Source organism: Macrotis lagotis, chromosome 6 (assembly GCF_037893015.1).
Source record: "Macrotis lagotis isolate mMagLag1 chromosome 6, bilby.v1.9.chrom.fasta, whole genome shotgun sequence".
In the NCBI taxonomy this organism is placed as follows: Eukaryota; Metazoa; Chordata; class Mammalia; order Peramelemorphia; family Peramelidae; genus Macrotis; species Macrotis lagotis.
The window spans coordinates 17,045,759-17,622,474 of NC_133663.1; the positions used below are offsets into that span (position 1 = coordinate 17,045,759).

Genomic DNA, 576,716 nt, shown 5'->3' on the forward strand with positions numbered 1-576,716 from the left:
CTTGGAGCAGGCCTCCAGGTGCAGCCAAAGGAGGCATCACATGGAGGGAACATACTGAAGTCGGAGGTGCTTCTAGCTGCCCCCAACCCACATTTCCTGTCCCTTGGACCCTGGTGCCTGGCTCCTGCCCATCGCAAAAGAGAAAGAAGCAGAATGAGAATGTCAGCCCGTCGGGTCATGAATCGGCCCTTCCATCATCCCTCCAATGAGTCAATGAAATCACAGAGCCCATCAGCAGAGCCCTGGAAGGATGGGGCAGAACCGGAGTCCTGGGTCCACAGAGTCTCAACCAATCAAGCCTGGAGAGGAATGAGAATTCCTACCCCTTGGAGATTCCTAGGGGAGGGCGGCAGAGTTGGGGCAGCTCAGGGGCAGAGATGGGGAACCTGGAAGGTTCCGGTCCATCTTCTCCTCAATAAATGTGTACTCTCCTTCTATTAGAGGGTGAGCCTCTTGGTGCCCTCCTCACCCCCCCCCCCACATACATGCCTACACACATCCTGTGGGCACTGCCACCAAAAGAGGAAAGTGACTGGAGCAGCCCATGCCCCCCGCTAGTTCTCACATTGTGACTGTTCTTCCCCTCCGGCCCCTCTTCTGCCCATTTGCTCTTTGAGTGCCAAGGCCCCATTGCCACACGCTGCCCACTGCCCTCCCCTGACTGCTCCCAGGCTTTTCCCAGGTCCCTTGCTAGAAGCCATAAGCAGGGGCAGCTGGGTGGTGCAGTAGATAGAGCACCAGCCCTGGAGTCAGGAGTGCCTGGGTTCAAATCCAGCCTCAGATACTTCATAATGACCTAGCTGTGTGGCTTTGGGCAAGTCACTTAACCCCATTGCCTTGCAAAAACCTAAAAAAAATAAAACCACAAACTAGAAGCCATAAGCACCAGCACGCCCTCCCACTCAGCCATTCTACACTCCTGCCCTTTTGCTCAGTGCCCGATGTGATCTCCGACATGAGATGTCCCAGGCTGGGCCACGGCATCTGCTTCTTCCCTTCTCAGCCCCTTGGCCCCCCAAACTCTGCTGCCCCTGACCCTCCCCGAGACGTTATTTTGCCTACTCTGCGGCTGCTTTGCATCTACCTGTAGTACAGGTTGCTTTCCCTGGGACAATGTAAACTTCAGAGGGCCGGGCTGTGGCTTGCTGGCTTTCTATCCCTGGCCCTTGGCAGAGCCTGGTGGCTCAGAAAGGGTGAAATAGGGGGCCCGACGGGGGCCAAGTGCAGCAGTCCATGGTCCCTTCACTGACTCCTGTTGCCCCACAGTAGACATTGCGGGCTTGGGGGGAGGAAGAATTTTGTTTAGAGTGGTCCTAGAGAGAGACCCAGGGGTTTGGGTATTATAAGAGGGGAGCTGAGCACCTCCCTACCTCCCCCAAGGCAGCCCAGTGTTCCTTCTTGCCGTGAGCCAGTCTGCCCCCTTGAATTCCCTGACCCCAGGCAGCTTTTCCTCTTACCACTCCCATCTCCAATCAGTGGGAATTTCCTTGATTCTCCCTCCGTAGTGTCCCTTGGTTCCCCCCTTCTCCCGGCACACCTAGCCCCCACCCTGGCTCGGTCCTCTTACCTGGAGGGCAGCTGCCGCTTGAGCTCCCCCCACCCTCTTCCTCCTCACTGGACTCCAGAAACGAAGGCCCAGGTAGCACTGTCACTTGCATCTAAGGGTGAAAACAAACCAACGTGGCCAGGGGCACGTGCCTGTCCTGGCTCCAACCCACCTGCTGCCCGTCTTATGTCACTTAGGGCAGGGACCCCCCTCTTCTCTCCCCGAGCAGCAAACAGCTATCAAAAAGCCCATGCATTTATTTCCTTCAGCAGAGTTGGAGCCCACCTAGTCCCTAGGGTTGGACAGGACCCTCCATGTTATCGACTCCTCATTTTACAGGGGAGGAAACCGAGGCCTGGCAAAGTGAAGTAGCTTGCCCGAGTCACACAAGTGGGACAAATTGTTTTTGGAAATGAAGAGTGAATCCCAAGCAATACAAAGCCAAGTTCAGCAGAAACTGTCCCCCCAATAGACTTCTGCGCCCCCCTTACTGAGAGAATCCTCAACAGCTTGGAGTGGACTTAATTTCTGAAGCCAGCCTGGGGCCTCCCTCGCCTCCTTGCCCAGTTCTTAGATTGGAAGCCCTGGAGGGCCGAGGTGGTCCTGCAGCACCCCACGTCCGATGGTTGCCTGGTGACCAGTCCTGGAGTCAGGAAGAGCCGAGTTCAAATCTAGCCTGGCTCACTCACCAGCTATCTTTACCTGCTTCCCTCGGAGTCCTGCTCTGCGAGGACTACAATAAAGCACCTCCCCTACCCTGCAACTTCCCTGTACATTGGCCCTTATTTAATCCAAGAGTTCTGCATTGGAGTTTTTTGGTCCGAACCCCGACTTTGCTGGGTAACCTTGGAGCAGTCACTGTGCTTTCTTGGGCCTAAGCTGCCCATCTAGAAAAGGAAGGGGCCCTTCCCCATTGTCTCCAAGTGCGGCACCAGCTCTGAATCCTGACTGTATGATTGTGGTGTCAGGGTTAGGAAAAACCAAGAGAGGCAGCGGCAGCGGCAGCGGCGGCACCTTGTCAGCAGCGGCCAATGACAGGGCTCAGGGCAGGGAACACATCTGGGCCCGCAAGTGGCACCTTCTGCCCGTGTGTGAGTGGATCGGGGCAGTTCATCCTTTGTCACACCTCAGTGGAGGTTCCAGGGCCTCTCAAAGCGCAAGATTTTCCTTATTTAGCCAAACTCCTGAAAGGGGCCTCTCCACTCAACAGGCCCACAGCCTTTGTGTCTGGGGATGGGCAGAAGGTTCAGAGACTAGGCCTGGCCCTGGGGGGGCCGTGTGGCCCCTCAGAGCCCGCTCAGTGGAATCCACCTGAGCGCCCTTCCTGCGCAGCCTAGGCCTCTATAAAGTGAGGGGGGCTGGCCTCCAAGTCGGGGCTTCCCACGGGGGGGGGGGCTGGGGCTGTAAATAAACATCAGGTCTCGATGCTTAGATTCCCACCTAAATGACTTCCTTCATCATCCTCTCCCCTGGGCTTCACCAGACTGACCACCAGAGGGCGCGGGGCACACAAAGGGTCCCCCACCTGGCTCCAACCCCCACCATGAGAAGATGGCCTGAGGCTGTGCCCACCCGCAGGGTGGCACTTCCAAAGGCCCCTGAGCAGCTGAGGCCAACTGACCCCCCCAAACTGGGAGCTTTCTGTTGATTCCACACTTCAGAATGTTTCTGCATTTTGATTCGACCCCCCTCCCCTCCGGCCTCAAAGGTTAGGGGCCTTCGCATGCTTAACCGAGCCCAGTCCTTGCCCCAGAGACTCAGCCACATAAAGACTGATACAAATGAGAGCTACCCATTTATATGTGTACACTCACCTACACACAAACCTGCACGTGCATGTGCCATGTGTGCATCCATGCACACATGTGTAAACGTGTGTGTGTATGTGTGTGTGTTCATAGCCAAACTCCCACTAGGTGGGTCCAGACACAATACACACCAAGGCCAAAGCTGGCATCCAGGCTCAAGGTGACAGTTGGCGGTCAACAGCCAGTTGCCCGGCCTCCCGGCCTCCCAGTTCCAGGTCGGGCTCTTCAGGCCGGGGATCTTCTGGCTTCCGCCCTGCACACGCGCCCCAAGCCTTGGCCCTCTCCTCTCTTCTTGGGGCTCTTCACTAGTTTTGGCATGTCATGGGTCCCTTTGGAAATCTGGAGCAGCCCACGCTTCTCTCCAGAGAACCATGTTTCTAATGCACAAAATAAAATACAAAGGATTCCAAAGGAAACCACTCAAAGTGAAAATTACCAAAACACATTTTTAAAACCCCCAGGGCCCAGGGACACCACCCTTGCCCTGGCTCTTTCGCTCTCCCACCCTTGATATCACTGGTTCCAATGAAAGTTCTCGGGCCTTACAGGGACAATCCCCCACTCCTGCCAGTTAGCTCCCCAGAACCTAAAATTCATGGTCCCAGACTCCAAACTTCCAGATTGTTTGAGCACCTTTGCCTCCCTCCTCCTGCTTGCCCTTTCTGTCTGTAGGCGCTTCCCTCCTCTCCCCAATCCCGCACCCATGTCCCAACTCCACTCCCCAGTTCAGAGCCACCTTGTTTCCTCATCTCTGCCCTCTAATCCACCTGTACAACTGCCAGAGCCCTCCTCCTAAAATACAACTTCCTGAACCCAACACGTAAGCTCCTCCGTGACCTGGTTCCAATGCGTCTTCTGTATTTTCTCTCATACCTCACCATCAGACCCAACTCTCTGCACTCACCCCGCCTTCCTCCTAGACTCCTCAGAGAAAACTCGGATTGTTCCAGGTGTCCAATGTTCATCTTGTCATTACACAGTACTTTCTGGGGGAACCTGCTCTCCAGCCACTCAGTCGGCCACCAGCTAGGAGTTGGGGGGGGGGGTTTCCCCTTGGGGACACTGAAATCCCCATCATAGAGATTCAAAGAGAAGAGGCAGGTGTGTCAGCTGAGCTGAAGAGCATCTGTGGAACGCGCTAACTGAAATGACTCGTCCGAAGTCACACACCCAAAGAGGAATCTGGTCTCCATGTTCAACATCAGGTATTCTTAGCCACATAATAAAAAAGCTAAATAATTCACTTAGCTAGGCTAAATTAGATGGGTTTAACTCAAGGCTTGCTGGGAGCACAGATCAACCATTCTGCTTCTGCTGAGTTGGAGATGCAGCAGATGATGAGGACGTGGGGCTGGGGTTCAGGAGGAGAGACCAACAGTGATGGCCAAGCCCATGGGAACTGGGGAGACAGAGGAAGTGTGGAGAAAGAGGTTGAGGACAGAGCCTCACTTTTAGTGCCAAGGACCCAATACATCAGTCATAAGAATGATCAAGAGAGAAAGCCAAAAGTCACAGAAAATAAGGGGGGCAGAGGATCCAGGAGGCAATGATTGGCAATGTCAAAAGCTGCAGTATCAAGAGTCCTGAGTATTTCAGCTTGCAGAGAATCAGTCATCCTGACTTCCAGTCTCGAGCTTTAGGAAGTAGAGGGGTGTCTGCCGTAAAAATGGTCAAGTCTCCAGAATGGCAAAGTGGGTTTTTTAAAGATGTGGGAGGTAGAGGCAACCTTCTAAGTGACTGAATTCAAGATTGGAGAACACTGCCAACTCTGGCCTTGAGAGAGATGCCTTTTGGGCCGCCCCTCAAACCCCCAGGATTGGACCAGATGAAACCCTCTGAACCAGAACCCTTGCCTCTGCAGCCATCTCAATGAAAACATAGCTGCTTTGTTATCCTACCATCCCTTCCTCTCCTGAGTGCCCTCAACTTAGAATGAGCTTGAGGACCACTGAAAGGTCAGATCTGGATTAAAATTCCACTTCCACACTCTCTAAAGCTTCCTTCCCAAAGGAGTGTGTCCTAACTCAAGATGGAATGACAAGATGCCTTCACAGAGGGATTTCAAGACTGGTCTCTGAAGAAATTGAAGTAGCTGAAGGAAGGGACTTCATCAGGTCCAGGATCCAAGTTTCCAACCTTCTGATTCTCACCTGACAAGGGTCCCTATTCTTTGTATAGATGCAGAGGATGAGATAGGACATCTATTGGCCTTCCTATGTACATGTCACAATTGGAACCTATCTCCTAATCTAACACCAATTCCAACATGTCGCTGGATAAATGGGTAGTTCAACTGGAAAATATCTAAAAAATTCGAACACTCCAGCCATTTACTTAGGTTTCTCGAGCTTTAAGCTTCTCTAAGAGTAGACCCCCGACAAGTGAGAAAACTGGTCCCCTGTTGTCATAAAAAGCCTCGAAAGACAGCATGTTCACTTCGGGTACAGTTTGTATGTCACTTATTTTGACTGTTTGGTCATGACATTTTCAAGTTGCAGCAGAAACAAAGGATGCTCATTAGAAATCAGTCCAACTACTTAACTACTCAATGTTCAAATTTCAGTTTAATAATTTATTTAAATAAGATATTTGAAGAGGCAGTTTTAAAAAAACCCAAGATTTATATTTTATTTCCTTGTAAAAATCTTTACACATGCAGACAAACCAGTGTAAGAAAGTATCCACCATCATTTAAACAAATAACCATACTTAAATAGTATAATGTCTGCAATTTATCCGTATAAAAATAAGATACATTTTTACAGAAGACCACTCTCCAGTTCTTATATTGATAAACAATACACAACTATAATAATAGGTACAATTGAACTTGACCATGGTTTTCAATTAGATACTGCTAGGGCATTTTAATGTGCAAAAAAAATTAACATAGTTCTTTCAAAAGAAAATGTCCTCAATGTTTCTAAAAACCTAGAGGGCTTTTAATAAATCAATTCCTAATCAGTTTGTTTCTAATATTTCAATTAAGAGTCCATACACCATAATGTAGATAGGCATAACTACTAAGGAATGATGCAGGCTCAAAGACAGGAATCAGCGCCTGTGCCTGCCATGTCCTGAACGATTACCGCCGTGGTGCTTGCCTTTGTGCGCCCGTTCAAAGGACCGAGACCTCTCACGCCTCTCCCGGTGGTGTCCCCGTTCATGCCTGTGCTTCTTGGCAGCATCAGAATGATCCCGAGATTTGCTCTGAGATCGAGAGCGGGACTTTTTCCTTTTATGACCGTGGCGATTCGAACTTTTTAAATCTTCCCTGGTGTGCTTGGCTTTAAGGTGTGGAGAGCCATGATTGTGGTGCCTCCGGGGACTTTCACTGTGACTGCGGGATCGACTTCGCGATCTTGAGCTGTACGTTCCAGATCGACTTCGTCTGTTGTTGTAACTTAAAAGAGGAATTTCATCTGTTAGGTTTGGCTTTTCATACAGAACCACAACTACAATCCTACTCAAAACAGCATTTCCCCATTCTCCTACTCCTGTTTCAGACTCAATTCCAAGCAGGAAAGTACTGCCAAGTCTATCCATGACCACCTTAAACGCTCGCTATAGTCCCAGGGCTATGCCAACTAAGTCAAGAACGTAAGACAAGCATTTTATCATAAGAATCTAGTTAAGAAGTTTGTGGGGTTTGAGTTAATACCATAAGCTTTTCTAAAAGAACAAATAATTTTCTAATTATTCACCCTTAGTTATGAAATAGGAGGTTGCATAGATGACCTGTTGCTTCCTGTTCTCAACCCATGAAAGAGTGGGACAAAGGACTTTAAAAAGAGGTTATACATTCCAAGGAGAGAGAAACCTCAGTATTAAATTCTTTAGCCCAGGTTTCTTTCTTGTCCTGTTAAATAAACTACAGTAACTTAAGAAAACTTCATTTCCTCAAGGTTCAAAAGAACTAGTTACTTACTGTCTTCTTGGTGTATGAGATCGAGATCGTGACCTCGTCCGTGACCTCGACCGACTCGCACTTCTACTGTTTCTACTTCTCTTGCTGTCCTTCCTAACACTAAAATTAAAAAAAAAGAGAGAGAAAAAGAAAAGAAAGTCAGATTATCTTCTTCCCAAGTCTGTGCATTCAAACAGAACCATCTCATGACTATAACACTCACCCATTATAAGGGCTCTTGGATGCCTGTGGTCTGTCTTCAGGTTCTTTTTTGATGGTCTTCATGCTGGCTGAAACTGGTGTTTTCTCTTCTGGTTTTACTTCTCTTGGTGATGCTAAGAAAAAGATTTCCACATATTAATATGTTTATGTATATCTAAAATCTATTTAAATGAAAGCCAAAGATTGTTCCTAAAAGTCAACACAGTCACATAGCTCTAAAGGATTTTTCATGATAATAATTTTTTTCAAGGTAGCTATTGGTATCAATAGATAAGGGAATTAAAAGTTTATAATCACCAAATATTCCACTCTCCTAGTTAGGTAAACTAATACTAACAATTAGATAAATCTTACATGGTTTAGAAGCTGGAGAGAAGCCACCCAGTGTTGAAAGGGCTGGAGTTCCATCAGGATTCAGTCCTTTTGCTTTTAATTTAGCTTCCTGTAAGGCTACTTTCCTCTTTTCAACTTCTTTTTCCAGCAATTCATAATTTGGCTATTGAAAGGAATGGAAAAAGAACATTTCTAGTGTTACATTCCAATAAATCTGATGTCACACAACAATTCGCAGGGAGGCAACTAAGAACAGTTTACCTTTTTTCTGGTATAAAGTCTAAGTGTTTCTATGCAGATATCCTGAATATCTTCTTCTGTGGTACCAAAGAGTAGAAACCAATGAGGACGCGTTGGCAATGGAATCTAAATGGGTAACAGATGAGTTTAGATAGAATTTTGGCATTTCATCATTTTTTTGGTGCTTTGGTCTACTTGGTGTCAGAGGTTATTTCACAGATGACATGCTCACCTGAAGCGCTCTAGCTGCAAGGTAGATACAAGCACATGCTATTGTCTCTGGTTGAAACCGAACAAAAACATTGGTTCGCAGGCTGTCATTCATGTAATTCCTGGAAAACATTATAACTCTAAGTTTTATGGGTGAACAAATGTTTCTTCTGGATTTTAAACTTAATTGGAGACTCAATCTACTTTATCCTTTTTCCTTCTCTTTAGTTATATTTATCTTACAGGTTTCTAATGTGTAACATTCTTATCTTAAAATTTCAGAGATAAGAATTTTAACATTTTTGAATCTGTCCCTCTGCTTAAAAAAAAGTAATAAGAAAAAAAAAACAACAAAAGCCTCCCCCCCTCTCTCTGCACAACAAGGAAAAAATATATACCTTATTTGCTATTTTTGATTGAAGAAAACTTTTTAAATAACCGTTTCTTTCCTTAAAAGCAATGCTTTACAACTTTGTTTCTGACAATTCTTCATACTGTGTCTCAGAATTTATTATATAGACCCTTTCAACAAGCTGCAGTTCAGAAATTTTAAGAATTCTGTTTTGTGTGTGTACAAAATAATCTCACAAGATTTTTTCAGGAAGAAAAGAAAAAACAAAAATGATAGGGTAAAATATTTTAATACTCTCCAAAGAGGCTGCTGATTGATATTTGGTCAAATAGTAAGGAAATTAAAGCTTGCTGCTTGGGGAAATAGCTTTCCCTTTAAACCTCGTAAAGGTTAATTGATTAGATATAAGGCAAACACACATCTTTAATGTTTATGCAGCAATCATAAACAGACTAAAACTGTATCCCTATTATTCAAAGATTAAATGTTGGACATTTGTATCCTTCCATTCAAAATGGTTATAAATATACACTATAAGTAGAATTATTTCAAATGATCACAACTTTAAGTGGAATCAGCATCTCTAAGATTTAGCAAAGAAAACCGCTCCATGAAATCTGACTTCACGGAACATATATGAAACCACCATAACTTATATAGACTTCATAAGACCAGAACAAGATAGTATTCTTCAATAAGAGCCCAAGGGCTTCAGGGGACACAATGAAGAATGAAGTCATTTGCGCTTGCATATGCAAAGGATTGGTTACTGCCAATAACTTCCTGCACAAGACTTTTAAGTTTTAGAATAAAGAACAGTAGTAGAGTTGACAACTATAGCAATTCATTAAAATAGCACTCATTTTACCTTTAAATAAGCCAGCACTCCACGCAGAAAATCAGCATCTCAAAAGTGTGGTTAAAATGTCTCCAAGCAATATTAAGGCTTCCCTTAAAGCAAGGGAAGGTCTGACAATTCTCTAAATTTCATACTGCCTGAAATGCAAATTCAAAATCCAATAGCCCAACTGCTAACAAGTTGTAGGATAAAATGGCGCCCACTGTAGTTTCCTTTGGCAGTATTAGCATGCTGTACATACTAATGATCCAATTGAGTCAAAACTACTAATAAAATCAATTTAATTCATAATGGCTGAACAACAAGTCTATCAAAAATGAGCTGTTCATTTTGATAGTAACAGGTATACATTAAATACATATGCATGTTGAATAGTTACTTCTAGAAACAAATATACAAATCCTTTTGACACCCCGACAGAACTAGAAGATGCTGCCAGATGGATATGGACCACTTCAGTGAATCTCGGATGAGAGCTTGCACTGGATTGGCTGGAGAGAAGGGCAGCCAATCAGGCCATCCTGAGGTCATGGGCTGAGGTGCAGAGGGCAGAGTTCTATGACTTACCATCATGGACTACCCTTTAATTAAAGAGTAGAAAAAAGAACAAAGTTAAATTGAGTTCTCCATAAAAAGTACTTAGTCAAACCAAGAAAACAGTAAGCAGAAATAAGCATTTATTTACCTTTTTTTTGTGCCCAAAATAGCTCATTTTCAAAGTAGCTTACATTTCATTGTTTTGAAAATAGAAAACAAAACTTACGTTATTTCTGCTACTGTTTTCCTGGCTAGGAAAGAGTGTGCAAAGGATGACTTACCAGGCTGTCTGAACCAGGGTTTGATTCCGTTCACATTCTAAGACTTGTAAATACATAACAATGATCTAGGGAAAAGGAAGAGACACAGAATAATTACACATGGAGTTTCCTGATCTACCAGTTAATTCAGTAAAATGAGACAGTCTATACAACTTGGTAAACTAAAAAATTAATGCCAAGTTCAACATATTAGGAACCAATTAATTATCCTTATTTGCATAGATAGTAAAAAGGAATGACTGCAAAACATCTGTAATTGTCAGCAGACAATAAATGCATCAATTTACTCTACAAATATGCAACTGAGCAATGTTGGTCAGCTGGGCATCACATCACCATCACTTCTACACAAACTCAAGAGACAACAACCACTCAGTCTGAGCAATAGATTTCAACGCTTAAACACACACATTGATAAAAATCAATTTATTCTCAAATTGATAGACAAACTCATTATACGCTTTCTTGTAACTCACCTTGTGAGGGTGCTTGACATGAACACAAAATCCCAATTCCTTCAATACCCTCCTCTCTGCCTTGATTACTTGATTTTTGGTGTTTATGTAGTTCTGATCAAGGATCAGGGGGCTTGGTGTCCTAGTTTGTAAGAAATAAAATCACAACTGTTTTGCACATCCAAACAAGTTTATTTGTGGCATCTCCATTTTCCCTTCCAACCAACTATTGGCAACAGAAACCAGCTTTTTAAACTCCTGAAAACAAGTTAAAGCATTGATCTTGTGCTGTCCAAGTTAGGCTAATCAAACATATAGATCGAGTTTACATTCATTCCAATGATATCTTTGTTTACATCGCTTACTCCTTTATGGTCTAACAATATCTATTAGTGTGAAAATAATCTTAATACCCATTTACAAATACATTCTGGTTGTACATTTCTAAACAAAATCTTCACAATTCTCAATGTCAAAACTAATGAATTCATCCTTCTAAGATAAACACCTCACAGATTATAAAAGCTTAATACCTGACATAAATAGTGTCTCTTTTTCAAAAGCTTTCCTACAAAGTAGGGAAGAGTTTTAAGGCAAAGGATTTACCTGAAAAGATTAAACAAATTGCAAAGCACAAATATGTGGTAATTTTAATAAAGGCTGATCAATTCCAAGCCACCTAATATGGCTGATCTTAATGCAGAATGAACAGCAGATCAAGAATACTTGTCAGCAGGTCAACAATTAGTCCAACTACTCAAGTGACTCGATAATCTATTTAATTAACCCAGCCCTTGCAATGCATCATCTCTCATAGGCTAACTTGAATCTGAAAAGTCAAGAGTAAATGACTACATTCAAACATGTTAAGAAATTCATCAGAAACTAGGCAAGAAGCTTTTCAAGCAAACTGATTTTTACTAAGTAGAAGACAAAATTACTAAGGTATAAAATAAAAAGGGGAAGAATACCAAGTTCTTGATGTTAGATAAACAAAGATGCAGGAATGCCAGTGATTGACTGTTTGGCAAAAACCAGCCTGCTATTCTTCCCTATTTACATACTTATTAAAAAGATAGCATTATCATGAGCAATGGAAATCAAACTTGTTTTTCATCATTATATTTTCAGTTTGAGATTCCTCTACTACAGGAATATTGATGCTTTAACAGCTTCTGTTGTTCAACCTCAACGGAAAAACTTTGCATGTTTACCTGAATTCGTCTTTAAATACATACTGTGTAAATGAAATACCATAATTTATCAGCTTTACTAAAGACACTGATAGGAAAAAGAGCACAAGAAGCAATTATTTCCTCATATTAGGCAAGTGATTATTCCAATTAAAATGTAAGCATTTCTTATTATGGCAGAAGCATGTTGAAGTTTTTGATTCTTTACTTAAAAGCTATCTTTCATAAATACTGGCACTGAAAAGGTATGGTCTTAGAACACCTATTTCTGGCAGATTGTTAACAGACTTTGTCTTGTGCAGATCTCATTTCTCAGGCTGATAGGGTAACAAACCCTTGCAGGACAGGAATCCTGTTGCCAAGCCAATACAGCAGAGTCTTCTCTTATACTGGAGAAGATTCATTCACCAAGAGGACAGAGGAGGATCATCTTGGCAATTCCTGGAAGGAAGCTACTAAGTTAAACATTTAAAAAGGTCCAAATACTTAATACCTTTCAGGCAGAATCAGATTTACAGTTGAAAGAGACCTTTGTTCAAGGTTCCTCTAATCCAGCACCTCCTAGGTTTTTAAAATGAGGTCCTAGAACAGCAAGCAGGTGAGCAAGATTCAAACCCAGGTTCCCTTGACTTTTTTTTTTAGGTTTTTGCAAGGCAAAAGGTTAAGTGGCTTGCCCAAGGCCACACAGCTAGGTAATTATTAAGTGTCTGAGACGGGATTTGAACCCAGGTACTCTGTACTCCTGACTCCAGGGCCAGTGCTTTATCCACTTCGCCACCTAGCCACCCCCCCCCTTGACTTTTACTATCGGCAGTGCTCTTTCCACTACACTCCCCCCTCAAGTTTCACAGTGTGAGTTCATTTGACAGATTAGGGAACTTGGGTCCAGTCAAGTGAAGGAATCTGCCCAACATCATAAAGGTTAGTCACATTTTGAAGTAATAAAGAGAAAATTTCAAAAGTAGAAAATTTATCTAAACTGACAAGCTGACATATTATATATAAAACATACACACATGCACACTTATTTCAATAATGTTCAAAGTTTGTCCAAGTTTTCTTCAGCCTATATGCTGAAAATTAAATTTGGTGATGACTGTGAATCAGGAAACTGGGTCACAGATGTAAAGGACATCCATTGTACTAAATTCCTTAAGTCAGATTAAGAAAATAAAGATATCTCTTTAAAAATAAAAAAGCAGCACAAAACTTCCAGGTAAAGCTCAAAATAAAGTCAAACAGTAAATAAACCATTTCCACCGCTGAGATTTTTTTGGGGGGTGGGGGTCTTTAATGTCAATAAGAAATTCAGACTTATGGTCTTATACAATACTAATTAAATGACTTTCCCTTCTTAGGGAGAATATTGGAGAACATAAGATCTACTGTGAGATAACAGTTCTGGACAGATTAGTCAGTCTACTCATACCTGCAACCTAATGGGAAAAACATTGACCATTTTAAAACTGGGTTCTCTCATACAGAATGAATAGTGCCCAATTCTGATAAGAAAATGGGCACATTGATAATTGGATGCATTTTAAAAATGCTTTCCTCAGAACAGAAGGCACTCTGTTGTTTCTATTTTAACTAACCAGCAAGTTCTCTACTAATTAGACTTAATTTGAAAGCTGTCAATAACTTGAGGATGAGGAGCTCTCTGCCCAGTAGACAGTCAGTCATTCCTTATTTCCAGAAGCAGTTCTATGGGCAGTGCTCTGATGGAGTAACTTCCTTAAGTCTTCCTGTGTGTCTCAATACTGAACCCCAATAGGGTTTGGCTGAAGTTAGGCTCACCCTTCACCTCACAAATAAATCTGGATGCTAATTTTTTAAAAACCATTTTATATGTATGATTTATCTTTATAATGCTTTGTCATCATCAGGATTCCAAACAAAAAGTTAATCAAATTTCCATGTATTTCTTTTTTTTAGAAAAGCTCCAATTCACTTGTTTTGAGAAAGTCAGAGTATCACTTGAAGTATTCAGGAGTCCCTTTGTGTACAAGGTTTAATGCTCCTTTAACTACACCAAATGCTTTAGCAAACAGAAATGTGTCCCCATCAAAAAGGGGCACTGACACAAAGTTATATACGAAATCATTTAATAGACACACATCATATATCTCTTAAGAAAAACAGCACTTTTTTTTACTGAGGTTAACTAAATGGACTACTTGTGACCAACCATTAGCATATTATGACATCAATTAGTAACTTTCTAGAAACTTATCAAACTTTCTCAATGAACCAATAAAATCTAAAAGATGGGTAAAGTGGGTTCTCCTAGTTAAAAACTGCATTGTCTACCAAATAAACTTAAAATCAATTCACACAGAAATGAAAGATTGATAAATTTCATATATGTATTGACAATCAATCACACTGAAATCCACAGACAGATTCTTTTCATTTCTCCAAGTTACCAGTACTTTCTGAGACACAAAGAACCAGAAAGCAACCTATCAGCATATATTAAAAAGCCTATTTTCAGGAGTTTCCAATAGTCCTTCTAAAAAGCAATTTTTCAAAGTGAAGCTCCTGAAGGAGTACCTTATATTCACATCAGTGATTTCATTTTTTGAATTACTGTTTTACTTACATTTTAAGTTACCAGACACTAGTTCTTCCTGTATCCTTTACCTATCTCATTTCCTTTTACTTCTAACCACAGACCATGCAAATAGAGAAACTACACTGTATTTTCCAACAGTGTAATTCTTCCTAATTCATCCAAATCAATTTATTCATCAAGAAATTAACTATGTATGCAAGGTATTATGGGAAGATTTATGAAGACAATTATACCACATTTGTTTCAATCAAAATAGCTGTAAGACCATTTCTCACTTGTGGTTAAGTCTTGAGATTGGTACACCAAATTAGAATCAATGGGTAAAAATGCAAAGAAACCACTCAACACCTTCACTTTCTCAGTGTGCCCAATGGTAGAAAAGACTTCTCAGAAGTAATTAACTTCCAACGAAGAGAAGAGACAAGAGACTGGAGAGGCCACAAGTCTCGGATGTTATTTATTATAGATGGGATTCACCAGTGAGAGCCTATACCAGATGAGCTCCAAGGTCTCTTCCAACTCTGAAAAATCTATTAGTAATCTTTATGGTGAACCCAGAATATCAGCTGGACTGGAATTGTTATCTCATGACCCTCAACCTTAGAAGTTTAACCCTTCACCCATACTATTGCCTTTAAGAATACAAAAGCTTGGATTCATATTCTCCAATATGCCATGGACATAAAAGCAAATTACTGCTCTTCAGCTATAAAAACAACCTTCTGCTTGAAGGTCATCATATACTACGAGCTTAAAATAGGCTTTTGAGGTCTAAAGTACCATAGAACCATATTTTTGGTCTAAGAAGACAACTGTATTTCTTGAGGATGGCAGTTAGTTGGGATTATATTATTTATAAAAAAATTTACAAAGCCAGATTTCTTCACAAACAGTGGAATAATAAATACATCAAGTACTATGCCCACTTTTATATGAAGAAACTAGTTCACAGTGACTGTCCCACAGATGGTCAGAATAGATTTGAATTCAAGTTTTCTGGTATCAAACTCAAGGGCTTATATTATATTATGTCAAAACTAGAAACACATTAGAAACCAAAGTAGTGCTTAAGTAGACTCATTAGGCCTGCATTTATTAACTACCATTATATTCATGGTACATGACACATAGCCCAGGGACACAAAACCAGAAATCTAATAGTTCTGCCCTCAAGGAACTTGGCCCCCTGGTGGTAGTGATGAGGTGTGTGGGGGGGCAAATAACAAAAAGAAACCCCACTAACAGCATGAAGTGGGGATATGGAAGCAGGAAATACTTCATGGATGTGTCACCCAAGTTGAGTCTTAAAATTAAATTACGCATTTGACATGATTTTACTGAAATATTCCTTTCTAATGGCCTAAGATCCTATTTGACTTCCCTTCCCCCCATCTTATACACATATACATACAGATATATATATATATATATACACATTTTACCAACCTACAATACTAACAACTTGGACAGCAAAGACAAAAGCTTTTAACAAGAAACAGGAGTTTTTCCAAATGGTTCACCAGTGGCCAACCTGTTAGTCCCCGATTCCAGTGACCTATTCTCAGAGCACTGGCTTCTCCTTGGGGATTTTCGATACTTCACTCACTGTTGCCATGACGACAGCTTCATCTCTATGTACCACTCCACATCACCCAGGCTTTGGTAAATGTAGCTGGTCGCTGTATAGTCGGTTGCAAGGGAAAAAAGAGTTGAAGTTAATAACACATACAAGTTTTACATGCTTGTAAACTTGTAAAAATGCATAGAAACTTTTACACATCCTGCTTGCTTAAAAAAAAGATGTCTGCGTGATTAATACTTCTTTCAAATGTCATGCGTGTTCATTTGTCAGATCGCATGGGGAGAACTCAATTTCACCATAAATGAATCAACAGTGTTTCACTGACACAGGAAAGCTCTGCTGGTTGTTTTTAGCCGCACCCATAACAAGCACCAATGACACTGAGTTTTGGAAATTTGTTCAGGCACATCTAATTTCTGACCTTAAACATTTTTAAGTATCAAAACTAACAAAAGGTTTTTTTGAGGAAAAAGAATTCATTAGTCTTCATTGTGATTACACAACACTGGCTTAATATGAATATGTCAAAGATTAAGATAAACTACTTCCACTTCTAGTCAGATTAATTCAGGTAAGATATGACTTGTTTTAATTTTGCCAAAGTTTAAAAGGCATAGAACTAAAAAGGAAAAACCACATTAAGCAGTTGTACAATCGGTTATATTTTAACTGCAGAATAACACAGCATAAAATTGTTACAAAAGTTAGAAATTTATGTGGTTTTTTTTTAGGTTTTTCACAAGGCAAATGGGGTTAAGTGGCTTGCCCAAGGCCACACGGCTAGATCATTATTAAGTGTCTGAGACTGGATTTGAACCCAGGTCCTCCTGACTCCAAGGCCAGTGCTTTATCCACTGCGCCACCTAGCCGCCCCAATTTCCTTCTCTAGGAACTTTCTTTCACTGATTATGGTAAAATAGGATGGAAAAAGAAGGGGAAAGAATAGAGAGAAGCACCTGATGATAGCAATATTCGAGAGAATTTAGCATTACACTGTTTGTTTAGGGTACTGTCCCACGTTTCTGTGTTGAGCTCAGATAAGTCCCACCACGGCCAACTTCTGGGTTTGGAGACCAAGGGGGACTGATTCAGGAACTAGCCAAATCAAGTGCCCACAAGCTCAGTAGGGCTATCCTTTTGGAGCTTCCTCTCACAAAGCAGTAACAAGTTCGGCTCCCCATTACCAGCATTCCCTAAGAGTGCATCTTACGGTCCAAACTATGCCAAGGGCATCCTGCGTCTACAAATGAAGACAGCCCTGAAGAGGAGACTTTTCCTTCAATAAGCACACAGAGCGACAACTTCGGTTTACCGGTGCAAGCTCAATACACCTTTGGGTTCCTTCACTGCATTTAAAATGTTCACACGCCTCACTAGAGAATTCCAGCCGAGCTGTGAAGCGCTGAGACTGTGCCTACGCAGAACCAAGTACCTGTTTAATCCCTTTGCCTTTCACCTCCAAGTCTTATCATCCTGCAGTCCTTTCAGATCCGGCATTAAAGCGTAGCTGAGCGCTGGGAAGGAGTCTACCCCAGTCCAAGGTCAACTGATAAAGCCTGGACTAGCGGCGCCCGCAGACGGGGCTGCGCGCCTCGGCTCTGCCGGCCACACTTGTTGCCAAGCGGCCGCTACTTTGTTACTTTGTTACTGCTCCCGCCCCCGCAGGGTCACAGCGCGCTCAGCGGCCACGTGGGGCCCCGCTACCTACGCCCAGCCTGGCTCCCCGGGGCCAGGCCCTGCTTTCCTGGGGGAAACGGCTCCAGCCAACGGGCGCGGGCACCGGCACAAAGGTCACGTCCCGAAACGGCCCATCTTACCTTTTTCCTCGCAACTGCCGCAAGTGGTGGAACACGTTAATCACGTCCCGAATCCTCCGAGGCGCCTCTTCGATCTTGGAAGCCAGATTGATGCAGGCCATGGCCACAATCTGAAAAGAAGCCGGGCCCGGGCGGGGGGTGAGCGGCGGGGGCCGGGCCAGGGCCCCGCGGCCCGCCTCCCCCCGGGCCCGGCCCTCGCGGCTCACCTCGAAGCTGTGCTTCACGAAGGACTTGGAGTAGAAGAAGCGGTGGAACAGCACCTGGCCCGTGGCCATCGCCACCTGCGGCGGGAGAGACGAGCCGTGAGCCGCGCGCCGGGCCGCCGCCGCCATCTTGGGCGGGCGGCGCCCCTCCCCCGCCCGCCCCGGGCCCCGGGCCCACCTGCGGCAGGCGCAGCAGGATGCCGGCCGCCTGGATCAGCTCGCAGCCCAGGATGCGCAGGTCCGTCTCGCTGGGCAGGTCCAGCCCGTCCTGCATGGAGGGCGTGGGCGACAGCCGCTCCTCGGGGATCAGCGAGTGGTCGATGGTCAGCGACACCTCCGAGTACAGCCGGTCCCCGATGAGGATGCCGCCCGCGGGGCCCGGGGCCGGGGCCGGGGCGGCCGGGGCCGGGGCGGCGGGGGCCGGGGCCGGGGCGGCGGGGCAGGCGGCGGCGGCGGCGGGGGCCGGGGCCGCGGCGGGGATCGGGTGAGGCCCGGACGCCATGGTCGCAGCCGGCTCCGCGCACGCCCGACGCAGCCGCGACCCGCGGCCAGAAGAAGCGAGAGCTGGCGCGGAGGCTCCTCCCGCGGCCGCGGCCGTGCCCGCGCAGACGCCTCCGCCTGACGTCACGGCGCCCGGGCAAAGTAGTCCCCGCCGGGGCGGGGCGGGGGGGGGCGGCCGGAGCGGGGCCCCGCCGGACCCCGGGCAGGGGCCGAGGGGAGAGGCGCGGCGCCACGGAGCTGCCCAGGCCCGACAGGCGCCGCGGAGAGAGCAGCGGCCCTGGAGGCAGCAGGCCCTGAGTTCAAGGCCGGCCCAGCCGGGTGGCCTTGGGCAAGCCACTTAACCCCACTGCCTCGCAAAAACTAAAAGGGAAAAAGTTCCAGTCTTCCTGCTACGCTTGTGGATGAAAGTGGGGGACCCGCTGGAGAAGCCCAGCTGAAGCCGCACAAAGCACAGTGGAGTTTGAACAGAGTCCGAGGACCAGTCCCTTGGGTTTAGGGAAAAAACCTGCTACCTTATTGTCCGATCCTGTCAGCTCTTAGACTTTGTTTCTTCTTTCGGGACCTGATTTCTCTCTCCTCACCCTCAATTTGGAGCCACGGCTACCATGGAAACAATGTAAAGACTGGCCAGTTGCTCTCTGCGGGGGTGGGGGTGGGGAGGGAAGGAAGAGTAGGGGGGAATTGTAAAACTCAAAATCTTGAAAAGAAAAACTAAGTGGGCGACCTAGGCTCAAAGACTCCACATGAAACAGACCAAAAGCCGGTTGGCTGGCTGTCCCTACAAGTTTGCCGAGTCAGTGCTTTTGGTGCCTGTTGCCAGCCAACTCGGAGAAAGAAGTTCTAGTCTAGGCCCAGGGATCCGCGCTTGATTTGCCCCGCAGGACTTTATTTTGTTTTCATTTTAAAGGTTTTATTTATTTTGAGTTTTACAGTTTCCCCCCAATCTTACTTCCCTGCTCCCCCCCCCACAGAAGGCAGTTTGCCAGTCTTTACATTGTTTCCATGGTACACAGCGATCCAAATTGAATGTGAGGAGAGAGAAATCAGATCCTTAACGAAGAAACAAAGTATAAGAGACAGCAAGACCAGACAATAAGACATCAGGCTTTTGTTTTCTCTAGATTAAAGGCCTTGCTCTTTCTCTGGATACAGATGCTTATTTTCCCTTGCAGACAGCCCCAAATTGTCGCCCCCATGTTGCTGTTAGGATTTACAATGTTTTTCTGGTTCTTGCTCAGCATCAGTTCTGCATGACCTAATTTAAATAAAACAAGAAATGCTTATTCAATTTGTCAATAGAATAGCTAGGAGCAAAAGGTAATATGCTGGATGACCAAATTAGGATACAAAAAAATAGCTCAGCGTACTAGAACAAATGTTGGTTTGACTCTTAAGATAAAACAATGTCCTTAAATGTGAAGTTTTTTCCTTCGGTTCAAAACAGCCCTTTCTTAAACACCAGATTGAAAAGGTGAGGATAGCAAAAGATCTTGGGGTTCTAATAGACTAAGTTCAAATCCTAGTAAAGCTAATAAAGCATCCAAGAAAAGCTTGAAGTGAGGCCTTGGGAAGTGATCTTTCCCCTCATTAGGCCGCTGAGGAAGTATGGGGGGGGGATCAGGATTCCTGGTGAAGGCCAGGAGAGAATGTCATTGGGGGACTGGCTAAAGAAACGGAATATTTGGCTTGGAAAAGACAAGACTTGGGGTGTCAGGGTTGTTTTCAAGATTGTCACTTAGAAGATAGACCCTCAGCTTTCTTGTTCTTGGCCCTCAAAGACAGAATCTGGAGGGTGGGTGGGGCTTGCAAGGTCTATTTAGTTTAGAAGTGAAATTTGGACTGCCTCTGGAGGTAATAGTGGTACCAGCTGCTATTTATTTAGCTCAACCAGCACTTTGTGTTGGATCTCACCTGATCCTAGCCACCACCCTATGGGGCAGGTGCTTTTACTGATGAGGAGACTGAGGCTGAAAGAAGTCAGTTATCTTCTGGTCAGATCCCAAGGAACTCAGCACTGCCTAAGGAACACAGGGGGTGAATCCCACTCCTGTGGAACTTTTAAGCAGAACTGGACCATTTGCTGGGGATGGCATGCCCCATTCAGGTACAGTTTGGTCTTGGCTCTCAAGTCTGTCTCACCTCTGCTCTTTTGGGATTTCACTTGTATCCCTTATTTGGCCAGTAAGCAAACATTACTTCACGTCAAGACTTAGGCATATATACATGTGGCCTTCTCAAGAAGGTAGAGGCTCCAATTCCCAATTATCTCATACTCCCTCTGTGCTAAAAATTTCAGCATCAACTTGTGGCATAAACTGCTCTTCTCTAGTTCAGCAGCTGGCCTGGCACATGCAACTCCATATGTCTCTCAGAGTAAATAGGCTCAAGTCAGAGACTGTTTCAGAAAGGATCCTCCTGCCATCACTGTTTTTTTCTATGTTTTTTTTAAAGTGGTATAGGGGGCAGCAGCTAGGTGATAGAGTGGATAGAGCACCGGCCCTGGAGTCAGGAGTAACTGAGTTCAAATCCAGCCTCAGACACTAATTACTTAGCTGTGTGACCTTGGGCAAGTCACAACCCTATTTCCTTAAATTTTTAAAATTTTTTAAAAAGTGGTGGAGTGTGCCTAGAACAGCAAAGATGACATTGAGCCAGTGGGGACTAGAGAAGTGGTGGGTGGGACTCAGTAGGCCAAGGGCAGTGAAATCTGTATCTGTGTGTGGTGTCTGGGTGTAGTTCTGGAGGCAGCCGAGAATAGGAGTGGTATGTATATTGACTGAGTGAGCTTTGTTTATTTTAGAAAGCTGACAGCCTGAATCATAGTGGGGGAAAACTAATTATAGCGTTTTTAGAGATGAGGCAGACCTCAGAGTTTACTGAGTCCAACCCCCCTCAGGTTACCGGTCAGCAAATAGACCAAAAGATGAAATATCAGTTGATTTGATTGGGCAATATGAGTGGTTCAAGCAAACCATTTGTCGGGCTCCTACATCCTAGGTTTACTTTTGTATCAGGGCCTGGCCAGCTAAGTCTGGGCCCATTCATGAGCTCACAAAGCGTGTTTGTGAGGGAGCTCCTGAGAGGGCTGAGGAAACCAAGGGGCCTTCAGTCACTTGATTGAACCTTTTGGATGGCCAAACTAGATTGAACTTTCATGGTTTTGTTTGTTTGCGCCGTTGGGTGGGAGAGGAACCATCCCCTCGAGTTGGCACGGCTTTGGAAGCTGGGTTCCCTGGGTTGGCAGACCCCCCTTCGGTGGACATCTTGGGCAGAGAGCAGATTCACAGGATGGGTTCGGGCAGCTCGGTGAAGCCTTGGTGATCATTCAGCTTCAAATAGTGCCGAAAATCTTCAGTTTGGCTGTCGGGGGGGCCCCTCAGCCCTGATGCAGGGAGCTCCAGGGGCTTTAGTTCAAGGCCTGGTTAAAGCTCCCCTCCCTTCGGTAAGACGCTGTCACTTGGGAGTTTGCTAGAACAGCACGCGACCCCGAGTCGCCGGGCGGGCCTCCCCCGGCAGACCCGGGCCCGGCCGGTCCGCGGCGTCGGGGCGCGGAGAAGCCGCCGGGGGGCCCTGGGGGCCGGGGCCGGCCGCCGCCTTCGTCCTTCCTCCGGCTGGGGCGGCCTCCCCGGTTAGAGCAGCTCCGCACGCAGGGGAAGCCCTCACGGCGCTCGGCGCGTGCCAGGCACAAGGGGCACGGCCGGCCGCCAGCCTCCGGGCCGGGCGCGCCACCCAGGGCCTCGGGGCCGGGCTCGGGCGCGGACTCCGGGGCCCGGGAGGCGGGCGCGGTCACGTGGGCCCCGGCCCCGCCCCGCTACGGGAGCCGGAGAGGCCGCGCCGGCGCGCGGGCGGCCTCGGGGCGGAGGGAGGCGGGGCGGGGCCGGGCCGCTCGGCTCCCTCCGAGGAGGGGCCCGGCGAGGCCGGGAGACGCCGCGCGACCGCCGCCATGAGCGCAGCGCCGGGCCCCGCCCCGCGGCGTGCGCCGACGTCAGCGGCGACGCCGTCTCCCTCCGCCGGGCGGCCCCGCGGCCGGCACTAGATTCCGCGCCCCGCCCCGGAAGTCCCCCGCCCCCGCTTCCCGCTCGCCGCGCCCGCGGCCTCGCGCTTTCTTGCAGCCGCGCGTGACGCAGCGAGCAGAACCGGCCTCTCGGGCCCGGGCGGGGCGGGACCCGGGTCACAGAGGGCGGGCCGCGTGTGGAATGCTCGGCCGTGGGAACCGAGAGTGGGGTCCGAGGGCCCCGGGCCCGCCTTCCGGTGCCCCTGGGGAAGGGGGAGGGGCCGCGCTTCCCGCCGGGCTAAAGAAAGGCCCGGCCAGCCCCTCCCCCACCGGGGCCGCGGCCCGAGCCTCGGACAGACGTCCGGGATGACGTCACCCTCCTGCCCCCCCCCCCGGGCACCAGAGGGAGCCTGGGCCTCTAACAGGTGGGGAAACCGAGGAAGGCGCTGCCCCCTCCTCCCCTCCCCCAGCGCTGTCCCCGTGGCCTTGTCCTTGGCCCGGCCGCGCCCCCCGAAGGCCACAGTGTGTCGCCGTGGAGCCTGGAGCCGGAACTACTTCCGGGCCCTGCCAGTCCGGGCCCTGCCAGGCCCGGCCCGAGGCGCGGGGGCCGGAGCCGCGCGGTACACATTGTATCCCCGCCGGGCCCGGCGCCACAATGTATCTCCCACATCCGCAAAGCAGGACGGGAAGGCCCGGCTTACATTCTGCTCCGGAGACCCACTGCCGCTGTGACCCTAGTGGGCCAGGGCCGTTTTCTGGACCCTCCGACGCCTCGGGCTGCTTTGGTGGACCGTGTCCTCTGTGCAGATGAAAGCACAGGCCCGTCTTAGACCCCCCAAGCCCCGGCTGAGAATGTCCACACTACTGTGAGGCAAGTGCTACAGATTTTGCAAAAAAGTGCTTCTTATCACGGTTGATCTTCTCTGAGACACTTTCTTTTAAAAATGCCAACCTAGCAACACCAGCAAAAATTCAGAAGACGAGAGGAAAAAACAGTTCCAATTTCTAAACTTTGTAACCACCGATAGAGACAAACATTCTAAGGAAACATTGACTTTTTTCAACTTGGTAACTATAACTAAACCAAAGGAAAAAAACAAGCAAATATTAAGGCAATTCCCACTGACACAAAATAAGCACATTGGCCATATTTTTCACCCATGTAAAAAATAATGGAGAAAAATAGATGATCTGTGAGAGGAAAGAGTTGGGCAGTGTTATGTGGAAGGGAGAGCTAGATTATGAGTCGGAAAAATTCAGTTGGACTGCTACCTCTGGACTTCTGGGGCACAGTCTTTTCATCTGTAAGATGGAGGGTTTGTGGTTGACAGGCTCTAAGCTTCCTTCCAGTTCTAACTGATTCTGTGGACAGATTCTCCTTACAGTTCTTTCTTCTTAGTTCTCATAACCTTTGAATCTATGGAGAAAATAAAAATAGCAAACTTTTCACAAGTCCTTTTAGCTTGGCAGAAGAAAGGAAGCAGCACCTATTATTGGCAAGGAAAGGGAAGGGAGGAGAAGAATCATGATAAGATGATGAATTTTGGGTAAAAAAAAGGCCTTATAGGCCAAATAGTTCATTTTACAGATGAGCAAGTTAAGATGTTGGTTCAGTGAGTTTCCAGGGTCATGCTCTTAGTATCTAAAGTGGAATTCAAACCCAAATCTTCTAAATTTGAAATCTAGTGCTCTACTCTATTACACTTCCTTGAGGGATAGTTAGAAAAGCAAGGAGCTAATCATTCAAATGTTGCCTATTTACAATTAAGACAAAAGCCACAGAGAGTAATAGTTATAACAGGAAGAAGCATTGACAAAAATGCCTGGTTATTCACAGGAGATCATGTCCAATAAGAAAAACCTCCATAGGACTCAGATGTCTGTTCAGAGCATAAGTAATAGACCAAATGAAGTGGATCTGTTGATGGTAAGGAAAAGAATGTACAACCTCATCCATATCCAAAGAGATAGGGAGATGGGGAAAACTGAAGATTTGGAACTGATTACTTCTACCATTTATTTCTTGTGACCATGGGCAAAGTGATTTGACTTCTTGTAGCCTCAGTGTCTTTCTTCTATAAAATGGTACCGCATTTGGTGATCTACAGATTCTCCTGAATTCTAGGGGTTGGGGGATTGTGGGATGCATTGTAATTGAAGTTGTTGTTTAATCATATCCAACTCTCCATGACCCTATTTGGGATGTTCTTGGCAAAGATATTGGAGTGGCTTGCCATTTCCTTTTCCTGCTCATTTTAGAGATGAGGAAATTTAGGGAAACTGACTTCAGTGACTTGCCCAAGGTCACAGAGCTGGTGTACGATGGCAGATATAAACTCAGGAAGATGAGTCTTCCTGACTCTAGGCCTAGTGCTTTATCTATTGAACCACCTAGTTACTCATTGCTACCTTTAAAAAAAAGAATTTTCATAAGTTGTCTCCTTATCCACTGATGGAAGGGCATCCTTTCTGTAGGAGAAATGGACCAAAAGAGTGGTTGTTTAGTGTTGATGCTCAGTAAGTGCCTTTCTATGTCATGGGAGGGTCAGAGGAATTATGAACTCATTATGAATCAACGGAACAGCTAATTAGCTTGGTTTTGAGAAGTCAAAGGGTCCAGAATGACTAGGACTGACTGCTGTCTGGTCAGACCACATTGGGAACATTTTGCTCAATTCTGGTTGCCACACTCCAGGAAGAAGGTTTAAAGGAGAGCATCTAAAAGAAGGAACTCAAAATCAGGAACATTTGAAAAGTGAAGACGTGAAGATTTATTACAGGATTGTTTAAAGAAACTGGAGAGATCTCACCCAGAAAAGAGTAGTATCCAAAGACTCCAAACTGACCTTTACAGGCTTGGCCAAGAAAGGTTTCTCAATCTCAATCAATCTCTCTCTCTCTCTCTCTCTCTCTCTCTCTCTCTCTGTCTTTTTATGTTTTTATTTTTGTGAAGCAATGGGGTTAAGTGACTTGCCCAAGGTCACATAGCTAAGTAAGCATTAAGTATCTGAGGCAGTATTTGAATTTAGGTCTTCCTAACTCCAGGGCCAGTGCTCTATCCACTGCACCACCTAGCTGCCTCTTCAACCTCTCTCTTAACCTTGTTCTGAACTTTCTGGAATTCAAAAACCATACCTCTTCTACCATATGATCCTAAAATTTTCTTTATTACAGGAGGCCTTCTTACTCTGAAATATCCAACCACTGTTGCAAACTACTCATCCCTCTTCCAGACACCCCCCCCCCCCAAATTCTCCCATTGTTGAGTCCTCCTGGAGCATACCTTTTTGTGGTGAGGCCCAGACTAATCTCCCTTCATTTTCTAGGCCTGTTCCTGACTTCTCAGAACCCACAACTGTGCCTTAACATTCTGAGCCCACTTTTCAACGCCTTTTTTGTATATTGTCTTCTCCCATTAGAATAGTATCTCCTTTTGGACAGAGACAGTCTTTTCTTTGGTTCCTGAAACATAGTAAATCCATCCTCCTTCCTCCCTCCCTCACCCCCGCCCTTCCTTCCTTCCATCTCAAACTCCTTAGGCAGTGAGATGAAATCTGTGGACCTCTTCAAAGAATTATACTTTTAAATGTACAAAATAAAAAAATAGGTTTTCAAAGGAAACTGTTAAAATATAAATATTAAAATATTTTTTAAAGAACAAGTTCATGGACTTTAGGTAATCCCCTGTGTTAGAGGATTGAGCTAAGTCAAATATGATAAAAATTCAATAGGGAAAATTATTAGTCTTATACTTAGAGAATTTGTGAATGACCATTTATCTGAAAATGATCTGAGAAATTTTTTTGCGTGAGTTTGCAGTGTGATGAGTTTGCAGTGTGATGAGTTTGCAGTGTGATGAGTTTGCAGTGTGATGAGTTTGCTGTCTGAGTTCCCATTAAGAGAGGACTGTTTCACCCAGATGGCATGAAGAATTCTAGGGACCACTGTTAAAGAGATACATTGATGAACTGCAGAGTGTCCGGGGGAAGGGAACAAGAACGTGGAAGGGTCCTTGAGTCTGTGGCATGATGAATGCTTGAAGGAACAGGGGGTGGAGGACATGTTCAAAGATTTGAGGAGATGCCATTTGGATGGAAGGAGGATTAAAATTATTTTACTTGGCCCCAAAAAGATATAAACAAGACAGGTCATTTTAGATGGGATGGCAGGAGAAAACATGTATACAGTGAGAACTGCCCTGTCAGATGTATGATAATGGGAATTCCTGTTGCTAACAGGTGGGACAAAATAGCCACTGAACCTCCCTCCAGTTTTCCCCTTCTATGATTCCATGACTTAGAGGGTGAAAGCTAGATAGACAATTAGGGAATGACAAATTTGTTTGCCTTGATCCCAGAGGGAAAAACTTGTTCTAGCAATGGAAAGGAATTTCTAGGAGAAAGATTTAAATGAAAATAAGAAAAACAATTCCAGCCAATTAGACTTGTCTGCTAGTGGGAAATTATTGGAATATTTCAGTAGACCACTTGGTGGTAAGATTAGGTTTAGAAAAGCAGAGCTGTTGAGCAGGGGGGTGGAGCTGCATCCAAAAGTCCTATTCAAGGACATTTCTCAGATGTTTGAAGGTACTTATAGATTCCATTGGAAAGCAGGGAAAACCCACAGAGAGCCATTTATCCTTAAATTGCCCTTATTATTCTTATAAAATTGGCTGGAATGTGGTTAAGCAAGAGAAGCAAGTAAGACCTCTTCAGTGAAGCAAGGTGGTTTTGAAAAGACTGTTTTCCTAGGGGCCTTCCTTCTCTGTGTTACGTAGTTCACTAGGTGGCACAGTGGATTGAGCACTGACTTCGGGGTCAGGAGATGGGATTTCGAATGTGACCTCAGACATTTGACTCTCACTAGCTGTGTGACCTTGGGCGAATCACTTAACCCTGATGCCTTGCATCAAGGGTCATCTTCAGTTGTCCTGATTCCTATCTGGAAGAGAAAGTCAGTCTGGTGACTTAGTACACCCCCCCCACTCAAATCCACTTCAAAGGCTTATCATAACATCACTCCCCATGATATCTTGGTCTTCTTCAAAAAAGGACAAAACATTACTATGTGGTTCCCCAGGAAATGAGTTATGCAATGAACTGGAGAATTTAAGATACTTAAATTTTTAGTCATAGAAATATACCAAAAAAACTGGACAATACTAACTTCATTTCACAAGGTCAAGGAAAACTGATTTTTAACAATTCTTTCTGAGTCTTTATTCTTTTGGGTTTGCCTGTGTTAAAGGTCATAGGACTTGGCAGTCAGTGTCCTGATGACTGTCCATAGAGTTTTTCCAGGAAGCTAGTTGAATAGAAGAAGGAATCAAAGGAGGTTCTGGCCTAAATTTTGGTGGGGCAGTATAAAGATAAACTAATGTGATGCTGGCAGGGATTTTTAACATATTAGGAATTGAGGTCAAGAGTACTGATTTGAATTAGGTCTCATGTCTAGTACATGTCCCAAATGTCTGAAACAGGGCTTCTGCCTCCAAGCCAGTGCTCTTTCCTTTATATGTATTCATTTGCTTGAATAAATTTCACCAGTTGAAAGGAATTTGGATCTGCTAGGAAGAAAGGCTAGAAGATGACTTTGCTCTCTCTCTAATTTTCAACACAGTAAGGATAATTGTCAATAGTGGTTATATGAGTTGTTTTGGGATTGGCTAGGAAGGTACCTTTCTCTAATAACCTGGCATATCTAAAAAAATGCTTAGACAGCAAAATTATTGCCTGATCAAAATGGGTGTAAATCCTGGATTAAAAGAGGTAGCTAGGGTGGCTAGGTGGCACAAATAGAGCACCAGCTCTGGAGTCAGGAGTACTAGAGTTCAAATCCAGCCTCAAACACTTAATAATTAGCTAGCTGTGTGGCCTTGGGCAAGCCATTTAACTCCATTGTGGTGAAAAAAAAAACAAAAAAAAGGTAGCTTAGATGCAGGGGCAGAAGAATGTCTCTCCTGGGGGTAATCTGGTCTGGTACCACCACCAATTGCAAGGGAACTTAAAATTCTGTAAATCTAGGAGCTTTTTAGGGGTGAATTCATTAATTAAATGTTTGATCAAATATAGCAGGTGAATGATTCTATAAATATGCAAATAGACTTGGGCATCAAAAAGGTTCCCTCTCCTGGTATAGTGTATAGACCACTGGGTCTGAATTTAGGTAGACTGATTTCAGATCTGCCTTTAGCTACTGACTAGCTGTGTGATATTGGACAAATCACTTAATCTCAGTGTACTTCAGTTTCTTCAACTTTAAAATCAAAATAATGGCAATAGCATTACCCCACAAGGTAATGATATAATCTTAAATGATATAATCTTTGTAAAGTAAGTGTTTTTCTTTTTTCTTTTCTTTCTTTCTTTTTTTTTTTTTTTGCTATGCCCCTGCGGTTAAGTGACTTGCCTAGATTCACACAGCTAGTAAGTACCAATCTCTGATGTCACATTTGAACTCAGGTGCTCTTGACATTAGAAATGATACTCTATCCACTGAGTCACCTAGGTGCCCCACCCTGTAGTGTTTTTCAAACTTTAAAGTGTTTTATAAATGTTAATTTATTATTATAAGTGAACAGGCAAGAAAGCCCTGGGGCAAGATTTTTAAAAATTCATATTTATTTTATCATTTTCTTCAAAAACTTGGGACAATAAATTCTTTGTCTTGTGCAGTTCTCATTTATGATTTCTTGCAATGAAAAATAGACTTTGAAAAGGCCCATTGGGATTCAAATGAAGATATTTGACTATACCTTTAAACACAAGTTATTCTGACTTTCACTGAATGGCTACTAAGAGGTCCCTGTTCAGGCCTATCTCTGGAGCCCATTGTTTGGGTTCTGATGACTCAGAGTGAGTATAAATAGCAATTGTTTTCTGGTTCTAACCAGTCTGAGGGTCTTCCCCAGCCAGATTAAGTCTTTTGTGTTAACAAACTAGGTCATCTTTCATTTCAATTCTTGCCTAACCCTCAATCACCAAATGGGCTTTGTCTCAGACAAACTGAGACCCTTATTTGTAAAATGAGGAAAGTAAAACCCAGAATAGGTGGCTAGGTAGTATAGTGGATAGAGTGCCAGACCTGGAGTCAGGAAGATTCATCTTCCTAAATTCAAGTCTGGCCTCAGACATTTACTAGCTGTATGATCCTGGGCAAATCAGTTTCCTGAGTTTACCTCAGTTCCCTCATCTATAAAAATGAGCTGGAAAAGGTAAACTACTCCTGAATTTTTGCCAAGAAAACCTCAAATGGGATCACACAGAATCAGACACATTTGAAAAAAATGACTCAACAAGAGTAATATTCATCATCCTTACCTCTCAGTTTTGTTGTGAGGCTCAAAATGAAGATGAGCAAATTGCTTGGGGGAAGATACAAGAATTGATGGGGGTTCATTTATCAATGAAGAAATCATAAGGCTCTCTGACTCAAGAGCTTAAGAAAAATCAAATATTAATCCACAAATTACTGCAAAAAGTTAAACTACTTCACAGAGTTCTTTAAGAAAGTAGCAAGGTAAAGAAAGTGAGTTTTGATAAAGATAGTGAAGAAGGTAAGCAAAGAAGGTAACAGTTACAAGTTGGGCTGGTGAGAATATCAAAGACAGTTAAGAAGGGGGAAAAGGGGAAGGTGAAAAGAAGAAAGTTTAGAATAGTCTCATGGCAAAGATCCAGCATCTCAGCAGAGAAGGGGCAAGCTTTTATGGGGAACCTAAGCCATCTCCTGTGCCCAGAGAAGTCGGGGGAGGGGTCAAGGAGTGACCCACCTGAATGTGACTGAACTCAGGCATATACTTGGGGATATGTGCTAGATTGGTGAAAGAGTAGAGGGAAGGGACTGAGGTTCTTTTCAGTAAATTTACATTTCAGATGAGGCTTAAAAATGGGGAAGTCAGAGGCCCACAAAAAATGCCAGACAAGCACAGATAATAGTTCCTTAATATTACAGGAAATGCTGGTTGAATATTTCCCTAATATTTCTATTTAAACAAAATTCCTTGATAGCTACACTACAGATATATATTTTTTGTGTTTATCACACTCATTTAGGATGTCCAGTAGAAAGTCCTGAATGGAGAGCTATTACACTCAAATGACCTGGACCTTAGTAATAATCCCCAGAGGAAAAAACAAACAAATGGAATCAAGCTTTGTGTGTGTATGCAGCTGGATGGCCAGCTCACTGACTTGGTCCAACTGGGAGATCCTCTCTAGATTCTTGGGCACTCCCCCTGGTATGCATATGAATAATCAGAAGTGACACAGAGTTTGTAGGCCTGACTCATTTCAGGAGTGTCTCTGACACAACCTGGATACCTGCCCCAAGGAGAAAGCTTTCCTAGGCTACTCTTAGTACAGGTGACAACACTCTTTCAGACACTCCTTAGGAATGACTCACCAGACACCTCTTCTTCCTCCAACCAGTTCTAGTTGACCTTTCCCTGAAGTCACCTGTGGATTCACATTCATAAACCTTGGAGCACAAGATGATGCTTCCTCATTCCAGCCTTCCCCTGAAAGTATAAGCCTCATATTTATTGAAATGTTCATTGATCTCCTAACTCTTCTGTGAGTTAGAATTTTCTTCTTGAAGGCCTTCCATTCTTTCATGGAACTTGGTCCCTTCCTAACTTTTTTTTTTTTTTTGCAAGGCAGTGGGGTTAAGTGGCTTGCCCAAGGCCCCACAGCTAGGTAATTATTACGTGTCAGAGGCCTGACTGAACTCAGGTACTCCTGACTCCAGGGCTGGTGCTCTATCCACGTGCCACCTAATCTCCACCCACCTAACTTCTTAAACATTATTTTTCCAACTCTACATATATACTTGGTGAAGTGACATGTGAACAATGAATTATATCTTTTAAAAATATACTATGTGTGTGTATATACCCATACATACATACACACATGTATATTTGATTTATTCAGCTTGGCCTTTTAGAATAGAATCAAGGAATTGGTTGGTGAAGTCACCTTTCACATAGATACCAAGAGGGTCTCTTGGTAATCAGAACAAATCAGCAATTGTAAAACCTTGTCTTTAAGAAGAACAAAATTGGGCCAGCTAGGTGACACAATGGATAGAGCACTAGCCTTGGAGTCAGGAGGTCCTGAGTTCAAATCTGATCTTAGACACAAAATAATTAACTAGCAGTGTGACCTTGAGCAAGTCACCTAACCCCACTGCTTATAAAAAAAGAAGAGATACAAAATTGAATGTAAAAAATGTCAATTTAAACAAAGGTGAGACTATTTGACTCTTAAAATCTCATCTGGGTAGTACCTCCTGCTTGGAAGGGGCAGAATTTCTATGCTTCTGTGAGGTCTTTTAGCATAACTAATAAGGTCTGGGGGGGGGGGCACTTTTCATGAATTAATGAAATTATTGATAATGACCCTTCCACTCTAAATGGCCATGTCTCAAAACACATCCTGGACAAGTACCCTAAAATTCCACATACTAAAGACCTGGCCTTCTGTATAACTATGTTCCCTCAGAAAGCCTCTGAGTTCTGTTTCACTGAGCTTCCTTTCATGAATGATTGCAGGCCTAGTTGAACAATAAACACATATGTTTACCTTTACTTAACTTTGTCTTTTAATAAAGTCAAACTCTAGGAGGTTATAGACACTGCCCTCCTTGATGCTCTTTGAACAAGGCATTACATTTACCTGGTCTATACTTGCCTGGGAAGGCAAGGTACTTATACTAAAAGTTCATTGACCTTTCTCATAGCTTGGATATGGAGATGGGGAGGGAAGGGATACACAGTCACTATGGAGGGTACAAGTTAATAACTATAAAACTAATTGCTTGTCCAATATTTTAAAAGGACTTGAAGAATATCTGTATGAAAGTAGAACTTCACATGTGTGTCTCTCCACTAGGATCCCAACTCTATCCACATGGGCTTCAGGGCTTATCCAGAACCAGAGGAAGATAATCAGAAATTCAAGTAAGTGAGACAAATCCTGTCCAAATGAGAACTAGACTAATTCATTAAGCATAATTTCTCAAAAGCTTAGGTCTCACAAATGCATTTTTTTGTGTTAACATGAGGTCTTATGAGGCCCTCTGGATAATTAACAGGCCTTTTCCAGAGGCCACTTTCATTTCACTTGGTTCTTATGGACCCTCAAAAATTTGTGAACGTAGGGGGGCGGCTAGGTGGTGAAGTGGATAGAGCATCGGCCTTGGAGTCAGGAGTGCCTGGGTTCAAATCCAACCTCAGACATTTAATTGCCTAGCCATGTGGCCTTGGGCAAGCCACTTAACCCCATTGCCTTGAAAAATCTAAAAAAAAAATTGTGAATGTAGACTGGCCTGACCTTTTGTTAGTTTGCTAATCCATATGATAAATGGAAGATTCTCAGTATATAAAGAACAAAATTCTGAATGAATGTTAAACTGTATGCTGAAACTATGTAGAAGTCTTAAGTTTAAAACTTTAGAGGGGCGGCTAGGTGGCATAGTGGATAAAGCACCAGCCTTGGAGTCAGGAGTACCTGGGTTCAAATCTGGTCTCAAACACTTAATAATTACCTAGCACTTTAAAGTTTAGAGACTAAGGGATTTAAAAATTAAGCCAAGTAATTTGGGAACAAGCAGGCTCATTGACACTTTATTTCTAAAGTTCTAAATATAGAAGTTTGATCTCAGACCAAAGCTACAAAGAACCAGAATGCTATATTTATCTGGAAAGTGAGGAATGTGCCCAGCCCATTGGGTGGGTCCCTTAGCCTAGCTTCCAAAGATAAGAGAGTCTTCTGGACTTAGCAGAAGTCCTTAAGATCAGGTGTTCTATGTGGGATAGGATAAACTTGTACATAATGAAACCAGTTTATCTGACCAATGAGATTATAAGAGTCATTTTTACCCCTAACTGTAACTACTTCTGAATTGTGATTTTACTTCGGGAATATTATTAAGATGTTGTTCAGTTCTTAAAATTGTATGTTAATTCATTGATTATTAGACAAAGGGCTTATATTGACAGTACTCCTTACTGGGTTAATTCTCAAATAAATTTGTGATCTCACTGAATTGAGAGTTGCCTCCAATGACACAAGTTATGCCAATATATATTTTAAAGCCCATCCTAACTTTCAGGAGCTTCCTTAGGTGCTGAGAATATGGAGAGGAAAGATAGTCCTTGTTCTTAAGGAATTTACATTTTAAATGGATGAGACAATGCTTCAAAGAGAGCTGAAAAATGGCGGGAGGTCTTTGGTAAAGTCCAAGGCATTTAACTGGAAATGAATGAAGGACAGTTGGCCTGGATCCTTCATCAAAATGGAAGTTTCAGAAGGAACTAAGGTGTGTTGGAGGAGAGGCTGCAGGACAGAGGCTACTTCCAATGTGTGAACTTAAGGGATGAACAAAGATTTCTAATGTATGGTAAAGAAAGTCCAGAGAGTCAGGAGTGTATTTTGGGGACAAAAGAAGATGAATTCAGGTCACACATCATCCATACCCATTCATTCTGTGTGACTTTTGTTTGTGTCCTCTCAAAAATTTGGTATAAATGGACGGAACATGTTTGAGTGAAGCAGGAGGACTAGGGGCACAGAGAGAAATATTTTCATCCCTTTTTTTTATTGGAAAATACCTCTTGTGGGTTTTTTCCCCTGTGCTGTGGGAATGTTCTTTATTCTGTGTTGGACCTTTGTGAATCTCATTTCCCAAATCACTTCAGGTAATACTAATGATTGCTGCCTTTCTCAGGTTTTAGCCACTCCACTAGGACTGCTCCGAGGTGATGCTCAATGGAAAACCATACCCATACCAGGTGTGAAACTACTCCTTAAGCACTGTCCTTGCTCCTCCTAGCACAGAAAATGTACTTAAAGGAGTCATCACTTCTTATTTGAGTTCCTTGCTATGTGGCTTCCCAGGCTGCTCCTTCCCCTTTTCTTTTTTCCCCCTCTAAAATGGATCTACATGCTTGGGGGCCATGTTGCTGGACCCATGGGGTCTTAGCTCTACATGACTGGGATCCATGTAGATCCCTTGTTTTCCTTACTTAACTGATTTTCCTGCTCTCTCCAGATGTCTATACCTTTGTTTAACTTGATTCTTTCCTTAGAAATGGGTGGCTAGGTGGTGCAGTAGATGGAGCAGTGGCCCTGGAGTCAGGAGTATCTGAGTTCAAATCTGACCTCCAACACTTAATAATTACCTAGCTGTGTGGCCTTGGGTAAGCCATTTAACCCCATTTGCCTTGCAAACCGCCCACCCCAAAAAGAAATTCACCCTCTTTAACTTGACTATCCTCTTTGCTATGGGGAGACCCCAGCCATCTCTTAACCACCTTAAAGTACCTAAACTTGATTTCCCTTATTAGAGATCAGCGGTTTCCTGACTTCCCTTTAATTCCTTCTTGCCCTCAGCTTTTGTCCTTTATGTCTCTCTTTGCCTTTAGCTCACATCAATACTGAAGCTTCCAATCTTACTGCTTCTCCAAAGAACCTAATGCAACCTGTGAATTAAAATCTAAGTCTTTTTTGCCTCCCTGAGTCAGAGAAATGGTGATTTCATCACTCAATAAACCATTGCTGTTCTGCTTTCAGGTAACAAGAGGCCTTCCTTGCTTTTATCTGACACCACCTGGGTACAGAAGTAGTCTTCTGTTTCTTTGCCTCTCATTACTCATCTTTTTCATTTGATTACTTTATTTCAGTCACATTTTAATTCTTTTCTTCATTGGAGTATCTTATGGTTATATATGTGGCAACTTGCTCATCCCAACCATGTGCCTTTCCATTCCCTTTGTTTGATATTCATGTTTAGCTCTTTAGAAGTGGTAATATGTAGCATCATAATTAAAATGTTGAGCCTGTGCTGTTTTGGAAAGCTTCTGGTTGATGAATGTATTCTGTAATTTCCTGAAATCAGTCTAGCTCAATCTTCTTTGCCTTCTCAAAATAAGAAAATGATCCCTGAGATCTGGGTGACTTCTTGTACTGATGAAGAAAAAAGTATTAAGAGAAATGTTTGTACTCCCTGGCATATCCTGCGGGCCTCTCATTTCCTTCCCATTGTTATCCAGCACCTCAACCCCTTCTGAGATGCAAATCCACTGAGATGTTGGGAACAACCTCAAACTGTCCCCCACCTCCCTTACCCTTCCTGCACAAATCACTTGTACCACACTTCAAGGTGTATGCCCGACCTCAGTCATATTAAGGTGTTGGCCACTCCCCGAACCCTCCCCCGGCCCCTCCCAGCACAGATGGTGGGCTAGGCTTTCTTCAAAGCTCTAGCCCATCTCTTACAGGTTGTTTATCTCCACCTACTTGCAACCTTGCAGCTGTTCCTATCTTCTTCCCCCCTCCCCCCACAATGGCCTGACTGTCCTGTTGTTTCCCCAGTTCAACTGTGAAGCCACACTTGCAACTGCCATCCCTCTTTCTTTTCTTTACTATCTTCTTAAAAATGTTCACTTTCTTTACCTTGCTGCTTCTTTAAAGAACTCTGAATTTACTCATAATTCTTTGCAGCAATCAATTAATTAAAATTTATAGTTTTTCTTACACTCCTGCATCAGAGATCTCTGATTTCTTCACTAATAAACAAATTCTACAGTGGTCTTTGCAAGTCCCCTCCTTCAGGCACCAGTCTAGGCACCAGCTTTCATTTACCTATCTTCAGTACTTCTAAGTGAGGGTATCAGGTAGGGAAGGAGACAGAGAACACTCAGAATCATACAGTTTTTAGATTCCCAACAAACTTGAATTTGCTAACATTCTTCCCCCCACACACACACCAAGGCAATGGGGTTAAATGACTTGTCCAAGGTCACACAGCTAGGTAATTATCAATTGTCTGAATCCAAATTTGAACTCATTCTATTCACTATGCCACCTACCTAGCTGCCCCCTGACATTCTTATAATAACATTTATAGATGCTATGAAATTTGGTCCTTACATAGCAGACTGTCTATTGGTAGGATCACTCTCAGAATCTCTCTAACATGGTTCTATGTATCAGAGCTTATACTCCCCTGCCATTGCACTGGAGAACCTACTACCATGTCTGTAACATTTACATTCCTTTGGGCAGAGCACTCTGGTAAAGTTGTGATTAGAAGGGAAAGGAAAGGAAAGAGACATAGACACAGACACCGAAGAGGAAGGAAGGAAGGAAGACCAGCTATGATGTCCAACTAGCCAGCAATGGGGAAGCTTCTATTAACTCTCAGAATTGTCTATTCTTCATTCTGGAAGAGGACCATGACATCAGGATGATGATGCCATGACATGCAAGTAAAATTGGGGGTTTTACCTACTAGATTTCTTTCTTAAGATCATGCCTTAGACCCAAATTATTGGTTCTCAATGATTTTGCCAAACTCACTTGGTCATTATTTGGACCCTGATTGGCTCAAAGTGAATGTAAATAGCAATATTTCTGTTTTGACTAGAAATCCTGAGGGTCTACCTCTCCCAGGCTAATTTTTTTTTGACTAGGTAAAAGAGGTCATTCTTTGCTTCATTTCTTTCTTATCTATTCTAAATCACTGATAGGCATTGCCTCAGTCAAACTGAGACCCATTAAAGATCTTAGTCATCTTGATCCATATCTGGCCACTGGATTCAAATAACTTTTGAGGCTTGTGACTTTGGATTTAAGTGAGGGATGGCTGTGCAATTAGCTTGCTCCTCTTTGAGATTAAGGACAAACAATAGCACAGTGAGGAGGACCAGATAGAAGTATGAGCATCTGAAAGACAGAAGATATCAAAGTAACTGGGAAAAATCATTATTAACAACAAAAATAGATGATTGGGTTGAGCAAGTAACCAACCCATAAACCAATATTTTCATTGCAATAAAAATTTATGAGAATTATTTGTGTGTATATCAAATATATCCTTGATGAAGATGAAAGTGCATTTGAATTTGTATACACACATAAAGGTATATATTATAAAATATATGTATGTGTATATTTACATATATGTGTATATTTACATATATATGTAGAAGATCACATCTTCACCATCACACAAATAGGAAAGTCTAAAGAATACAAGATCCCACTGTGGTTGATTACTCCCTGTTGAGGGATTACCAAGGGGACTGTTTGTTAGTCTAAAATAAACAATAGAGCTTTTGGCTTTCTTCATGGTTTACATATCCAGGATGAAACAAATCTTCTGAGATTTGTCAAAACTTGCAACTCCTGTGATTCATGTGGGAACTTCCAGAAAAACCTAGAAAGTGTTGCCTAGGATTGCAAAGTCAGAGGTAAAAATAGGAAAGGCTTTAGGGAAGCAGTTGCTATTTCCCCTCACTATTACTAATTAAACTTGGGGGATTTGGAAGAGAGAGGCAGATTTGGAAAGAAAATAATTGAGTAAGATTGTTTCTAATTGCTGACCTTGGAGTTCTGGATTATGGTTTAAAATGTAGGGATGATATGCTGCTTAGTGGTGCAGTGGGCAGGGATTTTTTTTTTGAAATTCAATTTTAATTTATTTTCAACTCTTAATGCTCCCTTCTACCTCTTCCTCCCCTCACTGAGAAATTAAGAAAAACGAACTTTGTTATAAAACATGTGCAGTCACACAAAACAAATGTCCACATTAGCTGTGATGTGTATATTAGATACATGCATGTCCATGAATCACACATGTATGCATCATATACAGTTACAGATTATATTTATACATGTAAATATTAACACACATATTTTTAATCCATTTAGATATATATTCTATATATCTCTCTATATATGTATGTATGCAACTGGATGGTACAGTGGATAGAGCACCAAGTCTGGAGTCAGGAGAATTTGAATTCAAATCTGGCCTCAGACACTATGTGACTGGGCAATTCACTTAACCCTCTGGCTCATTTTCTCATTTGTAAAATGGATTGTAGAAGGAAATGGCAAATCATTACAGTATCCTTGCCAAGAAAACTCCCAAATGGGGTCATGGAGTGTCAGGTATGACTGGAAAGACTAAACACATACACACATTTACCCTTTCAGTCTTTTTTTTTTTTTTAGGTTTTTGCAAGGCAAATGGGGTTAAGTGGCTTGCCCAAGGCCACACAGCTAGGTAATTATTAAGTGTCTGAGACTGGATTTGAACCCAGGTACTCCTGACTCTAGGGCTGGTGCTTTATCCACTGTGCCACCTAGCCACCCCTCCTTTCAGTCTTTTGAGTCCATATGGAGGTGGGTAATAGCATCTTTCATCAAAGTCCCCAGGGACTGTGCTTACTTATTATTTTAATCAGAGTTCTTAAGTCTTTTAAAATTATCTGTCATTACATATTGTTATAATTCCATAGAGTCTTCTATTTTTGCATCAGTTTATTCAAGTCTTTTCAAGATTCTCTGAAATTATTTCCTTCAAAATTTTGAATACCACAATAGTATTTAACCATTTCTCCAATTGATGGGCAACCCCTTAATTTCTAATTCTTTTCTATAAGGCAGAAATTCTTAACTCAGGGTCTATGAAACCCTTGGGGTCCATGGATAGATTTCAGGAGTAGGGGGGACATGAACTTGCCTTCATTTCCATCTTTACTTTCAGTAATCTGTAATTGAAATTAGGCATTTCCTTCAAATACTGAAAAACAATTTCCTTAGAATAAGTTGATAGTCTTTATTGGACTAATAAAAAGGGAAATGACACCAAAAGGTTACTGGGAGATGTTAGTAATGCAGATTTGCTCCATCAGAAATTGCTCCTCCCAGAAACCTGAAGATTTATTGTGAGTGAGTCTGGTGATCTGAATTCATCAAGACCCACTAGCTCTGCTATCTAATCTCCTTAACTTCCTATTAGTCATTTTTAGTCTGTTCTTTCCTATCCAAAGGTCACTTTCCTTGGTCAGAGCACAGAAGAATTGAACTGTTTTTCCTTCTCTGTGTTTTCAATGAACATTGTTGCCTTCAGCCTGAAACAACAATTCGACGCCATCTTCCTTCTTTCTCCAACAAAGCTAAATGAAATCTTCCCTTTTTGTTTTCCTAGCTTCTCTGTCAGTCTCAACCCTTTCTGAACATTCCCACTCCTTAAAGACCATCCTCACAGTAGTGTGCCTTTCTTTTGGATTTAGTCTTTTGTAGATGTCCATCTTTTTAGAAATATATCTTTTAAAAAAGTGAAATTGATTGATGAGTTATCTGTGTATCCAATGGTCTATTCACACTTCTATTCCCCCATACTGTAATTGTTTCTTTTTGTATCTTCAGAATTTCATTTTAAGGAGTTTCTCATTGCTCCTGGGATCCTACCTATATTTCTTATCAATCTTTCAAAATTCTTTCCCCCAGTGCTAGTATGAATATTAGATCATGATCAATTTTTTTTCTAACTCCAGCACAAATTTTAGAGTTCAGAGTAGGAGCGGTGAATGTCCTGTTCCCATGGAAGACCCATGAAATCAGTTGGTCTGATATTTCCAAGGCAACCACAGGCAGGTCTCAAAATTCAATAAATTGAGGAACATTTTTTGGGGGGTGAATTAATTAAATGTTTAACCAAATACAGCAGGATAATTTTTAAGTCGATAATTTTCTATGGTCCAAAAATAGTGTTATAAATATCCAAATGGCCCTTGGCAGAAAGAAGGTTCCCCACCCCTAACCTACAGATATAGTGAAATCCCCTGCTCAAGATTTCCATCCTTTCTATCCTAGCCATCAACTCTGTTTCCTCTGCCTCCTCCCTCTCCCTTCCCTTGTCACTTATGATCAATCTATGTAGTTTGAGTTTTGGCACTTCTAGACCCTTTTATTATCATTTCTTTTGAGATTTGTACTTTTTTCTACCACATGAATTTTGTTATTATAAATTTTTAGGGTTTTTTTTTTTTAGGTTTTTGCAAGGCAGATGGGGTTAAGTGGCTTGCCCAAGGCCATGCAGCTAGGTAATTATTAAGTGTCTAAGGCCAGATTTGAACCCAGGTACTCCTGACTCCAAGGCCGGTGCTTTATCCACTATGCCACCTAGCCGCCCCTAATTTTTAGTTCTTTAAAGTAATTCTTTAGTAGTTTCATCCAGTGACATTGAATAAATAAGTTTATTGTTATTATTTGTAACAGAGACAAACCAGAATCCTTTCCATTCAATTCAGGGGTGAAACAAGGATGACCATTTCTTTTTGCTGTAGTTCTAAAAATGCCAGCTTTAATAAAAAGACACAAAGAAGTTGAGAGAATATCCATAGATAAAGAAGAAATAGAATGATCACTTTTTTGCAGATATGTAATAAATAAAGGGTACACAAAGAACTCTAACAAACCCCATAAGGAATTGAAACAATAATTTCAACAAATATATATGTTATTATTTAAAATAAATATATATATTTATATAAATATAAAGTATATAAAATAAATATAAAACAGTCATCAGCATTTCTGTATTATATTAATAAAACCCAGTAAGAAGAGATGTCATTAAAAACATTATAAAGTATATAAAATATACAGGAGTTTATCTTTCAAGATATTGCACATGAACCCTACAAATACAACCATCAATAATTGTTTACAGAAATAAAGACAGGACTAAATAGCTGGAAAACTATTAATTGCTTTGGTATGGTATAAATGAGCCAATATAATGAAAATAATTATGATGTATTAATGACAATAATAGTAATTTACATTTATAAAGTCTTTAACATTTTTTTTTTTTAGGATTTTTGCAAGGCAAATGGGGTTAAGTGGCTTGCCCAAGGCCACACAGCTAGGTAATTATTAAGTGTCTGAGACTGGATTTGAACCCAGGTACTCCTGACTCCAGGGCCCGTGCTTTATCCACTACGCCACCTAGCCACCCCAGTCTTTAACATTTTCAAAGAGTTTTACATGCTTTTTTTTTCATTCAAATGTCAGAATGGAGAATCAGACACTACCAGAATTATTTTATAACATTTTACAGATAAGGAAACTGAGGCTCATTGAGAACTTATATTCCCAAGTTTATTTACCCCTTAGAAAGCAGGATTTGAATTTCTTCATTCTGTCTAGCAATATCCATTATGCTACACTACTTCTCTGATGTTAACTTAGGCAGATTTGGACTTACTATAGGGAAACTTTTTAATAACTAGAACTATTCAAAAATGAACCAGACTGCCTTATGAGGTAATAGATTTCTCATCATCAGATACCTTCTGGCTTAATAGCTAAATTGTTATGGTAGAAGGGAAATTCTTGTACAATTTTGCTTTGGACTGGATGTGCTTTGTTTGCATTTCTAACTCTGAGACTCTGGAGTTTCTTGAAGCAGGATGAATCAGCTTGGAAGCTTACTAGAGATGGCCTCCAACTTAATAATGCCCAATCCTGTGTCTTTCCTTTGTCCTGACTTTTTTTTTCTGATTCTTAATAGCTGGGGATAGTTTTGTTGGCTGTGGAAATGTTCTGCAGAATAAGGGCCAAGGATTTGTTTGAAGAACAATTTTAAAATGAAGTGGGATCATTTGATAGGACAATCAGAAACTGGGTGGCACAGGGCACAAAAGGCTGAACTTGGAGACAGGAAGACTTGAGTTCAAATTTGACTAATGCATTTACTAGCTAGTGACCCTAGGCAAGTCACTTAATCAGTGTACCTCAGTTTCCTTATCTGTAAAATAAGGATAATAAAAGCACTTAACTACTACTTTTGAGGATCAAAGGAAATAATACTTGTATCTATGTATTATATAGGATCACATATAACATTATACTATATTATCACATATAACATAATGTTATCTATTGTATATAGGGTCCATATTATACAACATTAATTATCTATGCTCATGTCTATGTTTCATATAATTATTATTTATATACAATGTTCAGAATGTTGATACATATTAGCTATTATAATCTAATTAGTAATAATAGTGCTTTGATTTTAGTTTGTCAGTTGATGATTGTTATCTTAAAATAACTTTTTCAATTCAATGAATGAAAAATACATTTTGTTTTATTGATGATTGGAATAATCTAATGAAAAATTAGTTTAGAAGTTTTTTTTTACTTTTGCTTGGCATTGTCTGCCACCTAGTGGCCTCTGTGGATCTAGCCCCAATAGACCATAGGAGTGGACCACAAGAATGTCAATGATGGACTCGCAGAATAAAAACTCAAAGGAATTAACTCACATTTCCCCCCCTTCCTCTAGGAATACAGCATGCACATTGTCACAGACAGATGATACCTATTCTGCTTTTAATTATTTATTGGGTGGATAGAAAGTGTGTCTTGTCTCCTTCCATTGTCCCCCACCCCCCCCCCCCCCATCTTCAGGTTTTTCTTAAGGAAATTAAAGTTCCTTTTGTCTTATAATGCACTTGGTAATGATGGATATTTCTAATATTTTTCAGAGACAAAAAGACATCTGTATTCATAGAGAGGACTAGACTCTCCTCCCTCTTATCTGTCAATACTTCACCCCTTTAACAATTCTGATAGACATCTGTGATGGCAGGACTAAGGAGTACTACTTAGAACAGGAAGATGAGGTTTCAAGACCCTCCTTTAACCCCTGGTGACTCTTAGGCTCTCAGCAATCCAAGACTTTTATTTTAGTTGGTTTTTTTTTTTTGGCAAGGCAGTAATGGCTTTAAGTGGCTTGCCCAGGGCCACACAGCTAAGTAATTACTAAGTGTCTGAGACCAGATTTGAACCCAGGTACTCCTGACTCCAGGGCTGATGCTCTATCCACTGTGCCACCTAGCCACCTCAATCCAAGACTCTTAAATAATGGCTAACACCAATGATGCTTCTGTATTATCCCATATAACAGGTCTCCCAGACTCTGAGGGGCTCAGATAAAATCTAATTTTTGTGAGATTTACTAGATGAGAAATTTCTTGGTGGTAGAGATGTATTCTATTGTGATATTTTCCCTTTGTCTATCATGAATGCTGAAGAAAAGATTGTCAAATGAACATGTAATGATCACAGAATTTGACATCTATAGGTCTGACTTCCAATTCCAAGTCTATCATGTACTAACTGTATGACTTTAGATAAATCACACAGCTTCTGGACTCAGTTTTCTTAACTCAACCAACCTACCTAAATGGTTGTGTTGCTCCAAATCACTACTATATGTAAAGTACTGAAGTCAGGTGGCACAGTAAGAAGAGTGTTGGGCTCAGGGTCAGGAAGACCTGAGTTCAAATGGGAGCTCTGATGCATACTAACTGTGTGACCCTGGGAAAAGTCACTAGACCTGTATCCCTAAAGTTCTTCATCTGTAAAATGATGCTAATAATAGCACCTGCCTGCCAGGGTTATTGGGGGGATAAAATGAAATGATATTTGTAAAGTATTTTGTAAACTTTAAAGTGCCATATCAATACTAGCTACTATTAAAATTTATTTTAAAATTATTTGAAGAATGAAATATTAACCATCAATTAAAATCATAAAAATAAATTATATTGTTATCATTATGAAAATAATTATTCCTGTTTCATTAAATACAATATTATACCATTGATCAATATTGTCAGTAATGAACATGACAAGAATAATGATAATTATAATACTAGGCAAAAGGATTTTATTATAATAAAACTGCTTGTCATCAAGCAATGGAAAAAGCCATTATTTGTATTTAGTTTTTTTGTCAATCAAAGATGCTCTCTAGTCTCTGCCATTTCAGGCAAATTCGTGTTTAAACCATTGATTCATTTTTTAAGTTCTCTAGGTTTGATGTATGTATTTAATCCCAAATTCATGACAAGTTAAAGTCTCTTAACTAGGAGACATGATGTAAAAGTGCTTGATCCCCTTGTAGATTGGCTGTTTTATCATTATCTCATGATATCATTATCTCACACCTTTAAAAATGATGGTTGTCTATTGCTTTTATACTTTTCAAATTCAAATAAGTTGCATTAAAATATTAGGGATGCATTTTATTTCGTCCGCTTCTATTGAACTCTCTCTTGTAATAAAGAGAAGTTGTTAAAAAAGAATAGAATGACTGTGGGGAACTGTTTTTGCAATATCCTAACCTGTGAAGTGATAATAATAATAACAATATATTATTATTATTATTATTATTGAGAGTTGTTAGGGGCACAGTGGATAGGGCACTGGCCCTGGAGTCAGGAGGACCTGAGTTCAAATGCGGCCTCAGACACTTAATAATTGCCCAGCTGTGTGACCTTGGGCAACCCCATTGCCCTAGGTTAAAAAAAAAGAGTTGTCCTTTGATATTGAAGATGACCATGTTGACCAAATTAATGGTCATGTGACTTCTACAATTATATTTATTGTAGTGAGGGATAGGCTATGCAAGACATCCTCCTAACTTGTCTTTTCCATACCCATGCCACCCCCATGGACTGATCTGATAGGAAACAGGACTATTGGTGATGGTCTGGATGTCTCAGCAGTCTCTTGGCTCAAATAATAATCATCAAAATGGTGGCAATAACAACACTCATAGCTAATATTTACATAGCACTTAAAAGTTTGCAAAGTCCTTTCTTTGAATGTCTTACCTCATTTGATCCTTACAACAGCCATGGGAAGCAAATGTTATTACTTCTATTTTCCAAAGGAGGAAACTGAGACTGTAAGAAGTGAGGTTGACTTGTCCAGAATCACAGAGTTGCTAATGACCTGAGGCTGAATTTGAACTCATGTCTTCCTGATTCTAAGTCCAGGGAAATTGTGCTTCATCTGTCCACTAGACTCAAGAGTGAGCAACACAATTAATCTGAGTGCTAGCATTGCCATCATTTTGATTATTATAATTATTTGACTATTGGGTTCATCTTACTTTGCATTGATTCCCAGGTTTCTTTGTATTTCTCACATTTCTCACCACTTAAAGGTAATTATATTATTATTATTTAATTTTTGCAAGGCAATGGGGTTAAGTGGCTTGCCCAAGGCCACACAGCTAGGTCATTATTAAGTGTCTGTGGCTGGATTTGAACCCAGGTACTCCTGACTCCAGGGCCCGTACTCTATCCACTACGCCACCTAGCCACCCCAGTAATCACATTCCATTGCATTCTTGTACTCTGATTTGTTCAACTACTTCCCAATAGATGACCACCCATTTGGTTTTCAGGTTTCATTATCCCCCCAAAAGGCTTTTATGAATATTTTAGGAAATATTAGAAATCTTATTTTTCTTTGACACTATTGGGGCACATTCCCAGTAGCAGCATCACTAGATGAAAGGATAACAATAGTTTCCTAACTTTTCTCACCAAATCAATATGTTTTTTGAAGAGGCCTGCTAAGGATATTGTACATGCAAAGTTACTTAAAAACAGAAACTGGATGATACTTGAAAATCTTTTGTAGTCCCTGGATTCTAATCAGAAAATATTTATAATATATATATACACATACATACATACATATATATATATATACATATATATAGACACAGAACAATATACACATTATATGTATGTAAAGATATATACACACAAATAAACATATATATTCACCACCTTCCACCAGTAGCATATGCTAAGGGACTTTCTTAAGTCTATCATGCTTTGGCATAGCCCATCCAGAAGGAGGCAACATTTTACTATTAAAAATTGTGCCTTGCAAAATAACTTTAACCAACACAGATTATTAATTTATTTTTTAAAATTATGTGTATTACTTAACAAAAGAACTCAAACCTGATTCATACAAACCCCTCAAAAACTCCCCAATAGACCAGTTTTACAGCAAAAATTCCTGGACGTTGAAGAAAAAAATAATCAAAGTATACGCAGGTTGACAATTATATATTGAGAGATACCGTATACAATACCCAAATAGCAAATGCTATTTTTAGAGCAAGGAATGTGATTAAAATATGAAATGAACATAGAATTTGGAGTTAAGGTAAGGAGAAAATAAATATTTTAGTTATCAATGAAGTCATTATACTACACACTTACATGAATATAATCCTTTGAAACTTATAAAATGTTTTATTTCATAATAACCCTGTGAAGCATCTGCTTTTGCCCCAGTCTTACAAATGAGGGAACCAGGCTTAAAATAATTCTAGCTAGCAAGCTAGATCTAAGGCAGGATTTGAACCCATAGCTTCTTGACTTCCAGCATTCAGTCCAATAGTTCATGCTATCTGTATCACTGATCACAGCTATGGTTTACACCCAAAGCTTCATATTTTCATTTACCTTGAAATATAATTTTGCTCAATCATATAGCTCATTTGTTTAAATAGCTTTGTTTATATTATCCAAATCATCATGTTTATATTTATTTATGTTATCTAATCATATAGCTTTGTTTATATTATCCAAATTCTATACAATTAGGATGACCATTTATGGGGAGAAAAAAATCTCAAAGAATGTGGGGGTTTTTGTGAGAAATTATTTCAGCTTCTCTTGACAAATAAGAAGCATCTCTCTTAAAAGTGGTTTCTAATTTAATACATAGAATTCTTGGTCATCACAGGTGTCTGTGACCCATTTGGTGGGAGGGTCTGGAAATAGTATTCTAGGTGTCTTCATAGATTGCTTGGTATGAATCTAATGGACTAATTTTATTTGTCTCTATGTTTGGGATTTTGTGTTTGTAACCACACAGGAAGGGTCCTAAATGTCCTTGTAGGCTTTAGCCATAGTTTCAGATTTCCAAGTCTGTTTATTGTTGTTTAATGGGACTCTCTTTCTCAACAAGTCTTTTAACTTTCTACTTGCTTATGTAGTTTTATAGAATGATTTTCAAATTTCTGGGTGAATTGATAGCAATTTCTCACTAGAAAAAACTAGATTTTCTGCTTTCTCCTTATATTTCATCTGTCTATAATGTTCATTCTTCATATTTCTAAACCCTTTTGTGTTTGGGAAGATCATCAGTATTTCAATATTCAGAATATCAGTCATAAAGCTACATGCCCCTTTTCAGAGTTTAAATTGAAGCTATCATGAAAGATTGATTCTGTGGACAGAGTCAAATAATAAGTTAACATTCCTGGTTTATATATGTGTGTGCTTGTATGCCTGTGTTTTAACAAAAACAGAAAAAAAGATCAAATTGTCTTTAGGCCTATGCCTACATATTCAGAACAAAGTGAAGAGATAACTAGATAATACAAGATGAAAATTGTTTTCTTCCAGTAAATCCATAAAAGTGATGCAGAGGTAGAGTTTCTGGGTTGAATTAATCTGATAACCATCTTGATTTCCTTTGAGTATATTGGCATAGCCTCAAGGAAAGCTTTTTGTCAGTACTAACTATGATAACTGAAACATAGAGGTGGTTAGATTAAAAGGGAGGGTAATAGCATCCTACATACCCTCCCAATATCATACTTCATTTAGATAACAATACATATTGAGCCATTAGCTTGATAAAGATTCATTTTCTCTAAACTCCTAGCTTCTTTATTTAAATTCCTTTGTTTCTTGCTTTATTTCCTCTCATTAATTTTCTTGTCCAAAAATGAAAGGAGATTGATCTGGGAGATGGGCTTTAATTCTCAGATTCCAGGCATTTATTTCCTGTCCATCCATGGTCTCATTAATCACTACTCCACTGGTGGTGGAGAGGACCAGATACGTGCTCTGTGAAATTAAATGAAAATTGGTGGGGTCTGAAGGAGAATGTAAAAAAGACAGGCAGGTGCACAGACCTGAAGATTCTGATAATGCATCAGTTGTATTTGAATCAGGAAAATCAAACTTAATAGTCACCATGGATTCCACATCTTCTATGTCCTAAGATTCATGAAAGATACCTTATCCTGGAAAATAGTACACATTGCCATTTAGCTTACCTCCATTTCTCTTGACTTTTTGTAATTGACAACTTAATTGAATAGCTAAATGGTGTTTTTTTTTTTCATTACATTGGGGAATACAGAAGTGACTAGTGATTTGATCTAATCAACATGATTGAGCAACAGTGGTATATCTAACTATATAGACAATTGACATGATGTGTGTATACATATATAAATATGGATATACATGTGTATCCAAAAGCTACTCACTACACAGTAGATGAGTGGTCAAAAGAGATGAACAAACAATTCTCAAAAGAAACATCAGAAACCAATAACAACCATCTGAAAGAATGTTTCAAATCACTAATAATTACAGAAATGCAAATCAAAACAACTTTTAGGGAGGCATAGCTAGGTGGCGCAGTGGATAGAGCACCAGCCCTGGAGTCAGGAGGACCTAAGTTCAAATCTGACCTCAGACACTTCATAATGACCTAGCTGTGTGGCCTTGGGCAAGCCATTTAGCCCCACTGCCTTGCAAAAACCTAAAAAACCAAAAACAACCCCCCCCAAAAAAACAACTTTAAGGTTTCACTGCAAACCCATCAAATTGATAAAGATAACAAAAGTTGGGAATAGTCAATGTTGTAGTGGTTGTGGGGAGGTGGATACACTAGTGCAAATTTAGGTGTAACAGGGAATCAGTGGAACCATTTTGGAAAGTAGTTAGGAATTATGTAAATAAAGAGCATAAAATCTCTATATCCTGTGACCCAGAGACTCTACTCTTAGACTCTAAGGTGATCATTGATAAGAGAGTCTCCATATGTGACAAAATATTTATTGTATCACTTTTTTGTGATAGCAAGGAATTGGAAACACAGTGGATACTCTTGGATTGGGGAATAGTTAAACAAATTATTGCATGAAGATAATGGAATATTATTGTGCTGTAAGAAATGATGAATGTGAGAGGTACCGGGGAAGATTTATACAACCAGATACAGAGTGAAGTAAGCAGAGCCAAGAAAACTCTAGACACAATGACCATAACAATGCAAATAGTAAGAATCACAAATCCATCACATTGAATGTTTCAAAATTATAAGAATGACCATGGTTCCAAAGAAGAGAAATGAGAAAACATCCCACTGCTTTGCCAAAGAGGAAGGTTATGAGTATAGCATGTTAATTATTTTCAGACTTTTTGTATGCTGATTGTCATATTTTTTTATTTAAAAATATTTGTTATGTGGGATAAATTGCTGGGAAGGTGAAGGGAAGGGATCAAAGGAGAAATTCTAGTGAAATAAAAATGAAAGATTATCAATAAAAATTTATTTAATGAAGCAAAAAAGTAAATTGGTTGTAAATGTCACAATTCATGAAAATTTGTGATGTCAAAAATAAATTATATAATAATAGCATTTCTATAATGCTTTAAAATTATATCTATATATGTGTATATAAATGTATGCATACATATATACATGCATTCATGCAAGCAAACTATCTCATTTGGTCCTCATGAAAAAGGAGGTAGGGGTATTATTGTCTTCATTTTATAGATGAGGAAGCTGGGGCTGGAAAAGGTGAAGCTGACTCTCATAGTATATGTCTTGAGGCCTGATTTGATTTCAGGTCTTTCTGATTCTAATTTCAGCATTCTATTCACTTTGTCACTGGACTACTCAGAGGACAATAACGTCAGTAGATGGGTCATGGTTTTGGTAGCTTTCCCTCATCTTTCCTATTTTACAGATGAATTTTGGGACAGATCCCAATGTGGCATGCTAAAAAAAAAAGATTAGGAGAGGGAGGAATCTGAGATGTTGGGAAAATATCTAAGGACATGTAGATGGGAGAAATAAAAACTAATAGATGAAAAAATATTATAGAGATGGATGATGCTAGACTTCTAGCAGTCTAATTGCTGGTCTAATTGTTACTCTTTCTACATGGACATAGCAACTCCATCTTCTTCCTTGTTTCAAATGTACAAATTCAACTAGCTGCTTTTCCAGTTTGTTTAGTGTTCCAGGGTTCCTTTAAGTTTCAAAGTTTTTCACAAGGAATCAAGAAGATCAAAATGGGGAAAACATTTAATAAGGAAAGATCCAAGGTCTTACAGAACATAAAATTCCCAGAGAGAAGAATGAGGGGAAATAGAAACACCAATAGGATAAGAATTTAGGGCAAAGGATATCACTGGGCTTCAATTGCTAGAGGACTCAATCATTGGAGTCTTAGCTTTGGTGGTCTTAAAGTTATCATAGCAGTAGGAGGAGATTGAGAAATCTGTGATGATTCTTTAGGGGCACTCACATTGAACTTGGCATACTCAGCTTTTCTAAGCTTATCATCATTAATCCTTCTAGGAAAAATGTGGGTCCTAGCCACCTTCACAAAAGGGCAGCTCATCCTTCCATACTGGTAATTGTTTTTTTCCCTCCTTCTGGCTTCAGAAACTGAGAACTTAACCAGGAACCAGTAAGAATCCAATCCTTATCTCTGATTTTGGGGAATGAATTTCTAACAGGTTGATAAAGATTGCTGAAGGAAGATGATTTCCAAAGAGTGTGACTTAGAAAACACTGAAACAGGGACACTTTGGTTTTAGGAAATAGGTAGGTAAGGGGGAATATATATGGGTGGCTTTACCATTTTGTAACATTTTGTTAGCATAGACTTTGAGAGCTTCCTCAGTTAATAGTATGAAGGATCCTATTCTTCTTCCATCATCCTCTCACAATTATTGGTATTGATGGGTAGATAGTTAAAGTGAGCGTTTATCAAGAGCATATTAAGCCCTAGGCACTGTCCTAAGTGCTGCAGATACAAACGGAGGCAAGATAATTTTTGACATCAACCAATTTACATTCTAATGGGGGAGGGGGTGATAGTGCTTGAGGGGTGAAATGCTGCAGAGTGGAATTGGAAGAAAAGCAAGGCAAAAATGAGCTTAAATATGGCTAGGGTTCTTCCTTAAATGTAGTCTTAGAGAGAGATTCAACAGTGGCCCTAGAAGTTTCCTGGGGTGGCAAGTATGAGAAAGATTCGAATTTGGATTTGAATTCTGATTCTGCTGCTAACTAACCTTGGGCAAATAACTACTTCTCTGGCTATAATTCCCTTGGCTAAATGAGTTTTCGGGGCTATTTTGTTCTCATTTTATGATGCTATGAATATATGGTATTAAACTCAAATAGAGATACATACTCTGGGACATTGCATTAACCTAGAAAACCACAAGAAACCATTGACTATATTGTATTTTTATTTATTTTGTGAAAACTTTCCCAGTTTTTATATATATATATATATATATATATATATATATATATATATACCAGTTTTATATATATATATATATATATATATATAATGTTTTTGCAAGGGAAATGGGGTTAAGTGGCTTGCCCAAGGCCACACAGCTAGGTAATTAAGTGTCTGAGACTGGATTTGAGCCCAGGTACTCCTGACTCCAGGGCTGGTGCTTTATCCACTACGCCACCTAGCCACCCCAATCCCAGCTATATTTTAATCTAATTTTTCCATACTGCAATATTTGGCATGCCCGTTCTGATTCAAAGGCTGTGAGTATGATATCTCTGCAAGCATGAATAATTTGTGAGAAAACTGGAGAAATCCACCAATGATTGAAAAGTTCAAAGAAATGGCAGCTGTAAAGGTGAGGATATTTGCCCTTTTCTTGTCCTGTGGCCTTGTTTTCACACTTATCAGTGCTATTCCCATCCACTACTACTTGGTTAGGTTTGGGCTAGATGTCTCTTGAGATGCCTTCTATTAAATCTGATAGTTCTTTCAATACACTAGGAAATAGTTAACCTGTTATCTGATGTCTTGGATTTATTGAAAACAGGAATTACTATTTTCTCCCTTACTTTGAGTTTGAACCCTCATAGCCCCCAAACCAATTTTATTCTATCCTTCCCAGCAGAGCAGAGTCATAACCAGCAATTTTGAGACCCACACCAACTAAAAATCAACATGCCGCTAAATCAATAAGGTGGAGGAGAAAGATTCCACCTTGCAGTTTTACTGGGGAGTCAGTTGGTACTCTCTGCTTCTTTAACGTTGGGGGTAGCTCCAGAGGTTTTAAGAGAAATACTTATATGTTTCTTTTCTTTTATATTCTATATCTTTGATGTAAAATTCTCCCTCATATCTCTGTCTCTGTCTTCTCTTTCTATGACTCTCTCTCTTTCTATCTGTCTCTCTCTGTCATCAACTTTCCATTTCTTGAGTATGAGAAAGAGTCAGAGTGAAATCTGAACCAAGAAATCTGAATCCTAGTAAGCTTAGAAGAGAATTGTCCATGAATTCAAGATAGAATTAGTCCTGGCATTTGGGAATTGGAGTATGGAATGGAGAAGCCCCGGGATACTGAACTGAGTGACCAACTAAGTTCAGAGGGAAACCACGTGAGGATACCAGAAGAGGAAAAAAATTGGAATTTTCTAGTAGTGGGTACTGGAGAAGAAAATGGCAAACCACTTCAGAATCTTTGCCAAGAAAACCCAGTTGGGATCAGGAAGAATTGAATGTGACTAAAAAACCCCAACTGATCAACAACAACACAGGAATGTAAACAGTTTAACAATTAAAAACAGTATTCCCATAAGTTGCTTTGCCCCTGTGATCCACCACGCATGCCTCATTATAGCAGTCTATTCTACATTTTGCCCACTCTGTCCAGTGATAGTATATCTGTGGGAGAGTGCATCTCAAATCCATGTGGAAAAGGTTTTGCAGCTATTATTTTTACTATGTCATGTTGGTAAATACCCTTAAGTTATTTGTGATATATATATATATATATATATATATATATATATATATATATATATATATAATATATATTTAAAATTTTATTTATTTAAGGTAATGGGATTAAGTGACTTGTCCGAGGTCACCCAGCTAGGCAATTATTAAGTGTCTGAGGCCAGATTTGAACTGAGGTTCTCCGACTTCAGGACCAGTGCGCTACCCATTATGCCACCTATCTGATATTTTTTTAAACATCCTACATACTTTTGTCTCTTTTGCTTTTTTGTAAGGCAACCAAAGTTGAGTGATTTGCCCAAGGCCATACAGCTAGATTTGAAACCAGGTCCTCCTGACTCCATGGCTGGTGTTTTGTCCCCTGAGCCATATATCTGCCCCCCAACTTTATTTTATTTTATTTGTTTGTTTTTGCAAAGCAATGGGGTTCAGTGAGTTGCCCAAGGTCACACAGCTAGGTAATTATTAAGAGTCTGAGGCCATATTTGAACTCAGGTAAAGTGTCTGAGGCCAGATTTGAACTCAGGTACTCCTGACTCCAGGGCTGGTGCTCTATTCACTGTGCCACCTGGCTGCACCCTTAAATTATGTGGAGCTACCAGCTGATCATCAAAAACTAAACTAAGTGGTAGGGGTCTGGAAGCCATGCATTTTTAGGAGTGTAGACTTATAGTGTATTTTTAAACCTGAAGTAGTTTCCACTGTGGGGACTTAACCCATGAGTGTGACTTGGAAAGTATTCCCCAGAGGAGAGTCTACTGAAATTTGGGTTAAAATATCTTAACATAACTACTTAGAATGTTTCATAACTTTATTAGTATTCTAGGTTCCTAGTTTTACTCTGGACCCTGTGGTTTATGATTCTCAGAAACAGAGTGAAATAAAACTTACTGGAAAGCTTGTTGGATGATCAGTAATTTTTATGCTGAGTTCTGGGATTTCAGTCTGTACAAACTGTACTGTCTGTATCTTTTTTCCAAAGGACAGATTCTATAAAAATATTACTTGTGAGGTTATTTTTAACTTATTATACCATAAGATAAGTTTAATTTAAAAAAATCTTGACTGTTCTTTTGATGCAGTGTTGTTTAATGAATAAAGCAAAAGGTTGAAAATTAGTCCATCTTAATTTCACTTGTGAATTTCATTTAACTTATCTGAACCTATATTATATTTGTGTATTTATTTCTTTATTCATATTTTGAAATATTGGGAGTTCCTCAGATAAGGGGAATAATGTAGTGGCATGTTAGGCAGTTAAGATTGATCCAATTGTTGTTTCATGCTGCACTAAGGTATGTACCTCTAACACACTGACCACTGTCTCTTGGTTGGATCAGCTATTGTTATAGAGAATATGTCAAATTGCCTCAACTGTTTACTTCTTTTTTTAATACTTTATTTTTTATTTAATATTCTCATTTTGTACAAATAATGTTTTTTATACATTAATAAAATATTCTTGTTTAAAAGTAAATGAAATATCCCCTCCCCCCATAAATATAGACTCACTTGAGCGATAAAGTAAAGGGGAGAGAAAAAACTAAAATAAAAAAAAATAATGGTAATAATTGTAGATATGGTGAGGTGGTGCAATGGACAGAGCACCAGCCCTGCAGCCAGGAGCACCGGAGCCCACATCTGGCCCCAACAATCACCTATCTGTGTGACATGCAAGGCACTCGAACCCCACTGCCCTGCAAAAACCAAACAAAAAAAAAAAAAAAAAGGAAAAAAAAAGACCCCAAACAAAATAAAACAGCAATAATAGTAGGGGTGGCTGGGTGGTGGACAGAGCACTGGCCCTTGAGCCAGGAGCGCCCGGGTCCAAATCCGGCCTCAGACACCCAACGACCACTCTGCTATGCGGCCACAGGCAGGCCACCCAGCCCCATTTGCCCTGCACCCCTCCAAAAACAACAACAATAAAAAATGTGCTTGAGTCTCTGTTCCAACACCAACAAATTTGTCGTGGGTGGATCACACTCTTTATGATAAGTCCATCACAAAAGTAACTTCCATATTTTTCCACTGTTGCCATTGCTGATCACAACTCCCTCCTTTCGTATTTCTCCACTACCATGTACTCTATTTTCTCTCTCCTTTCACTCTGACTCTGATGTAGAGTCACTGAGTGGCGCAGAAGACAGATTCCTGGTCCTGGGGCCAAGAAGCCCTGAGCCCCCACACCACCCCTTAGGCCCAGCACCCACCTGGCCCTATGGTCCTGGACAGGCCATCCAATCTCAGCCCCTTGCAAGAAGTAAAAAAGAAAATGTGTTATATCTGACCACTCTCCCCCCATGGTCCATCCTCTCCTTCTTTATTCACATCCCCAGCCCTTCCCCCTGCTGCCCCCCTTCTTACTCCAGATGCCTATACCCCATTGAGTATATATGCTGTTTCCTCTCCTAGCCACCTCTGATGAGAGCAGATTCCCTCATTCCCCCTTGCCTTCCCCCCTTCCATATCATTGCAATAGCTCATTGTAATAAAGAAAAAACTTATTATATGAGATATCTTGGCCTATTCCCCCTCTCCTTTTTCTTTCTCCCATTACATTTCCCTTTTTTTCTATTGACTCCATTTTTATACCATATTTAATCTTCAAATTCAGTTTTCTCCTGTGCTTCAACTATAAAAGCTCCCTCTACCTGCTCTATTAACTGAGAAGGTTCATATGAGTATTATCAGTGCCATTTTTCTATGCAGGAATACATGCAGTTCATCATCATTAAGTCCCTCATATTTTCCCCCTCTCCTTCAATCTCCATGCTTCACCTGAATCCTGTATCTGAAGATCAAACCTTCTGTTCAGCTCTGGCCATTCCAAAAAGAACATTTGAAATTCCCCTGGTTCACTGAAAGTCCATCCTTTTCCCTGGAAGAGGACATTCATTTTTGCTGGGTAGTTGATTCTTGGTTGCATTTTAAGCTCTTTTGCCTTCCCGTATATTATATTCCAAGCCTTAAGAGCTTCCAATGTAGTTGCTGCTAAGTCCTGTGTGATCCTGACTGCAGCTCCACAATATTTGAACTGTGTCCTTCTGGCTGCTTGTAATATTTTCTCTTTGACTTGCGAGTTCTAGAACTTGGCTATAATATTCCTAGGGGTTGGTTTTTTGGGGATCTCTTTCTTGGGGGGATCGGTGGATTCTGTCCATTTCTATTTTGCCCTCTGCTTCTAGAATATCAGGGCAATTTTCCTGTAGTAATTCTTTGAAAATGATGCCAAGGCTCTTTTCCTGCTCATGACTTTCAGGTATTCCAATAATTTTTAAGTTATCTTTCCTAAGTCTGTTTTCCATATCAGTTGTTTTTTCAATGAGATATTTCACATTTTCTTCTAATTTTTCATTTTTTTGGTTTTGGAGTAATGAGTCCTAATTTCTTGTAAATTCATCAATCTCCCTGAGTTCCATTCTTTGTCTGAAGGATTTGTTCTCCTCAGAGAGTTTTCTTATCTCTTTTTCCATCTGGCCAATTTTGCTTTTTAAACCATTCTTCTCCATAACTTTTTGAACTGTTTTATCCATTTGACCTAAGCTGGTTTTTAGCATGCTATTTTCTTCAGAATTTTTTTGGATTTCCTTGACTAAGCTGCTGACTTCATTTTCATGTTTTTCCTGCATCTCTCTCCTTTCTTTTCCCAGTTTTTCTTCCAACTCCCTTATTTGATTTTCAAAGTCTTTTTTAAGCTCTGTCATAGCCTGAGCCCAATTTCTGTTTTTCTTGGAGTCTTTAGATGCAGGAGCTTGTATTTCCTCATCTTCAGACTGAGTATTTTGATCCTTCTTGGGCTCACATGCAAAATATTTTTCAATCGTGTTCCTCTTGTTTCTCTGCTTGCTCATTTTCCCAGCCTGAGCATGGTTTTGGGGTGCTTCCTGAGCTTTTGGGACACTCCCACAAGGATCTCAGTGTGTGAGACTCTGTCCTCCCTCCTGGTCTGTGAATGACCATATGCTTCCCCCTCTGCCATGGGGCTGAGGTAGGGGGGCCCTGTTTTTCTATGGGGGGCCTAGACTTCGATCAGGATCTGAATGTGGTCAGAGCCCCAGAGTCCTGTTCCGGGGGCAGAGGACAGAGCTCGGCAGTCTCTCTCTTCACTCCCCTCCCTTGGTTCAATGGGCTCATGACCTGGGGGCTTCTGCTTACCTGCTCCGCCTGCTTCTGTTCCTGGATCTGGGCAGCAGAAAGACACTGTGGCTGAGGTTCCCCACTGTTCACCTACTTTGTGCCCGGTGCTCCCTGGAGTGCAGCTCCAGAAACTCCCCTGCTGCTGTGAGCCAAGGCTCCTAGCGCCCTGGGGCTGCCTCTGGGAGGCTGATGTTCTTTCGCTCTGGTGCGCTGCCCCTCTGACCCTGGGGAGCAGAGCCTTTCTGCTCTTTTCCAGGTTACCTTGAGTAGGAGAACTGCCTCATTGGGTCCCTCTGTGGGTTCTGTCTCTTAAAAGTTTAGTTAGAGTCATTAGCTTATGAGTTTTATGAGAGAGCTTCTAAGAGAAGTTGCTCTCTTGTTGCCATCTTGGTTCTGCCCCCAGCTTTCACTCTTATCTACTTCCATCAGATTTTATTTTCTGAGCCTGGTCCTATAGGCCTTCACATGACATGCTAATCATTTTGATGGAAATTTATTTTTTCCCTGTCACACTGACCCCCTCAACTTGGGGAACAAAGTGCCAATGCTTTTATTCTCAGATAGGACCACAAGAGAGAAGGCACCTCATCCCCTGCCTCAGGGAATGATGCCAACTCTGGATTTCTAAGAGGTGTTGAGTCAATCTACCAAGGTTAGAGAGAGCATCACTGCTGCACTTTGTCCCTCTAACAGATACAACAGCCAGAAATGACTTTACCACATTGTTTATAACATGCCAGAAATTCCTAGCAGCCTACATCCTAGGAAGCAAGAGCTATGGGCATTTCATTGAAATAGCATCCTGGGTATTCCTTGTGAATGGTCGACACAAAGAGAAGTATGGATTAACTAACATTGCCAAGATGTAGTGCTGCCTGCATTCTTGTTTCCTATTCCCAGAAATTGCTGCATTTTGTGTTTTGGAATTGTACAATTTATATTAGGAAGGGCCTGAGAATTCATCTAGATCAAATATCTCATTTTACAGAGGAGAAAACTGAGGTCTAGGGAGGTAAAGTTGCTTCCTCCACGTCACAGGAACAGGTGGGCAATCCAATTCAGATCCATTTGTGTAGGACTCCTCACTGGTGGAAACTAATCTTTCTCCCCATCACTAGGCTTCCAGTTGGTCCGGAGCAATCAGCCCTCTATGGCCAGTTTAGTCAATTCATTCAATAAACATTTATTAATTGCCTACTTTATGCCAGGCTAGAGATGCAAAAAGAGGCAAAAGACAGAACTTGCCCATATTGAGTTTACAGCCTAATAACACATGCAAACATACATACCTACAGATACATATATGTTTGTATACACATAATGCAGACACATAAAGAAGCTATAGACTGGATGTGTTGTAAATACTTAAGAAAGGAAAGGCACTGGAATGGAGAAGGGTTGTAGAACCTTCTATAGAAAGTGGTATTTTGGTTAGGACTAAAGGAAGCCCGAGAAGTCAGAAGTTAGAGGGGGAGAGAGAGAGCATCCCAGGAAGAGGGTCAGACAGAAAGAACCAAGAGATGGGAGATCTTGTTTGTGGAACAAGCAGGAGGCTAGTGTCACAGAATGGAACAGAAGGTGTTTCTAGCTACCTCTATGTTCTGATGAGATCTATAGACTACTCTCGAAATGATGCTATTAATTATCTAAAAGATAGGATTACAAAGGGAATCAATTATATTGAAATAATTATCTACCTATTTAAAGTTAAATCTCTGTCTTTGTTTATGTCTATGTCTATATATATAAACAAAACCAAGTTCATGGACCCCAGGTTAGGAACTTTAGTTCATGTTACTAACTTAGGTCATGATTTAATTCATATGTAAGAGACTAAGGGTTACACATGACTAAATGACCAACAGTCCCAATTGTATTGTACATAGCTGAATAACACTCTTAGATTAAAATGGGGCTCAAAAGGTCAAATCGTGATCCATAATTCCCACACTCTCTGGAACATATGAATATTATGTTCAGACTTCAAAGCCTCCCGGCTACCATCTTTAAATGTGCATTATCTCAATCATGGTTTATAACGAACAGAGCAAAGCAATGATGCTGGGATGCAGAGTACTAGCTCCATGTTTCAACAAAATACATAGATAAAAATGGACAGTCTAGCTACCCCTTGCCAGTGTTAATGAGATAAAATTATCAGTGAAAATCACTTGGCTCTGGAGAAGCAGAGAAAGGGAAGACAAAGGGCACTGGGAGTTTGAGAGGAAGCTTTCAGGAACGGGGGCGCGGGGAGCAATCATGATTTAATCTATCAATTTAGTTTGTGGTCACATGGGTCTTCTCACCATTTCCTTCCTTTGGAAGCAGAAAGTTGGGCTCTGACAGAATTCTGATTAAAGGCAGCTTGTTGTGAATAGGATGTTGGTTTTGGAGTCAGGAGACCCATTGTGGAATCCTGCTTCTGACACAGCCTAGCTGTTGGACCTTGGGCAAAGCACTTGACCTCTTTGATCCTCAGTTTTCATATCAAAAAATGAGAAGGGTCAACCAAATGAATGCTAAGGTTCTTCTCTCACTGTTAAATATGTAAGCAAGCAATTGGTGTTGGCAAATTAACCATTTCCTGAGCACTGTATCTGACTGAATATGGATGCTCCTTTGCAAGTTGAAAGGCTCTTATTTCTTCCAATACATTACCCATCCTGCTCCCTAGACTCCACTACATTACCATAACTATAACTCATCGGAGAACTGCCTTCTCAAAATGAATTTACTTATATCTCCAGCAGGCATTTCTTGACCAAAATACATCTTGTTCAACAATCCATCTAAGAAGATCTGTTTTGGAGCTATTATCACTCCCATATTGTCTACAATGATTAGATATGAAATATTCTGAAGAGGTGACAGCTATATACTGGAGGTAGAAGGGACACATAGATATCTATGATGATCGATTATCTCTTTGGGGCTATAAGGGATTCCTGAGGCCATTCTTCTGATGCTGGTAATTGGGGTAATTGATACGATTGGCAAACCAGCCTTGAAGTGTGTGTGGCAGAGTGTGGAGAAGGGAGTAAGGTGTGAAAAGATCTAGCATGGGAAAAGAGGAGTATGGCATGACTATGTGGGAGAAAGAGAGTGAAAATGTGGCTACATCTTTTTTGGAGATGCAATTTCTGGGCAGTTTAAGCAAATTTTTTTCGGATGTAGATTCTTGGAGAGTTTAGTTTATTCCTTAGGGTAAATGACAAATTAGAAAATATGGGAATATTAAAATTAAGTAAACATGCTGTGTCAGGCCCCACTTGCCTACATGAATGAGTATGCACTGACTCCTCCTGCCAATGTCACTAGGACATGGAATAGTGATGATCAAACTTGATAGATAGTATGTTTGTCATCATTTTGAGCTGTTGATGGCTTTCACATGGGAAGGGAGACTGACTGGGGGGGGGCAGTGAGGGAAAAATGTGAACAGACTTAGAGCCCAAGATTTAGAGGAGTGTGAGTTCATATCTCTGAGGTTACCTTCTTCTTTGCTCCAGTTTCTTCCAAATTTAAAAAAAAGTCTGAAAATCAACTTCCCCAAACAATCTTGTGATCCACAGATAATGCATAAGTCAAATCAAAACTCAATGAATAATGCATGAGAATATTAAAGTTTTGTCCATGCATGAAAAACAAAGTGGAAATTTTAGCAATTATTTGGACTATTTATTCGAAGAAATTATTTTTACTTAAAATATCCAAATAATTTGTCAAAGCATTTTTTCTCTTCCCCTTCCCTCACCTCCTGAATCATTTTATCATCCATAGAAGGGAGCCTGGATGAAATGTTATTAAATACTAGGGACTGTGCTAAGTGCTTAGGTGGTAAAGAGAAAAGCAAGGCAATCATTGCTGTCAAGGAGCTCACTTTCTTGAGGGAGAGAGAGAGCCAGTATCTAGAGGAGGTTTCAGCTACAAGTCAAAAGGAAAAGAGTCCTTGGAAGCAGATGAAAAGCTGATGGGAAGGCATCTTCCTTAATGTCTTTTCCATTAATGAAACCATATCCATTTGTGATGTTGAGCCACTGGATGGGACCAGATCACTGATGGTGTGAATTTGATTTTTTGGTCTTTCATGTCTGTGGTTGTTGAGGAATTGGGGGCTCTACACAGGTTGCTCCCTGAACGATGATTGGACCAGTGTGTATATATGTGGGTAATATGTGTATGTGTGTGTGTGTGTGGGGGGATCCATGTCATAGCTATACTACTTAGTGTTAGATGTGTTTCCTCACTGTGATAATGGGCAGTTCTCTATAGCTAGAGAAACAGAAGATAATTCTTAAGACCAAGTTTTCTTCATGAAGGAAAATAAAACTGTTAGATACTGATTTGTCCAAGTTTACATAGATAATAGGTAACAGCAGAGGATTGCTAGGTAGTGCCATAGGGCGTAGAGGGCTGAGTCTGGAGTCAGATTACTCTCTCTGAGATCCAATTTGGCTTCAGATGCTTCCTAGCTGAATGACCTTGGGCAAGTAACTTCACCCTGCTTTCCTCAGTTTCCTCATCTGACAAATGAGCTGGAGAAGGGAGTGGAAAACCATCTCAGGACCTCTGCCAAGAAAATTCCAAATGGGGTCATGAAAAGTTGGACACAACTGAAAAAAAATCACTGAATGGCAAACCCATGTTATCTGACTCTAAATTCCAGCACAAAGATCTTTAAATTAGAAAAGAAATGATTGTAGTAAAATTTTAATAAACAAGTCACCAAAAATATATATTTTAATATTTAATATTTATTCTCATTTTATACAAATAATGTTTTTATACATTGATAAAATATTCTTGTTTAAGAGTAAAAATACCCCCTCCCCCCAAAAAATATAGACTTGCTTGAGCAATAAAAGGGAGAGAAAAAATTAAAATTAAAAAAATAATAGTAATAATTGTAGGTATGGCCAGGTGGCGCAATGGACAGAGCACTAGCCCTGGAGCCAGGAGCACCTGAGCCCATATCTGGCCCCATACACCCAAAAATCACTCAGCTGTGTGACATGCAAGCCACCCCAACCCCACTGCCCTGTAAAAACCAAAAAAAGAAAAAAAAAGACCCAAAATAAAATAAAATAAAATGGTAATAATAGTAGGGGTGGCTGGGTGGCGGACAGAGTATTGGCCCTTGAGCCAGGAGCACCTGGGTCCAAATCCGACCTCAGACACCCAACGATCACCGTGCTACTGTGGCCCCAGGCAGGCCACCCAGCCTCATTTGCCCTGTACCCCTCCCCCAAATAATAATAATAAAAAATGTGCTTCAGTCTTTGTTCCAACACCAACAAATTTGTCGTGGGTGGATCACATTCTTTATGATAAATCCATGGCAAAAGTTACTTCCATATTTTTCCACTGTTGCCATTGCTGATCGCAACTCCCTCCTTTCGTATTTCTCCACTACCATGTACTATATTTTCTCTCTCCTTTCACTCTGACTCTGCTGTAGGGTTGCTGAGTGATGCAGCGGACAGATCCCTGGTCCTGGGGCTAAGAGACCCCAAGCCCCTATACCACCCCTTAGGCCCAGCATCCACCTGGCCCTATGGTCCTGGACAGTCCTTCCAATCCCAGCCCCTTGCAAGAAGTAAAAAAGAAAATGTGTTATATCTGACCACTCTGCCCCCATGGTCCATCCTCTCCTCCTTTATTCACATCCCCACCCCTTCCCCCTGCTCCCCCCTCCTTCTTACTCCAGATGTCTATACCCCATTGAGTATATATGCTGTTTCCTCTCCTAGCCACCTCTGATGAGAGCGAAGATTCCCTCATTCCCCCTTGCCTTCCCCCCTTCCATATTATTGCAATAGTTCATTGTAATAAAGAAAAATCTTATTATATGAAATATCTTGGCCTATTCCCCCTCTCCTTTTTCTTTCTTCCATTGCATTTCCCTTTTTTCCTATTGACTCCATTTTTACACCATATTTAATCTTCAAATTCAGTTTTCTCCTGTGCTTCAACTATAAAAGCTCCCTCTACCTGCTCTATTAACTGAGAAGGTTCATATGAGTATTATTAGTGTCATTTTTCTATGCAGGAATACATGCAGTTCATCCTCATTAGGTCCCTCATATTTTCCCCTTCTCCTCCAATCTCCATGCTTCACCTGAGTCCTGTATCTGAAGATCAAACCTTCTGTTGAGCTCTGGCCATTCCAAAAGGAACATTTGAAATTCCCCTGGTTCATTGAAAGTCCATCTTTTTCCCTGGAAGAGTACATTCAGCCTTGTTGGGTAGTTCATTCTTGGCTGCATTCTAAGCTCTTTTGCCTTTCAGTATATTATATTCCAAGCCCTACGAGCTTCCAATGTAGTTGCTGCTAAGTCCTGTGTGATCCTGACTGCAGCTCCACGATATTTGAACTGTGTCCTTCTGGCTGCTTGTAATATTTTCTCTTTGACTTGGGAGTTCTAGAACTTGGCTATAATATTCCTAGGGGTTGGTTTTTTGGGGATCTCTTTCTTGGGGGGATCGGTGGATTCTGTCCATTTCTATTTTGCCCTCTGCTTCTAGAATATCAGGGCAATTTTCCTGTAGTAATTCTTTGAAAATGATGTCAAGGCTCTTTTCCTGATCATGACTTTCAGGTATTCCAATAATTTTTAAATTATCTTTCCTAAACCTGTTTTCCATATCAGTTGTTTTTTCAATGAGATATTTCACATTTTCTTCTAATTTTTAATTTTTTGGTTTTGGAGTAATGAGTCCTAATTTCTTGTAAATTCATCAATCTCCCTGAGTTCTATTCTTTGTCTGAAGGATTTGTTCTCCGCAGAGAGTTTTCTTATTTCTTTTTCCATCTGGCCAATTTTGCTTTTTAAACCATTCTTCCCCTCAACTTTTTGAACTGTTTTATCCATTTGACCTAAGCTGGTTTTTAGCATGCTATTTTCTTCAGCATTTTTTTGGATTTCCTTAACTAGGCTGCTGACTTCATTTTCATGTCTTTCCTGCATCTCTCTCATTTCTTTTCCCAGTTTTTCTTCTAACTCCCTCATTTGATTTTCAAAGTCTTTTTTGAGCTCTTTCATAACCTGAGCCCAATTTCTGTTTTTCTTGGAGTCTTTAGATGCTCATCTTCAGACTGAGTATATTGATCCTTCTTGGGATCATAGATAATGTATTTATCAATCGTGTTCCTATTATTTCTCCGCTTGCTCATTTTCCCAGCCTGAGCCTGGTTTTGGGGTGCTTCCTGAGCTTTTGGGACACTCCCACAAGGATCTCAGTGTGTGAGGTTCTGTCCTCCCTCCCAGTCTGTGAATGACCATAAGCGCCCCCCTCTGCCATGGGGCTGAGGTGGGGGAACCCTGGTTCTATGGGGGTGCCTAGTCTGCAATCAAGCTCTAAATGTGGTCAGAGCCCCAGAGTCCTGTTCCGGGGGCAGAAGACAGAGCTCTGCAGTCTCTCTCTTCACTCCCCTCCCTCAGCTTAATGGGCTCCTGCCCTGGAGGCTCCTGCTTACTTGCTCCACCTGCTTCTTCTGTTCCTGGATCTGGGCTTCGGTGGCCATGCTGCTCACTGTGTGCCCTGAGGTCTGGGCTTCATGTGCTGAGGTCCCCCGCTGTTCCCCTACTTTGTGCCCGGTACTCCCTGGGGTGCAGCTCAGGAGACTCCCCCGCTGCTGTGAGCTGAGGCTCCCAACACCCTGGGGCTGCCTCCAGGAGGCTGAAGTTCTTTGGCTTTGGCAGGCCACCCCTCCGGCAGGCCGCCCCTCCGACCCCGGGGAGCAGAGCCTTTCTGCTCTTTTCCAGGTTACCTTGAGTAGGAGAACTGCCTCACTGGGTCCCTTTGTGGGTTCTGTCTCTCAAAAATTTAGAGTCATTAGTTTAGAAGTTTTATGAGAGAGTGCCTAAGACAGGATCTGTTCTTGTCACTGTCTTGGCTCTGCCCCCCAAAATATATTTTTCAAGAAAGATTTTATGGGGTTAGAATATGGGCATTTGTGATTCTTTTGGAAGATGGAGGGAGTTCAGGTAATTGAGAAGGGAAAAAGGAAGACATGTTGGCCTCAGAAGGATGTACAATTCTGATCTATTTATTAGTATCAATTATTATCAAATTTTTACTAAAGCTTGTGTTGAGCACATACTCAGAGTTTTCCCTTGTGTTTGGACCCTTTCCCATGTGTTAGGTGCTCTGCTGGTGCAGCCTTCCAGGTCCCAGAGGAACCTCCAGGTTACAATAAAAGATTTGAGGGGGATATTTGTGGAGGAGCATAAGAATAAAGAAATACAGACATGGACATTCACATAAGGACTTCTCAGTGGTAAGGTAAAGAGAATGGTGATCCTGGAGTCAGGAAACCTGAGTTCAAATTTTGCCTCCGAGATTAACTAGTAATGTGATCCTGAGCAATTCACTTATCTGTTCTCAGCCTCAGTTCCCTCCTTTGTCAAATGAAGATAAAGATAGTACTTTGCATAGTTATTGTGAGGATTAAATGAGATGACCCAGCAAAACCCTTTGCAAACCTTCAAGTTTTCTATTAAGGGTGTGGCTCATAGTTTGTTATCTTAGTTAGCTAAATATCCTCAAATGGATCCAATTCAAAGAGCAGTGAGGTTGATTTCAAATCTCCCAATAAAAGAATGAAAGAATTCATACTACTTTATGTTTTCCACATGTCATAGACCTCTGAGGCGCTCTGCATTGTTTCCATCTGGGAAGACATAAAGAATAGGATGAAGTTGAAAGTTTCACTTTTTTTTTATTTCAAGGATTTATGAGATACAGGCCAACCTGAGTTAACTTTCTTTTTTCTTTTTGGCAGCGGGGTGAAAGCATCCTTACTGCAGTTAATGCCTCTGCCTTGTACTGCTACATTTGGGATGAGAGGGAGGATTAAAACCAAGTTGACAGCTATTGTGAAGACAAATTAGAAAACTACCAGAGTTGGAAGGGGAGACAGTGCTGATTGTTCTGCCTTGTGACTTCCCAGGCTTGGTGCTCTGGTTGGGTAATAATCATCTGCAGCATAAACCATTGAGCAGCTTTTTAATCGTCATTTCTAATGCTGCTCAAAGCTGTGTGACACTCTGGCCCTTCACTTATCTCTAAAATGAAGCTGTTGAGTTCTTTATTGCTCCTTCTGATTCAAAATCTGTACTCATGTATTTATATTGTATATTGCCATTTCTTTTAAGATAATAATCACTAAATGATCTTTGCAAATGGCAAAAATGATTTTCATTTGCTTTATTGCCATTTTCTTAGAGAGTAACATAAGAATTAATGGTATTCATGGTATCTGCCTTCAAGTAACTTGCATCCTAAAGTCAATTAAAATAGAGCAATTGGGCAGGGAAGTTCACCTGATCACCTGGGGGAGGGGAACTCTAGGGACATTTAAGTTAGCAAAGAGTTACTCATGGAAACTGCCTCTTGAAGTTATCATCAATGGAAAAACTAGTATTGGACCCTGGAAACCCAAACCATTTTGTTTGAAAATATAATCTACTTCAAAGACATTCAAGACCTGGAAGAATTTCTTTAAAAAATAAACCAAAAACCAATCTCATTGTATTTTAGCAGGGTAGAAGATAAAGTTGTAAAAGGCAGTATGTAGTCTCAGGAGTATGCAACTCTAGCAGCTTATGGACATTTTCCATGTTGGCTCATATGTTACCTTTTTCATTTTTTTATTTTTGTGCCTTTGGGGTCACAGGACCTAGGTTCAAATACAACTTTCAGATATTTACTATCTGAATCCTGGGCAAGTCATAATCTCCTGGGCCTCAGTTTCCTTATCTGTAAAATGAAGGAATTAGACAAAGTATCATCTCTGGTCCTGTTTAACTCTAGAGTTATGATCATTTGTAAAGAAATGCAACCAGACTAATTATTTACATGGTAGAATTTCTTAAATTTGAAGACTTTCTTATTTTTCAGCATAGAAAAAGAAAATGTTATGTTATTGAACACAAGTTTTCTATGGAAATCATCTCAAGATGAACTGACTGACCCCGCAGTTAATCGATTTATCCAGGTTTAACATTGTCACTGATACCAATGAAGAAGAATGGCAAACTCTTAATCTAAAGCAGGATTCTTGAGTTTTAAGTCATATATAAATTCACGGATCAGTGGGGGGGGATGTTTTGCATTAGGGAAAAATATCTTGGAAAGAATAATTTCAAATAGGCTAAATATTTCTACCACTCTATATGTCACTATGGATTAAAATAAAAGTCATAGAAAGTTTAATGATGTTTGTTTATTCATTTTCCTAGCTGTAACATACTCTTTGTGATCCCTCTTGAGGTTTTCTTTGCAAAGATAGTGGAATGGTTTAACTTCCTTCTGCAGATCTTTCTACAGAAGAGAAAACTGAGGCAAACATGGTGAAGTGACTCACCCTAGTCACATAACTAGTAAGTGTCTGAGGATAGATTTGAACTCAGATCTTCTTGACTCTGGACCTCTGGCTCTATTCATTGAATAACTTTGCCCCACTTAATGATGTGGTTCCTTCAAATGAAAATTTCCCCTTGTTTTATAATGAGGGTTTTTTTTTAAAGGGTAATAAACCTATTTTGAAGAAAGTTCCTAGAAATCAAAATAGTAAACACCACCAAAGGAAAGGATTAAAAGGAAATAAATGGAAGCAAATTATGTACACAAAATAAAAAAAAAGTAACAGTTTTGGTAAGCATTCAGAATGTTTGCTTTCAGAAGTGCTCTTATTTTTTTTTTTTAGGTTTTTTGCAAGGCAAATGGGGTTAAGTGGCTTGCCCAAGGCCACACAGCTAGGTAATTATTAAGTGTCTGAGTCCAGATTTGAACCCAGGTACTCCTGACTGCAGGGCCAGTGCTTTATCCACTATGCCACCTAGCGGCACCCCCCTGCTTTTTTTTAGAAAAAAAAGGAATGAATTTTCTTCCATTTCATCAATTTCTACAATTAATTTTCAGAAAAGAAGGGAAAGTCACCAAGTGTACTTGCAGTATACATCCCATGAATACAGATTTTTAACTAACAAAGATATAGATGGTCCTAAGGTAAATGTCAGTGATTCTGAGCAGCCTGTCTATTTTACATGGTAAAGTTGTTGGGAATCTTATGGTCTTGTTGGGAATAACTCACTTTTCCTGGATCTCTGAGCAGTAAAAATCAAATGCAATAAAACTTTGAATTGCTGAAACTGTCAGGGAATGAACTGTTCCAGATAGTTGAATCAAAAGTGATCCTGTAACTGAAACCCAATGCAAACCTTGAGAGTACCATATAAATGTCAGCCATTATCATTATCATTATTATTAGCTGAGGCTTTGTTGATTTTTGCACTATTAAAAAGGAACTATTTGGATTTCAATGGGAGCAATAGGTGGGACCACTGTGGAGGCACCAGAGGAGAAAGGAGACAAAGATGAGGAGGTGGAGGTGGTTTGGAACCAATGGAGGAAATACTTGAAGTATTTCTGTCCAGGAGGTCATGGTTCTATTGCAATTTTGAAATACTCCAGTAATCATTTGGATGTTTTTTTTTCTAAAATATATGGCAAAAGTTTTTTTTTAATTTTCTTTAAAATATACTAGACATATTTCACCTCCTTATAACTTTGGGTTATCATTATGAGCATTGATGATCATATTCATCCTGTTCTAGAGTTTATGGGGTGTTTAGGGAAGACAAACACCTCTGTTGTGAGGGCTTGCATTTCAGGGCTGTTCATCCACCTTTGTCTCTACCTATCACTCGGCTCTCACCTGTGACTCCAAGAAGCTGTAGCCGCATAGTGACCTCATCCTGGGAAAACCATCTCAGCAGATGGGAAAAACCAGGGTGAGGGCAATCGATGGGCCTCAACTCTGTTGGTGATTAGCATAGTGTCTACCCCAAGTATGGGCATCTAAGGTTCTGTCCTAGTCTGAGATGCTGCAATTCTAAATGGGTTTCATAAAAATCAAATACAGCTACAAGTGGCATTGTCCCCCTCTGCCACACTGTCTGAGGGACTGGCTCCTGGGAATCTTCAAAAGTTGGAAGTGCCATCCTGAGACAAAGTATGATTACATCATAATCTCTCTGGTGTTTGCTTGGCAACATGTAGAAATTCTCCATAGGAAAGATAGCGACACAATATTTATGTTAGTTGTTTGTTACTTTGGTTTTCTTTTTCTTTTTTTATTTATTTAAGGCAATAGGTTTAAGTGACTTGCCCAAGGACACACAAAGTGTCTAAGGCTGGATTTGAACTCAGGTCATCCTGACTCCAGGGCTGGTGCTCTATCCACTGCGCCACCTAGCTGACCCTTACTTTGATTTTCTAATCCTTGGCTTATGATTTAATGTTCTTCATCACCTACATAATTTTTAATTGGTTTTGGGAAGACATGTCATACAAAGTACAATGGTCATATATTAGTATTCCACTTTTCTCAGGGTCAGACTTCTAGAAAAAAAATCAGCCATCATGACTGTAGTCATGGGTTCAGAAGTTAGCATGAAAAGGAAAGTCCACTTGGGGACAAATCATCAAGTCCTGAGATGAGCCATTTGTACATGTGGAGCTGATGGAAACATGATGACAGCAGAGCTAAGAAACAGAATTATTGGGATCACATTACTTTCTTCATCTTTTTTGTTAGGACACTAGTCTGGAGACATTGGGTATAAGGGTCAACAGCTTTATCTGCCATCTTTAGGGAAGAGAGGAGAATTGGAAGAGAAGCAAGCAGAGAGATGTGGGATTAACAGATATAGGATGAGAATCATAATAATATAATTTTATTGAAAACAAGAGAAGAGACATTTTGAAAGAAGGAGGTTACAAGTGATTTCCAATCAAGACTGGAACATTTTCCACGAGATTCTCCTAACTGGGGTAGAGAAGGCTGAAGGATGCAATATAGCTGTGAATGAATAAAGTTGATGTGAGGGTTTTGGAGAGGAGAGAACTTTTTTTCATTCCTTCTTTGAAAGAGACACTGCTGATTCCCACTTTTCTTTAAGGTTAATTCCAAGGAGGAGAAAAATAAAGTCTATCTTGCTTACATGGAAGGGAACTTGGTTCCTCAACATTTTTTTGATTTCTAGCTTACCTCCCTAAAGTCATTGAAGAATTTCCCTTGGGTGAGATTAGGGCCTCTTTTAGTTAGTTAAGCTCTCATTGTTAAAGAGTTCATTCACTCTAGTATATTTTTTTGTTTTATTCTAATCTGAAAGATTCCAATTTTTTTGAGGGTAAATGGATCTCATTATTTGCTATTTGTTATGGTCTTTTGTGTAATTAGTATTTTGTAGGAAGGGGACAAATCAGAGGCCGAAAGCTTGGGCTATCCTTCCCTTTCAAGAAATACTGATCAAGGAAGCTAGAAAGTTTTTTTCCCAAACCAATCATGCCATTAGATCAGTGATGTCTAGTTTAGAGAGTATCCCTCTCTCAGAGGAGAACAGAGTGGTCAACCTTGTGGCCCCTTCTACTGCTTCCAAGGCAGGAACTTCAGTCTCCCTTGTAGAAGGCCAGGGCAAGAATCCAGAGATATTTATCAATATATCAGTACCTGCCCTTGAGATACCTTTCTTTACATGTCAAGTGGACATAATTATTTACATGAGCAGCACAAATTATACACAGTCAATAGTATCAAATGCTATAGCAAGATGGAGAAAGACTAAGACATGTCTATGCCAGTTAAAAGGTCTTTAGTTTGCCATTTTTTTAAGTTTTTGCAAGGCAAATGGGGTTAAGTGGCTTGCCCAAGGCCACACAGCTGGGTAATTATTAAGTGTCTAAGGCTGGATTTGAACTCAGGGACTCCTGACTCCAGGGCCGGTGCTTTATCCACTGTGCCACCTAGCCACCCCCTAGCTTGCCATTTCAATGGATTGTTAAGGATAGCTACCATATGGGTTTTATTAGCTTATCATTTTAGTAGGTTGGTAGGAAGAGGTACCAGATGGGTTGGTGAGGCATTGGCGCAGACCTCTCATTTGAAAAATATGGCAGTGAAAGGCTGGTGAGAAGTATGGTATTAATTGGAGAGGGTACTGTAATTAGGCAATATTGCCTTTGTTACTGTTATTGTTCAAGAAAGGGGAGACCTGTGTATCATAGGCATAGTGCTAGAAGGGACTTTAGGCATTAGCTGACCTGGGTTTCTCATTTTGCTGATAATGAAATGAAGTCTTGGGGGGGATAAGAAACATCATATGTCTTCTGTACTGGGTCAAAAAGCTAGTGTTTGTAGGCAACAAAAAGAAAAAGGAGATTTATAGGAAAAAATGTAGATAAGAGAAAGGGAAAAGGAGAAAGGGGGAAAATTGAGAGAGAAAAGAGTCCAGAGGAGGTAAATATGGGAGGAAGCTGGTAAAAAGAGATTAATAGTACAGTGGATAGAATCCAGAAACCTCAGTTCAAAGCTGCTCTCAGATACTAGCTGTGTGATCTTGGGCAAGTCACTTAACCATTATCTGCCTTAGTTTCCTCATCTGTAAAATAGGATGAACAACAGTGCTTACCTGAAAGCATCAATGAGATAATATCTGTAGAGTACTTAGCTAGGTGCTTAGTGTATAGTAAGTGCAACCTCCCTTTTCTTTTTCTTTTTTTCAGATTTTTGCAAGGCAAATGGGGTTAAGTGGCTTGCCCAAGGCCACACAGCTAGGTCATTATTAAGTGTCTGAGGTTGGATTTGAACTCAGGTCAGGGCCAGTGCTTTATCCACTGCACCACCTAGCTGTCCCAAACTCCCTTTTCTGAGGTTGCTAGGAATATGGTGATTAGAAATGAAGATCCTAGACTTGGCACAATTCATTAAGGTTTCTTTTACCAATGTGATCATGAGATAAAGCTAAGTTTTCTTTTATTTTTCCAGATCAGAGTTAAAGGATTCATTAGGAAACAGACACCCTGTGAAAATCTGGCTGGATCAAAGCTTTCCAATAGAAGTGAAAGCAATTTCCAACTGTGGTTCTTTCTGCCAATTCTTCCCATTACATTTATTGAGAATTTTGATAGATTCACACTTAATCCTGCAAATCAAGTGGTCACTTCCTTTTCAAGCTTCCTTCTGACACATAGGCTTAAACCCTCTTCCTAAAAATGAACCTCTAATCAGGTTTACATTATACGGAATTGAGATTTTTTTCCTGTAATTTTTATCAGTAATATCATCTTTGATTGGTAATATCATCAAATTTGATAGATTAAAATAATAAGTCTGAGTTTTTTTTTCATAACAGGTCATCATTAGTGAATATTAAATGTCAGGCATAGTTCATAGTTCCTGTTTACAGTTCAAACAAGTACAGTGAAGAAAAAAGAATACGAAGAATGTTTAGGTTATCTTCACAAAAGGAAGAGAATTATCAATAACACTGTGAAAAGCAGGGAGAAAAATGTGAAAGATGTTCCAAGTAGTCATCCTAAAGTTTTAATAATGTCCAGACTTGAGCAAAATACTTGATTTTGTCCAAAAACATGAAGAACACCAACATCCTTTGGAAATTCATAAAGAAATATGCAAAGGAACAGGAACATTGTCTTATATGTTCCATAAACTGAATATTTTTTAAAAAAATCAAAGATACACATTCTTTTTTAATTTATTTTTATTAAAGATATTATTTGATTTTTACAATTTCCCCCCAATCTTGCTCCCCCCCCCCCCACAGAAAGCACTCTGTCAGTCTTTATTTTGTTTCCATGTTGTACCTTGATCCAAATTGGGTGTGATGAGAGAGAAATCATATCCTTAAAGAGAAGAGAAGTCTAAGAGGTAACAAGATCAGACAATAAGCTATCTGGTTTTTTCTAAATTAAAGGGAATAGTCCTTGAACTTTGTTCAAACTCCACAGCTCCTTATCTGGATACAGATGGTACTCTGCAGACAGCCCAAAATTGTTCCTGATTGTTGCCCTGATGGAATGAGCAAGTCCTTCAAGGTTGAACATCACTCCCATGTTGCTGTTAGGGTGTACAGTGTTTTTCGGTTCTGCTCATCTCACTCAGCATCAGTCCATGCAAATCCCTCCAGGTTTCCCTGAATTCCCATCCCTTCTGGTTTCTAATAGAACAATAGTGTTCCATGACATACATATACCACAGTTTGCTAAGCCATTCCCCAATTGAAGGACATTTACTGGATTTCCAATTCTTTGCCACCACAAACAGGGCTGCTATCAATATTTTTGTACAAGTAATGTTTTTACCCTTTTTCCTCATCTCTTCAAGGTATAGATCCAGTAGTGGTATTGCTGGGTCAAAGGGTATGCACATTTTTGTTTCCCTTTGTGCATAGTTCCAAATAGCTCTCCAGAAGGGTTGGATGAGTTCACAGTTCCACCAACAGTGTAACAGTGTCCCAGATTTCCCACATCCCTTCCAACAATGATCATTATCCTTCCTGGTCATACTGGCCAATCTGAGAGGTGTGAGGTGGTACCTCAGAGAAGCTTTAATTTGCATTTCTCTAATAATTAATGATTTAGAGCATTTTTTTCATATGGCTATGGATTACTTTGATCTCATCTGTAAATTGCCTTTGACCATTTGTCAATTGGGGAATGGCTTTTTGTTTTAAAAATATGACTCAGTTCTCTGTATATTTTAGAAATGAGTCCTTTGTCAGAATCATTAGTTGTAAAGATTGTTTCCCAATTTACTACATTTCTTTTGATCATGGTTACATTGGTTTTATCTGTGCAAAAGCTTTTTAATTTAATGTAATCGAAATCATCTAATTGGTTTTTGGTGATGTTCTCCAACTCTTCCTTAGTCATAAACTGTTCCCCTTTCCATAGATCTGACAGGGAAACTAGTCTTTGATCTTCTAATTTGCTTATAGTATTGTTTTTTATGTCTATGTCCTGATACACATTCTAATGAAAGAAAATTAGATTAGTCTCTATTTTTGTATTTCTTCAGTCTGATTTTAAACTGGTTATCTTATTTTTTTTTCTGGAAAGGTTTTAGATTAGTAGGGACTTCTGGTCTCCACTTGTAATAGAAAGTGAGGTTGGACAAGTTCTTGATATTGTATAAGGTTTTTGTCAAAGCATCAGGAAAACTTCAGTTGACTTGCGGGAGTCAGATCTCTTTGACGCCAAGATTATAGACTCTGGAGAGAGCAACAATATGGTACAGACTTGGCCTTTGGCACATTCTTGCTGTCTTTTTTAATTATTATTTTTAAATTTTATTTATTTAAGGCAATGGGGTTATGTGACTTGTTCAAGGTCACACAGCTAGGCAATTATTAAGTGTCTGAGGTCACATTTGAACTCAGATCTTCCTGACTCCAGGGTTGGTGCTCTATCTACTGCATCACCTAGATGCCCCCCCCATTCTTGGTGTTTAATTTCTGCTAGGCTCTTGTTCTTCCCTTCCTCACCTCCTTTGAATAATACTTATGAGATAAGAATTCTTCAGAACCTACCTCTTTCCCTTTAAACTCCAGAACTTACCTGCCTTTCTCCCATCACTCTGCACATGATCACACCTTTAGCTTTGCTGATGGTTTCAATTTATTAAAACAAAACAAAACAAAATATTGACACTAATGCACAAGGCAAATTGAGGATGGTGTTGGCATAATTTTCTTTATGTTCCTTTTTACTTGAGGGTCTCTATCTGAGCAGAAATTTGCATCTATTTGATAGGAGAAGAGACTGCAAGAACTTTTCCATGGGTAATCCATCTCTTGCTGTCCTCTTCTGTGAGTTTGTGAATATGGAGAACTCCTCAAATAGAAACTACTTCTATTAAAAGCAGAGAGAAAGTTTTCCTCAAAATAATCTTAGAGAGTTACCTTGGGCAAAGAGAGGTTAAGGGATTATCTTAAAATTTCATGGTCAATATGTTTGAGAAGAAGGATTTGAATCCACATTACTATTCAGAACAAGCCACACTGAAGAGGGCAAAGGGAAGGAACATTTGAGGTGACTGGGCAAAGCTAGGATCTAAGTTGAGCTTTTAAGGAAGATAAAGTTTCTAAGAGATAAAGATGAGGAAAAAAGTATGATTCAGATGTGTAAAATGACTTTTGTCAGTGTCTAGAGATGAGCTATAAAGTTCATAACATGGCTAGTAACCCAGTTTGTATGGGATGCAGAATTTGTAAATGGAAATATCATGGAATCTGATTGTCATGGTAGGCAGGTGCCAGATGGTGGAATGTAAAGCAAGCACTTGCTTCTATGATAGGCATTTCCACTATCTCTATTAGGGCTCTTTTCCAAATTGAATTTCCTTCCTTCCTTCCTTCCTTCCTTCCTTCCTTCCTTCCTTCCTTCCTTCCTTCCTTCCTTCCTTCCTTCCTTCCTTCCTTCCCTCCCTCCCTCCCTCCCTCCCTCCCTCCCTCCCTCCCTTCCTTCCTCCCTTCCTTCCTTCCTTCCCTCCTTCCCTCCCTCCCTCCCTCCCTCCCTCCCTCCCTCCCTCCCTTCCTTCCTTCCTTCCTTCCTTCCTTCCTTCCTTCCTTCCTTCCTTCCTTCCTTCCTTCCTCCCTCCCTCCCTCCCTCCCTCCCTCTCTCTCTCTCTCCCTTCTTCCGTCTTCCTTCCTCCCTTTCTCCCTCCTTCCTTCCTCCCTTCCTTCCTTCCCTTCTTCCTGTTGAATTATATATTTCTGTTTTCCTGCCCAGATGCTTCATTTTGGATGTGGTGTCTGCCATCCCCTCAAACACAATATAGTTAATAACACACTTTTCATACCACCTACAAATGGTCCCCTTCTTATAAGTTTTCTTTTTCTTTCATTAACACCATCATTATGCCAGATTCTCAAACTCAAAACTTCTATTTTCCTCCAACCTCGTGTCCTATGCCAAATCAAACAAAAACAACAAGCTTATTGAGTTCCCACTATGTGATATTATTTGTGAACCTCCAAGTCTCTGGCACTGATCCTTTTATTGTCAACCTTATTGACATTTTTTCATCAGTTCATGCCTAACTTATTATAGTATCTCCAGACTGGTCCATCTACCTCTGGACATGACCCAGGTAAGCTTTGGTGAGGAGAAGCATGGAAATGAAAAGTTTCCAGCATGGGGTACTCTGCAAGAAGGACAGATCCCACTGGGACATCAGAACAGGGAGCCTGTGTGTCCTTGGCAGTAGCACCAAAGGGGATAAGGTTTAAATGAGAAAGAACAGGGAGATCTTCAAGACAAACCTTATTTATTTGGCAAAATTGAAAGGTCAGAGTCTCAGTTGGAATAATTTCAAAAGACTGGTTTGTTATTTCTTGTTGACTATGGATGGGGTCCATTTTTTGCAATGGGCCAGGGCTGTGTTTTCATCTCACACTACCCCCCCCCACCTTTTTCCTGCCCTGATCTCTTCAGAAGAGTGCTTAAATTTGAGTCTTTATTCCTCTCCAGGATGCTCATTTTCTTCACATCAGGAAAATGTCTTGACTTCCACTCTTGTGATTTTGTAGTGAGTAGTTTGATCTTATTCATTCTCAGGGCAGACTTAAGGGGTTCATCGGTGAATCATTTTTCATTGGATTTCTTGCATTTATTTCTTCATTCTTCTTCATTAGTAAAAGACCTAAAATGTCTGGGTTTTTGACCAGCCATTATGAGACTGTCTATTGTACATAACAGTAGGAAACCCTAGTAGGGCATTTTTCACTATGGATGAACACTGTTTCATTGCTACTGTAGCACTGGGATAATTCTGAAGTCCACAAAGGGTTTGATCCTTTCACAGTTGCTAAAGTTTTGTCCAGGAAACCAATTAGAAATTTTGCTCTAATATTGCATTGAGTTGAAAAGAAATTTGTTGATAGTTAAGGAGTTGTTAGATTCTTTTTTTCAATTAGCATCCAATGTTTATATATTTTTTTAGATCTGAGTAAACGTTTTGGGGGAGAGATATTAATAAATTAAAGAATAAGGAAACAATCTGAGAATTGTCTGTCCATACTGTGGTATCAAACTCAAATGGAAAGAGGCTAACTATTTAAAATAATCCTTTCAGGCCAGATATTGACTTAGAAAGTCACATATTAATATTATCTATGTTTTATTGTATTGTATTTTGTTTTGTTATTGCATTTTAATCAGTTTCAGGCCATATTTGGAACACTGGGGACCATATATATATATACATATACATACATACATATATACATATATATACATATATTAGGTTTTTTTGCAAGGCAATGGGGTTAAGTGGCTTGTCCAAGGCCAACAGCTAGGTAATTATTACGTGTCTGAGGCCAGATTTGAACTCAGGTCCTCCTGACTGTATCCATTGTGCCACCTAGCCGCCCCAGGACCATACATGTTTGACGTGTCTGCTGTAGTAGATAGAAGGATGGCAACTGTCTGACAGTCTAGATTCAAGTCCAGCTTCTAACCCCTTGTAATTTTACAAGTTTAGGAGTCACTTATCTGTTGGCAGTTCAGGAAATTCTCTAAAGGCTATATATATTGTAGAATAGTCATTATTTTCATTAGTAGAGTTTCTTTTACAAATTATGGTACAGATCTTGGCCTAAAGTGTGTGGTGTGTGTGTGTGTGTGTGTGTGTGTGTGTGTGTGTGTTCATTCTGCTCCTTCTCCCAGGTAGAATGTAAGCTCTTTGAGGGCAGGGGCTGTTTCATTTTTGTCTTTGTATCTCCAGTCATAAACTGAATAATATGTAGCATTTATGTAGCTCTTTAAGTTTCTCAAAATGCTTTACAAATATCCCATTATTCTCCCCTCACAATAATCCTGGCAGATCAATACCATTATTCTCCTCATTTTACAATTGAGGAAACTGAGGCATACAGAGACTAAGGAACTTGCCCAAGGTTACATAGCCATTGTCTGAGGCTGAATTTGAACTCAGGTCTTCTTGCTCCTAGGCCTAGAGCTCTAACCATGTACAGCCTAGCTGCTTCAGTAGCACAGTAGGTTCTCCCCTCCCTCTTCCCACTTGCCCCTGTGATTTCATTTTGGTAAGGAACTCTTGGAAATTGTTTTATGTTCCAATGAAGTTTGAGTATGAATCTCTAAACAGGTTCTAACAGCAGTTATGTTAAATACCAAATTCTGTTTTTAAGGAATTCTTTTAATGAATTCTGTATGTTTCGCATTTCTTTTGTGTGTAGGAGTAAACTATTTATCCCATGTCTCATTCATACGATCCACATTGTAGGTTATATAAGTAAAATTTTCGCTGGGGCATAACATGAGGGGGAGAGGTTTTAGAGCTATAAATGTGAGAAAAAATGTCTAACCCCTCTTTTTAGGAAGGACTCATTTAGAAATGAAGCTGCTCCAAAGTGATTTCCTGAGCACAGAACAGGAAGTGGTATCAATAGACACAGTAAATAACAATGAAGGGCCCTTAACTGGATTGTAGAGTGTGTGAAAGTGAATTATGTCTAAGGCAGCAGAGAGGTGGACTGAGGCCATATTGCAGAGGTTTTATATGTCTAACATTTGTATTCAATCCTAGAAACAAAAGGGAGTCACTGGTGTTTATTGAGCTGGGATAAGAGCCAATATACCTCTGTTTAGGACTATCACTTTGGCAACTGGATAAAAGGATTCTTAGATTGAGAGAAGGGGAAAGACTTTAGGCAGGTAAACTGAGCAAACCATTGCAATTGTCTGGGGAGAGGTGACTGAATCCTGAATTAGAGAGGTGATCGTATGAATGGAAAGGAAGGGACAGATGCCAGAGATGCCGTGGAGGTAGAAATGGGAAACTAGACAACTGAATGTTGTGGAGAGTGAGGATGAGGAGTTGAGATGGTTCTGAGGTTGCAGCCCTAGGTCAGAAGTGGTGGCACCATTGACAGAAATGGGGGGGGGGTTATGAAGAATTAAACATTCAATGGCTAGAGTCTTTTTTCTTATCACAAAGCAGGGTGTCCTAGAGATACTAACAGAAGTGTTGTTAGATGAAATTCAATGAATATGAATGGGTTGAGGTTGGAGACACCCAGGCAAATAGAAAGATAGTAAATATTGGCAATGTTTGAAGAGAGTTGAATGACATCTGAATGATTAGCTCAAATTTAGGATCTCATTTCAGTTCTTAGTACAGTATATTCTTTTTTTAAATAAATATTTTGTTTTCCGATTATATACAATAGTAGTTTCTACCTATCATTTTTTTTAGGTTTTTGCAAGGCAAATGGGGTTAAGTGGCTTGCCCAAGGCCACACAGCTAGGTAATTATTAAGTGTCTGAGATCGGATTTGAACCCAGATCCTCCTGACTCCAAGGCCGGTGCTTTATTCACTACTATACATTGATCAAAATTGAATGTGTTGAGAGAAAAATCATATCCTTGAGGAAAAAATAAAATATTAGAGATAGCAAAATTATGTAGTACATAAGACACATTTTTCTGTTTTAAATTGAAGGTAGTTGTCTTTGGTCTTTGTTTAAACGCAACAGTTCCTTCTCTGCCACAGATTCTCCAGATTTATCTCTGACTGTGGCACTGATGGAATGAACAGGTCAATCAAGGCTGATCATTACCCCATGTTGCTGTTAGGGTATACAATATTCTTCTGGTTCTGCTCATCTTGCTCAGCATCAGTTCATGCAAGTCTTTCCAGGCTTCTCTGAAATCCCATCCCACTTGGTTTCTAATAGAACAATAGTGGTACAATAAATTCTTTTTTTTTAAATAAATTCTTAAAGTGATGGGGAGAGAATATTGCTGTGCTGGTTTTAATCACGAAAATACAGAATTATGGAATAAATTCATAGTTTTCTTCTCCTTCACAAGATGTATCAAATCTGTAGTAAGTTATAGGAGTCTGTCTCTCTCTCTCTGTCTCTTTCTCTGTCTTCCATAAACATGTCACCATCAATATCACCACCATCATCATCCTCTCACTGCTAGGGGAGAATAAAGTTATCTTGAACTATCCTCAAAGGAGAGGAGGAACATATAGCATGGTGACTAGGTAGCTGATCCTGAAGTCAGGATAGACCTGGGTTCAAGTTTTATTTCAGACAATCCAGTTGTATTGTGGGCAAATCCTTTGGTTTCTTAATGTTCCAAGCAATCTCTAAGATTATAAGATACAAACACGTTCACAAGATACATTGATGAAAGAAAGGGGCTTTCACATTATTCATTCACTACAATGAATTTTGGTTTGGACAAACAAAGAGACCAGGTCTCAGTTTCTTGCCTCCATGAAGCTAAAGTGCTTAAATTTCATTGTATCCTCAGTTAGGTCTCTTGATACCTGCAATCTCCTTAATGACAGGACCCTCTGTCCCAGGACTATTTTCATCCTGTCTTTACATTTCCTTTTCACCTCTTGAACTGTTCAACCAAAGCCTCCTTCTCTTACTGTTACCATGACTGAAGCCTGAGAGGCTCTTCATTTCCACACATCTCCCCTGAGTCTGCCCCTTCCAGAAGTTTGAAACTCAAAACAAGCTGTGTCTCCATCTCATTAGTGGTAGAAGAAAACAAAGTCAAGACTGTTTTCAGAATGGTCTGCTCACTGGATCTGATGCACTGACTATTCCCCCACCCCAAATATTCTTTAAACCAGAATGAAAGTAGAGACAAAACCTCCCTAGCTCTTTGCTTTCTTGGAACAAAGGTTTCAAACTTGAGAAGAACAGGGAAATAAAGATGTGAAAGGAATAGGATAAAATGGAAAGGATTTACAGTTGGAGATTCAAAATTTGTCTGTACCATTTATTTGTGTAGTTCTGTGCCTTAGTTTCTTCCTCTGTAAAAGCTTGTTTTGTGACTGTAGAACCCTTTTGACTGGAGAAGCTTATGGATCCCTTCTTAGAATACTATTGTTTTATTTATATATATATATGTATATACATATATATATATTAGGTTTTTGCAAGGCAATGTGGTTAAGTGGCTTGCCTAAGGCCACACAGCTAGGTAATTATTACTGTCTAGGGCTGGATTTGAACTCAGGTCCTCCTGACTCCAGGACTGGTGCTCTATCCACTGCGCCACCTAGAAGCCCCTAGAATAATATTCTTAAAGGAATAAAATAATGTTCATGCTTACAAAGGAAAACGACTGTGTTGAAATATAATCACCATAATTTTTTTTTTTTTGGTTTTTGCAAGGCAATGGGGTTAAGTGGCTTGCCCAAGGCCACACAGCTAGGTAATTAGTGTCTGAGGCTGAATTTGAACTCAGGTCCTCCCGACTCCAGGGCTGGTGCTCTATCCACTGTGCCACCCAGCTGCCCCACCATAATACTTTTTAAAAAAATTAATCACAGTCCCCATGTCAAGTACATCAACTTTAGTTGAACCTTAAATCCATATGACTGTGATCCTCTGGGGGAGGAAGTTTTTCAACCTTTGCTTTTTAAATCTCCTTGGGGAAAGGGCACTCCACTGAGGGAGGACTAATCTTGTTCACACAATTGGCTTCACCAAGCTTCTACATAAAAACTGATCCTTGCTATCCAAAGATGGGTGGTGAGGCGGCCCTGTGCTGAGTGCTGGGCCTGGAGTCAGGAAGACCCAAGTTCAACCTGAGTCCATCTTAGACATTTACTGGCCTTGCACAAGTCACTTAACCTCTTCCTGCCTCGTTTTCCTTGATTGTTAGATGGGGAAAATACTACTGCTCAGGGTGGTTGTCGTAAGGATTAAATGAGAATATTTTTAAGTACTCAACAAAGTGCCTAGTAGCTAGTGAGTATGCTATAATGGTAGTGATAATAACTACAACAATTATTGTTATTTATTATGATTTATAATCATAATGATAATAATATACTGTCTTTGAGGTCTTTCTAATTATATCTGACCAGAAACCAAGTAGAGAGCCCATGTGACCACAGTCTTTCTCTTAGAGAAAAAAATGGATCTGATCAACTTCCTACTGCCTACCATCCTGTTAGTCTGACCTCTCCAGCCACTCTTTAATGAGCCAAATCCAAAGGGCTGGGCCAGAAAGATGGACGTTGGATCAAAGATTTCGAGCTGGTGGAATCCTTAAAGATCTTGTTCCCCAACTTGATAGGTGGAGAAACTAAGAGCCAGAGAAAGGAAGAGTTTTGCCCAAGGTTAAAGAGCTAGCTGGTCAACGGCAAAGATGAGATTTGAACTCAGCTTCTCAGTCTCTAGATCCAACAATCTTTCCACCATGCCTGGCTGCTTCATTAAAAGTCCGAACAACCCTCCTCAATGTGGCAAGCCAGGTCAAGGCAACCAGTGTGTCCCTGAGCAGGAATGCCCGAATGGAGTTTTAATCCATGAGCGCAATGAAGGCTTTTATACTTTAAAGATGGTGACATCCTGAATTCTGAATCTAAATCTTCATTGAGGGAGAAATGAAATCATTTACCCTGAATCTAGGACCTGGGAGTTCAAATCTTGATTTGACCAGCTAGTGAGCTATTTCTCCTAATTCTAGTGAGACTACCAGGACACTTGGGATCTTTTGGCTTTGGTTTTAGAATGCTTTCAATAACCTGCCCCCCCCCCCCCACCGGCCCCAACAATTCTACAGTTTTGCTCTAGAGGGGGATATTTTATGAGGATCAGCAATGTACCTACCAGAGGGAAATGTTAAGCTTAGTAATGAATAAATAGATAGATAGGAAGGAAGGAAGGAAGGAAGGAAGGAAGGAAGGAAAGAAGAAAAGAAGGAAAGAAGGAAGGAAGAAAAGTACTGAGTTTTTATTATGTTAGGCTCTGGGAAATAGAAACATTAAGTGAAAAAAAAAAACCCTAGCTGTTGGGGGGGGGGTTAGGAAAAACTTCATCTAGGAAATGCTAAAATCTGAATTTTGAGGGCACAATGAGGCAGAAAGGCATGGAAACAGAGGATGGAATGTTTTTCATGAAAAACAGCAAGATAGAAAGTTTAGCTGGTTTGTAGCTTCCTGGAAAGGAGAAGTTTTGGCCTATGTCTCTGATTTAGAGCTGCTCCCTCAATTTTGTGACCCATTAGTATGCATTCCTGTAAAGGAAAGAGGTAGATGGGAGAGGAGTGAGCTCCTCTACCACCCTCATCTCCAAGGAGAATCAATTTGGTGTTCTTTAGTTGTTTCAGTCCTGTCCAACTTTCTGTGACCCCCATTTGGGGTTTTCTTGGCCAAGATACTGGAATGGTTTGCATTTCCTTCTCCAGTTCATTTTACAGACGAAGAACCTGAGACAAATAAGGTATTTTTATATATATTTTATACTGCATCTATAGTATTGTATACTATTGCCTAAGGGATGTACATTTGATATTTGTATGCCCACATGTATTCTACTTATAAATATATTAGACAGGCCATCTGTAATAGACAGAAAGAAGTGAGCCTGTAAACATCCTAGATTTGAAAAGATCAGCTTCCTTTCTTTGTTCTTAATTTAATTTCTTTGAATAACTGGCTTCACTTTGCATGACATCTTTATTTCCTGCCAATTCCTTGATTACAGTGGAGCTTCACTGCAATGGCATTTATCATATAACACAATTCCACATGAGCCGAGTCCACCTTGAGGAGCACCCATGGGACCTTGGTTCCTGAAGTATTCAAGGGCCTCCCTAAAAGACAGTCCCAGGTCTGGAACCTCCCGTTATTAGAGGAGGCTTACTATATATTAATGAACATATTGAGGGAAGTCCTAACAAACTCTTCTGTGTGCTCCCAGGCTAGGGCACTAAGGTACAAGCTTAGATAGATCCCATTGTGCTGGGAAGACTGTGACGGTCACCCTTGTGATGACTATGTGGTGTGTGGTCTGGGGATCTGTTGATGTTGGAGGAAGGAGAGCTCTCACGGTGAGAATTGGGGAGCCTCTGACCCCAATGGACATTGACCATGTGCCTGTTATGTGTAAGACATGGTGCTAGCTGGCCATACCAAGACAAAAATAAAACAGTGCCTGCCTTCAAGAGGTTTCTTCCTTTTTTGCTCAAGGCCACACAGCTAGGTAATTATTAAGCGTCTGAGGCCGGATTTGAACTCAGGTACTCCTGACTCCAGGTCGGTACTCTATCCACTGTGCCACCTAACTGCTCCTGGGGCTTCTTCCTTTTGAAGGGTTAGATTATGTGAAAATAAAGAAGGCAGGGCCGGTAGGTGGCGTAGTGGATAAAGCACTGGCCTTGGAGTCAGGAGTACCTGGGTTCAAATCCGGCCTCGGACGCTTAATAATTACCTAGCTGTGTGGCCTTAGGCAAGCCACTTAACCCCATTTGCCTTGCAAAAACCTAAAAATACAAACAAACAAACAAAAAACAAAAATAAAGAAGGCGAATGAATGTGAACAAACCCAAGTGTTTAAACATATAGATATATGTATAAATATATAAACATATAAATAATATTACATGCACACACACATAGATGTGTATATATGTTGAAAAAATTAAAAACAATTCAAGTTCAAGTCTTCCTTAGTTCAGATCTGGTACTCTATCCATTATGTCACTGATTGCCTATAAAAAGGCAGGAGAAATGGGTATGAAAGGAGATGAAACTTGGATAAAAAGGATTTGTATGTGAGCATGCAATCTATCTATATAAATATAGACACTCATGTATTAATATACGTACACTTCCTCACATACACATGTAAATTATATATATATATATATATATATATATATATATATATATATATATATATATATGTCTATCCTAATTTAAATGATACTTCTATTAGTAGTAAGGAGATACACACATAAACAAAGCTCTGTGTTAGCCTGAATGATTAAATTTCATTTCAGTAGAATACACTACGGGTGGTTTTGTCTAAAAAAAAAAAGATAACCCTTTGAATCTATTCCCTGTTTTAATCTTGGTATTTATGAACTAGTTGGGAAAGCAGAAACCTTATTTTCTTTCTTCTGAGAAAAGATATTTAAACCAACCCCTCTCTTTTATTTGCATACCATAGACTGAGGAAAGAGAGAACTGAATACTCCCCAAAGCATTCTAGTGCATAGAGGGAAATTTTGGTCTTTTCAGATCATGTAGACCCCTCATAGAATTTCTCCTGTCACCATAGAACCCTGGCCTGTCCTATATTTCTAAGTGGTAGAATACCCACAAGGGGGGGTATATGTATTTATAGACATACCCCATAAATTATCCACATACATTGCAGCACACATATGAATGTAATTCATGTACTGTCCATAGGCTTACATGTGCACACAGACTTTTTGTGCAGACATGAGGCAGATGACAAAAAAAGGACTGATTGCCACACATTTATGACCACCTGGGATGGGCACCACTTCTTTGGGTAATCCTTGGATGCCCCACTGCCTCCTAAGACCTCTTTTGGGGGTTGTTTCATTTTAACATTCTCTCTATGGTCCTGAACAAACTACTCCCACAAGATTACCCATCTTTGTCCTTTGTAGCTGCAACATGTGTAGACATGGATATATATATGTAGACATCTATATTTTGATTTCATCAAGTCTATGTATGAACTTCATGTTTTAAAAAAATCTTACATATTTTTGCACAATACTCTATTTTTTCCAATTTTCTAATACTTTATTTTCAAAGTGAACAAAAAATATATGATGCATAATGTATCTATATCTAGACTGTAGATGCATATATCTATATTAAATATACATATAAATATTACTTTTTTTAAATGTGAGGAATGTTTATAAAGCAAGCTAAAACAACAACAAAAAACCCCATTATGTCTACTCAATCTCAACCCCTCCCCAAGCAAAACAAGCAACTCTAATTAATCCTCCTTACTCAAGCTCTGTCCATCCCCTCCCTCACAATACTCTTCTGGAGGACCTTTCTAAAGGGCTTTCTTATTTGATTAGCTTTTTAAAAAGGGAAGCTAGGTGACATGTGAGTAGTTTGCCAGATAGTATCAGGCAATCATGAGTTCAAATCCCACCTTAGGCACTTACTAGCTGTGTGACCCTGGTAAGTCAGTTGATCTCTGTTTGCCTTAGTTTCCCCATCTGTGAAAATAATAGCACCTACCCTCCAGATTGTTGTAAGGATCAAATGAGATAATATGTAGAGTATTTTACAAACCTTAAAGTTCTTTCTCTCTCCCCACTCCACACACACACACACACACACACACACACACACACACACAAACACAATTTCTTTTGCCAAGTTATGAATTCATTTAAACATTGTTTTCGATGGAACTCAAATAATTTTGTTGTTAAAGGACAGTGAAAATGTGTTTTTGTTCTAAGTATTATAAAGTTCAAGAAGCAGTTTCCTAACAGAAGGAAACTACATTAATTAGTACAATGTGTCCTGAGTATCATTTTATGGAAAAATGCTCAAGAAAGTTGTAAAATTTCATAGAAATTGTGTTCTCAAATTTTGTTTTTTTGTTGATATGATGTGGAAATTGGAAGCAAAGTCTCATTTAGCTTAAACCCATGAGGCATATATGCATGGGTAACATTCCCAGGGCTATCCACAGTGGGATTGACCTTATGAGTAGAGAGAGAGTGGACAGCTGCCTATGTGGTAGAATCAGAGGAACTTTGCTCCTCTCAAATCTACTGCTATTTACTCTTTTGTGGTACCAGAATTTTCAAACTACTTAATACTTGGGCCCTAATATGTTGAAGATGTCTATTAAAAGTCCATATACTATAAAGAAGGGGCCCCACATTGAACTATACAATAGAGAAAATATATTTAATCGCAGAAGATCCTTGAATGAATAGGACAAGAGAAATAAGCTTTAACAGAGGGGGCAGAGGCAGGAGGATCAGGAAAGGTGTCTGGTCAAAAAGACATATTCAGGGGACATGCCAGAGTGGGGAGAAAGATGGATAAAATGGAGCCCCTTGGGACTTGCGGATATCCAGAGGGAGTAGGGAATACAAGAAGGAAGAGGAGAATGGAAAAAAAAAACACAAAAGACACTTTGTTGAGGTCCAAAGCCATTCTATAACATGACCTAGTCAGTGCTACAAATCCTTGGGACCCTTTTCTTGGAATATGGTTTTCCATTGGTGATGATGGGTAGATAATGTGTAGATCTGACTTGACTTTGACCTTTTAGGAATGACCAAATTTAATTTGCCATTATCTTTTGAATGGTAAAACCAGCCTAGGTCTCTAGCACTGGGGAAAATGTCTGAGCAACTGATATGATGATTTTTCAGTTTGTTTATTTATTATAAACAGCATCAGAGAAAGTACAATAAGTCTAAGAAGGGCTTTAGTATTTCTCTACTAGGAAAGGGAAGTAAGCAATGGAAGGATTTAAGACAAGGTTAAGCAAAGAAAGGATGCTGGCATTTCTCAGTTTGTCCACATGATTCTGTCCAGAGAAGGAATAATTGTGGAGAAGTGTGAAGTGTACAGAATTAGTTCTTTAGGGGTACAGTGAACCGTCTGGACTGTGAAGGTCTAGAGGAGGGACCTGACTCTCTATAGAAGGGGTCATTATCCTTCTTTTTGTCATGTTAGAATATTTAATAAAACAAAAGAAAACTTAGTTCCAAAATCCCAGTTTGAGAATCCTTTCTTTAGAGACTCTCAATTTTTTCCTCTAAAAAGGAGCCCTCATACTTAGTGAGATACCGTACATTTGAAACATCTGAAGAGGCCTCTGAGTAAAGGGACATTCACCAAAGGAAAGTTAAGTTGACTATTTATGGGTTCTAGTATGATTTCTTGGCTTTTACTGCCAGGAACAATGAAATCTGTCCTATCTTTGATATTGTGTTACCCTGCATGCTTGAATAGGGATCTGGGGCTTTTTTTCCCCTTTAGTGATGGTTCCAATTCTGTCATTCCTAGGGGAGAGCCAGGGGAAGGGAAAAAAGAGTTAAAAGTATCTCAGTGAGAGGTTTCCAAGGCTGACCTTGGACCCCGAGAGATCAGGAATTGGTAATAAGTTACTGATTATATTGTGGGGCCTTGCACACAGAAAATCAGCCTAATTAATTCAGGAATCTAGTATTCCCCATGTGTCTTTCCTTCTGTCTCCATCTGGGAACTTGCTATTGTGTTCCCAACTAGGGAAAGCCTGCATTGGACAAAAGTATACCCAATGCTATTCTCATGATAACAATATTCAAGTGGAGCAGTATACATACAGATAAGGAATTACAAAGTAATTTGGGGGTATAGTGGAGATCACTGCCTTCATTTAATTTCTACCATCAAAAACTTGTATTCTATTAGGGAAAGACACACGAGGTGCCCAAAGATAAAGGAATGCAGGATAACTTTGGGGAGCAGTAGGGAAAATGATGGGGAAGATCAGGAAGGCTGTTATAGGTCTGGCATTTGAATTTAGGTTTGAAGGGAGTTGGGGCTCAGGTCCTCACTTCCATTAAGTAAGTTGCCCCAGGCTTTCTATGAAAAAGAAATTTCAGAATGAAAATAAAAATGAGAACCACTTGAGTTTCTGTTCTAACTTAATTCAAACCAATATTTTGTTTTAAGGTTCAGAAATGTTTACAAAAGCAGTCTCTGCCCAGATCAGGATCAAGAATGGCAACCCTCCTCTTGGGACATAGACCGATCTCAAGTTGAGCCTGGCCAGCCACAGCAGTAGGAATTCAAGTAATAAATACCAAAGGGGAGCTGATTATTTGGAGATCCATAGTTTGATTCTGCTGTCTGGGGAGCCAGCTGATACTTGGAAATGCTTTCTATCAGTGTGAAACCAGAACTCTCACTCAGACTTTGCCCATGAACTCCTCACTAGATCTGCTTTAAAGACAAGGAGCTTAGTGTTGGCCCAAAATGTGGAGGCAGTCTGGTAATGAAATCACAGATCCTTAGTAATAAGTCACAGAAAGAATTGTTTCTCTCATGGTCTCAATTGGCAAGACCATTGTCTCCATATGACTCTCTCTCTCTCTCTCTCTCTCTCTCTCTGTAAATCAGTAAACTGCTAGGATTTCATTGCTATTTTTCTACCTTGTCAAGACCTGAGCATTCTATTGGCACTGGAATCATAAATAATGCCTGCAATGTCACTGAATACCATCTTAATATGGGTTAGCAATCCTGGTTTCAACATTTAGGACTGTGCTATTAGAGATTAGAACTACTTTAGTTAATTTCATAGATTCTTCAACAAAGAAACACAAAGTCTATGTGCTTTTCAGGGAAGGATTTTTTAAAAAACAGAAATTGAAAATTATCTTTAAAAATTCATGTGTATTGGCTCAGATTTATAGTTTCATGGGGAAAAGAAGATGGTGTTGATGGGGCATAAAGGATTCCTCAAAATGGGATATTTTTATCAAGATAACATTCTAGAGGTCAGGGACCATTGATGTTACTGTGGGTATACTTTCTTATACTCTGGGATATAGCATGGGACAGTCAATCAACAAATATTGATTGATTAGGCACTTTCTTAGGTTTCAGCACAGGGGATAAAAGGCAAAACCAGTTACTACTCTTGAGGAATTCACTATCTATTAGAGGAGATGGCATGATAAAACTGATACATATGAGGTAAATGGAAATACAGCTAAGGAACTAGACTGGGAAAGGCGATATGTAGCAGATGGTGTATTATCTACCACCTACCAGGACATAGAGGTGAGGGGCAAATTGTAGGCTTGGGGGATGGCAACTGGAAATGAACAGAGTCAAAAGATGGCGTGTCCTATGCAAGGAACCACGAGAAGGCCAAGTCACTGGATCATTGCAAATGTGGACAAGTATAAAGTGACAGAAGTCGGGAAAGATTGGAGGGGCCTTAAAAATCTAAACGGGATTTTGTATTTGTTTCTAATCAAAACTGGGAGCCACTGAATTGTTGAATGGGGGTGATATGGTCAGTCCTTGTTGAATTCAATTGCTGCTTTGATTCAATTCTATAAACTCTTGCTTGAAATATATAAACTTAAAGCAACTGGAAAAAAATCTCAGAATGATGAACATTCAATTATATACTTGGTTGTGTGTGATGACTGTTTAATCCTCTATTAGCTACATTGACATGAAGGGAGAAGGAACATGAATAAGCTCAGAAATACCATTCTAAGTGACAGCTTTTCCTCTGGTGTCCATTAATCCATTTCTAGAGATCATTTTCTCAAACAGTTGATAATTAGAAGGTGGGTTTTATTAGTTCTTTCCTGTGTCAGGGGAGCTATAAACCAGAGCTAATTAAATAACGTCTGTCTGAGAGTGATCTCTCCCTTTTGCAAATTTTCCTTGAGCAATGTGGTTAGAGTTTTTCTTTATTCCTATCATGGTCTATTTTTGTATCAAGAGCTCTATTTAATAACCACTTTTAAAAATGCCTCCTGTATGCCAGTACTATATTGCAGATACAGAGACAAAATTCAGATAATAAAATCCTAATAGGGGGGTGTCCACGGCGTATGTCCATGAAGATAGATGAGCAAATATAAACTATAGAGACTAACTAAAAAGTAAATACAAAATAATTTCAGGGAGGGACAGTAAAGAACACCCTTAGTAAATGAAGAGGGATCAGGGAAGATCTCTTACAGAAGGTGGAGCTTAAACTGAGTGCTAAAGGGCAGCTAGGACTCCAACTGTGTTATATATGTCTCCTTGTTCATGTTGCATCCCCCCACCTTCTCCTGCCTTCCATCCCTGCATAGATGTAAATTTATTGAGATTTAATTGAGTGGTTTCTTCTTACCCTCAGTTCATAAAACAGTGTCTTTCATGTAAATGTTTGCTAAGTTGAATCGATGAAAATTAACTCAAGTCCACTTTAGGTGTATTTTCTTAAGAATTCAACATTGTCCAAAAGGTCCTTGAATCATTGGTGCTTGCCATTTCCTGCTCCCACACCAAGAGTTTATTTCAAAAGCCCCTTTTCCTTGTCGTCATTAAGCAACCTTGTTCAAAGATTCCAGTTTGTTCATTTTGGTGACCAACTTCTTGCCAACAATAGCCCCTCCGGTATTTAGCAATGAACTCCAGGGATGGTTGAATGTATCCCTTTCAGTTGTCTGGCAGAAGATGCAATGAGCTATCCCATGCAAGGTTGGCTATAGGTAGGTGGTGGCTTCTCGACTCTCTTTTTCTTTGGCCTGAGCCACTGCCACATTAATACACTGAAGCCACTCTTCCGCATTCTTTTCATCTTTGGCCTTGAAGACATAGGTCTTGTTGTCAGTAAAAATTTCAAAGGCCCGGGGAAGACTCCGGTCCCTACGTTTCTTGGCCACAATTTTGACGCTCTGGACTTTGCTCAGTTCGATGGGGCAGTCTTCCGAATCATCTTTCTGAAATACACAGGGAGCAAAATGTGAGGCAAGTCCTAAAGTAAACAGAGATTCCAGGGTGTGGGCGAATTTTGGAGAAGGGTCAGGTAGGCATTTTCCTCTTTTTCTCATGCTTGTTACAAAAAAGGGGAAAGACTGTTGGTTTCACATCACTGCTTTTCTGCCACAAGGTTCCCTGGAGGTCAGTTTGGCCAACTCTCTCTTTACAGAGGTCCAGGGAAATTACTAGACCAAGGTCACACAGGTATTATGGCAGAACAGGGATTTGTATCCAGGTCTTTCATATCGCTTGCCCCATACCCACACTGATTCTCAGCATTGTGTCAGTCAGGGCAAGATATAAGTGGGGAAGTCAATATGGAAATAGAAATATCCATATTGATACCTTGAAGTGTTCATTTCCTATTAATAAAATAAACAATTGTTTCATAATTATTTTATAATGCCATTGAGAGAAATACTTTTACATCAGCCCCCTGATTCTTGGGTCTTAGCTTTTTATAACAGAGCAGGAATGGAGCAGGAGAACATTTATAAAGCTAGTGGATAGGGGACTTTGAGGAACAGAGGGAAGGGAAAGTATGTCTTCTAGCTTTCACATGACATTAGTAAAGAAAAGGATTGGACTTGTGATGCTGGTTGAGGAAATACCCTTTATCTACGTAGATGGGGTTCTTTTCTACAACTTAGTCTTAGAGAATTATCTAGGGGCACAGACATTAAAGTGACTTGCCCAAGATCACAAAGCTAGCATGTCTGTCAGAGGCAGGATCCAAACCCAGGTCATCCCAACATCAAGGCTAGTTCTCGATCTACAACACTATGCTGCCTCTAATATTTTATGTTGATTGTCAAATATCATCAGTACAATAAAATCCCCTTATTTCAGATTCTTTATTTGAGAATGTATCATAAATTACAAGAGGCTAGGCTGACATTTTCTTTTGCACCATCTGTAAAAAAAAAAAGATGTTACTGAAAATATTAATATAAATTGGAAGACTTTTTTTTAGTTTTTTGGCAAGGCAAATGGGGTTAAGTGGCTTGCCCAAGGCCACACAGCTAGGTCATTATTAAGTGTCTGAGACCGGATTGGAACCCAGGTACTCCTGACTCCAGGGCTGGTGCCTTATCCACTACGCCACCTAGCTGCCCCATAAGTGGGAGACTTTTAAAGAAGAAACTGTTTTTAAGGCAAAGGATGTTAGTGTCATGTATTTCAATCTAAACAATGCTTATATCAATAAATTTATTGAAATCTATTCATTAAAGCAGTCCCTTTAAGTATTTCTACTAGATAATTTTATTAATGTACCAGTTTCACTATATACTTAAAAGTAACAAAATTCCATTTCTTTGAAAGCACTCTTTGATTTGTTTTATGTTTTGCTAATGTGGAATGAAAGTTCAAGAGAAAAAGAGAAAGGGAGGAAAAGACAACATCTGAGCTACTCTAAATTCTTGCATTAGTTTTTCAAGAAAGGGTTAATCAGAATCACTGAATCACAGAATCACATGGTTGAACAACTATTCAGTTTGGCATTTTTGGTTCCCAGTTTCAGTTTTCTGTCAAACATGAACATTCTTCCCATCGCAGGCTAGAGGCTTTCATAATGCTAATAAAACTAGAGAGGGTCTGCTGATTGTTGGTAGATTAGCAGGCCACTTGAGAGTAGAAGTATTTTGCTGTGGTCCTTATGTAACCCAATATCATTTTCTAAAGTATCAACCATATATTCTATTAGATTATTGCAATATTAAATCATTATTTTATGATAGGATTTAAAATTAATTAGCCAATTATAAAATATTTTCCATAAAATAGCAAGTAAAGATTAAAAAAAAGTATCTTCCCAGTCTTTGTTAGAGATTAGGAAAATTGCATTTATGAATTGGATTTGTTTTCCATTAAGAGCTATAAGGAATCACAGCCTCATGAATAACATGTATAGCATTCTGCACCTATGGACCCCTGCTGCTCCAAGGAAAGGAGGGAGGAGAATTGCCCTGTTTCTTCCAAAACAATGATTAGTCTTTATAGATGCATAGCATTTGACTTGTTTTTTATGTTCATAGGGCTATTTTATTTAAACTTTTTTTTTTTTACTAATGCCTTTTGTTTTTCTGTTTCTTCAGCTAGGTCTGTAATGCTTCTCTTCCATTTCCTTCCTCCAAGACCTTCCATTTCTCAAAGAATCAATAAAATAAAGAGAAAACAAGTACTTTAGTCAAACTAGCCAGCACATTCAGAACGCCTCATAGCAGAGAGAATGTCCCCCAGCTTAGCAAAGATGGGAGGGAGGTGTATTTTTTTATTTTTTTCTGGGGCCATGTTTGGTCTTTATAATGATGCAGTGCTGAATAATAATAATTAATGCAATTATTATTATTCTGTTCATTTACATGCCACAGTCATTGGTATGTTTCAATCTTGGTTTTGCTTACTTTACCCTTCCTCAGTTCATGGAAGTTTTTCTTTGTGTAGAGGGAACTAGTAAGTCACAATACACACAATGTCAGATTTTGTTTTGGGAAGATCTGATTCAAATTTGACCTCCTATACATGCTAGCTGTGAGAACCTGGACAAATCACTTAACTTATATCGACCTCATTTTCCTCATCTATAAAATGGGGATAACAGCTATTGTGAGGATCAAATGAGACAGTATTTTAAAAGTTGTTTAGCATAGTGTCTAGCATACGGTAGGTCCTTAATAAATGCTTGCTTCTTTCCTTCCATGCTGTTCTGGAGCCTTCATATTGATCACATGACCATTTTAGAACCCTCTTTAAAATGTTTCAATGAAGAGAAATATTCCATTTTAAAAAAGGTGTTAGGGGCTGCTAGGTGGATAGAGCACTGACCCTGGAGTCAGGAGTCCCTGAGTTCAAATCCGGCCTCAGACACTTGATAATTACCTAGCTGTGTGGCCTTGGGCAAATAACCCCATTGCCTTGCAAAAACTAAACAAACAAACAAACAAGCAAACAAAAAAGGTGTTGCATAAAGTTACTAGGAGAGCTCTCCAGATAGCATCAGAGCTCCTCTCCAAAGGGACAAAAATAATCTCCTGAAAAGCAGATTGCAAGTTGAAGAATTCAGAGCAAGCTTTGTGGATAAAGTGTACATTTTAAAAGGGTAATGTTGCTACGTATAGCATATTAATCCAATTCAAGTGCAGAATTTGGAATCATTCAGACATGGACTACTTTAGCTGCTAATATTTTTTTTTCTCATTTTATAATTGGGGAAACTGAGGCAAACAGGTGGGTCACAAAGTAGTGAATTTTTCTTAGTCATAGAAGTTCTCAAAGGTCATCCATCCACTTAGAGGAAGAGAAATTGTGATCTTTGAGGTAGCAGGGTCCCGTTGCCCCCCAACCATGACTCTTTCAAGTTGTACAACGTATAAAGGTAGACCCTAGGAGCATTTGACTGATAAGAGGAGCTTAAGCTATATCTGCGACCTTAATCAGGACAGGAGAAGGAAGTCAGTCCACTCTCCCACCAATATCCCAGAGAGGCACCTCAGATTAAAAGGACATTACTAAACTCTTCGACAGGGAAGAGACACTAAAGTGCTTGGCTGGTCAATGGTTTTCCAGGGGTCAGTACAAGTATGCAGACACAATGTAAGACTTAGAAACTCACCGACTTTCCTTTCCTAAACAGGAGTTGATTACCGGCCAGAGTAAAATAACGGGTTTTCCACCTTTTAATGAACTTCCATCTAACTTGTTTCTCTTTCAGTTTTCCTTCCATGAGAGGTTGGCCATCTTGATTTACAACTGGGGAAGGTGGAAACAAAAAAGATTATCAGGACATTCATTTCCCTTTATTTTGGCAGGAAAGCAAATGTCTTAGCACCCTACAGTGAACCTGAAACTCAATAAAACAGATTTGGGAGAGTCACCCCATAAATTATGAAACCAATTAAGTTTCTCCCCCAAACTCTACAATTCAGAAATGATTAGAAGAAAGCATTGAAAACCCTTTATTGGTATTGCTGTTTTATGGCCCTGAAACAGCATTGGTCTCAAATGACATCATAGGAGTTATGAGTTTGGGGTTCATGGCTAATTTTCTGGGCATCAATTAACTCTGATTTCAGTTTTCCCTTCTTTCAGCTAGAATAGCACTGACTTAGAAAAGAGCTCTCAAAACCATTCTAAGCACCTGAAATCCAAGTTCCTGACACTGTGCCATGAGTAACTGGCCATGATTTGTGACCTAGGCCCAGTTTAGGAATGAAACTCTAAAAGGCCAGGAACTCAGAACAGCTTCAACAACCTTCAGTAGGGTATCACAAAATACATTCTCCTTCCTCCTCAAAGTTATACAATGAAGCTACTGAAGCAAACCAATTTGCCATATGTAATTACATTGCAATTCTGTGGTCCTAAAATGAGATTATTTTGCAGTAAGGAAATCGGTTACTTAAATGCAGAAAAAAATGAAATCCTTTGCTTCATGTAGAAATGTTTTATCTATATAGTATTTATTCATTTAATGGGCTTGGGTTAAACCAGACCCTAGGCTAGGTTGATTGGTATTCCAAAACAGAAATGAAGACAGTCCTTGCCCTTAAGATATTTTCATTTTACTGAAGAAAACAATAGCAGTAAAACACACTAAGTAAATACATAGTGTATACAAAGAATTGCTCCTCATCAGGGATGTTTGTATTATTACCAACTTTTACCTTGTGGTGCCAGATTTACCCATGATCTCATGGCAAAAGTATCAAAGGAAGGATCTGAATGTAGTTTTGTGTTCAGACCTCTATCGCTTATATCATATGATCTTCCTACTATAAGACCGGCCTATATTCAAAATGAAAGTGTTGGCAAGATTTTCAAAGTCATGAATTCAATTATAGTTTAGGTTAAACTGCACTTTTTCACTCAAACACAGCAGGGATGTTATGTGTTATCTTTCTCCTCCCTCACCAGTATTATAATAGGTCCCACTCTAATAGGCCGATACTATCTCATGCACAACTTCCATCATTTTCCACTCAGTAAATATAGTGTTTTTGATTTCTGGACCAATTGTTATTTGGAATTTTTAGGTCAAATGAGAACCTAACGGCAGAAAAAATGGCTTAAAGATAGGTTTAATTTAAATACTTGGAAACCCTAATCTCTCCTCTCCCCACCACATTTCCTCCCCCTCCCCAACCTTTTAAAAAGCTGGGAAAGGGGACAGATTTCCACAAACCAATCTTCTTTCCAAAGTGATATCCATTAACACTACTTGGTTTCCTGTTGCTGGGGTTATAGACTCAAAGATAGATCTAATTTCCCTGTCATTCTTTCTACCGATAGTTCTCTGGGCACCAAAGTCCTTGTAGAAACCAAATTCCTCTCTTTTTCAGCCAGTTAAAGAAACAAGGAGTGATTGTACCGGTCACCACTTGTGCAAGTTTCAGATTTTACTTCTTTGGGGAATTTCTTAAGAGAGGAAGGAATGTCATCTGACTCAGGCAGATAACTAGCATGTGATGTTTAGGAGGTTCATGGCTCTAATCTGGGACTGTCTGTTTGTGAAATCTTGAGCTAATCACGTCATTCCTCCATGGTGTGTGTGGGGGGGTAGTGAGGGGGGAAGAGATTGATAACTGCAGAATATAGATCTTTCCATGTATTTGAACCTCCTAACAAGTAAAGTAGACACTTCAGGTCCAGGTGATAGCTGCCTCATCTTATAGATGAGTTAACTGAAGGTTGAGTGATTTGCCCCTGGTGATACAACTAGTGAGGCAGATTCTGAATCTGGTTGTTCTTGTCAGAGGACATGGGTTCAAATTCTACTTTGGTCTGTTACTATCTGTGTGACCAAGTACAAGTTCCTTAGTTATCTATGGGTTCCTCAACTGTACATTGGCAGTGTTTTTGATTGCCTCTAAGGTCCCTTGTGATTTTAAAGCTATGATTCTATGGCAGTGAATATAGCAATTTTTTTTTTGGAAATAAAACAAAAATTTAGTAAAAGAAGTTATAACACATAAGGAAAGGATAGATGGGGGGGAGAGAGAGAGAGAGAGAGAAGAGCCAAGCATCGTTGGCGGAACCAGCAAGTCAGAGAAGACTGTGTCCCTGAAAGGGAGTCCAACTCAGGTTTTTATGTCTTGCCTTTCATCCAGAGGGCAAGAGGTGAACCCCCCCACCCCTTACTGGATTGGTAAATAAGGCAGTTTATAACTAAATATAACTCTAAATATGCTAGCATCATGCTAGGTGCTAACCTATATTTCTAATTCTAGCTGTGTAATGAGACAATAAACCATTAAGTACTTAAAACATTAAGATAAACACTGTCTGAGAGTATGAATGGAAGCAAAAAGAAAGATAGCCCCTGCCTTCAGCAAGCTTACATTCTAACCTGGGAAAAGAATACATAAAAAGGAGATGATAAACTGGTGGGTGTGGGGAAAGAATGAAGGTACATGATGAAGTCTGGAGAATTAGGAGTGGAGTAACAAGAATAAATAAGACTTGGCATAGATGGATTAGGGTACTTCCTCAAAATAGAGGGTCCAGGGAAAATTCCTCAATTGGAGATGAGGATCTAGGGGATAGAGGGATCCTCTTGGTAAGAAGGATGCTGAAATGGCCATCTTGTAGGTATTTCAAGCTCAACACTTCCAAAACAGAGTCCACTATCTCTTTTTTTTTTTGAATGAGGCAATTGAGGTTAAATAACATGCTCAAGATCAAACAGTTAAATAAGTATTAGGTGTCTGAGACTGGATTTGAACTCAGGTCCTACTAACTCCAGGGTCAGTGCTCTATCCACTATGTTGGCTAGCTACCCTGAAGCTCATTATTGTTTATCTAAACTCTTTTTCTGAACTTTCCTATTTCTGTTGAAAACAGGCATTTATTAATTTCTTGCTGTGTGTCAGTAACCCATGTTTGTAAACCATGACTCTTTACCTTATCTCACTCATATCCAATCAGTTGCAAATCTTATGTAATTCTACCTCTATAACATCTTTATTATTTAATTTTTTTCTAATTACATGCAAAGATAGTTTTCAACATTCATCCATTTGCAAATTTATGAGTTCTACATTTTTTTCTACCACCTTCCCTTCCCTCCCCATCACAGAGAGTAATCTTGTAAAAGATGTACATGTATAATCATGTTTAAAATATTTCTACATTAGTCATGTTGTGAAAAAGGAATCAGAAAGGGGAAAAGTGAGAAAGAAAGGAAAAAAACACAAAAGAAGCAGAATCTGATACAAGCTCAATATAAGGACAAATTTCCTAAAAATGGGAGCTATCCAAAAATAAAGGTAATTTTCTTTATCCTTGGAGGATCCTTGGTGGAAGCTCGTTGGAGAACTGTTTTTGGGTGACTCCCTACCTTAAATCTCATTCTTCTACTCATCTTCTTAAAGCTCTTCTTTGAAGATATTTCCAAAGCTCAGGTCTGACCCTGTCCTTACCCCATCTCATCTCCACTCATTAAACATACAGATATAGGCATATATATGTTTATGTCTATCTCTTTTTTTTTTTTTGTTTATACAAAGTTGTTTACAGGTCATTTGCCCCTTTAAATGTATTTTGTGTATATCTGTAATATTAAATGCATATTTGTGTATGCATGTGTTGTTTCCTTCAGCAAAATGTAAACTACTTGAGGGGTAGGGCTGTTCTTATTTTTGCCTTGGTGTCCCCATCAATTCATCCACGGTAACTTGCCTCAGGTCTCCTGCATGAATATTGGTATGGAATTTCTACATCAAACACTCACTTCATTTATAACTTTCCATCCAAAGCCCTTTCAGATTCAAAATCTATAATCGTATGACTCATGATATATGTTAACTTTGATGTTTGGCGAACATCAAAGCAATTTAATGTGCTGAGAGGCTTTTTATTTTATTTTATTTTATTTTTTTAGTTTTTGCAAGGCAATGGGGTTAAGTGGCTTGCCCAAGGCCACATGGCCAGGTTATTATTAAGTGTCTAAGGACGAATTTGAACTCAGGTACTCCTGACTCCAGGCCCAGTGCTCTATCCACTGCGCTACTTAGCCGCCCCCAAGAGTTTCAATTCTAACTTGCAAACACATATGCGTGAATGTAGACCAGACACACATTTCATTTGAAGAAATGAAGTCACTCTGATTTCTAAATATAGTTTTAATTTCTGATTTGAATCTTCTTTCTCTTAATACAATGGTATACTTATCTACTCCATCAGCTTAGGCTTATCCGTAAAGGATATATCAAATGAAAAGATCCTTCAACTGAGATCTTTTGAACTCACGATTGATTTTGGTCCTCTCTTTTACAAGAATAATTCCTGAGGGTTATATGGACATTTAGGAATAACAGTTCTCTCACCAATGCAGACTCAAGTGTTTTTATTCAGAGTATGTGTCTCAAAGTCTTAAAGAAAGGCCTAGTAGGCTGCTCAGGGAAATGAGAGAGACATGATGTGGACAAAGACAAAAAGTGTCCATAAACTGAGAGAACCCATGAGAAGAGACCCAATACATGATAATGGGGACTTAACAAAGAACTGGAATATGGAGGCCACCGAGAATTTGCAGCGAAACCAAGAATTTTCACCATAGACCAAAACTTGTCAGGCACGAAATGAGAAACGGATGGACAGAGATAATGTGAGAAAAAAGTTTCCAAAAGAACAAAGCCTGGAGAGGAAATGCTAGCTATCTTTAGAGCAGCCAGAGTCTAACCCTGGGACTGAACAAGAGTATCGATCTCTGCCTATTTGAGAAAGCCAAGATCTTTATGCAGGATTCATTTCAAAATAATTTGTGAAGGGTAAAAGTGGGACATGACTTGAAATGTTTTTTCAGTCTCTTTCCCGTGTTTCCTTTGCAATTAAGTTGTCCAGATGTATGTTGTACATGGCTGCTCTTAAAATATGTCAGTGACTATCGCTTGCTCTTTTAGGAAAATAATTAGCGGGATCTAATTTTCTATAGGGATTACCATATTCATTTTAAAGAACAATATACAGGGTTGTACTCTACCTCCATTATTTAATTTCTTCAGTGAAGTCACCGCTTTACATTTGGAAGGTTCTTGCCTGAAAATTCTGTGCATATATCTCAAACACATCTGATAACTAGGCAGAGTTATATGATATGATCTATTTATCATACTACATAACTAATTGGCCAACCAATTGGCCAATTCTCTCAAAATACCCCAGTTTTTCTGGAAGAAAATACATTATAAATTTAAATTTAAATACTCCAAAGTGCTAACCAGAATACTTAGTGAATAAGTTGGAACTCAATGCAACAAGCATTTATTAGTGCCTACTATGTGTAAGGTGCTCTGATATGCGCCAGGGTTGCAAAGATTTCATAGAGTTCTCATCATATGGAGCTTTCAGAACCTTAAAAATTCCAATGAGTGTCTAGCCATGCTTTTGCCATCTTGCATTTGTGAACTTGATTTAAAAAAAAGGAAAAGAATGCTACATGGTTATCCCTACAAAATCTGATCTTTTAGATCTAGCACAAATCTCTAGCTCACTGGAATCATTTTAGATCTTGATCCTTTTATTCCTTCTAACTTTGTGTCACTTGAAAATGTGATAAACATGCCATTCATGCTTTCAGCCAAGTCACTGATAAAAATATTAAAAGGTGTGAGGCAGAACATAGATTCCCAAGACAGTACCATATTTATTTTTCAGATTGAGATAGGGCCATTGATGATTTGTCTATAGGCCTTACCATTTAATCAGTCCTGAACCCACATAGCTAATCTATTTTTGTTGATTTTTAACACTTCTCCATCTTGTCCACAAGGATAACATGAATATTAAGAAGATGTCAGCTGCTTTGCTTAGCAAATAATCTGACTCCCTATATCTATCACTATATCACATTCCCCTAATCTACTGATTTTTGACTTTGAATAGAAATTGCAATTTCCTAACTCTTGGGTCATAAAGTGAGAATCAGTGGGTAGTGACCGTTTTCAAAGTCACAAAGACTCCGGCCATGTTACTCTGGGCAAGTCCCTCAAGCTCTGAGTTTTTTAAACAACTCTCCTAGATGAACAGAGAAAATGTTGACCTCCAATGTGAAAGGGGCTTCCCTCACTGGGAGTTTCCACATGTCGAATCACTATCCAATATCTTGGATCATAAAGTAGGCTTAAAATTTTCTAAGTGATTTTACCTTTTGATTCTTACACCTGTGTGGGGGTAATTGGACATTGATTTATTCACTTTGGCTCAATATTGTAAAGACAAATGCTTCTTCCCTCACAATACTGATGTATGATTTAGTGTGCTCGTCATACAGAATATGTTCAATATTTAAAACACATTTTTTATGAGTTCCTTTGTGGATAACCTCAGAATTGCTGTGCTGCAAGTCATGGGTCTGTTAGGCAATTTTTTTTTAAACTTTAAACCATGTGGCCCTATAGAAATATGCTAGGATTGGAAATTGATCCCTAAAGGAAAATGAAAGTTAACCGTAAGTCACTATCTTAGCTTAATTTTCATTAGATTCATAAATTATTGGATTCCAAGTTCATCATGCTCATGCTTTCCCCCCCATATACAGGGAAATATTAGAATGCTCTTCACAAATCTTGTTTCTTTTCACAGAGTTTCGAAGTCACCCAGATTATAATGAATGTGACCATAAAACAAAGTTTTCCCCCTTGAAAATCTGGACCCTGAAAAAAGCCAAATCATACTTTCATTGATGTTTGTCTTTCTATTTTAAAATAAATTCTGTTTCTACCTCTCTTCCCAGAGCTACCCCTGATTATCCTTTAATTATAAGCCTGTGGGTTCTGAGATCAGAATCTGGGAAACAATCATCCATGTTGATTATTTTTTGCATTTTGCCACAAATACAGAGAATTCCAAGAATCTCAGTGAAATTTTGAACTATTTAAGTCCTCTTACTTTTTGAACAAACCAACTTGTTGCTCAACTTTCTATCAAAGGAAAATGGAATAATAAACATTTAACTCTTAGGAGCAGACTAAAAATCTATATAGCCCAGTGAATGGGGGTACCTACTCTTTGACCTGCTTCTGTATAATCAATGTTGGTAGCTAGGTGGCAGAGTGGAAGAATGGAATCAGAAGAATTTAAATTCATGAGTTCAAATCTGACCTCAGATACTTAGCAGTTCTATAGATTCTTTTTTGTTTTTAAGATTTTTTTTTTGCAAGGCAATGGGGTTAAGTGGCTTGCCCAAGGCCACACAGCTAGGTAATTATTAAGTGTCTGAGGCCGGATTTGAACCCAGGTGCTCCTGACTCCAGGACCAGTGCTCTATCCACTGCACCACCTAGCTGCCCCAGTTATATAGATTCTTAACCCTTTTTGCCTTAGGTTCCTCATCTGTAAAATGAGCTGGATAAGCAAAGGCAAATCACTCCAGTATCCTTGCCAAGAAAACTCCCAAATGGGGTCATGGAGAGTCAAACATGACGGAGATGAGCAACAATAACAATGACAGATGATCAGTGGCACATTGATAAATATTGCAGTTTGACTGATTTTTATTAAAAGAAAGCCAGACACCATAGGGTAGAAGGAAGAAAGATAGTTTAAAGTGCTGCATTTTTGAACCATGTTATCTCTCGATGGCCATGTTATCTCTCGATATTTATAAATATATCTTGTTTTTTTAGACTTTGGTGGATCTATGCCAATGGGGAAACGTCCTCCAGTAAAGGAGATAGTAATCCACTCAAGCCTGCCCGTCTTATATGAATCCTGCCCATGTCTTGTGAGACATCTTAAAGAGTCCAGCCATTGTGCTGGGGAAATCAGCCTCTAGATAGTTTCTGCTTATAACAACAGAGCCCATGAACTAGCCATTGTTTTTCTCTTCTTTCTTTGAATTATTTTTCAAAAATTAAGTCTAGTGATTGGCATACACATACAAAAACAGCATTTAATTTTGATGAAATTGTACAAGTAGAAAAGTTTTTTAGAACCAGTTAGTCAGTAACATTTATTAAGTACCTACTATAAACTAGACATCGGGTTAATGACTGGGGGTACAAACCAAAGCAAATAAAACAGTCTTTGCCATCCAGTCCCTTTTCATATTCATCCAGGTAAAGTCTTATCTTTCCTAATCTTAATAATTTCTAGAAATGGAAAGGCTACAACCTCCCATTTGATTCCCTTGCAGAGTCAAACTGCCTCTTTAAAAAAATAAGAATTGTCTTATTGCTATATTATCATGATAGGTGGTGCTTGGAGGCAGGAAGATCTGAATTCAAATCCCACATCAGACACTCATTCTAACCCTCTCTCAGCCTTAGTTCTTTCACCTATAAAAATGGGAATTATAAAAGCTCCTACCTCTGAGAGTTATGAAGATCAAGTGAGATAATGTGTATATATATATATATATATATACATATATATATATATGTATATTGCTTTACAAACCTAATGCTAGGGTTTTGATAATTGTAAATTTGAAACTAGAGAAACTTTCACCTCTAAAGAGAAGTAGAGACATGAAGTTGACTGAAACACAACAACAATGATTTTAGTGTTTGTCAGGAGTCATGGGTGCAAGATACAAAGAGGTCATTTTAGGTTTGATCTCAGGAGAAAGAAAAAGGAAAAACTCAATAATTAGTCCTAGGCCAAAGTGGAATGAACTATTCTAGGGGGTCATTGGTCCCCCCTGCAAACAAAGTCTTCCTGACTTCTTGCTTTGTGTTTTGAATTGGACATTCTTTATTAGCCATGGATTAGATGAAGTCGTCAGGTCCTGTATAACTTTATAATACTACCTGTAAAAACTTCCCCAAAGGAACTTATATTCTACTAGGGGAAGGCAATACTAAATAATTTTCCAGTGTGATTGTGTATGAGTGAGAACACTGACTGGGCAAGGAAAGCAGGGAAGACTTCATATAGAAGATGGCACACAAGATGAACTTTTCAAGGAGCTCAGGATTCTAGGAGACTGGAACTCACAATCTGAAAAGCCTCTTCCCAAACTTTTACATTATGATTTCCAAGGGACCAAGAGAATAAATTCCACCCTGGTGAATGTCACATATGACCATGATGGCAATAGACATTGGGTTAATTTTGCCTTTTGCCTTCCACAAGTCTTAGGTGAGTATAAGAGCATGGGTAACTTTAGGTTAAAAGAATGAAAGCCCATGACTCTTGAAGTTTTGGAAAATGACTCACTGGAAATTCAGGCACATTCCAAAATGATACAGCTGACTAAGCCTCCAGGATTGATTTGCTGCAATCTTCCAAGAGGTAGGAATCATGAATAGAAGAGTTTGACCTTGTTCTTCAGAAAGGGCCTCAGTTGTGCTGAGTCCAATTGTGTAATCTCGATGTCCTCATTTTTAAGGGCTAACAGTGTTAGTAATAAACACTACCAGCCCAGCCTAATCTCAAGAGGGCTCTTTGCTTATTTTATGGTTACTCCAATCCTCTATCCTCTATCTTTAAAAGTGATTAAAGGAAATGGAATCAAGATTTGGAAGGATTGAAAATAATTTCTACTGTAATCATTTCCCACATGTTAAATGAGAGAAGAATCTACTGTTATCTGGACAGCACAAACCACTGGGGAGAGGGAGTACATTTTGAGAAATTTTGACTTGTTTCTTTGTGACTCTCCAATATATTTTAACTGGAGGAAGCAATTTCCTCTGGAATTTCCAATGTTACCTATTAAGGTAAGGCTCCAACATAATCAGTATCTTCCATTTCAGTTTCCTCACATCATGATCTAATCTACTCTTCCCAGTGTTCTACTTCCTCTTGTCTTTATCTCAATCCAATGGAGCAAGAATGAAAAGTTATAGGTCACATGTTGAAGCCTTGGCGTACTTCTCTTGGGGGATGGGGGGGCTACAGATGAGACCTGGAGTTCAAAGATTCACAGAAGTCTAATAGTGAATGGGACTTCAAGAAGTCAATTGACTCAGTCCCCTGCCTCCAAAAAATGGATCTGAACCATACAAGGAGAAAGACCATTTTCTTATCCATCTCCAGTTGCTAAAATACACTCAATGGAGGTATCATAAGAACAAAGATCAAGAAAGGAATTTCAGAGTCCAGCTAGGTCATTCATCCCCTTCATATCAAAGAGGAGGAACCTGAGGTTCAGGAAGATTAAATGATTGTCCAAGATCACACGTGTAAGAAATGATAGAGGTAGGATTTGAACTTGAATTTTCTGATTTTTCTATGGGTCATGCTATCATGAATCCAGGAAATATTTAATATTGGCTCTCAGATTCTGTCACTTGCCACTTTCCAGTTTCTTTATACTATGTTTTATGACCCTCTGTAAAAAGGCTATTCCATTGCTCTATCATGATTTTAGTTCCCTTCCACCAAGAAGTATTTCTACTGGTCCTCTATGCATTTTGTAAGGTAGAAGATAGCCCAGGCTTCATCCCTCTTTGGTCTGTTTCTGGTTCTCTGCTCTTCTTTCTCCATTATAATCCAGTAGCTGCCTCACCCCCCAGAAGATCATTCTCACTGCAGCTCCTTCCTCTGATTAATCAGCTCTTTCTAGGGCCTTTATTTGAAGGAAAGTGACCAGAGAAGTCACCCTCAATCTTTCATTTCTCAGGTTTTGACTTTCAGGACATCTTTCTCTACTATGGCCAAAGGTGGGCCACCTCTTTGCCCCAGCCATGGCCCACAATGGATGCTCTCAGGTTTTTTTTAAAGTCAACAAATTTGTCTGTTGAAAGGGGCAGGGAAAAGGAGATGACTCCCTTAGTTTGAAGAGAGAAGAGGTTTAGAATGAATATTGCTGACATATTTATGGGGTCGATCAGGGAGGAATGAAAGAATAACTGTGCAGCGGGGAGGACCATATTTGTAACAGCCAACCAGCACCATTTTGGGATTATTCCAGTAACATTCAGCAGCAAATGAACAGTTTTGGAGAAGGTAGATGATGGGGATTGTTTAGGATTTGAAAAAAGGACACTGGCAACAATAGGACAAGGGGCAAGAGATTCATTGTCACTGGCAATTAATTCATCATCAAGTGACAAGAAACCTGAATATGAGCCTCCCTAAACTTAGTTAAGACTGGTCCACAGTCTAAGGTATGCTTTTGCTGGGAACATACTTAGTCGTGATAGCTAACAGATACAATGGTTTCAAGTTTACGAAATGCTTTCTTTGTCTTATTATTTGATTATCACCATCACCTTGTGAGATGGGTGCCATTATTATCCCTATTTGTAAAATTGGGAAACAGGCCAACAGTAATTATGTAATTTGCCCAGGGACAGGGTGAATGTCTGGAGACAGATTTGAACCAAAGTTTTCCTAACCCCATGTCCAGAGCTCTGTTCCCTATAAGATTCAAAATCAGAGATTATTTAAATTCTTGAAGACTTTACAGGATGGTAGAATTTGTGCCCACCTGGAATAATCTTTGAGGACCTAAATACCTCTAGACACAACAATGAGATATCTCAGTAGGACTCCTTGGACATCACCATCCTTTTGCTACCACAAAACCCTGGAACATTGCAAAGACTTCTACATGAGACCCATAAGCTCTGAAAAGCATTCATGTATCTTATGGACAGGGCAGGTTTGAGACTATTCCACATTCCCACAACACCATGTGGGACTTTTGTAATTAAAGCTATCATATAGATCTGGAACACTTTGCTTCCTGATGGATTGATCAGGGACCCAGTTATGGCCTCTTTGGACAAGAAGGATACAAAGTCAACTCGAGGACTTTGGTAGACAGTTTCTGAGACCCTAGGGATCTTCTTTGTCTATGGCTAACCTTCTTGCTGGAAACAACTCTGTCATGAACTGTTGGGTCTCTTTTTAGATCACTTTAAATCACTGATTTTTCCAGAGGAGATATTTGAATTTATATGTATATGTATGTATATATATATATATATATATACATATATATGTTCATATGTTTATATTTTTGTATATATATATTTTAATTGTTTATCTGAATCTTCAGACTTAGATTAATTCATTCCCTAGGCATGTAATCCCAACTGGGGCAATCTGTAACATGGGGATAATAATATAGTTTCATGAGGACAGCTGTTTTGCACAGTGGAAGAGCACTTGACTTGTAGTGAGAAAGACCCAAGTTCAAATTTGACCTCAGGTACTTACTAGCTGTGTGATCCTGGGCAAGTCATTAATCCTATTTGCCTTGGTCTCCTCATCTGTAAAATGAACTGGAGAAGGAAATGGCAAACCACTCTAGTACCTTTGCCAAGAAAACCCTATTTGGGGTCATGGAGAGTCAGACATGTCTGCTACAACTGAACAATAAATGACAACAGCGGCAGTAGCAACAATAATATTTAGGCTGATGCTTAGTAAATACTCAGTAAAGGTTAAATGACTCACTAATGAACTGATGAAACTATCCTAAAGAAAACAAAACTATATTTAGGATTGCTTATAGTTTCCATTTTTACATCTTCCTGAGATCATGTAAGTCCCAAAGCACATAGATGATCCTGACTAATACCTAGATGGTTCCCTGTGTCCCTCCATTTATTTTAAATCTGGAGTTGAAAATGTTATCATCCAAATCAGTGGATTTGGAGTAGAAAATACGTTAAGGTAATATATCTCTTGAGTGTCATGGTGATGGGCCCGTTTTCTTTCTTCTTTTTTTAAAATACATTAGTTATTTTTGAATTTTAACAATTTTTCCCCTCAATCCCCCTCCCCAACCCCCCACAGAAGGCAGTCTGTTAGTCTTTACATTGTTTCCATGCTATACATTGATCAAAATTGAATGTGTTGAGAAATCATATCCTTAAGAAAAAAATAAAACATAAGATAGCAAGATTACATAATAAGATAACGTTGTTTTTTTTAAATTAAAGGTAAAATAGTCTTTGGTCTTTGTTCAAACTCCACAGTTCTTTCTCTGGTTACAGGCGGCATTCTCCATCACAGATACGATGGGCCCCTTTTCAATAGATGTGGCTGATATAATTTATATGATTATGTAAAGTTCCAAATAATTAATGCAAACTTTTTGGAAGGTTGAGGGTTGATGGTGGGAAATCTCAGTTAAGACTGGGATACTTTCCATTGTCCAAATAGATTGTTCACATGGGAGCAGGAAATGAGAAGAGAAACTCAAACTCAATGATATTTTGGGTGCCAGGCATTTGTGTCACTATGTTCTCTTTCCACATCCCTGGCCTCCTTTGACACTTTTAGCCTATGTATGTTCTCAGGCTATATTTAGCTCAATGGGAAGGAATGTAAATAGGAAAGCCTGGACACTTTCAATGGGGTCTGGAAGTGCTAAGAATGGCTATAATGGGAACTCTTTGTAGGCTTAGCTCACTTTCCAGGCCTGTTCTGAGGGCATCCTCAGACAGCTACAGTTAAATATTCATGAAGCCAAAGCCTCCACATACTGTAATGGGGAAGCTCACTCTTGAGGGCCTCTCTGAGCTCCCAAAGATAAACACCTCTCTTTCCTTCCGCTCTCCAATCCCATGCCTTTTTCAGTTGGGGAAATAATGACTAATTAAAAAGTTTTATAATGGAGGCAAACTCTCTTCTTCAACTTCTTGTTATTTTGAATTACTTTTAAAACACTCTTCTTTCCCTTCCTCCCCTGCCCTCTACTTAATCTTGGGTCAATTTGGATTTCTTAATCAGTCAGAAATCTGTCTAAAAGGACTTGGGGCTTTAATTGCTCCTTCATAAAAGCAGCTCCCTTCTCTATAGGGCAATGCATTTTAATGGGCCCATTTCCTTTAACCATTCACTTGGGCTCCATCTGATGAAATAAACAAACCTTCCAACTCAGCCTCAACATCTTGGCAAGAAACAATAGGACCCACTGTCATAATGGATCATCTTGAAGATGCAAAAAAATAGAACGAATAAGTCGGGGATGCTGTTGATGGCACCACCTGCATTCATTCATGCTATTTATTTTTTGCATCTGGGGGGTGGTCTATGATCATCTCTCAACACATGCTTTATCCATGGTCACTACAAAGAAACAATGTCTGATAACATTAAGCTCAAGAATTCCAATGGTTTTTCTGTTTTGGAAATTTTTGGGGCCCAGATATTGTTGAAGGATTTTGGACAAAATAAAATCATCAAAGACACTCACCCCCTGACACCAGGAACAGAGGATGCATAAAGTGAGGGTGGGAGAAAGAGGCCAGTAGGATTTTTTGGCCAGGGTTGGGCCATCAGCATAGAACTTATAATTTAATTTATGGGAGCAGATGGGACCACCAAGAGAATATATATATATATATATATATATATATATATATATATATACATATATATACACACACATATATTTTATGTAGAGAAGAGAAGGCAGAACCTTGTGGGAAACTCATGATTAGTGAATATGACTTGGATGGAAATTTGGCAAAGGAGATTGAAGAGTGGCAGACTAGTGGAAAAAGACCCAGGACAGAGCAGGCTCATGAAAACCTACAAAGAAGAGAATATCAGGGATCAAAGGGATGATGGGCAATGTCCAAGAAGGATGAGGGTTTTGCATTTGGCAAATAAGAGATCAATGGTAACAGGTTTGGTTGAATGCTAAGGTTGGGAGGCTGACTTTAGAGAGTAAAGAAGAGAGAAAGAAGAAAGGAAGTGGAGATTTTTTTTATTTCTTTTTTTAAGGTTGTTTTTTTTTTGCAAGGCAAATGGGGTTGAGTGGCTTGCCCAAGGCCACACAGCTAGGTAATTATTAAGTGTCTGAGGTAAGATTTGAACTCAAGTCCTTCTGACTCCAGGGCAGGTGCTCTATCTACTGTGCCACCTAGCTGCCCCAGGAAATGGAAATTTTTGATAGTGTCCTGAGCGATTCTTTAACACTACAAAGGGGAGCTGGTGACCTACTGGTTAGAAGCCTGGGTTTGGAGTCAGGATGATTCACCTTCCTGAGTCCAAATTTAACCTTAGACATTTACTAGCTGTGTGACTCTGAACAAGTCACTTTAACCCTGTTTACTGCAGTTTCTCACGTGTAAAACTGAGCTGGAGAAGGAAGTTCAAGAACTTCCCAAAAGGGGTCACAAAGAGTTAGACATGGCCAAAAAAGACAAAAGGGACCAGGAACATCAATTGATACTTGAAACTCAATGAGTCTTCTATACTTTATGATTTTCTATAGGTATCAACCATTCCTTAACATTCTAAAGGCTTTCCGAATAAAGAAATAAATCATTTTGTTCTACATATGAGGGCCAGATGTAAAATTGCTCAGCTTGGACCTTGAAGAATTTCTTAAAATTCTAGTCCTTTTTAAGAAGCTATGTGGGGGGTAGCTAGATGGTTCAGCGGCTAGAGCCCAGGCCCTGGAGTCAGGAGGACCTGAGTTCAAATCCAGCCTCAGACACTTAATTACCTAGCTACATGACCTTGGTCAAGTCACTTAAACCCACTGCCTTGGAAAAAACCAAAAAAAAAAAGATATGTGGCAGACCAGGTATTACTGAGATCCACATTGGTGGAAAGGCCTTCTCCATCAAGGGTTCTTTGTTAAGTATGAGATCACAAATCTGCTCCAAATACACACACACACACACACACACACACACACACACACACACACACTAACTCAACCGGATAGGATCATTTGCAATGAAATCATTAAAAATGATTAGTATTATCTTCTTGTTAGGAATTGTCAGACACTTTATCCATTAAATTCAAGGACACAGAAATATGCCCAGCTCTTATTATTCCCCTTTTTCAGAGGAAGAAAGTGAAACAGGTGGAATTTAAGCTATTTGTTACACAACTAGTTAGTATCCAAAGCTGTATTTGAACTCAGATCTTTGTGATCTAGGTATGTATTTTGTTAAAAATTTTCACAATTTCCTTCTTTTTCTTTTTGTTTTTTTGGCAAGGCAATAGAGTTAAGGGATTTGCCCAAGCTCACACAGCTAGGAAATTAGTGAGTATCTAAGGCTGGATTTGAACTCAGGTTCCCCTGACTCCAAGGCCAGTACTGTATCCACTGCACCATATAACTACTTCCACAATTTCCTTCTAATCTGGCCAGGACAACCCTGTGGAGTTTTGCAGCTAAGAGTCTGTGAATTTGACTCCTCTATCCATGGTATCACCTATTTGCCTCTGTGCTGATTAGGGACTTGGTAACAAAATGCAAATGAAGTAGTTCCTTCTTTTGGGGGGCTTCAATTCTAGAACTGGGAAATAAATAGTAATACACACATGGATATATTTGTATGTAATGATGATGTAAACAATGTAATACATAGCTATCAATACAATGGATATATTGCCACAAACACAGAGAAGCTATGATAAAGTATATATATGATATATATCACACACACACATATATGATAACAAGGAATTTTAAGAGAGGGGCTTTTTCCCCCCCTTTAAACTGATCCATTCCTTCTTCTTTCCATGATTTTGTACAGATTTCTCCCCTCCATCCTCCAGGTTATTACTGCTGTCATTTGGGAGGAAGAGCTTCATTAATAGCAACAAGATCTAGTATTTCCTTAGTTTTAAGGTTTGCTATATATGTTATCTCATTTGATCCTCATGACAACTCCACAAAGTCAATACCATTATTGTTTTCATTGTACAGAATGTAAAATCATTCACATAAAACCTAAATGAGTTGGAGTTGGCCGCATGCCTGTCTTTGCATCTTAGCATTACTCATGGAGCTTGCACGATGGCAGGCAACTGAGCCCATCTGCAGATTCCTTTCAAAGTTGAGCCCCACCACAAACTGGTTTCAAGAAACCACCAGGATCCTTACCTGTTGCCTTTTCTGGATTATTGCACATGAAGCACTGCCACGTGCCAGTTTCTTCACTAAAGCCAAATAAATCAAAGAATCTCACTTCCTCCAGATGTTGCTGCACCTGGTCCAGGTCCTAATTCAGTAATGAGAAACAAACAATGAAAACTACTCCATTTGCTCCATGCCATTAGATCACTTGGAACATGGAAAAGGAATTCATTCATTCATTCATTCATTCATTCATTCATATAGCCACTCAGTCAATAGTTGCTGAGTGCCTACTATATGAAAGACTCTGATGGACACTCTGGTCAATTCAAGTCATTCAAATAGAAACCAGGAACCTGCCTTGATGTCTGGCTCTGATACCACATCCTGGGCTCTCAGAGTTCTCAGAGGCTATGCCAATGGAACATGACCTTGGTGAAGTCTGCAACCACAGCTTTCTCAGTATTTCCAAATGCTTTATAAGTTACACCTGCCAGGTAGGTTAGCACTGTTTCCCCATTTTATTCTGGAAGGAATACAAAGGTTTGTAGTACTGATCTTATATTGTCTTTGCTCAAAGTTGGGGCATAGCCAGGATCTGAATCCTGAAACACTAATTTCCTATTTAGCTTTCTTTCTACAAGTCTGTAAACCTAATGTCTTTCTCTACATAGACCACAACTCCAGAGTTGCCCAAGTGAGTTCAGAATGAAACATTTAACGCTTCAGGGGCATCAGAGAGTTCAGTGTCAAACTCAAATTGAAATGAACCCCTAGGGTCACATATTGACCTAGAAAATCTCAATTTAACATTATCTATATTGTATTTTTATTTGTTTTGTTAAAAATTTTCACAATTTCCTTCTTTTTCTTTCTTTTCTTTTCTTTTTTTTTGGCAAGGCAATAGAGTTAAGGGATTTGCCCAAGCTCACACAGCTAAGCAATTAGTATCTAAGGCTGGATTTGAACTCAGGTTCTCCTGACTCCAAGGCCAGTACTGTATCCACTGCACCATATAACTACTTCTACAATTTCCTTCTAATCTGTCCAGGACAACCCTGTGGAGTTTTGCAGCTAAGAGTCCGTGAGTTTGACTCCTCTAAGTTCAATCCCAATGTTTTTACTAGCTAAGTAAACTGAAATACAGGGAAGGTTACTCAGGTGCTAAAGTAGTCCAGCAGGGATTTAAAGCTAGGTTCTCTAACTTTCACTCTAACCCACCTTCCTCTGCATCTCTTTGCCTCATTCTGTAAGCCAAGAGTAATTTTGAAAATAATGCCACACTTTGAAAGGAATTTCTTTCTAGAGATTTCTAAATGTTGAAAACTTGCCAGATCTGGAGTCAGAAAAAATCATCTTCCTGAATTCAAATCTGATCTTAGACCCTTACAAGCTGAGTAACCCTGGGCAAGTCATATAGCTCTGGTTGCCTCAGTTTCCTCATCTGTAAAATAAGCTGGAGAAGAAAACAGAAAACTATTTTAGTATCTTTATCGCAAAGGGATCATGAATGCCAATTTGCTTTTAGGAAATGAAATTTCAGGGCTGAATGTCAGGGTTCAAGGTTCTAGGACCCAGCCTATGTAAGAATCCAGTAATACCAGTGAGGGCACATCAGGGAAGTTGTTAAGATGTCTTCTTAATATCTAAATCTGGAATCTCAGTAATTTAGAAAATATTAATCTAAAAATAAATAGATGGGAACTGAAGAATACTTGGAGATTTTGTGGCTTTCAAAGAATGAAATTCATATGAACATTATGGTGGCAAAATTAGAGGTTCATCAATATCTATTTCAAGGTTATTGAATCTGTGAATCCTGTATTTGACCATTTGCATAAATAATACTTGTCTTTTTTCCACATGATTAAAGTATCATTTTTTTAATCATATCATAGAAATTGTAGTCTCCTGGCAAAACAAAATACTATTAAATTTTACATCCTAGGATTCATTCTCCCCTCCCCCTGATCTCAGACCAGAGCCTTCTAAGGTTATTGCTTTTGTCTACTATTCACTTCCTGTCTTATTGGACCCTAAAGCAAGACAATACCAAAGAGCACTGAGGGATAGTGCCCAGGAAAGGGGAGAAGAAATAAGATTTTTAAAAATTGGTAATCAGACAGAATTAAGGATTGGAGTGGCATGAAAGGGGTCCTAAAATAAGCTGTCAAAGACACATTTAATTGGGGTGGAGAAACATGTTTCTCTACAAGCAGAGACTCAAGGACACTGGCCTATGTGAGAACAAAGTCTGGGGACGTCTAGGATTTGGCCAGGGCAGAGCTCATGGCTTGTGAGAAGTCACTTAGCATCCTTCTAATGTCCCTACTCTTTTTGATAGCAAAGTACTAAGATTAAGTCATTTTTATCTGAGGAAGACAAGTGCTGTCATCTACATCTGGGCTCCATAGGGCAAAGCCTTGGTCCCCATCTTTTAATCTGCATATCGGTCCTTGACTAGAGCCCTGAAAATTAAGTGATTTACGTGACTAATCTCTGGCAGAGGCAAACCTTGACTTCAGCTCTCTTGGCATTATTGTTGGCTTGCTACCTTTGGAGCTATGATGACCCTCTTCCTTTCTTTCTACAGCCCTACCCCATCCCTCTATCCATGCTGACCAATTCTAGCAGTTCTCCTACTCTCTCTCCAAAATGTTAGCGTGTGGCATTTCTTCAACATTCATGTGAGTCAACATTAGTTTTGAATGTTATCTCAAAGATAACTGGAGACATCTCAAGTGTCACAAACTCCCACTCCCGGTGGGAGCCCCGCCCCTAAGTAGAAATCATTTCCAGGTATTTTAACTGAAATGTGTATTGTTTAATGAGCAGGAGATTAAAATGGTGGCTTGTTAGGCAATCCTCAGGGGAAAGCTAGCTCTCCTTTGATAGTTACATTTGCCTGATTTCCTTCTAAACTTGAAACAAAATATTTTAGTCCCTTAAGAGGCAGCAGGTATAGTCAATGGAGAAAGAAATGCTCTCAAAATTAGGTGTTCCTAGGTTCAATTCCCCACTCCAAAATTACAAGCCATACTGAGGAAAGGAAGAAAGGTTAAAAACCATGATATAATCTCCAAGTGTTCACATTCTAATGGAGACTACTCCTATAAACAGCTATGTATATACCAGGTATATATGGTTAATGGGAGATTATATGGGAAGGAAGATACTAGCAGGGGGGCATGGTAGGATAGACCTTTGGTAGAAGGTGGGATTTGAGATGAATTTGGAAGGTATGACCTTGGAGAAGTCACCTAACTTTTCAGTACCCCTAGGTTACTCTCTAAAAGTACATTTTGCACAGCAGGTACCGATCCTCCTTGGTGAAGGGAGTTTGCTGCCCGTGAATCCTTTAAAACAATGACAAAATATTTTTGTTGTTGTTGAGTCACTTCAGTCGTCATCTGATCCAAAAGCTAGGTCAAGCTATTTCTGTTGCCAATGAAAGAAAGAAGCCATGTCATATGCAAAAAAGAAGTTTTTTTTTAAATATGAGGACAGGGATTAAACCAAAAGGAAGAATAATGATCTGGGGAGAGAAAACAAAAAGTTCATCTCTGAACAGTTTTTCTCCTTTTATAAAGAATATTGATGGGAAAAGGAATTGGGAAATATAGAATAACCCTCTAGCTATGACTCTTAACAAAACAATCCTCCTTAGAAAGGGGAGAAGATATTTACAGGCATTATTTGGCTGACAAATGACAGAATGAGTCAACACAGTGGAGCCTGAAATGGGAGAGAAAGTCTCTGGCTCTTATAACATCATCAATGTCTGCTAAAAGAGAACTGTGAAGCAATTTTCCAGAAATCAGTGAGAGTGGCTAACATCTGGAAGGACTTTAGGTTCTGGCAAATTTAAATTCTGTTCCAAAGTGATTTGTGAGTACGCTATAGCATCGGCTAATGTGCTGCGTGTGTGTCTACATTGAGAACAATCAATGCAGGCACATATTTCCAGGCCGGGCTGAGTAACACAAACAAGAGAGGGTTTTCCCTTTATTTATTTAATCCCCAATTTATTCACATAGGAACTTCATGTTTCCATAGTCATTATCATGTGACTGCATTTCTCTTCTATGGGATATGAAAGCAAAATACTACGGATGGATGCAAAAGAAAAGTACATTTCAAAAATATCTATAGCCTGGTTTCCAAAATGTTTCGGTCTTGGAACTTCTGAAATATGTTACCATGGAGATGAAAGAAAAGCAAAATAATGGAGAAATTAACTCATTGAGTTCTCAGAATACCTCCTCCCAAAGAATAATAATAGTAACACCACCAATAGTAATAATTCATTTTTGAGGTGTTCAAAGTTATTTATATCCATTATCTTCCTGGGTCCACGGAACACTTTTTCACTGGCCACCATTGATGACTTCATTATTTTCGCATAATCCTCATTCAAATTGAGATAGAACATTTTACTTCTCAATGGACTGTTGCATCTTCATGAAGGAAGTCTCTTTTTTGAGTCTCCCCGCAGTGCTTTGTGGGGTTTTAAACACTGCATTATTCCCGTATTGGAATTTTGAGATCACATTTATGGGTGCTGATCATAGGAATGTAATCTAAATGTGATCCCTTCCAGGGTCTGCAGAGGCCATGAACTTCCACTCCCTGTTTTATCAAGTAGAAAACTCAGGCCCAGCAGAAGTGATGTGCCCAAGGCCTTCCAAAGAATAATAGAGATAGAATTCAAACCCAGGTGCTTTGCCTCCTGGCACAGTCAATACTTTTTTTTTTTTACTGTAACTTTATATTCATAATAGCTCTTCTAATTTCCATTTTATTTTCTATTTGATTAAAGAACATAACTTCTTTCAAAAAAATTCCTTTTGGGTTTATTCTTTTACTATCTGTTGTGCTTTACTTATTTCTTTTTTGGTTAGGCAGTGGGGTTAAATGACTTGCCCAAGATCACACAGCTAGGCAATTATTAAGTGTCTGAATCTGGATTTGAACTCAGGTCCTCCTGACTCCAGGCCTTGTGCTTTATCCATTATAGCACTTAGCTGCTCCATTTTTTAGTAAATTTTTTAAAATAAAGCTTAATAAATCAAGTTTCTCTGAATCCTTAGAAATAGCCTATCAAGAACTATTTTTTCATAATTTGTAGCTAAAGAGAAGCAGTGTGGTCCTCTGGTTGGACTGGTGAGCTAATAATCAGGAGAGACCTGGCTTTGAATCTTGGCACGGGCCCTAACTGTTCAAGCCATTTAACTTCCATGAACATTTCTTTCTTCATCTGTAAAGTGGAATGATAATTGCATCTTCCTACCTCAGTGCTTCTGTAAGGATCAAATAAGAAAATGTACCTGAAGCAATTTATTTTAAAGCATTATTGTTGTTCAGTTGTTTCCAGTCATTCAGTGATTCTTGATGACCCTAATTGGAGGTCTTCTTGGAAAGATTCTGAAGTGGTTTGCCATTTCCCTTTCCAGTTCGTTGTACAGATGAGGAAACGGAGGCAAACAGGGTGAAGTGACTTGCCCAGAGTCACACAGCTAGTAAATGCCTGAAGCTAGATTTGAATTCAGGTTTCCTGACTACACTACCTAGCTGAACTATATAAATATTATTATCATCATGATTTAGAATTTGTGAGTGTATGTGTGTAAAATGTCAATATCTTAAGAAGAAACTTCCTGGACCTATACTTATGGCCTGTTAGAAATCAGTCCAGAGTCTGATTGCATTCAGGGAAAGTATTTCACAGTTTTAAGTGGACAAAGTCATGAGCAAATGATATGATTTCAGCTCTCCAGTTGAATTTGAAGCATTTGTACTGCTATTTCCTACAATAGCCAAAGCATCAAAGAAAAATATACATACATATATATATATATATGTATATATATACACAATATACAAACACCAAAAGAAGAAACACAGAGACAAACATATACAGACAGTGAGGAGGAGGGAAGGAAAAAGGGAAGGAGAAAGGGGGGGGGAGAGGATTCTATTTTCACAGTCAATATTGATCTTCAAACAATTGGAAAATGAGAAATGTTGATAAAAAAGAAAAATGGATGGAAAGTTGGATTTGTTATAGATACTTTGAAAGTCTATTTAAAGTTTGTTCTGGGAAGGAAATTGGGAAAGGATTAAGAAGACAATGAGCTTGAGAAAAGTGACTTATACCCAATGCCTTCTCTTCTCTCCTATCCACTTTACTCTCAATTGCTTACTTTACTAGCATCCACTCTTAGTGGTCTATTAAAATTGGATTCCCAAAGGTTATCAATAATCTTGCATCATAATCAAATATCACCTAGTTGGGCAACATCTCCTCTTACCTTTCTTGACACTGTTGGTTATTTTTTCCTTCTGAATATTCTTACTCCCCTTCACCATTTCCCACTTCAGAAATTTATTTTTCAGGTTTTACTCTTTCCTTTTGTGTCTTTTCACCTTAATCTTCTCTGTTGACTTTTTCTTTTGATGCTTTCTAAAGTTTTGTCCTCAGGCCTTTTATATTCTCTCTCCACCTCTCTCTATTGATTATCTTATTCCTGACCATGGACTTCAACTATAACCTATCTGAAGGTGATTGAATATTTCTATTTCCAACCTTGATTTTACACTGGAGTTCTAGACTTGGCATTTCCCTGAACACCTCAAATTCAATCTAAAATTGAACTTCATTTCCCACCTCCAAATGTGTTCCACTAGGGAGTTCCCTTTGATTCTCCCTGCTCCCTCTTTTCTCCTAGATAATAGCAAATTAGGTGAATTCTACTTAAGTGTCTCTCTTTTATCTGTTTCTTGCTCTCAGGTTCCTACTTTAGCACAGACCCTTAATACAAGTAGACAAAAAGGAAAATAATAAATGTTGGAAAACTGGAATACTAAAGCATTATTGGTGGAGTTGTGAACTGATTCGACCATTCTGGAGAGCAATTGTGAACTATACCCAAAGACCTATAAAACTGTGCATACCCTTTGATTCAGCAATGCCACTTCTATATCTGTATGCAAAAGAGATCATAAAAAGGGGGAAAACCCACATGTATAAAATATTTATAGCAGCTATCTTTGTGGTGACAAAGAATTGGAAATTGAGGGGATGCTCATCAACTGGGGAATAGCTGAACAAGTTGTGGTATACGAATCTACTGGAATATTATATGATATAAGAAATGATCAATAGGATTCTTTCAGAAAGACCTGGAAAGACTTGGATCAAATGATACTGAGTTAAGTAAGCAGAACCAGCAGGACATTATGATAGATTTAGCTCTTCTCAGTAATGCAGTGATCCAAGACAAATCCAAGGACTCATGGTGGAAAATGCAGTCATATCCATAGAAAGAACGATGGAGACTGAATGCAGATTGATGCACATTATTTTCACTGTTTTTTCTTTCTCATGGTTTTCCTTTTTCCCAATTCTTTTCTAACATAAGTATAGTGGAAATAAATTTAACACAATTGTAATGGATAACCTATATCGTATTGCTTATTGTCTTTGGAGGTGGGAGGAAAGCAGGGAGGGAGAAAAAAATTGGATTTCAAAATTTTACAAAAATGAATGCTGAAAACTATAAAAATAGTATTTGTAAATACTACATTGCCAAAACAAGTAATTGGAAAAAACTACTATTAAGTTAAAAAAAAAGAAGCTAAGAGACTTCTAAGGATTCTTGCTTATACTCTCTCCTTCTTTCCCCTGGACCATTTTTCACTCTGATGTCAGACAGTCTTCATATATTAATCAACTTGTGCAGCGACTCTGCTCAGAATTCTTCAACGGCTCCCAAGGGCTTACTCACTGATAGAGTTTAAACTCAGCATTCAAGTTGTTGGCACTTCCCTGTCTACCTGTTCAGATTTGTCTCATATGACAAGTTTATATGATCTGCTCTAACTAGACCCTACCACTTGTTTCAGCCTTTACTATATGTGCTGGGCAGTTTCCTGCCTGTGTGTTCACTAAGCCTCCTGTTCTCTCCTTCTCTCTCTCCCTACAAATTATTTAAGACCCAGCTTGAATGCCACGTCATCTAGGAAGGTTGCTTTGATTCCTTCTAGATGGTCATAACCTTTCTCCACCTCATATAGCACTTTGCTCATAGGCTTATTCACTTTTTCCACAAAGATTCATCACATACTTCATCAGTGCCAGGCTTTAGACTAACCCTTGGTTTAAGAGTCAAAGATAAAAAAGTAACATACATTCTCTAGGTGAGGGGGCAGGGAAACAATATTCACATATATAAGTAAAATAAGATAAAACCCAGTTTGGGGTGATAGGAACAGCTGAGGACAGTAGCATGGTCTTCTGCTATAGCTGTTAGTGAATGCTCAGTGCTACCATATGACCGTAATAGCTAGAGGACAGGACTCCCTTAAACCAAACTCCCTTATGGAGTTTTTGTCTTAGTGCTTTGTACACAGTAGACTATTAAATTTGTTTTTCTGAATTGAATCAAGCAAGGGGTGGGAGACAATCCCTGAAAAACAGTCTATTGCTTAACTTATTGTATAATTGTAAATTGGGAGTTGGAAAGGACCTTAGAGGCTATTTAGGCCAATCCTCTTATTTTATAGATGAGGAAACTGAGTCCCAGGGAGCTTTAGAGATTTGCTTAAGGTCACACAAAAAGTTAACAATAGAATTTGAGCCTCTGACCACACAGTCAACTAGTCCTCCTTCCATTGTGCACCACTTTCCATTGTGCTTCACTGCCTCATGAATACACATTTCCTATATGTGAGAAATAATTTGACCTTTTGTTCCTTGTCCCACATGAAACGAAGAAACTATAGATATATATGACTACATAAGGAGACAATATGGTAGATTTTCATGTGCTTGGGCAGATGGTTTTCTTCCTTTCTTTATTATCTCAAAGTTTTGGAGAAAGGAACCTTATTAATTTAAACACTTCCTTCTCCTTGACTGGGGGCTGATTTTAGCCACGTGTCTCATTGTGATTCCCTGTACTGGGTGAATTGAGGGGTACCTGGTATGGACCTGGAGTCTCCAAACTGAGCCTTCTGTCTTGTTTCTCTTGGGAAATAAGTACTGAGTTATTCCTTCAAGTATGACTTGGTGAATATACTAAAATGTTTGATTTAGTTCAAAAAGTTCATTTTTCTTATTCACTTAACAATAAAAAGAAAAAAATAACAACGTAGAAAGTTGGCAGTAAAAACTGAGAGAGTTTAACTATTGCATTCTCCTAAAGAGATAACTTACAAACATATGGGATCAGTAAAAAGCAAAGGGGAAGAGGGAGAGAGAAGGGATGTAAGGTTAAAAACCAAATATTGGGAGTGTAAGATAGAGAACAAGAACTCCAAGTCATATTTGATTTCTTTGCAAGTCAATTTTCTCCAACTCTAAATCCACTATTTTGGGTCATCGGTTGCATCTGTGCCATGTGGAGGAAGTACAGATGACTCTGAAGGGTCAGAATTAGGAAAATTTAGGACTTCATTCTAGAGGTGACACTAGAAGGGAATGGCAGTAATCCTATCTAGTAGTAAGTGATTTCTCTCAACAAGGTACTGTTCTAATTTTAATCTCCGCCTCAGTACCCGAAGACAACATATTCTGGTCAGCTCTTTCCAATTCATACAATAACATTTCCTATGTTAGAGAAGATGCTGAAGTGGTGACCAGTTTAGTATAGGCCATTTCCAAGCTCCTATATCTGTTAGAACATAAGCTGTTTGACCTTTTCATAACTGGCAGACAAGAATTCTTTGGCTACTATTAAGAAGCTTGACAGATCACACCGATGGCTCACAGCAGCCCCTACTGTATCTTTAAACCTCAATCAAGGGGCGGCTAGGTGGTGCAATGGATAGAGCACTGGCCCTGAAGCCAGGAGGACCTGAGTTCAAATCTGACCTCAGACACTTAATAATGACCTAGCTGTGTGGTCTTGGGCAAGCCACTTAACCCCATTGCCTTGCAAAAACTAAAAAAAAAAAACTCAATCAGATTGGGAAAATGAATCATTTCTATACGAAAAATGTTGTATCTAGTGACATTTCCCTTTTAATTATTTTAAAAAATTTTGTCACTATAACAATTGTCTAAGAATTAGAAGCCATCCTCTGCTTTTCCTACATCATAATGTTACATTTTAAACTTTATTGCTCCAATACTTCAAAGATCAATCATTGTGTTAGTTTGGAGCTCTTTAGGCTAATGTAGGGAGCGTGTAATGCTAACACAGAATCCTTTCATGCCTTCATGAAGATTGAAACTTAAGTAGGTTTTTTTTTTGCAAGACTTGCCCAAGGTCACATAGCTAGGCAGTGATTAAGTGTCTGAGGCCAGACTCCAGGGTGGTACTCTATTCACTGTGCCACCTAGCTGCCTCTGAAACTTATCTAGATTTTGATCAACCTGGTATAAGCATCTTTAAATTTAGTTGGACTGGTTTTCTTATGATACACAAATATTCAATCTATCTATGGCTCATGTTCAAAGTCTATCTAGATTGAATATTCTAGGAAAATCTATCCTGGATTGTCCAACAGCATTTGGGGTCCTTGGTGTCAGTCATGGGGCTAGGTAAGGATGAAGCAAAGACAAGAATGAGATAGTCCCCGTCCTCAAGGGACTTGAATTATATACTTATATATAAATGTATATTATATATATATAATATATATATACTTGCATTATATGAGGTAATATGCAATGGAGGTAGAGCACCAGCTACTATGGAAACAAGGAAAGGCCTTTTCTAGGAGGGGGTCTTGAGGTAAACCTTGAGGGGAACTAGCAATGGAGAGTGAGATCATTTGAGCCATAGGGGCAGCCTGGAGATAAAAGAATGCTGTGCATATGGAAAAGGAAGGGGCCATTTTGGCTGGGATGTAGATTGTTTGGGATGGAATAATATGAAACGAAACCTAGAAATACATGGTGAAGCCTGATTGTGAAGGCCTTTGAAGGATCTGTATGTTATTTCAAAGGACAGAGAGAGCCACTGAAGGTTTTTTTAATTTTTTTTAATTTTTGTTTTTTGCAAGGCAATAGGGCTAAGTGACTTGCCCGAGGCCACACAGTTAGATAATTATTAAGAGTCTGAGGCCAGATTTGAACTCAGATACTCCTGACTCCAGGGCCGGTACTCTATCCACTGCACCACCTAGCTACCCCCACTCAAGGTTTTTGATCAGGTGAATGACATGAACTTTAGGAACATTAATTTGGAAGCTGTGTAGGGGACTAGATTGGAGAGGAGAAAGGGAAGAGCATGGATCTCAACTCTGGGATTTGTGATCTTTATTTAAAAAATGTTGCCTGGGATTCATGATAATTGATTTTCTTCATAATTGCTTATGAAGTAGGTTTAAAGCCTTTATCAGATGGTTAAAATCTGGACTCAGATAATGGTATTTTATAGAAACAGGAAGTTAGAAAGAGGGGTTGGTTTTGGGGAAAAGATAAATTTTAGATATATCACATTTTGAGACACAATGTTTGAAATGTTCAATAGGAAGCTAATGAGGAATAATTGGCATTTAATAGAGAGTTTATAGCCAGATATACATACATATATATGGGGGGAAATGATAAAGTCTTGTTTTAGATATGTTATATTTGAAATACCATGTTTGAAATGTCCAGTAGGAAGCCATTGAGGAATAATTGGCATTTAAGTGAGAGGTTACAGATGGATATATATCTATATATTTATATCTTCATATATATATATACATATTAGAGAGAGAGAAAGAGAGAGTCAGTTGAATAGAGAATTGATAATTGAACTGAGAGCTGATGAAGTTTTCAAGAAAGATAAGAGAGAAAAGAGAAAGTAGCCTAAGACAGAGTTCTAGGGGTATATCCAACTCTCTAACACCTTCTCAGTCTCTTTGGAACACCTATTATGATTCACCAAAGAGACTGAGAAGCTGTCAGAGAGTTGGGACAAACTGGGAGAGAACAGTGTGACCAGAATGTCAGAAGGAGGGCCATTAATTTGCCTGAAGTCATATTCTGCTGATTTTACAAGAACCCAATTTCCCTCTTTGTCATGATCAGAGTGGGGTATCAATAGATATTAGCTTTGTGGTCCTGAGCAAATCACCTGATCTTTTTGTGCCTCACTTTATTCATCTACAAAATGAGAGCATTGGGCTCCCCAGCAAGGCAATGGGGTTAAATATCTTGCCCAAGGTCACACGGTTAGGTAATTACTAAATGTCTGAGGTTGGATTTGAACTCAGGTCCTCCTGACTCCAGGGCTTGTGCTCTATCCACTGCACTACCTAGCCACCCCCAAGATAGATACCATTAATGAATCTGTCAGATTCCAGTTTTAATTCAAGAACTATCTTCAACCCTAGAGTTCATTTTTAGTAACCAAAATGGCAAACTAGAGGCTGGCATAAAGGCAGCGTATTAAAGCAAACAAAAATTAATCTTTTGATGTTGGAATTTTAGCTAACGATGAGGAGATTTTTTTTTGAGGTGATGGGTCAATGGTTAATTTAAAAAAATTTAATGGCATACTTAAATCTCACCAGATTTTTATTGTCCGTACATGTGAGATTGGTCTTGAATGGTTAGAGCTATCAAAGTAATTTAGAAATAGAGTTATGGTTAGGATAAAATACTGGGACTAGAATCAGGAAGATACTTACTACCTGTGTGACCCTAGGCAAGTCACTTGGACTCTATCTTCCTCTGTTTCCTACACTACAAAATTGGGATCATAATAATACCCACCTTCCAAGAGGGTTGTTAGAATCAAATGAAATAATTTATATAAAACACTAGTAGGCTCTTGATAAATACTATTTTCCCTCAGATTGTTGAGTTAGATCAACTCTTGCCCTAAGGTTCCAAATGAAACTCTCAGTCATGTCTTTCCTAATAGGAGAGAAAGTACTGACTGTGGCTAGCTAAAGTCTCTTCTGTACATAGACATTTATTTTGATAATCTTTAAATATGTCCAAGTTAAAAATAAAGGCATTCTGATGGCAATCTTGACAGCCACTTCCTGATGTGGGGAGATGATTACAGAATTGGTGAAGTAAAAGGAAGAAAGATGATGTCCTTCCCCTCACCATTGGTTTCCCTGCCAAGCATAAAGCAAGATAATTTTTCTGTGATTGAATCCAATCTTTTCTTCTCCCTAAGGTAGCTTCCTATCATATTATATTTCTCCAAAAGTGATTGAGTGACTCACTTGAGAAACTGCTCCAAGATGATGGGGACCAGAGTTAGCTTAGCAAAAGTATGACATGTGTTCTATCTTAGGGAATTTGCTAATTTGTTGCCAAATTTGTAAGTTTTTGAAAAGATGCAACTCGATTGCAATGACATGAGAACATGGGAAGAAGGCATGATAATCTATGCATGTTGGACAAGTCCTTCCCGAGAGGAAGAAATTGGACAGGATGCATGTGTACCTTTGCACAAGGATGTTCATAATGGAGTGGGTGTAGTGTTGGATGCATGCGGCGGTGGGGGCTAATGCGGTTTTGAAATGGAAGCATGGAATGAGAAGGGCAAAGGGCAGCAGGGAGTGAGAAAAAGCAGAGAGAAAAAAGAGGAACACTGGGAGAATGGGCAATGTAGTGAGATATGCATGTTTGGGATGTGGAGACAAAAAGAAATGAAACAGGATAATGAAGAGCACAGATGGGAGGGCGTCATGACCTGGGCAAAATGAAGGAAGTAATGAGATGCATAAAGGGAAGGATGCAATGATATAAAGAGGCTGACTTAAGAAGATGTGAGAACAGAAGGAAGGGATGGGGCAAAAACAGCAGCAAAAGATGGGAATAATGAGATGGAGAACGGAAGGCTGGAATGAGATGCCTAAATTAAAGGGTGTAAAATGAGATGCACAGATTTAAAGAATAACGAGATACACAAAAGGGAAGGGAGTGACTATAATGAGAGGCATAAACACTCAGTGTTTTTCCTTTTTCCTCCAGTTCTAAGCTTCAGAAGGCTGTGGGGGCAATTCTAGGAGATTTAGAGCAGAGACACACCAATGATTAAAAGGCTAAGGGAGGACAATTTACAAAGAAAAACCTAAAGGAGCTAAGATTATTTAGCTTGGAAAGGAGAAAACTTAGAAGGTTCTTAGAGGCAACCTTGGTGACCAGGAAGCATGGCCTGCTAGGGGATGGTGACCAGATGTTCTCTATCACCTTTTAGAAAATAATGGGAATAAATGAGCTTAAAGTGCAACACGAGGAACCTGGGGCAGCTACAAGAAGAAAACAATGAACAAATGTAGTTACTGGACAGTGGACTGGGTTCTTATATGAATTTATGACATTTCTTCTAGGATTTTACTGTTTTTAAAGTTGCTCCATGTAAGTCTTTAAGAAAAATGGACAATTGTGATTTAAGAGGAGAGATTTGGAGAGATTTATGGACTGAAAAAGCCAATCAGTTGAAGGTTTTCTATAAATGATCATTACTTTAATATGAAGAATACATACCCTATCTTTAACAGAAGACATATGGAATAGAATTTATCTGGTAGTTTCCTCAAGGAAAAGTCACAAGTCAAGTCCACAAGTATTTACTGAAGACCTACTAAGTGCTAGTCAAAAGACAGTTCTAGCAGTCTATAATGTCATTGATTGACTCTTGTCTTCCTTTGCCTGGATTTATAGATAGATAAGACCATAGTCCAAAGGGGCATAAACCCCTAGAATTACAGAGGCAGAAGACAGCTTTCAAAAATTATGTGCCGGAAGCCCAGTTTGACTTTTTAAGCAAACATATCAGAACATATAGCCATATAAACATTGATTGTTCAAACTAGTCACTTTGGACATAGTTTCACTATGAAATTTAAATACTTCTTCCAATGAGATTGCTATGCATCAAAACATCGTTGGAACTTTTGGAGAATTATTTTTAGAAACTGAGACACACTGTTTTAAATAGTCTCTGTGATGGTAAATATCCATCCTTTCATAGTGGATTTGATTTTTGGGAAACGACTCAAATAATTTTAAGCAATTTTGGTGAATGAGATGGCTGATCAAATTGAATAATAATGTCATTTGGGAGTCTTTTGTGATTTGTACTGTAGCAAGGGGGCTGCCTTTTTGCATAGCTCAGAAATTTGTTAAATCCAACTCGTTTACAAGACATGACATCACCTTCCTGGTGTCTTTGATCTTCTTTGAGAAAGAAGGATAAATAACAATCTGTGCATAGTAATAACTGCCCTACTGGGGACCCAACTGATAAATTCTAAGTTGTGCAATGAGTGTTCTGAGTAGAGGATAGAATCCCTTGTTGGGATAAAGATCCAGCCTCCTAAAGTAATTACTTGAAATTGGATGACAAAGAAGTTTTGATATTTTGCTAAAAGCCTGTTGTCCAATCCCTCTTCTTCTCTCCAGCTCACCTCCTCCATGGAGCTGTCCAGCTGTGAGTGGTCACTTAGGCCTTGGAGGGTTTTTGATGGCTCAGTGGATAGAGCTTAGAGAACACCAACAGGCAAGTGGATGGCTCTCCTCCCCTCTCCCAGCAGTTCAGGTGGCACTGCTCTTTCCTGGATCTTCTCCCACCTCTCTGAAGCTTTTCAGTCTCTTTGCTGAATCATAATCAAAGCTCCTTTCTGTTTCTTTTCTCTCCTTGTCCTTTGCCCTATAGTCAGGAAGTCCTGAGTTCAAAACTGAATTCATTTACACTATACTAACCATGTGATCCTGGGCAAGTCATTTTACCTCTGACTTCTGATATCTGATCGCACCCTGTGCTTTGATGAGTATTCACTAAAGTATTGTCCCATTTTTCCTTCTTCTTAGGAAGCACATCTGCGGCAGAGTATGTTAAGCTTCTGGAGTCAGGAATACAAATCCTGCCTCAGACTACTTACTAGCTGTGGGGCCCTCTGCAAGTCACTTAATTTCTGTTTGCCTCAATATGCTCCATTATAAATTGTGCACAGGGGCAGCTAGGAGGTCCAGTAGATAGAGTACCAGCCCTGGAATTAGGAGGACCTGAGTTCAAATCCAATCTCAGACACTGAACACTTAGCTATGTGACCTTGGGCAAGTCATTTAACCCCATTGCCTAGGAAAAACTAACTAAATAAATAAATTGTGCACAATTACACCACCTATTTACCAGCCTTACTATGCAAATTAAATAATATAATAACTGTAAAGTGTTTAATGCCCACCACGTATTATAATAGGCATTCAATAAATACTTGTTTCTGTCTCTCCCAGTCTGCTTTCTTAGCTGTAAAATGGAGATATAATAATATTTACTTCACAGGAGGATTAAAATGAGCCAACATTTATGAAGTGTTAGGAAAAATCTTAAAGTGCCACATAAATAAACTTAATTTAATATAATTATTCATTGATAAAACACTTTATAACATGAAAAGCGCTTCCATCTATCTTATCTCATCTCCTGTGAGACTGCAAGAAAAGTATGCCTATTATTCAGATAAAGATAATGACTTATTTAAAGTCACATAGCTAGCATCAGAGCCAAGTCTATGACTTTCAATGAGACACAATAGATAGACATCTGGTAGCAGTAGAGTAAAAGATATCTGGGTTCAATTCCTGCCCCAGTCTATTACTATCTCTGTGACCCTAAGCAGATCATTTAAACTCTCTGACTCTTTTTTTTATAGGTTTTTTTTTTGCAAGGCAAACGGGGTTAAGTGGCTTGCCCAAGGCCACACAGCTAGGTAATTATTAAATGTCTGAGACTGGATTTGAACCCAGGTACCCCTGACTCCAAGGCTGGTGCTTTATCCACTGTGCCACCTAGCCGCCCCTAAACTCTCTGACTCTTATTTGTCTCGCCTGTAAAAAGGGACTAAAATTAACATCTACCTCATAGGATTGTAGTGAGGATCCAGACATATAATAATTTGCAAACTTAAAAGGTTCCATAAATATGTATTATTATTTTAATTAAAATGAGAGGGTTGAAATGTTTTTGTTCAATACACATCTCAATGATTTACAAAAGAATTCCAAGCCATTGTTGGTTTAAGGGGCAAAAGACTCCATAAGATTTCAGAGAGATTCCTTCATCCCTTAGGGAATAGAATAATTTCAACTATTTCTGAAACTACAGAATAAATGTGTTTTTCTGTATCATGCTGATGTGTAACATCTGGATGGTCATGGTGGAATATATATAGAACAGTAGTAAAATAGACCTGATGATGATTCTTGTCCTTAATTCTTAAAGAAGACCATGCCATTGGGGAAGTGATGCCATGACAAGTCTGTGAATTAGATTTGAGTGGGGGGACTATGCTAAGTCCCCAGCCTCACTTTCTCCTCTAGAGTGGTCAGATAAGAATCAGGATGACTGGAGATGGCCCTGGATTGAGGCAATCAGGGTTAAATGACTTGCCCAAGGTCACATAGCTAGTAAGTATCAAGCTTCATTGTAGAATGTCCTGATTTGAGAGATATTTATTTATAAAACAATTTATTTTGCTCTACCAAACTTGAAGAAAAATTAAGAAAATATTTTTCTGCTTATCTGACTCAGTTTACCTTAAACTTTTTGAGAGCAGGTATTACTTTCCTTTTTGTATTTTCCTGATGGCTAACATGGTGCCTTACACATATGTAATACTGATAGGATTGAGTCAGTTATAGCATGAACAAAATGTTATATTTATAAAGTATTAAAATATAGTAATAATAAGCAGCATATACATGCAATTTTTTTCCTTTCCCAATTGTGAATACAAGAACCACAACTGCGAACCAAGGGGTGCCTAGAGCATGAGAAGCAAATCTTGTATTTAGGGCTAATTGAATCTCATGTCTAGTCAAGGTAGATAAAATCATCTGAACTCGGTAAATTCCACGGGATTAGACAAGGTCAACATACAATGAACCAGTGCTGGTTTGTAGCCATTAAGCAAAAGAAATAGAACCACTGCATCCAAATGATATTCCAGACAGAATTCAGGGCTTGGAACGCAGAGTTTAGGATGTTAACAGATTCACAAAGCTACACAAAACATCACTAGAGAGTGAGTTGGCGACTGACTCAACCTTGTTGACGTCAGTTCTCTGAGGGACTAGAGTCATTTTCAAATTAGACCCAGGCAGCATAACTTGAATATGCTGAGTTGTGGGAGATTTTGGCTAATGATGATAAAATAATCCTGTATTTAAATAACTTAAACCTCAAACATTCCTAATGTTATCTAGAATTCCAAATCTTATTCAGGAAATATTAAGTTATACACAATCTCTGCCCAGAGGCACTTCTTTATTTTGAGTCTATTCTTGCTTCCAGCTGCTTACTCAATATTCTAGTTTTTGTATCTTGTAGTTCTTTCTTTCTTTCTTTTTTAGATTTTTTCAAGGCAATGGGGTTAAGTGGCCCAAGGCCACACAGCTAGGTCATCATTAAGTGTCTGAGGCCGGATTTGAACTCAGGTATTTCTGACTCCAAGGCCAGTGCTCTGTCCACTGTACCACCTAGCCGCCCCATGTAGTTATTTCAAACTCAATATGTATCTTCAACCAAACTTTTCTTTTCCCTAAGCCAATCACTCCTCCTTCAACTTTTCTGATTCTGTCAATGGCTCCACTCTTCTCACAGGAGTCAACTTTTGCCATTGGCTTCTTCTTTCCTAACCTTCCTGTCTCCCCAAAGCATTTGATGATATTCCGCAGGACAAAATATGAACTCATCAGGATGGATTTCAAAGACTTCTCTAATCTGGCTGTACCCTTCATAGGAGATTTTATCTTCCAGTCCTTCTCACATATATACCCTCCAGGTGAGGTCTCCAATGAACACTACAGGGCCTTCCAACCTCTCTGTTCATCCTGTTATCTCTATCTATTCCTTCTTCTCTACTTCCCAAATCTGATCTGTGCTTCAATGCCTGGCTCAACTGCTTCCTTTGCTGCCAAGCTTTTCCTCAACTGCTACCAAATTCCCCTCAGTCTGCCCTCTTGTTGCAATTAAAGTCTATACCTCTTAAGTTGAAATTTAACCCACAAGAATGTTGCATTGTCACTGAACTATTTCATACCTATTTTCTTTATTTCTTCAACCACATTGCAAACTCCTTTAAGGGGAGAGGCCATATTGTTATGATTAATTTTAATACCCTCCCAGTCTTAAACATACAAATCAATACTTTCAAGGGTCTGATTTCACTGAAGTGGCTTCTACTTCTGCCAGGCAGATTACAACTTTTCTTTGTCATGTTAGTGGATTTCATAGTTTGAAGTGACACCAACTCGTTCATTCCTCAATTGGTGATCTTTCACCGAGGAACTTCGCATTTAGTTAAACTGTGTTTGGCTAAGATTTTGTGGTGGGATCATTCTGGAAACCCTTCCAACATGGCAGGATCTATTCAAGTTTGTTCTCTGCTGCCATGGTCTTAAGGAAGCCAGTGTTGTCTCAATGACATGATCATTTATCAGAGGAGGATCCTCATAGAGGTAAGCGCTACTAACATAATGTTTTTAGTAATCTAATGATACTAAGAATTTAATCTAATGAAAAAGCATACTATTACTATACTAACAATCACTGCTAATAAAATCATTGCTTATACATATGTGTTGAATTGAAAAATAATGAAAAACCTGAAATCTCTGCTCCAGCAAGAATGAAGATTCCTTGGACCAAATTCCCAATTTTATGTTCCTTAATATCTCAGTGGATCCATGTTCTTAACAATATGGGCATTCCCTCTAACACTACAGGTCATAAGCCATTCATTCTTTCCTATCCTCTGAAATTCTTCTCCATATCCTCTCCTTCATGCCTCATAAATGATTTACCCAATATAGTGGAGGCCTCCTTCTGAGCCTTTCAACATTCCATGCTCCTAAATAGAATCCTTGGGGTGCCTAACTGATATCTCTTCCCTTTCCTTAGCATACTTTTCCTGGGGGTGTTTCTGTTTTATCTCACCTTTTGAGAACAAGCCATTGTTGGCAATAAGAGACAGGCCATATGTGCCCACTGGTCTTAGAGCTACTTACAATTTAGATTCTTTTGAGACTGTGATTTCCCCTCATACGCAGCCATATACAATCACTGGGAGAATATTAGTATTTTTAAGTACAAGTTAATGCATCAAGAAATAGGATGGACTATATCCAGAGAAAGAATTGTGGAGTTTGAACAAGGACCAAAAAAACCCCATTATCTTATTATGTAATTTTGCTATCTCTTATACATTATTTTTTTCCTTAAGGATTCAATTTCTCTCTCATCACATTCATCTTAGATCAGTGTATACCATGGAAACAATGTAAAGACTAACATACTACCTTCTGTGGGGGGGGGAGCGAGATTAGGGGAAAAATTGTAAAATTCAAAATAAATAAATAAATTTAAAAAAAGAAATAGGCTGGAATTTTTTCATATATATTGTGAAGCTTAAATATGATATTTTAAATGCTTTGCAAATTGACTCTATATATGCCATATATCATTATTATTGTCATTATTGCTGCTGAGCCCCATTTTGCTCAGGAGTGTCCTTGAAGTCTTTCTGGACAACATGGATTTGGCTGAGCTTGTGCTTGGGTGGCAAAGTTTTGAGAATTTTTGAGAACTTCTCTCATGAGAAGGCCTCAACACAGGACCTTGTGAAAGTATGCATGGGTGATGATCTACATCCCTGAAGAGAATATTCATAACTTAGAGCCATTTGAATACTGGTGTGATATCAGATTTTGATCTTCATCAAAGATGGAGATAAAAACCCAGGAGAAAGCACTTGTGTATCCCCAGAAAGGTGGACAACTGAATTTAAAAGTTGCATTTTCTGGTGAATTATTATTCACCAAGAACTGAGCCTTCATGTATGCAATCTGATTTATCCCAAAAGAAAAATAACTCCATGCTACAGAAAGTGGCATTTTTCTGCTATGAAAATGTGCATTTATGGAAAAGTAATGTAAAAAGTGACCCTTTCTGGACTGTGGGAATCTACCTATCTTGACCTACTCACATCATGACTTTGAATGAATTATCCAAATACTGAGCCCTTCATATCCTAGCCAGTTTTCTTGTCTTTTCCTGTATATACTCTTTGATTCAGTAACACTGGCTTCTTAACTTCACCTCTTGACTCTGAGCATTTTCTCTGTCTGTTCCCCATATCTGGAATTTTCTTTCTCCTTTCCTCTGCCATCTGGCTTCCCCTAAGTCCCAAATAAGATCCCATCTTTTACTGGAAACCTTCCCCAACCCCTCTTTATTATATCTAATATATTATATCTAATTATATCTAATAATAAATTCTAAAAATAGTCATTCTTCCCTCTGAGAATTGCTCCTAATCCTGCATATAGTTTGTTTTGCTTATATTTATTTACAAGTTGTCTCCCTCATTAGATTGCAAGCTTCCTTTGCCTCTTATCCCCAGTGGTTAACACAATGCCTCTCATACAATAGTCCTTAGTAGATGTTTATTGAGTGATCCATTATCAATTGATGAAAGAGAAATATTTAAGTAAATAATCATAACCAAAGTCATCTTTTTCTAGTGACCTTTGAAAAAAATCACATTTCCATTATATAATTCGCTATTCCATTTCACATGACTCATTGTTTTTACAGCAAAGTAACATTTTTACTTAACATATGAACTATGTCACTTTGAGTACATTGAAAAACTCATTTTCTCACTATGAATGGAAGTTTCTGTTTAATACAGTATCTGATGACATTGAGAGCTATTAGATATGTAGGTTCTTCATTCATTCACTCTGGATGAAGGACAAATAGCTAATGTCAGCCAGAGAACTTCTATGTAAGCAATAAATTAAAAACTTGAATTCTTTAATGAATAAGTTTTTTAAAAAAATATTTCAATTCTAGGAAACAGGGAAATTTCCTGTAACTTGAAAAATTGGAACATGTCATTGAACATCATGAATATATTTCTCATTCTTCTTCAGACAGCCAACTGACCATCTCCACAGGGCTTTCTTCACATGCCATAGAAGCTTCTTGATTATTTTTCACTTCTGGAAGCACCCTCTGCTTTGCAGTCTTTTTCTGATTGACTGATCCCTTTTAGAACCTCTATTGCTCCTCTGTCTCTCCCTCTCCCCCTTTTCAGTTCCTTCTACAGGAAGCCTTTTCCAACTGCTCTCAATTCTAGTACCTTTCCTCAGTTAATTATTTTCTATTTTTCCTGAATATAACTTGCTTTATATGTATTTGTTTGAATTTGTCTTCTTTAGATGGGAAGCTCCTTGAGAACAGGGACTGTTTTTTGCCTCTTTTCTTAGCCTCTGTCTTTAGTTTAGTGATTGACATATAGTAGACATGGTAGATACTCAATAGATGTTTATTGATTGTCTTCCCTCATTAGAATGTAAGTTTCTTGAGGGAAGGGGCTGTCATTGAGCTTATATTTTTATTCCCAGAACTGGGCATAGGGTTTAATTATTGACTTTTTGACTTGACAACAAAAGTTTTCTCTCAAATTCTTACCCTGCCACCAGTCAATTTTTTTTCCATTTTCATATTTCCATCATTCAGAATTCTTCACCATTAGGTGGGACTTAGTTGTGCAATAAAAAGTAATAGTAGTGAGGTACCACCTCACACCTCTCAAACTAGTCAATATGACCAGAAAGAACAATGATCATTGTTGGAAGGGTTGTGGGAAATCTGGGACACTAATACATTGTTGGTGGAGCTGTGAACTCATCCAACCTATCTAGAGGAGCAATTTGGAACTACGCTCAAAGAACAACAAAAATGTGTATACCCTTTGATCTAGCAATACCACTACTGGGTGTATACCCTGATGAGATTATGAAAAAGGGTAAAAACATCATTTGTACAAAAATGTTCATAGCAGCCCTGTTTGTGGTGCCAAAGAATTGGAAATGAAGTGAATGTCCTTCAATTGGGGAATGGCTTAGCAAATTGTGGTATATGTATGTCATGGAACACTATGGTTCTATTAGAAACCAGGAGGGATGGGAATTCAGGGAGGCCTGGAAGGATTTGCATGAACTGATGCTGAGTGAGATGAGCAGAACCAGAAGAACATTGTACACCCTAACAGCAACATGGGGGTGTGATCAACCTTGATGGACTTGCTCATTCCATCAGTGCAACAATCAGGGACAATTTGGGGCTGTCTGTGATGGAGAATACCATCTGTATCCAGAGAAAGAACTGTGGAGTTTGAACAAAGACCAAGGACTATTACCTTTAATTTAGAAAAAAAACTGCTATCTTATTGTCTGATCTTGTCATCTCTTATACTTTATGTTTCTTCCTTAAGGTTATGATTTTTCTCTCTCATCACACTCAATTTGGATCAATGTATACTATGGAAACAATTTAAGACTGACAAATTACCTTCCATGGGGGGTGGGGGGAGGGAAGGAAGATTAGGGGAAAAATTGTAAAATTCAAAATATTTATAATTCAAAAAAAGTAATAGTAGGAGGTGGCACTGGAGTCAGGAGGACCTGAGTTCAATTCTGGCTTTAGACACTTAATAATTGCATAGCTGTGTGACCTTGGACAAGCCAGTTAACCCCTTTGCCTTAATTAAATAATTTTTTTAAAAAAAGAAAGTAATGTCATCCTCTCAACTGAAAATGCTTGTTGATTGATTTCTTGATTGTTCTCCTTTGTAATCAAAGAAGACCAGGCCATCAAGTGAATGATGACATTGTCATCCTATGCCATGAATATTATATTGATTATATTAAGGGGAATGTTGTACAGAACCATTCTTGTCCCTGCTCGATATATATATATATATATATATATATATATATATGTATGTATATATATATATATATATATATATATATATATATATATATATATATATAACAGGACTTCTGGTGGTGTTCTGGATACAGGGGGAAACCTTGACCATTTAGATGTAGGTCTTTCCCATGTAACTGAGGCACAGTGGCATTGCAGTAATAATAGGCAGAGTGTCAGTGTGGTATCTTTATGGCAACAAACATAGGACAGTACAGCAAAACAGACTTGTCTCTCGAGGGGCTAATTGTCAGTCTGGTATATTTAGTGACATACTTTCTATTGTGGGGCAGAGATTCTGTTGCCTTACCATGACCATCCTCATTGTCCCTCAAGAGGAAAAATTGATTCTCAAATTTCGGATCAGTTCAGAACATGAATCTTCTAGGGAGATGGTTGGGATCATAAGAAGCTAGAAATGATGACTCTGCAGGTTGTGAAAACTGAAAAACTGAATTTTGAACCTTAAAAGTATTCCTCTTTGGACTTCGTCCTCTCCTTCTTCTGATAGTGCAAATTAAAGAGAAAGGATCAAATATCAATGGCTCTGCTTGGCATTCAAAGCTTTTTACAGCCCGATTCCCATCCTATCTTTCCACAATCATAATCTATAACTCATAACAGCACAATCACACTGGCCTTCTTACCTTCCCTTAGGTATAATGCCCCATTTCCCATCTTGGCACCTTTAAATAGATCATTCCCCATGCCTGGAATGCATTCTTATTTCTGCCTCTTCCTCTGCCTCACTTCCATGGAACACCTCACTTGGCCTCCCTGAACTTTAGTTTTCTCTTCTATTAAATGAGAGGATTGGATTTGAGGCCTTCTGGATTCCTTTTCAGTCCTAAATCTTTGATCCCATGAGTCATTTGGCTCCTTGTACAAATAGAAATAAAATCTCAAAAATTACAGCTTTTGGTCATGTTTGTTTTAAGCTAAATTTCTTTAGGAAAAAAATCTGAGATCATTTAAGTGGATATCTCTATGCTATGTGGCACATTTTGGCCACTTTAGCAGTTTTTATTTGGTGTTGTATTGCTACCCAAAAGTCTTATCCCAATTGTGTGAATGTGCCCTGGATTTTCAATGGCTGTACCAATGGAGCAGTAACTATGGTGGATTCTAGTAGGCTAGAAATGCTTCTCTGGCAGGTCATGGCGATATGCTAGAAAGTTGAATCTGGAGCCAAGAAGGCTTGGATTCAAATCTCATCATTGCCACTGAGTAGTTATGTGACTGTGGCCAAGTTACTTAACCTCCCACTCAAGTTAGGAAACTCATTTTCTTAGGGACAGCTAGGTGGTGGGGTGGATAGAACACTGGCCCTGGAGTCCGGAGGACCCGAGTCCAAATCTTTCATTTCCTTGATTGTGAAATGAGGATAAGAATATCTGTAGTACTTGCTTAACTTTTGTTGTTCATTTGTTTTAGTCATATCTGACTCTTTGTGACCTTTTTGGGTTTTCTTGGCAAGGATAGTGGAGTGGTTTGCCATTTCCTTCTCCAAGTCAGTTTAAGAATGAGGAAACTGAGGCAAACTGGGTCAAGTGACTTGCCCAAGATAACACAGCTACTAAGTGTCTGAAGATGGATTTAAACTTGGGTTTTCTTGACTCCAGGCCAAGTGCTTTACCGGCTGCACCAAGAGCTGCCCCTAATCCATCTAACATGATTAATTAAAGAAAAAAACCTATAGTTTCTGTTATGTAGGGATAGTTGAATGAAGATCCTCCATCAATGTAGATAAGCAACTGTTGTACAATTTGCAATCGAAGAGTTGCATCGAGAATCTAAGTGACTTGTTTCATTACACAATTGATATTTGTCAGGGGTAGGATCTGAACCCAGGTCTTTAGTGACTTAAACTCTATATCCACTAGGCTACACTGTCTCATACTCGTTATGAACTCAAATGAGATGAGACCCTTAAGTGAGGGTCTAAGACTCAGAAGCATGGAGGTTAGAGAGGCTCATTATCTACAGAATTGCTGCAGAGTGATGAATTCTTAAGCTGTGGTGACCCAGGCTACTCTCATAGGGATGAACTTTGAACACATTCCAAAAACTGAGTTTATGGTTAATCTTCTTTGAGGTGAAACAATCATTGGTTTAAAAATGGGAAGAAAAAATGAATGATGTCATAAACATATCCATTAGCTTGTACAAAAATGTTCTCTTAAGTTTTAACTGGGTGGTTTAAAAGAACAAACATATTTCACAACTGTTGAGGAGTTCCTGGAATTTTATATGACTGTCTTTAACTGGGCCTTTGGCAGTTTGAAGTCACAGTGAAACTGGACCAGGAGTTACACTCCACAGTGACTCAGCTAGGGACTTGGCTGCATTTTGAACCCTTCTGGTTTGTCAGCATTTAAAAACAAAAGCCAAATTTAAAAAATGGCACACTTTGCCTTTCTTAGTGACTCCCCTTCTCCATGAATCTGGCCTGACCCAGGGTCCCTAGAGCTTGTGGGTTCAGTTCCTGCTCCAATGCCTAAGTAAACTCAACCATTCAAACTGGTCCTTGTTCTCAAGGTTTGAATCTATCCCCAACTAGACTATAAAACCGAGGATCAAGAACCACTTAAGAAACCAGGGTAGCCAGGCTAGCCATTTTCAATCTCCCCCTTTCTATTTGTTCTCTTCAGTCTCTTTCTGAAAAGTCTCCGTTAGCCAAGACAATAAAACTTCCTTTGTTACTTCGACTCTATCTAGCTTACCATTGCCTTGACTTGGCTTTCCCTGTCACTGCTCAAATTTTAGAAACTGTTTCTCCTCTAATTCCTCCCCACTTGGCAACTTCTTTCACTTCAGTTTCTACCTGCTGCCTCAGCAGTCTCTAATGTCCCCAAACCACCATGTTCAATGGCTTTTGCTCAATTTTCTCATTTCTTGACTTCCATGTTGTCCGCTCCCTCTTCCTGGCTATTCACATAGAGACACGCATTGTCTTCACTTTTTTGCTTCTTCTGACTTTCCTTCATTGGCTCTTCATCCTTTCTATGAGTCCTTCAGGTGATGGTTTCCCAAAATTTTGTCTTTGATCTTCTCATCTTTTCTCTCAGGCACTCCCAGGGCAATCTCATCAGTGCTCTTGGCTTCAAATATTAGATCTTTGCAGACAACCCACAAATCTATAGTTTCCTCGCTTCTTTTCTGAGCTAGTGATCATCAGTGTGGGGCCTCTACACCCCAACCAGGACCAACATAGAAGCTCAACCAGTGTGTGATCAAACAAAATGATAAATACATTTATCTCTCTCCCTTCATTCATTGCAGTTCAACACTCCTAACTCTAACCCCGTCATACAACAGACTTTCAACCACCAAACAACATATATGTATGTAAGGGAATTTTTCTTCTGCAAGCCCTGACCTCTCCCTTCTCTTCTCAGTGGGTGAGTTTTGTCTTCAGGGCAGTCGTTAGTGATCAAGAGACTTTTATATGTGGTTGTTCATGTAAATAGGTGTGTAGGCTGTCCACATATAATAGGAATGAACACATGTGAATATTTGATGGACATCTAGATCCATATACATGTATGTATAAAATATGCATATTTCATAAACATATATACATACACACATACATACATATATATATATATTTTTTTTGGGGGGGGGTAGAAACATGATCTCCCCTCTCTCCCAACAGAATATGAGATTTCATTGATGGGGACCTATTTATAACCCAACCAAAACCAGAAAAAACTTAAAAGGCAATTCCTATAACTGTCACTGCATCAGTGGCTCTTAATAATTTGTGTGTGTGTGTGTGTGTGTGTGTGTCTTGGACCCCTACTAATAGTAGTATTAAAGTAATATTTCTTCTAATAGTAGAAACAGCAGTCAGTTTTGTGAAGTCTGTGGGCCCTTTCTATTAGTCATATTTTAAAATGTATAAAACAAAATCCATAGGATTAAAGGAAGTCTATATTGAAATGCATTTTTCAAAATATTTTAAAAAATGAGTTCACAGACCCAAATTTAAGAACCCCTACCCTAGAGGGAGGCAGGTCAGGAATGTTCAATACAGAAGTCATTTACTGTCTGCTATTTTTAGGCTTCAACACCAGAATGACATGTAGTACAAGTTACAGACTGAGTTTCAAGTCTCACTTACCTGTGTTGAAAAGCTTGAAGGAAAGGAATGTTCTGCTTATCAAAAGATATTTAAAGAAATAAAGGCATTCATAAAGAATGTAAGAGAATGAAGCATAAGGGCCTAAGAAGGGAGTTGATAATCAAAAAAGAGAAATTTGCAGCCTGGAGCTCAAGGACATGAAACAATCATTGATGTGTTTCATGGAACAGAGGAACTTGGTGGGGCTTGTGAAATGTTTACGCATTGCTGATTAGAGTGAGTCTCCTATCAGAAGGAGGCTGTGAAAAGGAGCTGGGGGCCCAGTGGGTCTCCTTTCCTGAATGCTCCAGAGTCTGAGGTAGTTCTAGTTAGAAGACCAACTTGGTAAAAAGAAAAGGGAGCAAGCTACGGCTCCAAAGAAGAAGTCTATGTAATCTTTGTAGGAACAGGACACACTGTACAGTGGGGAGCTTCTTGGTGGTAGAGGTGGTCACCTCCATTCTGATAATTAAGCCCACACATAGAACTAACTATACCCATGCCATCGACTTAGTATGGGGGAGCGGGGGCAAAGAACAGCGCCTACTATCTCTGCAATCCTTAGCCAAGACACAAACTTCTCTGCCTCAGGTACCTCATATGTAAGCTGTGTAGTCCTGGACATGTCTCTAACTGCTAATTGACTCAGTTTCCTCAACTGTAAAATGGGAATAATTCCCTTGCAGGATTGTGGTGAGGATCAAATGAGATACATTTGTAAAAGATATTTAGCACATAGTAGGTTTCCTTTCCCATTTTCTAGGGTTTTTATCAGATTCAAATGAAATCTCATGCTTTGCAAACATTCAAGGGCTTCAGAAATGCTTGTACTTATTTATTCTGTATGGTTCCAAGTCAGTCTCTACACCCCCATCTATTCAATAGAATACTAATATTTATAGAAATAGAATTTAATTTAGAGAAAATAATACATCAAACTGTAGAAAAAAATAAAATGATAGAAAATAAATAACTAAATAATAAATAGCAGCATTTCCATAATGCTCTAAGGTTTGCAAAGTCAGTGAGTCAAAAAAGCAGGGGCCAGAAATAAAAAGAAAGGCAAAAGATAGGCCTTGCCCTTGAGGAGTTCCTCCTATATATATATACATTATCTCTTCAGGGTCTGGCTCCTCTCTGTCCATGTTCAGAGAGTGGGTATCACTGATGGGGAAAATACAGCTTGTTAGAAAACAGAAATCATACAGTCTCCCTCCTATTATGGGTTTGTGTCTTTCCACAGTGTCAGCTGATGCTGATGAAAGGAAGACTGGCTGGTGGATGCGCTAAGATGTGTGCAGAGGTGTGGCATGGGGCTCACTTCCTCTAGGTGGGTCATGAGTTAAAGGTAAATATGACATCAATCTCTTTTTTGTAATAGCCAACAGCACCAGATGTTCAGGAAGGGAAATCAGTGTTGATGACCCAGAAGTACAAAATAGCTGGTCTGCCCAGGATGGGCTTTACATATCAGCCAGGTGCCCTTTGTTTGAGAGGAAGGCATAAGCTTCTCAACAGGCTAACTCTCTCTTGGGAGAAGAATTGCTTTTCTATTTTTCTCATTTTGAACTAAACCTGTGGTTTCAGAGATAGAGAGTCCTTCTCCAATGCATGTTGGAGAAACAATGCTGAGAGGTAAGGAGAGTGTAAGGGACTCTGCTAGGGTCACACATTCAGTAGGAGTCAGAAGTGATATTGTACCCAGGTCTTTGTAACTCATTACACCAAAAACTGCTTCTCATATGTTAACATTAGGGATAAGGATTGGACCTGTGATTTCACTTGAAATGGAATGTCCAGTTTTATGAGGAATAACCCTTTGTCAATCCTAGCCAGTTCTTTTATTGCAACGTGGAGTCTCAGAGAAGTTAGTTAAGGGACAGATCCAGTATCATACAACCAGGATGTCTCAGGGCATAGACTTTGAAATACTACCTTCTTTTTTTTCAAGTTTCTTTGCTTTTCCAAAAACATGCATTGGTAGTTTTCACCAGTCATTTTTTTTCGCAAGGTATTGAGTTTTACGTTTTTCTCCCTCCCCTCACAGAATGAAATCTAATAGTGGCTCTATATATGTAATTATGCTAAACTTTGATCTGTGCCAATCAATGAACTGGCATCTTTTTGGATCTGAAGTCAATTCTCTTTCCACTACCATGTGGTGCCTCTCATTTGCTAATCCTCAGTAGCACCACTGGAAGTGTCTGGTGCATTTTAAGAGCTTTAATAATCGTTTGTTGACTTGTCAATGGACAATGAGAGATCTGGTTTTGCTACTTACTGCTACTGTTACTGTTTGTCCTTCGTTTTTGAAGAGCACCAGTGACATCACTGGGTGATGTCTTGATTCGCTAGTGAATCTGATTGAAGAGAGGCAGAGCTGCACAAAGTTGTTGGCCTTATTCTCTCTTCCAGAGTCATCAAAGTCCAGTGGTGGGACAGTAGTCAAGATGAGTGATGATGAGCTGGAGGACAGTGGATGACCTTGGCCTCTTTATTGTCTGACTGAGCGTCTGCTTACATCGCCTTCATATCCCATTGGAAGAAATTGTTCCCGTCTACTTATTCTACTGGGGAAGTCTTCACGTGTTTGGGGGTAGATAGTCTCCTAACTCCTCAAGGCCAGGCTAAGAGCTTGATAATTATTATCTCATTTGAATGTCACAACAACCTTGGGAGGTAAGTATTGTTATCCTCATTTTATACAGATGAAGAAACTGAGGCAGAAGTATGTTATATGAGTTTTACTGGGTACATAACCTAGTTTATTAAGCGGGCTCTTAAAATGAACATCATCAGGGTGTAGTCACAGAGGGAGAAGAAACCTGCCATCTGGTGGGTTTCTTTTTGATCTAATTACGCATTTGAAAATGGTGTTAAACTCAATCCTCTATGCAGCAAAAACAAACAAACAAATAAATAGATGCAAATACTTTCACTTTTCTACTAATTTTAGTGTCTTGGGAATAGACCTGATATCCCTAAATGAGAGAACAAAGGATGATGCTATTAATTATCCAATCAGTCAATCCATATTTATGGAATGTCTACTATGTGTAGTGGTAAAGGGGATAGAGGGACAGACCTGGAGTCAGGAAGACTCATCTTCCTAAGATCAAATGTGACTTCAGACACTTACTAGCCACGTGACCCTTAGCCTATTTGCTTCAGTTTTCTCATCTGTCAAATGAGCAAGAGAAGGGAATGGCAAGTCACTTTAGTATCTCTGCTAAGAAAATTCTAAATGGGTGATTCTGGCTGAGTCACTTTACCCTCTTTGCCTCAGTTTCCTCATCTATCAAATGAACTAGAGGAGATGGCGAACCACTCTAGTAACCCTGCCATGAAAACAACAAATGAGGCTATGAAGAGTCGGACATAACTGAAAATGTCTGAAGAACAACAAAAATGTGCCAGTTACTATGCTAAGTTCTAGAGCTGTGAAGAAAGTAAAAGACAAGAATAAAACCCAATACAACAAAATATTTATGACTTAAATCGTATTTTCTAGGGAAAATGCTTACTTTAAAAAATCATTTATTCATTCATGCATTTATTCATTTCTTTATTTGTTTGCTCACTCATTTATTTATTTATTTCAAATGCTTACCTTCTTATGGGGAAATGTAGATTGTATCATTGCGGTCTCAAAACTGTGAGTCCCTTTAATCTGTGTCTTCTCCCACAATGTTCTGAGAGCTTGTACCGAAAGGCTTTGTGTGGACAGAGGCTCCAGAACTGAGCCCTGGAGAGAAAATTAAGGATACAAAATGGAACATGTTCACCAAGATCACATTATTGTAAAAACCATCTCTTGATGTGAAAATAGTGACATTCAGTTGGCTCTTGGCCTTAGAAAGAATTTGAGTTTAAACATGGTTTAAATGAAATAAAGACATCAAATCTAGTTTATGTTTGGTGTTTTTCTTTTCTTTTTAAAACCGAATGAGTAACATCAAAACAATTTTAAAGAATTTTTCAGTACAATTAGGAGCAATCCTTATAAATATCTCTAACCTTGGTCATGTCTTATTCACTTAATTCATTTTCCAAGAATGTTTTCTTAAGAATTAGCCTTATATAAAGAATATTAGTGTTCTTTCATCAAAAAATAGCAATTAAGACAGAAAGCTAAGAGGCATGGAAAATGAATATTAACTAGTCTCATGTAGAGAATGACCATAACCCAAGTACATCAGGTTACATAATTAATAGTTCAATAAAATTATTCATACATGGAAATTGGGACTGAAAAACAACATGTCTGTGGATCATATATTTCCAAAAAGTAGAAGGAGATTATAGATGCAGAGCTGCAAAGGACCTTAGATTCCATAGAGTCCAGCCACCTCATTTTTATAGATGAGGAAAATGAGGCCCAGAGAAGTTAAGTGTTTTGGGGTAGGTTTGCCAGAATGGTTAAATAAGGCAGCCAGGTGATGCAATGGTTAGAGTGCCAGACCCAGAGTCAGAAAGACTTGATTTCAAATCTGACCTCAGGTACTAACTAGTTTTGTGACCTTAGGCAAGACATTTAATTCTGCTTGTCTCAGTTTCTTCATCTGTAAAATGAGCTGGAGAAGGAAATGGAAAAACCACTCCATTATCTCTACTAGGAAAACCTCAAATGGGGACATGAAGAGTGAAAAAACTGAATAATACCACAAAAATAATTAGCTTAGCAAACCACAATCTCAACCTACTCATCTTCTTCTATTGATTTTCATTGGTACTGAACTGGTTCTTGTCTATCCTGGTGTCAAAATGCCCAACTCCTCCTTTTCTCCTTTTATCACAAATGCTGAGTGAAATTTGCTCTATCAGATACTCCACAGTCTACTGGGAATCCAATGGATGATTTCCAATATTCTTCCCTAGTATTTTGGGTGTTCTATGGATCTTATCTTCCCATTGAGATTGTAAGCTTCCCAAGACCATGGATATACTTTATACTTGAAGAAATCAGGTGATACAATGACAGGGGACTGGTCTTAGAATCAGGAAAATAAGTTCAAATCCTTCCTCAGACATTTACTAGCTGTTTAATGATGAGCAAGGGAAAAAGTCTTCTCAGTACCTCAAATAGTATTCTAACTCAGAGATGGTGCTTAATACATGTGTATCCCTTGATTGACTCTCTCATATTTCAAAGAAATAGTCAGAAAACCATGACCAAGGAAGAGCTATAGTGTTCTAAATTAATTTGTTAAATGAATGGATGGATGGATGATTTGCTGACTTTGAATTATATAAAAAAAACTTGGACCAACCTTATGAGATTATTAAAGAACTGGGGGGGCTGGGAAATCAAACAGTTCATTAAATGGACAAAAAAGGAGCAAAAGTGAGAGAAGAAAAAGAACTTAGAGGGAAATGAAAAGAAAGGAAAATTAGCCTCTGTCATTGCATTCTGTTATCTGAGTTCAAAGTACCAAACAAAATCACAGGCTATGTCAGTGAAACACGGCTGGGAGGAATCCAAATGGATTTTTCTTGTTTCATTTTCAGAAAATTGACTAATGAGCAAAAAAAGAAAGGATAAAACAAAAAAAAATTACTGATGGGCCTTAAATTAAAAACAAAAACATTTCAAATTCATTAGAAGAAGGATCTGTAGTGTTATTGCAAGCAAAGAAAGGAAATAAATGGTATATTGTATTTTCCCCTGAAATTTTGTTAGGTGATCTTAAATCAAGAGGTAGTTTGGTAAAGAAAGGTGGCCTTGGATTCAGAGAGATCTGGATTCAAGCCCTGATTGGGACATAAACTAGATAGATGACCATGGGCAAGTCACTTAACCATTCCTGCAGTGCTCTCTGGGAACTTTTAAAATCTAAGTTACAGAATAGTATCTGATCTTTATCAAAGGATGGAATCATAAGACTGGGATTTTCCTTTATCAGACCAAAGGATCTTTACCTATCATATTGACATGAGTTATCCTTGTCATAATGTCATTATGTATACTTGATTAAGTGCTATATGAGGGAAAATATGGCACTAAGACCCTTCATAGTCCCTTCTCTGTTATTGTACCCCCGACCTAAAACCTATAATGCAGAAACTGGGAAAACCTCAGTTTTGGATCTTTAGCTGATAATTAATTTAGAATTTTATTTGGTCAGTATAGACATGATATAAGTAGAAGCTAAGAAAATGCCTTATTTTACAATGGTATACAGTTTTTAGTTTTTAATTTATTTCCTGAAGATTTTTTAATATAATTCAAAGTCAGCAAATCATCCACCCATCCATCCCTCCAACCATTCATCCATTTAACAGATGAATTTAGAACACTATGGCTCTTCCTTGGTCATGGTGTTCTGACTATTTCTTTGGAATATGATAGAGTCAATCAATGGGTAAACATGTATTAAGCACCATCTCTGTGTTAGAATACTATTTGAGGTGCCGAGAAGACAAAGAAAATTTCAAATCCTCCAGTTTACAAGGACTTTCACCAAAGACAGAGCAGTTTTTCAATATTTTTCGTTGCTGATTGATCAATTTTTTGCAGAAAATTTTGCCCTAGGTGGGATAAAATGTAGCATACTTCTCTTCACACACACACACACACACACACACACACACACACACTTATCCAAAATGAAAGAATATTGGAATCCTAAAACTGATTAGAGAAAACTCAAAAGGAAGTCAATCCATTTTTACATGAGGGAAGCTTAGTCTAAATCTATTCTGTTGTTTGCCCCATGGCTCAGTTCTCACCAGGTACAGGATACTCAGTGCCAGATGGATGCTGACCCTGAGATCCCTACCTCTTCTGGAAAGATACCAGAGCTTCACTCACCTCTAACCCTTGAACCAACTCTGCTCTTACTAGGGGCTATTCTTCCCTGTCATTGTTTCCTAAGATCCTCTGGGCCTTACTACAATCTCTGCCCAAGTAATACTTGGTCTTTCTATATGTTGCTAACTGAATAGAAATATAATCTCTCCTTTATTTGTTGTGTTCCTTAATTATAATGCAAGCTCCAGGAGAACAGGGAGCACCTTGATTTTCTATTTGCATCTTTAACATTTAGCATAATGCAATCTATTAATAAATAACTTTCTACCCATTCCATTTCAAATTATTTTTCTCCTTTCTCCTTCATTCTCTAATGTTAAACCAAAGGAGTTAGTTTTTAAAAAGTCAGAGATCTTTCAATCATTGGTAATTAACTAAGAGACTTTTGTGGGGAAGGTGGCGCTCCAAATGATGGAAAACCCAGCTTTGAGGAATCGTTTTAAAGAATACTTTGTTGAAATTAATGTCTGTGTTATTAGGGATAGATGTATTATATACAGAACTATGTAATATACATTTATATTTACATATGTGCACATTTCTAAATTACACAAACAGATGCCCATAAGGAGCAGTTTTACATATGGGAAGTGTTTTAAAAAGACCTTTTCATTCATTGATCCATGCAACCATTTGTTCATGTGTACTAGTTAATGATGTTGATTGATGGCCCCATATGAGCACTAACCCATGCCTTGGTGGAATAGTCAACATATTGACAGGTTTTTAGGGTTACTGGATTATAGTTTCAGCTGGAAGAGACCTTAGAGGTTATCAGGTCCAATTTGTTCATTTTGTAGAGAAGGAAACTGAGGCTCAAGTGGTTAAGTGACTTGCTTAGGGTTTTGTAGTTAATAAATGAAGCAAAATTTAAATCCAGGTCTTCCTGACTTTAAACCCAGTGTCTATCCACTAAGTCACCTCACTGCCTTCTTTCTGCCCCCTCCCCCAGTTATGGTTACTCATTGCTATTCACCCACATGGCACAAACCTGCTGAAACAGAAACATGATATGAATCCATAGCTGAGGCTGGCGGCTGCTGAGGGTAAAGCTGGACTTACTGTATAGACAGTAATGACCCTTCAAGGCGCAGCTGAAGAACAACTTTGCTACACAACTCCCAACCGTATCTAGAAACAAAGACACACAGAGTTAGAGTTGCCACTTCCTCACCAGCTCAGGGATGGCTTCAGCAAGATGCCCTCTCTGCTTCACTTTGGGCATGGGTAGTGCCACCTGGATACCCACGTTGAGGTAAACCATGAGATGGGCCACAGCATCTGAATCCTGGCTGCTGCCTCTGAGATCAGGGTGGCCCCATGGCTCATTTTATGGATAAGAAAACTAAGGAAGGTTCAATGGCTTGTCTAAGGTCGTCCGAGGAGTGCCATTCAGTGACACCTGATTTGAAGCAAAGATGCTTTAAAAATGACAAAGCAGAGAAAAAAGAAAGGAAGGAAGGAAGGGAGAAAGGAAGAAAGAAAGGGAAAGGAAAAAAGAAACTGAAAAAGAAAGAAGAAAGTAAATGAAAAGAAGAAAGTTAAAAAATAAAGGAAGTGAAAGGAAGAAAGTTAAAAGAACAAAGAAAAGTGAAAGGAAGAAAGGAAAGGAAGAAGAAAAAGCAAAAGGAAGACAGTGAAAAAAGAAAGAAAATGAAAGGAAGGAAGAAAAGAAAGGAAAGGAAAGATGAAAAAGAGACCCACTTATGTCATCCATTACGTTTTGTAACTGACAGCTACAAGTATTTCTGCTGCCCTTTCCCCCCTTTTTTATAAAAATTTTGTTTTATTTCCTCTTATCCAATTACATGCAAAGATGGTTTTCAGCATTCATCCTTTTGCAAGCTTTTTGAGTTTCACATTTTTCTCCCAGGCACCCTCCCTTTCTCTCTCTCTCTCTCCCCTTCCCATGGCAGTGAGCAATCTAATATTGCTTATACATGTGCAATCTTGTGTAACATAAGGAAAAACTTTCTAACTGCTGCAACTGTCAATGTTACACACTTTTGTGAAGTGTCTACTTTGTGCAAGGAACTAGAGTTACAGGCATAAATGGAGAGAGGCTGAACACACAATCTAATTCAGTAGTAATCATACACACACGCGCGCACACACACACACACACACACACACACACACACACACACATATCTATATACTTACACATTGGATCTCCAAAGGTCAGCTTCTACCTAGTTTGGGTCAGCACTTCTTTCATGATAGCTAACTAAGCCCCACCGATGTGTTTCCCTTCAACAATTGGCCAGTAGACATTATTAGCCCTTAGCAAAGGCATTTACTCAGGTGTCAGAGTAAAAACAGTAGCCATACAATACTCCCCCAACATAAACTGGAGGTATACTATCCCACAAATACATAATGTCCTATGGAAGTTAGAGTACAATGGGAATGAGGGAATTTATGTAGTCAAGGCAACTCCTTGCTCTTGGTCCTAAAGGGTCTGGAAATCCTTGTCATCACTATCCTTCTTATAGCCATTATCACCACAATTAGTATGTATATAATGCTTTAAATTTACAAAGCACTTTTTTCCCCTAGATTCTCATATGGCTCCCCTGGGGTGTAGTGTCTCTGTTGGGGTGGTGCTTAGCAGGGTCTGCTCTTCTCTACCACCCTACTTAAATCCAGTTGATGTGCAAGTCACCCTTGTGATGTCATTAGTCCTCTTGGAGAATGACAGACACTCATCTTTCCATTTTTTGGATACTTAGCTACATCTTTGGACCTTTTTTGAGTTTGTTTTCCTGAAAGTAATGAAGCCTTAGTAGAAATATAGATTTATTTAGTAACCTTTGCAAGTTCCTTGAAGTCAATTAAACCCTCCCTGCCCTTCCAGTTTCCCTATTTCCAATGAACTATAGTGAATATATTTTGCTTAGGGAAAGTCGAGTCAGACTGAGTAAAAGAAACATAACCAGTATCTAATTGAGAAGACTCTGGAGGGACAAACAGACCCAATATCTTCTTAACCATGCACTGAAGCTAGAATGTCAGACTGAGAGCAATATATATGACAACTTGTTCTTTCTTGTTAGAAAGCAACCTTTTATATATACATTTGACCTGCCAAATAAACTAACAAATCACATTAGTTCTCCTGAGATTTCTCACTAGAGCTCCCACTTACGCCAACTATGTTATTATGCACAGGAATTCTTCATATTAATATCTGCAGTCACATTATAGCCACAAGTTACACCCCAAAACACTCATCATAGAGATATGGAAAGGAATATTTCTAACATTAAATAGATCAATGAAGAAAACAAAAAGACTACATATAGTCAACTTTAATAATCAAGACAAAGCAGAAAGGGTAACAAGATATGATGGACAAAATCAGGAAACTGGGAATTCAAGAGCTCAGACTCTCAACCCAACTCTACCTCTAAGTAGCCATGTGTGTCATTTAAGTAATTTGGGGTTTTCTCCTATAAAATAAGGTAATCAGAACAAATTATCTCCAAGGTCTCATTAAAATAAAAATTTCCATGATAAGGTAGCTCTTGGCATCATGGAGTAGTGCATGAATGTGGCCAAGAAGACGTGGTTTTAAGTTCTGACCAGCAATACTGACTGAGTTACCACTCAGTGCCTTTCTAGGCCTTTAAATTGCAGCATAGTTGTGGATCTGCACCGGCAGAAGGAGTTTCCTCTCTGGGAGTTTATGACATTAATTCAATTACAGGTCTGGACCAAAAAATAAATAGCCAGTTTTCATTCAGCTTCTTAACTGAGCGAAAATGTCTCAAATGCTGAAGCTTCTTTTAATTCTCTTTTGATGTCCCTTAAGGAATGGAATTCCAGAGGCAACCAAAGGATAGATAAATAATTGTGTCATTTAATTGGACAAATGGTTTAAATTAGATAAGAAAAAGGGAGCAAAAGGAATGCCAGACGTTTGTTTGATGATGCCTTTTATGTATGAGGTAAAATAAAGCCTGGCTCTAAAAGTGAGTCCTAAATGACATTTTCAAAAACCAAACAATGTACTCAGGACACTCTTCTGGGGGTTCGGGGAGGGGGTAATGAAAGGGAACAGCTATGTGATTCAATTCCCTGTGTCTTGAAATGATATTTTTGTTGTAGATGCAACCCTTACTTCACCTGGTTCAAATCATATAAAAATTACGAAAGTTTGACAAAGTCTAAGAAACAAAAAAAAAGCGATGCTGTTAACTGGGATGAGGGGTCTTCTTTGACCGGAATCCAAACACCTTATAGTTGGATGGTTGAAACAGCCTTAGGCATATAGATGGGATGTCTACCCAAGAACAACAAGGGGATTTCTTATTTGATTTAAACAGAACAAAGAGATAGGAGAGCTGGAAAATGGGGGAATTAGGATAATTGTGGAAAATCAATCTGTTTCTTGTTAACTTCCAAATGAAATCAGTAGAGTTGAAGACTAGAAGTGTACTTTCATTGACACAGGGGACTCTCAGATGAGGAAACTCCCTTCACCAATGAGGTGGGCTCCTTCTCTGTAACATAGTCTTAGCGGGCTGCCTTAGAGAACATGGGGAGAGACAGTGACCCTAGAATCCCAGAGTCTATATTTTTAAGAGGCTGTCTTGAACCCAGGTTTTTTCTGGTCACTCTCCCAATGGCTGCCAAACCATTTCTTGGATAAGAGATGAATCATCATTTATGTTTGTGGAAGGTGATCTACGCTGCCAGGCAAGGGCATTATAACAGTTGGTTTTCTTAAGTTTTTTTTTTCCTTTTTTAAAATGGGATGGCTCATGGGGTGGGGGGGGATGGGAAATAGATGTGGGATAAAAATAAAAGGATAGCTTTTAAAAAGAAATGAATGATCACTATGAAGATATTGGTTATCTGCCAGTCATGTCCAATGTTCATGAATGAAGCAGGCTCACTGGCTGGGATGATATAGTGGACAGAAAGCCCTGGATCCATGCCCTACTATTGATATATAATAACTATGTGACCTGAGGCAAGACATAGGACATCCCCAGACTTTAGGCAACAGTTTTTTTAAAAAAATATTTTTTTAAGGCAATGGGGTTAAGTGACATTGCCAGCTAGGCAATCATTAAGTGTCTGAGGTCAGATTTGAACTCAGTCCTGACTCCAGGCCGGTGTTCTATCTACTTTAGCTGCCCCTTTAGGCAACATTTTAAGGTTATATTACAAGTAATTTGTGGGTCAGATTTGGTAGAGGGCTATACGACACAGGGAGTTCCCTCTATGGATAAAATCACAAGTTTGATATAGTTAGGTGGTAGTTAGTGGAAAGAACAATGGACCTGATCTCAGAAGGACCTGAGTTCAAATTCTGTCTCATATACTTACTATGTGACCCTGAACAACAGAGCCAGTCTCAATTTCTTATCTGAAAAATGGAGAAAGTAACAATATCTTCTTCCCAAGGTTGTTGTAAATAATCAAATGACATACAATTTGTTAAATTCTGTTGAAATTCTAAAGTGCTGTATAAGTGTTAGCTATCATATATGTCTATCCATATAAACTATACTATATTAGCTATTATGTATAATATAATAATATATTATGTATATTATATAATATATAATATAATAATATATATAATACATTAACTAATATATAGTGCTTTTATAAGAAGCTTATGTGTGCATGTATTTGTACTTATATCTCTATTTTCCATCCCAGTGAAAATAGCATGTATTCACATGTACTGATTTTTCAATAATGTACGAACAATGACTATGCATGCTCTAAAATGATAGCTGTATTGGAAATTAACTTCAGAAAATCTTAATGTCTCTCACTATTCCAGTGATATTCTCCTTAGTATTAAAAGCAATTGTTTCCCATAGTGGGAAACATAGTGGATCTCACAAAATTCCAGGGATAACCTGAAGCAGTATAGGTATTACCCTGTGGTACAACCCAGCAGGACCATGCCAATTTGAAAGCCCTTTTTCTTATCAAAGAGATATAAGCCAAATGTCCTAGAAGCAACAGGATATGAAAGAATCCTAAGTAATTCAGAAATCAATTTGGGATGTGTTCCCAGGTGCTGGTATAACCTGGAGATATGAAAGTAGCTTAGGAATTCCTTAGGAGTCCCAGAATCAAATGCATCTTTATTTATTTATTTTACTTGTTGGTTGTGGGCAATCTTCTCTGAGTTATTTTTTGGTCACACTGAATTAGGAGAATCCCATATGTTATAAATAAGATATGGCCTGAAGCAAGTTGAAATTCATCAAAAGTTGTGAAGTGGCAGCAAACTCAGCAGGAAGGCTAAACTCCCCTTCTTGCACCATTCCATATGCTACCAATTATGCCACACTCCTACAAAACAGGGCAATGAAAACTTTCGGAAATTTTATCCGATGCTACTGAGATGTGCTTTGTTTTCATTTCTTTTGATGAAGGAATAGAGACTCAAGCTGTCCCGCAGTTTATTGGTCCTTCATCCAGGATCTCCTTGGCTTTATCTTGCTGGTATGACCCAGGACTTTCTGGACAAACCCTTATACATGATGGTCACCAGGATAGGGTGATAGATGAAGTGTCCCAGGATTTATTTCATATTCAGGTAGTGAAGAATTGTGAAGGGAACCCTACACCCCCCTTTGCAGTTCATCTCACCAAGACTCCTAAGTGCGACTGAAGAATGGGTCTGAGACAGTTGCTAAAGGAGCTTGGCTCCCCAAAGGAGCAACATGATTCAGCAGGAAGAATGTTGATCTTAGAAATGGAGGATCTGGGTCCTTAAGAAATGTGAAGGCATGTCTTTATGGTTCTCTGGAACAACTAAGAGTATTATATAAATATTTTTGTTGTTCATTTATTTCAGGTGTGTCCAACTCTTTGCGAACCCATTTGGGGGTTTTCTTGGCAAATTTATTAGAGTGGTTTGCCATTTCCTTCTCTAGCTCATTTTTACATATGAGTAAACCGAGGCAAACAGGTTTAAGTGATTTGCCCAGAGTCACTTCTCTAGTAAGATTCTGAGTTCAAACTTGATCTCAGGTCTTCCTGACTCCAGGCAGGCACTCTAGTCACTGTGTCACTAGCCCAATAGAAATGTTAGTTATTAGTCATTCAAATGCATACAGTACTTTACAGTTTGCAAAACAATTTAAAGGTAGTAAGTTTGGTTTCATACATGGAGAGTTTGCGGCAATGTCGTGTGTGGACAGAATGAATAGGAAGTTAGATGAAGCTCAGGAGGCTGATGATGTAAAATCTGGGGGTCATCTACAGCTAGTTACCAGTTGAGAACATGAGGATGAATACTCTTTCTTAGGGAGAAATTGTCTTTAGCAAAGAGTTGAGGGCTGAGAGCTGAGTCTTATAGTCCCCCATTTAGGGAACTGGGTAAAAAACAAAGGAAAATATAGTAAAGAAACAGAGAGGTAAGAGAATGACCAGTACAATATCATTTGTTTGAAACCAAGAAAGCAAAGAATTGCCAAGAGAAGAGGTAGTTAACCTTGCCACATTTTGCAGAGGGATTTTGGATTGAGTGTTGAAGATGTTATTGTAGCCTTAAGAAAGCCCAGATTCAGTCTAGTGGTGGGACTGGAAGTCAGTTTATAATGGACTGGTTAAATTGGTTTTAAGGAAATAGAGATTAGGAGTTGAGAGGAGTTAAGGAGGGAAATGGAAATAGAATATTCATATGCATTTTCATTTCTAACAGAATTTAAAGCTGTCACTGAGTTTCATTGCAAAGGCAAAATTCATTTCAAGTGACCAGTATGTCCTTTGGGAGTCTGAAAACCAGGCTATGGGACCATTTGGACCTCAAATTCTATATCTAACTGGAGCACTAAACCAAAAACTCATTCAGGTCCTTCATTGGCAAGTCTTTATCGAGCACTTAGTCTGTCTCAGATCCTTCCTAATAATAGGAATGTCTTTCTTCTTCACCTAGTGGAGGACTAATTATTGGCTTATTGGAGTTATTCGTTTAAAAATTCAATAGACACCTATGCTTTTTTGAGGGATTCTGGGCAGGTTATGGGGAATCTGTGATAAAGCAAAATGTAAATATCTCTTAATCTCAAGGATCTTGCTTTCTAAAAACAGAACCCAACACGGACGTGAACAAGTAAACAGAATGCATTTGCAAAGGAATAAAAAATAATTTTAGGAAGGAAAGAGCATAACGTACGGAGGCGTTTTGTAGGAAGGTCACTGAGGTTTTCTTAGAAGGAAGTCAAGGTTTCTGAGACTCATAGGGGAATTCTAGACCTGAGATGGAATGCTCTTGATGAGGAATAGTTAGGATGCCAGTTTGCTTAAGATAAAGAATCATTACAAAAAGACTTCAATGAACGGGGCCTGGAGGGGTAGATGGGAGACATATCGTGCAGGACTTTCAATGCCAGTCTGAGTATTTTGTGTTGGATCCCGGAAACAAAAGAGCAGTCAGTGAAGATTTTTAATCGCAGTAGTGACATTTGGAAATCTGTGATTTAGTGATCTAAATCTCACCACTGTCTGGAGGATGGATTAGAAGAGAGAACCTAGAAGAAAATAGTCTACTCTTTTCCATACATCCCTATACTCTGCATTTCATGGCACTAGAATATCACAAACAACACATTTCTGGAATGGAGTCAATCTCCCAGCAATGCCTGATGTCACTAACAGAAATACACTGGCCCAAACATCTTTGAAAAATGGTTGACAAGGGTCTGCCTCAACAGCTGCTGGCTGGGGGGCTGACCTGGGGTCAGTGGATGTGGGTGGGCTGAAGCCTTTCTTTAAAGGCACAATGAAGGACAATTTCAAAAGAAGTGACATTGTTGAATCCATTCTTTAAGGAAATCCCAGCTGCAAGCAGCCTAGACTTGGGGGGGGGGATAATCAGATGATTTTCATGGCAAAGCCATCAGGCAGAATCCCAACCGCTGAGTCCCACAGAGCTGAGACACTCTGATGGCTGGGAGTCAACCTTTTCAGTCCCCACACAAAGAAAGCCGCAAGCCGCGTCAACCATTCATTTCTGGATATGGAGCAATATGCAAATAAAGAAGCATCTGTGATTTTGTCTAGGCAGGTATTTCCTAATGAGGGAAATCTCTTCACTAAGGTAGATTGTAACCCATAAATTAATAGAAACTCTTGCTCAGGCTCATAGTTAATAATTGAGGTACATCTGAAACCAAATCTTTCCTGGCTCCAAGACCAGTATTATGCCTGCTATGTCATTACTGGCTCCATACTAACTAATATATCCCCCCCCAACACACATACATACACACCCTCCCTCCAATGATAAAAGGGGTTAATTCCACAGTCCTGGCACTGACCAAGGAGGGTTTGGAAATCTGATCAATGGAAATAGTCCATTTTGCTTTCTGTTGTCCTCAGTATATTTTGACCCGCATTAGCACTGACTTCAAGAAAAGAACTTAAGATCCAAGATTAGGGGCAGCTAACTGGTATCATAGCTTAGAATACTGGGCTAACTTTAAAGCATTGCCTCAGGTATGTATTAGCTGTGTGACCTTGGTCAAGTCACTTAGCTTATCTCATTCTCATTGTGCTCATTTATGAAATGAGAGGATTGTATCTGATGGTCTAAATCTATGATTATAGAACCATTCTAGTTCCCTTCAGTTCTGTAAAGCTCTGTCTGTATCAATGAAACTTCTAAACTCATTTGAAGGGATTTTGCCTAGATAACTGTAAAAATGATTTACAGAAGACCCATGAAGTACATGGAACATTTAAAGGACGAGTCTCCCCAAAAGGAAACTGAACTCATAGCCATGAATTCATAGGAAATTACATCATCATATTAATCTAACATGGTGATTGAACCAACTAAAAGAAATAGGGACAATTTCATTTGTTTAGGCTCCATAGCAATAACTGGGGCATTTTGGAACTTGTTGGAACATTCTGTTTTTAGGTTGTGCCAAGGGCAGGATGGGGTCATTTGGGAAGGAGGAGTAGAACATCTGGGTGCTGAGGCTCACACCTTCCTATCATTCTGGGATCTTCCCCAGGGACATTGGGAATTGTCTGTAGGATTGGAATAGGGCATGTTAGAGGATGGAAATGGGAAGGAGGCAAGTTTGGCAGAGACCTAAAATTTGTGTTGAGGGCTTAGATAAACTAATATTGGGATTGAAGAGGTTGGGTGTCTGCAGGAGTATCTGCTTAGAGAGAATTTGAATGAGACTATGGAAAAGAGTGAAGAGTAAGGAAAAGGTCTGAATTCAGATTTAATCTCACAGAACCTCTTGTTTAAATCAGGTGGAAGCCAAGATACTGAGAAGAGAGTGATCAGGCAATGGGGGGACACATGGTTATTGAGGCCATAAGTCACGGATGATCATGACGAGCGGTAACCAGAACCATAACTGGCTAAGACAAATGGGAATTTGTCAAGATTCTTACATTGGAGGGGAGGAGGGACAGACTTATGATCCTCAAAGCAATAAATGATCCCATTGTGCCTGCTGGTTCACATCACAGCACAATCCAATGATCTTTGTCCATTATCTCTAAGAACATAGGGTCTTCCTCTTTTAGACCTGCTTTTCTCCCCCCTCTCCCAAAACCCCTGTGTATAGTCTCTAGGAGACAAATCGACTTGAAACAATTGCACCCTAAATTGGACCATTTCCTGTGCTGCATCTCCCCTCCTTCCAATTGTTTTAGTCTCAGGTGAAGCAATTCTGACTTGCAGCCCTTGGGAAAGTTTCACAGCCTCTTTACGTCCTGAATCTTTACTCTATGACCTCCTAGTAATTCTACAAAATTAGTATTTCTGTAAATACAGTGTAAGCCCACAAATAAGGGAGCATAGAGAAAATAACTATGAATTGTCGGCAGATGGCCTTCTAGAAGGACCCAAAGATCTAGGAGGTTTTGATATTGGCATTTTGAAAAATCCACTGGGTCAGAAAACCAGATGTCACCAAAAACAAACATACTTTTCAGCTAAATTATGGTGGTAGTAATTCCTTATGGTCAGGGTGGAGTTGATTTAAGCCTTAAGGGGGGGTTAGATTCCTGAAATTTTACTCCTGTCTCAGTTCAATGCATTGTGGGGTTGCAATGTACAACTTTAATTTAATTTAATTTTAATTTTAATTTTTCCCATAAGACTGAAAGTCAGTAACTCCCTCACCACCTTTGCAGATTTACAGTTGAGTGAGAGTCCAGAATAACTGAGCACATAACTCATATAACTCCATGTGTTGGTTTTTAAAACATGGGTCCCAGGGAAAAGACAAAATCAAAAGCCAGAGAGTTTGAGTGACTATAGAAATGGGAGCCAAATGAAATAAGAGAGCAAACTCTCAAAAGCCTGGGAGAACGGGAAAGCATCCTTCAAGGCTCAGCACATAGTACTTACCGGCAGTTGCTATGACTTTGATTTGTATGACCATATATAGATCATATAAATGTGTATATACATGCATGTATGGATGTACCATGGTTGCCATGTAATATGTCCTTCCACATGACTTTTCCTCTCAAATTAAATGTCAGATCCTCAAGGGTAGGGATTTTTTGTTTTTTTTCCCTTTGAATTTCTAGCACCTTGGATATTGTCTGGCACATAAGAATACATTTAGATTAGATTACATTTATTAAGTGTTTACTGTATTTATAAAGGCAAAGAAGATAGTTTCCATGCCCCCCAATCTCTTGGGGGAAGACAATAAATAAAGGTGGTTCTGGAAGGTAGAGGAATTCAAGGGTAAAGGTTTCCTGAAATGGCATGGGGGGATGGGGGGGTAGATAATGAACTTATGCCTCAAAAGGAATGAATGAATGAAAAGTCAAGAGAAAATAGAAAAATTCCGATTAACATTAATAATCATAATAAAAACTGGTAGAATCCAAGGAGTCTCATTCTCCCCTGAATGAAAGCAAGTAGGTCTATATAGCACTGCTCTACAAATATTCCCATCTCCTTTACACATTTTTCTCTTTCTCATTAATCCTGCAAATATGGCCCTAGGGAAAGGAAGAAATCAGAATTATTGGCTTGGAGTTTGTGAAGTCTAATATATGTGACTTATATGATCCCTGGAGGCTCCCATCTGTCACAGAAGAGCACATTCCATGCATTGTGCAAACTCCTTCATACAACCAATTCTGCTCCAATGAATATTGTGGAATGGCAGGACATTAGTCTAGTTTACCCAGCAGTGTCCATCTCAACTAGAAATGGATCCTGTAGGGCTATAGATTGACTTAGAATACCACAAATTAACATTATGTTGTATTGTATTTTTAATTATTTTGTTAAATATTTTCCCATTATATTTTTATCTGGTGAGGAGTTTTGCATGTGGAAAGTTTGATACCTCTGATCTACAACATTTCAGCAATCTCAGCATCTGATGTTTTTTCCCATGGACAGACAGAAATGCAAAATATATATTCTAGAAATTGTGACTATGTTTTTCATTTTCTAGTGTCTGTAGCCTTCCCAGAGCACTACTTCCTATCTCTTACCCCAATTCTAGTGCATTCCTCTTTAAATCTCCTCTTGTTTATATCTTATATATGCTTCTATGCACTGATAGACATCTTATCAATCAACTGAAAAATCATCAAATGTTTAATGAGCTCAGGGCCAGTCATTGTGATTTGTGCTGGGGATACAAGCGGAGAAACTGAAGGACTATCTCCTCAGAAGAAGCTTGCAATCTAATGGGAAAGACAAGAAATATAAACTATATATAGAATAAATATAAACACATGTGAAAGTATACAGAGTAGTTAAGTATAAGATTGGGATGGAGGAAACTAGAAGTTGATGCAGGGTTCAGGAAAAGTTTCATAAAGAAGAAAGTGATACTTGAGCTTCATCTTGTTGGAAGATATCTATGAGATAAGGGAGAAGAAGGAATGTATTTCAGATACGGGGGATGGCTGGTAGGGCACACAGTTGGCAGATATCGGATCTTATTTAATTGGGACCAGAGAGAAGGTCAGTTTGGCTGGACCGTAGGATGAGATGAGAAATGCATATTTAAATTGGAAAGGTTGATTGGGGCAAGCAGTTAGGGGCTTTGAAATATCAGGCAGGAGTTTATAGCTGATCCTCCTGAGAAAAGAGGACCACAAGAATTGATTGGATTGGAGTCTAACATGGTCAGGTCTGTGGAAAGGAAAAATCACTTCGGTAGCTGTGGGGAAGATGGACCAGACCGAGGAGAGATGAGACCAGGTTAACAAATTGGGGTCATTGCAACCACCTGGACAAAAGATGATAAGAATGTGAACTAAAATGGTATCTGTGTGTGAGCAAGGGCCAGAAGTGAGAAGGGAAATGGCAAGATTTGGCAATTTGTTGGAAATGTAGAATGAGGAGATGGATTAGTGAAGATAATGCTGAAGTTATAAACTTGAGAAGTAAAATGTAAGTTCCTTGAGATCCCAAGGAAGGGATTCACTTTTGTCCTTCTCCAGATCATTTTACAGATGAGGAAACTGAGGCAAACAGGGTTAAGTGACTGCACCAGGGTCACACAACTGGCAAGTGTCTGAGGTCAGATTTGAACTCAGAAGATGAGTTTTCCTGACTCTTGACCCAGCACTCAAACCACTGCACCACCTTGTTACCTCTAAGTCACTTATACAGAGCACAAATCTAACCCAAGATTGCTGTTGATCATATGCAAAGTTGGGTTTTCATCTGTAAGGCTCCCTTCCTTCTGCTCTGTATGGATTTCGTATTTATAGGTTACCTCGCCCATTAGAATATAAGTTCCTGGAGGGGAGGCACTTTTTGGTTTGTTTGCTTTTCCTTAACAAAAGTGATAGAGGATCGTAAACATGAAAAACTTGTTAAATATCAGTAATGTTAGGAAAATAGAACATGAAAAAACCAAGAGAGTTTTTGTTCTTTTTTCTTTTGGGAGTAAATAGAATTTCTCAACATAGGACCCAGGAGCTTGTTGATATTTCTGGGTTTTCTAATATGTGATCACTTAATTTCAATATAATTGGCTTTCCTTATAATTTCATGGATATTATTTTATGCATTTAAAAACATAAGTCCACAAGCTTCATCAAATTGCCCATATACATTGAAACCCTCTCCTAGAAGCCAATGTTAGGATTTTGTTTTCTGTTTTCAGAGGACATTTTAATGGCGAAATTCTTTGAAAGACCCTTAACAATCCCTCAAAACTCCAAGTTTTCATCAGTATATGTGTTTCTTTCATTCATACAGATTATAAGTTTTGGTTGATAGTCAGAATGAATTTCACTGACTTAATAAAAATTCACCACCCAAAAGTTCTTGTGATGAATAATTCTTTCAGTACTTAGCTTCAGTGGTCCTGGTACCATACTTCATCAACAGACTAGGAAAAAAAATCCTTGATTTTATTCTTTTTGGTAAGGGAATGGGGTTAAGTGACTTGCCCAAGGTCACACAGCTAGATAATTAAGTGTCTGAGATCAAATTTGAACTCAGGTCCTCCTGACTCCAGGAGGTGGTGTTCTATCCACTGCACCACCTAGCTGCCCAGTCTTTATTTTTTTAAAGAAAAACCTGCTAGAGTGGATTTTCTACTGTCATGGCCTCCTACAACCCAGGATAACCTTCATCTGACACTGATGTATCAAAGGAAGATGGTAATTAAGGACCCCCTAAAACAAAATAGTGATTTCAAAGAACATTAAGTATGAATCATTGTATAGCTTACCAAGGCCAACTTTGATGAATTAAGTGGAAATGAATTAGAAACCCATGGATTAAATGGATCCTGCAGTGTTTTTAGGTTCAAAAAGAAAGGAAAACAATATTTAGCTTATGGGACTTGGAGATTTCTTCAATCCTGAATGTTTGAAAGGCAGAGCGCAAGCAGAATTTAAAATGGATTCTCTGACTCTCACTATTATGATGTTGAGGTTGATATTAGATGCACTAATTAGAGAATTCTTTACATAAACAAGGCAGGTAGTATATGGCAGCCTTGGGAATTCCCTTATGTTTGTGTGCCTCTGTTTCCTGACCAAGCCCATGTCCTTAAATGGAGCTGCTAGACCAAAGTCTGAAGCCAGATTAGGTTTCATTGTGGAGCATAAAGTCAAAATAATGTAATATGGGAGATATTATAGGATAATAGAAAGAGTTAGGGCTGCATCTGAGCCTTGTTTGACATCTGTGCTATAGTGGACAAGTCACTAGAGCTCCAGGAACCTCAATCTTATTTAAAAGAACTAGGAGATCTTTGGACATAGCCAGGATGGGAAATTGTTTTGTGGACTAAGCATAATTATTAGGAGAATTTTCTTTTTATTTCTTTCAAAATGATCAATTTGGGGATTACTAAGAAGGAGAGATAATAAGTGTTTGTAAAATTAATACATGCATTTTTTTAAGTTTATTTTTTAAGATTTTTGCAAGGCAAATGGGGTTAAGTGGCTTGCCCAAGGCCACACAGCTAGGTAATTATTAAGTGTCTGAGGTAGGATTTGAACTCAGGTCCTCCTGACTCCAGGGCCTGTGCTCTATCCACTGTGCCACCTAGCTGCCCCTGATAAATGCATTTTTTAAAGAATTTGTAAAGACCCAAAAGAAAAAGAGAAACAAGGAAGTATATCAATCCTTTGCGTGTCTTCAAAATTTTATCAGCTCCAACATGGGTTTCTCTGGTTAGTAGGCTTTCTTCTTGTTTAAATCTAGAAAATTTCCATTAATATATTTTTAAAGGGTCATGTATTCTTCTTCCTATAACATACTGGATATTGCATTATTCAAAGTCAAACTTTATGGTTCCACTTTTATCAATGGTGAGAAAAACAATCACCATAAAAACAAAACAAAACAAGAAATAGGCTAGACTATGTGAACTCCAAGGTGTCTTTTATTTCAAAGTCTATGATTATTGAATTAGAACTATCTGGGAAAGAACCAATGAAATTAAAAGGTCACAAATTTAGTTATACAAGGGACTATTTTGGCCTATTATTCCAATGTACCCATTTTTATAGATGAAGCTCCACTCTCACCTTGCACAAAATATACCTTTGGACACGTGCCAATAGAGATGTGGAATTTTGGATGGCAGAAAGACCATGGTGATAGAATGCTCTGGTTCCAACTGTGCTTCCTTTAGTGTCAACCCTCTGCATGCATTTATCCTCCATAGGGGCATCCCAAAGAAGGCTATAAAAATATAGGCATGAATCTTGAATTTATGAACTGGCAAGAATGTAAAAAAGGAAACAGTATAAAGATGTTGGGGATTCTGGGAATATCCAATGTGTCCAATCCAAAACAAATGCAATGTTTCCATTCAGATAGGCATTCAAGGAAAGCTTCAAAGCCAAAGACTTTTTAGAATCCATGATGATTCAATTCATTTCTATTTAAAAGTAGGTATCTTTTATTAAGAATTTAGAAAAATCATTATTTAACTTTAGTGGAGAAAAGCAAGCCTAGGAAGATTGACATTAGTTCCTTATACTGAAAGGAAAGTATGGGTCAATTGGATTAAATTCTATGAATTAAGGATAGGTAAATTAATATATAGGTCTGAGATTCCTTGATTGTTTTAAACCACTTTCCCAGTGTTTGAGGTTCAGCAAGGCATACTTTTTGCCTCCGGCAGAATTTCACTTAATTTCTAACTCTCTACATATTTGAAAGGAAATGTAATCCATATGGTTCTAATTCATTTACACCACTCAGCAAAGGATTGTTGAAGACACACTTGATGTCCAAGAGGCATTTTGAGACTTTTAAAATTATTTTCCATGAAAAAATTCAAAGTCACGTTTCATGAAGGTTAAAAGATCACATATGGAATGCTCCAAATTTATATCAAGGAACAGACTCTACGAGTCTCCAGTACATTTTAAAAGTGTCCTTGAAGCTTATGGCTCTTTGAAACTCTTGATCCATGGGTCCACATCCATCCTTAACCCAACAGCCCACCAAAGGAGAGCACGGAGCTCTTGTGAACTCACAGATGTGTTGTCACCTGCCCATTAACCTCTGTTTGCTCATCTATAATTTAGGAATAATTATCACACCTACCTTCTAGGATTTTTGTGAGAATTAAATGAGATAATTATTGTAAAGGAATTAGCATAGTTCCTAGAATTGAGTATTAATATTATATAAATGTTCACTATTACAAGGAGATGAAGGTTGAATGACGTGCCTGGGGTCACACAGCTAATAAGTGTCTGAGGTTGGATTTGAACTTAGATGTTCTGACCCTAAATCTGGTCCTCTATCTACTGTGCTATGTAGCTGTCTAATTTTTAGGTATTCATGACTCTTGTTTATTTTATTATAACCAGAAGGCATTCAGCCAGTTCTGCTACAGAAATCCATGGCAAAATCAGCATCACTTAAGGGTGGAATTCATTATCACAGAATAAAGGTAGATTTTTTTCCCATGTCAAAATGGACAAAGTGGCTTCAGAAATTGTTTCTAACTGTCAAATTTTGTGATGATGCTTTAGGATCATAATAGAATGGGCAAGTCATTCAACCTTCATTTCCTTATAATAGTGAACATTTTATAATATTAATAACTCTCTAATGGTATTATACTAAATATTTTATTTAGGGTCTGCATTTGTGTGTGTGTGTGTGTTTGTGTGTGTGTGTGTGTGTGTGTGTGTGAAAGAAAGAGAAAAATAAGAAGTGGATGGAGATAAAGAGAGACAGACAGAGAGATATTGCTTTTCAGGGTCTCTAAACTGATGAAAGCAATTTATTAATGAATGTGAATCTTGGCTTAATGATACCACTTAATTGTATGTCCATATAAGGTTAAAAATAATTATATAATTAGCCTAAGCGAAAACACTATTTCATAATTTCTAAAACTATAATAATAGGAACTGGATTGCTGTATTTCTTTTATTTCTAGGTTCTTAGACTCATCCAGTATTTTCATGAAAGGAGACCAAAGCTGTGTTAAGGATAATTTAGTACAGAGAAGTCCTTGAGAGTTGGTTTATAAGCAGAATTCTGTACAGGATAATGAAAACACTTTCAAGGGCCATTTCTGTTACTGTGCCTTCCTTTGAAGTATTTACTGATTGGGTGAAAATGCATATCCTCTATAGAGTAAGTCAGGTAGCTTGAGTCACAGACAAGCTAATTGGTTTTTTAGGTTTTTGCAAGGCAAATGGGGTTAAGTGGCTTGCCCGAGGCCACCCAGCTAGGTAATTATTAAGTGTCTGAGACTGGATTTGAACCCAAGTACTCCTGACTCCAGGACCAGTGCTCTATCCACTGCACCACCTAGCCACCCTGACAAGCTAATTTTTTTTTTAGGTTTCTATTTTGTTTTTGCAAGGCAATGGAGTTAAGTGACTTACCCAAGGCCACACAGGTAGGTAATTATTAAATGTCTGAGACCGGATTTGAACCCAGGTACTCCTGACTCCAGGGCCTGTGCTTTATCCACTGCACCACCTGGCTGCCCCGACAAGCTAATTTTTAAACTGGTCATGTTTACCTTTCTTCAAGAGAGCTTCCCATGAAGAATTTGCTCTTGATGCATTCAGATTTTTGAATGTTCCCACGAAATGCAACTGCATTTTTGTAAATAGCAAGTGACCTGGGTTTCTTTGATCATTAACAGAAACAAATTTTTTCTGCTAACTTCCATTGGAATTTTGTACTTAATCACATGGTGTGTTTATGTTTTGGCCAATGGCTGAAGTGTAATATAGACAAAGCCCCAGACCACCCCCCCCCCGACTAAATTTATGCCAAAGAAATAATGATTACCTTAACCCAAAAGCTAATGTTGACCAGTGGAAAGAGGACTACAATCAGCATCAGGGCCACCTGGGTTTATATCCCATCTGCCTCTATAACCTTGACTCAGTCACTCTGCCCTTGTATACTTTAGATTACTCCCTAGACTTTGTCTACTTTGGATAGATGGGTTATACTAATCATTGATAGGGGGAAACTTTCATTTTTTCCCCTCCTAAAATGTATTAGCTTAAATAACATCCTCTTTGGTACTATTTAATTACATAGAGCTTTTATAGACAGTTGGGAAGAGAAAAGAGTATGGAAGAGGGGAAGGGAAAAAATTTATATATCATTTCCCTAATTTTCCATGGATGGTCCTTTCCAATATTTTTTTAGGTAAAGCTCATGGGGCATAGAATGGAGAACTTAGCATGGCAGTATCATTCCATTGACCCTAAATTTAGGGAGCAACTGTGGCCCTGGCAGGGGTCTTTAGTGGCTCACTGTTTCTTTCCAATTTTTTGCATCCATCTTCCTGCCATGTCACCCCTGATGCAGCTGCCCACTTTATGCTAGGGATCTAGGCCTGAGGTCTTGCCAATACAGCCATCTGATTCTGTATCTGACTGAATCAGCTTCTCACAGTGGCATTTGCTGCCTATCCCAGCAACTGACCCCTTCCATCTCCTTCTCTAGGAACAATAATAAAACCAATCCAATGTTGCTGGAAAAGGTCTCATCTGATTGCCCTATGTCTTTACCCATAACTGTTCTTGGGTCTTCACCCTTCCCTGGCCATTCCCCTCTAGTATGTATTCTCTCCCCCATTAGAATAGAAGCTCTTTGTGAAAGGAATGTCTTTGGCAAAGCAATGTCTTCCTTCTGTACTTGTTTCCATAGTTATTTATCAGAGTGTCCAACACATTGGGAAGAACGAATGTGTTTTTATTAATTTATCCCCTCTAGTGAGGCTGGAGAATTTGGACTGATGTCTGTGTGGTATCATATAAACCACTTGCCATTTTTCAGGGCCAATAATGTTTGTAGTATCCACAGAATCGCAGAATATCAGAGGCCAGAGAGATTTCTAAGACTGGCTAGCCCAACCAATATAAGAATTAGGGTTTTTTGCAAGGCAATGAGTTTAAGTGGCTTGCCCAAGGCCACACAGCTAGGTAATTATGAAGTGTCTGAGGTCAGATTTGAACTCAGGTCCTCATGACCCCAGGGCCGGTGCTCTATCTACTGTGCCACCTAACTGCCCCCAAGAATTAGCTTTTTAATGTCTCTGAACAACTAATAATAATCTCAACAGTCTACATTTATATAGTACTTTAAGGTTCACAAAAGACTTTACAAGTATCATCTTATTTTATCCTCCAAACAACTGGGAGAGACATTATTATTCCTGCGGACTTTGCATCTCCAACTGTTCAGTGAACATCTTGAATCAGATTGTCCGCTCATCAGGTCCACAACTGAACTCATTCTGTTTGACTCTCTTCCTGTTTTGTTCTTGTTGAGAGCACCCAGCGTTGAACCAGTCGCCGAGGCTTGGCACTCTGGTATCGTCCTTTATCCCCCACTTTCTCTCACTGCCTATATACCACCAGTGGCCAAGTCTTATCGTTTCTACTCATAAACCCTCTTTTCTTCTCTGAACTTTGATCACCTTGATGTGAGTTCTCTGCTCCTTATGCACAAACAATTGCAATAACCTGTTGGATAAGCTTGCCCCCATCTCTCCCCATTCCACTCCATCCTTCACTATCAAACTCACCTTCCTAAAATGTAGGTATAACCATGTTATTCCACTGTTTAACAAACTCCCATGGTTTCTTACTGCCTTTAGGATCAAATGAAGAATTGTCTGTTTGACATTTAAAGTCTTTCATTGTCTGGCCCCTTCTTATCTTTCCAGTCTTCTTACACTTTTCTCCCCTCCAAGGACTCAGATCCAGGACATGACTTTGTATTACCTGTCCTCATGATTACAAATTTCTCCCTCCTCATCTCTGCCTCCTGGCAAGTCTCATCCAAAATCTTTTTTTTTTTTTTTGCAAGGCAATGGGATTAAGTGGCTTGCCCAAGGCCACACAGCTAGGTAATTATTAAGTGTCTGAGGCTGGATTTGAACTCAGGTCCTCCTGACTCCAGGGCCGGTGCTCTATCCACTACGCCACCTAGCTGCCCCCAAAATCTATTTTGCAAGAATCCTTTTCTCTACAATTTGCAATCGATTCTCTTTTAATAGTTGTTTTCAAGTTATCTCCCCTCGTTAGATTGTAAGTTCAGGAATAGCAGGGACTGGTTTTTGCCTTTGTATCCTTAGTGCTAGCATAGAGATTGGTACACAGTTGGTGCTTAACAAATGCTAATTTTCTGATTTTCTGACCCTTGGCAAATCATTTCACCTCTCTGGGCCTCAGTGTCCTCACCCAAGAATCAATGGGGTAGGATGAGGTGACTTGGAGCATCCCTGCAGGTTCTAAGTCTAGGGTATTATTCCAAATTCATCACCTTCTCTGGGTCTCTTATGTGTATAATGAGGGGTTTAGAAGAGATAAACATCAAGGTGCTGTCTAACTTGGATTCCTATGAATATAACACTAAAGTGTTCCTACAACATTTATAGGAGAAAACCAAAAATATCAAGAAGAAAAAGATATTATCCAAAAATTGGTATAAATACAGCAGAGCCTTGCAATGATAATGTAATTCTTGTGTGGATTCAGCTATCACAAAAGCATGTCCAAAAAAGACAGTATCTTGGAAACATCTTTAAAAATTGTATATTTATTTAGGTGTCCCTAAAGTCTTAGTGCACATTTAAATTATTTAAAAACTTAAATCTTTTTTTTTTTTAGGTTTTTGCAAGGCAAATGGGGTTAAGTGGCTTGGCCAAGGCCACACAGCTAGGTCATTATTAAGTGTCTGAGATCGGATTTGAACCCAGGTACTCTTGACTCCAGGGCCGGTGCTTTATCCACTGCACCACCTAGCCACCCCCAAAACTTAAATCTTTACCAAGACTTTTGGGACACTGTATATTCTATTTCTTCAAAAAATGTCAAGGATTAGAAATTTCCCCTCCCCCCGCATGTCTCTGTCTGTGTGTGTGTGTGTGTGTGTGTGTGTATAATTATAGTTTTACAACTTCAGGTTTTACTCTAATATTGTTTACATTATTGAAGTTATAAATATTTTCCTGGTTCTGCTCACTTAAATGTCTTAAATGTCTTCCTATGTTTCTCTGAATTCTTCATTGTCATAATTTCTTACTAAACAATAATCGTAAATTCTTTTGCTCATTTGTTTAATCACTTGGTATCCATTTTTATTTCTACTCTTTGCTGCCAAAGAAAGTGTGATTGTGTTAGTTCTCCTTCCCAGCCCTCTCTCATTTTTCTGCATGATTCCAAATTGCTTTCAGAATGGTGGAACTAATTTATAGCTTCACCAACAGTATATGACTCTGCTTATCTTCCATCCTATATATATTATAGCCCATCCAATACCAACTATTCTCATCTTTTCTCATCTTTGACAAGTTTCTTGGTGATAGCAGGTGAAATCTCATAGGAGTTTTTGGGTTTATGTACATTTACACTTGCATTCGGTATACTTGTGATATGGGAATTTTTTCGGCAACTTTCCATTTTCTAATTTATTTAATAAATGCAATTTACATTTCTCTTGTTACTAGGGATCTTCACCAATATTCATGTGGTTTTTAGCTCTATTTCAGGATGACTTTGCTAACTAGCATCAAAGTAAATAAAATTGAATTTCTTAATTGGTATCTTTTCTTAATAACTTAACATTCTTTTGAGTGAGTCTCTTCCCTTTGGAAGAAAGAAGTAAAATCTTTGCATAGGAGAAATTGCAACAGACAGGAGATTGTTCACTAGTTTTTGGATAGAGGATTTTGTGTAATCCATGAAATATTAACAGCTTGTCCCATGTGTTTTCAGCACCGGTTCTCTTTCTGTAGAAAGATTTACAATGAATCACATCAATCTCCTTTTCCCTGCACATGTTCTATTCAAGGATTTTCCCAGTGACTTATTTGAAAAAGAAACTTCCAGGAAATTGCAATAGTATGAATGAATTCAAAATAGTGGCTAAAAAAATACTTGAGAAGTTTTCAGTTTTTGTTTGACAGGAAATATTTTGCATCAAAAAAATACTGTGCCTTTTTTAAAGGAAAAAAAATGATGGATTCATTCAATATTCCAGGCAAACCCTCCAGACATCTAGTTCACTCTCTTAACTCCCAATATAATTCACCAAAGTAGAAAGAAATATCATCCATTTTGACAACTAGGTGTTAGGAGCAGCTTCTCATGATTTTTCACAAATTCCCATAAGAAGCAAACCTTTCTGCTTGGTAGACATATTTTTGATTCTTTAGAAATAATTTTTTTAAAAAAACTAAAAATCAATATATCTATATCTATATTTTTACTTATATATTCATAAATATAGGGGCATAGTAGATAGACAAGAAGATTTGGCCTCAGGTCTGGCCCTTGCCTCATAGATATCTCGTATGATCTTGGGTAAATTCCCTAAAATTGGGGCACCCTGGGAAATGGTGAGACCCTAAACTGCAAAGAAAGTGTTGATCTGCCTTAGTAAAGGGAGTTTTCACATCTTGAATGAAGTTTTTTAAATTAGACACTTCATGGCACAGTGCTTAGATAATTGGGTTTCATTCCAGAAGAACTGAGTTCAAATTTGACCCTAGCCACATAATCATTGACAAGTCATGTCAGTCTTCTGAAACTTGGGGAATGCCTTAAGATGTATCATAGCTTATTTATTTTCTCCATCAAAAGGAGTTTCCACACTGGGAATTCCTCACCCCAGTGACTTCACATGCACTTGTGAATTTGCATTTAGATCAGCATTTTTTAAACTAGGGTCTATGAAATATATATGTATGTATCTTTCTGCTTAGCTACCTATCTAGTTTTCTATATTTATATATAAGATCTATGTAGATCAAAATATATCTTCAACATTTATACCTAAATATTTCTGTATTTATATAGATCTATATAGATAGCTATATTTAGATATGAACTATAAATATATATACAAACATGTTTATGGATATGTGAATATATAACTATATTTCAATATATTTAATTTTCTTTATAATCTTACTTACTATAAATTAAATTAAATTTCTGTGTATTTAAAAACCACACTGAGAAGGCATTCACAGATTTCATTAGACTAACTGCCAAAGAGGTCCATGACCCCCCAAAGATTTAGAACTCCTGAGTTAGAAGGATATGTATCTCATAATGGTTCTCTCACTTGATGTGATCCTGAGAGGTAGCTGAGATTAGTAAACTCAAATCAAAATAAGAAGATTCTTGATGGCACATATTTTTAGGTCACGGCAAACTATAGAATAGATTTATATATAAATAAAGATATATTTACATAAAAATGTTTAAGATATACTTAGATTTACATAGATATTATATATAGTTATAGATTTGATTAGACAAATAGACAGATAGATAGATGGATAGATAGATAGTCTGGGAGACACAATCTCAGAATCCCTATTTCTAATTTAAGGGATAGGATCATGGAGTCTCCAATCGCTGGACTGGATATATTATATATTTTTCCAAATGTGCAATAATACATAATTATTATTACTCCATGACTGAAAAGATGGGAATATGGTTATGGAACTTGCTGAATGAACAACTAAAAATTAATTATGAAGTTTGGGTAAAAATTATCAGAATAGCATAGTCTCACAGACATTGATTTGAAATACTGGAAGATAGGCAGAAGCTAAAAATTCATAAGGAAATACTTTCAACCTATCATATCCAAACACCCCAAAAGAGACAAGGTGACAATTTATAAGTTGACAAGATTGTGGTTTGAAAGCCCTCTGAAATTTCACAGATTTGAAAAATTCCAAATATTTACCTTCAATGATACACTGATCTGGGACTGGAATGCTCCTCCCAATTTCCATGACATATGCTTTCACTTTGTTGAGATTTTCCTTTAGGTGCAAATAGAGTTTATCCTGGTGTTCCACATGACTTTGTAAAGTCTCTGGTGTTTCTTTACCACCATTCTCTTTAACTGTTTCTGGCAAGCTCTCAGATTCTGTCCATTTACTACTTGGGTGTGAAATTGAAGAAATATCCAACTGTGATTCTTCAATATCTGCCTTAAACGGGGACTTGTAATTTTCTTGGCTAAGTGCATCTATCTCTGAAAAAGAGATGCTGGCCATTACATCTCCATTCTTAACATCTTGCTCATCGTCTGAATTTGTCTGCTTTAGATGGATTGCATGTAAAGCTAAACTCTTTGACCTACAATATAAAGAAAGGAAAAAATTAAAATATGATTTTAAAAAAAGAATCATTAAAGGCTGCCAAGTGAATTAAAAGATATTAAGATTGCAGCTTCTGGAATGAACCGTGATGCCTAGATTCGATAAAAGGTTGCTTTCAAAGTGAATCATCAAACAATAAAATCACCAAGTGAGGCATAGGAAAATCATTCATTGTATATAAGTGACTTGTGAAGATTTGGGTCATTAACAGCCTGGGAGGGGGGTATATTCAAAATCAAAGATCAATAGACCTAAAATATTTCTACATTTTGAGAATCTGAATTTTTTTTGGTGAATGTCCCCCCCCCCCCGCCTTAGGTTATAAGCCATTCTGTCACTCACTTGAGTTTTAAGAGTTGCTAAGGTCACTGATTTCATCCCCCCACCCCCACCCCATAGCCAAGCTGGTGATAGGACTCTCTCAACTTAGCTAAGGCTGATCAGAAGACAACAGCCCATGACCAGTTCCATTCTCTAAGCTATTCCGCCTTGGTGAGCCCTTATGACATTCATTCTCTGCTGCTATAGTTTTCACCAGTTCAGGGTCACCTTCATATCACAATAATCGAATGGAAGAGGAATGGAGACTTAAAGACTCATATGTGGATATGTTCATGTCTATTTAAAAATAAAATAAAATTTTATCAAAGCTCCACACCACAAACTTTCCTCTCCCAGATGATGATGTTTGTTCTTTGTTCTTAAAGAAGACCCTGGCATAGGGAGGTGAAGCTGTGACAAGCACATGAATTGGATTTGAATGAGGGGGTTCTCTGCTAGGTTACTAGTCTCACTTTCTTCTTCAGAGCCATCAGGATCCAATGTCCAGATATGAACTACGATGACTGGAGAGGCCCTGGATGCAAGGCAGATTTGCCCAAGGTCACACAACTAGTAAGTGCCTGAGGCTGGATTTGAACTCCTGTCCTCCTGACTTCAAGGCAAGTGTCCATTGTGCCACTAGCTGCCTCTCCTAGATAATAATCCCTTTAAAAAAAGAATTAAAAAAGGTCCAAAGCAATAATGGTTAAGTAAAAGTAATCAATAGACTGAAAAAGTTTGGTATTGTTTGAATTATCTTATTCCTATAGACTTCCACCATCTGTATTCTTAATACTTTTAATGAATTTAGATGGCGTGACCACATAGAACATATAAAACCATTTTTTTATTAAAGATTTTTTTATTTTGAGTTTTACAATTTTCCCCCAATCTTACTTCCCTCCCCACTCCCCACAGAGAGCAATTTGCCAGTCTTTACATTGTTTCTATGGTATACATTGATCCAAATTGAGTGTGATGAGAGAAATCTATAAAGACATTTTAATAAATGTTCCCTGATTATTGGATCATAGACCCAGAGCAAGAAGAGATCTCAGAGTCCACTTAGTCCAATCCTCTCATTTTATTTTTTTATTATTTTTAAAATTTTATTTAAGGCAATGGGGTTAAGTGACTTGCCCAAGGTCACACAGCTAGGTAATTATTAAGTGTCTTGAGGTTGCATTTGAACTTGGTCCTCCTGACTCCAGGGCCAGTACTTTATCCACTGCCCACCCATTTACCCCCCCCCATCCTCTCATTTTAAAGATTAAAGATTAAATTGAATTTCATTTTCCTTTTTTTTTTCCTCCAATGAGACAATGCATGCTGAGTACTCTTTACAAACCTTAGATGCTAGCAATTGGTTATCACAACCATCATCAAGAAAGACACCAAATAATTCAGGAATTAAATTTATGATAGCCAACAATAGTAGCTGTTTAGACTATTTCCATAACACTGAGAAAAATCTTTATTACAAAACTGATGAGAAATCTGAAGTTTACGGGTGACCAACCTGTTAAATCTCATATCTTTTCTTTCTTCCTTTGACACTTGACTTAGACTATATCTTCGAACAGAGCCAGAAGGACTGTTCTCTCCATTTATTTTTTCTTCAAAAGCCTGTATCTTAACTTGTAGTTTTTCGTCCTCTTTATTTCCATTAGTTGCAGCAGATTCGAGATCTTCCAATGGTTCTTCCACAGGTTCCTTCTCAGGTTCACTTTCCTTTCTAAAGGAACACAAATAAGTAAGTTAAAAGCTCTTACTCCAACCTTTGGGGAGGATTGGTATTTTCTCTTTAACTCCTTTTCGTATTGAATGATAAATTTTGTTCAGAAAAATATTTTTTAAAGTATGTCTATTCACTTCATTTTAAAACTATATTTGTTAAGTGTCTTCTTGGTACCAGTTCCAAACCCTGGCAATGCTACAAAGATAAAAACGAAATCTCTAGGAGTTTATTACAGGGGATAAAACATGTATAAAAATGGCTATAATAAGAGTATTCACAAAGGAATAAAATGGAATTCAGGGGGGGACACAAGCTAACCACCTTGAAGTATGTGCTTTTGAAGAATCCAGGAGCAAATATTTATTAAGCATCTCCTGACCCCAGGCACCCTCAATGACAGGGTTTCTGTTTGGAAAGAGTGGACAGGGATTCTACAACAGGGACAAATTTACATGGCAGAGGCATGAGAGATGATAAGGAAAAACTAAGCTAATTGTCATTTCTATAGTATCTGATGGTTTACAAAGTACTCAAGTTAACTTTGATCCTCACAATAGCCCTGGAGGGTTGTTGTTTGGCCTTCATTCTCAAGGAAGACCACAGCATCAGGGAGGTGATGCCATGACATACACATGGATTGGATTTGAGTGAGGGGGGCTGTGCTAAGTCATCAGTCTCACTGTCTCCTCTGGAGCCATCTGGGTCCAGTGGTCCGATATGAATCAGGATGACTGGAGATGACCCTGGATGGGAGGCAGTCAGGGTGAGGTGACTTGACCAAGGTCACAGTACTCATTAGAGCCAAGTGTCTGAGGTGGGATTTGAACTCAAGTCCTCATGACTCCAGGGCTGATGTTCTGTCCACTGTACCACCTAGCTACCCCCTAATCCTCTCATTTTAAAGGTTAAAGATGAAATTGCATTTCATTTTCTCTTTTTTTCTTCCAATGAGACAATGCATACTGAGTACTCTTTACAAGCCTTAGATGCTCGTAATTGCTTATCACCACCATCGTGGAGATAACCCCTATTATCATCCCTTTTTCTGAAGAAGAACATGAAATCCAAAGATGTAGAGTGACTTGCCTAGGGTCACACAGTAAATGTCAAAGTCAGGTATTCTGAACTTCAAGTTACACATCTTATATGATCTAACTGTCTTTGTATTAGATAGTTAGGATCAAAGCAAGCTAATCTCAAGTGTACATTGGGTCATTTATTGATTCCTTAATTCATTTCTTCAATATTTATTTCATGCCTACTAAATCCAAGGCCCTTTGGATTAAGGGGTTTTTTCTTTTCTTTTCTTTTTAATTTTAATTTTATTTTAAGACAACGGGGTTAACTGACTTGTCCAAGGTCTGTGACACAGCTAGGCAATTATAAGTATCCAAGGCTCAGGTCCTCCTGACTCCGGGGCCGGTGCTTTAACCACTAAGCCACCTAGCTGCCCCAAGGGGTTTTTCAAATTGCATAAGATGGTACAATCTCTGGCCTTGGGCTCAGGAGAATGGGAATTCAAATATGGCCTCAGACACTGGACACTTACTAGCTGAATGATCTTGGGCAAGTCACTTAACCCTGATTACCTCGCATCCAGGACCATCTCCAGTATTCCTGATCCATATCTGGCCATGGGACTCAGATGATTCTGGAGGAGAATGTGAGGCTGGGGACTTTGCACAGTGCCCCCCCCCCCAAATCCAATTCATGTGCTTGTCATGACATCACCTTCCTTATGTCAGAGTCTTCTTGAATAATGAAGGACAAACATCATCATCATCATCAAGACATAATTATGGCATCCCTAGGGCATGGACTTAACAGCTGGTCAAACATTCTGGAAGCTGTTTCCTGTTTGGCCAGGCTGCCTACAGTACTAATACATTTCCCCCCTTTCTCTTCGCCTCCCCAAGAGGTGACAAAAACAGAAATATTCATGACCAGGGGTAGGTAGGCAGAATGCTCTCCCACTGGACACATTTGCACAGAGTTGGCAAACATTCACTTAAGGCCATGGCCCTGGGAAGATCTGGAAACTGTTAATGATAAATAGCTCAATGGATGAATTCAATGGTGAGTTTTCCTTTGGGAGTCTTTCATGAGCTATCTCATTCATGGAATGTTTAAGTATTGTGTGCTATGCATCATGATAGACACTGCAAAGCTTCAACGATAACAGGCACAATGGACCCTGCCCTCAAGGAGCTTGCATTCTATTAGAGGGACTTAGCACAAAATAGATGCAGAAAATTCACATGGCAAGGTAAAAGGAAAAATCTTCTCATATAGAGTAAAGGGCTCCCAGAGATCTGAACTCCCATTCGTGTTGGAGCTCATGATGAACGCCTTGTTACATTCCCAATACCATTAGTAACAGCAGGAGCATAAATAGATGGAATTACATGGCCTCAATGTTTTCTCCTACTAGTTTAGGGGGAGGCTTTTAAGTTCATATTTCATCTTCTCTTTTGAGAATTTTTATTAAATCTTCTCTGTAGGAGGGGAAGAAACCAAAGACAAGGGGAAAAAAATCTTTAAAAATACCAAAACATCTAAAAAAAATTTTTATAAACATGGAAAACACCTAAAAACATCTTTATAAACACAGAAGACACCTAAAATCACCTAAAAAGGGTTACTAAGAAAGGATAAGAAACGAATGAATTTTCTGCTAACTTTTATTAGGGTCGAGTATATATGTATTTAAGGCAATTTTTTTTATTTTTTTCATTTTTTTTTTTAGTTTTTTTGCAAGGCAATGGGGTTAAGTGGCTTGCCCAAGGCCACACAGCTAGGTAATTATGAAGTGTCTGAGGCTGGATTTGAACTCAGGTCCTCCTGACTCCAGGGCCAGTGCTCTATTCACTGCGCCACCTAGCCACCCCTAAGGCATTTTTGATAAGGGTATTCGTGGGAAACAGATTCATTTGTCATGACAAAAACATGATCGAATGTTTGCTATCTCTGATTCTTTTTCCTCAATCTGTCTTCCTCACTCGCATTCTCTCCCTGTCACTCTCTCTCTCTCTCCCTCCCTCTCTTATACCCACCCATTTGCTGTCTACCTCTCTACTATTTATCTATCTTATAATCTCTATGTAGTTGGTTATTTACTGTCTGTACCACTAATTCTTTCAACAGTTCCCCATGGGATCCCATTTTAGATAAATACTAATTTGTTCATGAGATAGAATTAGAACTCTGATCTCATTCATATGGAGAGCTCTCAATGAAGAAATCCTCTCCATAAATGTAGGTTGTTGCATTTTATTGTTTGAGAGCTCTTTGAGGTATTGAGGAGTTTCCACCAGGATCAGACAATGATTATGTGTCCAAGTCAGTTTTCTGACTCTGAAGCTAGCTTTCCTTCCATTATACCAGGTGGGCTCTTCATTTGTCTATTGCCTTCTTAAACTATGGCACTCACAACTCATCCAAATATTTCAATTATGCTTTTAATTATGTCCCTGAGACAATCCAAAAGTGAAATCTATGACCATGGTTTTTTAAATGACTATCTAATGTACAGAATGTAAAAAAAGTGAGGTACCTCCACCACCCCCTCCAATGCCTACAAGTCAGATGTCAGGTATTATGGGAAGATTTAAATTATATGAGTTGTGAGTCAGAACAAGAAGTGCTTATAATGTGGACTTAAAGTTTGTTGATTTTTTCCCCCAAGTTCCAAGTTATAATAAAAATTACAGGAATATTAAAGCTGAAGAGAACATTTTTCTTCCACCAGATTTCATTGGGCCAATGACTAATCTGTGTTTTATATAACCATTAGCTTCAAATATCTCATTATTCATAGAATTTCTACTTTTCATATCTCAAAGACTGCTTTAAAAAACTTCTCCTATCCTATATATTGTGGAATTATAGAAGAAACTATAAACAACTCAAGATCCCCAAGCTCCCCTCACTCCTTCCCCATGAGAATGCAAAATGAAACACATCTTGAGCAAAAAGCACTGTCTTTCCAAGCCCCTTTCTTGGAATTCCCTGGATTCATCAGAACAGGAAAGACCAACACAGCCAACCCTATGCAGCTCCTGCAAGAGAAGCTGAGAGAGGCCTCTACAAGTTCATCCATTGCTACATTTTTTATTCAGTCAGCACCAAAAGCACCTTAAGAGTTGTAGGAGGTGGTTGACTCCTAGGAAGTTTTCAAGCAGAGGCTGAATAACCTCTGGGACAAAAGAGAGTCCTGTTCAGTAGGAGACAATAAATTATCTTTGAGATAGAGAGATGGGGCTAGACAGGCAGATGGCAGGACAGGTAATTGGGTAGACAGATTGACAGTAGCTGCTAGCCAGCCAGCTGCTAACTAGGGGATAGAATCAATAACAGGAGGTGGACAGAGAACAGATAGCTCACTAGCTCATTAGACAGATAATAAGGTAGATGAATAGTAGGTAAGTAGACAGATGGGTGAATAGGTGATGGATAGATAGTAGAGAGACAAAGCTACAACCAGAAATAAAGAACATTCTATTATTTCCTTACTTGACTTACCAATATGTTGACTTTCCTACTATTATTTTTTTCAAAAACATGTATACTTGACCCTAATAAAAATTGGTATAAAGGTCATTTGTTGTTGGTCTTTTCTTTTCTTTTCTTTTCTTTTCTTTTCTTTTCTTTTCTTTTCTTTTCTTTTCTTTTCTTTTCTTTTCTTTTCTTTTCTTTTCTTTTCTTTTCTCTTTTCTCTCTTCCCTTCCCTTCCCTTCCCTTCCCTTCCCTTCCCTTCCCTTCCCTTCCCTTCCCTTCCCTTCCCTTCCCTTCCCTTCCCTTCCCTTCCCTTCCCTTCCCTTCCCTTCCCTTCTTTCCTTCCCTTCCCTTCTCTTCCCTTCTCTTCCCTTCTCTTTTCTTCTCTTTTCTTTTCTTTTCTTCTCTTTTCTTTTCTTTCTTTTTTTTACAAGGCAAATTGGGTTAAATGACTTGCCCAAGTTCACATAGCTAGGTAATTATTAAGTGTCTGAGGCTGGATTTGAACTCAAGTCCTCCTGACTCCAGGGCCAGTGCTCTATTCACTGTGCCATCTAGCCACCCCTCAATGTTTTCTTAATAATTTTTTAGGTGTTTATTACTTTTAAAATATTTTTCCATGCTTTTGGTATCTTCCCCTTCTTCAAGCACCAACTCCTCAGCACTCTTCATAATTATATTACTTCCAGCATGAAATTAATCTCCTTTTTGTAACCTTATTCCCATTTTTGGTTCTCTTTAATTCTATTTTATCTCCTCTATCAGTATAACAGGAATTCTAACATTAGAGACCAAGTACAGTGCTTTTACCATCCTTGATAGTGAAAACAAACTGCTATAAAATCTGTGCAGATCTTTTCCATCATTTCTTTGCTGTTTTCCTTTCATTTTCATCCTTAGATGTCCTTGGAATGACTGCCTAACTTGATCTTTTGCCAAATGTGTTTTAAATTGATTTCAATTTCCTTTGCTTCTCTCTGAATTATGAAGTAATACTGCTTATAATTGTTATCATCCTTCTCCATAAGATTTTACAAATGAATTTATCTGTTTTTATTTGGCAAGTGAGTCAAGTCTTTGCTGAGTAACATGATTTTTAAGCTGTTTTAGTTTCTTTGTTATGAACATAGCTTAACTTTTACATCACTTAAACTTTCATCAATTATACTCCTTTCTACTGTCTATTACTCATTTTTTATTATCATCAACTTTTAAAAATAGGACAGGATTAAGTTATTTCAATTTCGAATGCTATGGTCTCACTTTTTTTTAGCTTTATGTTTCTAGCTTTTGTTCTAAGAAGTTAGTTATCTAATTATACACAGATTGATTCAGGGAAGATTCATCAATGATTTTTACCTATTTCTTACAAATATGATCAATTTAATTTTCTGTGACATTATTTGATACGCACCATGTCAATCCTTACTTGAATATGGTGTAAAGACAGAAAGTGTATGTGTAGTTTACAAGTGTTTCAAGTCTCTGATCTATGTTTTCTCAATTTAAAAAAAAATTAAATTTATGGCAATGGGGTTAAGTGACTTGCCCAAGGTCACACAGGTAGGTAATTATTAAGTGTCTGAGGCTGCATTTGAACTCAGGTACTCCTGATTCCAGGGCTGGTGCTTTATCTGATGCACCACCTAGCTGCCCCTTGTATGCTCAGTTTTTAAAAATATATTTCTCACCATCTTCAACTCTTCCCACCTTTGTATTTAATTTAGCAAATATCAGGGTATATTTTGATTTAATTTGATTACTCATATCAAAATCCTCATAAAAATTTAACTACTGCGTTACTCTCTGAAATCCTGTTGAAGCATAAACTTATTTTTAGAGGACTTTGGGCAAATGTTTGTAATAGCTTTGCAGTAGAAGATGATCAAATGTCCCACGAAATTATGTATGTTGTTGTATTTTGATATATGATAAAAATCAACTTTGTTGACTTCTTTCTTTGCCTTTCCAAAGAAAATCTGTCAGTCACATTTCCATTTGACTGTATTCTCCTTTTTCCTGTTTCTTTAAAACAAAATATAAACATTGATATGATTCTGTCTCTCTCATCAGAGGCATTCTACTCTTGACCATTCAACCAAGATCTCACATTTTTAGTGTCAACATCCAACTTCAAATTTATAGATGACCTAAGAACTGTGAATTGGAGCTCTCTGCTGTTATCACTATCAGAGGCAAATGGAACTGCAGAGAACTGAGAACCATTTTGTGTTTCTCCTAGTGTAAAGAGTCACTATGTTCTAAGAATTAACTAGGAAGTGACTATCGTATAGGTGATGTGACTTTCTCTACTAGAGAGAATGTGGGCTCAATCCGTTGGCTATGACTGAAATTGTCTTTCCAGTTTCTAGCTACACATTCAAACTGCTGATAATATGATAAAATTTATTCTGTGTTTTGTTCTTTGCACGCTGTAGAAACATAACACACATCTATTTTAAGATGAATGAATGTTGATCAGAATAAGGCCAAGCAAGGACAGCTTTAAGGCCCTTAGAATTAGGTACATGGCTCTTTAAAACCAAGAATCACCTCCATGATGAAGCATTAGAGTCATTTTGTGGGGATGTGATTTCATGAGCCTATGATATGAAAACTTTGATGCTAGAAATAGTATAGAAAGATAAAATTCTTCACATTTTAAGACAGATGCTCTTCTCCAGAAACTGATGAGTGTTATTTCCTAGACTAACTCTCTTACCAAAAGTGCTACTTGAGACATTGTAGAGTTGCTGGTTTGCATTATATCCCTGCCACTTTCTTATCCTTGACTCAAAGGTTTAATGACAGGCCAGTACATAAAGTCCAGATACTCTGAGACTAACACAAGAGAAATTAAGAGGTGCGACTTTATTTGTCGCCAATCCCTCCAACTCTGCTTCTTTCTAGTCCTTATGGAGAACTGAGCCTCTAGAGAGGAAGTAGGGAAGGGCTGCCATTCAGCCTTGGGTATTGGGAAGGACAAAGAGGATGCAGACTGGTCCTCACCACAATCATCATTCCACTCCCTCTTGCTTCTTTGTTCTGTCTTGAAAATAAGGATATGGGAGGGGAAGCAGCAGCATCTTTGGAAGAAAGCTTCTCGAAGTCAACCCAACCCTCCTTTCACACTTCCACCAAAAGGAAATGAATCTTCATTTGAAGGGTTGGGGGGAATCATGGAAAGGACGGAGAAGAGGTGAAGGGACGATGGATGTTATTTCTTTTCCATTTGTCAGATTCAAATCCAGAGGTAACTTTATAGAGATGTTTGCCAGTACTCTGTAATCCCCTAAATATTAACTTGGCCTCAGCTCACCACATTAGGGGAGGCTCATATGATTTCCAGGCTGGATGGTTTTTGATCTTGGCTGCCAAAGGCAGGTTTTTAAAAACATCTCTAGGGATGCCCATGGGGAGGCTTCATTACCTCCTACTTGGGTAAGCCCAGGCTCCCCTTAATAACAAATTGTCCTATTGGCAAGAAGCAAATCTCACGATGTAAGGAAGATGAGACTGTAAACCTCATAGGGGATCAGAAGATTGACAGACTTTTTAAAAGGATCCTTAAATCAAAGAAAAACAGCATTAGGTAATGTTTGGAAACTTTGGCTTGGGGTCCTATTTGGAGCATGACTTCTTACACTGGTAAACTTTCAGATAATACTATGTTTGGGAAGCACTTTGCAGCTCACAAAGTATGTTCACATAGATTCTCAATCCTATCTTCCTTCCAATCGAATGCATTTTCTCAGTTTTAACCATCCTTGCTAAATGCTTCTAAATTTGTATTATCTGCAAAGCTTAGAAGCTATCATCTTTATTCAAATCATTGCTAGAGTGATACAAATTTACTCCACATCCAATAGGAATGTAATTTTGAATGAATGATTACTGGACATGATAAGATCAAGGACGGAGCTTTCAAGTACTTAGAACTAGATGAAGAAGAGCAAGACCCATTGTGGACTCTTATGAAGGAAGGTCATCACTAAGAACTGGATTGAGTTTCTTAAGAACTAATCAGGGAAAGCCAGTCTCATTTCCCCTTATTATGAGGTTTCTAGACTAGAAAAAGACTGGAATTCCATGGATAGTGAAGCTCTCTGGTTTATCGGAGCAATTAACAAAGACTTACAACATTCTTGTCCTCAAAATGAAGAACCAAAAACTAGAGCAACAGTGGCCTCAGGACTTCTGGGACCTTCCACAGATCATTTAGGGACTTCACAAGATGTAAACTATTTCAAAAGAGTATGAAATTTTAATTTCTAATATGGTATGTCTTGAGAGACATAAACAAAAGGTCTTTGGAGGTTACTCCAAATTTTTCATTTTAATAGTATAAAGTATAATAGTATAAACCAAAAAGTTTGAGAACTTCCAAGTTAGATGACAGTAGCTGGTTTTTAGTTGTGTTTTTCTTTTTTGGGGGATCTATCTGATTGACTGGAAACAAAGGGTATTTGATTAACAGTTCATATAAGCTTAGGAGAAGGTATCTAATGGAGTGCCATAAGGCTCTTCAATTGTTTTCCAGAAAATTGGATAAAGGCAAAGCTAGCATACCAAAGTTATGAATGCTATGAAATTAGAAAAGATAATTAATGAAGGTAAAAGGAATGAATGTCAATGTGGATAATGGACTGAAACTTACTTTGTTATGCCAAAGAACTGTGATTTTATTGTTGGTACTGGTAACTTTTGAGAGATGCCTTGCTTAATAGACCTGAAGTCGATTTGATGGCTAGCCTCAGCTATGCTATAATTCATTTATTTCTCCAACACAGACTTAGTGTCCACTTGTGAGTTCCTACTCAACAATCTTTTCAGGATGATAGGACCCACCAGAGTTAGTATTGTGTTGGCAGAAACTTTGAGGACTCAGCATGCCACAGCATGATGAGGGATGGGAGCAAGGACTGAGAGAAGAAACTGAAGCTAAAAGGTTAAATTGAATAGGAACAAAGGCCAAATTCTGCCCTTAGAATCAGTGTCACAAGAAAAAATTATGGGAGAGATGATGGTGAGAAAGTAGCTTGTCTAGAAAATAACAGGGAGCTCAAATGGACGATGAGCTCCATAAGAGTTAGCAGTGTTATGTGGGAGTTCAAAAAGCTTTTCCTGTTGGGTTGATGAATAGATGTGTCTAGTGAACATATATAGACTCAATGAAAGGGGAACGTGCCATTGGACTCACTCCTAGGCAAAATACTTTTTTGGGACTGATGATTGGAATATTCCAGGGGCAGGTGATGAAGATGATGGACTAGAAACCGTGCTGTTTGAAGATTCAGTGAAGTAATTATAGGCATTTCATTTTTACAAAGGAAGACTCAGGAGAGATGAGAACCATGGTCAAAGATCTGAGGAGGTATCATGAAGAAGGGAGGAGCTGTGCTTGGACCTCAGTAAACAGAGGGCCCAGAGAGACGAGATTTCACTTTAATGTTAATACAATCATTGTATTAATGAGATCTTCCCGAAACTAGAATGGGATGACTATATATTAGATTTCTGATTGGATGACCATTTGTTGGAGATGATATAAATCAAATTAATAATGTGGGTAGGGAATGGACTGGATTGGCCCTAAGGTCTCTTACAACTCAACTTCCATGGATTAATTATTCCATGAAATCAATTATTTCTCAAGCTCGATCTCCTTGATGACCAGGAATACAATGCTTGATTGGATTTATATTCTCAATATGGAGTACACTAGCTTGGCAAATTGTAAACCACCATCGCCATCCTTACCACCCCCTAACATTTAATGGGTCAGATAAACAAAAACTAGAGAGACAGGAGGTAATAGGACAAATCATCAGAGCTACCTTGATCAATATTGCTCCTTAGACCCTGATGGAGGCAACCCAGGACCCTGAGCCTTGGGAATAACTATGTTTGCAGCCCAGTGTCTTTAGCCATCATCTTGGTAAGCTCTCCTTGTGGAGACTAAGCCTGGAAACAACTCTAACATTCCTCAAGGTGTTGGGTTCAATGTCAGGGTTCAAATCCAGAACCAGACACTTACTAGCTATGTGACCCTGGACAAGTTACTTAACCTTTCGCTCAGTTTTCCTCAACTATAAAATGATAATAATAGTACCTACCTCCTGGGATTTTTGTAAGAATTAAATGAGATAATGTTTGTAAAATATAGCACAGGGCCTGCACATAGCAGGTACTTAAGAAATTCTCATTTCTTTCCTTTTTTCCTTCCTTCCTTCTTTCTTTCTTTTCTTTCTTTTTGTTTTTTTTAGGTTTTTGCAAGGTGATGGGGTTAAATGGCTTGCCCAAGGCCACACAGCTAGGTAATTATTAAGTGTCTGAGACCGGATTTGAACCCAGGTATTCCTGACTCCAGGGCTGGTGCTTATCCACTGTGCTGCCTAGCCACCCCTCTTTCTTTCTTTCTTTCTTTCTTTCTTTCTTTCTTTCTTTCTTTCTTTCTTTCTTTCTTTCTTCCTTCCTTCCTTCCTTCCTTCCTTCCTTCCTTCCTTCCTTCCTTTCTTTCTCTCTTTCTTTCTTTCTCTTTTTCTTTCTTTCTTTCCTTCTTTCCCTCCTTCCCTCCCTCCCTCCCTTCCTTCCTTCCTTCCTTCCTTCCTTCCTTCCTTCCTTCCTTCCTTCCTTCCTTCCTTCCTTCCTTCCTTCTTTCCTTCCTATAGACATAGAGGCTAAAATTCCAGAATTTTAATTTCTCACTATCAAAATCTTTGACATTGCTGAAACTTTCCCAAGTGTTGTCCCTACCCTCCATAGTCCTAAGCCAGTAGAATGGAGCTTCCTGAGAGCAGGAACCATCTTTACATTTCTATTTTATTCCCACTTCGAAGCACAGTGGTTTACATGTTGTAAATGTCTAATAAATAGTTAAAGTTAATAAACAGTTCATTTCTTCACTATATGATTTTTTCCTTCAGAATTCCTGACTTTTTTAAGAGACTTCTTGAAGAGGTCTTTCTTAATCTCTATAACTATGGAAGGCTTTCCCTTGAAGATTTTCTTCAATTTTCTTTGTATAATATATGTGTCTACTTAGGTATATGTTGTAATATTCATTAGCCTGTAAGCTCCTTGAGAGCAGGAACTATTGTTTTTGTCTTTTGTTATATTCCTAGCCTTTAGCACAATCTCTGTCACATAGTAGGTGCTTAATATACTTATTAATCTGTTGATTCTTTCCCCTTCCTAAATGACTAATTAGTAGTTTATATAGCACACTTCATCTATAGTTTTTGAGAATGGATTTCATGGAATTAGAAGTCTTGTAGTCTTATCCTTTCAGATAGCATCTCTACGGTTCCTGAGTTAGATTACATCTATTGTATTGTGCTCAGTTATGGACATTATAGTTTAGAAGAATGGTGATAAATTGGAGAATGGCCACCAAATGGGGATGTACATGGGGGAAGTGCCTTGAGTGTCTACCATACTACATGAAGAGTCTAGATAAAAAGGAACCTAGACTAGAAAAGAGAAGACTTAGATGTTGGAAAGAAGAAAAGAGAAGGATGAGAGAAAGGGAATGAGTATTTATACAGTGCCTACTATGTGTCAGACATGATGTTAGGTGTTTTACAAGTATTAATCAAGACCGCCATAGGTTTCTTCAAGTATTTGAGAGGTTGCCATAATTTGCCTGGGTCTGCTTCAGCTCAGAGATCAAAATTAGGAGCAAGGAATAAGTTTCAAAAAGCCAAATTTCATCTCACTATCTGGAAAGAACTTCCAAACAAGGAAAGTGAACAAGCTGACTCAGGAAGTAGTAGGCTCCTCCTTATCGAAGATCTTCAAGCAAAGATCTATTAGGCAAGCTGTGGAATGGATCCCTGGGCTGGTAAACCTTGGCCCAAATGGCCACTGAGATGCTAAGATTCTGGGCAACCATGGGTTCAGTCTTGGAATTCAGACAATCAAAATGAAAGGTAATAAGGTAAATGTTATTTTTTTAAAGTAATATAGCATTGAATAATCAAAATGCTTTTATTTCATAGGTCAAATCATAGCCCAAACACTCTGACAATGCTATAATTTGCCTGCTCCTACTTCAAATTGGTATTGCAATCCTGCCATCGTTCAGTATGGAGCAAAAAAATGGCTCATTTGGGTCATTTACCAGGGTGGGATCTGGTTGTTTTTCTGGCTGGTCATAGCCTCTCACTCTTTCATTTCTTGCTGCTAAATGAATTCCTGAGATACCTTTACAGCTCTTCAGATCATCATAAATGTTGCTTAAAAGGAGGAAAAAATGGTTGAGTAAATGAGCAACAGATGGAACATAAATGGTGCCACATGTCAGAATTAACCTCTTCAGGAGAGATAGGAACAAAAGCGCTACGATTCTATTCTGACACTGTACTTGGATTATGAACAATGACCATGACTCAGAAACAAAAGAGAGAGATACAATTCAGTCTTTAAGTGTCATTTTTATAAAAATGACCCACATGAGACTCCTCTGGATAAAACAAAAACACAACCTTCCTTGTTCTTAAAACCCTGGTTTCATTCTTAAACATCACTTTAATAGGAGGATAGTCTGCCAGAATAGGGGAGAAATACTAAGGTAGTGTCACATGTTTTTAATTAGAATTTGGAACAAGCTCATGTAAAGTTTCTTACTCCAATAGTTGTTCTGAAAGAGTCAATTTTTCTTTGTATAAACCCACCATTCCCAGAAGAAAGAAAGAACACTCCAGAATACTCTTAAGACATCATTTCTATGCCAAGGTAGAGATAAGCACTAAGTAGTTACTGAATAGAAATGCTTTCATTATGTGCTGATATTTGTCCTTCATTCTTGAAGACCAAGACATCAGGGAGGTGATACCATGACAAATATATGAATTGGATTTGAGTGTGAGCGGGTCCTATGCTAGAGCAACACTTTCTCCATCAGAGTCATCTGGGTGCAGTGACCAGACATGAATCATATGACCGGAGATAGTCCTGGATGTGGGGCATAGTTAGTATCTGAGGTTGGATTTGAACTCAGGACCTGATTTCAGGGCCAGTGCTCTACCCATTGCACCATCTAGTTATCCAGTATGTGCTAGAGATTAAGAGGATAGCAAGAAGGAACATATGAGGTAGGCTGATCCGTGAAGTCTTTATGCATAGAATGGTTATAGTGATAGGCTTTGAAAAAGAGAATTCAAATAAATGGAAAGGAGGGGAAAGGGCCAATCGTGAGTTTAAAGGATTGAGTAACTGCACTAAAGAGGATACTCAAAGGTCATCAATTAAATCTACTTCCTGACTCATCTATGGTAAATCCAAATATAGATTAGGCCCAGAAGGGACCCAATATCCAATAGTGAATCCTTTGGCTAAATGTCTAGGGTCCCCCAAAAGCAGCTGTGGTGTTGCTCCGAATGTAGCTGATCTTAAGCTCACAGACTTTAGTAAGAGTAGGTCCCAAATATCTTAAGACTCATATTTTGTTGCTAATTCTTACTTTCATTCCCCTAATCTTTGTTAAAGTAATATTATAAAATTATCTTTATAGACTTATATTAAGAATGTATACATGATGATGAGGTTGACCAGAGTTAGTTCAATGTTTGGGAGGCTCTGAAGCAATGTGGCGAAGAGGAGATATAATTTGCCTGCCAAACTGAAGGCCTCCAGACCTGTTTGACTGACCTCATTGTTGTATGTACATGAAACCTGGACATTCTGCCATGCCAGGAAACTGAATCACTTCCATTTGAATTGATTTGGGAAGGTTCTGAAGATCACCGGGCAGGGGAAGGTATCAGACACTGAGGTCCTTTCTTGAACTGAACTGCCAAACAACCAGACTCTACTGGAGTAGCAACTTCAACGTGTTGGCTGTGTTGCTCAAATGCCAAATGTATATTTGCCTGAAAGGCTATTTTACAGAGAACTCACATAGAAGTCATATGAAGCCAGGAAACTCTAAAGAACTTTGGAATTGATTGGACATGAGAACATGAAGACACTGGCCATGAATGGTCCAGCGTTGTGTGTCCACCTCAAAGAAGGTGCTGTGGTCTATGAGGAAAGCACAATTGCCGTAGCTTAAAAGAAATGTGAGCTGGGCAAATTTTCCACTCCAAATATTCATAAGGACTATTTGTGCCTCTCCTGTGGTAGAGTCTTCTGAGAGTGTATTGATTGGATCAGCTTCAGTCAGACATATTGTTCCCTGACCCCAACATAGTGATGTCATTTTGGTGCTCTTTGAGAAGGAAGGAAAACAAACAACTAATTAGGTCACTGGAAGGACAAATACTGAAGCTGAAGCTTAGCCACACAATGAGAAGACAGGACTCATTTTAAAAGACCATGATGCTGGAAAGATCAAAGGCAGAAAGGAGAAGGGGATGGCAAAGGATGAGGTAGATAGTCATGGAAACAATGACCATGAGCTTGGACAGACTTTGAGAGATAGTGGACTATAGAAGTAAAGCCATGCTATGGGCCATGCCTGCACAAATGAACAACTATTGTCTTCATTTTTTTCCCCAATTAACTTCTTACATCTTTCATTTGCTATGACTATGGTTTGACTATCCGTTATTTCAGGATTGGCTCCGAAAATGTTTTTTTTTGATCTAGCTGAGGATTTAAGAAGTCTTCCTTTAATCATTTTATTAGGCTTTAAATCTATCATTGAATATTTATTCATCTTCATCCCCAATCAATTCTTTTTCTTATAGCTTTGAAAGTTTCTGTCTAAGACTTTCTTTGTTGCTCATGATTTCCTCCTCCATTATTCTGATAGAGACCTGGCACATCTTTCCACAAATACTACTTTATCATTGACTCTTCCACATGGGCCTATTTATTGTCAGTCTTTTTGACATCATAATGGATTTGGTAAAGATGCTTTGGATATCCTCCCTCTGTCTGCTCAGCCAACCTGAGTGGTTGCCAGGGACTCAGGTGCCTCTTCACCAGCTCTGAATGCCCAGGCAAGCAGACCAATCATTAGGACTGAATAGAATAGTCATGGCCAGAATACCATAATCTATGGATCGCATTCTTAATCCTTGGCACATTCATTTCTTTTAACCCATAATGACAATTATGGCCCTTTAGTTTCTTCTGAATAGATGTCAAAATCTAATATACTTTGTTAGTCTTTCCTAATAATTAGTTTTTGTTCATTAGTTGTATGGCCTTACTAAATGATTTCCAAAATTGAAGAGAAGAAAATACAAGCTCGGTCTTTGGATGCATTTAATAAAAACTGTCCAATTTATTCATAATGATTTGGCACACTGGGGCTCCTGTCTGCTTTGGTTTTTCATTCTCTCTTGGATGCTAATTATTTTTTCTTTCACTGCTCTTGGAGTTTTGGCCTCTGGTCTCAAATCTTGCCTACTGAGCTGTGTGTTAGATTTGTAAATTGGGGGACATCTGTTTTGAATTTAATCATTTTTCATTTTCTCTCATGCCCTTTTCACTTATTAATTTCTACTTTAATTGTTTGACTCTGACCTCTTGCTGCATGTTTCAGACAATAACCTAGAGAACTCTTAGTTTGGGGGACAGCGAAATTAGGGAAGCCAAAAGTTAACAACAATGGCCATTCAGAGAGAAGATGCTGCTCTAGGAACCATAGCAACCAATACAGATAAAGATGAGCAGTTAATAAGAGAGACTCACTGTTGCCTGTCTGCCTGCACTAATATCTGGGGGTTCCCACCACAGGCTCTCAATAGGTCAAAAGAACAATAAGAGAAAGGAGAAAGGATTGAGCTAACTGAAATCACTTATGGGGAAGGAAAGAGGGCTCAGGCATCTGCATTCTCATAATCTTTTCCCTCTCCCTTCTGCTTGCCTTTCTTTAGAAAGGGTGGGGGAATAGTAGCAATGGGAACAGAAACTAAGACTTTTTCTCATGTGTGTAGCTTTACTGGTGAGATTTTCTCTTTCCTTCCTTCATTTCTTTCTTTCTTTTCTCTTTCTCTTCTCCCTTGCCTTGCCTTTTTCCTTCCCTCCCCTCCCCTCCCCTCAGTTAAATCTCATCTTAGACAATCAGCAGTCGAAGTATGGGCAAGTCACCATCTCTCTGACCCTCAGCAGCCTCAGCTTTAAATGCTCATAATAGCAGCACTACCTTCAAGGGCACATTTTGATGGGGAATAGGAAGTAAGTTTGGAAACCCAGGAAGGGCTCCTAGGGCTTCAAACAAAGAAGGCAGTCGTGATTCCCAAATGAAACCAGGTATATAAAGTATTCCATTAAAAACCTTGCCTATTACTCTCTCTGAATTGGCCTGTGAAGCATTTCTGTGAAATCATTGTAGCTGGGGTTTACTATTGAGAAGTGGTTCATCTGTTATTAAAATGCCCCTGATGCATTTGGGGGATGTAAAGAATTGGAGGCACTCTTCTCAACTCTCAGGAAGAAGGCAAGTTTGGATAACATTTACTGCTTCTCCCAAGTATTTTCTCACAAACTTGGTCAACATAGATTCTGTCTCTTAGCCTTCTGACGGCAGGGCTTTAGCAGAGGAAGCTGAAAGAATTAGACCTGGACCTGAATGAAGCTTAATCTTTCTTCTCTGGTGCACATGCCAATCACCAGGAGGCAGCCATCAGCCTAAGGACTGTGCCCAGAATGCCAAATGACCTTCCACATAATGGACCCTCTCACAATCCATGGGGAGGCTGCAGTGTGAGTTAGAGACCATCTCCCTGAAAAGAAGCAACATGAAAATTGTGTAAAAACTTAGGGGGGCCTACTTGACTTCCGAGGAGCACGTGCTAGAGGGAGCAAACTTCTTGGAAGTTAATCTTGCATCCTGGGGAGGCCTTCACAAGATATCCTTAACCAGGTCTGGAAAATTCTAGAATAAAAAACTTAATGTCTTTTGAGGAAGAATGCAATTATTGTCTGAAACTTCATATGTTCAGCCAAGAGCATGATGAACAAAGAAAAGGAGCATCTGTCATCATTCTTCAACCAAAGAAGATGAAGTTGGGGAGGGGGGGATGCTTGTAGCATCTACCTCACAGAGGTGGTTGGAAGTGGCCCCTGCAGGGCTTTTATTTTAGCCTATGCAGTCTTGGACAAAAATTGTTATTCTGTGGCAGGAGGCAGAAATTACAATTTCTGGAAGCATGTGTACCTAAATGAGGTGTTTTATGGTTGAACTCATTCCCCATTCAAAGGCCAATGTAGCCATGGACCTAGAACTGAAAATGGGACAACAGCCATTTACCTCCTTCTTTGGGTGTTGTCGCTGTCCAGGTGTCGAATGAGAAGCTTGGCAATGGCAGTGAAGCTGTTACTCATCCGGTAGATATCTCTGCTTTGAGACCCCAGGATGGTAGAGAAGGTGTCGGTGAGATTCTTAATCTCCAATAAGAGAAGGTGGTGAAAGGAATGCTCCATATTAGCGAGCTGGTCTACCAGGTAGGTCAGACAGGTTCTCGCGCTCTCCTGCCAAGGACAACAGGGAGAAGGCCACATTTTGTTCATTCGGAGAATTCTAGAACCAACACGTAGCATATTCCTTAGGAAATTAGGTCCAAATGGACTGAACGATGAGGAGGCTAAGTCATCATTTCAAGTTACAGGCCATCTCGGATTATTAGTTTCCTGGCCTTGCTATCTCCAATTTCTTCTTCCACATCCCTCCAAAAAATTTTGGATACTATAGTTAGAAATTTTCTTAGACCAATACTTTTAATTTTTTTTGGAATAAGAAATAGCTCTCTGGTGGGGGTGAGGGGAAGGAGAGGAATATAGGAGGAAATTAAGGTTAAACAAAATATATTAATAAAATTTTCTTCAAATCAAAAACAATTCTTTAGGACTATTTTTTATTTTCTTTATGGCTATTAGCTCTGAACTGAAGACATAATGGAAGAAAATGTTTACTCAATTAATTCATCATGTCTATCCTTTAACAATAAAGAAACTTTATAAATTTTCTACTACATAAAGTCAAAGCCTCTCTGTCTGGATTTTTTAGACACTTTTGGTCCAATTCTTTTTTTTTTTTTTTTTTTTTTTTTTTTTAGTTTTTGCAAGGCAATGGGGTTAAGTGGCTTGCCCAAGGCCACACAGCTAGGTAATTATTAAGTGTCTGAGGCTGGATTTGAATTCAAGTACTCCTGACTCCAGGGCCGGTTCTCTATCTATTGCACCACCTAGCCACCCATTTGGGTCCAATTCTTGCCAATACATAGACAAATGGAGATCCATTTGTGTATGTGTCTGTCTATCTATCTATCTATCTATCTATCTATCTATCTATCTATATCTTTATCTCCAAATATTTACACATAACCACACCCACCTACACACATACAGGATATATATAGGTATATATTTGTATATGAATCTTTTCTGTTAAAATTGCTTCTTCTTTTCTCATATGCATGTATACACAGTGTGCTATTGTCATGCTACCTCTCCCCTTTATATCTTTGCCCATAGTGACTCCCAAGTCCTTAAGCTCTCTCCCACCTTTTCCTCCCTCTTTAAATCCAGTCCTTCTTTCAAGGTCCAGTTAAAGTTAGGGAGGTCATGCCCAGAGAGGACCTCCTGCTGTAGAATCAGAGACTCTGAGAAGTGGAGACTGTCTAGGACAAACTACTCCAAATGAAGAACTCCCTCTACAATACAATTAATGAGTTGTCATTAAGATTCAGGTGGGGTGAGGGAGGACTGGCCATCTCAGGAGGTAGCCTGTTCTACTTTGAGAAAATGGTTTTCCTTCCTTTTTGAAGATCATGACAACAGGGAGGTGATGCTATGACAAGCACATCAATTGGATTTGAGTGAAGGAGGCTGTAGTAAGTCCCCAGCCTCCCTTTCTCCTCCAGAGCCACCTGAATCCAGTGGCCAGATGTGAATCAGGACAGCTGGAGATGGTCCTGGATGCAAGGCAAGCAGGGTGAAGTGACTCACTCAAGGTCACACAGCTAGTAAGAGTCAAGTGTCTGAGACTCGATTCGAACTCCTGTCCTCCTGCCTCCAAGGTCAGTGCTCTATCCATTGAGCCACCTAGCTGATAGGGCTACTATGTAGGTTAAATTTGTCTTTTTGCAACTTGAATAAATATTTGTGGAATGAATGAACGCATGCATGTATCTCCTTGTATTCATTGTTCCTTCTTCTGTCCTTGGGGGCCAAGCAAAGAAAGTCTCATCTCTCTTTCACATAATGGCCCTTCAAATATTTGAAGGCACCTACTACACATTCCCCTGAATCATCTCTTCAGCATAAATAGCCCTAGTTTTGTCCATCTATTTATTATTTTATTTTATTTTAGGTTTTTTCAAGGCAATAGAGTTAAGTGGTTTGCCCAAGTCCACACAGCTAGGTAATTATTAAGTGTCTGAGACCAGATTTGAACCCAGGTACTCCTGACTCCAGGGCTGGTGCTCTATCCACTGTGCCACCTAGCCACCCCTACTGTCCATCTGTTTAAATGACATCTTTATGAAGTTTCTCACACAACTTGATTATATACTCTGGCCTCTTGTTTTGCTTTTCCTAGTAAGAGACCAGAGAAATTATTTTTCTTATACTCTTATTTTATCTTTTAGGATACTTAACCTAGCGCTAAGCATCCTTCATGATACTTAATATAAGACTGACAAGTATCCAACAAATATTTGAATTGATTCATTCATTTAAGAGAATCTATTATTCAAAATCTAAAGGCACCCAATAGGAAAACTGAAAGATAGTCATTCACAAAAGGATTCTGAGAATTTCCCTAACAACTGACACATGATTTGATTTTGGAAAAATTATATATGAATACAACATTATTGAATCATCTCTTTTGTATAGTGTAAGGAAATACACTGATCAGGCAACAAATACTTATGATGTGTCTATTATGATGCATTTATGAGATGTTGGGGGGGGGCTACAAAGGTATAATTCCCACCCTCAAGGAGTTTCTACTCCCTGCTTTCCCAGTTCATCATCCCTGTTCTGCCTTTACTACTTTCCCTCAGAGACTTTCATGTTATAATAGCTAATTCAGCTTTACACTGTCCTCTCCCTTTGGTCCTTTGCCTTTTCTTCACATTGCTGTTTATCCTCTTCTAAAGCCCAATCCTGGCTTAGCGCTCCCATTCACTACCTTCTTCCCCCTTGAATGCTACTAAATAACTTTGGAGGAAGTTAAATAAAATAAACAAACGACTGGGGACACTTCCAGATTTATGTTCTCTAAACTTAATCGAACTTTTGGTGCTACATAGTGCTCCATTTATTCCTCACTGATTGACTAAATCACGTGTCTTCCAGGCAGCTTTTCACCTTGACTCTACACCACCTCCTATACTCTTCTCTCCTCTTCCCCAGGAAAGGATCTCTCCTCATACTAAGGTCCTTTGTCACAGTATCCAATTTTTCTTACTTCTGATATGTTAAATCCACTCAGTATCACCTCCTTTCCTTTTTCCTTGTTCTTTTTGTTTGTTTTGTTTTTGCAAGGCAATAGGGTTAAGTGACTTGACCAGGATCACACAGTTAGGGAATTATTGTCTGAGGTCACATTTGAATTCAGGTCCTCCTAGCTCCAGGACTGGTGCTCTATCCACTGTGCCACCTAGCTGTCCTGTTTTTCATTGTTTTTGAGAAAAAAGATGACTTTCCTCTTTGTCAATGTCAATCACTCTGCTTGTGTCCTGATCCCATCCCATCCCATCCCACTAGGAGTTTGGTCCTTCAATTCTCTCTTCTTTGTGTCTAATCTCCGCTATATCTCCATGTTCTGACTCTTTCCCTCCTGCCTACAAATATGCCCAGATCTCCACCATCCTTATATTACCAAAAAAAACCCAATTTCCTTTGACACTGAATTCCCTTCAAGATATCATCTCAAATCTCTCCTTCCTTCTACAGCCAAACTCCTAGAAAATTCTTCCTCTCATTATCTCCATTTCTTTAGTTATTTCTCAACTCCTTGAAATTGGTTCCCAAATCTTCATGTCTAACATTCATCTTTCTCTTGAGCTCTAATCTCATATTGCTGACTAGCTACAAGACTTCTGGGAAGAGGTCATGAATGAAGATATCATTTGAGAATCATGCTTGCAGAGATGTCTCTGATCTACCTCAGTTGTGTGACTCAAGCAACTTAATGTCTCAGTATGTTGGTGCAAAGAATGTGGCCATATGCATTGACAAGATGGATTTTCCTATAAATCAAGGTTCCAGTTCCTATACCTATTTCAATAGAAAGAGATGAGATAACAATGGTAAAGGCTGTATGGAGAAGGAGGATAAGATCTTAAAGTATATCTCTATTTAAGTGATAGGACAAGAATGAAGAAACCACAAAACAGGGAAATTGCCATCACAGAGGTAGGAAGAAAGCCAAGAGAATGCAATGACGCAGGAGTCTCTGAGCCTTAATATCCTCATTTGGTTTACCCAATGGGGTTAATACTTGAATTCCCTGCTTCACAGGGTAATTTTGAGGTAAAAATGGATCATTTATCATCTATCTATCTATCTATCTATCTATCTATCTATCTATCTATCTATCTATCTATGTGTGTGTCACACACACACACACACACACACACACACACACACACTTTGGAACCCTTAAAGCATAATGTGAATTTCTGTTATTATTACTGATCAAATCAATTCAACTAGTATTAATTAAGCACCTGCAATTCATCCTGGTTTCAAGACAGACATTGGGAAACAAAGAACATTTAAACAATCCTCAAGATTTCATTATACTGAAGGTGAAACACCACGAACACAGATAAGTAAATAAAGAATAGAGAGGTAAATGCAAAGGCATTTTGGGGGAGATAAACCATTGCTAAAACCATTGGGAGCATCTGGAGATTCCTGGAGACAGATGTAAGGAGGAAGAGCATTCCAGGAATAGGGATCAGCCTATCTAAGGGAAGGATATTGGAGGATGGAGCATCTTACTTGTAATCATATTATTAAAATCAGTAGGAACAAGTTCCTGGGTGCCCTACCTCATCCAAGTCATGGTCAGTATCAGTTGTAGAATATAATGTTCCCATCTGCATAAATACCTGGGTCATCCATTGCCAATAATTGTACAAACATAGATGTTTCTTATGAAGTAGACATACCTATTCCTCATGATTTTATTAACCACTCTGCTAACTATAAACGTTTGCTTATAATATGCTTCTATTCAAAGGAAGATGTTTTTAGGTACTGGCAAAAAGAAGTTTCTGAAAACCACCCAAACTCAAAAAAAGCATTTCTCACAATCCAACCTGCCCTGTTTAAAACATCCATGAAGGAACACTAACCATAGAAAACAAGATGAGAGGGTGCAGCTACTCTGAATGAATACAGAAAATCATACCAAGTTCACATTATCTTTTCAGAGACATTGGGTCATAGCTATGCAACTCATTGGGGCAACCAGATAGGATTTTATCTTTGCTCCCATTCTTTTAGAGCTCTATTTGGTGACTGCTTGCTAATGATTATCTAAGGTATTAATGAACATTAATGGTGATGCATCCCCCTTCTTGATACTGTTTATATTCCTAGGGAAGCTGTCACTATTTTAATTTCACAAATAACTTTAGTAAGAGCAATAATGTTTAAATTTCTAAAGCATTTTATAAGGTTGTTCAGTTGCTTGAAAACCATTTTTGGAAGGTTATGGCGGGAGGGAATAGACTCATGATACATGAGACCTGGAACCTTTAGTTGAGAAAACAAAATTGATGCATGAATAATTATAATTCATACCAGAAAATGATCTTTGAAGAGGAAAAACATAAATCAGATCCTCATCAAATCTATCTTGGTAGTTTAGATTTACAGATGTGCTAATTAGATCTATGAATGGCAAAAATAATTTCTTTTTTTTTCTTTTTTTTTTTTTTAGATTTTTGCAAGGCAGATGGGGTTAAGTGGCTTGCTTAAGGCCACACAGCTAGGTAATTATTAAGTGTCTGAGACCAGATTTGAACCCAGGTACTCCTGACTCAAAGGCCGGTGCTTTATCCACTACGCCACCTAGCCACCCCCAAAAATAATTTCTTATAGAAATTGTAGCAAATCTGTTGCATTTTAAAATTCTGTTTATTGTTTTCCATCCAGTTTCTTCTATCATCTTGGGATGATCTGATTTAGCTGAGTCTCATTCAACACTCTCTGGCAGACCTGCCTCCAACAGTCTTCATTGGTTTGTGAAGCAATATTGCTCATAATCTTTCATTCTCCTCCTCCGTACAGTTTAGAAACCAGTTTATATTCAGTTAATGTTGTCAATTGCTGCCATGTTTCACTTGTCAGGGAGATAAAACATGAGTTAGGTGGTTTCTAAGCATTTCTGTCCACCTGACTGTGTGAATTGTTATGTACATTTAGACAGTAAAAAAAAAATAAAATGGCAATCTTGGATTCTTTTCCTTTATCTATTTCCCATTTTTAATGCTAATAGTTGATTTGAATAAGGAAATCAGCTGGGATTTCACAATGTCTTTTGTCAATTTTCTTTTATCTTTTGGTATTACTTTTAACCTTTAATCAGTCCATCATGATCTGCCTACATAAATATATCTGATTCAGTCATGGCTTCTATATCAATAATCAGTCACTACCCATCAGGTCACAGATATTTTTATACTTCAGACTTCCTTCTTGGAAAAAAAAATCAAAATAGTCAGTAAGCTTTTTTGCTTCATTAAGCTTAAAATAAAAAAAGCATAGATTATATATGGATAATATACACACATGGTTATATATATATGTACATGTGTGTAGAAATCTTCAACATCCTCTTTCTATTGAAATCACAAAGTATTGGGGTCTTTGTTTGAAGGATCTTGTCAAATTCTTCATAGAAAAAAGGCACAAGGAAGGTGCTATATAAAAGTTGATTATTATTAGCCACTTAAAAAAATTATCTCATAGCTGCACAGGACCTTAGGATCACAGATTCACTCTGAAAGAGACCTGAGGGGCAGCTAGGTGGCGTAGTGGATACAGCACCGGCCCTGGAGTCAGGAGTACCTGGGTTCAAATCTGGCCTCAGACACTTAATAATTACCTAGCTGTGTGATCTTGGGTAAGCCACTTAACCCCATTTGCCTTGCAAAACCTTAAAAAAAAAGAGAGACACCTGAGCGCTCCTCATTTCACAGATGAAGAAACTGAGAGCCAATGAGGTTAAATGACTTGCCCAGGATTGCACAACTGGTAAATGTATACGACAGGATTCAAATCCAGGGCTTCCCAACACCAAGGCCAGTGATTTTTCCTCTACATCATGGCTTCTCTGTGATTTCTTTTTGTCTATTGATTTCATTTGTAGTAAGATTTGTCGAGCATAATATGGTGCCATTCCTCCATTAATACACCATTTCATCACTTGGTGGGCAGGAAGGTCCAATGCATGTTGGAGTGCCAACAGTTAAATTAATGAATACAGATGGTTTAAAAATGACATCATTCTGAGTCCTCTGACCCCACCCTTTTCTTCATCTCTGCCGCCAGTGGAAGAGGGATGTCAAGACAGAGTCACTCAACATTTTTGTTTGTTTGTTTGATGACTTGCCAAGGGCTCAAATTCACCAGCTGGTAAAATGGCACTGAACTTCTGGATCTAAGATTTCCCTGGTGTAAAGAGCCCTGAGTATGTGTTTTTCCAAGGTACATTGCAATTTCTCTGCAATAAATAAAAAGTTGTCCAAAGCACCAAGAGGTTGACTTGCCCAGAATCCCACGGTCAGAATGTGTCAGAGACCTTGACCCATGTCTTCCTCACTCTCAGGCTGCCCCCTGTAAGTCCTATACCAGACAACCTCTCATTCAAGCAACATCTGGGACATTTTTAAAAAAACAAAGTGATCTCTAGGTCTGAGGTAGATATGTTAGCTACTGAAGCCCCCGAGATTACAATTGTTAACAAGCAACTGTGGAAGAGCAAAATATGGAACTTACAGATGATTCAGTTGATTATGATCAGGGTATAGATGATAAACCATTTACTGAGTAATGATGACCTGAAATCATCTTGGATCTTAGAGTAAGGAAACCATGCTAATAACCATATATCCTTTAGCAAGCAAAACCCACAAACCTTATTGAAATGGGCATGGTAGCAAAGAATGAAATTACTTAGTAATCCCTATGTTCTGGGTAATTGGCTATTTAATTAACTTAAGAAAATGTGTCTGAGACATCTAAGCAAACACTTCCTGTACTATTCTGCAAAATGCAAAATGGTTCTATGAATGAGACAAAGAAAGAATTCTAAATAAAACAGACTTCCAAAAAGGTCACTTCATTCCTCAGTTTCCTCATCCATAAAATTTAGGCATTGGATTACATACCCTCAAGGGTCCTAGGTCTATCTCTGATCTTATGTTTCTGGTGTGTGTGTGTTTGTGTGTGTGTGTGTGTGTGTGTGTGTGTGTGTGTGTGTGTGTGTGTGTGTGGTGATGGTGGTATCTGGATTTGTGCTACCATCAGGAGAGATAATTTCCTTTATGAAAACTCCTTCCACCAAAATACAGGGTTCCCAAAAGTCTTTGTATGGTTTTTAACCTTTTAACCTTAACTTAAGAGATTTAAGAAGCTTTAAATCCTTCTGTAGTTAAAAACTGCATTGTCTTTTGGGATGCGTTTTGTATAGAATCTTTTTCTCATTTAAAAAAAATTAACACTCTCAATTTCATTAATTTACAAACTTCCTTGCCTCTTATTTATCAGTAACTTGTAGTTCTAGAGAGTTGTCTTGGGACATGGAGAAAGTTAATGGCTGCCCAGGGATACACAACCAGAATATATCTAATAAGAGATATGAATGAAGTTTTCCTGACTCTGAGAGTCTACATGCTTTCTCTCATCTAGGACAGAACAGATAAGTTTAACCAGGTGACCTTCATTGGAGCAAAAAAAAAAGAGGGGGGAATTTGGAAGATCCTTTTATATGTTTTTTTTTTTAAAATACATCGGGTCCCAAAATTACATTCTGTGTTTTCCTATCTCCTTTGATGAAGTCTCACTTGGTTGGTGGAGATGGCTAGTTGACAGTATCTCTTTTGGAGGATTAACAAAAGAGCTCAATTAAAATTAGATGGCATTTATATCTTTTTTAAACAATTAGGGTCAATGTAAATTGGAAAAACATAACAACTTTCACATTTTTCTCATTCGTATGACACCACCACTATAAACCAGTTTCTTGAGGCACTGTAGAATGTCGTTTATGTTATGCTATAATTGATGTTATCATAAATAAAGAGTGGTAAAGGGATATTTTGTGGGCAATGAACATGTAAAATCTACAATAACAGTAGAAATTGTAAAAACACACCAGCTGACAGAAGCAGATGTATCCTTTGCTTTGATTCAGGTCCAAATTGGAGAATATGGCAGAAAATAAGGCTACATTGGCTTCTGGTCAGAGCTAGAGACCCAGCCAAGAATGATGTCATTAAACTCCACCCTTCTGTAGAAAGCAGGGGAGATATTTGTGTTCAGACACCAACCATGTGGCTCAAGTTCTTCTCAATGAAGGACTCAACACAGCTATCTTAGGTGGCTTAGGAAGAGCCCAAGAATGGATGTATGATGGAAAATGGAATTTCCAAGATTTCAAAGGGAAATTTCCTATTTATCCCACTTTTGATCACACCAATGTTACTACATCTAAAAGATGACTTCGTTCATATTAAAAACAATAGAAAAATAGAGAATTATTATACTTCCTATCCTCCTAAGTAGGTCACTGACAATTTGGGGATTGAAAAAAGAAAACCTGAAGCTTCTCTCCCTCCTCTGTGTTCCCAATTCATTTTTTCAGTCCCTTCTCCTTGTAGTGCCAGTTTAGATTTGAGATTTTGGAAGATTGCCTCCATTTAATTGTTGCTAAAATGTTTTAGAGATTCTAGATTACCTAGTGACTTTATTTTTGTGGAGGAATTTGGGATTAAGTGACTTACCCAGGGTCACAGGAAGTGGTCATATTTGAGGTCATATTTGAGATCACGTCCTCTTGATTTCAAGGCCCATACCCTATCCATTGCACCATCTACTTGTCCCTCTGATTGACTTTAGAGTTCGAAAAGGTAGACATTTTAGGTGGGCAAGAAGGACCTTATGTTGCCTTTCAGGCAATCTGAATTCATTACATTGAACTCGACTCTAATTTCCATCCCACGTATGTTGTCCCTTTCATTGTACACAGTAATCAATAATAGTAGATGTCAAAGAACATATGTTTCTTGGAATGTTCTCAATGTCCCAATGCTTAGCAGAGTAGGCACCCCAGAGATCTTTGTTGATTGGTTGATTCAATAGCTTGAGGAACCCAGTATGTAATGCGGAATATCTTTTTGTGGAATGTGAAAATCCTCACAGGCCCTAAATCTCATATCAAGACCCTTTGGGAGACACTGATGAAGTAGTTGCTTCTAAAGAATGACTAAATCTTCTTTAAAATATCTGTGGGTTTTTTGTTTGTTTATTCTTTGGCCTCTTTATAACAAAATATTTTGACATCTCAGCTGGGGTAAAGCTTCAAGTTAGTGCTACATGGGCAGCTCTTGGTGATCTACCCCCATTCACCCTTTACAGATGGTGAGAGAGATTCTATGAAAACAAAGATTAGATTTTGTATTAGCATTATAATTATGCGTTAGGTATGTTTTGGCTATAAAGTACCTTCCTTTTTGCTACAAAAAGACTATTTAAAAAAATAAAAAATCTAGGACTATTCACTACAATTGGATCACAATTGTGACATTGTTTCTAATGTATCGGATGGGATACCAAGTTGGTAGGCTCCATTTTGTTACTCACATAGAAAAATGAATTTCAATGAACTCTAAGGCAATCATAAGGTAAGAGAATGGTCTTTTAAAGCCCCCTTCTACCATATTGTGTGTAGGAGTAAAGGGGCAAATACGTTATTGAGTATAAGCCTCATGGAAGATCTAACTTTCTCTTGCCCAAAGGTTTTTTCACTCCTGTCTGAGTTCATTCTTGTGGTACACAGTTTAGGGAGAAATAATGGGTCACTCGATCAACCATCATTTATTTATTTTATTTTTTTAAATTTTAATCATCATTTATTAAATAGCAATTAATGTTAGTCCCTGACCACACAAAGATATAAATGAAACAACCTTTGACTTCAAGGAACTTATGATCTATGGAAGGAGACAAGGTGTCTAGATAAAAGGCCTCAGAGATTTTTTTAGCAGAGAAATAGTTGGAAAGAAGTTTGTCCTTTTGCAGTCTGGCCAGTCTAATTTCCCCACTCCTGAGTTCACTGTCTGACTTTCTACAGCATCCTACATGCTGCATTGGCTTCTACACTCTTAGAGTGGATTTTGTCGATATGAAAAAAACTGGATGGGAATGTTCTCTTTTCAAAGAATCTTTGTAAAATTTAATTTAGCCTTTAAAATGTATTTACATTTACTGGTTATTGATGTAGGATAGGGATGATACTTGTCCAGTGAAGGAAGAAATCTTTCTGAGAGTATGGGGATATACTGTTTTTAGAAGGTAGAGTGTGACGAGAGGAATGATTGAAGAGGGTCCAAGAGGAGAGGCAGAAAGGAACCAGTATGAAGATTTCCACAGAGTGTCTAGACTCTGTTTCCTAGTTCTGGCATCCATCAAAGAGGAGAACAGAAAGGACTCGATATTCCTGATCCCACCAACACCAGCTGCCACAGAGGAGGTGGGTAAGGCACTAAACTAAATAGTAAGGAATATGAGAATGAGACAAAGGGGATAAGTTCCAAGAGGGTTAAGTTACTGCCATCACATTCACTCAGACCTCATTGAAGCAGACACTGACCCTGCTTCCAGTCCATCCCCCAAAGTCATTAAGGAGGGGAGTGATCTATGTGAAACAAGGACTTCCATCCATGCCCCCATCCCCACCACCTGCCAACTCCCTGCCTTGGATGGTCAGTTTTGTCCAAGAACCTCAGATAAAACCATGCTGACTATGTCACCAGGCCTCTCAACTACCCTCCACAAATCATGCAACTCTCTCTCTGCAGGAACTTATCTTCTAGGCAGTCATATTTACTAAAATCCCTCAAAAATAAGTTCTCATCACAAAAGTTCATTATACTGGCAAATGTTTCCAAGTCAGTTTTAGTTTTCCATTTATAAAATAAGGAAATGATAGCTCCTACCCCACTGGGTCATGGGGAGAATATATGTAAAATATTTTGCAAACATTAAAACCCAATCTAAAATCAGCTATTGCTGTTATTATTATTATTATTATTTTATTATCTATTTTCATTCAATTCATTTATTATTGTGTCTTGTGCCTGATTATAAATTGTTTTTTGTAAGGCAATGGAGTTAAGTGGCTTGCCCAAGGCCACACAGCTAGGTCATTATTAAGTGGCTGAGGCTGGATTTGAACTCAGAGACTCCTGACTCCTGGGCCAGTGCTCTATCCACTGCACCATCTAGCCGCTCCCTGATTATAAATTTTAAAGAAGGTGGGTCCCAAATTATTGTCTGGTTAGAGATTTGAGAAGACACTTGAACTGTTGTGTGAAAAATAGTTTGTCTTTTGCATTTAAATATAATAAATTTCAATATAATTAGCTTCTTTTATAATCTTTTTTATGCTTTATGCATTTTAAAAACATTGATTCTGAAGCTTTGTCAGATGGGCAAAAGGGAATGTGACGTAGAAAAAAGTCAAGAACATACAGGGACCAACAACATCGTTCCTACTTCCATGTCCTCTGAGGTTCAGCGTGGGCATAGACACTCATCATCTTTGGACTTTCTAATATTTAAGATATGTATGCTATGATAATTTCTCTAAGCAAATGCAAATTTCCCAGAGAGTCACAGAAACTGATATACAAATAATAGAGGCAATTCTCTTAAGTCCTTAAGAGAAACTCAGTTCTCAGCAGGACCATTCCCTCTTGGAGGGCTGCTTCATTACTTACTGGATCGGAGCTCCCTACACCTATTTATTATTATTACATGGAGTTCTCTCCTCCATCTACAAGAGCTTGGCAAAAACTATATAGATTCTAAGTGGAATGGCAAGGAAATCCAGTGGTTGCTTATATTTCCTATTAAAAGTCCTCTACAATAAGAAAACTGAAAATCTAGCATATGTACTTACTGCTCAAATGTCTCAGAACTCATTGCTAGGACTTCCATAGACGTTGATTTCAAAGTCTAGGAATTCTTATTCTCTAATCACTTCAAATTTGTCCGAAGAACACCAGATGTGTCTCTATTTATTTTAACTTCATTTATTACTTAACAGGAAATTAAGTGATGTTGAAAACACTGAATTGGTGGAATTTTTTACTATGGATGGTATAGCTACATAAATACTAGCAATTACACTGGTTAATGAACTAAAGTTAAACAAATTATTCTGAGAGTTTAAAGCCAATGGACCAAATATCATCATCCTCTTTGGGGTTTTTCATTCACTTTGAATTAACCAGGACTAAGCCCTTGGTTTTGATTTCTAAAACTTTAATCCCTATTTAATTTTATTCATAAACAATGAGGAAAGATTGAATCATAAATGTTGGTTCAGACAATAAGACACAAATTAGATCATTAGATTATTGTTCATCTTATGTTTTCCAGGAAGACCAATGACATCATGAATGAGTGGTGTCTTGACCTGTACATGAATTGGATTTAGGTAAGACAAAGTTGCACAAATTCATCAGCCCCACTCTCTCTCTACCAGTCATCAAAATCCAGTGGCAGTGCAAAAGTCAGAACTACTGACGATGGCCCAGGATACAGTGGATGACCATAGTGTCTTTGATATCTGCTCAAGCCCTAAGCATTCCACAGTATTTGCTTCTACCACCTTCATTCTTGGGCCTGATAATAAATTTTAAAAGAAGGCAGCTCCTAAATTATTGTCTGCTTAGATATCTGGGAAGAGGCTTGAACTGTTTTCTGAAAATATTTTTCCATTTTATTTAAATATAAAATATGTTTAATAATTAGTCTGCTGGTTCTTGTTGGAAAAAAAATATTCACATCTACCTATTCTGCCAGAGAAGTCTTCACATGCTTGGAGTAGACATCACTTTAATGGATTGATGGGTTTGAGGTCTCTTGGTTACCCTCAACCTTGTATAGTCCACGTATAGACCCCACAATGGGGTCACTGGATAGCTACAGCTTCTTGGAGCCACAGGTGAGAGTTGGGAGAAAGGAGGACACCAAAGATGGGTAAGCAGTCCGAAAAAGGTTCAGCAACTTAATCACTATTCATTAGAGAATTGCAAAAGAGGTACTATCTCACATACATCATCGGATTGGCTACTATGAGAGAAAAGGAAAACGAGAAATGGTAGATTTGAAGAGAATATGGGAAAATGGGGACACTAATGTATTGTTGGTAGGATTGTGAACTGATCCAACCATTCTGGAGAGCAATTTGGAACAATTCCCCAAATGTAATCTGTGAATATACCCTCATCTAGCAATACCACTACTAGGTTTGATTTCCAAAAAGATGATTAAAAAAGGGGGGAAAGGTTCTAAATGTACAAAAAAAATTTATAGCAATTTTTTTGTGATAGCAAAGAATTGGAAATTGGGGGGGTAACTAGCAGTCAGGGAATGACTGAAAAAGTTGTGATATAAGATTGTGATTTCAGGAAAAACTGGAAAGAATGAAAAGTGTTAATGAATGAAAGTAAAGTGAGCAGAAGCAGGAGACAGCAAGATTTTGTGATGATCAGCTATGAATGACTTCTTAGATCTCCTCAGCAATATAATGATTGAAGACAAGTCCAAAGGATTCATGCCGGAAAATGCCATCCATATTCAGAGAAAGAACTGGTGGAATCTGAATGAAGTTTGAAACATACTATCTTTCAATTTATTTTTTTCATTTTTTTTGCTCTTGGTCTGTTTCTTCTTTCACAACATGACTAATATATAAAATCCATTTAACATGATTGCACATACACAATTTAAATTGTTTACTATCTTAAGGAGGGAAGGATGGGAAAAAATGGAGAAAAAGAGAAATTAATTTTTTTTTAAAATAACGAATGTGTCTGCTGGGGCTTGGAATGGGTATAGACACTCACTGGATTTTTTCAATATTCAAGAAATGCCCCTTATGATGATTTCTCTAAGCAAATGCAAGTTTTACAGAGAATCACAAGAACTAATATATAAAAATTAGGTCTAATAGAGGTAAGTCCTCATGACCAGTCCCCTCTGGAGGACTTTACTGTAATTTTACATTTAATTTTTCTTTTCATGTAATTGGAAATAAAATAAAATACTATTAAAAATGGGGTCCATAAGCCCTTTGATAGGAAATGATGCTCCACCTTGAACACTCCATTCAACAGGAGGATTAGAAGACTATTGAAGACAGAACCTAGGTTACAAAAAGCAATGGCCAGTTTCATATTATTCTTGTGGACAAGAAAGAATTTAGATAAGGCTAGCTGGGTGAATTTGGAAGTAGTTTAATGATCTAATTCAAAAAACAGTGATCAATACATTGACACCCTGGAGAGAGACCTCCAGTGATATGTCTCAAGGTACTGATCTTAGTCTGCACTAATAGAGAAGCATGCTCCGTTGTTAGGAAGATAATATTACTTTATTCTCTCTTGTTTAGAGCCCATGTAGCATATGTTGAAGACAATCTTGGAACTACATTTACTTAAGAATGATGATAAGCTGGGAGATATGAGAGAAAGATGATCAGAATGGTGAGCATAATGGAGGCTATTTAATATATTAGATTTTTAAAAATGAGGGATGCTAGCTGGGAAAAAATAAAACAGGTGAGATATAGTTCTCTTCAGGCATATGAAAGGCTATCTTATGAAAGAGAAATTAGCCTTTACTTCAAGTTACATGGTACAGTGAGTGGAGAATTGAATTGGGATGCTGGAGTTTCTGAGTTTCAACTCTGTCTCAGAAATGGACTAGTTGTGTGATCCCTCATACTGTGAAAGTGAGTGCCTCACTAGAAGTGACATCTTGATGCTTACCCTTCAGGGGGATTCCTATTTAGGAAAACATGAGACTATGTGAATTTTATCACTTAGTTGAGATTGCTGGATTATGGCTATCAATTAAAATGTTTGTTAAGAAATAACAGAGTTGGGGGACGGATAGGTGGCAGTGGATAGAGCACGGACCATGGAGTCAGGAGGACCTGTTCAAATCTGGCCTCAGACACTTAATAATTACCTGTGTGGCCTTGGCCACTTAACCCCATTGCCTTGCAAAAATATAACCTAAAAAAAATTACAGAGTTGGGGTGGCTAGATAGCACAGTGGATAGAGCACCAACCCTGGAGTCAGGAGGACCTGAGTTCAAATCCAACCTTGGACACTTAATAATTTCCTAGCTGTGTGACCTTGGACAAACCACTTAACCCCATTGTTTTGCAAAAACCTCAACAAACAAACAAACACACAATCAAAAAAGAAATTACAGAGTATTTAACATTTGTTGAAAGAGTAATCTAACCTTGTAAAGATCAGATTTATGTGAATAATTTTCATAGTAGAATCATTTTTCCCAAATAATACACCTTTTTTAAGTTTCTCAGAGAACCCTAAAGAACAAAGCACCACAATTGTGTCTATAACATCAAAGGAAGCATTCTTGTAGATCATTGAAAAAAGGGGTTGAATGATTTATTCTCCCCAAAGGGAAATCCTGTTCTACCATCAGGTAATTCTTGGCAGCTGGTAGAATAAGAGAAGGGCAGAAAACAGGAAATGGATCTAAGTCAGTCCCACCAGCTCCAGAGTAGGAGGGAAATGTGGAAGAAGGAGGGAAGGTGCCATGGCTTTGACATTCAACACAATTAAATAGAAGTATATTCCATCACACAGACCTCCACACTCACATGCCCATATCCACCCCCACACACTCACAACTTTGTCCAAGGTCATAAACCTTGTGAAAATGGTAATTTTGATTCATTGATCTCAATTAGCCATGATTTAATAAGTTAAAGGAAGAGCCAACTCAACCTCAACTGGTGTTTCCTATACCATCCTATCTCTTACTGCCTGCTTCAGTTCTCCATTTCTCAGGAAGCTCTTAAAAAGCCAGCTGAGTATGATAGGTCTGGTCCTCAGCTGCTTTTGTTCACTTTTCCTCTTCCTCTTAACTTTGTGAAAGGTCTTCCGGCCATCCCTGAAACCTGACCTGGCCAAATGTAGGCTATTTCTCTGAATGAGAAGTGTCTATGCCACACAGCGAGAATGTAAATCCTCTAGCTGCTTAACTGGCATATTCTGGCCAGTGAGGAAAAAAGAGACCAAGCACACAGGATCTAACGCCCATTTCCCTCTGCCAGCAGAATCACGAGGAAGAAATGCCAAATGATCAGATGCCAAAGGGCTAAATGAGATCACGTTGACAAAACACCTTGTGAACTTTAAGCTAGAAAAATATTAGGTGGGATGAGAGCTGCCTCCCTGATCCTCCCAGACACAAAATGGGCATTAGGTGGATGTACATAGACTCTAGTGGCAGTGACAATCTCATGTAACTCCTATAGGGTTATATGAAACAATGACATTTCAAGGCATTTTATCCTTAGTTTTTAACCACTCTAGAGTGACTGCCCAGGAAATCTAGTAAATGGAAAAAACACACTTCCAGAGCTGCCCCGATTTACTTGGTTTGGCCATTACTACTAATGAGACCATATTCTGATGGGAATTAGACTCTTTAAAATGAAATGGTTTTGGCCTCCTTCAGTGTGGAGGTGAAAGGACAAACCAATTTGAGTCAGCTTCTCAGAGGAGGGCCAAAGAATTCCTAAGGAGCAGCTTTCCTTTTTCTATATAACCAGGCTCAAAGCACTGACACAAAGAAGACATCTTTAATGGTCCAAGCATGCCCAGCAAGATACCACAGCTGGCAAAGACCAGTTTAGCATGGCACACTACTTTGGAAGGTCCTGTTACCCCCCAAACTGCCTCTCAAAAATAAGACTTCCAGAATCCCATTGCAGTCCCCTAAGGTCAACCAAAATTGATCCTGTCTGGATTTAATTTAAACCATTCTAGATTCAGTTAATAAGTATAAGAAAAAAGAGAGCAAAGTGATTTGAGTTGTTTTTAGAGCAGGGGAATGCTTTATTAGTTTCCTTTCTTATACCCCCTCCCCCCCAAAAAACCAGACCATCCTAATTTAACTTAGGACATTTTGCCACATGGACCTGATGTTCAGCTTGGTTGGTGTCTTAGCACCAATGATATGATGTAAAAAAATCCATGATGGCAAAACAGTTCTGTACCAACCCTGAGCAAAATCCTACAAATGAGTTATTCCTGTCTGATGGAATCAACTAATTCTGCTTTCCTTAGATGGCTCAGTCTTGAAGTGAGGCAGTTTAGGGACAAGACAAACCAATCCCCCTTTAGCTCTTCCCTGATTTCTTTACTTGACTCACTCTATCTTCCAGGAGACTCAACAAAGTGATTCTTTATATGCTCTCTGGACCTCTTGCTTTTTGTCTGGAATTTCCTGATTTCAACCTAGACAACAAATATCAATGCAATAAAAATGTATACTATATTCTATCCTCTGCACTTGAACCATCCGGGGAGTTAAAGGGCTGAACTTGGAGTCAAAGAAGTCTTGCTTTACCCTTGAATGCCAATTTATATTTTAATCTAGTGACAATAAGATACCATTGCACATTTTTGAATGGTAGTCAGAATAGTGCATTTGAAATGTTATTTAAACAGTTGAGTGAAGGATAGATAGGAGAGGGGCAAACTTGAATCAGGAAGAGTAGATTTGGAAGTTGCTACAATAGGTCCAAGTAGGTGGTGGTAGTCATCAATGAAAACACAATTATTAATCCATAAATATTTCTTATTTTCCCTGAAACTAGAGAGACAAAGTAAAAACAAGCCCTCCCCTTGAGGAGTTTGCATTCTAATAGAATGTTTACACTGCAATTTAATGGTCATTGGTAAAGGAGGTGGGTTCAAGAAATGGTTTAGAGATAGAAGACTTGGGAACTAATTGGATGTAGAGGGAAAGAGGAAGTAAGAGTGAAAGACATCTGGGATTTTGAGCATGAGTGACTTGAGAGATTGTGGAACCCTCAACAGAAATAGGGAAGCCAGGAGAAAGGGCAGGTTACTTTGGGAGAAAGATGATGAGTTCCGTTTTGGACATATTGAGTTTGTAAGGTCAATAGAATACTCAGGATTGATGGGGTTGAGCTGGAACTTTAGGTGTAATGACTAAAATAATTGTGAGAGACCTGGTTTTTTGAATTAAATTTTACCATTTTATTAATAAGGACAACCTATTAATAAAAGGATTATCATTTTGACCATCTCTATTAAACCAAAGGCAATCACAGTGGTGGGCTCCCAGTTCATGTACCCTACAAAGAGCAGGTGCTGCCGAGGGGTGGCAATTCACTCTAATTGACCAACGCAAAGGAAGATGAGTTATATTAATTTAAATGAAGTGTTGAGAGGGTCATAGCACCCTGGGACAGAGAAATCATCTTTATGCTCAGACTGCCCACGGCTCTGGGCTATCCAGACCAAAGGATCGGTCTCCACCCAAGACTGAATAGAACAAAATGGGCTTCTCTAGCTTAGATTAAATTCCTTGTAAATTTGGATGAGTCTGATCAAGATTGAGGAGAGTTAATTTGACCTCATCATTGGTCATGTTCTTCAAGAGACTGAACTTTTTACTTTTTTAAAAATCAGAACTTTAGAAGAAAACTGTAGTTCTGCCCAAATTATTAGTTATTAATTAATAATCACTTCTTTCAAGGGGATAGGTACAGATATTTGAGAATCGTATGAGAAAGGTGATACTTGAACCCTTGGGAACAAATGAATTTACCAGGGAAAGATTTAAGAACATAGAGACTATAGAATAAAACGATAAGAGAAAATTCCATTTAGGAGATGGAGGAGATAGGTAAGGATCTAGTGAAGTAGAACAAGAAAGAACAGAGATTGGGGTGGTTAGGTGGCACAGTGGAGAGAGCACCAGCCCTGGAGTCAGGAGGACCTGAGTTCAAATCCGACCTCAGACACTTCATAGTTACTTTAGCTGTGTGGCCTTGGGCAAGCCACTTAACCCCATTTGCCTTGCAAAAACTTAAAAAAACAATTCAGGGAACAGAGATTGAGGAGACTTAGGAGAGTAATAGTACCAAGTTGGAGGGAACCTGCAAGGCTCTATAATTGAAACTGGACCTGATCAAGAATCCCCTCTACCATCAACAACAGGGGACCCACCCAGGCTTTTCTGGAATAGAGGAAGCAACGAGCAACTCACTTCCTGACATAACATCTTTCACATTTTGACTCTGCTCATATATAGGAAGATTTTCTCAACACCAAACCCAGTACTATTCCTGTGACTCTCTTATCCATTGTTCCTCTCAGATCCAACAGAACGTTATTTCTCTTCACCAGCAAATTGACAATCACTTGAGCTCTTAGAGTTTGAGGGACTTGGCTGGGGTAATACAGCCAGTATGGCTAAAAAGATTTGAATCCAAGTCTTCCCAAATCTTTCAACTTTGTCTGACTCCTGCTTAATAACGGTTGGCTGAACTAAACTAATGTGAGACTGGCTTCTCATTTATCTCAGAGGACTTGAGATTATGACTGTGCCAACACTGAAATCCAAGGAGGGGATAAAAGATGTCTTCTATAGCTGTATTGTGCCCCATGCTACCTGATAGAATTCCCAGGGCACTTCCCTACCCAGTCCAACTTTGTTAAGGAAAGCTTCAGCTCTGAACTACTCACTTTCATGCTTCAGATTTGTTCTTGAAAGGGTTTGAGTAACAAATTCATTAAAATATTAATAGCTGTTCAACCTGGGAATTTTGGCATTCCTTAATCCATAGGAATGTAGAATAGGAGAGATTTAGGTCTTAACTCACAGGTTAGAGGGGATGCCATCTTGAGGCAAAGGACCTTGGTGGAATCCCCAAGGTTGGACTATTTAGGCAGCTGCCAAGTGTGACTGTTTGTGGGACCTTCTAGGACAAAACACAGGACAAGCCATTATCAATGAGGCAGCTGTGTGTGTATTCAGCATATTGGCAAGGAGGGCGGACCTCAGGGGCCTGGGTTTTTGGAAAAGAAAAGACCCTGAAGAAATGGGAAGAATGGATGACAAACTGTTTTGAATGGGCAACTTACTTTTCTCAAGTTGATTTTGCTTCAGAGAAATATTTCCTAAAATACTTATATATTGTAAGTATTTTTAGGTGATGAAATTTTTTTCCCAAAGTGGGAGAATATATGCAGAATTTGTTAAAATAAAAATTTCATGACTACAAATAATGAATTAGTTAAAAAGCACTCCTTAAATGCCACAAAGACAGGCACTATGCAAATGAATATATTCATTCATGTGTTCATTTTAGACAGGTTCTTAAAGGGTAGAATGGGTATCAAATTGTTTCTTGCTCAATTAGTTTCTGGTTTCTGTCACATCAGGGCTTGTATTTCTTGCTGCTGGCACAAGATCAGCAGATCCCCTGAAGCAGCCATCAACCAAAAATGTTGCCCTAAAACCCTGCTCCAATATCTCATCTGACCTGGAGTTGACCCTAGGTTCTCAAAAACTCAGCCAATAGAACCTCTGGTGGGGTCCATCATGCTAGAAAGGTTTCCAGAATGGTCCAGTAATAAAGTATGTTTGCTATACAAAGTCTGGCTTAACTCCACATGGAGAGAATTTTTTCATGGCAAATCATAAAATAAATACAACAAAACGATCCTCTGTTTTGTGGGGATCCCTTCTGGCTCTGTCAGGGTGGTAGTAGAGGGGTAAAAGAAGGGGAGAAAGAAATAAGCATGTAAATGGTGCCCACTATGTGCCGGACCATGTACAAATATTATCTCATTTGATCCCCACAACAATCCTGCTCTTATTTTACCCATTTTACAGTTGAAGAAATAGAAGTATGCAGAGGTTAAATGACTTGCCCAGTCACTCAGACTGGATTTGAACCTAGGTCTTCCTGACTTCAGACCTAACTCTCTACCCACTGTGCCTAGAAGAAAGGGCAGTGGGCTATAAGAACCTTAAAAGCAGGTTCTCATCATCTCATGCCTGGACTCTTACACCAACCTTCTGATTATTACCTCAGCCCCAAATCTCTCCCACTTCAGTCTAACTTCCATTCAGCTGCCAAACTGATGGTCCTAAAATATAAGTCTGACCATAGGACTCCGCATCTAGTAAATTCCAGTGACTTTCTATTACCTCCAGAATCAATTATAAAATCTGGTTTGGCTTTTGAAGTCATTCATAGTTTAGCTCCTTTCTACATTTCTTAAACTTTACTTCTTCCCCCACCCTCTCTGTAATCTGTGATAGAGTGAAATTGGCCTTTTTTGCTGCTTTTCCTACAAAACACTCCATTTCCTGACTCCATACTCTTAACTGGCCATCTCTTATGCCTAGGATGCTCTCTCTCCTGGCTCCCCTGGATTCTTTCAAGATGCAGGGCAAATCCCATCTTCTATGAGTTCTTTACTAATATCCTCCTTCTCCCCTTACTATGCCTTCCCTATGAGATTCCCTTTCATTTACATCGTATATATTTTGTTTCTAGATAGTTGTTTGCATCTTGTCTCCCCCATTTGACTGTGAATTTCTTGAGATAAAGGACTGTATTTCATCTTTATTTACATCCTTAGCATGTTGCATAGTGGACATAGCAAATAATAATAGATGATTCTTGATATGGCATTTTATGGGAGAAAATGGACAGAAGTCACAAAGGAAGGGCAGGTAAGGGAGCAAGTGTTCTGTATCTTTAGAGGCAAAATACTAATTCTGTGGTTCCCATTTAATGGTTCATGAGTGACAGTGGTCCAAGGGGTTTACACTAACAAATTCTTCAACGGTACCTTAGGCAACAATTGTTACAAATATATTTTTTCTGATTAGATTTTGTTAACACTGTTAACAAAATCTAATCAGAAAAAATATATTTGTAACACTGTTAACAAAATCGATTTTATTTTATATATTATAAATATTATAAATCTATTTTCCCTCTGTGACCAGTCATGGACTTGTTTGAAGTATATAGGTTTCCTTCTCAAAACAACTCAAAATCACCAAAATTACACACACCATAATTTGGTGTTTGTGAGTTACTGTATCAAACTCTGATCACTTCTGTCTAAGCACAATGTGTTCTTGCAATTTCTCAACCTGTCATCAAATTGTTTCCAAATTCCCCCTTTCATCCCTGCAAGGTTCAACATAAAAGTGCAAACTAATTTCCAACTGCTGGTCAGAGCCATATGCATACTTTCATTTGTCTTCTGTACACTGCAGCAAAGTAGCTTCCTCATTCCTCCGTAATCATAACTTACTGGCTGTATAACTATATGATTAAAATATTATGAATATTTGCATTCTTACAGTGCAAATGTCAAGCTCTTTGAAAACTATGATTGCTGAGCACACACATTATAAGACATCTTGAAACCATCATTGACAATCAAATGCTCTGAAGAAACAAACTTTAGATTGCCTCTCATTAAGCTATTAAGACTTTTACAATTTAAACTTATCATTTGTTTATATTATTATTCTTCAGTCTGGCAGATTTACAAATGAACTTGTTAGCATCATTGGTAAGTTGTTTAGGTATTTCTGAGAATATGGCCAGGGCACCAGTGAGAAAAGAGAAGACAGTCACATCTATAGTTTCTATGCCCTAATTGATGAGATCATTGGTTTTTGGAGTCTACAAACAGCTCTGCCCTGTATACAGATTGCTGGGTAAAGTTAAGGAGACAAGGTATTGATACTAATACTGGTGGCATACTACTAACCAAAAGGGCAAGTTAGTAATGTCAAAGAATAGATTTTTCTTCTTAAAAAATTTTTTTAAAATTTAAGACAAGGGTGTTAAATGACTTGCCCAAGGTCATACAGATAATTATTGAGTGTCTGAGGTCTAATTTGAACTCAGGTCCTCCTGACTCCAGGGTGGGTGCTCTATCCACTGTGCCACCAAGCTGCTCCCAGAATGGATTTTTCTAAACTCGGGTAAGGTTTTAAGCACTTAGTAATCCTGTGATATTTGCATCTAAGCATTTTTAGAATTTAAAGAAATTCATCTTGTTGGAAAACCAGGTAACAGTGAATAGCCTTGTAAGGGGAGAGATCTTTAGATCATTTATTAGCGATTCCCAAGTTAATTATCTAATCTTGAAGTCTAGAGACAACAGTGATTTGATTGAACACACTCATATATATCGTCCATCCCTTATGCCCAAAATAGGGCTAGAACTGAGCCCTGTGCCTTTGATCAGAAGAGGATCAGAAGAAGGATGTAATGCTGCTTTAGACTTTGCTTTTCTAACAGAAACCATACTTAGAAATTTAAATTTCTAGAAAGTTCCAAAGAAGAGGAACTATCATTCTTTATCTTTTCACCACCCATAAAAGAAGTCTCATAAGAGACAGATTCCTAGTTGACACAATATAATGTAGACTTTAAGTCCCCAATACTTCAGTGATACCTGGCAGCTAACTTAGTTTACTGGGGATCTTTTATCAAATGACTAACCCCATCTCTGGCTTACATGTCTCATCTAAAACATGAGGAGGCAAGACATTGGTTCTCATCATGTGTTTTCACAGCTGTGAATATTCTCCCATGGACTTTTGTGGGATTTTGCTGTCTCTGTTGAAAGCTTCCATTATGTTAAACAGAACAAATATTTACTTTAGTATCTTTAAACACCAGGGAGTTTATTTCATTCTGAAAGGTAACATCCTGTGGAGGGGACACATTTTTTTGCAACTTATAAATAAGATAGAGTTTTAGTCTATTAATGAAAATGAGCTGCAGACTGACCCATGTGAATGGGAAGTTTTAGGTCTGAACATCCAATAACTGAAGCACCTCTTATTAGAAATGAGGTGAAAAGTGAGAGAAAATATTTTTCTGTTGCCACTATGTTTGAATTTTCTTGAATCCGGGACAGAATGACCATTAAGATTCCTGAGCATTTGATGCAGTCACATCTGAGAGAATAGGGATGGTCTCTCAAGGATGGAATTATTGTTGGTCCAGGGACACAGGGTCATCAACGTCCAAGTCTTTGTTTTCCGGTGGCTTTTTCTGATTTCCAATGGCAAATAAAGTAGCCCAAAGGACTCTCTCAAAGATCACACCCAAAATGGAAAATTCAAGTATAAAAAGAACATACTCAAGATCCCAACAACTACCTCCCCTATTCTACCCCAGAAAGGTCTCCTTTTCTTTCCCTTTTTATCTGCATGATTGCAATAGCCCTTCTTGTTGGCACAAGTCTCTCCTCATTCCAATCCACCCTCCACAGAGCTGCCAAGATGATTTTCCCAAGTGCAGATGATGGGTTACTCTCTTACAGAGTAAACACTTGTGGCTCTTCCTTACCTCAGCCATCAAACATAAAATTAATTGGCATTCAATGCTTTTTCAAACTGGTAACTTTCTCATACTTCAATCAGTCAATGAGCAAGTACCTACTATGTGCCAGAATACATAGAAGATAAACACATAAGCAAAGAGCTCACATTATAATCAGGGAGACAAAAACCTATGTATATACTCATTTTATTTATCTAGACCTATATCTCTATCTATCTATCTATCTACACACATATTATAAATGGAAGATAATCCCTCAAGGGAGTAGTTAGGGATTGGGGAGGAAGGTGGATAGAAAATAACTATATTTATTTATTTAATGTTTTTTAGGCTTTTGCAAGGCAAATGGGGTTAAGTGACTTGCCCAAGGCCACACAGCTAGGTCATTATTAAGTGTCTGAGGCCGAATTTGAACTCAGGGACTACTGACTCCAGGACCGGTGCTCTATTCACTAAGCCACCTAGCCACCCCAGAAAATAACTCTAATGGAATGTAGGTTATCAGTTAAGCCTTGGAAGAAGCCAGAGAAGCCAAGAGGTAGAGGGGAGGGCACAAGATTACTTCCGTTATGGAAGAGTCAGCCAGGAAAAAAGGCTAAGCCTCCATGTGCTCTCCAGTCAAACCATATTGTTCTTCCCGTTCATTGCTCAAATGAAGAATTCTTCATCTGTGCCTTTTCCTTGTGTCTTTTCTCTGGTTAGCCCCCATGCCAGGAGACCAGAAATGTTCTCTCCTCTTCATTACATCTTAGAATCTCTGTTTTTTTAATATTCATCTCCAATTCAACATTCTTCAGGAGGCTTTGACTGCTCTAGCCCTGCCTATCCTTTCATTCCCCAAAAGCTGCTGCTGCCACTTTTCCTGCTAAGGTGACCTTTCACCTGTTCTGTATGTATTTTCTATACGCCTACAAATAATATACATGGACATGTCCTCATTTGAGGTGAGGTTCTATTTTTACCTGCTTTGGAATTTGTGCTTTTTGAGCACAGATTCTAGAATGGAGTAAGTGGTTTTTGATGCATAGACTAGTTTTCTTCCTGAAAGCACAGGACAAACTGAGACAATTCTGCTTTTATAGGTTGGCAAGAAACATCCTGATGGGGGAAGGGAAGAGAAGGAAGGGGGAGAAGAAGAGAGGAGAGAAAGAAAGCTAGAGAGATGGGGTAAAGAGAGCGAGACAGAAAGACAGAGACAGACAGAGAGAGGGAAGGAAGGAGAAGGGAGAATGACTCTCATCAGGGTTATTGGTAGAGTTACCTACCTTCTCTTTGGATCAATTGTCCTTCCAGTCTGATTGTGGTAATTATATTCATAAAGTCCTCTCCCTTACCCAGTCTAACTACCATTTACATTCATACAGTACAATTCTATTCTCAAGATTTCTCTTTTCTATCTCCTCAGAGCCTTGCCTAAGAAGAAACCCAACATCTTCCCTAACCCTTTCAGACCTCACTTGCATGTTTCTTAGACCAGAGTAATTTAGAGAATGGTTTAATCATCAGTAGAATTTAGGGGTTACAAAACAGAAGTGCTTACCTCATTCACATGCCCAACAGCTCCATAGATTCTTGCCATTTGTCCAATCAGACTAGGAAAGTTTGTACCGATCTCCTTCAGGGTTGGAAGAAAATGACTCAAAGCTGCTGGTTCATAGTTGGATAGTTCAATGAATATATTTAGGATAATGTCACTGTGAATAGGATTCTTTAAATGTCCAATTAAGAAAGGAATGCATCCCTGAAGCACCTAGAAATTAAGTGGGAGAGGGAAAGAAATCATTGGAATTACCTGGATCCATAGGGGACTTAAAAGTTTTCCAGGAACTTGCCCCATGATAGCTCTGGGTGAGAATAAGCATTATTTTTCTTAGTGTATAGAAGAATCTAAAGGCTCACCAAGATAAAATGACCTGCCCAAGGTCCATCAAAGAGTCAGAGCCAGGATTCAAACCTGACCCCACATCTAATAATATTTTCAATATAATAAAGTTGCCTCTTGAAAAAGAAATGAATCATGTAATAAGTGGGCCCATGTTAAGACTCTCTCCTGAAGCCAGCAATCCTGGAGGCAAATTATTTCTTTTTAAGAATGTTTTTTTTTGAAAATTAATCCTCCTGCAAGTCCCATTGCTGATGACAAGAGCTAAAAAACAGACTTGGTAGATATAGATGAAGAAAATACACTTTGCCATGTCTGGAAACCACTCAAACCCCACAAGTTTGGAATTTCAAATCAAATTGAAATTGTTGGTGGCTCCAATTTACTTGCTTTTGAAAAGACTGGACTCTACTCATAAAGAAAGTGAATGTTTATAAAAACCTCTGTTACCACTTTGTAAATAACATTCTGATGAGTTAGGGCCTCCTCTGGAATATTGGCATTCCTTTAAGCCATAATGGGGTTAGGGTATTAATATTTAAAGGAACATATGAGATATTAAAAAGTGCTGGATTCTTGAATACGTGAACCAAACTCTCAAATTGGGAAAATATGGTTTGGAAATAATGGACATTCAAAAAGCTGAGGAGGTTTCCCACTGTCTAGATATTCTGATAGTTCCTTATAAGGATGTTCCAACCAGAGTTCTAGGGATGGAAGGGACTTCAGTAGCCATCTAATCTAATTCCTGCTTCCCATTTTCCAGAAGAAGAAACTGAGGACAAAGCATACATAGGATATCATAGGGTAGAAAATATCGAACCAAATTTGACTGATTTTGTCTATGGTAAGTCACTTAGTTCCACAACCCTTATGTCTACTCCCCTCTAAAGGAAGAGAACCACAGAGTGAGGTTACCTTCTGATACGGAGCCTAGCAATGGATGGCAAAATCATCCATCATCCTTATGACAGGCTAAGGATGCAGGAGAATACCATGGCAATATTGCTCTGTTTGGAGCTGGAAGATCTGGGTTGAAATCCTTAAAGTTCCCATGTTTATGAAAACGAATGAACCCATGTATATAGACACATGTAGGCATGTAGACATGTACCTATGGAGAGATACATGTTTATACATGTAAACACCTAGGCATAGACACATGGACCTGTGTGTCTACATACAGGTATGTTGTATATTTGCAATGTATGATGCTATATACATCAAATTTGTTTTAGATAGGTACATGTAATCTGTGTGTAGAATGTGTATATTCATATATGTTTGTGTATGTGCAGTTTTTTTGTTCAGTCATTTTAATCACCTCCAACTATTCATGACCCTGCTTGAGGTTTCTTGTTAGGCCCTAGAGTAGTTTGTCATTTCATTCTCTAATCCCTATAGATGAGAAAACTGAGGCAAACAGGGTTATATGACTTGCCATGTAGCTAATGTTTCTGAGGTTGGATTTGAACTCAGGGAGATGAGCCTTCCTTGGCTCCTAGCCCAGGGCTCCATCCACTCTACCACCCAACTGCCCATGTATACATATATCTATAAACTCCAATATACTTATTGTCAGTAGGACCTTAACAAGTCACTTCATTCCCCTCCTCATCATAAGATACTGAGCTTAGGCCAAATGATCTCCAGCCTTCATTCTGGATCCCTGACTTTCAACTGTCCAGAATTACGTCTCTTACGAGAGTTGGAAGAGATCTTTGAGAGCATCTGGTTCAGCATCTTCCTCCAAGCATTTTAAACAGAAGTGGATGAGAACTCAGAAGAGTTTTAAAATATTTGCGTTTACAGAAAAACACTGTACACCCTAACAGCAACATGGGAGTGGTGATCAACCTTGAGGGACTTGCTCATTCCATCAGTGCAACAACCAGGGACAATTTGGGGCTCTGCAATGGAGAATGCCATTTGTATCCAGAGAAAGAATTATGGACTTTGAACAAAGACTAAAGACTATTATCTTCAAATTAGGAAAAAACCCCATTATCTTATTATGTACTTTTGCTATCTCATACTTTATTTTTCTTCCTTAAGGATATAATTTCTCTCTCATCACATTCAACTGAGATCAGTGTATACCATGGAAACAATATAAAGACTAACAGAATGCCTTCTGTGGGGGGGGGATGAGGGGAAGGAAGGAAGGAAGAATGGGGGAAATAATTGAAAAACAAAATGAATAAAATCTTTATAAAAAAATAAGAAATATTTGCGTTTATAGGAGTTAGCTCCTACTAGAAGCAGAGTCTCCTGTCTCCTAGGGCTTGGCCCTCTAGGACTTAGTGACCCGAGGCTACTTAGATACATCCAATAAAATCCTTTGGACCCCATTTGGGATGATTTCTTGGGACCTATCCGAACCTCTGCTATAATTTCATCAGGATAGAGAATTGCCAGTGCAGACAGTCCTGGTTCCAATGTAAATGGGACTTATAGTGTGAAGATTTGCTTAAGCCAAGGCTCTTCAAACCAAGTCTTCAAATGAGGGCTTCTTCATCCTACCTACTAAACTATCTACTATCCTCTATTATACTTTGGGGCTTACATCAGTGTATCCTAAGTGAAGACAAATAGCAAGAGTAATGCAAATGATTTAATTATATTACTATTTCCCCAATTATCTTTTATAATGACTAGTTACACAACCATAAACATGCTTAAGTATACGAAGCTTTGTAATAGCTAAAGACAACTTTTGAAATGTGTTCCCATGCATGAAGACGTAGGACCGCCAAAAGGTCTTTGCAAAGTTGAGTTTGGGTAAATGGAATATAGGAATGAGCAGGACTATAAATACTCCATCTTGGAGTTGGGTAGTGATTCTATGTCCTAAAAGGAAGCCAAGAAAAGTCCCTGGCAACCTATAGCGGAAGTGTCAGCCAGCTGCTTGGGTCAGGTGAACAAACTTAACCCGAGGCTGTCAAAAGGGGAAACTGCTTGCACATTTCCTGGCTTCTTCCATTCCACTTTATTCCATCCAAGTATTCCATTTTATAGACCTTGTTCTTCAAGCTCAATTCATGTAAACACCTCACCTTGTCACGTGCTCCTAATCTAGAGCTCCGAGGGCCCCTCTTTCTTGTTTAAATGAATGCATAAACCATGTGTGAGTCAATTAATCTAATGGAATCAATCAAGCAACCCATCAAAAAACAGTTCTTATACAACTGCTGTATATCAGGTACTATGCTAGGCAAGGGTGATACAAAGACAAAAGTGAAATGGCCCTTGCCCTCAGAAAGCTTACATTCTATCAGAAGTGTACAGACAAGCAAATGGAAAGACAGTTAGATCTGGGGTAAGGGCAGGGAGAAGAGTCTGGATTAACAGAAGCAAAAGGGAAACTACAATGAAAAATCATCTTATGGTGTATTCCTGGTTAATGAAAAGAGCCCTGGCCATCAAGTCAGAAGATGAGCATTTGCATCCTAGGTCTGCCAAGTCATTTAACATCTGTGAATATCAGCTGTCTCATTGGTATAATCATTCCTAATCCTCCCAATTTCTCATATACAAACGAGTAATGTTGATAGTAAAGCCCTCTCCAAATATTAACTGGAATGATCACTTCCAAGACTATTATTGGCAATAGAACAGTCGTGTTCTCAGAGTTGATAAAAAAATATAATAGGAAGCTTTTTGCTTTGTATGCCAAAGAATTTATGTTTCCCTCTTGTAGAGAGAAGGAAACTAAAATGTAGAGGGCACCATAGTATAACAGATAGGAACTGGGTTCAGATCATGTCTCTCTCTAATAGTGTGGGAAAGTCACTTATCCTCACTCAGTGCAAAATGTGAAAAGTGAAGGGCCTGGAAATGATGCATTTTCTAGCTCTATATCCATCATCCTATGGGGCTGAGGGGCATGCCTATGATGAAGCAACTCCTAAGAAGTGCAGTTAAACTCAGAAGCCTGGCTCTGAAGTTAGTGGCTTTTTCCTTCTCTCTACTATTGCCTCCTTATTAGATGTCGATCATAGATTCTGATTTGGAAAGAATCTTATTTGTCATTTCTCCTAGACCATCCTCCTCTTTTCATAGAAGAGAAACCAGAGATTTAGAGGATTGGCTCAGGGTTATACGAAGAATAAATGGTTGAACCAGAATCGGACTCAAGATTCTGATTCTTGAATCAATACACCATTGTCGTGTCCCTTGGTGTGGTGGTGGAGGATGTTAAAGACACTAGAAAAGACTGTTTCCTGTGCCAATCTGCCTCTCAGAGGAAAATAGCACTCTTTCCTTTCTTCTATATATCTTGTAATCTCTTATGATGTCAGGGTTGAGAACATAAAACCCAGAGAGGGAGAAATTGTACAATATTCACACTCACATGAGTTATTTAGGTCTTTTAACTCAATTGATCAGCGTAGGATGATATTGGGGCTAACAACAAAGCTTGGATTCCTGTGGAGGCAAACTGGTATATAACTTCGCATCACAGATCACTTCAATCTCCAAAGAATCGAAAATGAATTCCACTCTGGGGTCACTGGATAGATGATGGGGGGATGTAAGTAGTTTGTGATGCATTGCAAACAAGAAATTACAAAGCAGGGACAGCTAGGTGGCACTGTGGCTAGGGCACCTAGCTATGTGACCTCGGGCAAGTCATTTAACCCCATTGCCTTAAATAAATAAAAATTTTTAAAAGAAATTACAAAGGAAAACTACAATGGAACTAGAATGGAAATAGAATGAAAATAATCTGAGCAAAAGGGAAGACTGGCTGATCATAGAGCGAGGGTGAGGAATAACCAGTGAATAATGTAGATGTCCTACAAGATCCTCATAAAATCAAAATATAAGGAAGCACAATATTGGGAAGACCTTCTGTGAAACAATTATGGGAAGACAAGTACAAGTATAGTATAAGATCAGTAGGTTGAAAGAAATCAAAAGAAATACGTCCACAAATCCATTTTTAACATTTGAGCCCAGGTCAATTATGTTGAATGCTGAAAACCTACTATAAGAACTATTATAGGGGCAGCTAGGTGACACAGTGGATAGAGCATTGGCCCTGGAGACAGAAGGACCTGAGTTCAAATCCAATCTCAGACACTTAATAATTGCTCAGCTGTGTGACCTTGGGCAAGTCACAACTCCATTGCTTTGCCCAACCCCCCCCAACCAAAAAAAAACTATAAACAAAAACAGAAACCAAGAACTACTAACTGAAGAAAGCCACATCAGCTTTGTATATGCCCAGTTGGAGGGAGATGCCAGGCATGAGAGCATGGAAACCTAAGGAGAGGGGAAAACTCTTAAGTACTGGATTTCCTCTTTGGGGAATGAGGGAGGGATCAGAAAAGGAAACAATAGCCAATGATCATGGGGATCATTGGTTTTAAAAGCATAAAGAAATAATACCACCTCTCTAAGTCTATTCACTTTGATTCCATGTCTCTGCCCCAGTTTTTTTGTTTGTTTTTTTTGTTTTGCAAGGCAAATGGGGTTAAGTGGCTTGCCCAAGGCCACACAGCTAGGTACTCTTGACTCCAGGGTTGGTGCTCTAGCCATTGAACCACCTAGCTGTCCCTCTGCCATGGTTTTTTTTTTTCAGTTATTCCCTGGTCAATGGACATCTATTTGGTTTCCAATTCTTTGTCACTTCAAAAAAGTGCTGTTTATGCATCTACTTCAACTTTCTTTCTCAGTAAAACTTTTTAGCTAGCTTTGCATATAATCAGCCAAATGGACAAATAGGAATTTCACTTTTACTTACTGTTCTAACATTTCCTTTATTCATTCATTCATTCATTTCTTCATTTCTTCATTTATTTATTTATTTATTTGCTGTTCTGATATTTCCATGATCAGAAAAGCAGTAAATTTGTAAAAAAAAAAAAAAGGTGGAGGCATTGAAATCACTTGGCAACTGGGCAGCCAAGTCCAAGCCACTCAGTAATTGGCCACAGATGGATTGGATCCAACAACACTGTTTGAATGCAGGGAGGCAATCACATATGAAACATGGCCAGCAATCGCTTCAAGGACATTCACTATGAACTGGCATATACTTATGGCAACTAATAGGGGACCAGCAGTAGGCAGCAGATTGAATTAGCTCAATGGGAGCCAGAGACATACTGATGACAGGAGCTGAATAGGGGATACAGCAAGCTTTGGGGGCTGGGTTTGCTCTCATTGTCATCAATAGATTCAGTAAAGAAACAATTAAATGGTGGCTAAGCATTTAATTTTTCATGAATCATATGGAAAGACGTCATATATCTTAGACCAAAGGATAAAAGTCCCTATTAATAGTACAAGTAGACTTTTTCATGACTTAGGTCATTTACGTGGGGACTTTCTCACTACATCAGCTTACATATGCGGAAAATCTAAGCTTCTGGGGTTACCTCAAGTGCTGTCAGAAAAGCCATCTAGAATAACTAAAGATTTCAGGGTACCTAGGTGGTACAGTGAATAGGGCACCTGCCCTGGAGTCAGTAGGACCTGAGTTCAAATTTGACTTCAGACACTCAATAATTACCTAACTTTGTGACCTTGGGCAAGTCACTTAACCTCATTGCCTTGCAAACAACAACAAAGAATAATTAAAAATGTGTGGGTCGCTCATTCTTTCCAATAACTGGGTCTAGTCTCTAGGACCTCCCCATTTATTTGGCTTTAGGGAGAAGAAAGAAGCTTTTCCATTTTATTCATTAGTATAGATGCATATAGAATATAAGCTTCCTGAGGGAAGGAACAGCTTCACTTTCATCTAGCTCCATGACTGGCATAGAGAACATAAGTAGATATTTAGCAATTACTATTGATTGATTGGTGGATTCATTTAATTCAAAGTACATTTGTGTGAAATGCCCAAGCATGCAGGGCAGCCTCCCATATCTAGGCCTTCATATAAGTGTGTCGATCCTTGAGAGGCAGTGTGATGGGCAGCTAGGTGGTGCAGTGGATAGAGCACTGCCCCTGCACTCAGGAGGACCTGAGTTCAAATCTGACCTCAGACACTTCATAATTACCTAGCTATGTGGCCTTGGGCAAGCCACTTAACCCCATTGCCTTGCAAAAACCTAAAAAAATAAAATAAAGAGAGGCAGTGTGGTATAATGAATTGTATGTTGTATAATGTATAATGTATTCCAAGTCAGAATCTGAAAATCTGGTGATCAACTCACATCTCTGACACTTGGAAGTCATGTAACGATGGACAAGTTATTTAATCCCATCAAGACTCAGTTTCCTTATTAATACAATAGGATGCTGATATCTGCATTACCTTTCTCACAGTTTTGTTGAAAGATTCAACTAAGAGAACTCCTCCCACACACACACACAGTTAGTGCTTTGCCAATGTCAAAGTCCTATACAAGGATCTGTGATTTTTATTATTTATATGCCTATAGGAAATATGCTTTTACCATGGGCTGTTTCTTCCTTGCGACTATCAGCAAAAGGCTGAGAAGATGATGTTGTTCTGTTGGCTCCAGCTGACACATCAGGGTCACCAGCTCCGTCACATGTCTGTTAATTGGCTGGGGTTGTTTTTCATACACAGAAGACAAGACACGCAACAACATGAAGTTACCTGTTAAAAGGGTCATTGAGTCAGTTCATTCACTTGGGCTCCACAACTTTCTCAGTTCATGAGAGAGGCATTAATGTCAGGATAGAATAAACAAGGAACTAGGAGATTTAGTCACATACCTAATTGTGGGGGACCAATCATTCTTTCCTCTTCGGAACCAAGTACTAACAAAGGATGACCCTGGTTCCTACAAACCACTGCCACAACTATTATCAGAACTTATCAGGGCATCTGATGATGAGACACATTATTACCTAATGATGGTTTATACTGAGTGAAGCAATGTGGGGCAAGCAGAAGAATTTGGCAATCAGAGAGCCTCCAACCTTCAGAAGGAATCAGTGTAGACAGAGGATGACAGATAAGAGTCTTGAATAGTCTTTTTTTTCTTTTTTGGAATAGTCTTTCATTGAAAACCAAACTTCATCACAAATATAGAGGAAATGAAACAAAAAAAGACAGCAATAGAATGCATTTATGTTCTCCTTCACAGAGGAAGACATCTGGAAATGATGCTTTACTTTTCACGATAAAGGAAGAACAAAGATGATTCAAAGTCCCAAATTCTAGCATTTTAAGGGCTACTGGGGTATGGCTTATTTGTCATTCATGATTTTCCACAAAGACAAGCATCAAAAAGACATGTTACAAAAGCTTCAGATATTCTTCATGCAAACAATACTTGGAAAAATCTGTCTATTGTCACAGAGATCAATTTTTTTTTAGAATACTCCAAATGGATACAAACCTCAAAGAACCTGGTTTCCATGGATGCCTTGAATGGGGAACACCAGGCTCACTTTTACTTTAAAATGGAGATTTGTGTATAGAAAATATACATGCAAGAACACAAAGAGAAGGATTTGCATATAAACATGCATGCATTGATATGTTTGGGTGTGCACATTTATGCAGAATATTTTAAGAACTGAGCTAAGAGAACATTGGTAAAATCCAGAAAATGATAAAACCCTGAAGGATAAAAGTTTGACTCTAAAGGAAACCATAAATCCTTGATGATTTCTTTTAATATTAGCAACATTGCATAAGACTAAAAAAACCAAGAAGACATTTCATAAAATGTAAATTAATAAGACCACTTTTTACCTCTACCACCCAGAGCACTGGGATGTCAGAGTTTGAAGATGTTTTAGACACCATTAAAACCAGCCCCTTCATTTTCAGAAAGGGCAACTGAGTCCCAGAGAAGCTGCTCAAACAGAGACAGAATTTGAGCTCAGTTCTTACTTCAAAGCCACAGATCTTTTCCTCTGCATCATACTATCTCTCAGTGGCAGAGGGCTAATATGTATTTCTGGACTTGGCACCTTTATACCGCATAGTTTTGGGTATCCATTAGGCATAGGGTACTGGGAGAACACAATACTAAAGAATTTTGAAATCACTTGGGAAACATTGGAACATCATTAATGTTGTCTTTACAAAAAGGATTTCTCTTCAATGGATTAATGACAATGAATATTGTGCATTGTTATGTTCAAGTGACTATGCTAGGGCATGAGGTTAGTCCTGGATAACAAGGAATATATATGCCATATTGGAACAGAGAAAGAAGAGGAGGGGTAATCATGGTAATTCATAGTGGAATCGAATAGGTGCATAGCTAATACAAAATAATTTAAGAAGAAAAGAAAGGGGGCAGCTAGGGGATGTAATGCCTGGGAGTCAGGAGGACCTGAGTTCAAATCTGACCTCAGATACTTAAAATAATTACCTAGTTGTGTGACCTTGGGCAAATCACTTAACCCCCCTGTTTTACACCCCCCCCCCAAAAGAAGATGAAAACAAAATATTAGCAGAGAAGGCTTCAGGGAGAAGATGGCACTTAAGTTAACCTTTTTGTGAGGATTTTCTTGTGAGTAACCCATTTTATACTTGGACTGTTGCATTGACTATGAAATCAGCCATCATGTTTCTCAACCATATTGGACCATCCCTTGTGAGTTTTTCTTGGAGTGATTCTCCTACCCAAATTTCTAACTTTGGAAATGATTCCATGACTTCAAGCCTAGCCTCCTCATCTGTCAAGGTACCTCTGGAGGTTTCTGTCTACAATATCCATGATGTTTTTCTTTCACTCCAACTGAGAGGTCATCTTTGGTTTGCACCCTGGAGCCCTGGGAAATTACATTCCCATAGTTCTCTAGCATCCCATCCCTGTAGAAATTCCCATGAACAGGCTTCAAGTTTCCTCTCTCCCAGGTGACATTGAAAGCCATATCCTCTATCATCACTGATTGTGAAGCTGTCAGAAACAAAGCTGAGATTCCCAATTCAATGTTCATTTTTGGAACCTGTACAGATTCTTCAGAAGGGAGAGATCCTTCTATTTGGGTCAAGTCAAGTCAAATCAACTAGCATTTATTAATTTGTTATTATATAATAAATAAGACATTGGATATGAAGAATAAATAATATAATACATAATAAATAATTAATAATGATATTGTCTATTATTAATCTATTACACACTAGGGATACAAAGAGAGACAAAAGACCAATTCTTTTTTTTTCTTTTTCTTTTTTTAGGATTTTGCAAGGCAATGGGGTTAAGTGGCTTGCCCAAGGCCACACGGCTAGGTCATTATTAAGTGTCTGGGATCAGATTTGAACCCAGGTCCTCCTGACTCCAAGGCCGGTGCTTTATGCACTATGCCACTTAGCCGCCCTAAAAGACAAATTCTTAAGGAGCTCATGGATATAGAGGATCCTCTACCAGCTCATCCTTTTCATTTCTGTCACTTTCCTAGGTTGGCTGTCCAAGAACCATTCTAGTAGGTGTCATAGCTCTTGAATCTGTCCTTTGGAATCTTGGGCCTCAGGTGCTGAAGGCAGAGTTCATTAATTTGGGTTTCACAGAGTATGATTTCCTACTCAAACATCCTGAAACTGTAGAGAGATGCACAATTTTAGGATGGTTTCCTCCTTCCTGAAGGGGATCCAGACTCAGGATCCTGGTTTGTTCACCCGGGGCTGGGATTTGGCAGGGTTTGAGTAGATCTGTGCTCATCACTTTCTCTAGGAAGATTATGGACCTCCCCAGATAAAATCTAGGTTTCAGCTCTGCAGCCCTCCTTCTAGCAGGCATATAGGCCCACCTCCTGAGGATTCACATTAGACACCTGTGCAGAAGCACCTCAGAATCAGCTGGAGAGACCCAGGAGGCCCAAATGCATAACTGATCCCAGAACCTTCAAGAAAGCTGTCAAGAGATCTGGAATAGTGAGCAATAAGCAATAGTATATTCTGCTGACTGGTCACCGATCCAGTGAGAACTCACCGGTCGTTTGAGTCTAATTTGAATCTAATCCAATCTAATTCTGAATGTCTTTCAGAGACAAAAATCAAGAATATTAAAAACTGCAGGAAAGGAGCACTCTGAGTCAGACCTGCAAAATGCTAATTTTAAGACATAAAGCTGCTATGTCATTCTCTAAGACATTTACTTAATGTTAGAAATTTTTCATTTGAATTGAAGAAAGACCCCCCCCCCCCAAAAAAAGAAAAGAAACAATGAAAGCCTGAGTTACAAACTCATAAACACACGTCAGCACAGAAATCAGAAATAGTCACACTCTAAAGTCACTCTTGAAATAGAATCCTGGTCTTGCAAGCCCAGTCGAGTCAGTCCCTCTCCTTGGAGCTATGTATTCCCCAAGATTTCCTCCTGGGAGAAGAAAACAAACATCTCCAAGATTTCTACATTGCTCTCTTCCAGGTCTCCCTCCTCTGCACCCGCCCCATTTCCCCTTCCTGGGTTTCGGAAGCCCTCAAGGTCTTGTTCAGAACTTTCCAAACAGGCCCCCCCAAGGAGAGTGCACTTAGGGGCATTTCGAGCCCCAGATTTCCTCTTTCTTCTCTATTAGAATTCACCAATGACTCGGGAGACCGAGGCAAGTCAAAATCGCGGGACTAAAAGAACTGTGAACAAATGCCCCCCCCCCCCCAGCATCTCTCCTGCCCCCTCCCAGCTCCGAGGCAGCCCCCGCCCCCCAGCATCTCTCCTGCCCCCTCCCAGCTCCGAGGCAGCCCCCGCCCCCCAGCAGGGCCGCAGATTCACATGGCAACGTCTCAGTCTCCAGGGGCCAGCCCGGCTCTCCGCAGCCCCTCTGCCTGCCCCTCCTTCCACGAACCTGACCGCGGAGCAAACGTTGGGGGGTTGGTGTTGCCTCACTTCCCCGCCTCCGCTAGCCCCCCTCCCCTTCCCCCACTAACCAGAGGCGCTCCTCTCGCAGCCCCCCGCCCGCCTCATCCATGCCCTTTGGGCAGCCCCAACCCTTTATTAAGAGGGCTCCCGGCCGCCTGGCCGCATCGTCCCTGCCGCTGCCGGCCGGCGCCCTCCCACCGGGCTTGGGGGCCGAGTCTCTGCCGGAGAGATGCGCCGTCTGCGCCTGATCCTCTTCTGCGCCTTCTGTGCAGCGCTGACCGCGGCGGACAGCGACGACTACAACCTGCTGTACGTGAGCCTGGACAACGACATAGACACCGGCCTGCAGCCCACGGACCCCAGTAAGGGCTGCCGCTCCGGCCGCTTAGGGGTGGGTGGGGCTCGGGAGGGGGGAACTTCTTTCCAGAAGTTTCCTTGGAAAGGAGGGAACTCTTTGGAGCACAGAGCGCCTTAAACGTTATTTAATCTGTGCACCAGAAAGGGAGGCGGGGAGCCGGGGGGGGGGGGGGGGTCTGCGAGGCAACAGCACAGCGCCCGGAGACGTGGGCTCTGAGTCAAGAAGTCCGGTCCGGTCGAGGCTCTGTCCCCGGTCTGTGAGACCGTGCGCAGGTCATTTCACCTTCCTGAGTGTTTCTTTCCGTACAATGCTGAGGTGGGCTCTCAGGCTCTGCCCCATTCTGTGAGACCGTGCGCAGGTCATTTCACCTTCCTGAGTGTTTCTTTCCGTACAATGCTGAGGTGGGCTCTGAAGCGAGTGGACTGTCCCAGGCCAGGCTCTGCCACTGAGCAGTAAGACTGCGGGCAAGTCATCCCACTGTCCCGGCTGTCTGTTTCTGTCAAACGCCGTGATTGGCCTAGGCGGCTCCCAAAGAACCGTGCAGTTTAAAACCTGCGGCCCTATGGCCCTGAGGGCAGGGGCCACCTCGGCCACCCGCTGACAGACCCCCACGTAGCGATCCCCAGGAAGCTGTCCGAGACGGTAAGGTGCACAAGAGCTCCGGAACCCCATCTGGGGACTTGCACACGGCGGGGGGGGGTCCTGTTGCTCACACTGTGGGCATCCCAGGGCTGCCCCCCTGCAAGTGCCTTCTTCCAGAAATAAGGGGCCAGGGCAGACCAAAACGGCCAGGGCGATCCCGGGGTGTCGACATCCTTTTGGGCACGACTGCGCCTGGGCCCCCCCCTAACCCCAGCCCCTTGTCTGCTCCAGGCTCCGCCTGCGCCTGTGGCCAGGAGCGCACGGTGTGGGACAAGCTCTTCACCATGCTGGAGAACTCGGAGATGCGGGAGAGCCGGCTGCTGCAGGCGCTGGAGGAGGGGCTGGCGGCCGAGCTGCGGGCTCTGCGCTCCGACGTGCTGCGGGCTCTGCGCCCCGACGCGCTGCGGGCTCTGCGCCCGTGCGCCTCGGCCCTGGAGTCGGACCGGCCCCTGGAGGAGCTGCTGCGGGCCAGCCGCGCCCTGGCGCATCGGCTGGCCAAGCTGGAGAGCGCCTGGCCCGGGGCGCCCGCCGCTTCCGAGGAGCTGCGCGCCCTGGCCAGGTGGGCAGGCCAGCGCTCCCTGCCCGCAGGTAAGCCTCAGCCTCCCGCCGCCCAGTCATGGCAGATGGCACAAGCCCTGAGTTTCCTCCTGGGGGAGGGGGGTGGGCAAGTCCCCTAAGCTGAGCCAAAGAGTCTGGGCCCAGGCTCGGCTTTTTTCTTGGGAAAAGGCTCTTTCCTGCCTTGGAGAGACCCTGGGAGGGACCTCAGGGAGCACCCACTCCAGCCAGTCCTTTGAGCTTCCTCATGAGTGCACTCAGAGCCAGAGAGTATGCTTATCTGTAAAATGGGAACATCATGGCCACTTTCCACTCCCAGGGGATTTGGAGGGTCAAGTGAAAGAATGAATTGAAGTGTGGTGTGAATGAGCTAGGATTCTCCGTGATAAGATCATGGATCCACACAGAGAGATTCTACTACCTGGGGGTCTGGGATTTACAGATCCTGGCACCCGAGAAATCGCATATCTTACCCAAGAGGATACAGACAGTAAATAGCAGGTTTTCAATTTGAACCCAGGTCTTCCAACTCCAGATCCAGTCTCTCAAAGGAGGTTGTACACACACACACACACACACACACACACACACACACACACACACACACTTCAAGGGGTATTAACTTTTACCTTTAAATGTGCATCACCTATCCCACCCTAGAACCAGTTTATCAGATTAAACACCATTGGCTTATTTAAAAAAAAATAGCCTTTTCAGTCTCCCTTCCCTCAGGTGCAGATTGGCTTGTGCCTCAATTTAGCTTTGTTGTTGGGTTATTCTTTCAGTCATGTCCGACTCTTCATGACTCCATTTGAGATTTGCTTGGCTGGGAAACTGGAGTGGTCTCACATTTCCTTCTCCAGCTCATTTTACAGTGGAGGAAACTGAGGCAAGCAACGTTAGGTGACTTGCTCCAGAGAACATTCTTGCACAAGTGTATTATGTTAAATTTGAACTCCAGACCCTGTGCTCTGTCCAGTCATTGTGCTGTCTAGCTTTCCTTTATTGCAAATTTAATCCAGAGAGAGTTAGGTCCTGACAAAATCTGACTTCAGGCTTTTTGCCTTGGCTGCTTGGTCTTTACTATCAACCAGCCGTGATCAGATTTCATGCCTTAAGGTGTAAACTGAGCTTCTGAGGGGCCGGGCAGAATCCTCTGCTGCCTCACTAATGCTAACGTGAAGTGAGCTGGATGAGGTGGGGAGATCAGGGGAGGGTCAGGGAAGATACCCCTAGAAGAGGGGATTTGGGGCAGCTACCAGGGACTTAACTATGAGTTGAAGAAGATCTCCTTAAAAACAAGTACATTTTTTGTTTCAGTTTTTTTAACATTTGTTTTCTAAATAAGGGACTAAGGAATGGGCTCCATAAACTTGGGTGTAGTCACAGCCTTTGAGAGGTCATCTAGGCCCTTATTTTACAAGTCAGGATAACTGAAACCAGAAGCTTGGGTCACCTCCCTTTCTCCTGGCCTGACCAAATCCAATTTTTTAAAGACCACAACTGGGAACTATTTTGGCCTGGTGGGTAGAAGCATTCTCTGTGTGGGCCACAATATGCCACATCCCTATGATCTGGTAAACAAGATAAAATCAGGGGTGTGCTGGTTAAATGTTTAACAACCAGATCTGGGGTGGGGGAAATGCACACACACACACACACACACACTGCACACTTTTATTCCGAATCCCCATTATTTACATTTTTCTTCATCACCTTCTGAAGTCTAGACAACAAAGTTCTAAATGAAGTCCTGATCTGCAGGATTTTTGCCAATTTCTGAGAGCTAATGATCACATGGAAGGGGTAGCAATCAGCTCCAGTGGGTTAATTAGCTGTAGGTAGCTCCAGGGCAGCTCTGCTTCTAGATGGGAGAGGGTTTTAAGGGGAATGTAACTTCTTCAGCTCTTTCCCTGCTGCTTTCCATACAGAATCTACAATAGTGCCTCATAGTCCAAAGGACCAAACAGAACTTCCAAAATAGCAGAAAGTATGCAGTCAGAGGATTTATGTTTACATTCTAGGTCCACTGGCTTCAAGCAGGTCCTGCCCTAATAATAAGAGATACCAAGAAATGGCATGGTCCCTAGCCTTAGGGAATTGGATTCTATTTACTACCTTTTTTACCTTGGGAAAAAGTCTCTGTCAACCTCAGTTTACTTACTTGTAAAAAAAGGAGTTGGATTACCTTTAAATCCATGATCCTGCTTTTTTTCCTGTTAACAGGAAACCAGGAGAAGCCCTCCCCCCCTTTCCTCCTCCCCTCCTTCCTTCTTCCTCCCTTTCCTGTTTCACTCTCCCCCCCCCCCCCATCTGCTGGGTTCTATGGAAGTTGCCCCAATCCAATAGATTCCTCTGGTCCTCTCACCTCTGTTACTTAAGGAAATCCTTTCCTATCCATAATTGAACCCCTGAAGGGGGGGAAATGCAGGCAACATTTGACATTTTATTTTAGAAATAAAATTGTCACATGGGGACACGAATCTCCATTATGTCTTGAAGACAGTCCAGTACTTCTTCAGTCTTATTTGCTAACAAGTCGACCTATAATGGCAAAGTATTGACTTGAATCATAAAATGAGAGATAAGTAATAGTACCACAGGGGAAAGAAATGGAAATAATGGTTATAATCACCATTATTAATTACCACTACACTTAGTAAGCTTAAAAAAGATTAAAACATCACTGAGACTTTTCTAGAGCTTTAGAGTTTACAAAGTGTTTTATGGACATTATCCCATTTGAGTTTCCCTGAAATCAGGAACTATTCATAGAAGTGTTATTATCCCCATTTACAGATAAGGAAAATGAGGCTCAGGGAGATTTGGTGACTTGCGTTTGGTCACAAAGCTAGTGTTAAGAGGCAGCATTTGAACCTAGGTCTTCCCAATGCCAAGCCCAAGATATCATGCTCCTTCCATTATGTAGAATGTTATTATGTGCATGAGGGGATGAAGACAGATGGTTATTTTACCTGCCATAATAGGATAACATTTCTGACCTGTATACTATAGGCTAAAAGTCCTTGTCTTAAATGTATTCATTTATCTAAAATAGACTATCTGGAGAACTTCCCATTTTCTCCCCCTGATTTTCACTTTTATACATGTAAAAATGGCACAGAGTTGGCACTAGGAGATCCCATTTCCACGGAAGGTACAGTCACTAATTAGCCGGATAGCTTTGAAGAAAAAGATCTTAATCTCTCTAGTTATCTCCTTTGTAAAACGCGCAAAGGATGTCTGGGGTCCCTTGCTTCTCTAAATCCTGGGATTCCACATAATCCTGGAAATGATTGCCTAAAATTATACATTTTTAGGCTTTAAAACAAATAAATATAGTCAGAAAAACTAAGTCAAATTTGATTACAGTTTCATACTTAATACTACTTTAGGAGTCTTCTCGCTACTCACAGCAACATTTTTAGCAACTGGCTTTGATTCCTTACATCTTGGTCCACTGCCAGCTCAGCTTTTACCGGACTTCCTAATCATACTCTTATTAGTCTTCTCAAAAGCTGGTTTTCATTTGCTTTGGCTTTGGATAAAAGAACCAGGAAAATCTATTAATTAAGTAACCATTTAATAGGAATGCCTCGACATTTTAAAAGATGGTTTGGTAGAATGGTGCAAGTTCCCCAGTGGCATTGACATAGGCTTCATATATGGTGGGGAAAACACCCTCTCTAATAATGAGTTACTGAGTTGCCTCAGGAGAAAATGGGCTCCTCTTGCAGGGAAATAAAGGCAGGTATATGAGTGATCAGATGTGGACCAGGGAAGATTCTTGTCCCAGTATGGCTTGGATGAACTGAATTTCTTCTGTGATCCCTCCCAATATCAACAGCAATAGTTATTCTATAGGCTAAGCGTTTTACATAGATAATCCCCTTTCATCCTCACAACAACTCCATGAAGTAGGGGATACTCTTATCAAGAAGATACCATGAGGAAAGACGTTGGAAAAATGTAAGTGACTTGCCAGGGTCACACATATGGTAGAATTCAGGTCGTTCTGACTCCAGTTGCCACCATGCCATTTAGATCTCCTTCACTGAGATTCATGTGTTAGCATGGAGTAGAGCAAATGTCCAAAGTACTCATGAGTTGTTTGGGGGACCTTTGAGTTCCTTGATCTTCAATGAACTGAATTCAGGGCAATTCTTTGGAGAAGATACCATGAACAAATGAATTTTACAGAAGGATCAGTGCCTCATCAAAAACGCATTGAGAGAAAGCTCGGAAAATTGGGACAGGTTTAATGGAGTGCCTTGGTCTAGATTATCTTATTTGGTGGATTCTAGCATTAATAGAAGGTCCTTTATTTAACTTCCTTCATACTCTGCTTACTCCTGCATTTCCTTGATTAAATATGGTACAATCCAAAGACTGTTGAGTGTGGAGACAGGAAAAAACTTGAATCCAAATTTTGGCTTTGATTTCTACTTACTTTTGTGACCATGGACAAATCAGCTCACCTCACTTTGTCTCTGGTTCTGTGCTAAATTCTGGTGTCATAAAGAATAGAGAGGTGGGAAGGGACCAGAAGGTTGAGGACAATAAATGCCAAATAGAGCATTTCATATTTGATCCTGGGGGTAATAGGGAGCCACTGAAGATTGAATTTGGGGAGTGAAGAAAAACATTTTGGCAGCTGAGTAAAGAAGAGATTACAGTGGAGACATGCTGGGCAAGGGACTCAACTAGAAAGCAGATCCTCCAGGTGAAAGACAGTAAGACCCTCTATCAGAGCGGCGGCTAAGGGAGTTGTGACAATCCCTGCACTTCAGGAACTCATGTTCAACTGGAGAGAGAAAAAGATACACAATCATCTGAGGAAAAGCAATCTCTAATGATTGAGGGATGGGGGAGGAAAGACTTCTTATAGGAAGCAAATGTGAGATGAACCTCAAAGGAATGTGAGGGCCCCAAGAACAAAGTGGAAGAGAAATTCCAGGTAAGGAGGAAAAGCCTGTACAAAGTTGTAGAGACAGAAGATGGGATGCTGAGTTTGGAACAGCAAATGCATTAATTTGCTTGGAAATCAGAATGTGTGAAAGTCAGAAATAGAAAATAAAGCTAGAAATATTGACTAAGAGATGAATTATGAATGGCTTTATGTGTCAGACAGAGGGGTTTTATAGATAATAATGAAGCTTGAGCAGAGGTGGGACATCACCTAACCTAAACCTTTGCCCAACTTTTTCTTCTGTGATCATTAAAAAGTCTTTCTTTGTTGCCCTCTCTCCACTTCCAGGATATATTCTGAATGAATTTCAGTTACTCATGAGTCTGTCTACTCCTCTTACAGGTTGTGAAACTGCACTTTTATTTCCAATGCGTTCAAAGAAGATTTTTGGCAGCGTTCACCCAGCAACTGAAATGAAACTTGGAGCCTTCAGTGCCTGCATCTGGGTCAGGGCAACTGATGTGTTAAATAAAACCGTTTTGTTCTCCTATGGTACAAAGAGGAACCCATATGAAATCCAGCTCTACCTCAACTCTTGGTCCACTGTGTTGGTGGTAGGTGGGGACCAGAACAAGCTTGTGGCCAACACTGTGGTTCCTTTAGGAACATGGACCTATCTGTGTGGCACCTGGAGCTCAGAGGAAGGGGTCACAGCCCTGTGGGTCAATGGAGAATTGGCAGCCGCTGGCTCTGGGATGGCCACAGGTCACATCATCCCACAGGGTGGGATCCTGCAAATCGGTCAAGAAAAGAATGGTTGCTGTGTGGGTGGGGGCTTTGATGAAGCATTGGCTTTCTCTGGAAGGCTCACTGGTTTTAACCTCTGGGACCGAGTTCTCAGCAGTGATGAGATCAGACAAATAAGAGATGATGACTCTTGTCATATCAGGGGCAATGTTGTTGGGTGGGGAGTTACAGAGATTCAGCCACATGGAGGAGCTCAGTATATTTCCTAACTTTGGAAATATCTCGATTGGAAGCCAAAGAAGAAGACTCTCACATTCAACCTCAGTGCGTGATGGAAACCTGAGACCAATGGAGGGGAGAGTTGAGGCTGAAGGATTCTGGAGCTCATTCATAAGTTAGCTGTTGTCTTGGCAAAATAAGAAATATGAAGATGGAGAATAGTGAGAGACAGAGAGAGAGAGAGAGTGTTTATTTGGTGCTCTCAAATTAAACACTGTACCCTCAAACATAATTAAATAGGACTTTTGTTCAACAGAAAAAACAAAACAAAACAAAACATGATTATGTTCTCTGTTTTCCTATGTGTGGCTTTATTTTGGCCAGAAATGAGTTTTTTTTTTATTGAAAGAGTCACAAAAATAACATGTGCTGTTTATTATTCCTCATTATTGGAATATACACTTGCAAAAATATGATGATGAAGCATTATTTATACTATGATGTGATTTAACAAAAAAAATGTAGTTTACTTGTTATAATCCAGTGTTGTATTTTGAGGAGATGGTTGTATAAGTTATATTGTAAATTGATTTTGTAATAATTTTATTAAAACTATTTTTGTAAATTTCTACAGTAAATTTTTTAAAATTATTTTATTCAATGAACTGGTCATTTCTAAATGTGACATTTGAGACTAGTTATGGAAGCCAACTCATACTTTCATCTTTCAACTAAAGTAGAGAATTTTTAGATCTTGACACAATTAAAAAATTCCCATTTGCTATATCCCAAGGAATATGATATATGTGCCTTAAAATACAACTTTCTATTAAGCAAAGAAATAAAAGACAAGAGTAGGAGCCCTAGGTTTGGAACCAGAAAACAAAGGCTGAGCCCTGGCTCAGTCACTCACCCACCGTGTGATACTGGACAAGTCTGTTTCTCTATACTTGTAAAGTGAAAGGGGCAGGCTAGATTATCTCTAAGATATCTTCCAGTTAGAAATCTATGATCAAACTGTGCATAGCACCATCCTGGACAAGTCACTTTTTCCTCATCAGCAACATATGGGGAATGGATTACATCAGTATTGTCTATTTCCAATGAATACAGGGACCACTAAACTGTATATAAGGATCCCTGTGGGATGCATTTTGACTTAGAAACCCATAGATTAACACTGTCTGTATTTGACTATATTTGACTATATGGATTTTATTAATTTCCTAAATAGAATCAAATCTGGTTCCGGTTGCTCTCAGGCTTTCAGTCTGTTGGTCCCATGTGTGATACCCCACTAAAGCACTCCCTAGCTCTAAATCCCACAATTCTATAAATTTTGCTATGCTGTATTACATGAACATAATTGCACGTTTCTTCTTACAATGGTCACCAGGGCAAAAGCATTAAAAATGCATAGTTTTACTTAGCCAAGAGACTAAAAGAATCTCACAGTAGGCAAATATCTCAGAAACCAACCAGTTAAACCAATTTCTGAACAAGATTTTCCTGTTAAATCATTATTTAGGAACCATCTAGTCTTGGACTGAAGGAACCATCTAGTCTTAGACTGATGATATCTAGGGAGAGAGTCTATAACCTCCTAAGGAAGGCCATTCTATGTATGGACAACTCTAATTGTTAAGAGTTTTTCCTTACATCAAACCAAAATTGTTAATACAATTTCTGCCAAGTGTTTTTATCTCTACCCTCTGCGATCAAACAAAAGAAACCTAAATGGGCTGCTAAGTGGCACGGTGGATAGAGCACCAGCCCTATAGTCAGAAGTGCCTGAGTTCAAATCTGGGCTCAGACACTTAATAATTACCTAGCTGTGTGGACTTGGGCAAGTCACTTATCCCCATGGCCTTGCAAAAAAAACTGAAAAAAAAGAAACCTTGAGTTCCAGAGTCTTTCAAATATTTGAAGACATTTTATTCCAACCCCTTAAATCTTCTCTTGATTTAGTGTTCTGAATTCTGATTCTTGACCATGATCATCCTGTTTCCCCTCCTCTGAGTGATCTCCAGCTTAAGAAAACCAAACCAAACATTCTAGATGCAAATTATGAAGGTAGCCATAGTCTTCCCATCCTGAGCACTATTTGTTTCTCATTGCAGGTGAATGATCTCGGCTACTATTCTATACTGCTGACTCATATTGACCTTGTAGCCCACTAATGGGAGAGACAAATCGCCCTCAATGTTAACTACAGTTGGGTTACTTCTTTCTCTGACTCCTTTATGTATTTTAGGAAGCTATTGGCAAACAAGGAAGACCAAGAAGTCATTAGGAAGAACCTTCTCCAGAATATTCCGGGGAAATGGCCAAATCAGCTGGAATGTGGCCACAAGGTCCTGGATTATACTTCATCTTTATCACTTAAAGAAGACATAGGCATAGTACTTCTAAGCAGTTGACAGGATCCATAGAATTGCTTAGACCATCACTACATGACTTGGATACATGATTATTTCACTTTTGAGACATACAGAATCAGCTTGATGGACACGCGGGTCAAGACTATGGGAAAATCTTGCCTCTAGACTGTATTTTCAAGTCCAAGTCACTGTCAGTTACAAAGTGCTCAGTCTTCTGTAGGAACAATATGGTTCATGAATCCAGGCCTAATGGCTATGGTCACTATACAGAGGGGAAAATAAATTTCATTTCTAATGAAAGAGCTTAGATCTAAAATGTCCCAGAATGAATTGGAGATTTTCAGTGGATCTGAATAAAGATTCTCATGTAAACACCTGCATTTGTATGAGCAAATTTAAAAATAAAGCAAGTTACAAATAGAGTATGTATAGAAAGATAGATGGATAGATAGATAAAGAGACTGATTCAAGGGAAGAAATGAAGAGATAGAAAGGAGGGAAGGGAATATATATTTTAAAAAGCACTATGTTTTACAAACATCTTATTTTGTCTTCACAATCCTCTATGTGCTGTTAATATCCCTGTTTTACATTTGAAAAAACTGAGGCAAACAGATTTTTAAATAAAACATGACATACAGCCAGTGTCTAAATCTGGATTTGAACTCAGGTCTTCCCAACTCTACACTCAGTGTTTGCTATGTGCTAGTTGAAAGATCTATGACTTAATCAATATAAGAACTGCTTTTGTGTGTGTGTGTGTGTGTGTGTGTGTGTGTGTGTGTGTTTGTGTGTGTGTGTGTGTGTGTGTGTGTGTGTGTGTTGTCCCTACCAACAATAGAGCGGATTACACTCAATCTAGGGAGCTGCCTGAAGCGACTAGCAGTTAAAAGACTTGTTCAGAATCATCTAGCTAGAAAATGTCAGAGTTGGGATATGAATCGATCCCAACACCAAGATTTTCTATGCAGCCTAGCTAGCATGGTGTGATTGATGTGTGGCGTTGCTATGTTTTACATCATATGAGAGAAATAAGAATTCAAATGCACTTGGAAACAGAAAGATACTTATGTCCCAATTATATACATGTTCATATTTATACATAGATATTAAATATCTTATTTATTATTAAAGTGTGAAAGAGCATGGCATAGCAAATAGAGATCTAGCCTTGAAGACAGGAAGTCTTGGGGTCAATTTGTCACATACTGGCTATGTGATCCTGGATAAGTCCCTTAACCTCTCAGTGCTCCCAGCTCAGTCTCTCAGTTTCTATGTTGGAGAGAAGGAATTGAACTGATTAAGGAGAGGAAACTTTCCACATTCATGAAATCACAGGACTGATTAAAAAAATCTATAAAGAGAGTCATTGAAGTATTATTTACCTCCTATTGTAGATGAAGAAATTGAACTTCAAAGAGCCTGACTAAGCTAATAAGTGTTAGAACAGAGATTTGAATCCTGGCCTTTAAATTCCAAGGACACCATTTGAGGAAATAAAAATATTTTCAGTTAATAATAATTTATCCCCCCCCCCCAAAAGATGAAAAGAGCAAAACAAAATCCTTTAAAGAAATATGCATAGGGGTGGCTAGGTAGCATAGTGGATAAAGCACTGGCCTTGGAGTCAGGAGGACCTGGGTTCAAATCCAGTCTCAGACACTTAATAATGACCTAGCTGTGTGGCCTTGGGCAAGCCACTTAACCCCATTTGCCTTGAAATAACCTAAAAAAAAAGAAATATGTATAATCAGCATAAAGAAAAATATTTCCACATTGGCCATGTTCAGAATGTATGACATAGTCTCTTCCTGAGTCCATTCCTTTCTACTAAGTAGTGAGATAGCATGTCACATCATCAGCCCTTTCAAATCATGGCTGGTCACCCCATTAAAGTATGCTGCTAGTTCTGCTCACTTCTTTCTGTGTCACTTCCTACAAGTCTTCCCAGGTTTATCTGACACTGTCCCCTTCATCATTGTTTAAGGCCAGATAATTTCATGGCATATAACGCTATTTTTTTCTCATTAAATCATGCTACTTTACTAAGGAACTTGATTGTAGTAGTGGGCTTTGAAAAATAATAGGGTAAATATATTTTATTTCCAACCATTTGTGCTGTTTGAAGAAATGACTGAGGTCTAATGACCAAATTCTTCCATCTTTCTCTTTTACCAGTGTATCAACATCTCTTGGACTTAATGGAGTATAGCTTCATTCATTCATTCACTCAATGGCTTAGGCTGTCGTGGACCACATGAAGTTTTGAAACAAAGGCTTCCCATCACAACTGTTGGTTAATCTTTGTTGAATTATTTCAGCTGTGTCCAACTTTCTGTGACTCCATTCGGAATTTTCTTGGTAGAGATACTGGAGTGGTTTGCCTTTTCTTTCTTCAATTCATTTTTGTGCATTAAAGCAATGCCCTTTCAGTGACAAAAATAAAGATACAGAGCAAAAGCCTATCTGAATAAAAAATGTCTAACAGCCCATCTAAGGTGAATGAATAGGTCAGTTGTATGGACATTTATTAGCTTAAATGAAGAAAATCCCAAGGATGTAGATCCATCCCTATTAGCAGCATTCAGGAGGATTCTTAGTGTGGATTCTCTCCAAAGTTTCCAGCTTTTTTGTTCTACTTTCTAGCAACATCTACTGGTAGAATGAAGATGGTGCACATCTGAGCAGGCCTCAGAGGCTGTCCAATTCTCCATGGTGCATGGCAAATCAAAACTGGTTTTTGTATGTTGGGATGAAGTTTTGATCCGTTTCCTATTTTACTCGATTTGAATAATAATATCAGGTCATAGATTTAAAGTGGGAGGGGATTCCCAGAGACCATCTAGTACAATAGCCTAGTTTTCCAGATGAAATGAGTGAAGCCCAGGGAGACTGAGCACCTTGGACAAAGCCATGAAGTAGTAAGGGGTAAAGCTGGGATTTGAATCCAGGTCTTCCGTTTCCCAATTATTGATTTTTCCAGTCGCCCACTGTGTCTTCTCTAATTTCATCTTTGGCTGCATCTTTTACTGAAATTATGCTCCTGTCTTTAACAGTGCCTTTTCTCTAAGATGAATTAAACTTTATAAAAAAAAAAGAAACTGGGAGTAGCACAGTGGATAGAGCACCAGCCCTGGAGTCAGGAGGACCCAAGTTCAAATCTAGCTTCAGACAATAATTGCCTGGCTGTGTAACCTTGAGCAAGTTACTTAATCCCATTGACTTAAATTAAAAAAAAAAGAAACTGGAAAACTCCCTAGGCAAAGAAGCTAACCTTTAATAAGAGAAACAAAGGGTCTCCAGTCTTCCCAATGTGATCTAAGACCCCAAGATACACAATTCAGTTATTTTAAGTCTCTTAATTCACGTATGATACAAAATGTTTCTAGAACAAAGCATTCTGGAAGTTGATTCTTGCAAGACTGCATTTTTCAGGTCACTTTGTACTTTCCGTGAAAGTCCTTCTAGGACTTTCTTCCTTTATCACTTTAATATAAAGGTTAATATATATTATAAATAGTATGGTCACATATATAAGATATACACTTTATAATGATTTAGGTACACTTCTAAGGTTATCTAACCCAGGAATTTCCCTGGAACTGCATCACAGTTTGGTTACACACAGGTTTTTTTTTTTAACCTAGGATTGTGTTCAAACTACACATCACACAGTTCTTTTGTATCATAATGATTATAGCTGATAAAAGATCATCAAGATAATGCAGTGCAAATCATTGATTATTAATCTTTTTTCCCCTTTCAGCTGTTAGTTCTTCCTTAGACAATGGATCAATGACTGTCCCCAGAATTTTAATAGAGGCATCTTTCCCAATTCCAAAATTGGTGAGAGCCCTCCAATGTTTTGGAGATTTGTCTTAATGTAGCAAAAAAAAAAAGGAGCCCAATTTACATCAAGACCTGGGAATACACACTTGATCATGGCTGCTGCTAAGTCAGAAAGGACTTTGGATTCTTGAAGTATCTGAGTGCATTTTCCCCCCTTGCTACTTGAAAGAGGACGCCAGAGAGCTTTTCTTGAGATACAGACACTTATGTGTATTTTTGTTTCAAGACCCCAAATATGATTTTACCCAAGTGTTCCCCATACATAACCCAGATAGGCTTTGGATTCTATTTTGAGATACTCTGTATAATGTTCCTCTAAGCCCTTTAGTCTCTCTTTTGGAAGTTTTGGACTCTTTGTTGCCCTATGGCAGTCATTTCTTTGTATCAATCAAGCCTTTAGAATAACGTAACTTAGAGAGCTCATATTCAGAAATCTTTCCCTTTGACAATGGATGTGTGGATCATTACCTGACTAGGGAAGACCTGCTCAAGTATGAAGAACAATTTAGGACCTTTATAAGCCATTTGTAGCATCAACACAATTTCTAAAGGGCTTAGTATTCCCAAAAACTATCAAGTCAGCAATGATTAAATCTAGACAACTTTTTATGGGGAGTCCAGATTTATGATTTATTGGTAAAGAACTCCCAAGGGAGTGAGTCCCTTCCCAGTTATAGCTATTCAATCAATAAGCATTATCAGCAAAACTCAGTCGCTTCCGTTCCATGAGTCAACAGGGACCTTAACTTGGACATTATTTACTTGTTGTTTCATAGTTAATTTGTGACAAAGATGGGACTTTAATCCAAGTCTTCCTGATTTCCAAGGCTAGCTCTCTTTCCAATATACTATGCTGCCTCTCTCGGAAAAAAAAAATTAGTCCAAGAAAATCCTAGCTCATGTGGGAAATAGTGGCATGAATTTTCTAGTCTTTCTATAATAAATCAGAAAAACTCCTCAGAGTCTGCATGGCTAAAGAGTACCTTCTAATAGGCTGATTATTTTTACATCTATTTATTTCCAGTTAGAAATAAGCTCCTTGAGGGTAGAGGTTCTAACACTATCTTTATGTATACAATTCTTGGCAAATAGTACACAAATATTAGGACTCCAATGGATCTCGGAACTCGTCAATTTAGAATGTTCCTTCCAATGATTCACATTGTATATCCCAATCATGCTCGTCTTTCCTGTGGATTCTTGTGTTAATTCTCCCATTAGATCCTGAGGAGGGCCTTCCTTCCTTTCTTCTGACATTGTGAACATATTAGTGGGTGGGTGTCATCTTTTCACATGACAATTAGAATTAAGAAATGCTTTTTAAACTGAACTGAGATTACTTCACTCATTCCACAAGACTATTATGGGAGCACCTAGCGTGCGCTATCGAACTGGCCTAGACACTGTAGGGAATTCAAAAGAAGTGGAAGCTGTGGTTCTTGGCCTTAAAGGGTTTGAGTTTGAGTTTAAGAGAAATCAAAGGTAACTCTTGACATACATTTGAATAGCCTTAAGTATTTCTATGATATTTAATTAAATTATACACAATCATCAAGTTTCTACTATATGTAGAACAAGTGTTTGAGATTAGGGGAGATAGAAAAGTAAGAAAAGATAAGTTCCTTATAGAGCTTCGAGATCAATAGATAGCTAAGGATGACAGGGAAGCTAGATGATATGGTGGACAGAGTACCAGACTGGAGTCAAAATCATCTCCCCGAGTTCAAATCTGGCCCCAGACACTTACTAGCTGGGTGACCCTGGGCAAGTCATTTAACCAGGCTGGCTTCAATAAAATGTAAATGCAAAATGAGCTGGGAAAAAAAATGACAAACCACTCCAGTCTCTTTAGCAAGAATACCTCAAATAAAGTGTCATAAAGTATCAGATGTAAACAGAAAGAACTGAATAACAAAGGAAAACAGAGATAATTACAGCATGAATAGCATGTAATACATGCCCTAGAAATGGGCAATGGTTTGCCAAAGGTGGTAGAGATCCTGTGAGTCCCCTTGTCTGTCAAACCTTCTTTCCACTGAACCACAGTGATTGAATCTTATCAAGCAGCTTGGTTTGCCAACAAAGACAAAGATGAACAACTTTTCTTTTCTGATTTCCCTTTTGAACTGGGGAACTTTAATAAGAAGTGACCTTTAAATAACACTTTGAGGTATTTACAGATAGGAGTCCTGGCAGTTTCCTAAGTCTTCTTCTTTTTTTTAGGTTTTTGCAAGGCAAATGGGGTTAAGTGGCTTGCCCAAGGCCACACAGCTAGGTAATTATTAAGTGTCTGAGACCAGATTTGAACCCAGGTACTCCTGACTGCAAGGCCAGTGCTTTATCTACTATGCCACCTAGCGCCCCCCCCCCCCACCCCAAGTCTTCTTTTACAGATGAACAAACTGAGACCCAGAGAGGAGAAGGGACTTGACCTAGGGTCATACAGATAGTATCTGATATTGAATTTGAACTTAGATCTTTCTGGTTTCAGGTTTAAGGCTATGTCTACTGCCACCTTGCTGCCTCTAACACAACTGCTTTGTGTTAGGAATGGAGACTGCAAGTCAGACCTTATTTCCACTATACTCTGCTTCCCTTCAAACAATCCCTAATCTACATAAAAAGGTTTTCTTTGTAAAACACCGATCCAACTTGACCATATTGTTTTCAAGCACAGAGAACTCAGTTATTGAAAAACCACCTAAGAAGATGATCTGAGGTTCAGGGTTCCCACTGTACCTTGCAGGATGCTCTTTACTATCGTATCAGTGTGCTCAGCCAGGAGATCTGGATTGGTGATTGCAGCCAGGGACAGGTAACTTGACATATTTCTGCAGAGCTCCTTATTACCCCTCTGGAGAAACTTCACTGCCACTGGGACTGCTAATGCCATTACCGGAGGTCGATTGTAATTCTGTGGAAATATAAGCAAAAACCAGATGCTGAACAATCAAATGACCATTCAAGAACTTGGTCTTTTATGATCTTGTGAGAATTAAATTTGAATTAATGAAACCCAAAAGGAAATAGATAAACAAGTGTGGAGGCAAGACTGTTGAGGATTCTGTAGTACTTAGCTTGGTATTCCACATCCTAATATTGACCTTAGAACTCAACCCCTTCATTTTACAATAAGACACTGAAGCCTGGAGTGGGAGAGTAGGTTGCCCAAGATCACACAGATATTAATTTTCATTATGTTGAAAGGTGACTGTTGTTTCTTTTTTCATCATAATGGTTTTGATTTTTACTATACCATTTCATTCATTGGTGTGGATGAACTCCTAGGGTGGACATTCTCCTCGCTAATCCAGATGGGGAATTTGACATGTGCCAGGCTTTTTGCTAGGCATTAGAGATACAAAGACAAAGATAAAACCATCCCTGACTCTGAGATCTTACAGTCTACCAGAGAATGCAGCCTATAAACAGAGAAGAATAGAAGGTTGGAAGGAGTTTGGAGAAGGCTAAATATCCTGATTTGCAAAAACTGAAATAGGATGAAGTTTGATTAGTGGTGTTTTGATATGGTTTTTGGAAAAATTATAAAACTTGCTATTAAAGGGACATCTAGAAATAGGAAGATTGTTCACAAAGAGCAATCCTCAAGAATAGCTCATGATTAGCTAATCTTATTTATGAAGTGGCTTACTAAGCCGGTAGAGCAGAAGGATGACTACAGATTGGCGAAGGGGATTGACAGTTACTGTGTGTTCTTGGACAAATCACCTTATCTGTAAAATGAGGGGCTTATCAATTCTCTTTTAACTTGTGTAGATTGTGGAGCGCTCATCTGGATTTGAGCAAAGCATTTGCTAAAGACTCCCCTGTTGTTGTGGGAAAGATAGATGGATTTGGGACTGACTGAGAGACCACAGCCAAAGGCAGCCATCAATCATTCACTTTTCACCTTAGAAAGCAATCTCCAGTGAGGTGTACAAAGCTTTCCTGATTGACCCTGTTCTGTTGAGCATTTTTATTAATGACTTGAATAAAGGCGCAAGGGCCTCCATTGTAGCCTATCTGATGAACCATCAGCTAGCCTGCCAAGGCTAAGTTTGAAGACTTAGACTATAGTGAAAGAACTTCCTCCTATGGAAACCTGTTCCTCCATTGGGCATTTCTGATTGCTAAAAGGGCAGGAGAGAGAGTCAAGAAGGTTCATTTTCCTCAGACTATTACTAGCTATTTAACCTTGGACAAGTCACTTCACCTTGTTTGTCTCAGTTTTCTCTAAAAAATGAACTGAAGAAGGAAATGGCAAATCATTTCAGTATCTCGACCAACAAAATGGAGCCACAAAGAACTGGACATAACTAAAAAAACTTAACTGAATAACAATTGTTAGGTAACTTTCCCAGAAGACTTATATGAAGCAGTAAAGAATAACGAAAGCATAGCACATGGATCAGTGTACACATTGACTCTAACTGTGAATATAGGCAATGCCAGTTGTATGTTGTCTTGTTTTCCTAGGACTTGTGATTGTTTCGGTGTAGTTTGTAACTCTGAATAAACAAAAATTTATCCTACCCAAATAGGTCAGGATATTCTCAGAGTCTTTGACTAAAGCAATGAGAATCTTAGTGACTTGTCCAAGGTCTCTTAAACAGCATGTGTCAGAGATGGAACTTGAGCTCATACTTCCCTAACTCTGAGGTCAGTGTGTTAACCCATGGACTGCAATACCTCCATAAACAAAACTCAAAAACTAACAAAACTCCAGTGAAGCACAATAGACAATGTTGTTTTCAAATTATTAAAAGTTATATCACACAACTTTTTCTGTCAACAAATGATGTTATTGCAGAGAATATTCTTGGGGCTTAGGAGGGCAGTAGAGTTGCCATTTTTTAGATGATGGAAGTATTTATTAATCACTTATTAAGGACTGTGAAGACTGTAGCAATTGTTAAGGAAAAAAGTAGAAACAAATAGAATAATAAAGCAATCCCTGCTCTCACAGTGCTCACCATCTAATTAGGGAACTCAACTTGTACAGAAGAGTTCAGCTGGGCATAGGTACAAGAATGATGACAAAATCTAGGATACATCTGGAAGTTTGTTCAAGAGAAGCAGCCTATAGCCATAAGGAAGGAGGTTACGCGAGAATGGAAAAGGGATTCTAGGTTTCAGTTCAGTATCTGGTAAAGAAAAGAAAACGAGAAGGGGAGATTGGTAAGAAGGTTGAGGGGCATAATTAATAAGGATCTATGTATGTTTAGCTTAATTATACATGTAAAGCCTATATTAGATTACTTTCTGTCAGAGAGGGAGGGGGGGAGAGGGAAAAGAGGGAGGGAGAAAAATGTGAAACTCAAAGCTTTGCCAAAAAAATGATTGTTGAAAACTTCTGATGCATATAGCTGGAAAAATAAATGAATGAAGAAGGTTGAGGGGGAGGGGCATGTCCTAACTGGGCAGCTTTGGCCATTTAGACACCTTCTCCCTTCACACCTCATGAAAGGGATCTCAAACAGCCTGTGGGCTAGAGGAGGGAGACATGTTTGAGACAGAATCCGATTCTCTGTTTGGTTCTGAGTTCAAGACCCCTATACATCATAGTGCCTCCAATTCTTATTTGAATATTTATTGAAAAGTGTCTATTGTATTGTCAAAACACAATGTATCTTTTAAAAATCATATTTAAAAGATCTCCTTTCATACTAGTAACATCCTTCTGTGATTATCGATAACTTATCCTGACTCTATCCTATTGAGCCATAATTATTTGCAGGCCATTTCCCCTTTAGTCTGTGAGCTCCTTGAGAATAGCTACTTTTTATTTTTAATTTTTCCTCCTTTTTTTAAATCTCAGAGTCTGTCATATTGTAGGTTCCCAATAAATGTAGGGTGCCTTGAATGAACCCATTGGTTACCATACATTGACTGGACCCTCTAAGGAGGATTTATGGAAAACAGAGAAGAATTTCCCAGGATGAGAAGGTTTGGAAAGGCTGTGGACTTCAGGAGAGGAAGAGATCATGGTGATTATACAAAGAAAGGACTTCCTAAGGAACTTCCATGTCTGGCTGACGAGTGCTAGTAAGGGGGTAGACAACCAGAACTAGAAGAACCAAGACTAGGCTATGATAGAATCATCACAATCAAGACTAGGAATAAGAAGCGCTGGGGGGAATGCCAGTAAAGTTATCACCAAAGCATACTTGGAGTCTTGCCATGACACTGGGCCTTCTAACTTTTGTGGTTCAGCCATTTCCATCATGTCTGACTCTTCATGATCCATTGGGGATTTTCTTGGCAAAGATACTTGGAAGGATTTGCCATTTTCTTCTCCAGTTCATTTTACAGATAAGGAAACCAAGGCAAATAGGATGAAGTCACACGGCTAGTAAATATCTGAGATTGAATTTGAACTTAAAACTTCTTGACACTCCCAGATCCCCTCTTCACCTTCCCCACTCCTAAACATACACTCAAACCTAAAGAATTCTGCTCTTTGGATGGTTTATTCTTTGGATGCTCCTTGTCCTAATGAAACATTAGATTCACCATTTAGCAGAGAATACCCCAAAGCATTAGACAATGAACCCCTTCCTTTTCCAGATGAGGAAACTGACACCCATAGGAAGAGTTTCCCTTCACAGCAAGTAAGGAACAAAGTTGATTTTTGGAATCGGGTCGGTCTACTCCCAATCAACACATTTTCTATTAGACCACATTGCCTCTAAGGAAAGCAAGATGACAGATGAACCTTAAAAATAAAATAAGAGACCCACCAAAATCAGTGAAAAGTCTTTTTAAAATTACTTCTTCCATCGAGAAGATAGATTGCCACTGAATGAATTTTGTAGGAATGAATAGAGGAACATATAGCTTTGCATTTGGAAGAGTTCTGTTCTAACAATCCAATTAAAGACATTTAATGGAATCTTTGGTTTGGTTTATGGCCTCCAGGCCATCAATCCCAGAAACCACTCTGACTCCCCAAATTTCTGCAGAGATAAGGTGTGTCTTAAAACATTTATAGCCAATTACAAAGAGATTGTGTCATTCAGTTATATTTACTTCTGCTCAATTAACAGCCCATAAAACCACAGGCTTACAACATCTGGAAGCCCCAAATCTAGATCAGTTATGCCCATAACATGACCCCAGGATCTTCAAATGAGCAGGTCTCATATCCTTGGGAGCATGAAATGTGAAGCCTCATGTGACCTTGATTAGTATTGTTTTCAGTCGTTTTCCATATCAGGCTCTTGGAGACCCCATTTAGGGTTCATGGTCAAGATACTGAAGTGGTTTGTCATTTTCTTCCCCAGGTCAGAAAACTGAAGTAAACAGGTTAAAGGGACTTGCCCAAGGTCAGATAGTGTCTGAGGCCAGATTTGAACTGGAAGATGAGTCTTCCAGACTTCAGGCCCAGAATTCTATGAAACTAGTGGACAGAAAAAAAAAATTACAGATGGGAAGATGGGTAGGGGAAAGGGAAGAGATTTTTCTCCTTCTGCTTGTCTCAAGGTATATAGATAATTTGTTATTCTTTAAGGTCTGTTTATCAGATTTGTGGATTAGGCTCTCCCTCTTACTTTTCTCAAAAGAGTAAATAACAATAGATTGGGAAATGAGGAAAAAAAAAATATATATATAGCTAATAGATTTAAAGACCACAGATTTTGAGCTGAAAAAGATGGTCTCTGGGCCATCTAATGCAGCCCTCTAATTTCATTGCCAAAGAAACAGGTCCACAGGGGTTGCTTTGCAGCCAAAGTTACTACATCATATGTGGCAAATCCTTGATCTAATGGTAGCATTGGTGAAGTTGTATAAGTAGAAAGGAACTCTAATAATTAGAATATCTACTCTAGGCCAATAACCTCCCCCACTTTTACAGATGAGGGAACCAAAACCCAGAGAGGCTAAATTAAATCAAATTAATAAACCTTTATTAAATGCCTACTATGATTCAGATACTATGCTAAGTGACTTTCTCAAGACCACACAGGTAATAAAGGCAGATTTTGAACTCAGAATCTCTGGTTCCAAATGTTCTTTCCAGGAAATTCTGTCCATTTCTCCTATAATCCAGAAATTTATCTTGAACTGGAGGTTTTTTGGATTGTCACCAGCTGTGAGAAAATGAGTTTTGTAGGTTAATCAGCATCAGTTGAGAGTTCCACAGTTTGCCAAATTCTTCTTTGTTTTCATAATAAGAGATTTGTTGAACCAGGTCATTGACTATAGTCTTTATAGTTCCATAGAATTATATGTAGCATGCTAGAGTCAGAATGGGCTGTGGAGGTCACCTCATCCAGCCTTTCCTTGAATGCCAGGATCTACTCTACAATGGAACATTTCACAGTCCATGTTCTATAATACTTTTCAATTTAGAAGTACCCTTCCCACAATGCCTCTGGGATATTAGGCACTATAAATTTTGATGTTCAGAAAGAGGTCAGGTTTTGATTAATTGGCCCTGGATTCGAACAGATAGCATTCTATGATTTTGGAGATTATACCCCCGTCCTGATTTTCTATTTGTATCCAGGGCTAACCATTCAACATCACAATATTACAAGTCTACGCTCTAACCACTGATGTCAAAGAGATCAAAGTATGACACTTCTATGAAGACTTATTATATCATCTAGAAATAACACCAGAAAGATGGTAAATTTTTTTCATAGGGGACAATAATGATAAAATAGCAACTCAAAAGATAATTGCAATAAGAGCAAGTTTGGCTTTGGAGTAAAAAATGAAGCAAGCCAGAGACTGATGGAGTTTGGTCAAAATAGCTTCATGGTCATAGCAAACAATCCTCAACAACCCAAAAGGTGAGTCTACACAAGGACAACACCAGTTACTCAAATACATACATACATATATATATATATATATATATATATATATGTATATGTATATACATGCACTTTGCAGCCAAAGGTAGAGGAGCTCTATAAAGTCGGTTAAAATAAGACCTGAAGTTGACTATGACTCAGATCATGAGTTTCTTATTGCAAAATCCAGACTTAAATGGAAGACAGTAAAGAAAACCATTAGACTGTGTAAATATGACCTAAATTACATCCTTTTGGAATATGAATGGAGGTGATAAAAAGATTTAAAAATCTGGTAGATAGAATGCCTGAAGAAGTATTGAGAGAGATTTTCAGTATTATACAAAAGGCTGCACCAAAAAAAGTTCTAAAGAAAAAGAGCAAGAAATAAACTGGTCATCTGATGAGTTTTTACAAATAACAGAGGAGAGAAGGAAAGCAAAAAGGAAAAGAGAAAAGGAAAGGGCTACACAATGGAGTGCAAATTTCCAGAGAATAGCAAGGAGAAAAAAGGTTTTTTAAATGAGCAATGCAAAAAAAGTTGAAGAAAATAACCAAATGGCCAAAACAAGAGATCTCTTCAAGAAAATTAAAAATATCAAGGGAATATTTCATGTAAAAATGGGTTAGATAAATGACAAAAGAGGTAAAGACTCAACAGAAGCAGAAGAGATTAAGAAGAGGTGGTGAGACTACACAAAAGACCTATACAAGAAATCTCATAACATCACCAATAACCATGATGGTTTGGTTACTGCTTTTGAGCCACATGTCTTGGAGAATGAAGTCAAGTGCCTACAATAAGCTAATGGAGGTGATGGAATTTCAGCTGTGCTATTTAAAATCTTAATAATTCTGTTACAGTACTGTAGTCGATAGGCCAGCAAATTTGGAAACCTCAACAGAGGTCAGTGGATTGGAAATAATTAGTTTGTCCATCAACTCCAAAGAAGGGCAATGCTAAGGAACATTCACATTACTGAACAATTGTACTCATTTCATGTCCTAGCAAGGCTATGCTTAAGATTCTGCAAGCTAAGCTTCAGTAACATGTGGACTCAGAATTACCAATAGAGCAAGCTGCTTTTTGATGAGACAGAAACTAGCCATCAAATTGCCAACTTTTGTTGGATGTTGAGAAAGGAAGGGAGTTCCAGAAAAACATATACTTTTGCTTCTTTGACTCCACTAAAGCCTTTGACTGTGTGGATCAAAACAAAATATGGCAAGTCCTCAAAGAGCTGGGAGTACCAGATCATTTTACTTATTTCCTGAGGAACCTGAATGCAGGCCAAGAAGCAACAGTTAGATCCTAAGATAGAGCAAATGTTTAAAAAAGTTTAAGATTGGAAAAGGAGGTTAGCAAAACTTCATTTGTTTATTTAACAGAGACAGAGTACCTCCTAGCAGATGCCAGACTGGATGAATCAAAAGCCAGAATTAAGGTTTCCAGGAGAAATATCAACAATCTCGGATGTGCAGATGATCCCACTCCAATGGTAGAAAGCGAAGATTTAAGAAATTTCTTGATGAAGTGAAAGAGGAGTGTGTAAAAGCTGGCTTGAAGTTTAATATGAAAAAAAGCTATACATTTTGGCAACTGGTTCCATCACTTCCTGGCAAACAGAGGGAAAAGGAATGGAAACAGTATCAGATTTTATATTTTTGGGCTCAAAGATCATTGCAGATGGCAATTGCAGCCATGAAATTAAAGGACACTTGTTCCTTGGAAGGAAAGCTCTGGCAAATCTGGACAACATATTAGAAAGCAGAGATATCACCTTGCTGACAAAGGTCTGTAGAGACAAAGCTATGCTTTTTCCAGTTATGAGGTATGACTGTGAGAGTTAGATTGCCATGAAAGCTGAGTACCACAGAATCAACATTTTTCAATTGTGGTTCTAGAAAAGACTTTTAAGAGTCTCTTGGGGGTGGCTAGGTGGTACAGTAGATAGAGCTCCAGCCTTGGAGTCAGGAGAACCTGAGTTCAAATGCAACCTCAGACACTTAATAATTGCCTATCTGTGTGGCCTTGGGCAAGTCACTTAACCCTATTTGCCTTGCAAAAACCTAAAAAAATGTCTCTTGGATGGTAAAGGAGGTCAAATCAATCAATACTTACAGGACTTACAGGTTATTCATTGGAAGGTCAGAGACTAACACTGAAGTTTAATTACTTTGGCTACATGATGACAATATGGGACTCATTGGAAAAGACCCTGATGATGCAAAAGACTGAAGGTAAAGAAAGGGATAGCAGAAGATGAGATGGACAGATAGCATCATGGAAATAATGACCATGAACTTGGATAGTCTTCAAGAGATTATGGAGAAGAGAAGGTCTGGTGTATTATGATCCATGCGATCATGAAGTGTTGGGCATGACTGAATGGCTGAACAACAGCAACAAAGAGAGGTCAAGTGATTGATTCAGAGTCACTAGGAGTGAGACGTCTTCTAACTCTGCTTAGGGTTCTTTCCATTTTGCTGGATTGTCTTGTGTATTCTGGATGCATCCAATGACTTGAATACATTTAATTACTTTACAATTCAGTTGCTCTGGCTCTAGTAAGAGATTTAACATTTCAACCATTTAACACTGCAGAGATGGAGAGATGGGCAAGAAAGAGACCAATAGAGATAGGCAAAGAATTGGGAAGAAGAAAATTCTCTCATTTAGACAGCTCTGGGGAGAAGTATGGTGGAGGAATTTGAAACTGCTGGTCAGGATGGCTTTAAATAATTTACTTGATCTTGGTTTTCATAAAATGCCAACCAAGATCTTTATAGGGTTTCATTCTAGCCTTCCTATCACCTGCATTAGCAAATGTACAGCCCATTGGTCCCGTGTTTCTGTTTTTCTTAGCTGTCTCCAGGGTTGAACTTGCCACCTGAAATTAGTTGTGGATCTGTGGGGACATAGTCTTATTTTTTGCATTTTCCTAGGAGTTTCAAGAAGAACCTGGTCTATTAATCTGCTAACATTCTGGGAATTTCCTCAGTTTCCCGAGGTGACAGTGTTTGCCTTTTCTTCTACCTTAGAACTTAGTTTTGAACCTGGAACATAGTGAGATCTTAATAATTGTTTATTAATAATCTGACTCATGTAGATGTTTTCTGAAGGAGCAGGAAAAAGGCAAGAAGGTGCTTTAGTGGAAAGAGCATTGAGCCTGGAGATGGGAAGACCTGAGTTCAAATCTGATCTCTGATACCAATTAGTTATGTGATGCAGTTTTCAATTATTTCTCAGAGATATTTGTTCCTGGAGTTAGGGAGACCTGAGTTCAAATGTGACTTTAGACTTTAGATAGACTTTAGATAGACTTTAAATACCAGTATATGACCCTGGGCAAGTCATTTAACCTTCATTTTCCTCAGTTTCCTCATCCTCATCTTAATGAGGACTAATAACAGTACCTACCTTCCATTGTTGTTGTGAGAATCAAGAAAGATAAAAATTGTAAAGTGCCTGGCAGAGTCTGGTACATAGTAAGTCCTATATAAATATTATTATTGTTGCTATTATTATAATTGGTTGCTTTTGTCATAAACTTTGCCCCCTGCTAGACCTCTTCCCAAATGAGAAAGGACAGAAAGGGAAAGTCTAAGATAAGAGAAGAGTTTGACCTTTTGCCTATTTTTTCTGTCTGGGAATGGTTGATGGAAGATAATCCTTGCCCTCTCTCACCCTTGCTGAAACAAGCAAAAAATACTGAGTGTCTCACTCTGGAAAATTGACCAGTTGGTTTATTTTATTGAAAAATTGAAAGGAATGAATTGTTTGGATGGGTCTTTGTCTAGTATTTCCAACCTCCTTTCCCACAACAGCCTAAATTAGAAGTGGCAGAGTGTCACTTTCTTGGTATTTAGGGCAAGACAAAAAAACCCCAAAACGTCACTGGAATTTAGGGAGAACTAAATATAAATGTGGCCCCTACAGAGAACCTTTGTATCATCTTCACAAGCTCAAAATGACCACAAACTCTGGACCGACCCTGGACAAATCTGCAAAGCCAGCACAATTTGACTTAGGCCTCTGTCCTTCTCAGAGGAGCATTGCCCTTTTCCCAACTAGCTATCCCCGTTCCTCTCCTATCTGCAGCCCCCCCCAAGAGAATCATTTCATCTTTTCTTCTCCAGCAGGGCCATATCTCCTTATCCCACAGCTTCCCCTCTTTCCATCCCATTTGCCTGTACTATACTCTAATTTTAGATGTCCAAGTCAAATGCTGAGCATAAACTATTTTACACTTAGCTACGAATGGCAAATAGCTTAATATGCCTTCTCTTTCTCAGGAGTATTCGACTTTTGATAGAATAATTACAGCTGCTTCTTAGGCATCACCTATTCAGTAGCTCCTTAAATAGGAGAGAGAGCTGACCAAATTGCATTTGGAGAATTCCAACCATCACTAGAATAGGTGTGATTCACAAAACAGCAAAATTTCAGAAGACTCCAAATAGTGCTTGACTCAACAGGTAAAAGAATGAGCAGGACACCAAGAAGGATGCTGTGGATCAGAAAACTAGGTGGGTAGGCTTCTTTTTCTTTTGTTTTTTTGCAAGGCAATGGGGGTTGAGTGACTTGCCCAAGGTCACACAACTGGGTAATTATTAAATGTCTGAGGCTGGATTTGAGCTCAGGTCCTCCTTGACTCCAGGGCCAGTATACTCACCTAGTCACCCCCCAAGGTCTTGATAGCATGATGCGCATTGTTTACTTGATTGCGGCAAGCAAGGGATGACAGAGGGATAGCCCAGGGCTGCTCCGGTGTGTGAACTAGTATCAAACTGACACCCATTTCAAGAAAAGAAGGAGATCTGGGTGAGTAGATAGGATTGCAAGTGGGAGTGTCTAGGCTATAGAGTAGAGAGAATTACAAGTCATTGGATGATGGAAGATGCTGATGGATAGTAGCCTCTACATTAAAAAACACAAACCATTCTTTATGTTGTTCATTAAAAGAAGGCTTTATATGGGAGATGTGGTTTCTTTGCATGGGAGATAGTGACCCTTCAAAAAGCCTTTCACAAAGGCAGATTTACACCTTCTCAGACCTGGCAGATTATCTATTTATTATTTATCTGAGTGAGAAATTGGATTTGAATCCAAATCTTCCATATTTTAAGCCCAGTTCTCTAAGCATTGTGCTAGTGAATAAAACCTGGATATCCATTCACTGGTATCTCATCAAAAGCAGCTGCCTCCTTTCCCCCCAAATGAATTGGGTTGGGTTTTGTTTGTCTCAGTTCTTGAAGGAGGAACAGGTGTGTTAGAAGGTGTGCCAGGCATTGGTGAAGTGTTCACAGAAAGAGGGAGGGAGGTAAACATCTTAGGAAGCAGGAAGTTGATTTACCACTAAGAATTTAGCAAAAGTGGGTTAACAAATAAAAAAGGTGGATGAGGAATGTACCCTGACCAGCTTCCAGTGGAGCACGTAGACCACAAAGCGGAAAGGAGAAAGGTTTCATCCACCTATGGGAACATCAGGATCAGTCATACCTCTTATGTAGCCAAAATGACTTCCCCTCCTCCTTCCCTTCTGGTCAAATCTTTTCATCTTTCAAAGACCAGTTCACATTTTACCTTCTCTCTGAAACTCTTCTGGGCCTTTCTATTCCTATTAACTTTTCATGTATATATTGTTTACTTAGCCCCTCAACTGATACTATAGCAACATCCATTGTCTTATTCTAGAAGATTTTCAGCTTCTCATTGCCATCACCCCAAATAGATTACAGGAGGACAGTAGTATGCCACCACAGTGCCTAGGAGTCCTCTGTACATAATAGAATGGAGGAATTCATAACGGGAAGGGATCTCAGAGATCATTTAGACTCAGCTCCTTATCTTCAGATGGAAATTTTATACGAGTAGTAAATAACAGAACCAAAAACCCAATGCATAGCTTCCTTAATCAACCAACATTTTAAAACACTAATGATGTGCCAATCACTGGGGATTCATTTAAAGACCCAAAACTCCAACAGTCCCTGCCCTCAATGACCTTTTATTCTATCAGAGAAGACAAAATATACACATTGAAGTAATTATGGAATAAGGTATACTTAGGACAGTTTTAGTCTTAGGACAGTCTTAGGACAGTTTTAAGTTATTGAAACTTAAGTTATGCTTCTCATGAAGTCAAGATGATTTTAAGTGATGGAAGTTAAAAAAAATTTGAAGTTAAAACAATTTCCCTAAGTCCTTTGTGACAGTGCAGGGAACAGAAAGTTGGGAGGTTCAGGAAAGGTTTCATGTGGAAAGAGATACTCAAAGTGAGTCTTGAAGGAAATGAATTCTGTGAGGCAGATGTGAAATGGAAATGTCTTTTGGGCATGGCAGAGTCAGAGTGAAGGTTGGCAGTGGAAGATGAAGAGGTCTGTGTGAAAACCAAGAGAAGAGTGGTTCTTCTAAAGAACAAAAGTCATGAAAAGTGAACTATTTTAAGCTCCCTGAGGGCAGGGATTGCATTCCTAGAGCTTAGCACAGTGCTGAGCTTCTTCTTTTTTTTTTTTTTTTTTGACGAGGCAAAAGGGGTTAAGTAAGCTGCCCAAGGTCACACAGCTAGGTAATTATTAAGTGACTGAGTTTGGATTTGAACTCAGATCCTCCTAACCCCACATCCGGTGCTCTATCCACTGCACCACCTAGCCACCCCACATTGCCATGTTTAATAAATAGTAATTGGTTGATATTAATTGATGATTGGAATACACAGTGAGAAGACAACTCACCTGCAAAATACAACTCATGATATCAGAAGCAATTTTGGCATGGGGTGTATCCTCATCTTTTCCTGAAGGTCTGAGATTGTGTTCCAAGCAGGATTCCCAGAGAGCCACGAGGGCGTTGCCATGCTTCTCTATGGACTCAGTCTCCCTGATGGCTGTTGTGATGCGAGTAATACAGATCTCCACCACAGCTTGGTCATTGCCATTGGATGAATAGTCCTATTTGTAAGGAGAACAGGGGGTTCATAAATTAGACTCATTTAGAGGAAGAAAATGTCAGGAATATGAAAGGAACTAATGAAAAAATGTAAAGGAAGGACCCTTAGCAGTACCATATTATAAGACAAAAACTATCTGGTACTAGCTACTAAATATAAAGCTAACTCAGTGGAATCGACTGATATACAGTTTATACAAGCAAATAAATATAGTAATCTTGCATTTGACAAATGTGAAGACCAGTTTTGGGGATAAGAATCATTGTTTGGTTAAAAAAATTGGGAAAACTGGAAAGCAATCTGGTAGACATTGGGAATAGATCAATATATTACACCATTTGCTGAGATAAGTTCAAAATAGATATATAGCCTAGATATAAAGAAAGAGATTACAAGAAAATTGGCAGACTATGGAACATATTACTTATCAAACTTATACATAGGCAAACAATTTATGAATAACCAACAGATAAAAAGTGTGAGGTATAAATGGATAATTTTGACTTCATTAAATAAATAAGTTTCTGTACAAATAAAACAAATATAGCCAAAATCAGAAGGAAAGCAGAAAACCGGGGGAAATTTTATAGATAGTATCTCAGACGAAGCATATACATATGGGCTGTTGCTTTTTTTTTTGTTTTTTATTCTTATAGGGCAATGCGACTTACCAAGGGCATGCAACTAACAAGTATCAAGTGTCTGAGACAGATTTGAACTCAGGTCCTCCTGACTCCGGGGCCAGTGCTTTATGTATTACACAACCTAGCTGCCCCACACAAATAACATATGTAAACTTTGTCAAATCCATAAGAATATGGATCATTCCTCAGTTGATAAATGGTCAAAGTATATGAGCAGACCGTTTTCCAATGAAGAGATCAAAACAATTAATGGTCATAAAAAAAAGCTCAAATCATTTTTGATTAGAGAAATGCAAATTTACAGAATCTCAAGATATTATTTTGCATCTTTAAGATTGATTAAAATATTTGAAGGGGAAAGCAACATGTTGGAGGAACACTCGGGACACTAATTCACTGCTGGCGGTGCTGTGACCCGATCTAGCCATTTGGTAATGCCATTGGGAAATGGGAAATGTATACAAAGAGTTATTAAACTCCCCATCCTCTTTGACCTAGCAATACCACCCTTAAGTCTGTTTCATGAGATGATTAGTGAAAAAGGAAAAGAACCTATATGTTCTAAAATATTTATAACAGCTCTCCTTGTGGTGGCAAAAAAACTGGAAAATGAGGGGCTGCCCATCAGTTGGAGAATAGTTGAGCAAATTGTGGTCTATGCTCGTGATGGAATACTGCTTTGCTATAACGAGTGAGGACCTTGATGACCTTAGAATAAACATAGAAATAGTGAAGAATGAAATGACAGAAGCAAGAAAATTTTGTGTATAGTAACAATGATATTGTTTTATTTTTAAGTTGGAATAAAATAAAGTTTTTAAAAATAGAGAAAATAAAGTAATAACATGATAAAAAAAAAAGCCACCACTAATGATATTTACCTAAAATAAAGACATAATACAAAATAAAGACATGTCTAGGTTGTGGAAGAAAATATGCTATGGAAATGCTTGTTTTGTTTCCTAAGTTCAGATTAAAATAAAATTTTAAAAATTAAACAATGCAGGGGGCGGCTAGGTGGCATAGTGGATAAAGCACTGGCCTTGGAGTCAGGAGTACCTGGGTTCAAATCTGGCCTCAGACACTTAATAATGACCTAGCTGTGTGGCCTTGGGCAAGCCACTTAACTCCATTTGCCTCGAAAAAAACTAAAAATAAATAAATAAACAGACAAACAAATAAAACAATGCCTTGATAAAAAACAAAAACAATCACTAAAGCTGGGGAGATAGTATTTTCTTTTTTTTGTTGTTTGCTTTTTAGGGTTTTTTTGCAAGGCAAATGGGGTCAAGTGGCTTGCCCAAGGCCACACAGCTAGGTCATTATTAAGTGTCTGAGGTCAGATTTGAACTCAGGTACTCCTGACTCCAGGGCTGGTTCTCTATCCACTGTGCCACCTAGCCACCCTGGAGATAATATTTTCATTCTACTTCCTAGACACATGTCTCTGTTATGTATAGGTATTCAACAAAACCATTGGACTCTGGGTCTACCTTGCATCAGAATTCTCAATAATTCACACAAAAGAAACCAATGGCTTTTCCTGTATAACAGTTTAAGAGGAAAGTTGATTATCTTGCTTTTGCATTAGCACTAAAAGCTTACAAGTGTGAATGTTCTCTAATCCCTCTCCTGCCTCTGGGCATTTTCTCTGGTTCTCTCTCATGCCTCCAGTTCCCTTGCTTCCTTCATGACTCAGTTTCTACACTAGGCAGAGTAGACTAAACAACCCTCTTAAAGCTGTCCATCCAAGTCGTAGTAGCAAGATGAAAAAAGAAGGAAGAAATGAGTTGCCAAGCCAAAGCAACCACCACAACGACTGTGACTAGTAGAATACATGCTGCTTCGATACTGGCAGAGGGAGGAGACACATGGGGCCACGTTGGCTCTTATACAGCATTGTCCTAAGTGCTTGGTGGGCAGCTAGGTGGTGGAATGGATCGAATGCAGGACCTGGAATCAGGGGACATTCATTTCCTGAGTTCAAATCGAATCACAAGACTCTTCTAGTTGCATGATCCTGGGCAAGTCATTTAACCCTGTTTGCCTCAGTTTCCTCATCTATAAAATAAGTTGAAGAAGGAACGACAAACTACTCTATTATCTTTGCCAAGAAAACTCCAAATGAGTCTTAGAGAATTGAAATCAGCTGAAAAATAACAGAACAGCACATTGTCCAATGACTAACCAGAGAATCCTCCAGCAACTCCCTACATGAACTATGGACTCTCTAGACTACATACCTCAGGACAGTCTAAACCAGTTTCATATAAAGGGAACTAGTCTGATTGCCTTGGAGTCTAACTAGGTGGAAGCTGTGATGTTGGAAGATTCTAGTTCAAGTGGATGCTTTTCAGGGGACCTTTCCTGAGGCTGGGAACATAAACTCCCACAGTTAATCTTTTTCTATCACCTTTTTAGAAATTATTTTTATTACCATGCTACAGTTCTCACATAATATGAACCCAGGCCCCCTGGCTCAAAATATATACCTTCAAACATACATAGACATACCCATGCACATAATAAATATCATGTTTAAAGGTAATTTCCACATTAAATTTTCATTTCAATTCAATTCAGCAAACATTTATTCAATGATTATTGTGGGCCAAGTACCTTGGATATAAAGAAAAAAATGGAAAGTAGTCTCTGCCTTCAAGAAACTTAATTTTGAGGGGTCCAGGGAGAAAGCAATATGCAAACAGATAATTAAATACAAGATAATTTGAGGATGGATAGAACAGGAAGACAGGGGGCTGGTGTGGGGAGGGACAGGGTCCAGGAAGGGTTGCCTGAGAAGGCAGCATCCAAATGGAAGTTTAAGAAAGTTAAGAATGCCAGCAGATGGAGAGGAGGATGCTAGGTAAGGAGAGGAGGTAGAAGGTTGACTCTGTTGAACAAATGGGCCATTTACCCTGAAAAGAAGATAGGACAGGAAATGGGAAAGGAGAGTCATGAATCCCATTCAAGTTCCAGGAATTTTTATTGACAAAATGAACAGCTATTCATTTGTAGCATTGTTTTGCTATTGACCCTCTTAGGCAAAGTACCCAGTGAGGCAGATGGCAAAAAGCCTGTATTGACCATATCTCTCTGATTCCATTTCAAAGGTATTTATGCAGTCTGCCCCACCACCATCTGGGTTAAATCTCCCGTCCTGCATTGGGGGATTAAGCAGGAGATGTGGAGGTAGGAGGACCTGAAGAGGAGCCTCAGGTTGAGCATGTGCTAGTGGTGCAGCTTTGGGGCAGTGATCCAATATATCGGAATCTCAGTCTCCTCTTCTGTAAAATGGGCAAAGAAGAGTGGATCAGTGACTAGTAAGCAGGCATGGGTTTGAGGCTTGCCTCTGACACCTGCTGCCTATGTGCTGTGGGCTAGTCACTTGAATTTAAGCTCTCAGGAGAACTGCTGCTGTGCACAATATACTTGTGGCCCTACAGAGTAGTCCGACATGAATGTTTGGTAGATTGGTTGCTCACTTATTTTAGTAGAGTCAGCAGTGCAGTGGACAGAGCATTGGGTTTGAAGCCCAAAGCCCTGGTTCTGAATCCCAGCATGGTCACATATCATCTAGGTGATCTTGGCCAAATCAAATTATCCTACTGCAGATTCCTCAAATACAAAATGAGCAGATTGGACACGATGACCTCTTGGGTTTCTTCCACTTCTAAATCATTTCTGTTTTTTTAAATTTGGAAGGGAGGTGGGAGTAGTAATTTTACTGGTATATGAGTTCCCAGAGAGAAAACTCTACTAACGTAGCTTGGCACCTGCTCTGCCACTTAGAGAACTTCTTGGAGTACAACTGCCCAGGGCCGCCCAAGCAATAAGAGTCAGATGGATCTGATTCCAAGGTTGGTCCTCTCTCCTGGAAGGGGAAACTCTTCCATCCAGAAATCCTCACAGTTTGAAAAGTGGGAAAGTTTTTCAAAGAGCAGCTGGAGACGACTGGCTGGATATCAAGGGGGAGTAGTTAGAGACAAGTGGGGTAACACAGAAGATGAAGGAAACAGTCTACAGATACACTGAAGCGAGCTTGTCACTTGGCCAGAATAAATGAATAGCACGTTCAAGAAAGAAAAAGGCATACGGAAAGGCAGATTGTGAAAAAAACCCACAAATCAGGGAGGGAAGGAGGAAGGGAAACTGGGAGCCATGGGAGAAATCTGAGGAGGGCTCAGTCTAAGGAAACATCTTGATATTCTAGGGTAGAAAAGAGTCAAAAATGTGACAGCTGGATAAAGGGCTAATATAGCAAGAGTCAAAGATTTCATCATGAAGATGTCAGGGACAGATTTATATTATGGAAGAAGCAAAAGGCACCAGTGTTTGCTTGAATGTGGGGAGCGAAGGAAAGGAAGTGAGGAAAGCTGCCCCTGGATTGGCAGGCTCCTCTTCCTGGTATATCTTCTCCTCCCATCCCACATCTGAGTCCATAACTGAGTTGCCTGCTACTGAACATCTTCATTCGGGCTCTGACATCAAAGGACCTGGGTTCAAATCCCATTTTTGTCATTTACTACTGAGTTGACCTTGGGCAAGTCATATCCCTTTTTCTGTACAATTAGGGCCTCCAAGGCTGCTTCCGGTTTTAAGTCTGATGCTATATGGTCACTTAACCTCCTTGCAGCTAAGTTTCCTCCTTTGCAAAAGGCAGGGGTCGGACTTAGTAGTCTCTAAATTCTTGATCATCTGATCCGATGAATGTATGTGAGATTACTGCGACTCCTTGGGAAACTATTTCCTCCATATTGTTCTCCTTATCCAACTGGGAGTCCATCAGTTTTGGATTCCATTGCTCCCCAAATCAGACATTTTCTTGCCAATTCCCTGCACCTGGGATCTTCAGGGTTCCCAGTTTGAATTACTGGACCACTTACTAGATTCAACAATACTGCTCATTCTAAAAAGCATAAGGGAGACTCATCTTCCTGGGTTCAAATCCTACTTCAGACCCTTATTACCTGTGAGACCCTGGGAAAATCACTCCCCGCATTTGCCTCAATTTCTTCATCTGTTAAATGAGTTGGAGAAGGAAATGGCTGTTCCAGTCTCTTTGCCAAGAAAACTCCAAAGAGAATCACAAACAGTCAGATACAACTAAAATGACTGAATAACAACAACAGTCTGTCAAGGTCTGCACTTGATAGATACAAACTGAAAACTGTCCCTGGCCTAAGGGAGGTTACAATATTGGGTCACTGGGCTTGAACCATGCCTGCTTCCAATTTTACGGATGTTGTTAATTCTTTCTTGGCCGTTCATGGGAAGCTGACTCACAGCATTCCTTGATAAGGTTGACTGGTTGGCATCCACATGGGGGCACCAGGACTTGGCCAATTCTTTTGATTCTTTATTACTACCTTGCTATTCTTTTCAATCACACATTTTCCTCAATGAACGCATGAATCACCTAGCTTGACCCCAGGGGACTTTCCTCTGGGGGCTTTGGATTTGAATTAATGCCAACCCAGAGAGGACCTTGAACTAGGTGTGGTTTTTAGGGAGTCGGCACAAAATGGGGGACTAGGACAATATTGTCCTATTTCAGTATTGTCGATATTGAAAGTAGAGCGTAAAGTAGTGTAAAGTCATGGCGTGAAATGAACTCAACTATGGCGAACTACACCAGTCTCAGTCGAAGGACCTGTCATACTGGGTGATGACAGCAGATGGCAGCATGGGGGATCAAGGGCTATGTTGTTAATAGCTGCCCTGCTCAACTCCTTAGGGACATGATAAAACAACTGTTTCCTTATTCCCATCATGTTCTCACCCGGATTGGGAACACCAATTGGCCCACATCTGAAATGTATACAGTCACTCAGTAAAGCAGGTTCTGCCAATTAGTGACTCTAATGAGGGTGCTAGGCTCTAGGAATTTCAGTGTGAAAAACGAATAAACCACCTCCTTCCTCCAGTTGCCATCCTTCATTGCCATTTTGTTGATATTTCATGATTTAGCAGTTGATCCTTCCTAGAGATGAGCATCAAGGACACCTTTAACTTGTTCCCAGTGGAGAAGGAAGAATAGGATGCCTAGAAATGAGCAATATTCAGAAAGTGGAAGCAATTGGCTTCTCAAGCCAAATTAACTTGATTAATGTTATGGGCAGAAATGTGTAAATGTAATTACCGTCAAGACATTACCTGGGAAAAGGAGAGAATTGGGCCATGGCTTTCCTAATTGGCTATTTAGGATATTCATGGCATCCAGAGAGAGAACTTGAATCGTTGGCTGCCAATATCTCTTCTAAAGGATTCTTAACTGCTACAGAATCAAGAGCTGTTATCTTGGAAAATGTGCATATTTGTTAATTCTCTGCACCATGGTTTTCTTTCAGCTTCTGTCCCTTGTCTACTTGGCTCCTCTGCTGAGTGTGAGCTAAGTAGATGCTAGATTGTTTGAGCAATCACACTTTTGAAGTGCAATGATGGGAGGATCTAGGTAGGACTAAAAAGCCAACATTATCAGTAGCTATTTTGTTTCTCTTCTCTTCAAATTTTTTTCAATGTATTTCTATTTTTCAATAACTTCCTTCCCACCCTCCCATCTGCTTATATCAAGTGGAAAGGGCTAGATTGGGAGCCAGAGGACCAGTGCCTGGATTCAAATCCCAGTTCTTCCTACATGTTCTGGAGTGATTTTCCTTATGTCTTTGAGTCTCAGTTTCCTCTTTTAGAAAATAAGGGAATTATACTGAGAAGCATCATTCAATGGTGGAAAAAGCAATGGATTCTAAATTGAGGACATGAGTTGAAATCCTTATTCAGCTACTTATTACCTGTAGGATGTTGGTAAATCACTTAATCTCTTTGGACCTCAGCTCATTTGTAAAATGAGGACATGAAACTAGATAATCTCTTGTGATTCTTTTCAACTTTAAGCTCAGTGATTCCATTACCAGATGACTTTCTGAGATCCCTTTGATCATCTCTAAATCAATGAAGCACAATTCAGCAAAATCAAAACTATGATATATGCAAAAATATGGACATATATGTATCTCTATCCATCATCTCTCTCTCTCCATCTATCTATTTAATCTATCTATCTATCTATGTATCTATCTATATCTGACAACACATGTCTCATTTAGGAACTGTTGTCTACTACCTCCTTGCCAAGAGTCTGATTGATTTCTTCATTTGTCCTCTGAAATCCTGATGTCATTGCAATAATTAGCATTCTGATGTCTTTAAATATTGTTTCTTTTTACATTGTTGTTAGTCATTCTCATTAGAAAGTGCTCCTGAAATCTATTTTATTCATATGGGAATAGGAAGAAGAAGGATGATGAATAAATTTAGCTAATAATGTGGATGTTTGTCCTTTTTGGAGAGGACCAATGACATCATAGAATGATGTCCTGATTTGTGTGTGAGTTAGATTTAAATGAGGAAGAGTTGTGTAAAGTCGTTAGCCTCACTTTCTGTCCCTGAATTAATTTTAAATATAAGTAAATGAAGTATAGGGACTAAGAATGAAAAATTCAAACATGATTAAAGGAGTGTGAGGAAGGAAAGATGAAAAGCAAACCCAGCTGCTGGTGGTTTCCTGCCCCAAACTACCTTGTATTCTGTGTGTGTGTGTGTGTGTGTGTGTGTGTGTGTGTGTGTGTGTACATATATATATATATATATATATATATATTTAATAACTTAGAAATGGTCTTGTTTTACTACTTAAGGCATTATAGAAATAATAAGGAAAATAGGAATATAAGGCATGGAAGATAGACTGTAAGTTCCTTGAAGGAATTTTACTTGTCCTCAAAAATGAGTGTTTGAGGCAGCTAGGTGGCTCAGTGGATAGGGCACCAACCCTGGAGTCAGGAGGACCTGAGTTCAAATCCGACCTCAGACACTTAATACTTAGCTGTGTGACCTTGGGCAGGTCACGTAACCCCATTGCCTTGTGAAAACAAAACAAAACAAAAATGAGTGTTTCACAGCACATACTAGTAAGTCAGTAAAGGTTTGCTGATTGTTTGAACAGAAAAGCAGAAGACAAAGTGAAATGAGTTAATTCCTGTCCCTAAGCATAGTGGTAGCTGCCACTTTGGGGTATTGGATTTCCCATCCACCTCTTAAACTCAACATGCCCCAAACTGACCTCATTGTCTTTTCTCCTAAGCTCTCCCCTCTTCTGAACTTCCACACTCCTGTCCTTTGTACTACCATTCTTCCAGTCACTCCAGTTTTAACCAACTGTCATATTTCACTCTTCACTCTCTCTTGCCCCCATATATAGCCAGTAGTCAAGTCCTATTGGCTTTATCTTTATACAGTTTTTTTTAGACACACTTTTCTCTCCTCTGAAGCGACCATTACCCTGGTATAAGTCCTCAACACCTCATGCCATGACAATTACCGGTGACTCTGCCTGTCCCAACTCTCTCCATATTCCAATCCATCCTCTACTCCAATTTCAAATAATGTTCTTAAAACACAGGTCTGACCATATCACCCCTTCCCCATTCAGTGAAATCCAGGATCAAGGATTTTTGCTAGATTTCTAATCTTATTTCTTATTTTTGTTAGGTGGCTTTTTTTGCAAGACAATGGGAGTTAAGTGGCTTGCCCAAGGTCACACAGCTAGGTCATTATTAAGTGTCTGAGGTCCGATTTTAACCCAGGTCCTCCTGACTCCAGGGCCGGTGCTCTCTCCACTGCACCACCTAGCTGCCCTTCTAATCTTATTTCTTACTTCCCTCCATGAACCCTTTGATTAATGATTCTTGCCTATTGCCATTCCTTGAATTGTTCATCACCCAATTCCATGTATTTTCACGATTATCGCTGGGGGCTGGACCTTTTCCCTCATCACTTCCACCTCTCTCTCAATCACCTCTTGACTTGACTTCCTTCAAGTCTCAGCTAAAGTCTCAGCCTTTCCCAGGCATCCTTAATCTTAATGCCTTTCCCTTTGAGATAACCCAATTTTTTTCCTTTTAGGATTTTGTCTGTACATCATCATTTGTAGACTGTGAGCTCCTTGAGACCCATGAGCTCTCTTTCTTCCCTCTTTATCTCTTAGCACAATTCCTAGAGCAGAGTAAGTTTTTATTAAATGGTAATTGTCTTTTGCTCTTTTTAAAAAAATATATGGCTTTTGTCCCTATCCTTTACTTTCCATTCGGCCCAATTACCTTTTTGTCTAACTGATTTTGGTATCTGAGCAGGTGTCTTCAAAGGACAAAAATTCTGAATTTCTGTGTTCTCTCTTCCTTTCCATTTAACAGAAATAACTCTTTGCCAAGAAGTCTCAGGAAATTTGAAATATGTTCTGTAATCCCATAGCTCTGTTCTCCAAGAATGAACAGAAGGCTGTCTGGCAATCACAGTCAAGCACCAAGACATCAGTCACTGGCTATCTTGTTAATTCTTTCTACAAAATCAGACTAAAACAGCCCAGTAGGACCAAGATCTAAAAATCCTCTCTGTCCTTTCCCCCATCCTCTGCTGACGTTTTGAGCAGAACAGAATGAAGGTTCATTTCCCGAGGTTGCGAGCTTTGATAATTCTCCCTTAGATTTTTATTTTTTCCTCATGATTTGGCCTCCTGACAGAAAAGATTAGGAACCCCATCCAAGAACCAATGTTACTTACTGAAGATGAGCTAATTATTTTAATTTGCTCCAAAGCTTCTGACAGACTTTCTTCAATCTCTGAGTCATTCAAGGAGAAGAGGTCCCCAGCACGGGAAAGGTCCTTTTGTCCCAAAACCAGTCGGAACAGATGATGCATGGCAGTGCTCAGTGGGTATCAGCTCGTCTTCTGGATACCCACAGCCATGTGCCTTCTTTTCAGAGGATTATTAGCATTGAAGGACATGGTAAGGGAGACACATGGTTTTCCTAGAAAGGTTGTTTTTTCTTTGAACTCGGAGATTTCTTCTGATATGCTCTAAAAGGGAGGAGACACATGATTTATTATGGAAATTAGCAACATTAACAGGAGGCTTGGAGGAAGACTTGAAATCTCACCAGATAAAAGATGCTTTTTAATAATGTTTTTACAAGGGAAATCAGAATTTTAGAGTTAAAAGGGATCCCAGAGGCCATTGAACCCAACTCATTGCTCATAGCATCTCTATTTCAATTTCCCTAACCAGTGTTCATCTATCCCCTGCTTGATGTGGAGCCCATCTAAGCTCCTTGAGGTCAGAGATTGTTTTATAGGCTAGTATTTAAGTTTCTGGTTGCTTGACATAGTGTTCAATAATTCTTTCTATCTGCTGTGTGTCTGTCTGTCTTCATCTATCTTTCTAGCTTTCTATCTTGTGCATTTTTAATATCTTATTCTCTATCTCCTGACTTGGCATTTTCATTGCCATCTCTTATGTCTGGCATTTTCTCCCTCTTCACCTTCACTTCTTGACTTCTTTGGTTTCCTTCAAGTCTCAGCTAAAGTGCCACATACAAGAAGCCCTTCCTAATCCCCCTAAATACAAGTGTCTTCTCTATAAAATCATCTCTAATTTATCTAGTGTATATCATGCTTGAACATAGGTGTTTGCATGGTATCTCCTTCATGGACAGTAAGCTCCCTGAAGGCAAGGATTGGTGTTTTTTTCCCCTTCATTTTATCCCCACTTAATATAATGATAGGCAGATAGAAGGTTCTTCATAAATGCTTATTAACTTGACTATCTATATTTCTCTCTTTCTGTCTCTGTCTGTGTCTGCCTCTCTCTCTCTCTCTCTCTCTCTCTCTCTCTCTCTCTCTCTCTCTCTCATTCCCCTTCCCAGAGCTGGCAAATAGCAACATATACCATTGTCCCCTGACTTCCTGCTGTGTGATAGAATAAACTTATCTGTTCTCCAATATACTCAATTTTTTAATCATTCCAATTTCAACTTCCTTACAGTGATGTTACCTTATACTGTTGAAGTCATCCTACATATCATTCTCTTGTGCTTTTTATTTTACTTTGCATCAGTTCAAAAAATCTTCCCATGTTTCTCTCAGTCATTCATATTCATCATTTCTTATGCAGAATAATGCATTGAGATACCACAAATTTTCCTGAAATTTCCAAATCAATGGGCACCCATTTTACTTACAATTCTTTATCAATCAATAAGCACCTACTATGTCAACTGTGCTAAGTGCCAGGGATACAGAAAGAGGCAAAAGACAATCCCCACAGGGCAGCTGGATGGTGCAGTGGATAGAGCACTGGCCCTGGAGTCAGGAGGACCCATGTTCAAATATAGCCTCAGACACTTAATAATTACCTAGTTGTATGACCTTGGGCAGGTCACTTATTCTCACTGCCTGGGGGGGGGGGGACCAAAGTCTATTACTGCTCTTGACATATCCTGGTATTACTTCCCTGAGGTCATGATCTTCTTCAAAAATGAGAGACAAACAACAGCAGCAGCAGCAATAGCAACAACAAACACTGCATTCTTCCAGCTATTCCAGCATTAACTGTTTACATTTCCATTCGGTCATTTACAGTTTGTAGCTATGCTATTGAAAATTATTCATATCAACTTAGAGTATATAGATTTATCAAAATATTATCGTACCAGATTATGAAAGGGATAGTTTCAGAGGAACCTTTGAAGACTTGTATGAATAAAGACAGTGTGAAGTGAGCAGAAATAGGACAATCACTCCAATACTGTAAAGACAAACAACTTTAAAGGCTGTTAGAATTCTGATTAGAGCAATGACCAATTACGATTACAGGAAGATCCATGATGACCGTAGACCTCAGCATGCTACTCACCTTTTGGCAGAGAGGTGAGGTGATGGAATCAGGATACAGATATATATCTATATATCTATATATCTATATATCTATTATATATTATATATTATATATGTATGTAATTTGGACATGAGTAATGTAGGACTTTATTTTGTTTGACTGTACATATTTATCGCAAAAATTTTCTTTTTCAACAGTGAGAATGGGCTGGGAGAGAGAATATCAATTTTTTTGTTCATTGAAAAAGATTTAAACTAAACAGCAACAAAAAAGAAAAACATTCATATCCTTTAACCATTTAGGTAGTGGGGAATAGTTCTTTGTGGAACTTATTTGTGTCAATTCCCTATATATTTTGGATAGTAGTCTTAACAGTAACATTTGATAGAAATAATTTCCCCACTCCACAATTTCCATTAAAATTCTCTTTTCATTAATTTTATTTTTACAATGGCTTTTGAATTTCAAATAGTTAAATTGTCTTCTCTGTCTCTCTCTCTTCTATTAGCTCTATGATCCTGACCAAAGCCTCAGTTCTTCCTCAGCCATAAAATGACAGGTAGAATCATGGAAATGTAGGATTGTTAGGAATCTCTGAAGTCATCTAAGCCAAGGAGAATTCTCTGTACAGCCTACCCAATGAGTGATCATTCAACCTTTGCTCCCTCCCAGGGAAGCATAACCTCTTACTATCATTCCCTGTTGGAGATATCTTCCTTATGTCAAACCTAAATTCACCTCTTTATGACTTCCACCCATTCCTCCTCTTGAGACCCTTTGGGGTCAAGAAGTCATTCCTTCTGAAGACGGTTATCATATTTGGGCAACTGAGTGGCACAGTGTCTGAGCATCTCAGTTGAAATCCTGCCTCATACTGTTGTTAGATAAGTCTTACTTTCACTAATAACAAAAGAGAATTTAATGGAGAATTAGCACAACAGTGTTTCCATGGAGTCCACAAGGAACAATACAAGAATTTCTCTCTGAAGAATTTTGCTATCCACTGTGAGACCTGGAAGATGCTAGCATCACATGGCTTACCTTCATCAAAGAAGGTGCTGTACTCTATGAGCAAGAGCGAATCTCTGTAGCACAAAAGAAAAGTGAGCTATACAAATCCAGAGACATTGCCATCACTATTTATGCCTGACTTGTGATAGAGTCTTCCAAGCAAGCATAGCCAAACACACCGTTCCTTGACCCTGACATAGTGATGTCACTTTAATCCTCTTTGAAAATGGACAAACAATAACAAGATGGTGATTGGGCAAGTCATTTAACCTCTGTTTGCCTCATTCCTCATCCTGGAAATGGGTGCAAGATTTAGACATGCCATAAGCCAATTAGAAGAACAAGAATGGTCTCTCTGTCAGATCTTTGGAGGGGGAGAAATTTATGACCAAAGAAGAGATAGAGAACATAATAAATTGCAAAATGGATAATTTTACTACATGAAATGGGGATAAAATTGGAATTTACTTCACAGTGTTGTGAGATCAAATAAATTAATATATATAAAGCACTTTGCAAACCTTGAAGGGCTCTAGAAATGCTAAATAATAACAATAATTCCCTTTCCAAGTCTGGCCTCCTTACTAAACACCTCCAGTTCCTTCAACCAGTTCTCCTACCACATTCCATTGTTGCCCTTCATTATCACAATGAAGACCATCACTGACCTCCTTTAGACACATGATAGATAATTAAGGATCATTCCATAATGCAGCACCTAGAACTAGACACAGCAACATCAGATATGATTTGACTAAACCAGAGTTAACCTCTCTTATCCTGGACACTTGTGGACCATAGCAAAGTATCGACTCACGTTCAACTTGTAACCCTACTTGTCCCCATGATCTTATCTAGGCAAACTCTTATCTAGCCACACCTTCATTATCCCATGTTTACAAAATATATTTTTAGAACCCAAGTGTAAGATTTTAGCATTTTCATTATCACACATCATAGATTTGACCCAACATTCTAACCACCTAGATGCTTTATTATCGGAATTCTGTCATCTAGTGTCTAGTCTTGCTTCAAGATTTGTGTTACCTACAAACCTGATAAAAATTTGAATTAGATACTCATCCAAATCATTAATAACCTTGTCAAACAGCAGAGGACTAAGCATCGATACCTCTGGTGCACCTCTAGAGACTATCTTCTAGGTCAATAATGTATAACTTTGGATATGTAGTCATTACAGATGACCAGTTCCAAAGTCAACGTAGGAGGAATTCTTAGGATCTAAGCCTTTAGATGTTGTTGCTTAGTCAATCTTCAGTCACCCTCAACCTTAGAGGTCCTCTAATTTATGCTGCTCCCTTCCTTTGGTAAATGGAAAAACAGAAAGATAAGAAAGTTGTGACAGCAAAAATATCACCCTTAAGCACCATCTTTCCTAACCAACAAAGCCCAACAGCAAGAGAAATTCCATTTAAAGTAACTATAAGCAACATAAAATAGTTGAAAATCTACCTCCCAAGACAAACTCAGAAACTATATGAACACTTTTACAATTACAATTACAAAACAGTTTCCCACAAATAAAGTCAGATCTAAACAACTGGGAAAATGAACATTGCTCATGGATAGGTTGAACTAATAAAATAATAAAATAAAAATGAAAATTCACTTAATTATTTAATTAGTGACACACCAACAAACTACCAAAAATTATTTTACACAGCTAGTAAAAATAGTGATAAAGTTCTCCTAGAGGATATCAAAGAATGTCAAAGGAATTAATGAAAAAATGCAAGAATATCAAAATAATTAATAGAAAAAATGAAAAGCAAGGTGGCTAAGCTATACCAGATCTAAAATGATATTATAAAGTTGCAGTCACCAAAGGTACTTGGTTAAGACAGAGAAGTGGATCAGTGGAATAGATTGGTACTAAAGAAACAGTAGTAGATGACTATAATACTCTGTTGTTTGTTAAACCCAAAGATTCTAACTTCTGAGATAAGAAAATTGGAAAATAGTATGACCAAAAACTAAGTATTGAAAAACATCTCAAACCCTATACCAAGATAAGGTTGAAATGGGTTCAGGATTTAAACATACTATTAAGTCAATCAGGAGAACAAATATAAATCTATCTGTCAGATCTTTGGAGAAGTTTATAACCAAAGAAGAAATAGAGATCATTATAAATTGCATTGGATGAAATTAAATTAAAAATCTTTTTACAAACAAAACCAATGCAACCAAGGTTAGAAGTAATGTATAAACTGGGAAACAATTTGCAGAACTAGCATTTCTGATAAAGGACTCATTTCTAAAATATATAGAGAGAACTGAGTCAAATTTATAAGAATACAAGTCATTCCCTAAATGATAAATGGTTAAAAGACATGAACAGGCAATTTTAAGATGAAGAAACTAAAGGTATCTATAGTCATATGAAAAAAATGCTCCAAATCATTATTGATTAGGGAAATGCAAATTGAAACAATTCTGACATATACCTATCTGACTGAGTAAAATGAGGGGATGCGGGAAAAGTGAGACACTAAACACTATCTTTCCCTCCAGTCTGACAATGTTGGTATAACAGCTCTGTAAGGTAGTTAGAGCCTCAGTTTCCTCAGCTGTAAAATGAAGAGGCTGGACTCTTTGACCCTTAAAGTCTCTGCTTCTAAAGTCTCTTCTAGCTCTCTCAGTCTATGATTCTAAGATCCTACTTCTAATAATAAATGATCTTTCCTTTGTGGGGACGCTCATTCTAGGGGTATGGTTTCAAGCTAAACAAGGGATGAGGAGGGGCAAAAGGCTGACATGAGAGTCTCTACTCCCATCCAGGGAGGGGGCAATAGAGACAGAGATAGTCAGTCTTTCAGAAAGGCCAACAGGAAGACAAAAACAGAAAGAGAGAGGCTGGGTGAATAACAAGACAGAGACTCCAACCTGAAGAGTTGCTGCTTTGGGGATCAGATAGAGAATACTGGCTAGAACAGAGCTGCCAGAGACACTCTATACTACCGGAAAACTCTTAAGTACAACCCACATCAGAGATTGTATGTAGGCAGCTTCATTGGACTATCTTTGACTTTAGCTTGCTATGCCCTGGTAAGGCTGCCTCCTTCCTGAACAAGGCAAAGTTAGAAATCCATTCCCAGCCTGGAAATATGCAGCTCAATGGGAAAAGAAAAAGAAGGGGGGTAGGGGAGAGAGAGATTGAGGGAGAGACAGAGACAGAAATAGGCAGAGAAACAGAGACCGAGATAGAAAAACATAAGAGACAGAGACAGAAACTGAGACTGAGAGACAGAGATAGAAGTAATATTTATTCTCAATACACACATCTATAGACATATGTATCTGAACAAACCTGTAAACTCACATACACATCTTAACCAAATTCATGGACCCCAGGATAAGCATCCCTTTGGATTTGACCCTGGGTAAGAGCCTCATGACAGCTTTTTAGGACTACAAATTGCAGAGCAGGTACTAGTCTAGAGGAGGAATTTCCTCCTTGGTGGCACCAGGAAAACCAACTCCTCCTCCCCCTTCCAAAACAAAACCCCAACCTCTCTTAGAACCGTGGTCAGCGGCTCCCCTCCCCCAGGTTTCCACATCTTCCTTTCCCCAGATGTCCCTTTCCCTCTAAGTTAGAACCTTCCAAGGAGAAAGTTTACAAAAACTCTTCCCCTGTTCCACCCCCACCTCCAACACCCCACCCCCTCCTCTTTATGAATGGTCTGTGAAATCTTAAGCAACTGCAGATTTCATTTTGGCCTGTGGGTCTATGCTAATTGGCAGGACTGATAAAATTCCTATCTGCCTCCACCCTCTCCCCATAATCCCTGTGGTCTGGGGCTTAAAGTGCTCACATTACTCCTGGTCCAATGCCTGTGGCCTCCCACTGGGTAAGAGCTGATGTCCTAGGAGAGCAGGCAAGCTCTTAGATGAAAGCAATATGGGGAGGCAAGTGAAACCCTCCTGCTTCTGCCACCGGTCGTCTTCCCACTGGTTCTCTCTTTACCTGTGGTCCTCTCCAAATACTCTGTTGTCTCCTCTGAGGCCCAGTTGCGGAGTTGGAGGCTGGGGGGGTTGTTTCTAATTTTGCCTTGGTGGTTCAGAGGCAGCCTACCAGGGGACAGCAAGCAGCAGTTAGGGAGCCCAGTGATCCTCCGGTTGTTCATTGCAATGCCAAGGTTTTGGAATGCTAGGAATGCAGGCCTTCACCAGGAGCCTGCTTTGAGTCAGGTGGCCGGGCTGAGCCTCCACCAGGGGCAACCTTATCTCCCAGGGAAATGCTATGTTTCCTGGGATGAAATACAAAGCCTGCTGCAGCCAACTACAGTGGTGTTGTTTTTTTTTAGAACAGAGAACACAAAACTCCCTGTGTTCATGAAAAACTACCCTTTCCCCAAGAAGATTGGGGAGAGGGGAAAAAACCACCCAAGAACAGAGAGAGTGTTCAAAGGCAGCTGTGGCAGGTGAATGAAAGAGTTATAAGCACCATTTCTTAAACCCAGGAAAAAAAAAAAAAACAAGAGAGCTAGGAATTAATTGGCAAAACTTTCCTTCCTCTCAGGGCTTAGAGAAATCACCTGGAATTCTGGGAAACTGACCTAGAAAGAACCTCAGGTGAATAGCCAGCCACTTGGCCTATGGATGGGTCACATCTGGGCAATGTTTAAGCAAGGAGACTTTATGGGTTAGAATCACAGCGTTAAAGGAGAATTATTTGGGGGTTTCAGGCAAGCCATTTTGGCCTTCCTGGGCTTCAGTTTCCTCATCTCTAAAATGAGGGATTGGATTAGGCTTGAAGGACGACTGAATAACTAAGATTCTATCTTGAGACCTCATGGCTTATTCCCCATGTGACTTTCACTGGGTCCCTGACCTCCTTAAGTCCTAGTTTCTTCAATCTGAAAAATGAGAGGGTTGGACTTCATGACCTCTGAAGTAATTTTCAGTAATTCTAAAGGAGATGAAATCTTTAATCTATGACCCGTTGATTAAAATATAAAAACACAACAAAAACCTTCAAGAGAACATAAAAATTCAGAGTTTGAATTGAGTTTAGAGCTAAACAGGTAAAGATTCATGCTTTACAACTACAAGGGAGCCACAGAATGCAGCATGGGGTGTAGAAATCTCTCTGCCACACGGCCCCTCAGTTCAGGCATTCTAAGGGTTTTCTATTCTGGATTGGGTGTCTCTGTAGAGATTTCAACTGGTGATTCTACTGTACAACTCACCAGTCAATTATCTATGTGGCCAGCACTATGGCAAGTACAGGGAAGAAAGTATGAGTGGGCTGCTATGGTAAGTGGTGAGATGCCTGCCAGTCAAAGGAGCCCAGATCCAGATCCAGTTAAATTCCTCACTTCTGATACCTACTATCTTGTGTATTTGACCTCCCTAGGCCTCAACAGTAAAGGGCAATCATTAATCTCAATTATCCGAGAGCCATTCCCAACAAAATCCTAGGACCTTTAAGCCCTTACCCACCTCCAAGGATGGAGCATCCAACTCACTGGCACCCCAAAGAAGTTACATCATCAATGTCAATTATAACAACAGTTTCCATTTATAAAGCATGTTTCCCACAAAACCCAGCTGAGGAGAGGTAGCAAAGGTTTCTATAATTTCCGTTTTATAGATAAGGAAACTGAGGTTCAGAAAAATTAAATAATTTGTTCAAGGTTGCATAGTCACTGTGTCTAAACCAAGATGGAAAAGTAGTCCAAGAAGGTTATCATAAAAGTTTTCAGAGTTGAATGCAGTAATTATCACTCTTAATTGTCACTCTTTTAAGGGATAGGTAGGTGCCATGATGAGTTTCAGGCTTGGAGTCAGGAAGACTATTCACCTTGAGTTCAAATCCTGCCTCAAAGCCTTATTGTGTGACCTTGGGCAAGTCACTTAACCCTACTTGTCTCAGTTTCCACCATCTGTAAAATGAACTGGCGTAGGAAATGGCAAATCATTCCAGTATCTTTGCCAAGAAAACCCCAAGTGGGGTCACAAAGAGTTGGACATGATTGAAAAAGACTGAACAATAATAGAACATTCTTATTCAAACAACAGAACTTTCCTCTTTCCTTCCTTGTTTTTCATTCTTTAATCATTATAGCCAACTGAGTGATACAGTGACTTTGAGAGAAGAAGAGCTGCTTCAGATACTTACTAGCTGGGTGACCTGGGCACCTCTCTAAGCCTTAGTTTCCTTTTTCTGTAAAATGGAGATAATACAGTTCTTACCTTCCAGGCTTATTGTGAAGATCAAAGTAGATAACAAATGTAAAGTAACAAGATTTTATCTCACTACAAAAATCCTGGCTATCAAAAAGTAATTTGTTACTGTCCTCACTAGATTTAATCTTTGCTGTTTAGTCTTGTCCTATTCCTTGTGATCCCATTTGGGGTTTTCTTGCAAAGATACTGAAGTGCTTTGCCATTTCCTTCTCTGGCTCATTTTACTGATGAGGAAACTGAGGCAAACAGGGTTAAGTGACTTGCACATGGTCCCACAGCTAGTAAGGGAAGAATCTTCCTGAATCCAGATACTGCTCTCTACCATTGAGTCATTATATCCTTTGAAAAACACTAGTTTATGGGCAGCTAGGTGGCACAATGGATAGAGCACCGGCCCTGGAGTCAGAAGGACCTGAGCTGATATCCAGTCTCAGACACATAATAATTACCTAGCTGTGTGACCTTGGGCAAGTCACTCAACCCCACTGCTTTATAAAAAAAATGAAAAACCCAACAACAACAATTTTTTACTAAAAAGGAAAAATAGTCTAAGCTGAGCACACTATTCATACAGGTCAGATTTCAAGAATCCTGGGAGTTAGAGGCAAAGTAAACTTTTCTCCAGTCTTTGTATCACCAGAGCCTACTTTGGGGCATAGTAGGTATCTGCTGATGCTTGTCCCAGGAATTCACCTCCTTGTCGTCTGGTCTGTCCTGGCCCTCAAGGAATTTACAGATGTATGGGCTCCAAGAACATTCTGTTTGAGAGTGGACTCCCCATAGCTCTTTTCCTCTGTTAGACTTTCTTCCATTTTACAGTGACTATTTTTACAACCATCCTGAATTTGTTCTAATTGTGTGTGGCAGTTATCTTTCATTCTGCCACCTGCCCTCACCCCATCCTTGCAGATGAAGAGACAGCCCAACTATTGAGTTCACTCCCATGAAAGGATTGAGCAAACCTTCCATTTTCCTTCCTGGTGAAAGTCCTGGAACACAATATAAACTGACCAGAGCTGCCATCTTTGCAGGGGTGTAAGATTTTATGGGAATCAGCTCAATGACCTTCATAGCAACACCAAGAGGCAGGTCCTTTTCTTTCCATAGGTAGCCGGAGGAAAACCTGTATGTTCACCGGAATAGACCACCCTTCCACTGACACAGGTGGGTCATTCCTCCAAAACTCTAGTCTTTAAGAATTATCTGGGACTACCCAGAAGTAAAGTGACTTTGCTAGGATCACCCAGCCAGAATATGTCAGTGGCAGGACTTCCACTCAGGCCTTCCGAATTCTGAGGCTGGCCCTTGAGTTATTAGTCCACACAGTTCCCTAAGATAAATATCTTAAGATCTCTTGATTTATGACTAAGTAGTGAGGGTCATAAGAATGAAGTGTTTTCTTATTGTTAGTACCAGATAGGCAGGAGTTAAACCTATAAAAGGTGGAGAAACCCAATACTGCCTGTCCACAGAAGAAATCATTTTAATGATCTCGAACTTATGCCAAATGCCAATTGCTTCTTTTATTTTCCCATCCCAAAGCCGGTGTGGTCATATGGTGGTACATGTCATCTTTGGTTGTTGTTGTGGTTGTTTCCCTGATATGTGTTAGTGGCTATATCTTCCATAGCCTTATCATTTCTCCAACGAGCCAGCAAGGTAACACTCAGAACAACCCTGAGAGGCAGTAAGATGTGGTGGAGAGCATTCGGTAGTGGCAGAAAACTGAGTTCAAATCCTGATTTGTCATTAGTTCTCATGTGAACTTAACTCCTCTGGGGTCTCAGTTTCCTTATCTGTAGAATGAGAGGAGTTGGGCTGGATTGGAGGTTCTTAAAGCTTTTAAAGGTGTCAAATAAAATATACAAGATGTCAAAGCAATGTAGTCATAATGAATTATAGCCATCAAACTATCCAGGTTCATGGATGTCCCTTCCTCCTCTGCCCCACCCTTCCAGGTTTAGCCCTCTTGGACTAGAAAATTGCTAAGGTTCTTCCCGATCTTAAATTTATAAACTGGAGGGGCGGCTAGGTGACACAGTGGATAGAGCACCAACCCTGGAGTCAGGAGTACCTGAGTTCAAATCCAGCCTCAGACACTTAATAATTACCTAGCTGTGTGGCCTTGGGCAAGCCACTTAACCCCATTACCTTGCAAAAACTAAAACAAACAAATAAAAAATTTATAAACTGGATTGTTTCTATTTTGAACATACAGGAACTTCTCCTCAGATGGACACACACTTATGTTTCCTCAGCTTCGGCTACTGGTTTCTTGTAAGAATAATTTAGAAAATGGTGGTAAAGCCATTAGAACTTCCAAAGGAAATCTTATCATAATCAAGAATGCAGGGCTAGAAGACCCTTGGTGGCTACCTCATCCAACTCCCTCACCTTAATAATAAAGAAACTAAGGCCCAAGCAAATGAAATAATTTACCTAATTTTGCATGAGCAATGACTTGTTCCCCAAGTCTCCTGAGCCCACATTCAGTACTCTGGTCATTGTATCACAAGGAATTGGCACTGGACTTGTGATTTAATTGATATATGGCAATCTTAGGTGAGAAAATTCTCTCTGCCAATACCAATGGGCACCTTCTAGATCACCACATGGTTAAGTGACTTACCCAGGGTCACACTGCAGAATAGGGTAGCAGGTTGCAGAAATAAGATCTGAACCCAGGTCTTTTTGCTTTTTTTGATTAGCTCTCTAGCCCTTAGATCATGTTGCCTCTCTTCTTTATCACAAGTTAAGGAGAAATACAAAACTAAATCCCAAAGCCAACTGATTATGAGGCAAGTGGTCACCTCAAAACTAGAAAAGGCCCAGTTTTCTTTGATCCAAGCACTATCATCCTTTGATAGGAATGTTTACAAGAAGCATGGAGACTCCCCAAGACTCCAAAATGGCATCAATAATTTCTTTTTTTCCTTCGAAATAAGAAAAAAACCTACTCCTGTTTGAAAACTGGTCCATTGAATAATTTGAGCGGCAAAATCTTTTACTAAAGTTCACAGATTTTTTTTTCCCTTGAAAGGAAGGATTAAAGATTATTTTGAAAGAGCATCTTTTTCACACAGTGTGAATGGAGTCCAGGAGTTCCCATGGGAATCAGCCGCATACATTTCAAGCCTCCCACAAGACACCCATTGTTCACAGCACGCCTCTCAGTTTCTCCTGTCATGGCATGTTTTTACCCTGAACTTCTACTAAAAGCCTTTGGATGTTGAGCTATTTCAATGGAACAGAAAGGGGCCAGGCAATTAGCTCCTAGTTTTTTTTTTTTAACTCATATACTTTTTATTTTTACAGGTTCATTTTCATAATTATGTACAAATTAGTAATAACTGTTTAATTATTCCAGCCAATCTTCCCCATCCTACCATATAATCATATTCACATCACAAACTTTACTGGAATACAAATGAAAAGCATTTTTGAAATCTTTAAAAACCAAGAATTAATAATTCTGCTTATCTCATACATAGTAAGGATATACTTTCATTTACTTTTATTGATTTCACCATTCAAGTTGGTTTTGGAAGAGGGAAAAAAAAGAGAGAAATCTTGTTTTATTAAAAAAAAATCTACCTTAAAATTTCATTTCTATAGCAATGATGTTGACTTTGTTGGTATTTGCCAGTGTAAAGGAAATTCCAAGTTAAATAGACCTTTCTTTGTATATACAATTCAGTAAATTAAACAGTTATTCAAGCCACCTTAAATGGGGGCTTCTTGAGGCAAGATGAAATTGTGTAATATAAGAGACCTTGGCTGTTTATGCGGTTTAAGTACATAAGCCAAAAGACAAAAAGTTGGGGGGGGGGGTGACTGAACAGTAATTTAGAAAACTCCCACTAAAGAGGGAGAAGACTTTAGTTTCTAAATGTCTTTGTGGTCTCTAGTGCCCCAAATGACTACAGAGATGCCCTTTAATTTTTTTTTTTCCAGAACTCTGGAGCAAGGTCAAGTCCTCTAGTTCATAAAGTTTCTTGGAGAAACCAAGGGATTGTTGGGATTTTTTTTTTTGCTTTGGGGGTGGGGTAGGGGGAGGATTGAAAAAAAATGTACACGTCTCTAGAAGGTCTTATTAATTCTGAGGCAGTTAAAGCTACTCGACCACAACCTGGCTGCGTATAAAAGTCTTTCTTTGATAGTCATAATTTAAATGCATGCATCAGAGGCTCCCCACAATACCCAAACAAAGCCATTTGCATAATCTGCCAACTAGCTAAGAGTTAAAGTTGCCTCAACCAACCCCTCATGCCCCAATCCCTTTATTGTTGGCTTTTGGAAGACTGATGAAATGGACAGCGACACAGTCATACCTCTCCAAACAGGAATCTCAGGCCATCAGAAATAATGAAAAGTATAAGGCTTGGTCTTGAGAGAAATTCTGCTCCAGTCCAATCCAGGAGGTGAAGAGTTTGGCCCCTGCCTGTGGTATGTGAAGGCTCCCTTTGGTTGGTGCCTGTCAAATCCCCCGGCTGTACATTGGGTTCACTCCCTGTGGACCCATCTTTTAGAATCAAACTGACGAATATCTCTGCTCCATATTCCCCACCTTCTGATCAGAACTGCTGGGTCCAACTTCTCCTCCAGGGCCAGCCTGGTGGCAAACTCTCTGAGCAGGTCCCTGGGATGAATGGGTCAGATGTGTCCAACAACCCGTGGTTTAAGCCCTGTTAATGAATAACCTACTTTAAAGAATCAAGGAAGTTTTGAGTTAATATCAGATTGGGAACTCTTATCAGACATCAGGGAAAAGCTAAGCTGCTTTTGTGGTGGTGGGGGAGAGGCAGGAGGGGATAGGGAGAGAATAGGAGAGCAGGGGCAGTGTATCAAGCCAAAAGGGGGAAGAGGCAGGAGGCTGGCAAAGGAAAGAAGCAAAGTCTTTGATGGAAAGAGTGGCAAAAGCTAGGACCCAGGAGAATTTTCCTGCATTTTCTCCTTGGGATAAATTGGTCCTATAGGCAGGAAAGTAGAATGCAAGTAGAAACCCTACAATTTCTGTCCTTTACATGGGAGTAATCATTTCCCAAGTCCGTAATCTTCTTCACATAACTATCCAATCCACTCTCTTTTCTTCTTTTATTTCTTTTTATTTGTAAAATAATGAAGTGACTTGCCCAAGGTCACACAGCTGGTAAATATCAAGTGTCTGAGGGGTCACATTTGAACTCAAATCCCACTGACTCCAAGACTGGTGCTCTATCTGCCTTGCCGCCTAGCTGCCCCCATTCTCTTTTCTTCTGCCTCTCTGAGTCATGGATCTGCTTTTCTAAGCTCAGAATACATAGCAACTACTGATAAGGACTGATTAAGATTTAATAATATTTTCTTTTCACCAAGCCCTTGACATCTATGTGAGTGCTACTGTCCCTATTTTTACCAGATGAGAAAACTGAGTCTCAGTGAGGTACTAGTTTCATGCACAGAGGATATGACCAAAAAAGGTGGAGGGTGCAGAAACCTTACTAAATCCGGAATCCCAGGCAGATGAGATGAGAAGATCATGGATTCAGAGCTCACTGAGATCTCCGACATGATCTAGTGCAGGAATTCTTTACCTTTTCTTGTATCCTGGACCTGCCCTCTCCCCCTTTTCCAGTCTTACAGCTTTCTCCCTAGCCCATTCTCTTCATCCAATAACAATGGACTGGTCTCCTGCCCGGTCCACATAGAAAATGTTCTTTCCATCTTTTCTCTGTGGGCATTGGTTCTGGTCATCCCCTATCCCTCAAGTGGTCCCCCTCCTCTGTTCTGCCCACTGACCCCCCTGGCTTCGCTTAAGCCCAAGTAAAATCCCACATTCTCCAGGAAGCCTTCCCTGCTCCCTCTTAATGCCAACACCTTCCCTCTTTTAATTAGTTCCCATTCATTCTATCTATAGCTTGCTTTGACTATATTTTTGGCAGGTTGTCTCCCTTCATTAGATTGTAAGCTCCTGGAGGGTAGGGGCTGTCTTTTGAGTCTTCTATCTTCTAAGAGTTTAGCACACAGTGCATAGCAGGTGCTTCATAAACGTTGATTGAACACCCTCTCTTCAAATCATGTTTCTAAGTGCTTAAAAAATAGGGGATTGCAATTAGACCAGTTATATTGAACAGTTACCAAAATATAAAAATTCACAGACTCCCTGAGTCTTCCTCAAAGGAGGCGGCCTTCATTTCTCCATTTCCCAAGCAATTGAACTCCTTTAGACTTATCCATTGTGCCCCCATAAAGGTTCTTCCCCCCTTCTGTTTTTAGCTTCCCTGTTAGATTGTTCTCTCTCTCTCTCTCTCTCTCTCTCTCTCTCTCTCTCTCTCTCTATCTATGTATCTATCTATCTCTGTCACTCTCTGTCTCTATCTGTCTGTCTGTCTCTCTGCCTCTGTCTTGTTCTGCCTCTGTCTGTCTGTCTGTCTGTCTCTCTCTGTCTCTTTATCTGTCTCTGTCTGCCTGTCTGTCACTGTCTCTCTCTCTCTGTTTCTTTATCACTCTGTCTCTGAATGTTTGTCTCTATCTCTCTGTCTGTCTGTCTCTCTCTGTCTCTTTGTCTGTCTCTGTCTGCTTCTGTCTGTCACTGTCTCTCTCTCTCTGTTTCTTTATCACTCTGTCTCTGAATGTTTGTCTCTATCTCTCTGTCTGTCTGTCTCTCTCTGTCTCTTTGTCTGTCTCTGTCTGCTTCTGTCTGTCACTGTCTCTCTCTCTTTCTTTATCACTCTGTCTCTGAATGTTTGTCTCTATCTCTCTGTCTGTCTGTCTCTCTCCTTGTTTCTCTCTCTCTCTCTCTCTGTCTGTCTGTCTGTCTGTCTGTCTCTGTCTCTGTCTCTCTCCCTTTCTTTCCCCTTTCTCATTACACAGAACACTGGACCTGGAATCAGGAGGACCTGAATTCAAATCCAGCCTCAGATTCTTAATAATTACTTAGCTGTGTGACCTTGGGCAGGCCACTTAACCCACTTAAGGCAAGCCACTTGCCTTAAAAAAATTAAAATAAAAAAAACTGTGCCCAAAATACAAATATAAAAATGAAATCATTGATGCTAAGGAACATAATAGAAATTAAATTAAGGAAGAGTAAAAAGGTGATGGGTACAGTGAAGGCCCAGCTGAGAAAGATAATACATATATTTGTGCTAGACCTAGTCAGTATGGTTGTGTGACCTTGAGCTAGGACCCGAAGAACAGAAAAGGCAAATGCTGGGGTTTCTCAAAGCATGAGTGGAAGGAGATTCCAATGAAACCCTGAACTGGCTGTCTTCAAGGTCAAGAATGTGAAAGTAGGAAAGTGGAGCTAGAGCTGGGGTGTAGAACATGGAGGAATAGCGAGGCATAGGAGAATAGGTCATGTAAGAAACTCTTAAATTGTTTATTGGTGTTTGGTTTTTTAGTTACAAGTGATATTGTGTGATTGGTAAAGGCATTATGATAATTAAATTATTTTAATTTATTTCAATGAACAAATATTTTTTCCATCTCACTTCCCACCTATCTCTGCCCATGATAGGGAAAAAAAAAGAAAAACAAAATCCTGATCTTAAACATACATAGTCAAATAAATAAAATGTTTGCATTGATGGTGTCATTCATTTACGTGTGTGTTTATATATCCATATTCATATTCATCTGTCATTTCTCTATCTGTCTATTTTTCCATTTTTACCCTGAATCTCTCACTTGTACCACAGGATGGATCCCATATTTCATTATGCTTCCTCCAAAATCATAGTTGGTCATTATACTGATCAGATTTTAAGACTTTCTATCATTTACCTTTAAAATGTTTTGATTACGATAGAAAACGTTCTCTTGCTTCTGCTCATTTCACATATAATTCTTCCCAGATTTCTCTGAAATTGTCTCTCATAATTTCTTACAGCTCTGCAATATTCCAGAACATTCATATACCATGTTCGTTCAGCCATTCCCCCTTGATAGGTATTTTTTGTTTTTGTTTTTTAGGTTTTTGCAAGGCAAACGGGGTTAAGTGGCTTGCCCAAGGCCACACAGCTAGGTCATTATTAAATGTCTGAGCCCGGATTTGAACCCAGGTACTCCTGACTCCAGGGCCAGTGCTCTATCCACTGCGCAACCTAGCCTCTCCTCCCCCCCTTAGTTTTTGTTGTTTTTGTTGGTTTTATTACTTTACTACTACAAAACGAGCCATGAAGGTTTTGTACATTTGGATCCTTTCTTTCTGTCTGACATCATTGCAATGAATACTTAATAGTGGGCCAAAAGGCACGCCTAATTTAACCCTTTGGGATCACAGCACCCAATTACTTTCTGAACTGGCAGGATCAATTCACTGTGTTAAAATCAATGCATTGTTGTGGTTGTTTTTCTACAGTTCCTCCAAAGTTTGTATTTTTTTTTAATGCGGTTCAGAGGTTTAAAAGTTTTCAATCTGAGGATATAAGGTAGAAAAACCAGACTTGTTTTAATTTGCATTCATCTAGTCATTAGTGACTGAAAGCATTTTTTTTTCCTTCTTGGTTTTTGTGAGGTAATGCGGTATAGTGACTTGTCCAAGATCACAAAGCTAATACATATCAAGTGAACTCAGAATCCTGTTGGTTCCAGGGCCAGTGCTTTATCCACTGTGCCACATAGCTCCCCAGAGCATTTTTCCCCATAATTGTTGTTAGATTTCTACCTCTCAAAAAATCTTTTGAACATTATCAATTGAGAAATTCTTCCTCTTATTAATATTAATTTGAACAATTATTTTTATTATATTGGAAATGCTGCCTTTAGCAGATAAAGAAGTTGAAAATTTCCCCCTAGTTATGTTTCTCTTCTATTTTTATCTATATTGGTTTTATTTCTGCAAAATCCTTTAATCTTACTCAATAAAAATTATTCATTTTTTTTCTTGAGATACAGTCTAATCCTTATTTGGTCAGGAACACTTTCCTTAATTAGAGTTCAAAAATTAATTTCTTCTTTGCTTTTCTAGTTTGTTTATGATGTCACCTTTTATGCCTGTCATGTATTCATTTATCTTTGTATAATAATTTATCCTATTAATCATAATCAGCACTTACATGGGACTTTAAGACTTTGAAAATACTTTACAAATATATCATTTTTTTCTTAAAAGATTTTGGGAGGAAGGTGCTATTATTATCTTCATTTTACATAAGGACAGTGAGAGAAACAGAGGTTATATGATTTTCCAGGATCACACAATGAATATGTGTCTGGGGCCAGATTTAGACTAAATTCTTTCTGACTTCAAATTCAACCCTTATCTACAAGTCCTACCTCTCTCTCCTTAGAAGGTGTGAAGTGTTGGTATATACTAAGTCTCTGCCAAAGAACTTTCCAGTTTTCCCAGAAATGTGTGCCTTATACTAACCTCTTATTCCAGAAATAGTGGTCTTTGGGTCTATCAAACATTCAGCTCCCAGCTTCTTTTGCTACTCTAGATTGTGAATCTAATCTATTCCATGGATTGACTTTTCCATTGCTTGACAATTATTGTTTTGTAGTACAACCAGAGATCTAGGCCCCATTCCTTATCAGTTTCTATTATTCCCCCTGAGTTTCTTGATCTTTTAGTTTTCCAGATCATCTCTTCCTTCTTCTAACTCCATAAGGATATTCTTTAATAGTTTGTATATGATGACATTGAATGAACAAATTAATTTAGGTAGTATTTTCATTTTTATTTAATTTGATCCAGCCAAAAAATAATTAATATTTCCCCAATTATTTGGGTCTAGCTTACTTGTGTAAAGTGTTTCATGGATGATTTCATGTGGTTTTTGTCTGTTTCTATCAAATATTTTATACAATAGCAAATTTAAATGGAATTTCTCTGTCCATGTCTTCTTGTAAGATTTTTTTGGGGGGGGGCAATAATATATAGGAATGCTAAATATTTGTATGGATTTATTCTGTTTTGTAACTTGGCTATAATTTTTTAAAAATTAGTTTTAGTAGACTCTAGCATTCTCTAAGTATAACTGTCTTCAAAAAAGAGGAAAATTTTGTTTTCTCTTTGCTTATACTTATTCCCAAATTCTCCCCTCCAATCTTATTAGTATAGCTAGCATTTTAAGCACTTATACTAATAATTGGTGTGATAGCAGACATCTTTGCTTAACTTTGATTTTACTAGAAAGTCTTTTAATTTCCTTTATTTGTAATTCTGATTTTTGGCTTTATAAATGTTATCCATCATCTTAAGGCAAGGAAAAGTCCACTGATACTCCTATGTTCTTCTTTCACTTGTATATTTGAGTGGGATTTTCATATTCTAGCACAAGGTGAATTATCTTGTTTCATAGTAAATTTGTTCAAGCAAAAATAATGATGGAAACCATTAAAACAGGATTTATAGAGCCAGGACTTAAAAAGACCTTAGAAGTCACCTAGAGTAACTGATCAATATGAGAAAAAAGGAGAATAATAACAGGATGATTTAGTGGGTAAAGAAATTAGAAAATTAATAAATTGATATAATAAAAACAAGAATAAAATAAGGAAACTTTTTTAAATTTAAAAATTGCCTTTAATTTTTTGTTACATTTTAAGTTTCCTTCCTCTCTCCCCACTCTCCAGTAGAGAAGTTCACCATTTGACACATATTCCATAATCTATTCTATCTCTTTGTAAAAGATCAGGCCTCTATTAGTTCTTTCTGTGGAGAAGGATAACATTTTTCTTCATAGGTTTTTTGGTAATTGATTTGCATATTTATAAAGCAGAATTGCTTAGTTATTCACAGGTCTTTTTTGAACATTGTATTGCTATCACTGTATCCAATGTTCTCTTGGTTCTGCTCATTTCACTTTTCATCATTTCATGCAAGTCTTTTCATTTTTAAAAATTCAACCTGCTCATCATGTCTTACAGTATAGCAGTATTATATAATTGAAAAAACAATCATTGAAGTGAGACATGAAGTTGTTATTTTAAACAGCAATGAAATTAATTAATCATTAGCAAATTTAAGAAAAGGGTGCAATAATTGAAATGAGAAATCACAAATGGCAAAGCAAATTAAGAATGTATTTAACAGTGTATGCCTTAACATTGCATGTATCCATTATATACATATAACATCTAACAAACTGAGAATATACAATAAATATTTACAGAACTAGAATATACACATAGTGTTTTTGTGTGTGTGTATATATATATATATATATATATATATATATATATATATATATATATAGAGAGAGAGAGAGAGAGAGAGAGAGAGAGAGACAGAGAGAGACAGAGAGAGACAGAGAGACAGAGAGAGACAGAGTGGCATGGTAATTCAAGATAGCCCTGGAGTAAAAAACTCTTCATACAAATCCTACTTTTTATATGTTCTGGATATGCTAAGGGTGATAAAGTCCCTTAAATTCGCAGGACTACTAGCTAACTCTCTAAAACTTTAAGTTACGTCTACCTGGACAGAATTGATGGAATTTCCTTACCTGGAGTTTCTAGAATGAAATCATAGTTATAAATTCCTCAAAAATTGCTAATGCAGAGAGAAGAAACATTATAATTGAGATGAAGTCCCAAGTGAGTACAATGTTCAAAAAAACAAGAAAAACTTACAAACTATTTCCAAAACTAGAGAAAGAGAGTACTCTGCTTCTAGAAGGCAAATACTGTCCTAATCTCCAACCAAAATAAAGTTGAGGCAGAGAAAGCAACAAGGGGAAGATGGGAAAGATAAAGTGCTCCTCTTTGAGCTCAGGACTTCTGAGTTTTACTAGGGCTAAGTACCTAGTTACGTACCAAAATCTATGGCAATAGGATGAGTCCCTGGGAGTTAGGAAATACAAGATTACCTAAAGAAAGGTAAATCAGTTTACCTTAGAAACTTAGTATCACAATTTAAAAAATATAATAAATACAATATATTATTTTTGAAATATTCATTTTGATAAAATAGAATTTACATCAATGATTCAATAATGATTTAATAGAAAAACAGCCAGTATGATATCATTAAGAAAAGATTAGAAGGGACAGCTAGGTGGCCCAGTGGATAGAGCACTGACCCTGGAGTCGGGAGGATCTGAGTTCAAATCCAATGTCAGATCCTTAATAACTACCTAGTTGCATGACTTTGGGCAAGTCACTAGTATATATGGAGTGGAGAAATATGATAAATTTTCCCAACAAAAACACTCACTCTTTGAAAAAGGAATTAATAACAAAACTAACAGAAATCATATGATTATTTCAAAAGATACTGAAAAGATATTTGACCAAATAAAGCTCCTATTAAAAATGTTAGAGAACATGGGAATAAATGGAGTTTTCCTTAAAATGATGAGCATCTATTTAAAATCACCAGCAAGTATTATATGGAATAGGGATTAAACCCAAATAAAATCAGGGGTGAAACAAAGATGCCATGCCCATTGTCACCATTATTATTCAATAGTGTATTAGAAATATTAGCTCTAGAGAGGCACTGATGGTGGAGAGAAGCCAGGCCCTGTTTGAAGCTCTCCTGGCTTTCCCTCAGAACCAAATGAACCAAGCCTCTTAACAGATTTCAGAACAACAGAACCCACAAAAGAGCAAAGGGGAACATCTTCCAGTAAAGTCTGTCATGGGGGAGCATGGGGAAACCCAGGGCAGAGAGTAAAGGTGGGTGCAGGGGCTGTGTGTGGGGTAAGGGCAGGGAACCTGATCTGAGAACTTTGGTGGAAGTCATTGCAGCGTAAGGAGTAGATGGCCTGGGAGAGCTCCAGTGGGGTTGCCCGGGTCACCCAGTCGACAAGCTCAGCTGTTCTGGATGGTGGCCAAATATTCAGGTCCCTAGTGTTCCCAGTAGAGCCCCGACTTTCCTACAGGAAGCTCTGACTTCCTCTAGTACCAACACAGAAACAGCCCCAGATGTTTGCACCTTCTCCAAGGCCTGGGTGTGGGCTGGGGACTTCCCCAGCACTTTTTGGGTCTTTTTTGACAAGGCAGTGGGGTTAAGTGACTTGCCCAAGACCACACAGCTAGGTAATTATTAAGTGTCTGAGGTCAGATTTGAACTCAGGTACTCCTGACTCCAAGGTTAGTACTTTTTCCACTGTCTCACCTAGCTGCCATGCCCAGCACTTATTACAGAAAGAGACCTTTTGGGAGTTTCTAGCCCTGATTGCCTAACCCAGTGACTGAGTTGAGAGAGGACAGCCCAGATCCAGCCCAAGGCAAAAAGGCTTGGGTTAAGACACCTTCAACATAACCAATCCAGACAAAGTTTCTGGGTTCCTTACTAGTTGGTCCATTGAGTAAACCACTAGAGTTCCTAACCCCAGTGAACAAGGCCTCTAGGGATCTCAACACAGAAGGTTTGTGAATCAGCTCCTCCCCCAACACAAGACCCTAGGGAAAGCTAGCATCCTCAGATGAAAAAAGATCAGTGCAAAACAGGGTCTATTGAATGTTACCTTAGAGACAAAAATATCAGGAAGGAAGGGATGCTTTATGTGAGACATCAGAGGAGAATATGAGTTGGTCTCCAGTCCAGAAACATTTCTTAGAAGCGATCAGAAAGGAGTTTAAAAAATCAAATGGAAAAATTGGGAAAGGAAACACAAGAGAAAATGAACACTATGCAAGAGAAAATTAATATCTTACAACAAAAAATGACAAGAAAACAAATCCTTTAAAAATACAATTGGACAAATGCAAAAAGAAGATAATTCCCTCAAAAACACAATTGGGTAAATGGAAAAAGATAACAAATCCTGTAAAAATAGAATTGACCAAATGGACAAGAAGATATAAAACCTGAATATGGAAAATTCCTCTCTGAGAAAAAGATTGGGATCTGTAGAAACTAATGACTTCATGAGCCACCAAGAATCTATTAAACAAAGTAATAGAAGAAAATGTAAAATACCTCATTGATAAAACAACTGATCTGGGGAATTGATCCTAGAGAGACAATTTAAGAATCAATGAATACCTTGATCAAAAAAATAGCCTGAACTCCATACTTTAGGATCTAGTGAAGGAGAATTGCCCTGATATCTTGGAACCAGAGCGCTAAATAGTCATTAAAAGAATCCATTGATCCCCTCCTGAAAGGAATTCCAAAATGAAAACACCAAGTGATATTGTGACCAAACTCCAGAATTATCAGATCAAGGAGAAAATCTTGCAAACCTCCCAAAAGAAACAATCCAAATGCCAAGGAGCTACAGACAAGACATGGCTTCATCAGCATTAAGAGGTCAAAAGGGCCTGGAATAGGATATTCTGGAGAGCAAGGGATCTTGGATTACAACCAAGAATCTACTATCCAGCAAAACCAAACCTTTTTTTTCAGGGAAAAAGGTGAATATTTAACAAAATAGGTAATTTTAAGACTTCTCTGATGAAACAATTAGAGCTAAACAGAAAATTTGATCTTCAAATAGGAGACTCAAGAGATACATGAAAAGGTAATAAGGGGAAAAGAAAAAAAACTGTTATTCAATAAGATTAAACTGGTTATAGCTCTACCTGGGAGGAAGATTCTCTTAACTCTTGAGAATTGTAACTCTATTAGAGGGAATATACTTAGGTTGAAACTTTGGACATTCATGGTATTTCTAAGACTTTGATGGAATGATTTAAAAAAAATATTTCATTAAAAAGGAGGGGGGGCAGCTAGATGGCACAGTGGATAAAGCACCGGCCCTGGACTCAGGAGGATCTGAGTTCAAATCCGACCTCAGACACTTAATAATTACCTAGCTGTGTGGCCTTGGGCAAGCCACTTAACCCCCTTGCAAAAACCTAAAAAAAAAGGGTGAGGGTATTGTAAAGAGACTGGAGGAAGGGGAATTTGAATGGAGTAAATTCTATCACATGAAGAGGTTCAAAGGGCCTATTACAATAGAGGGCTAAGAAATAGAGTGGTGAGTCAGTGGAATAGATTAGATGCAAAATAGACAAGAATTAATGACTACAGTAATCTATTAGTAATCTAATAAACCCAAGATTCTGGCTTCTGGGATGAAAAACTTTACTTTTTGATTAAAAAAATGCATGGAAGGGGCAGCTAGGTGGTGTAGTGGATAAAGCACTGGCCTTGGAGTCAGGAGTACCTGGATTCAAATCCGACCTCAGACACTTAATAATTACCTAGATGTGTGGCCTTGGGCAAGCCACTTAACCCCATTGCCTTGCAAAAAAAAAACTTAAAAAAATGCATGGAAAATTGGAAGACAGTATGACAGAAACTAGGCATAGACCAATATCTTATGCCCTTTACCAAGATAAGATCAAAATGGGTGCAGGATTTACACATAAAAGGTAATATTATAAGACATTAAAGAGAACAAGGAATAGTATACCAGATCTTTGGAAAGGAGAATAGTTTATGACCAAAGAAAAGATAGAGAACATTATAAAAAACAAACTGGATAATTTTGATTATGTTAAATTAAAAGTGCTTACACAAACAAAACCCCTGCAACCAAGATTAAAAAGGAATGCACAATAAGTTGGGAAATAATTTTTTAAAACTAATGTTTCTGATAAACTCATTTCTAAAATATACGAGTACTGAGTCAAATTTATAAAAAACCAAGTAATCCCCCAATTGATAAATGGTCAAATGATATGGAAAGGAAATTCGCAGATAAAGAAATCAAACTATCTATTGTCATCTGAAAAATTGTTCTAAATCATTATTGATTAGAGAAATGCAAACTAAAGCATCTCAGATTCTACCTCACTCCTTTCAGACTGGTTAATATGACTAGAGGAGAAAATGATCCATGTTGGAGGGGATGTGGGGAAAACTGGGACACTAATGCATTATTGGTGGAATTGTGAACTGATCCAACTTTTCAGTAGAGCAATTTGGAATTATGCCCCAAAGGTAATAAAAATGTTCATATGCTTTGATCCAATGATATCACTACTGAGTTTATATCCTGAAGAGATCATGAAAAAAGTAAAAATCCCACATGTACAAAAAATATTCATAGTAGTTCTTTTTGTGGTGGCAAAGAGTTGGAAATTGAGGGCATGTCCATCAATTGGGGAATGGTTAAGTGAATTGTGGTATATGAATGTGATGGAACACTATTTTTCTATAAGAAATCATGAGGGATGGGATTTCAGAAAAGCCTGGAAAGACTTGCATGAATTAATGGTAAGTGAAATGAGCAGAATCAGAAGAACATTATACACATTAACAACATGGGGCATGATCAATTATAATGGGCTTTGTTCATAATCAAAGACAATTTTAAAAGACTTGTGATGGAAAATACCATCCAAATCCAGAGAATCGAGTTTGAATGAAAATCAAAGCTAAATATCTTCAGTTTTTAAAAGCTGTCTTATGTACTATCTCTTTTTTTCCTCTCTAATGTTTTCTTTCATTTGGATCTGAGTCTTCTCTCACAACATATTCTGTATCAATGTTTAGAATGGTTATTAATATAGAGCTTATATCTGATTGCTTTCTATTAGGGGAAGGGGGGAAGAGAAGAAATACAGAAGGCTGGGAAAAAGGGCTCATTTCTAAAATATTCAGAGGACTGAGTCAGATTTATAAGAATTTATAAGAATACAAGTCATTCTTCAATTGATAAATGGTTAAAAGATATGAACAGGGAGTTTTCAAATGAAGAAATTAAAGCTATGGTCATATGAAAAAATGCTCCAAAACATTATTGATTAGAGAAATGCAAATTAAAATAGCTCTGAGGTACCACCTCAGATCTATCAGATTTGCCAAACTGACAAAAAAAGGAAAATGATCAATATTAGAGAGGATGTGGGAAAACTGGGTCATGTTGTTGGCGGAGTTGTGAACTGATCGAATCATTCTGGAAAACAATTTGAAACTATGCCCCAGGGGCAATCATACTCTGCATATCATTTGATCCAGCAATTTCTCTTCTAGGTATATATCCCCAAGAAATCATAAAAAAAGAGGGAAAAATAGTTATAGTGGCTCTTTTTGTAGTGATAAAAATGGAAAATTCAGTGGATGCCAATCAGTTGAGAAATGACTGAACAAGTTATAGTATATGAGTGAGATGGAATACTAGTGTTCTGTAAGTAATCATGAGCAAGGGGTGGCTAGGTGGTGTAGTGGATAAAGCACCAGCCCTGGAGTCAGGAGTGCCTGGGTTCAAATCCGGTCTCAGACACTTAATAATTACCTAGCATGTGGCCTTGGGCAAACCACTTAACCCTGTATCACTTAACCCTGTATGCCTAAAACCTAAAAAAAAAAAAAAAAAAAAAAAAGAATCATGAGCAGCCAGACTTTAGGAAAAACCTAGAAAGACATATGTGAGCTGAGTGAAGTGAGTAGAATCAAGAGAACATTAACGGCAACATTGTGAGATGATCAGCTATGATGGATGTAGCTCCTTTCATCAGTTTAGTGACCAAGGACAATCATGAGAGCTTGTTATGGAAAATGCCATCCACATCTAGAGGAAAAAAAATAGTTAACTATTGTTTCAATTTATTCCCAAGATGGTTGAACCAATTCACGGATCCTCCGGTATTGCCTCTTCTCCCACAGTCTTTCTAACAATTGTCATATTCCTTTTTTTGTGTTAGCTTTGCTAATCTGATGGGTATAAATTGAAACCTCAGTTGTTTTCATTTAGATTTGTTATTAAAAAGTACTTCTGAGGCAGCTAGGTGGCTTCGTAGATAGAGCACCAGGCCTGGAGTCCGGAGGATCTGAGTTCAAATCTTAATAATTGCCTAACCCTGTCACATTGGGCAAGTCACTTAACCCCATTGCCTTAAATAAAAAAAAAAAACTTTTTAAAAAGTACTTGTACTACGAATAAGTGATTTGATTATTTCCTGACTCCAATGACTTCCCACTTCAGAGACAGCTATGTATAACGATGGATAGAATGCTAGATCTGGAGTCAGGAAGATCTGAGTTCAAATCCACCCTCAGATGTTTACTAGCTATAAGACTCTGGGCAAGATACTTAAGCAGTCTACCTCAGTTTCCTTAACTCTAAAACGAGGATAATGATAATACCTACCTCTCAGGGTTTCTTAACACATGCTCAATCTAGAAGATGCTCAATAAATGCTTGCTTCTTTTCCCTATTTCCTCCCCTTTCTTATTTCTCCCCTTTCCAATATTAGCTCTAAGATAATCTACTTATTTTGAGATGATTACTTCTGACCAGGCCATTTTAATCAAATGCTTTAGTATTACAATGGTCATTCTTTCTCATTTCTCTTTCCCAAATATTCCAACTCTCTAAATTCCTCTTAAATATTGTCATCCCTTTTAGAATGGAAACTCCTAGAGGGCAGGAACTGCCTTGCTTGCTTGTATTTTGAATCCCCAGCACTAAATCTAGTCATGGCACAAAGTAAATGCTTAATAATTGTTTATTTTTCCCCTTCCTCCTCCCATCTCCCTCCCTCCCTCCCTCCCTTCCTCCCTATTTCCTTTCCTTTCCTTTCCTTTCCTTTCCTTTCCTTTCCTTTCCTTTCCTTTCCTTCCCTTCCCTTCCCTTCCCTTCCCTTCCCTTCCCTTCCCTTCCCTTCCCTTCCCTTCCCTTCCCTTCCCTTCCCCTTCCCTTCCCCTTCCCCTTCCCCTTCCCCTTCCCCTTCCCCTTCCCCTTCCCCTTCCCCTTCCCCTTCCCCTTCCCCTTCCCCTTCCCCTTCCCCTTTCCCTTTCCCTTTCCCTTTCCCTTTCTTTCCTTCCTTTCTTCTCTCCTTCCCTCCCTCCTTCTTTTTGGATATAAGCTCTTTATTAGTTATTTGCTGTAAAGATAAGGGTTGTTGTTATCTTTTTTCCATTTACAATTCATTTTCTGATTTTTTTGAAATAGATCTTGTTTGTGCAAAAACTTAATCTGATGAATTTGAAAATGCCTATGTTAACTTTCATGATCACCTCCATCTTCACTTGACTAAGAATTTCCCCTTTAGCCATAATTATGCTAGGTGCTACTTTCCATTCCCTATTTTTTTAATTTCAGAGCCATTTATATTCAGGTCACACATCTGCTTAGAGTGTAATGTGACTTTTTAGGGTAAGATATTGTTGGTCTCAACCTGATTTTTTGCCAGACTCCTTTACATTTTTTCAGCATTCTTCTCAAGAAGAGAATACTTCTCTTAGTAGTTGGTATTGTTGGATTTATTTTTTAATTTTTTAAATTTTAGGTTATTGTATTTTTTTGCAAAGCAATGGGCTTAAGTGGCTTGCCCAAAGTCACACAGCTAGGTAATTATTAAATGTCTGAGGCTTGATTTGAACTCGGGTACTCCTGACTCCAGGGCTGGTTCTCCATCCACTGTGCCACCTAGCCACCCGAATAAATCACTTTAACTTCTGTATGCCTTAGTTTCTTGTATTGTTGGATTTATTGAACTCTAACTTACTATATTCAGTAGCTTCTAAGTTTTGTTTATCTAAGCTATTCCATGGATTAGTTTTTAATTTTTTAACCAGATCATTTTCATGATTACTGTAAAGTTTGTGATCTTAAAATGTTAGTCCCCCCTTCATTCTTACCCCAACTCCAATAATTGCCTCCAGAACTTTGGTTCATCCTGGTGAATTCTATTATTCATTGTCTACTTGTGTACAGAGATAATTTGGCATGGCACTGTCTGCCAATTAATTTAGGGCATAGCATCTTTATTTTATTATAATAGTTCAACCATGAACTTTTTTTAGGTTTTTCTGCAAGGCAAATGGGGTTAAGTGGCTTGCCCAAGGCCACACAGCTAGGTAATTATTAAGTGTCTGAGGTCAGATTTGAACCCAGGTACTCCTGACTTCAGGGCCAGTGCTCTATCCACTGCACCATCTAGCTGCCCCAAACCATGAACATTTCTCAAGAAATAAGACTTTATTTTCAAGAAAAAGTGGTTTGTAATTAGAGTCATCCATAAGTGTGTTGGTAAATGTTTAACAAGCAGGCTCTTTGGGGGCAGATTGGGGGAGAATAGCACACATTTTTAACCTGAATCTTCATGATTAACTCTTTCTTAAGTCTAGAAAATCAATAAAAGAATTGAACAAATCCTGATTTGTAGTATTTACTGATTTCAGAGATATAAATGTTCTCACGGAAAATTTAATACCTGAAATGTACAAACCAGTTATTAATGGCTCCATTATACCTTCATCATATATGCATTTTTGGTGGATTGATTCTCAAATATTTTATGGATTTCACAACTATTTTGACTGTAATTTCTTTGTCCATTTAAGATTTGTTAGAAGTACGTGGAAAATATTATTATCTGGGTTTATTTTATATCCTGTTTTAGTATTGAAGTTGTTTTGCATATTTTTTTCTATGATTCTGTGGTATACTCCAAATGTCTGTGCTTATTCATCATTTTTCTTTTTTAATTTAATTTCTATAACTAGAATCTCTCAAACTGTAAAATCCTAATTCTGACAAATGATATTCTTGCCTTACCTGTGATTTTCTTGGTAAAATTTTCAGTATTTCTGGATTATGAATAATTCTAGCCTTAAATTTTAAATGGATGTTTATTGTATTAATGGAAGGTTTGTTTATTTCTGTATTTTCTAGTGTTTTAATTAAGTGAATTTTGCATTTTATCAAAGACCTTTTGTATATCTCTCAACAAAAAAGAGACTTTTTGTTTTCATTATTAAGATGGTAGATATATTTATATGTTTGACATAAATATACTTTTAGTAGAATTGAAATATTTCTACATTTTAATTTAAAATTCAGCTTCATAAAAATGAATGCTATCTCACTCCCAGTCTCCTCCCTCCCTCCCTCCCCTTGATGCCCCTCCCTGCCCCCCTCCCCTTGACTTTGATAATAGAAATGTTAGCCCCTCCCTGCCCCTCCCCTCCCCTCCCCTCTCCTCCCCTCCCATCCCTGACTCCCTGCCTTCCCCCTCCCTCCCCTCCCCTTGACTTTGATAACAGACTTGTTATCCCCTCCCTGCCCCTTCCCTGCCCTCCCACCCTGCCTTACCCCCTCCCCTCCCCTTGACTTTTATAGCAGTTATTATCTCCTCCCCTCCCCTCCCCTCCCTTCACCACCCTGCCCCTCCCTGCCCCTCCCCTTCCCTCCCCTTGACTTTGATAACACACTTGATTTCCGCTCCCTGCTCCTCCCCTTGCCTTTTATAGCAGAGTTCTTATTTCCTCCCCTCCTGCCCCTCCCTCCCCTCCCCTCCAGCCCCTCCCTCCCCCTCCCTTCCTGTTCCTCCCATCCCCTCCCTGCCCTCCATGCCCCTCCCCTTCCCTCCCCCTGACTTTGATAACAGATTTGTTTTCCCCTCCCTTCCCTCCCCTCCCCTTGACTTTAATAACAGACTTATTATCCCCTCGTTGCCCCTCCCCGAAACTCCCTCCCCTCCCTGCCCCTCCCCTCTCCTTTCCTCCCCTCCCCTCCTGCCCCTCCCCTCCCGTCACTTCCCCTCCACCCCCTTCCCTCCCCTTGACTTTGATAACGAACTTGTTTTCCCCTCCCTGCCCCTCCCCCGAACCCCCTCCCTTCCCTGCCCCTCCCCTCCTTCCCTTCCCTGCCCCTCCCCTCCCCTCCTTCCCTTCCCTGCCTTTCCCCTCCCCTCCCCTTGACTTTTATAGCCGTTATTTTCTCCTCCCCTCCCCTTCCCTCCTCTTGACTTTGATATCAGACTTGTTTTCCCCTCCCTGCTCCTCCCCTCGAGTCATTGCCCCTCCACCCCCTTCTCACCCCTTGACTTTGATAACAGACTTGTTTAACCCTCCCTGCCCCTCCCCCGAACCTCCCTCCCCTCCCTGCCCCTCCCCTCTCCTTTACTCCCCTCCCCTCCACTCCTGCCCCTCCCTTACCCTCCCTGCCCCTCCTCTTCCATCCCCCTTCACTTTGACAACAGACTTGTTTAACCCTCCCTTTCCCTCCCCTCCCCTTGACTTTGATAAAAGACTTGTTTAACCCTCCCTGCCCCTCCCCTCCCTTCCCCTCCCCTTGACTTTTATAACAGACTTGCTATCCCCTCCCAGCCCCTCCCCTCCCCTCCTGCCCTGCCCTTCCCCTCCCTCCCCTCCCTTTCCCTCCACTCCCCTTGACTTTGATTACAGACTTGTCATCCCCTCCCTTCCCCTGACCTCCTGCCCCTCCCTTCCCCTCCCATCCTGCTCCTCCCATCCCCTCCCTCCCCCTCCCCTTCCCTCCCCTTGACGTTGATAACAGTCTTGTTTTCCCCTCCCTGCCCCTCCCCTCCCCTTCTCTCCCCTTGACTTTGATAAGACTTGTTATCCCCTGCCTGCCCCTCCCCTCCCCTCCCCTCCTGCCCCTCCTTTCGCCTCCCTGCCCCTCCCCTCCCCTTACCACCCCTGAGTTTGATAACAGAATTGTTTTCCCCTCCCTGCCCCTCCCCTCCCTTCCCCTCCCTCCCCTCCCTGCCCCTCCCCTCCCCTTACCACCCCTGAGTTTGATAACAGAATTGTTTTCCCCTCCCTGCCCCTCCCCATCCCTTCCCCTTCCCTCCTCTTGACTTTGATAACAGACTTGTTATCCCCTCCTTGCGACTCCCCTCCCCTCCTGCCCCTCCCTTCCCTCCCCTTGACTTTGATAACAGAATTGTTATCCCCTCCCTGCCCCTCCTTTCCCCTCCTGCCCCTCCCTTCCCCTCCCCTCCCTGCCCCTCCCATCCCCTCCCCTTGTCTTTGACTTATCTCCTCCCTCCCCTCCCTGCCCCTCCCCTTCCCTCCCCTTACTTTGACTTGTTATCTCATCCCCTCCCTGCCCCTCCCCTTCCTTCCCCACCCTCCCCTCCCCTCCCCTTGACTTTGATAACAGACTTATCTCCTCCCTCCCCTCCCCTCCCTGCCCCTACTGTCCCCTCCCATTCCTTTCCCTCCCCTCCCCTTGAAGTTAGTAAGACTACTTATCTCCTCCCTCCCCTTCCTTCCCCTCCCTGCCACTCCCTGCCCCTCCCCTCCCCTTCCCTTCCCTTGGCTTTGATTTGTTATCTCCTCCCCCCCAGCCCTTCCCCCACCCTCCCCTCCCCTTCTCTTGACTTTGATAATAGACTTGTTATCTCTTCCCCTCCCTTCCTTTCCCCTCTCCTCCCCACCTCTTGAGTTTGATAACAGACTTATCCCCTTTGTGCCCTCCCTTCCCTGCCCCTCCTTGCCCCTCTCCTCCCCTCCCCTCTCCTCCTTTCCCCTCCCACTCCTCTCCTCTCCTCTTTCCTCCCCTCTCCTCTAGAACTTTTCTTTACTCGATACTGAAAGTTACTTGATTTGAACTCCTGAAAATACATCCCTCTAAAACAGTCATTTCTCTCTCTCTCTCTGTCTCTCTGTGTCTCTCTCTCTCTGTCTGTCTCTCTGACTGTCTCTATTTCTCTCTGTGCCTCTCTCTTTCCCTCTGTATGTATGTATGTAGCTATATAAATGTATATCTATATTTTATATTGAAGTCATTGTTCACTTATGGGATCAATCCTGCTGAAGACCAACAGAGAAGAGTTGTCCTTCTCCATGACCCAAGGTAGTTCATCCCTCCTTAGACTGCTTTAGGTCCCCCTTCCCCTTTTAGGGCTTGTCATATTGGTTAAGATTACATATGTGTGTGTGTACTATATGTTTTATATATATATATATATATATTACAATAATACATACACAGTCATATATATCTATATGAGAGAGATCTTTGTTGATACTGATATGTGCTTTTCGTGTTTAATATTAGCAGATAGAGAAGACCTGGCCTTAGAGTCAGATTCATGGCCTGCTTCTGACATATACACTGGTCGACCACCCTGGATAAGTAATCTTTGTGTCCCTACCAGCTCTCTGGCTAAAGGTTACAGAACAACTGTTGATCTTCATTGGTTTCTGCATATGGAACTTGCCACGCCAATGGAACCCCTCCCCCCAAATATATATTATTTGTTTTTATATTACAAAGATAATCTATAGTGTTTCTTACCTCTCTAGTTTAATTAGCCATCAAGTATTTATTATGTGCCATATGCCAAACCCTGTCCTAGGTGCTGGAAATAAAAAGACAAGTGAACTAATGAGCTTTCAAATTCATGTAATATTGGATTAACAGTGGACAAAGGCAGAGGCATGCTGAGGTTTGGGAATGTCTCTGTGGGGGTATTTGCAGATAGCTGGCAACTGGCAAGAACCTATATGCATTTTGTCAAGCCCATTGTATTCCCACATGAATTTGAAGAGAAATCTCTGTGTCTCATTTATTAATATTTTGTTGCATCAAATGGCTTTTTTCCCTTTTGTAACATACATTTGATGTTAACAGTTATTTAAATGAGCCTTAAAATGTGAATTATGAATTCCTATGTCACCTAAAGTAAATGGACCTTGAGTTGAAAAAGCTCGTAGAAATAAATTCAGAAACCTGCTAAGCTTGGGTGACTCCTAGACTCTGCCAAATGCATTGTCTCATTTCTCCCCTGCCCCATATTATTTTCCTGCATTTCCCAATCAGCTCTCTAATGGAGAAAAGATAGGGAAGGTCAAGGATGCTTTCCAGAGCTTTTCCCCAGAGAATTCTGGAAGTTGTTTGATTTGAACTCTTGACATATACTTTTAAACCAGACTTTTTAAAATGTTTTATTGAAGGTGTTTAAAAAAATCACTATCACTTTCCATTGACCCTCCCTACCCTAAATGGAACATTATGTTCCATTATAACAATGAAATACAAGGAAGCAAACAAAGAATACATACATAAGTCATGTATGCCTCCTTCCACCCCTCTAGTCCACCACCTCTCTGCCAAGAGAGGGCAGAGGCAAACTTTGGTGTTATTCTTTTGTAGTTAGTCTTGGTAGAAGGAGTGATATGAATTCTGAAGGTTTTTAATGAATATTATTCTCTTAAATTTTAATGTGACCAGCATATAGATTGCTCTCCTTCTTATTTTGATCTGCATCATTTCATCTGTGTTTTCTTCAAGTTTCCTTCTCTCTCTCTCTCTCTCTCTCTCTCTCTCTCTCTCTCTCTCTCTCTCTCATTGCCTCCTTCTCTGACCCAGGTTGATGTTATTGGTCACTTATGGGATCAATCCTGCTGAAGCCCAACAAAAAAGCTTTGCTTTTCTCCATGACCCAAGTTAGTTAGACTGATTTATGTCCCCCTTCCCCTTTAAGGCTTGTCATGTTGGTTAAGATTCTGTACAGATCTCAGGTTTTAGCCCTATTCAGCCTCAGTTTCCTCTTCTGCAAAAGGGGGTTAATAATAGCACCTAGCCCATTAGGATTTTTCTGAAAATCAAATGAGTTCGCATGTGAAATGGTTTGCAAATCTTAATGTGTTAGTAATTATTATTAAATATCATTACTAATAATACATTTTCATGTTACAAAATATTTTTTACTATTGAATAAAATGAAATATTTAAAAAATATTTTTCATTACTATGCCTAAAGGACTAGAAAATTGTGTAGACCCTTTGATCTAGCAAATGTTTGTAACTCAAAGATATAAAAGAGAAGAGGGGGAAATAAAATATTTATAGCAGCTCTTTTTGTAGTGACTAAGATATGGAAATTGAGAGCATGCCCATCAGTTGGCCAAACAAATTGTGGCATATGAATGTGATGCAATATTATTGTGTGAAATGACAAGTGGGATGATTTCAGAAAAACCTGGAAAAACTTACCATGAACTGATGAAAGTGAAGTAAACAGAACCAGAAGAGTATTGTATGCAGTAACAACAATATTGTATCATAAACAGTGAATGACCGCTATTCTGAGCAACACAATATTTCATGACAATCCCAAAGGATGCATGATGAGACATGCTATCTACTTCCAGAGAAAGAATGATACTATGTGATCCAGGAAATATATAATATGTTTCTTGTATTGGAGATATATTATGGACCACATATTTCATTTTCTATGCAGACATGATTTCATTGATGTGAGAAGAAAAGAGATGATGAAAATCTCTTCACCACAATCCAAATCATCAATTATTTTCCAAATCTTAGTCTGAGATGGCCATTCAGAGCAATATTTTACTAGCCAGTGTTAAAATATGTAAACTTTCTTCTCGCCAAGACAAAACCCTTTAGGTTCATAAGTGATCTCATTCCACCTACCTTCTCCAGTCCCCTTTCACTGTTAAATTTAATTTTTCTCTTCTACTGGCTACTTCCTTATTCCCTTTAAATATGGCCATATTCCTCCTTCCTAAAAAAAAACCCAATGAAAAATCCAACTTTCTTGACTCATCTATCTCCATTAGCATCAGCTCATATCTTTCCTCCCTTTTTGTGGCTAAACTCCTTGAGAAAGTGTCTGTAATGGATGCTTCTACCTCCTTTCCTCTATACTGTCTGGCTTCTGACTTCATGATTCAACTGAAATGGCCCTCGCAAAAGTTGCTATTAATTTCTTCATCGCCAAATCCAATAATTACTTAGTCTCAATTCTTATCCTTCTTGCCCTCTCTTAAATCTCTGATATGTTGATCACCTTCTTCTTGATACTCTTTTTTTCTTTAGGTTTTCAGGTTTTCACCACTCTCTCCTATTTCTCTTACACTTGCAACCATTCTTTCCAGGCTCCTTTATCCAGGTCACACTCTCTAATCTCAGGGTTCTCTCTTGGTCTTTTTCTCTTCTCCTTTACTAGTTCTGTTGTTGATTTTATTGATTCACATGAATTCTATGGTTTCTGACTTCTCCACTGATAATTCCTAAATCTACTCATCAAGTCCTGCACTCTCTGCTGACCTCCAGACTCGAATCTCTAACTATGTATTTGGGCATCTTAAACTGAATATCTTATAGATAGGCACCTTAAATTTAACAAGTTCAAAACAGAATCATTATCTTTCCTCCCCTCAGAAAGTTCTCCCAACCCTCCTGCCTCCCATTGCTAACTTCCTTGCTATGGTGAAAGGTACCATTATGCTTCCTATAACCCTGGTTCAAAACTTAGATGTCATCCTCAACCCTAAACTTTCACCCCATATACCAGTCCCCTCTCAAGTTCTGTGATCTCTGCAATCTCTGCTTCATGCCATCTCTCTCATTCACACCGCTGATCTTCTCTAACACTACCACCATCCTGTTTTTGCAACCTGTTTTCTATAAAACAATTGCAGCTTTGCAGATGAAATAATTAATGAAAATAACTCTAGCCTGATTTTCCAGATGAGGGAGGGACCTGAGACTCAAAGAGATTGTTATTGCTTGAGACCACAAAGAATCGCAAAACACCCATAGTTGCAAGGATCTACAACATTCATATAATCTAATGTAGGAATCCAATCTTCTTCCTCTCTGGTTGATCTCTTCTCTCTGACATAAATTTCTTCCCCTTCCACCCCACTCTCAAATTGAGCTTCCTAAAGTGCAGAACTAACCATGGCACCACTTTAATCAATCCACTGCAATGGCTTTCCATTGCCTCCAGGATTAAATATAAAAAATCCTCTTTTTAATCTTTGATGCTCTGTACAATTTGAGCCCTTCCTACTTTACTAGATGTGAGGCACTGTGCTAAGTGGTAGCAATACCAAGAAAGGCGAAAGATAGTTCCTGTCCTTGGGGAGCTCACAGTTTAGCATGGGGAGACAATCTGCAAAGAGTTATGTACAAACAGGATATATACAGGGTAAATTATAGATAGCTTCAGAGGGGAGGCATTAATATTAAGGAAGACTTCAGTTGTTTTTCAGTTGTGTCCACCTCTTTGGGGTTTTCTAGGCAAGGATACTGGAGTGGGTTACCAATTCCTTCTCCTGAGAAAACAGTTAATTGACTTGCCTAGGGTCACACAGTAAGTGTCTGCAGTGTTTTTCAGTTGTGTCCAACTCTGTTACCCTATTTGAGGTTTTCTTGGCAAAGATACTAGTGTGGTCTGCCATTGCCTTCTACTAAGAAAAGAGTTAAGTGGCTTGGCCTGGGTCATACAGTAAGTGTCTGAGAGTGGATTTGAGCTCATGAAGATGAGTCTTCCTGAATGGAAGCCCAGTGCTCTAGCCATTGTGTGTTGCCTATCTGCCCTTTAGAGAGGATTTATTTAAACAAAATTGTGAGTTAGTTCATGTCCTTCTTTCAATTCGGGCCAAGAGTCATGTGGGATTAGCAAGGGTGGATGAGTTGCACCTTTGCTGTGATAGGTAATGCCCACATAGATTAAGCCACAAATTCAATGGAATATACAAATTATTCACAAAGTCATGTCTTCATGACTTAAAAAGAATTGTGTCAACTTGAACGTCAAGGGAAGTTCCTCTGCTTAGAGACTTCTGCCTATTGACTTTTAATCTTACTAATGGTTACAGTGACAGCTGTACTAGACTTTTGAGACTTACTTGTCAAAAATTAACTACTATATTCTTTCATGATAGATTTTTTTCTGATTGTATAAATGATATTATTTATGCTGAATGTCAGAAGCTGCCTAAACATTTATTTATTGTCTTTGAATGTACAAGGAGTACTCTAGCTATGGAAGGTAGATGCCCAGTGGCCATTCTTTTAGCTCCGATGAGTGGATCAAGGATTTGTACCCCTTGCTGCAAGGCAAATCCAAGGCTCACATGAACCTCCCTCTTCCTCCATGATTATCAGGAATGTTTTCTCTTAAATTCTCCCTGAATTTAACCCATCAAGAGTACTGAAGGCCTCCATGTTCTCTAAGTAGCTCAGATGATATATTGGCATCGAGGTGGCATGGAATCAGGAATACCCGAATCAAAATCTGGGCTCAGATGCTTGCTGACTGTGAATCTGGGCAAGTCATTTCCCCTCTGTCTGCTTCAGTTTTCTCATCTATAAAATGGGGATAATAATTATCAACCTAACTTCTAGGGTAGTTGAGAGGATCAAATAAGATGAAAATTGTAAAGCTCTTGGCACAATGTCTAACACAAACTAAGTTCGATATAATTGTTAACTTTATTTTTATTATTATACAGGTATCATTCAATCTGTTTATGTCACTCTATCATTGTTACATCATCTACCTTCCTTTTTATCATACATATTCTTTTTGTTTTAGGTTTTTATTTTGCAAGGCAAACGAGGTTAAGTGGCTGGCCCAAGACCACACAGCTAGGTCATTATTAAGTGTCTGAGGCCGGATTTGAACCCAGGTACTCCTGACTCCAGGGCCAGTGTTCTATCCACTGCGCCACTTAGCCACCCTCTCATACATATTTTTGATAATATCTTCTCTTTTACTTTTTCTTTCATTCAAAAGTCTCTGGAGCTTGCCATTAGCCCTGGTGCTGAATCCTCCTATCATTATTATATTTCTTCTTTGAATATAAACCCCTTGAGAGTAGAAACTGTCTCATTTTTCTGTATATATATATATATATATATATATATATATATATATATATATATTCCTAGAGCTGAATACATTTCTTGATCCATAGTAAGACTGTAGTAAATAGGGCAGTTAGGTGGTGCAGTGGATAGAGCACTGGCCCTGGAGTTAGGAGGATCTGAGTTCAAATTCCTCCTCAGACATTTAATAATGACCTAGCTGTGTGACCTTGGGCAAATCACTTAATCCCATTGCCTTGCAAAAATGAAATAAAAAGATTGTAATAAATACTTTTTTCATCTATTCGTTCACCAATTCTTCCATTCATATTCTCATTTAACCTGTCATGTATAAGTCAGCATTACAAATATCCTGCAACTTGCTTCGGGCCCTTTTGGTCTTTTAATTGCTTTCCTGGTTATTTATAGTTTTATTTCTTTTAAAGTTTTCATGTTCCCAAATTCACCATTATATATATAATGATGATGATGGTGTTGATGCTGTTGCTGCTGATGATAATGATCTCTGTACTATATTTTTGAAGAAGGCCTGGAAGGTAATGTCATGATATACACACATTTGGGTCAGAGGATGCTGTTCTAAGTCTCCAGTCTCACTTTCTCCTTCGGAGTTGAGTGGGTCCAGTGGCCAGATAGGAATCCGGACAACTGGAGATGTGAGGCAATTAGGGTTAAGTGACTTGTCCAAGGTCACACAGCTAATAAGTGTCTGCAGCTGGATGTGAACTTAGGTCCTCTTGACATCAAAGCCACTGTACCATCTAGCTGATTAAACAATATCACTGGGACAACAGTAATGCTAAAAGAGGAAAACTTTTTTCTGGTTGGTAATCAGATGCTGTGGAATTTCATAAATATGACTCATGGCAAGTTTCTCCTATAATCAATTCAGGATTTATATCACTAATCTTATGTGGGACCGACCTATCTAAAATATATCCATTGATAATTGGCCTGTTGAGCTGCATCTCATAATCTAGGAAAAAATCAGTTTCTCATCAATTAATTTTTTAATATAGTTAGCCCAACCTCCTTTTATTACTGTGAAATTTACTATCAATGATTTTGTAGTAAGAGTTTGGTTTTTCTTTTTTTTTTCTCAGTGGTGATGGTGGAGTGGATGGCATATAGGAGAGAAATAGAAGGATTTCTGTTTTTTGATAAAAATAATTTAAAAGAATAAAAATGCTTTTGTAGAGTTGATAGTTAAAAAGAATTATTTTAATTTCATCTTTGAGTATGATATAGCTTTACAAAAGGGATGTTTGTTTCAAAGCTATAACAATAAAGAAACAATATTTCCCTCAATATTTTGAGGGAAATATATATATATATTTCTCTATCCTATGGTCCTTAAGGGAGATAAAAAGTGATCTCAGTTTTCTAGAGCTAGGTTCCATCAAGTGAACATTCAAAGGTCCTTGGCTCAACTGCTGCTCAGTGAGGGACCAGTAGACCTTCCTAAAAGTTCCTTTGGGAGCAATCATTTTTAAACTGGGCTAACAGAAGCATCAGTCCTAGACTTCGTCTTCTAGATTTCTGTGACTCACTTGTCAAAGACTTAACTCCCTTTACTGGACAACAAGAAGCAAATGAAACAAGTAACCAACGTTGATATTCCAAAGTCTTTGTGACAGGGTGAGCCAATCAACATCAGTAGTACCGCAGTCTTTCCAAGGCATTTTCCATCTCTCAAAGTCTCACAGATGCCATCTGCTCAGCATTCTCCACATCACAGATTTCATTAGCTGAGTAAGAAAATGAGCTTTGTATATACACCTGATGGTCACTGAATACTTAAATTTGCCTGCCATTAGATGGTCTTTTCTCAGTCTTTTACTACCTTGACCTCATATTTCTGTGATCTCTGATAACTAGGCTCTACCCTCATGATAAAGCCATGTCCTTAGTGTTTAGGAGTGGTTCATAAAAGGATGTCCCATGGATGCCATATTTACTGATTGTGATTATATCAGTGGAATGCATGAACTGTATTTAAGCTGCCTAACCAAGCTGTCATATCATTGCCTTCATAGATAATATCATGCCTAAACATGTTATCATGCCTCTGTATCCATGATATCTACCCATGTTATCCTATCTCTGCATACATGATACCTAACCATGTCAGTGATGTTTACTGGACTCCATCCTCCCTTTACTCTCACTCATAATGTCTGCATATCAATTGCATATAATGACTAACTTTGTCCAAGATAAATGAATGCCATTTATTTTGTTAAAAAAGACCAACTCTTCAGTTTGGCATTTAATACTCTTCACAATCTAACTCCTACCTAATTTCTTAGGCTTATTGTTTATTATTCTCATTCACTCATTTGTTGTTACAACCATATTGACCTTTTTAAAAAAATTTTTTTAAGGCAATGGGGTTAAGTGACTTGCCCAAGGTTGCACAACCAGGCAATTATTAAGTGCCAGAGGCCAGATTTGAACCCAGGTTCTCCTAACTCCAGGTCTGGTGCTCTAATCACTACCCTCGCTGCCCCTGATATTGACCTTCTTTCTGTCAGTCACCTGACCGTGGAGCTCCATCTTCAGCCACCTTCCACCACTAGGATTCATTCCTTCCTCACTTCAGTTTCTTGGAATCATAGATTTCCATCAAGGTTCACTTCATGTACCATCTATAGGAAGTTTGTTCAGACACTGAATTATTGGTGAATGTTCCACCTTCCTCAAATTTGCTTGAATGAATTTATGTTTTCATATTAGGCTCCCTTTGCCCTCCTCCCTCAGTAGGATGTAAACTCTCATAGTGCAGGGATTGGTTTTATATGAAGTTTTCCTTTTCTCTTGAATCTCTAGAACAAGACTTTGAACAGAGTAGATGCTTAATAAAATAGGTGTTAGCTTAGATTGCTTTCCTTAAACATTCTTCCTACTACAACTTTCTTTGGGAGGGCTATCACAATCATTAGACTTCACCTCATCTCAAGAGGCGAGGTGCAGGGCAAGCTTCTTGAGTCAGTTTCCAGTAAATACTGAGTCTATTTGCATTCTTTCACTGGAGCCCCCTCTGCCATGCTACACCCTCCTATAATTCTTACTCTTCACTCTTTGCCGTAATTAGCCCCCTCCTTTCAATTCTCTCCTCTTCTGACTTCTGGGATGATGTTCTAATCAAATTCTCTGAATGGAGTAATTCCTCCAAAATCTATTCTATCTTGGGCTTGTCTTTTAGGTCTTAGAATCAAATGCAGAAATTGATTAAAAGATAGTTCTGGAAAACATCCTAGGTTATCTAGTCCAATCTCCTTATTTTTATGGGTGAGGAAATGACTTGCCCAAGGTCACACATCTCAGTAATGAAAAATAATCAAGATTCAAACCCTGAATTTATAAAGATGAGTCAGATCTCTTTCCAATATATACAACTACAGAGCAATTCTCCTTGTTTCTCATTAGCGTAGTAGGTGATACGCAGGGAAAGTGATGCAAATCTTATCTCCCCATACAGTTGTCAACTATTACTATTATCCTCACAGGAAGACACTCCACAATACATCATTGCACAATAGAATGGAAAGACACTTGCCATTTTGTGGCTCAACACCATTTGGCAGGATTGCATTATCTCTGCATGGCTTATCTGAAATAATAATCCCCTGCCCTGAACAGTCTTTCCTTCTTAAATTCTGCCTCCTTCTTCATCTACTAATGAATCCAAAGAAATATGTTGCTAGGTTAGATGTCATAAAACCTTAAAAGGCAGAATCTGTTATTCGGGTTTTTTTTTTAAAGTTATTAAAGGGATTTTCTTCTCTTTACTATACCTGCCCCATTTCCCTTTACTTCTCCCCACTTCCTTTCTCTACATTATATCACTAAATTTTGATATATCACTAAATATTTGTCTTTCATTGAAAGATGATACTAGTTTCAAGGTCTGCATTCCCTGCCTACCAATCTCCTTTTTTTTTTTTGTATTGAGGATAATTTCAGCTTGGATTGGTCTTTTACCATTTATTTGTGACAGTCTAGTCTGACTCTGTCCATGGTGCCCACATCTGGGAGAGGCGGGGAGCTTCATTTTTGCCATAGGAATTTCTTCTCTCTCCAGACTATCTCAAACTAATGTCAGCTGCCTGGCCAAGATAAAGAAGATCAAGGAAAGAGAACAATATCCATGCCCCTAGTCAAACTGGTGTCTCAGCCAAATTAGCAATGCATGAATGAGGATACTAGAAATTTGGTTGTGTTTCTACTTGGTTCTTATGGGTAACTGTCAAATCAGAATCTGCTCTCCTGTGAGGAATCTCTTCACACAAGTCCTCCAAGTTAATCCATTGCAGTGCAATCATTCAATTTTTTTTTTGCCAACATACCCCTAGTATTTTTAGTTCTGCCTTTCATGATCCACCTGGATTTGAGTGAGATTGCTAAATTTTTGGCTTTTCTAAGAAGTTAGAAAGTTTCAATGTAACTTTAAACCTTTTCATAAAACTACAATTACCCTAAATTTTTATGTAATTTTAAGATATGTGTTCAAACCCATATGACAGACTTTTAAAATAGCAATCCAAATAGTTTGATTCTTCTGGAAAAATGGTTGGGGGGAAATTATTTGCATCAGAAAGTTCCCTTATAATAGCCCTCTCCACTCATTGAATGTCCAAAATAGCACTTTATTTTGTTTTGGATCAGCAAATTTTGATTTAATTTCTTAAGTGTGTGCAGAAGTTTGTGTATCCTACATAGAATGGTCAATCCACTCTTCATTACTTGATTCATTAGTGTATTCTGTCTCATTATCCTAAATTCTAGGATAATCTAGGAGTATATTGGATTTTTTCATATTAATTATTAATAATACAGCATCTGTTTCATTAATTAATTCACTCAGCTCTCATCAGCTGTATTAAACATTTAATGAACTAGAGAAATACATTTTTCTATAAGCAATTGTACACATTTGTATGTTTATATAAATACATTTGTATATATATATATATATATATATATTTCTTTTTTTTTCTTTTGCAAGGCAAATGGGGTTAAGTGGCTTGCCCAAGGCCACACAGCTAAGTCATTATTAAGTGTCTGAGGCCAGATTTGAACTCAGGTACTCCTGACTCCAGGGCCAGTGCTCTATCCACTGTGCCACCTAGTTGCTCCTGTCTATATATTTCAAAATCCATTATCTCCCAGGTTTAAATGTAAAGTCACCAGGGTAACAAACAATAAAGCGAAGACATAAATAATAGACAAATTTCATGGTGAGAAAGATCATAATCAATTATCTCTAACTGTTGCTGATGTCCTTGAATTCTTACATCTGGACTACAGTCCCACCATTCAGCTTTCAGGATATCTGAATTTATTACTCAAGCATTCTCTTTATATAATTTATTCAGAAATAAAACCATTTTTCAGGGAAAAGAAAACCATTCTTTTCATTCTGTCTTGCTGCACCCTACTTTGTTTCTTCTCAGCCATTACATTTACAAACTCTCCAGAATGACTGAGTATCAATTTTTCAAGATAAGACATCCACTTGATTGCTCTTCAAATACTTGATGAAAGGTATCATTATTTTTCTTAAGTTTTCTCTTCTACAAACTAATTATCTTTGGCTCTTTTGCCCAATCTTCACAGGCTGTGATCTCAAGACCCTTAATGATCTGAATTAGGAAAGGTGAGATGAACCCTTCTCACCTCTTGATGTTCTCTGGCTTATCAATGAGATGCCTACCAATCAAGAGAATATTTCACATAGATTTGAGCAGGGTACAGTTGAGCAGTACTATTACTTCCTGAGCTCTGGACACAATTCTTCTTTTAAAACAATATAAGACTGTATTATCTTTTCTCTGGGTATCATCAGCTTACAGTTCACTAAAACCATGAGAGTTTCAGTCAAACATTAAATAGCTACATCAATCTTAATATAGAATTGATTTTTTTGTATCTAAGTGTAGGATTTTGTATTTCTTCTAATCCAATTTCATCTTAATAGATTTGACCCAGTGTTCTAGATTGCCAAGGTTTTTGGAGGTCTTTCAAAAACACCATCCGACATATTAACCACACCTATACTCTATAATATACCCAATAAGTAGTCTTCAGACTTGACTTGAGAATTTCTCCCAGAGGCAGTTCTTTATACTTTAGATGGCTCCAATCATTAAAAGATTTTGTGTTGCCAATTCATGTGGGAATAGTTTATATATTGATAGATCATCCCACCACCATGACCTTAAAACAATGAAACCAATAATGTGGAATAGGGAAGGCAACTTAAATCCTCATCAGTTAAAATGTTAAGAAACCCAAAGAAGAAATCAAGGAGAAAAGAACAGAGACAACAGCACAGAAGGAGTAACATGTAATAGGTTCTAAGAGCTATACTTCTTCTCCCTAGTTACATATAAAAGAGGAGAGATAGATAATAAATTTTCCTCTAACACTGTTCATCATGGTACTCCATGTGGCACTCTAATTGCATCAAATCAGTAGATATGCTCATTAAAAAAATAAACTTGTTGGACAAAGATAGGCTCATCTCACCTTTACTAGATCAAACTGACTATGGAGTGTATATCTTTGCAGATATTAATAAAAAGGGTGGGATAGAGACAGATAAATCTGTGCATGGCATTATGTCTATGCTTAGGATAAAAAATGCATAGTTGGAAAGAATCTGAGAGAAATCTGAAGACCTGAGACATTAAATTACTTGCTTAGGCAATGCAGTGAATCAATGGCAAAGTTATGATTGCAACCAACGGTCTGTGACTCCAAATCCTGTACTTTCCCCCTAACTGACATTGTTTGCTGAGAGAAGTCCAACATCTCACTACAAACATACTGTGAAGGCAGGTGGATTGATCATGCTTTTCACCCTGAGCACTATAGACTTGATTCTCAGCCCCTCCAAAAACAAATAGTCTTTCAATAAATGTTAATGGATTTGTAATGGGATATAAGAGAACATTTTCTAAGTTAGAAAGTCAAGAGACCAGTGTCTAGTTCCTTGTTCTGCCAGAGACTAGCTGTGTAATGATTTTTTGCATCATTCTCATTTATATAGGGTTATGATCTCAAACTTACTTTGAGTCAAGGAACTAGAAATGACACTAGCCCCAAATCTGGAGACTGAAAGGGAGTTTGAGGTATATCTGAATTTCCATAGCTTAATTATTTCAATTACCTAAAAGATTTGGGTGATAAAAAGAAAAACAATCATCAATTTTCTTATGTGGAAAGTGGCAACATTCTCCCCCATTTCAAGGCCAAGGAAGGACAACCAAAAGGCACAGGGGTAAGAGGGAATGCCATCAGCAAAGGACAGCAAGAAGACTTAGTTGACCAAAATACAGAACATTTAAGGAATCAAAATATAGAGTGTAGAGGGGATCAAATTACAAGAAACCTGGGAAGGCTGACTATAGCTAAGTTGTGAGGGGCTTTTAATTGCAGAGTTTGGATTTTATAATAGGGGCAAAAGGGAGTCACAGGGTGGTTGGGTGGTTCATAGTGTACAGAGCACCAGGTTTGTCGTCAGGAAGATTCATCTTCCTGAGTTCAAATCTGGCCTCAGACTCCTACTGTGTGACTCTGGGAAGACCACTTAACCCAGTTTGCCTCCAATTTTCCATCTGTAGAATGATCTGGATAAGGAAATGGCATGTCACTGAAGTATCTTTGCCAAGAAAGTTCCAAATAGGGCCACAAAGGATTGGACACAACTGAAAAATGACTGAACAAAAACAACTTTACAGAGTCACTGAAGTGACTTGTTTTCATAGTCAAATTTGTACTTTATGTAAATTAAAACATAAAAGTGAATTAGGTGGGAGGAGATCTTGAAAGTTAGGGGAGCAATTGAGAGACTTTTGCAATAATTCAAGTGAGAGAGGATGGAAGTCCGACCTATAATGGTGACTATGAGTGGAGATAAGATTTTGGGTTTCAGATTTGTTATGGGAAGAATCATAAAAGTTGAAACAAACTAGATAGAGAAGAAGGCATTAGAAGGATAAGAGGATACAAAGGTTTAGGATCTATTAAACTGAGTCAGGTAGCAGAGGACCAAATGAGCTAAATGCTTCCATTGTGATTGTGAAAAAAATCAATTAATTTTTCCATATCTGTCTCTCTGAAAATAAGGGAATTGAACTTGATTCATTCTTTCCCATGATAAACTCTACAGGACTGTCTTCCTTCCTGTTCCTTAAACATAAAACTCCCTCCAGTCTCTATGCCTTTGTATGAACCATCCTTCCTTCTTGGAATACACTTTCTCCTTCCTTCTGTCTCCTAGAATTCTTCCTCCAAAATACATCTCTAGCACCCTTTCCTATATGATGCCTTTCCCCATCCTTTTAGCTGCTAAAGTCTCCCCACCAAATAACTTTGTGATTATTTTCTAAACATTCTCCTCCCAAAGTCAAGTCATTCACTTCTATCTTCCCTTCCAGATTCTAGAATAATCTGAAGACTAGGGGTGATCTCTTTAATCCATTATCTTGACTCCATACCATCTGTATTCCCTATATTTTTAGAGGGCTAGGGACTATTGCCCTCATTTCATTTCATTTTTTATTTTTATTTTTTTAAAGAAATTTTATTTATTTTGAGTTTTATAATTTTCCCCCCATTCTTGCTTCCCTCCCCCCACCCTCCAAAGAAAACATTCTGTTAGTGTTTACATTGGTTCCATGTTATACATTGATCTCAGTTGAATGTGATGACAGAGAAATCATATCCTTAAGAAGAAAAAATAAAGTACCTCATTTCATTTTACAAATTAACATCGAGTAGTTTCTACAAATGGACATGTTCTTTAAAAATATGGCAAGAACAAAACACAAACTTTGTTTATAATTTTTCCCAATATCTCTAATGCAAAATCTAGCCTATTCTACTGTTGTCTCAGGGAGTAGTGGAGAAGGATTAGATTCAAAACTATGCTGAGTTCCTACAGAGCATTAGTCCCACCAAATTCTTGTCCAAATATGACATGATTACTAAAAGATTTCTTCTGATGGTCCAGGGTCCTGAAATTTGCACTTGAGAATTGTTCCTTGATCTTTGGGGTATTGAGGCTCTACTCTACTGGCTGCCAAGGACTTCCTGGATTCTGACTCCAGAGTTCCTGTGGCCTGTGCTCTTGTGGTTGAATTCTTTATTTCCTGAAACAAGAGGTAAACTAATGATTAAAAAATGTTCAAGATCTGAGCTCTGTGTCTTTGGGCCATATGACTTCAAAGGAGAAGAAACCCCCCTAAGGACCATTCCCTTAATACATGGTCTCTCATTGGACAATGTGAGAGAAAAAGTATTCCTCAGATTTAAATAAAAATAAAGGCAGCCAAGGCTGACTCAAAGCTGACTATAAAGCCAACTGAAAAAAAGATCCTCCCAGTTACATATTTAGTCAACTGGAAAAAATTTTACATATCTACATACGCCTTTTCTCATATTCACTTCCTTTACATACAATCACGATATGCCTAGAGGTAATTCCCATAGTGTCTTGTACCTAGAGATGATATCTCAACACAGCCAGCCAATAGGGTTCCCCCATTATACTTCTTTTTTTTATTAAATATTTTATTTATCTTTCCAACTACAGGCAATGATAGTTTTCAACAATCATTTTTTCCAAGTTTTTGAGTTTTACAGTTTTTCCCTCCCTTCCTTTCCTTCCCCCTCCCATGACAGAAAGAAATCTATTATAAGCTATACATGTATAGCCATGTTAAACAGATATCCATATTAATCACATTGTGAAAAAAGAATCAAATGAAAAAAAATAGAGAGAAAAAAGGCATAATAAGTAAGACAACTTTTAAAAACTACAGATAGTTTTGGTTTGCATATAAGCTCCATAGTTCCTTCCCTGGATATGGATGATATTTTCTAGCCCAAGTCTTTTGGAATTTTTTTGATTATTATACTGCTGAAATGTGCAAATTCATCATAGTTTTTCCTCACCCCATGTTGTTGTAGTGTGTATAATATTCCTCTGGTTCTGCTCATTTCACTCAGCATCAGTTCATTTAAGTCCTTCTAGGCTTTTCTAAAATCCAATCTCTCCGATTTCTTATAGAACAATAGTGTTTCATCACATTCATATGCCACAACTCCCCAATTGATGAGCATTCCTTCAATTTCCAATTCTTTGTCACTACAAAAAGAGCTGCTATAAATATTTTTTTACACGTGGGGTTTTGACCCTTTTTTGTGATCTTTTCAGAGCCAGTAGTGGTATTACTGAATCAAAGGGTATATACAATTTTATTGCCCTTTGATCATAATTCCAAATTGCTTTCCAGAAAGGTTGGATCAGTTTACAACTCCACCAACAATGCATCAGTGTCCTAGTTTTCCCACATCCTCTCCAACATTGATCGTGTGCCTTTTTCTTTATATTGATCATTCTAACAGATGTGAAGTGGTGAATCAGAGGTGATTTTTTTTAGTTTTTTTTTTTTGCAAGGCAATGGGGTTAAGTGGCTTGCCCAAGGCTACACAGCTGGGTAATTATTAAGTGTCTGAGACCAGATTTGAACCCAGGTACTCCTGACTCCAGGGTCGGTGCCCTATCCACTGTACCACCTAGCTGCCCCTCAGAGGTGTTTTAAGTTGCATTTTTCTAATCAATAATGATTTAGAGCAGTTTTCCCCATTTTACTTCTAAATGTACATATGATCTCTTTTAATAGAATGTCAATTAGTCAACTAATGTTTATTAAACACCAACTACTTTGCTAATCATGGGGATATGAAGAAAGAAAAAATGGTAATTTCTACTTTCAAGGAGCTTACAGCCTGAAAACAGCATAAATTGGAGATAATCAACAGAGGGAAGGTGATAGCAATAAAAGATGACAGAAAAGGTTTCTTGGGGAAGATAAGGTATTAGCTGAGACTTGAAAGAAGTTAAGGAAGTGAGAAAGTGAAGATGAGGAAGAAGAATCCTCAGAAATAGAAGAAAGCTGGTGAACATTTTTAGTTGGAAGACAAAATGATTTTTTGCAAGGAACATTAAAGACATTCATGTCAATGGATCACATATTAGGGTGGGAAGGAGGGTATAAGATGTAAAAAGTTTAGAAAGGCAGGAAGGGGCCAAGCCTTAGAGAATCTTAAGTCTAACATCATTTTGTGTTTGATTGTGAAGGTAATAGGGAGCCACTGGAATTCTTGAATGCAGGCACTCTTTTTTTTTCCTTTGTATCTTCAGTGCCTAGCTGGAACATAGCTAACATATCTATAAATGCTGTTTAGCACACTAGTTATCTCTCTGACATGCAACTTTCTGAGGCGCCCACACCCTGTCTACTTAACATTAGGGAGAATAGAACAGTGAGGAGGCATCAGATATCAAAAAGTTGAACTCAACAAATATATATTATAAACTACCTTAAAATGAAATATCAATGAAGGGCAGGTATATGTTGGAACTTACTGGTGCTAAAAACAAAAGGCATTAACAAAACACATTTTTTAAATTGGGAAAATGTAGGCAAATCTCAACATTCCTTCATCTGTTTTTTTTCACATAATCAAAAAAGGAAATGAGGTTCGTCTTGCATGACCCGATCTTATTGAACCATGCCTCTTCTTTGGAATCTCTATTTCCTTTGCTGAATATTCATTAACCACCCTTTTATTAATATATTTTAGAATTTTTTTTGCCAGGAATCAAAGTCAAGCTCCCTGGCCTGTACTTTGGAGACTTCTGCTCTCTTCCACTTCTTGAAAATCGTGATACTTGTCCTCCAATTAACCACTCCATCAATCAGTATTTATTAAGTATTTCCATTCTGCCAGGAATTGTGACAAGTTCTGGAAAGTATAAAAACTTTCCCTCCTTCTAAGGGAGGAGATGTCTTGTGATGCAGTGAACAAAGTATTACACCTAGAGTCAGGAAGACCTGAATTCAAATCCAGACTCCTAAGTCACTTAACTTCTGTTTAACTCAGTTTCCTCTAGTATAAAATGAGGATGATGATAATATCTACTTCTCAGGATTGCTATGAGAATCATATTTGAAACGTTATTTGTCAAAACACTTGGTACAGTGATTGGCACTTAGCAGGCATTAGAGAAATACTAGCTATACATACAAGATACACACAGAGCAGACGAAATCCTAGAGGGAAAGGTGCTAGGAGACAGGGTTGAGGAAGGCCAGCTTAGAAAGGCCACATAGTGACTTTTGAATCTTGAAGGATGCTAGGAATTCTGAGAAGCAGAGATAAGGAGAAAGAGAATTCTAAGCAGAGAAGACAGTAGTATAAAGTTACAAAGACAGGATTTAAAATGTTATGAGGGAAGAACAGGTGGCTTCATGGTAGACTATAGAGGAGTGGGATAAATAAATAATAACTAATAAATAACTAATAACTAATAACTAAATAATAAATAATAAAAATTCTGACAATTTCAGAGAGGTGTGGGTTGTGAAGAGCTTTAAATTGCACAGAGGACTTTATATTTGATCCTAAATAGAATGGGACCCACTAGAATTTAATAAAAAGGGGGTAGATAAGATCAGAATTGTACTTTAGCCACCGTGGAGAGAATGGATTGGAGTGGTGAGAGACTTGAGGTGGGGAGACCAATTAGAAAACTATTTCAATGAAATTCAGGTAAGAGATAATGAGGACTTGACTGTGTGAGTGGAAAATTGACAACATATGTGAGTGATATTGTAGGGGAAAAAACAAAGATTTGACAGCTGATTAGATGTGTTAAATTGGGTAGAATGAAGAATCATCGATGACACTGAGGCTATGGAGCAGAATGATTGATTGGGATGATTGGGAGGGTGATGATGCCCTAGACAGTAATAAGGAAGTTTGGGAAAAATTTGAATATTGGGGGAGAGTCAATGTGTTCTGTTTTGGATAAATTGAGTTTGAGATGAATATGGGACATCCATTTAAAATGTCAAGTTTATGAAGTTGAAGTGGATCTCATGGAGAGATATTAGGATTGGATATATAGAAATCAATCATCTAAGTAGAAGTGATAATTGAAACTTTGGAAGCTAATGGAAATCACCAAAATGAGAGTATAAAGAGAAAAGAGAACTTTCAGAATAGAGCCTTGTTGAATGCCCAAAATCCATGGGAAAGATTGGAATGAAGAACCAACAAAGTAAATAGGGGAGAATTAGTCTGAGTAGGCTGAACATCAAAACAGATGAATATCATGGAAACTGAGATTCCAGGAGGAGAGGCTAATCAATAGTGTCAAATTATGTTTAAAAGTTAAGAAGTGTTATGAGATATTAAAAGACAATCAGTAATTTTGAAAAAAATCACTTTCCATTAAGTGATAAGGTTGGAATCCAAATTGTAGGGTATTCAGAGCCTGTTCAACCATGGATTGAGAGCAAGGGAAAAGAGTTGGCTTAGGTGGATGATTTGGGAAAGAATTGAAATGTAGAGGGTTTGAAGGTTACAATGAGGATAAAGACCAGACTGAGGATTGGTAAGGCATTGAGAAAGATGGAATAATAAAAAATTATGGGGTGGCTAGGTGGCGTAGTGCATAAAGCACCGGCCTTGGAGTCAGGAATACCTGGGTTCAAATCCAGTCTCACACACTTAATAATTGCCTAGCTGTGTGGCCTTGGGCAAGCCTCTTAACCCCGTTTGCCTTGCAAAAATCTAAAAAAAAAATTATGAGTGAACAAAAGAAATTTCAGGTTCTTTAAATGGAAGTAGAACATTTGTAGGGAATGACAAACTCAAGGAAATGACCAATCTGGTATTTAAATAAAATGGAGTTGAAGGAGTAGGTCACAGAAGTGAGTAGATGAAGAACCTGGGCTATTGGCAGGACCACCAGTATATTCCTGTTGTATTTTTCCTATTCCCACAATCTTTCAAGCATCAATAACAGTGACCCAACAATCACACCTGAAAATTATTTAAGTATGTTTAGATGCAGTTCATAAAGACTTAGTGGCTTGAGAGGAAGTGTGATAAGGTGGAAAGAGACATGAATATGGAAGACAGCAGTTCCATTTACTCCTGATCTATGCTTTTTGGTCCAGGCTATGTCATCGAATCCTTTTGAGCCTCGATTTTCTCATCTGTAAGATGTTCCGATTGGGCTCAATGATCTCTTAGCTCCCTTCCTGTTCAAACTCTAAGATACCATGAGTTGTTCTCATTAAGGTTGACTTGGCAGTTCTCACATTATCTCCCTTTATTTTTAGGTTCAGTTTTCTTTTAGTCAATTTTGTTTTGTCCTTCCCAGGCCACAGATCATTCCCTTTGTCAGCAAAAGCAGTATCGGCTTGCCTTTGATGTTAACATCAGTTCATTCTGAACTTTATCACTCTGGACACTAGTCTTGCTAGGCTTTTGTATTCATCCTTTGTTATCTGTCCTTACTTCCATCTTCTATATGTGTCTTTTAAAACTCAAAGTTGGCTAATGAGTTCCCTAGACATCCACACAGATCTCTTTAGGCGTCTCACCTTTTCTCTCTTTATTGGAACTGTTTCTCTTTGTTTTCAGAATTTCATTCTAGAGGCCATCCCATAACTCTTAGACTGACTTCCCCCGTATAATTTTAGGTCATGGTCCCCTACCTATCTAGCTCTAGGACCTTTTGAAGTCCATAGGCAGTGTCAGAAAAGCCCAGGGAGGGAAGACTCTTTCTTATTTTTATATTATCTCTTTCAAAATTTCATTATTTTAAAATTTTCATTCATATTTTCTCCTTTCCACTTCCCTCTATTCACTGAAAAGGAAGGAAGGGAAAAACAAAGAAAGGAAGGGAGGAGGAAAAAAGAAATACAGAACCTTTGTGTCAAATAAACTCAGTTAATCAAAATATATTTCCATGTTGGTGACATCCAAAAGTGCATGTGTCATTCTGTATACTATTTCATTATGATGTGGGTAGAGTTCTTTATCTGTCCCCTGGAATCATGGGTGATCATTTAGTTGAATGAGGATGTTGTCATTCAAAATTGTTCTTTTTAGTGATATTAATGTTAAAGTATAAATTGTTCTGCATCCTGCATCAGTTCATAAAATTCTTTCCCTATTTTTTTTGAAACCATTTGTTCCCTTATTTCTTACAGAATTCCAGTATCTTCATATACTATAATTTGTTCACCTATTTCCAATTGATAGATATACTCTTCATTTTTCAGATCTGTGGATTTTTTCACTCAAGATAAAAAGGGTTGTTATAATGTTTTATACACATACAGGGATATGTTACATATTGAACCTTTCTTCTTTCTTTGATCTTTCAGAGGTCTAAGCATAGTAGTGGCTAGTTCAGTTCCTGGTTCAAAGGGCAAACTCTAGTAATGTTTTCTCCATGGTTTCAAATTGCTTTCCAGAATGATTATATCTATTCGAAGATCTATCAGAATTGCATCAGTTTCCATAGTTAATCCAGCAATTGTCATTTTGATGGGTCATCTCTGCCAATTGTGAGGTGGAGCTTCAGAATTATATTAACTTGCATTTCTCTAATCATGGGTAATTTGGAGTATATTATGCTCCACAAATCTATTTCCTCATCTGTAAAAGAAAGGCAGGTGTTTGACTTGTTGATCTCTGAGGTTGTGTCTGGCTTGAGACCAACAATCTATTTTAGAATCTCTTCATTTTTGGTATTGTTTCTAGTTACTTATTCAAATGTTCTTTAAAAATTTTAATTACTGGGGTGGCTAGGTGGCACAATGGATAGAGCACCAGCCCTGGAGTCAGGAATACCTGAGTTCAAATTTGACCTCAGACACTTAATAATTCCCTAGCTGTGTGGCCTTGGGCAAGCCACTTAACCCCATTTGCCTTGCAAAAACCTAAAAAAAAATTTTTAATTACTTCCTGACTGAAGAAAGAATCAATGAAATGAATGAATTCGAATGAACAAATGTTAGTCTTTTATTCTCAAAGAGGACCAGTGACACCATGGATGATGCCTTGACTTCCACATGAATTGGATTTAAGTGAGGCAGAGTTGCATAAAGTTGTCCACCTCCTTTGTCTCCCAGAGTCATAAAAGTCCAGTGGTAAGACAAAAGTCAAATTGACCTGGCAATGGTCCAAGATGCAATGGATGACCTTGGTGTCTCTAATGCCTGACCAAGGTCCAAGTGCTCCTCACCATCTAGTTCAGCTGCCTTCATGGCCATTGGAGCAAACTGTTCTCATCCACCCATTCTGTTGGAAAGTGAGGGTAGACATCCCCCAAACTCACTGATAGGTTTAAGCCTGGTTTGACCCATCCACCAAGATGTTTTTTTTAGGGTGTAGTTGCTGCTACTTGGAGCCATAGGTGAGAGATAAATGCTCAAGGAAACACCAAAGGTAGTTAAGCAGTTCTGAAGAAAACTCAACTATCTCTCTAGAGGTGCGAGTCCTTCCAGAATACCCCATATTGTCCCCAAGTGAACTAATGAATGAGTGAATGAATAAATAGATGAATTCAACTAGAAAATTATGAGCCTGGAACCTCAAAACAGGTCTTCAAGGAGACTTAGTGTCTAGTATCCCAGACCTAGAATTCTGGACTAACTGTGTGACTCTGGGCAAGTCATTTAAGCTCTCTTTGCCTCAGTTTCCTCAATTGTAAAAATGGGGATGATAATTGTAGCTACCTCCCCTTGTTGGTTCAAGGATCAAATGAAATACTATCTATAAAGTATTTTGCAGACCTGTTTATTATATAAATCTTTGTTAAAATTGTTTTTGAGTATACATTTATCTGTCTTTTCAATAATCCGGTTTCAAATTTGATGGATTCCCAGGATCCATTTTCTTCAACCTATCAGGTGGATTCATTTCTTGATTTGACAATCTGCTATCACATAAATCAATTCATAAATTGTCTCTTTATATTTTTCCATGAAAGCTGTTTATTAAAGGCAGACCAGTCCCAACCCAACCGCCATGGTTCTCTGTCATGTACCTGAGTAGCTTCTTCTGCATGCCGACATCCTGTTCCTACACAGATGCTCCACAAGGGGGCAGGGCACGACTAAAATGCCTTTATGGCTCTGGCCCAGGGAGTCTTAATATATCCATCCTGTTACAGGAAGAGACTTGATTGTTATTTCATGAAGTGGGGCCGGGAGAAACAATGACCAAGGAAGCCATGTAACTTCGGTGGAGTGATTCAGTTATAATTCATTCCTAAATTTCAACAATATGCTGTATGGAACCAATTAAATGGGATATTGAAGCTTACAAATGGAAACACAGACCATAATTCTTATTAAATAAATATGAACTATTTTTATTTTTAGCCGACATAAAAATCTTGAAACCTGGCTTGAACATGCCTTGCTGTTAATCATATGGATGACAGTCATTCCTGAGTCTTTTGTCAAAGACAGAATTTAAATTCATAAAACCTGAGGGATTTGTAGGTTTGTCTTTACACTTCATTGGGTCATTGATGTAGGTTGTATGCCCTCCAGTGATGCCAATCAAACTATCCTTGACTGCCCATCCTGTGCCTCTCTGGTCCAGAGTGCCTCATAAAGTTGCCACAGGTAGTCCAATCAAATTGCTAAAGAATTTCTTTGAGCTTCTTAATATCTTGAGGACTGCAGTAGAGCACTTAGGCTACTCATCTTTCATGCTCACCAGGTGAGTAGTTTTTTTTTAAATCTATTATCTACTTCATTATAGACATTCTCTACCCTATTCTTCTGAGAAATTCCTTATTGGAATGTATTGCAGAAGCCTGTTAACGACCATCATGAGCCATTTCCAATTGGATATTTCATTTTCAGTTCTTCAAAGTGCACGGTCCTGGAATCTGCAACCATATCCCAACATCAGAAGAATACTGGTATTAAAAAGATGGTCATTTGTTTCAGGAAGAAGCTTTGGTCATTAGGAGAACTCTGTAATTTTCTAAATGCACACATACACTTATTTTTACACATAGGTATTATACATACCCTACTATGTATGTGTGACATAAACACACCTATATATGATGCATTGTTGGCATAACATTTTGGTAATTTTCTGAACAGTAGATGGATTCAAACCCATGTCTCCAAGACTATCAGGACAATTCATACAATGAAGTCTTAGTCTCGACCGTAGGTCAGTCTTGACCATCAGTCAGTCATTCATCATTTACTTCACCAGATCACACAGATGAAACAGAAAGTCTTACACTCTATGAAGCTAGACAACATTGTAAATATATATATAGTTATACAAATATGAATATGTATGCAAATATGTAAACATATAATAGGACTTTGGAGAGATAAAAATGCATAAATATTCTGTAACTAGAGTTTGGCCTGCTAATTGATTGATAGCTCAGTTAAAGGTGGCAGTTGTTTGTTGTTCAGTCATCTGACACTTTGTGACCCCATTTGGAATTTTCTTTTCTTTTGGTGGTTTGTCTTTTTCTTCTTCAGTTCATTTTACAGATGAAGCTATTGAGGCAGACTGGATGAAATGACTTGTTCAGTTTTATACAGCTAGTAAGTACCTATAGCTGGATTCAAACTCAGGAAGATAAGTCTTCCTGACTCCAGGCCTGATACTCGGTAGACTATGGCGTCACTGCCCACTCAGATGTGGAAGTACTTTCAAAAAAATTCTTGTAACTAGACCATTGCCTCTTTTCCCTTAAGCTCCCTTTTGATTTGTCAATCACCCTCTTTTCGTCTGATTCCTTCAGTGATGGCATATGGAAAGAGTAAATGATCTAAGGAGAATCTTGACTGACTGAGTCCTTTCCCCTGTCCTTATTTGATCCTTTCTGTTTTAGATAAAGGAATTGGAAACCCTTACCGTGCAAGTTTCAAATGTTCAAGAGAGTAATGTCCCTCTGTTCAAAGTCAACAACCTGAGGACCAAGGGGTGACCTTTGGGGGTGATTCAGGCCATCAGTAGCTAAGACAAGGGGTCATCTGGCAGCAGGGCCATATCTGGTGAACTTGAAGGAATCATATGAAAGCTGTCCTAGGAGGGAGCCCACTCTCACTAGGGACCAAAGTAGATAAGACTGCGCCTCTACAGTCTTAAAGGAGATACTTATACTCTTGTATTACTAAGTCAGCAAAGTTATATATAGTCTATAATAGCATGCGCGATATAGTTACTACTTTTTCCCTTTGTCAAAGCTAATTGATGCTAAGTGGTTAAATGGAATTGAGGAAAGAGTGACTGGAATATGACAGGAAGAGGAGACCTTTTTCTTTTTTCTCCAATTCTTTAACATTTTTATTTAAAATTTTGAGTTCCAAATTCTATCCCTTCCTCTGTCCTGGAGAAGGTAAGCGATCAGATAAAAGGTATATATGAATTATATAAAACATTTTGATATTAATTCCTTTTTTTGGTTTTTGCAAGGTTATGGGGTTAAGTGACTTGCCTAAGGTCACACAAGCCAGGTAAATAGTAAGTGTCTGAAGTTGGATTTGAACTCAGGTCCTCTTGATTCCAAGGCCAATGCACCACCTAGCTGCCGCTCTATATTAATCATTTTGTATAAGAAGATTAAAAAAAAAGAAATGAAGAAAAGAAAATGAAAATAACATGTTTCAGTCTATATTTGAATATTTGTTCTTTGGAGAAGGATAGTATACTTCATCATCAGTCCTTTGGGAGACAATTGGACTCTTACAAATGAAGTATAACAACTTTGAAAATATTGTTTCTATATGTACAGTGAATGACTGGCTGTTGGATTCTTTCCTTCCTGAACATTCACTTAGCTACTCCAGACTTGTCTGAGTTACTTCATCTCAATCTTTCTATCTTAGCTCAGGTTCTTATTATGTCTCACTTAGAATATTGTTTAAGTCTCTTGGTCTCCAAGGTGTTAGAAGGCATGAGGAGGTGTGGTGATTAAACTACTTGACTTGGAACCAGGAAAAACTTGAGTTCAAATCCTGCTTCAAGCTGCGTGACCTTGAAAATTTCACTTAATCTCCATCTGCTTTAGCTTCCTTATCCGTAAAATGGGAATAAGGATAGCATTTCCCTCCCAGGATTGTTTTGAGGATTAAATGAGATATATAAAATTCTTTGCAAATATTAATACACTATATTAATCCTAGCTTAATACTATTTTCTAAACTACCTGTTCCCTCTTCAGTCCATTCTTCAAATTGCACCCCCAAATTAGCTTCTTAATGCTCAAGTTAGGTTATATAACTCCCCTATTCAATAATTTTCCATAATTCTCTATGACTTATGGAATAAAATACAAACTCCTAGCTAGGCATTTCTGGTCAGCCACAGCATGGCTCCAACATATCTTTCAAGTCTTGTTTTATATAACTCCTCTTCATGGGCATTCCAGATGTGTCAGATGACTAATTTGTTCTCCAAACTCATCTTGCCGTCTCCTATGGACCGTTTTCTTGGAGAGAAGGACCTGGAATCTGGGATTCAGGTAAGAGAAGTATCAGCAGCATCAACTTCTAGAGAAGAGATTCATGCTTGTGGCAACCAAGAGAGGAGCCGAGGGTCCATGGCACCAGAGAGGAGAGCCGAGGATTTGTGGACCTGGAAAGGAGAACTGAAGTAACTGAGCCATGAGACTCGATTTTGCCTTTCCCTACTCTGAATTTGTTTTCCATTCAGTCCGAACTCTTAGAGTAGGCCAGAGCCCTTACGTGAGACTCACAGAATGTTCGGACTCTGCCTCTTCAGCAACCACAAGTTGATTTCCTTTCCAAAGACAGTCTAAACCACAAGAGAGTGTTCAGAATTGTGGAACACTATAGAGGGAACATGGAATTCTTCAGAAAGGGAGGGGATTTGAATCCATTGTTTAAGAATTATGTAACTTCTTTATGAGTTTTCTTTATTTTTTAATGGAGTAAAATTACAGACTTTCTTGTAATGGATCTACCCTTAATATTTGCACAGAAATTGGTGATCATTTTATTCACATTTAGGAGACCTATACAGAACCTATGGTTAGGCTATCTTTTGAGATTTCCAAGAAGAAATTTGGATATCAAAGGAACCAGTAAACAAAAAAGTCAGACCAAAATGAACCTGGTTTCTGCAAGCCCCAAGTTTGAGCAGCTGGGCTATAAGTTACACTCTTGAGGAATTTTATTCTTTTCTCTTTCTATTAAAAATTTCTTCCTCTTAGCATCAGCTCAGAAATCATCTCTTCCAAGAAGTCTTCCCTGCTCCAGTCAGCTGGAAGAAAAAGAAGGAAAGGAGCGTTCTTGAAGTATTTTTCTAAATGCATAGAAGACAACAAGGAAAATAATATAAGCAGGACTTCTTTGGAATTTACATGTTCAGTCTTTCATATATTTAAAAGCAAAAGTCAATTCTACATGCAATTGTGTTTCATGAAAATCTTTTTTCTATTATATTTTGCATATGAAAATTCGCATATGTATTTGATGCTCATTTAGTTAAATTTTTAAAAAATTGCCTCTGTGTTGTAGTCTCTTTAATAGATTGTTAGATACTTGAAGACATTGGTTGTGTTTTTATTTTTGTATGCGTTTGATTTAAATTGAATCTGTTGATAGTTGGTATTTCCTCACTATTATCTTTCCTCTACTGATGGGGGAGCCTCAGAAGGATGTATCTTGAACAGGAGTCTTTTATTGAGCTAATCTATGAACCATATTTTGTAGATTTTAGAACCATAAAAAACCCCTTAAAAGTTTAAGACACTCATTTTATGAAAAGGAAAATTGAAGCAAGTCTGGGGAAGTTAAGAGGCTGTTTTTCTAGGATGGCAATATGGTGGTGCTTCTAAATTCAAGTGCGTTTTCCAACAGCAGATATAGACTTGCAGGCTCTCAAAAGAGCCTAGTAGTCTATAGTACCCAGAAAGCAAATTAAGATTTTATTATTTGTTCTGCTATTAGTAAAGACAGAGAGGAAATCCAGTAGATATTTGAATAGTTTAAGTATTTGTGTATCAGGTTTGTGATTTGATTTGTGAACTCATCATCCATTTCTTCCTTTTGTCCCAGTGGCCTTTAGTATAACCTAACTTCTATAATATGATTTTTATTAATATAAAAATTGAGAGAAGTAGCACCGTAAAGGACAGAGAGCTGGTTTGTTGGCCAAGAGGACCCAGGTTCAGGTCTTTATCTGACCCTTTCTTCCTGGTGTGATCCTGGGGAAAATACTTCATCTCACTTCTCTAGGAAACTGGTTAAAATTTTGGGATGCAGTATGGGTAACAATCTGCATTGATAGAGGGGGTTTCCTCATGGAGAGTTCCCTATGCTAATGAAATCATAGCTCCAGTTCCTCTGCCTAATTTGATTTCCACTCATCAATCCTTACCTAAATGCTCTCTATTGTTCCTCCTCAGTCCACTATGTGTTTTTCTTCTTGAGTTCTCTTTCATCAATGTGATATAATGAAACAAGTGTTGAATTTAAATTCAAAGACCCAGGCTCCCAACCATGACCTTGGCAAATCCTGATTTTTTGGTAATTAATTTACTTGCCTGTAAGTTCTAGAATTCTCTAATTTGTTTCTTCTGTAGAAGTGTAGTTTCCTTATTTATCTTTCCTCCTGATGCATCTCCATCCATCAAGGCTGGGCACCAGCCAGAACTCTGGGTAGTAACACAAATGACATTTTAGGTAAATGTTCCAAAGTCTACTTTTTTTTAGGTTTTTGCAAAGCAATGAGGTTAAGTGACTTGCCCAAGGCCACATAGCTAGGTAATTATTAAGTGTCTGAGGCTGGATTTGAACTCAGGTCCTCCTGACTCCAGGGCCGTTGCTCTATCCACTGTGCCACCTAGCTGCCTCCAAAGTCTATTTTTGGTTGAATGGGGTAAGGAAAGGAAAGTGAGAGAAGAATCTATCATCTGGCATCTTTCTATTTTAACAAATTATGCTTGAAATTAAAGTGATTAGTTTCAGTTACTAGAGGAGTAAGTAGCAAAGCCAGGATTTGAACCCATGTAGTTGCAGCATAATCTGGGAAAAGGGTCTAGCTGTGGCAAGAAGCCTTTCCCCAATCCTTCTTAATGCTAACACTTTGATTCTGTTGATCATCTCCAATTTATCTTGCCTATAACTTATTTGAATATAGATGTTTAATATCGACTTCCCTATTAGACTATCAGTTCCTTGAGAGCAGGGAGTCTTTCTTTGTATCTTCAGTACATAGTAGAGTTCAAAAACCTATCACACATCATAGGCACCTAATAAATGTTGATTCAGTTTAACAACTCATTAAAAAATCCTATGTTGCTGAAATTTGGCAAAAAATGATCTCTAAATTTAGTATCCTGATACAAAACCCCAGTTACAGGGATTGAATGTATATCTCTTCTTCATGTTATATATTGCCAATACTTGGCACATTTGGATATAGACATCTAAGAGGTTATTATTGTGTTTCTTTGTTCTTATTTTCATTTCTTCAGAATGACTGAGTCTCTCCTTTGATCATTTTTTCCCATGTTGCATTTATTTCACTCTTTTGGATCTGACTTGATAAATATGGGCAGCTCTCTCTCTCTCTCTCTCTCTCTCTCTCTCTCCCTTTCTCCTTTTAAACTAAAAAAAATCCTCTTGTTCAGAATCTCAGTTCTTTAGGCCCTTGTTTAATGTACCCCACCCAAGACCACAAATACATCATTCCTTTATCTTGAGCTGTGGTCCCAAAATTAAAGTCTCATTCTCTGCCACCATCTTAACCAGATGGTCACTACCCATATACTATAATTGCACTCCTAATATATCATGATGGAAGTAGTGGCAAAGGCTTGTCTCGGCAAAAAGGACCACATCTTGCAATTTAAAGTTAGGTCAGTAGAAGCTTTATTTTTGGAACATTGAACATACATACAACTACACAGTTATAGGAAGAAACCTTTAAGAAAGCAGTTTCCTCTGTTAGGGAAAGAAGGAGCTTTTATACCCTCAGGAAGATTAGTTGGTTTCTATTAGAATTAGCTTTGCAGGTAGGATAATTTGAAATTCACCCTTGATTGGGACTGTATTGGAAACCAGACTCTTTTATCAGTCAAAGAGGAAGGACATAAGTGGGGGTAAACTCAAGGGACCCAAGACTAAGGAAAACATACACCCTACTTTATAAGAAATGGAGGCTAATTTCTAAGATAAAGGAGGATACCGGGCCCCTCTCTCTTTGTCCCTTACAGAAGATGATTTGTAGGGAAATTAGAAGAAAGGAAAATGAAGGTAAAAGTACCATTTTAGGACCTGTCAGAGCCATAAACAAGGATGAAATTAGGCATTAAAAAGTGCTATAATCTCACTTCATCTATATCCCCAATTGACACAATATGTTTGTGTGTGTGTGTGTGTGTGTGTGTGTGTGTGTGTGTGTGTGACTGTGTTTGTGTCAGATGGAGCCATTTAAGGATGGCTTGCACTAGTGGCTGGGTGGATACTTGCCTCAAACTCACAGATATTTTTCCCTTGCTCATTGCTAAGAGAGAAGTGACCCGCTGACCACAGAGGCACTTACAAAGACAAGTACAATTTCTGTAATAACAATGAAATTACAGCCAGTTAGGAGATTTCACAAATTGGTTGATAGGAATAGACATCACGCCCATTTCAGGAAACTTCGGAAACACAATTGTCTCTGCCGACAAAAGTGGGGTTGGAGGAGGGATGCCAAGTCACAAATCGAAGGTGGAGAAGATCTTCCATTAACCTTGCATCTATTAGGCTGTCTATTAATTTCAAAGGTAAAAGGAATGTCAACTCAGGCTAATTAGCATAAAACACAAGAAGTCAGCCTAGGGAAGCATCCACCAAATGGAACGATACTGAAAGAAGCTTCAGGATGGCATATTTCCAAGTGACCATTCAGAGTGATGGCATCTTTCCTTTCTGTCATCTTCTATCTTTCCTGTTGACATCCTAATGCAACTCCCAAGTAATCTCCTAAATTGTCTTGCCCTTCTGGTCGGTTCTTTTCTTTCTTTGTGCTTTAATGCTTTGGATTACTGTCCATTGAACAAGCAAATGGTGAATTATTCTTCCGGAGAAGGGAAGACAATTATATTTGAAGCCAAAATAGAGAAGAAAAGGACACCCTAGGTTGTGGAAATACTATTCTATGATTCAGAACTCCCGCCAAGCACAACAAAGCCAGGCTATTGTCATTCTATTTGGAGTTCAAAGAGCTGGAAAGGACTTTAGAGAGTGGGGGGGGGGGGAGACCAAGAAGGGAAATGATTTCTTCAAGATGATACAGGTAGGAAGTGACAAAACCAGAAATTGAACCTGGGTCTTTTAATTTCAAATCCAGTATTCTCTCTACCACATGATGCCAACTTTTTTTAGTTCTTGTGAAAAGGGAAAGATAAGTCATCTCTAGAGGTATCAAGTGGTATCAAGCAACATAGCTCTGTGTTGTGTGTGCTATATACTGAGTTGGACTTGTCAGGTCATCAGAAGTGGACCAATCCACCAATTAACCAGCAAGCACTTTTTACTAATTCCTATGTGCTCAGTTCTGCTGTGGAGGGGTTACAAAGAGGATACAACATAGTCTCTGGCTTTGTGAAGTTTTTGGCCTTGTTGGGGAAGGTAATAGGCATGAGACAATGTACAAAAAGTAGAAGCTGCTATATAATGAAAGCTAACCTTATGATGCAGTCACCAAGTATTGGCAATGTCAGGAGAAGGGAGAGGTCAATGGAAGTTGGACTAGATGAGGAAGCGGCCTCGAAGGCTGCTCAAGATTTCATGAAGCAGAGGAGAAAGGCAGGAGATTCCAAACAAGTGGATGAAGCAAGAAGAATGACAAGCCTAAAAGTCAGTGATAAAACCAACCCTACAGAGGGTAGAGGGTTGGGGAATAATAGGACATAAAGTTGGAAAGATGAGGTGGGACCCCATAGATAATGGAGGAAGAGTTTGAAAATTTTGTAGAGAGGTACCAAAATCTGGAAATCTCAAAGTGACCTCCAATGCCAGCTTATACCTGATTCAGCAGACTCTGTAGAATGTACTTGACAAAAGTGACCATCCATTCTCTGCTCAAAGACCTCCACATAAAGACAAACCCTTCACCTCTGGGGTCTACCCATTCCACTTTGGGTCAGCCCTAATGGTTAAATTTTCCTGTCATCAAGTGTGAACTGGCTCCTTGGTCACGTCCATCAGGACTCTTGCTCTGCCCTTGGCAGCCAAACAGGTCAATTCAAATTCTTCTTCTATCTCTGTTTCTTGTAGTTCATAACCAGCATCCATGCTAAAGGGACACGAAAAGAAATTTCTTCAAAGCAAAAGGGACATTATTCAGCTATTAATGCCCTTTAATAATCAAGCTGGCCTGGAAGCCAAGAAGACCTGGCTTCAAGTCTAGACTATAATATATTCTGACTGTGTGACCCAGCAAGTCACCTAACCTCTCAATGCTCTAGGCAGCTCTTATTTTTATTTTTATTTAATTTTTTTAGGTTTTTACAAGACAATGGGGTTAAGTGACTTGCCCAAGGTCACACAGCTAGGTCATTAGTAAGTGTCTGAGATTGGATTTGAACTCAGGTCCTCTTGACTCCAGGGCTGGTGTTCTATCCACTGTGCCACCTAGCCGCCTTCTAGGCAGCTCTTAAAGGGAAAAGAAGTATTTATTAAGCACTGACTGTATGCTAGACATTGCGCTAAGTGATTTATAAATATGATCTTATTTGATCTCAAAGACTACAAGTTGCAATGTGTATCTGTAGTAAAAGGCCCCTTACTTGGGGATTTAATAATAATCATAATAATAATTATTATAATAGCATTATTTAGGGCTCTAAGGTTTGCAAAGTGTACCATATGTATTAGCTCATTTTATCTTCATGACAACCCTAAGATAAATGCTATTTTTTCCCATTTTACAGATCAACAAACTGAGGCACTGAGCATTCAAGAGGCCTGCCCAGGTCACACAGCTAGTAAGAATCTAAGGTCAAGTTCTACTCTCTAGCCCCTGTACCACTTGATGATGTTTTTGTCCTTCTTTCATGACATCAGGGAGGTGATGCCATGACAAGCATAGGAATTGGATTTGAGTGAGGGGGGGGGGGCTGTGCTAAGCCATCAGCCTTGCTTTCTCCCTCCAGAGCCATCTGGATTCAGTGACCAGGTATGAATTAGGATGATTGGAGATGGTCCAGGATGTGGGGCAGTCAGTGAAATGACCTGTCCAAGGTCACATAGCTAGTGAGTATCTGAAGCTGGATTCAAACTTTGTCCTCCTGACTCCAAGGCCAGTGCTCTATCCACTGCACCACCTAGCTGTTCCTAAACCAACAGAATGACAAATCTGTCCCTGTCTCTTTAAACTCTCCAATAAAGTCTTGCTGGATGCTCCTTCAAAGCTTGGAGAGAGTCCTGGATTGTAAAAGGTTACGTCAAAGGAATTCAAGTTTTGTCTGGTTCTACCCAGCAGGCAGAGCTCCAAGGACAGGCTCAGAGATAACCCATATGTGGCTGCTGTTTGAGGACCAGCCTAGCTACTTGGAGAGGTTCATTCCCACATCATAGTAGCAATACATTATTTTGCATCCAAAGTAACCCCTAAAAACAATATATTAAATCTTAGAATGGTTATAATTCATGTGGGTGGAGAGAGTTCCTATACCCAGAAGGACTCAAGTATTTCTTTAAAGATTCAGTTCCTTCATTTGAAAAGCAATTTGAATCGATAATCAAAAGTAATGAAAATAAGAACTCAGGCTCCTCCCAATGTATGAAGCCTATGACAGTTCATCAGTGCACGGGGAATACCTAAATATAGCCAGCTATTTAGCATTCTAAATTTTGTTCTAACAAGTAGGCTTGGCTGTATTTGCCTGAAGAGATCAATTTATGCTTCTTGGAAAACGACTTCATTTAATTTCACCAGTTAAGCCTTCCATTGTTCCTCATCATGGCCTAGAAGAGGGTATTATTTGAGCCTCTGATGCATCCCTACTGTGAAGAGGAAAATCATAAAGTGGATTTGTTTTTTGTCCCATTTGCTTTCAAAATGCTTCATGACAAATTTGTAGTATTTGAAACATTGAAATAAATGAAGTTATTACTGCAGGATGTGTTTGTGGTTTTCTCGAAAGCTTGGGTGGTATATTTTTGTAGATGAGTGATGGAAAGCTCTTGCAAGCAGCTTACCCAGTGTTTTTGGTTTTTTTTAATTTAACTTTTCATGGACAACATTTTGTTGGCATAATATGTGTGTCTAAAAAGTCCTATGTAATAAAAAGTTCAATTTCTTCCCTTATCCTCTTCCTTGTCTTATAAATGAGAAACATACAGAGAGACAGACAGAGAGAAACAGAGAAACAGAGAGAGAGAGAGAGAGAGAGAGAGAGAGAGAGAGAGAGACAGAGAGACAGAGAGACAGAGAGACAGAGACAGAGGCAGAGACAGAGAGAGAGAGAAGGAGGAAGAGGAGATAAGCATCAGCAGAAGAAGAAAAGAAGAAAAAAGAAGAATGAGGAAGAGACGGAGAACAAGGATAAAAAAAGAGTAGGAGGAGGAGAAAGAGAAGAAGAAGGAGAAGAAGAAGAAGAAGAAAGGTAGAGGAAAATGAGGAGGAGGAAAAAGGAAGGGAGATCAAGAGGAGATGATAGAAGGAGAGAGATAAGGAAGGAAGGAGGGAGGGAGGGAGGGAGGGAGGGGGAGAGAGAGAGAGAGAGAGAGAGAGAGAGAGAGAGAGAGAGAGAGAGAGAGGCAGAGAGGTTAACATGTATGACCAATAAGAAGAAGGCCAGTTTGAAGAATGGTAACTGAGGCAGGATTTGATCTTGGTTACTCATAACCAAGCACCAGACCCACCAGAAAACCAACAACTGAAAAAATTATTTAGAAAAGAGAAGTCAGATTTGCAAAACTTTGGACTACTTAGCAGCAACTGGGGACAGAATCTCCTAGGACTGTGCCAACCTCTCGGACCCCTGAGGGGTCCTAAAGGTAGTAAATGAAAATGGGCAAAAGACAAACCTTTGGTTCATTCTAGCAATTCAACAGAAAAGCATTTATTTGGAAAGAAGAGGAGGTGAGCCAGGGCAACCCTCTTCCTGAGTGAGCTGTCTGGCTCTGAGAATCTTCTATTGCTAAGGCGATGCCCACATGTGCTGGTGTCTACATGATCCTCAGAATATTGTCCAATGCTCCCAGGCCACTGAGCTCTTGGACACAGGGAACTTGCAGGGTTTTGGAAAATGATGCCTTGGTGTTATAAGGTTTGCACCAGCCTCACCTAATTGACCTCTCTTTTTTTCTCCTGTGTATGTCCATGACAGTAGGAGATTGGAGGGCCTTGAGAAGGAGGTTATATATAGTAAATATCATTTCAGAAATATCAGAAAAGGGAAGTGAGCTTAAAAACAGAATTTATTTATTAAAAATTGAATATATGCATTTTTGTGATTTTTTAAATCACAAAGATAATCTGTAAGATACTCTTAAACATGCATGATGAAAATGGATTTAGAATTTTAAATTAGTATATTGTTTTTTTAACCCTCCCCTTCCAGATTTTTACTGCCATCTTATACAAGTTATATTCCTCCAGTTTGCTTGCTAAAAAAATAAAAAATCAGAATGAAAATGTAAGATCATTAACTGATTTCTATTTCCTATTTTAAAGTCATTTGCATTTAGATGAAATATTTCTTTAAACTAATAACAGCTTCCAATAATGATGAGGTGATACTTTCACCTTCTGTTGTCCTGGTCAGCTCAGCTCTAGAACAGAGAAGACACTGATGAGTATTCAGAGGAAGGCTATCACCATGATGAAGAGCCTTGAGCTTATGACACAAGAAGCAATTAATTAATCAAATCAAAAGCATCTCACTTCATATCAGACACTATTCTTAAGGGCTGCAGATACAAAGAAAAATAAAAATAATCCCTACCCTCTAGGAGCTTGGTTTTTTCCTTTTGTCAATGTGCTTCATTTTCCATTACAACCATTTTTTAAAAATGTAATATTTATTTATTTTTCCAACCACATGCAACCATAGTTTTCAAGCATCATTTTTTAGCAAGACTTTGAACTTCACATTTTTCTTCCTCTCTTCCTCCCCCCCTACCCCCTGACAGAAAGGAATCCAATATGGATTATACATGTATAACCATGTTAAACATAAATCTATATTAATCATGTTGTGAAAGAATAATAAAATTGAATTGGAAAAACAGAAAAAAAGCATAATATATGACAACTTTTAAAAATTGAAGATATTCTAAGAAGGCTCTGACTTTGAATGAGGGAGTCAACATAAAGCTGTATATCCAAGATAAATGCAGAATTTGTTGAAGAAACTCGGGATATTTATTGTGGAGAAAAGAAGATTTAGGGAGGATTATATGATAGCTGTATCTAAGCATTTTAAGGTGAATGAGAAATTAGAATCATTTTATTGGACTTCAGGGAACAAAACCAAGAGCAGTGAGGAGAAGTTACAAAGAAGAAAATATAGCTCAATCCACAAACAGTTGTTAAGTGCTGGGAATGGGAAAAAAGCAGGAAACAGTCCCTGTTTTTAAGGTTCTCACAGTCTAATGGGGAAGAAGACAAGCAAATAATAATGTCCCAACAAGCAATTAACTGATAATTTGGACAAAATAAACAAAGAAAGGACTCTGATTAGGGAGGATTAGAGAAGACTTCTTGCATGAGGTAGGATATTAGCTGAGACTTGAAGGAAGCCAGGGAAGTTAGGAGGAGGCAGGAGAGAATTCCAGGAATAAGCATCAAGAATCAGGAAATTATATGAGGAAAATTGTGAACAATTAGAGATATTCCCAAGGAGAATATGCTACTGAGAGCAGGGGTGATATGCCCACCATCACTGGAAGTATCCAAGGAAAGGTTAGATGACAACTTCCATGGAGAATTATTTTTCAGGTATGAGTAAGACCAAATCTTTTTATTCTAGTAAGATATTAGTAGATAGAGGTCTCTTCCAACTCTGAAATTCAGTGATTCTCTAAGTAATTATAAGTAAAATACAATTTGTCCAACATAATCATGGGTTTTTTTTAACCACTGAAGTTTTGTTTTGTGCTATCAAAATTTTTTTTAACTTTTAATTTTATTACAGTTTTTGACATTTTTATTTCGCTTTCCCCTCTCCCACAGAAAAAGCTATCATTTGTTTAAAAAAGTTAAGGGAGAAAACATGTTTCACAAAAACTAGCCAATGACAAATCTGATTATATGTGTCCTGTTCCACATCTGTTACCTCCCTCCACCTCAGGTTCACAAAGAAAGGTAGGAGGGGTACTCTCATATCTCTTCTTTAAGGCTAAGATCGATCACATCATATTTCCCTGAAAATAAGACCAGCTCTTATTTTATATTTCTCCAAAAGACATATTAGGGCTTATTTTCAGGGTAAATCTTATTATTTCTTTTCATAGATAACATTCTACAATTATTCATTTATTCATATACAAAAATCTACACTTATTCAAATACAATCATTTCATCTTTTTCCGGAACATTGTCATAACTTTCCAAACCCTGAATTCTGCACAGAATTTCTTGTGACTCCATTTCTTGCAGAACCCTTGGTCCCCATCTCTCATGTCCAACAATAGAGTTCTCCTTCAATGAACAGTTCTTGTCCATGTAGCCTGATCATGGTGCTTTGGCAACACAACTGTCAGTGATTTTATCCCAAGAATTCTTTTTTTTTTAGGTTTTTGCAAAGCAATTGGGGTTAAGTGGCTTGGCCAAGGCCACACAGCTAGGTAATTATTAAGTGTCTGAGGCTGGATTTGAACTCAGGTACTCCTGACTCCAGGGCCGGTGCTCTATCCACTGTGCCACCTAGCTGCCCTCATATCCCAAGAATTCTTCACCCAAGTCATGACCTTTTGCAGGCTTGACTTCACAAAGTTTCTAAGCTAATTTCTCTATTTTCAATGTATTCATTGACTATGGCTTGTTTATTGCAATATCAAGAGTCTGGAGATTCCTGTGAGAATCATTATTGCATCTATTCTTCTCCCAGCAAGGAAAGTCTCCATGTCTTTAGCATGGTGAGTGCCAGCTTTTCAATGTATTTTTATTATTAATGTTCCATTTCCATTACTAGAATCATTATGCACATTGTTTCCCTTGTTCTTCTTATTTCATTTTGCATCAGCTCATCTGAAGTCTCTTTGATGTTCTCTAGATTCATCATGTTTGATGTTCGGTATGGTGATATTCCATTATATCCCTGTTCAGCAATTTGCTTAGCCGTTCTCCATTAAGGAACAACAATGTTGCTTCCAGTTATTTGTCACTATGAGAATGTTGCCACGGATATTTTGGTGTAAATGGGGGTTTTATGGTTGTCCCTGAATTCCTTGATTGATCGAATATCTAGTAATGTGATTTTTTGCTCATAGAATTTGAATATTTTAGTCAGTCTCCTCATATAATTCTAAATTGTATTCCAGAATGGTTGCATTAATTCACGACTCACACATCAATGAATTTACTGCGGTTTTTCCACAACTTCTCCAATACTATTTTCACCAATTTAGTCAATTTGCTGGTCATTTGATAAAATCTAGAGGCAGTTTTATTTGCATTTCTATTAGCAGTTATAGCTTTGGAGTTATCTTTTATATGCCTATTAAGAATCTGTAAATCATCTTTTAAGAATTGCTGTTTATGTCCTTTGACCAGTTTTGCATTGGGGAATAGCTTTGGGAGTAATATGTTTGTGTTAATTCCTTATATGTCATTTTCATTAGAGATATTTAATGAAAAGATCACTATAATTTTTTTTAGATTACCCATTCAGAATGTCTTTTAAAATTCTTTGTTTTCAATTTACACAGAAATTTTAGGGAAAAAAAGTCTCCTGAAAAACTTATTCAAAAGCTTATCCTGGTATGAAGATGACTGGATTTTTGGAGCCCAAGACAGAGGAGTGTGAATGCTCAGTGGGCTTACCAAGCTAGATAAATTTTTGAGTCTGATAAACAATTTGCTTTAATTGAACAAGCTTTTATTAAGGATCTACCATGTGCAAGGTTCTATAGTAGGTTCTGGAGCTACAAAGCCAAAAAATAAAACCATTACCTGTCCTCCAGGAGCTTACACTCTACTCTGGGCAGATGATATATCTATTGTCCAAAGGCCAGCACTGTTGGGTATAGAGTAGTCCATTGCCAGAAGCTTGGTTATATGTTGGTTATTTTTTTCTTCTCATTCATTGCATTCATCCAACAAGAAGAGAAGCAAGGTACAATATGTGTTGGTGAGGGGCTTCTATGCAGATAATGTATAAATATTTAAGATATTCAAGCAATATTGCAAATGAATAGAAATGTCTAGCTAAAAACTATATTGGGCTTTATTTTATCCTATGTATGTGTCATATTCAACCAAGATGTTACTTTGGAAATAGTAGTTTCTTTAAGTGGTCACTGAGTCAGTTAATATAGTGATAATGGATTTGGAGTCAGTAAGAGGGGAATTCAAATTCTGCCTCAGACAATATTGACCTTGAGTAAGTCATTTAACATTTCTAAGCCTCAGTTTCCTCATTGTAAAATGGAGATAATAACACCTAAGGTTGTTATGATGATCAAAAGACATAATATATGTTAAAAATTCTTCAAACATCAAAGAACTATGTAAATATATTAGCTATTATTGTTACTTTTTATTATTGGTAGCAGTAGCAGCAGTAGTGGTAGTAGTAGTAGTAGTAGTAGTAGTAGTAGTAGTAGTAGTAGTAGTAGTAGTAGAAGTAATAGTCATACTAGTAAAATGAGTCCAGCCCATGAGAGTGTTGAGACCAAGTCACAAATGAGGTTTCAAGTGAGTTTGGGGTCAGTAGGTAATACTGAGTCATTGTCAGTACACTTTCTTTGTTTTTTGTTTTTTCTTTTTTTAGTTTTTTTTTTGCAAGGCAATAAGATTAAGCGGCTTGCCCAAGCTGGGTAATTATTAAGTGTCTGAGGCCAGATTTGAACTCAGGTTCTCCTGACTCCAGGGCTGGTGTTCTATCTACTGTACCAGCTAGCCGCCCCCATCAGTCCACTTTCATGGGAAGAATTGACATCATACTGCCATCTGTCCCACTCAGGCCCATGTTAAAACTATGCTCAATTCCTCTTGCCTGACATATCCATTAATAAAATGAACCCATGAAATTAGATAATGAAGAAATCTGAGCTGTTTTTACTTATTTTAAGAGAATTAAAAAAGAGTTGACCTTCCATATTCAAATGAGGTCAAGCTGCCATTTTGTTTTCTTTGCAAAATAGAGTAAGGTTGTTGATTTGTATGACAGACACACCATCCAAATCAACCTAATCCAACTCAATCCAATCCAATCCTCAATCTGACCCAATTCCACTCAATTCAGCTTCATCCCAATTCAGTCCAATCTAATCCAATGTAACAAATCACTTTGAAACATTTTTATTGATATTTTCTTTATATCATCCAGATTTTTCTCTGAAACCTACATCCCTCCCTTATATCAAATAATTTATTTTTAGGTTTTTTTCAAGGCAAACTGGGTTAAGTGGCTTGCCCAAGGCCACACAGCTAGGTAATTATTAAGTGTCTGAGGCTGGATTTGAACTCAGGTCCTCCTAGTTCCAGGGCCAGTGCTCTATCCGCTGCACCACCTAGCTACCCCTAAAAGTCCATTGTGTTTCTTTTTTTTTTAAAGTTTTTGCAAGGCAATGGGGCTAAGTGGCTTGCCCAAGGCCACACAGCTAAGTAATTATTAAGTGTCTGAGACTGGATTTGAACCCAGATACTCCTGACTCCAGGGCCGGTGCTTTATCCGCTATGCCACTTAGTCACCTTCAAATAATTTTTTAAAAGAAAAAAATGTTAATCAAGTATCAATTCTACCATGTGGCTCATCATACAAAATGTGTATATAGAATGAAACAGAGATGGAGTAATACTAACATTGGTTAGTATTTATATAATATTTATAGGATTGCAAAGTGCATTATGTCTTAATCTCAACTGCTCCTCAGAACAATTTTGTGAGATGAATGCTATTATAATTTTCACTTTACAGATGATGAAACTGAGGGTCATAGAGATTAAGTGACTTGCCCAACTAATTAAAGGCTGGGGAGATAGGGAGATAGTGTAGAAGTCTGGAAGTTCTTTGTATCAGATGCATAGCATTTTCTGCCTTTCACAAATAAAATAATGTCAAATGTAAAGGAAGGATAATAGCTTAGCAGCTGTTTAGAGTAAGCAGAGAGAGGATGATCCGTTCCTCCACACTAGAATATCAAATCCCCAAAGAAAACAAGCAGGGCCAACTGAGCCTGAGAGCCTCTTGCCCTTGCCCTTCCTTCCTGTAGCCCATCTTGGGCCTCACGGCTAGCTTATGACACTCCTCACCTCAGCCTGTGCCCTCCAGTAGCGCTATATTTAACTGCAATATCTTGTGACAGTGACATGGGCTTCATTTTGAGTGTTGCTTCATTTCAGGTTAGTGCAGAGTTTGTCCCAGTAATGTGTGCTCAGTTGCTCTCAAACTCATAGTGATGGCAGGAGGAAGCTAGTAAAATGTCCAATGCAAAAATGAAATTTCAAGCTTATTTTCTGATTAAGGTGATTTTCATTTGTTTGTTTGCTTTTTCTGGATATCACCAAGGATGGTTCAGAACATACAATATTTTAGACTATTGGGAAGCAGTGGCAGCCTACACACAATCCAAATAAACCTAATCCAATTCAGTCCAATCCAGTCCCAAATCTGACCCAGTTCTGGACAGGATTCCAGACCTCTCTTTAGACATTATTGTTCCATCTACATCTTTTGAGTTGGTTCTGAGTTGTCCAGTATTCTTTGGGTGATCGTAAATAATGAGGCCTTGGTGTTTCATATTTTTACAAGTTAGTTCCTAGCCAAATTCTAGCCAATCCTTCCTCTGCCTTCACAAGAGGAAGAATAAAAATGGTATGGCTATTCCTATGCTATTTATTTCCCTCCTTCCATTCCCCCTCCCTGAAGTTATAGTGCTGTCTGTTGGGGTCTTGGTTTTTTTTTTGTTTTTTATTTGTTTTTATTTTTTTGGCAAGGCAGTGGGGTTAAGTGACTTGCCCAAGGCCACACAGCTAGGTAATTATTAAGTGTCTGAGGCTGGATTTGAACTCATGTCCTTCTGACTCCAGGGCTGGTGCTCTATCCACTGTACCACCTGGCTGCCCCATGTTGGGGTTTTATTAAACATTTGCACCTTTTCTCTCTGCATGCTGTATTTTTGCATTGATTTCACTTATCCAATGAAAAAATGTGATGTTGTAGAAAGAGGGTTTTGGAGTCAGAAGACCAAGATTCAGACTTTGCTTCTGTCTTAAGAACCAATCAAAAGTTTTTTTCTCCTTTTATTTTGATTCTCTTCTTCTTCTTCTTTTTCTTCTTCTTCTTCTTCTTCTTCTTCTTCTTCTTTTTCTTCTTCTTCTTCTTCTTCTTCTTCTTCTTCTTCTTCTTCTTTTTTAGTTTTTGTAAGGCATTGGGGTTAAGTGACTTGCCCAAGATCACAGTTATGTAATTAAGGTAATTATTAAGTGTCTGAGTCTGGATTTGAACTCAGGCCCTCCTAACTCTATCCACTGTATCACTTAGCTGCCCTTGATTCTTTTCTCACAACATGACTAATATAGTAATGTTTAACATGATTGGACATATATAACCTTTATCAGACTGTTTGCTATCTTGGGGAGGAGAAAGGGAAGGGAGGGAAGGAGCAAAATTTGGAATTCAAAATTTTGCAGAACTAAATGTTGAAAACCATCTTTATATGTAAGCAGAAAAAATAAAATATTATTAAGTGAAAAAATCAACATAGCAAAACAGTAGTCTAAAATAAATGTATAAATACATAGAAAGAAATATAAGATCCTACTAAAAAAAGAACAAATCCCATCATCTCTGTTTGTATGTCCACTCCCATGAAGGAAGTTGAACTTAATGACTTTAAAAGCCATTTCTAGAGGGACTCCATGAAATCTCACTATATGGGTCACCTTGGCCAAATCATCCCAAATTTCTGAGTCTCAGTTTCTCCATTAGCACAGTGAAGATAATGGTGCTCATGGTTATTGAGAAGACTTTACTTTAAAAAGCTGAAGTCCACTTTGAGTGGATTAGAAGTTAAAAAGTCTGCCTAGGATGCTCACCAGCTGTGTGACCTTGGCAAAGTCATTTCACCGGGCCTCATATCCTTGTCTGTAAAATGAAGGGACAATTTGGTGACCTTGAAGATACCTTCCGATCCTCAGTCAATGAGTTTATGATGAGCATTTTACTAGTTTTGATGTCCACTAGAATGTAGGCTCCTTGAGGGCAGAGGTTGGTTTTGCTTTCACTCAATAGTACTTAGCACAGTACCCGGACCATAGAAAGCATTTGATAAATGAGTGTTGATTGAGGGGCTAATATATTTATCACCCACATTTGCAAAAACATTAAATTTGTTTATCTCCTTCAAGAGTTCCTACATTTCTATATTGTTGTTAACTTAACAAATCCCCTCCTCCCTTGCTTTAGAATGAAATATAAACTACTCTTTTGACATTTCAAATTCTTCACAAATTGATCTCATTCTGCCATTTTAGCCTCATTACACATTATTTCTCTCTGACCTAGCCAAGCTGACCCTTCCAGTCTTCACCCTTAATATCTCTTCTCCCCTTTGTCCACCTTTATATTCACAGCCTCACATACCTATCATGTTTTTCTGGAAGCGAGGTGGTTCAGTGAATAGTGTATTGGGCCTATAGTAAGAAAGATCTGAGTTCAAATCTGTCCTTAGGATCACTGTGTGACTCCAAACAAGTCACTCTGACTCAGTTTCTTCAATTGTAATTTGGAGATCATAACAACACCAACCTTGTAGGGTCATTAGCATGAAAGAAAACATTGTAAAGCATTTATTAATAAATGTTTCTTCTCTTTTCTTCTCACCTTGGCCTCTTAGAATCTCTGGTTGCTTTCAAGACGTAGTTCAAATGTCATCTTCTTCATGAAAGCTTTCCTGGTCTTCCCAGCAGCTAGTACCCTCCCCCCAAGGTTGCCTGGTATATTGATAAATGTGAAATGCTATGCTGGTGTTATAAACTACTTTAGGTTTTGTTTTTGTTTTTGCAAGGCAAAGGAGTTAAGTGACTTGCCCAAGGCCATGAAGCTGGGTAATTATTAAGTGTCTGAGGTCTGATTTGAACTCAGGGCCTCCTGACTCCAGGGCAGGTGCTCTATCCACTGTGCCACCTAGCTGCCCCTTTAAACTACTTTAGACAAGGATTCTTTCATTTTTTCTTTTCTTTCTTCTTTCTTGCTCTTTCATTTTTCTATTGTTAATCCTCAGAACCAGCACAGTGACTTAAACATAGTAGGAGCTTAATAAGTGTTTCATTGGATCATTGATTAATTGCTGCAAGTTCATCATTAGTCAAAGACCTAGAAGTCCACTGCAATTCAATCAACATTAATTATGTCTCCTATGTACCAGACTGTGTTCTCTGGTGCCCATGGAGAAAGAACAGTTTTGAGTAGACCAATGTTCCAGATAGTAGATGCTCATGTGCCAAGCTTTATACCTTAACCACCCAATCTTAGTGTTAAAAAGGACCACTGAGGCCATCTCATCCAAACCACAATTAAACAAAACTATAACATCCTGGATCAATGATGGTCCAGTCCCTAAACACCTTCAGGGATGGAGGAAATAGCCATTCATTCCACTTTGGCACAACTCTCACCGAAATTCTTTGTAGAGATTTTGCAGGACATGAACAACAGGATAAGACATGACTTAGTCAAAATTAGTTGCTACTAGATGGAATAAACCTAATGAAGGAAGTTTATTTTGGATTTTCTGTTTTTCTGCCAAAATCAAGCTTATATTTGGTTCTACAATTTCTACCCATTTTTCTTTTAGCTCTGACCCTGAGAGCAACCAGCATAAGTAAGATCTGTCTTCCATTGGTCACCTCTCCTTGGCTTCAGTTATGACATCCCCTCCAAGCCTTCTTTCTAGACTACATCAGTCTCCTTGATTCCTTGGCATATGGTGTAATCTCAAGGACCTTTGTAAACTCTCCTCTGGACTCACACCAGCTTATCGATGTCTTTCCTAAGATTATGATCTTGATTTTTTTTGATGATCTTGTTATTGCTGGCAAAATTTCTAAAACGGTCCTGACGTATTCCAGTCTTGCTAAATTATTTAATAATACTAAAGGTACAGACTGGGTAACTTAATTTGCCACTTACTCTTGAATACAATGACTTCTGAGTTGTCTTGTGAATGTTCAGGAGCTTTGCAACACTGATATCTTAAAAGCTAAAACGGACATGTTGGTGAAGGTTGGCCCTTCAGACATCAGACCTATGCTCTCTTCCTGCTGTTCATGTTTTTGGATTTTCAGAATATCTCAAACTGTTTTCCTTCATCGCTACTTCTCTTCTCAATTGACCACTGACAATACTCTCCATCATCTTCTTTTGTCTCTGATTTTTTTCGCTTTTGCCTTGTATCACTTATCATAGAATCATGGTATTTAGAGCTGAAAGGCTCAAATCCAACCCCTCCAATTAAGGTGAGGCATAAATGACTTACCCAAGACCACTCAGACAATAATAGCAATGCTGTAAATTCAAAGCCAGGTTCACTGATTCCAAATCCAGGGCTCATTTTGCGATACCAGACTGACTCCATTCCCTTGATGAAAAAAAACATTGATGCAAAAAGATTGCTCTTATTATGGACATTGCCAATCAAGCAGATTGGCCAGTTAACTAATCACAATTCATCAATGCTAATCCTCAGGTCCTCAGTTGCTCAGCGCTAGGGATATTTTTTAATGGCTTCTGGGTTTGGAGCAAGTTTCTGTGGCTGAGTGTTCCAACAAAACTGGATGGCTAGCTGAATAGGCTTTCCTGGCATGGTTTCATTTAATCTGTCAGATGAATATTGTTTCAAGAGTCAGGAGCAGTTGTCCAGGGGCTTTGCCCTCTGTTATGAGGGAATGGAAGCTCAAATAGCTTATGTGGGCCCTAGATCCTCTTGTGGGGTGTGCTGTCAGTGAGAATATCCAGCTGTTTATTATTAAGACCTCCCCATAATGTGGCACTTTCTTTTTCCAAGACCATGGGCCTTCACTAGCCCTTTAAGGTCTGCTTCTCAATGATCAGTTTAGGAATTTGACTCTATTTGTTGCTCCCAAAAAGAATTTCCAAAAATATCAACAAAGAAGTGATAAAACTTTTATTTTGGCATTTATTATGATATTGATATATTTATTATATAACAAGGAATATATCTATTAAAATACATTGATATAAAAGAATTGTTTTTAAACCAGAAATGACACTATACTGGTAGGGTGGGGAGCAGTGGTGGGGAAGAGATCATTACTGTTTTTATTCTTGCTTCAAGAAGAAATAGAGATTGAAACTGAAATTTCAACTCCTGGGCAAAGAAACTCCCTCTATCAATGAAGGCTGGAAGTTCCATGACCACCTCGAATCTTTGAGAACTGAAAGGATTAAATATGTGTCTAGGGTAATAAAGTCAACAGGTGGCACAAAAAGGGATTTGAACTCTGGTCTTCTCAGCTTCAAAGCCAGATCTCTATCCACTTCTCCATGAATTCTTTCCTAGTCTTGTTTTTTTTATTTTTGCAAGACAATGGGGTTAAATGGCTTGCCCAAGGCCACACAGCTAGGTAAGTGTCTGAGGCTGGATTTGAACTCAGGTTCTCCTGATTCCAGGAGGATTCTATGCTCCATCCACTGCACAACCTAGCCACCCCTTTTTCCTAGTCTTAAAAAAGAAATTGCTATGAGCATTAAATAGGATGATATATGGATTTTCCAAACCTCAAAACTAGTTAATATTAATTAGAAGTAACAGAAGGATATTACAAAGAAGATAATATGGGTGTGATATCAGGAAAAATTGATGAATAGTGCTGACCACAAATGATATGGACTGTCATGGAGGAGGGGTCTTCTCTTTACCCTGCCATTAGTGATTTGACAGAAAAGGCTAGGTAGATGAGCATTTGTTGGGTGTGATGACAAAAGGATCATGTTCAACTCTGTATTGGATGAGATCACTTGTGAGGTTCCTTCCAACTCTGAAATTCTTGACCTCTGTGATTCCTTATGATTCAAAGGTTTTGTAATCCTTCTATTCAGTAGGTCTAATACCCAAAAGAACCATCTTGCTATGTGTGGGGGTGTACATGAGATTCTCCAGCAAACCTTAAACATTCTGTACTTATGGAATAGAATAAAGGCTTCCCTTTCTGCTAGTTAGCTTAGCTTTTCATATAAAATGAGAGCTTGCATTCCATAATGATAATGATTTTGTTAAAAAAAAAAACATCAGGCAGCTAGGTGGCGCAATGAATAGCGCACAAGCCTTGGAGTCAGGAGGATCTGAGTTCAAATGTGACCTCAGACACTTAATAATTGCCTAGCTGTATGACCTGGGGCACAAATAAAAAATTTTTTTTAAAAAATCAAACAGGTAGAAACCATGTGAAAGCAGCAAATCTCTTTGTAGAGAGCTGCTAAGATTCGTTTTATTTATAAAATCTAGATTATTTTGATTTTAACTGGTTGGAGAATATCTTTCATTCCTTATGGGAGCCCCCCACAGTGCCATATATAATAAGATTTATTCATCTCTTAAACATCATGGAGGAAAAGAAAAGTTAGTCTCAGATTTTCTCTTATAACAATAATATTTGTGGTTAGTGAGTTCATCCTGGTCTCCTGAAAACATTTAAATCAAGATGTTTGGCTCTCTCCAGAAAGAAAAATTATTGTTTTATGCTGCCACTCTCATGATACAATTGATGTAATTGGCATGTCAGGCTTTATTTGTGCCTACTCGTCTTGTATGTTTTACTTGGGTTCTTGTTGTCCCCAACTGCATAAAAAGTTAAGTATATTATTAATTTTTGATGTTCTAATCAATCACAGAAAGGCTCTCATTTTTTCTTTGCATCATTTTTTGGAAGTTGATTTGGAAATTGGAATGGCATCCTAGGGAATACCAGTATGGAAAACACAATGATGACTTGAATTTTCTCTAAGTTTTCTCAATATTCTAGGCAATTTGTAAGTTGGATGACAGATTTTTCCCCTGTGCCTCCTTTGATTATTCCAAATACAAATGATTTTTGTACTATCCATTGCTTTGCAATATCCTCATTTTCTCCTTCCTCAAAAATAATAATAGTAGCTAAAATTTATATCACTTTTTAGGTCAACAAAGCACCTTCCACATGTTATCTCATATTGATCCTCACAGCCCATTTTACAAAAGAGGAAACTGAGGAAGGCAGAGATTAAGTGATTTACCCAGGGTGTCACAGTCCATAAATATCTAAGGTCAGATTTGAACTCAGATCTTTCTGGCTTCTAGTCCAGCATTCTACCACCTAGTTGCCTTTAAATGATTGATTGATTCATCCTTCTCTTCATGGGAGGACTTTTTTATACATAAATGCTATAATGTTGATTCAATGAGATTATTTAACTTTTTTGAAGGTCAGAACCATGTCTTACACATTATTGAATTTCAGACTTGTAGCCTGATAGATATTTGCAAAGAATACAATTTAATTGCTGGAGCTTTCCATGTAAACCTTATTGTTAGTTAGTTAGAATGAATAGTTCTTTAATATTGTTGTCTTCCTCATTAGAATGTGAGCTCTTTGAGGGGAGGCATTATGATTTTTCCCTTTCTTGGTATTTCCAGTATTAGCAGAATACCCAGAATCTATTTTCTCTCTTCTTATTTTTCACCTTCTGACTTTTCTGGCTTCTTTTAAGTCTCAACTAAAATTCTATCTTCTACAAGAAGCCTTTCTCAGGTCTTCTTAAATCTAGCTGATTCTCCTTTAATATTATTTTCACCATATCTTTTTTAATAGTATTTTATTTTCCCCAGTTACATATTGTGAAAATTTTTGCATTCATTTTTACAAGATTTTGAGTTCCAAATTTTTCTTCCTCCCTTTCATCCCTCCTATGAAAATGATAGACAGTTTGATATAGTTTATACATTTGTCATGTAAAACATATTTCCATATTAGTCTCACTTGTGGGAGAAAAAACAAATAAAAAATAAAAAAATGCCCATAAGAAAGTATTTTGTTTATTTATTTATTAGAAGGAAAATATGCTTCTATCTGGATATGGTTAGCATTTTCCTTCATGAGTTCTTTGTCCTTGTCTTAGAGTGATCATTTATAGTTGATCATCACTATTTTCTATATATTTTGTTTATAATAGCTTTTTTGCTTTTGTTTTTTGGCAAGGCAATGGGGTTTAGTGACTTGCTCAAGGTCATACAGCTAAGTAATCATTAAGTTTCTGAGGTTGGATTTGAACTCAGGTCCTTCTGACTCCAGAGCCCTTGCTCTATTCACTGTGCCACCTAACAGTCCTTCTGTAATAACTTTTTACATGTTCTTGTGGGGGCCCATTTGACTCATAATTTATCCAGAGCATAATTTACAAGGAATCCCTTTATTTCAGATTATTGCTGAAGACAATAAATCAAGTATTCAGCTTAAGCTAAACATTGCCTCTCCCTTAAAGTCCAACAGACTATTTTCATAGGTGCTTAATAAAGATTTATAGAACTAAACTGAGTCACAAAAAGAGGCCTTGACCTGTTTGAGATAGTCTACAAAATATTTATTACTCTACTCTAATTGCAGTGTGGATTGCCAGGGTAACAACCATTCCTCTGCATTATTATATGACTCTTTGCCAAAATATTCTCTTAGTGTGATATTTCTCATGAGAGACAGACAGTATGGTACAATGAGAAAAGTGTTGGCATTTAATGTCAGAGGATCCAGGTTCAAATCCCAATCCTGAAGTTTACTATGTGTGTAAATCACAACCTATCACCTTTGTGGACTTTCCCTTTCTTATCTGAAAATTAAACCAAACAGATTCTGACATGCCTTTTGGCTTTAGATCTATGATGCTTTGACTTTAGCCAGATCATTGTATTATCCTGCATCTCAGTTTTCCCATCTGTAAAATGAAGTGGTTGGATTTAATGACCTCTAAGAAACCATTCTGCTCTAAATCTTTTATTTTCTGCTCCTAAACAAAACTTAATACTGTTCTAACTTGATGTTGCAAGCAGCAGCTTATTAGCCTGTGCTACGATTTGACTGTAATATGCATTTGAAGAATTTTAAAAATCTATTTGTGAAGTAGTATTTTGTCCATTGGGAAAAGTAATTATTTATCCCTTTTAGATGCAGTTCCAAAGAAGATCCCCAAAGGGACTTCCTTTTACATGCTTTCACCATGGTAAGGAATTGTACTTATGGACTTAACCTTGTTTTAAAATTCTGTCCACAGCTGATCACAGGAAAATTAGCTTTCTTTATCTCCTTCTTGAGCTTATTAAATATCTTGGAGTTTTATTCTCGGACTTTTTTGCTAGAGTTTACAGGGATCAGAGCCATGAGGGAATCCTGGAGTTTTAATATTGTATAACTGAAAACTTAGAATAGCTAAAACCTTTCTAATATTATGCATATACACTGAAGTAGGACACAAGAAACCTGAATTCAAATCCAAGTCTGTTATTTACTGTATGAATGTTCTTGGGGAAATCATTTATTTTCTCTGGGTCTTGGTTTCTTCATCTGAAAAATTAGGGGGGTTGAAATTGTAACCTTAAGTATCAGTTTCTGTTCTAGAACCAGGATACCAATGTCATGGGAAGGAAAGCTGCAGAATTTACATTTGGGAGAGAGGAGAAACCATGACCCTTTGAGGACTGGTCATCAAGAGCATTTAACCCTGGGGTGGCTAGGTGGAGTCAGGAGGACCTGGGTTCAAATCTGGTCTCAGACACTTAATAATTACCCAGCTGTGTGGCCTTGGGCAAGCCCCTTAACTCCATTTGCCTTGCCAAAAAATCTAAAAAAAAAGAATATTTAACCCTTTGAGTCCAAGATCATCAAGAACATTTAACCCTTTGAATGAAAGGTCATCAAGAACATTTAACTCTTTGAGTCCAAAGTCACCAAGAACATTTAACTCTTTGAGTACAAGATCATCAAGAACATTTAACCCTTTGAATGAAAGGTAACCAAGAACATTTAACCCATTGAATTCAAAGTCAGCAAGAACATTTAACCCATTGGGTATAAGATCAAGAACATTAACCTTTTCAATGAAAGTTGATCAAGAACATTTACTTTTGAATACAAAGTCATAATGAACATTTAACCCTTTGAGTACAAGATCATCAAGAACATTTAATCCTTTGAGTACAAGGCCATCAGGAAGCTTTCTTTACCTTTGAGTACTAAGTCATCAAGAGCATTTACCACTAAGTACAAAATCATCAGCAACAGTTGGAGGTCTAATTCTCTTCACATAGGAAATAAAGTTTCACATGATTTTTACACAGTCACTAAGGAAAGGGAGCTGGCCACTTTTGAGTGATGAATCCTGTGAAATAGGATAGATATCATCCATTATCATTACTCCATTTAAGAATAAGACATGATCTAGAGAATAGAGAACAGAAAATTTCAGAGTCAGGAAGACTTGGATTCAAGGTCTTGCCCCTCATATACTCTGGCAGTATGACTCTAGAAAAATCACTTAAGTAGAAAAATAAAGTCATAGAATCCTAGCTAGAACTATAAAGGACCCCAGACACCATAAAGTACAAACTTTTTACAGAGTACTAAACGAAAGTCCTGAAAGGGAATGTGTCTGCCCAAGGTCACCGAGATAGACTTATCTAAGATCCCACAAGAACTCAGGTTCTCTAATTTCAAAATTTTATATCTAACATTCATCTTATTGCATAATTCTCTCTCTCTCTCTCTCTCTCTCTCTCTCTCTCTCTCTCTCTCTCTCTCTCTCTCTCTCTCTCTCTCTCTCTGTATTTGCTTACCAAGAACAGAATTCAGGTAGTTCTATTTAAATATCTATTTGTTTCATAAAAAATTTCTCCTTGAGTATATGCATAGACTTTGGATCTTAGTAACCCAGAGCAAAAGAGGATTGGGGAATTCTATTCATTTTCTCTGCTTGTCAAAAGTATATAATGATTAGCATGAAGTTACTGACTGTATTCTGTTCAGTTCAAGATTAATTTCCTGGAATGCCAAACAAAATGCCAATGAGTGACTTAAGAATTTTTTAAGACAATGCAGACTTGGGAAATCACATTTTGGCATAAATGCTAGTTTTCTTTTATTTTTGGACTCAGATGTTAACCACTGATGAAAATTAGAGCAAACAAATAAGAAAACAGGTCCTGATTTCAAATAATAAGTTACTAAGAGCTTTTTGGCAGCAGGGGCCCTTGCTAATGACATCTTGCATGGAGGAATGCTTAATATTTTACAGTTGTCAGAGATCATTAATGAATTGTTCCAAAAGTATTTGGGGAAAGGAGGAACATGGATTTCTCATTTTACAAATGAATACATTGAGTCAAAGCCCTGGTGTAAGTGAATGCCTTTAGATTCACATAGAAAACTATTTCAGACACTCAATTTCATCTACAGCTAACTTAACTCATCTTAAAAATGACCTGAACTTGGGGGCAGCTAGGTGGATAGAGCACCCATCCTGAAGTCAGGAGTACCTGAGTTCAAATGTGACCTCAGACACTTAATAATTACCTAGCTGTGTGGCCTTGGGCAAGCCACTTAACCCCATTACCTTGCAAAAAACCCTAAAAAAATGACCTGAACTCAAATCCAAGATTTGGTATCTACTACGTACATTAGTCAATGGTGTATTGAAGACTGTGAACATTCATAGAGCAATTTAGGGATTGCAAAGCACTTAACAAATATCGCATTTTATCCTCAAACAACTCTGGGGAAAAAGTGTTATTATTATCCCCATTTTACTGATGAAGAAACTGAGACTGTGGAAAGTTAAGCAGAGTATCCTCAGTCACATAACTAACCAGTAAGTAAATGAGTCAGAATTTGAACTCAGATCTTCCTGATTCTAGGGTCAGCTTTCTATTGATTATACTTTCAAACTGGACAGGGAACCTTAGACATTGAGAACAGGTCCTTCATTTGAGTTGCTACATGGAGAAATGAGATGCCCTTATGTGTTTCTCTGTGTGTGTGTGTGTGTGTGTGTGGCAATAGGGTTTAAGTGACTTGTATAGAGCCACACAGCTAGTGAATGTCAAATGTCTGACTTCAGGGGCAATATTTTATCTTCTGTACCACTTGGTTGCCTTGAAATGTCTTTCTAAAAGTCACATGGCAATGCCTGGATCTCTTTTCCTTTCCACTCCCCCTCCCCCTTTTAGTACATGAACCAAAATAGTGCTACTGATTGAAATAGTAGAAATAATCTTTTACAGGAAGTGATTTTCATGGAATCATGGATTTAGAACCTAAACATTCAAAGGCTCAGTCTACAGGATTTTTTAGTCTTTTTAAGGAAGAATTTTCAGGGGGGTTTTCTTTGCTTGTTTTATTTAGCCTTAGAAATTCAAAACCTTCATCTTGCAAATAAGGAAGCTGAGTCTGAGGGAGGTTGAAAGACTTGCCCAAGGTCACACAGGTAATAAAGGAAAGAGATAGGATTTGAACCAAGTCCCCTGACTCCAAAGTCAGGTCTCTTTTGATTGAATCATTTAGAGCTAGAAGTCAGCTATCTCAGCCCCCCATTTCATTGATGAGCACATGGAGGCTCAGAGAAGTTAATGATTTGCCAAAGGTCTCATAGTTAGTGACAAAGTTGAGATTTGAACCTAGGGTCTCTGCTCCCAGATCTAGTAGTCTTATTACAATGCCTTGCTTTCCAGTGGCAATGGCATCAAATGCATAGGAAATAATAGGAAAATCAAGAGCAGGCTGTGTTGGAGTCACTTGTAAAAATGAATTATTCTATGAAAAATGCTTTGTAAGCATGAAAGCACCATAGACCTAAGAGATGGTTGTTAACAGCAACTGTAACTGACCCATGGCAGGTTCTGTGTCAAGTTATGGTCTGGACCTAGCTTTTTCTTATAATTAATAATAATGACAATTATAATCGACATTTATGTAGCATATTCAATTTCACAAAACATTTTGCAAACATGATGTCATTTGTGATTTCCAGAATCCCTTTATTGACACTGTGGATATTCTGTCCATTTTTACAGATAAGGAAACTGAAGTTCAGAAAAATCTGTCACTTTCCCAGAGGAACCTCCCTGTTGAATAGAAGACAGCCTCCTATTTTTAAAGCTTAAAAAAACATTCAGTGGGGTGTGGGTCAAGAAAACTTAATCTTACAGCTGAACTGGGATAATTGAGTTTTGATTGAGAATCTTATCCTCTTTGGGGACCTTAGTGTTTCTGTTTACCAGAATTCCAAATTGTGAATTTGCTTTATTCAGTGAAGTCTAATTCTCAATGACTTGTCCAACCTGCAAAAATAAATTAAAATACTCATAGCAACAATTTACATGGCGCTTTATTTTCACAAAATTCGTCCCTGTTGTATTTTACTTGATTCTCCTTACAACCCTATGAAGAAGGCAATTTGCTATTATTGTTTCTATACCCAGAGGTTAAGTGATAGTAGGGGTATCATCACATAGCTAGAAAATGACAGATCTGGGGCTTGAAACCTGTTCTTGGGATGCTGAGTCTAATACCCTTAATACTAATACTGAACTAATATCTTTAATACCACATTAAGGTTTCCAAACTCCTTTACAAATATCTCATTTCATCCTCACAACCTTTCTGGGATATAGATTCCATTATTATCATAATTTTACAGATGAGGAAACTGAGGCAGACAAAAGTTAAGTGATTTATTTGGAGCCATGAAGATGATAAGTGTCTGAGGCTGGATTTGAATATAGGTCTTTGTTCTATTGCCAACTCTTTACCTACTGTCTTTGTCAAAGTACTGTCCCTCATTCGCACTTCTATAAAAGGAGAACTTAGTTTAACCATTAAATTATCTGTCCTTGAAAAAAGATGGTGGTTCCCATTGCCTTTGTCAACATCTTTTGCCGGCTGCTTCATTTGGGACTCTTGTTCTCATTGGACTATTGACTTTTAAATTTCAGTATCTGTCTATAAGTAGTAATCTTTCAGTTCAGACTTGATTAGAGACTGAATCTAATCTCACCAGAAATTAGTTCTCAAATTCAACATCGATTGAAAACAGATGTCTCCAGGCAGACTTGGAGAGGTTGCTGAAGAAATCTAGCTTCCCACAGCCCAAGTCTCTCTGGTTGAAACCTCTAAGTATTTGTAATCAGCTGAAGGGTGAAATAAAGTTGGACCTTTTTCCTTGGAGGAATCTGCAAGTTGTAGAAGGAAGCCACATCTATCAATCAATCAATCAATCAATCAACCTTCTATGTACCAGGGAATACAAAGACAATGACAACACAGCCAATCTTTGCTTTCAAGAAGCTTACTTCTAGAAAAGACAAAACTTTATATTTCCTTTTCCCTTTTAATTGCTAGCTCAGAAAATATTCTCCATTAACTAAGAAGGACCAAATGGGTATCTTCGACCTTCATTCCTTGCCTTCAGTTATCTACTAGGTAAAGAAAGATTTGAACCTTTTTATGATAAATAGTTCATGGGTTTTTTTTAACATTTATGATTAGAGATGAACAATAGATGTATACATTTGTGTTGTAAGAATTTATATCTGTCCTGATATCTGGGAGTATTGCCTCTCCAAATACAACAAATTCTTTGAGGAAAGAGTTCACATTTGTCTTTGTATCTATCCCCTAGTGCAGTCTGACAGAGCATAGATACTTAAAAATGCTTTGTTGATGAATAAATAGTTCAGTAAAAAATATTCATCACCATCATCATCATCATAAGACAATCTGATAAAAAATCTACAGGAATGTTTTTGGAACAAATAGTCATCATTTCACAGAAATATAGTATAGACTGATGACAGATAGATGCCAGTTGATTCAGTGAGTGCAATGAGAAGTGGTTTACTCCTAGATGAAACCCATGAGAGACTTGAGATCCAAGAAAAGAATCCAATAGTGACCCATGGGCAACATCCACATGAAGTTCAGGAGCAGTGTTGACAGAGAAGCATCAAATATATGGGTGACTAATGCAGATTTGTTTGTGGTAACAAAGAGGTTTATGATGATAATTCAGCACCAGGTAATTGCATAGAACAATAATCCTCAAGGACGCTGGACCTTGTGATTGATACAGATTATGCAAAGAAATAGTTGAACCTGTACAATATCACTAAGAATTTTAGCATCTATCAAATACCAAGGAAGATATCACCTGGGAGCTAGAATTATATATTCAAAGCTTGTTTTCTTTCATGGACTGATAGACAACAGATCTCTGAACTATAGATGCAAAGTTCAAAAACTCCTAGAGGAATAAGTCAATAAATCAGAATTGGGACATTATCACACATAAAACGATGGCTTCCAATTGCCTGGACATAACATTGACCCATATTCATGAATGTCATCATGAGTCTCCAAGCTCTATGAAATACAAAGTTTTCAAAATTTCCAAAACATAGCAGAGTAACGAGAGAGAGAGAGAGAGAGAGAGAGAGAGAGAGAGAGAGAGAGACAGAGAGAGAGAGAGAGAGACAGAGACAGAGACAGAGACAGAGACACAGAGAGACAGAGAGAGATAGGGAGAGACAGAGAGTGTCATTTGTCACTCTTGTTTTCCTATTTGCTAGTGGATTTGCATTGGACATATTCACAGTGTTCAATACATGCTTTTTCTTCCACTCTCTTTCTTCCTCCTTCCCTTCCAACTCCCCTTCATTTCCTTGCCTTCCTTCCTTCCTTCCTTTTCTTCTTCCCTTACATTCTTTTTGACCTCCTCTCCTTTTTTCTTCCCTTCCTCCCTTCTTTTTTCCTCTATTCCTTTCACCTATCCTTTCTCTCTTCTTGCCTTCATTCCTTTCTTTCTCTTTCTGTCTGTCTATCTCTCCCTCTTTCTTTCCCCATCACACACCAATGAGCTTCCATAGATCACAGGATCATAAATTTCCAGCTAGAAGGAACCTTTGACTTCATTAAGACCAAACCCTTCTTCATTTAACAGTTGAGGAAACTGAGGTGCAGAGCAATTGAGTGACTAGTAAGATGTCTGAAACACAATTTGAATCTGAATCTTCCTGATTCCAAGTCCATCCTTTCAGCTGATTAAACATTCTGACTTTCAGCACTTGTTTGAGTGCTTGGAGCTTGGCAGAAGTCAACCTGGATGGCTATGAGGAAATGAACCTGGTGGGTTTGATTCTGCTAAAAACAATGGACTTTGTGATTCCATGTCATCAACAGATGCTTATCCATGTGGCTATATATACATGCCAGGGTCCCATGGCATTCTGTCAGAAACCGAAGGCTGTCCTTTGAGATTCAATCATTTCACCTCTCAGACTTGTTGCTGTGCAACCAGAGGTAATTCCTTGAATCTCTGAGAGCCTTGGTTTTTCCATCTGTCAAATAGGGGTAATGACTTTCACAAGTCCTTCCTCACCTGATACAAAAGTGTAAGGGCTCTACTCTCTTGAGGGATCAAAGGTACCTGATAATATATTTTAAAGTTTGTTGACTGTCTCTGGAGCTCTGGATCTGGAAAAACTTCATAGAAACATGTTTTTTAAAGATTAAGTAAATACCAGTTATTGCTGTTCATATGTGAACAACTCTACTTCCTTCCCTTGGAGCTGCAATTTCTTCATGGGGTTAATGTCACTGCGGATATCATGGGAATCCTGTCATATCTAGATCCCAGATGCCACCAGAGGGGGCATACTCAGGAAGCCCCTTTTTATGAACAATTTCTGAATTTATATGATAATATGAAATTGTAAAGTGCTAAAAAACTGGGTAGCCACTTAATCTTTAGACTGTCTCTGGACCCTGACAGAATATTTCTTGGATGAAGACAACTAAAGGCACAAGTCAGGAAAAAGACTTTACTGGGGCCATTGAGCAGGTGTCCATGAGGATCCTCTCGCCATCTTCTACAGATTCACAACTATCCAGAGCAAATGGAAGTTTTCAGAGGGTTCCATCTTGCTCTTGGCTTTCAGACTCTTGTTTAAGAATCTATTCAATAGGGACGCTAGGTGGCGCAGTAGATAAAGCACCGGCCCTGGAGTCAGGAGGACCTGAGCTCAAATCTGACCTCAGACACTTAATAATTACCTAGCTGTGTGACCTTGGACAAACCACTTAACCCCATTTTCTCAGTTTCACCAAAGTCCAGTGGACATTAATAGTTTTTCCAACATCACACAAATAAATGTCTTTACTAGCTTCCTTCAGAATGATTCTTTTATTATTTCATTAAATTTATAAACATATAATATTTATATATCATAAATGATATAAAATTATATATACACATATATGCTCATAACTGATGGTGTTTGTCCTTGTTCTTGAAGAGGACTGTGACCTCAGGGAAGTGATGCCACGGATTTGAATGAGGGGGCCCGTGCCTCACTTGCTCCTCCAGAGTCATCTGTATCCATTGGCCAGATAGGAATCAGGACAACTGAAAATGGTCTTGGTGGGGCAGGTAGGTGGCACAGTGGATAGAGCACCAGCCCTGGAGTCAGGAGGATCTGAGTTCAAATCCAGACTCAGGTACTTAATAATTACCGAGCTGTGTGGCCTTGGGCAAGCCACTTATCCTCACTGCCTTAAAATAAAAATAAATAAATAAATAAGCGAACAAACAAACAAATAAATAAATAAATGGAAATGGTCCTAGATTTGAGGCAATCTGGGTTAAGTGACTACCCCAAGTCACATAGCTGATAAGTGGCCAAATTTGAACTCAGGTCCTCCTGACTCCAAGTACTAGTGCTCTGTCCATTACACCACTTAGATGTTCCCTACATACATACATATTTATCTATATGCATACATGAACATATAAAAATATGACAGTGTATATGTGGCAGAGTGGATTGAGTGCCAGACCTGAAGTCACAATGCTCATCTTCCTGAGTACTTACTAGTTATGTGACCCTGGATAAGTCACTTATTTGCCTCATTTTCTTATCTCTAAATGAGCTGGAGAGGAAAATGGCAAATCATTTCAATATCTTTGTCAAGAAACCCCAAATGAGATCTATATGATTGAACCAGTATATGTGTGTTTACAGGGTCTGCATATACATACATATATGTAGAGATAAAGAAACAAAGACAGTAACAGACAGAGTATGTGAGAGAGAGACAAAAGCAGAGAGACAGAGAGAAAGACACAGACAGAGACAGAGACAGAGAGACAGAGAGAGAGAGAGAGAGACAGAGACAGAGACAGAGACAGAGACAGAGAGAGACTCATAAGAAAAACAAAGGAGGTATGTTAATTTCCTCCACAGCTTAATTTTCTGATTTAAGTCTTCATGCCCCAGAGCCAGTCAATAAACTTTAAAACATATGATCATTATGGTAAATAGATAAACATCCATTCATATGTTGGAATGTTTTGCATATATAAGTCAAGTCTTTATAAAAACCAATCTTAGTTCATGGACCATAAAAAAAAGGTGTTGGTCAGATTTGGACCATGACCCAAGTTTCATTTGCTTACATTCATGAAATAAGGATTGTATTTATAAAAATTCTATATCACAAGATATAGGTCTAATCTATCTACATCTATTTTTCTATCCATTTATATACACATACATACATATATACATATATATGTGTATATGTGTATGCATTGTATCTGTATCTCTATCCATCCATCTATATCTATCTATCTATCTATCTATCTATCTATCTATCTATCTATCTATCTATCCATCTATCATCTATCTATCGATACTCAAACCAGAATTGCAATTTGTTGAGTAGTATGGACCAAAAAACCTTTCACCACTCGCTATGGAATTTTCAGATATGGGTTCTCAAGGTCAGCTTCTGACTTCATATCTTTGCTTGTGTATAAAACAGGTTGCTCCCACTTTGCTCTCCCCACCCACCAGTATAAAGGATACATCATAGAAAATGAATAGGGTGTTTTACTTAAATCAGAATGAAAGGGATATCAAAAGAAATACAAATCAAATATTAGTAGCCCATCTCACATTAGCCGGGTGATTTGAAAGTTATTATTGCATGTAACATACTGACAAAGGACTAGGAAGCTAGAACCCTTTCCCTGATTCTTGCTAATGATTCAATCTGTGGATTCAATTTGTAAACAGCCAGTGATCTTCAATTCTCTGAGTTTTAGAAGGGCATTTCATTTTGCTAAATAAAATAATGTGGAAAATTTGAAGAACCTGTTCTAATCCAGTAGAGAGTTTCATCCTCTTTTGTGATGAGTAAGAAATAGTTCTACTCTTGACCCTTAAGCAAAATCAAAAATGGTTAATTTTTTTAAGTCTACTTTTTTTTAAGGTTCCTGCAAGGCAATATGGTTAAGTGACTTGCCCAAGGCCACACAGCTAGGTGATTACTAAGTGTCTGAGGCCGAATTTGAACTCAGATCCTCCTGACTCCAGAGCCAGTGCTCTATCCACTGTACCACCTAGCTGCCCCAAAAGTGATTAATTTTTTGCAGACACATTTCATTTATTTAATTTCCTGATCTAGATTTATCTTTCATGTCAGCATATATGGTAGAGGTACCGAGTCTTGATTTGGTTATCGTGATATCTGTCAGTCTTCAGAAATAATTGGTCATTCAGTTTTATTTTCATAAATCAGATTTCCATCAGCAATATTCCAAGGACTATTTGGGCTTTAAAAATGTCTCAAATTATTATGTTCAGATGACATATCTTTTCTCTTCCAATTGGTCATTTACTTAGAAACAATTAGAGGTAATTGCATGCTGAATTCCTTCATTTTTTCCTTTAACAGATCCAATTCTGATGTCAACCTTGAAGGAAATTTACTAAAAGGTCACAAGTTTGGACTCAAACGAATCCTGGTTTGAGCTGTCTACTTGATGCTTTCTATGGTGATAGAAACCAAGTTTCCAAAGAAACTGAGAAGTAAACATTGGTTAATATTGCGATTATCCACACTTCATCTTTTAGTTTGGTTCAACCCTGGTTACCTAGTGTTACCATTTTGAGAAAGAGCTTCATGTTTCTCCTCTCTTGCTCATTCATTGATTTATTTGTTGTCTTTATTGAATATTGACTGAATGGCTGGGTTGTGGTTGACCAGAATACAGTAGCTGCTGCTACTCTAACCTCTCTCCTTGAATCTTAGAGATCAATCTTACCCTGGAGCCCCCCTTTGTTGATTAGAAAAACTTTAGAAAGATAGAGTGGCTTTTCCAAGTAAAGTATGGGCATTAGAGAGTTCTATTATTTTTGCATCAGAAAATGTGGATTCAAAAAAATCTGTTTTCCTATTTGCTAGTAGAGTTGTATTGGACATATTCACAGTGTTTAATACATGCTTCTTCTTCCACTCTTTCTTCCTCCTTCCCTTCCATCTCCCTTTCCTTTCCTTTCCTTCCTTCCTTCCTTCCTTCCTTCCTTCCTTCCTTCCTTCCTTCCATCCTTTTTTTGACCTCCCCTCCTTTTTTCTTCCCTTCCTCCCTTCTTTTTTCCTCTTTTACTTTCTCCTATCCTTTCTCTTAACTTATCTCAAGTCCAGATAAGGCAGCATGAATTTATTCAGCATTTATTCTCTTAGGTACTGTGGTAATAGATGGAGGAGTCTGAAAGAAGAGGGCAGAGAAAGAAGAGAGGGACATATCAAATTTGTTTTATTTTGAATTTTAAAATGCATCATCTAAAGATAATAAATTGTCGACATTTTTATCAATATATTTCTAATTTGGAATTCAAGTTCCATCTGATTTTAGGTAACTATTTCATCAGAAGCAAAATCAACTGGGTTCTAACCCCTCCAAGTACCTAAGTATTCTCTGCATCCTAGCTGGACCAAAAGCTGCATTCTGATTTATTTATAAAGCGATAAAGGGATTGTTCACAATTTGAGTGTCTTAGCTAAGTCAGTCAGAATTTTCCAAAGACAGAGAATTAAGGCAGAAGCTCCAGTAGTCCATTAATGACAAGGCCTGTTCAGGGGATGCTATAATAATTGGTAATTACCTTATCTGATGCTCTGGAATGATTTGGCTGATCAAATCACTGAATCTTGAGTGGATTATTTTTTGGGGGAGGTCATACCAACTGTTGACAAAAGTAGAAATAAATTCATACTTCCTGTTGCTTCCCTCATCTATTTTGCTTTGATACAAACATAAAAATAACTGTCACTAAAACTAGCAGGTGAATTCTGGGATTTTTTTTAAAAGCTATAGTCAGATTTCCTAGAATTTTCTATCATAATCTATTACCAGAAACTGTTTCTTTATTTGGAGGCCTCATTATAGAAATGACTGTTAGATTTGCCTTTGATTGGAAATTGCAGGAGTCTTCTTCACCAATCGTTTTAACACTGGCAGAGAAAGATGACAGTAAGTATCTGGACAAATAATATCTAAAATAAATACAAGTTGAAGTAGAGAAGTCATTTTCAAATGAGCCAACTGTTTCAATGCAAATTAGGAGTAGTTTTGTTCTGCCTGCTTAGCCCATAGTGACAATAATGTCACTATTGCAACTGATATCAAGTTACCTTCTAGCTGTTGTAATGCAGGTTAGAACAGTTTTCTTTCCCTCCCCTTTAGATTCAGCCCAAACAAGAAAACCTTAGGAAAGTGGGTCTTATGTCATATTTCTCATCTGAGAAGATGAATCTCTTATTCAAAGAAATGAACTTCCTTGATTCTCAATGGATCTATCCTTACAAAAGAGCTTTGTCACCCCCTTCCTAATCCTGTGGTTAGAGGTGGACCCCAATGAGTCATCTTCCTGGAGTGAGGAGGCAACATTTTGTCATGAGTAGGGCAGGCACTACTTGATTCCAAATTAGGAATTCCTTGAAGCGGCCTCTACCAGAAGACCTCCAAAGAGAATTGTCCATGTCGTCCTGACTGAACCCAAGAGTGGTCATCCATTGATCCCCTCTATCAAAAATGTTGTGACCTACTCCATTTTTAGGGATGATATTAAGAATGATATTCACAATTGATAGAAGTCATCAACGAGTTTATGTGATTATTACTTATCTAGAAATTTCCATGTTCTCATTGAAATTTATTAAATTTCTTTCTTCATAGCTTTTTCAAGCAAAATTAAATAATGTCCAATGCTGAAAAAAAAGAAAGGAAACTTCAGAGGTCCATCAGTCCAACTACCTCATTTTCCAGTTGAGGAAACTGAGGTCTGGAAGTAACCTGCCCAGAGAGTTCCACAATGAGCAAGTATGTGAGGTGGGATTGGAATAATTCAGGTAGATTGGTTCATGGTCCTTCCTAGCTGTATCTTCAGCCTGTTGCAATACAAATTCCCATGAAAGCAAAAAAAACTGGATATAGGCTACAGAGATAGAGTACATCAATCAATCAATCAATCAATCAATCAATCAATCATATAAGTAGTTAGTCAACATTTACTGAGATGATTCTAAAGCTAAAACCCCAAGGAGACGAAGGAAAAAAAGAAAAAAAGAAAAACCCAAACCCTCAAAAGATTGCACTCTCCTTGGGAAGACAACATGTCTTCCCATGCATACAAGATACACAGATAGTGGACATAATCTGAGGAGGGAAAGAACCAATAATTTTAGACTTAATATCTGGCATCCTTTAGATCCTAAGCTCATAGCCAGTGAGGAACAAAGAAGGAAGGACTGGCCTTAAAACTTAGCCATTACGAACTGTGGAGTTTGAATGCAGACTAAAGCTTACAACATCTTCAAGTTTTAAAAGTTGTCCTATATATTATGTCATTTTTTCTCTCTAGTGTTTTTTCCTTCCATTTGGATTCAATTTTCCTTTTACAACATGAATAATATGGATCTATGTTTATCATAATTAATTATATCAGGTTGTTTTCTGTTGGGGGGTGGAAAGGGAAGGAGGGAATAAAATGCAAAACTTAAAACCTTACAAAAAAAAAGATTGGTGAAAACTACCATTGTATATTGTTGTTGGGAAAGCAAATAAAAAAGTAGCCATTGCTTCTCATTTCCATTCTGCTGCAAACTCCCTGACTTTGAACCAGTCTCTTCTTTCTGGCCTATAGTTTATTAGGAAAGCTTGTCTAACTTCTATCCCACTGTTGCACCATGTCCTATTGACTGGACCTGAGTCTAGTTTAATGACTAATTTTTCTGAGTCTTAAGAGTTGGAAAGGAGTTTACAGACCTTTCAGTCCCAACCACATCTGAACAAGAATCTCTTATCTATTTGTGTGATTTGGGGGAAATCTCTTAACTTTGCTGGGTCTGTTTCCTCATCTGTATTATGAGGGTATTGGATCAGGTACTCATTAAGGTCCTCTATGCTCCCATCAAGTCAGGCAAACTCCATGTATCTCTGGCAACTTCCTTATAAGTCATAACTGGTAACAATCTGTATTGGGTAAGGAGTTCCCTAAGCTGAAAGAATCATGCATACTTTAGTTGTACCCATTAATTTTATAATAAACAATTTTCTGTTATAAGCATAGTAGCAAAGAATTGGACTCAGGTGGATTGAGAATAAAGGGCTATGCACCATAGTCCTTAAACTTCTCAAACCTTATCTGCCAGTCTGTGGGTCACATTCACTAACCCCAATAAGGTATCTTTCCCGTTATTAGACAAATCTAGTAGGAAATAACATTAGCATGCATTGTAAGTCAAGGTGGGGGAAAAGCTGAATCATAAAAGGATGCTGAATCCATAAGTGGTAGGTAAAGAAAGGCTTTAGACTGGGCCCCTACAAGGCTCAGGTAGATACCATTGTCCATAGGTGAATGAGGAAAATCTGGCTTTATCAAGATTGCCATAGATGTGGCGGCACAGTTCTTTCTTGGCATGTTGTTGACTTAGCACAGCCAACCATCTGTCTTGGAGCAGCCTGCAGGGTTCCATCCATGGAACCATTTAATCTGTATTTGGCAGGGTGGAAATAAAAAGCCAGGTGAACCTTGAGAGCCATATCGCTCAGAACCAGCTTTTAGAAGCAAAGCCCAAGGCCAGCAGGGAGAGCCCGGAGCAAGAGCCCTTGCTGAACCTACCTGGCCCCAGCCTGGTCTGGGGTCTTACTTTCTAAAGAGGAAATTAGCACCACCATTGATGTAGTGGAAAGCAGGTCCAAAGAGATGAGTTGAACTGGAATCCCTCAAGGAGCTTCCAGTTCAAAAACACAAGGCTAAAAAGAGGCCAGGTTGACATTTCTGAGGGGAAAGGGTCTCTGGAGGTCATCTAGTACAAGTTGTACCCAATCCCTGTAGCCCCTCATATGTGCACAATGGCTTTCTCTCAAAAGATGCCCTCCAGTCCCTAAGGGAGGACTTCAAATCTCCTGAAGCTATCTATTACCTTTTGGGTTACTATGGATTTAAGCTTGCTAGGCAGCTATGTTTGATAAGTAGGGAGGGAGGGAGGGATGGAGAGAGAGAGAGAGAGAGAGAGAGAGAGAGAGAGAGAGAGAGAGAGAGAGAGAGAGAGAGAGAGAGAGAGAGAAACAGAGACAGAGACAGAGAGACAGAGAGAGAGAATTTATTACTTTCGATGTGCTACATACTGGGGTTTTGTTGTTGTTGAGTTGTCTCAGTCATCTCTGACTCTTCAGGACTCTATTTGGATTTTCTTGGCAAAGATATAGGACTTGTTTGCCATTTCCTTCTCCACTTCATTTGACAAATGAGGAAACTGAGGCAGAGTTAAGTAACTTGCCCAGGATCACACACCTAGTAAGTACCTGAGACCAGATTTGAACTCAGGAAGTGAGTCTAAACCCAGCACTCTACCACCTGGCTGACCCTAAATAAAGGAAAACACACGATGGTCCCTCCTCTGAAGGAGCTTACATTTTAGTAGAGGTCAAGAATATTCAGAAAAATTGGAAGTATGGTGGGGTATGGAGGGAAGAGGGGGCACAGGCAGCAGATGGATGAGGAGATGGAGCAGGTTGGGGAGTGTGCCAGGATCTCAGAGTGAACACAGTCTAGGGCTTCTGGGGATATGGCAAATCCAGGAGGAAATTCCCTGATCAATGAGTGGGCACCAAGCTAGGAAAGGCTTTTTTCTTTTATCAAACCAAAATCTGCTTCCCTCCAACTTCCACTCACTTGCCCTTGTTCTACCCTGCTGGAGCCAGGCAGAAAATGTCTGTCTCCTTTTTCATACAACTGTCCTTCAAAATGCTTGAAAATTTCTTCAAGCTATTCAAATATATTTTATTATAGTGGTTTATTGTGTTCATTCTCCCATTTGACTGACACATCTCTGTGAAGTATTATTTTACCCATTTTGCACATGAGGAAATTGAGCTAGCACATATCTAAGATGGGATTCAAATTCAGATCTTCCTTATTCTGAGGCAGGAGTCTATTCACCCAGCTACACTGCCTTTCAACTAGTTCACCAGACCAGTTTATCTTAATTTATGCAAAGTTCAGCCTGGTTTGATCAATGAGGCTTTTGCCTTAGAACCCAACCCCTTCCACCAGTCCAAGGTCCTTTTCCCAGTTTCAGGAGGCCCAAAGCTGCGTCCTTTGGAGTGAGTTTGCTGGAGAGCCAGCCCTGGGCCTCTTTCCCTCCAAAGCCCCTCCATACATTTTGCTGTTTCTATAAATCACTTGTGATGTGCGGTTCGTGTTCAGGAAGGGCTCTGACTGCCTTGCCACGTAATGATGGAGTGGAGGAAAGGCCTAATTTTGGAAGAAGTGTGGCTAAGCTAGCATGGCTTCGCACCCTGTTCCCTTCAAGTTTGAATTTCCTAAACATCTCCCACAGCCTGGCTGGTTCACCACAATTGGACAGGCAATTTGTGGGGCTGATTGCATCTTTGAGAATTCCCAGGCAAAGCGGCCCAGAAGCAAGGCTGGTTTGTTTTATTAATAGCGTGCCAGTAGGAAAGTTAGCAGAGCGTAGATAACGAGACAGAATGTGGAGTTTGCTGTATTGACAGATCGTTCTCTAGTGCCCACTGTTTGTTTGGCAGAGGGCCAGGGGCGTCCTGGCTTCACTCGTGGGGGTTTGCTGGGGGGGCCAGGAACCTTGGACCAGCAGGCACCAAGCCTGGAGGGACCTATACTGAAGTAGGATTTGAATGCAGGTCTTCCTAGTGGCAAAGTCAGCTCTCTATCCATTGGGCCATAGCTGCCTTTGGGGGGAAGGAGGAAGCAAGAAGAAATGTATACACATGAAATCAATAGTGAGTGAGACAGGCCTTCTACATGACCAAACATGTTAATGATACAAAGGGCTTCATGATGGAGTGAACACAATTTGAGAATGGGATGATGCGGCTAAAAATGAAGTCAGCAAAGTGGGGAAAGGCATCAGAGAGGTCAGTGTGGCCTGGCAACATGGGGAAAGGTTTCATAGAGGGCAAGGGACTTGAATGAAGAAGGAAATGGGAGAAGGTGTTAAGTGACATGTTGTGGAAAGATCCCTGAATCTGACATCACAAGACTTGGGTTCAAATTCTGATTCTGTAACTGGCTAGCAAGATAAATGCAGACAGAGCCCTTGACCTCTCTAGGACTCAGTTAACCAAAGAGCAGAACTTTTTCATATCTAAGGTTTCCTATGATCAGATGCTGTTCTCTTTGGGCAAGGGAAGAAAGGCAACATGAAGATTTGGTGGGTTTGAGTAGGACTCATGGAGGAGAAGGACAGCAGGTGTGTGTGTGTGTGTGTGTGTGTGTGTGTGTAGTGTCTGTGTCCAGTATGCTTCTATTACTAAATGGAAGATGATGCCAGAGAAAAGGGAAGTACTGTGTAGGGAGAGGAAAAAGATGAGGAAAGATGCCTGGACAAGACAAGTTTTAAGCTGAATTTTGAAGGAAGTCCTCAGCCACCATCAAAGACTGAAGTTGGTGGGAGAAATTCTCAACCCAAAGGAAAGACCAATTCCTGTCCTTTTTGCCATATCTTTCTTCCTGTCCCAGGACTGCCATTCTGACCTAAATCTCCTCTTTTGGGATTCATTTATTCCAACTCCTTGAGTTTCAGTGTTCTCAAAACCCAAGCCTAGCACTAGGACTTGAACTCCAGAGCTCCATTAGCTTCTAAATCATGCCAACTTTTCTTCTCAAGACAGGGTTACCTATTTACTTTGCTCTTTGCCCCAGCATTTGTCTCATCATTCTGTAATCAAAGTTTGGTAGCCTATTCCTACTAGAGGAGAATTCCCTCTTGACTTAGCTTTACCCATAGTGTCATGGGGTTGGCAACCCCTTAGAGCATGGGTAGTTAAACCTTTAGCTCTTCTGGGTTGCAATGCCTAACACAACTTGCCAAGGCCTTGCATATTGAATTTAATATTGTATTTATGACTACAATGGAACCCATATTACTAATGAGGATGATAATAAAGTATAACAATATCACATGCTTGTGCTTTGAGCACCACAGGTTGGACCTATCTGCCTTTACCTTTGGTAGGTATTTTACACATCTGGGATAACCCACTATTATCATCAACAGCAATGACAACAATAGACAGCGTGGAATAGCGGGCAAAGATCTGCAAGTCAGAAGAATTGGGATTCCCGTCTCGCCTCTCCTACATTTTGGCCCTGCAACCTTGAGTAAGATTAAGGTCCTAAGGATCCCAGTTACCTCTCGAAGACTATGATTTGCAGAGTAAGTGCAGACTCCATTGGTAGTTAGATGGCGTTTATGGAGTGCTTTACGGTTTCCAAAGCACAGGACAGAGGACAGAGGCTAAGTGACTTGTCCAAAGTCATGTACCTACTAAATGTCTTGAGACCTGATTTGAATTCAGATCTTCCTAACTCCAGGCCTAAAGCTTTGTGCCCTGGGGTGTTTCTTAGTCACCTTTTGGTAGAGGGGAGATCCCCACACCAATGAAGTTATAGGTACAGTGTTAATTACACAGCAACAACAACAGGACAGGAATAGTCCACTTTAGTTTTGCATATATTTCAATATATTTGCATAACTTATCTTCTTCTCTTCTCAGGACAACCCTATGAAGTAGGTATGATTGTTATCCCCTTTTTTACAGATGAAGAAATGATGCTAAAAGGTTAAGTTTTACTTATAACTAGAGGGTACTGAATGTCTGTTAGAGGCAGGATTAAAAAAAAAAGGTCTTCTTAATCTAAGGCTAACTCCAAATCTTATTCTCTATCAGTCATCTATCTATCTATTATCTCTCTCTCTCTCTCTCTTTCTCTTTCTCTTTCTCTCTCTCTCTCTCTCTCTCTCTATCTAATTTATTCATCCATCCATCCAACTGCTTCTATTTACCTATTTATCATCTATCTATCTATCTATCTATCTATCTATCTATCTATCATCTATCTATCTATCTATCTATCTGTCTGTCTGTCTCTCTATCTCTCTATCATCTACTTACCATCCTGGGACTTGCCTGCCCACCCGTCTTCAAATATCCCCTGCTTGAACTATAATGGGCTTCTGCTTTCCAGTTGATAGCTTAATGGAATCCAAAAGTCCAGTCTATTAAGACTCCTAATTACATCCTTGGCTGCCTTTGTTACACTGGGAGCTGGGGGAAGCTCCCGAGATGATTTTGTTAACTTTTACTTATTGATAGGAGCTGGGATTGCTCAGGAAGCTGGTAATGGGTAAGAGGCTTTTCAACTTTGAGTCTTCCATGGATTAGTAAAAGTTTTTACCATCCAAGACTTCTTATTACATCAATTTGACATCTGATTAATCATCTGGGGTGGTTTGGCAGTGCTACCCTTTATGATATGCAGGGAGCTGGAGAAAAAAAGACAATCTTAATTCTGAACTTGTGTTTACTTGACAGGGGAGGAAAAGAAAGAATACAATAAAGAGTCTGTTTCAGCAGAGTTAATAGCTTAGTGGTCTTGGTAAGATCCTAAATTATTTGTTTATTCAATCACCAATCATTTGAAACCAATGTTTCTGATCAGAGGATTCAGTGTGAATTTACTTCTAAACTAATGTGTTACATGATCTTAAGTCTCCGTTTCTTTATCTAGAAAATAAAGGGATTGGATGAACTGACCTTTGTGATCCTGAGTAGTTCTAAGTCTGTGTTCCTACAATCCTACTTTAGACTAATGAATGGTCCAAAATGGCAGCACAACAACCTTAAAATTCTGGCTAGATATGCAAAAAGTGACATAGCTTACAGCCACTTTGGATGTGGACTGAACACCAAAAGTTCTTTTGTTTGTGTTTGGAATTTGGATTGAGTCCCCTCAAATCATTGTGGTTTTCAAGGGGAGATAAGATCCTTGACCAACCTATGAAAGCCCATATAACTCATGATGAAGCTAGACTGTTGTCCATCAGGCATTCTCATAAGTTTTTATCATGGAATGAAGGTCATCTTGAAGGCTCAGTTAGCCAAGGATATGTTCCATCAGATCCTACCCAGCTGGAAAATGAGAACCTGTAACAAACCTTTGCAATAGCAAGGGATGGTCATGGCCTACTTTTCTGTAGAGGAAGTACCCATGTTGAGAAAATTACAAGTTCTTGAAGTGTTAGAAAATGTTACTGATTTATGATATCAATGACTACCTAGAACATTTATTCCAATAGTTTGGAACCATCCCATATAATAAGGGTCTTTCATCTTTTTTTTTTTTTTTTAGTTTTTGCAAGGCAATGGGGTTAAGTGGCTTGCCCAAGGCCACACAGCTAGGTCATTATTAAGTGTCTGAGGCCATATTTGAACTCAGGTACTCCTGACTCCAGGGCCGGTGCTCTATCCACTGCGCCACCTAGCCACCCCTCACCTTTTTTTTAATGGTATGGACCATCTGTATTGTAATCTGCAGCCTATGGACCCTTCCTAAGAATAATATTTTATGAAAGAAAAGGCAGTGATAATTTCAGTAAAAATGTCAATTTTTTCTCATCTATGTTCACAGATCCTCGTTGATCTTAGGTTCAGAATTCTTGAGTTATGATCTGATTAGGGTTAGGAATAGAGACTAGATCTGTGATTTCACTAGTGTGGAAACCATCGAGAAATTTCCCTCTACCTATGCAGGTTAGCGCCTCATCTGCAATGTAGAGTCTTAGAGGGTTGCCTAGAGTACAGGTATTAAATTCAGTTAGAAACAAGGTTCCTAAATGGGACTCAAGAACTGTGCTGGCCATATTGTGACGTAGAAAACCAGATATTAGCATCATCTATGTTCTACTCTATTTTCATTTTGATAAATATTCCTCAATTACATTTTAAACTAGTTTCCCCTTGCAGCTAGGTGGCACAGTGGATAGAGCACCAGCCCTGGAGTCAGGAGGACCTGAGTTCAAATCTGGCCTCAGACACTTAATAATGGCCTAGCTGTGTGGCCTTGGACAAACCATTTAACCCCATTTGCCTTACAATAACCTAAAAACAAAACAAATAAAACCAAAAACTAGTTGCCCCTGCACTTGGGAGTGAAAACCCTAGCTGTATTTGATACCTCTTACATAGAGCACTAAGAGATTAAGTGATTCAGAGTCATATTTAGAGTGAATTGAGACCTGAACCCAGGTCTTCTTCACTTCAAGATAGAATCTCTTTCTACTTCATTGCCCTAGCCCATGATTGTTATAGGTAAATGCATTTAAATATCTAAGAGGAAAAGACAGGAATGCCTCCCTGAATCCTAAACCCAATATGAAGAACTTTCCCCTGTCTACAGAAAAAAACACCTTTCCTCTAATCTTGTCACCACTTCATCCAACTTTTGTGAGATCTCTGGAAGGAAGGAAGAGCCCTCAGAGAGTTCTTGGATAGAGCACTGACCTTGGAGTCAGGAGGACAGGAGGTCAAATCCAACCTCAGATTCTTGACTCATTAGCTGTGTGATCTTAAGCAAGTCACTTAACCCTGATTACCTCACAAGTCATCTTGGCAACTGAACCCAGATGGCTCTGGAGGAGAAAGTGAGGCTGGTGACCTAACACAAATCCAATTTACATGCTTGTCCTGGCATCACCTCCCAGATGTGGTCTTCTTCGAAAAGGAAGGACAAACATTATTATAGTTAGAATGTAAGGTGAGAGGACTCCATGAGCTTCAAGGGGTGGAGATACTCCTGTGACTGCGGTAGAGAGAAGTGGGGAAAAGTAGAAAGCCCAAAGATCCTCCACAGCAACAATTTCCATGGATTGTGGGTATAGGAAGGTAAGAGACCCAGTAAGATGAAGATCTTTGATAGCTAGGGAGTCCATGAGGAACTCATGGGAGATGACTGGCACTTCTGGGACAACTCAGGGGAGAAGCTCTGGCCCTTTGTAGTTGGGATCTATTGACTAAAGGTTAATTAGGGCCGGAAGTGTAGACATTGAAGAAGATGAATCCACCAGGGGTCAGACACATCTGATGATACTGAATGTGTCTGTAAGTAAAAGGTAAAGTTCCTGAGGGCAGAGACTATCATTTTTAAAAATTTCTACATCAATGAATTAATTATAACTGGGGATAAAACATAAAAATGAGAGAGTCTCTGACCTCAAGGAGTAAGACAGGGAGAGCAGACATCATATATATGCATGTATGTATGGAGTAGCCAGGGAAAAGAGTTACAGGATGCATAAAGTAGTTAATTTACACATTTCCCCTCCTAGAAACAATGATAATAGGGTAGGTAGAATTGATTTTATTCCTGAGACCAGAGAAAGAGGTGGAAAGACAAATGAAGTATTTGTGATAGGGTAGATGGCAAGATGGCCAGGGGAGAGAGTTGCATGGGATATGAAGTTCCGGGACCATCCCTCTATAACCCTCTTATCAATCAGGACAGTGGTATCCTCCAACAATTTGTCCACTATCTCACCAATAACAGGCACTTCCTAAGTGTCAGTTGAGGTGAATTGAATTAGGGGATTTGCTGTAGTTGTTTGGAAGAAAACTCCCCAGAGATTAAAAAGGCAGAGTTTCTAATGATTCAAAACCAAATCCTGAAAGTGACCATTAAGTGATTTGGTTCTAGATGGGAATGGAGTAGGGCTGCGTCAAGTATTTATGAGTTCGGAGAATCACTCTTACATTAATGAAGCAAGAACCATGAGCTCAGCCTTCCAAGAAAGCTTGCAACATGAGAACTGGGGAAGAGGGAATGCAATTATCTATTTCCATGGCAGCCTTAATCAAAAATGACAAGGGGATGAGCAACAGAATAGAGATATCATAGGATCTGATTAAAGCCCCCAATGTAAAGATGATAGTGATCACATTTAAGGACATAAACCATCCTTCTCCAAGGAATTTGAAACAAATAATCTCTTTGTGATTCTCTCTGGTCTTCCTTTCTCTGTCTTTATCTCTCTCCATCTGTCTTTGACTTTCTTTGTCTCTTTTGCTCTGTTTCTTTCTAGCTTTCTTTCTGTCTCTCTTTCTATCTCTGATTTTCTCTCTCATCTATCTCTGTGTGTGTGTCTCTTTCTGTCTTTCTTCCTCCCTCCCTCTCTCTAAGTCTTTAACCAGTTACAGAAGTTATTGTGAATATGACCTCAAATATGGAATTTCCATGAACCAGGATCTCCAGAGTAAAAGAAACAAGAGACCACAGATTATGATTCCTTTGAGACTTTTCATTTTCAGAAGAAATGGCACCAGCTGCTTTTTCTTCCAGAAAATAATTCAATGGATGCTGGTCATAGCTCCCTCCTTATTCTATTAAGGTATCCTTGAGAGAGAAAGAGAGAACAGGTGGGAAAAGAAACCTGCTCTGATTGGTAATTTCTCAGATCTCATTATCTGGGAAATGGAAGTGGGTACCTTCTAGAGTGGCAGGTTGTCTCCCTCACTGTTTGTTTGAGTTAGGATTCAGCTCTTTTGGGAGTTTCCAGTATGTCTATTAATAATAGTTAACATTTCTATAGTATTTTAAAGGTTTGCAAAAACATTATTCATAAATGCTCTCTTATTATCCGCACAGCAAGTCTGGGGGGGTGTTATTATCCCCATTTTACAGATGAAGAAACAGACTGAGAAAGGTTAACTGATTTGTCCAGGATTACATAGCCAGAAAATATCTGAGAACAGGTTCAAGCTTATTCTTTCTTTCTCCCAAACCAGGACTATTCATAGCCTCTTTCAACTAGCTGCCTCTAACAGGGAAAATCTGGATGGTTCCAGATCATTCTTCTATTTTTCTCCATCTTGGTGTACACTTCCCAAGTCTTCTACCCTTGCCATTACACAAAGTGACCCAGCAGGTCTTGAATAGGCACAGGTGTTCTCCCTTTCCCCATTATTAACTCTGCCTAGACTGGCTTTTGGGGAGGAACCTACCTGGTAGCTGGGATTATAAGCATACCCCAATATGCTTGACCAAATTTTGAAATTTAAATTACGTTGAAAATAAGCTGTCCAAGGGGTACTCTGTTCTTCATCATCAGCTTTCTCTATACCTTCTCTTTCACCGATCTCACGCACTTCCATGGCTATCACCTATATCTGCCTCCTGTGTACATTATGAGCTCTTGTCTTCCGAGCTTGAGGTTACCTTGATCAATCTCTACTGAAAATGGCATCTTGGTGAATGGATCTCCATTTTAATTTAGTACACTGGTATATATCTATTTGGGATGGGCCCTGCATAGACACAATGAGTTGAACCCAACACAATAGGAGAGGAAGACAGTGGGTATTTGGGAAATTGGGTAAGATTTTTAAGGATTCCAAACTACTTTAACATTTTAAGGATTCCAAACTAATTTTAACATTTAATAAAAATGAGGCTTTACAAGGCAAATATCCTAACATTGATATTGCCTTCTGTCAATCTTGGAACATCACAATCTCCAAGCAATGAAAACTGTCAGAACAATGGAAAGATGTAGGGCATGTACCCATAGGTTACAGAAGATTTTCAATGATGAGTAGTATAAGGGTGTAGTACTAAGGAAATGACAGACTAGAAAAAGAGATGGATCACTCATCAGGTAAGAGATGAGGATGATAGATGGATGGCTGAGTGCTATTCCATTAGTCCCCACAGAAAGTGAAAAGACCTAGAAGAAGGTCTCCCAACATTACAGGGAATTTTTGGTAGAAAAGTTATGATCAAACATAGCTAGGAATGGGAAAGTGTGAAATTTATATTGGCAGATACAGACAACTCCATTTTGGTGAGATCACATCTCCCTTGAAGCACTAAAGATGCGTCATTGAATGAAGATGCATTACCCACCAAACGTCGTACCAGATCCTTCAGTTCAGCAAGTGCCCTCCCAAATTCATGATTCTGTTCCTGGATCTTGCTCCTCTTCTTGACTTGCCCTTCTTTGGGTGATGGCGTTACTGATCTCCTAGTCATTCAGGTGCTCAATTTCTGAGTCCTCTTTGGCTCTGCTCCTTTCTTAGCCTTCCATTGGTCTAAAAAGAAGACTTAGGTCAAAATCCTAGTTCTGCCACTTTCTAATTGAGTAAATTGGAACAAATCTTCTCTCTCTTAGTCTCAATTTTCTTATCAGCAAAATGGGGATAATGACACACTATGCTTAAGATTCTGCAAGTTAGACTTCAGCAATATGAACCAGCAGATTGGTTTTCAAAGAAGCAGAGGAACTAGAGACCAAATTGTCAGTATTCACTGGATAATGGAGACAGAAACATCTACTTCTGTTTCATTGCCACACTAAAGCCCATGACTGTATGGATCATAACAAAATATGGGAAGTCCTCAAAGAGATGGTACTACAGATCATCATGTCTCCTGAGAAACTTGTAAGCAGTCCAAGAAAAAGTGGTTAGAACTGAACATGTAACAAATGATTGGTTTAAGATTGGAAAAGGAGCATGACATGTCTGTTTATTGTCACCTTATTTACGTAACTTATGTGGAGTATATCATGTGAAATACCAGGCTGGATGGATCAAAAAACTGGAGTAAAATTCATCCAGAAGAAATATCAACAATCTTAGATATGCAGATGAGGGTGAAAAAGGATGCTATAAAAGCTTACTTTGAAGCTTAACATTAAAAAAAAAAACAACAAACTAAGATCTTGGCAACTGGTTCCATCACTTTCTGGCAAATTGAGAGAATAGAAATGGAAGCAGTGTCAGATTTTATATTCTTCACCTCAAAGACTGCAGCCATGAAATTAAAAAGATGCTTGCTCCTTGGAAGGAAAGCTATAGCAAATTTGGACAGCATATTTAAAGGCAGAAACATCACCTTGCTGACAAAGGTCTGTATAGTTAAAGTGATGGTTTTTCTAGCCACAATGTATGGCTATGAGAGCTGAACTCTAAGGAAAGCTGAACACCACCTGAATAGATGCTTTTAAATTGTGATGCTGGGGAAGACTTTTGAGAGTCCCTAGGATAGCAAGGAGGTCAGATCACTTGATATTTGTTGAAGCTCAAGGAAGTTCAAATATCCAAGTGAAAGCTTTGACCTCATAATGTAAAGATGTTACTCATTGGAAAAACAATGAATGTTGAGAAAGATTGAAGGCAAAAAGAAGAAAGGGACAGCAGAGGATGAGATGGAGAGGTAGTGTCATGATACCAACGATAAGTCTTTGAGGGGTTATAGAGGACGGAAGAGCCTGAAGTATTATGGTCAACGGAGTCATAAAGATCAGGCAACAATAGTCTGCCCTACTGGGCTGTTAAGAATGAAGAATTTTGAGAACCATAAAACACAAAATAGATGTGATCACTATTATTGTTACTAATGTCAAGTCAATCATGAAGTCTAGTTAACGATACCCCTTCAATATCTCATTGATTCCCTCTTTACCATTCTCACCACAGCATGCTAATTCAAATTTTTCTTCCCTCTTACTAGGTCTGTTAATCAAGGAGTAATCATTTAATAAGTTACCCTTGGCACACATTACGTTGGCAAAAGCTAGACAGCCTCTTCTCACAAGTGTCTTTTGTCTTTTTTAAAGGCATTTTATTGGTATTTTTTAGTCAATTCAAGCCAAATAATATGTCTTATGTCTCCTGTACTAAGTACTAAAACATAAACAAAGGATAACCCCTGCTTTCAAGAAGCTTCAACCTGATGGGGGCCAAACATGCAAACAACTATGTTGAAGAAAGACGGATGGAAGTTAGGGTTAGATGATCTAGAGGGAAGGCTGTTGTAATTATTGCTGTTGATGCTGTCGTTGTTTGCTCTTCATTCTTGAAAAGGACCAAGACATCAGGGAGGAGATGCCACGACAAACCAGTGGATTGGATTTGAGGGAGGAGGGCTGTAACGTCTTTCTCCTTTGGAGTCATCTGGGTCCAGAGGGCAGATATGAATCAGGATGATTGGAGATGGTCCTAAGGTGAAGGAAGGCCAGAAAAATCGAAAATGGACTTCTAGCTGAGACTTGAAGGAAGCCAAAGGAAGAAGGAAGAGATGAGTAGGAAGTAGGTTCCAGGTTCTTCAAGTGACAGTAAGACAGAAATCTGCCCATGTTTGTGAACAGAGGGGGAAGAAAACAAAAATCAATGGGCAATCACAGTTATTTAATCTATATTCAATATTTAACCCCCATTTTCTGGTCCAGGAAACAGAACTGGGGGATTGCAGTGAATTACCCTCATATCTCGTGTACCATACAGATCAGGAAGATGGGTTTCCATTCAGTGTTTTCTCTTCCTACACCTACTGCTCTTGGACATCCATCTTTTTGTTTCTGAAGAAGATGGTCCTTAGGTAGGATGTCTCCCATTAGATTGAAAGCTTCTGAGGGTTGAAATTGTTTTTGCTTTTTTTTTGTATCTCAGACACATAGTAGGTGTTACCAAATTCTTGATGATTTAAATCTACTTTTATTCATCTCCCTGGGAAGCAACAAAATCATCAGGAAAATTGTGATCCTTCATTTTTTGTTTATTTATTTTCTCATGGCAGATTGTGCTGTTCACTTAAATGTGTGGGCGTTGGTTTTTTCCCTATTTTTTCCCACCAAATTTATTGAGGGCTTTACTTCTTCCATCAGTGCCTTCCTCCAATAAGCCATTAGGGTGACTCAGTTGTAGATCTGAATGAATTAGGGAAAATTCATCTCAGCTGTGGAAAAGACTGTTTCAATGGCCAAAGCTCAGAAACGTTTATTTCTTGGAAGCCACTGCCAAGCGTGCCTGCTGGAAGTTAAATTTTCGCTAGTTTACTTTGACTAATGCAGACATTAGTCATTTAAAAAACCCTAAGTGTCTTAGTAATTATTCCTGGCACTAAGTAGTAGTAGTATTATTTTTTAACTGGGAAGAGTGGTAAGGGACATGGCCATATCTGTGAGTGACCACTAGATGGAGCAATTGCAATTCAAAAATTGGAAATGGAAGTTCTCTAAAAGAGACAAGCTACTTAGAAAAAAGGATTTATTGTAGCTACAAACCTCAGTCTACATACACCAGAAGGTTGGGCCACACTCCAAAGATGGGAGCCTTCTTTCCTACCCCCTGCACTTGGATGGATGGCTCTGGGTTCTCTTGGGAGGGTTCCGTAGTTTAGGTGTCCGCTTGTTTCTAAGATCTCTCAACGCTCCAGTGGATCATTATTTTTGTTCCAGGTCCTTTCCGTCTGGAAGGGGGGATGTCCTGATGACCAGGCAAAGATTTCTGTCTTCTCTTGGCATCTTTCAATGTCTTTCTCTGGCAGCCAAAGAAAAGGCAGGGTTTTCTTTCCTGGGTACTGTCTTTTCATCTAGAGTGCCTTGGTTTTCAGAGAAGACAATGAGAAAATGTATCTCTCTTACTTTTCATCAGAGAGGCAGGGGACTATGGTTGGTGGATGTTTCTTCTGCAATCAGACTTAAATATGTAGGGAGGTTTTGCTAAACTGTGTGGTAGTTGTTCATTTTTAACTTTGTTCCTTATAAAGAAACACTATCTGGTAGAAGATGAAAAGTTGTATCTGGAAAGGAGTGTGATGTTAAAATAAAAGGGATCAATACAATTTTTGAAAAATTATTTATTTAAGGCAGTGGGGTTAAGTGACTTGCCCAAGACCACACAGCTAGGCAATTATTAAGTGTCTGAGGTCAGATTTGAACTCAGGTCCTACTGACTTGGTGCTCTATCCACTGCATCACCTAGCTTTTAAAGCATACATTGGTTTGAAGAAAATGATCTTGAAGCTTCTTAATCACTCAACATTCCCCCTCCAAATGACAGAAAAAAAATCTCTATTTCTGTTGGACTATGCATATCAAGAGATTTCTAGGGAAAAGGACTCTAGAAATGGTCTAGTGCAAACACTTCATTTTATAAATGAGGAAACTGAGATGATGCCATGGAAATAATAGTAAATTTGGAGTCAAAAGAGCTGGGTTGGAATCTCTGCTTGGACCCTTAACACCTGGGTGATCTTGGATAAATCACGTAACATCTCTGGATCTCAGCTTCCTCATTCGTAAAATAAAGGAGTTGGATGAACAATCAATTACTAAGGATTTATTAATCATCTGCATGCCAAACACCATTCTAGACATGGGGTCCTAAAGGACAAAAACAATGCATTCCTTGCCCTGCTATTTTGTCCAGGGAAGGCTAGGGAAAGAGGAGGTCTGGCAGGAAGTCTATGATGTTCAGATTTCTGTAGAGTTTTAAGGTTTGCAAAGTACTTTCCTTATCTTAGTGAGATAAGTTAGTGGAAGGATATCTGTATTTTGCAGATGAAGGACACAAAACTCAGGAACATCCTCTGACCTCACCGTGGGCAGGTAGGTAACTGGTATCAGAATGGGGACTGGACCACTGGACCAGCCCTCTAGATGATTTACTGGTTCTTATTCTGCCTGCCTCCTCTTCATCCTCCTTTCCCTACAGTTACTTGGGAAGGGCAGAGAGGCCTTGAACAACATACCCCTCCTCCGTCAAGCACTAATTATAGCCTGTGTTGTGTGGCTTCTGTCCCAGAACCCAACCAGGGACCTATGAAATTCAAGTTTTATTCCCAGAGCTCTTAGACTAATTTGCTAAATAACCTTGTGGCAAAGCTTCTTCCAAACCCAAGCTTCTCCGTCTATGTGGAGGACCAGAGAGGAGAGATCTACTACCCCTCTCCCTCCATCTCTCCCAGGGCAATGGGTAAGAGGCAATAATGAACAAAGACCTACTAGTCTTCTGAAGATTTCTTAGATCATGGTGTCATAGTAGAGAAAAACATGAATGAATGAATGAACAAACATGCACACATAAATAAATGGAGTGTGGTATCTTAGAGAGCATGCCACAGGAAGTCTGATTCTTTGTATTCCCATATTTTGCTCATCCTAAAGAAGGTTGTTCTGTCACCTGGGTTAAACAGAAGGTTTACTGAATTTTCATCTGTTTAGGCCATTACAAACCCCTTGTCTATAGATCAAATAATGCCTTTAAAAAATCATGAAGGCGTTGAAAAGAATTGATCTTTCCCCAGATCCCAGGGATTCCCTCTCCAGCCCTTCATCACAGCAAAAACACACAGTTCACTTCGAGGAGAGAATAGATGCTCTATGACAATTAGCCTCCAATTTCGGCAGAAGGTAATTATCACTGTCAGGGGCCTTTCTTTCCCTCCTAGGATGAAACGTATCTCCCTGCTGCGGAGGCCACAGGCCAGGGACTAGTTGGGCAGCACCCAAAATGCACCAAAAGGATCCATTTTAACCTGTTTTCAAACATCTGATCTAATTGGAGAGTGCTGTGTTTTGACAGCCTGCAGCAAACATGAAAATGGATGGCTCAAGTCATGTTGTGCCTGGGACGAGCCCTGTTTGGGTTTCAAAGACAGAGGGAAATGGGTAGTGAGTCCTACAGAGGCATGTGGGGAGCCAAAAGACTTGGTAACTGTCAGCACCTCGCAGAAGGGCTCCTAGGGGTCATCTTATGGCCGGGACCGGGGAGCCCCCAGATGGTGGCCAAAGTTCTCAGAATCCCTGTCAAATGAGGTAATGACAGAGAAAGGGAGACAAGTCTTCTCATGGGCAGGCATGCATTTTGTATATAGTGTGTTGGAGCTGATGGGAAGGGAAGTAAGATGTTATCTAATCCATCCCACTCCGCTCCCAACATCCCAACACTTCTACCTACTCACATCCAACATTCACAGATACCCCTGCATGCTCCCATGTGACATGCTCTCGCAGCCACTCATACACACTCATTCATGTACATGCATTCAAATATGCGCACTCACATGCTCACACACACCTACACATTCACACAAATACGTACATATACACACTCACATACTCACCTTCATATACACACTCACACACTCAAATATACACATTCTTATACATATACACACTCACACACCCTCAAATATACACACTCACATACATATACACACTCACACACTCAAATATACACACTCACATATACTCATATATGCACACATACACTCAATATACACACACTTATATATTCACACTCATATACACATTCACACATACACTCCATATACATACTCACATACTCAGACACACATTTACACTCATAGATGCACTCATTCACACACACTCAAATATACATGCACATGCTTACACACATACCTCCCTGAACACACATATATACACTCACACATGCACACACTCACATGCACATACTCATATACATGTATTGACAGATACATACGCACAAACTTATAAATATCACACATACCTCATTTCATAGATGTGAAAACTGAGGCCAGAGACAGAAAGAGATCATAAGAACATAACTTTTGAGCTAAAAGAAACCTTAAAGGACATTTAATCCAGTGTCTTCATTTTATATTTGTAGAAACTGATACCCAGGGAAATCAAGTAATTTCACACAGGGACTCAATGGTGGGTCAAGGATTTGAACTCAGGTGTTTTATGACCCAGATTCAGTGAGGTTTTTAACTAGATTGTCACTAACAGAAAGGAGTGTGTGTGTGTGTGTGTGTGTGTGTGTGTGTGTGTGTGTGTGTGTGTGTGTGTGTGGACAATGTCAGAAGACCAGAATCCCACCTCAGTGGCACAGTGAATAGAACACCAGGTCTGGAGTCAGGAAGATGTGAGATCAAATCCAGCCTCAGATAGTTACTAGCTCTGTGACCCTGGGCAAGTCATTTAACTCAGATTGCCTCCAAAGGCATTCCGTTCAAGAGGGAAAGGCATTCCAGGGATAGGGATCAATCCATACAAAGACAAGGAGAACAGAGATCAAATGCTACAGAGAAGAGCAATGAGACTAGTCTCGCTGATTCCGAGAGAGAATAAAAGAGCACGATCTGTGATAAACCTATAAAGGTATGTGGGAAATACAGATTGTGAAGGACTTTAAACGCCCAGCAGGAAATGTGGTATTTTGCATTGATGAAGGAAATAGGGATGCTTCATAGAGCTCAAATTTCAGAAATGATAATTTTTAAACTTCTTTTTGCTAATGGAGCAGTAGCAAACAGAATACTGAGTTCTAATGTCAATTAGTCATTTTATATATATATTTAAACTTTGCAAATCACTTTACATATCTTATCTCATTTAATCTTCATAACAGCCCTGAGAGGTAGGCACTCTTAGTAGCTTTATTTTACAGATGAGGAAAATGAGGCATTCAGAGGCTCAAAGACTTGCAGTTGTCACCCAGCTAATTTCTGTCACCCACTCAGTTTTTCTGACTCCAGGACCACGTTCGCAACACCATGGGAGAGGAGAGAGACTCAGCCATGAGCATAAACTTTGCAAAATTTGAGACCCATTAGTTTCAATGACTCACCTTTTGAGGATTATTGAATTGTAATAGTTATGCATGCAAAAATGCGAAACTAAAGAATGTGCAGAAAAGGACTGGGAAGAGGACTAGGAAACATGGCACTAACCTTACAGACTTCCCTCTCCATCCTTTTGCTCCTTCCCAGATTCTGGTCTGTCTGGAACTTTTTCTTCCATATTTTTGGCAACAGTCAGTCCTTATACCATGCCCATTGGTTTGCAGTGTGCTTTAAATACATCATTTCATGTATTTAAATAAATTTCATGTATGAAATACATCATACATGATCTAGTCATCACATTTTGGAAAGATTATCAAGAAGATGAAGAATGTGGAGAGGAAAATAATTGGGATAATGAGAGTCTGAGTTGTACAATCTGAGGATTGGATGAAGGGACTTGTGATCCCCTGGAAAGAGCATTGGATTTGGAACTGGAAAACATGGTTTCAAATTCCAGTTCTCCTGCCTGCTGCTTTTGGGCAAGTTGATTATTCTTTCCAGGTCCCAGTTTCCTCATCTGTAAAATGATATGTTTATAACAGATGACCTAAATATAAGGTCTCCTAGAGTTCTAAAGTTCTTAGGAACTGGGCATGTTTATTTTGGAGAAGAGATAACTCAGGAGGGACAAAATAACTGTCTTCAAATATTTGAAGAGCTGCTCTGTGGAAGAGGGATTGGCCTCATTCTCTTTGGCCCCTATGGGCAGAACCAGGGACAATGGACAGAAGTGGCAAAGAAAGAAATCAAGACTCAGTGTTGTTAAAAACTTCCTAAAAATTAGAATTGTCTCTAAGTAGAATGGACCGCCTCCAGAGGTCTCTCTCATTGGGAGTTGTCAACCCAAGGTTATATGGGTTGTCATATCTGTAGAAGAATTCTTTTCCAAGTATGGTTGGATTCTGTGGCCACTAAGGTCTCTTTCTGGGATGAAATATTGTGATTCTTTCCTTTTATGATCCAGAAGCAAAAGTCTGATATGGACCAGTGAAATTATTGTGGGGGAGAAACCGAAAATATTTGATCCCCTAAAGGAAAGAAGCAGTTGGAGACCAATTTCCATTCATTTGGAGCTCCTGATCCCAGTGATCTTAATCAGGTCCCTTTTATGCCTTTAATTTTTGGATATCTCTTGGGTCAATGCTAAAAATGCTTTATCAAATTATGATATGGTATATCCCCACACCTGGAAGCACTTTCACAGGGATTATTACCTATTATTATGATAATTAATAGAGGAAATGTCTACATTGAGATCAACTATCCTATGGATTATTATCATCATATAGTATCAGCCACAACAACAATAGTGTTCAAACAGATCTGTGATATCAGTATAAACTTCCTTCCAACAACGCAGATCACTTCCCATTTATACCTGCCCAATCAGAGTGACCCTTGTCATGTCTTTATTTTCTTTATCCTCTTCCCCGAAAAATGGAGATATAATGTTGTTTTGAAATAATAGATGTAAAATCCTTTGCAAACTTTAAAACTCTGAATGAAATCCAGTTTTCAAATTTGTAAAGCATTATCTCACTTGATGCTCATCCTCCTGTGGGGGTAAATGGTCTAGATATTATATTAACCCCGTTTTTTGGATAAGGATACTGGGGCTGAACACAGTTAAATGATGCATTCAGAGCCACACAACTAGTGAGGACCTGAGGCAGGATTCAAACCCAGAAGCCCTCAGAACTCAGCCCTCAGCAATCAGTCAACAACTTTCAGGGCTCCTGCATTTCTTGATGAATAGGTCACAAATCAGTCCAGGATGCAGGGAGGGATGAAACTTAGTTCCCTTTTTAGCAAAGTTATCAAATTACAGTGTGGATGTTAAGTCTCTCCCTCAAAAACTTGCCTGCTAAGTTTCCAAGTCATACTATCAGAAATCAAAGAAACAATGCTTGAATATATTCAGCTCCTGGAAATCCTCTGGGTGAGCTAAGTTCTTTGGAGTGGTAGATTTAATCATTTCTTTCCTTCTCCTTGGTTTGTGTCAATATTGCCATTGTTGAGCTCTTAAATTCCAATTATTTTATTATTATCATTATTATTGTTGATAATAGTTGGTATGTACATATAGTTTCAAGTTTTGCAAAATGTTTTACAAATATTATTTCATTTTATCTTCACAACAACCCTAGGAAGTGGGTACTATTATTATTCCCATTTTACAGACGAGGAAACTGAGGCTGCCAGAAATTTAAGTGACTTGCCTGGAGTCTCACTGCTTATAAATATCTGAGGCCAGATTCACAGGCACCCCTTTCTGACTCCGGGTCCAGTGGTCCACCTATCTGCTTTCAGGTGCCTCTAGGATTTATTCTAGACCAGATTGTGCTATTTCCTTATTCAAACTGGAAAAGTCTGGAGTGATTTTGTTCCATTTTCTGAAATTAAATTCTTAGCCATTGAGATAAATGGGTTAATTGCATCATGAGTTGGACCTTTGAGATTTAGGTAATTTTCCCCATAGATGAAGGAATCCTTTTCTTTGAACTTGACCTGGCTCATCTGTTTTAAGCTATTCCATATTAGAGGCAAAAAAATCAAAGAATTCATTGGGTTATCATTCCTTTTCAGCAGGTCAGGGATAAGGAACCTTCTTCTGCTAAGAGTCATTTGGATATTTATAACACCGTTTCTCTACTATATTTGATCAAACATTTAAAAAATTCGCTTCTAAAAAGCTCCTGGATTGGGGGTGGCTAGGTGGTGCAGTGGATAGAGCACTGGCCCTGGAGTCAGGAGTACCTGAGTTCAAATTCTGCCTCAGGCACTTAATAATTACCTAGCTGTGTGGCCTTGAGCAAGACATTTAACCCCATTGCCTTGTAAAAAACTAAAAACCTAAAAAAAATTTAAAAAGAAAGAAAAAGCTCCTAGATTTATTGAATTTCAAGTCCTGCCTTAAGGTTGCCATGGCAGGCTGGACATTCCCCGCTTCTAGCATTCCCTGCCCCTAGAGTAGGTCCTCAATGAGAGAAAGTGGGAAAAGCAGAAGGCTAGAATCACAGAATTTCAGAATTGGAATGAATCTCAGTTAAACCCATAAATGAAATTCCATTTGATATACTGTGGGGTAATCTAACCTCTGTTTAAAGGCCTCCTAGAGACATAGCTGAGAAATGATGCACAGTTAGAATTAGTGAGGCAGGAGAGAAAGTAATGGGAAAGTGCAGGGATAAGGTGGAAGAAACCCAGAAGGACAGATGAGGTCATGGTTCTTAAATTGAGGTCTGTGAACCTGAGAAATATGTATTTTATAAACTATATTCCAATAAAAGTGATTTCCTTTGTAATACTTTTATGTATATAAAAACATAATTCTGAAAAGATGTTATAAACTTCACAGATTGCCAAAGAAGTCCATGATACCAAGCAAACTAAGATTCTTTGGGGTACAGCAGAATGATGGATGTTTGCTGATAGTTTAGCTTCTTATCAAATTATTTCAGAATGAAACACAAAGTAGGACATCTAAACCATTCCTGATAAAAAAAAAGTCCATGACCATGTCTTCCTATGACTTTTCTATTCTCTTTGGTGGGCAAAGGGCACCTCATTGGAAGGATTCTTCCTATACTTAAGCTCAAAATCTGGGAGTCATCCTCAGCTCTATTCTTAGGCTCCACTGTTCTTTGTACACAATATTCCATTTCCCACCTACACACCTTTACCTAGTTTGTCCTCTAGGCTTGCACAAGTTGAGATATCACAATCATGATGTCATTGGTCCTCTGATGATGAAGGACCAACAACCCCTAGACCTGAACTGTGCTCTCTCCTCACCTCTGCCAAACTATCCACTAATTAATAATGCATTCTAGAATTCTGGCCAATAATTAAAGTCACATACATGTTTTATTCTGTAATTTTGAATATTTGATTTAAAATGTGTCATCTGAATATTTTTATGCATGCACTTTATACATAAATTACTTATATTTAAATAATTTACTTCAGAAAATTAAGTAAGTTACTTAATATTGGCAGCTAGATGGTACTGTGAAAAGAATACTAGACTTGGATTTGGGAAGACCTGAGTTCAAATCTAGCCTCAAGCATTTATCAGTTTTTTTATCTTTAAATCTTGGTAAAATGGCAATGATGATAGCATCTACCACTCAAGATTATAATGAAGAGAAAAAAGATTAACCCACATAAAACACTTTAAACATTTAAAGGGCATAGCTAGATTTCTATCAAATGCTAAGGGTGACTGATGGTTGGGGGATTTATGTTTCATTGAGCTGACTCTTACAGATCCAGAGATGTAATGACTATTCTCCCCCCCCACTTTGTTATTTTTTTTTTTAGCTTGAGACATCCATCACTTTGAAATGGTAGCAATGATTATGGGAAGAAAGACCTTTCCAACCAATTTCAGACAGATTCAGAATTGGGAAGGTGCAAATAGGGACTATGTGAGACAATACAATCCCCCTGAGGAGGGGAATCTTAATGAGACTATACAGTGAGGGGGTGCACTAAAAAGGAGGTTCCTATGGAGGCAGCTGCCAAGGGGGGAAAGTGAGCACCAGTGACTGCTGTCTTCTTATAGTTATTCTTGCTAACGCATTGCTATATTCAGTCATTTTCTAGGTAACAGTTTATCCAAGGAGTAATGGAATTAAAGTAAAAAAAAAAACACTGAGTTTGAGTCTTATCTCAGACACTTACTAGCCCTCAAACTAGGGGCAAGTTGCTTAAGCTCTTGATCTCATTTTCTTGTAAAATGAAGATGGAAATACCATCTAATTTTCCAGGAGGTTAGGTGCTACTATTATTTTCATTATTCAGATGAGAAAACTGAGGCCAAGAGAGGCTAAGGGACTTTCCTAGGATCACATGGATAGTTAGTATCTGAGGCAGATGGGAATTCAGGTCTTTCTGACTGATAGTATTCTCTGCACTTTATGGTTACTAGTTATATCATCTTCTTACCTAGTTACCTCATCAGCATCATCAGCATCATCAGCATCAGCAGCAGCAGCAGCAGCAGCAGCAACACATAACACAGTAGATGGAATGCTAGGCTTGGAGTCAGGAAAACCTGAGTTTAGATCCAGCCTTAGACACTGGCTATGGTGATTCTGGACAAGTCATTTAATGCTGTTTACCTCAGTTTCCTCTTTAAAAATGAGCTAGAGAAGAAAATGGAAAGCCACTCCAAAATCTTTGCCAAGGAAATCACAAATGGGGTCGCAAAGAATTGGACACAAATAACTAAACAACAACAGCCTGGGTTGTTGTGGGGATCAAGTGAGTCAGTATTTATAAATTACTTAGGAAGAGGCTTGAGCCATTGTTGGTACTTTATAAACGTCGCTATTATTTTTGGCGAAGGCTGTGTAGCTTTAATGCCGAAAGAGCACAAATGCTATATGCATTCTTTCATTTTTGGACAAAGTTTCGGTCCATAGCAAAATTTGTTTCAAGATTTTAGATCTTAAAATACTCCTGCATTCAGATACATTTGTGTCATATTGCTTTCCAGGCCCCTTTATAGATAGGCTTTTGAATAATTCCTACGCTAGCAAAATGATATAAATGACGCATTATGCATGAATCAGTTAAATACTTGAAATAAAATGGTGAAAGTAATTGAATTCGCTGCCTTTGAGCAAGCCTATGGAGTTATATGAAAATTATTAATACCTCAAACTCTGCAGTGCCTGGGTCAAATCTGAGCGATTAGAGCAAATCTAAGGAAAATGACTTCCATATTTAAATGGCATTTATTTTATTTATTATTCACTTTAAGCATATCAATAATTAATTCTCATGTCTCAAGGCAAACACACAACAAAAATAAATCTGGTTTATGCCTCCATTCTGAATCTGGCCATTGTCAATATTATTCCTGACCTTTTACCCACGTTGGAGCAATTACTAGCAGAATGAAATAGAGACTTCTGAGTGTGGGGGATCTCGGCATGGAACATAACTGAACCCATCCAACATAGACCTTGGAAAGTGCATGCTTTGGTCATAGGATTTCAAACTCTCCAGGGGGCTTTAGGGATCTTTTAGCTCAATCTCTTTATTTTAAAGATGAAGCATATGAGCTTAAGTGACTTGGCTTTAGGTCACATGGTAAGAAGGAGTAGAACCCAGGATTTGAATCTGGGTTCTCTGCTTTCAAAGCCAGTGTACTTTATTTGCAAAGGTTCTTATACTTGCTCAGAACTTTGGAGGGTTTAGAGGTCATCCCTTCCAGCCTGCCTCCTCATGGACACTTTACCATTACATCTACAGGCAACTTATATCAAAGTTGGCAGAGATCTGTTGGAAGAAAAAAATCTTGAAGTAAATATATTTCAACCAAAATTGACCCCGTACTAAGGTACAAAAACTTTAGAATCAAATGCAGAAAGGCAGAAATAATAAATACACACATCTCAGATCATGATGCAATAAAAACTACGTGTAATAAAGGGTCATGGAAAGATAAATCCAGAACTAATTGGAAATCAAATAACTTTATCGTGGATCAAGCAGCAAATAATAGAAATAAAGCAAGAATTATATCCAAGAAAATGATACCAATGAGACATCATACCAACATTTATGGGATGCAGTCAAAGCAGTTTTGAGGGGAAACTTTATTTCTCTAAATGACTATATAAATAAAATAGAGAAAGGAGATCAATGAATTGGGTGTGCAACTAAAAAAGCTAGAAAAAAAGAACAAATTTAATATCCCCAATTCAATACCAAATTCGAAATTCTGAAAATCAAATTGAAAAGCAAGAAATCCATTGCTCTCATAAATAAAACTAAGAGTTGGTTTTATGAAAAAGTCACTAAAATAGACAAACCTTTGGTTAATCTGATTAAAAAAAAAAGAAGATAACCGAAGTACCAGCATCAGAAATGAAAAGGGTGAACAAACCACCAATGAGGAGGAAATGAAAGAGATCATTTGGAGCTATTTTGCCAAACTGTATGCCAACAAATACTTGAGCAAAGTGGATGAATATTTACAAAAATCAAAACTTCCCAGATTAAGAAATAAATTAATTAACTCCATTTCAGAAAAAGAAATTGAAGAAATCATCAATAAATTCCCTAAGAAAAAGTTTCCAGGTCCAGATGGATTTACAAGTGAATCCTACCAAACACTTATGGAACAATTAATTCCTATTGTACATAAACTATTTTAAAAAATAGGAGTTCAACCAAACTCCTTTTATGACAGCAACATAGTGTTGATACCTAAACCAGGAAGATCCAGAACAGACAGAGAAAATTAAAGACCAAATCTTCCTACTGTATATTGATGCAAAAATCTTTAAAAAAATTTTAGCAATGATACTTACAGCAAATTGTTACTAGGATAATACATCTGATCAGGTAGGATTTATACCAGGTAGGCAGGAGTGATTCAATATTAGGAAAACACTCAACATAATTAAACTTATCAACAGCAAAACCAATAAAAATCATATGATTATCCCAACAGATGCTGAAAAAGCCTTTGATAAATTACAATATCCATTCTTATTAAGAAAACTAGAAAGTTTAGGAATAAATGGAGTTTTCCTTAAAATAATAAATAGTATCTATGTAAAATATCAGCAAATATTATATGTAATGGGAATAAACTAGGAGCATTTTCAAAATAATCAGGGTGAAACAAAGATATTTATTATGACCGTTACTTATTCAATATAGTATTAGAAATGCTAGCAGTAGCAATAAGAGAAGAAAAAGAAATTTAAGGAATCAGAATTGGCAATGAGGAAGCAAATATATTTTTAATAGAATCAATAAATGGACCAAATCTAACAAAACAGAATTTTTAAAAGCATTTTTATATAACATGATTTTCCACCATACTCCAAGGAATGGACTTGGTGCTCTGACTTCATTCTGTCCGGTTCAATAATTTTTTCAATGACTTTAAAATAGAAGCCTGAAGCTCCCCACTTGAGACTTCTTAAAAAATAATCAGAATGACATAGAACCATTATTACTTTAAAATATTGAAAAAACTTTGATTATTCAATGGAGCCAAATTTTTTACTATCATTCATCCCTATCCTCAAAGTTCTTCTTCAATATATTTCATGATATAGAGGTGACCCGGGTTCAAAAAGCACAGTCAATCTGGTATCATAATGACCAAGTTAAAGGAAATGAAACTTTCTCTTTTCTTCTTAATTAAAGATTTTATTTTGAGTTTTACAATTTTCCCCCAATCTTACTTCCCTCCCCACCCCACCCCCCACCACAGAAAGCAATTTGTCAGTCTTTACTTTGTTTCCATGTTGTACATTGATCCAAATTGAGTGTGATGAGAGAGAAGTCATCTCCTTAAGGAGGAAACAAAAAGTATAAGAGATAACACGATCAGACAATAAGATATCTGTTTTTTTTCCCCCTAAATTAAAGGGAATAGTCCTTGAACTTTGTTCAAACTCCATGGCTCTTTATCTGGATACAGATGGTAATCTCCATCACAGACAGCCCCAAATTGTCCCTGATAGTTGCACTGATGGAATGAGCAAGTCCATCAAGCTTGATCATCACCCCCATGTTGCTGTTAGGGTGTACAGTGTTTTTCTGGTTCTGCTCATCTCAAGAAATGAAACTTTCTTGATGACAATAGGTAAAATGACTTTTAGTGGAAATTTTTTTGTAAGGGCATTTGTTTGACCATTTTTAGAAGTGTCTGTTGTATGAATAATTCAATATGTATGAATAATTTTAAATAAAATGCTTTGTAGAAATCCAGATGAATAGTGCTCTTATCAGTCCTAATTAGTTTCTGATCTAGTCATTTAACAGTCAACTGATGTTGATCTTTTTTGTCCTTCATTCTTGAAGAAAACCATGGCACCAGAGAGATTATGCCATGACCAGCAAATGAATTGAATTTGAGTGAGGTGGGTGTAGTGCTTAGTCACCAGTCTCACTTTTTCCTCCGGAGCCATGGGGGTTCAGATATGTGGCCAGATATGGAGATGGCTCTGGATGTGAGACAATCAGGGTTAAGTGACTTGCTCAAGGTCACATAGCTATTAGGTCTCTGAAGTCAAATTTGAATTCAGTTCCTCCTGACTTCAAGGCAAGCATTCTACACTGCACCATCTAGCTGTTGTACTAGTTGCCCTATAGTCAACTAAAGGAATGGGGGAAGAGAAGGTACCAACCTAATAAATATTCTATACCATCTGCTGATAGTAGCCAAGATAAAGGGCTTGTGTCTTATGATAAACAATTTACAAAGATTATCTCGTTTGATTCTCACAACAACACTGTAAGGCAGGTACTATTGTTATCTTCATTTTATAGTTGGGGAAACCAGGGCAGATAAGGTTAGGTGATTTGCCCAGGATCACATAAGTAGTAAGTATCTGAAGTTGGTTTTGAACTCAGGTCTTCTCGATTGCAGATCAGATACTCTATCCATGTGTTTATCTAGCTGCCCATAAAAGAGAAAATGAGATTTCTTTCATACATGCTGTTCTTTTCACAGATGCTGCCTGCAAATGATTATTCCTTCTTTTTCTAAATATTCATAGAGCATTCATCTAATAATCTTCTGGAATTGCCACAAATTCTGTCTTCTGTCATCCTACATTTGATGGGGGGAAGAGAGACAAAGAGGCACCCACCTAATTTCTTGATCTTCAATATTCTCATCAGTAAAATGAAGGTTTTTGGAATAGATTTCAATAGATGGCCTTATTCTTTCTTTCAACTTTAAATTTAATAAATGAATAAATAAATTAATGAATAAAAAGCATAATTTTAGCACTAACTCTGTCAACACAATGCTAATTGTCGGGGGGGGAGGTCAGAAAAAAGAAAAAAGACTTCCCCTGACCTCAAAGAGCTTACATTCTAGAAGACTATACAGATAAGGGAGTGGTGGCCAGGGGATTACTCCAACTTGGCATGATGAAAAACTGGTGAGTAGAGCTATGGGGGTAGTGTATTAGAATAACACCCCCCTTTTCAGTATCAGTGTTAACATTAATTTGATTGTTGTTCCAGAATTAGAAAAAAGATGAGTCAGAAGAGGCAATGTGATAAGAAGATGGCCATCTGTATGATGGGGATAGTAATACTATATTACCTACCTCTTACTGGCCACTAACTGTGGGACTGTGGGCACTTTACCATTTTCCCCTTAATCCACTGGAGAAGGAAATGCAAGCCACTCCAGTATCTTCACCAAAAAAAAAAACCCCATAGGAAAATATGTGTGCTATGGTCCACACAACGGTCAGTTAGATGCCACTTTACAACTAAATAGCAACATCAACAGTGTTTGATATCAAAGGCCATTGGATGTGCCAACATCCCAAAGGGAAGATTTACTTTTGCAAACTGATAAGGCACAAGGATTCTGGATTGGTAAGAGCCATCATTTGCACACTGCTGGTATCTGAGAATGTGTGGTTTCTTTTGAACATTCGTCTTTTATATGGGGAAAGGAAATACAGGGATAGCCCATCTTTTTTTGCTAATATCTTATTTGTTTTTTTTCCCAAAAACAGGGATCCTCTTATTTTCCATCATGAAATTCCTCAGACATCTATTTCCTCCATGATGTTCTGAGGATTCCTGCGGCTCCCTATCAGCTCCAGGAGCAAATCTAAAATCCTCTATTAAATAATTCTACTTAAAGCTAGTATCTTCCCTCTGGTGATTATCTCTGATTGGACTGGGCTATTGCTTGGTCCTACAAAATTATTTGCATATTGTCTCCCCAGCTTAGATTGTGAACTTGTTGAAGGCAAGGAATGTCTTTTGCCTTCCTGTCTCCATTGCTTAGCACAATGTTTGGCACATCAACACTGGAGAAGTGGATAGAGTACTGGCCTTAGAGCCAGAAGGACAGGAGTTCAAATTCAGCCTTAGACACTTGACCAACTAGTTGTTTAACCTTGGGGCAAGTCACTTCACTGGGTTGCCTCACATCCAAAGCCATCTCCAGGCATCCTGATTCATATCTGACCAATGGATCCAGATATGTGTCTCTGGAAGAAAAGGTTAGGCTGGTGACTCAACACAGCCCCTCTCATTCAAATCCAATTAAAGTATTTGTCCTGTACTGATGTCATGGTCTTTTCCAAGAACAAAGGACAAATATCACTTCACTGATTAAACACCTAGCTTGTCTTCTGCTAAGGGAAAGGCAAATGGACCCAGAGAAGGAAATCGTGAGTGAGTGTGTGTGTGTGTGTGTGTGTGTGTGTGTGTGTGTGTGTGTGTGTCCAAACCGAATTAATTTCTGGGAAGAAATGTTAACAATTCAGAGTATTTGTAAAGGTCTTCTCTAGAAGCTGAGATTAAAAGGGACTTAGGAATTCCAAAACAAAGAGGTGAGGAAAGAAGGAGAGTGTTTGGAAATGAGGAAGAACCGCTGGGAAGATTTGAAGGATGAGGGAGATGGAACATCACCTAGGAAGGCCAGTTGGACATGAAGGTAAAGTACATATGGAGGTGTAATGTGCAGTAAACCTCAACCGGGGTTATAAGCAACAGAAGGATTTGTATTTTCTGCAGGAGGCCAGGGTGAGCTACCGCAGTTTCCTCAACAGGAGAGCTGCATCATTAGCCATGTGTTTGAGTAACATTAAAACCTTTAATGCACACACTGTCTGCTGTCTTCCCAGTCCCAGAAGAGAAGGAAGATGGAAGTCTACTAAATCTTCAACACCATTTTCTCCAGAAACCTACTTGTGATTTTAGTATCACTGAAGCATGTCTCTGAAGTTCCCATCTTGTATAGAAATCTCACCTGGATGGACAACTCCAACAGAATCACTACAGGATCTTTTATAATAATGGGAGCAGCTTGTATGTATGTGGGACCCTCAGATTGAGAAAGCATTTCTCCTCATAATACTGCATTTCAAAAACCAATCATGGTACCTTCAAACATATTAGGAATCCGCAACTGATTGGGTCCAGTTGATGTAAAATATTACAAAAATACAATTCTGTTGGTAAACAATATTTCCATCTTTCACCATTATGTGATAAATATTGGACAGAAAGATATATGGTTTCTGCTTCAGACCCATTTCCAGATGCAGTGATAGTAAAATGCTGCAGCTTAAGCTTTTTCTTCTTAAAATTTAAGATTATTGTGATAGTCAACATTCCTCACATCCTCTCTCTTCAGTCCTTTTCACACTCATAAGAGAAATAATGACAGGAACCAAAAAAAAAAGAATTAAGCAATCATCCTAAGAGTCCACATGATCTGATTGAACGTTCTTTTTTTCATGAAGAGAAATCAGCTCTCCCTAAAGTGTTCCAACAGGGACCATCAGATATGTAACTAGTATGGGACAAGCAGAGTGTTGCCCCAGGTTGCTGACATCTGGAAGACAGGCATATTTTCTTCCCCTGGGGAGGCATATTTCTTTCTCTGGGGTTTTTTCTTCCTCCTAATGACAGTTGCCATCTGGACAACTCACTGCAGAGTCCTCTGATGGTCCCTTCATTCTCCTGGCCATTACCCCCTTTGCTGAGATACCTCTTACTCAGGCTGCCTTTCCCCCAAATCTGGCATAGACGACAGCTGTCACTAGTTCAACTTTACCCATGATCAGATTGTGGCCCGAGTCTCCGCCACCGCACATCCCCTTACAACTGAATTTGTCTTGGGCATATGGAATCCTACTTATAGTTCTGGAAGCTGGCCCAGAAAACTTAATTAGTTGAATATTTGTTTCTCATCAATGGTAATCATTTGGTATTTTATCTTTATTCATAAGGAAAGGATAACAGTCTTAATTGCAAGCCTGCCCCCAATTAACAGATAGAATCTGTGGGACTACCCCGATGTCACATGTTATAAAATGGCCGTGGTCTGGGTCTAAGGGACATTGCCTCTCTTGCAAGCCCGTTCAAGTTCCAATTGGGTGAAAGTGACAGCTAGACGTTGCATCTTGGATTGCCATTTTCTGAAAATTAACGACTTGATAAGATAGAACCCATGTCTGAGGTAGCCTGGCAGGGCAGCTGGAATTGTTATGATGTCTACAGAGTTTCCTGACAGCGATGGATAACCTCTGGAACATCAGAGTCACAGCTTTTGTTTCTCTTCCTTTGGCTTTGTATTGATGGCGAGTCTTTCATTCAAGGCTGGGATTTTGTCTTTCAAAGTTGGACTGATTTTTTCACTCAAGGAAAAGGTATACTTGCTTTTTCATAAACTTGTTCCTGCAGCTCCCCAACCGTGAGTGTGCTGAATCTGAGGCATCAGATGCAAAATGCGGAAAGCAGATGCTGATCCCAATGTAGAGCAGCATATTGATTCTCATTTCCTAAATCAAACAGAATCGCTGATGTCCATCGCTGGGTTTCCTCTCCTTGTTTGGAGTCCAAGGGCTGATATTGTGGGCTGTGTTTGTGCATGCACTCAGACATGATAGAATTTCTAAGCAGCTCTCCCACTTCATCACTGTGTTTGCCTGCAATGGAGGAGAAAAGCCCCTTTCATCAGCAATTAATATTTATTGGACACCTACTGGGTCCACAGTGATGTGCCATCACTAGGGATTCTAGAATGTGGAGGCTGCTCTAGTTTTTACTGTCAAGGAACTTGTAAACTTCACTTTTAAGTCTGAACATTAGAATTTAGTGGATCTTCCCGTTCCCAGCATTACTAGTCATCACATTTCATTCCTTAAAAGAGATGCTGACTTGGTTTGGAAATTGGGAAGCAGGTGCCCCTCAGGGTCTGAAAAGGTCAAGGAGAGAGATTCAAAGGATGGAATCTGCTTACAAATCAGCCCCAGCAGCATCAAGGTGGAATGGAAAGAGGATTTGGCATCAGAAGTTTTAGATTTTCCAGTTCTCCTATTGGTTATCTGCATACCTTGGAGCAGACCTCTTGATCCTCTCTGAGACTCAATTTTATCCATAAAAAATTAAGGGGGTTGGACTGTTTTAGGGGTTCTTACAATTTTTATGTCGTTGACCCTTTAGTAATGTGGTAAAGCACACCCCACCCCCACCCCAACTAAAATCCAATTTACTTTTTTGTCATGGTATCACCTCCCTGATGTCATGGTCTTCTTCGAGAAAGAAGGACAAACTACAAAGCAGGTGGAACTATCACAGAATCATGATTTTAAATAATTGAAGGAAATGCTAAATTATAGTTAGATGTCAGTGAAAACAAAGTCATAGCCTTTTTCTCCGTTCATATTCAGAAATTCCCTGAATTCTATTCATGAACTCTTTAGGGATCCATGTACCTCAAGTTGGAATGTTGGGATAGCTAGGTGTTACAGTGGATAGAAATCTAGACCTAGAGTAAAGAAGACCTGAGTTTAAGTTTGACTTTAGACACTTAATAGCAGTGTCACCCTGGATAAGTCACTTACTCTTGTATGCCTCAGTTTCCTCATCTATATAATGAACCAGGGGAGGAAATGGCAAACCACTTCAATATCTTTGCCAAGAGGGGGTCATGAAGAGTCAGATATGACTAATCAATAAAACAAACAGATTTTTAAAAGTATCCCAAGAATCCTTGGGGATTTACATCATTTCTTAGTTGTTTTTATAGTCTACTTACTGTAGAACCAGAGAATTTCAGACTTGGAGAATATCTTAGAAGCCAGCTAATCCCACCTTTTCATATACATAAAGTCTTCTTCATTATAGTTAATGAGTGGGCATCCAGCCTCTGACCTTGATGATCTCCTGGGTTGTTCATGCCATTTTGGAGAACTTTGATCATTAAGAAGTCTTTCCTCAACCCCAACCTAAGTGGTCTTCATGGTACCTTCTATACATTTCTCCATGTTTTGCCTTCTGGAACTAAGTAATAAAAATCTGATTGTTCCTTCAAGGGCAGCAGTCATCATGGCTCACTCCACCTGAGTCTTCTCTTCTTCAGGCTAAAAGTCTCAACTTTGAATTCCCAAGATCTCTAAGCCGAGTCTGTTCCCCACCCAGGCCCCCTCTTCTTCACTCTTTTGAGCCTATCTCTCTCAGTTTCTGCTAGTCACTCCCACAGTTCCTATGTCTAAAAAAGTGGGTTTGATGTCAGCATTCTCTATTTACCCAAAAAAGCAGGGCTTTCCTGAAGAAATATCAAGAGACTTTCAGAAGGAAATTTTGGAGTTCATTGATATCTTCTTGAAGGGGTTGATAAAATTAGAAAATGTTGAAATGAGCAAATAGTATTTTCCTATGGAGTCCTCAGTATCCCCTTATTCTCTTTCCCGTTTATAAGTACACACATATAATCTACATTTATAAATATATGTACAAGACCAGGCATGGATTATAATGTATAGATACATAAATTATACATATATAAACATATCTTTACAAGCATATATGTATATATTTATACAAATATATGAGGAAAGAGAAATGTTATATATGTATATGTTTATATGCATTTTATTATTTATTAGTATTTATATCTTATTTAATTTTATTTTTAAATTATTTTTATATTTATTTTATATTTTATTATTTTTATTTTTATTCATATTTTTATTTATATATCTTTTATTATTTATATATCCTATTTTGTGTGTGTGTGTGTGTGTGTGTGTGTGTGTGTGTGTGTCCCAAAGCACATTGTTATGGAACCCTCTCCTTATTGGAAATGAATGTCCTGGTCTTCTCTTATTTCTGTTTTGCTAGAAGTTAGTTAAATGAGTTTCTTTGTCATTCACTCTGTAACTTATGGAACTGGCATTGATGGGAAAGGGATCAAGTTTTGGGCATTTAGCTTGGGATCTTCTTTTCCCTAAAAACGACAAAGCACTCAGAAATTCGATTGAACTTGCTCATATTCCCCCTGATTATTAATATTTAAGGGAGCTAAAAGATATATTTTGGATCCAGTATTCTCTCTCTCTCTCTCTCTGAAGAAGGCAGAATGACCTCCAGCCACAACCTCCTGCTTCTCCACCCTACAGGAATGAAAAGTCAGCCTTGGAGAAGGAGTGGGGAAAGAAAAGGCTAGAGGTGCCTATTTGGTCTCCCTTTGAGTCACACAACTATGTCCCCCTTTTAATATATAAGCCCTCTCTCTACACTTGGAACCCTCTTCCACATACATGTAAACATGTATATTCACACACACACAGAAGGCAGTCCCTGAACTCAAGGAGTTTACATTCTAAAGTGGAATACATCGCATAAAAGAGTTGGGGGTGTGGTATGAGAATAAAAATGTGTTGTAGATGGAATAAATGTGCTTTGTCTATCTATATGGCTGAATCTTAGAAACAAGAAGTCCAACAAGATAGTCTGATTAGTATATAACTGTTTCCTAGAACTCAGGAAGAAGTCCTCAAATTCTTAAGATTGATTAAAAATGTTGATTTTGTCCTCTGGATGACTGAAATTTCTCAGTTATTGATAATGGGCAGATTCAAGTTGAATCATAGTTTCTAAACTATAGACACAGCCTGGATTCAAGATATAACACTCTTGATTCTCCATTTTCCTATCATCTTTCTCTGCAACTTTGCACCTAAAGCAAATTTTAAAATAGCATTTTATTTATATATTTTATTTTTATATGTTATCTACATTTCCCCAGCATCCCTCTTCCACTCATCTCAAATCAATAGATATATGTGAAAACCTGATTATATAAGCAATGTTCAACCCCTATGGAATCCACCTCTGCCAGAAAATGGGAAGGAGGAATTGTTTCTCATATCTCAACTTTTTCTATGTAATTCTGCAACATTCATTGTTTGCTTTGTGGCTGATCTTTTCATTTGTGTTGTTATATTCATTGTGTATATTGTTTTTTATTTTGTTTACTTCCCTCACTGCTTCTCATGTTTAGTGTTTCTGATAGCTCAGCACTATTTTATTATTTTTATGTGACACAATTTGTTTTGACATTTTCCAATTAATGAGCAATGACTTTGTTTCCATTTCTTTGCTGATACAAAAAATAGCATTTCAAGTTTAAAAAAAGATCAGATATTAAGAGAAACCGGAAAAGATGAAAGGGAAATGGCCAGAAGTTTACAGAAATCATAAAACCAATAAGACAAAGGATTCATCTTTTGTCTCCATAGATTCACTGCAATGTTCATCTGATGTTCATCCTGCTGATTTTCTTCTGTTCCCTTTCTGCACCTCTGGAATCACAATAGTTGCTAACCCTCCTTCCCCTTCTCACAGAAAGATGGACCTAATAGACTATAAACTTGCAAGCAGAGACTAGTCTATTTTATTTTTTATCACCAGGTATCTTGCACATGGTAGATACTTACTACATCTTGGTGAGTTGGGTGTTTTTAGCCTAGTATGTGGGAAAAGAGTAAAATACACAAACAAGAAAAGGGAGATGATTGAAGACTCAGGATTGTTTGCTCCCCTCCCCCCAACATTGTGTTGGCCCCAAACAAAGACTTGGCTTCATCTTGAGGGTTTCTTGAACAAAATGCAACACTATTCTCACTTGTCACTGGAGCTTTGGTCTCTGGAATATTTCACATAGATGAAATCTCATGCCAAACTGGGGCATGTAATTTCTGATTTTATGAGGTTTAAAAAACAACAGTCTTTTGGAACCAAAAAGAGCTTCAATCTACTCCATTTTCTGCCATTGCCAGATGTGACCTCAGTGCCCTCTGCTTCTTGTGAGATGTTGGGCTTTCTGGGTGGGTTTCAGGTTCAGGTTCACTTTTTCTTCCCCCCCCCCATCCATATGCAATTTACACCCTTTAAATCAGCCCATGACTTACTGCCCAAGGTTTGATGTTATGTTCTTCTACTGGCTTATCTAGGAACAGTTTGGCAAATGGGTGGTCCATTTACTAGTGCATGGGTTTTGCAGGTGAGCAACTCGGGTCATGTTGTCTAAGAAAGCTCTAAGCCTTGGGGCAGGGAAGATGTCCCATGTATTATATCTTAATTGACACAGGTCAGTCATTGCCAGGAAATTAAATCAGAGTAAAAGGGAGAAAGGGAGAGAGCTTAAATAAGTAGAATTAATTGAGTACCCACATACAGGCTCTGGCTAGCAAGAAAGAGGGATGTGGGTTGATTGTATTTTTTAACCTTCCTTCTACATGAGCTCACCAGATTCTTGTGGATATATCCACCCAATGGCTGAGTCAATGGATTTAGCAAGTAAGTATCCCTATATGAGATCATTCTCTTTAATGAATGAGATCATATATGTCAGAGTTGAAGCAGCAGCTCCTTAGACCTTAAGGAACTATGTGTCTGAGTGCATTAGAGAAGGAGATGACTTATTTGACCACGACTGTCAGCATGTTTTCGAAAGGAATACCACTTGCAGAAACACAGCACCCCCTCTCCCCCTTATTGTTTTGGACCATGAAAATTAATATCTGTTAAAGCACAAGTGGATGAAAGACTTTGGAGATTTTTAATGAGCCCACAACTACTGCCAGTGGAGGAGGTCATTTCATATCTCATAAATTAGCACAAAGGAAAACAAACACCACTACAGAAAAAATACTAAAGAGTTCGATTAGGCAGTTGGATTAAACATGCCGAGACTCAAGGTAGTCAAGCTTTGAATTGTTGTTGGCTCTGGGGCAACACCTTTTAGTCATTCTTGCTGAACAAATAGCGCCCAGGATGAGGGCAACTAGAGCCAATTGTGGTGAACATGGGCGTAGAAGGAGAGGTGAATGGAAAAGCAATTTAATAACAAAGGAGAGAATATTAAATCTCCAAGGGAGAGTGGAAAAGAGATAATGTCTTCTGATAAGAGTGTAATAATTATAGTGTCTTCTTGGTTTATGGTTATTATTAAAAATAAATGACATTTATGTCATGCTTAAATGTTTATAAAACACATTGTATACACTGTCCCATGTGAACCTCACTGCAATCATGTGAATTAGGTAGTAGAGGCATCGTTATGATTAACAGCTGAAGAAACTGAGACTCAAAGAGATCATGTAACTTGTCTATCTGCAGAGGAAGGCTTTGGTTTTTTTAAGTTTATTTAAGGTCAATAGGATTAAGTGACTTGCCCAAGGTCACACAGCTAGGCAATTATTAAGTGTCTGAGGCAGGATTTGAACTCAGGTCCTCCTGATTCCAGGGCCAGTGCTCTATCCATTGAGCCCCCTAGCTGCCCCCAGAGGAAAGACTTTGAATCCAGACCTCCCTGTCTCCCAAGTCTAGTTCTATCCTACACCCCTGCTGCCTTTCCAAGAAACTGATAAAAGCACCCAGGACCCCTCATCCTAGAGGTAGCATATCATAATGAATTGAACAAATGGCAAGATCTGGGTTCAAATTTTACTACTGTTCAATGTTGGGTAATTTCATCACTTTGAGTCTCAGTTTCCTTCTCTGTAAAATGAAAAGTGTACCAAAATGAATTCCAGAGCTCCTTTCATCTATAAATCTATGATCCCTAGATTCTTCAATGTCCAAAAACGATGTAAAACCCTTTCCTCCTAGATACCACGAAAGATAGGTGAGGCTCTCATTCTTTCAGATAATGATTTCTTTGATCTGTCTGTGACTCATGCTTCTGATGACCTGGGCAGTGAGCAAGGCTTGCACTCAAATGGGATGGGGATCTGAGGGAATGGAAGTAAAAGATGGGACAGGGAAACCAGACTAAGCCAGAGAAGTAGTGCAAGAACTTCCATGCCTCATTGAAATTCCATTCTTGTTGGCTCCATGGTAGGAGACAGAGAAAGGGAAAGGGAGCTAACTGCAACAGGGACCAGCTCACTAAAGATGGCAACCAGACAGAGAATGGAGCTGAGCAGCAGATTGACCTCTCCGATGGCCAAGAATTTGGTTTTGCAACCTTTGCCAAAATGCAAAATAAGTTAAAGTTTCAATGATGACTAGCAGTAATGGCCAATGGGTGTGAACTAACTGTGTTGTGCTCTTGTTTTAACTTTCTTTGATTTTCTGGAACATGATATGATAGTACATATCTACTTAAAAATATTAATTCTGCTTCTGCTGAAGGAGCTAAATGCAGAAGAGAAGGTATAGATATCAGAATATCCAACTTTAACTTTTTCAAGTTGCTTAGAAGTTTAGTGTAATCAATTAGCTTTTAATTTCTCTTTTATAAATTTAGTCCAGAAATGCTTCACAAGTAAATTCCTTGAGATGTCTCTGGGAGGTAAACTTAGGTATCTATTATGGTTAGGGGACAGAACCATTGAAAGTAGTTTTTTCCTAAAGAATTTTTAAAGAAATTACTACTAACCTCCTAAAGTTAAGTACGAATCCAGAGCCGTAGGATGCACCTAGAGACTAGGCTGAACTGGTGTAGCTTAAGTGTTCACTGCAGCAGCTGCAATCTACATCGTTGGGGGCAGCTAGGTGGCACAATGGATAGAGCACTGGCCCTGGAGTCAGGAGGACCTGAGTTCAAATCCGGCCTCAGACACTTAATAATGACCTAGCTGTGTGGTCTTGGGCAAGTCACTTAACCCCATTGCCTTGCAAAAGCCTAAAAAAAAATCTACATCTTTGGATCTACATCTACCTCCAAAGGAAGTTCCCCGAATGAATGAAAGAAGTGAAAACTGGCAATAACAAAAATGGATACAGATGTTTATGCACACATACACACACATATAAATATCATTTCAAAAAGAAGATTTTTGTTTCATAGAAAAACCAAGATCATTTCAGCCACATGAAAACTTCCTGGCAAGATCCTTACCCACCTAATGATATATTTATTCTTAGAAAAAATATTAAAAAGAGGGGAACAATAGTAACACCTCTATTTTATGGGTTATAAAATGCAGTAAGAAAGATTCTTGGAGAGACCCTATCAGGACCCTGCCAGGGTCCTTGGTTCTTAATAGGCTTTTTTGCCCTGGGGTTTGAACTCACCACAGTGATTAAGCTGGGCTCCCTATCAGGCAGATACACTTTCCTTGCCAGTGCTTTAAAACTGGAATGAGATCTGTTGCAGTGGCTTTGCCCATGGTCTTAAGATTTAAGCTTCCATTGGTCACATTTTCCAGGGCCCAGCATTAGCTTCTAAAATTTTCACTTTCAGCGTGGCCAAGAAAACCTCAGTCTGATCATCTTCAAGGGAAAAAGATTAACCTGTCTCTATGATGTATGGTGATGGGCCAAGAAATAGTCACAAAAAAGAAAGGCAGAAAGAAAAATAACATTTTTGATATTGCTTTGTGCTAGTATATATGATGTTATATCATGTTATAAGTTGCTCTATTTAATATTCATTGGACGTACAATCAGAGCCAGGCTTTGTAAACTGATGTGACTGGCTAACTACAGGTTCTGCTCTTGGAAGTATCAGGATAACCTTTCAAATCCAAACTGTCTCCTCTCCCAGTTCCCCCAGATTCCTAAAATTCAGCAATTTGAGATTCATCTCTTTGTCTCAAGACTTTGTCCATTGTTTCTCCAAGGGAGGGATAACATCAAGAAAAAAACAGCTATTTACATTGCAAGGTAAAAGAGTTTATTAGGTTGTCTTCTGAGGAAAGATTTGATAGAGAAGGTACCACTAAAGAGGGGAGGATGGAAAAAGAAGAGAATAGAGAAGCTAATAAATGACCAATTTATCCCTCCCTTACTTCCTATTATTGCACAACTAGCTCTATAAACAGTATGTCAACTGCTTATTTTAGAAAAAAAATTAATGTTATCTCTTGAGGAGGTAGAGCCAAGATATTGGATTAAGACAGAGATTCGCTCTGCCCCAAACCACTCCAAATACCTTTCAACCAAATTCTAGCGTGACAGAACCCACAAAAAGACTTAGTGTAGCAATCTCTCAACCCAGGACAACTTGGGAGATCAGTGGGAATCGTCTTCTGCATCAGTGATAGAGGAGGGAACAGCACAGGTGCCCCTGAGCGAACTGGCCCTAGCCACCCAGGAACAGACAGAGAGGTGAGTCAGTGGGAGCGGTGAGGGTTTCCAGATCTCTCAGCCCAGGGATTGCCAGGGACAACTTGGAAAGTCAGTGGGGAAAACTCTGCCCCACCTGGGTGAGATTGAGATTGGAGCAGGGACCAATGCAAGCCTCAGTAGTACAGACCAGACCCCAGCAGAGCAGGGGCAGGCCTTGGAAGCCACTGAATCATCATCATTATCAGTTGCTTCCAGGAGCTTTTGGCCAGTAAAGGGAATCAGAAGGAGATTACAGGGGTCTCTTTGCTATCACTGAGGCAGGATTCTATTGCTCTGTCCATACTCAGATCTGGGTTACAGTCTGGGGCTCCAGACCCAGGAAGATAAACAGAAACACAACAGAGCTTACTCCCTTACAGGAAAAGGAACTCTCCTCACAGTTTCAGGGAAGAAAGGATAATTTGTTCCCCCATAGCCAGGGCACAGGCCAGAAGATTAGTCATAATCTCTCATAAGACCTTGGAAGAACTGAAAACTTGTAAGTTCCTAGAAGCATCTCTCTAAATGAGATATCTCTGAATTAAGCTACAAAATCCTCAAACAACTTGGGACAGTGTGTACTCCACCCTGGAAGCAGAGCCCCACTTCAAAAAAAAAAGTTAAAATCAAGTCATAGGCTGGAGAAATGAGCAAGCAACAAAAGAAAAAGTCCAATTATAGACAATAACTATGGTAATATGGAAGATCTAAACTAACAATCAGAAGAAATTAACAAAATTAAAACTTCTACCACCAAAGTCTCCAAGAAAAATATGAATTGACCTCAGGTCATGGACAGGTCACTCAAACAAGAATTATAAAAATCAAGTAAGGGAAATAGAGGAAAAATTTGGAAGAAAAATGAGAGGAATGTTGGAAAAGCATGAAAACTGAGTCACCGGATAGGTGGAGATACAAAAAGATACTAAAAAAAAATCTAAAAAATCAAACGGAGCCAAATGGAAAAAGAGTTCCAAAAAAGGCACTGAGGAGAAGAATGCCTTAAAAAACAGAATTGGCAAAATGGAAAAGGAGATATAAAAGCTTCCTGAAGAAAATAATTCTTTCAAATATAGAAGGGAGAAAAGGAAAGTTGATGACTGTGCAACAGCAAGAAATAATAAAACAAAACCAAAAGAATGAAAAAGTAGCAGAAAATTTGAAATATCTCATTGGAAAAACAATTCACTTGGAAAACAGATCCAGGAGAGATAACTTAAAAATTATATGAACTAAAAACCATAACCACAACAAGAGCCTAGATATAATTTTTCAAGAAATTATCAATAAAATCTGCTCTGATAGTCTAGAAGCAGAAGGTAATGTAGAAATTAAAAGAATCCACCAATCACCTCCTGAAAAAGATTCTAAAATGAAAACTTCCATGAATATTTTGGCCAAATTTCAGAGCTCTCAAGTCAAGGAGGAAAACTTTGCAAACAGCCAGAAAGAAACAATGTAGTTATCATGGAACCCCAGTAAGGTAACACAAGATTTAGCATCTTCTACGTTAAGGGATCATAGGACTTGGGATATGATATTCTATTCCAGAAGGGGAAAAAGAGCTTGGATTATAATCAACAATCAACTATCTAGCAAAACTGAACATATTCTTTTAGGGGGAAAAGATGGACATTCAATGAAATAGGGGACTCCCAAATTTTCCTGATGAAACAACCAAAGCTGAAGAGGAAATTTGATCATCAAATATAAGACCCAAGTGAAGTATTAAAGGGTAAACAGGAAAGGCACATCATAAGGGAATTAATGATGTTGAACTGCTTATATTCCATGAGGGAAGATAATATTGATGCCTCAAATGGACTTTCTCATTTATTAGGGAAGTTAGAAGAGCCTATTTGGGACAAGGCAAAGGTAGGAGTTGAATTTGAAGGGATAATATATGAGAAAGATGGAGTTTAATGGGTGAGAGAATAAAACACTGGGAGAAAAGGAAGGGGGCAGGTAAAATGGGGTAAGTTATTTCACATAAAAGAGACAAGAAAAAATTTTTGCAGTGGAATGGAAGAACAGGGGAGGAGAGGGGGAGTAAGTGAACCTTACTCTCATCAGGATTGTCTCAGAGAGGGTATAATATACTCAGTTGGGTACAGAAATCCATCATATCCTAGAGGAAAGCAGGAGAGTAAAGGAATGGAAGAAAGGGGGCTGGGGGAAGGAGGTGATAGAAGGGGAGGGACAATTGTGAGAGGCGATGGTCAGATGAAAAATGCTTTTGTGGAGGAATGGGTGAAAGGAGAGAGAGAGAGAGAGAGAGAGAGAGGAGAGAGAGAGAGAGAGAGAGAGAAAGAGAGAGAAGAAATGGAGGTGGGGGAAATAGATAGGATGGAGGGAAATAAGTTAGTAATAACAATTGTGGTGGAAAACATTGAAATGTTTCTCTGTTATGACCACATTTCTCAAACATGGAGATCTGAGTCAAATCAATAAAAAAATCATTCCCTAATTGATAAACAATCAAAAGATCTGAACAGTTTTCAGATGAATTTATCAATGCAATCAATTTAAACCATTTTTAAAAAATATGTCAACTCACTAATGTTAGGATAAATGCTGGTTGAAGCAATTCTGGGATACTATCTTATACCTATTGGATTGACTAATAGAATATAGAGATAGAAAATGACAAATGTTAAAGGGGATGTAGGAAAATGAGACATTAATGCACTGGTGAAGGGGTTGTGAAAGGATTCAACAATTCTGTAGAGAAATTTGGACCTATGCCCAAAGGACTATAAAGTCTTGCCTTTGACCTAGCACTTCCATTACCAGGTCTATATTCCAGAAGAGGTGAAAAACAGGAAGGAAAAGAATCTATATGCATAAGGATACTTATAGCAACTCTTTTATGGTGGTAGGAAACTGGAAATTGAGGGGATAACCATCAGTTGGGGAATAACTGAACAAATGATCATGTATGATTAATATGAAATTATATTCTTTTATAAGAAATGATGAGCAGCATGCTCTCAGTAAAAAACAAACTTGTATAAGCAGCTGCAATGGGAACTGAACTATATACAAAATAATAGCAATGTTGTAGGATGATCAGCTATGAGTGACTCAGCAATGCTGTGACTAGAGAATTCTGAAAGAAATATTATAAAGCATAATATCCATCCCTACCCACTCCACCCAAAATTTATCTCTTGGAAGAAAATAAACCCATGATTGGCTTTAGATGTAAATGTTCCTGTTAACCACTATTTCTTTATTCAAAGTATTTCATAATTTGAAACAGGGACAATTTCCCAGATGTCCATTTGTTATATTACTCCTTAGTAAAAATTACAGGAAATCAGAGTCTAATTAATTCATTTAATTATTGAATTTTTGAGTCACTTTTTGAAGGAAGATAGAGTTAACTTTGAAGGGTTTGACAAAAATGAGGTCCAAAATATGTAGGATTTTAAAAAAATGTGCCTGTGAGTCCCTTTTCATTACATCCAGTCAGACTTGGTATTTCTAATGCAGAGATCAAGTTCCCTCTGTGGAAGCATTTTTGGATCCTACCCAAGAAACTGGCCTAGTATTGACCATCTCCAAGTTCCCCTCAGCAGAATCCCCAGAGTGATGGATAAGCAAAAACATCACACCTGGGCAGAAGGGAAATGGAGTGGATGCTCTCTGGGATGCTCTCTTTCTCTCTCTCTCTCTGTCTCTGTCTCTGTCTGTCTGGACTACTTGTCTCTCTCTAAACCTTCCCTCTGTCTCTCTCTGTCTTTCTCTGTCTCTCTGTCTCTCTGTCTCTCTGTCTCTGTCTCTCTGTCTCTCTGTCTCTCTGTCTCTCTCTCTCTCTCTCTCTCTCTCTCTCTCTCTCTCTCTCTCTCCCTCTCACCCTCTCCCCTCTTCCTTTCATCTACACTGAGCTACAAGAAACATGAGTAGAGAAGAGGAGAGGGCAATTTTTCTACCCAAATGATGACATTACTGAGCTGCCTCGATGTTCCCAACCTAAGAGCATCACAGGAGGGACTTTGTGACTGGCATCTCTCAGGAGACATTTAGGAAAGCTATTTGAGATAATTTCTTAATTATAAATTAGGTGAGATTCAGAAAAACATTACTGAAAGGAGTGGTTATGTCAGATTTCTTGGAGATTCTCTCATGAGCAGAAACTAGAGAACAATTTCCATGATAACAAACAACATTTTGAAAACAAACAATTTTGAAATTCTTCTGAACACTTTTCAATGCACTGAGAAGCCATGGTTCCAGAGGATGCACGTTGAAGTCCACTGAGTACCACTTGGCTGAGAGGGGAATGGGTTCAATTTGCAGAATAAGACACACATGCTTAGAGATTGTTTTTCTTCACTATGCACATTTGTTAAGAAGAGTTTGCTTTTCTTGTTTTATTTTCCCTCTTGTTTTCTTTTGTTATTTTTTGTTTTGTTTTGTTTTTTCAAGTATGGGTGAAGGTGGAAAAGGAGAAATAACAGTCAATGGCATTAAAATTTTCAAAGCACATTACATATATTGTCTCATTGGATCCTCAAAAGAATCTTGTGTGAAGGCACTATTACTGCCCCCCTTTCATAGATGGGATAACTGGATCAGATAAAGATTAAATGATTTGTCCAGAATCACACAACTCCTAAGTATCTGAGATTACAATGGAACTCATCTTTCTGTTTTTGTTTTTGCAAGGAAATGGGGGTTAAGTGACTTGCCCAAGGTCACACAGTTGGGAATTATTAAGTATCTGATGTCGGATTTGAACTCAGTTTTCCTGACTCCAGGGCCAGTGCTCTATCCACTCCCCCCACCTAGCTGTCCCAGAGCTCATCTTTCTGAATCCAGGTTTAACACTCTATCCATTTCACCAACTAGGTAATGCCAATATAAATATTTGTTCATTGAAAAATAATTTTTTAGGGTTTTTTTGCAAGGCAAATGGGGTTAAGTGGCTTGCCGGAGGCCACACAGCTAGGTAATTATTAAGTGTCTGAGACCGGATTTGAACCCAGGTACTCCTGAATCCAAGGCTGGTGCTTTATCCACTGCGCCACCTAGCCACCCCTGAAAAAGAATTTTAAAGAATGTCTGAATTTCTTTATGAAATGGTTTATGGAGCAGCCTTCTTGGAAACAAGGAATGAGAAAATCAAGTCCCTTGATCTATTTGCATCTCATTCTTAAATGCCTTTGGGGGGGGGGTCCCTGTGAGATCAAACAAGATCCAAGATTTGGAGCTGCAAGCTAACTCTGAGATCATTTGGTCCAATTGCCCTAATTTTCCAGGAAGGACAGAGATCCACCCCATTGCCACGCTCCTATGGCATAGCAAAGGCAGAATTCAACTTCAAATTCAGTACCATGCTGGGGGGTGAGGGCATCAGGAGGGGCAAAACATTCTGTCCTCAGTGAGATGTGGAGGCTCCTGATCTCTTCCTAATCCCTACTCCCCAATCCCACACTCAAATTAAAGGGAAGCTTGTCAGGGGTAATTGCTGCTCCCTCCACTTTGGTTGGCATCCATTATTGATTTCAGGATGATAACGAGAATGCTAACAAAGCTTTGGGGGATGACGTCCGGTACCACCTTTCCACCTCATGCAACCATCGATCACCAAGGGATGACAGATCCTCCTGGAAACAAGGTGCCTGGTGAAAATATTATTGTATTTCTTTCTCCTTTCCAGCACAACTGCTACGAAAGGCATTTCACTGAGTGTTTCTCATCTACTGTCTATCCTGTACTCCTTCAGTGGAAGAGGGGGTGATCTTCCTTTCATGCTAAGAGAGAAGCAAATACACTGAATACTGATGAAGCAAATGATTGGTCCAGCCCCCGAGCAGTCACTTAAACATTTTTTTTTAAGCAAATGTCTTTGGATGCACAGTATCCATCCTGGATTCTTTAGGTCCTTCTATCTGGAAGGTATTCTGATGTTACTCTCAGGACACCAGAAGGGTCAGACATTTCAGAGCAACCCCATCTCTAATTAATTGCAGTATTTATGTTTAAATGGATCGATGGTTGAGCTGGACCACAGCATGCATTTTTGGCTATTACTATATTACTGCAATATGGAGCAGTTATAATCCATTGGAGAGGCAAACCACTTACATCAAACCCAGTCACGCAGATGAGAATCTTTCATTAGAGCAAATGAAAACCATCAGGGGTTATACTTAAAGGGTGGGGAATACTGAGGACTACAATCAGATATGGTCTCCAGCTTGGCCCTTGAACCTACAAGGGAAATGCTAGCCTGAGCTCTGGTGTAATGGCCAGATTGTAAGAGATAATACTATCTGGAAAGAAGAATTGGGCCAGAAGTGATAATGGTAGATTGGGATGTGTGTTTTTCCTTCGGAAAACACTGAGTGACAATTAAAAAATATTAAGTGTTTTGTGGAACAGAAAATGAAGAATGATTTAGAGCCAGAAGGTCTTTGAATTTTCAACCATCTCAACATTCACAGGAGGAAACTAAGGTCCCTAAATAGCCAAAATTATGACCAACATCACATAGGTAAAATGGGGGTATTATTTAGCAGAGGGTGAGTGAGTGTTGAACCCAGGACCTTGACTGTGAATCTGTCTTTTCCTACTTCATTCTGTGGCCTCCAGTGTTGAAATTAAGCTTAACTCCTAATCAATTTTATTATTATTTTTATTTTTTTTAAGTTTTTGCAAGGCAAATGGGGTTAAGTGGCTTGCCCAAGGCCACACAGCTAGGCAATTATTGAGTGTCTGAGGCCAGATTTGAACTCAGGTACTCCTGACTCCAGGGCTGGTGCTCTAACCACTGTACCACCTAACCATCCCCTGAATTTCTTAAAACTTAAAGGCCATTTAAAGTTCCTATGGAATAGATTAGTCACAAGTCATTCTTCCTTTGTCCCCAATTATCTCTACTTACAATTTAAGGCTCATTCATGTTCCCATGATGTTCCAGATTATCTTTTATTATTCTTCAGAGGAGTGCTGAATATAGAGTCCCAGTTAGAAACCTGGCTCTGCCATTTACTTCCTGGGTGACTTTGGGTCAGTCACCCACTTGCTCTAGGTTTCCATTTCCTTAGCTACCAAAATGAGGGAATTGGTCTATATTAGAGATGACAAACATCTAGCCCTTCAGCTGCAGGATGCTAGTAATACTCCCTCGTGTCTCTGAAACCAGATTAAAATGTAATTGAGAAATCTTTCATAAAATAAATAAAAATACAATAAAACCAAGATAACATTACATTTTAAAACTAAGTCAAACTCCGAACCACAGAGATCCTTCTGGAGGAATCGACAGTCCCTCATTTCTACTTCAGTTTGACAATACCTCTAAAGTCCTTCTAATTCCAGATCTATGATGCTTCAATTCTTCATTTTTGTATCATCCTACTGGTAATAATAATAGCTAACAGTGTAGTTAGGTGGTACAGAAGACAGAATCTTGGGTTTTGAAAAAGGCAAACTCATCTTCCTGGTTTCAAATTCAGCCTGAAACATTTCCTACCTGTGTGACCCCGGGTAAATCACTTAACCCTGTCTACCTCAGTTTTCTCATTGTAAAATGACCTGATGAAGGAAATGGCAAACTGATTTGAAATCTTTACACTATAAAAGAAATCATGAAAAATTGAACACAACTAAACAACAATCAAATATTTCAATAGTGTTTTTAAAGTTTAAATCAAATCAACAAGTATTAATGAGTGCCTCCTATGTATTAAAAACTAAATTCCAGAAAGTCAAAGAATGGCAACCATTAGCCTCTACTCTTCAGGAGCATACAATCTAAGGGTTCATTTGAATGAGATAGTATGGCTCAGTGAGGGGAGAACTGACCTCAAAACCAAGAGGGCCATATACCACCATGATGTATATCGTCTGTATGACCCAGGGGGAGTTGTTTAATTTCTCAACATTATAGGCACCTTTCTAAGACTACTACTTGCAGATAATTTGCTGATTTGGGTTGGTAGAGACAGTTTCTTATGTCAACCAGTTACAATTATAATTCCTGTCATTAACTTATTTGAATCCCACAACAATACTGTGAAGTTGGTGCCATTATTATCCTCATTTTACAGATGAGGAAATTCAGGCCTAGAGATGTTAAGTGACTCACGCAGGGCCATCAGCTTGTAAGTATCTGAGCAGGAGTCATATTAGTTTTCCTATTTCCTATTTCAACTAGCTGACTCATTACTATCATACTTTATTTCTCAGAAGATGATATCTCTATTCATTATTAAGATCAATCAGTTTTTGTGTACCTTTGATTCCTTTTGCTTCCTCTTGGATTTTGATCCCACAGTCTGCATTTCTATTTTCTACATTGTCAGTCTCTTTCCTCTTCACTTGTTCCTTATCATCTACCTACAAAAGTCTTTTCTTTTCTTTTCTTTTCTTTTTTTTAAGTTTTTGCAAGGCAATGGGGTTAAGTGGCTTGCCCAAGGCCACACAGCTAGGTAATTAATAAGTGACTGAGATCACATTTGAACTCAGGTCCTCTTGACTCCAGGGTCAGTTCTCTATCCACTGCGCCACCTAGCTGCCCCCCAAAACTCTTTTCTTGACCAGTTTTAGTTTCTTTGCATGGTGCTGGTAGACCGTCCAGGTTTCACAGGCATGTAGCACTGAGGTTGGCACAATGGCTCTGTAGACCTTCAGTTTTGTAGTCGGTCTAATATCTCTTTTTTTCCCCATACTTTTCTTTCAGAGCCTCCCAAATACAATGGGGTACACGTTATAAAGAGCAAATCTTGACTTGATGTTCTGGGAGAGCATTCTTCCTACTAACTAAATAACCCCAAAGTAGAAGTACCTCAAGATGATGGTGGGTACTCCCCCCTTGGAAAGTCTTCCATCAGAAGATGGATGACTACTTAAGAGATATTTTATAAAGGAGATTTTTCTCAGTCTAGGCTGGATTTTAGATGGCTACCCAAAATTCCTTCTTTCTCTCAAATTCTGTGATTTCATGATTGAAAGATTTGTATGAAGTTTAGCTAAGAATTTCAACTGGAGAAAGATGTGTTTGGTAGTTTCCATGAAATTTTCTTTCTCTCACAAATTTTGGTCTTTGTTTTGTGTTATTCAGCGTTGTCAGTATACTGTAATGAAAGTCTAAGTTGTCAGTGTTCTAAAGTGAAAGTCTAAGAACCTAAAAGCATTGGCTTCCAACATGATTGGTGATGTAAACTCAAAATATGATGGAAGTTGTGGTCTCCCTTTTTTTCAGGCAGGTTGATTAATGTTCTAGCTTTTAACTTCTTGATACTCTGTCCTTCCTTTTGCAGAGACATCATAATTTCTTGAATGTCCTACTGCTAAATCACACTTTGCATACTCTCCTTGGTGGGGTGGGGGTGGGGGGAATGACCTGAGGTTCTGTCTTTGTCTCTCTGTTTTCCACTCTAGACACTTTCCCTTGTCAAATTCAATCACTCCTCCTGGCTCCCATTATCATTAGCTGGAAATCCTAATCCTTCAGTTTGCCATCTGTGCCACCTTGAACAAATCCCATCGTTTTCTTAGCTTCAAAGATGCTTCTATCTTTAAATCACCAGAACCTCTGGTCTTTTGTGCAGATTCTGATCACTGACACTTCTTCCAAAGTTGAGGTCCCTGTTTGCAACTGTCTCCAGGACAGCTCCACCTGGATGTCACATGAGCATTTCAAATTCAACATCTAATCTAAATTTCTCTTTTCATCAAAACTAAACTTCCTATAAATTCATGATTTGTCAGTGATATTATCATTCACTGGATACTTCATATTTAGAACTTGGTGCTATCTTTAGTTTATTTAATGATCTCATGAATTTTTTAAAAATTTAATTCATTTTTTCAGTTAACATAAATTTATTTTTCTAGTCTTCTACCTTATCAAGAAAAAAGAAAATTCCTTTGCCACCTTTTTGTGCTCCCTCCCAAACTACTTTGCATTGATGGCATATTAATTTGCATTTTCCATTTATATTTATATATTTATTATTATAGTTATTTAATTTATACTATATTTGATATTATAGAGATTATATTTTATATTATATTGTATTTATTCCTTTATTTCCTCTGTTATAATGTAACCTTATAAGTTAGGATCCTTTAATACATTATATTCCTATCCCCAGTCCCTACAACAATGTCTGGTATCTATTGGTATTTAAGAAATTCTTGATGACTAATTGACTGAGGTTTTCAAATGACCAATTGGTTAAGGAAAGATGTATACCTCATTTACCTGTCATCCATTTGCTTCAATAAATCCCCTAACTTCTTTAATATTGACCTTTGCTACCCTAAATCTCTTCAGTAAATTCTGCATGTTGGAATACCTCCCCAGTGAGGAAAGTCTCTCATTGACAATTATGGTCTACATCTCCTAGACATTTGGTTTTCCAAAATGGAGGCAGGAGCCGGGGAATCACAGTGAGACTGTTCCAGTTTAATCTCTCTATAATGCATGAAACCCAGTGTTTGCATTTCTACATTTCTTAACATAAATTGGGTGCAAAGGGAGAAAGGAAAAAGGAATAAGTTTTTATGTAATGCTTACTATGATCTAACCATAGCATGTCTTGGCTAGTAGCTAAAAAATAGCAAATTTCTATAAGCCATAGCAAAGGCTTAGAGCAGTACTAAATAGCCTTCCTTCATGGAGGGCTCGGGGACTTCCTCTGGCACTCTTTGAAAAAAGGTCATAGCAGTGTGGAAATAACCACATTCCATAATATTCTGCCAAATAATACATCCAATTTTGCCAATATAGACATAGGCTAGATTTTCATAGGCTAATGGCTGCATTCATATACAAAACAGCAGCATTTGGATGATTGATGAATATTTAACTTTCCACTTGGATATTTAGGCAGTCATGAAAATGAGGGAAATTTTTTTTTAAAACTACCTCATTTAATATAATTAAAATACTGCCTCTTAATCCATATAAGTTGTTTCATGTTTAATAGTGCTTTTGTGATGAATGAAATGACATGTTTAAGGGTAAAACTTCAAATGAAATGCCTTTATTTCTTGGAAATACACACACATATACATGTACACACACATGAATATGTGTGATTGAATGTCTGAGTATTCAGACCTCACTCTGTCATGAAAATCCTAATGTATGTATGAACCTCAATCTCCTCATTTCAATCAACATGACAATAATTTATATCCAAATTTAACTGCATCTGTATTATGAGAGTCTTAAATACATTCATACTGTTAAATACATTCAGATATTAATTTTTTGATATTGTATAATCCGAAAATAAGAAAATTATTCTCATTTGATATAAATAGAAGACTGCCTAATAAGCCCTTTTAAACTGAGTTTTATGTTAACTGTGGTTTTTATCATGAATTTCATTTCCATCCTAGATTCTTATGTACCAAGAGCAGTATTATGAAAAAAATGACATCCTCTATCAGAGAAGTCATACTATGGACCAGAGATCTCATTATTTTGATTATTACATCTGATTATGCAGATCACAACCCATCTATCTATGAGATCTATCTATGATATATGATTCTTATCTATACAAGAATAATTTTGTTTTTTTCCCTATTTTATTGCATCTCTATTAATGAAAGAAAATTATGCCTATAAAAATATCATCATTCTTTTGTCTAATGAACCTTTCAAGTTAAATTTTTTTTTGCAAATATCTCCCAGCTTCAAAGTGTTCCTCCCTGAAACCATCCTTGGCATTACTCATAAGAAGAAATATTGCTTTTCTTTCTTTCCCATTTCTCTCCATCTCAAACATGTTCATATTATCTTTTGAATGCTGAAGTCACCTTGAAGTTACTTGAACCCAGATATGAATCCAATTAGATTCTGAAAAGAAAAGTTCACCAAGATCTGAAAAGTATTTGCCTGGATTTGAATTCTAGTGTTGTTGTGTCAAACCTGGGTAACTTTGAATGAACCGTTTAGCCTCTCTGGGCCTTTGTTCTCTAATCTGTAAAAATTAGAATTTTGGATAACTTTTAAGATTCCTTCTAGCTCTAGGCCCTAACTTCAGTCACCGCAATCCTAGTGATTAGAAGGATCAAGGATGAGCCTAGGAAAAAACTCCAAATCTCTCCTTTATATTTTGAAAATCTTAAAGATCTGCATAAATGCTATCTATTGTTTTTTATTATTAATTTTATTCCATAGCCTCAGATTCTAAGCAATGTGATTAGATATTAATAACAGCCAGGGTGCAAATTTCAATTGCCCAGAGACTTTAAGGATTCCTGGCAAATCTCTCTAATTACCCAGTATTATAATTTAAGGTGGGTGGAGAAATCTACCCTATCTATATTTCAGAACTAATAACTAAGTAGATACACATGCAGGAAAAAAGGATGAAGATGGATTGTCTGAGAGAGGTAGAATTAACAACATAGGCTTGTTTCTTGAGAAGCAACTGAAGTTTGGGTCATCAGTACAACATACTTTTAATTAACAAAGTTTGAGAGAGTTCTTTATCACAAGGGTAAACAAATTCTTAGAGTAATAGAAAGGTTGTCAATGATTCTTTTATGTTCAAAAAGCCCTATATTGTACCGTAGGTCAATGAGAAGCTGTGGAAGGTGAGTGTTCAATACTCATGGCCTAAGGTCTGTTCATTCATTCCTTCCTCACTTCAGTTTCTTGAATCATAGATTATCCATCAAGGGTACCATCTATAGGAAGTTTGTTGACACTGAATTATTGGTGAATGTTCCACCTTCCTCAAATTTGCTTGAATGAATTTATGTTTTCATATTAGGCTCCCTTTGCCCTCCTCCCTCAGTAGGATGTAAACTCTCATAGTGCAGGGATTGGTTTTATATGAAGTTTTCCTTTTCTCTTGAATCTCTAGAACAAGACTTTGAACAGAGTAGATGCTTAATAAAATAGGTGTTAGCTTAGATTGCTTTCCTTAAACATTCTTCCTACTACAACTTTCTTTGGGAGGGCTATCACAATCATTAGACTTCACCTCATCTCAAGAGGCGAGGTGCAGGGCAAGCTTCTTGAGTCAGTTTCCAGTAAATACTGAGTCTATTTGCATTCTTTCACTGGAACCCCCTCTGCCATGCTACACCCTCCTATAATTCTTACTCTTCACTCTTTGCCGTAATTAGCCCCCTCCTTTCAATTCTCTCCTCTTCTGACTTCTGGGATGATGTTCTAATCAAATTCTCTGAATGGAGTAATTCCTCCAAAATCTATTCTATCTTGGGCTTGTCTTTTAGGTCTTAGAATCAAATGCAGAAATTGATTAAAAGATAGTTCTGGAAAACATCCTAGGTTATCTAGTCCAATCTCCTTATTTTTATGGGTGAGGAAATGACTTGCCCAAGGTCACACATCTCAGTAATGAAAAATAATCAAGATTCAAACCCAGAATTTATAAAGATGAGTCAGATCTCTTTCCAATCTATACAACTACAGAGCAATTCTCCTTGTTTCTCATTAGCGTAGTAGGTGATACGCAGGGAAAGTGATGCAAATCTTATCTCCCCATACAGTTGTCAACTATTACTATTATCCTCACAGGAAGACACTCCACAATACATCATTGCACAATAGAATGGAAAGACACTTGCCATTTTGTGGCTCAACACCATTTGGCAGGATTGCATTATCTCTGCATGGCTTATCTGAAATAATAATCCCCTGCCCTGAACAGTCTTTCCTTCTTAAATTCTGCCTCCTTCATCTACTAATGAATCCAAAGAAATATGTTGCTAGGTTAGATGTCATAAAACCTTAAAAGACAGAATCTGTTATTCGGGTTTTTTTTTTAAAGTTATTAAAGGGATTTTCTTCTCTTTACTATACCTGCCCCATTTCCCTTTACTTCTCCCCACTTCCTTTCTCTACATTATATCACTAAATTTTGATATATCACTAAATATTTGTCTTTCATTGAAAGATGATACTAGTTTCAAGGTCTGCATTCCCTGCCTACCAATCTCCTTTTTTTTTTGTATTGAGGATAATTTCAGCTTGGATTGGTCTTTTACCATTTATTTGTGACAGTCTAGTCTGACTCTGTCCATGGTGCCCACATCTGGGAGAGGCGGGGAGCTTCATTTTTGCCATAGGAATTTCTTCTCTCTCCAGACTATCTCAAACTAATGTCAGCTGCCTGGCCAAGATAAAGAAGATCAAGGAAAGAGAACAATATCCATGCCCCTAGTCAAACTGGTGTCTCAGCCAAATTAGCAATGCATGAATGAGGATACTAGAAATTTGGTTGTGTTTCTACTTGGTTCTTATGGGTAACTGTCAAATCAGAATCTGCTCTTCTGTGAGGAATCTCTTCACACAAGTCCTCCAAGTTAATCCATTGCAGTGCAATCATTCAATTTTTTTTTGCCAACATACCCCTAGTATTTTTAGTTCTGCCTTTCATGATCCACCTGGATTTGAGTGAGGTTGCTAAATTTTTGGCTTTTCTAAGAAGTTAGAAAGTTTCAATGTAACTTTAAACCTTTTCATAAAACTACAATTACCCTAAATTTTTATGTACTTTTAAGATATGTGTTCAAACCCATATGACAGACTTTTAAAATAGCAATCCAAATAGTTTGATTCTTCTGGAAAAATGGTTGGGGGGAAATTATTTGCATCAGAAAGTTCCCTTATAATAGCCCTCTCCACTCATTGAATGTCCAAAATAGCACTTTATTTTGTTTTGGATCAGCAAATTTTGATTTAATTTCTTAAGTGTGTGCAGAAGTTTGTGTATCCTACATAGAATGGTCAATCCACTCTTCATTACTTGATTCATTAGTGTATTCTGTCTCATTATCCTAAATTCTAGGATAATCTAGGAGTATATTGGATTTTTTCATATTAATTATTAATAATACAGCATCTGTTTCATTAATTAATTCACTCAGCTCTCATCAGCTGTATTAAACATTTAATGAACTAGAGAAATACATTTTTCTATAAGCAATTGTACACATTTGTATGTTTATATAAATACATTTGTATATATATATTTCTTTTTTTTTCTTTTGCAAGGCAAATGGGGTTAAGTGGCTTGCCCAAGGCCACACAGCTAAGTCATTATTAAGTGTCTGAGGCCAGATTTGAACTCAGGTACTCCTGACTCCAGGGCCAGTGCTCTATCCACTGTGCCACCTAGTTGCTCCTGTCTATATATTTCAAAATCCATTATCTCCCAGGTTTAAATGTAAAGTCACCAGGGTAACAAACAATAAAGCGAAGACATAAATAATAGACAAATTTCACGGTGAGAAAGATCATAATCAATTATCTCTAACTGTTGCTGATGTCCTTGAATTCTTACATCTGGACTACAGTCCCACCATTCAGCTTTCAGGATATCTGAATTTATTACTCAAGCATTCTCTTTATATAATTTATTCAGAAATAAAACCATTTTTCAGGGAAAAGAAAACCATTCTTTTCATTCTGTCTTGCTGCACCCTACTTTGTTTCTTCTCAGCCATTACATTTACAAACTCTCCAGAATGACTGAGTATCAATTTTTCAAGATAAGACATCCACTTGATTGCTCTTCAAATACTTGATGAAAGGTATCATTATTTTTCTTAAGTTTTCTCTTCTACAAACTAATTATCTTTGGCTCTTTTGCCCAATCTTCACAGGCTGTGATCTCAAGACCCTTAATGATCTGAATTAGGAAAGGTGAGATGAACCCTTCTCACCTCTTGATGTTCTCTGGCTTATCAATGAGATGCCTACCAATCAAGAGAATATTTCACATAGATTTGAGCAGGGTACAGTTGAGCAGTACTATTACTTCCTGAGCTCTGGACACAATTCTTCTTTTAAAACAATATAAGACTGTATTATCTTTTCTCTGGGTATCATCAGCTTACAGTTCACTAAAACCATGAGAGTTTCAGTCAAACATTAAATAGCTACATCAATCTTAATATAGAATTGATTTTTTTGTATCTAAGTGTAGGATTTTGTATTTCTTCTAATCCAATTTTCATCTTAATAGATTTGACCCAGTGTTCTAGATTGCCAAGGTTTTTGGAGGTCTTTCAAAAACACCATCCGACATATTAACCACACCTATACTCTATAATATACCCAATAAGTAGTCTTCAGACTTGACTTGAGAATTTCTCCCAGAGGCAGTTCTTTATACTTTAGATGGCTCCAATCATTAAAAGATTTTGTGTTGCCAATTCATGTGGGAATAGTTTATATATTGATAGATCATCCCACCACCATGACCTTAAAACAATGAAACCAATAATGTGGAATAGGGAAGGCAACTTAAATCCTCATCAGTTAAAATGTTAAGAAACCCAAAGAAGAAATCAAGGAGAAAAGAACAGAGACAACAGCACAGAAGGAGTAACATGTAATAGGTTCTAAGAGCTATACTTCTTCTCCCTAGTTACATATAAAAGAGGAGAGATAGATAATAAATTTTCCTCTAACACTGTTCATCATGGTACTCCATGTGGCACTCTAATTGCATCAAATCAGTAGATATGCTCATTAAAAAAATAAACTTGTTGGACAAAGATAGGCTCATCTCACCTTTACTAGATCAAACTGACTATGGAGTGTATATCTTTGCAGATATTAATAAAAAGGGTGGGATAGAGACGGATAAATCTGTGCATGGCATTATGTCTATGCTTAGGATAAAAAATGTATAGTTGGAAAGAATCTGAGAGGAATCTGAAGACCTGAGACATTAAATTACTTGCTTAGGCAATGCAGTGAATCAATGGCAAAGTTATGATTGCAACCAACGGTCTGTGACTCCAAATCCTGTACTTTCCCCCTAACTGACATTGTTTGCTGAGAGAAGTCCAACATCTCACTACAAACATACTGTGAAGGCAGGTGGATTGATCATGCTTTTCACCCTGAGCACTATAGACTTGATTGTCAGCCCCTCCAAAAACAAATAGTCTTTCAATAAATGTTAATGGATTTGTAATGGGATATAAGAGAACATTTTCTAAGTTAGAAAGTCAAGAGACCAGTGTCTAGTTCCTTGTTCTGCCAGAGACTAGCTGTGTAATGATTTTTTGCATCATTCTCATTTATATAGGGTTATGATCTCAAACTTACTTTGAGTCAAGGAACTAGAAATGACACTAGCCCCAAATCTGGAGACTGAAAGGGAGCTTGAGGTATATCTGAATTTCCATAGCTTAATTATTTCAATTACCTAAAAGATTTGGGTGATAAAAAGAAAAACAATCATCAATTTTCTTATGTGGAAAGTGGCAACATTCTCCCCCATTTCAAGGCCAAGGAAGGACAACCAAAAGGCACAGGGGTAAGAGGGAATGCCATCAGCAAAGGACAGCAAGAAGACTTAGTTGACCAAAATACAGAACATTTAAGGAATCAAAATATAGAGTGTAGAGGGGATCAAATTACAAGAAACCTGGGAAGGCTGACTATAGCTAAGTTGTGAGGGGCTTTAATTGCAGAGTTTGGATTTTATAATAGGGGCAAAAGGGAGTCACAGGGTGGTTGGGTGGTTCATAGTGTACAGAGCACCAGGTTTGTCGTCAGGAAGATTCATCTTCCTGAGTTCAAATCTGGCCTCAGACTCCTACTGTGTGACTCTGGGAAGACCACTTAACCCAGTTTGCCTCCAATTTTCCATCTGTAGAATGATCTGGATAAGGAAATGGCATGTCACTGAAGTATCTTTGCCAAGAAAGTTCCAAATAGGGCCACAAAGGATTGGACACAACTGAAAAATGACTGAACAAAAACAACTTTACAGAGTCACTGAAGTGACTTGTTTTCATAGTCAAATTTGTACTTTATGTAAATTAAAACATAAAAGTGAATTAGGTGGGAGGAGATCTTGAAAGTTAGGGGAGCAATTGAGAGACTTTTGCAATAATTCAAGTGAGAGAGGATGGAAGTCCGACCTATAATGGTGACTATGAGTGGAGATAAGATTTTGGGTTTCAGATTTGTTATGGGAAGAATGATAAAAGCTGAAACAAACTAGATAGAGAAGAAGGCATTAGAAGGATAAGAGGATACAAAGGTTTAGGATCTATTAAACTGAGTCAGGTAGCAGAGGACCAAATGAGCTAAATGCTTCCATTGTGATTGTGAAAAAAATCAATTAATTTTTCCATATCTGTCTCTCTGAAAATAAGGGAATTGAACTTGATTCATTCTTTCCCATGATAAACTCTACAGGACTGTCTTCCTTCCTGTTCCTTAAACATAAAACTCCCTCCAGTCTCTATGCCTTTGTATGAACCATCCTTCATTCTTGGAATACACTTTCTCCTTCCTTCTGTCTCCTAGAATTCTTCCTCCAAAATACATCTCTAGCACCCTTTCCTATATGATGCCTTTCCCCATCCTTTTAGCTGCTAAAGTCTCCCCACCAAATAACGTTGTGATTATTTTCTAAACATTCTCCTCCCAAAGTCAAGTCATTCACTTCTATCTTCCCTTCCAGATTCTAGAATAATCTGAAGACTAGGGGTGATCTCTTTAATCCATTATCTTGACTCCATACCATCTGTATTCCCTATATTTTTAGAGGGCTAGGGACTATTGCCCTCATTTCATTTTTTTATTTTTATTTTTTTAAAGAAATTTTATTTATTTTGAGTTTTATAATTTTCCCCCCATTCTTGCTTCCCTCCCCCCACCCTCCAAAGAAAACATTCTGTTAGTGTTTACGTTGGTTCCATGTTATACATTGATCTCAGTTGAATGTGATGACAGAGAAATCATATCCTTAAGAAGAAAAAATAAAGTACCTCATTTCATTTTACAAATTAACATCGAGTAGTTTCTACAAATGGACATGTTCTTTAAAAATATGGCAAGAACAAAACACAAACTTTGTTTATAATTTTTCCCAATATCTCTAATGCAAAATCTAGCCTATTCTACTGTTGTCTCAGGGAGTAGTGGAGAAGGATTAGATTCAAAACTATGCTGAGTTCCTACAGAGCATTAGTCCCACCAAATTCTTGTCCAAATATGACATGATTACTAAAAGATTTCTTCTGATGGTCCAGGGTCCTGAAATTTGCACTTGAGAATTGTTCCTTGATCTTTGGGGTATTGAGGCTCTACTCTACTGGCTGCCAAGGACTTCCTGGATTCTGACTCCAGAGTTCCTGTGGCCTGTGCTCTTGTGGTTGAATTCTTTATTTCCTGAAACAAGAGGTAAACTAATGATTAAAAAATGTTCAAGATCTGAGCTCTGTGTCTTTGGGCCATATGACTTCAAAGGAGAAGAAACCCCCCTAAGGACCATTCCCTTAATACATGGTCTCTCATTGGACAATGTGAGAGAAAAAGTATTCCTCAGATTTAAATAAAAATAAAGGCAGCCAAGGCTGACTCAAAGCTGACTATAAAGCCAACTGAAAAAAGATCCTCCCAGTTACATATTTAGTCAACTGGAAAAAATTTTACATATCTACATACACCTTTTCTCATATTCACTTCCTTTACATACAATCACGATATGCCTAGAGGTAATTCCCATAGTGTCTTGTACCTAGAGATGATATCTCAACACAGCCAGCCAATAGGGTTCCCCCATTATACTTCTTTTTTTTTTATTAAATATTTTATTTATCTTTCCAACTACAGGCAATGATAGTTTTCAACAATCATTTTTTCCAAGTTTTTGAGTTTTACAGTTTTTCCCTCCCTTCCTTTCCTTCCCCCTCCCATGACAGAAAGAAATCTATTATAAGCTATACATGTATAGCCATGTTAAACAGATATCCATATTAATCACATTGTGAAAAAAGAATCAAATCCAAATGAAAAAAATAGAGAGAAAAAAGGCATAATAAGTAAGACAACTTTTAAAAACTACAGATAGTTTTGGTTTGCATATAAGCTCCATAGTTCCTTCCCTGGATATGGATGATATTTTCTAGCCCAAGTCTTTTGGAATTTTTTTGATTATTATACTGCTGAAATGTGCAAATTCATCATAGTTTTTCCTCACCCCATGTTGTTGTAGTGTGTATAATATTCCTCTGGTTCTGCTCATTTCACTCAGCATCAGTTCATTTAAGTCCTTCTAGGCTTTTCTAAAATCCAATCTCTCCGATTTCTTATAGAACAATAGTGTTTCATCACATTCATATGCCACAACTCCCCAATTGATGAGCATTCCTTCAATTTCCAATTCTTTGTCACTACAAAAAGAGCTGCTATAAATATTTTTTTACACGTGGGGTTTTGACCCTTTTTTGTGATCTTTTCAGAGCCAGTAGTGGTATTACTGAATCAAAGGGTATATACAATTTTATTGCCCTTTGATCATAATTCCAAATTGCTTTCCAGAAAGGTTGGATCAGTTTACAACTCCACCAACAATGCATCAGTGTCCTGGTTTTCCCACATCCTCTCCAACATTGATCGTGTGCCTTTTTCTTTATATTGATCATTCTAACAGATGTGAAGTGGTGAATCAGAGGTGATTTTTTTTAGTTTTTTTTTTTGCAAGGCAATGGGGTTAAGTGGCTTGCCCAAGGCTACACAGCTGGGTAATTATTAAGTGTCTGAGACCAGATTTGAACCCAGGTACTCCTGACTCCAGGGTCGATGCCCTATCCACTGCACCACCTAGCTGCCCCTCAGAGGTGTTTTAAGTTGCATTTTTCTAATCAATAATGATTTAGAGCAGTTTTCCCCATTTTACTTCTAAATGTACATATGATCTCTTTTAATAGAATGTCAATTAGTCAACTAATGTTTATTAAACACCAACTACTTTGCTAATCATGGGGATATGAAGAAAGAAAAAATGGTAATTTCTACTTTCAAGGAGCTTACAGCCTGAAAACAGCATAAATTGGAGATAATCAACAGAGGGAAGGTGATAGCAATAAAAGATGACAGAAAAGGTTTCTTGGGGAAGATAAGGTATTAGCTGAGACTTGAAAGAAGTTAAGGAAGTGAGAAAGTGAAGATGAGGAAGAAGAATCCTCAGAAATAGAAGAAAGCTGGTGAACATTTTTAGTTGGAAGACAAAATGATTTTTGCAAGGAACATTAAAGACATTCATGTCAATGGATCACATATTAGGGTGGGAAGGAGGGTATAAGATGTAAAAAGTTTAGAAAGGCAGGAAGGGGCCAAGCCTTAGAGAATCTTAAGTCTAACATCATTTTGTGTTTGATTGTGAAGGTAATAGGGAGCCACTGGAATTCTTGAATGCAGGCACTCTTTTTTTTTCCTTTGTATCTTCAGTGCCTAGCTGGAACATAGCTAACATATCTATAAATGCTGTTTAGCACACTAGTTATCTCTCTGACATGCAACTTTCTGAGGCGCCCACACCCTGTCTACTTAACATTAGGGAGAATAGAACAGTGAGGAGGCATCAGATATCAAAAAGTTGAACTCAACAAATATATATTATAAACTACCTTAAAATGAAATATCAATGAAGGGCAGGTATATGTTGGAACTTACTGGTGCTAAAAACAAAAGGCATTAACAAAACACATTTTTTAAATTGGGAAAATGTAGGCAAATCTCAACATTCCTTCATCTGTTTTTTTTCACATAATCAAAACAGGAAATAAGGTTCGTCTTGCATGACCCGATCTTATTGAACCATGCCTCTTCTTTGGAATCTCTATTTCCTTTGCTGAATATTCATTAACCACCCTTTTATTAATATATTTTAGAATTTTTTTTGCCAGGAATCAAAGTCAAGCTCCCTGGCCTGTACTTTGGAGACTTCTGCTCTCTTCCACTTCTTGAAAATCGTGATACTTGTCCTCCAATTAACCACTCCATCAATCAGTATTTATTAAGTATTTCCACTCTGCCAGGAATTGTGACAAGTTCTGGAAAGTATAAAAACTTTCCCTCCTTCTAAGGGAGGAGATGTCTTGTGATGCAGTGAACAAAGTATTACACCTAGAGTCAGGAAGACCTGAATTCAAATCCAGACTCCTAAGTCACTTAACTTCTGTTTAACTCAGTTTCCTCTAGTATAAAATGAGGATGATGATAATATCTACTTCTCAGGATTGCTATGAGAATCATATTTGAAACGTTATTTGTCAAAACACTTGGTACAGTGATTGGCACTTAGCAGGCATTAGAGAAATACTAGCTATACATACAAGATACACACAGAGCAGACGAAATCCTAGAGGGAAAGGTGCTAGGAGACAGGGTAGAGGAAGGCCAGCTTAGAAAGGCCACATAGTGACTTTTGAATCTTGAAGGATGCTAGGAATTCTGAGAAGCAGAGATAAGGAGAAAGAGAATTCTAAGCAGAGAAGACAGTAGTATAAAGTTACAAAGACAGGATTTAAAATGTTATGAGGGAAGAACAGGTGGCTTCATGGTAGAGTATAGAGGAGTGGGATAAATAAATAATAACTAATAAATAACTAATAACTAATAACTAAATAATAAATAATAAAAATTCTGACAATTTCAGAGAGGTGTGGGTTGTGAAGAGCTTTAAATTGCACAGAGGACTTTATATTTGATCCTAAATAGAATGGGACCCACTAGAATTTAATAAAAAGGGGGTAGATAAGATCAGAATTGTACTTTAGCCACCGTGGAGAGAATGGATTGGAGTGGTGAGAGACTTGAGGTGGGGAGACCAATTAGAAAACTATTTCAATGAAATTCAGGTAAGAGATAATGAGGACTTGACTGTGTGAGTGGAAAATTGACAACATATGCGAGTGATATTGTAGGGGAAAAAACAAAGATTTGACAGCTGATTAGATGTGTTAAATTGGGTAGAATGAAGAATCATCGATGACACTGAGGCTATGGAGCAGAATGATTGATTGGGATGATTGGGAGGGTGATGATGCCCTAGACAGTAATAAGGAAGTTTGGGAAAAATTTGAATATTGGGGGAGAGTCAATGTGTTCTGTTTTGGATAAATTGAGTTTGAGATGAATATGGGACATCCATTTAAAATGTCAAGTTTATGAAGTTGAAGTGGATCTCATGGAGAGATATTAGGATTGGATATATAGAAATCAATCATCTAAGTAGAAGTGATAATTGAAACTTTGGAAGCTAATGGAAATCACCAAAATGAGAGTATAAAGAGAAAAGAGAACTTTCAGAATAGAGCCTTGTTGAATGCCCAAAATCCATGGGAAAGATTGGAATGAAGAACCAACAAAGTAAATAGGGGAGAATTAGTCTGAGTAGGCTGAACATCAAAACAGATGAATATCATGGAAACTGAGATTCCAGGAGGAGAGGCTAATCAATAGTGTCAAATTATGTTTAAAAGTTAAGAAGTGTTATGAGATATTAAAAGACAATCAGTAATTTTGAAAAAAATCACTTTCCATTAAGTGATAAGGTTGGAATCCAAATTGTAGGGTATTCAGAGCCTGTTCAACCATGGATTGAGAGCAAGGGAAAAGAGTTGGCTTAGGTGGATGATTTGGGAAAGAATTGAAATGTAGAGGGTTTGAAGGTTACAATGAGGATAAAGACCAGACTGAGGATTGGTAAGGCATTGAGAAAGATGGAATAATAAAAAATTATGGGGTGGCTAGGTGGCGTAGTGCATAAAGCACCGGCCTTGGAGTCAGGAATACCTGGGTTCAAATCCAGTCTCACACACTTAATAATTGCCTAGCTGTGTGGCCTTGGGCAAGCCTCTTAACCCCGTTTGCCTTGCAAAAATCTAAAAAAAAATTATGAGTGAACAAAAGAAATTTCAGGTTCTTTAAATGGAAGTAGAACATTTGTAGGGAATGACAAACTCAAGGAAATGACCAATCTGGTATTTAAATAAAATGGAGTTGAAGGAGTAGGTCACAGAAGTGAGTAGATGAAGAACCTGGGCTATGGCAGGACCACCAGTATATTCCTGTTGTATTTTTCCTATTCTCACAATCTTTCAAGCATCAATAACAGTGACCCAACAATCACACCTGAAAATTATTTAAGTATGTTTAGATGCAGTTCATAAAGACTTAGTGGCTTGAGAGGAAGTGTGATAAGGTGGAAAGAGACATGAATATGGAAGACAGCAGTTCCATTTACTCCTGATCTATGCTTTTTGGTCCAGGCTATGTCATCAAATCCTTTTGAGCCTCGATTTTCTCATCTGTAAGATGTTCTGATTGGGCTCAATGATCTCTTAGCTCCCTTCCTGTTCAAACTCTAAGATACCATGAGTTGTTCTCATTAAGGTTGACTTGGCAGTTCTCACATTATCTCCCTTTATTTTTAGGTTCAGTTTTCTTTTAGTCAATTTTGTTTTGTCCTTCCCAGGCCACAGATCATTCCCTTTGTCAGCAAAAGCAGTATCGGCTTGCCTTTGATGTTAACATCAGTTCATTCTGAACTTTATCACTCTGGACACTAGTCTTGCTAGGCTTTTGTATTCATCCTTTGTTATCTGTCCTTACTTCCATCTTCTATATGTGTCTTTTAAAACTCAAAGTTGGCTAATGAGTTCCCTAGACATCCACACAGATCTCTTTAGGCGTCTCACCTTTTCTCTCTTTATTGGAACTGTTTCTCTTTGTTTTCAGAATTTCATTCTAGAGGCCATCCCATAACTCTTAGACTGACTTCCCCCGTATAATTTTAGGTCATGGTCCCCTACCTATCTAGCTCTAGGACCTTTTGAAGTCCATAGGCAGTGTCAGAAAAGCCCAGGGAGGGAAGACTCTTTCTTATTTTTATATTATCTCTTTCAAAATTTCATTATTTTAAAATTTTCATTCATATTTTCTCCTTTCCACTTCCCTCTATTCACTGAAAAGGAAGGAAGGGAAAAACAAAGAAAGGAAGGGAGGAGGAAAAAAGAAATACAGAACCTTTGTGTCAAATAAACTCAGTTAATCAAAATATATTTCCATGTTGGTGACATCCAAAAGTGCATGTGTCATTCTGTATACTATTTCATTATGATGTGGGTAGAGTTCTTTATCTGTCCCCTGGAATCATGGGTGATCATTTAGTTGAATGAGGATGTTGTCATTCAAAATTGTTCTTTTTAGTGATATTAATGTTAAAGTATAAATTGTTCTGCATCCTGCATCAGTTCATAAAATTCTTTCCCTATTTTTTTGAAACCATTTGTTCCCTTATTTCTTACAGAATTCCAGTATCTTCATATACCATAATTTGTTCACCTATTTCCAATTGATAGATATACTCTTCATTTTTCAGATCTGTGGATTTTTTCACTCAAGATAAAAAGGGTTGTTATAATGTTTTATACACATACAGGGATATGTTACATATTGAACCTTTCTTCTTTCTTTGATCTTTCAGAGGTCTAAGCATAGTAGTGGCTAGTTCAGTTCCTGGTTCAAAGGGCAAACTCTAGTAATGTTTTCTCCATGGTTTCAAATTGCTTTCCAGAATGATTATATCTATTCGAAGATCTATCAGAATTGCATCAGTTTCCATAGTTAATCCAGCAATTGTCATTTTGATGGGTCATCTCTGCCAATTGTGAGGTGGAGCTTCAGAATTATATTAACTTGCATTTCTCTAATCATGGGTAATTTGGAGTATATTATGCTCCACAAATCTATTTCCTCATCTGTAAAAGAAAGGCAGGTGTTTGACTTGTTGATCTCTGAGGTTGTGTCTGGCTTGAGACCAACAATCTATTTTAGAATCTCTTCATTTTTGGTAGTGTTTCTAGTTACTTATTCAAATGTTCTTTAAAAATTTTAATTACTGGGGTGGCTAGGTGGCACAATGGATAGAGCACCAGCCCTGGAGTCAGGAATACCTGAGTTCAAATTTGACCTCAGACACTTAATAATTCCCTAGCTGTGTGGCCTTGGGCAAGCCACTTAACCCCATTTGCCTTGCAAAAACCTAAAAAAAATTTTTAATTACTTCCTGACTGAAGAAAGAATCAATGAAATGAATGAATTCGAATGAACAAATGTTAGTCTTTTATTCTCAAAGAGGACCAGTGACACCATGGATGATGCCTTGACTTCCACATGAATTGGATTTAAGTGAGGCAGAGTTGCATAAAGTTGTCCACCTCCTTTGTCTCCCAGAGTCATAAAAGTCCAGTGGTAAGACAAAAGTCAAATTGACCTGGCAATGGTCCAAGATGCAATGGATGACCTTGGTGTCTCTAATGCCTGACCAAGGTCCAAGTGCTCCTCACCATCTAGTTCAGCTGCCTTCATGGCCATTGGAGCAAACTGTTCTCATCCACCCATTCTGTTGGAAAGTGAGGGTAGACATCCCCCAAACTCACTGATAGGTTTAAGCCTGGCTTGACCCATCCACCAAGATGGTTTTTTTAGGGTGTGGTTGCTGCTACTTGGAGCCATAGGTGAGAGATAAATGCTCAAGGAAACACCAAAGGTAGTTAAGCAGTTCTGAAGAAAACTCAACTATCTCTCTAGAGGTGCGAGTCCTTCCAGAATACCCCATATTGTCCCCAAGTGAACTAATGAATGAGTGAATGAATATATAGATGAATTCAACTAGAAAATTATGAGCCTGGAACCTCAAAACAGGTCTTCAAGGAGACTTAGTGTCTAGTATCCCAGACCTAGAATTCTGGACTAACTGTGTGACTCTGGGCAAGTCATTTAAGCTCTCTTTGCCTCAGTTTCCTCAATTGTAAAAATGGGGATGATAATTGTAGCTACCTCCCCTTGTTGGTTCAAGGATCAAATGAAATACTATCTATAAAGTATTTTGCAGACCTGTTTATTATATAAATCTTTGTTAAAATTGTTTTTGAGTATACATTTATCTGTCTTTTCAATGATCTGGTTTCAAATTTGATGGATTCCCAGGATCCATTTTCTTCAACCTATCAGGTGGATTCATTTCTTGATTTGACAATCTGCTATCACATAAATCAATTCATAAATTGTCTCTTTATATTTTTCCATGAAAGCTGTTTATTAAAGGCAGACCAGTCCCAACCCAACCGCCATGGTTCTCTGTCATGTACCTGAGTAGCTTCTTCTGCATGCCGACATCCTGTTCCTACACAGATGCTCCACAAGGGGGCAGGGCACGACTAAAATGCCTTTATGGCTCTGGCCCAGGGAGTCTTAATATATCCATCCTGTTACAGGAAGAGACTTGATTGTTATTTCATGAAGTGGGGCCGGGAGAAACGATGACCAAGGAAGCCATGTAACTTCGGTGGAGTGATTCAGTTATAATTCATTCCTAAATTTCAACAATATGCTGTATGGAACCAATTAAATGGGATATTGAAGCTTACAAATGGAAACACAGACCATAATTCTTATTAAATAAATATGAACTATTTTTATTTTTAGCCGACATAAAAATCTTGAAACCTGGCTTGAACATGCCTTGCTGTTAATCATATGGATGACAGTCATTCCTGAGTCTTTTGTCAAAGACAGAATTTAAATTCATAAAACCTGAGGGATTTGTAGGTTTGTCTTTACACTTCATTGGGTCATTGATGTAGGTTGTATGCCCTCCAGTGATGCCAATCAAACTATCCTTGACTGCCCATCCTGTGCCTCTCTGGTCCAGAGTGCCTCATAAAGTTGCCACAGGTAGTCCAATCAAATTGCTAAAGAATTTCTTTGAGCTTCTTAATATCTTGAGGACTGCAGTAGAGCACTTAGGCTACTCATCTTTCATGCTCACCAGGTGAGTAGTTTTTTTTTAAATCTATTATCTACTTCATTATAGACATTCTCTACCCTATTCTTCTGAGAAATTCCTTATTGGAATGTATTGCAGAAGCCTGTTAACGACCATCATGAGCCATTTCCAATTGGATATTTCATTTTCAGTTCTTCAAAGTGCACGGTCCTGGAATCTGCAACCATATCCCAACATCAGAAGAATACTGGTATTAAAAAGATGGTCATTTGTTTCAGGAAGAAGCTTTGGTCATTAGGAGAACTCTGTAATTTTCTAAATGCACACATACACTTATTTTTACACATAGGTATTATACATACCCTACTATGTATGTGTGACATAACACACCTATATATGATGCATTGTTGGCATAACATTTTGGTAATTTTCTGAACAGTAGATGGATTCAAACCCATGTCTCCAAGACTATCAGGACAATTCATACAATGAAGTCTTAGTCTCGACCGTAGGTCAGTCTTGACCATCAGTCAGTCATTCATCATTTACTTCACCAGATCACACAGATGAAACAGAAAGTCTTACACTCTATGAAGCTAGACAACATTGTAAATATATATATAGTTATACAAATATGAATATGTATGCAAATATGTAAACATATAATAGGACTTTGGAGAGATAAAAATGCATAAATATTCTGTAACTAGAGTTTGGCCTGCTAATTGATTGATAGCTCAGTTAAAGGTGGCAGTTGTTTGTTGTTCAGTCATCTGACACTTTGTGACCCCATTTGGAATTTTCTTTTCTTTTGGTGGTTTGTCTTTTTCTTCTTCAGTTCATTTTACAGATGAAGCTATTGAGGCAGACTGGATGAAATGACTTGTTCAGTTTTATACAGCTAGTAAGTACCTATAGCTGGATTCAAACTCAGGAAGATAAGTCTTCCTGACTCCAGGCCTGATACTCGGTAGACTATGGCGTCACTGCCCACTCAGATGTGGAAGTACTTTCAAAAAAATTCTTGTAACTAGACCATTGCCTCTTTTCCCTTAAGCTCCCTTTTGATTTGTCAATCACCCTCTTTTCGTCTGATTCCTTCAGTGATGGCATATGGAAAGAGTAAATGATCTAAGGAGAATCTTGACTGACTGAGTCCTTTCCCCTGTCCTTATTTGATCCTTTCTGTTTTAGATAAAGGAATTGGAAACCCTTACCATGCAAGTTTCAAATGTTCAAGAGAGTAATGTCCCTCTGTTCAAAGTCAACAACCTGAGGACCAAGGGGTGACCTTTGGGGGTGATTCAGGCCATCAGTAGCTAAGACAAGGGGTCATCTGGCAGCAGGGCCATATCTGGTGAACTTGAAGGAATCATATGAAAGCTGTCCTAGGAGGGAGCCCACTCTCACTAGGGACCAAAGTAGATAAGACTGCGCCTCTACAGTCTTAAAGGAGATACTTATACTCTTGTATTACTAAGTCAGCAAAGTTATATATAATCTATAATAGCATGCGTGATATAGTTACTACTTTTTCCCTTTGTCAAAGCTAATTGATGCTAAGTGGTTAAATGGAATTGAGGAACGAGTGACTGGAATATGACAGGAAGAGGAGACCTTTTTCTTTTTTCTCCAATTCTTTAACATTTTTATTTAAAATTTTGAGTTCCAAATTCTATCCCTTCCTCTGTCCTGGAGAAGGTAAGCGATCAGATAAAAGGTATATATGAATTATATAAAACATTTTGATATTAATTCCTTTTTTTGGTTTTTGCAAGGTTATGGGGTTAAGTAACTTGCCTAAGGTCACACAAGCCAGGTAAATAGTAAGTGTCTGAAGTTGGATTTGAACTCAGGTCCTCTTGATTCCAAGGCCAATGCACCACCTAGCTGCCGCTCTATATTAATCATTTTGTATAAGAAGATTAAAAAAAAAGAAATGAAGAAAAGAAAATGAAAATAACATGTTTCAGTCTATATTTGAATATCTGTTCTTTGGAGAAGGATAGTATACTTCATCATCAGTCCTTTGGGAGACAATTGGACTCTTACAAATGAAGTATAACAACTTTGAAAATATTGTTTCTATATGTACAGTGAATGACTGGCTGTTGGATTCTTTCCTTCCTGAACATTCACTTAGCTACTCCAGACTTGTCTGAGTCACTTCATCTCAATCTTTCTATCTTAGCTCAGGTTCTTATTATGTCTCACTTAGAATATTGTTTAAGTCTCTTGGTCTCCAAGGTGTTAGAAGGCATGAGGAGGTGTGGTGATTAAACTACTTGACTTGGAACCAGGAAAAACTTGAGTTCAAATCCTGCTTCAAGCTGCGTGACCTTGAAAATTTCACTTAATCTCCATCTGCTTTAGCTTCCTTATCCGTAAAATGGGAATAAGGATAGCATTTCCCTCCCAGGATTGTTTTGAGGATTAAATGAGATATATAAAATTCTTTGCAAATATTAATACACTATATTAATCCTAGCTTAATACTATTTTCTAAACTACCTGTTCCCTCTTCAGTCCATTCTTCAAATTGCACCCCCAAATTAGCTTCTTAATGCTCAAGTTAGGTTATATAACTCCCCTATTCAATAATTTTCCATAATTCTCTATGACTTATGGAATAAAATACAAACTCCTAGCTAGGCATTTCTGGTCAGCCACAGCATGGCTCCAACATATCTTTCAAGTCTTGTTTTATATAACTCCTCTTCATGGGCATTCCAGATGTGTCAGATGACTAATTTGTTCTCCAAACTCATCTTGCCGTCTCCTATGGACCGTTTTCTTGGAGAGAAGGACCTGGAATCTGGCATTCAGGTAAGAGAAGTATCAGCAGCATCAACTTCTAGAGAAGAGATTCATGCTTGTGGCAACCAAGAGAGGAGCCGAGGGTCCATGGCACCAGAGAGGAGAGCCGAGGATTTGTGGACCTGGAAAGGAGAACTGAAGTAACTGAGCCATGAGACTCGATTTTGCCTTTCCCTACTCTGAATTTGTTTTCCATTCAGTCCCGAACTCTTAGAGTAGGCCAGAGCCCTTACGTGAGACTCACAGAATGTTCGGACTCTGCCTCTTCAGCAACCACAAGTTGATTTCCTTTCCAAAGACAGTCTAAACCACAAGAGAGTGTTCAGAATTGTGGAACACTATAGAGGGAACATGGAATTCTTCAGAAAGGGAGGGGATTTGAATCCATTGTTTAAGAATTATGTAACTTCTTTATGAGTTTTCTTTATTTTTTAATGGAGTAAAATTACAGACTTTCTTGTAATGGATCTACCCTTAATATTTGCACAGAAATTGGTGATCATTTTATTCACATTTAGGAGACCTATACAGAACCTATGGTTAGGCTATCTTTTGAGATTTCCAAGAAGAAATTTGGATATCAAAGGAACCAGTAAACAAAAAAGTCAGACCAAAATAAACCTGGTTTCTGCAAGCCCCAAGTTTGAGCAGCTGGGCTATAAGTTACACTCTTGAGGAATTTTATTCTTTTCTCTTTCTATTAAAAATTTCCTCCTCTTAGCATCAGCTCAGAAATCATCTCTTCCAAGAAGTCTTCCCTGCTCCAGTCAGCTGGAAGAAAAAGAAGGAAAGGAGCGTTCTTGAAGTATTTTTCTAAATGCATAGAAGACAACAAGGAAAATAATATAAGCAGGACTTCTTTGGAATTTACATGTTCAGTCTTTCATATATTTAAAAGCAAAAGTCAATGCAATTGTGTTTCATGAAAATCTTTTTTCTATTATATTTTGCATATGAAAATTCGCATATGTATTTGATGCTCATTTAGTTAAATTTTTAAAAAATTGCCTCTGTGTTGTAGTCTCTTTAATAGATTGTTAGATACTTGAAGACATTGGTTGTGTTTTTTATTTTTGTATGTGTTTGATTTAAATTGAATCTGTTGATACTTGGTATTTCCTCACTATTATCTTTCCTCTACTGATGGGGGGAGCCTCAGAAGGATGTATCTTGAACAGGAGTCTTTTATTGAGCTAATCTATGAACCATATTTTGTAGATTTTAGAACCATAAAAAACCCCTTAAAAGTTTAAGACACTCATTTTATGAAAAGGAAAATTGAAGCAAGTCTGGGGAAGTTAAGAGGCTGTTTTTCTAGGATGGCAATATGGTGGTGCTTCTAAATTCAAGTGCGTTTTCCAACAGCAGATATAGACTTGCAGGCTCTCAAAAGAGCCTAGTAGTCTATAGTACCCAGAAAGCAAATTAAGATTTTATTATTTGTTCTGCTATTAGTAAAGACAGAGAGGAAATCCAGTAGATATTTGAATAGTTTAAGTATCTGTGTATCAGGTTTGTGATTTGATTTGTGAACTCATCATCCATTTCTTCCTTTTGTCCCAGTGGCCTTTAGTATAACCTAACTTCTATAATATGATTTTTATTAATATAACAATTGAGAGAAGTAGCACCGTAAAGGACAGAGAGCTGGTTTGTTGGCCAAGAGGACCCAGGTTCAGGTCTTCATCTGACCCTTTCTTCCTGGTGTGATCCTGGGGAAAATACTTCATCTCACTTCTCTAGGAAACTGGCTAAAATTTTGGGATGCAGTATGGGTAACAATCTGCATTGATAGAGGGGGTTTCCTCATGGAGAGTTCCCTATGCTAATGAAATCATAGCTCCAGTTCCTCTGCCTAATTTGATTTCCACTCATCAATCCTTACCTAAATGCTCTCTATTGTTCCTCCTCAGTCCACTATGTGTTTTTCTTCTTGAGTTCTCTTTCATCAATGTGATATAATGAAACAAGTGTTGAATTTAAATTCAAAGACCCAGGCTCCCAACCATGACCTTGGCAAATCCTGATTTTCTGGTAATTAATTTACTTGCCTGTAAGTTCTAGAATTCTCTAATTTGTTTCTTCTGTAGAAGTGTAGTTTCCTTATTTATCTTTCCTCCTGATGCATCTCCATCCATCAAGGCTGGGCACCAGCCAGAACTCTGGGTAGTAACACAAATGACATTTTAGGTAAATGTTCCAAAGTCTACTTTTTTTTAGGTTTTTGCAAAGCAATGAGGTTAAGTGACTTTCCCAAGGCCACATAGCTAGGTAATTATTAAGTGTCTGAGGCTGGATTTGAACTCAGGTACTCCTGACTCCAGGACCGGTGCTCTATCCACTGTGCCACCTAGCTGCCTCCAAAGTCTATTTTTGGTTGAATGGGGTAAGGAAAGGAAAGTGAGAGAAGAATCTATCATCTGGCATCTTTCTATTTTAACAAATTATGCTTGAAATTAAAGTGATTAGTTTCAGTTACTAGAGGAGTAAGTAGCAAAGCCAGGATTTGAACCCATGTAGTTGCAGCATAATCTGGGAAAAGGGTCTAGCTGTGGCAAGAAGCCTTTCCCCAATCCTCCTTAATGCTAACACTTTGATTCTGTTGATCATCTCCAATTTATCTTGCCTATAACTTATTTGAATATAGATGTTTAATATCAACTTCCCTATTAGACTATCAGTTCCTTGAGAGCAGGGAGTCTTTCTTTGTATCTTCAGTACATAGTAGAGTTCAAAAACCTATCACACATCATAGGCACCTAATAAATGTTGATTCAGTTTAACAACTCATTAAAAAATCCTATGTTGCTGAAATTTGGCAAAAAATGATCTCTAAATTTAGTATCCTGATACAAAACCCCAGTTACAGGGATTGAATATATATCTCTTCTTCATGTTATATATTGCCAATACTTGGCACATTTGGATATAGACATCTAAGAGGTTATTATTGTGTTTCTTTGTTCTTATTTTCATTTCTTCAGAATGACTGAGTCTCTCCTTTGATCATTTTTTCCCATGTTACATTTATTTCACTCTTTTGGATCTGACTTGATAAATATGGGCAGCTCTCTCTCTCTCTCTCTCTCTCTCTCTCTCTCTCTCTCTCTCTCTCTCTCTCTCCCTTTCTCCTTTTAAACTAAAAAAAATCCTCTTGTTCAGAATCTCAGTTCTTTAGGCCCTTGTTTAATGTACCCCACCCAAGACCACAAATACATCATTCCTTTATCTTGAGCTGTGGTCCCAAAATTAAAGTCTCATTCTCTGCCACCATCTTAACCAGATGGTCACTACCCATATACTATAATTGCACTCCTAATATATCATGATGGAAGTAGTGGCAAAGGCTTGTCTCGGCAAAAAGGACCACATCTTGCAATTTAAAGTTAGGTCAGTAGAAGCTTTATTTTTGGAACATTGAACATACATACAACTACACAGTTATAGGAAGAAACCTTTAAGAAAGCAGTTTCCTCTGTTAGGGAAAGAAGGAGCTTTTATACCCTCAGGAAGATTAGTTGGTTTCTATTAGAATTAGCTTTGCAGGTAGGATAATTTGAAATTCACCCTTGATTGGGACTGTATTGGAAACCAGACTCTTTTATCAGTCAAAGAGGAAGGACATAAGTGGGGGTAAACTCAAGGGACCCAAGACTAAGGAAAACATACACCCTACTTTATAAGAAATGGAGGCTAATTTCTAAGATAAAGGAGGATACCGGGCCCCTCTCTCTTTGTCCCTTACAGAAGATGATTTGTAGGGAAATTAGAAGAAAGGAAAATGAAGGTAAAAGTACCATTTTAGGACCTGTCAGAGCCATAAACAAGGATGAAATTAGGCATTAAAAAGTGCTATAATCTCACTTCATCTATATCCCCAATTGACACAATATGTGTGTGTGTGTGTGTGTGTGTGTGTGTGTGTGTGTGTGTGTGTGTGACTGTGTTTGTGTCAGATGGAGCCATTTAAGGATGGCTTGCACTAGTGGCTGGGTGGATACTTGCCTCAAACTCACAGATATTTTTCCCTTGCTCATTGCTAAGAGAGAAGTGACCCGCTGACCACAGAGGCACTTACAAAGACAAGTACAATTTCTGTAATAACAATGAAATTACAGCCAGTTAGGAGATTTCACAAATTGGTTGATAGGAATAGACATCACGCCCATTTCAGGAAACTTCGGAAACACAATTGTCTCTGCCGACAAAAGTGGGGTTGGAGGAGGGATGCCAAGTCACAAATCGAAGGTGGAGAAGATCTTCCATTAACCTTGCATCTATTAGGCTGTCTATTAATTTCAAAGGTAAAAGGAATGTCAACTCAGGCTAATTAGCATAAAACACAAGAAGTCAGCCTAGGGAAGCATCCACCAAATGGAACGATACTGAAAGAAGCTTCAGGATGGCATATTTCCAAGTGACCATTCAGAGTGATGGCATCTTTCCTTTCTGTCATCTTCTATCTTTCCTGTTGACATCCTAATGCAACTCCCAAGTAATCTCCTAAATTGTCTTGCCCTTCTGGTCGGTTCTTTTCTTTCTTTGTGCTTTAATGCTTTGGATTACTGTCCATTGAACAAGCAAATGGTGAATTATTCTTCCGGAGAAGGGAAGACAATTATATTTGAAGCCAAAATAGAGAAGAAAAGGACACCCTAGGTTGTGGAAATACTATTCTATGATTCAGAACTCCCGCCAAGCACAACAAAGCCAGGCTATTGTCATTCTATTTGGAGTTCAAAGAGCTGGAAAGGACTTTAGAGAGTGGGGGGGGGGGAGACCAAGAAGGGAAATGATTTCTTCAAGATGATACAGGTAGGAAGTGACAAAACCAGAAATTGAACCTGGGTCTTTTAATTTCAAATCCAGTATTCTCTCTACCACATGATGCCAACTTTTTTTAGTTCTTGTGAAAAGGGAAAGATAAGTCATCTCTAGAGGTATCAAGTGGTATCAAGCAACATAGCTCTGTGTTGTGTGTGCTATATACTGAGTTGGACTTGTCAGGTCATCAGAAGTGGACCAATCCACCAATTAACCAGCAAGCACTTTTTACTAATTCCTATGTGCTCAGTTCTGCTGTGGAGGGGTTACAAAGAGGATACAACATAGTCTCTGGCTTTGTGAAGTTTTTGGCCTTGTTGGGGAAGGTAATAGGCATGAGACAATGTACAAAAAGTAGAAGCTGCTATATAATGAAAGCTAACCTTATGATGCAGTCACCAAGTATTGGCAATGTCAGGAGAAGGGAGAGGTCAATGGAAGTTGGACTAGATGAGGAAGCGGCCTCGAAGGCTGCTCAAGATTTCATGAAGCAGAGGAGAAAGGCAGGAGATTCCAAACAAGTGGATGAAGCAAGAAGAATGACAAGCCTAAAAGTCAGTGATAAAACCAACCCTACAGAGGGTAGAGGGTTGGGGAATAATAGGACATAAAGTTGGAAAGATGAGGTGGGACCCCATAGATAATGGAGGAAGAGTTTGAAAATTTTGTAGAGAGGTACCAAAATCTGGAAATCTCAAAGTGACCTCCAATGCCAGCTTATACCTGATTCAGCAGACTCTGTAGAATGTACTTGACAAAAGTGACCATCCATTCTCTGCTCAAAGACCTCCACATAAAGACAAACCCTTCACCTCTGGGGTCTACCCATTCCACTTTGGGTCAGCCCTAATGGTTAAATTTTCCTGTCATCAAGTGTGAACTGGCTCCTTGGTCACGTCCATCAGGACTCTTGCTCTGCCCTTGGCAGCCAAACAGGTCAATTCAAATTCTTCTTCTATCTCTGTTTCTTGTAGTTCATAACCAGCATCCATGCTAAAGGGACACGAAAAGAAATTTCTTCAAAGCAAAAGGGACATTATTCAGCTATTAATGCCCTTTAATAATCAAGCTGGCCTGGAAGCCAAGAAGACCTGGCTTCAAGTCTAGACTATAATATATTCTGACTGTGTGACCCAGCAAGTCACCTAACCTCTCAATGCTCTAGGCAGCTCTTATTTTTATTTTTATTTAATTTTTTTAGGTTTTTACAAGACAATGGGGTTAAGTGACTTGCCCAAGGTCACACAGCTAGGTCATTAGTAAGTGTCTGAGATTGGATTTGAACTCAGGTCCTCTTGACTCCAGGGCTGGTGTTCTTTCCACTGTGCCACCTAGCTACCTTCTAGGCAGCTCTTAAAGGGAAAAGAAGTATTTATTAAGCACTGACTGTATGCTAGACATTGCGCTAAGTGATTTATAAATATGATCTTATTTGATCTCAAAGACTACAAGTTGCAATGTGTATCTGTAGTAAAAGGCCCCTTACTTGGGGATTTAATAATAATCATAATAATAATTATTATAATAGCATTATTTAGGGCTCTAAGGTTTGCAAAGTGTACCATATGTATTAGCTCATTTTATCTTCATGACAACCCTAAGATAAATGCTATTTTTTCCCATTTTACAGATCAACAAACTGAGGCACTGAGCATTCAAGAGGCCTGCCCAGGTCACACAGCTAGTAAGAATCTAAGGTCAAGTTCTACTCTCTAGCCCCTGTACCACTTGATGATGTTTTTGTCCTTCTTTCATGACATCAGGGAGGTGATGCCATGACAAGCACAGGAATTGGATTTGAGTGAGGGGGGGGGGGGGGCTGTGCTAAGCCATCAGCCTTGCTTTCTCCCTCCAGAGCCATCTGGATTCAGTGACCAGGTATGAATTAGGATGATTGGAGATGGTCCAGGATGTGGGGCAGTCAGTGAAATGACCTGTCCAAGGTCACAGAGCTAGTGAGTATCTGAAGCTGGATTCAAACTTTGTCCTCCTGACTCCAAGGCCAGTGCTCTATCCACTGCACCACCTAGCTGTTCCTAAACCAACAGAATGACAAATCTGTCCCTGTCTCTTTAAACTCTCCAATAAAGTCTTGCTGGATGCTCCTTCAAAGCTTGGAGAGAGTCCTGGATTGTAAAAGGTTACGTCAAAGGAATTCAAGTTTTGTCTGGTTCTACCCAGCAGGCAGAGCTCCAAGGACAGGCTCAGAGATAACCCATATGTGGCTGCTGTTTGAGGACCAGCCTAGCTACTTGGAGAGGTTCATTCCCACATCATAGTAGCAATACATTATTTTGCATCCAAAGTAACCCCTAAAAACAATATATTAAATCTTAGAATGGTTATAATTCATGTGGGTGGAGAGAGTTCCTATACCCAGAAGGACTCAAGTATTTCTTTAAAGATTCAGTTCCTTCATTTGAAAAGCAATTTGAATCGATAATCAAAAGTAATGAAAATAAGAACTCAGGCTCCTCCCAATGTATGAAGCCTATGACAGTTCATCAGTGCACGGGGAATACCTAAATATAGCCAGCTATTTAGCATTCTAAATTTTGTTCTAACAAGTAGGCTTGGCTGTATTTGCCTGAAGAGATCAATTTATGCTTCTTGGAAAACGACTTCATTTAATTTCACCAGTTAAGCCTTCCATTGTTCCTCATCATGGCCTAGAAGAGGGTATTATTTGAGCCTCTGATGCATCCCTACTGTGAAGAGGAAAATCATAAAGTGGATTTGTTTTTTTGTCCCATTTGCTTTCAAAATGCTTCATGACAAATTTGTAGTATTTGAAACATTGAAATAAATGAAGTTATTACTGCAGGATGTGTTTGTGGTTTTCTCGAAAGCTTGGGTGGTATATTTTTGTAGATGAGTGATGGAAAGCTCTTGCAAGCAGCTTACCCAGTGTTTTTGGTTTTTTTAATTTAACTTTTCATGGACAACATTTTGTTGGCATAATATGTGTGTCTAAAAAGTCCTATGTAATAAAAAGTTCAATTTCTTCCCTTATCCTCTTCCTTGTCTTATAAATGAGAAACATACAGAGAGACAGACAGAGAGAAACAGAGAAACAGAGAGAGAGAGAGACAGAGAGAGAGAGAGAGAGAGAGAGAGAGAGAGAGAGAGAGACAGAGAGAGAGAGACAGAGAGACAGAGACAGAGGCAGAGACAGAGAGAGAGAGAAGGAGGAAGAGGAGATAAGCATCAGCAGAAGAAGAAAAGAAGAAAAAAGAAGAATGAGGAAGAGACGGAGAACAAGGATAAAAAAAGAGTAGGAGGAGGAGAAAGAGAAGAAGAAGGAGAAGAAGAAGAAGAAGAAAGGTAGAGGAAAATGAGGAGGAGGAAAAAGGAAGGGAGATCAAGAGGAGATGATAGAAGGAGAGAGATAAGGAAGGAAGGAGGGAGGGAGGGAGGGAGGGAGGGAGAGAGAGAGAGAGAGAGAGAGAGAGAGAGAGAGAGAGAGAGAGAGAGGCAGAGAGGTTAACATGTATGACCAATAAGAAGAAGGCCAGTTTGAAGAATGGTAACTGAGGCAGGATTTGATCTTGGTTACTCATAACCAAGCACCAGACCCACCAGAAAACCAACAACTGAAAAAATTATTTAGAAAAGAGAAGTCAGATTTGCAAAACTTTGGACTACTTAGCAGCAACTGGGGACAGAATCTCCTAGGACTGTGCCAACCTCTCGGACCCCTGAGGGGTCCTAAAGGTAGTAAATGAAAATGGGCAAAAGACAAACCTTTGGTTCATTCTAGCAATTCAACAGAAAAGCATTTATTTGGAAAGAAGAGGAGGTGAGCCAGGGCAACCCTCTTCCTGAGTGAGCTGTCTGGCTCTGAGAATCTTCTATTGCTAAGGCGATGCCCACATGTGCTGGTGTCTACATGATCCTCAGAATATTGTCCAATGCTCCCAGGCCACTGAGCTCTTGGACACAGGGAACTTGCAGGGTTTTGGAAAATGATGCCTTGGTGTTATAATGTTTGCACCAGCCTCACCTAATTGACCTCTCTTTTTTTCTCCTGTGTATGTCCATGACAGTAGGAGATTGGAGGGCCTTGAGAAGGAGGTTATATATAGTAAATATCATTTCAGAAATATCAGAAAAGGGAAGTGAGCTTAAAAACAGAATTTATTTATTAAAAATTGAATATATGCATTTTTGTGATTTTTTAAATCACAAAGATAATCTGTAAGATACTCTTAAACATGCATGATGAAAATGGATTTAGAATTTTAAATTAGTATATTGTTTTTTTAACCCTCCCCTTCCAGATTTTTACTGCCATCTTATACAAGTTATATTCCTCCAGTTTGCTTGCTAAAAAAATAAAAAATCAGAATGAAAATGTAAGATCATTACCTGATTTCTATTTCCTATTTTAAAGTCATTTGCATTTAGATGAAATATTTCTTTAAACTAATAACAGCTTCCAATAATGATGAGGTGATACTTTCACCTTCTGTTGTCCTGGTCAGCTCAGCTCTAGAACAGAGAAGACACTGATGAGTATTCAGAGGAAGGCTATCACCATGATGAAGAGCCTTGAGCTTATGACACAAGAAGCAATTAATTAATCAAATCAAAAGCATCTCACTTCATATCAGACACTATTCTTAAGGGCTGCAGATACAAAGAAAAATAAAAATAATCCCTACCCTCTAGGAGCTTGGTTTTTTCCTTTTGTCAATGTGTTTCATTTTCCATTACAACCATTTTTTAAAAATGTAATATTTATTTATTTTTCCAACCACATGCAACCATAGTTTTCAAGCATCATTTTTTAGCAAGACTTTGAACTTCACATTTTTCTTCCTCTCTTCCTCCCCCCTACCCCCTGACAGAAAGGAATCCAATATGGATTATACATGTATAACCATGTTAAACATAAATCTATATTAATCATGTTGTGAAAGAATAATAAAATTGAATTGGAAAAACAGAAAAAAAGCATAATATATGACAACTTTTAAAAATTGAAGATATTCTAAGAAGGCTCTGACTTTGAATGAGGGAGTCAACATAAAGCTGTATATCCAAGATAAATGCAGAATTTGTTGAAGAAACTCGGGATATTTATTGTGGAGAAAAGAAGATTTAGGGAGGATTATATGATAGCTGTATCTAAGCATTTTAAGGTGAATGAGAAATTAGAATCATTTTATTGGACTTCAGGGAACAAAACCAAGAGCAGTGAGGAGAAGTTACAAAGAAGAAAATATAGCTCAATCCACAAACAGTTGTTAAGTGCTGGGAATGGGAAAAAAGCAGGAAACAGTCCCTGTTTTTAAGGTTCTCACAGTCTAATGGGGAAGAAGACAAGCAAATAATAATGTCCCAACAAGCAATTAACTGATAATTTGGACAAAATAAACAAAGAAAGGACTCTGATTAGGGAGGATTAGAGAAGACTTCTTGCATGAGGTAGGATATTAGCTGAGACTTGAAGGAAGCCAGGGAAGTTAGGAGGAGGCAGGAGAGAATTCCAGGAATAAGCATCAAGAATCAGGAAATTATATGAGGAAAATTGTGAACAATTAGAGATATTCCCAAGGAGAATATGCTACTGAGAGCAGGGGTGATATGCCCACCATCACTGGAAGTATCCAAGGAAAGGTTAGATGACAACTTCCATGGAGAATTATTTTTCAGGTATGAGTAAGACCAAATCTTTTTATTCTAGTAAGATATTAGTAGATAGAGGTCTCTTCCAACTCTGAAATTCAGTGATTCTCTAAGTAATTATAAGTAAAATACAATTTGTCCAACATAATCATGGTTTTTTTTAAACCACTGAAGTTTTGTTTTGTGCTATCAAAATTTTTTTTAACTTTTAATTTTATTACAGTTTTTGACATTTTTATTTCGCTTTCCCCTCTCCCACAGAAAAAGCTATCATTTGTTTAAAAAAGTTAAGGGAGAAAACATGTTTCACAAAAACTAGCCAATGACAAATCTGATTATATGTGTCCTGTTCCACATCTGTTACCTCCCTCCACCTCAGGTTCACAAAGAAAGGTAGGAGGGGTACTCTCATATCTCTTCTTTAAGGCTAAGATCGATCACATCATATTTCCCTGAAAATAAGACCAGCTCTTATTTTATATTTCTCCAAAAGACATATTAGGGCTTATTTTCAGGGTAAATCTTATTATTTCTTTTCATAGATAACATTCTACAATTATTCATTTATTCATATACAAAAATCTACACTTATTCAAATACAATCATTTCATCTTTTTCCGGAACATTGTCATAACTTTCCAAACCCTGAATTCTGCACAGAATTTCTTGTGACTCCATTTCTTGCAGAACCCTTGGTCCCCATCTCTCATGTCCAACAATAGAGTTCTCCTTCAATGAACAGTTCTTGTCCATGTAGCCTGATCATGGTGCTTTGGCAACACAACTGTCAGTGATTTTATCCCAAGAATTCTTTTTTTTTAGGTTTTTGCAAAGCAATTGGGGTTAAGTGGCTTGGCCAAGGCCACACAGCTAGGTAATTATTAAGTGTCTGAGGCTGGATTTGAACTCAGGTACTCCTGACTCCAGGGCCGGTGCTCTATCCACTGTGCCACCTAGCTGCCCTCATATCCCAAGAATTCTTCACCCAAGTCATGACCTTTTGCAGGCTTGACTTCACAAAGTTTCTAAGCTAATTTCTCTATTTTCAATGTATTCATTGACTATGGCTTGTTTATTGCAATATCAAGAGTCTGGAGATTCCTGTGAGAATCATTATTGCATCTATTCTTCTCCCAGCAAGGAAAGTCTCCATGTCTTTAGCATGGTGAGTGCCAGCTTTTCAATGTATTTTTTATTATTAATGTTCCATTTCCATTACTAGAATCATTATGCACATTGTTTCCCTTGTTCTTCTTATTTCATTTTGCATCAGCCCATCTGAAGTCTCTTTGATGTTCTCTAGATTCATCATGTTTGATGTTCGGTATGGTGATATTCCATTATATCCCTGTTCAGCAATTTGCTTAGCCGTTCTCCATTAAGGAACAACAATGTTGCTTCCAGTTATTTGTCACTATGAGAATGTTGCCACGGATATTTTGGTGTAAATGGGGGTTTTATGGTTGTCCCTGAATTCCTTGATTGATCGAATATCTAGTAATGTGATTTTTTTGCTCATAGAATTTGAATATTTTAGTCAGTCTCCTCATATAATTCTAAATTGTATTCCAGAATGGTTGCATTAATTCACGACTCACACATCAATGAATTTACTGCGGTTTTTCCACAACTTCTCCAATACTATTTTCACCAATTTAGTCAATTTGCTGGTCATTTGATAAAATCTAGAGGCAGTTTTATTTGCATTTCTATTAGCAGTTATAGCTTTGGAGTTATCTTTTATATGCCTATTAAGAATCTGTAAATCATCTTTTAAGAATTGCTGTTTATGTCCTTTGACCAGTTTTGCATTGGGGAATAGCTTTGGGAGTAATATGTTTGTGTTAATTCCTTATATGTCATTTTCATTAGAGATATTTAATGAAAAGATCACTATAATTTTTTTTTAGATTACCCATTCAGAATGTCTTTTAAAATTCTTTGTTTTCAATTTACACAGAAATTTTAGGGAAAAAAAGTCTCCTGAAAAACTTATTCAAAAGCTTATCCTGGTATGAAGATGACTCTGGATTTTTGGAGCCCAAGACAGAGGAGTGTGAATGCTCAGTGGGCTTACCAAGCTAGATAAATTTTTGAGTCTGATAAACAATTTGCTTTAATTGAACAAGCTTTTATTAAGGATCTACCATGTGCAAGGTTCTATAGTAGGTTCTGGAGCTACAAAGCCAAAAAATAAAACCATTACCTGTCCTCCAGGAGCTTACACTCTACTCTGGACAGATGATATATCTATTGTCCAAAGGCCAGCACTGTTGGGTATAGAGTAGTCCATTGCCAGAAGCTTGGTTATATGTTGGTTATTTTTTTCTTCTCATTCATTCCATTCATCCAACAAGAAGAGAAGCAAGGTACAATATGTGTTGGTGAGAGGCTTCTATGCAGATAATGTATAAATATTTAAGATATTCAAGTAATATTGCAAATGAATAGAAATGTCTAGCTAAAAACTATATTGGGCTTTATTTTATCCTATGTATGTGTCATATTCAACCAAGAATGTTACTTTGGAAATAGTAGTTTCTTTAAGTGGTCACTGAGTCAGTTAATATAGTGATAATGGATTTGGAGTCAGTAAGAGGGGAATTCAAATTCTGCCTCAGACAATATTGACCTTGAGTAAGTCATTTAACATTTCTAAGCCTCAGTTTCCTCATTGTAAAATGGAGATAATAACACCTAAGGTTGTTATGATGATCAAAAGACATAATATATGTTAAAAATTCTTCAAACATCAAAGAACTATGTAAATATTAGCTATTATTGTTACTTTTTATTATTGGTAGCAGTAGCAGCAGTAGTGGTAGTAGTAGTAGTAGTAGTAGTAGTAGTAGTAGTAGTAGAAGTAATAGTCATACTAGTAAAATGAGTCCAGCCCATGAGAGTGTTGAGACCAAGTCACAAATGAGGTTTCAAGTGAGTTTGGGGTCAGTAGGTAATACTGAGTCATTGTCAGTACACTTTCTTTGTTTTTTCTTTTTTTCTTTTCTTAGTTTTTTTTTTTTTTTGCAAGGCAATAAGATTAAGCGGCTTGCCCAAGGCCACACAGCTGGGTAATTATTAAGTGTCTGAGGCCAGATTTGAACTCAGGTTCTCCTGACTCCAGGGCTGGTGTTCTATCTACTGCACCAGCTAGCCGCCCCCATCAGTCCACCTTCATGGGAAGAATTGACATCATACTGCCATCTGTCCCACTCAGGCCCATGTTAAAACTATGCTCAATTCCTCTTGCCTGACATATCCATTAATAAAATGAACCCATGAAATTAGATAATGAAGAAATCTGAGCTGTTTTTACTTATTTTAAGAGAATTAAAAAAGAGTTGACCTTCCATATTCAAATGAGGTCAAGCTGCCATTTTGTTTTCTTTGCAAAATAGAGTAAGGTTGTTGATTTGTATGACAGACACACCATCCAAATCAACCTAATCCAACTCAATCCAATCCAATCCTCAATCTGACCCAATTCCACTCAATTCAGCTTCATCCCAATTCAGTCCAATCTAATCCAATGTAACAAATCACCTTGAAACATTTTTATTGATATTTTCTTTATATCATCCAGATTTTTCTCTGAAACCTACATCCCTCCCTTATATCAAATAATTTATTTTTAGGTTTTTTTCAAGGCAAACTGGGTTAAGTGGCTTGCCCAAGGCCACACAGCTAGGTAATTATTAAGTGTCTGAGACTGGATTTGAACCCAGATACTCCTGACTCCAGGGCAGGTGCTTTATCCGCTATGCCACTCAGCCACCTTCAAATAATTTTTTAAAAGAAAAAAATGTTAATCAAGTATCAGTTCTACCATGTGGCTCATCATACAAAAATGTGTATATAGAATGAAGCAGAGATGGAGTAATACTAACATTGGTTAGTATTTATATAATATTTATAGGATTGCAAAGTGCATTATGTCTTAATCTCAACTGTTCCTCAGAACAATTTTGTGAGATGAATGCTATTATAATTTTCACTTTACAGATGATGAAACTGAGGGTCATAGAGATTAAGTGACTTGCCCAACTAATTAAAGGCTGGGGAGATAGGGAGATAGTGTAGAAGTCTGGAAGTTCTTTGTATCAGATGCATAGCATTTTCTGCCTTTCACAAATAAAATAATGTCAAATGTAAAGGAAGGATAATAGCTTAACAGCTGTTTAGAGTAAGCAGAGTGAGGATGATCCGTTCCTCCACACTAGAATATCAAATCCCCAAAGAAAACAAGCAGGGCCAACTGAGCCTGAGAGCCTCTTGCCCTTGCCCTTCCTTCCTGTAGCCCATCTTGGGCCTCACGGCTAGCTTATGACACTCCTCACCTCAGCCTGTGCCCTCCAGTAGCGCTATATTTAACTGCAATATCTTGTGACAGTGACATGGGCTTCATTTTGAGTGTTGCTTCATTTCAGGTTAGTGCAGAGTTTGTCCCAGTAATGTGTGCTCAGTTGCTCTCAAACTAATAGTGATGGCAGGAGGAAGCTAGTAAAATGTCCAATGCAAAAATGAAATTTCAAGCTTATTTTCTGATTAAGGTGATTTTCATTTATTTGTTTGCTTTTTCTGGATATCACCAAGGATGGTTCAGAACATACAATATTTTAGACTATTGGGAAGCAGTGGCAGCCTACACACAATCCAAATAAACCTAATCCAATTCAGTCCAATCCAGTCCCAAATCTGACCCAGTTCTGGACAGGATTCCAGACCTCTCTTTAGACATTATTGTTCCATCTACATCTTTTGAGTTGGTTCTGAGTTGTCCAGTATTCTTTGGGTGATCGTAAATAATGAGGCCTTGGTGTTTCATATTTTTACAAGTTAGTTCCTAGCCAAATTCTAGCCAATCCTTCCTCTGCCTTCACAAGAGGAAGAATAAAAATGGTATGGCTATTCCTATGCTATTTATTTCCCTCCTTCCATTCCCCCTCCCTGAAGTTATAGTGCTGTCTGTTGGGGTCTTGTTTTTTTTTTTGTTTTTTTATTTGTTTTTAGTTTTTTTGGCAAGGCAGTGGGGTTAAGTGACTTGCCCAAGGCCACACAGCTAGGTAATTATTAAGTGTCTGAGGCTGGATTTGAACTCATGTCCCTTCTGACTCCAGGGCTGGTGCTCTATCCACTGTACCACCTGGCTGCCCCATGTTGGGGTTTTATTAAACATTTGCACCTTTTCTCTCTGCATGCTGTATTTTTGCATTGATTTCACTTATCCAATGAAAAAATGTGATGTTGTAGAAAGAGGGTTTTTGGAGTCAGAAGACCAAGATTCAGACTTTGCTTCTGTCTTAAGAACCAATCAAAAGTTTTTTTCTCCTTTTATTTTGATTCTTTTCTTCTTCTTCTTCTTCTTCTTCTTCTTCTTCTTCTTCTTCTTCTTCTTCTTCTTCTTCTTCTTCTTCTTCTTCTTCTTCTTCTTCTTCTTCTTCTTCTTCTTCTTCTTCTTCTTTTTTAGTTTTTGTAAGGCATTGGGGTTAAGTGACTTGCCCAAGATCACAGTTATGTAATTAAGGTAATTATTAAGTGTCTGAGTCTGGATTTGAACTCAGGCCCTCCTAACTCTATCCACTGTATCACTTAGCTGCCCTTGATTCTTTTCTCACAACATGACTAATATAGTAATGTTTAACATGATTGGACATATATAACCTTTATCAGACTGTTTGCTATCTTGGGGAGGAGAAAGGGAAGGGAGGGAAGGAGCAAAATTTGGAATTCAAAATTTTGCAGAACTAAATGTTGAAAACCATCTTTATATGTAAGCAGAAAAAATAAAATATTATTAAGTGAAAAAATCAACATAGCAAAACAGTAGTCTAAAATAAATGTATAAATACATAGAAAGAAATATAAGATCCTACTAAAAAAAGAACAAATCCCATCATCTCTGTTTGTATGTCCACTCCCATGAAGGAAGTTGAACTTAATGACTTTAAAAGCCATTTCTAGAGGGGACTCCATGAAATATCACTATATGGGTCACCTTGGCCAAATCATCCCCAAATTTCTGAGTCTCAGTTTTCTCCATTAGCACAGTGAAGATAATGGTGCTCATGGGTTATTGAGAAGACTTTACTTTAAAAAGCTGAAGTCCACTTTGAGTGGATTAGAAGTTAAAAAAGTCTGCCTAGGATGCTCACCAGCTGTGTGACCTTGGCAAAGTCATTTCACCGGGCCTCATATCCTTGTCTGTAAAATGAAGGGACAATTTGGTGACCTTGAAGATACCTTCTGATCCTCAGTCAATGAGTTTATGATGAGCATTTTTACTAGTTTTGATGTCCCACTAGAATGTAGGCTCCTTGAGGGCAGAGGTTGGTTTTGCTTTCACTCAATAGTACTTAGCACAGTACCCGGACCATAGAAAGCATTTGATAAATGAGTGTTGATTGAGGGGCTAATATATTTATCACCCACATTTGCAAAAACATTAAATTTGTTTATCTCCTTCAAGAGTTCCTGCATTTCTATATTGTTGTTAACTTAACAAATCCCCTCCTCCCTTGCTTTAGAATTGAAATATAAACTACTCTTTTGACATTTCAAATTCTTCACAAATTGATCTCATTCTGCCATTTTAGCCTCATTACACATTATTTCTCTCTGACCTAGCCAAGCTGACCCTTCCAGTCTTCACCCTTAATATCTCTTCTCCCCTTTGTCCACCTTTATATTCACAGCCTCACATACCTATCATGTTTTTCTGGAAGCGAGGTGGTTCAGTGAATAGTGTATTGAGCCTATAGTAAGAAAGATCTGAGTTCAAATCTGTCCTTAGGATCACTGTGTGACTCCAAACAAGTCACTCTGACTCAGTTTCTTCAATTGTAATTTGGAGATCATAACAACACCAACCTTGTAGGGTCATTAGCATGAAAGAAGATAACATTGTAAAGCATTTATTAATAAATGTTTCTTCTCTTTTCTTCTCACCTTGGCCTCTTAGAATCTCTGGTTGCTTTCAAGACGTAGTTCAAATGTCATCTTCTTCATGAAAGCTTTCCTGGTCTTCCCAGCAGCTAGTACCCTCCCCCCAAGGTTGCCTGGTATATTGATAAATGTGAAATGCTATGTTGGTGTTATAAACTACTTTAGGTTTTGTTTTTGTTTTTGCAAGGCAAAGGAGTTAAGTGACTTGCCCAAGGCCATGAAGCTGGGTAATTATTAAGTGTCTGAGGTCTGATTTGAACTCAGGGCCTCCTGACTCCAGGGCAGGTGCTCTATCCACTGTGCCACCTAGCTGCCCCTTTAAACTACTTTAGACAAGGATTCTTTCATTTTTTTTCTTTTCTTTCTTCTTTCTTCCTCTTTCATTTTTCTATTGTTAATCCTCAGAACCAGCACAGTGACTTAAACATAGTAGGACCTTAATAAGTGTTTCATTGGATCATTGATTAATTGCTGCAAGTTCATCATTAGTCAAAGACCTAGAAGTCCACTGCAATTCAATCAACATTAATTATGTCTCCTATGTACCAGACTGTGTTCTCTGGTGCCCATGGAGAACGAACAGTTTTGAGTAGACCAATGTTCCAGATAGTAGATGCTCATGTGCCAAGCTTTATACCTTAACCACCCAATCTTAGTGTTAAAAAGGACCACTGAGGCCATCTCATCCAAACCACAATTAAACAAAACTATAACATCCTGGATCAATGATGGTCCAGTCCCTAAACACCTTCAGGGATGGAGGAAATAGCCATTCATTCCACTTTGGCACAACTCTCACCGAAATTCTTTGTAGAGATTTTGCAGGACATGAACAACAGGATAAGACATGACTTAGTTAAAATTAGTTGCTACTAGATGGAATAAACCTAATGAAGGAAGTTTATTTTGGATTTTCTGTTTTTCTGCCAAAATCAAGCTTATAATTTGGTTCTACAATTTCTACCCATTTTTCTTTTAGCTCTGACCCTGAGAGCAACCAGCATAAGTAAGATCTGTCTTCCATTGGTCACCTCTCCTTGGCTTCAGTTATGACATCCCCTCCAAGCCTTCTTTCTAGACTACATCAGTCTCCTTGATTCCTTGGCATATGGTGTAATCTCAAGGACCTTTGTAAACTCTCCTCTGGACTCACACCAGCTTATCGATGTCTTTCCTAAGATTATGATCTTGATTTTTTTTTGATGATCTTGTTATTGCTGGCAAAATTTCTAAAACGGTCCTGACATATTCCAGTCTTGCTAAATTATTTAATAATACTAAAGGTACAGACTGGGTAACTTAATTTGCCACTTTCTCTTGAATACAATGACTTCTGAGTTGTCTTGTGAATGTTCAGGAGCTTTGCAACACTGATATCTTAAAAGCTAAAACGGACATGTTGGTGAAGGTTGGCCCTTCAGACATCAGACCTATGCTCTCTTCCTGCTGTTCATGTTTTTTGATTTTCAGAATATCTCAAACTGTTTTCCTTCATCGCTACTTCTCTTCTCAATTGACCACTGACAATACTCTCCATCATCTTCTTTTGTCTCTGATTTTTTTCGCTTTTGCCTTGTATCACTTATCATAGAATCATGGTATTTAGAGCTGAAAGGCTCAAATCCAACCCCTCCAATTAAGGTGAGGCATAAATGACTTACCCAAGACCACTCAGACAATAATAGCAATGCTGTAAATTCAAAGCCAGGTTCACTGATTCCAAATCCAGGGCTCATTTTGCGATACCAGACTGACTCCATTCCCTTGATGAAAAAAAAACATTGATGCAAAAAGATTGCTCTTATTATGGACATTGCCAATCAAGCAGATTGGCCAGTTAACTAATCACAATTCATCAATGCTAATCCTCAGGTCCTCAGTTGCTCAGCGCTAGGGATATTTTTTAATGGCTTCTGGGTTTGGAGCAAGTTTCTGTGGCTGAGTGTTCCAACAAAACTGGATGGCTAGCTGAATAGGCTTTCCTGGCATGGTTTCATTTAATCTGTCAGATGAATATTGTTTCAAGAGTCAGGAGCAGTTGTCCAGGGGCTTTGCCCTCTGTTATGAGGGAATGGAAGCTCAAATAGCTTATGTGGGCCCTAGATCCTCTTGTGGGGTGTGCTGTCAGTGAGAATATCCAGCTGTTTATTATTAAGACCTCCCCATAATGTGGCACTTTCTTTTTCCAAGACCATGGGCCTTCACTAGCCCTTTAAGGTCTGCTTCTCAATGATCAGTTTAGGAATTTGACTCTATTTGTTGCTCCCAAAAAGAATTTCCAAAAATATCAACAAAGAAGTGATAAAACTTTTATTTTGGCATTTATTATGATATTGATATATTTATTATATAACAAGGAATATATCTATTAAAATACATTGATATAAAAAATTGTTTTTAAACAAGAAATGACACTATACTGGTAGGGTGGGGAGCAGTGGTGGGGAAGAGATCATTACTGTTTTTATTCTTGCTTCAAGAAGAAATAGAGATTGAAACTGAAATTTCAACTCCTGGGCAAAGAAACTCCCTCTATCAATGAAGGCTGGAAGTTCCATGACCACCTCGAATCTTTGAGAACTGAAAGGATTAAATATGTGTCTAGGGTAATAAAGTCAACAGGTGGCACAAAAAGGGATTTGAACCTCTGGTCTTCTCAGCTTCAAAGCCAGATCTCTATCCACTTCTCCATGAATTCTTTCCTAGTCTTGTTTTTTTTATTTTTGCAAGACAATGGGGTTAAATGGCTTGCCCAAGGCCACACAGCTAGGTAAGTGTCTGAGGCTGGATTTGAACTCAGGTTCTCCTGATTCCAGGAGGATTCTATGCTCCATCCACTGCACAACCTAGCCACCCCTTTTTCCTAGTCTTAAAAAAGAAATTGCTATGAGCATTAAATAGGATGATATATGGATTTTCCAAACCTCAAAACTAGTTAATATTAATTAGAAGTAACAGAAGGATATTACAAAGAAGATAATATGGGTGTGATATCAGGAAAAATTGATGAATAGTGCTGACCACAAATGATATGGACTGTCATGGAGGAGGGGTCTTCTCTTTACCCTGCCATTAGTGATTTGACAGAAAAGGCTAGGTAGATGAGCATTTGTTGGGTGTGATGACAAAAGGATCATGTTCAACTCTGTATTGGATGAGATCACTTGTGAGGTTCCTTCCAACTCTGAAATTCTTGACCTCTGTGATTCCTTATGATTCAAAGGTTTTGTAATCCTTCTATTCAGTAGGTCTAATACCCAAAAGAACCATCTTGCTATGTGTGGGGGTGTACATGAGATTCTCCAGCAAACCTTAAACATTCTGTACTTATGGAATAGAATAAAGGCTTCCCTTTCTGCTAGTTAGCTTAGCTTTTCATATAAAATGAGAGCTTGCATTCCATAATGATAATGATTTTGTTTAAAAAAAAACATCAGGCAGCTAGGTGGCGCAATGAATAGCGCACAAGCCTTGGAGTCAGGAGGATCTGAGTTCAAATGTGACCTCAGACACTTAATAATTGCCTAGCTGTATGACCTGGGGCACAAATAAAAAATTTTTTTTAAAAAATCAAACAGGTAGAAACCATGTGAAAGCAGCAAATCTCTTTGTAGAGAGCTGCTAAGATTGGTTTTATTTATAAAATCTAGATTATTTTGATTTTAACTGGTTGGAGAATATCTTTCATTCCTTATGGGAGCCCCCCACAGTGCCATATATAATAAGATTTATTCATCTCTTAAACATCATGGAGGAAAAGAAAAGTTAGTCTCAGATTTTCTCTTATAACAATAATATTTGTGGTTAGTGAGTTCATCCTGGTCTCCTGAAAACATTTAAATCAAGATGTTTGGCTCTCTCCAGAAAGAAAAATTATTGTTTTATGCTGCCACTCTCATGATACAATTGATGTAATTGGCATGTCAGGCTTTATTTGTGCCTACTCGTCTTGTATGTTTTACTTGGGTTCTTGTTGTCCCCAACTGCATAAAAAGTTAAGTATATTATTAATTTTTGATGTTCTAATCAATCACAGAAAGGCTCTCATTTTTTCTTTGCATCATTTTTTGGAAGTTGATTTGGAAATTGGAATGGCATCCTAGGGAATACCAGTATGGAAAACACAATGATGACTTGAATTTTCTCTAAGTTTTCTCAATATTCTAGGCAATTTGTAAGTTGGATGACAGATTTTTCCCCTGTGCCTCCTTTGATTATTCCAAATACAAATGATTTTTGTACTATCCATTGCTTTGCAATATCCTCATTTTCTCCTTCCTCAAAAATAATAATAGTAGCTAAAATTTATATCACTTTTTAGGTCAACAAAGCACCTTCCACATGTTATCTCATATTGATCCTCACAGCCCATTTTACAAAAGAGGAAACTGAGGAAGGCAGAGATTAAGTGATTTACCCAGGGTGTCACAGTCCATAAATATCAGGTCAGATTTGAACTCAGATCTTTCTGGCTTCTAGTCCAGCATTCTACCACCTAGTTGCCTTTAAATGATTGATTGATTCATCCTTCTCTTCATGGGAGGACTTTTTTATACATAAATGCTATAATGTTGATTCAATGAGATTATTTAACTTTTTTGAAGGTCAGAACCATGTCTTACACATTATTGAATTTCAGACTTGTAGCCTGATAGATATTTGCAAAGAATACAATTTAATTGCTGGAGCTTTCCATGTAAACCTTATTGTTAGTTAGTTAGAATGAATAGTTCTTTAATATTGTTGTCTTCCTCATTAGAATGTGAGCTCTTTGAGGGGAGGCATTATGATTTTTCCCTTTCTTGGTATTTCCAGTATTAGCAGAATACCCAGAATCTATTTTCTCTCTTCTTATTTTTCACCTTCTGACTTTTCTGGCTTCTTTTAAGTCTCAACTAAAATTCTATCTTCTACAAGAAGCCTTTCTCAGGTCTTCTTAAATCTAGCTGATTCTCCTTTAATATTATTTTCACCATATCTTTTTTAATAGTATTTTATTTTCCCCAGTTACATATTGTGAAAATTTTTGCATTCATTTTTACAAGATTTTGAGTTCCAAATTTTTCTTCCTCCCTTTCATCCCTCCTATGAAAATGATAGACAGTTTGATATAGTTTATACATTTGTCATGTAAAACATATTTCCATATTAGTCTCACTTGTGGGAGAAAAAACAAATAAAAAATAAAAAAATGCCCATAAGAAAGTATTTTGTTTATTTATTTATTAGAAGGAAAATATGCTTCTATCTGGATATGGTTAGCATTTTCCTTCATGAGTTCTTTGTCCTTGTCTTAGAGTGATCATTTATAGTTGATCATCACTATTTTCTATATATTTTGTTTATAATAGCTTTTTTGCTTTTGTTTTTTGGCAAGGCAATGGGGTTTAGTGACTTGCTCAAGGTCATACAGCTAAGTAATCATTAAGTTTCTGAGGTTGGATTTGAACTCAGGTCCTTCTGACTCCAGAGCCCTTGCTCTATTCACTGTGCCACCTAACAGTCCTTCTGTAATAACTTTTTACATGTTCTTGTGGGGGCCCATTTGACTCATAATTTATCCAGAGCATAATTTACAAGGAATCCCTTTATTTCAGATTATTGCTGAAGACAATAAATCAAGTATTCAACTTAAGCTAAACATTGCCTCTCCCTTAAAGTCCAACAGACTATTTTCATAGGTGCTTAATAAAGATTTATAGAACTAAACTGAGTCACAAAAAGAGGCCTTGACCTGTTTGAGATAGTCTACAAAATATTTATTACTCTACTCTAATTGCAGTGTGGATTGCCAGGGTAACAACCATTCCTCTGCATTATTATATGACTCTTTGCCAAAATATTCTCTTAGTGTGATATTTCTCATGAGAGACAGACAGTATGGTACAATGAGAAAAGTGTTGGCATTTAATGTCAGAGGATCCAGGTTCAAATCCCAATCCTGAAGTTTACTATGTGTGTAAATCACAACCTATCACCTTTGTGGACTTTCCCTTTCTTATCTGAAAATTAAACCAAACAGATTCTGACATGCCTTTTGGCTTTAGATCTATGATGCTTTGACTTTAGCCAGATCATTGTATTATCCTGCATCTCAGTTTTCCCATCTGTAAAATGAAGTGGTTGGATTTAATGACCTCTAAGAACCATTCTGCTCTAAATCTTTTATTTTCTGCTCCTAAACAAAACTTAATACTGTTCTAACTTGATGTTGCAAGCAGCAGCTTATTAGCCTGTGCTACGATTTGACTGTAATATGCATTTGAAGAATTTTAAAAATCTATTTGTGAAGTAGTATTTTGTCCATTGGGAAAAGTAATTATTTATCCCTTTTAGATGCAGTTCCAAAGAAGATCCCCAAAGGGACTTCCTTTTACATGCTTTCACCATGGTAAGGAATTGTACTTATGGACTTAACCTTGTTTTAAAATTCTGTCCACAGCTGATCACAGGAAAATTAGCTTTCTTTATCTCCTTCTTGAGCTTATTAAATATCTTGGAGTTTTATTCTCGGACTTTTTTGCTAGAGTTTACAGGGATCAGAGCCATGAGGGAATCCTGGAGTTTTAATATTGTATAACTGAAAACTTAGAATAGCTAAAACCTTTCTAATATTATGCATATACACTGAAGTAGGACACAAGAAACCTGAATTCAAATCCAAGTCTGTTATTTACTGTATGAATGTTCTTGGGGAAATCATTTATTTTCTCTGGGTCTTGGTTTCTTCATCTGAAAAATTAGGGGGGTTGAAATTGTAACCTTAAGTATCAGTTTCTGTTCTAGAACCAGGATACCAATGTCATGGGAAGGAAAGCTGCAGAATTTACATTTGGGAGAGAGGAGAAACCATGACCCTTTGAGGACTGGTCATCAAGAGCATTTAACGCTGGGGTGGCTAGGTGGAGTCAGGAGGACCTGGGTTCAAATCTGGTCTCAGACACTTAATAATTACCCAGCTGTGTGGCCTTGGGCAAGCCCCTTAACTCCATTTGCCTTGCCAAAAAATCTAAAAAAAAAAGAATATTTAACCCTTTGAGTCCAAGATCATCAAGAACATTTAACCCTTTGAATGAAAGGTCATCAAGAACATTTAACTCTTTGAGTCCAAAGTCACCAAGAACATTTAACTCTTTGAGTACAAGATCATCAAGAACATTTAACCCTTTGAATGAAAGGTAACCAAGAACATTTAACCCATTGAATTCAAAGTCAGCAAGAACATTTAACCCATTGTGTATAAGATCAAGAACATTAACCTTTTCAATGAAAGTTGATCAAGAACATTTACTTTTGAATACAAAGTCATAACGAACATTTAACCCTTTGAGTACAAGATCATCAAGAACATTTAATCCTTTGAGTACAAGGCCATCAGGAAGCTTTCTTTACTTTTGAGTACTAAGTCATCAAGAGCATTTACCACTAAGTACAAAATCATCAGCAACAGTTGGAGGTCTAATTCTCTTCACATAGTTAGGAAATAAAGTTTCACATGATTTTTACACAGTCACTAAGGAAAGGGAGCTGGCCACTTTTGAGTGATGAATCCTGTGAAATAGGATAGATATCATCCATTATCATTACTCCATTTAAGAATAAGACATGATCTAGAGAATAGAGAACAGAAAATTTCAGAGTCAGGAAGACTTGGATTCAAGGTCTTGCCCCTCATATACTCTGGCAGTATGACTCTAGAAAAATCACTTAAGTAGAAAAATAAAGTCATAGAATCCTAGCTAGAACTATAAAGGACCCCAGACACCATAAAGTACAAACTTTTTACAGAGTACTAAACGAAAGTCCTGAAAGGGAATGTGTCTGCCCAAGGTCACCGAGATAGACTTATCTAAGATCCCACAAGAACTCAGGTTCTCTAATTTCAAAATTTTATATCTAACATTCATCTTATTGCATAATTCTCTCTCTCTCTCTCTCTCTCTCTCTCTCTCTCTCTCTCTCTCTCTCTCTCTCTCTCTCTCTGTATTTGCTTACCAAGAACAGAATTCAGGTAGTTCTATTTAAATATCTATTTGTTTCATAAAAAATTTCTCCTTGAGTATATGCATAGACTTTGGATCTTAGTAACCCAGAGCAAAAGAGGATTGGGGAATTCTATTCATTTTCTCTGCTTGTCAAAAGTATATAATGATTAGCATGAAGTTACTGACTGTATTCTGTTCAGTTCAAGATTAATTTCCTGGAATGCCAAACAAAATGCCAATGAGTGACTTAAGAATTTTTTAAGACAATGCAGACTTGGGAAATCACATTTTGGCATAAATGCTAGTTTTCTTTTATTTTTGGACTCAGATGTTAACCACTGATGAAAATTAGAGCAAACAAATAAGAAAACAGGTCCTGATTTCAAATAATAAGTTACTAAGAGCTTTTTGGCAGCAGGGGCCCTTGCTAATGACATCTTGCATGGAGGAATGCTTAATATTTTACAGTTGTCAGAGATCATTAATGAATTGTTCCAAAAGTATTTGGGGAAAGGAGGAACATGGATTTCTCATTTTACAAATGAATACATTGAGTCAAAGCCCTGGTGTAAGTGAATGCCTTTAGATTCACATAGAAAACTATTTCAGACACTCAATTTCATCTACAGCTAACTTAACTCATCTTAAAAATGACCTGAACTTGGGGGCAGCTAGGTGGATAGAGCACCCATCCTGAAGTCAGGAGTACCTGAGTTCAAATGTGACCTCAGACACTTAATAATTACCTAGCTGTGTGGCCTTGGGCAAGCCACTTAACCCCATTACCTTGCAAAAAACCCTAAAAAAATGACCTGAACTCAAATCCAAGATTTGGTATCTACTACGTACATTAGTCAATGGTGTATTGAAGACTGTGAACATTCATAGAGCAATTTAGGGATTGCAAAGCACTTAACAAATATCGCATTTTATCCTCAAACAACTCTGGGGAAAAAGTGTTATTATTATTCCCATTTTACTGATGAAGAAACTGAGACTGTGGAAAGTTAAGCAGAGTATCCTCAGTCACATAACTAACCAGTAAGTAAATGAGTCAGAATTTGAACTCAGATCTTCCTGATTCTAGGGTCAGCTTTCTATTGATTATACTTTCAAACTGGACAGGGAACCTTAGACATTGAGAACAGGTCCTTCATTTGAGTTGCTACATGGAGAAATGAGATGCCCTTATGTGTTTCTCTGTGTGTGTGTGTGTGTGTGTGTGTGTGTGTGTGGCAATAGGGTTTAAGTGACTTGTATAGAGCCACACAGCTAGTGAATGTCAAATGTCTGACTTCAGGGGCAATATTTTATCTTCTGTACCACTTGGTTGCCTTGAAATGTCTTTCTAAAAGTCACATGGCAATGCCTGGATCTCTTTTCCTTTCCACTCCCCCTCCCCCTTTTAGTACATGAACCAAAATAGTGCTACTGATTGAAATAGTAGAAATAATCTTTTACAGGAAGTGATTTTCATGGAATCATGGATTTAGAACCTAAACATTCAAAGGCTCAGTCTACAGGATTTTTTAGTCTTTTTAAGGAAGAATTTTCAGGGGGGTTTTCTTTGCTTGTTTTATTTAGCCTTAGAAATTCAAAACCTTCATCTTGCAAATAAGGAAGCTGAGTCTGAGGGAGGTTGAAAGACTTGCCCAAGGTCACACAGGTAATAAAGGAAAGAGATAGGATTTGAACCAAGTCCCCTGACTCCAAAGTCAGGTCTCTTTTGATTGAATCATTTAGAGCTAGAAGTCAGCTATCTCAGCCCCCCATTTCATTGATGAGCACATGGAGGCTCAGAGAAGTTAATGATTTGCCAAAGGTCTCATAGTTAGTGACAAAGTTGAGATTTGAACCTAGGGTCTCTGCTCCCAGATCTAGTAGTCTTATTACAATGCCTTGCTTTCCAGTGGCAATGGCATCAAATGCATAGGAAATAATAGGAAAATCAAGAGCAGGCTGTGTTGGAGTCACTTGTAAAAATGAATTATTCTATGAAAAATGCTTTGTAAGCATGAAAGCACCATAGACCTAAGAGATGGTTGTTAACAGCAACTGTAACTGACCCATGGCAGGTTCTGTGTCAAGTTATGGTCTGGACCTAGCTTTTTCTTATAATTAATAATAATGACAATTATAATCGACATTTATGTAGCATATTCAATTTCACAAAACATTTTGCAAACATGATGTCATTTGTGATTTCCAGAATCCCTTTATTGACACTGTGGATATTCTGTCCATTTTACAGATAAGGAAACTGAAGTTCAGAAAAATCTGTCACTTTCCCAGAGGAACCTCCCTGTTGAATAGAAGACAGCCTCCTATTTTTAAAGCTTAAAAAAACATTCAGTGGGGTGTGGGTCAAGAAACTTAATCTTACAGCTGAACTGGGATAATTGAGTTTTGATTGAGAATCTTATCCTCTTTGGGGACCTTAGTGTTTCTGTTTACCAGAATTCCAAATTGTGAATTTGCTTTATTCAGTGAAGTCTAATTCTCAATGACTTGTCCAACCTGCAAAAATAAATTAAAATACTCATAGCAACAATTTACATGGCGCTTTATTTTCACAAAACTCTTCCCTGTTGTATTTTACTTGATTCTCCTTACAACCCTATGAAGAAGGCAATTTGCTATTATTGTTTCTATACCCAGAGGTTAAGTGATAGTAGGGGTATCACATAGCTAGAAAATGACAGATCTGGGGCTTGAAACCTGTTCTTGGGATGCTGAGTCTAATACCCTTAATACTAATACTGAACTAATATCTTTAATACCACATTAAGGTTTCCAAACTCCTTTACAAATATCTCATTTCATCCTCACAACCTTTCTGGGATATAGATTCCATTATTATCATAATTTTACAGATGAGGAAACTGAGGCAGACAAAAGTTAAGTGATTTATTTGGAGCCATGAAGATGATAAGTGTCTGAGGCTGGATTTGAATATAGGTCTTTGTTCCATTGCCAACTCTTTACCTACTGTCTTTGTCAAAGTACTGTCCCTCATTCGCACTTCTATAAAAGGAGAACTTAGTTTAACCATTAAATTATCTGTCCTTTAAAAAAGATGGTGGTTCCCATTGCCTTTGTCAACATCTTTTGCCGGCTGCTTCATTTGGGACTCTTGTTCTCATTGGACTATTGACTTTTAAATTTCAGTATCTGTCTATAAGTAGTAATCTTTCAGTTCAGACTTGATTAGAGACTGAATCTAATCTCACCAGAAATTAGTTCTCAAATTCAACGTCGATTGAAAACAGATGTCTCCAGGCAGACTTGGAGAGGTTGCTGAAGAAATCTAGCTTCCCACAGCCCAAGTCTCTCTGGTTGAAACCTCTAAGTATTTGTAATCAGCTGAAGGGTGAAATAAAGTTGGACCTTTTTCCTTGGAGGAATCTGCAAGTTGTAGAAGGAAGCCACATCTATCAATCAATCAAGCAATCAATCAACCTTCTATGTACCAGGGAATACAAAGACAATGACAACAACACAGCCAATCTTTGCTTTCAAGAAGCTTACTTCTAGAAAAGACAAAACTTTATATTTCCTTTTCCCTTTTAATTGCTAGCTCAGAAAATATTCTCCATTAACTAAGAAGGACCAAATGGGTATCTTCGACCTTCATTCCTTGCCTTCAGTTATCTACTAGGTAAAGAAAGATTTGAACCTTTTTATGATAAATAGTTCATGGTTTTTTTTTAACATTTATGATTAGAGATGAACAATAGATGTATACATTTGTGTTGTAAGAATTTATATCTGTCCTGATATCTGGGAGTATTGCCTCTCCAAATACAACAAATTCTTTGAGGAAAGAGTTCACATTTGTCTTTGTATCTATCCCCTAGTGCAGTCTGACAGAGCATAGATACTTAAAAATGCTTTGTTGATGAATAAATAGTTCAGTAAAAATATTCATCACCATCATCATCATCATAAGACAATCTGATAAAAAATCTACAGGAATGTTTTTGGAACAAATAGTCATCATTTCACAGAAATATAGTATAGACTGATGACAGATAGATGCCAGTTGATTCAGTGAGTGCAATGAGAAGTGGTTTACTCCTAGATGAAACCCATGAGAGACTTGAGATCCAAGGAAAGAATCCAATAGTGACCCATGGGCAACATCCACATGAAGTTCAGGAGCAGTGTTGACAGAGAAGCATCAAATATATGGGTGACTAATGCAGATTTGTTTGTGGTAACAAAGAGGTTTATGATGATAATTCAGCACCAGGTAATTGCATAGAACAATAATCCTCAAGGACGCTGGACCTTGTGATTGATACAGATTATGCAAAGAAATAGTTGAACCTGTACAATATCACTAAGAATTTTAGCATCTATCAAATACCAAGGAAGATATCACCTGGGAGCTAGAATTATATATTCAAAGCTTGTTTTCTTTCATGGACTGATAGACAACAGATCTCTGAACTATAAATGCAAAGTTCAAAAACTCCTAGAGGAATAAGTCAATAAATCAGAATTGGGACATTATCACAGATAGAACGATGGCTTCCAATTGCCTGGACATAACATTGACCCATATTCATGAATGTCATCGTGAGTCTCCAAGCTCTATGAAATACAAAGTTTTCAAAATTTCCAAAACATCATAGCAGAGTAACTCAAGAGAGAGAGAGAGAGAGAGAGAGAGAGAGAGAGAGAGACAGAGACAGAGACAGAGAGACAGAGACAGAGAGACAGAGAGAGATGGGGAGTGTCATTTGTCACTCTTGTTTTCCTATTTGCTAGTGGATTTGCATTGGACATATTCACAGTGTTTAATACATGCTTCTTCTTCCACTCTCTTTCTTCCTCCTTCCCTTCCAACTCCCCTTCATTTCCTTGCCTTCCTTCCTTCCTTCCTTCCTTCCTTTTCTTCTTCCCTTACATTCTTTTTGACCTCCTCTCCTTTTTTCTTCCCTTCCTCCCTTCTTTTTTCCTCTATTCCTTTCACCTATCCTTTCTCTCTTCTTGCCTTCATTCCTTTCTTTCTCTTTCTGTCTGTCTATCTCTCCCTCTTTCTTTCCCCATCACACACCAATGAGCTTCCATAGATCACAGGATCATAAATTTCCAGCTAGAAGGAACCTTTGACTTCATTAAGACCAAACCCTTCTTCATTTAACAGTTGAGGAAACTGAGGTGCAGAGCAATTGAGTGACTAGTAAGATGTCTGAAACACAATTTGAATCTGAATCTTCCTGATTCCAAGTCCATCCTTTCAGCTGATTAAACATTCTGACTTTCAGCACTTGTTTGAGTGCTTGGAGCTTGGCAGAAGTCAACCTGGATGGCTATGAGGAAATGAACCTGGTGGGTTTGATTCTGCTAAAAACAATGGACTTTGTGATTCCATGTCATCAACAGATGCTTATCCATGTGGCTATATATACATGCCAGGGTCCCATGGCATTCTGTCAGAAACCGAAGGCTGTCCTTTGAGATTCAATCATTTCACCTCTCAGACTTGTTGCTGTGCAACCAGAGGTAATTCCTTGAATCTCTGAGAGCCTTGGTTTTTCCATCTGTCAAATAGGGGTAATGACTTTCACAAGTCCTTCCTCACCTGATACAAAAGTGTAAGGGCTCTACTCTCTTGAGGGATCAAAGGTACCTGATAATATATTTTAAAGTTTGTTGACTGGCTCTGGAGCTCTGGATCTGGAAAAACTTCATAGAAACATGTTTTTTAAAGATTAAGTAAATACCAGTTATTGCTGTTCATATGTGAACAACTCTACTTCCTTCCCTTGGAGCTGCAATTTCTTCATGGGTTAATGTCACTGCGGATATCATGGGAATCCTGTCATATCTAGATCCCAGATGCCACCAGAGGGGGCATACTCAGGAAGCCCCTTTTTATGAACAATTTCTGAATTTATATGATAATATGAAATTGTAAAGTGCTAAAAACTGGGTAGCCACTTAATCTTTAGACTGTCTCTGGACCCTGACAGAATATTTCTTGGATGAAGACAACTAAAGGCACAAGTCAGGAAAAAGACTTTACTGGGGCCATTGAGCAGGTGTCCATGAGGATCCTCTCGCCATCTTCTACAGATTCACAACTATCCAGAGCAAATGGAAGTTTTCAGAGGGTTCCATCTTGCTCTTGGCTTTCAGACTCTTGTTTAAGAATCTATTCAATAGGGATGCTAGGTGGCGCAGTAGATAAAGCACCGGCCCTGGAGTCAGGAGGACCTGAGCTCAAATCTGACCTCAGACACTTAATAATTACCTAGCTGTGTGACCTTGGACAAACCACTTAACCCCATTTTCTCAGTTTCACCAAAGTCCAGTGGACATTAATAGTTTTTCCAACATCACACAAATAAATGTCTTTACTAGCTTCCTTCAGAATGATTCTTTTATTATTTCATTAAATTTATAAACATATAATATTTATATATCATAAATGATATAAAATTATATATACACATATATGCTCATAACTGATGATGTTTGTCCTTGTTCTTGAAGAGGACTGTGACCTCAGGGAAGTGATGCCACGGATTTGAATGAGGGGGCCCGTGCCTCACTTGCTCCTCCAGAGTCATCTGGATCCATTGGCCAGATAGGAATCAGGACAACTGAAAATGGTCTTGGTGGGGCAGGTAGGTGGCACAGTGGATAGAGCACCAGCCCTGGAGTCAGGAGGATCTGAGTTCAAATCCAGACTCAGGTACTTAATAATTACCGAGCTGTGTGGCCTTGGGCAAGCCACTTATCCTCACTGCCTTAAAATAAAAATAAATAAGCGAACAAACAAACAAATAAATAAATAAATGGAAATGGTCCTAGATTTGAGGCAATCTGGGTTAAGTGACTACCCCAAGTCACATAGCTGATAAGTGGCCAAATTTGAACTCAGGTCCTCCTGACTCCAAGTACTAGTGCTCTGTCCATTACACCACTTAGATGTTCCCTACATACATACATATTTATCTATATGCATACATGAACATATACAAATATGACAGTGTATATGTGGCAGAGTGGATTGAGTGCCAGACCTGAAGTCACAATGCTCATCTTCCTGAGTACTTACTAGTTATGTGACCCTGGATAAGTCACTTATTTGCCTCATTTTCTTATCTCTAAATGAGCTGGAGAGGAAAATGGCAAATCATTTCAATATCTTTGTCAAGAAACCCCAAATGAGATCTATATGATTGAACCAATATATGTGTGTTTACAGGGTCTGCAATACATACATATATGTAGAGATAAAGAGACAAAGACAGTAACAGACAGAGTATGTGAGAGAGAGACAGAAGCAGAGAGACAGAGAGAAAGACACAGACAGAGACAGAGACAGAGAGACAGAGAGAGAGAGAGAGAGAGACAGAGACAGAGACAGAGACAGAGAGAGACTCATAAGAAAAACAAAGGAGGTATGTTAATTTCCTCCACAGCTTAATTTTCTGATTTAAGTCTTCATGCTCCAGAGCCAGTCAATAAACTTTAAAACATATGATCATTATGGTAAATAGATAAACATCCATTCATATGTTGGAATGTTTTGCGTATATAAGTCAAGTCTTTATAAAAACCAATCTTAGTTCATGGACCATAAAAAAAAGGTGTTGGTCAGATTTGGACCATGACCCAAGTTTCATTTGCTTACATTCATGAAATAAGGATTGTACTTATAAAAATTCTATATCACAAGATATAGGTCTAATCTATCTACATCTATTTTTCTATCCATTTATATACACATACATACATATATACATATATATGTGTATATGTGTATGCATTGTATCTGTATCTCTATCCATCCATCTATATCTATCTATCTATCTATCTATCTATCTATCTATCTATCTATCTATCTATCCATCTATCTATCATCTATCGATACTCAAACCAGAATTGCAATTTGTTGAGTAGTATGGACCAAAAACCTTTCACCACTCGCTATGGAATTTTCAGATATGGGTTCTCAAGGTCAGCTTCTGCCTTCATATCTTTGCTTGTGTATAAAACAGGTTGCTCCCACTTTGCTCTCCCCACCCACCAGTATAAAGGATACATCATAGAAAATGAATAGGGTGTTTTACTTAAATCAGAATGAAAGGGATATCGAAAGAAATACAAATCAAATATTAGTAGCCCATCTCACATTAGCCGGGTGATTTGAAAGTTATTATTGCATGTAACATACTGACAAAGGATTAGGAAGCTAGAACCCTTTCCCTGATTCTTGCTAATGATTCAATCTGTGTATTCAATTTGTAAACAGCCAGTGATCTTCAATTCTCTGAGTTTTAGAAGGGCATTTCATTTTGCTAAATAAAATAATGTGGAAAATTTGAAGAACCTGTTCTAATCCAGTAGAGTTTCATCCTCTTTTGTGATGAGTAAGAAATTTTAGTTCTACTCTTGACCCTTAAGCAAAATCAAAAATGGTTAATTTTTTTAGTCTACTTTTTTTTAAGGTTCCTGCAAGGCAATATGGTTAAGTGACTTGCCCAAGGCCACACAGCTAGGTGATTACTAAGTGTCTGAGGCCGAATTTGAACTCAGATCCTCCTGACTCCAGAGCCAGTGCTCTATCCACTGTACCACCTAGCTGCCCCAAAAGTGATTAATTTTTTGCAGACACATTTCATTTATTTAATTTCCTGATCTAGATTTATCTTTCATGTCAGCATATATGGTAGAGGTACCGAGTCTTGATTTGGTTATCGTGATATCTGTCAGTCTTCAGAAATAATTGGTCATTCAGTTTTATTTTCATAAATCAGATTTCCATCAGCAATATTCCAAGGACTATTTGGGCTTTAAAAATGTCTCAAATTATTATGTTCAGATGACATATCTTTTCTCTTCCAATTGGTCATTTACTTAGAAACAATTAGAGGTAATTGCATGCTGAATTCCTTCATTTTTTCCTTTAACAGATCCAATTCTGATGTCAACCTTGAAGGAAATTTACTAAAAGGTCACAAGTTTGGACTCAAACGAATCCTGGTTTGAGCTGTCTACTTGATGCTTTCTATGGTGATAGAAACCAAGTTTCCAAAGAAACTGAGAAGTAAACATTGGTTAATATTGCGATTATCCACACTTCATCTTTTAGTTTGGTTCAACCCTGGTTACCTAGTGTTACCATTTTGAGAAAGAGCTTCATGTTTCTCCTCTCTTGCTCATTCATTGATTTATTTGTTGTCTTTATTGAATATTGACTGAATGGCTGGGTTGTGGTTGACCAGAATACAGTAGCTGCTGCTACTCTGACCTCTCTCCTTGAATCTTAGAGATCAATCTTACCCTGGAGCCCCCCTTTGTTGATTAGAAAAACTTTAGAAAGATAGAGTGGCTTTTCCAAGTAAAGTATGGGCATTAGAGAGTTCTATTATTTTTGCATCAGAAAATGTGGATTCAAAAAAATCTGTTTTCCTATTTGCTAGTAGAGTTGTATTGGACATATTCACAGTGTTTAATACATGCTTCTTCTTCCACTCTTTCTTCCTCCTTCCCTTCCATCTCCCTTTCCTTGCCTGCCTTCCTTCCTTCCTTCCTTCCTTCCTTCCTTCCTTCCTTCCTTCCTTCCTTCCTTCCATCCTTTTTTTGACCTCCCCTCCTTTTTTCTTCCCTTCCTCCCTTCTTTTTTCCTCTTTTACTTTCTCCTATCCTTTCTCTTAACTTATCTCAAGTCCAGATAAGGCAGCATGAATTTATTCAGCATTTATTCTCTTAGGTACTGTGGTAATAGATGGAGGAGTCTGAAAGAAGAGGGCAGAGAAAGAAGAGAGGGACATATCAAATTTGTTTTATTTTGAATTTTAAAATGCATCATCTAAAGATAATAAATTGTCGACATTTTTATCAATATATTTCTAATTTGGAATTCAAGTTCCATCTGATTTTAGGTAACTATTTCATCAGAAGCAAAATCAACTGGGTTCTAACCCCTCCAAGTACCTAAGTATTCTCTGCATCCTAGCTGGACCAAAAGCTGCATTCTGATTTATTTATAAAGCGATAAAGGGATTGTTCACAATTTGAGTGTCTTAGCTAAGTCAGTCAGAATTTTCCAAAGACAGAGAATTAAGGCAGAAGCTCCAGTAGTCCATTAATGACAAGGCCTGTTCAGGGGATGCTATAATAATTGGTAATTACCTTATCTGATTCTCTGGAATGATTTGGCTGATTAAATCACTGAATCTTGAGTGGATTATTTTTTGGGGGAGGTCATACCAACTGTTGACAAAAGTAGAAATAAATTCATACTTCCTGTTGCTTCCCTCATCTATTTTGCTTTGATACAAACATAAAAATAACTGTCACTAAAACTAGCAGGTGAATTCTGGGATTTTTTTTTAAAGCTATAGTCAGATTTCCTAGAATTTTCTATCATAATCTATTACCAGAAACTGTTTCTTTATTTGGAGGCCTCATTATAGAAATGACTGTTAGATTTGCCTTTGATTGGGAATTGCAGGAGTCTTCTTCACCAATCGTTTTAACACTGGCAGAGAAAGATGACAGTAAGTATCTGGACAAATAATATCTAAAATAAATACAAGTTGAAGTAGAGAAGTCATTTTCAAATGAGCCAACTGTTTCAATGCAAATTAGGAGTAGTTTTGTTCTGCCTGCTTAGCCCATAGTGACAATAATGTCACTATTGCAACTGATATCAAGTTACCTTCTAGCTGTTGTAATGCAGGTTAGAACAGTTTTCTTTCCCTCCCCTTTAGATTCAGCCCAAACAAGAAAACCTTAGGAAAGTGGGTCTTATGTCATATTTCTCATCTGAGAAGATGAATCTCTTATTCAAAGAAATGAACTTCCTTGATTCTCAATGGATCTATCCTTACAAAAGAGCTTTGTCACCCCCTTCCTAATCCTGTGGTTAGAGGTGGACCCCAATGAGTCATCTTCCTGGAGTGAGGAGGCAACATTTTGTCATGAGTAGGGCAGGCACTACTTGATTCCAAATTAGGAATTCCTTGAAGCGGCCTCTACCAGAAGACCTCCAAAGGGAAGTGTCCATGTCGTCCCGACTGAACCCAAGAGCGGTCATCCATTGATCCCCTCTATCAAAAATGTTGTGACCTACTCCATTTTTAGGGATGATATTAAGAATGATATTCACAATTGATAGAAGTCATCAACGAGTTTATGTGATTATTACTTATCTAGAAATTTCCATGTTCTCATTGAAATTTATTAAATTTCTTTCTTCATAGCTTTTTCAAGCAAAATTAAATAATGTCCAATGCTGAAAAAAAAGAAAGGAAACTTCAGAGGTCCATCAGCCCAACTACCTCATTTTCCAGTTGAGGAAACTGAGGTCTGGAAGTAACCTGCCCAGAGAGTTCCACAATGAGCAAGTATGTGAGGTGGGATTGGAATAATTCAGGTAGATTGGTTCATGGTCCTTCCTAGCTGTATCTTCAGCCTGTTGCAATACAAATTCCCATGAAAGCAAAAAAAAACTGTATATAGGCTACAGAGATAGAGTACATCAATCAATCAATCAATCAATCAATCAATCATATAAGTAGTTAGTCAACATTTACTGAGATGATTCTAAAGCTAAAACCCCAAGGAGACGAAGGAAAAAAAGAAAAAAAGAAAAACCCAAACCCTCAAAAGATTGCACTCTCCTTGGGAAGACAACATGTCTTCCCATGCATACAAGATACACAGATAGTGGACATAATCTGAGGAGGGAAAGAACCAATAATTTTAGACTTAATATCTGGCATCCTTTAGATCCTAAGCTCATAGCCAGTGAGGAACAAAGAAGGAAGGACTGGCCTTAAAACTTAGCCATTACGAACTGTGGAGTTTGAATGCAGACTAAAGCTTACAACATCTTCAAGTTTTAAAAGTTGTCCTATATATTATGTCATTTTTTCTCTCTAGTGTTTTTTCCTTCCATTTGGATTCAATTTTCCTTTTACAACATGAATAATATGGATCTATGTTTATCATAATTAATTATATCAGGTTGTTTTCTGTTGGGGGGTGGAAAGGGAAGGAGGGAATAAAATGCAAAACTTAAAACCTTACAAAAAAAAGATTGGTGAAAACTACCATTGTATATTGTTGTTGGGAAAGCAAATAAAAAAGTAGCCATTGCTTCTCATTTCCATTCTGCTGCAAACTCCCTGACTTTGAACCAGTCTCTTCTTTCTGGCCTATAGTTTATTAGGAAAGCTTGTCTAACTTCCATCCCACTGTCGCACCATGTCCTATTGACTGGACCTGAGTCTAGTTTAATGACTAATTTTTCTGAGTCTTAAGAGTTGGAAAGGAGTTTACAGACCTTCCAGTCCCAACCACATCTGAACAAGAATCTCTTATCTATTTGTGTGATTTGGGGGAAATCTCTTAACTTTGCTGGGTCTGTTTCCTCATCTGTATTATGAGGGTATTGGATCAGGTACTCATTAAGGTCCTCTATGCTCCCATCAAGTCAGGCAAACTCCATGTATCTCTGGCAACTTCCTTATAAGTCATAGCTGGTAACAATCTGTATTGGGTAAGGAGTTCCCTAAGCTGAAAGAATCATGCATACTTTAGTTGTACCCATTAATTTTATAATAAACAATTTTCTGTTATAAGCATAGTAGCAAAGAATTGGACTCAGGTGGATTGAGAATAAAGGGCTATGCACCATAGTCCTTAAACTTCTCAAACCTTATCTGCCAATCTGTGGGTCACATTCACTAACCCCAATAAGGTATCTTTCCCATTATTAGACAAATCTAGTAGGAAATAACATTAGCATGCATTGTAAGTCAAGGTGGGGGAAAAGCTGAATCATAAAAGGATGCTGAATCCATAAGTGGTAGGTAAAGAAAGGCTTTAGACTGGGCCCCTACAAGGCTCAGGTAGATACCATTGTCCATAGGTGAATGAGGAAAATCTGGCTTTATCAAGATTGCCATAGATGTGGCGGCACAGTTCTTTCTTGGCATGTTGTTGACTTAGCACAGCCAACCATCTGTCTTGGAGCAGCCTGCAGGGTTCCATCCATGGAACCATTTAATCTGTATTTGGCAGGGTGGAAATAAAAAGCCAGGTGAACCTTGAGAGCCATATCGCTCAGAACCAGCTTTTAGAAGCAAAGCCCAAGGCCAGCAGGGAGAGCCCGGAGCAAGAGCCCTTGCTGAACCTACCTGGCCCCAGCCTGATCTGGGGTCTTACTTTCTAAAGAGGAAATTAGCACCACCATTGATGTAGTGGAAAGCAGGTCCAAAGAGATGAGTTGAACTGGAATCCCTCAAGGAGCTTCCAGTTCAAAAACACAAGGCTAAAAAGAGGCCAGGTTGACATTTCTGAGGGGAAAGGGTCTCTGGAGGTCATCTAGTACAAGTTGTACCCAATCCCTGTAGCCCCTCATATGTGCACAATGGCTTTCTCTCAAAAGATGCCCTCCAGTCCCTAAGGGAGGACTTCAAATCTCCTGAAGCTATCTATTACCTTTTGGGTTACTATGGATTTAAGCTTGCTAGGCAGCTATGTTTGATAAGTAGGGAGGGAGGGAGGGATGGAGAGAGAGAGAGAGAGAGAGAGAGAGAGAAACAGAGACAGAGACAGAGAGACAGAGAGAGAGAGAGAGAAACAGAGACAGAGACAGAGAGACAGAGAGAGAGAATTTATTACTTTCGATGTGCTACATACTGGGGTTTTGTTGTTGTTGAGTTGTCTCAGTCATCTCTGACTCTTCAGGACTCTATTTGGATTTTCTTGGCAAAGATATAGGACTTGTTTGCCATTTCCTTCTCCACTTCATTTGACAAATGAGGAAACTGAGGCAGAGTTAAGTAACTTGCCCAGGATCACACACCTAGTAAGTACCTGAGACCAGATTTGAACTCAGGAAGTGAGTCTAAACCCAGCACTCTACCACCTGGCTGACCCTAAATAAAGGAAAACACACGATGGTCCCTCCTCTGAAGGAGCTTACATTTTAGTAGAGGTCAAGAATATTCAGAAAAATTGGAAGTATGGTGGGGTATGGAGGGAAGAGGGGGCACAGGCAGCAGATGGATGAGGAGATGGAGCAGGTTGGGGAGTGTGCCAGGATCTCAGAGTGAACACAGTCTAGGGCTTCTGGGGATATGGCAAATCCAGGAGGAGATTCATTGATCAATGGGTGGGCACCAAGCTAGGAAAGGCTTTTTTCTTTTATCAAACCAAAATCTGCTTCCCTACAACTTCCACTCACTTGCCCTTGTTCCACCCTGCTGGAGCCAGGCAGAAAATGTCTGTCTCCTTTTTCATACAACTGTCCTTCAAAATGCTTGAAAAATTCTTCAAGCTATTCAAATATATTTTATTATAGTGGTTTATTGTGTTCATTCTCCCATTTGACTGACACATCTCTGTGAAGTATTATTTTACCCATTTTGCACATGAGGAAATTGAGCTAGCACATATCTAAGATGGGATTCAAATTCAGATCTTCCTTATTCTGAGGCAGGAGTCTATTCACCCAGCTACACTGCCTTTCAACTAGTTCACCAGACCAGTTTATCTTAATTTATGCAAAGTTCAGCCTGGTTTGATCAATGAGGCTTTTGCCTTAGAACCCAACCCCTTCCACCAGTCCAAGGTCCTTTTCCCAGTTTCAGGAGACCCAAAGCTGCGTCCTTTGGAGTGAGCTTGCTGGAGAGCCAGCCCTGGGCCTCTTTCCCTCCAAAGCCCCTCCATACATTTTGCTGTTTCTATAAATCACTTGTGATGTGCGGTTCGTGTTCAGGAAGGGCTCTGACTGCCTTGCCACGTAATGATGGAGTGGAGGAAAGGCCTAATTTTGGAAGAAGTGTGGCTAAGCTAGCATGGCTTCGCACCCTGTTCCCTTCAAGTTTGAATTTCCTAAACATCTCCCACAGCCTGGCCGGTTCACCACAATTGGACAGGCAATTTGTGGGGCTGATTGCATCTTTGAGAATTCCCAGGCAAAGCGGCCCAGAAGCAAGGCTGGTTTGTTTTATTAATAGCGTGCCAGTAGGAAAGTTAGCAGAGCGTAGATAACGAGACAGAATGTGGAGTTTGCTGTATTGACAGATCGTTCTCTAGTGCCCACTGTTTGTTTGGCAGAGGGCCAGGGGCATCCTGGCTTCACTCGTGGGGGTTTGCTGGGGGGGCCAGGAACCTTGGACCAGCAGGCACCAAGCCTGGAGGGACCTATACTGAAGTAGGATTTGAATGCAGGTCTTCCTAGTGGCAAAGTCAGCTCTCTATCCATTGGGCCATAGCTGCCTTTGGGGGGAAGGAGGAAGCAAGAAGAAATGTATACACATGAAATCATTAGTGAGTGAGACAGGCCTTCTACATGACCAAACATGTTAATGATACAAAGGGCTTCATGATGGAGTGAACACAATTTGAGAATGGGATGATGCGGCTAAAAATGAAGTCAGCAAAGTGGGGAAAGGCATCAGAGAGGTCAGTGTGGCCTGGCAACATGGGGAAAGGTTTCATAGAGGGCAAGGGACTTGAATGAAGAAGGAAATGGGAGAAGGTGTTAAGTGACATGTTGTGGAAAGATCCCTGAATCTGACATCACAAGACTTGGGTTCAAATTCTGATTCTGTAACTGGCTAGCAAGATAAATGCAGACAGAGCCCTTGACCTCTCTAGGACTCAGTTAACCAAAGAGCAGAACTTTTTCATATCTAAGGTTTCCTATGATCAGATGCTGTTCTCTTTGGGCAAGGGAAGAAAGGCAACATGAAGATTTGGTGGGTTTGAGTAGGACTCATGGAGGAGAAGGACAGCAGGTGTGTGTGTGTGTGTGTGTGTGTGTGTGTGTGTGTGTGTGTGTGTGTGTGTGTAGTGTCTGTGTCCAGTATGCTTCTATTACTAAATGGAAGATGATGCCAGAGAAAAGGGAAGTACTGTGTAGGGAGAGGAAAAAGATGAGGAAAGATGCCTGGACAAGACAAGTTTTAAGCTGAATTTTGAAGGAAGTCCTCAGCCACCATCAAAGACTGAAGTTGGTGGGAGAAATTCTCAACCCAAAGGAAAGACCAATTCCTGTCCTTTTTGCCATATCTTTCTTCCTGTCCCAGGACTGCCATTCTGACCTAAATCTCCTCTTTTGGGATTCATTTATTCCAACTCCTTGAGTTTCAGTGTTCTCAAAACCCAAGCCTAGCACTAGGACTTGAACTCCAGAGCTCCATTAGCTTCTAAATCATGCCAACTTTTCTTCTCAAGACAGGGTTGCCTATTTACTTTGCTCTTTGCCCCAGCATTTGTCTCATCATTCTGTAATCAAAGTTTGGTAGCCTATTCCTACTAGAGGAGAATTCCCTCTTGACTTAGCTTTACCCATAGTGTCATGGGGTTGGCAACCCCTTAGAGCATGGGTAGTTAAACCTTTAGCTCTTCTGGGTTGCAATGCCTAACACAACTTGCCAAGGCCTTGCATATTGAATTAATATTGTATTTATGACTACAATGGAACCCATATTACTAATGAGGATGATAATAAAGTATAACAATATCACATGCTTGTGCTTTGAGCACCACAGGTTGGACCTATCTGCCTTTACCTTTGGTAGGCATTTTACACATCTGGGATAACCCACTATTATCATCAACAGCAATGACAACAATAGACAGCGTGGAATAGCAGGCAAAGATCTGCAAGTCAGAAGAATTGGGATTCCCGTCTCGCCTCTCCTACATTTTGGCCCTGCAACCTTGAGTAAAATTAAGGTCCTAAGGATCCCAGTTACCTCTCGAAGACTATGATTTGCAGAGTAAGTGCAGACTCCATTGGTAGTTAGGTGGCGTTTATGGAGTGCTTTACGGTTTCCAAAGCACAGGACAGAGGACAGAGGCTAAGTGACTTGTCCAAAGTCATGTACCTACTAAATGTCTTGAGACCTGATTTGAATTCAGATCTTCCTAACTCCAGGCCTAAAGCTTTGTGCCCTGGGGTGTTTCTTAGTCACCTTTTGGTAGAGGGGAGATCCCCACACCAATGAAGTTATAGGTACAGTGTTAATTACACAGCAACAACAACAGGACAGGAATAGTCCACTTTAGTTTTGCATATATTTCAATATATTTGCATAACTTATCTTCTTCTCTTCTCAGGACAACCCTATGAAGTAGGTATGATTGTTATCCCCTTTTTTACAGATGAAGAAATGATGCTAAAAGGTTAAGGTTTTACTTATAACTAGAGGGTACTGAATGTCTGTTAGAGGCAGGATTAAAAAAAAAGGTCTTCTTAATCTAAGGCTAACTCCAAATCTTATTCTCTATCAGTCATCTATCTATCTATTATCTCTCTCTCTCTCTCTCTCTTTCTCTTTCTCTCTCTCTCTCTCTCTCTCTCTCTCTATCTATCTAATTTATTCATCCATCCATCCAACTGCTTCTATTTACCTATTTATCATCTATCTATCTATCTATCTATCTATCTATCTATCTATCTATCTATCATCTATCTATCTATCTATCTATCTATCTATCTGTCTGTCTGTCTCTCTATCTCTCTATCATCTACTTACCATCCTGGGACTTGCCTGCCCACCCGTCTTCAAATATCCCCTGCTTGAACTATAATGGGCTTCTGCTTTCCAGTTGATAGCTTAATGGAATCCAAAAGTCCAGTCTATTAAGACTCCTAATTACATCCTTGGCTGCCTTTGTTACACTGGGAGCTGGGGGAAGCTCCCGAGATGATTTTGTTAACTTTTACTTATTGATAGGAGCTGGGATTGCTCAGGAAGCTGGTAATGGGTAAGAGGCTTTTCAACTTTGAGTCTTCCATGGATTAGTAAAAGTTTTTACCATCCAAGACTTCTTATTACATCAATTTGACATCTGATTAATCATCTGGGGTGGTTTGGCAGTGCTACCCTTTATGATATGCAGGGAGCTGGAGAAAAAAAGACAATCTTAATTCTGAACTTGTGTTTACTTGACAGGGGAGGAAAAGAAAGAATACAATAAAGAGTCTGTTTCAGCAGAGTTAATAGCTTAGTGGTCTTGGTAACATCCTAAATTATTTGTTTATTCAATCACCAATCATTTGAAACCAATGTTTCTGATCAGAGGATTCAGTGTGAATTTACTTCTAAACTAATGTCTTACATGATCTTAAGTCTCCGTTTCTTTATCTAGAAAATAAAGGGATTGGATGAACTGACCTTTGTGATCCTGAGTAGTTCTAAGTCTGTGTTCCTACAATCCTACTTTAGACTAATGAATGGTCCAAAATGGCAGCACTACAACCTTAAAATTCTGGCTAGATATGCAAAAAGTGACATAGCTTACAGCCACTTTGGATGTGAACTGAACACCAAAAGTTCTTTTGTTTGTGTTTGGAATTTGGATTGAGTCCCCTCAAATCATTGTGGTTTTCAAGGGGAGATAAGATCCCTGACCAACCTATGAAAGCCCATATAACTCATGATGAAGCTAGACTGTTGTCCATCAGGCATTCTCATAAGTTTTTATCATGGAATGAAGGTCATCTTGAAGGCTCAGTTAGCCAAGGATATGTTCCATCAGATCCTACCCAGCTGGAAAATGAGAACCTGTAACAAACCTTTGCAATAGCAAGGGATGGTCATGGCCTACTTTTCTGTAGAGGAAGTACCCATGTTGAGAAAATTACAAGTTCTTGAAGTGTTAGAAAATGTTACTGATTTATGATATCAATGACCACCTAGAACATTTATTCCAATAGTTTGGAACCATCCCATATAATAAGGGTCTTTCATCTTTATTTTTAGTTTTTGCAAGGCAATGGAGTTAAGTGGCTTACCCAAGGCCACACAGCTAGGTAATTATTAAGTGTCTGAGGCCGTATTTGAACTCAGGTACTCCTGACTCCAGGGCCGGTGCTCTATCCACTGCGCCACCTAGCCACCCCTCACCTTTTTTTAATGGTATGGACCATCTGTATTGTAATCTGCAGCCTATGGACCCTTCCTAAGAATAATATTTTATGAAAGAAAAGGCAGTGATAATTTCAGTAAAAATGTCAATTTTTTCTCATCTATGTTCACAGATCCTCGTTGATCTTAGGTTCAGAATTCTTGAGTTATGATCTGATTAGGGTTAGGAATAGAGACTAGATCTGTGATTTCACTAGTGTGGGAACCATCAAGAAATTTCCCTCTACCTATGCAGGTTAGCACCTCATCTGCAATGTAGAGTTTTAGAGGGTTGCCTAGAGTACGGGTATTAAATTCAGTTAGAAACAAGGTTCCTAAATGAGACTCAAGAACTGTGCTGGCCATATTGTGACTTAGAAAACCAGATATTAGCATCATCTATGTTCTACTCTATTTTCATTTTGATAAATATTCCTCAATTACATTTTAAACTAGTTTCCCCTTGCAGCTAGGTGGCACAGTGGATAGAGCACCGGCCCTGGAGTCAGGAGGACCTGAGTTCAAATCTGGCCTCAGACACTTAATAATGGCCTAGCTGTGTGGCCTTGGACAAACCATTTAACCCCATTTGCCTTACAATAACCTAAAAACAAAACAAATAAAACCAAAAACTAGTTGCCCCTGCACTTGGGAGTGAAAACCCTAGCTGTATTTGATACCTCTTACATAGAGCACTAAGAGATTAAGTGATTCAGGGTCATATTTAGAGTGAATTGAGACCTGAACCCAGGTCTTCTTCACTTCAAGATAGAATCTCTTTCTACTTCATTGCCCTAGCCCATGATTGCTATAGGTAAATGCATTTAAATATCTAATAGGAAAAGACAGGAATGCCTCCCTGAATCCTAAACCCAATATGAAGAACTTTCCCCTGTCTACAGAAAAAAAACACCTTTCCTCTAATCTTGTCACCACTTCATCCAACTTTTGTGAGATCTCTGGAAGGAAGAGCCCTCAGAGAGTTCTTGGATAGAGCACTGACCTTGGAGTCAGGAGGACAGGAGGTCAAATCCAACCTCAGATTCTTGACTCATTAGCTGTGTGATCTTAAGCAAGTCACTTAACCCTGATTACCTCACAAGTCATCTTGGCAACTGAACCCAGATGGCTCTGGAGGAGAAAGTGAGGCTGGTGACCTAACACAGCCACCCCTCATTCAAATCCAATTTACATGCTTGTCATGGCATCACCTCCCAGATGTGGTCTTCTTCAAAAAGGAAGGACGAACATTATTATAGTTAGAATGTAAGGTGAGAGGACTCCATGAGCTTCAAGGGGTGGAGATACTCCTGTGACTGCGGTAGAGAGAAGTGGGGAAAAGTAGAAAGCCCAAAGATCCTCCACAGCAACAATTTCCATGGATTGTGGGTATAGGAAGGTAAGAGACCCAGTAAGATGAAGATCTTTGATAGCTAGGGAGTCCATGAGGAACTCATGGGAGATGACTGGCACTTCTGGGACAACCCAGGGGAGAAGCTCCCGCCCTTTGTAGTTGGGATCTATTGACTAAAGGTTAATTAGGGCCGGAAGTGTAGACATTGAAGAAGATGAATCCACCAGGGGTCAGACACATCTGATGATACTGAATGTGTCTGTAAGTAAAAGGTAAAGTTCCTGAGGGCAGAGACTATCATTTTTTAAAATTTCTACATCAATGAATTAATTATAACTGGGGATAAAACATAAAAATGAGAGAGTCTCTGACCTCAAGGAGTAAGACAGGGAGAGCAGACATCATATATATGCATGTATGTATGGAGTAGCCAGGGAAAAGAGTTACAGGATGCATAAAGTAGTTAATTTACACATTTCCCCTCCTAGGAACAATGATAATAGGGTAGGTAGAATTGATTTTATTCCTGAGACCAGAGAAAGAGGTGGAAAGACAAATGAAGTATTTGTGATAGGGTAGATGGCAAGATGGCCAGGGGAGAGAGTTGCATGGGATATGAAGTTCCGGGACCATCCCTCTATAACCCTCTTATCAATCAGGACAGTGGTATCCTCCAACAATTTGTCCACTATTTCACCAATAACAGGCACTTCCTAAGTGTCAGTTGCGGTGAATTGAATTAGGGGATTTGCTGTAGTTGTTTGGAAGAAAACTCCCCAGAGATTAAAAAGGCAGAGTTTCTAATGATTCAAAACCAAATCCTGAAAGTGACCATTAAGTGATTTGGTTCTAGATGGGAATGGAGTAGGGCTGCGTCAAGTATTTATGAGTTCGGAGAATCACTCTTACATTAATGAAGCAAGAACCATGAGCTCAGCCTTCCAAGAAAGCTTGCAACATGAGAACTGGGGAAGAGGGAATGCAATTATCTATTTCCATGGCAGCCTTAATCAAAAATGACAAGGGGATGAGCAACAGAATAGAGATATCATAGGACCTGATTAAAGCCCCCAATGTAAAGATGATAGTGATCACATTTAAGGACATAAACCATCCTTCTCCAAGGAATTTGAAACAAATAATCTCTTTGTGATTCTCTCTGGTCTTCCTTTCTGTGTCTTTATCTCTCTCCATCTGTCTTTGACTTTCTTTGTCTATTTTGCTCTCTCTGTTTCTTTCTAGCTTTCTTTCTGTCTCTCTTTCTATCTCTGATTTTCTCTCTCATCTATCTCTGTGTGTGTCTCTTTCTGTCTTTCTTCCTCCCTCCCTCTCTCTAAGTCTTTAACCAGTTACAGAAGTTATTGTGAATATGACCTCAAATATGGAATTTCCATGAACCAGGATCTCCAGAGTAAAAGAAACAAGAGACCACAGATTATGATTCCTTTGAGACTTTTCATTTTCAGAAGAAATGGCACCAGCTGCTTTTTCTTCCAGAAAATAATTCAATGGATGCTGGTCATAGCTCCCTCCTTATTCTATTAAGGTATCCTTGAGAGAGAAAGAGAGAACAGGTGGGAAAAGAAACCTGCTCTGATTGGTAATTTCTCAGATCTCATTATCTGGGAAATGGAAGTGGGTACCTTCTAGAGTGGCAGGTTGTCTCCCTCACTGTTTGTTTGAGTTAGGATTCAGCTCTTTTGGGAGTTTCCAGTATGTCTATTAATAATAGTTAACATTTCTATAGTATTTTAAAGGTTTGCAAAAACATTATTCATAAATGCTCTCTTATTATCCGCACAGCAAGTCTGGGGGGGTGTTATTATCCCCATTTTACAGATGAAGAAACAGACTGAGAAAGGTTAACTGATTTGTCCAGGATTGCATAGCCAGAAAATATCTGAGAACAGGTTCAAGCTTATTCTTTCTTTCTCCCAAACCAGGACTATTCATAGCCTCTTTCAACTAGCTGCCTCTAACAGGGAAAATCTGGATGGTTCCAGATCGTTCTTCTATTTTTCTCCATCTTGGTGTACACTTCCCAAGTCTTCTACCCTTGCCATTACACAAAGTGACCCAGCAGGTCTTGAATAGGCACAGGTGTTCTCCCTTTCCCCATTATTAACTCTGCCTAGACTGGCTTTTGGGGAGGAACCTACCTGGTAGCTGGGATTATAAGCATACCCCAATATGCTTGACCAAATTTTGAAATTTAAATTACGTTGAAAATAAGCTGTCCAAGGGGTACTCTGTTCTTCATCATCAGCTTTCTCTATACCTTCTCTTTCACTGATCTCACGCACTTCCATGGCTATCACCTATATCTGCCTCCTGTGTACATTATGAGCTCTTGTCTTCCGAGCTTGAGGTTACCTTGATCAATCTCTACTGAAAATGGCATCTTGGTGAATGGATCTCCATTTTAATTTAGTACACTGGTATATATCTATTTGGGATGGGCCCTGCATAGACACAATGAGTTGAACCCAACACAATAGGAGAGGAAGACAGTGGGTATTTGGGAAATTGGGTAAGATTTTTAAGGATTCCAAACTACTTTAACATTTTAAGGATTCCAAACTAATTTTAACATTTAATAAAAATAAGGCTTTACAAGGCAAATATCCTAACATTGATATTGCCTTCTGTCAATCTTGGAACATCACAATCTCCAAGCAATGAAAACTGTCAGAACAATGGAAAGATGTAGGGCATGTACCCATAGGTTACAGAAGATTTTCAATGATGAGTAGTATAAGGGTGTAGTACTAAGGAAATGACAGACTAGAAAAAGAGATGGATCACTCATCAGGTAAGAGATGAGGATGATAGATGGATGGCTGAGTGCTATTCCATTAGTCCCCACAGAAAGTGAAAAGACCTAGAAGAAGGTCTCCCAACATTACAGGGAATTTTTGGTAGAAAAGTTATGATCAAACATAGCTAGGAATGGGAAAGTGTGAAATTTATATTGGCAGATACAGACAACTCCATTTTGGTGAGATCACATCTCCCTTGAAGCACTAAAGATGCGTCATTGAATGAAGATGCATTACCCACCAAACGTCGTACCAGATCCTTCAGTTCAGCAAGTGCCCTCCCAAATTCATGATTCTGTTCCTGGATCTTGCTCCTCTTCTTGACTTGCCCTTCTTTGGGTGATGGCGTTACTGATCTCCTAGTCATTCAGGTGCTCAATTTCTGAGTCCTCTTTGGCTCTGCTCCTTTCTTAGCCTTCCATTGGTCTAAAAAGAAGACTTAGGTCAAAATCCTAGTTCTGCCACTTTCTAATTGAGTAAATTGGAACAAATCTTCTCTCTCTTAGTCTCAATTTTCTTATCAGCAAAATGGGGATAATGACACACTATGCTTAAGATTCTGCAAGTTAGACTTCAGCAATATGAACCAGCAGATTGGTTTTCAAAGAAGCAGAGGAACTAGAGACCAAATTGTCAGTATTCACTGGATAATGGAGACAGAAACATCTACTTCTGTTTCATTGCCACACTAAAGCCCATGACTGTATGGATCATAACAAAATATGGGAAGTCCTCAAAGAGATGGTACTACAGATCATCATGTCTCCTGAGAAACTTGTAAGCAGTCCAAGAAAAAGTGGTTAGAACTGAACATGTAACAAATGATTGGTTTAAGATTGGAAAAGGAGCATGACATGTCTGTTTATTGTCACCTTATTTACGTAACTTATGTGGAGTATATCATGTGAAATACCAGGCTGGATGGATCAAAAAACTGGAATAAAATTCATCCAGAAGAAATATCAACAATCTTAGATATGCAGATGAGGGTGAAAAAGGATGATATAAAAGCTTACTTTGAAGCTTAACATTATAAAACAACAACAAACTAAGATCTTGGCAACTGGTTCCATCACTTTCTGGCAAATTGAGAGAATAGAAATGGAAGCAGTGTCAGATTTTATATTCTTCACCTCAAAGACTGCAGCCATGAAATTAAAAAGATGCTTGCTCCTTGGAAGGAAAGCTATAGCAAATTTGGACAGCATATTTAAAGGCAGAAACATCACCTTGCTGACAAAGGTCTGTATAGTTAAAGTGATGGTTTTTCTAGCCACAATGTATGGCTATGAGAGCTGAACTCTAAGGAAAGCTGAACACCACCCGAATAGATGCTTTTAAATTGTGATGCTGGGGAAGACTTTTGAGAGTCCCTAGGATAGCAAGGAGGTCAGATCACTTGATATTTGTTGAAGCTCAAGGAAGTTCAAATATCCAAGTGAAAGCTTTGACCTCATAATGTAAAGATGTTACTCATTGGAAAAACAATGAATGTTGAGAAAGATTGAAGGCAAAAAGAAGAAAGGGACAGCAGAGGATGAGATGGAGAGGTAGTGTCATGATACCAATGATTAGTCTTTGAGGGGTTATAGAGGACAGAAGAGCCTGAAGTATTATGGTCAACGGAGTCATAAAGATCAGGCAACAATAGTCTGCCCTACTGGGCTGTTAAGAATGAAGAATTTTGAGAACCATAAAACACAAAATAGATGTGATCACTATTATTGTTACTAATGTCAAGTCAATCATGAAGTCTAGTTAACGATACCCCTTCAATATCTCATTGATTCCCTCTTTACCATTCTCACCACAGCATGCTAATTCAAATTTTTCTTCCCTCTTACTAGGTCTGTTAATCAAGGAGTAATCATTTAATAAGTTACCCTTGGCACACATTACGTTGGCAAAAGCTAGACAGCCTCTTCTCACAAGTGTCTTTTGTCTTTTTTAAAGGCATTTTATTGGTATTTTTTAGTCAATTCAAGCCAAATAATATGTCTTATGTCTCCTGTACTAAGTACTAAAACATAAACAAAGGATAACCCCTGCTTTCAAGAAGCTTCAACCTGATGGGGGACAAACATGCAAACAACTATGTTGAAGAAAGACGGATGGAAGTTAGGGTTAGATGATCTAGAGGGAAGGCTGTTGTAATTATTGCTGTTGATGCTGTCGTTGTTTGCTCTTCATTCTTGAAAAGGACCAAGACATCAGGGAGGAGATGCCACGACAAACCAGTGGATTGGATTTGAGGGAGGAGGGCTGTAACGTCTTTCTCCTTTGGAGTCATCTGGGTCCAGAGGGCAGATATGAATCAGGATGATTGGAGATGGTCCTAAGGTGAAGGAAGGCCAGAAAAATCGAAAATGGACTTCTAGCTGAGACTTGAAGGAAGCCAAAGGAAGAAGGAAGTAGGTTCCAGGTTCTTCAAGTGACAGTAAGACAGAAATCTGCCCATGTTTGTGAACAGAGGGGGAAGAAAACAAAAATCAATGGGCAATCACAGTTATTTAATCTATATTCAATATTTAACCCCCATTTTCTGGTCCAGGAAACAGAACTGGGGGATTGCAGTGAATTACCCTCATATCTCGTGTACCATACAGATCAGGAAGATGGGTTTCCATTCAGTGTTTTCTCTTCCTACACCTACTGCTCTTGGACATCCATCTTTTTGTTTCTGAAGAAGATGGTCCTTAGGTAGGATGTCTCCCATTAGATTGAAAGCTTCTGAGGGTTGAAATTGTTTTTGCTTTTTTTTTGTGTCTCAGACACATAGTAGGTGTTACCAAATTCTTGATGATTTAAATCTACTTTCATTCATCTCCCTGGGAAGCAACAAAATCATCAGGAAAATTGTGATCCTTCATTTTTTGTTTATTTATTTTCTCATGGCAGATTGTGCTGTTCACTTAAATGTGTGGGCGGTGTTTTTTTCCCTATTTTTTCCCACCAAATTTATTGAGGGCTTTACTTCTTCCATCAGTGCCTTCCTCCAATAAGCCATTAGGGTGACTCAGTTGTAGATCTGAATGAATTAGGGAAAATTCATCTCAGCTGTGGAAAAGACTGTTTCAATGGCCAAAGCTCAGAAACGTTTATTTCTTGGAAGCCACTGCCAAGCGTGCCTGCTGGAAGTTAAATTTTCGCTAGTTTACTTTGACTAATGCAGACATTAGTCATTTAAAAAACCCTAAGTGTCTTAGTAATTATTCCTGGCACTAAGTAGTAGTAGTATTATTTTAACTGGGAAGAGTGGTAAGGGACATGGCCATATCTGTGAGTGACCACTAGATGGAGCAATTGCAATTCAAAAATTGGAAATGGAAGTTCTCTAAAAGAGACAAGCTACTTAGAAAAAAGGATTTATTGTAGCTACAAACCTCAGTCTACATACACCAGAAGGTTGGGCCACACTCCAAAGATGGGAGCCTTCTTTCCTTCCCTCTGCACTTGGATGGATGGCTCTGGGTTCTCTTGGGAGGGTTCCGTAGTTTAGGTGTCCGCTTGTTTCTAAGATCTCTCAACGCTCCAGTGGATCATTATTTTTGTTCCAGGTCCTTTCCGTCTGGAAGGGGGGATGTCCTGATGACCAGGCAAAGGTTTCTGTCTTCTCTTGGCATCTTTCAATGTCTTTCTCTGGCAGCCAAAGAAAAGGCAGGGTTTTCTTTCCTGGGTACTGTCTTTTCATCTAGAGTGCCTTGGTTTTCAGAGAAGACAATGAGTAAATGTATCTCTCTTACTTTTCATCGGAGAGGCAGGGGACTATGGTTGGTGGATGTTTCTTCTGCAATCAGACTTAAATATGTAGAAAGGTTTTGCTAAACTGTGTGGTAGTTGTTCATTTTTAACTTTGTTCCTTATAAAGAAACACTATCTGGTAGAAGATGAAAAGTTGTATCTGGAAAGGAGTGTGATGTTAAAATAAAAGGGATCAATACAATTTTTGAAAAATTATTTATTTAAGGCAATGGGGTTAAGTGACTTGCCCAAGACCACACAGCTAGGCAATTATTAAGTGTCTGAGGTCAGATTTGAACTCAGGTCCTACTGACTTGGTGCTCTATCCACTGCATCACCTAGCTTTTAAAGCATACATTGGTTTGAAGAAAATGATCTTGAAGCTTCTTAATCACTCAACATTCCCCCTCCAAATGACAGAAAAAAAAATCTCTATTTCTGTTGGACTATCCATATCAAGAGATTTCTAGGGAAAAGGACTCTAGAAATGGTCTAGTGCAAACACTTCATTTTATAAATGAGGAAACTGAGATGATGCCATGGAAATAATAGTAAATTTGGAGTCAAAAGAGCTGGGTTGGAATCTCTGCTTGGACCCTTAACACCTGGGTGATCTTGGATAAATCACGTAACATCTCTGGATCTCAGCTTCCTCATTTGTAAAATAAAGGAGTTGGATGAACAATCAATTACTAAGGATTTATTAATCATCTGCATGCCAAACACCATTCTAGACATGGGGTCCTAAAGGACAAAAACAATACATTCCTTGCCCTGCTATTTTGTCCAGGGAAGGCTAGGGAAAGAGGAGGTCTGGCAGGAAGTCTATGATGTTCAGATTTCTGTAGAGTTTTAAGGTTTGCAAAGTACTTTCCTTATCTTAGTGAGATAAGTTAGTGGAAGGATATCTGTATTTTGCAGATGAAGGACACAAAACTCAGGAACATCCTCTGACCTCACCGTGGGCAGGTAGGTAACTGGTATCAGAATGGGGACTGGACCACTGGACCAGCCCTCTAGATGATTTACTGGTTCTTATTCTGCCTGCCTCCTCTTCATCCTCCTTTCCCTACAGTTACTTGGGAAGGGCAGAGAGGCCTTGAACAACATACCCCTCCTCCGTCAAGCACTAATTATAGCCTGTGTTGTGTGGCTTCTGTCCCAGAACCCAACCAGGGACCTATGAAATTCAAGTTTTATTCCCAGAGCTCTTAGACTAATTTGCTAAATAACCTTGTGGCAAAGCTTCTTCCAAACCCAAGCTTCTCCGTCTATGTGGAGGACCAGAGAGGAGAGATCTACTACCCCTCTCCCTCCATCTCTCCCAGGGCAATGGGTAAGAGGCAATAATGAACAAAGACCTACTAGTCTTCTGAAGATTTCTTAGATCATGGTGTCATAGTAGAGAAAAACATGAATGAATGAATGAACAAACATGCACACATAAATAAATGGAGTGTGGTATCTTAGAGAGCATGCCACAGGAAGTCTGATTCTTTGTATTCCCATATTTTGCTCATCCTAAAGAAGGTTGTTCTGTCACCTGGGTTAAACAGAAGGTTTACTGAATTTTCATCTGTTTAGGCCGTTACAAACCCCTTGTCTATAGATCAAATAATGCCTTTAAAAAATCATGAAGGCGTTGAAAAGAATTGATCTTTCCCCAGATCCCAGGGATTCCCTCTCCAGCCCTTCATCACAGCAAAAACACACAGTTCACTTCGAGGAGAGAATAGATGCTCTATGACAATTAGCCTCCAATTTCGGCAGAAGGTAATTATCACTGTCAGGGGCCTTTCTTTCCCTCCTAGGATGAAACGTATCTCCCTGCTGCGGAGGCCACAGGCCAGGGACTAGTTGGGCAGCACCCAAAATGCACCAAAAGGATCCATTTTAACCTGTTTTCAAACATCTGATCTAATTGGAGAGTGCTGTGTTTTGACAGCCTGCAGCAAACATGAAAATGGATGGCTCAAGTCATGTTGTGCCTGGGACGAGCCCTGTTTGGGTTTCAAAGACAGAGGGAAATGGGTAGTGAGTCCTACAGAGGCATGTGGGGAGCCAAAAGACTTGGTAACTGTCAGCACCTCGCAGAAGGGCTCCTAGGGGTCATCTTATGGCCGGGACCGGGGAGCCCCCAGATGGTGGCCAAAGTTCTCAGAATCCCTGTCAAATGAGGTAATGACAGAGAAAGGGAGACAAGTCTTCTCATGGGCAGGCATGCATTTTGTATATAGTGTGTTGGAGCTGATGGGAAGGGAAGTAAGATGTTATCTAATCCATCCCACTCCGCTCCCAACATCCCAACACTTCTACCTACTCATATCCAACATTCACAGATACCCCTGCATGCTCCCATGTGACATGCTCTCGCAGCCACTCATACACACTCATTCATGTACATGCATTCAAATATGCGCACTCACATGCTCACACACACCTACACATTCACACAAATACGTACATATACACACTCACATACTCACCTTCATATACACACTCACACACTCAAATATACACATTCTCATACATATACACACTCACACACCCTCAAATATACACACTCACATACATATACACACTCACACACTCAAATATACACACTCACATATACTCATATATGCACACATACACTCAATATACACACACTTATATATTCACACTCATATACACATTCACACATACACTCCATATACATACTCACATACTCAGACACACATTTACACTCATAGATGCACTCATTCACACACACTCAAATATACATGCACATGCTTACACACATACCTCCCTGAACACACATATATATACTCACACATGCACACACTCACATGCACATACTCATATACATGTATTCACAGATACATACGCACAAACTTATAAATATCACACATACCTCATTTCATAGATGTGAAAACTGAGGCCAGAGACAGAAAGAGATCATAAGAACATAACTTTTGAGCTAAAAGAAACCTTAAAGGACATTTAATCCAGTGTCTTCATTTTGTATTTGTAGAAACTGATACCCAGGGAAATCAAGTAATTTCACACAGGGACTCAATGGTGGGTCAAGGATTTGAACTCAGGTGTTTTATGACCCAGATTCAGTGAGGTTTTAACTAGATTGTCACTAACAGAAAGGAGTGTGTGTGTGTGTGTGTGTGTGTGTGTGTGTGTGTGTGTGTGGACAATGTCAGAAGATCAGAATCCCACCTCAGTGGCACAGTGAATAGAACACCAGGTCTGGAGTCAGGAAGATGTGAGATCAAATCCAGCCTCAGATAGTTACTAGCTCTGTGACCCTGGGCAAGTCATTTAACTCAGATTGCCTCCAAAGGCATTCCATTCAAGAGGGAAAGGCATTCCAGGGATAGGGATCAATCCATACAAAGACAAGGAGAACAGAGATCAAATGCTACAGAGAAGAGCAATGAGACTAGTCTCGCTGATTCCGAGAGAGAATAAAAGAGCACGATCTGTGATAAACCTATAAAGGTATGTGGGAAATACAGATTGTGAAGGACTTTAAACGCCCAGCAGGAAATGTGGTATTTTGCATTGATGAAGGAAATAGGGATGCTTCATAGAGCTCAAATTTCAGAAATGATAATTTTTAAACTTCTTTTTGCTAATGGAGCAGTAGCAAACAGAATACTGAGTTCTAATGTCAATTAGTCGTTTTATATATATATATTTAAACTTTGCAAATCACTTTACATACCTTATCTCATTTAATCTTCATAACAGCCCTGAGAGGTAGGCACTCTTAGTAGCTTTATTTTACAGATGAGGAAAATGAGGCATTCAGAGGCTCAAAGACTTGCAGTTGTCACCCAGCTAATTTCTGTCACCCACTCAGTTTTTCTGACTCCAGGACCACGTTCGCAACACCATGGGAGAGGAGAGAGACTCAGCCATGAGCATAAACTTTGCAAAATTTGAGACCCATTAGTTTCAATGACTCACCTTTTGAGGATTATTGAATTGTAATAGTTATGCATGCAAAAATGCGAAACTAAAGAATGTGCAGAAAAGGACTGGGAAGAGGACTAGGAAACATGGCACTAACCTTACAGACTTCCCTCTCCATCCTTTTGCTCCTTCCCAGATTCTGGTCTGTCTGGAACTTTTTCTTCCATATTTTTGGCAACAGTCAGTCCTTATACCATGCCCATTGGTTTGCAGTGTGCTTTAAATACATCATTTCATGTATTTAAATAAATTTCATGTATGAAATACATCATACATGATCTAGTCATCACATTTTGGAAAGATTATCAAGAAGATGAAGAATGTGGAGAGGAAAATAATTGGGATAATGAGAGTCTGAGTTGTACAATCTGAGGATTGGATGAAGGGACTTGTGATCCCCTGGAAAGAGCATTGGATTTGGAACTGGAAAACATGGTTTCAAATTCCAGTTCTCCTGCCTGCTGCTTTTGGGCAAGTTGATTATTCTTTCCAGGTCCCAGTTTCCTCATCTGTAAAATGATATGTTTATAACAGATGACCTAAATATAAGGTCTCCTACAGTTCTAAAGTTCTTAGGAACTGGGCATGTTTATTTTGGAGAAGAGATAACTCAGGAGGGACAAAATAACTGTCTTCAAATATTTGAAGAGCTGCTCTGTGGAAGAGGGATTGGCCTCATTCTCTTTGGCCCCTATGGGCAGAACCAGGGACAATGGACAGAAGTGGCAAAGAAAGAAATCAAGACTCAGTGTTGTTAAAAACTTCCTAAAAATTAGAATTGTCTCTAAGTAGAATGGACCGCCTCCAGAGGTCTCTCTCATTGGGAGTTGTCAACCCAAGGTTATATGGGTTGTCATATCTGTAGAAGAATTCTTTTCCAAGTATGGTTGGATTCTGTGGCCACTAAGGTCTCTTTCTGGGATGAAATATTGTGATTCTTTCCTTTTATGATCCAGAAGCAAAAGTCTGATATGGACCAGTGAAATTATTGTGGGGGAGAAACCGAAAATATTTGATCCCCTAAAGGAAAGAAGCAGTTGGAGACCAATTTCCATTCATTTGGAGCTCCTGATCCCAGTGATCTTAATCAGGTCCCTTTTATGCCTTTAATTTTTGGATATCTCTTGGGTCAATGCTAAAAATGCTTTATCAAATTATGGTATATCCCCACACCTGGAAGCACTTTCACAGGGATTATTACCTATTATTATGATAATTAATAGAGGAAATGTCTACATTGAGATCAACTATCCTATGGATTATTATCATCATATAGTATCAGCCACAACAACAATAGTGTTCAAACAGATCTGTGATATCAGTATAAACTTCCTTCCAACAACGCAGATCACTTCCCATTCATACCTGCCCAATCAGAGTGACCCTTGTCATGTCTTTATTTTCTTTATCCTCTTCCCCGAAAAATGGAGATATAATGTTGTTTTGAAATAATAGATGTAAAATCCTTTGCAAACTTTAAAACTCTGAATGAAATCCAGTTTTCAAATTTGTAAAGCATTATCTCACTTGATGCTCATCCTCCTGTGGGGGTAAATGGTCTAGATATTATATTAACCCCGTTTTTTGGATAAGGATACTGGGGCTGAACACAGTTAAATGATGCATTCAGAGCCACACAACTAGTGAGGACCTGAGGCAGGATTCAAACCCAGAAGCCCTCAGAACTCAGCCCTCAGCAATCAGTCAACAACTTTCAGGGCTCCTGCATTTCTTGATGAATAGGTCACAAATCAGTCCAGGATGCAGGGAGGGATGAAACTTAGTTCCCTTTTTAGCAAAGTTATCAAATTACAGTGTGGATGTTAAGTCTCTCCCTCAAAAACTTGCCTGCTAAGTTTCCAAGTCATACTATCAGAAATCAAAGAAACAATGCTTGAATATATTCAGCTCCTGGAAATCCTCTGGGTGAGCTAAGTTCTTTGGAGTGGTAGATTTAATCATTTCTTTCCTTCTCCTTGGTTTGTGTCAATATTGCCATTGTTGAGCTCTTAAATTCCAATTATTTTATTATTATCATTATTATTGAGATAATAGTTGGTATGTACATATAGTTTCAAGTTTTGCAAAATGTTTTACAAATATTATTTCATTTTATCTTCACAACAACCCTAGGAAGTGGGTACTATTATTATTCCCATTTTACAGACGAGGAAACTGAGGCTGCCAGAAATTTAAGTGACTTGCCTGGAGTCTCACTGCTTATAAATATCTGAGGCCAGATTCACAGGCACCCCTTTCTGACTCCGGGTCCAGTGGTCCACCTATCTGCTTTCAGGTGCCTCTAGGATTTATTCTAGACCGGATTGTGCTATTTCCTTATTCAAACTGGAAAAGTCTGGAGTGATTTTGTTCCATTTTCTGAAATTAAATTCTTAGCCATTGAGATAAATGGGTTAATTGCATCATGAGTTGGACCTTTGAGATTTAGGTAATTTTCCCCATAGATGAAGGAATCCTTTTCTTTGAACTTGACCTAGCTCATCTGTTTTAAGCTATTCCATATTAGAGGCAAAAAAATCAAAGAATTCATTGGGTTATCATTCCTTTTCAGCAGGTCAGGGATAAGGAACCTTCTTCTGCTAAGAGTCATTTGGATATTTATAACACCGTTTCTCTACTATATTTGATCAAACATTTAAAAAATTCGCTTCTAAAAAGCTCCTGGATTGGGGGTGGCTAGGTGGTGCAGTGGATAGAGCACTGGCCCTGGAGTCAGGAGTACCTGAGTTCAAATTCTGCCTCAGGCACTTAATAATTACCTAGCTGTGTGGCCTTGAGCAAGACATTTAACCCCATTGCCTTGTAAAAAAACTAAAAACCTAAAAAAAATTTAAAAAGAAAGAAAAAGCTCCTAGATTTATTGAATTTCAAGTCCTGCCTTAAGGTTGCCATGGCAGGCTGGACATTCCCTGCTTCTAGCATTCCCTGCCCCTAGAGTAGGTCCTCAATGAGAGAAAGTGGGAAAAGCAGAAGGCTAGAATCACAGAATTTCAGAATTGGAATGAATCTCAGTTAAACCCATAAATGAAATTCCATTTGATATACTGTGGGGTAATCTAACCTCTGTTTAAAGGCCTCCTAGAGACATAGCTGAGAAATGATGCACAGTTAGAATTAGTGAGGCAGGAGAGAAAGTAATGGGAAAGTGCAGGGATAAGGTGGAAGAAACCCAGAAGGACAGATGAGGTCATGGTTCTTAAATTGAGGTCTGTGAACCTGAGAAATATGTATTTTATAAACTATATTCCAATAAAAGTGATTTCCTTTGTAATACTTTTATGTATATAAAAACATAATTCTGAAAAGATGTTATAAACTTCACAGATTGCCAAAGAAGTCCATGATACCAAGCAAACTAAGATTCTTTGGGGTACAGCAGAATGATGGATGTTTGCTGATAGTTTAGCTTCTTATCAAATTATTTCAGAATGAAACACAAAGTAGGACATCTAAACCATTCCTGATAAAAAAAAAGTCCATGACCATGTCTTCCTATGACTTTTCTATTCTCTTTGGTGGGCAAAGGGCACCTCATTGGAAGGATTCTTCCTATACTTAAGCTCAAAATCTGGGAGTCATCCTCAGCTCTATTCTTAGGCTCCACTGTTCTTTGTACACAATATTCCATTTCCCACCTACACACCTTTACCTAGTTTGTCCTCTAGGCTTGCACAAGTTGAGATATCACAATCATGATGTCATTGGTCCTCTGATGATGAAGGACCAACAACCCCTAGACCTGAACTGTGCTCTCTCCTCACCTCTGCCAAACTATCCACTAATTAATAATGCATTCTAGAATTCTGGCCAATAATTAAAGTCACATACATGTTTTATTCTGTAATTTTGAATATTTGATTTAAAATATGTGTCATCTGAATATTTTTATGCATGCACTTTATACATAAATTACTTATATTTAAATAATTTACTTCAGAAAATTAAGTAAGTTACTTAATATTGGCAGCTAGATGGCACTGTGAAAAGAATACTAGACTTGGATTTGGGAAGACCTGAGTTCAAATCTAGCCTCAAGCATTTATCAGTTTTTTTATCTTTAAATCTTGGTAAAATGGCAATGATGATAGCATCTACCACTCAAGATTATAATGAAGAGAAAAAAGATTAACCCACATAAAACACTTTAAACATTTAAAGGGCATAGCTAGATTTCTATCAAATGCTAAGGGTGACTGATGGTTGGGGGATTTATGTTTCATTGAGCTGACTCTTACAGATCCAGAGATGTAATGACTATTCTCCCCCCCCCCCACTTTGTTATTTTTTTTTTTAGCTTGAGACATCCATCACTTTGAAATGGTAGCAATGATTATGGGAAGAAAGACCTTTCCAACCAATTTCAGACAGATTCAGAATTGGGAAGGTGCAAATAGGGACTATGTGAGACAATATAATCCCCCTGAGCGGGGGGAATCTTAATGAGACTATACAGTGAGGGGGTGCACTAAAAAGGAGGTTCCTATGGAGGCAGCTGCCAAGGGGGGAAAGTGAGCACCAGTGACTGCTGTCTTCTTATAGTTATTCTTGCTAACTCATTGCTATAATCAGTCATTTTCTAGGTAACATAGTTTATCCAAGGAGTAATGGAATTAAAGTAAAAAAAAACACTGACTTTGAGTCTTATCTCAGACACTTACTAGCCCTCAAACTAGGGGCAAGTTGCTTAAGCTCTTGATCTCATTTTCTTGTAAAATGAAGATGGAAATACCATCTAATTTTCCAGGAGGTTAGGTGCTACTATTATTTTCATTATTCAGATGAGAAAACTGAGGCCAAGAGAGGCTAAGGGACTTTCCTAGGATCACATGGATAGTTAGTATCTGAGGCAGATGGGAATTCAGGTCTTTCTGACTGATTGTATTCTCTGCACTTTATGGTTACTAGTTATATCATCTTCTTACCTAGTTACCTCATCAGCATCATCAGCATCAGCAGCAGCAGCAGCAGCAGCAGCAGCAGCAGCATCAGCATCAGCAGCATCAGCATCATCAGCAGCAGCAGCAGCAGCAGCAGCAACACATAACACAGTAGATGGAATGCTAGGCTTGGAGTCAGGAAAACCTGAGTTTAGATCCAGCCTTAGACACTGGCTATGGTGATTCTGGACAAGTCATTTAATGCTGTTTACCTCAGTTTCCTCTTTAAAAATGAGCTAGAGAAGAAAATGGAAAGCCACTCCAAAATCTTTGCCAAGGAAATCACAAATGGGGTCGCAAAGAATTGGACACAAATAACTAAACAACAACAGCCTGGGTTGTTGTGGGGATCAAGTGAGTCAGTATTTATAAATTACTTAGTAAGAGGCTTGAGCCATTGTTGGTACTTTATAAACGTCGCTATTATTTTTGGCGAAGGCTGTGTAGCTTTAATGCCGAAAGAGCACAAATGCTATATGCATTCTTTCATTTTTGGACAAAGTTTCGGTCCATAGCAAAATGTGTTTCAAGATTTTAGATCTTAAAATACTCCTGCATTCAGATACATTTGTGTCATATTGCTTTCCAGGCCCCTTTATAGATAGGCTTTTGAATAATTCCTACGCTAGCAAAATGATATAAATGACGCATTATGCATGAATCAGTTAAATACTTGAAATAAAATGGTGAAAGTAATTGAATTCGCTGCCTTTGAGCAAGCCTATGGAGTTATATGAAAATTATTAATACCTCAAACTCTGCAGTGCCTGGGTCAAATCTGAGCGATTAGAGCAAATCTAAGGAAAATGACTTCCATATTTAAATGGCATTTATTTTATTTATTATTCACTTTAAGCATATCAATAATTAATTCTCATGTCTCAAGGCAAACACACAACAAAAATAAATCTGGTTTATGCCTCCATTCTGAATCTGGCCATTGTCAATATTATTCCTGACCTTTTACCCACGTTGGAGCAATTACTAGCAGAATGAAATAGAGACTTCTGAGTGTGGGGGATCTCGGCATGGAACATAACTGAACCCATCCAACATAGACCTTGGAAAGTGCATGCTTTGGTCATAGGATTTCAAACTCTCCAGGGGGCTTTAGGGATCTTTTAGCTCAATCTCTTTATTTTAAAGATGAAGCATATGAGCTTAAGTGACTTGGCTTTAGGTCACATGGTAAGAAGGAGTAGAACCCAGGATTTGAATCTGGGTTCTCTGCTTTCAAAGCCAGTGTACTTTATTTGCAAAGGTTCTTATACTTGCTCAGAACTTTGGAGGGTTTAGAGGTCATCCCTTCCAGCCTGCCTCCTCATGGACACTTTACCATTACATCTACAGGCAACTTATATCAAAGTTGGCAGAGATCTGTCGGAAGAAAAAAATCTTGAAGTAAATATATTTCAACCAAAATTGACCCCGTACTAAGGTACAAAAACTTTAGAATCAAATGCAGAAAGGCAGAAATAATAAATACACACATCTCAGATCATGATGCAATAAAAACTACGTGTAATAAAGGGTCATGGAAAGATAAATCCAGAACTAATTGGAAATCAAATAACTTTATCGTGGATCAAGCAGCAAATAATAGAAATAAAGCAAGAATTATATCCAAGAAAACGATACCAATGAGACATCATACCAACATTTATGGGATGCAGTCAAAGCAGTTTTGAGGGGAAACTTTATTTCTCTAAATGATTATATAAATAAAATAGAGAAAGGAGATCAATGAATTGGGTGTGCAACTAAAAAAGCTAGAAAAAAAGAACAAATTTAATATCCCCAATTCAATACCAAATTCGAAATTCTGAAAATCAAATTGAGTTGGTTTTATGAAAAAGTCACTAAAATAGACAAACCTTTGGTTAATCTGATTAAAAAAGAAAGAAGATAACTGAAGTACCAGCATCAGAAATGAAAAGGGTGAACAAACCACCAATGAGGAGGAAATGAAAGAGATCATTTGGAGCTATTTTGCCAAACTGTATGCCAACAAATACTTGAGCAAAGTGGATGAATATTTACAAAAATCAAAACTTCCCAGATTAAGAAATAAATTAATTAACTCCATTTCAGAAAAAGAAATTGAAGAAATCATCAATAAATTCCCTAAGAAAAAGTTTCCAGGTCCAGATGGATTTACAAGTGAATCCTACCAAACACTTATGGAACAATTAATTCCTATTGTACATAAACTATTTTAAAAAATAGGAGTTCAACCAAACTCCTTTTATGACAGCAACATAGTGTTGATACCTAAACCAGGAAGATCCAGAACAGACAGAGAAAATTAAAGATCAATCTTCCTACTGTATATTGATGCAAAAATCTTAAAAAATTTTTAGCAATGATACTTACAGCAAATTGTTACTAGGATAATACATCTGATCAGGTAGGATTTATACCAGGTAGGCAGGAGTGATTCAATATTAGGAAAACACTCAAAATAATTAAACTTATCAACAGCAAAACCAATAAAAATCATATGATTATCCCAACAGATGCCGAAAAAGCCTTTGATAAATTACAATATCCATTCTCATTAAGAAAACTAGAAAGTTTAGGAATAAATGGAGTTTTCCTTAAAATAATAAATAGTATCTATGTAAAATATCAGCAAATATTATATGTAATGGGAATAAACTAGGAGCATTTTCAAAACAATCAGGGTGAAACAAAGATATTTATTATGACCGTTACTTATTCAATATAGTATTAGATATGCTAGCAGTAGCAATAAGAGAAGAAAAAGAAATTTAAGGAATCAGAATTGGCAATGAGGAAGCAAATATATTTTTAATAGAATCAATAAATGGACCAAATCTAACAAAACAGAATTTTTAAAAGCATTTTTATATAACATGATTTTCCACCATACTCCAAGGAATGGACTTGGTGCTCTGACTTCATTCTGTCCGGTTCAATAATTTTTTCAATGACTTTAAAATAGAAGCCTGAAGCTCCCCACTTGAGACTTCTTAAAAAATAATCAGAATGACATAGAACCATTATTACTTTAAAATATTGAAAAAACTTTGATTATTCAATGGAGCCAAATTTTTTACTATCATTCATCCCTATCCTCAAAGTTCTTCTTCAATATATTTCATGATATAGAGGTGACCCGGGTTCAAAAAGCACAGTCAATCTGGTATCATAATGACCAAGTTAAAGGAAATGAAACTTTCTCTTTTCTTCTTAATTAAAGATTTTATTTTGAGTTTTACAATTTTCCCCCAATCCTACTTCCCTCCCCACCCCACCCCCCACCACAGAAAGCAATTTGCCAGTCTTTACTTTGTTTCCATGTTGTACATTGATCCAAATTGAGTGTGATGAGAGAGAAGTCATCTCCTTAAGGAGGAAACAAAAAGTATAAGAGATAACACGATCAGACAATAAGACATCTGTTTTTTTTCCCCCTAAATTAAAGGGAATAGTCCTTGAACTTTGTTCAAACTCCATGGCTCTTTATCTGGATACAGATGGTAATCTCCATCACAGACAGCCCCAAATTGTCCCTGATTGTTGCACTGATGGAATGAGCAAGTCCATCAAGCTTGATCATCACCCCCATGTTGCTGTTAGGGTGTACAGTGTTTTTCTGGTTCTGCTCATCTCAAGAAATGAAACTTTCTTGATGACAATAGGTAAAATGACTTTTAGTGGAAATTTTTTTGTAAGGGCATTTGTTTGACCATTTTTAGAAGTGTCTGTTGTATGAATAATTCAATATGTATGAATAATTTTAAATAAAATGCTTTGTAGAAATCCAGATGAATAGTGCTCTTATCAGTCCTAATTAGTTTCTGATCTAGTCATTTAACAGTCAACTGATGTTGATCTTTTTTGTCCTTCATTCTTGAAGAAAACCATGGCACCAGAGAGATTATGCCATGACCAGCAATTGAATTTGAGTGAGGTGGGTGTAGTGCTTAGTCACCAGTCTCACTTTTTCCTCCGGAGCCATGGGGGTTCAGATATGTGGCCAGATATGGAGATGGCTCTGGATGTGAGACAATCAGGGTTAAGTGACTTGCCCAAGGTCACATAGCTATTAGGTCTCTGAAGTCAAATTTGAATTCAGTTCCTCCTGACTTCAAGGCAAGCATTCTACACTGCACCATCTAGCTGTTGTACTAGTTGCCCTATAGTCAACTAAAGGAATGGGGGAAGAGAAGGTACCAACCTAATAAATATTCTATACCATCTGCTGATAGTAGCCAAGATAAAGGGCTTGTGTCTTATGATAAACAATTTACAAAGATTATCTCGTTTGATTCTCACAACAACACTGTAAGGCAGGTACTATTGTTATCTTCATTTTATAGTTGGGGAAACCAGGGCAGATAAGGTTAGGTGATTTGCCCAGGATCACATAAGTAGTAAGTATCTGAAGTTGGTTTTGAACTCAGGTCTTCTCGATTGCAGATCAGATACTCTATCCATGTGTTTATCTAGCTGCCCATAAAAGAGAAAATGAGATTTCTTTCATACATGCTGTTCTTTTCACAGATGCTGCCTGCAAATGATTATTCCTTCTTTTTCTAAATATTCATAGAGCATTCATCTAATAATCTTCTGGAATTGCCACAAATTCTGTCTTCTGTCATCCTACATTTGATGGGGGGAAGAGAGACAAAGAGGCACCCACCTAATTTCTTGATCTTCAATATTCTCATCAGTAAAATGAAGGTTTTTGGAATAGATTTCAATAGATGGCCTTATTCTTTCTTTCAACTTTAAATTTAATAAATGAATAAATAAATTAATGAATAAAAAGCATAATTTTAGCACTAACTCTGTCAACACAATGCTAATTGTCGGGGGGGAGGTCAGAAAAAAGAAAAAAAGACTTCCCCTGACCTCAAAGAGCTTACATTCTAGAAGACTATACAGATAAGGGAGTGGTGGCCAGGGGATTACTCCAACTTGGCATGATGAAAAACTGGTGAGTAGAGCTATGGGGTAGTGTATTAGAATAACACCCCCTTTTCAGTATCAGTGTTAACATTAATTTGATTGTTGTTCCAGAATTAGAAAAAAGATGAGTCAGAAGAGGCAATGTGATAAGAAGATGGCCATCTGTATGATGGGGATAGTAATACTATATTACCTACCTCTTACTGGCCACTAACTGTGGGACTGTGGGCACTTTACCATTTTCCCTTAATCCACTGGAGAAGGAAATGAAAGCCACTCCAGTATCTTCACCAAAAAAAAACCCCCATAGGAAAATATGTGTGCTATGGTCCACACAACGGTCAGTTAGATGCCACTTTACAACTAAATAGCAACATCAACAGTGCTTGATATCAAAGGCCATTGGATGTGCCAACATCCCAAAGGGAAGATTTACTTTTGCAAACTGATAAGGCACAAGGATTCTGGATTGGTAAGAGCCATCATTTGCACACTACTGGTATCTGAGAATGTGTGGTTTCTTTTGAACATTCGTCTTTTATATGGGGAAAGGAAATACAGGGATAGCCCATCTTTTTTTGCTAATATCTTATTTGTTTTTTTTCCCAAAAACAGGGATCCTCTTATTTTCCATCATGAAATTCCTCAGACATCTATTTCCTCCATGATGTTCTGAGGATTCCTGCGGCTCCCTATCAGCTCCAGGATCAAATCTAAAATCCTCTATTAAATAATTCTACTTAAAGCTAGTATCTTCCCTCTGGTGATTATCTCTGATTGGACTGGGCTATTGCTTGGTCCTACAAAATTATTTGCATATTGTCTCCCCAGCTTAGATTGTGAACTTGTTGAAGGCAAGGAATGTCTTTTGCCTTCCTGTCTCCATTGCTTAGCACAATGTTTGGCACATCAACACTGGAGAAGTGGATAGAGTACTGGCCTTAGAGTCAGAAGGACAGGAGTTCAAATTCAGCCTTAGACACTTGACCAACTAGTTGTTTAACCTTGGGGCAAGTCACTTCACTGGGTTGCCTCACATCCAAAGCCATCTCCAGGCATCCTGATTCATATCTGACCAATGGATCCAGATATGTGTCTCTGGAAGAAAAGGTTAGGCTGGTGACTCAACACAGCCCCTCTCATTCAAATCCAATTAAAGTATTTGTCCTGTACTGATGTCATGGTCTTTTCCAAGAACAAAGGACAAATATCACTTCACTGATTAAACACCTAGCTTGTCTTCTGCTAAGGGAAAGGCAAATGGACCCAGAGAAGGAAATCGTGAGTGAGTGTGTGTGTGTGTGTGTGTGTGTGTGTGTGTGTGTGTGTGTGTCCAAACCGAATTAATTTCTGGGAAGAAATGTTAACAATTCAGAGTATTTGTAAAGGTCTTCTCTAGAAGCTGAGATTAAAAGGGATTTAGGAATTCCAAAACAAAGAGGTGAGGAAGGAAGGAGAGTGTTTGGAAATGAGGAAGAACCGTTGGGAAGATTTGAAGGATGAGGGAGATGGAACATCACCTAGGAAGGCCAGTTGGACATGAAGGTAAAGTACATATGGAGGTGTAATGTGCAGTAAACCTCAACCGGGGTTATAAGCAACAGAAGGATTTGTATTTTCTGCAGGAGGCCAGGGTGAGCTACCGCAGTTTCCTCAACAGGAGAGCTGCATCATTAGCCATGTGTTTGAGTAACATTAAAACCTTTAATGCACACACTGTCTGCTGTCTTCCCAGTCCCAGAAAAGAAGGAAGATGGAAGTCTACTAAATCTTCAACACCATTTTCTCCAGAAACCTACTTGTGATTTTAGTATCACTGAAGCATGTCTCTGAAGTTCCCATCTTGTATAGAAATCTCACCTGGATGGACAACTCCAACAGAATCACTATAGGATCTTTTATAATAATGGGAGCAGCTTGTATGTATGTGGGACCCTCAGATTGAGAAAGCATTTCTCCTCATAATACTGCATTTCAAAAACCAATCATGGTGCCTTCAAACATATTAGGAATCCGCAACTGATTGGGTCCAGTTGATGTAAAATATTACAAAAATGCAATTCTGTTGGTAAACAATATTTCCATCTTTCACCATTATGTGATAAATATTGGACAGAAAGATATATGGTTTCTGCTTCAGACCCATTTCCAGATGCAGTGATAGTAAAATGCTGCAGCTTAAGCTTTTTTCTTCTTAAAATTTAAGATTATTGTGATAGTCAACATTCCTCACATCCTCTCTCTTCAGTCCTTTTCACACTCATAAGAGAAATAATGACAGGAACCAAAAAAAAAAAAAAGAATTAAGCAATCATCCTAAGAGTCCACATGATCTGATTGAATGTTCTTTTTTTCATGAAGAGAAATCAGCTCTCCCTAAAGTGTTCCAACAGGGACCATCAGATATGTAACTAGTATGGGACAAGCAGAGTGTTGCCCCAGGTTGCTGACATCTGGAAGACAGGCATATTTTCTTCCCCTGGGGAGGCATATTTCTTTCTCTGGGGTTTTTTCTTCCTCCTAATGACAGTTGCCATCTGGACAACTCACTGCAGAGTCCTCTGATGGTCCCTTCATTCTCCTGGCCATTACCCCCTTTGCTGAGATACCTCTTACTCAGGCTGCCTTTCCCCCAAATCTGGCATAGACGACAGCTGTCACTAGTTCAACTTTACCCATGATCAGATTGTGGCCCGAGTCTCCACCACCGCACATCCTCTTACAACTGAATTTGTCTTGGGCATATGGAATCCTACTTATAGTTCTGGAAGCTGGCCCAGAAAACTTAATTAGTTGAATATTTGTTTCTCATCAATGGTAATCATTTGGTATTTTATCTTTATTCATAAGGAAAGGATAACAGTCTTAATTGCAAGCCTGCCCCCAATTAACAGATAGAATCTGTGGGACTACCCCGATGTCACATGTTATAAAATGGCCGTGGTCTGGGTCTAAGGGACATTGCCTCTCTTGCAAGCCCGTTCAAGTTCCAATTGGGTGAAAGTGACAGCTAGACATTGCATCTTGGATTGCCATTTTCTGAAAATTAACGACTTGATAAGATAGAACCCATGTCTGAGGTAGCCTGGCAGGGCAGCTGGAATTGTTATGATGTCTACAGAGTTTCCTGACAGCGATGGATAACCTCTGGAACATCAGAGTCACAGCTTTTGTTTCTCTTCCTTTGGCTTTGTATTGATGGCGAGTCTTTCATTCAAGGCTGGGATTTTGTCTTTCAAAGTTGGACTGATTTTTTCACTCAAGGAAAAGGTATACTTGCTTTTTCATAAACTTGTTCCTGCAGCTCCCCAACCGTGAGTGTGCTGAATCTGAGGCATCAGATGCAAAATGCGAAAGCAGATGCTGATCCCAATGTAGAGCAGCATATTGATTCTCATTTCCTAAATCAAACAGAATCGCTGATGTCCATCGCTGGGTTTCCTCTCCTTGTTTGGAGTCCAAGGGCTGATATTGTGGGCTGTGTTTGTGCATGCACTCAGACATGATAGAATTTCTAAGCAGCTCTCCCACTTCATCACTGTGTTTGCCTGCAATGGAGGAGAAAAGCCCCTTTCATCAGCAATTAATATTTATTGGACACCTACTGGGTCCACAGTGATGTGCCATCACTAGGGATTCTAGAATGTGGAGGCTGCTCTAGTTTTTACTGTCAAGGAACTTGTAAACTTCACTTTTAAGTCTGAACATTAGAATTTAGTGGATCTTCCCGTTCCCAGCATTACTAGTCATCACATTTCATTCCTTAAAAGAGATGCTGACTTGGTTTGGAAATTGGGAAGCAGGTGCCCCTCAGGGTCTGAAAAGGTCAAGGAGAGAGATTCAAAGGATGGAATCTGCTTACAAATCAGCCCCAGCAGCATCAAGGTGGAATGGAAAGAGGATTTGGCATCAGAAGTTTTAGATTTTCCAGTTCTCCTATTGGTTATCTGCATACCTTGGAGCAGACCTCTTGATCCTCTCTGAGACTCAATTTTATCCATAAAAAATTAAGGGGGTTGGACTGTTTTAGGGGTTCTTACAATTTTTATGTCGTTGACCCTTTAGTAATGTGGTAAAGCACACCCCACCCCCACCCCAACTAAAATCCAATTTACTTTTTTGTCATGGTATCACCTCCCTGATGTCATGGTCTTCTTCGAGAAAGAAGGACAAACTACAAAGCAGGTGGAACTATCACAGAATCATGATTTTAAATAATTGAAGGAAATGCTAAATTATAGTTAGATGTCAGTGAAAACAAAGTCATAGCCTTTTTCTCCGTTCATATTCAGAAATTCCCTGAATTCTATTCATGAACTCTTTAGGGATCCATGTACCTCAAGTTGGAATGTTGGGATAGCTAGGTGTTACAGTGGATAGAAATCTAGACCTAGAGTAAAGAAGACCTGAGTTTAAGTTTGACTTTAGACACTTAATAGCAGTGTCACCCTGGATAAGTCACTTACTCTTGTATGCCTCAGTTTCCTCATCTATATAATGAACCAGGGGAGGAAATGGCAAACCACTTCAATATCTTTGCCAAGAGGGGGTCATGAAGAGTCAGATATGACTAATCAATAAAACAAACAGATTTTTAAAAGTATCCCAAGAATCCTTGGGGATTTACATCATTTCTTAGTTGTTTTTATAGTCTACTTACTGTAGAACCAGAGAATTTCAGACTTGGAGAATATCTTAGAAGCCAGCTAATCCCACCTTTTCATATACATAAAGTCTTCTTCATTATAGTTAATGAGTGGGCATCCAGCCTCTGACCTTGATGATCTCCTGGGTTGTTCATGCCATTTTGGAGAACTTTGATCATTAAGAAGTCTTTCCTCAACCCCAACCTAAGTGGTCTTCATGGTACCTTCTATACATTTCTCCATGTTTTGCCTTCTGGAACTAAGTAATAAAAATCTGATTGTTCCTTCAAGGGCAGCAGTCATCATGGCTCACTCCACCCTGAGTCTTCTCTTCTTCAGGCTAAAAGTCTCAACTTTGAATTCCCAAGATCTCTAAGCCGAGTCTGTTCCCCACCCAGGCCCCCTCTTCTTCACTCTTTTGAGCCTATCTCTCTCAGTTTCTGCTAGTCACTCCCACAGTTCCTATGTCTAAAAAAGTGGGTTTGATGTCAGCATTCTCTATTTACCCAAAAAAGCAGGGCTTTCCTGAAGAAATATCAAGAGACTTTCAGAAGGAAATTTTGGAGTTCATTGATATCTTCTTGAAGGGGTTGATAAAATTAGAAAATGTTGAAATGAGCAAATAGTATTTTCCTATGGAGTCCTCAGTATCCCCTTATTCTCTTTCCCGTTTATAAGTACACACATATAATCTACATTTATAAATATATGTACAAGACCAGGCATGGATTATAATGTATAGATACATAAATTATACATATATAAACATATCTTTACAAGCATATATGTATATATTTATACAAATATATGAGGAAAGAGAAATGTTATATATGTATATGTTTATATGCATTTTATTATTTATTAGTATTTATATCTTATTTAATTTTATTTTAAATTATTTTTATATTTATTTTATATTTTATTATTTTTATTTTTATTCATATTTTTATTTATATATCTTTTATTATTTATATATCCTATTTTGTGTGTGTGTGTGTGTGTGTGTGTGTGTGTGTGTGTGTCCCAAAGCACATTGTTATGGAACCCTCTCCTTATTGGAAATGAATGTCCTGGTCTTCTCTTATTTCTGTTTTGCTAGAAGTTAGTTAAATGAGTTTCTTTGTCATTCACTCTGTAACTTATGGAACTGGCATTGATGGGAAAGGGATCAAGTTTTGGGCATTTAGCTTGGGATCTTCTTTTCCCTAAAAACGACAAAGCACTCAGAAATTCGATTGAACTTGCTCATATTCCCCCTGATTATTAATATTTAAGGGAGCTAAAAGATATATTTTGGATCCAGTATTCTCTCTCTCTCTCTCTCTGAAGAAGGCAGAATGACCTCCAGCCACAACCTCCTGCTTCTCCACCCTACAGGAATGAAAAGTCAGCCTTGGAGAAGGAGTGGGGAAAGAAAAGGCTAGAGGTGCCTATTTGGTCTCCCTTTGAGTCACACAACTATGTCCCCCTTTTAATATATAAGCCCTCTCTCTACACTTGGAACCCTCTTCCACATACATGTAAACATGTATATTCACACACACACAGAAGGCAGTCCCTGAACTCAAGGAGTTTACATTCTAAAGTGGAATACATCGCATAAAAGAGTTGGGGGTGTGGTATGAGAATAAAAATGTGTGTAGATGGATAAATGTGCTTTGTCTATCTATATGGCTGAATCTTAGAAACAAGAAGTCCAACAAGATAGTCTGATTAGTATATAACTGTTTCCTAGAACTCAGGAAGAAGTCCTCAAATTCTTAAGATTGATTAAAAATGTTGATTTTGTCCTCTGGATGACTGAAATTTCTCAGTTATTGATAATGGGCAGATTCAAGTTGAATCATAGTTTCTAAACTATAGACACAGCCTGGATTCAAGATATAACACTCTTGATTCTCCATTTTCCTATCATCTTTCTCTGCAACTTTGCACCTAAAGCAAATTTTAAAATAGCATTTTATTTATATATTTTATTTTTATATGTTATCTACATTTCCCCAGCATCCCTCTTCCACTCATCTCAAATCAATAGATATATGTGAAAACCTGATTGTATAAGCAATGTTCAACCCCTATGGAATCCACCTCTGCCAGAAAATGGGAAGGAGGAATTGTTTCTCATATCTCAACTTTTTCTATGTAATTCTGCAACATTCATTGTTTGCTTTGTGGCTGATCTTTTCATTTGTGTTGTTATATTCATTGTGTATATTGTTTTTTATTTTGTTTACTTCCCTCACTGCTTCTCATGTTTAGTGTTTCTGATAGCTCAGCACTATTTTATTATTTTTACGTGACACAATTTGTTTTGACATTTTCCAATTAATGAGCAATGACTTTGTTTCCATTTCTTTGCTGATACAAAAAATAGCATTTCAAGTTTAAAAAAAGATCAGATATTAAGAGAAACCGGAAAAGATGAAAGGGAAATGGCCAGAAGTTTACAGAAATCATAAAACCAAATAAGACAAAGGATTCATCTTTTGTCTCCATAGATTCACTGCAATGTTCATCTGATGTTCATCCTGCTGATTTTCTTCTGTTCCCTTTCTGCACCTCCTGGAATCACAATAGTTGCTAACCCTCCTTCCCTTCTCACAGAAAGATGGACCTAATAGACTATAAACTTGCAAGCAGAGACTAGTCTATTTTATTTTTTATCACCAGGTATCTTGCACATGGTAGATACTTACTACATCTTGGTGAGTTGGGTGTTTTTAGCCTAGTATGTGGGAAAAGAGTAAAATACACAAACAAGAAAAGGGAGATGATTGAAGACTCAGGATTGTTTGCTCCCCTCCCCCCAACATTGTGTTGGCCCCAAACAAAGACTTGGCTTCATCTTGAGGGTTTCTTGAACAAAATGCAACACTATTCTCACTTGTCACTGGAGCTTTGGTCTCTGGAATATTTCACATAGATGAAATCTCATGCCAACTGGGGCATGTAATTTCTGATTTTATGAGGTTTAAAAAACAACAGTCTTTTGGAACCAAAAAGAGCTTCAATCTACTCCATTTTCTGCCATTGCCAGATGTGACCTCAGTGCCCTTCTGCTTCTTGTGAGATGTTGGGCTTTCTGGGTGGGTTTCAGGTTCAGGTTCACTTTTTCTTCCCCCCCCCCACATCCATATGCAATTTACACCCTTTAAATCAGCCCATGACTTACTGCCCAAGGTTTGATGTTATGTTCTTCTACTGGCTTATCTAGGAACAGTTTGGCAAATGGGTGGTCCATTTACTAGTGCATGGGTTTTGCAGGTGAGCAACTCGGGTCATGTTGTCTAAGAAAGCTCTAAGCCTTGGGGCAAGGGAAGATGTCCCATGTATTATATCTTAATTGACACAGGTCAGTCATTGCCAGGAAATTAAATCAGAGTAAAAGGGAGAAAGGGAGAGAGCTTAAATAAGTAGAATTAATTGAGTACCCACATACAGGCTCTGGCTAGCAAGAAAGAGGGATGTGGGTTGATTGTATTTTTTAACCTTCCTTCTACATGAGCTCACCAGATTCTTGTGGATATATCCACCCAATGGCTGAGTCAATGGATTTAGCAAGTAAGTATCCCTATATGAGATCATTCTCTTTAATGAATGAGATCATATATGTCAGAGTTGAAGCAGCAGCTCCTTAGACCTTAAGGAACTATGTGTCTGAGTGCATTAGAGAAGGAGATGACTTATTTGACCACGACTGTCAGCATGTTTTCGAAAGGAATACCACTTGCAGAAACACAGCACCCCCTCTCCCCCTTATTGTTTTGGACCATGAAAATTAATATCTGTTAAAGCACAAGTGGATGAAAGACTTTGGAGATTTTTAATGAGCCCACAACTACTGCCAGTGGAGGAGGTCATTTCATATCTCATAAATTAGCACAAAGGAAAACAAACACCACTACAGAAAAAATACTAAAGAGTTCGATTAGGCAGTTGGATTAAACATGCCGAGACTCAAGGTAGTCAAGCCTTTGAATTGTTGTTGGCTCTGGGGCAACACCTTTTAGTCATTCTTGCTGAACAAATAGCGCCCAGGATGAGGGCAACTAGAGCCAAATTGTGTGAACATGGGCGTAGAAGGAGAGGGTGAATGGAAAAGCAATTTAATAACAAAGGAGAGAATATTAAATCTCCAAGGGAGAGTGGAAAAGAGATAATGTCTTCTGATAAGAGTGTAATAATTATAGTGTCTTCTTGGTTTATGGTTATTATTAAAAATAAATGACATTTATGTCATGCTTAAATGTTTATAAAACACATTGTATACACTGTCCCATGTGAACCTCACTGCAATCATGTGAATTAGGTAGTAGAGGCATCGTTATGATTAACAGCTGAAGAAACTGAGACTCAAAGAGATCATGTAACTTGTCTATCTGCAGAGGAAGGCTTTGGTTTTTTAAGTTTATTTAAGGGTCAATAGGATTAAGTGACTTGCCCAAGGTCACACAGCTAGGCAATTATTAAGTGTCTGAGGCAGGATTTGAACTCAGGTCCTCCTGATTCCAGGGCCAGTGCTCTATCCATTGAGCCCCCTAGCTGCCCCCAGAGGAAGACTTTGAATCCAGACCTCCCTGTCTCCCAAGTCTAGTTCTATCCTACACCCCTGCTGCCTTTCCAAGAAACTGATAAAAGCACCCAGACCCCTCATCCTAGAGGTAGCATATCATAATGAATTGAACAAATGGCAAGATCTGGGTTCAAATTTTACTACTGTTCAATGTTGGGTAATTTCATCACTTTGAGTCTCAGTTTCCTTCTCTGTAAAATGAAAAGTGTACCAAAATGAATTCCAGAGCTCCTTTCATCTATAAATCTATGATCCCTAGATTCTTCAATGTCCAAAAACGATGTAAAACCCTTTCCTCCTAGATACCACGAAAGATAGGTGAGGCTCTCATTCTTTCAGATAATGATTTCTTTGATCTGTCTGTGACTCATGCTTCTGATGACCTGGGCAGTGAGCAAGGCTTGCACTCAAATGGGATGGGGATCTGAGGGAATGGAAGTAAAAGATGGGACAGGGAAACCAGACTAAGCCAGAGAAGTAGTGCAAGAACTTCCATGCCTCATTGAAATTCCATTCTTGTTGGTCCCATGGTAGGAGACAGAGAAAGGGAAAGGGAGCTAACTGCAACAGGGACCAGCTCACTAAAGATGGCAACCAGACAGAGAATGGAGCTGAGCAGCAGATTGACCTCTCCGATGGCCAAGAATTTGGTTTGCAACCTTTGCCAAAATGCAAAATAAGTTAAAGTTTCAATGATGACTAGCAGTAATGGCCAATGGGTGTGAACTAACTGTGTTGTGCTCTTGTTTTAACTTTCTTTGATTTTCTGGAACATGATATGATAGTACGTATCTACTTAAAAATATTAATTCTGCTTCTGCTGAAGGAGCTAAATGCAGAAGAGAAGGTATAGATATCAGAATATCCAACTTTAACTTTTTCAAGTTGCTTAGAAGTTTAGTGTAATCAATTAGCTTTTAATTTCTCTTTTATAAATTTAGTCCAAAATGCTTCACAAGTAAATTCCTTGAGATGTCTCTGGGAGGTAAACTTAGGTATCTATTATGGTTAGGGACAGAACCATTGAAAGTAGTTTTTTCCTAAAGAATTTTTAAAGAAATTACTACTAACCTCCTAAAGTTAAGTACGAATCCAGAGCCGTAGGATGCACCTAGAGACTAGGCTGAACTGGTGTAGCTTAAGTGTTCACTGCAGCAGCTGCAAATCTACATCGTTGGGGGCAGCTAGGTGGCACAATGGACAGAGCACTGGCCCTGGAGTCAGGAGGACCTGAGTTCAAATCCGGCCTCAGACACTTAATAATGACCTAGCTGTGTGGTCTTGGGCAAGTCACTTAACCCCATTGCCTTGCAAAAGCCTAAAAAAAAATCTACATCTTTGGATCTACATCTACCTCCAAAGGAAGTTCCCCGAATGAATGAAAGAAGTGAAAACTGGCAATAACAAAAATGGATACAGATGTTTATGCACACATACACACACATATAAATATCATTTCAAAAGAAGATTTTTGTTTCATAGAAAAACCAAGATCATTTCAGCCACATGAAAACTTCCTGGCAAGATCCTTACCCACCTAATGATATATTTATTCTTAGAAAAAATATTAAAAAGAGGGAACAATAGTAACACCTCTATTTTATGGGTTATAAAATGCAGTAAGAAAGATTCTTGGAGAGACCCTATCAGGACCCTGCCAGGGTCCTTGGTTCTTAATAGGCTTTTTTGCCCTGGGGTTTGAACTCACCACAGTGATTAAGCTGGGCTCCCTATCAGGCAGATACACTTTCCTTGCCAGTGCTTTAAAACTGGAATGAGATCTGTTGCAGTGGCTTTGCCCATGGTCTTAAGATTTAAGCTTCCATTGGTCACATTTTCCAGGGCCCAGCATTAGCTTCTAAAATTTTCACTTTCAGCGTGGCCAAGAAAACCTCAGTCTGATCATCTTCAAGGGAAAAAGATTAACCTGTCTCTATGATGTATGGTGATGGGCCAAGAAATAGTCACAAAAAAGAAAGGCAGAAAGAAAAATAACATTTTTGATATTGCTTTGTGCTAGTATATATGATGTTATATCATGTTATAAGTTGCTCTATTTAATATTCATTGGACGTACAATCAGAGCCAGGCTTTGTAACTGATGTGACTGGCTAACTACAGGTTCTGCTCTTGGAAGTATCAGGATAACCTTTCAAATCCAAACTGTCTCCTCTCCCAGTTCCCCCAGATTCCTAAAATTCAGCAATTTGAGATTCATCTCTTTGTCTCAAGACTTTGTCCATTGTTTCTCCAAGGGAGGGATAACATCAAGAAAAAAAAACAGCTATTTACATTGCAAGGTAAAAGAGTTTATTAGGTTGTCTTCTGAGGAAAGATTTGATAGAGAAGGTACCACTAAAGAGGGGAGGATGGAAAAAGAAGAGAATAGAGAAGCTAATAAATGACCAATTTATCCCTCCCTTACTTCCTATTATTGCACAACTAGCTCTATAAACAGTATGTCAACTGCTTATTTTAGAAAAAAAATTAATGTTATCTCTTGAGGAGGTAGAGCCAAGATATTGGATTAAGACAGAGATTCGCTCTGCCCCAAACCACTCCAAATACCTTTCAACCAAATTCTAGCGTGACAGAACCCACAAAAAGACTTAGTGTAGCAATCTCTCAACCCAGGACAACTTGGGAGATCAGTGGGAATCGTCTTCTGCATCAGTGATAGAGGAGGGAACAGCACAGGTGCCCCTGAGCGAACTGGCCCTAGCCACCCAGGAACAGACAGAGAGGTGAGTCAGTGGGAGCGGTGAGGGTTTCCAGATCTCTCAGCCCAGGGATTGCCAGGGACAACTTGGAAAGTCAGTGGGGAAAACTCTGCCCCACCTGGGTGAGATTGAGATTGGAGCAGGGACCAATGCAAGCCTCAGTAGTACAGACCAGACCCCAGCAGAGCAGGGGCAGGCCTTGGAAGCCACTGAATCATCATCATTATCAGTTGCTTCCAGGAGCTTTTGGCCAGTAAAGGGAATCAGAAGGAGATTACAGGGGTCTCTTTGCTATCACTGAGGCAGGATTCTATTGCTCTGTCCATACTCAGATCTGGGTTACAGTCTGGGGCTCCAGACCCAGGAAGATAAACAGAAACACAACAGAGCTTACTCCCTTACAGGAAAAGGAACTCTCCTCACAGTTTCAGGGAAGAAAGGATAATTTGTTCCCCCATAGCCCAGGGCACAGGCCAGAAGATTAGTCATAATCTCTCATAAGACCTTGGAAGAACTGAAAACTTGTAAGTTCCTAGAAGCATCTCTCTAAATTGAGATATCTCTGAATTAAGCTACAAAATCCTCAAACAACTTGGGACAGTGTGTACTCCACCCTGGAAGCAGAGCCCCACTTCAAAAAAAAAAGTTAAAATCAAGTCATAGGCTGGAGAAATGAGCAAGCAACAAAAGAAAAAGTCCAATTATAGACAATAACTATGGTAATATGGAAGATCTAAACATACAATCAGAAGAAATTAACAAAATTAAAACTTCTACCACCAAAGTCTCCAAGAAAAATATGAATTGACCTCAGGTCATGGACAGGTCACTCAACAAGAATTATAAAAATCAAGTAAGGGAAATAGAGGAAAAATTTGGAAGAAAAATGAGAGGAATGTTGGAAAAGCATGAAAACTGAGTCACCGGATAGGTGGAGATACAAAAAGATACTAAAAAAAATCTAAAAAATCAAACGGAGCCAAATGGAAAAAGAGTTCCAAAAAAGGCACTGAGGAGAAGAATGCCTTAAAAAACAGAATTGGCAAAATGGAAAAGGAGATATAAAAGCTTCCTGAAGAAAATAATTCTTTCAAATATAGAAGGGAGAAAAGGAAAGTTGATGACTGTGCAACAGCAAGAAATAATAAAACAAAACCAAAAGAATGAAAAAGTAGCAGAAAATTTGAAATATCTCATTGGAAAAACAATTCACTTGGAAAACAGATCCAGGAGAGATAACTTAAAAATTATATGAACTAAAAACCATAACCACAACAAGAGCCTAGATATAATTTTTCAAGAAATTATCAATAAAATCTGCTCTGATAGTCTAGAAGCAGAAGGTAATGTAGAAATTAAAAGAATCCACCAATCACCTCCTGAAAAAGATTCTAAAATGAAAACTTCCATGAATATTTTGGCCAAATTTCAGAGCTCTCAAGTCAAGGAGAAAACTTTGCAAACAGCCAGAAAGAAACAATGTAGTTATCATGGAACCCAGTAAGGTAACACAAGATTTAGCATCTGCTACGTTAAGGGATCATAGGACTTGGGATATGATATTCTATTCCAGAAGGGAAAAGAGCTTGGATTATAATCAACAATCAACTATCTAGCAAAACTGAACATATTCTTTTAGGGAAAAGATGGACATTCAATGAAATAGGGGACTCCCAAATTTTCCTGATGAAACAACCAAAGCTGAAGAGGAAATTTGATCATCAAATATAAGACCCAAGTGAAGTATTAAAGGGTAAACAGGAAAGGCACATCATAAGGGAATTAATGATGTTGAACTGCTTATATTCCCATGAGGGAAGATAATATTGATGCCTCAAATGGACTTTCTCATTTATTAGGGAAGTTAGAAAGAGCCTATTTGGACAAGGCAAAGGTAGGAGTTGAATGTGAAGGGATAATATATGAGAAAGATGGAGTTAATGGGTGAGAGAATAAAACACTGGGAGAAAAGGAAGGGGGCAGGTAAAATGGGGTAAGTTATTTCACATAAAAGAGACAAGAAAAAATTTTTGCAGTGGAATGGAAGAACAGGGGAGGAGAGGGGGAGTAAGTGAACCTTACTCTCATCAGGATTGTCTCAGAGAGGGTATAATATACTCAGTTGGGTACAGAAATTCATCATATCCTAGAGGAAAGCAGGAGAGGAAAGGAATGGAAGAAAGGGGGCTGGGGGAAGGAGGTGATAGAAGGGAGGGACAATTGTGAGAGGCAATGGTCAGATGAAAAATGCTTTTGTGGAGGAATGGGTGAAAGGAGAGAGAGAGAGAGAGAGAGAGAGAGAGAGAGAGAGAGAGAGAGAGAGAGAGAGAGAGAAGAAATGGAGGTGGGGGAAATAGGATGGAGGGAAATAAGTTAGTAATAACAATTGTGGTGGAAAACATTGAAATGTTTCTGTTATGACCACATTTCTCAAACATGGAGATCTGAGTCAAATCAATAAAAAAATAATTCCCTAATTGATAAACAATCAAAAGATCTGAACAGTTTTCAGATGAATTTATCAATGCAATCAATTTAAACCATTTTTAAAAAATATGTCAACTCACTAATGTTAGGATAAATGCTGGTTGAAGCAATTCTGGGATACTATCTTATACCTATTGGATTGACTAATAGAATATAGAGATAGAAAATGACAAATGTTAAAGGGGATGTAGGAAAATGAGACATTAATGCACTGGTGAAGGGGTTGTGAAAGGATTCAACAATTCTGTAGAGAAATTTGGACCTATGCCCAAAGGACTATAAAGTCTTGCCTTTGACCTAGCACTTCCATTACCAGGTCTATATTCCAGAAGAGGTGAAAAACAGGAAGGAAAAGAATCTATATGCATAAGGATACTTATAGCAACTCTTTTATGGTGGTAGGAAACTGGAAATTGAGGGGATAACCATCAGTTGGGGAATAACTGAACAAATGATCATGTATGATTAATATGAAATTATATTCTTTTATAAGAAATGATGAGCAGCATGCTCTCAGTAAAAAACAAACTTGTATAAGCAGCTGCAATGGGAACTGAACTATATACAAAATAATAGCAATGTTGTAGGATGATCAGCTATGAGTGACTCAGCAATGCTGTGACTAGAGAATTCTGAAAGAAATATTATAAAGCATAATATCCATCCCTACCCACTCCACCCAAAATTTATCTCTTGGAAGAAAATAAACCCATGATTGGCTTTAGATGTAAATGTTCCTGTTAACCACTATTTCTTTATTCAAAGTATTTCATAATTTGAAACAGGGACAATTTCCCAGATGTCCATTTGTTATATTACTCCTTAGTAAAAATTACAGGAAATCAGAGTCTAATTAATTCATTTAATTATTGAATTTTTGAGTCACTTTTTGAAGGAAGATAGAGTTAACTTTGAAGGGTTTGACAAAAATGAGGTCCAAAATATGTAGGATTTTAAAAAAATGTGCCTGTGAGTCCCTTTCATTACATCCAGTCAGACTTGGTATTTCTAATGCAGAGATCAAGTTCCTCTGTGGAAGCATTTTGGATCCTACCCAAGAAACTGGCCTAGTATTGACCATCTCCAAGTTCCCTCAGCAGAATCCCCAGAGTGATGGATAAGCAAAAACATCACACCTGGGCAGAAGGGAAATGGAGTGGATGCTCTCTGGGATGCTCTCTTTCTCTCTCTCTCTCTGTCTCTGTCTCTGTCTGTCTGACTACTTGTCTCTCTCTAAACCTTCCCTCTGTCTCTCTCTGTCTTTCTCTGTCTCTCTGTCTCTCTGTCTCTCTGTCTCTGTCTCTCTGTCTCTCTGTCTCTCTGTCTCTCTCTCTCTCTCTCTCTCTCTCTCTCTCTCTCTCTCCCTCTCACCCTCTCCCTCTTCCTTTCATCTACACTGAGCTACAAGAAACATGAGTAGAAGAGGAGAGGGCAATTTTTCTACCCAAATGATGACATTACTGAGCTGCCTCGATGTTCCCAACCTAAGAGCATCACAGGAGGGACTTTGTGACTGGCATCTCTCAGGAGACATTTAGGAAAGCTATTTGAGATAATTTCTTAATTATAAATTAGGTGAGATTCAGAAAAACATTACTGAAAGGAGTGGTTATGTCAGATTTCTTGGAGATTCTCTCATGAGCAGAAACTAGAGAACAATTTCCATGATAACAAACAACATTTTGAAAACAAACAATTTTGAAATTCTTCTGAACACTTTTCAATGCACTGAGAAGCCATGGTTCCAGAGGATGCACGTTGAAGTCCACTGAGTACCACTTGGCTGAGAGGGGAATGGGTTCAATTTGCAGAATAAGACACACATGCTTAGAGATTGTTTTTCTTCACTATGCACATTTGTTAAGAAGAGTTTGCTTTTCTTGTTTTATTTTCCCTCTTGTTTTCTTTTGTTATTTTTGTTTTGTTTTGTTTTTTCAAGTATGGGTGAAGGTGGAAAAGGGAGAAATAACAGTCAATGGCATTAAAATTTTCAAAGCACATTACATATATTGTCTCATTGGATCCTCAAAAGAATCTTGTGTGAAGGCACTATTACTGCCCCCTTTCATAGATGGGATAACTGGATCAGATAAAGATTAAATGATTTGTCCAGAATCACACAACTCCTAAGTATCTGAGATTACAATGGAACTCATCTTTCTGTTTTTGTTTTTGCAAGGAAATGGGGGTTAAGTGACTTGCCCAAGGTCACACAGTTGAGAATTATTAAGTATCTGATGTCGGATTTGAACTCAGTTTTCCTGACTCCAGGACCAGTGCTCTATCCACTCCCCCCACCTAGCTGTCCCAGAGCTCATCTTTCTGAATCCAGGTTTAACACTCTATCCATTTCACCAACTAGGTAATGCCAATATAAATATTTGTTCATTGAAAAATAATTTTTTAGGGTTTTTTTTGCAAGGCAAATGGGGTTAAGTGGCTTGCTGGAGGCCACACAGCTAGGTCATTATTAAGTGTCTGAGACCGGATTTGAACCCAGGTACTCCTGAATCCAAGGCTGGTGCTTTATCCACTGCACCACCTAGCCACCCCTGAAAAAGAATTTTAAAGAATGTCTGAATTTCTTTATGAAATGGTTTATGGAGCAGCCTTCTTGGAAACAAGGAATGAGAAAATCAAGTCCCTTGATCTATTTGCATCTCATTCTTAAATGCCTTTGGGGGGGGGGTCCCTGTGAGATCAAACAAGATCCAAGATTTGGAGCTGCAAGCTAACTCTGAGATCATTTGGTCCAATTGCCCTAATTTTCCAGGAAGGACAGAGATCCACCCCATTGCCACGCTCCTATGGCATAGCAAAGGCAGAATTCAACTTCAAATTCAGTACCATGCTGGGGGTGAGGGCATCAGGAGGGGCAAAACATTCTGTCCTCAGTGAGATGTGGAGGCTCCTGATCTCTTCCTAATCCCTACTCCCCAATCCCACACTCAAATTAAAGGGAAGCTGTCAGGGGTAATTGCTGCTCCCTCCACTTTGGTTGGCATCCATTATTGATTTCAGGATGATAACGAGAATGCTAACAAAGCTTTGGGGATGACGTCCGGTACCACCTTTCCACCTCATGCAACCATCGATCACCAAGGGATGACAGATCCTCCTGGAAACAAGGTGCCTGGTGAAAATATTATTGTATTTCTTTCTCCTTTCCAGCACAACTGCTACGAAAGGCATTTCACTGAGTGTTTCTCATCTACTGTCTATCCTGTACTCCTTCAGTGGAAGAGGGGGTGATCTTCCTTTCATGCTAAGAGAGAAGCAAATACACTGAATACTGATGAAGCAAATGATTGGTCCAGCCCCGAGCAGTCACTTAAACATTTTTTTTTAAGCAAATGTCTTTGGATGCACAGTATCCATCCTGGATTCTTTAGTCCTTCTATCTGGAAGGTATTCTGATGTTACTCTCAGGACACCAGAAGGGTCAGACATTTCAGAGCAACCCCATCTCTAATTAATTGCAGTATTTATGTTTAAATGGATCGATGGTTGAGCTGGACCACAGCATGCATTTTGGCTATTACTATATTACTGCAATATGGAGCAGTTATAATCCATTGGAGAGGCAAACCACTTACATCAAACCCAGTCACGCAGATGAGAATCTTTCATTAGAGCAAATGAAAACCATCAGGGTTATACTTAAAGGGTGGGAATACTGAGGACTACAATCAGATATGGTCTCCAGCTTGGCCCTTGAACCTACAAGGGAAATGCTAGCCTGAGCTCTGGTGTAATGGCCAGATTGTAAGAGATAATACTATCTGGAAAGAAGAATTGGGCCAGAAGTGATAATGGTAGATTGGGATATGTGTTTTTCCTTCGGAAAACACTGAGTGACAATTAAAAAATATTAAGTGTTTTGTGGAACAGAAAATGAAGAATGATTTAGAGCCAGAAGGTCTTTGAATTTTCAACCATCTCAACATTCACAGGAGGAAACTAAGGTCCCTAAATAGCCAAAATTATGACCAACATCACATAGGTAAAATGGGGTATTATTTAGCAGAGGTGAGGTGAGTGTTGAACCCAGGACCTTGACTGTGAATCTGTCTTTTCCTACTTCATTCTGTGGCCTCCAGTGTTGAAATTAAGCTTAACTCCTAATCAATTTTATTATTATTTTTTATTTTTTTTAAGTTTTTGCAAGGCAAATGGGGTTAAGTGGCTTGCCCAAGGCTAGGCAATTATTGAGTGTCTGAGGCCAGATTTGAACTCAGGTACTCCTGACTCCAGGGCTGGTGCTCTAACCACTGTACCACCTAACCATCCCTGAATTTCTTAAAACTTAAAGGCCATTTAAAGTTCCTATGGAATAGATTAGTCACAAGTCATTCTTCCTTTGTCCCCAATTATCTCTACTTACAATTTAAGGCTCATTCCATGTTCCATGATGTTCCAGATTATCTTTTATTATTCTTCAGAGGAGTGCTGAATATAGAGTCCCAGTTAGAAACCTGGCTCTGCCATTTACTTCCTGGGTGACTTTGGGTCAGTCACCCACTTGCTCTAGGTTTCCATTTCCTTAGCTACCAAAATGAGGGAATTGGTCTGTATTAGAGATGACAAACATCTAGCCCTTCAGCTGCAGGATGCTAGTAATACTCCCTCGTGTCTCTGAAACCAGATTAAAATGTAATTGAGAAATCTTTCACAAAATAAATAAAAATACAATAAAACCAAGATAACATTACATTTTAAAACTAAGTCAAACTCCGAACCACAGAGATCCTTCTGGAGGAATCGACAGTCCTCATTTCTACTTCAGTTTGACAATACCTCTAAAGTCCTTCTAATTCCAGATCTATGATGCTTCAATTCTTCATTTTTGTATCATCCTACTGGTCATAATAATAGCTAACAGTGTAGTTAGGTGGTACAGAAGACAGAATCTTGGGTTTTGAATCAGGCAAACTCATCTTCCTGGTTTCAAATTCAGCCTGAAACATTTCCTACCTGTGTGACCCCGGGTAAATCACTTAACCCTGTCTACCTCAGTTTTCTCATTGTAAAATGGCCTGATGAAGGAAATGGCAAACTGATTTGAAATCTTTACACTATAAAAGAAATCATGAAAAATTGAACACAACTAAACAACAATCAAATATTTCAATAGTGTTTTTAAAGTTTAAATCAGATCAACAAGTATTAATGAGTGCCTCCTATGTATTAAAAACTAAATTCCAGAAAGTCAAAGAATGGCAACCATTAGCCTCTACTCTTCAGGAGCATACAATCTAAGGGTTCATTTGAATGAGATAGTATGGCTCAGTGAGGGGAGAACTGACCTCAAAACCAAGAAGGCCATATACCACCCATGATGTATATCGTCTGTATGACCCAGGGGGAGTTGTTTAATTTCTCAACATTATAGGCACCTTTCTAAGACTACTACTTGCAGATAATTTGCTGATTTGGGTTGGTAGAGACAGTTTCTTATGTCAACCAGTTACAATTATAATTCCTGTCATTAACTTATTTGAATCCCACAACAATACTGTGAAGTTGGTGCCATTATTATCCTCATTTTACAGATGAGGAAATTCAGGCCTAGAGATGTTAAGTGACTCACGCAGGGCCATCAGCTTGTAAGTATCTGAGCAGGAGTCATATTAGTTTTCCTATTTCCTATTTCAACTAGCTGACTCATTACTATCATACTTTATTTCTCAGAAGATGATATCTCTATTCATTATTAAGATCAATCAGTTTTTGTGTACCTTTGATTCCTTTTGCTTCCTCTTGGATTTTGATCCCACAGTCTGCATTTCTATTTTCTACATTGTCAGTCTCTTTCCTCTTCACTTGTTCCTTATCATCTACCTACAAAAGTCTTTTCTTTTCTTTTTTTTAAGTTTTTGCAAGGCAATGGGGTTAAGTGGCTTGCCCAAGGCCACACAGCTAGGTAATTAATAAGTGACTGAGATCACATTTGAACTCAGGTCCTCTTGACTCCAGGGTCAGTTCTCTATCCACTGCGCCACCTAGCTGCCCCCAAAACTCTTTTCTTGACCAGTTTTAGTTTCTTTGCATGGTGCTGGTAGACCGTCCAGGTTTCACAGGCATGTAGCACTGAGGTTGGCACAATGGCTCTGTAGACCTTCAGTTTTGTAGTCGGTCTAATATCTCTTTTTTCCCCATACTTTCTTTCAGAGCCTCCCAAATACAATGGGTACACGTTATAAAGAGGCAAATCTTGACTTGATGTTCTGGGAGAGCATTCTTCCTACTAACTAAATAACCCCAAAGTAGAGTACCTCAAGATGATGGTGGGTACTCCCCCCTTGGAAAGTCTTCCATCAGAAGATGGATGACTACTTAAGAGATATTTTATAAAGGAGATTTTTCTCAGTCTAGGCTGGATTTAGATGGCTACCCAAAATTCCTTCTTTCTCTCAAATTCTGTGATTTCATGATTGAAAGATTTGTATGAAGTTTAGCTAAGAATTTCAACTGGAGAAAGATGTGTTTGGTAGTTTCCATAAAATTTTCTTTCTCTCACAAATTTTGGTCTTTGTTTTGTGTTATTCAGCGTTGTCAGTATACTGTAATGAAAGTCTAAGTTGTCAGTGTTCTAAAGTGAAAGTCTAAGAACCTAAAAGCATTGGCTTCCAACATGATTGGTGATGTAAACTCAAAATATGATGGAAGTTGTGGTCTCCCTTTTTTCAGGCAGGTTGATTAAATGTTCTAGCTTTTAACTTCTTGATACTCTGTCCTTCCTTTTGCAGAGACATCATAATTTCTTGAATGTCCTACTGCTAAATCACACTTTGCATACTCTCCTTGGTGGGGTGGGGGTGGGGGAATGACCTGAGGTTCTGTCTTTGTCTCTCTGTTTTCCACTCTAGACACTTTCCCTTGTCAAATTCAATCACTCCTCCTGGCTCCCATTATCATTAGCTGGAAATCCTAATCCTTCAGTTTGCCATCTGTGCCACCTTGAACAAATCCCATCGTTTCTTAGCTTCAAAGATGCTTCTATCTTTAAATCACCAGAACCTCTGGTCTTTTGTGCAGATTCTGATCACTGACACTTCTTCCAAAGTTGAGGTCCCTGTTTGCAACTGTCTCCAGGACAGCTCCACCTGGATGTCACATGAGCATTTCAAATTCAACATCTAATCTAAATTTCTCTTTAATCAAAACTAAACTTCCTATAAATTCATGATTTGTCAGTGATATTATCATTCACTGGATACTTCATATTTAGAACTTGGTGCTATCTTTAGTTTATTTAATGATCTCATGAATTTTTTAAAAATTTAATTCATTTTTTCAGTTAACATAAATTTATTTTTCTAGTCTTCTACCTTATCAAGAAAAAAGAAAATTCCTTTGCCACCTTTTTGTGCTCCCTCCCAAACTACTTTGCATTGATGGCATATTAATTTGCATTTTTCCATTTATATTTATATATTTATTATTATAGTTATTTAATTTATACTATATTTGATATTATAAAGATTATATTTCATATTATATTGTATTTATTCCTTTATTTCCTCTGTTATAATGTAACCTTATGAGTTAGGATCCTTTAATACATTATATTCCTATCCCCAGTCCCTACAACAATGTCTGGTATCTATTGGTATTTAAGAAATTCTTGATGACTAATTGACTGAGGTTTTCAAATGACCAATTGGTTAAGGAAAGATGTATACCTCATTTACCTGTCATCCATTTGCTTCAATAAATCCCCCTAACTTCTTTAATATTGACCTTTGCTACCCTAAATCTCTTCAGTAAATTCTGCATGTTGGAATACCTCCCCAGTGAGGAAAGTCTCTCATTGACAATTATGGTCTACATCTCCTAGACATTTGGTTTTCCAAAATGGAGGCAGGAGCCGGGGAATCACAGTGAGACTGTTCCAGTTTAATCTCTCTATAATGCAAGAAACCCAGTGTTTGCATTTCTACATTCTTAACATAAATTGGGTGCTAAGGGAGAAAGGAAAAAGGAATAAGTTTTTATGTAATGCTTACTATGATCTAACCATAGCATGGTCTTGGCTAGTAGCTAAAAAATAGCAAATTTCTATAAGCCATAGCAAAGGCTTAGAGCAGTACTAAATAGCCTTCCTTCATGGAGGGCTCGGGGACTTCCTCTGGCACTCTTTGAAAAAAGGTCATAGCAGTGTGGAAATAACCACATTCCATAATATTCTGCCAAATAATACATCCAATTTTGCCAATATAGACATAGGCTAGATTTTCATAGGCCTAATGGCTGCATTCATATACAAAACAGCAGCATTTGGATGATTGATGAATATTTAACTTTCCACTTGGATATTTAGGCAGTCATGAAAATGAGGGAAATTTTTTTTTAAAACTACCTCATTTAATATAATTAAAATACTGCCTCTTAATCCATATAAGTTGTTTCATGTTTAATAGTGCTTTTGTGATGAATGAAATGACATGTTTAAGGGTAAAACTTCAAATGAAATGCCTTTATTTCTTGGAAATACACACACATATACATATACACACACATGAATATGTGTGATTGAATGTCTGAGTATTCAGACCTCACTCTGTCATGAAAATCCTAATGTATGTATGAACCTCAATCTCCTCATTTCAATCAACATGACAATAATTTATATCCAAATTTAACTGCATCTGTATTATGAGAGTCTTAAATACATTCATACTGTTAAATACATTCAGATATTAATTTTTTGATATTGTATAATCCGAAAATAAGAAAATTATTCTCATTTGATATAAATAGAAGACTGCCTAATAAGCCCTTTTAAACTGAGTTTTATGTTAACTGTGGTTTTTATCATGAATTTCATTTCCATCCTAGATTCTTATGTACCAAGAGCAGTATTATGAAAAAAATGACATCCTCTATCAGAGAAGTCATACTATGGACCAGAGATCTCATTATTTTGATTATTACATCTGATTATGCAGATCACAACCCATCTATCTATGAGATCTATCTATGATATATGATTCTTATCTATACAAGAATAATTTTGTTTTTTTCCCTATTTTATTGCATCTCTATTAATGAAAGAAAATTATGCCTATAAAAATATCATCATTCTTTTGTCTAATGAACCTTTCAAGTTAAATTTTTTTTTGCAAATATCTCCCAGCTTCAAAGTGTTCCTCCCTGAAACCATCCTTGGCATTACTCATAAGAAGAAATATTGCTTTTCTTTCTTTCCCATTTCTCTCCATCTCAAACATGTTCATATTATCTTTTGAATGCTGAAGTCACCTTGAAGTTACTTGAACCCAGATATGAATCCAATTAGATTCTGAAAAGAAAAGTTCACCAAGATCTGAAAAGTATTTGCCTGGATTTGAATTCTAGTGTTGTTGTGTCAAACCTGGGTAACTTTGAATGAACCGTTTAGCCTCTCTGGGCCTTTGTTCTCTAATCTGTAAAAATTAGAATTTTGGATAACTTTTAAGATTCCTTCTAGCTCTAGGCCCTAACTTCAGTCACCGCAATCCTAGTGATTAGAAGGATCAAGGATGAGCCTAGGAAAAAACTCCAAATCTCTCCTTTATATTTTGAAAATCTTAAAGATCTGCATAAATGCTATCTATTGTTTTTTATTATTAATTTTATTCCATAGCCTCAGATTCTAAGCAATGTGATTAGATATTAATAACAGCCAGGGTGCAAATTTCAATTGCCCAGAGACTTTAAGGATTCCTGGCAAATCTCTCTAATTACCCAGTATTATAATTTAAGGTGGGTGGAGAAATCTACCCTATCTATATTTCAGAACTAATAACTAAGTAGATACACATGCAGGAAAAAAGGATGAAGATGGATTGTCTGAGAGAGGTAGAATTAACAACATAGGCTTGTTTCTTGAGAAGCAACTGAAGTTGGGTCATCAGTACAACATACTTTTAATTAACAAAGTTTGAGAGAGTTCTTTATCACAAGGGTAAACAAATTCTTAGAGTAATAGAAAGGTTGTCAATGATTCTTTTATGTTCAAAAAGCCCTATATTGTACCGTAGGTCAATGAGAAGCTGTGGAAGGTGAGATCTGTTCAATACTCATGGCCTAAGGTCTGCAGAAATTTCCATAATATAAAACTGGATTCTACAGGGACAGGAATGCTAAACCACAATGCTTTTTCTTGGGGCTATCACTGTTCCATTGCCTTCTGCGCCATAAACAGCCCCAACCAAACCTATTTTTAAACTGCCCTCTTTGAGTAAACCTGGGGATTCAAATGAGAACTTCAGCCAATCAATCTATGTTATTAATACAATCCTATCACCCCCAGCATGCACAAGTCTGTGGTAGAATAAAAATTTATATGGAGGGAATGAGTTTTTTAAATACAATTGCTTAGGAGGAGATGCTTATGTGATTATTTACTGTCTTGGAATCCAGAAACCAAGGGCAAGAAATGCTACTTAGGCTATCTTGTCTTCCCCAGGATGTCCCTCCTGCATTATCTATTTATTCCAGTGTTGTACCCAAACACTCAGGCAGGCTTCTACTAGTTTTAAATTTGAGCACTGAGAATGATACGTCCTTGCCACTCAAGGTGATGTGATGAAGGTTCAATCCCCTATGTCCAGCCAAATAAAGCAATAATTTCTCATTCAATAAAATCAACCCAAGAGAAGAGTCCATAGATATAGAAATAGAAGGGCTCTCAGAGGTCGTCGTGTTTGTTTGGACATTTCAGATGAGAAGGTTTGGGCTCAGGGAAGAGAATTTGTTCAAGGTCATAAAAAGTGTTAGAGGGAGCTGAACCCAAGGTCATCTTGCACCGAAGCTAGGGCCATTTTCCCAAAGGTTTCACTCAGGCTAAGCTCTGGCTACAGATGGTTTATATAGCTGAACTGCAGGCCATCCCTGTCTTGAAGAAGCAATATCAAATAATAGCTAACATATATTGAAATGACGGGTTTTCAAAGTACTTTGCCTAGATTATCTGACTTGATCCTCACAACAGCCCTGCGACTAGGATGATAAGACCATGGATTCTGAGCTGCAATTCTTCAAGGTCATTTAATCAAACCCTCTTATTTTACAGGTGAGGAAATAGGCTCAGGCCTATTAAGTGATTTACTAGTAGCAGAAGGCAGAGCCGACCAATTATCGTGGGAAGATGATCTATCCTATCTTATAAAATACAAAAACTTTCCTCTAAAGCCTCAAGTTGTGTAGTCTCTCTGACTAATCTTCTACTGATCTAAAGGAGGTTTCCATTTTTTCAATGGCAGCTCATCCTCTCTGAAGGGTATCTTACGTGACTCTGCTACACAAAGGGAGCTATCTTTCTATTTTGAGGCAACATTGTTCTTCATAAATAAATATCAGCTTGTCCCTCTCTCTGGCTGCTGTGCTGTATAGGACAGGAGCATTTTTCATTTCTAATCCCTATGGGAATGTCATTTGAGGGTGTTGATTGCTTTTCCCTTAGCTTAAAATAATTAAATGACACAATATCTATTGTAGGAAACAAATAGAGACTGTTTCACACAGTACAGTGTATACAGCAATTATAATGTGTGATCTTTTGGGGAAAATAATGGAAAACAATGAGCTCATTCAGAAGGTTCTTGATGGAAATTACAAGATGGTCCTAAGCTCTGTAATATATCCAGTACCTTGTTAGTAGGAACATGGTGTAATCCACAGTGACTTGCTAACGACCAGGACAGTTGTATAATCTGATAGATGCAGAAAAAATATTGGAGGAATATTTGAGAACCAGGTTTTATCCAAAACACATGCATATCACAGACACTTGACTGTAATGGAAGCAAGAAAAGGAAGTCCGAGTACAGCTCCATTGTTTCTCGAGCTTCATTCAATTTGCTCAAGCTTTTGTCTCTGAGTTCACATGGAAACGTTTGAATAGAATCTTAGGATTTGGGGATTGAACCATAACTTGGTGGTCATACGGCCAAACCACCGTATGGTTAATAAGAGTAATTGTGAACCTTTATATGATACTTTAAAGTTTCAAAGCTCACTTCATAAATTATCACAACTGGTGCTCACAGCAACCTTATAAAATAGATGATTATTGTCCCCATTTCACAAAGGTTGACTTAAATGAATAATAATAAATTCAAATAGAATAAGTTATTTGCCTAGAATAATTTCATTAATCTTTGGGGGCAGAATTTCTCTCATTTTCCAGATTCTAAGTCCATCAGAGTATCTACTGGGTTACTGAGTTGCCTTTGTTACAGAAACTAGATTTCATTATATATCATTCTTTTGAATCTATTCAGGCTATTGGAAGTTTGCTTTTCTTTAAAATTGGTTCAATGCAATTCAACACATTAATTAAGCACCTACTGAAGTAGGTGGCAGCTAGGTGGCACCATAATGGATAGAGTGCTGGGCCTGGGGTCAGGAAGACTCATCTTCCTGAATTCAAATACAGCCTCAGACACTTACTAGCTGAGTGACATTGGGCAAGTCACTTTACTCTGCTTCAGTTTCCTCATCTTTAAAATGAGTTTGAGAAGGAAAAGGGAAACCACTCCGGTATATATGCCAAGAAAACGAGAGTAGGACTTGACTGAAACATGAACATCAAGTAGGTACCATTAGCAGCTACCAACTACAAGATACTGAATGAGCTCCTGGGAGCTGTAAAGACAAAATGATAAGTAGCTCCTGTTCTCAAGGAGTTTACGTTCTGGTGGGAAAGAATTTGCTGCTTTTCAGTCATGTCAGACTCTTTATGATCCCATGGGACATACCGGCCATAGGACTTTCTTGCTAAAGATACTAGAGTGGTTTACCATTTCCTTCTCCAGTGGATTAAGACAAATTGAGGCTCACTGACTTGTCCAGGATCATCCAAGTGTCTGAGGTTAAATTTGAACTCAGCCGATGATGATGATGATGATGATGTTTTTCCTTCATTCTCAAAGACTAAGACATCTGAGAGGTGACGCCATGATAAGCACATGAATTGGATTTGAGTGAGGGAGCACTGTGCTAAGTCCCCAGTCTCATTTCTCCTCTGGATCCAGAAGTCAGATCTGAAGCAGGATAACTGAAGATGACTCTGGGTGCAAGGCAATTGGCGTAAAGTAGCTTGCCCAAGGTCAAACAGTAAGTTGACTAGTAAGTGTCTTGAGGCAAAATTTGAACTCAGATCCTCCTGACTTCAGGGCCAATACTCTGTCCACTGTGCCTTCTAGGTGAACTCAAGTCTTGCTGATTCAAGACCCAGTTCTCTATCCATTGGAACTAAATTACCTCTTATGAGAAGAGATACCACATGGTAATAAATGGGTATAGATGATAATTGGAAGCCTAAGAACTTGGAAGACTAGAAAAGGAGAAACATGAGCTGAGCCTTGAAGGAAGCCCAGAATTCTAAGAGGCGTGAGATGCAGCTTGTCCGAATTTACAGCCATGGTGCATGGAATGCTGACTTTAAGAAATGGCAAATAGATAGATTTGGCTGTAACCCAGAGTGCAGTAAGTTTGGATCCTAATCAGGAAAGGCCAAGTTGAGGAGTATTTTGTTCTAGAGGCCTTGGGAGCCAAGGGAGGTTGTTGAGCACTGTAATAGCCTGCTTATATGTTTGCTTTAGAAAGATTGTTTTGTTTGTTTGATTAATGTTTGATCCAATGTGGAGGATGGATTGGAGAAAAGAGATTTAAAGTTACAATGATCCAGGTAAATCATTATGGGGGCCTGAGCCATGGTAGTAGCTGTGAGAGGGAGGACAAAGGAAGGATACAACTAGAGAGGTGCTCTTCATGAGGTTCTCTTGTCCTGTTCTGCCCATTCCAGTCCACAATGAGATCACGTGAGCAGATCGTCCTCATCTTTCTCCTCCACCACCTCTTCTTCCTATACTACTCTTTCTACTACTTCTGCTGCTACTACTACTACTACTACTACTATTTAATTACTTCTATTACTTATTACTATTGGTTCTACTACTTCTACTATTACTGCTTCTATTGCTACTTCTTTTATTACTACTTCTACTAATACTACTACTACCACTTACCATTATTATTATTATTATTATTACTCCTACTTCTACTACTATTACTACTACTACTACTACTATTTCTACTACTACTACTATCACAATAACAGTCACTATTATTACTATTTCTCCTTTAACAACTACTTCTACTTTTACTACTATTACTACTACTAGTTCTCCTAGTGTTACTTCAACCACTATTATTACTACAACCACCACCACTACTATTCCAACTGCTATTACTACTACTACTTTTTCTACTACTTCTATTACTTCTACTGCTATTTCTACTACTTCTACCACTACTACTACTATTTTTATTACCACTATTACTACTATTATTACTACTACTGCCACTACCACTGCTACTAACTATTACTACTACTACTATTACTACTGCTACTACTGCTACTGCTACTTCTACTATTACTATGACTACAACTACAACTACTATTGCTACTATGACATATCACTACTGCTTCTACTACTGCTACTACTACTACTTGGTACTTTAAGTTGCTCAAAGCATTTTTACAATTAACTCGGTTTGTTTTTATAATAACCATGGGAGATAGGTGCTATTCCTATCCTCTCTTTACAATAAGGAAAGTGAGGCAGATAGTGGTTAAGTGATTGCTAAAGGTCGGTTAATAAGTATCTTATACCACATCTAAATTCAAGTGTTTTTGATTCTAGGTTCAGCACTCTGTTCATTACGCCACCTAGCTGCTCCTAACTACTATCAATAATAACTATTAGTAACATTTCAAGGCCAGCAAAAAAGTTTTATCTAAATTATTTTATTTCATCCTCGTAGAACTCCTGTGAGATTGGCATCATTACTATATTCACTTGTTTAGATGAGAAACCTGAGACTCAAGAAAACTAAATTCCTTGTCCATAAAGTTCATACTCCTGTAAGCATATGATGCAGGATTCAAACTTAGGTCTTTCTGATTCCAAGTACACCACTCTATTCATATCCCTGTGCTTATATTCTTTTATATTGGGATATCCTGATGCAGTGTCAGGGGCACTAACAGGTGCAGTGGATAGAGTGCTAAGTCTGGGATCAGGAAGACTCATCTCTCTGAGTTCAAATCTAACATCTACTAACTGTATGACCCTGGGCACTTAAACCTGTTTCTTCCTTTTCCTCACCCGTAAAATGGACTGGAGAAGGAAATGGCAAATACCTCCTGTATCTTTACCAAGTAAGCATACAAAGCAGTCAGACACAACTGAAAAATAACTGAACAACAAGGTGTGTAGTACAATGAGCACTCACCTTGAAATCCTGGGCTCCACTGTAGTTCTCTCTTTGACATATAATTCTGGACAAGTCCTGTAATCTCTTCACCTTCAGCTAATTCATTGATTGTACGGAATAATTTGTATGAATCATCTGAAAGGTTATTGTGGAAAAAAAAGGCTTTGTAATCCTTACAATATTCTATACTTTTAAATGGATCCATGACCTTCTGGATGCGGGAACTTGCTATTGAGTAGATCACAATTCATTCATGCTGTCAAATCTTGTACCATTTTTGTCCTAGTCATTCATAAATTCTCTGTTGAGGAGCTATCCAATGTGCTGAAGGAGAGAAGGGAAGGACTCAATCAATGTGAATTATTATCGAGGTGCTTTCATCTTGTTTCTTCAACATATTTTTCTTTAGCAATTGAACAAAATAGCAATAGTATCTCATATTTTGGACTATCTACAGTTCTAACATGGTGCCTGCCATGGAATAGGCTTTCAATAAACATATGAATAATATAGCACAGTCAGAAGAGTTTTAGATTTGGGCTCCAATCCAAAGCTTGGACTCAAATATTTCTTTCTACACTTACTAGCTATGATTCAAAGTTCAAGCCTCTATACCTCAATGAATTTTAGTTTCTTCATCTCTAGCATCTAGTCCAACTATTTAATTTTATATTTGAAGAAATTGAGACCTCAAGAGACAGAGATTTAGGATGATAAAACCATAAGAGTAGGAACTGAAGGGATTGTATTGTTCATCTAATCAAATTTCTAGTTTCATGAATAAAAAACTAAGGCCCAAATAAGCCCAATGACTTTTCTGAAAACACACAGATAACCTATACTAAACGCAGGTACTTCAACTTGACATTCTGTGCTATTGTCACTGTCACTAGCACAGAGAAACAGAAGCAGGACTTGAGCTCCTGGATCTAGCTCATTCCTACTTTGGAGATTCTTAATTTCTCCCTCTTTAAAAATAGAGCTAGTTATATCCTCATCATCTTAAACTATACCACAGCTGATGCTTGACCAATGCCAATAAAGTTAAAATGAACTGATTTGGGAGGGGGCGGGGAGGCGGGGAGAAGCCGTAGTCTCTGATTGCACTGGTATAGGAAAGTCCAAGCATGTAAACTTGCTCCAAAAGGGTGGTCGTCAATTTGGTTGTAATTTTTTCCTTTAGAGTTGTCTGAGTTATTGAGAGAGAAGTTAAGTGACTTGCTTTTGGTAATATGTCAGAAATAGTACTTGAACTCACGTTGTCCTAACGCCAAAACCAATCTTATGTCCACTGCATTTTGCTACCTCATGAATATAATAAACTAAACTAGCAATGACTGGGTAGGGGAGATTCTGAGAATTGTACTCTACCCCCAAAACTAGATAATATTGCCTTTTTTAGGGTTTTTCAAGGCAAATGGGGTTAAGTGGCTTGCCCAAAGCCACACAGCTAGGTAATTATTAAGCGTCTGAGGTCGGATTTGAACTCAGATACTCCTGACTCCAGGGCTGATGCTCTATCCACTGCACCACCTAGGCGCCCCAATAATATTGTATTTTTAAAATATATGAAGGAGAAAGGTAAGCAAGAAGTTCAGCAAAAGATTCTAGCAGGCTGCAGTGAAAGATGGGGAAACAGGGTGGGTAAACTAAACCAGAGATGTGATTAAAGGGACTGGTAGAGAGCCTGGCCAAAGTCATTGGGTAGGATGAAGCCAAAAGTTTGGTCATAGGCAGGCATTCATAAAAAGTTTTCTGTGAGGGATGGTCACTAACAGATTTCAAAACTAAGCAGCTGAGCAAGAAAGACAGGTTCCAATTTGGTTGATGGGCAGAGATCAAAGCCAGAAAAGTAAATAAGGAGAAATCTAAACCACAGCCTCAGACAGCACCAAGGATTGCTCCCCAGAGGCTTATTTCATTCATGGGATTTTGTGGTGAACTGGTGTCTTTTACATGAGAAATTCAAGGCCAACACAATCAATTAATCAACCAAAACACTTAGTAGTCATCTGTAGAGTGTCACACACCATGCTAAGCTCTGGAGATATAATTACAAAGAATAGCCCTCACTCATAAATAGCTTGCCTTCAAATGGGAAAGACAACAAGCATATCCATGTATATATATTTAGATAGACAGCTATAGACAGATAGATATGGATATTCATGATTTTACATGTATCTATCAAAATATAATAATTGTAAAGGGAATAAATAAAAGTAAATGCAAAGTTCTTGAATACAACTTAGGAAAATAGAGAATAAACAGTTGTAAGATGAGGAAAGACTTCATGTAGAAAATAAAACCTGAGATGTGTCTTGGATGGTTTGGATGCTTTAAGGCAGAGAGATGAGGAAGGACCTTTCAAATATGGGGAATAACTATTACAAAAGCATAGAGATGGGAGAGGAGTGCAAGGTTCATGAGTACATTGAGAATAATGGTTAGATTGAAGCAAGAAGAGGAGCTACAACCAGTGAGGTTGGAAATATAGATTGGGACTAGATTATGTACGGCTTTAAAATCTAAACAGATGGGTTTATTTATTATACTAAAGGAAGTAGGGGTCTACTGCAGTTGATTGTGAAGCAGTACATAAGATGAAATGGAGTGGGTAGAGATGAAGTTGGGAAACCAATCGACTATTGCAATAATCCAGGAGAAAATCAAGGAAGAAACAGGAAGCAGTGTGTGCCAAGTCAAAAGCACCATCATCTTGACTACCATCTTCTCTCAGACCCTGATGGATTCCATGACCCTGAAACCAAGAGCTTTTGGAATAATAATGTTTCTACTCCATTCTTCATGCTCATCTTCAGCCTGGGTAACCACGCCTCTGGAAATGCAGCTTAACAGCTGCTCCTGTAGGTAGTACAGCCATATTTTTTGAAGAAAAAAGAAAAAAAAGGAAATCTTTGTTATCAAAATTTTGGCACTGGATCACTTGTCTGGTTCGATATCAGAAACTGATATCAGTGGAGCTAAAATTAAGGAAGAACCATTAGCATGTGCTCTGCTACTCTACCCTAAGGATCATGTGACCTTTATATCTAAACTGCAGTTAAAATACACAATACACTTCCATGTGTATTGTCTCATGGATCTATTCATGTCAACAATGCTTAGCACTGAACTTTGAAAACTGTACTTAAATGTTTTCATTATTCTTCATTTTAATTCTTCACTTAATTATTCAAGAGATGATTTTCTGAAGTGAAGTGGTAGCTGGGGAAATAAGAAATGTTTTAAAGGTAGAAATAGCAAGATTTGAAAATTTATTTTGTATATTTGATGAGCAGTAGAATGAGAAGTAGGAGATAATTTTATAGTTATGAATCTGGGAGATTGAGAGTTCCACCTTCTACAGAAATGATGGTGATGGTGGTGTTTTTCCTTCAGTCTTGAAGAAGACCATGGTATCAGGGAGGTAATGTCATAACCTGCAAGTGAAGTGGATTTGAGTGAGAGGAGGCTGTGCTAAGTCACCAGTCTCATTTTCTCCTCTGAACCCATCTGGGTCCAGTGGCCAAATATATATCAGGATGACTGGAGATGGCCCTGGATACCTTTTACAGAAGGTTAGGTCTGTGGGAAAAGAGAACAAGCAAATTCACTTTGGGATATGTTGAGTTGTAGATGCCTCTCAGATATTCAGTCTGAAATATTTGTAAACAGTGATGTGGGACTGAAGAACAGAGCTGAGCTTGAGTTTTGATAGAAATGATAATGGAAACTAAGGAAACTGATGTGATTATCAAGAAAATTTGTCAAAGGAGGAGCAAAAAGGCCTATGACACAAACTTGGGTAATACTCACAGTTAGAGAATGTGGAATTATGAATGATAAGCCAGGAAGGAAATAAAGTCCAACAAGAATGAAGAAAAACCAAGAGATGATATAATGTCATGAAGATTCAGAAAGGAAAGGATTTGCTAGAGGACAGAGTGGTCTATTGTGTCAAATTAATAAGGCAGTTTGAGAATAATGAATACCTAGAAAAGATAATCAGATTTGACAATGAAGAAGTTAGTTGATGACTTTGAAGAAACCAGCTTCAATGTAATGATGAAGTTAGAAATCCAATTACAAAGCATTAAGAAACGGAATGCTTTTTCATGAGTTTGGCTAAGAAAAAGACAGAGAAAAACTTGAGGGGATGATATAGTCTAATGAAGTCTGTTTTTAAGGAAAAGAACAAGAAGGCTGGTTTGAAGGCAGAGTTATATAGCTCTAAGATTGGAGGCATCTGAGATTGTCTTGCAGTTTAGACCTTGTGGTGTATGAATCAACAGAAAATGAGTGACAGAGAAAGAAAAGGCAAAAAAAGAGATTTAATAGAAAAGTTTCAAGAGAAAGAAAATTCAGCAGCCACAGAGGACACAAAAATAAACAATAGATTCTAAAACTAAGAGGAACAGTATTAAACCTTCAAAAAGATTATATAACTCCTAAGAAAATAAAGTGATGTACTATGACTTACAAGGTTCTATGCAATGCCTAGAGAGTATAGAACAGCAAACAGCAGAATTTCTGAATAGTTAAGAGGGAAATGAAATCCACTGGAGAAGAAATTAGGAGTATATGTCTGACTATACAACCTCTCAAACCAATAACAATAGGTAGATTTTATTTATTGTTTTAAAACCTGCAAGATACCTTTTTATATGTTACTTTGCAACAATCTTATAAATTACAGGTTATAATTTCCATTTTACAACTGAGGGAACTAATGCTGAGAGTGGTAAACTGACTTGCCCATGGCCACCTATCCAGTAAATATCTGGGGGGCTAGTCTCTGATCTCAAGTATTTCTGATTCCAAAGCCTCCACTCCATCCACTATATTACCTAGCTACCTCAAAGTCAAAGCTTTAAAAAATCAAACAACTTAGAAAATTTGAATCCATGATGAATTTCTCCAAAGAAATGAGAAATAAGAAACGAATATAATTAAAATTTTTTTGATGGAATGAAGAATGAAGAGAAATGGAAGAAAATCTGAGGACACAAGGCAGTACTATTATAAAATGTTCTTCATAAGTCCTAATTAATGTTGGAGACAGAATGCACAGAGATAACTTAAGGATCACAAGTTAATCAGAAAACATGACAATTAAAAAACTAAAATGGAAAGGACTTTGCAAACTTTAATACACTATGGAAAATCTAGCTATTATTAATGATTTGAGAAGCTATGTATTTGGACATGTACTTTTAATTACTTCAGTGGATTTAATTTCTCTTATTCTCATTATTTAGAATAATATAATGTAATAATATAATATAAAAATAAAATAAAAATATAAAAAAATAATATAATATAAAAATTGCCTAGAATTTCTGAATGTAAAAACCAAAGCACCAATTTAAATATTCCAACATAGCACCTAAATTCATAAAGAAATTTAAATTGCAAAAAGATATGGATAGTAAGATGGCAATAGTAGGAAATTTTGATATTATGCTCACAGAGATAGAAAAATCTAGCAGAAAAAAACAACTAAAAGGGAATATATTAAACTGAGCAAAATATTGCGGATCTAGAGATAAAAAAATGATAATTTCTAAATGGGAACACTAAAGAATATACATGTACCCCAGCATCTGACGGCACTTTAAAAATAGTATATATATATATATATATATGTATATATATATATACACATATATGTATATATAAGCACAAAATTGTAAATAAATGAAAACATTTAAAAAGCAGAAATGCTAAGCATGCATTTATAAAACAGGACAATAAAATTAACTCAAGAAGCTCAAGCAAAAGATACAAACCTACATGCCAATGTAATGCTGTTAAACCAAATAATGAGTGTGTCAAAGAACAAATAATAAAAAATTTAATAATTATGTGAAAGGAAGTCAAAATAAACATTCTGCAATGCAGTTAATGCAGTTTTCAGAGGAAAATTTATATGCTTAAATTACACAAACCTGAGTAAATCCCACCCTGGACTATTACTAGTTATATGAGATAAATAGACTTAACATTTCTAGGTCTATTTTCTTATTCGTAATATTAAAGAAGTGGAACTCAATGATTTTTAAGGTCCAATCCAACTCCATATCTATGATTCTAGTAAATATCTTCTAAATGTGTATGCATATATATATATAATTTTCAGTACTAATTATGAAATAATATCAACGAGCATGTATTAACTATCTACTTTTATTCCTTAGTATTCTAAGTACTTTCATTAGTGAAAAGAATGTTATACCCAAGGAGTCCAATAATTAAATTACATTCAACAAATGTTTACCAAATACCCATTCTGTGCAAGAAATTGTTTTAAACACAGAATACAGAATAGTTCCTGCATTCAACCAGCAGGTAGTTATCAAGAACCTTCCATGGACTAGACACTACTCTAGGTAATAGAGATACAAAGATAGCTTGAGATACCTATGGAACATCTAGATAAAGATGTTGAATAGGCAATTGGTGATGTGAGACTGAAGTCCAATACTCTAAAATAAGAATGGTTAGATTTATTTTATATACATTTTTAAAAATTAGTAATATATCCTTCGCTTTACTGATATTTTATTCAATGCCAAGTTATGGGTTGGATTAAAAACATCAGAACCCCTCTTCCCATTATGTTCAAGTGTTGGCCTGAATCTCTGCTATGGGGGGAAAATGAGTAGATACCATTTATAAGTGGAATTCCTGGAGAATGTATCTTTTCCAAGGGGACAATGAAATCCAGCAAAGCAGGACTATCTATTTCCAAAAATCTCCATTTATTTGGCTGAGAAAATGAGAAGAAAGCCAGATTTGAAAGACACTTTATTTCTGCTAAGATAATATAGGTATCTCGAATAAATGTGTAGGGATGGAGTAGAAAAGACCTGGAACTACTCAGAGCAATTTAATGATGTGTGAAACTCCATGGAGACAGACAGGTGATAAAGCACAATATACAGTGTGTCTCTTTCCTCCATCTCTGGCTGAATGTAGTCATATATAAGTAATCAATTTATGCTCTGGAAACTAACATTGAAGCTTACTACCCTTCCTCTAAGACTGACTCCTCATCTCCTACCACCATGACCCAAATTTGACGGTTCAAACATCTTGAGCATATGGTATTCTGGAAAAAATAGAATCTCAATTTTAACAAAGCCAACATTCAAGAACAATGAGATTGTACTAGCTCATAAATATTGTCATATTTATTAGATTTCTCAGCATTCTTGCTTACATACTGAAGAACAGTGATGAGGTTTAGGTCCTGGTTTGGGATTTAAATTCTTTCCATTCACTCGTCCAAACACTCCTTCCATGATCATTTCTCAGGATCCAGAAAGTCCTCCCCATCTCCTTCCTCAAGATGCCAAGCAATTTCTTTCCTTCCATTATTATATGAAATTTATATGAAATACAATAGTAAGCAGGATAATAATAATAATAATAAGAAATAATTTTAGCAAAGCATTTAACTTGGTCAGATTTTCTCACCTGTAAGATGAGAATGACCTTCAAGGTTCATTTCAGCGTTTTTATTTAGAATGTCATTAGAATGTAAGCTCCTTGAGGGCAGGGACTATCTATGCTTTTGTGTTTCTTTCTCTAGTACCTCTGATACTTAGTGTTTGGCACATGACTAAGTATTTTATTAGTGATATTTCATTCATTCATCTCTCTTAATTTTCCAGGCATCCTTCTGAATCAAGTCAGCAACACCTTTTTTCCCTGCATTTTATAGAGAAGGATAATGAGGTCCTGAGATAGTCATAGAATTGTATGGAGTGAGAAAGGATCATAGAAGTCTTCTAGTCTAACCCTCTGATTCTGGAGCAGAAGAATATGGTTTTAGAGAGAATAATTGACTTGGTCTAAGTCCCTTATGTCATCAGTGGCAGACCAACTATTCAAACTGAGGCTCCACCGATGCCAAATTAAACATTCTTTTTAATTTGCCTATGGCCATATCAAGTGTAAGATTTGGGATTTCCAAGTCTAGTTTTCTATGCTAACATTTTGCCTTGTATATTCACATTGATGTGTGAACCTCTATAAAGACCAATAGGTGCTAAACTACAGTATCCAGTATAGTCCTTTCCTCCATCTCTGACTGAATGTGGTTTTGCTTTTCATGTATCACCATAGCCATGAACCTATATGAGGCATAATCATATCATGTATCCTGTCAATGTTCTTGCTGACGTGAACTTCTATAAAAGTACTCCCCTAAAACTGCTGTCTTTTATGGTTATTATTACAAGCCTATGACCTAGGCAGGCTTGATATAATTATGTCAGTTTTACATGTGAAGAATCTTAGAGGAAGGAAGGGTTGACAGTTCTGGAATGGAGCGTCCGAACTATTGTCCAGTTCTTTCCTCCAAACTATGTTGCCTCTATTGAGAGAAGAGTAATGAGTCCTAGAATTTTTCCACCAAGATAAGTGCTAGCCTTGGCAAAGTCAGGACCCTGTGAGGTCAATCATACCATATTTTTGTTCCAAATATCTTTAAATAGAAAAAGAGCTTAGTAGGCAGGACAAAGAACACTGGTTTCAGAACCAGAAGAACTAAGTTTAAAATCTATCTTCAATGATTGCCTCCTCTGTTGCTTTGCGTTATTAGCCACTTAAATTCTATAGACTCAGTTTTGTATCTGTCAAATGAGGAGCAGACAGCCTCTGATTTTCCTTTCTGTTCTAGGTCTATGACCTTCATTGGAATTGCTTTCAAAGACTTTATCTTAAAAATAACCAAATGTCTTTTGAATGTATTTTGGCTATTAGAAAAAGGAAAAAAGTCATCTGGAATTAAATTTGATTAAGTTGGATAAAACCATTTTTTAGTTTAAGGGTAAAAAATGAGTAGAGACAAAGATATAGTCAGCGAAAGAGAAAGAAACAGAGGTAGTGACATAAGAGAGATGGGAAGGGTAGAAAAAGGAAAGGGGGGAGCAACAATTTATGAACTGTCTCTGAAGGCAATTCTAAAGGAAGTCCAAAAATGTTAGCCATGATAACAATGCCACTGGGATGAATGCATATTGTCTCAAGGTGATTCTTATGATTGTTCAATCTGTTTGTTAAGCACTAGTCCTGCCCTCGGCTAGATTAGAATCTACCCCCTTGGAGAAATGCCCACATCAATTAGATCATGAGATCACACCTGAATCCAGTGACACTTGACACTTGCTAAACATCACTCATGTGACTATGTAATTAAAAGTTCAAATACATTACCCTTGTGCTAGGAGAAAAACCTGCTTCCCTGGAACTTTCCAGTCCTGTTGACTCAAACCATCACCATATCAGGTTCTTTCTCTGCAGAGATGAGTGATCATGGAGGAGAGCGGTGGTGATCATTTGAGGTTTCTAATTTGCACCTCGAGTTCTAACACACTTTTGAGCTGACCATTAGCCTTGAAAACTTGTGCTGTTAGGCAACCTACTTCTTACTGAGCCACGTTCAAAGAGGCAGAGCTTCTAGGAATAAGTAGGTCATTATTTCTCTGTACTCTGCCCTGGGTCAGACCACATCTGGAGTCTTGTGTTCAGTTCTGGGCACCATAATAAGCTAGAGAGGATCCAGAGAACAGTTCCTGGGATCATGAAAGGCCTTGGGTTCCTGCCATTTGAAGGAACTGGGGATAATTACCTTGGATCAATCAATCAATCAATCAATCAGCATTCATAAAGCACCTACTATGGTAGCAGGCCCTGGGGTCGTAAATATAAAAGTGAAATAGTCTCTGCCTGCAAGAAGCTTCCATATACAAAAAAATAACTATGTAAATTTGAGGAGGCTAAGACTAGCTAAGGGAGATCAGGGAGGAAAAGTGTGTGTGTGTGTGTGTGTGTGTGTGTGTGTGTGTGTGTGTGTGTGTTAGAGTTTGAACTAGATTTGGAAAGAGATGGAAGGAGGAAGAGGAAAAGAGGGAGTGAATTCAGGCAGTGGCACAGTCACTATGAAGGCAAAGAGACAGAAGAGCTGGGACATTGTGTGAGGAACAGAAAGTCACTTCATTTGGCCAGTAGAAGATAGGATAGGGAGGATAAATGCCCAATAAAACTGGAGAAGGGTTGATTTCAGATGAACATGATAGCTGTCGTCCACTATCCAAAACATCAACTAAACAAGTGTGAGATGATGGAGGCATGATTCTATGGTAGTTTGTCTGAAAAAATCTGGGGGAGTTTATTGTACTGCAGATCAATGAATCCTCAGCGTGATATTACATTAGCCAAAGTAGCTAATGTAATCTTGGGCTCAAGGGGGACATGATAGCTGTTTCAAATATTTGAAGGGCTGTCATGTGGAAGAGAGATTAGCTTTGTTCTATTTGGGCCCCAGAGAACAGAGTCAGGAGCAATGCAATGGGCGGGGGTGGGGAGAGCAGAGTGATGGTGGCAGATATTCAGATCTGTGGTTGGTGAAAGGAAAGATTTCCTAATAGTAAAGTCATTTGAAAATGAGATGGGATGGCTCAGTAAGCAATGGATTTCCTCCCTCCAATTAGACTAGATGATCCCTGAGATCGATTCTGAGAATGTGTAATTTTAATGATTTGTTTATTCAGGGAAACAGTCGAAAAAGATACCCCTCAGTTTTTCAGACTGGCCATTTCATAAATCAGGGAACCTATCCGATGTAGCTGCAGATTGAAGGTAAAGATTATTTTGTATTTATAGATAGAAGCCGGAGTTTCAAAGTATGCTCTATCTGCCTCCGAGCACAAGTTTGATTTAGAAATATATTAAGTCTCATGGGTGGGGTATGAATGTGGTTATACTGACTCCAAATTCATTTTCTTTCCACTTTACAACATTACATTTTGGATCTCTTTTTTTCCAAGATACATAAACTTTTCATTTTGTTATTTTTCTTGGCACCCCAGATAAGCACCATGAAAACTGATAGCTGATCACTATTGCCTATGAGAAATGGAACACACAAAATGTTGTAGAGGTGTGAAATGAGTCTGAAGATTCTTTAAAAATATTTCAGATCCATAGGCTTCAATATCTACAGCTGATTGGATACCAGTTTCTTTTATTTTCTGATTATTCAGTCCATTTTTGCCTCTATTGAATCTGTCCATGGGATCTGTCAATCTGGCTCACCCATACCTATCCATCTGGCCTATCTAAATATAACTGGTGGGTTGTAACAAGATCTCAATAGCATGCCTCTCTTGAACTAATTGCATCACGGAGTTCTATTAACTGTCATATTAAAGGAGTTCTCTGCTAACCTCTGGTAATTCGAGAATCTAGTTACCATTAGCTTTTCTTTCAGTTGGGTAACTTCATCTCCCTGATGTTCTTCCCCCACTCTCATTCCCATTCTAACAGTCTGGGCTAAAATGGAAGAAAAGGACCAAAATAACAGAGTTACAGAAGGTATAGTTAGATGATTTTCTTAATGTTGATTTAATATGTTAATTTTATTACTTTAGAAAACATATTACCACACACACAGATATATAGATAGATAGATAGATAGATAGATAGATAGATAGATAGACAGATATCATGTGTGTATGTGGATAAAGTTTTGCTATTATGAACTTTAAAAATAGTCAAACATTTTTTTTAAACTGGCTTAAAGGATTTTCCTAAGATTGTGCACTCCTTCTGCTCACCTATATACATTGCCATTCATCTATGAAAAGTAAGAAGGAAGCTATGTCCAAGCGTTTATTAGTCTATTTTCTCTGGGAAAGTGAGTTCACAACTGACCATTTGTGAAGTCATGTTTTTTACTAAGATAACCTAGGGTTTGTTTTTTTCTAATTTTAAATGAATCAGCAAGAATACTGGGTTTGCAATCAACTGGAATGCTTCAAATCTTGGCTACAAAAATGGATACCACTGATCTGCCCAGTTTCCAATCTTAGAATATGAATAAGATTGGAAAATGGACAGATTGGTCGCATATTGCATTCACAGATTGGTAAGCCCAGTATTCTTCCTGATTCATTTAAAATGGGATGCAGTAAGAAGAACCCTGGCATCACAGGATCCGGATTCAAATCCTGGATCTGAATATTTGACCATGGACAAGTCAGATAAACTCCATGCGACTCAGCTTTTTCATCTTTTCTTGCCTCTTGACACTCTTGACAGCTCCAAATCTGTGGTTCCTTATGCAAACCAGTGTATTGTCTTTCTCCTAAAGGCAGGAAAACAGGAAAAATGAGAAAATAAAAATTTCCATAAGGTGAAGAAGATTCTCCCTACTAATGCACGTCTGTGCCTTTCCCACAACTGTAGTATAGTGCTGAGAGGTTGTGACTCATTCAGGGTCACAAAGCCAGTCTTTTCAGAGACATACCAGAGGAGTACCCTGTTATTCCTAGCCTGAGGTTGGCTCCAATCCATTTTATCATACTTCTTCTATCCTAGATAAGAGCAAAATTCTATGAAACTGACTTTTCCTATAAAATTCAAAGTAGCTTCTCTTTCTTCATCTTTGAGCATTTTTCTCCAGCACAGCAGGAAGGGTGTTTGCTTAGAAAATCAGAAAAGATCTGAGTTGTTTTTTTTCCTTAAGGGAGAAAGAATTATTCAATTTTCATAGACCTCACTGCTGAAATGGGGACCGCTACACCTGATCCTGCCTTATTTTTTCCTTTATTATTATTCAATAAGCCGGTCTACTCTACGACCATTTTAATAAAGGAACAATAAATTTTATTATGAAGAAGAATGTTGAAATAAGAGTAAGTTCTCTGAGAGTTTTTAATTTGTTACTAATAATACCCACCCTGGCAAGTTGCATGCTATTTTCAAAACAAGGGAATGGGCACTTAGATAGTTGGCAGAATGCATGCTTAGTCTCTTAACACAAATCTGCAGATTGAATTTCCACCTGCTTTGGGCAGTCCGTGTTTGTAGCTGTTGCCACCTCTCATCTTTCTGGCTAGAAAGTCTATTTGGTAAGGTGCCAAGGCCAAATCCTGACTTGGTAGAAACCTCAAGCACTGAGCCATAAGGAAAGATTCACAATATCTCCAGATTCTCTCTAAATTGCACAACTGTGATAACTGGAGTGAAATGAAGGGGTTGTAATTAAATGTTAACCCAGGGCTAAACAACGAAATGAGAAGGGGAAAGGAATGGAGGAGGGAGAGGGAGAGGGAGAAGGAAAGAAAGGAGAGACAAAGGAAATGGAGAAAATATATGGAATTTTGTCATTCTAGAAATATTTATATAAATGAATTCATAGACTAATTTGGACTATTTGACCATTAGTTTAAATTTTTAGGAAAAATTTGGATTATTTTTCCCACCAGTTTTAAATTCCTGGAATAATATATCAAATACTAGAAATAACCTTAAGGCTCATTCATATTATAGATGAGGAAACAAGTCATGTTGCATAAATGTGAGTCATATGGTTAGAGCTGGAAGAGAGTTCATTTTCCATATGGAATAGAAGATGGGGTTGGTGAATATTCAGAGTGTCTTCAACTGATCCAGTGTCCACCTGAAAAATTTGAGGGGAACTTGCCTCTGGAAAGTTTGATGATCTGTGATAGAATCGGGTTGCTCCCTAACTGGGCTGCTAAGCACATGATGAAGACCCGCACTAACGAATGACCATTATGACTGAAACTGGGGTGAATTCAAAGGCACTAACGGGTCACGTCAAAGAGGGTTCCTCATTCTTGCCTGGCTAAGTTCAAGTGAGAAGAACAAGACTAAGCCCTTTGTGGGGAGTGAAGTTTCAGGTCTTTACTGATATCTTGGGAATTGGTTGGCATGTGAGTGCATGGCCTTATTATTGCTTTTGTCTATTTTTTCTTGCTTTTGGTTAAAACTGATGAAGATGACCATGACTTTGTGAAACTTAAATAGTTGGGAAAATGAACTATGAAAACTGAGCCAGTTATATCAGAGATGAAAGCTCATCTATCTATAGGTTATGCTACATTTGAGGGTGAATTTGGTGAAATGAATACACTGTAAAAACAAGTTACTACTACTTTCCCCTTTACTGTATTATAATGGAGGCTTTATCTGATAACATTAAAGCTACTGCTGAGTGATGGGAGGGGATAGCCTTAGAATTCTGAAGAGGAAATATAGTCAATTTTGTTTGGGGAGAATAAGACAAGAATTTCATAACCTTCATGACCTTGATCACACTTGACCAAGGCCGCACAGCTTCCCCGCCCCCCCCAGTAAACTATGTTATACGGTACAATTCACACCAGGATATGAATGGTAGGTGATAGTGAATGTCAAATCACTCCACCTGACTTAGCTAGACCTTATTCATTGATTAAGCAAGAATGCATCTAACTTACTAAATCAATCTCAAGTGTATACTAAGTGCAAATTAGAACTGGTCATCCCTCACTTAATCAAAAGGCATTTCACCTGGGTGTGACAAGAAGTCTGTCCAGATTGGGTGAGGAATTCATTCCTTCCAGTCATCTATAAAACATCAAATTCATTTGGGAGCAAAGGATTCAAATGTTTGGTAGGAGAGGAGATAAAGATATGCTCTTCTTTTAGTTGTCTTTTTTTTTGCAAGGCAAATGGGGTTAAGTGGCTTGCCCAAGGCCACACAGCTAGGTAATTACTAAGTGTCTGAGACCGGATTTGAAACCAGGTACTCCTGACTCCAAGGCCAGTGCTTTATCCACTACGCCACCTAGCCACCCCAAGATATGCTCTTCTGATGGAACCATTTGAGGGAAGGGAGAGGAAGATAACCTTTGGACTCAGTCTTGGTATCTAACCTCATCCCTTGGGTGGATGAGGACCCTGTAAACGCAGAAGAACCCCAGTAAAAGGATATGGACATTATCATTGGCATTCTAGCAATGCCTCTGAAACAACAGCATTGAGTCAATTCAAGGAGACTTTTCCTGACCCCCCATTCCCTTCTTTGCTAGAAATGCCTCTACTCTGGGTTTTTACTCTGTATCTATCTTATTCATGTTTAGTTGTTTCCATACCCTTTCATCCTTTAGAATGAGGACTTTTAAAGAATAAGGACTGAGTTTTTGTCTTTATTTCTTCCTCAGGACTTATTCCAGTTGGCCAGGTAGTTGCGTGGTGGATAGAGTCCTGGGCCCGAAGTTAGCAAGATTCATCTTCTCGAGTTGAAATATGAACTCAGATGCTTTCTAGCTGCAACTCTGGATCACGTAACTCTGTTTGCCTCAATTACATCATCTGTAAAATGAAATGGCGAATGAATTTCAACTTTGAAGATGTTGGATCTAATATAATAATTACATGTAAATTTATTTTTGATATTGGATTTTTTTGAACAAAGAATATTTGGCTCAATATTGGCAATTAGCTTTGGCAAATTTGGCAAATAGTTTTAAATCTGATTCCAGAATTGAGTTTATTTCTATATTTTGATTTAAAACAAGAATAAAGCAAAAAAAATTGCTCATTTCGCCAGATAGGGTGAAAATGATGGGAAAATGTTATAAGCTCTCTCTTGCTAAGAGATGGAAATTCATTTAAAAATTTTTAGCCATCTACCCAGTTGATAAAAATATCCAGTTAGCTACAGTTTAAAGATTTACTTTCTTATTAGCTAATCCCAAGTTCTATATTGTGATAAAAATACTTAAAGTTCAAACGCAGATATTGCTGCATTATTAACCATGTTTATATTTAAGCTAAAGGACAGAATTCTTCAGATGTAATTTTCTTCTCTTCCACCTCTGGCACACTGTCTCTACTGCCGCAGAAAGTCTACGGAGCACATGGCAAGTTTTGCCATTTAGTTCATTTGGAAATCAGATAAATGGAAGATTAGTAACCAAAGAGAGGGTGTTTAAATCAGAAAGTAGCCTTGATTCTGCAACAAGAAGCAATATTATATTTGTTTCTGCAGTGTTTGTGATGGTTCATGATTACTAGCATATGAGCTCAGACTCATGGTTTTCAAATTGCCTGACATTTGTACTGCAAGAAAAATTTTAAAAATATCTTGAAAATGAGATTATTCAACTGATAAAATTATGATTACAAGATAGCAAGGGTACAATGGATCTACTTAAAACACAAATGAAGATAAGCTCATCCATCTGACTATCCTTCAAGAATCAATTTGACTCAAATGTTGAACCCCTGAGATGGTTTGGAAACAATTTGATTATGTTTGAGAAACTGGAAGAACACATTGGTTTAATCAGAAGCAGTCAGAGCTAATGAGCACAACTAGAACACTAAAATCATTGCATGCCTGAACATGATCATTTCAAATTACTACAGAAATAAGCCTATAATGTTTCAAACATACACATTCTTGTAATTAAAGAGGGAAAATATATTTGTACTATAATATTGCAAGAATGTTTATTGCTTTAGGTGTCATTAAAGAATTTTTAGCAAGAACCACTTGGACCCTTAGGGAGGACCCTCTAAGAACTTTTCAAACCTCTAAATAGAAATCTCTGAACTATAGGGTTAGATAAGACATTCCCCAGCTTCTCATGGTTTCCCCTGGACTCTGAGGAGACACATATTTAATTTCTGGGGAATCTAATATGCCAGTGAAAGTCTCAATTGAGAGAACAATTCCTATCCAAGTAGGTGCTGCTATATATAGTTGCAAGATAATATTCTTGAGCCAGAGAATTATTTAGAATTGCACCACCAAGAACACTTTCTGACATCTTAACTAACTAGAATAGAGATCTATAGTTTCCTCTTGAGGTCTGAACTTAGATTTCCTTATTAGTTTGGATACTTGGAATGAGGGAGAATTTCTACCACCAAGGAAGCTTATTCTATTTTTGGATAAGTTCAAATGGTTAGGAAATTATTTTTTTAGGTTTTTTTGCAAGGCAATGGGGTTAAGTGGCCACATGGCTGGGTAATTATTAAGTGTCTGAGACCAGATTTGAACCCAGGTACTCCTGACTCCAGGGCCAGTGCTCTATCCACTGTGCCACCGCTGCCCCGAAATTATATTTTTTCCTTGTAATCCAGTTTTTTTCAGTTGGGTTCAACTCTTTGGGTCCCATTTGGGGTGTTCTTGGCAAAGATATTGGAGTAATTCACCATTTCCTTCTCCAGCTCATTTTATAAATGAGGAAACTGAGCCAAATAGGATTAAGTGACTTGACCAGGGCCACAGTTAGCAAATATCTGAGGTGAGATTTTAAACTAAGGAAGATTTGAACTCCTGACTATAGACCAGGTACTCTATTTACTACATTGCCTAGCTACCCATTTAATTTACTTCCATGGAGCCAAAGTATGCCTTTCTCCAACTTCAGTTTATTGTTTTTTAGAACTTTCTTGAGATAATCTCAATAAGCCTAACCATTATTCCATAAAACTAGCCAAAAAATATTTGAAGGCAACTCTTTGCCAAGTTAAATATCCTCCATTTCTTCAATTGATCCTGATATGAAATATTCTTCAGAGTATTCACTTTTCTGGAGGGTCACCAATTCTCCGACTGCTTTCTAACTTATCAAAGTCCATTCTAACATGTGAACCCCCAAATTTAAAGAAATTAATCTAGATGGGAATCTAATGAGACCTGGAATCATTCCTTTCAATATGGCCCAATAGTCACTTCCAGTAATGGTTATTTTTGATGCTTAAAATACAGCATCTTTTGTTTAGGCAACAGAGCACAGTGGGGAAAAGTCAAGGAGACCTAGTTCAATGTCTGCCCCTTACGCATACTGATCAGTTGGGTTCTGAGGAAGTCCGTTAACCTTTTAGGTCCTCCCTTAGACCCTCAGTGGTAAAGTAGGTACTTATCTGCATCCTTGGTAGAGGAATTTCCTCGGCCAAAGTTTTCTTTCTAATGAAATCACAGACCTGGACTCTAACCACAATGCCCAACCACACTCTGAAAATAAAATAAAAGAAAAATATAATATATGATTTAAATCCCTGAATGAGAACTTGGGTTCTCTCCTAATCATTGACTAGACTCTAGGAATATCTAAGTATTCATGACACTAATAGCAAGGAGTTGGATGAACAATATTTAACAACTGTTCCTGGAAGCAGGGGGAAGAAGTGAAAATAAATACTGACATATATATATATATATATATATATATATATATATATATATATATATATATATATATATTTGTGTGTGTGTGTGTGTGTGTGTCTGTGTGCAATATGTATAATATATGATATGTTGGTGTCATTTGTCCTTTCTTCTCAAAGAAGATCATAACATCAGGGAGGCGATGCCAAGACAAGTATGTGAATTAGATCTAATTCAGGGGATGGGGCTGTGCTAAGTCACCAGCCTCACTTTCTCTTCCAGAGCCATCTGGGTCCAGGGGCCAGGATGACTGGAGATGGCCTTGGATGTGAGGCAGTCAGGGTTAAGTGACTTGCCCAAGGTCACACATCTAGTAAGTGTCAAGTGTCTCAGATCAGATTTGAACTTAGATCCTTCTGTCTCCAGAATTGGTGCTCTATTCACTGTATCTCCTAGCAGTTTATATGTATGTGTGTATGTATATTTATGCTTTTAAATTTAATTTTCGTTATTCATATTTTTCCATTAATTTTGTAAATCTAGACTATCAATAAAGCAATCGCACCCTGCTTTGTAGTATTGTCTCTTTCCAATGCCTATGCTAAAACTAACAATTCAAACTCCCTTCAGATGCTATGAGATGGTTTCAGTACACCCTACAATAAACCTAGTAAATTCCAGATATTTCATTCCTTTTTGCTATGGTTGGTTTTATTTTTTCTTATTTATATTTATTTTATTTTTGTACAAATGATGTTTTTATACATTATTAAAATATTCTCATTTAAGAGTAAACATAATACCTCCCCCCCCAAATATAGACCCTCATGAGCAATAAAGTAAAGGAAAGAGGAAAAAAATTAAAATTAAAAAAATAATAGGGGTAGTTAAGTGGCACAATTGATGGAGCACTGGCCCTAGTGTCAGGAGCACCCGAGCGCAAATTTTAGTTGGTCAAAAATTTCAAATTTTATTCATCTCTTTTAAGGTATTTGGTTTTTTGCAAGGCAAATGGGGTTAAGTGGCTTGCCCAAGGCCACACAGCTAGGTAATTATTAAGTGTCTGAGACTGGATTTGAACCCAGGTACTCCTGACTCCAAGGTCGGTGCTTTATCCACTGCACCACCTAGCCACCCAAGGTATTTGTAATATTAGCCATTTTAATGTCAGCTATAACTATGATTAGAAATTTCTCAATTTTATCAACCACTAAATGTGTTGAAAAGAATGGACCTGATCATAATCCCCTATCAGTCTCACTACTCAACAGTCCCAAAGCCCTTATTAAACACTTACCATGTGCCAGGAGCTCTTTTTGATATATTCTCAAAACCCTACAAATACCAAAATATATCATTATTGGGTAATGGTATGCTAGACGGAGAAAAGCCTCAGTTGGGGACCAAATTATAAAGACATTCAAAAACATATCAGCAAATCCAAGTTACAAGTCCATTGCCTTAGCTTTGTGGGTTGGCAGGACCCAGAGAAAATATTTAAAACCCATGAATTATGAAACCACAAATTAGGAGGGTTTCCTATACTTCCCTCTTGGTAAACATAAAGCCAAAGAAAACCACCATTTGGGTGGGGCTTCCAGGTAAGTTTTTCATAGACTAGCTTGAACAGTGGTTTCATCTCAAGATTGTACTTCCAAATTTTTCAATGAGCGTTACTTGACTCCTAAAGCTCAAAACTGCACTAAGATTCTGGGACATCTGTCAAGGTACCCCCCCCCCACTAAGAATATAAGTTAAGGGACATTTACTTTTGTTTTGAACCCCTACTGGTAGTAGGGTGCCTAACACATACTAGACTTTTAGGAAATGCTTATCTACTGATAACAGAGTAATCATCCAATGGCAAATTGTCCTCTTTCTAGCTCATCTCTATCTAAAAGGATGAAAAGTAGAAAATGATGATGAAAGTGGAAGTTCATATTTTTCTAGCCATCCTCCTCAAAAGTTGCCCCAATCAAGGACATTTTGGAGTAAAATCCAAATGAATAAGGTATATTATTATGTTATAATGCATTATATATTATTATATAACATATTATGATACATGCATAACATATTAATTTGTAAAGTATATAATATAAGATATAATTTAGAATCAAGTGGTAGAGATTCTGGGGAAAGTTATGGGAAGGGTTTTTAGTCTTTTTTCGGTAAGGCAATGGGGTGAAGTGGCTTGCCCAAAGCCACACAGCTAGGGGATTATTAAGTGTCTGAGGTTGGATTTGAACTCAGGTACTCCTGACTCCAGGACTAATGCTCTATCCATTGCACCACCTAGCTGCTCCTGGGAAGGGTTTTTCAAGACACCAAAAGTCAACTGAGAATTCCCCCACAGTTAGACTCCCTTCTCCTACTCTCCAATTCTTTAATTGGGACATTTTCTCTTGAAGTTGTTGTGTTTAGCACTAGACTTGGAATCCAGGAAGACCTGGCTTCAAATCCTGCCTCCAACACTTAGTAAGACAAGTTACTCAACCTCTGTGAGTTACTCAACCCATTCATCCCATATCAATCTCAGGTCTGTAGTGCAGCAAAATTTCCTCACCTCCTTCTAAGGACTGTCTTCCACCCCATCCCCCTCACTTCTGTCCATGGTCCTGGGACTCTTGGTCACTCCTCCACTGAATCCTGAAGCTCTACTTAGAGTTGTTCTGTCTAGTTCATTTAGTTCATCCCTTGCCTGGTACCTGAATGCTCAGAATGTTTACACCCGTCTCTCTTCCATCCTCCTTCCCTTCATAATGGCTTTCCCAGTTACCTGTCAGACCAGCCAACCCTAGGATGGAGCTGCCATCTATGAAGATGATTCTATAGAACTCACCATTCAAGTTTGTTTCACCTAACTTGCTTTCAAAGAGCTAGTGACTATTAAGCAGAGGATGCCTATGTAGCTTTAATTTACAAATACCTCCCTCCACCCAACAGTCCTATGAGATGAATAAGCAACACATTACAGAAGAAGTCAATGTGTGGTAGTGGAAAGCCTTTGGGTTAGGAAAATGGAGATTCAAATCTTACTTCATACTTGGAAAAGATGCAAGAGTTCATCTCTCTAAGCTTCAGTTTTTTCATCTATAAAATGATGAGAATATCTGAAGTGTTCACCTCACAGTATTACAACAAGGTTCAATGAAAATAATAGAAGCAAGATGCTTTGAAAACTTTTAATATTAATATGATTAAAGTCTCTTGGCCTCAGTTTCTTCATTTATAAGATAAGGGGTTGAACTACATGATTTTGAACACCCTTTCTAGCTCTAAAGCCTATCAGTCTATGACATTGACTTTCAGAGTTGTACAGGTACTTGCCCAGGGTCACACCACTAAGCAGTGGTGGAATCAGGATCTGAACCCAAGTCTTCTTTATTTGAGTTCAATTCTTTTTTCATTGCTTCTTGAGAATGTTTGTCTTTTGTCCTTGAAGAAGGCCATGACATCAGGGAGGTGAGGCCATGACATGCATATGAACTGGATTTGAGTGAGGAGTGGTCATGCCAAGTCACCAGTCTCACTTTCTCCTCTGGAACCCTCTAGTTCCACTGACCAGATATGAATCAGGACAATTGGAGATGACCCTAGATGGGAAGGATTCAGGATTAAATGACTTGCCCAAGGTCACACAACTAATAAGTGTTCAAACTCCCATTCTCCTGACTCTAAGGTCAAGGCTCTATCCACTGTGCCACCTAGATGCCAATTACTTCTTTTTTTAAAACACTTTATTATTTTTAGGGGTTTTTTGGCAAGGCAAATGGGGTTAAGTGGCCTGCCCAAGGCCACAGAGCTAGGCAATTATTAAGTGTCTGAGGTCGGATTTGAACTCAGTTACTCCTGACTCCAGGGCCCGTGCTCTATCCACTGCACCACCTAGCTGCCCCCAGTTACTTCTTTAATGACTGGACAATCACTTATTTGGTCTCTGGAACACAAGGAGAGAACCCAGGGATTCTTGTCCTTTGAGATAAAATAAAGTCATCTATGTGACCTTGGACAAGTCAAGGGTAACCCATATTGCCTCGCATTCAGGATCATTTCAAGTTGCCCTAATTCATGTCTGGCCAATGGCTCTGGAGGAAAAAGTGTGACTTAGCGTAGCATCCCCCTTTCCTCTTTAGTCAAATCCAATTCATGTCCTTGTCAGCATCACCTCTCTGATGTTATGGTCCTCTTTGAGAATGAAGTACAAACAACAGCAACCACAGAGTAAAGCCTGGATTAATTAATTACTTCGCATTATTATACAGCTTACTATTTATTAGCACTTTATAATTATCTGATTTGATCCTCAACCTGGGAGATTCCCATTTTACTGATGGGGAAACTAAAGCAAAGGGAGATTAAGTGATTCACCCAACTAATAATTAATATGAGCTAAGATTAGAAATCAAGTCTTCCTGAGTCCAGGCCAGTTGATCTATCCACTGTGCCACTTAGATGAAATGACTGGAAAGAAGCTTACCTGTATTGCAGTTTCAGCTACAAGAAAAACAGTATTTGACATCCTCCTTTTGAAGCTAATTATTTCTGCTAGGTGGATTTTAGTTGTCATTTCTACTTACTGAACAACAAAAAATATTCAGCTCTTTGTGGCAAAGTTCTAATTGACCCACCCTAGTTACGGCCCCTTCCAGCTCGAAATTCTATTATCTTTTATATCATGTTCATGGAATTAGTTAAGGAAGGGGAAATCTGCCTTTGGGGAAAATTCTTGAAATAAGTATATGACCCTACATGTTCAATATATTAAATTTGATAACAGGGCTGAGAATCTCTCGCTCTCTGACTGTGGTGCTCTTTGGAAACCAGGCAAAGAGAGGAGAAACTAAGAAAAATCACATTAGCTGGAGCAGCATCGGGAAATTCATTGCCTTTTGACAGGGGTGGGGGAAGGAGAAGGAAAGAAGGAAAGATATAAGATCATGTAAAAATTACACAAATGTTCAAGGCCTACCCTGAAAAGACAATAAAGCTTGTTATTCTTTCAAAGGTTTTAGTGGTGTCCTGGGTATGTGTTTGTGTCTGTATATGTGTGTGCATGTGTTTGAATAGAACACCATTTCCAACTTACATTAGAAATAAGATAGAGGACAACAAGGGCAGCGTATTGAACCCACTAAGAAAAGAAATATATTCAGTCGATGTAAATAGACAATGGGTGACATGCTTTAAATGAAGATGAGTTGATGAATTCTTTGCTACTGACCTGGTCTATTGAGCCCCAATCAGAAATAAATGGACTGCATCTCCTAGAGAGGTAGACACTAGTTGCAGCCTGGGGAAAGGGAGAACATAAAAGCAAATCTAGATTTGCCTTGCAATGACAGCTGCATATTAATCTAAAGAATTTCGGAAAAATCAAAAAGACGGGTTTTTTTTTCAGCAAAATATACCCCTAGAGCCTCAATCATAAAGCAGGGGAATAAACTTGAAACAGGATTGATTTCATCTTAAAGAGAATATTTCTTTGAAATGTTACCAACTGCAGTTGTCTTATTTGGTTTTCAATCCTAAAACAAAATGGTGCCATATTGTGTCAAATAAGGAGATAATATAACAGCTTTTAAAAAATCTGTAATTATGGGATCAATCAAAAGGGAATTAAATGTGTGTGCATTAGATAAGTCATGTCATTGAATACTGAGTAGTTTAAAATCTCAACCTGAGTTTTATCTTGTTTCAAGACCTTGAATTGGAGAGGGTTAGATTTCCCGACTATCAGTCACAAAAGAAATCAGGTGTGTATATTTCAGTCATTGGGTATCCTCTCAAAAACACAAATTCCTGACCCTCCTTTGGCAGATATGACATAAACGAGACATTTGTGGCCAAACAGCTCTCGGGATTGTACCTTATCAGCCCCTGAATGGTCTTCTCACTTTGGGGACATGCTCAAGATTCAGGGAGTAAATTGTTTCCATGTTTATGAAGGTTTGGCTATGCTCATGGAACAATTGCTAATGAGAACCAATTCTTCCTTCTTTTTTTTATAAAAGAAACCATGTGGTATATTTAGGTCGGAGTGGATGAAGAAATTTAGGTTGCTGAGAAAAAGCAATGCTACTGAAGCTCCTGACAAATCAGCTAAGCCACTTGGGCTTCTGATGAAGCCGGAAGGAGGAAAGAGAGGGGGAAGTGGGGGGAAATAAAGAAAAAGAACAGATATAGGAATGAAGAGAGAGAGAGGAGAAAGAAGAAGAGGAAAGACAAATAAGGAAGAGGAGAAAAGGAGGGAGAGGAAAGAAGAAAAGTAAAGGAGAAGGGAAGGGAGAGGAGAGGAAAAGGAAAAGGAAAAGGAAAAGGAAAAGGAAAAGGAAAAAAGAACAAGAGATATTAAAAGGAAGGAAATAAAGGAAAATAAGTCCAAACAAATGCATAAAGGTATCTGCTTTCATTAACACTGGTGATAATGGAATAAATGACCCAGAGTTGCATTGGAGAAGAGAGAATGACATGGATTCTGACTATTAATGGCTGTATTCACTTCCAGCATTCTTCCTTTTAAAACTTTCTGTTGACCCTGACTTTTTGCATTCAAAATGTTTTAGATTAGAGATAAATTTGCCTTGGCACCTTCTCAAATCTGATGCCTGAGTTGCCTTTTGAGGGGAAATACTATATATGATAGATAATATTTAATTTTCTCTGCTGTGAAAACCTTAGAAGAAAGTCACATTGAGATGACCTTTCTCTTGCTCTGAGTATTATAAAAGTTCTCTGACTGCAAAGTTCCTGATAAGATTCTTGGCTCTTTAGCCACTGAATACATGTCACACAAACAAAACAAAAACCACTCAGGCAATGCATTAGTTAGTGTGTTGGACTCTGAGACCAAATTCAACCTCAAATATTTTTTAACTGCGTGATCCTGGGTATGTCACTTGCCCTCTCTCTGCCTCATTGTCTTCATCTATGAAATGGGAATACTCATAACCTATTTTCAAGATTCTTGGAGGGATAAAATAAGTTAATAAATGTACTTTTAAACTTTAAAGTACTATAGAAATGCTAGATATTACTATAATTAATAATAATACCTGTAAAGTATGCACTGCCCTCATAGGTTTGCACCCTTATAGATTTGTCTAAGTGAGACTTTGAAAGTCATTTCTGAAAAAAAAGTCATTTCTGGAATCCTGTCCATTGATGATACCTAATTAGAGGAGAGTTAGAAAAAGGATCATGTGACTGGCTACTCTATTTTCCTTAGAGAGGCACTGGATTAGAATATCTACACTCTCCAAAATACTGCTTGTCTAGGGGAAATTATTTCATCCTTAAGTTTAAGATGCTTTCCTGGTCACTTAAAGGGGAAGGAGTGCATTTGAAGACTTGACTCCCTTCCTACTAAATGATACACAAAAGACCATCACAAATAGTCAATATGGAATAAGTTCATTTGCTCAGACAAACAACATATAGAAATCAACAAGGTTATTCAAATCAGAATACTACAGATTAGAATATTGTAGAGTGAATGGCTTTTTTTCTCCATTAGGAGCAAAACTGGTCTGCTCAGTTTCTTCCTAAACTGGAAAAGGATGATTTCTCCCTCTACCTCTCTGATTCTGTGAACCCTCCCCAGTCTTCAAGCCTCAGACTCAGTCTCAACTAGTCCGTAAAGTCTTCTTTCCATGAGTTCCTAGAGTTTAGGGCTAGAGGAGATCTTGACCCTTTAGACCACCTAGATCCATTCCTTAGCATGACATGTTAACTTTGTGGAAAATATGGAGAATTAGCTGATGAGATAGATGAATGGATTGAGAACTGGTTGAATGACTGAACCAAATAGATAGTCGTTAATTTTATGCTTGTAAACTTCAAGCAGTGGAGGGCACCAGGAGATCTGTGTTTGATTCTTTACTGAAAAATAATTTGACCCTTGATCTGTATGATGGCATAAGTGGAAAGCCTTGACACCGAGGTATGTCCATATACAATGCACTGGATCACAGTCGTGCTCTCTAATGTAAGAATGAGAGTTGGATTGGAATATGATGAACTTTATGAATACATGAGAAAGTGCATGCTTGCTTAGTTCAAAAATTTAGTCTAATAAGCATAGGTTGGAGGATGTGTGGTTAGATAGTGACCTATATGGACATATGGTGACATGTCGTAGACTGCAAGCTCATCATCAACCAACCTGCTGGCATGATAGCCAAAGCCTCATGGTTTCCTGGGTAGCACAGGAAGAGTCAGAATGTTCAAAAATAGGAAGCAAACAGCTCTGTTAAACTCTACCTTCCCACACAGGATTGATGATCAATCTCAATGGACTTTCTCATTCCATCAGAGCAACAATCAGGGACAATTTTGGGATATCTGTGATGGAGAATACCATCTGTATCCAGAGAAAGAATCGTGGAGTTTGAACGAAGAACAAAGACCATTACCTTTAATTTAGGGGAAAAAAACCCATTATCTTATTATTCAATTTTGCTATCTCATTTTTTTCCCTTAAGGGTATGATTTCTCTCTCAACACATTCAACTTAGATCAGTGTAAACCTTGGAAACAACATAAAGACTGCCTTCTGTCAGGTGGGGGAAAGGGAAGTGAAATTAGGGGAAAAATGTAAAATTCAAAAATAAATTAATTAGTAATTAAAAAACTCTGCTCAAACCATATTTGGGGAGTTGTGTTTGGTTCTGGGCATCACTTTTAGGAAAGACATATGTAGAGTATGCAAAAGATAGAAAGTAAGATGCAAGAGCAGAGAACATACCATGTGAAAGTCAGCTGAAGGAACAGGGATAATTAATTTGAAAAAGGGAAAATTTCAAGGGGCTTATAGATTTAAAGAATCTGAAGGGGTATCATATCAGGGAGGGATTAGACTTGTTTTTCTTGGATCTGTTAGCAGAACTGGGGACAAAACGTAAATGGTGCAGAGGTGCCAGATTGGATTTGAGGTAAGAGCAACTTCCTCATCATCAACACCATCAAAAAACAGATTGTGCTGCATCTCACGGAAGTGGGTTCAGGGATCCCTCATTAGAGGTCTCTAGGCAAAGACTGGATAACCACTTGGTGGAATGTGGAATATTCTCTGTGAGGTATGGGGTTGACCAAATGACTTGTGAGATTCCTTTCTGCTCTTAGATTCCACGAAGTATTATAATCCTCTTTTATAACTGAGAAAATAGAGACTTAGAGGGTCAGCCATGGTAGCATTTCTTAAGTGATATTTATTATTGAGGATACAAAGAATGACCAAAAAAATCCCTGTTTTCACAGAGTTCATAGCTTAGTGGAGAAAGGTTTAGTCATTTATCCAAGGTAGCTTTACTAATAAGAGTCAGAGTCAAGACTTGAACCGAGAACTTCCAAATTCATCCAAATCAGCTCTTTACTTTTACCATGATAAACTGTTAAGTCTATAATTTTGCCATTTGCCCATGAAACCTTTTCTCTAAAGGATATGGACCTCAAGAATAATACAAAACATTACTGTAAACTATCAAATTATCTATCACTGGTTCTCCAAAGTGAAATGGAATCAGCTGTCCCCATGTAGTCCTTACCAACAACATGGAACCCTCTAATTGTTTTTTCCTAAAGGAAGATGCATGCCTCATTAAGCAATTGTTTTGGTGATAGGTAGACAGGGGGATACATTATTTTCTACTTCATTCCTTAGGAGAGAGAAGCCAAAAGAAAAGCATCCTATGGCTGGTGTCAAATACAAAACCATCCCACAGCTGGTGTCAATTGAGGCTTGGATAAACCAGGAAGGTTGGAACAGAAAAAGTAGATCAATATTTTTGTTTAGTCTCCTGAATCAGAAACAAAGTAGTATTCACTAAGGGCATCCTATATGTCATGGATATAAACCCGAAATACCAGCTTCTCCTATTAAGGGTGTATCCCACTTTGATAAGAGTTGATTTTGCTCAAATCTCCCAGAAATAACAACTAACATAAAGATAGCCCTGAAAAACATTTTTCTAGGGACATGTTATACAACATCACACTGCATTCTCATGAGCCCCCTGGAGAAGGTATTATTATCATTATACTTAGAAAATTATATAATAGGTATCATCATTTCCTAGAAAAGAAAACAGACAGTGACTTTCAAAAGCAGCCAATTTAAAGCTCAGCTATATCACTGATTTTATAAAACAGAATGGAAGAAATATTTCAAGTTCAAACCCCTTTATTTTTTTTAAAGTTCTGTCTTTTGTTTTCCTGTGACAGTTCTTTTTATATATTCTGTTCTCTCTTCCATCAGGAATTGAAGAAAAACAGCTAAATACAAGTAATCAATATATAATCACATATAGTAGGTGCATCTTCTAACCTCATAGGTGCCTGCCCCTGTACTGAGAGAAGATAAGTTTCATTATGTGCTTTATGAGAACATTGGGAGTGGGGCATCTGGGTAGAGAAAACTCCAGGCCTGGAGTCAAGAAGAACTGAGTTCAAAGTCATTTAATCTCTATCTCAAGGGGCGGCTAGGTGGTGTAGTGGATAAAGCACCGGCCTTGGAGTCAGGAGTACCTGGGTTCAAATCTGGTCTCAGACACTTAATAATTACCTAGCTGTGTGGCCTTGAGCAAGCCACTTAACCCCATTTGCCTTACAAAAAAAAAACCTAAAAAAAAATCTGACCCCAGACACTTCATAATTACCTAGCCGTGTGGCCTTGGGCAAGCCACTTAACCCCATTGCCTTGAAAAATCTTAAAAATCTCTGCCTCAGTTCCTTCATTTGTAAAATGGGAATAACAATATTAGAATTGACCTCCCAGGGTCAAAGTGAAGCTCAAATAAGGTAATACTTAAATGGCAGAGTTCCTAACATATAATAGATATTTTGTTATTTAGATATTTTTCAGCAGCTTCTGATTCTTTGTTGATCCCGTTTGGGTTTTCTTGGCAAAGATACTAGAGTGGTTTGCCATAGCCTTTTCCAGCTTACTTTACAGATGAGGAAACTGAGGCAAACTGGGTGAAATGACTTGCTCTGGGTCACACTGTATATGTTTGAGGTTGGATTTGAACTCAGAAAGCTGCGCCTTCCTGACATCAGACTAGATATTCTAGCCACTGCAAAACCTAGCTACCCCATGTAAATGCTAGCTTATTAAAAAAAAATACTCGGAATCTAGCATTCATTTAGATTTCTTTTCATTAGTGTTGTTTCAATGATTCTATCATTCTTCCCAGAGTAGGTGAGATTAGGTGAGTCAGGAAATTCAAGTCTTGGCAGATAGAGGGGCACTTATAGTCAAGAGGAGTGAGAAAAACGATGAACCATTGAAGGAGAAAAGAAGGAAAAGTTATAGAATAAAACTGTCAGTGATTTTAAGTTTGATCTTCTCATTTTACAAATGAATAAACTGAATTCTAAAGAAATAATGTGGCCTGTTCTGGGTTAATGCTGACAGCTAGGTAGTGTTTCCCCAAATTCTAGTCTAGTGGTAATAAAAGTTAGCTTGTTTACCAGCTGGTAAACTTCCTTCTTCACTGGATTGTGACAGAGTGAAGAGAGACAGGAGAGAGCCACAACACAGACAAGAAAAGAAGGGAAATATTGTTGGAGAATGCAAACCTCTCGACAGTAGGCTCTGCTTTCGTTCATGTTTTTATCTCCCTATCTGTTGGTACATTGTCTGGTGGCTAGTAGGTCCTTAAATATTGATAAATGTCTGTTTCCTGTAAGTCTGGAATAGTTGGCCTTTGGAAAAAGTCTGAAGAAAAGGAGGAATAAGAAAGAACTTGGGATTTAGAAATTCTGTAAATAATAATAATATTATAACAACATTAATAATAATGTTGATGATATTTGTCCTTCATTTTCATGTCTGAGGCAGGATTCGAATTCCATCCTCCTGACTCCAAAGTCAACGTTCTCTCCACCGTGCCACCTAGTTGCCTCTTTTAGGGATTAAAGACTTCATTGAGAGTTCAGTTTCAGCATAGTAGGAGATGGAAACCAAACTCTAAGGAACTGATGTATTAGTGACATGGAAATGGAGTCAGATAGTATGGATTCCTCTTTTTTAATAAATTTAGCCATGGAGAGGAAGAAACATGATATGACAGTTCTGAGGAGATAACAGGATAAAGATAAAGGTGATCTGAACATGTAGATGATGGGTTGAGTTCTCCCACATATTTTGAGGTCTTTATTACCACAGGAAGGCACATTGTAAGTGCTTCCTGATTGACTGGAGTATGGGGATTCATTTATCAGTGATGCTATAGTAACAAGTTCCTAATCCAGTTAGAGCTAAATACCACAGCCTGAAATTATGCATTGCCTAATTCCTACCATTTCTTTGCGTCATCTGCCTTGATCACTATGGTTAGGTTCCTTAAAAATCCTTCTGTAATTTGTTGAATAATTGGTGAATTTTTGGTCCTGAATAGTCATTGTAGACCCTATTTACATAGATATACATGTCTACCCAGCCACCTACACATTCACACACATTCTACACAATCCATGGGATTCAGTTACCTGTCGGACACTTTTTGTCAACCCCTCATGAATTGAGTCCATGTGGATGTTGCTCATGGAGAACTTTTGGTTTCCACAGTTGTACCTTAGCTAGTCCATAGACTTTATCCAGAAATAAGACACTTTCAGTTATATTTGACAAATCTAATGATCTGTAATTCTTGTAAGGTGAAGTGATGGCTGCTTATTCTGAAAGGATCTTGAGTACATTTGGCATCTTTTCATGTGTTCTAAGAACATCTTAACTCTCTGTTCTCTACCTTGATTCAGCTGCCTCTTCATCCTAGCCCTTCCCTCAGCACTTGGGATCTTCTCATCTATGAGATACCCATGCTAGCCTTCTACTTCCCTTGGGGACTTCCTTTCAAAGGCCTCCATTTTCTGGAGAGATCCAGATGAACCTTGCCTTATTCCCCTCCTAGCTCCACTTTTGATTTGCCATCATGTGTTATGTAGATACCTTCTTCCCCAACACTCACTTTTTAGTTCTTTTTTCCTGTATCATTTCCCTCTATTTGGATATGAATTCTTTGAGAGCAGGGATTATTTTTTTGCTTATGTTTCTAACCCCATTTCCAATAATGGTACTCAGGACTTCAGTGATTTCGTAATAAAGGTGGGGTGGTCTGCCTGCCAATTCTCTTCCTTCCGTCTGGTGAGGAAGCATCCTTCTTTTGTAGCTGCCCTAGGGTAATGAGTCCTGAGCATCCTAAGCATTCGATAAGCTGCCTTTTTATAAGGATTTGATCCACATCTGTAGGAATCACTTGCCTTAAATGCATTGCTATTATTTTTTGCTATTAGTCTGCCCTATGGTCTCTGCTTTGGATCACTGAGGTTAAAAGTCAGTTAGTCAATGAACATTTTATTAAATGCATACTTCTGGGGTCATGAAGAAAAGCAAAAATCTGTCCTTATTCTCAAGGGGCTCACAATCTAGGGGGACACAACATGAAAACAACTTTGTACAAAAATCCTATTTGCAGGGTAAATGAGACACAATCGGTGGAGGAAGACCGCTAAAATGAAGGGGGATAGGGAAAGACTTCTTGTAGATGGCGGAACTTGAAGATAGCCAGGAAGTAGAGACGAGGAAGAATATCTAAAAGTAACTCCTAAATGTTTCAGTTTCACGCTATCAGTCTTTTTCTCTTCTCCCTCCCCCTGTCTTTCTCTCTGTCTCTCTCTGTCTCTCTCTCTCTGTCTCTGACTCTGTTTCTGTATCTGTCCCCCCCCCCACACACACACACAAACATCACTCTATTCACATTACTCTGGTATCTGTTGAGATGCCTCAGACCTCTAAGGATTAAATATGTGTTTTATTCAAACCATCTGAGCTGGAAACAGTAGAGGAGAGGTAAGGAACTCTATTAAAAATGTGATTTTAGAGAAGTGACATGCTCAGAGATATGGTGGAAAAGGTGCCGAAGGAAGCATCCATTAACAGACTTGGCTAATGGAATGATTTGTTTGACTTCACTGTTATTTCTGTGTTAAGAGGGATTGTTCTATTGACTGGGTTGAAGATGTGTGGGTGGAGAAAATGTATGAGATGCTTTCAAAAGCATCAATAAAACCATATAAACTATATGGTTTCAAGAAAGATAAGTAAGAATCAAAAGACCAATGCAATCTCATCCCATATCTTACCATATTAGGTCTGGGAGCAAACAGATGCCCAAATTTTAAATCACTTTGCATCGTTTGAATTAAATAGATTTCAATCATGGGATTGTTGATTTAGAAGTGGAAATTTCAGGACATTCAACTCTTATGAAGAGTCCAGAGAATCTGACAACATCAAAGTAAAGGACAGAGTCCCAATTAGCCGAGGACAGTTGGCTAATGTGAATCGATGCTGGGGACCAGCTGCATCTGAAGAGTAAACATCTTTTCACCAATTCCTTTTCCTCTCTTCCTGTCTGTGTCAGAGATGGCTCTCTCTTAATGCACTCCAAAGGGCTATTTTGGGACCCGAGTCACCTTTCTCTCCTTGTGTCTCTACAACAGACACAATCCATCAACCTCCTATCATACATAAAGAAAGAAAAAAATTCTTCCCCCAGATAGCAGGGCAGGACTGGGGCCCTGTATGTCGTCACCCAGTTTGCACCCAAGTTCTCCGATGATCTTGGGCTGGAATTCTCGTCCATCTCTGCCTCAATTAAAGGTGTGTGAGCTTTTACCTCCCAAGTAGTGGGTGCTGGAGATTAGATTTCAGTTTGCAGCCAAGCCAGCAGATTGTTGGAAGCCAGCTAACCTAGCCCTGTCCAAGGTGTGATAAGAAGTCATGGTAATTAGATACATCCCATTACATCTACAGGACTAAGAAGAGACTGTCTGGACTTTGGTTATGTTCCAAGTCCAGATTTTGAAAACCAAAATAAAACATGACTAAATGAAATTGCTTAAGATTTGATTCAATTCAATTCCAAAAAAACATTTATTAAATACCAACTGGTTGCAAATCATTAGGCTAGGCATTGGAAAGACTAAGTAAAAAACTCACATTATAAAAATAAATTCAAAATTCACAAACCACAGCACATTCCAAATTTGTTCCAAGAAATGCATCTGGAATTATACTTTTTAAACAAAAAGATTTTAAAAAGTAAAGAAAACCCGGGAACAGTATTCTTCTCTGAGGACATTGAATCTTTTAATGCCTTTATAGCAGACAGGTCTCCTCTCACATCTTCACCATCTCCTGCTCACCCAGATCAGGGGGGAGAACAGGAGGAGGCCCAAGGAGAATAAACAGTTTGGGGCCTTACTGGGCAGGACCATGAGGATCGAAGTCAAGTGAGTGGTATTTTCACTCCCAAACTAGCCACATGAAAGACCACCCACGCATCCGAGCAGCAATTAACTTTTTCATCAGTTGTATCTTACCAACAGCAAATTGGCAAATTGAAAACTAATTGTCTCTAAGCATTTCTATAATATAAAACTTGAAGGGGCCTTTGAGAACTCTTCTTAAGGAAGCAGTGTGGCATCTTGGAGAGATGGAGATCTGGGAGCTTAAGATGATCTGTTCAAACCTCAACTCTATTTTCTGAAGCAGAAACACTTTTCCTTATTGGGTCTGTTTCCTCAGCTTTAATCAATCAATCAATAAGTGAATACAAATTTACTAAATATCTATATGTGCCAGCCACTGTGCTAAGCATGGGGAATACGAAAAGAAGTAAAAACCAGAGCCTGCCCTCAAGGAGTTTACAATTGAATGGGGGAGACAACATGCAATATACATACATATATAAATATATATATATATATATATATATATTTATATCTATATCTATATCTATATCTGTATATGTATCTGTATCTGTATCTATATCTGTAGCTATAGCTAATCTATCTCTGTCTCTGTCTCTATCTCTATCTCTATATCTAATCTATATCTATATCTAATCTATATCTATATCTTTAAAGCAAGTCCTTGAACAGAATAAATAAGAAAAAATAATGAAGGGAAGACACTGAAATTAAGAGCTGGGCAAAGCTTCCTGTGTAGAAGAAGGGATTTTAATTGGGGCTTAAAGAAAGTCAGGGAAGTCAATAATTGCTCCAGAAGACAATAGGAAGCCACTGGAGTTTATTGAGATGGAAATGAGATTTAGGGAAAATCACTTTAGTGGCTGAATGGAGGATGATTTGAAATGGGGACAGGTAGAGGCCCCACCACAGGCTATGGCAATACTCTAATCATGAGGTGAGAGGACAGAAGGAAGCATATTTGAGAAATGCTGTAGAGGTGAATTGACAGATCTTAATAACAGCTTTGATATGGGAGGGGAGAAAGAAACAAGAGTCTAGAATAATTCCTAGGGTTGAGCCTTTGGGACTGAGAGCACAGTGTTGCCCTCAAATGTAACAGGGAAGGATGGGGGGACAGAGGGAATTCAGGGAGAAAAATAATGAGTTCTGTTTTGGACATAATGAGTTTAAGATGTTTACTGAACATCCATCATCTTTAAAATAAAGGGATTGAGCACATTTAACTTGAAATTTATAGTTTAGTCTAACCCACACATTTTTTCTTGAATTTTATTTTATTTTTTGGTGAGGCAATGGGGTTAAGTGACTTGCCCAAGTTCATACAACTCGATAATTATTAAGTGTCTGAGACTAGATTTGAACCCAAATCCTCCTGCCTCCAGGATGGGTGCTCTATCACCATCTAGTTGCCCCTAATCTTTCCATTTTAAAGATGGGTAAACAAAGGTCCATCAGTGGGAATCCTCTATCAAAGAAGTTACACAATTAGTATAGCTGACACCCAAAAGCAACTCTCCTGTATACAAAACCCAGAGCTTCTTTCCTCCATCTCAAAATGACTTTTTTTGTGCATTGTAAGCATTGTAGGTGTTCATCTTTCCTCACAGAATAGTAGATGACAGGTAGGATGGTACGTGGCTCTCAGTTTGAAATCGACCCCATTGTTGTACTCAAACCCCTTTCCACAAAAATTTTAAAAATATAATAGCTAACCCCAATCAGGGCTAAAAATTAATCCCATGAAATGGTCACATGTATTTACCCATAAGACTTCACAGTTATTTAAGCATCTGGAGCCTTCCTGATAGAATGAAGCTCTTTGAAGACAGGAACTTTTCATTTTTAATCTTTTATTTTTTTTTCTGTCTAGTATATATCCATTGCTTCAATCAGTTATGGGAAATGAGAAGAAGCTTTAGAGATCATATAACTGAACCCCAACTCATTTTTAAAATGAAGAAATTAAATCTCATTAAAGAAAACTGATATATAATTAAAATCAGAGTTAGGCTTTGAATTCAGAATCTATGTCTTTCCACATTGCCTGTTATGCCCACAAGGGTGAGGATGTAGGGGATGAGGGTATTAGGAGGATTGTTAATATGATAATATATTGGAAATGTATGCAAGAATAGCAGTTAAATTTCAACCCTGACTCTGAGGTCAAAGAAAGGCAAAAGACTGTCCCTCCTCTCAAGGGGCTAACAATCTAAGGGGACACAACATGCAGACAACTTTATTTGACCTTGAACTTGTCTGGCCTTGACCATGTAAGTCATTTAATGCATTTATGTCTCAGTTCATCATCAGAAACTGTGAAGAGGCTGGACTAGATGAATCTCATTTGAGAACAGTTGTGAGTCCAACTCACACCCAAAACATGGTCTCCACTTACAATATACTTGACCAGTGCTGTTAAAAAGTCTCCATTGAGGGAGAACCCACTTTCTCCAGACAATCTAAATTGATTGTCCTCTTACTGATAATAGATTGGTGTCCTTTACTCTGGTTATTTGTGGAGTGTATGACTTTTGGCTTCAATCATTGGTTTTCCCAAGGGAAACAGAAATAGTTAATTCTGATCTTTGAAAAAAAATCAAATACCTCCTGGATAGTAGAATGCACTCCTCTAGCCATTAAAACCTGATGAGGATTTAAACAGATAAAGGTTTAAAGGCAAGAATGATCTTGGAGACTCTCTTGTCCAACTGGCTCACTTTATGTGAGGTAACTGAGGTCCAGAGAGGACAGAAGCCTTAACCTGGATAATCCAAGTCCTAAACAATAGTTCTAATAGCTAAGTCACTCCAAGGGCAGCTTTCTTTCTATTTTACATATTTCAAATGTGGTCACAACAGTCATATTTATTGTCCTGGAAAACCCAGACTGGGAATGGATTGAAAATACAGCACAATCTCCCAAAACACGGTCAAATTCATGAGAACTGGCCCCACCAACCAAAACTGACATCAGAAGATCCTGGCACAAACTGAACAGGTCCTATTGTCTTTCTAAGTATTTCCTGCCAAGAGGTGGAGCTGGCCCAAGAAAGACATGGCCCTTGTCTAATTCACAAGATGATGACAGGTTTTTGAACTTTTAAAATTTAGACTCCCTTTGGGAGGTGCTGAGTCCTCTGAAGCAATCCCCTCCTGCCCTGCCTTAGAGCCTTCTGAGATGTTTCTTGGCCACACTAATTACATATGTAAACACCCTTTAAATACTTTTCAGTCCCTGAGGAATCCTGCCCAGCAGATCCTTGCTTTTCATTAAAGTCTCTGGCTAAGCTCCATCAGGCCTGGCTGCCATGATTTGGTGTACATTTGGATTCAGAAGCTTCTTTCATTTATGACTTTAAACTCAGCTTAATCCAAATATTTACCTCCTCCATCATCTGGGTCAAGCCTTTCCTCACGTTGACCCTGGCAGTGGAGCCATGTTCCAAGCAGAAGGTCTCATCCTATTTCCCCAGATGTTCCTCAGTGTGCCAGTGCTGAACTAGGAGAGAGGGGAAGGGAAGGAAGAAAAGAAGAAAGGAAGAAAGGAAGAGAGGAAGAGAGGAAGAAAGAAAGAAAGAAAGAAAGAAAGAAAGAAAGAAAGAAAGAAAGAAAGAAAGAAAGAAAGAAAGGAAGGAAGGAAGGAAGGAAGGAAGGAAGGAAGGAAGGAAGGAAGAAGAAAGGGATAGAGGGAGAGAGGGAGAGAAGGAAGAATGGAAAGAAGGAAGGACAGAAAGAAAAAGAAAGGGAGAGGAAAAGATAAAGAAATGAAGGAGACAAGGAGGGAAGAATGAGGGAAGGGAGGAGGGAAGGAAAGAGGAAGGCAGGGAGGGAGGGAAAGGAGGAAGGGCTAAAGAAAGAAAAAGAATTAAAGGGAGAGAGAAAGAAAGAGAGAAAAGGAAGGGAAGGGAAGGGGAAAAAAAGCAAAAGACGCATCCAAAGTCCATACAACATTTATTAGCTTGAGTACCACAAAAATCATTCTAATCAGTTGGTTTCCTCTCATTAAAAGTTAATTAGTTTGACACAAGTTTCCTGCCTAGTAAAGAGCTGGATACATCGCAATCATAAGGAAAGAGACAAGTCACCCTGTGGGACCATTGGAAGGCCACGAAACAAAAGGAGGCCGTTGTTGCTTCTGCAGATGACAAGCTCCTTTGAAGACCTGTAGGGTCTCTCCCAAGAAGACCCAGATGATCTGGGGAAAACAAACAAACACAAACTTCAATTTTCATTCTAATGAGCCCTCAGAAATCATCTTTGCTCAGTCTGAGAAACAGACTTAATTGGGTTACCTGCTGATACAAAGACAGTGATCCCATTTAGAGACATTGGCTGAACACTGGTTCAAACCCACAAAACCAAACTAGTAACGAGTGTCTAACACACGAAAATGGCATGTTGCCCAGATTGTTCATTTAGTCAGGTTTATAAATCACCTTCAGGGGAAAATGATTAAATTAAAGAAAATACAATAAGAAGTCTGACTGATGAGCATTAATTCATGTGGCTTAAAGAAAGTCCAAAAATATTATGAAAAAAAGTACAGAAGGTTCCTAAAATGGCAGAACTAGAAGGAAATTTAATGATCACAGTGCACAGATGAGGAAACTGATGCTCAAAGAGATAAAAATGACTTACCCAAAGTGACAGGGTCAAGAGAGCATAGCCAGGACTAGAGCTAGACCACATGCAATCTTTCCACCCACCAACACATATTCCTTCTCTTCTCTGAATCTCTCAGTTTCAATTGCTTTGCTTGCAAATTGGAGACATCCTCTTTATTGACATAATGATTTTGTCCTTCAGTTTTGAAGAAGACCAATGACATCAGGGAGGTGTTGTCATGACAAGCACATGAATTGCGTTTGGGTGATGGGGACTATGCTAAATTACCAACTTCATCTCCTCTGGATCCTATGACCAGATAGGAATCTGGATGACTGGAGATGACTCTGGATATGAGGCAATCATGGTTAAGTGACTTGCCCAAGATCACACAGCTAGTAAAAGTCAAGTGTCTGGGGCTGGATTTGAATTCCCATCCTCCTGGCTCCAAGGCCATTGCTCTATCCACTGCACTACCTAGGTGGCAAAGACTAAGTAACTTGCAACCCCCCCCCCAAATAAACACAAAGAAAATAGGGCACGGTATGTTATTGACATAGACAGAGGATGACAGGCATTGTTGAGATAATATCTGCATAAAAGTCTTGACAATATAATCCAACTAAGGATGGATGAATAAAGAAAATTAAAAATGAACCAGATGGAGCTGATTATCCAATATGATAATAAAGAAAAGGAGTTTCCCGATCACTATTACCAGTAGCTTAACAACTAATTCTCTGCCTATCATCTATCTATCTATCTATCTATCTATCTATCTATCTATCTATCTATCTATCTATCATCTATCTATCGTCTATCTATCTATCTATCTATCTATCTATCTATCACCTATCTATCATCCATGTATCTATGTATCTATCTATGTATCTATTTCTCTCTATCAACCTACATTCATAAACAAAAGGAAGTATATATCCACATACAACATGTTATTTATGTGTATTAGTTCCATCCTTTCAGAACTGGTCAACAAAACTTTCACGACTGGCTCTCTAGGAGTGTTATGAGGACTTATAAAGTAGCAGGCTATGAATTGCTCCACTAGTCACAGACCATCTTAGTAACAAAGACAGTTCAGTTATAAAAGATACAGCCCACTGGGTACTTTTCCCACAATCCTTTAACCCCTTTCTCTCTTACAAAGAGGAAGCTGATATGAAGACTATATTTTACAATGTTAGGATGAATAAATCATATCCATTCCAGATTGACTTGGCTTTGCCTTGGGTCATTCTTTTACTCATCAACTGTGATGTTTGTCCTTCCTTCTAGAAGAAGACCATGGCATCAGGGGGATGATATCATGACAAGCATATGAATTGGATTGGGGGGGGGGGCTGTACCAAGTCCCCAGTCTCACTTTCTTCTCCAGAGCCATCTGGGTCCAGTGGCCAGATAGGGATCTGAATGACTGGAGATGATCCTAGACATGAGGCAGTCATGGTTAAGTGACTTGGATAGAGTTTTGGGTTTGGACTCAGGATAGACCAAAGTTCAAATCCAGCCTCAGATACTTACCTGGACAAGTCACTTAACCCTGTTGGCCTCAGTTTCCTTTTCTATAAAATGAGCTGGATTTCCCATCATTTGTACCTGAATGGGCAATGGACAAAAAGAAAGCAACATTGGGTAGTGGAGGTGGGGGAAGGGGAACAAAAACTGCCCCCCCAATAGTCTAGTGAGTGTAGAGCATATCCAGGATTTATCTTTAGAATTCCTTTCCCAAATTCTTTCTCAGGATTTTAGCCAAATCCCTTATTGTTCAATGCTTAGTTCATTCTGCCCAGGTGTTCCCATATTTAACAGCTCTCCCTTCTAGCTTTGCCCCAAGATAATACAAACATACAGCAAGACTGAATCCTCCAATAGAATGTAAATTCCCTGAGAACACTTATTTTGTAACTCCCAGCACCTAACCAGTAGTAGATGCTTAATAATGTTTATTTATAGATATTTATCTTAATTACTCTAATGAAGTAGTAATTCCTAGAAGACCACTCTCCCCTACTTTTATTAATGTTTTTAATTATGCAGTGCTCTGTAGGCAGTTTCATATTTGAAGAATATATATATAGATATAATATAGAAATAGATATAAATATAGATAGAGTGTATCTCCAAACAAACACATAGTTTTTGAAGATTTAACGGCCTCTCCACATTGCGTGAGGCATTGGAATTGATCTCTAGTGTGGATTTTAAAGATAGCTCTAAAATGGTTCTTAAGCCAAAGTTCACAGACTATTTTTTTAAATATATTTTGATAATGCCCAGATCACTCATTTTGTTAAAATTAGTTTGTTTTGTAAACCTACATACTTTATGTATTTAAAAACCAGATTCTGGGAAGGGGTTCATAGACCACATTGACTGCCAAAGGGGAACCACGGTATGGTACACAAAAAATAGTTAAGAAGCCAATGCTTCCTAATATACTAAAATAAATATTTATAGAAGGAATTAAAGAGTTTCTATTAGTTTTTCTAAATCACTATCAATGTCATTTAGTTATTTAGCAAAAAAATGTAATACTTGCTTTTATGTTAATAAAGAATGAAATTATTAGCCATGATTCTTTACATTGGCAATATGCTTTTGTAGTACATAACACACTTTGGGGGAGGCCAGATAAATAAAAGCAGTTCTGACTTTTTCATAGAATCATAGATGGCTTTATCCTCCCTAGAGCTCAGGTTTTCATTTTGATTCCTCAAAGAATTGAAGTGGCTTGTTGGGCATTGTCATATGTTAGCACATTGACTGCTTCTATGACAACTGGTATTATTTACATATTTAATCACTCGTCTCCTTTGGGGGAATCAAGCACCATAATTGATGTCATAACAAGATCACTGTGACTGGCAAAATTTGTCACCCCCCAAATTAGTTTGTTGCTAATAACTGATGATAATTATATTAAGAAATAGGATGGGGGCAGCTAGGTGGCACAGTGGATAGAGCAACGGCCCTGGAGTCAGGAGGACCTGCGTTCAAATCCGGCCTTAGACACTTAATAATTACCTAGCTGGGTGGCCTTGGGCAAGTCACTTAACCCCATTGCTTTACCAAAAAAAAAAAACCTTAAAAAAAAAGAAATAGGATACCCTACTCAGTAGAATGCTTTAGACAGGATATGGTGAGCTTATACCCTGTAGTTTCCTTGTTAGTGAGAACAAGGTGTGATTCACAGCTAATTAAAAATACGACAACTGTGCAATCCAATGTAGGGAAAAGGTTGCAGTCTTGATATCTGTAGGAATCACGCTTTCCAAAACATGTCAAAGACATAAACATTGTTCTGTGATAGACACAGGAATCAAGAAATGGAATAAATGATGAAGTAACATCATAGACAATGCCTACAAACTACATTGCAAATTAAATCTTAGGTCTCTGGGTCTCCTGGATGTATAAAATCCATGGATCATTGCTGGAGGAGGTGGCATAGCATCATGGCCAGAGGGCTGGCCTTGGGTTCAAGAGAATTTGCCCTGCTTTGGACATAGGCTAGTTGATGAGCAAAGGCAAATCTGGAAGACTATGAGAGGTGCCAGTTCACATGGATGGGATTCCACACACCCAGACAGATAAAGTAACACTTATGGAAAATAATAATTATGAATATTAATAAGAATGTAAGAACTCCACTTACTATTTCATTGTTCTAAGGAATTCCTGGTGTGAAAACTCCCTCCTTCAATAAAAATCGGTACCTATCTGATCTGCAAATTCCGGTGACAGAGAATTGCCGGGAGCACTGACAATTACATGAACAGCAATAATAATACTAACAGGCATCCATGAGCTATTCCAAGGTCTACAAACAATATTTTGGATCTCCTTCATCATAGATCTCTCCTCAGAACAGAGGTTTGAGGCAGAGTGACAGTGACAGAGTCAGAAAAAAGAGTACAGAAAGGTTCTTCAAGAAGTTTCCCAAAGGATTGAGGATATACAAAGGTATGAGCTAAATTACCCATGAGGAAAATGGAAGTGAGAACACATTTAAGTATTGGTACAAATATTACAATCATTAGACTAAATAACAGTGATTTTTTCCACATTGATTTCATCGTTCAATGCCTTTAACCATATTGTTGAGAAGGCAAATGGCCACATCAGAAGCAGCTGTTTTTCCATCCACATCTGTCCTTTATTGAATTTCCTTTTCTTAATGAATCATGAGGGTTTCGTTAAATGTTAAGTAGCTGTTAAATAGCATTGTTTATGTAAGGAACTTGCATGTTTGCCTTTTCTTCCATTAAATTGACCTTTGTACTGTAGGACTGGTGCTTGTCAATGATGCAGCTCTATCATTTAAATTAGAAGCCATTCTGGTAAAACCCACAGAATGACCTTCTACACCACAGTCAAGATGGGGAAATGGACACAACCTCCCCTTCTCCTGCCTTTGCACAGTCTGTCCCTCCTTTCTGGAAGGTTCTCCATTCTCACTTGTGTCTCTTGGAGTTCTGTTCAGGGTCTACTGTAAGCATTCTTTGTTAATGGAGCCCTTTCTTGATTCTCTCAGTTGTCACTGGGTTCTTTATCTCTTTACATTTCATTTTATTTCTTTGCATTTCTGGAATTTCATTGTCTTTAATCTATCTTATCAGCAGAATAAAAGCTCTTTGAAAAAGACAACTGTTGGCTTGTCCTTTGTGACTAGAGCCTAGGCCCAGGCCTGACATATCCCCATCTTTAATAAAAATTCATTGAATGGAATTCAATTGGAGTGATGTGAAGCTAATTGAAAGGATTCGACCATATCAACATGGGAATCTTGCCATGTTCCTGTATATTCATTCATTAGCGTAAGCTCCGATTTTCCCAGCACAACCTTGTATACAGTAGGTACTTCATAAAAACTCCTTGAATTACTTTGAATTCAACCGAGTTTCTTTTCCCTGAAAAAAATTTGGGAAGGTTGCAAGAGCCTGAGGTCTGGCTTTAGTTGGGTCAATAGGAGCTTTTTTACTCCACACAACTCAGGCAGAGATGCCTTACTGAGGTGGAAGAATTCTAATCTAGGTTAGTGAAGAGATGAGCCAGGAGGAAGAAACTGTAGGTAGGTTGAGTAGGTTAAGCCTTAATACTGAGCAAAACCAAGTCCTAGATGCAATCAAGAAGAGATACACAGATGCACAAGATGTTGTCCTTGTCATGCAAGGGATCCTATTTTTTGGCATCAAACATTTTTAGAATCTCAGAATTAAGCCATTTTAGTTCATGTGAATAACAAGATGGCAGGTTTATAGATCTCTTTTACTCTATTCTTAAAAAAAGGGAGAAGGGAAGGGATTCTATCTAGGTATAAGGCAATTATGGTTGGAAATATGAGATCTTGTGTGTGTGTGTGGGGGGGACAGTGATATAATCTTGTTATAAAGGTAAAAATTTTATTAATACTGAAGTATT

General features: G+C 38.7%; 3 protein-coding genes and 3 long non-coding RNA genes across 12 annotated transcripts; 3 read left to right on the forward strand and 3 right to left on the reverse strand.

Annotated features, from left to right (window-relative positions):
* Positions 1-1,112: 1,112 nt before the first annotated feature.
* On the reverse strand, positions 1,113-4,007 carry LOC141490670 (uncharacterized). The gene is made up of 3 exons (XR_012469306.1): positions 3,486-4,007; positions 1,568-1,658; positions 1,113-1,279 (listed from the first exon to the last, which is right to left on the reverse strand). It is a non-coding gene; the product is annotated as an uncharacterized LOC141490670 (long non-coding RNA).
* A 143-nt stretch (positions 4,008-4,150) lies between these two features.
* CCNL1 (cyclin L1) lies at positions 4,151-18,637 on the reverse strand. The gene is made up of 11 exons (XM_074190821.1): positions 18,299-18,637; positions 18,124-18,198; positions 17,918-18,027; positions 10,772-10,892; positions 10,296-10,360; positions 8,289-8,388; positions 8,078-8,182; positions 7,838-7,979; positions 7,485-7,596; positions 7,283-7,381; positions 4,151-6,757 (listed from the first exon to the last, which is right to left on the reverse strand). The coding sequence occupies exons 1-11, from the start codon at positions 18,620-18,622 to the stop codon at positions 6,409-6,411; spliced, it is 1,602 nt and encodes a 533-aa protein (XP_074046922.1). The 5' UTR covers positions 18,623-18,637; the 3' UTR covers positions 4,151-6,408.
* A 643-nt stretch (positions 18,638-19,280) lies between these two features.
* On the forward strand, positions 19,281-147,122 carry LOC141490668 (uncharacterized). 2 transcript variants are annotated; one of them, XR_012469304.1, is made up of 4 exons: positions 19,281-22,063; positions 32,506-32,573; positions 141,273-141,377; positions 142,445-147,122. It is a non-coding gene; the product is annotated as an uncharacterized LOC141490668 (long non-coding RNA). The 2 variants fall into 2 exon arrangements; XR_012469303.1 differs by lacking the exon at positions 19,281-22,063 and adding an exon at positions 22,718-23,486.
* LOC141490669 (uncharacterized) lies at positions 56,937-73,471 on the forward strand. The gene is made up of 3 exons (XR_012469305.1): positions 56,937-60,233; positions 65,412-65,551; positions 66,051-73,471. It is a non-coding gene; the product is annotated as an uncharacterized LOC141490669 (long non-coding RNA).
* Positions 84,882-284,162, reverse strand: VEPH1 (ventricular zone expressed PH domain containing 1). Of its 6 annotated transcripts, none has more exons than XM_074190815.1 (14): positions 283,860-284,162; positions 270,192-270,488; positions 259,715-259,930; positions 246,915-247,089; positions 226,181-226,347; positions 218,427-218,636; positions 191,686-191,906; positions 173,769-173,984; positions 171,508-171,905; positions 147,832-147,971; positions 143,640-143,774; positions 112,184-112,301; positions 95,042-95,178; positions 84,882-91,388 (listed from the first exon to the last, which is right to left on the reverse strand). In XM_074190815.1, the coding sequence occupies exons 2-14, from the start codon at positions 270,327-270,329 to the stop codon at positions 91,152-91,154; spliced, it is 2,508 nt and encodes an 835-aa protein (XP_074046916.1). In that variant the 5' UTR covers positions 270,330-270,488; positions 283,860-284,162; the 3' UTR covers positions 84,882-91,151. The 6 variants fall into 6 exon arrangements, with proteins under 6 accessions (XP_074046916.1, XP_074046917.1, XP_074046918.1 ...); XM_074190816.1 differs by lacking the exon at positions 283,860-284,162 and adding an exon at positions 277,304-277,781; XM_074190817.1 differs by lacking the exon at positions 283,860-284,162 and adding an exon at positions 277,152-277,297.
* Positions 230,732-238,505, forward strand: PTX3 (pentraxin 3). Its single transcript, XM_074190814.1, has 3 exons — positions 230,732-230,877; positions 231,747-232,103; positions 237,382-238,505. Exons 1-3 carry the CDS (start codon positions 230,745-230,747, stop codon positions 237,993-237,995), a joined length of 1,104 nt encoding a protein of 367 aa, XP_074046915.1. The 5' UTR covers positions 230,732-230,744; the 3' UTR covers positions 237,996-238,505.
* Positions 284,163-576,716: the final 292,554 nt, after the last annotated feature.

What these genes read in the sequence shown, in the direction of transcription:
- PTX3 (XM_074190814.1), top strand. Translation starts at nt 230,745, where the DNA reads ATGCGCCGTCTGCGCCTGATCCTCTTCTGCGCCTTCTGTGCAGCGCTG. An exon ending in CCTGCAGCCCACGGACCCCA is followed by an intron (nt 230,878 to 231,746) that starts GTAAGGGCTGCC and finishes TGTCTGCTCCAG; the next exon opens with GCTCCGCCTGCGCCTGTGGC. An exon ending in CCAGCGCTCCCTGCCCGCAG is followed by an intron (nt 232,104 to 237,381) that starts GTAAGCCTCAGC and finishes CTCCTCTTACAG; the next exon opens with GTTGTGAAACTGCACTTTTA.
- VEPH1 (XM_074190815.1), bottom strand. Translation starts at nt 270,329, where the DNA reads ATGCATCATCTGTTCCGACTGGTTTTGGGACAAAAGGACCTTTCCCGT. An exon ending in AAAGATATGAGATTTAACAG is followed by an intron (nt 171,906 to 173,768) that starts GTTGGTCACCCG and finishes TTTATATTGTAG; the next exon opens with GTCAAAGAGTTTAGCTTTAC. An exon ending in CTACATTTCCCCATAAGAAG is followed by an intron (nt 112,302 to 143,639) that starts GTAAGCATTTGA and finishes TTACTGAATTAG; the next exon opens with GACCTGGACCAGGTGCAGCA.
- CCNL1 (XM_074190821.1), bottom strand. Translation starts at nt 18,622, where the DNA reads ATGGCGTCCGGGCCTCACCCGATCCCCGCCGCGGCCCCGGCCCCCGCC. An exon ending in CGGCAGTTGCGAGGAAAAAG is followed by an intron (nt 10,893 to 17,917) that starts GTAAGATGGGCC and finishes CTTACAAACTAG; the next exon opens with GACACCAAGCCCCCTGATCC. An exon ending in TCCAAGAGCCCTTATAATGG is followed by an intron (nt 7,382 to 7,484) that starts GTGAGTGTTATA and finishes TTTTAATTTTAG; the next exon opens with TGTTAGGAAGGACAGCAAGA.